This window comes from Hypanus sabinus, chromosome 25 (genome assembly GCF_030144855.1).
Source record: "Hypanus sabinus isolate sHypSab1 chromosome 25, sHypSab1.hap1, whole genome shotgun sequence".
NCBI classification, from domain to species: Eukaryota; Metazoa; Chordata; class Chondrichthyes; order Myliobatiformes; family Dasyatidae; genus Hypanus; species Hypanus sabinus.
In genome coordinates, this window is record NC_082730.1 from 35,502,740 (window position 1) to 36,079,455 (window position 576,716).

General features: G+C 40.3%; 3 protein-coding genes across 4 annotated transcripts; 1 reads left to right on the forward strand and 2 right to left on the reverse strand.

Moving 5' to 3' along the window:
* The first annotated feature begins 108,236 nt into the window (after positions 1 to 108,236).
* itpr3 (inositol 1,4,5-trisphosphate receptor, type 3) lies at positions 108,237 to 423,392 on the forward strand. The gene is made up of 58 exons (XM_059950461.1): positions 108,237 to 108,993; positions 147,012 to 147,082; positions 204,302 to 204,423; positions 209,548 to 209,634; positions 247,632 to 247,790; positions 248,691 to 248,789; positions 249,273 to 249,356; positions 252,650 to 252,796; positions 255,172 to 255,267; positions 264,833 to 264,877; positions 266,448 to 266,599; positions 270,873 to 270,972; positions 272,459 to 272,619; positions 276,427 to 276,568; positions 279,531 to 279,689; positions 284,164 to 284,336; positions 286,466 to 286,585; positions 296,033 to 296,215; positions 305,068 to 305,319; positions 309,973 to 310,117; positions 319,615 to 319,759; positions 328,113 to 328,309; positions 328,702 to 328,834; positions 332,255 to 332,312; positions 336,682 to 336,847; positions 342,106 to 342,255; positions 347,360 to 347,437; positions 348,561 to 348,686; positions 351,206 to 351,328; positions 353,735 to 353,935; positions 354,069 to 354,320; positions 354,953 to 355,078; positions 358,343 to 358,468; positions 360,572 to 360,692; positions 361,359 to 361,540; positions 364,250 to 364,398; positions 368,909 to 369,017; positions 371,794 to 371,884; positions 377,088 to 377,248; positions 378,871 to 379,060; positions 380,262 to 380,434; positions 382,434 to 382,634; positions 383,825 to 383,935; positions 384,940 to 385,035; positions 388,999 to 389,100; positions 390,418 to 390,501; positions 394,020 to 394,121; positions 397,238 to 397,430; positions 399,943 to 400,068; positions 401,057 to 401,229; positions 404,341 to 404,505; positions 405,632 to 405,824; positions 409,393 to 409,494; positions 412,948 to 413,072; positions 416,697 to 416,862; positions 419,410 to 419,570; positions 420,880 to 421,041; positions 422,539 to 423,392. Exons 1-58 carry the CDS (start codon positions 108,905 to 108,907, stop codon positions 422,629 to 422,631), a joined length of 7,998 nt encoding a protein of 2,665 aa, XP_059806444.1. The 5' UTR covers positions 108,237 to 108,904; the 3' UTR covers positions 422,632 to 423,392.
* On the reverse strand, positions 372,090 to 375,061 carry LOC132381173 (intersectin-2-like). The gene is made up of 2 exons (XM_059950462.1): positions 374,989 to 375,061; positions 372,090 to 374,711 (listed from the first exon to the last, which is right to left on the reverse strand). The coding sequence occupies exon 2, from the start codon at positions 374,542 to 374,544 to the stop codon at positions 372,910 to 372,912; it is 1,635 nt and encodes a 544-aa protein (XP_059806445.1). The 5' UTR covers positions 374,545 to 374,711; positions 374,989 to 375,061; the 3' UTR covers positions 372,090 to 372,909.
* Positions 423,393 to 434,312: 10,920 nt separating the features above from the next.
* Positions 434,313 to 446,897, reverse strand: LOC132381174 (ubiquinol-cytochrome-c reductase complex assembly factor 2). Of its 2 annotated transcripts, XM_059950464.1 has the most exons (5): positions 446,621 to 446,897; positions 444,664 to 444,738; positions 443,464 to 443,533; positions 441,078 to 441,156; positions 434,313 to 434,594 (listed from the first exon to the last, which is right to left on the reverse strand). In XM_059950464.1, the coding sequence occupies exons 1-4, from the start codon at positions 446,756 to 446,758 to the stop codon at positions 441,083 to 441,085; spliced, it is 357 nt and encodes a 118-aa protein (XP_059806447.1). In that variant the 5' UTR covers positions 446,759 to 446,897; the 3' UTR covers positions 434,313 to 434,594; positions 441,078 to 441,082. The 2 variants fall into 2 exon arrangements, with proteins under 2 accessions (XP_059806447.1, XP_059806446.1); XM_059950463.1 differs by lacking the exon at positions 441,078 to 441,156.
* Positions 446,898 to 576,716: the final 129,819 nt, after the last annotated feature.

Below are 576,716 nucleotides of genomic sequence, written 5' to 3' on the forward strand. Positions count from 1 at the left end.
TCCCCTTGAACTCACTGAAAAGGCCATTTCAGAAGGGAGTTAAGAGTCAATTATTTAGCTGTAGATCTGGGATCATACGTTAGATAAATCAAGTCAGGGTGTTAGTCTTTCATTTTAAAGAAAGAGAATGATTCAGATGAATCTGTATTGCAGATGCTACTGGTGTCACTATTTCTTCATTGAAGATTTATATAATAAGTTAACTAAAAGTAAATTATCCAGCACTCGGTTATTGGATATGACCCACCCTCCCGTTACTACTCTGGGAATACAATCACTAGACTGTTTTACATCGTATGATATGAGACAGGAAATGGTAATTGCAGCTTCTATGACAGAGTGGTGAATCCCACAGTCTTGAATTCCCTTTCATCATGCTGCGGAGATGTTGAAACATGTCGGAAAAAATGTGCGCTGGATCTACCTTTTCAATAATACTTCCCGCTATATTTAGCAGTGGTTCACTATAATCTCTCCGTGGGACTATGCTGGGTGGCAGATCTTCAAGAAGGGTCACAACCACCTCTTAAGGTCATTTAAGGACGGTCAATAATTATAGTCTGCTGGCGATACTTGAATCCAGAATATGATTAAAAATAATTAACGATTTTGCCTTGGTGAAACTTGACCCATTGAAATAAATGTTGAACAAACTCTCTGTAAGGATTACACAAACAAAACGTACCATTATTGCCAGCTTTATCAATGTACTAATCAAATCAGATTACCTGGGGGGGTGAAAATAGCTTTGAGATGTAGGAAAACAACTCTATCAATTTAATGACACTTATCAACCAGCAGCCAAATATCTGCACACTTGAAGATAACATTTATAGATGAAAACTATTGTCACGTCAAAATACTTTTGGAATTATCTGGTCAGTACGTATTTAATAGGTAAAAGTTCCCCAACCTGAAAACCCCATGTATATAAACCAACCAACTGCAGATTATTTCCATTGAAGAATTGTTTTACTTTACTGTCTGACCACAGTATGGTTGCTCCTTACGCACAGATAATGTACTCAAAAATCTGGTTTTTCAAGTTTGCTGCTCTGCTGCATTAAGAACACATGGTTCAAAGGTGCAGTACTTTGCTTTGCATGTGTCATCTTTTGAATAGTGCAGTCTTGGCATATTCCCAAATGCTTTTCACTCAACACATCGAAGTGTCCTCCGCAGACTATGAATAAAAGAGTATGACTGCATTCTGAATGACTTATTGAAATAGGGCTGTTTAAGAAAATTGCTCATTTGTAAACCCTTAAGGGAATAATTGTTACATGTTCCAACAATGATTTTGTCAACATCTAAATAGCTTATGATTTATGATTTATTTTCTCGAAGAACTCACAAAACTGAAGTTAATATTATAAATGCCAGTGTGTGATATGTGTAAAATTGCAGCAGTTAGTGCAATTGCTTTACAGTGCCGGTGATCATCAATCCAGGTTCGATCCCACCACAGTCTATAATGAGCTTGTGCGTTCTCTTTGTGACTGCATGGGTTTCCTCTGGGTGCTCCGGTTTCCTCCTTCATCGCAAAGTTGTTCGTTAGTTACGCTGGCCCCTAAGCATTACGACACCTGTGAACTGCCCCCCACCCCCCCCCACCCAATCTTTGGGCAGTTTTGATCATTGACTTCAATTGGAGTCAAATAAGGCTAATTTTTATGTCTTTAAGTACTCTTTTAGTGGTCTTTTAGTAACAAGACACAAGACTTAAACTCATTTCTGGGCTTCCGCAGGAATAAAGCAACCACAGAGACTTAGATACACTTACAGGAAATTTAACAATTCAGAAAAAGAAACATTTGGTGGTCTGCCTTTAGAGGCGCAGTTCATTTTGTAAGCAGCTCATTTGTGTGAGCATCTCTTCCTGTACATAAACTGCTTTTTACATCATTTCCTGCATGGGTTAATTTGAATTTAGAATTGAAGTACACATGGTAGAAAGTCTTCACTCTGCATCCACTCTTCATTTGCCCTTTAAACAGCAGTATTTACAAGCATTGAGCTTTTTAAATATTGGTAAACATTTAGTAGATATACTTTGAAGGAAGTATTATGTTTATCATTTATCACTAAGCTATCGATGCTCCGCAAATTCTCTCTGGTCTATATAACACAGTTATGGAATGTTGCATGTGTTTATTACTTTGGTTAACAATGATTGTGAAAATTGATAGTATTAGCATCTCACACAAAATGTTTGGGGAACTCAGCAGGTCAGGCAGCATCTATGGAAAGGAGTCAACCGTCGATGTTTCGGGCTGAGACCCTTCTTCAGGACTGAGAAGGAAGGGAGAAGATGCCAGCATGAAGAGGTGGGTGGGAAGGGGCAAGAGGCTAGCTGGAAGATGATATGTGAAGCCAGACGGGTGGGAAAGGTTAAAGCTAGCCTCTTCCTTCTCACCCCACCCTTTTATTCTAACATCTTCCCCCTTCCACCTCAGTCCTGAAGAAGGGTCTCGGCCCGAAACGTCGACTGTTTATTCTTTTCCATAGATGCTACCTGACCTGCTGAGTCAGGACTGCATTTTGTGTGTGTTGCTTTGGATTTCCAGCATCTGCAGACTTTCTTCTGTTTGTGATAGTGTTAGTATATTCAGGCATCTAATGATTCTGTATTGAATCTAATACGTGGTTTCACGTAACTTTCTGCAGTTTCATGTTTTTCTTATTAAAACTCCCGGAGAAAACTTTCAACTTGGGTGATTTTTGAGAATGTGGTTAATTCCCTGTCTAGCTTTGTACACACACATTGTAAAGGCAGTAGACCTAGAAAATAATTAAATACACAAAGTCAAGTTTTTAATTATTTTAAATACATTTAGTGTAAAAATATATAAACTGGAAGTGACTCATTTATTTCTACCTCATTCTAATATTTATTTAAATATATTCCCCCTCTGGCAGTGAAAAATTATTGTATGTCTTTCTCCCCATGTCCTTAATCTATGAATTATAACTTGTATAATAACTCAAATAACTACTGGAAAATTGAACAAAGTATTTATTTGTTTGTAGATCTTTAAACTCAGAAATAGTCAGCAACTTTCAGTGGCATTGTATTAAAGTTTCAATGATATTTTAAGTAGTTTTAAAGTGTGGTTATACAAAGCTGATGCATTCTTTCTGACATGTAACCAAATAGTAGCAAATGATTTACAAATTAATTTATTGAAGTGTTCCTAATTTACAGTGCACTTAAATAATTTCCCGATGTGATGTTAAGAAAAGGTTTGTGGTTTCATAAAACATAAAAACTGCAATTAACAAGGCTGGAATTCTTGTAAATGAAATAAGACAGCAGAGTAATTCAACATCTTAACTGAAAAAATGTACAAATTTAATGAAGTGCTGATGATTTCATGAAAGGCCATTCGACCCCCATGCTGCTTTCTAGCAGAGTAAACCAATTAGTCCAATTCCCCTTCATTTTATGTCGCTCTGGAAGTTATTTTCGTTCTTCTGCTCACAGGCCAACCAACTCCCTCTTTACTGATCATTTTCCACTTAATCCTATTTGGGGGTTATTTCTTCCTCCCCTGTACCCCCCCCCCACCATCTTATTCAGATTCTCCCCTTCCTTTCCAGTCCTGAAGGAGGGTCTCAGCCTGAAACGTTCATTGTTCACTCTTTTCCATAGGTGCTGCCCGGCCTGCTGAGTTCTTCCAGCATGTGTTGCAGTAACCAATGTAACTACCAGTAATCTCTATGTAAACCCTCATTTCTTTCGTTTTAGGATCTGCAGCACAACTGACTTAGCTCTCGAAATCCAGTGGATGAAATGGCCACAGCTTGCGGACAAAGTACACTTGCAGATGTTTAAGCAGACAAAGGCCCAATTACGCCTATAGCTGGAGGACTTTGCATGATTGGTGAAAAGTCTTGCATGCAACCTTGGTTTTACATGCTTTTTGATATGCAAAGCATTTCGAGCCAATCATTCCCCTGAAGATTAAACTATCTGTAATTGCAAATGTACACATGTTTACCATGAAGCAGCTGTTAAAATGGCACTGCAGGCCATATTTGTTTTAATTTCATTCATTCCAGGGGAAAGTGTGACTCTGGGAACAAAATGAAAAGCAGGAACTTACACTCAGTGGCCATTTTATTAGGTACACTTGTACACCTGAGCATTAATACAAATATCGAATCAGCCAATCATGAGGTAGTAACTCAATGCAAAAAAGCATTCAGACCAGATTCACTGCTCCCGGAGGAAGTTGCCTGCATTTGACTGCGCGCGCTCTTCCCCATCCCCTCTTTCTTGAAGCTGTCAGGGGACGGTGCTGCTGTCTTGGGTCTTGAGAATGATTTAATCAATGGTTTGTGGATTGGACAACTCCATAGTTCATGTTATGGTATATTTCTGGTTTCTGGTTACTTCTATTTTGTATGATTTTGATTGGAGTGGGGTGGCTCTGCGGCCTCCAGTCAACAAACGACATACTACTAAATTGAACTGAACTGAACTAAACTAAATATTCAATGTTTCAGTGACTCTTTAGTTTGATAGTGCTGGAGGAACTCACATGGTCAGGCAGCATCTATGGAAATGAATAAACAGTTGACGTTAAGGGCTAAGACCCTGCTTCAGGACTGAAAAAGAAGGTAGAAGATGCCAGAATTAAAAAGGTGGGGGGGAGTAATGGAGATTAGCTAGAAGGTGACAGGTGAAGTCAGGTGGGTCGAAGAGGTAAAGGGCAGGCGAAGGAGGAGTGTGATAGGAGAGGAGAGTGGAGTGTAGGAGACTAGGAAGGAGGAGTGGACCCATTGGGACGTGATAGGCTGGCGAGAAGAGGCCGGAGCGGAGAATAGAAGTTTGCATCAGAAGGAGAAGTCAATATTCAGGCCCCCATGTGGGAGGCTTCACAGGCAGAATATAAGGTGTTGCTCTTCCACCTTGAGAAGGTTCTCATCTTGTTACAGAGGAGGCTACGGATTGACATGTTGGAACAGGAATGGGAATTAAAATGTTCTGATTTTGGCAGATGGAGTGGAGGTGCTCGATGAAGCGGTCTCCCGATTTTACAGCGGGTCTCACCAGTGTAGAGGAGGCTGCGTCTGGACACAATAGAGAACCCCAGCGGGTGACGTGTTGCCTCACTTGGAAGGACTGTTTGGGGCCCTGAATGGAGTTGAATCAGCAGGTGCAGTACTTTGGTTACTTGCAGGGTAAAGTGCCGGGAGGGAGATTAGTGGGGAGGGACAAATAGACACAGAGGGAGTGATCCCTGTGGAAAGCGGAGAGAGGGGGGAGGTAAAGATGTGCTTTGTGGTAGGGTCCTTTTGGAGATGGCAGAAGTTGCAGAGGATGCTGCGTTGGATGTGGAGGCTTATGGGGCAGTACTTAAGGACGAGAGAAATTCTATCACTGTTAAGTCAGCAGGAAGTTGGGAAGAATGTGGACCCTCGGGAAATAGAGGAGAAGCTGGTGAGGGCAGCATCAATAGTGGAGGAAGGGAAATCCTGTTCTTGAAGGAGGACAGGGAAAGGGAGGCTGCATCTTGGGAACAGATGTGACAAGGCAAAGGAACTAATAAAAGGGAATGACATTTTTCCATCAGACAGGGTGGGAAGAGGTTTAGTTTAAATAACTGTGGGGATTGGAAGGTTATAAAAGATGCTGGTTGACAGTTTGTCTCCTGAGATGGAGGCAGAGAGATCAAGAAAAGGGAGGAAAGTATCAGAAATGGACCAAGTGAATTTAAGGGCAGCGTGGAAGTTAGAGGCAATGTTGATGAAATTGACGAGCTCAGCATAGGTGCACGAAGCAGCATCAATGCAGATGTCAATGTAATGGAGCAAGGGTTGGGGAGCATTACCAGGGAAGGCTTGGAACATGGACTGGTTCTACATAATTGATCAAGAGTCTGGCATAGCTGGGACCTTGCAAGTGCTTTTTCAGATTCTTGGTTTTTCACTCTTTTTTTTGCTGTTTGCATGATTTGTTCATTTTTTGTGCATTGGGTATTCGATGTTTTCTTTGAACAAGTTCCATGGTGTTTCTTTGTGTTGTGGCTGTCTGTAAGAAGATGAATCTCACTGCATACATACTTTGATAATAAATGTACTTTGAATCTTTGAAACATCAGAATGGGGAAGAAATGCGATATAAGTCATTTTGCCAGTAGAATGCTGTTGGTACCAGAGAGGGTGATCTGATTATCTGAGAAACTGCTGATCTACTGGGATTTTCCTGCCCAACGGTCTCTAGATTTTAAATCTCTGCTGCCTTGCAGCCATACCCACCCCTGGGAAAAGCTTTGGGAGCGCACCCTGAGGAAGAATTCCGGAGTTGGGGTCCCTCCAAACCTTTTTTTATGCCGTGGACAAATACTATTAAGAAAGGGGTCCATGGACCCCAAATTGGGAACCCCTGCTCTAGAGCTTACAGAGAATAGTGTGAGAAACAAAAAAAAAATCCAGTGAGCGACATTCCTGTGGGTGAAAACACAGCAATGGGAAAGGTCAGAGGAGAATAACCAAACTGGTTCAAACTGACAGAAAGGCAACAGTAACTCTAACCAACAGTGGTATGCAGACGAGCATCTCGTGAACACACAACTTGTCGAACGTCGAAGTGCATGCGCTACAGCACACCACACACACTCAGTGTACTTGCACTTCCTCGAGGACTTGAGATGGAGTTCCTTTCAGCTGAATTGAAAACAATCCCCAATGACTTGTTCAGGATTTATGGTTCATGATTCTTTAATGTCATTTCCACTAAATAAGTGTAAAAAAGAACAAAATACAAAAAGATAAAGAACACAATACGTATAAATACATGAGGGAGCTTGTATACACAGATTGATTGTATGCGACGCTAAGGTGACTGACAGGGAAAGAGTAAAGTAGTGGTGGGCGATGTGGAATCTGCTGAGATTGCAGGGCTTGGCAATGAAAATACTGAAAAGATAAAAAATAGATTAGGCTAATTGGAAGGCAATGCTTGCTGAGCTTGTTCAAGACTCACATGTGTCTCAATAGTCAGTCTAAGATCTGGAAGGCATCAGGCATTGGTGCTCTCAATAGCTAGAGAAAGACCTCTCAGATGTTCAGGACTCAGAGGTAATTTCCTTCCTTCAGTCCAAGCATTATCCTGAACTGAGTCCCGCCTATTCTGGGAAAACAAATCACCCCAGACAAGCTGGTCTCCCAGCATTTGGGCTATGCATCATCCAGATGAATCAATTCATTGAAGGTGGCTTGGAGAAGGACCATTGGTTGGGTTCTTAGCAACATATGGCATGTTCAATTGACAGGTTCCTAATGTTATCGAAGTCGGGGGTGGTGATGGGGATAAGCTCCCACCAACTATAAAGTACTCTAGGTAACGTGTGCCACTAGCAACCTCTGACAACCATCCAACTCTTGGTCTTTCACGTATGGCTTAGCTACTAGGCCCGGCGGAACTGTTTCTACTGACAAGAGAAGGGGCAAAGGTGGACCACTGGTGCCTCAAAACTAGTTGCTTTGGGCAGGTGGGGCTCGTCATCCTTGGTGGTAGCCCGCCTAGGAGAAGGAAAGCTCTGAATTTAAACCTGTGCTGCCTTGCGACTGTACCCACCCATGGGAAAGGCCTCGGGAGTAAACCCCGAGGAAGAATTCCGGAGCTGGGGTCCCGAAGGCATTTTGATGTTGTTTACAACTTCACTCTGGCAACCTCTGCGACGACAGTGATGCCAATCTGTATCAGCGCTTTCCCTTCCCTCCGACTACGTCAGTGACATGGAGAGGGAGAACCTATTGCATGAGCAACAACCGCTTCTTCAAATCTTCCCACCCAGGCTTGTGCCCTGGAGAGGACACAGTCCACCAGAGGGGCAAACCCACAACCCCCTGGGATCGGCGGGTGCCTACTAATTGACAGAAGTTGCTTTGGAAAGCATATGACATTATAAGACGCAATTACATAGTACATGGTAGACAGGCAATTGTGGAAAAATAGCATTCTTAAATCAAAGTCAGAGCTGGGTGCATTCACTACTATTTATAAGGAAGTCTATTAATATTGCTGTTTCTCAAATGTTTACAAGCCTGACCAATGCATCTAAAAACAAGTAACTTTACTTATACAGATTTGGTATTAGCTGCAGCGGTGGAGGAATCTACTCAAATCCAGTACAAGTTAGCAGTTGCACTGGTCAGGATAACTGACTACTACGTTGGTGATCAAATCCCAACAATTCATAGTCTGTCTTCCCAAAGTGAAAGATAGCAGCTTTCCAAAAGCCAGAGAGGGCTGTCTGAAAGAAAAAAGGCACTAATATGCAAAGTTTTAGAGATAAATGCTATACTTTTTGATGTCTACAATATCTGATGTCACCCCTGTTCCAAGTGATCTGAAAGACACCAGCTCTGTTCAAAAGCATTCTTGTTTTAGACGAAGAGCATCCTTCATTGTGCAAAGAGATAGCTGCAGGCATTGCTGCAAAACGAAATCATATCTCACCAAGAGAGATTGCTGATGTCATGCATGTCTTGTCGTTATCCTTAAGCAAAACGTTGCCAGCTGTTGGACATAACATTCACCCCTTAAAAATGAGAGCACAGCACATGACTGTGGAATCATTAAACTCGTCCTGTAGCTGCAATGATTGCAGGTAGATGGCAATGCCAAGGCTTACATTATGTCAAGGACCTGAATGCCTGTTTATTGCACTTTCCTACTACTTGTCAAGAGATTCCTATGTGAAAGAAAGAAATATGAGGCTGTTCACTTGATGTGACTAAATATCTGTCCTGCTTACTCATTTATTTTCGGAGCTCCTCTTTCACCTGAGAGATTGAAAGCAGCAGGACCAGGTGTCAGCGAGAAGCAATTGCTTCTGCAGAAAAGCAAGACAACACAGGCATCAGATCCATTTGTTGCAAGCCAGGGGACATGTCACGCTTCTGCCATTGATAATTCATTGTTTCCTCGGCAATGTCAATTTTTGCAATGACTTAAAATGAAACTCGAAGTCTCACGAACGATTTCTCTTTGCTGAATGATTATGGACACTTTCGACCCCTAATACATCATCATAGGCACGGGATGCCAATTTGATGAATGTGTTTTATGAGCAGAATATAGTAGCCATGCTATTACTCGAGTCGAGTATGACGTTCTGCAAAGCAGTTGTCTATTGCTGGTTCCTCTGATGGGTGTAGAGGCCAATGCACGAACCACATTAAGGGTTGATTCCCTTAATGGAGAACACCAGTATATGATTGTTTAATGTGGGGAGGCTGATGCACGGACTACCTATATATTGTCCTTGAGATCAGGGTCCAGTAGCATGCAGAGCAAGACAACTGGGGTCCCTTCACTACTTCAACCTTCCTTTGCTGCCATTATGTTGCATCATCTCCTGCCAGCTGCACCATTGAGGTCTTGGTCGGATAGGAGCAATACACTCTGCTGCTGTAGCTACGGAAACTGTTTAGCTTCATCACTGGAGACAGAGAGACTGCAGATGCTGGAATCTGGAACAACAGTCTGCTAGAGGAACTCAGCAGGTGGTGCAGCATCCTCTCATGATAACATGGGACTCACTGTGAGATGGCTGTACCAGATCGATTGCACTTTATTTGATGACCTTCACTGCACAGTCAATGAAACTATAACACTATATTCTTCAGACTGTTATTTTTCTACATTTATCTGTGGAATGACTTGTCTAGGCAGCATGCAAACCAAGATTTTCACAGCATCTGGTTACACGTGACAATAATAAACCAAATACCAATTACCTATATGCTGGGTGAGAGGATTTGTTGCTGTTTTGGGTCCCAAAGCAGGGTTTTCCTTTCCCAAGCAATGACAATTCCTTTCCCCTCCAACAGATCCAGCTGAGTTCCTGCAGCAGACTGTTTACAGCTCCAATGATTGGCTGCAGTCAAACAGGTTTAACCAACAAGGAAGCTAAAATTCCTTTTTAATTGGAATCAGTCATTCATTAGAATAACCTTTGTCACTCCAATTTCTCTAACTAATCAGATTTAGTCTAGATCTAATTAATACCAATTAGATCTAGACTTATTTAAAAGTTTACAGACTAAACTTCCCTTTTTACTCATCCCTAGTTAGTTAGAAAACCAAATATATTTCCTATTCTCAAGTATTATAGTTAACTTCAGTTTCAGGCAAGTTTAAATTCTAATTCAAAAATTATATATACACAGTTTTACACCTTTCATGACAATTCTCCAACATCACAATTCTTAAACAAAGTAAATCTCATCAGTAACTTATCAAAGTCTTTGCAAAAATAATCAGTTCTTGCAGTGAATAAAATTCTGATTCTTAGATTGAAAATAAACGTATACATCTAACCGCATTAAATCCTCCGCATCATTACACATTTCGTTGCCGCGCTGGTTTGTCATCTTGGGTGGCTCGCCATCTTGGTTTGTTGGAATGAAATAGTTGATCATTCATGGAAAGTCAATTCACAAACTTGTGCAAAACTTGACCAACTGCCTTGGTATGATTTTGCAGAACTATTTCCCAACCTCACGGTAGGGATTTTGTACCCTGGTCTCTGCGGATAAAGTCTAGTGATAGCTGTAGTTTCAATAATTTTTTTATTAGCATTGTCTCTCCTCCAGGGGTTTCACCCTGAGGGTTTCAAGTTACTAAGGTTAAGATACACACCAATTCCACTCTTAACAGTTCATGTCTTCAATTTCTGCGTTTCTGGATTGCTGAGTTTCTCTCCTTGTCCGTCCTGTGTCCAGCCTGCCCCTCCCTTGCATAGTGTTTGTTTTCAAATTCTCCATTTTTTAAAAATCGGTAAACCTCGTTTACATCTTTCCACAGGTAGAACTTACTAACATTACAACTTTGGATTTAATAAACCTGGGTTACACGCAACCACCTGAACATTGAGAAGGTGGTGATCCTACTTTGATGCAAAGCACAGAGTTATTAATTGGAACACTTATGGGCACATGAATCTAGTTCATGGTGCCCTGCCTTAATAACAGCTGACCACACCCTGAAGTGAAATCAATGTTGACAGAAATGGGAGACATGACAAAGATCTATTGCAGCCAGTTGGGAAGGTCTAGTGATGACAAAGCTGGGGGAAAAAATGGCCTTGACTTACAAAGAAAGTGGATGTGGTATGAGAATGTTGCTGAAGTTCTTCCCTCTGCATTCCATAGATCTCAGTGAAGATGAGGTCAGAAATCCTCTTCACTGGAGAGATCCAGAAATGATGTTGTGCTTCTGAAGACTCTTGGGTACAGGCTTTCCACTGATCAGACAACCCATCTGAAATTAAAGAAGAAAATTGTTTGAAACACCCAGCTGGCCAAGGCAATGTCCGTGGAAAGAGAAACAGAGTTCAGAGATCACCTAGGCTGTTCATGTACCATGTGGTCAGCCAAGGAAAACTAATACCACCGGCAGTGGAGTGATGCCAGTGGTGTTGCTAATGAGGACACCATGAGATTAATATCTCAGTAGCCATCTTGGTGCAGAATAGCCCTCACTGTTGGCTGTAGTGCCTTATACGGCACATTTAATTACCTGCTTCAATGTTTTGATGTACATGTGACAAATAAATCTAATCTTTAAAACACTTATATTGACATATTGAATCAAATACTTTCATATGCGCCATGTCTTTTCACTTGGGCTTTGAAATGCAGCAAAAACACCTGCTGGTGTTCAAGACTCTTGTCCTTCTGCTGCAACATAGGAATTCCTCACAGGAATCATTGTGAGCCCAACCAGGAATGCAGACCTTCAAGGAAAGGGGAAGCCTGGCCTCAATGCTAATTGAAGTGACAATTTTAATTTGACTTCTGTTAGAGATATTGTTTGGATGACGAAGGTAGATATATCATTAGTCCTAAATTACACTGCTGATCCCTACCGAACATGTGAACTTGACCATCAAGAAGGACTACAACAGCAAGCCTGTCATTGAATTGAATTTATTTCTTACATCCTTCACGTACATGAGGAATAAAAACCTTTACATCATGTCTCCATCTGAATGTGCCATGTGCAATCATCATAATTTATAATCATTTATGATAAATAGAAAAGTCAACATAATATAGAGTATCAGAACATCATCACATGCACTATCCTGTTTGGAATACCCTGTTGTCTCTTCATCATTGCTAGAGCTAAACTTTGCAACATGGCTTCATTTCACTGCAATGTTTTGATATTTTGATGTACATGTAACAAATAAATCTAATCTTCAGAACTTTAAAAGAATGCTACTGCTACAAGAGGTGGTTCAGCAATATTTTTGCAATGAAACAATATTGAGCAATTAATACTGGGCTCACTAGAGATGCCCACTTTCTGATTTTGCATTCAAAGTCTTTCAAGATGGTTTCACCAGCTGGTCTGATCCTTGTCAGGATATCTACCTTAGACAGACAGACAGACATACTTTATTGATCCTGAGGGGAAATTGGGTTTCGTTACAGCCGCACCAACCAAGAATAGCGAAGAAATATAGCAATATAAAACCATAAATAATTAAATAATAATAAGTTCATCATGCCAAGTGGAAATAAGTCCAGAACCAGCCTATTGGCTCAGGGTGTCTGACACTCCGACGGAGTTGCTGTAAAGTTTGATGGCCACATCTCAGTTCCACTGAGAAGCAGGATCTGCCCCAAGCACTGCTCCAGCCAAGCTCATCCCTCTTCTTGCAGAACCTGTTAAGAACCATTTCATTAGAAGCATCCACTTTTGTGCATGATCACTCAGATACATAACCCCTGAAATTGATTGCATATGGAATCTGTGTACGACAGCATTAAAAGCTAAAGAATAATATTCCTTAATGCAAGACACCATGTCATGTACATACAAATTCAGTCTCTCATGGTGCTGAAAGAAGCTGGAAAAGGTTGAGCATACAGCATTGCTTTCAGTCTGTAACTATATGTGGGATATGATTCACAACAAGATTATTTCAATTAAAAATGTTGGTTTAAAAAATTTAACTCACTCAACCGAACATGGATGTATTTAAAAATAACATTTTAATAACATTGTCAATCTACTATTGGAGATTAAAACAAGCTCAAATTACCACAAGTGATTTTAAGATATAGGTATAAAATCATTTCCTTGTTACTTTTGGATACAGCAGTTATTTTAAACAGTGAAATTGAAAAATAAAGTTGAAAGTAACACACACAAAATGCTGGAGAACTCACCAGGCCAGGTAGCATCTATGGAGAGGAAGAAAGAGCCAACGATTTGATCTGAGACCCGTCATCAGGTCCTGAAGTATTTTGTGTGCATGCTAATGATTGAAAGAAAGTTAACTTTTTATTCATCTCCAGTGCCCATTTTTTTTTAAAAAAACTGCCTAAAATCCCATAAATGAGTGCAATTATCAGAGTGTCTTGTGAACACAATGAAACCCAAGGCTGTGAAATGGACATGTTTGAGTGATGGGACAGCTTCCAGTTTTTAGTTATTCAGCTAGCAGGACTATCTTTGGAAAAGAGTTCAATTTCTTCACTCATCAGTCACTCTCAAAGATCTAAACCTTGACATATTGCTTTTGGAAGCTTTTGAACACAAATCTTTAATGCTGTGTCAAACACAGCTCTATTTAATGACAATAATATGTATTTTTTTGATAATTTAGAGAATAAAGTGGGGTGCAGCTAATTTTCATTTTCCTCTTTTTTTAACCCTGGTACTTGCTTATGCATCAGTTTTTTTTGTTTCACTTAATAGTTTAGTAATTTTCTCTCTGGCCTCCTTTAATGTTATGTATTTTCTGTAACTCTGGTTGACATGTTTTCTAACTCTCCTTCACTAGTTGTTCTTATCTTGTAAATCTATATCAGTTTTGGCTAGCCAGCTGCTGACTTGGTTTTCCTCTGCCCTATCAGTTTTCTTTCTTCCTCCGTCTACAGAAACATCCTTTAAGTAATCTAAACTGCTTCCTGCTTTTAAATACTGCTTTCTATTTTCCAAACTTATCACTCCTGAAATAATATATTGGTATTTTGAGCTCTTATTTTTAACTAAGCTGCAGATGTGCATTTTGAATGATAAACTGCTCTTGTTCAGACATACTGTACTTGCCTCATTTATCTTTAAAATCAATATAAGTCTGGTAACTTAACACTGAACAACTCTACCCTACCACCCTGTCCACTAATTTTCCGTTTCACAGTTTACACCCTAATATATTGTCAACAACAACAATTTTGACGTGTGCAAAAAAATTTGAAGTTGTTTATTGAAATATAACCAGCAAAAAAAAATTCCACAAACTTACACAAAGAGTTGCTGGGCTGAATCATGCTGGTAAATAGCAGAAGTTCTTTTGTGAACAACCGCAATTTAAATGACCAAATGGCAGAAATTTGCGCTATCAGCTCAAGAGGATACAAGGGTACAAGCTTTGAACTATTTGACAAATGCTAGATCTGTGATTCCTAAAGGGTGTGGTTGCATGTCCTATGGTGGCATTAGAGGAAAAAGAAATCATTGGGAGGGGGCGGCAGGTGGCACCCAAACTTGAAGCACAAGACTTGACCGAATGTGTCTACTCACTGCCATTGTCAACATTTGATAGAGAGTCCCAGTTGATGTTAACATTTTATTTTAATTTAGCCCTGTTAATGAGGGATAAATGCATACAGCATGATCCCTATGAGTCTGAAGGCAGTGAAGCCTTGAATTCTAATCCTACTAAGGAACAGAAACTACAGAAAGTACATCAATACAATGTTACATACCTGGTGTATGGTTTTATTCCATCCCCATCAGATCAGCAACATCCCATGTGTCTTATTTGTAATACTGTATTGTCAAATGAAGTCATGAAACCATCAAGATTGCACGAACACTTCCGTAAAAGACACTCTGAAAAGGCTACTTATGGTATTACTCAGTTCCAGAAGGTGAAAGAAGCATTTGAAAAGCATTGCACATTCGAGTTATTTGCCAGGAAAGCTATAGTGTGGAAAATCTCACACAACTGGTGAAAGATTAATGATGCCAGCTGTATCAGAAGTGCACACCACTGTCCTCAAAATGGATACCAGTATTTTATAATCAAATCTTCTGAGTAATAATTCCATAGCTTGTTGCATTGACAGAATGAGGGAATTCACTGAGTATCAACTATGCACAGAGCTATAAAAAACAGGATAGAACTGAAAGACTCAACTGTGTGAGACAATGAGGCATTGCTAATGGCATATGTACGGTTTATCAAAAACAGATATGTTTATGAAGAGATTTTCTTCTGTAAAAAGTTAAAATCAAATATCAATGGAGAATCAATCTACGACAAGCTCAAAATATATATTGAGGATAAAAGTATTCTGATTAGGAACATGACTTCTTGTGCAACAGATGGAGCACCACATATGACAGGTCACCATGCTGGTTTAGTGCAATTATAAGAAAAGAAATTCCTAGTCTATTTGCAATTCATCATCAATATGTTACAGCCAAAAACTTCAGCCAGTAACTTTTTTCAAGCATGACTCTTATGATATCTGCTGTCAACAAAATTAAAGCTTATCCATTAATTAGCAGAATATTTTGCCAGTTATGCCAAGATAACAGTGCTGAGTTTGAACACTTGCTTCTTCACACTGAAGTGCATTGGCTTTCAAAAGGCTGCTGTTTCAAACGATTCCTTGATCTTTTTGACACCGTGGTTGAATTTTGGCTCGAAGTTGACAAGAGGTTGGGAAACAAGGTTGAACTTCTACTTGGAGATGTGGCATACTTAGCTGATCTGTATGAAAAAAGAAAAATTCTAAATATGAAACTGCAGGGTGAGAATTTCAATTTAATCCAGGCAAAACTGGCAGTGTCCACTTATATCAGAAAGTTGGAAATATACAAGCAAAGCATTGGAAGAAGAACGTTTCCACAGTTTCCCTGCATGGAATGTATGGCACTCTCTTTCACAGAAGGTGATTTGCAAGAGTACTGCTAATGCCAGCAGTCTTTGAAGAAGGATTTTTGGAATTGATTCAAGAATTTGAATAATCTACAAATTCCAGACTAGGGTAATTAACCTGTTTCTTTGCAAGGCAGAAGAACAGAAAGAGAGCTTGAAAGAAGACCTTTAACAAAATTCAGAATGATGAAGAAGCAAAAATGCTTTTCAAAAATGTTGGCTTTTCTGATCTGTGGCTACACTCTCATATGAAGTTTTGTGGTCTTTGGAGAAGAGCCAAACTGCCTTTCGTTCCATTTCCATCCTCTTAACTTGTTGAAGACAGAGGCTTCAGTGCAATGAACCACATACCAGTAACTGCTTGGAAATTGATATTTGTGGGGACTTAAGGCTTTTGTTGTGACAACCTAAACCATATAGTTCAGCTTTTGCTAAGAACGATTAAGGTCAAGGAACACATGGATATCGAAGCTGCTGTGCAGTATACAGGTACTGTGTAAGCTAGGTTTAAAGACAAATAAAATTTTAAAACAGAATAATTTTTCTTTCGTAGCATATGGTAGACATGTTTTTACACTAGGGGGGTGCCGGTAAGTATATTGTGCCTAAGAGGGGCACTGGCAAGTATGAAGGTGCTTTAGGGGGGCATTTGGGAAGTATGAAAGTTCTTTAGGGGGACATTGGGATAAAAAAAAGTTTGGAAACACTGTGCTAGATGGTATGGTCTCCTTTGATCGCTGCTTGAAGTCCGATAGTGGAGCAAAAAGTGAGGTTGCACCTGGCTTACACTGTGGAACCAGTTCACAGATCTTGCACCAAGTTGCATAAGGAAGAAAATAAAGAATAACTTGCATTGCTTTTCCCCATTATTTGTGAGTTTTCCACTAATTCTAATCATTTAAATTCAGATAACATTTAAAGAAAAAAAAGAATGGTCAAAAGCATTCCAAATCAACTTTATGAGATAGCAAATTGGGGCTTGGTTACACTTAATGAACGGGACAAGCTCTACCTCACTCTCAGGACCCACTTTTGTCTACTGGGATCCTAGTGTGTCACAATCATGAATTCAGCAGCGCAGAGGATACGGCAATTGCATGTCAGCTAATTATTATTTAATCGTGATAGCATTTAACTCCATACTTGTCGTAGTGTTTGTCGAGACTTGGACAGTGCACAGCCACACTTCGCTGCCTGTTTTGCTTTTGGCCTTCCCTGAGAAATTGGACTTTTGAGTCAACTGACTTTGAAGACTAGTGGTAATCGTTTAATGTTTAGATTTTCTTTTCAGCCACAGTGTAGGCTTTATTTCCCATTTGAGAATTTTAGTTAACGGCCCTTTTTGGCCTAGCATTTATTGCTTAATTTCCCTTTAACACTGTTTGCAATAAAGTTTGTGAAATATTGACCTGCTTCTGTGTCTCTCACTCTGCACTTGGGCCATGTCCGAACCTGGTAACACGGTGCCTCTGGAGACATCACTGTCAGCTCCAGGATGGCCTTGACCATTAGAGACAGCATGGAGTCCAAATGACAAGTGTTGACTCACCAAAATCCAAACCACTGGGGCAGGACTGAAGATGCTTGAAAAATGAATGTGAGTGATAAGAAATAGGAGTGAGATTTAGGAAGGACTCCGGGGAATCTGATGTGGCTACCAAAGCTAAACATTAACGAATATGAGGAAATCTGCAGATGCTGGAAATTCAAGCAACACACACAAAATGCTGGTGGAACACAGCAGGCCAGGCGGCATCTGAAGGAAAAAGCAAAGTCGACATTTCGGGCTGAGACCCTTCGTCAGGACTAACTGAAATAAAAGATAGTAAGAGATTTGAAAGGAGGAGGGGGAAATCTGAAATGATAGGAGAAGACAGGAGGGGATGGGATGAAGCTGAGAGCTGGACAGGTGATTGGCAAAAGGGATACAGAGTTGGAGAAGGGAAAGGATCATGGGACGGGAGGCCTAGGGAGAAAGAACGGGGGAGGGGAGCACTGGAGGGAGATGGAGAACTGACAAAGAGTGATGGGCAGAGAGAGAGAGAGAAAATGGGGGGAAATAAATAAATCAGAGATGAGGTAAGAAGGGGAGGAGGGGCATTAACGGAAGTTAGAGAAGTCGATGTTCATGCCATCAGGTTGGAGGCTACCTAAATGGTATATAAGGTGTTGTTCCTCCAACCAGAGTGCATGAAGCCAGATTTAGAGATATTGGAGGATAAAAGGGCATTGTGATAGCAGACTTTGACAAAAAGAGTATGTGAAGCAGCACATTCAAAATAAAAGATATGTTGTTCATGTGGGTAAACAGAAAAAGGGACGATGAGGAATTGAGATTTTTTTTGCAAGTAAGGGTAACGTAAGTAGAAAGTTCAAACTTATTTAAGTATTTGTCCTCAAGAGCGTCCGGAGAAACCCATACAGACACAGGGACAACGTATAATTCATGAGTCATTCCAGTCACTGGCTCTGTGAGACAGCAGCTCTACTGAATGCACCACTGTCTCTGATTCTTTCGACCATGCCATCACTTATCACTCAGGCTATTTATCATAGCTCAAATATTTTGTTCGCCCCAGCCCTTTCCATTCCACTTGTTTTAATTCCGATTGTTTTAAACTTGTTTTAATTTCTCACTTTTCCCATTTCTGATACAAGGTCTCCTCCAAAGATGCTGCCTCACCTACCTTGGACTTCCTGAAATTTCTCTTTTATATTTTTGAGTTTAGCTTGTTTCATCTTGTAAAAGTTCAATGATTATTTGTTTGAGAAGTATCTCTCGATCAGGTGTGTTGTATCTTCAATACATAGAGCATGCAGCAGTGCTTAATTAGATACATGTCCTTTATACTGGAGCTCCAGCTTCTTCTTAATACCTGATCCTAAGGTCAGTTGAATTCTTAGAATTGTTATTTATCTCAAGATTAGCAGTTCTTTTTTAATTGCACAATTCTCCATTTTGGGGAGAGGCTAGGCTGTCAGTTTTAGAAAAGCCATTGAACCTTACTGAAGTTTTAGTTATTAATTTCCAAATTGTTACTGTTTTAAAAATACTTCAGGTAATAAGGGAAATCATGATGTATCTGTACTGATTAAAAGCCTTTACATCCTCAGATGATGAATGAAATTTGGCATGTGGCCTTTGACCTCATCAATTTCATTAATGCAGCAGAGGAAGCAACCTGTCTAGATTGAAATGGCAACTGCTCTGCCTGAGACTGAACATGGCTCAGCACATCACAGAAGCCAGCTTCCCTTTCGTGGTTTCTCTTCTCACTGCCTCAGTAAAGTGGTAAGGGTAACCAAAGACCCCGTCCATTCTGGTCAGTTTCTCTTTCCTCCAACAAGATACAAAAATCTAAAAGGATGTACCATCACGCTCAAGAAAAACTTCCATGCAACTGTTATAAAACACTTGAAAAGTCCTAAGTACAATGGTTTTAATAATAAAGTTAGTTTCAATGATAAAAATAGTTTTGCACTGTTTCTGTATTAATTTAATGATAGAAAATCTCTGTGCAATATGCAGTGGATAATGCCACTCATCAAGTTGCACTGATCAGCAGCATTGTTTGGTGCAATTCTTTCCCCATTTTCTGAACCACAGGGGTGTGCTTCAATAATTCTAAGAAAGCTTGAACAGTTTCACAGGCACGATTTACATCTAACTAGTATAAACTTGCCACTGAATATTTAACGATGTAGGTCAACAGAGCATCCCCCGAGAACCTGCTTAATGGTTGGGATCACTCTGTCAAATTGCCAGGCAGCTATTATTAGACTCGTACATAAATGTCACAATGACCCTCAAGAATATCATAGCAGGGCTAAGCAGCAAGTCTGAACAAACCTCTTCAAAGTCATTCCAGAATCCCTCCTCGTGATAACAATTGGACCTGTTCAAAACTTTAGGAATTAACTTTTGTGTACTCCTTGACAAATTTTCTCTTGTAGTAGTGGTGAAAGGAATAACAGAGATACTTCTGCTGTCTCTAGGCCTGTACTTGAAGGTCAAGAAATGATCTTATAGGAACCTGAAGGACTCTGAAAGGCCTGGACAGAGTGAATGTGGAGAGGATGTTTCCACATTCTAGAATCAAGAATCCAAGGGCACAATCTCACATGAAAGGGATGTCCCTTTAAACTGAGGAAGAATTTCTTCAGCCAAAAGGTGATGAGCCTGTGGAATTTGTTGCCAAAGAGGGCCACGGAGGCGAAGTCATTGGATGTATTTAAGGCAGAGATTGAGAGGTTCTTGATTGATAAGGAGGTTAAAGGTTACAGGGAGAATATGGTTGAAAAATAATCAGATTTGATTGAATGGTGGACTAAACGGCTGAAATGAATGCATTCTGCTCCTATATCATTCAGGTTGGCATTTCAGCAGGACTGGAAAGAAGGAGGGGTGAGAACATCATGAAAACTGGGAGGAAGGGGTAAATCCAGATGAAGTGGGGAGTGATAATTTCCAGTGACCACTCCCCTCAGTCACTTTTCCTTTTTGCACCTGCCCCGATTACCTTATCCTCTTCCCATCCCCCAACCTCTGGATCTACCCCAATATTCCTCTGGATGGCTCCTTTCCTCACCTTCTTCTCTTTATTCCATGCTTCACTGACCTCTCCTATTAGCTTCCATCTTCTTCAACCCCTTCTCACTTCCAACTATCACCTCCCAGGTTCTTACATCATTCCCACTCTCCCCTTCTCTCACCTGCCCATTAATCTCCTCACCTGGATCAACCTATCACCTGTCGCTTCTTGCTCCACCCCTTCCTCTCACCTTGTTATGATATCTTCCCCCTTGTTTTCCGGCCCAGTGCTAATGTCAAACAATTGACATAATTAAAACGGACATTTCAGTAAATCACAAACAAGGGAAAATCTGCAGATGCTGGAAATCCGAGGAACACACAAAAAATGCTGGAGGAACTTAGCAGGCCAGACAACATCCATGGAAAAAGTACACTCTGTTTGAATAAATCTACCAGTTAACTGTCCGATCAAACCAAGGTTAAAACAACTCCAATAAAATGTGCTTTGTTTATTATTCAAATGAGCTGGCTTGAAGACTGAACTGGTTAAAAGGGTCTCCCGGATCCCAAATGGCAAGGTCCATGAAATGGAGACATTTGCCTGCCTGCTCATAGTCACCTGGATGGATCTGCACCCGTACAAGAAATGTGCGATAATTGCCAACTGTTTAAACTAGCATGCTCATTAAATAGTTTGAGATATTCCTGACATCCAGAAACATTCATGGAATCATAGAGTAATACAGTAATATAGGCCCTTCAGCCCATCTCCTCTATGCTGACCTGGTGCCCACCAAGCTATTCCCATTTGCCCACATTTGGCTCATTTCCCTCTGAATTCCCCTTTCTAGGTATTTAACCACTATCTTTCAAGTATTTCCCCTCCTTCGACTGCTTCTTCTGGCAGCTCATTGCACATACACACTACCCTCAGTGTGAAGAAGTTGCCCCCTAGTCCTTTTTAAATATTTCACCTCCCACCTTGAACCTATGCCCTTTAGTTTTCTCATCCCTTACCCTGGGCAGACTGTGTGCATTGATACCCCCCATGACTTTATGCACATTAGTACATTACCGAATTACATTACACCTAAAATTTTATGAACCTGCAGATAGTTAATATATGAAACACAAAGTAAATAAAGTTACATTAACCAGAATATATCTCAGTTTTCCTTTACATGAAGATTAATAACCTCATTTATTTGATTGGAGCTGAGGGAGAACAGGGAGCTGGCTGAGTAGCCAGTGAAGTAGTACATTTGACTCCTCAGCTCAGCTTCTGGAGCAGCATGTTGGGTAGATGTGTATCTTAGCAACCGAGCATATCTGACTCTCCCACTACAACGTACAGAAGGAGCAGTCAGGATTACCTCACCACGCACACTGGAATTTTCTGATAGCTTTCTCTGGACCTGGCTGACAACACAGTCCAGCCTAATAATGCAAGCAATTATTGAAAACCAGTAGCTTCTTTATTTTTCACATTATTCAAAAAGAGTCCCAAGTGGAAGTAACACACACAAAATGCTGGTGGAACAGGCCAGGCAGCATCTGTCGATGTTTCGGGCCGAGACCCTTCGTCAGGTCTAACTGAAAGGAAAGGTAGTAAGAGATTTGGAAGTCGGAGGGGGAGGGGGAAATGCAAAATGATAGGAGAAGACCGGAGCGGTTGGGGTGAAGCTGAGAGCCGGACAGGTGATTGGCAAAAGGGATACAGAGCTGGAGAAGGGAAAGGATCATGGGATGGGAAGCCTAGGGAGAAAGAAAGAAGAGGGAGGGGAGCACCAGAGAGAGATGGAGAACAGGCAGAGTGATGGGCAGAGAGAGAGAAAAAAAAGAGGGGGGAAGAGAACTAAATATATCAGGGATGGGGTAAGAAGGGGAGGAGGGGCATTAATGGAAGTTAGAGAAGTCAATGTTCATGCCATCAGGTTGGAGGCTACCCAGCCAGTATATAAGGTGTTGTTCCTCCAACCTGAGTGTGGCTTCATCTTTACAGTAGAGGAGGACATGGATAGTCATATCAGAATGGGATGCTGCCTGGCCTGCTGCGTTCCACCAGCATTTTGAGTGCGTTGCTTGAATGTCCAGCATCTGCAGATTTCCTCGCGTTTGCCTAAGTGGAAGTGGTGCCTTCCATGTAGTACAATTTACCTTACGAGCTGGTCGCATTTTCCTGCATTTGGGACGTGCCCCTCAAAATTATTTCTATCAATGTACTTGTCCAACTTTCTTCTTGAGTCCTAGTGTCGGAAACAGGCCCTTTGGCCCATCTAGTGCATTTAAACTGCCTACTCCCACTGACTTTCACCTGGACCACTGCCCTCCAAAGCCCGAATATCCACGTATTGTACCTATTCAAACTTGACTGACAGCTCATTCCACACTCTCATGGCCCTCTGAGTGAAGAAGTTTCCCTTCATGCTCCCCTTAAACTTTTCACCTTTCACCCTTAACCTATGACCTCTGGTTATATTCCTAGCTAACCTCAGTGGAAAAAGCCTGCTTGCATTTACCCTAACTGTACCCCTCATAATTCTGTATACCTCTATCAATCTCATCCTAATCTTCTATGTTTTAAGGAAAACCAATCCAATCTTTCCTCACAGGTCAGTACCTCCAGACCCGGCAACATCCTTGTAAATTTTCTCTGTACTCTTTCAAACTTATTTACTGTACATCTTTCATGTAGGTAGGTGACCAAAACTGCACACAATACTCCAAATTAGGCCTCACTAACGTATTATACAACTTCAACATAACATCCCATTTCTTGTACTCATTACTTTGATTTATGAAGCCCGACATGCCAAAAGCTTTCTTTACAAATCTACCTACCCATGATGCCTCTTTCAGTGAATTGTGGACCGATATTCCCAGAGCTTTTGTTCTAACACAATCCTCAGTACCCTACTGTTCACTGTGTAAGTCCTACTGGTTCCTATCAAAGGGAAACATCTCGTACTTGGCTGCCATAAATTCCATCCATCTGCCATTTTCCAGCCCATTTTCCCTGATGATCCAGATCCGTCTGCAAGCCGTGATAGCTTTCCACTACATACCCAATATTGGTGTCATCCACAAATTTGCTGATCCAGTTAACCACATTATCATCTAGATTGTTGATATAGATAGCAAACAAAATGGGCCCAGCACCAATCCTTGCAGTAGACCACTAGTCATACCCCTCAGTTAGAGAGGCAACCATTTACTACAAATCTCTGGCTCCTCCCCAAAGCCAATATTTAATCCAATTTACTACCTCATCTTGAACGCTGGAAGACCTAACTTCTTGACCAAACTCCCATGTATGACCTTGTCAAATGCCTTGCTAAAGTCCATGTAGACAACACCCACTGCCTTCCTCCACTTCCCTGGTAAATTCCTCAGAAAACTCTATAAGATTGGTTAGGCATGAATTAGCATCCACAAAGCTATGCTGAATATCCTTAATCAGTCCATCTCTATCCAAATACTTATATATATCTGGTCCATTAGAATTCCTTTCAATAACTTTCACACAACTGATGTCGGATTCAGCGGCCTATAATTTTCTGGTGTATGTTTAGATCCTTCCTTAAATAGCTCCAACAATGGCTATCCTCCAATCCTCTGGTACCTCTCCTGTTGCTAAGGATGTTTTAAATATCTCTGCTAGGACCCTGGCAAATTTTGCACTTCCCCCCCATCAGGTCCGAGGGAACATCTTGTCAGACCCAAATTCCACCCTGATTTGCCTCAGGACCGCAAACACCTCCTCCTCTGTAATCCCTATAGGGACCATGATGTTGATGCCCCTTTGCCTCACTTTTATAGATTCTTGTCCATCTCCTGAATAAGTACCAATTTTGTCCCTTGCAATCCTTTTGCTCTTAACGTATCTGTAGAAACCCTAAGGATTCTCTTTCACCTTATCTGATAGGGCAGCCTCATACCCCCTGATTTCAAGCTGTGAGACAACATACTATTCCATCCCATAAGCTCCTTCCTGTTCTAATAGATCCCCCCCTTCATCTCAGCTCACCTCTTCTCTCCCCCTCTCTTCTGAATCACATAGTTGGACTCAGCACCAGAGACCCGACTGCTGTGATTTTCCTCTGCTAGTTCAGCCCTCCCAACAGTATCCAAAGTGATTTACCTGTTGTTGAGGGGGATGGCTACAGGGGTACTCTGCATGGGTTCTTTAACCCCCTTGCCCTTCCTAACTGTTACCAACTTTTCTGAGTCCTGCACCTTGGTTGTATCTACTTCTCTATGTGTCCTCTTTATCACCCCTTCATTTATCACCCAAATGATCCGGAGTTCATCCAGTTCCAGCTCCAATTCCTTCTCGCAGCTGTAGTTGTCAGGAGCACTGCAAGTCTCCCTGCCCTCCCACATCTCATCAAAAGGAGCATTCCACTACCCTGCCTGGCATGTCCCCTGTTCTAACTGAGCAAATGCAAAGGAATCTACCTAAGGTTTTTTTTCTGCTTTCTCTGACTGAAGCCTTATAGAGCTAAAGCCTCAAAAGCTCCACACTGACTCTGTCCACTCCAACGACAGCCTCTCTGCTTGTTGCTGCCTTACTTTAGTTTGTTTTTGCTAATCAATCCCGAATGCTGATTGGCTGCTGGTCAAAGCATCAAACAGGCCACTGTGAGTTGCTGCCTTTAATACTCGATCAGTGAACCTGAGTGAATTACGTCTTCTCAAGCTTCTGATCTCTCCAATTTAGCCCTTGTGATTGTGCCCACCTCTGCCATCCCCTCTGGTAATGCATTCAAAATTCCTGAACACTTCTAGATGAAAATGTTGCCCCTTAGTCTTCCATCAAATCTTTCCATTCTCACCTTAAATTTAAGTGCTCCTGCTTTAGATTTCTCTACCCTGGGAAAAATACTTTGATTATGCATCTTATGTATGCTCCTTGTGATTTTATTTATCTCTATAAGATCAAACACAGCTGTGAGTCAGGGAAGAAATCTCCATCTTATATAGTCTCCCCTTAGAACACAAGCCCTCCAGTCCCAGTAATGATCTTATGAACCCCGTCTACCCCTACAAAATAGAGTGCTTGGGGGCACATGATAAAATAGGCCAAAATCAGCACGATTTCCTTAAAGCAGAACCTTGCCTGACTAATCTGTCGGAATTCCTTGAGGAAATAACAAATAGGATAGACAAAGGAGAATTGGTTCTTCTTGAGTACTTGAATTTTCAGAAGGCCTTTGACAAGTTTCCGCACAGGAGGCTGTTTAGCTAGATAAGAGCTTACGGTATTACAGGAATGACAATAGCCTGGATAGAGCATTGTCTGACTGGCTGGAGGAAACAAATAAGAATAAAGGGAGCCTTTTCTGATTGGTTGCTAGGGGTGTTCCGCAGGTGTCAGTGTTGGGACCACTTCTTTTTATGTTGTGTGCCAATGATATGGATGATGGAATTGATGACTTTGTGACCAAGTTTGCAAATGATTTAAAGATGGGTGGATGGGCAGGTAGTGTTGAGGAAGCAAAAAAGCTGCAGAAGCACTTATGGAGATTAGGGGAATGGGCAAAGAAGTGGTAGATGGAATACAGTGGAGGGAACTGTCTTGTCATGCACTTTGGTAGAAGGAAGAAAAGCATAAACAATTTTCCAAACAGGAAGCAAATTCAAAAATCTGAGGTGCAAAGGGACTTGGGTGTCCTCATATAGGATTCACTAAAGGTTAACTTGCGGGTTGAGTTGATGGTGAGGAAGGCAATTTGGAGAGGACTAGAACATAAAAACAATGATATAATGCTCAGGGTTTATAAAGCACTGGTGAAGCCTCACGGAATAGCGTGAGCAGTTTTGGGCCCTTTATCTAAGAAAGTGTGCACTGACTTTGGAGAAGAGTCAAAGAATGCTGAGGAAAATAATTCCAGGAATGAATGGCTTATCATATGAGGAGCATTTGATGGGACTGGGACTGAGCCTGTACTTGCTGGATTTAGAGGAATGGGGGGGGGGGGGAGATCTCATTGAAACCTTTTAAATGTTGAAATGTCTCGATAGAATTGATGTGGAGAGGATGACTGAGGGAGTCTAGGGCCAGAGGGCACAACCTCAGAATAGAGGGATGTCCATTTAGAACAGAAAGGAAGAGGAATTTCTTTTGCCAGAATGTGATAAATCTAAGGAATTTGTTGCTAGAGGTTGCTGTAGAGGCTAGGTCATTGGATATATTTAAGGCGAGGCTGATATATTCTTTCCCTCTCTACCCCTCTCTGTTTTTCTCAGGGATCATTCCCTCCGCAACTGCCTGGTCCACACTTCCCTCCCCACAGGTCTCCCACCTGGTACGTATCCCTGCAAGTGTAAGTGCTACACCTGTCCCTACACCTCCTCTCTTACCACCATTCAGGGCTCCAAACTGTCCTTCCAGGTGAGGCAACACTTCACTTGTGAGTCTGTCGGGGTCATCTATTGCATCCGGTGCTCCCGATGTGGCCTCCTCTACATCGACGAGACCCGACGCAGATTGGGGGCCGCTTCATCGAGCACCTACAACAGACAGGATCTCCCGGTTGCCACCCACTTCAATTCTGCTTCACATTCCCATTCGGATATGTCCATACATGGCCTCCTCTACTGCCATGATGAGGCCAAACTCATGTTGGAGGAGCAACACCTCATATACCGTCTGGGTAGTCTCCAGCCACTTGGTATGAACATCGAATTCTTCAACTTCCAGTAATTCCCTCCCTCTCCCTTCCCCCATCCCACTTTCACTGCCTCCTCCTCCAGCTGCCTATCACCTCTCTCATGATTCTGCCTCCTTCTACTACCCATAGTGCTTTCCCCTTAGATTCCTTCTTCACCTCTCCGGCCTATCCCCTCCCTGCTTCCCCTTGATCTTTCCTCTGATTGGTTTTCCACCTTCCCCCCACCTTCTTTATAGGGCCCCTGCCCCCTCTTTCTTCAGTCCTGATGAAGGGTCTCGGCCCGAAACATTGACTGCCGTTTCAATGGATGCTGCCCGACATGCTGAGTTCATCCAGCTTTTGTAAGTATAGGTTCTTGATAAGCCTGGACATGAAAAGGTACAGGGAGAAGGTAGGAGAATGGGGTTGAGAGGGAAATGAATCAGTTGAGAGCAAATGGCGGAGCAGTCTCAATGTACCGAATAGCCTAATTCTGCACCTATTCCTGATGGTCTTATGGTCTTGCCACAGGGCATGGACATAATGCAGAGCTGGACTGAGAAGAGGCAGATTGATTTCAATCCAGAAAAGTGTGAAGTGATAAATTTTGAAAGGTTGAAATTGAAGGCTGTGCACAAGGTTAATGGCAGAATTCTCAGCAGTAGGGAGGAAAGAGGGACCCTGGCATCCAAGTCCATAGATCCCTCAGAGTTAGGGCAGCTAAGAATGTGTATGGTTTAGGCCTTCAGCAGTTGTGGGATTGAGTTCAAGAGGAGCAAGGTAATGCTGCAGCTCTATTAAACTCTGGTTAGACCACACTTGGAGTATTGTTCCTTTCTGGTCACCTCAGAATAAGATGTGGAAGCTTGAGAGAAGGTGCAGAAGAGATTTACCAGGATTAAAGAGTATGTCTTATGAGGATAGGTTGAGTGAGCTAGAGCTTTCCTCTTTGGAGTGAAGTGGGGGGGGGGGGGTGAACAAGATGATAAGGGGCATAGACGGAGAGACCAGCCATCACTTTTCTCCCATGGCGGCAATGGCTAATAATAGAGAACATCCTATTAAGGTGAGTGAAGAAAAGTTTAGGGAAAATGGCAGGACTAGATTTTCTACTCAGAGAGTGACAAGTGGCTGGTATGCATTGCCCAGGATGGTGGTACAGGCTAATACATTGGTGACATTCTGCACTCTTAGACAGGTACATAGATGAAAGAAAAATGGAGGGTTGTGGGCTGTGTGGGAGGGAGGGATTAGATTGATTGTGCAGGATGGTAAAAGGCTGGTACAACATCATAAGCTAAAGGGGCCCACCTTTTTCCCCCACCTTAACAATATCCTTCCTATAGCTTTCATTATGGGCTTCTTTGTTCTTTAAATGAATGGCCTTGAAGATCACGTGTCAGGTATAATCTGGTTCAGGTTTAACAAGTTAATTCCCCAGGGTAAATGCTGAGAAATTCACCACCATCTTACTACATCTTCGGTACCCGTGTGAGGTCCAGGGCAGAGCCTAAACTTGCTGCAGTTTCAGAATCTCGGCATGTCCATGGATGACTTGACCATGCCGGCGCTTTTGAGGATAAATGCTGACAGTTTCATAGAGTCTGTGAAGGCCACATTTTTTTTTCTTTTCCTGCAGCTCTAATGTGATGTCAGCGGGGGTTGGTGGCAAACCGCACACTGACTGCCCCACTGGGGTTCCAGTCTTGAGCTTACATCCTTTACTAAGAATACACAACTCGACATAAACTTAGGAGCAAGACATTGCCCAGCCTGCTGAATGGCTCCTGTATCTCATTTCAGAAAGTTTCCCTCCACCAGTTTTACTTCACGAGATCATCAGTTAGACACTAAACACATTCTGCTGATCCCACCGGCTCTGCAATGAACCATTTTTAAGCCTTCTTTGATCAGCTCAGTAAAGAATCAAGTCTGCATCTGAATGGGCCAGGGTTGGGTTTCAATGTACATGTGGTGTTCCAGCATGTTTAATCCTCCAGCACAGTTCAAATTCTTTGAAAAGATCCACAGGTGTAATTGAAAAAGAAGTCACTCACTTAACCTTCTGCAGAATTATAGACATGGCTGAGGTCACTGCAGTTCTTTTAACTGAAACACAAGGTGCATATTTCCTGTGGTCAAATCAAACAGTGAGGGAAAATGTCGCCTGAAACTTTTCAGGTCCACTAAGATAATTTATTTTGCTGACACTAAACAGATGTTCAAGCGGCTGATAATAGAAGCTATGCTAGGCAGAGATTGCTTGGGCCAGAATGACTTATGGGCACTATTTTATGAGAGAACGTTCTTGGCACAGAATTGTTTGAAATGCTAACTTGAAAAACTTGCTACACTGTGCCAGACTGGGTAGGAGGAATTTATTGGCTGTGACTTGAAGCCAGGAATTTTACTGAAGACTGTGCGGATCCTTACCAAAGGGAGACAGATGCAGCGGTGTTTGAGGAGAGCTGGTCCAAGAGATTTGTTAGGATAATGAAGGAATTTGAAAAACAGATTTATAATACCATAAGACCATAAAACATAGGAGCAGAATTAGGCCATTTGACCCATTGAATCTGCTCCCCCATTCCATCATGGCTGATATTTTATTATCTTTATTATTTTATTATATTTTATTATATTATTATTTTATTATCCCTGTCAATCCTGTTCTCCTGCCTTCTCCCATATCCTTTGATGCCCTTACTAATCAAGAACATATTAACTTTCATTTTAAATATACTCAATGACTTGGCCTCCACAGCTGTTTATGACACTGAATTTCGAAGATTCACCAATTTCTGGCTAAAGAAATTCCTCCTCTGTTCTAAAGGGTCATTTGTCTGTTTTGAGGTTGTGCCCTCTGTCCAAGACTCCTCCACTATAGGAAACATACTCTCCACACCCACTCTATGAGTGGGCTGCAATTAGTGCGGGGCCAATAAAAAGAACAAAGTTGTAAGTGGAGCAGCCATTGTTGGGGTGGGCCAGTGTTCAAGTGGTCAAGCTTGGGCAAGCAGAGGCGTGAGTTCTGACTAAGTTTCTAGTAAGCTTTATTTTGTTAGTACATAGCTAGTGCACTGAGAATGGGTCCGAAGGTAGGGATATGTACTTTGTGTGAGATGGAAGAACTTTGGGAGACCTCCAGTCTCCCTGCTAGCTACACCTGTATGGCATGCACCGAACTGGAACTCCTCAGACACCGTGTTAAGGAACTGGAACTGCAGCTGGATGACGATTGGCTCAGACGGGAGACTGAGGAAGTGACATATCGGAGCTCCCAGGACGTGGTCACCCCTAAGCTGCCGGAGGCAGGTACTATACCTGGGTGACTGTCAGGAGAGCGAAAGGGAATAGGCAGCCAGTGCAGAGTAACATCAAAAGGACAGACAAGTAGCAGAGGGGGAAAGGTGAAATAGGATTAGAAGCTGTAGAATCCTTATGGGTAGAGTTAAGAAACTGCAAGGGTACAAAGGCCCTGATGAGAGTTACACTGCTGTTGTTCCCTTCTGCTCCCTGTAGCACATCAGGCGGCAACCTTGCCGTTTCATTAGCATCTGTCTGCATTTTTTACGAGGCCGAGTTTCTAGCTTGGAGCTTAACTCAACACGAATGGAAAGCGTCCATGGTCAGATGGACCAAAGCCCAGGACCACTCGTCTCAAAGTCCGGTGTGGATGCCGCTGGCCAGTCATGGGAGTTATATGCAGGCCTCTGGACAGTAGCAAGGATGTGAGCTAAAATTTACAACGGGAGATTGAAAAGGCATGTAAAATGGATGATGTTGCGATAATCGTGGGGGATTTCAATAAAAAAGGCAGATTGGTTGGAGATGGATCTCAAGAGAAGGAATATGTAGAATACCTACAAGATGGCTTTTCTTTTAGAGCAGTTTATGGTAGAGCCTTTGAGGGGAAAGGCCACTCTGGATTGAGTTGTTGTGTAATGATGCAGATTTGATGAGGGAGCTTAAGGCGAAGGAACTGTTAGGAGAGTGTGATGATAATATTGTGGTGTTCTGTGGGGGGGGGGGTGCGTAGGAGGTGGTCTACAGCACAGCCCAGCATTCTGTGCAGCCAGTGTTACTTATTGTTCTTGTTTTAAAATGTGCTCATGGGATTATGGTCCGATGTTCAAGCTCATTTGTTGTAACATTCTAGCTTGGGTGATACAGTTATTTGCTAGTGCATTTGTGGGTCACCCTGACTGTAACCAGAGTATATGATAATCACCTCCCCTGTCTGTATGAGACTTAGCAGTTCTCTCTCTGGGTCGTCATGCCTGGTCCGTTTTTGTGCTTATCAGAATAAAAGTGGAAGTTGACATAAACAAGATGTTCTCGTCTGTCATCATGGACCAAATGCTCACCATATTGGTGTCATGAGTGGGATCAGAAACTGACGGGGAGATTGAATTGGATGGAGCACTTTAAAACCAGGGAAATAAGTCAAGGGGCAAAGCAGCATGCTTCCCCCGCAGCCACCCCGGTCAGGGCTCCTGAAGAAGGGATGCTGACCTGGGAACTGAGCATCGTCCCTTCCCAGGGAATCACAACAGAGCGAGCATACCCAGTCTCTCCAACCCAAGGAATGCAGCAGAGCACACCAACCACCTCCCTTGTGACCCATGCTGGGTAACCGAAAATGTCACGGCCATGGATGATGGACAACATGGCAGGCACCAGCAAAACTGCCAGAGTAAAAGGAAGACCAAACAAGCTTTCTACATTCAAAATTTCATTTTTGGAACCTCCCCCCCCAACTTTACAAATATACTTTTGCCAGAAAACAGCATGTCCCAGTCCTTTCTGATATCATCGTAATTGACTTTGCTCCACTTTAGAATCTCAACTTAAGTTGCATTTGTCCTTGACAAAAGACAAACTTAGCATGGGTAAAATTAACACATATTTATTTACAGAAACTGGCTCCAGCTCAACATAAGCACATGCGACCAGCTCACCAATATCACTTCTGGTTCGGGGTAAATCACCCACAATGCATGCTGGGAACTGCAGTTCTTTATTATGTACAGATATATTAACTCATTTTCCTTGTTTATAGAAAAACCAGACACAATACTATGTCCTTATAAGCCTGCAAGGCACAATCATGCTTTCCAACAAAGATATTTGCATACTCTTCAATTGTAGTGAGCAGATATGGTCCCTTATTCACTCGTCTACTTTCGATCCTTCTCTGTGGCGGTTTAATGATCCTTTTTGGTCTGCTATTTGTTTCCACAGATGTATTGCTTTCATTTGCTGTATTCAGTCTCTGATGAACACATTCATTTCTTTGACATCCTTCTATAAAGATCCCACCTGTTCATCTCCATTCTTGTTCTTGCTGTGTGACTATAATTGGCTCCACATGCCTCATAATAGATCTCTGAACTACATCCATGTGTTCACTGAGTCTTTGAACAAGTTCCATCTGATTTGGTATCAATTCACAGAACTCCTTCTGTTGATCTCGGTGTTTGAAACTCAGCTAAATATTGGTCAAAGCTACCACCTTCTTTCTGGTCAAGGGAAAGTAACTTGTATCTTTCAAAAGTGTTGTTTTCACTTGGGACAAATTACTCCTCAAATGTCAAGGCTGTCTCATCAATGTGTAAACTGTTATAGATGTCCAAACATCTTACTATTTCAAGTGGAAAGATAGATGCTTTCAAGTTTTCATTTACACCTCCAGCTCTATTCACTGCTAAATACATGTTGAATCAATGTTTGAAATGCTTCTGGTTATCAGTTAGATTGCTGGTAAACATAGGAGAACCATTGCAAGGATTTTCAGCAACTCACACCTTAAACTGTTGGTGAACTTCTGGACATAATGTGCTCTGTTGCCTCGCTGGCCAATTTCACTTGTTGCACCTTCCCCTTCCCCCCCACTGCCCTGGTTGCAGCTAACATCTCTTTCTCAGTAGCAGACAATATTAATTTATGCTCCATGTTTAGACCTCAGGCTGAGATCTGACTCCATATTATGTTTGCTCTTGATAAAAGTCAAACTTAGCATGGGTAAAACTAACACATATTTATTTCTAGAAATGACTCCAGCTTCAATGAGTGCGTGCAACCTGCTCGCCAACATTACTCCCAGTTCTGGGTGAACTGCCTGCAATGCACACTGGGAATTGCTGTTCTTTATTATGGTCACATCTAATAACACAGACCTTTCACAATATTTACTTTGAAACTAATGGGATTTGAACACTAGGTCCAAAGTGTTTCCCTACACAAACTTTTGTCACCTGCCCTGTCTTATTCCCTAATAGCAGGTCAAGTATCACAACTCTCTCTCGTTGGGACTTATACATACTGATTAAAGAAACTTTCATTGATATATTTGTCAAACTCTGTCCCATCTCATCCCTTTACAGTATGGGAGAACCAGTCAATATGTGGAAAGTTACAATCACCTACTATAAAAGCTTTATGTTTCTTGCAACAGTCTGCGATGTCACTTCAAATTTGTTCTTCTAAATTCCCAGGACCATTGAATGTTCTGTAAAATAGCCCTATTAATGTGGTCACACTTTTCTTATATCTCAGTTCCACCCATAATGCCTCACTGGATGAGTTCTCCAGTCTGTCTTGACTGAGCACTGCTGTGACATTTCCCCTGACTAGTATCGCCACCCCTCCTACTTTAATTACTCCAGTTTTGTCTCGAGATGTAGAAATTTCTTTTTAATCAAATGGTGGTGAATCTGTGGAAGCTATTACCATAGACATTGGGTATACGTAAGGTGGAATTTGATATGTTCTTAATTCATCAAGGCTTCAACAGTTATGGGGAGAAGGCAGCAGAATGGGTATGAAAGGGATAATAAATCAGCCACGATGGAATGGTAGAGTGGATTCCATGGGCCAAATAGCCTAATTCTGCTCCTAATCTTATGGTCTTATACCTTGGCCCTTCAATATTCAATAGTTTTCAATGAGATCCCCCCTCATTCTTCTAAACTCCGGTGAGTACAGGCCCAGAGTTATTCTGTTGTTTGATAGAGTAAAAAATTCTGTATCAGTTTATCAATGATTGTTCAAAGAGCTGGAGTTGAGACTTTACTGATGTTGATGATGACATCGACTCAGGCCTGAGAGGCCAGCATCAGGCATTCTCATGCCTTAGGAGGCACGGAACAAGAGACTGTGTGGCGCACCACCCCTCACACAGACATTTTGCCGTATTTTTTTCTTTATTTTATGAAGTTGAGTTGCGAGCTCAACACTCAACCCGGCCCGACTGGATTCGAACCTGAGGAACCTCCATTCCGGAGTCTGGCGCTGATGTCACTGCACCACCAGCTGACATCACTGATAATGACACTTTATTGTCTGTAAATTCATCCTGGATCAGTTATACAGCCATGTTTTCCACATTTTCTTGCATCAAGTACATTGGATGTCAATCTCACTCCCACTTCTTTTCTTGCAAGCCATTCTCTCTAATAGGCCGTTCAACTCTCCTAGAATCTCCTGATTAGTCACTCAACCAAAGCCTTAACCATCTGACCACGCGACACATCCATTCAATCATGGCTAATCCTTTTGTCCCCTCCTCAGCTCCACTCTCCGGCCTTCTCACCATAACCTTTAATGCCATGTCCAATCAGGAACCTATCAAGCTCTATCAAGCACATGGTTGAAATGGATAGGAAATTCAGGGTGTGAGCTGAACAAGAACATGGGCAATACTTTATTCCTAGGCAACAGCAAGCAAGGAGGTCATGCAGCTGCCCCCATGCTCTTCTCACACATGACTGCACGGTCAAACACCTCAGTAATCACATTGTCAAGTTCGCCAATGACACGACAGTGGTGGGGCTCATCACCAACAACAATAAGACGGCCTTCAGAGAGGAGGTGGAAGTGCTCGAGGCCTGGTGCCAGGCAAATAACCTTTCTCTATGTCATCAAGACAAAGGAAATAGATATCAACTTGCTGAGAACTCACAGCACTCACACCCTTCTTTATATCAGCGGCCCAGCCGTGGAAACTGCGAGCAGTTTCAAACTCCTGGAAGTGCACATCTTATCTTAATGTGTTTTTTTTGTGTGCCACATTAAATCTGGAGTTAGAAAAATACTTAGTTCTTTACATTTTTGTATTGTAAATTACATTAAACAACTCTGAATGTGGATGTAACTTGTAGATATATATGCTCTATTCTGTCTAAAATGTCTATAGTAACATTTTAACCATAAGTGAACAATCTTCTGAGATCCCTTGAGATGTGATCAACAGCATAAAAGAGTTCTATTCTCCCTTATGAACTTGTTCTAAAGGTACTAAGAGATTGATTGAACTCACAACAATTAAACCAACAGAAGATTATAAACAGTTTGCACATTATTTTAGATGTATTGGTACATCTATTAGACTGGGAATACATGTTAATTAGTTTTAAACAGGATTTTGTTCTAAATATCAAAACCTCTGGCTGTGAGAATATGCACCCTGCTGATACATTTTAGAAATACACTTTCCAAAAAAATGTCTAATATTAAAAACCCTGAAGAAAGCTTCTGGCTCAGGTTCTTAAACTCGCTGCCTCACTTTGTACGTGAGTTAGTAGACCACCCACCTTTCTATGCCCATTCTATCTATGTGTTTTCTAACCATCTGTAAGAACGAGGCCACTGCCAGTCTGGGTCGAACATGGCAGTCTAGATACACAAGCCTGGTCAGTACGATATGGAGAGCAAGCTGTTGCCCATATAGCAAGCTCACCCCCTCCACGCATCTGATGAACCCAAAGGAATGGCAGAATAGTTTTGGTACTGACAGCGTGGCAGGAGTTGCCGGTCATCTGCCAGAACGTTTCAGATAATCCATCAAACTTACTCCTCTGTAATAATTCCCCATGGATATGTATCATTGCACAATTTCTCCTGCTGATACACTGAAATATTTTTTGGAATTGGTTTATTATTGTCAAAAGTACTGAGATAGAGTGAAAAATTTGTCTTGCATACTTTTCAGACAGATTAATTACATAGTGCAGTGAGTTAGAACAACATAACAGAAAGATTGCAGAACAAGGTGTAACAGCTACAGAAGAAGTGTAGTGTAGGTAAACAATAAACTGAAGATCAGTTAGACTGATGTCAAAAGTCCACCTTATCCAATGAGGGAACCATTTAATAGGTATCCGCCGTAGACCTGCTTTGTCAGTAGGCAAATTGCAGTGAGGCAAGGTTGTCTGTAGGGTTTTCATGACATGCTTCTCAAAAGTTTCATGATGGTAGGTATCAGATCCACAGGGCTAGAGCGGTTTAGACACATTGCCTTGTTTTCCTTTGGTACTGACTTGATAGTATGTCTTAAATGTGCCTCAGGGTATTGAAATGTAGTTTGGCAGTTAGAACAATGACAAACTGAAAGGCTATTTTTCTGGCTTTAGAAAAAGGTGCATTAGGAATCATCATGGAATTATGAAGTTCTGCATTTACCTGATCATCATCAGTTACTCAGTATCGTGCAATGAAGGCAAAATGTATACCGTGCCTTGTGTGGATACCGCAACATCAGGCTCCTAATTAGTAAGGCCTCTTAAAGTAGTAGGAGCGTGCATGATTAAATGCCATCACATTGGAGGGCACTGAACACTCCCATGAATTAGCTGAAGAATTTATTGGCAGCTGGACTAAGACATGGCCCTTGGCTTTGGCAGTTGGCAAAGCTGTGAATGATCAGTCTATCATGTCAGTATGCGAGTTAAGTCGGAAGTCTAGACTGGGAGTAAGTTGTCAAATGTCAAAACGACAATATCTTGTTTGTTTTTATGGAGCACATGGTTGAAATGGATAGGAAATTCAGGGTGTGAGCTGAACAAGAACATGGGCAATACTTTATTCCTAGGCAACAGCAAGCAAGGAGGTCATGCAGCTGCCCCCATGCTCTTCTCACACATGACTGCACGGTCAAACACCTCAGTAATCACATTGTCAAGTTCGCCAATGACACGACAGTGGTGGGGCTCATCAGCAACAACAATAAGACGGCCTTCAGAGAGGAGGTGGAAGTGCTCGAGGCCTGGTGCCAGGCAAATAACCTTTCTCAATGTCATCAAGACAAAGGAAATAGATAACAACTTGCTGAGAACTCACAGCACTCACACCCTTCTTTATATCAGCGGCATAGCCATCAAACTCCTGGAAGTGCATATCTCACACAATCTGTCACGGTCCCAGAACACATTCTGCCCAATCAGGGAGGTTTACCAACACCTCTACTTTCTAAGGAGGCTGAAGAGAACTGGACATCATCCTCATGTCCTACAGATGCGCAATAAAGAGCAGCTTAACATGCTGCATCTGTGCATGACACAGAAGCGGCACCGTGGCGGACAGGAAAGTTCAACAATGGGTGGTCAAAGTGGCCCAATGCATCACCAGCACCAGCCTGCCCACCTAAACGGACATATGAACAGAGAGGTGCTGGCAGAGGGCCAGCGACGTCGTGAAGGGTCCCACCTACACTGCTGGTGGACTGTTCGTCCCACTCTCATCAGGGAGGAAGCTACGTAGCATCCATGAAAGGACCACCAGATTCAAAAACAGTTACTTCCCCAAGCAGTGAGGCTGATTAACACCTCCACCCACGAACCCACCCCACCACCACTGCCTTAGGTACAGACTGTCCTGTGCCTAGCATCACTTTATGGGCATGCAATCGATCTTTGCATATAAGCTATCTTATGTGATTTATTGTGATATTTTGTTATTATTGTGTCTTTTATCTTATTATATTTTTTTGTGTGCTGCATTAAATCTGGAGTAAAAAATTACTTAGTTCTTTACATTTTTGTATTGGAAGTGACATTAACCAATCTTTATATTGGAAATTAATCTTGAATGTGGATGTAACTTGTAGATATATGCGGGCTGATTGATAAGTTTGTGGCCTAAGGTAGAAGGAGATGATTTATACAGCTCTTGTTACATGCACATGCAGTTCAACTCTTTGAGTGATTATGCAGAAAGTTTGAAGTTAATAACTCATCAGTTAATAACTGACCGGGGTGATTGGTAAGTTTATGGCCTAAAGACGAATGAGATGAGGTAGAAAAAAGTTTTCTAAAATTGACTCCTTCTACCTTAGGCCACAAACTTATCAATCACCCCTTGTATATGTATTTTTCTGTCTAAAATGACTATTGTAACATTTTAACCATGTGATCAATCATCTGAAAACCCTCGAGATGTGATCAGCAGTAGTAAAACAGTTCTATTCTCCCTTATGAACTTGCTCTAAAGGTACTAAGAGATTGATAGAACTCACAACAATTAAACTAACAGAAGATTATAAACAGTTTACACATTATTTGAGATGCATTGGTACATCTATTAGACTGGGAATACATTTTAATTAATTTTAAACAGGATTTTGTTCTAAATATCAACACCTCCAACTGTGAGAATATGCACCCAGCTGATACATTTTAGAAATATAATTTCCAAAACTTTCTCTAATATTACACACAAGGAGATTTCTTTTGTACATGATAATAAAACACATGGATTGCGGGTCCGTCCCGTTCGGTTTGTGCTGACCATGCCAGGTTGCACATCCACGCTCTTCCTGACTTCCTGCTGCTTTCTGCTCGTCTCTTATCAGCCACTCCCAGAGTTCCATGACCGCAATGAAGTGATGTGAAAAGTGGTCAAAAGCAGACTGGCACCAGCAAAATCTTCTCTGCAGAAGTTGGAACTAGCTTCCAGAATTCAAACAGTAGGCGACAGAAAGCCCTGACAAACTGCGTCAATGTAGATCACTAATCCTCCTTTCCAGAACATGGACTAATGTTAGCAGGGAGCATAAATATGCTTTGATCAAGACTTGACAAGGATGAAACAAAAGGAAGAGAATTAGTTTTACTATTAGAAAGAACTCCTAGCTGGCTGGAATATGTGCGTGATTACTGCTTCCTTCACCAGTGAGTGCGCCCCGTCTCTGTGGCAGTGTCTGCTGCTGTGACAGGGCCTTCCTCCCTATGCTCAGATCCTGAGGCCCCAGAGGCTTGTGCCCACTGGAAATCCTGGATAGGAGACTTGTGCAGGATGTTCTGGGCCATACCCCTCCTAAATAATGAGGTACTGGACCCTGCCCCACACCTGGGAGATGCCACGCAGAATAGACCAGGGACACATCTACCAAGCATGGAGGAAGGGGATGTTGGTGACTGGAGTAAGTGGGTGGGGTGAGGAAGATGTCAACGGCATGAGCTGGGAAACATGGAACACTAGGTGAATCTTCATAGATGATGATAGACACAGCCTATAGGAAGCTCTGTTGATTGCATTATGAATGGATCCATTTAGCTTGGGGCCCACTTTCGACTCTTTACTCTCAATGGAAGATCTCTAGATGCCAACCAGTCTTTTTCCTTGGCTTGATCGGCCTTGCCTGTGGTCAGCTTGCTGGGCACGTAGACAGATCTGCCACTCCCTGCTCTCGGAGTGTCAGGGCACTGAAGCAGGGACCCAATCACAGATCAAGTACTGTGCGCATATTTACTGAGAAGCAGATCCTGAGGGGCAAACAAAGTCAGCATCAAAGTTCAGGCGGAGATCAAAAATTCCAGAGAAATCCAAAAACCAGAATCAGGAAACAGGCAGAGTCAATATTCAGACAGAGAGAGAGTACAGATACAAATGCTGGAAAGGCTCAGGAAAACTCACTGGCACAATCTAGCAACAAACAGGTGAAAACACAGGACGGAAATACACTGAGCAATAAACAGAGAGGCAGATGATAGGTGGAGCACAATGAGTCAGTAGTGACAGCCACACAGTTAATAATGAGAAACAGTTGAGAGGCAGAGCGGGAGCGGGAGCAGGAGCGGGAGCGGGAGCGGGAGCGGGAGCGGGAGCGGGAGCAGATGGGGCATGAAAACAAACAAGAGCACATGGCAATACAAAACCACAGACAACTGGAGGTACTGACATGGAGGGCCTATAAGAACCCATTGATCCAAGTGTTTTGTCGAGAGAGCCAGGGAAGGCCAAGCACCAGCGGCAGTTCAGGTAAATCAATAAAATAGAAGGAAAGCTGTTCCCAATGGTTGCCCTCTTGGCAGAAGTGGAAGGGATAATGTGGGTCTTGCTTGTTCCCAGAGGCCGATATAATCTCTCTTCACTGTTCAGTTGGATCTCCCATCTTGGAGCCTTAGAGATATCCATGTCGCTCCTGGCTGCCACAGAGTCAAGGAATACCAGAAGCTTCTGGGTCAGAGACCCCCACGGCAGGAAAACTGGGAGCATTACTTGATTAGGGGAAGGTGCTTGCAGGGAGAATTGACTCATCAGAATTCCCCTTCTGACTGATGTGTCTCCTCTTTTACTGGGCACTTGGGAGATAATGCACAGAAACTTCCTGGAAAGCCACAGGAAAGACAGCAACTTGTTCTTATGCACTGATATCATTTCTCCTGAGAAAGGTGTAGGCCCCCCACTTGCACGGGCTCTGCCATGGACTATGCACTGGGTGATGAGAAAGGGAATGAAGTCAGACGCTGTCCTGATGAGTCAGAGGCCCGGGACGTTCTCTCTCTGTGCCGCTCTGCTGCCAGTTATCTATTCAAAAGGCCTGATTTATCAGGTTATCCAAGCTGTCCTGCTCATCATGTGCTATGATCTCATGCCAGATCTCTCTGTGTTCACCCAACGCAGGAAAGCAGTGATGAGACATCTTTCACTACACTCCATCTGAACTCGGAGAGTGCAGAACTTTACTGCATAGTCTCTCACTGGCGCATGTCCAGCAGTTGGTGACAGCCCCCTGACTTGGTGCTGGAAGGTCAAGCACTCTTGAACTCAACTAAAAGTTGCTGGAAGAACTACACTGCAGGAGGACCTTGTTCACATAGGTCATTGACAGGCCAAATGGGGGTCCGTGTAAGACATTCACCGCAAAAGCCAGTTTCAAGTCAAGTCAAGTTACTTTTTAATGTCATTTTGACCATAACTGCTGGTACAGTACACAGTAAGAACGAGGCAGCATTTTTCAGGACCATGGTGCTACATGAAACAGTACAAAAACTGCACTGAACTACATAAAAACAACACAGGAAAAAAAACTACATGAGACTACAGACCTACCCAGGACTGCACAAAGTGCACAAAACAGCTCAGGCATTACAATAAATAATAAATAAGACAATAGGCACAGTAGAGGGCAGTAAGTTGGTGTCAGTCCAGACTCTGGGTATTGAGAAGTCTGATGGCTTGGGGGAAGAAACTGTTACATAGTTTGGTTGTGAGAGCCCAAGTGCTTTGGTGATTGTTCCCAGATGGCAGGAGGGAGAAGAGTTTGTATGAGGGGTGCGTGGGGTCCTTCATAATGCTGTTTGCTTTGCGGATGCAGTGTGTAGTGTAAGTATCTGTAATGGCAGGAAGAGAGACCCCGATGTTCTTCTCAGCTGACCTCACTATCCGCTGCAGGGTCTTGTGATCCGAGATGGTGCTATTTCCGAACCAGGCAGTGATGCACCTGCTCAGGATGCTCCCAATACAACCCCTGTAAAATGTGATGAGGATGGGGGGGTGGGAGATGGACTTTCCTCAGCCTTCGCAGAAAGTAGAGATGCTGCTGGGCTTTCTTTGCTATGGAGCTGGTGTTGAGGGACCAGGTGAGATACTCCGCCAGGTGAACACCAAGAAATTTGGTGCTCTTAACAATCTCTACCGAGGAGTGTGGTTGCTCCGTGCCCACCTGAAGTCAACAACCAACTCATTTGTTTTGTGGTTTATGTGCATCACTGAATTGAGACTGGTGGGCTTGGAAAGTCAGCTCCCAATGGGTAATACAGTTTCAGGGTCACTGTAGAACCTGCCTTGTAGAGGAATGCTCAGTTCAGATTTGGGAGCAGCCAAGAGAATCAGGGCATTAACAGCTGAGGCTGATGAGATTGCAATGGAGGAGCATGGGGGAGTTGCCAGTGCTGGAAATGGGGTGGCCTGGCAGAGAACTGCTGAATGGCGACAGTGGGAGTAATAATGACTGCCACCTGATTCTGACTGTTCGTCTGGAGTGACTGATTTGTCTTTGCAAGTGCTGAGATTGTTCTTCCAGCTTGGACTGTGCTTGCTGCTGTCAGAGCCATTTCTGCCAACTCAGTCTTCACTGACTTTAACTCCTCCCCCACCAGACAAACAAAATTCACCTTCGACCTGCTCTGCTGCTCTCAGAGTAGTTGTCACACTCTGAGAGCCATTTCTGCCATTGACTTTAACTTCTCCCCCACCTGACCAATGAAATTCAGGACTGATTTCAGCTGTTCTCATTCCGCTGGGCTCATCTTAATGATCAAACCTTGCTGAAAGGAATTTGATGATGGTCCAAGAGCAGTGGGAGAGACACAGACACGGAATGAACAGTTAACTGAATTTCAATAAGAACTGTACAGAACAAAGAAAGATAATAAACATGAGACCAACGGGGCTACTAATTAAAAACTCTCAAACTAACTACAATCCGTGACTCAAAAGCAGTAACCTAGAATTAAATTAATTTTGTCTGTCTAAATCACTAATTTTCTTTCCAGGAATGTTGACGATGGTAAGCAAGAAACATTGTCTTCGCTGTGCTTTGATCGAGACTTAGGCAAGCTGAAGCAAATGAAAGGGAGTTCAGTACAATTACAAAGAGACCCTAATTGGCTGGAATGTGCACACATTCTCGCATGTGCGGTTGTCATCTTCTTTCAGCTTCTTTCTGGCCTGTGAGAGTGTCCAGACTCTGTGGTAGTGTCCTTAGTTGTGACAGGCCCCATAGCTAATGAAGTAACGACGAGCAAGAAGCAGTTGTGAGCATAGGAATAATTTATGAGGACACATCAAATCAACAGTATGTGTAGCATGGTATTGCATTCTAATTGGAAAGAAAACATGAGAAGCAGGGAATAGTACTACTGAGGTTTAAGAACGCTGATGCAGAGTGATACAGGGTGCCCAGGAGTGGAGACCAATCTATATTTGGTAGCCTACATGAGGTATTTAAACTTGAGTAATGGGGACATCTGTTTTTACTTGTTTAATTGTTCATCTTTCACTGTCACTGCTGAAATATTTGGGCATCTGCCATTAAAAGCAATGGCGTAAGATATTTTTCTTGCTACTGGTTTGATCTGTTTGCATTTTTACCATTGCAGCAGAGGGTATGGGTTCTCTGAATAAAGTTATCAGTTCTAGAATACTCCTATGCGTTATTCATATCAAGAAATACTCCAGCCTCTTGGGCACAGCAGACTGCCTGCTATTATTCTAGACACTTAAAAACCTGTCTATGCATATTTTGAATGTAGTGCAATCGGATGTTATTTTAAAAGACATGAGGCAGAATGGCTGTTATTGGACTGCACACCCACTTCTGAACCAATGATTGCCAGACAATGTCAGCTAAACAATTTCAACTTAGTTAATCGTAAAATCTGCTGTTCCAAATCTGTTTTGAAGCCATTAGAAAGTTGCAGAGGTCTATCTAGTTCATTGAGCCATACGGTTATACAGCAGCCCTCCACCCCAAACTCGCTCATGCCTCTCTGAGGAAGTCTGATTTGCCCGTATTTGTCCCATGTCCCTTTATCCATGATCCATATAGCTGTCCAAACATTGTGACTGTACCTGCCTCTACAGCTTCTTCTGGCAGCTCATTCCGCACATCCATCACCCATTGAGTGGAAAGGTAGCCCCTCAGAACCCTTTTAAATCTTCCCCTTCTCACTTTAAATCTACATCCTCTAGTTTTAGGCCTCCCTACCCTCAGAATAATACTGTGATCTTATCTGTACCCAATCATCTTTCTTTATACCTCTCAACTTCCTATGTTCCAGGGAAATGTCTGAGCCTATTAAGCCACTCTATGTAACTCAAGCCCTACAGTCCCAGTAACAACCCTGTGAAACTGCACCCTTTACTGCTTATTTCTTTATGCTATTAATGTCCTTATAGGGAGGAAATCCACCATTGCGTTTTTAACTAAGTCAGGATCCAGAACGATGGATTTGATTTTGAAGAGCCACTGGCTTCAACAAGGAACATTCATAAAAACATTAAAATAAAACAAAACTCCTGACTTTGCCATAGCCACTAGATTTGCACAAGGAAAAATCATACAAAGTCAAGATGGTCCGACCAAATTCTGCTCAGCTACATCTGGTACTTACGTTAAGAGAGGAATATGCTCACAAGACTTCCTCAAGAGCAATTGGGGTGGGAAATAAATGCTATCTTGAGGCCATTAGGCCACAAGCCATAGGAGCAGAATTAGGGCATCTGGCCTATAGAGTCTGCGCCACCATTCAGTCATGGCTGATTTATTATCCCTCACAATCCAATTCTCCTGTCTTCTCCCTGTAACCTTTGACGCTGTCATTAATCAAGAACCTATCAACCTCGGCTTTAAATATACTCAATGACTTAGCCTCAAATTTGTCTGTGCAATGAATTCCACAGATTTACCACCCTCTGGCTCAAGAAATTTCTCCTTATTTCTGTTTTATAGGGATGTCCTTCTATTCTGACACTGCTCCCTCTGGTCTTAGACTCTCCCACTATTGGAAATGTTCTCTCAACATCCACCCTACTTATGCCTTTCAATAGTTGATAGGTTTCAATAAGATACTCCTCATTCTTCTAAAAAATGCTCCACATATATTAATCTTTTCATTCTTGCAGTTATTCTTGCAAACATACTTCAGAACTTCTCCAATGCCAGCTCTTCTCTTCAATGAGGGGCCCAAATCTGCTCACAATACTCCAAATTTCTCATGACCAATGCCCCATAAAGACTCAATATTACATGCTGTTTTTTTTTTATTCTCACAGTGCTAACATTACATTTGCTTTCCTTACTACAAACTCAAATTGCTCGGTAATCTTTAGAGAATCCTGCATGTGGATCCCAGGTCCCTTTGTACCTTCAGATTTTCGGATTTACATGGCCAGATCCTATAGATGAAGAAGTTCTAAAGCTGTAAGTAACAATAACTTGACGGAAGTCTCTTCAGGCTTCAATAAAATATTATCTTTCATGTGTTAAGCTCTGCTGCAAACATATTTATTTTCTAAAAAGAAAATGCACAGATAACCAGTCTCTTCATCGATAATCAGGATTGTCTAGACCTGAAAGAAACAATTTCTGTTGCTGACATGTTTTATTGTTATCTTAGTTCTATTCTGCCAATTCAAATAGTTCACCACCCAACAAACCAAACAATTGAATTATTAATCTTCTATGTTACCTGAGAATAAACTGCCTAAGCATGATTCATAAATCAATCTATTTACCTTGTGCAATACAGAAAAATACCTATATTCTCTGCAGAAATAACCTTGGACCAACCCTTCCAACCATTAATACCAAACCAAAGGAAATGCATGATTCAGGCACGATTAAGTAGATTGTTTTATACTGGGAAAATATTCTGTTGCTTCAAATGAGCAAGAATGGTTAAGGCATTGGATTTTTTAAACTTTACTTATATACTGCTTTTTTATTTTCTCACCTTTTCTTTGATCTTTATGAAAAAAGAATTTAATTAAATGGGAACAATTCAGTCTCTCAAGGCTGTTCCAGGAAACAAATAGTAAATGTCTGACGAATACCTTAATTTAATTTATATACTTTAACCCCTGATACCATTGATCATAAACAAAAATGTCAATATTAGTCTTTAAGATTGCAGTTAAGCAAGTTGTATCACATCTGCCGTGGAACCTGAATTTCAGATTCTGGAACCGAAGTTATCGATCTCCTTCTCCTTTATACATTTGCCAAACATTAGCTTGTTCTGCCATTTCAATAACAGAACAACAGAAGATTCTGAAGAATTTTTGGGTTAGTTCGTGGTGATTTTAACCCACTAAATTACATCTAATTCCACCTTGGTACCTCAGGAGTTTAGAAGGTCAGAAATTGTGATTGCCTGAACTGTCAGAACCCTCATTTTCAAACATTTGAAGTAGCACATTTTTCCTATTTGTTACTAATGGGAAGGAAGTCCCTCATAGATAAATGCAAAAATGAGGTAAAAAGTGTGGCCACTTCTCTCTGCATGCTCTCTTTCCTAAATAATTATGTATGTAAGACAAAGTTGAATAGATTTTTGCATAGTATGTCAAGGTCCGATCCGGAACCATGTTCCGGTCCAAGGGCTCCGGACTCCGGGTCCTGCAGTTGTCCCTCCCGTCACCCGTGATCTAGTTAAGACCCTCCTGGTTCAAGGAGACACACCTGTAACTCATTGAGCTGCAGGTGTTTATAAGGGGCCTTGGGACTGGGACCAGGTGGGTGGTCATTTTGTTCTGTTTCCCCGCCGGCTCCGAACTTGTCTTTGCATTCTGTTATCCCGCCTGGGCTCAGACCTATTCTTCAGCACGCTTCTCTGCCCATACCAGTACTGCCAGGTTGGTCCGCTCTCCCACCTTTCATCCCATGTGCTGGTCCCGCTTCTCCACTCGGTTTTGTGTTTCGCGTGGTCGTGCTATTTGCTGGCTGTTTCCGAATTTTCCCGTTGTCATGACTGTTGTGTTGGTCAATCTGGACCTATGCCTGTTCCTACCCCTTGCTCTTGTCGGGCACGTCTGGCCGACCTGCCTCGGCCCGGCGGGGGTTCTGCCTGTTCCTATCCCTCGCCTCCTTCAGCGGTTCCGGCCGATGGGCTGTGGCCTGGCGGGGGTTCTGCCTGTTCCTATCCCTCGCCTCCGTCGGGTGGTTCCGGCTGACCAGCCATGGCCCGGCAGGGGTTTTGCCTGTTCCTATCCCTTGCCTCCGTTGGGCGGATCCGGCCGACCCGCCGTGGCCCAGCGGGGGTTCTGCCCCCTCCGTCTCTTCCGCCCGAACTCTGGGATAGTGCCCGTATCCGCCTAGGTGTCTGCATCTTGCCCAGGCCTCCGGTGTTTCTGCCTGGGAGGCGCCCCTACCCGGAATACATGCAGCCCGCCCAGGGAGGGCTCTCTGCTAGCCTATCGCCACCTAGACCTGTCTGTCTGTTTGCCTGCCTGAACCTCGAGGACCTGCCTGCCTGGACTTCGGGAGCCGCTCCGCTCCGCCTGCCTGAACTCTATCTGCCTGAACCCCAGCTATCCTTAAGTGCCATGGCATCCCCATCCTGTCCTCCCCCTAGTACTTCAGTGCCTGCGTCCTGTGTTTGGGTCCATCCAGCCCCTCTTGACATAGTAGGGTTATTAAGGGTTAGAGGGAAAAGGCAGGTAGGTGGAGAGGAGCCTATGGCCAGATCAACTGTGATCTTATTGAATGGCAGAGCAGGCTCGACGGGCCAGATGGCCTACTCCGGCTCCTATTTCTTATGTTCTTGTGTTATAATAAATTTGTCTTTGACTTTTTGCCTTTAGAGGTGATTGACAGAAGAATCAGGTTGAAAAGGAACTTTCTTATGCAGTGATCAGAGATGATCAGAAACCCACTGACTGAATGAGTAATCCAGACCGTTTCGGTTAATGCTCATAAAAGGAAATTCGATAGTTAATCTGCAGTCAGAGGAAAAGAACTGTGGAACAGGACTGACTGGATTGGTTTTTCAGGGAGGTGGTGTGGCGCCTGCTTTCCATGCCGCAAAAAAATTATTTTCTTTGATTATGAAAATCAAAAATACCAAGTAGCTTTTAAACTATACTCCAGAAATATTCAAATATTTAACTACTCTGGAAACTTAAAGCAGGAAAAAAGCTTCTGCTTCACAATTCTTCTTTACTATGATTGAAAATTTGATTCAAGCTGTTAGGTACACCTCAGAACAAGGTTAAATTTTGATCCTGTAGTGCAAATTAAACAATGGGGTGTTTGAAAGCTGGAACACATTAATACTTCTGTTTTAAAAAAAAATTGATATATGATTAGTTGCTATTCTTAACTGGGCCTGCATTGAACGACTTGTAAACCAAATACACTTATGCAATATCTGGTTTGAAAAATAAGATCAACATTCCTGATTATCCTAAACAAAAGGCTATAACATGCCTTCACACTTTCACATAATCACTCAGTGGCCACTTTATTAGGTACACCTGTACACCTGCTCAGGCAATATCTAATGAGCCAACATATGGCGGCAACTTACTGCATAGAAGCATGCAGACGTGGTCAAGAGGTTCAGTTGTTGTTCAGAGCAGACACCAGAATGGGAAAGAAATGTGATCTAAGTACATTTGATGGTAGAATATTTGTTGATGCCAGACAGGGTGGCTTGAGTATCTCAGAAGCTACTGATCTTCTTGTATTTCCTCTGGTTAATAACAGGGGTCAGAGGAGAATGGCCAGATTGATTCAAACTGACAGGAAGGCGCCAATAACTGAAATAATCGTTTGTTACAACAGTGGTGTGCGGAAGAGCGACTCTGAATGCACAGCACATCTAACCTTGAAGTGGGTGGGCTAAAGAAGCAGAAGACTATGAACGTACACTCTGTGACCACTTTAATTGGTACTTAATGCAGTGACCACTGAGAGTGTTTGTTGCAATATTCCCTCTCTGACTTACTTTAGGTCCATTCAAACATTTTTGATGTTGAGTTTCAGGGTCTCTCAATTTAAATAAACATTCCCATTCATTTATAATTATAATTTGATAATTTAGCAATGATCAAAATACCTCCTTCTTCAAGCTATGCTACTAAAACTCCTACAATGTCTGTCGTAATCTGAAACCTTGTGTGCCTTTGTTTCTCACAACGCATTCTGACAATTGGTACTAGTTTATGTAACTGCTATTGGTCTGGCAAAGGGTATCACTACCAGGCTTTTGGATTAAGTGGGAGCCTGATAAACTCATGGTTATAAAGCATAAGGATCATGTTAATAGGTGTTATAATTTTAAAGCACAAGATCCTTTTTCTTATTAATAGGTGTAGGAACATAGGTTATGACCAAAGAGATAATGGCTAGAGTCACGAAGTACTTTAGTGCAAGGGTGTTTATCAGGTGCGCCAAAAATCAAACTTGCAAAAAATAGTGAAAATTAGCAAAAATAATGAAAAGAAAAATGCCAATAATTACAAAAACATATCTACAGGAAAATACAAAATTAGCTCTGTATTATTCTTCACCGGTGTGAACTTCTGGCAGTCTCTTACACTGAGGGCCATGAGCTCCTTTTATTGGGTACTAGGACAGATCATCTTTAATTACCAGCAAAGTTAACTTAAGACTACACATGAATTAGCATACGGTGCACCCTGCAATTTAGTTACAAGCATATTGCAAAGTAAGCAGGAGAGTCTACATTAAATTCAAACAACATACATACATTTTGCAAATCCCCATTAATGAAAAAAAATGGAATACTCTGCCATGCATGGGGGGTGGGGGGGGGGGGGTTGAAAGACACCATAAAGCCAACCCAAGTGCATGAGGTCAGTTTAGGAGCCAGTGGATACCACAGGACTGCAGGGAGACGATAGTGTAAAATAACAGAATGCTCAGTTAAGCAGAAATAAAGAATGAAATTAAACTGAACTTTGGAGTTTGACCTGTCTGCAGTGTGGAGGGAAACAGTAGGTTAATTATGAGAATATACCCGGGAAGGCATTCATTGAATGACAGCAGGGTGATGAGGCACTGCTTATGTGTGATTAAATGTGTGTGTGTAAGGAGCGTGGTTACTGAGTGCTCTCTGTCACACAATGGGGAAGGAAAGTGCTTGTTGGAGGTCTTGACGCGAAACACCGACTGTTTATTCCTCTCCATAGCTGCTGCCTGACCTGCTGATGTTCTTCAGCAATTTATATGCATCGCTCTGGACTTACAGCATCTGCTGAATATCTTGGGTTTATGATGAGTATGAGGGGAGCTTGTGCAGCCACTCTCCTTGCATGCAGATGAAAGGATGCTTCTGAGATCTGAGATCTATGTCATTATTGGAGTGTACTTCATATTGGTTTCCTTCAGTTTTTCAGCATTTTCTTTCTTGTGGGGGGCTTGGCGGTTTTGATACTACTGTCACTGTTTTTTTTACTGCAAGTGAGGTCAGGGATTGTTATGGTCACTGTTTTTCTCTGCAAATGGGGATTGTTACTGTCACTGTTTATCTCTGTGAATGGGGATTGTTACTGTCACTGCTTTTTCTGTGGGGAAGGGGGATTTTGATGTTATTGCTGCTGTTCTTTTCAACGGGGGGGTTTGGGATGCGAGTTTTGTTTATGTTGTTTATCGTGCTGGGGTTGGGAGATGATGTCTTTTCTTTCATTAGCCCTATGGTCTTTTTTGTATTTTGTGGCTATCTAGAGAGGACAAATATCAGTGTTGTATTGTACATGCCTACCTTGACAATGAAATTAACCTTTGAACCTGTCTGAATAATCATCAGCATGACCTTGTTGCTCCTAATGACCTGCTTTTCATGTTGCCAAATGTGGAATCATGCATGAACAAGCAGAACTAGGGAAGATTTTAGAAGTAATCGTCATTAAAATATACTCCTTGATTCATATAAGATGTGAATGATGCAAATCCAAAACTTCAGCTAAAATATGCATTTTTATTCAAGGAATAAAGGTGGAATGCGCAGAAAATGGTCATATGTTCATATGAAATGACTACTGATAACTATATAGAACCAGATGAAGTGTTTCAGCCAAAAGATGAACTGTTCATTTTCCTACCCTAAATGCTACCTGATCCATTGAGTTCTCCATTGTTTCATGATGTTGATATAGAATCATTTACTAGAATTTGCCAGTGATTTATCAGTGGTCAGTTTTTGAAGAAATTGAACAAGTCCTAACATATAAAAGCTTTTAAAAAGTTTCTTATTGTTAAGTTGCAATTAATAAAAGCTTACAATCCTCCTGAAGACTGGGATCCAGCTGAATTAGCAGAAACTTTCCATAGTGACCATCTTAGCCAACAGGCAAAAGTTCTTTCTGTGAGTTTCCACTGCTTTGCATTTTAAGCCCTATTAAAGAGTTTTGAAGCTTATATTTCACTAGCAGAATATTATGTAGGAATGGCTTGGAAGAATATAAATGAATTTTTCTAAAACCTGCCAGTCCACTTGGAATTTGAGCTAGATATGGTCATGTATTTCCTTTCCACTGCACTGTCACTCTTATATATTTCTCTTGTATGCTTCAAATCATGTAAAATACAAGTCTTAACACAAAATGGAAGTGTTGCAAGAAAATAATTTCCCATGGATCTCAAAAAACAGTCATGAATGAGATGAAAGCTTTTCTGACTTTCAGGTGGCTGAAGTACCTAATCCATAAAGAATTACTTCTAATCAACTTTGCATCATTGATAAATTCACTTTACAATGTGTCTGCCCTTGGAACTGTGCTGAAAGGAAGTTTTAGGAAGGAAAGTTGTTCAAACTAGTGACCTTAAGTTAGCTGCATACACACAGCTTCAATAAACTCCAGTTCCGCAAAGACAATGTTTTTCACCATTTAAGAATAATTAGGTGAAACTGTCACAACCATGGATTTGCCAGTGCAGCAGAAATGGCAATTGTACTCGTGATTAAGCACGTGTCAGCTAATTATTATTTCATTGTGACAGTAATTAACTCCATTCATTCTGTCATAGTATTTGTCACAGCAACAGAACACAGTAACACTTCGCTGCCTGCGTGCACTCCGCTTTGCCTGAGAAATTGGACTATCGAGTCAACTGACTCTGAAGACTAGTGGTGTTCATTTTACTCCTAGTTGTTGTTTTCAGCTGCAGAGTAGGCTTCGTTTTCCATCTGAGAGTTTTAGTTAATGGTCCTTTTTGGCCCAGCATTTATTGTTTTCTTTTCCCCTTTAACTCTGTTCACATTAAAGTCTGTGAACTATCAGAATCAGAATCAGACTTATTATCACTGGATGTGATGTGAAATTTGTTAGCTTAGCAGCAGCAGTTCATTACAATACATAATCTAGCAGATAGAAAGAAAATAATAGTAAATAAAATAAAAATCATAGTAATAATAAATAAACAAGTAAATTAATTATGTATATTGAATAGATTTAAAAAACATGCAAAAACAGAAATATTGTATACTTAAAAAAAAAAGTGAAGTAGTGTCCAAAGATTCAAAGTCCATCGAGGAATGAGATGGCAGAGGGGAAGAAACTGTTCTTGAATTGCTGAGTGTGTGCCTTCAGGCTTCTGTACCTTCTACTTGATTTCAGTGAGAAAAGTGCATGCCCTCGCTGCAGGAGGTACTTAATGATGGATGCTACCTTTCTGAGACACCGCTCCCTAAAGGTGTCCTGGCTACTTTGTAGGCTAGTACCCAAGATGGAGCTGACCAGATTTACAACCTTCTGCAGCCTCTTTCAGTCCTATGCATTAGCCCCTCCATACAGGACAATGATGCAGCCTGTCAGAATGCTCACCACGATACATTCTACCAACCTGCTTCTACCAACTGAGATTCTATCGACCTGCTTCAGTGTCTCTCACTCTGCACGGGCCAGACCTGCACTGGGTGACAAAAAACCTAGTGCAAGAAGACCAAATCCTGTTGGGGAACATTGACATTGTGTTACAATCATCCAAGACAGAAGTCTGAGACTTCCTTGTTCAGATTTATTTATTTCTCTAATTATTTAGTGATACAACATGGAGTAGGCCATTCTGGCCCTTTGAACCATGTCACCTCAGAAACCCCAGACAAACCCAATAACCCTTACCTAATCACAGGACAATTGACAATAACCAACTAATCTACACAGTGTGTCTTTGGACAGTAAGAGAAAATCAGAGAACCTGGAGAAAATTCTCAGAATCCATAACTCCTTACAGAATGGTGTTGGAATTGTACTCCAATCTCCGGAACACCCTGAGCTGTAATAGCACCATGGAAACTGCTACGCCACCACGGCACCCAAGATCCAGATAACTGAATTTCCATTTATCAGTCTATTTCTTAGCTTGTGAAACCAATGGGTAAGTGTGCCTTCAGTTGTTTAGAACACGTTCCAGCTGTGAATCTCAAATAAAATGAAGTCTCAAATAGGGAAAATTCTGCTGTATGTATTTCATTTAGAGCCACGTCTTAGATCAAGAGATTGTAAATATCAATTTACCGTTCTGCGAAATAAGCGAGACATAGGTTAGCAATTGATTTAGCTGAATTGTCTAGTGTAGATAGTGAAAACAGTACTAAAATATTCTTAATACTATTGGTATCAGTTTTGAGGTCTCAGCTGTTTATGTTGAAATGATCAAGAAGTAGAGTTGAGGGAGGGAGTGTCCCACATTTGCCTGCTGATTTTAACAATGCGAGATATGTAAAGGAAATGCAATGCCGTCAGCATAGGATTCTGTATTCTTAATGAAAGAAGGATAGGATGTTATTATGTAAATTATACAAGATTGTTTGGAATAGCATATTGAGATCTAGACCTGCCTTATAGCAGAAGATATTCTTGAGTTTAGCACTTGGTTTATGAATAGTGAAGTACTGGATCTCAGATCTCACCATTGTGAAACTGCTGCTGTGGCAGGAAGCATGCTCTTTAAACACCAGGACCAACGCAGTCCTGGTTTAGGTTCTTATGCAGCGCTTCAGTGGAAATCAGGATCAGTTCCCCAAAGGCTTTGAAAATCATGAGGGGACAGGAGAAGATCAGAAAATTAGGGGAGGGATGAAGGGCTGGGGAGCCTGGTTATTGGAATTTGGTGCTGAAATGAGGCTCAGCCACTGGGCCACACCTTGGATATTGGAGGCTGGGAATCCTGGATCGGAAGCTGTAATAATTTTAGTAACTACTTCTTATTTTAAGTTACAATGACACTTTAACTGCATATGTAAATGAGTGAAGTCTGACTTTTATTATGGATGGAGGGGAATAAAGTCACCCTTTCTCTGCCCTGTACAAATAATGCGTAAAATGTGGCCAGGGTTTCTGCTCTCCATTTCCCTATAAAATAAAGTTTTTTAAAAAGCTGGGTGAGGTTTTGACAAACAAAACTTGCAGGTTTTAATCTTAATATTAAAGTGCTTCCTCTGGAGGAATTTCTGAGAATCATTTGCTTCAGTAGTTGACTCTGTATCTTCCAAGTAATAATGTAATTACAGGATAATGAGTATTGAGCACGTTGCTTCATGTTTGCATAAGCAGGACTTGATAAGCAGCTGGTCTTTACCTACCCTTATTTGAATGAGCTGGTATATATTGATCTTCAGTTGAAAGTCCTGCAGGAAGTTAGAGATTAGATGAAGGATGGAATCAGAATCTGATTTATTATCAGATATTGTATGTCGTGTAATTTGTTGTTTTGCAGGAGCAGTACAGTGTAATGCATAAAAGATCTATAGTTACAGTTAAATATATATATATTTAAATATCGATATTATATTGTATATTATATATAAAATTAAATTAGTGCAAAAATAGAGCAAAAGTAATGAGGAAGAGTACATAGATCCATTAGGCATTCAGAACTCTGATTGGTGAGGGCATGTCCTGGATGGTGCGTCCTTAATGATGGATATCGCCTTTTTGAGGTACTGCTTTTTCAATATGTTCTCAATGCTGCAGGTGGGGGGGGGGGGGGGGGACGGACAGACTAGTCCCTAATAATCGATTCTAGCAACTTCACAACTGTGAATGTCTCTTTCTGCTGCCTCCCACCCTTCTTTGAATAACGGAGTAACATTTGCATTTTTCCAGTCATCTGGTACAATGCCAGAATCTATTGATTTTTGAAAGATCATTGTTAATGCTCTCCACAAACTCTCCAGCTACTTCCTTCAGAACCTGAGCATACATTCCATCAAGTCCAGGAGATTAATCCGCCCTCAGACCATTAAGCTTCTGGAGCCCTTTCTTAGTTGTAATTTTCACTGCACAAATTTCACTTTCCTGACACTCTTGAATGTCCGGTATACTGCAGATGCCTCCCACTGTGAAGACTGATGCAAAATATGCATTCAGTTCCTCTGCCATCTCTGTGTCTCTCATTACAATATCTCCAGTGTCATTTTCTATTGGTTCTATATCTACCCTCGACTCTCTCTTACCCCTTATATATTTAAAAAAGCTCTTAGTATCTTCTTTGATATTAGTCGCCAGCTTCCTTTCATAATTCATCTTTTCCTTCCTAATGACCTTCTTAGTTTCCTTCTGCAAGTTTTTAAAAGCTTCCCAATCCTCTATCTTCCCACTATCTCTGGCTTCCTTGTATATGCCCTCTCTTTTGCTTTTACTTTGGCTCTGACTTCACCTGTCAGCCACAGTAGTGTTCTTCTTCCATTTGAAAATTTCTTCTTATTTGGAATATATATGTCTTGCACTTTCCTTGTTTTTTGCAGAAACTCCAGCCATTGCTGCTCTGCTGTCCTTCCTGCTAGTGTCCCTTTCCAGTCAACTTTGGCCAATTCCCCTCTCAAGCCATTGTAATTTCCTTTATTCCACTGAAATAGCAGCACATTGGATTTTAGTTTCTCCCTCTCAATTTTCAAAGTGAACTCGATCATATTGTGATCACTGTTCCATAAGGGTTCCTTAACCTTAAGCTCTCTTATCACCTCTGGATCATTGCACAACACCCAATCCAGCACAGCCAATCCCCTAGTGGGCTCAACAACAAGCTGTTCTAAAAAGCCATCCCTTAGACATTCTACAAATTCTCTCTCGAGGTCCAGTACTGGCTTGGTTTTCCCAATCCACTTTCCTGTTAAAATCCCAAACAATTATCATGCCATTGCCCTTCTGACACACCTTTTCTATCTCCTGCTGTAATTTGTAATACACATCGCAGCTGCTGTTTGGAGGCCTGCATACAACTGCCATCAGTGTCCTATTACCCTTACCATTTCTTAACCCAACCCTTAGAGGCTCCACACCTTCTATATCATCCCTTTCTAATGATCTAATACTATTTCTTTTTTTTTTTGTAATTTGAATTTTTATTATTATTTATTCTTATTTTACAAAGCAGCACAGCATATCATAGAGCAGATACAGTACAGCATATTTATACAGCCATCCCATGACAGGAAAACATATAAAACTAAGAAACAGAAAAAAAAACTTCTAATTTAAGTTTAAATTAACGTACAACCAAAATTGATCCCATGTGCCTTGCACTTTTCTCTCACTGTTAATTCTTCCCAACAAGTGTTCATATGATGAAATCTTAACCATTTTCTCAGTCCATTCCCTCACAGTGGGACATCTGGGTTTTTTCCAGTTTTGCAATATAATTCTTGCAGCTGTGATGAGACCCACCTTTAAAATAATAAATGTGTCATTGTTTACATTAGGTATCATCGTCCTACCACCCAGGAGACAAAGCCGTGGGCACAAGGGCAGTGTAGGACCCGACTAATTCCCCAACAAATCAAGAACTTTACACCAAAATGAATGAACCATGGAACACTCCCAAATCATGTGAAAATATGTGCCCACCTCATTTTTACATTTCCAGCATAAATGATTATCAACAATCCCCATTTTGTAGAGTCTGGTTGGTGTCCAATAATATCTGTGTACTATCTTATACTGAATAAATTTCCCTCTCGCTTCCCTGATAAGTCTACCCACATTTGATAAAATATTTGACCACTCATTATCTTCAATATCGCTTCCAAGATCCTTCTGCCATACTGCTTTGAGATTGTTATACGGCTCACCCACAGAGTGCTTGGTGAAAATAATCAGCTTAGTCTGAGGTCGTGCAGCTTTTGACAGAATGTGGAATAAAGTGCAGTTAGAAAATGGCCGAGCATTATAATGAGGTAAATGGTGAGGTCGAGAGTCTACCCTGTCATTCTAAGGGATCCATTCAATATTTTCTAAGAGTGGGATACCTGTTCTTGTGTCTGGAGGCATGTACTTTTGATCTTCTGCCCAATGGGAGAGGAGAGAAGAGAGACTTTCTAGGGTGGGTGGGGTATGTGTGAATGCTGGCTGCTTTATTGAGGCAGAGATAAGTGTAGACATAGTGATGAGGGAGTGGGGGGGTTTATTTCCTGTGATGTGCTGAGCAGCGTCCACAACTCTCTGCAGTTTCTTGCGGTCAGGGGCAGAGTAGTTACCACATTCTTTCGTCTATGTTCTCACTTGTCAACTGCCTCCGTTCACTCATTGACTAGATAACCTTGTTTAAGCTTATACCCCCCCCCCCCCAGTCACCCAAGTTTAACACAGTCAGAGATATCTCCCCAACCCTCCCTGCAGTTTTATAAGGTTCTTTTGTCTCCTTTTTGGTTGTGGTGAAGTGTCCTTGACCTGAAATGTTAGATCTATTTCGCTTTCTGACCTGCTGCTTATTTCCAGCATTTTCTATTTTTGTTTTACATTTCCAACCTCTGCTGTTATTTTTGATGGTCATGGAAAACACTGATAATTGTTTAATAAATCCACCAGAGTAGGAAGGCAAGTAACTCCAGAGGGATAAAGCAGGAATTTACAGCAGACGAGTACGTGGATCGAAGGGTTTTCAAGGACTACAGGCCAAATGTGGGCAGATGAGACCTCATAGCCAGCAGAGCTGAAGGGACAGTTTTTATGCTCAATGTATAAATGACTCCATGGCTCTGCAGCCTAACCAGTTTTATAAAGAAGCAACTGATATATAGAAGCACCATCAATAACTCTCTGAGACGTGAGGCGAGATATTGGCTTTTATTGACTGGAAGAAAGAACAAGCAGCAATTGACCACTATGCTACATCCTGGATACTGAGAGGACGGGCTCAGGCTCCAATCGCCTTTATACTGGGGTCTGTGGGAGGAGCCACAGGAGCAGTCAGCAGGGGGGTGTGTCCAGACAGGTATATGTAGTTCACCACAGCAACATAAACTCCTGACTCATAAAGTCAATGTCTCGACCAATAAAGGCATGCTGCTTTTACCACAATATCAACCAGTGCAGCCACTTTCAGGGAGCTGTGGAATAGGAGCTCAAGATCCCTCCCGACATTGACACTGTTGAGGGACTTTCCATCAAAAGTGCACTGTCCCTTTGGATTTGATCTCTCAAAGTGCAACCCTCACACTTGGCCAGAATAAACTCCATTTTGCATTTCTCCGCCCATCTATGACCTGCTGCATTCTTTGGCAATCTTCTACCCTATCCACTATACCACCAATTTATTTGTTACACCTCTCCATATTTCTGAGTTACAGCATTTGATGGAGTAATTCCCTAAAACTATCTTGGTGAAAGTCGCACAAACACTGGTCACTTTAAATAAATCAACTGTTTTCCAGTAGGCCTGGAAACGTTCTATATTAATGGTAACTCAAAATAATTAATTGATTACATTAATTTAGCAGTTTTTGCCCATAAAAATATGTTTGTACATTATATCGTTTTGAAATATTTTCAGACTCAACCCAATTCTGCTTTACTCTTGCTGACGCAATGTCTGGAATCTGTACACAATCTGCAGCATTGCAGAACAGAAAATGCATAATTAGAAAATAAATTCTGGGTGTTAGCGAAGTGTATAATTTCCTTCATGAAATCTGTGTGAGGATGATCTGGGACTCTGCATTATGATGTGTATTGCTGAAAGGATTCTGTGTCCTCAGTGAATAAGTGCATTGTCCTCACAAGCTATTAAGTTTTCAAGCTCTCTTTTGGATTAGCCGGAACAAATTTTTAGATGATACAAGTGGATTGAGCAAGCCAGGGTTGTGGAAAAACAATCAAGCTTCTTTTGCTTCTAATAACATGTCAGTCTTGGTTGTTGGAGCATTCAAACACTGTTGATAAAGACAGAACCAGATTTTCCTTGCTTTACAGAAGAGGACACATTGCATTTGTATCGACATGTTTTTGGCACTGGGAGGCTTCCAAACAAATTTATCCTGAACTGGATGGCAGGATTAATAGATTGAATTGGATAAAGTCAGGCCACAGGAAATTATTATCACTCTGGTATCTCTGGAAAAGTGGGGCTAATGTAGATCAATAAGCAATGCTACAAACGGAAAGTCATGCACCAGTATGTGCACTCAGTGGTCACTTTATTAGATACCTCCTGCTGGTCTAGCCCATCCACCTCAGGGTTCAATATGTTGTGTGTTCAGGGATGCTCCTCTGCACAGCACTGCAGTAACGTGTACATATCTGAGTTACTGCCACCTTCCTACCAGCTTGAACCAGTCTGGCCATTATTCTAAAGTCCCAGGTTAGAACATTACAGCACAGAAAGAGGCCCATCAGCCCATCCACTCTATGCTAAAGCTTAAGCTGCCTTTTCCCATCGACCTGCCCTCGGACCATAGCCCTCCATACCACACCTATCTGCATGTTGAAATTGACCCTTCATCCACCACTTGCACTGACAACTTGTTCCACACTCTCACCACCCTCTGGGTGAAGAAGTTCCCTATCATCCTCCCCTTAAACATTTCAACTTTCACCCTTAATAGTAGTCCCACCCAACCTCAGCAGAAAAAGCCTGCTTCCATTTACCCTACCTATACCCCTCATAATTTTGTATACCTCTATCAAATATCCTCTCAATCTCCTACATTCTGAGGAATAAAGTCCTAACTTATCCAACCTTACCTATAACACAGATCCCCAGGTCCCAGTAATATCCTTGTAAATTTTCTTTGCACTCTTTCAATCCTATTTACATTTTTCCTATGGTAGGTGACCAAAACTGCACACAGTACTCCAAATTCAGCCTCACTAACATCTTATACAACTTCAAAGTAGCATCCCAAAATCCTGTACTCAGTGCTTTGGTCTATAAAGGCAATTCTGTCATGGTCCGGTCCATTAACTACTCATTTCAGTTAATTTCCTTTTCCCCATGTTCCACTGGGCTCCTTGATTAGGGCACCTGATCCTCATTCGAACCATCAGCATAAAAACTCCAGCTTTCATCTACTCACTGCTGGTTTGTCACCTGGGCAGAGTGGCCATGCTTGTTCTGAGTTGAGGCAAGAGCCTGCCATCTGCTGTCCCTGGGTTGAGTTGAGAGCCTGCTGTCCAGCTGTATTTTGCTGCTTCTTGTGCTACCCAGAGTCAAGATATGAATGGACTGTTGTTGTTTGTTTTTGTTGTCCTGTGTCTAGCTGAGTATTGCTGGCCATTTGCTGCTGCTCTGAGCTGCAATATGTATTGACTGTTGTTGTTTGTTTCTGTTGTCCTGTGTTTGGCTGAGTATTGCTGGCTGTTTACTGCTGTGCTGAGCTGCGATATGAATTGTCAGTCATTATTTCTTTTTGTTGTCCTGTTTCCAGCTGAGTAGCTCCAACTGTTTTGCCACTACTCTGAGCTGGGAGTTCTGTCTTTTTGTGTCTAGCTGGAGATTGCTGGCTGTTTGCCACTCCTCTGAGCCAAGATGAGAATTGTCTGTCTTTGGTGTTGTTGTCTCTGGTGTTCCGAGTTTGAGTCTGGTCAGGGCCCCGAGTTTGAGTCTGGTCCAAGTCATGTCCAAATCTGTCTCCATCTCAAGTCTCCATGCTAGTGTCCTGCACCACGGTCCACTTCCAGTCTCTCCAGCAGCCTCCTTGTAACAAATTGTGTCTGAAGCTTTCCTTATGACCCTATCTTCCTGGCTCTAAGAATAAGGGACTGGATATACAAGTATTTGGATAGGCAGGGACTGATTAGGGCTTGTGAACATAGCTTTGTGCATAGCAAGTAGTGTCTAACCAATCTTAGAGTTTTTCAAGGAAGTTACCAGGAAGGTGTGATGCCACTTTCTGGGAATAGTGGATCTGTATTCCCAGTTACCTCTGTTCTACTGCACTCCTTGGTGCCCTACCACTCTGCATTTAAGACCTACCCTGGTTGGTCCAGCCCATTTTCCCTCTGCACTATCATTCACTGTGTAAGTCCTACCCTGGTTTGTTTTCCCAAAATGAGACATCTCACTGCAAGGTTTGATGGTCTATCTCACTGCAAGGTTTGATGGTCTATCTCACTGCAAGGTTTGATGGTCTTTCTCACTGCAAGGTTTGATGGTCTTTCTCACTGCAAGGTTTGATGGTCTTTCTCACTGCAAGGTTTGATGGTCTTTCTCACTGCAAGGTTTGATGGTCTTTCTCACTGCAAGGTTTGATGGTCTTTCTCACTGCAAGGTTTGATGGTCTTTCTCACTGCAAGGTTTGATGGTCTTTCTCACTGCAAGGTTTGATGGTCTTTCTCACTGCAAGGTTTGATGGTCTTTCTCACTGCAAGGTTTGATGGTCTTTCTCACTGCAAGGTTTGATGGTCTTTCTCACTGCAAGGTTTGATGGTCTTTCTCACTGCAAGGTTTGATGGTCTTTCTCACTGCAAGGTTTGATGGTCTTTCTCACTGCAAGGTTTGATGGTCTTTCTCACTGCAAGGTTTGATGGTCTTTCTCACTGCAAGGTTTGATGGTCTTTCTCACTGCAAGGTTTGATGGTCTTTCTCACTGCAAGGTTTGATGGTCTTTCTCACTGCAAGGTTTGATGGTCTTTCTCACTGCAAGGTTTGATGGTCTTTCTCACTGCAAGGTTTGATGGTCTTTCTCACTGCAAGGTTTGATGGTCTTTCTCACTGCAAGGTTTGATGGTCTTTCTCACTGCAAGGTTTGATGGTCTTTCTCACTGCAAGGTTTGATGGTCTTTCTCACTGCAAGGTTTGATGGTCTTTCTCACTGCAAGGTTTGATGGTCTTTCTCACTGCAAGGTTTGATGGTCTTTCTCACTGCAAGGTTTGATGGTCTTTCTCACTGCAAGGTTTGATGGTCTTTCTCACTGCAAGGTTTGATGGTCTTTCTCACTGCAAGGTTTGATGGTCTTTCTCACTGCAAGGTTTGATGGTCTTTCTCACTGCAAGGTTTGATGGTCTTTCTCACTGCAAGGTTTGATGGTCTTTCTCACTGCAAGGTTTGATGGTCTTTCTCACTGCAAGGTTTGATGGTCTTTCTCACTGCAAGGTTTGATGGTCTTTCTCACTGCAAGGTTTGATGGTCTTTCTCACTGCAAGGTTTGATGGTCTTTCTCACTGCAAGGTTTGATGGTCTTTCTCACTGCAAGGTTTGATGGTCTTTCTCACTGCAAGGTTTGATGGTCTTTCTCACTGCAAGGTTTGATGGTCTTTCTCACTGCAAGGTTTGATGGTCTTTCTCACTGCAAGGTTTGATGGTCTTTCTCACTGCAAGGTTTGATGGTCTTTCTCACTGCAAGGTTTGATGGTCTTTCTCACTGCAAGGTTTGATGGTCTTTCTCACTGCAAGGTTTGATGGTCTTTCTCACTGCAAGGTTTGATGGTCTTTCTCACTGCAAGGTTTGATGGTCTTTCTCACTGCAAGGTTTGATGGTCTTTCTCACTGCAAGGTTTGATGGTCTTTCTCACTGCAAGGTTTGATGGTCTTTCTCACTGCAAGGTTTGATGGTCTTTCTCACTGCAAGGTTTGATGGTCTTTCTCACTGCAAGGTTTGATGGTCTTTCTCACTGCAAGGTTTGATGGTCTTTCTCACTGCAAGGTTTGATGGTCTTTCTCACTGCAAGGTTTGATGGTCTTTCTCACTGCAAGGTTTGATGGTCTTTCTCACTGCAAGGTTTGATGGTCTTTCTCACTGCAAGGTTTGATGGTCTTTCTCACTGCAAGGTTTGATGGTCTTTCTCACTGCAAGGTTTGATGGTCTTTCTCACTGCAAGGTTTGATGGTCTTTCTCACTGCAAGGTTTGATGGTCTTTCTCACTGCAAGGTTTGATGGTCTTTCTCACTGCAAGGTTTGATGGTCTTTCTCACTGCAAGGTTTGATGGTCTTTCTCACTGCAAGGTTTGATGGTCTTTCTCACTGCAAGGTTTGATGGTCTTTCTCACTGCAAGGTTTGATGGTCTTTCTCACTGCAAGGTTTGATGGTCTTTCTCACTGCAAGGTTTGATGGTCTTTCTCACTGCAAGGTTTGATGGTCTTTCTCACTGCAAGGTTTGATGGTCTTTCTCACTGCAAGGTTTGATGGTCTTTCTCACTGCAAGGTTTGATGGTCTTTCTCACTGCAAGGTTTGATGGTCTTTCTCACTGCAAGGTTTGATGGTCTTTCTCACTGCAAGGTTTGATGGTCTTTCTCACTGCAAGGTTTGATGGTCTTTCTCACTGCAAGGTTTGATGGTCTTTCTCACTGCAAGGTTTGATGGTCTTTCTCACTGCAAGGTTTGATGGTCTTTCTCACTGCAAGGTTTGATGGTCTTTCTCACTGCAAGGTTTGATGGTCTTTCTCACTGCAAGGTTTGATGGTCTTTCTCACTGCAAGGTTTGATGGTCTTTCTCACTGCAAGGTTTGATGGTCTTTCTCACTGCAAGGTTTGATGGTCTTTCTCACTGCAAGGTTTGATGGTCTTTCTCACTGCAAGGTTTGATGGTCTTTCTCACTGCAAGGTTTGATGGTCTTTCTCACTGCAAGGTTTGATGGTCTTTCTCACTGCAAGGTTTGATGGTCTTTCTCACTGCAAGGTTTGATGGTCTTTCTCACTGCAAGGTTTGATGGTCTTTCTCACTGCAAGGTTTGATGGTCTTTCTCACTGCAAGGTTTGATGGTCTTTCTCACTGCAAGGTTTGATGGTCTTTCTCACTGCAAGGTTTGATGGTCTTTCTCACTGCAAGGTTTGATGGTCTTTCTCACTGCAAGGTTTGATGGTCTTTCTCACTGCAAGGTTTGATGGTCTTTCTCACTGCAAGGTTTGATGGTCTTTCTCACTGCAAGGTTTGATGGTCTTTCTCACTGCAAGGTTTGATGGTCTTTCTCACTGCAAGGTTTGATGGTCTTTCTCACTGCAAGGTTTGATGGTCTTTCTCACTGCAAGGTTTGATGGTCTTTCTCACTGCAAGGTTTGATGGTCTTTCTCACTGCAAGGTTTGATGGTCTTTCTCACTGCAAGGTTTGATGGTCTTTCTCACTGCAAGGTTTGATGGTCTTTCTCACTGCAAGGTTTGATGGTCTTTCTCACTGCCTACACTCACCAGTGTTGGTGTCATCTGCAAATTTGCTGATCCCTTTCACCAGATTATAACATTAATGCCTTGTATATGAAAAACCCTGGGTCCCTTGTCTGCATGAATCTAGGGAAGACAGCCTCCAGCCCCACCAAATTAATGAGATTGAGGTGTGCTTGATCATGCTGTGTCATTTCTATCCTGTTACAAATTAATGTCACAGTGTGACACAGTACACTGTATATGATTCAAGGAATTGTATCTATGAATCTTAACTAAAGTGTTAGTAAAGAATAGCAAAAAGAAAATGGCCCAATCAAATGTGCACAAGTTGGATCTCATCTTCAACTTACGTCACTCGCGCGCTGGACCTTTGGCCAACGTGAAAGTACACTCCAACTTCCAAACGTCGCTCGCAATCCATCTCGAACAGACGGGTCTCCCACCGGATCGTATGCTATGACCGGTTCTCCCCAGCGTCTTCTCTGTTCATCTCCTCTCGAACAAAAGCCCCAAGCCCAACCTTATTGTCCCTCACCAAAGAAACCTCCCCTTAATCCAACCATGCAACTGGATGGCACACATTTCTCCTCATCTCTTAGCCTCAACAGTAACCCAAACAAGCTGAAAACAGAGAAGTCTGCTCATACAGAACTGCCAAAGTGAAATATGTAACACAAAAAATATGAACTAGGGCATTACACATAATATTATTTTATTTATGTTTCACTCAATGTGAAATAAAGGGAAACATCATTCAGCAAATGCTGATCTTAAATAGGGGGCTGGTTGTTGTGTAACTGTCCTGCTTGCCACAAGATGAATCTAACAGAAATGATCTTACTGAACACACATTTTCTGCAGAGACTGGAGGAAGCATTTTCTTTTGCACAATGTGGTGTGGAAGGAGTAGAAATAGTGAATGGTGTCCAAGCTGTGGTCAGAGTAAAATCAGAGGAGAAGGATAAAATGAATCCTCCAATGATAAACGCAGCCTGTACAACATCACCACGAGCACATCTGAACAGAAATTTATAACAAACAGAAAGAGAGAAAGTGGACATTGACAACGCAAAACTAAGTTGCAAACGTGCCTTCATATCTACATTGTACCCTGTTGTCCCGTCGTCCTACAAATATGGCAAGGTATTGTTTCTGAATATGGCCCTCAGGGTAGTGCTGTTGAAGGAATTGTTGATGTTGGCTGGACAGTCAGAGGAACTACTGCTGTGTGAACATCCAAGTCAGCAACATGGCACAGCTTCTGTGATGGCACCTCCCAAACTGGTGTTCCCTACCTTACAATAGGGGTAAAGTCAGCAGAGGAATGGAAATGACATTAGCTGCATGTTCTCCTAGAGATCACACCCATTATCTCATATAGAGAGAAAGAAATCCTTGGCTATCCCATATTCTATCATTGGCTCAGAGTTACGGAAATCTCAAGCAGACAGCTTATTGTCATGATCTACAGATTACTTAGGACCTCAGAAATTTTAAAGAGATTTTTTAAAATGTCGTATATCATTGTAAAAACTATTATATTACCAACACAATTTAGATTTTCCCCTAGATTTATATTTTCTCATTACACATTCATAAAGTTCACAGTGTGTGATGGGGGTAATTTGTTGGGATTGCAAATATAATTTCCTTCATTATTAGCAGGTAGAATTGATCTATTATCTTTGATGAGAGATGTTGAGATGATAAGAGATGTTGCCTTTTTGAGGCATCGCCTCCTGCAGATACAAGCAATGATGGGGATGGATGTGCCCATGAAGTATTGGGCAGAGTCCACTATTCTCTGCAGTTTTGCAGGCTTCTGCACATTTGAATTGTAAATAGGTAAATTTATTACCAACGTGCATACATGTCACCATATACAACCCTGAACTTCAGTTTCTTGTAGGCATTCACAGTAGATACAAAGACATATAATAGAATGAATGTAAATGTACATACAAACAATTGTTCCTCTACCTGTTTGCAATACTATTCAAGATCCACCTGCCTGCTTTCTCCTATTGTCTTGTAATTTTCTCCCCTCATATCATCCTCTTTGTGTACTATGATCAGAGCTTCTCAGATTTATAACAAAGAACAAAAAATTGCCCTGTGGCTTGATTGGCAATTATATTAAATTATGCTCTGGATACCAATCTCAATTTGTTTTGCAGATAAAACATAGTGGGAAGGAGGTTAATCTTTAGTCAATGGCAAGTACAATAAAAAATAAACTGAATAACTAAGTAATATTGTGTACATATGTTTTACAGTCCTTGAAAGTCAATCTATAGGTTATGACAAAATGAATTCCTTCAGTGACATAAGTATGTTTTTTTGAATGAGTATGCTGAAGTAAGAACATGTAATCAGGAGAAACTTCGAGGCAGTTCCTTCTATCTTGATGAAGCACACCACAGTAATTTGATAGGTTGATGAAAACTTTATTTACATATCTTTTTGCTAAGGGTATTGTTCAGACTTACTTAGAAAAGCAGTTAAGCCTTTTAAGAAGAAACTAAGAGTGTGTTGAAGGTGTCCATTTCCAGGTAAAATTCCAGTTAAATGACTGTAAACCTTTAGCCTGCAGTGAATACCTAATAGGGCAGCTTAGTATCACAATAGAACACGGGGAACAGGATCATGAGTGTTTATACAGAAGTTAAATAATGCATTGCCTTTTGTGCTGGATTGCCCAATTGCCTAAAACTGGTGATAAACTTGAAGACTAGCCAACTGCCAATGCAGTAATATATTGATTCTACTTGTATTAGCAGAGCATGAAGTACAGAATCAGATGTTATCTTTATTCTAGCAAATAGCTAGAATTTCTGGGAGCAATTTGGAATACTTGCCAAAGAGGAAGAAGCATTCTAAAGGCAGGATGATACAACTGTGGCTGACAAGTGAAGTTAAAGCCAACATAAAAAACAAATATAATAAAACAAAAAATAGTGGGTATTTAAAGAATTGGGAAACTTTCAAAAACCAACAGATGTTATAAAAAGGGCAATGATAGAATACAAAGTTAAGCTATCAAATAATATTAAAGAGGGTACCAGAAGTTTCTTCTGATATACAAGTGTAAAAGAGAGGTGATGAGTATATATTGGACTGTTGGAAAATGATGTTTTAGACGTAGTAATAGGGGACAATGAACTGGCCAATGAACTGTGTAGTGTTCTCACTCAGGTGTAGGAGAATGCTGAACTAAACACCGAGGTAAACCGTAGTCAATGAAAACAGGATCGCAGTAAGATTAACTGTTTACTGTTCACTCTTCCACATTAATCTATGGTGAAAACTGTTGATAAAACAATACAAAATGTATACAGTATTTGTTTCCTTCTTGATATCACATTTACATCGTAAATACTTGCAAAAGTAAATCTACAACTACATCACATTAAAGTGCAGCATACAGTCAGAATCACTGATGTTTCTAGTGCGTAGAAAGAAAACTTTTCTTGCGTTGATCCTGCACATGTGAGCCCCCTCCTTCCCGTTTCTCCAAACCGGTATTTTCCCACAAGACGCGGCGAAACTGGGTGTGATGTCATCGCATGCCACAATATATCACAGACAACAAACTTATTTTAAATAATCTTAACTTTAACTAGAAAATGCTAACAAACGAATTACTAAAGCGAAAATATTATAAACTAAACAAATGCCATAAAGGCAACACAAACTGTATAAGTCTTTAGTGTCTTCACTGTGGACTAGCATGGATAAAGCAGTGGGTGATTGACAGGAGGCCAAGCATTGGAATAAAGCAAACCTATTCTCGTTGACTGCTGGAGACTAGTGGTGTTCCACAGGGGTCTATGATATGAATTGCTTCTTTTTATATTATATGTCAATGACTTGGATGATACAAAGGTAGTTAGAGGGGCAATTAGTTTTAGGAAGTAGAGACAGTACAGAAGGACTTAGACAGGTCAAGAGAATGGACAAAAGTGGCAGTGTTTGGAAGTGTATGGTCATGCAATTTGGTTAGAGGAAATAAGTGCACATATTATTTTCTAAATGGAAAGAAAATTCAAAAGTCTGAGGTGCAAAGGGACTTGAGAGTCTTGTGCAGGATTCCCTAAAGGTTAATTTGCAGGTTGAGTCATTGGTGAAAAAGGCAAATGAGATGCTTGCATTTAGTTCAAGAAGACTAGAATATAAAAACAAGGATGTGATGTTGAGTCTTTATAAAGTACTGGTGAGGCCTCACTTGTATTGTGAGAAGTTTTGGGCCACGTATCCAAGAAAGGGTGTGCTGACATTGGGAGAGTTCAAAGAAGGTTCACAATAATGATTCTGGATTGAAAGGCTTACCCTCTACTCACTGGAATTCAGAAGAATGAGGAGTGACCTAATTGAAAGGCCTCTAGCAAGTGGTTGTGGAGAGGATGTTTCCTATGGTGGGGGCATTTAAGACCAGAGGGCAGAGCCTCAGAATAGAGATGCATTTTTTTTTAGAACGGAAGAGAGGAGGATTCTCTTTTTCATCAGAGATTCTCTCTTTCATCGGAGAGTGGAGAATCCGTGGAATTTGTTGCCCCAAGTGATTATGGAAGCCTTGTCATTCTGTATATTTAAGGCAAAGGCTGCTTGATTTTTGATTAATCAGGGCATGAAGGGATGTGGGGAGAAGGCAGGAGATTGAGACTGAGAGGGAAAGTGGATTAGCCATGATAAAATGGCATTACAGACTCGATGTGCCCAATGGCCTAATTCTGCTCTTGAGGTCTTTTGGTATTAATCTCTATAAGAACACTGGAACAGCACAACAAATTTGCAAATGTGCATACAGTACCTATAAAAAGTATTCACTGTCACTCAGCCGGAAGATTTCATGTTTTATTTTTTTACTATATTGAATCAGAGCAGATTTAATTTGGCTTTTGTGACACAAATCAACAGAAAAAGATTCTTTCATGTCAAATTTAAAACAGATCCTTCCAAAGTGAACTAAATTAATTACAAATATAAAACACGAAATAATTGATTGCAGAAGTATTCACCTTCTTTAATATAACACACCAAATCATCACTGGTGACCCAGTTGGTTTTAGAAGCCACATATTAATTAAATGGTGATCCGTTTTTGGAGACCTGTGTACACTCAAGGACAAACAAAGTGTTTCAATTGATTGTGGTAAAAATACCCCTGTATCTGGGAGGTCCAACTGCTGGTGAGTCAGTATCCTGGCAAAAACTACACCAGGAAGACAAAAGAACACCCTAAGCTTCTCCACAAAAAGGTTATTGAAAAGCACAAGTCAGGAGATGGATACATGAAAATTTCCAAGTCACTGAATATCCCTTGGAGTACAGTTAAGCTAATCATCAAGAAATGGAAAGAATATGGCACAGCTGTAAATCTGCCTAGAAATGGCTGTCTTCAAAAACTGAGTGAACGTGCAAGAAGGGGACTAGTGAGGGAGGCCACCAAGAGACCAATGACAACTCTGAAGGAGTTACAAGCTTCAGTGGCTGAGATGGGAGAGACCATTGCCCGGGGGCTTCACCAGTCGCATCTTTATGAGGAAGTGGCAAAGAGAGAGCCAGTGTTGAAAAAAAACTCACATGAAATCCCAGCTAGAGTTTGCCAGAAGGCATATAGGAGACTCTGAATTCAGCTGGAAAAAGGTTCTGTGTTCTGATGAAACCAAAATTGAGCTATATGGCCATCAGACTAAATGCTATATTTGGTGTAAGCCAGTAACTGTTGGCCTCAATTTTTTCAAGCTCCATGTGCCTGTCCAGGAGTCTCTCAAAAGACCCTATTATATCTACCTCCACGACTGTTGCTGGCAGGCCATTCCACGCACTCACCACGCTCTGCGTGTAAAAAAAAACTTACCCCTGACTTCACCTCTGTACCTACTCCCAAGCAACTTAAAACTGTGCCTTCTCCTGTAACTCATTTCAGTTCTGGGAAAAGGCCTCTGACTATCCACATCATCAATGCCTCTCATCATCTTATACACATCTATCAGGTCACCTCTCATCCTCAATCACGCCAAGGTGAAAAGGCTGAGTTCACTCAACCTATTCTCATACGGCATGCTCTACAATCCAGGAAACATCCTTGTAAATCTCCTCTGCACCTTTTCTATGGTTTCCACATCCTTCCTGTAGTGAGGTGATCAGAACTGAGCACAATACTCCAAGTGGTATCTGACCAGGCCCTATAAAGCTGTAACATTACCTCTCGGCTCTTGAACTCAATCCGATGGTCGATGAAGGCCAATGCACCGTATGCCTTCTTAACCACACAGTCAACCTGTGCAGCAGCTTTGAGTGTCCTCTGGACTTGGAACCCAAGATCCCTCTGATCCTCCACACTGCCAAGAGTCTTACCATTAATACTATATTCTGTCATCATATTTGACCTACCAAAAGGAACCACCTCACACTTATCTGGGTTGAACTCCATCTGCCACTTCTCAGCCCAGTTCTGTATCCTATCGATATCCCCTTGTAACCTCTGACAGCCCTCCACACTATCCACAACACCCCAACCTCTGTGTCATCAGCAAATTTACAAATCCATCCCTCTACTTCCTTATTCAGGTCACTGATAAAAATTGTGAAGAGAAGGGGTCCCAGTACAGATCCCTGAGGCACACCACTGATCACCGACCTCCATGCAGAATATGACCATTCTACCACCAGTCTTTGCCTTCTGCGAGCCAGCCAAATCTGGATCCACAAAGCAAGGTCCCCTTGGAACCCATGCCTCCTTACTTTCTCATTACGCCTTGCTTGGGGTACCTTATTAAATGCCTTGTTGAAATCTATGATCACTACATCTACTGCTCTACCTTCATCAATGTGTTTAGTCTCATCCTCAAAAAATTCAATGAGGCTCATAAAGCATGACCTGCCTTTGACAAAGCCATACTAACTATTCCTAATCATAATATGCCTCCCCAAATGTTCATAAATTCTGTTTCTCAGGATCTTTTCCATCAACTTAACAACTAGTGAATTAAGACTCACTGGTCTATAATTTCTTGGGCGATCTCTACTCCCTTTCTTGTATAAGGGAAGGACATCTCCAACCCTCCAATCCTACAGAACCTCTCTTGTTCTCATTGATGATGCAAAGGTCATTGCCAGAGGCTCAGCAATCTCCTCTTTCACCTCCCAGAGAAGCGTGGGGTAACTCTTGTCTGGTCCCGGAGACTTATCCAACTTGATGCTTTCCAAAAGCTCCAGCACATCCTCTTTCTTAATGTCTATATGCTCAAGCTTTTCAATCCACTGTAAGTCATCCCTACATTCGTAGTGAATACTGAAGCAAAGTATTCATTAAGTATCTCTGCTATCTCCTTTGGTTCCATACACACTTTTCCACTGTCACACTTGATTGGTCCTATTCTCTCATGTTTTATCCTCTTGCTCTTCACATATCTGTAGAATGCCTTGTGGTTTTCCTTAATTTTGCTTTCTCATGGCACCTTCTGGCTCTCCTAATTTCATTCTTAAGCTCCTTCCTGCTAGCCTTATAATCTTCTGGATCTCTATCATTACCTAGTTTTTTAAACCTTTTAGAAGCTTTTCTTTTCTTCTTGACTAGATTTTCAGCAGCCTTTCTACATCATGTTTCATGTACACTACCATCCTTTCCCTGTTTCATTGGAATGTACCTATACAGAACACCACAGAAATATCCCCTGAACATTTGTCACATTTCTGCCATACAGTTCCCTGAGAACACCTGTTCCCAATTAATTCTTCCAAGTTCCTGTCTGATAGCTTCATATTTCCACTCACTCCAATTAAGTGCTTTCCTAACTTGTCTGTATGTATCCCTCTCCAATGCTATGGTAAAGGAGATAGAATTGTGATCATTATCTCCAAAATGCTCTCCCACTGAGAGACCTGACACCTGACCAGGTTCATTTCCCAATACCAATAAATACCAATAACACAAAAAATTATTAAAAATACATAATAAAAGACCAACAAATTCAAGATGATAAATGCAGAAAATGCCAAGGACAAACTAGTTACAATTCAACACGTTACAGGATCCTGTAGCAGTTTATCACAATCTGATTACATACACAGGCACAATCAACTGGCAATCAAAATTCTGTTTTAAAATACAAAACCATAAAAGAAATCATACCTCACTCTGAGTACAAGGCTGATCCAGTTTAAGAGGCAGATCCTACAAATTATATTACAACTAATTTGTTATTATAGATAGGACAATCCATAATAACCGTGTGGATATAGCAATGCAGAAGAAACAAGTAAGAACAACTTACTTAATAGATGTAGCCACACATATCTAACCAAAATAAAAACAACAGGAACATGCTGAATGAAAAAAGGAAATTGAATGAATTTGGAACATGAACAGGGTATAAATTGTCTCGACAGTAATATCTACAATTGGTGTCATCCTAAATGCACTACGCAATAGCATTAAACAATTAGGGCAGCGGAGTAGTCTTTATGTAAAGCTTTAGAAGGCCACAATACTAAACACCACTTGAATAGTCTGAAAGTTCCTAGCAATTGAGAAATAAGCATGCCTGGCTATGCCCACACCTCAGGTTTTACCAGCTTGAGCTGAGAAAAATAAATACATAATAAATAAGTAAGTAAGTAATGAATAATATTGAGTATTTAAGCTGGAGAGTCCTTGAAAGTGAGTCCATAGGTTGTGATAAAATGATTTCCTTCAGAGCCGTAACTATGTTTTCTTGAATGAGATGGCTGACTTAAAAGCATGTAATGAGGAAAAACTTTGAGGAAGTTCCTTCCATTCTGATGAAGCACACAACAGCAATTTGACAGATTTTATAAAACATTGTTTACATATCCTTTTGCTAAAGGTATTGTTTGGGCTTCCTCAGAAAAGCATGAAGGAATTAAAACTATGTTAAAGGTGTTTATTTCCAGGTAAAATTTCCAGTTAAATGACTGTAAGCCTTCAGCTTCTAGTGAATACATAACAGGGTAGCTCAATATCACAATGGAACATGGAGGAACAGGATCACGAGTGTTTCTACTGAAATTAAAGCATGCAGTACTTGTTGTGCAGGTTTGAATGATTTATTTATAACTGGTGATAAAGCTGAAGACTAATCAATTTCTCATGATGCATCAAATAGATGGAAAGAGATTAAAGTAACAAATCTGTTGGAATTCTTTGAAGAAATAACAAGCAGAAACAAAGGAGAATTAATTGACGTGTACTTGGATTTTCAGAAGGCCTTTGACAAGGTGCCACACGTGAGGCTGCTTAACAAGTTAATAGCCCATGGTATTACAGGAAAATTTTGAGCATGGACTGATCATTGGCTTATTGGCAGGAGGCAAAGAGTGAGAATAAATGGAGTCTTTTCTGGTTGGCTGCCAACGTCTAGTGGTATTCCACAGGGGTCTGTGTCAGGATTGCTTCCTTTCACTTTATATGTCAGTGATTTGGATGATGGAATTGATTGTTGTGTGGCCATGTTTGTGGACGATATGAAGATAGGTAGCTTTGAGGAAGAAGTGATACTAAAGAAGGACTTAGACAGATTAGGAGAATAGGCAAAGGAGTGGCAGATGGAATGCAGTGTCAGAAAGTAAATGGTCATGCAATCTAGTAGAAGAAATAAAAGCGTAGACTATTTTCTAAATGGAGAAAAAATTGGAGTAGTGTGAGTATCCCCTGATCATAGAAAGGATGTGCTGACATTGGAGAGGGTTCAAATGAGGTCCATGAAAATGATTCTGGGATTGAAAGGCTCAACATATGAGGATTGTTTGATGGCTCTGGGTCTGTACTCATTGTTATTCAGAAGAATGAGCGGTGACCTCATGTAACCAATCAAAAGCTGAAAGGCCTTGATAGATAGGATGTGGAGAGAATGCTTCCTATGGTGGTGGAGTTTAAGACCAGAGGATGCAGCCTCAGAATAGAGGGGCATCCTTTTAGAACAGAGATGAGAAAGAATTTCATAAGCTGCAGAGAGTTGAATCGATGGAAGTTGCTGCTCCAGGCAGCTGTGGAGGCTAAGACATTGGTTATTTTTAAAGCAGAGATTGATAGATTCTTGACATGAAGGGATGCAGGGAGAAAGCAGATTTGTTCTGAGCGGGAAAATGGTTCAGCCATGATAAAATGGCAGAGCAGATTCAATGGGCCAATTGGCGTAATTCTGCTCCTATATCTATGGCCTTAAGATCTTATAATCCCAATATCCTTAAAATGGAAGCCATGATATCCCTTTATAAAAGACCTGTCATGTTTTACCAGATATGAGATAACCTGAGTTATAAGGAAAGTTGAGTAGGTTTGGATTTTATTCTGTGGAGCACAGGCGAATGAGGAGAGATCTTATAGAGATATACAAAACTATGAGGTGTATGTTTTTTCCCCTCAAGTTGGGTGAGAACAGAACTACAAGTAGTGGGCTTTGGTTGATTGGTGAAATATTTAATGGAGATCTGAGGGAAAATTCCCCCTTCAGTGTTTGGTGCAAATGTGGAACAAGTCACCAGTGGAGTTGTTCGATGCGAGTTCATTTATGACATTTAAGATAAGTTTGGATCGGTATTTGGATGAACAGAACGTAGAAGGCCATGTTCCTGATGAAGGTAGAAGGGACTAGGCAGGAAACTAGGCTGGCATGAGCTAGATGGACCAAAGGGCCTGTTTCTGTATGCTTGATGCCTTTATGCCCCTGGCATTGATGTTAAATGTTCCTTGTTTCTCCTTGCTTGACCTGCTGAGTTTTCCAGCATTGTCAGTTTTGTTACAGGCTTCAAGCACTGTCAATCTTTTACCTCTGCTATGATGAAAGGCTGCAGGATAGGAAGATGTTAACAAATCAGAGTGAGGCACGATATAAGCATTTGGAAACAAGGATGAGAATATTTCAAGTTTGTATGCGGAGAAGAAATGACAAAGACATAGTCTTAGTTGTGATATGGACATCAAAGTATCAGGTGAGCTTAAGGACTGATCTTTTTTTAGTTCAAAAATAAAATTTCTTTACAATAAATATAGAAACATAGAAACATAGAAAATAGGTGCAGGAGTAGGCCATTCGGCCCTTTGAGCATACACTATCATTCAGTATGATCATGGCTGATCATCCAACTCAGAACCCTGTACCTGCTTTCTCTCCATACCCCCGATCTCTTTAGCCACAAGGGCCATATCTAACTCCCTCTTAAATATAGCCAATGACCTGGCCTCAACTGTTTCCTGTGGCAGAGAATTCCACAGATTCACCACTCTCTGTGTGAAGAAGTTTTTCCTCATCTAGGTCCTAAAAGGCTTCCACTTTATCCTTAAACTGTGACCATTCGTTCTGGACTTCCCCAACATCGGGAACAATCTTCCTGCATCTAGCCTGTCGAATCCCTTTAGAATTTTATATGTTTCGATAAGATCCTCCCTCAATCTTCTAAACTCCAGCGAGTATAAGCCTCACAGCGAGTATACGATCCAGTCTTTCTTCATATGAAAGTCCTGCCATCCCATGAATCAATCTGGTGAACCTTCTTTGTACTCCCACTATGGCAAGAATGTCTTTCCTCAGATTAGGGGACCAAAACTGCACACAATACTCCAGGTGTGGTCTCACCAAGGCCTTGTACAACTGCAGTAATACTTCCCTGCTCCTGTACTCGAATCCTCTTACTATGAATGCCAACATACCATTTACCTTTTTCACCGCCTGCTGTACCTGCATGCCCACCTTCAATGACTGCTATACAATGACACCCAGATCTCATTGCAACTCACCTTTTCCTAATCGGCCACCGTTCAGATAATAATCTGTTTTCCTGTTCTTGCAACCAAAGTGGACAACCTCACATTTATCCACATTAAATTGCATCTGCCATGAATTTGCCCACCTATCCAAGTCACCCTGCTTCCTCTTAGCATCCTCCTCACAGCTAACACCGCTGTCCAGCTTCGTGTCATCTGCAAACTTGGAGATGCTGCATTTAATTCCCTCGTCTAAATCATTAATATATATTGTAAACAACTGGGGTCCCAGCACTGAGCTTTGCGGTACCCCACTAATCACTGCCTGCCATTCTGTAAAGGTTCCATTTATTCCCACTCTTTGCTTCCTGTCTGCCAACCAATTCTCTATCCACGTCAATACCATACCCCCAATACCATGTGCTTTAAGTTTGCACACTAATCTCCTGTGTGGGACCTTGTCAAAAGGCATTTGAAAATCCAAATATACCACATCCACTGGTTCTCCCCTATTCACGCTACTAGTTACATCCTCAAAAAATTCTATAAGATTCGTCAGACATAATTTTCTTTTCACAAATCCATGCTGACTTTGTCCGATGATTTCCCTGCTTTCCAAATGTGCTGTTATCACATCTTTGATAACTGACTCTAGCATTTTCCCCACCACCAATGTTAGGCTAACCGGTCTATAATTCCCCGGTTTCTCTCTGCCTCCTTTTTTAAAAAGTGGGGTTACATTAGCCACCCTCCACTCCTCAGGAACTAATCCAGAATTTAAGGAGTTTTGAAAAATTATCTCTGATGCATCCACTATTTCTTGGGCTACTTCCTTAAGCACTCTGGGATGCAGACCATCTGGCCCTGGGGATTTATCTGCCTTTAATCCCTTCAATTTACCTAACACCACTTCCCTTCTAACATGTATTTCCCTCAGTTCCTCCATCTCACTAGACCCTCGGTCCCTTACCATTTCTGGAAGACTATTTATGTCCTCCTTAGTGAAGACAGAACCAAAGTAGTTATTCAATTGGTCTGACATGTCCTTGTTCCCCATGATCAATTCACCTGTTTCTGACTATATACATTTGTCTTAACCAATCTTTTTCTTTTCACATATCTATATAAGCTTTTACATTCAGTTTTTATGTTCCCTGCCAGCTTTCCTAATTAAGCCGTTTCTCCTCCTCTGCTGGACTCTGAATTTCTCCCAGTCCTCAGTTGTGCCGCTTTTTCTGGCTAATTTGTATGTTTCTTCTTTGGACTTCTTGATACTATCCCTAATTTCCCTTGTCAGTCACGGGTGCACTAGGTTCCCTGGTTTATTCTTTTGCCAAACTGGGATGAACAATTGTTGTAGTTCATCCATGCGATCTTTAAATGGTTGCATATCACCATCAACCCTTTAAGTATCATTTGCCAGTCTATCTTAGCTAATTCATGTCTCATACCTTCAAAGTTACCCTTCTTTAAGTTCAGAACCTTTGTTTCTGAATTAACCGTGTCACTCTCCATCTTAATGAAGAATTCCACCATATTATTGTCACTCTTACCCAAGGGACCTCGCACGACAAGATTGCTAACTAACCCTTCCTCATTGCTTAATGCCCAATCTAGAATGGCCTGCTCTCTAGTTGGTTCCTCGACATGTTGGTTCAGAAAACCATCCCGCATACATTGCAAGAAATCCTAGGCAGGAAACGAGGCTGGCATGAGCTAGATGGACCAAAGGGCCTGTTTCAGTATGCTTGATGCCTTTATGGCCCTGACATTGATGTTAAATGTTCCTTGTTTCTCCTTGCTTGATCTGCTGAGTTTTCCAGCGTTGTCAGTTTTGTTACAGGCTTCAAGCATTGTCGATCTTTTACCTCTGCTATGATGAAAGGCTGCAGGATAGGAAGATCAGAGTGAGGCATGATATAAGCATTTGGAAACAAGGATGAGAATATTTCATGTTTGTATGCGGAGAAGAAATGACAAAGACTTAGTCTTAGTTGTGATATGGACATCAAAGTATCAGGTGAGCTTAAGGACTGATCTTTTTTTAGTTCAAAAAAAAATTTTCTTTAGAATAAAAATATCTACAAAAGAATACTTACAGGAGGGGAGATGAACAAACTGTCCAAGGGATTATCTGAATAATTTCCTCAAGGTCAAAGTGATCTTAGCTGAGGATTGGCAGTTGGTGCACTTAAAAGGAGTGGGTTGGACAACATTACAAAGATATTGCTGAAAGAGTGTGTGGCGGACCACCCTGACCTGACAGAAAGCATCAAGGGTGAACTTAATGGGAGATGAAAATGAAGATAATGTGGAATTTTTCCAGAGGTGAAAGGGATGTTTTTAACTTGCCCACCTAGACACACTCTTTTATGTTGCTGTCTACTGAGCCCATAATTTCACCTCCTTATTCTACCAGTCTGATAGACAACTCCAATGAAAGACATAGTTCCAAACTGTGCTTAAATATTCTGATATTTCCCCTGATCGTGAAGCAAAGTACCATTTGTTTGTGCATGGTATTTGGGAATACCCATCGGGGGCAACATGGTAGAGCAGTGGTAAGTGCAGCACTTTACGGTGCCTGTGACCTGAGTTCAATCTGTAAGGAGTTTATACATCCTCCTTGTGAACATGTGAGTTTCCTCCGGATGCTCAGGTTTCCTCCCACGGTCCAACAACATACTGACTGGTAGGTTAATTGGTCATTGTAAATTGTCTCGTGAATAGGCTTGGGTTAAATCGAGAGTGGCTGAGTGGTGTGGCTGGAAGAACCTATTTCACACCGTGTCTCAATTAATATATAAATTTAAAAAAATTAATCAGATGGCTTCTTGAATAAAAACCTGAAGATAAAAAATGAAGTCTTACTCTGAAGAGTAGAGGAGTCAGAGGAACTTTGTACCTATTAAAGAATTTTATCACGCTGAGTTGTGTATATTATCTACCCATTTCCTCTCTGAATCTTTGCAGTCTTAAATAACAAGTTGAGTAAGTTCATGTGTCTTTAAACTACCATGTGATTTGTGCAGACGAAATTAGCTGAATAAGAAGCAAGATTAAGAGCGTCTTCTGGTAGCAAACTGGAACTGATAATAATAGATTAAAATGCACAACAGGAAGGCCTTCTGCTAAAATCAAGACATTGAGTAATTCCCTCAAACTTGACAAAGAGAGTAAGGGGAGATGTTGATTAGATAAATACGATCTCCAGAGAAAAATATTTTGAACTATCATCAGAAAGTGCCCGGACTGTACAAAGAAGCCACCTAAGAAAATAAAATCTTGCCTGTCGAATCTGTTGGAATTCTTTGAATAAATAACAAGCAGAACAGACAAATGAGAATTGATTGATGTTGCGTACTTGGATTTTCAGAAGGCCTTTAACAAGCTGCCACCCAAGAATCTGCTTAACATGTTAGGCATCCATGGTGTTACTGGAAAGATCCCAGCATAGATAAAGAAGTGGCTGATTGACAAGAGAGGAAGAGTTGGAATAAAGCAAGCCTATTCTGGTTAGCTGCTGGAGACTAGTGGTGTTCCACAGGGGTCTATGATATGAACTGCTTCTTTCTATATTATATGTCAATGACTTCGATGATACAAAGATAGTTAGAGGGGAAATTAGTTATGAGGAGGTAGAGACAATACAGAAGGACTTAATCAGGTTAGGAGAATGGACAAAGAAGTGGCAGATGGAAACAGTGTTCGGAAGTGTATGGTCATGCACTTTGGGTAGAAGAAATAAGTGCACAGATTATTTTCTAAATGGAAAGAAAATTCAAAAGTCTGAGGTGCAAAGGGACTTGGGAGTCCTTGTGCAGGATTCCCTAAAGGTTAATTTGCAAGTTGAGACATTGGTGAAAAAGGCAAATGCCATGCTTGCATTTAGTTCAAGAGGACTAGAACATAAAAACAAGGATGTGATGTTGAGTCTTTATAAAGTACTGGTGAGGCCTCACTTGTATTGTGAGAAGTTTTGGGCCACGTATCCAAGAAAGGGTGTGCTGACATTGGGAGAGTTCAAAGAAGGTTCACAATAATGATTCTGGATTGAAAGGCTTACCCTCTACTCACTGGAATTCAGAAGAATGAAGAGTGACCTAATTGAAAGGCCTCTAGCAAATGGGTGTGGAGAGGATGTTTCCTATGGTCGGGGCATCTAAGACCAGAGGACAGAGCCTCAGAATAGAGATGCATTTTTTTTAGAAAGGAAGTGAGGAGGAATTCCTTTCATCAGAGAGTGGAGAATCCGTGGAATTTGTTGCCCCAGGTGATTATAGAAGCCTTGTCATTCCGTATATTTAAGGCAAAGGCTGCTTGATTTTTGATTAACCAGGGCATGAAGGGATGTGGGGAGAAGGCAGGAGATTGAGACTGAGAGGGAAAGTGGATTAGCCATGATAAAATGGCATTACAGACTCGATATGCCCAATGGCCTAATTCTGCTCTTGAGGTCTTTTGGTATTAATCTCTATAAGAACACTGGAACAGCACAACAAATTTGCAAATGTGCATACAGTACCTATAAAAAGTATTCACTGTCACTCCGCCGGAAGATTTCATGTTTTATTTTTTTACTATATTGAATCAGAGCAGATTTAATTTGGCTTTTGTGACACAAATCAACAGAAAAAGATTCTTTCATGTCAAATTTAAAACAGATCCTTCCAAAGTGAACTAAATTAATTACAAATATAAAACACGAAATAATTGATTGCAGAAGTATTCACCTTCTTTAATGTAACACCCCAAATCATCACTGGTAAGCTGGTTGGTTTTAGAAGTCACATAATTCATTAAAATGGAAATCCATTTTTAGAGACCTGTGTACACTCAAGGACAATCAAGATGTTTCTTTTGATTGTAGTAAAAATACCCCTGTATCTGGAAAGTCCAACTGAGTTAGTAACCTGCAACTACAGCATGAAGACTAAAGAACACTTCAAGCAACTCCACAAAAAGGTTATTGAAAAGCACAAGTCAGGAGATAGATACATGAAAATTTCGAAGCCACTAAATATCCCTTGGAGTACAGTTAAGCTAATCATCAAGAAATGGGAAGAATATAGCACAGCTGTAAATCTGCCTAGAAATGGCTGTCTTCAAAAACTGAGTGACTGTTCAAGAAGGGGACTAGTGATGGAGGCCAGCACGAGACCTATGACATCTCTCGAGGAGTTACAAGCTTCAGTGACTGAGATGGGAGAGACTGTGCATACAACAACTGTTGCCCGGGTGCTTCACCAGTTGCGGGGTTATGGGAGAACGGCAAAGAGAAAGCCACTGTTGAAAAAAACTCTCTTGAAATCTCAGCTAGAGTTTGCCAGAAGACATATAGGAGATCAGCTGGAAAAAGGTTCTGTGGTCTGATGAAACCGAAATTGAGCTTTTTGGCCATCAGACTAAATGCTATGTTTGGCGTAAGCTAAATACTGCACATCATCAAAAACACACCATCCTACTGTGAAGCATGGTGGCTACGTCCTGCTGTGGGGTTGCTTCACTACAGCAAGCTCTGGAAGCTGTGAAGGTAGAGGGTAAAATGAGTGCAACAAAATACAAGGAAATGCTGGAGGAAAACCTGATATAGTCTGCAAGAGAACTGCAACATGGGCGAAGATTTTTTTTTACCAACAAGACAATGACCCCAAGGCATAAAGCAAAAGCTACTGAACTGGCAAAGTCAGAATCCAGACCTCAATCCAGTCAAGAAATTGTGGCCGGACTTGAAAGATCTGTTCACTTATAATCCTCATGCAATCTAACAGCTCTTGAGCAGTTTTATAAGGAAGAATTGGGAAAATTAGCAGTGTCCAGATGTGCAAAGCTGATAGAGACCTATCCACACAGACTCAAGGCTGTAACTGCTGCCAAAGTACATCTACTAAAGACTGAGTTGAAGGGGGTGAGTACTTATGCAATCAATTATTTTGTGCTTTATATTTCTAATTAATTTAGGTCATATTGTGGCGATCTGTTTTCATTTTGACATGAAAGAGTCTTTTTCCGATGATCAGTGTAAAAAAAAACAAATTAAATCCACTGTGATTCGATGTTGTAAAACAGTAAAATATGAAAGCTTCTGGGGGGGGGGGGGGATGAATACTTTTTCTAGGCATTGTACATACTACCTTATAACACAACCATTTATACTGCTGTACTGTCATCCTGCAAATATGTCAAGGTAATGTTTTTAAATATCGTCCTCAGGATATTGTTGTTAAAGAAATTATTGATGGTCACCAGACAATCAAAGAAACCACTTACCCACCGTGGCTGTGGGTGAACCATTTACAAAATACAATGCAGCAACATGGCACAGCTTCTGTGGTGGAACCTCCTAAGCTGGTGTTTCTTAAAAAAGGGCTGAAGTCTGCGGAAGAACTGAAATGCCATTAGCTGCCCGTTCCCTGGAAATCACACCCATTATCTGATGTAGACATAAAAAACATTGGATATCCCATATTCTATCATTGGCTCAGAGTTATGAAAGCCTCAAGAGGACAATCTATCATCACTATTTACCAATTACCTAGGACCTCAGGAAGTTTAAAGCAATTTTTAATAATATGATATATCACAACTATAAAAACTGATATATCAACAGCACAATTTAAATTGGTTTACTTTGCATTCTCTAGATTTAGATTTCTTATTGCACATTCATAAAATTAGCCATCTGTGCTGGGAATAACTTGTTGGGATTACAAATATAGTTTCCTTCATTGTTAGTGGGTAGGATTGATCTATTATCTTTGATGAGAGATGTTACCTTTTTAAGGCATCACCTCCTGCAGATACAAGCAATGATGGTGATGGACGTGCCCATGATGTATTGGATGAATCCACTACTCTCTGCAGTTTTGTATGATTTTGCACATTTGCATTGTATATAGGTAAGTTGATTACCAACGTGCATATATGTCACCATACACTACCCTGAGATTTATTTCCTTGTAGGCATTCACAGTGATACAAAGATATACGTTAGAATCAATGAAACTATACATTCATACAGTTGTGTCGTTGCAAGACTATCGAAGATCCACCTGCCTGTTTTCTCTTCTTGTCTTGTAATATTGTCCCCTCACATCCTTATCCAGTTTTTTTTAATGCTATGTTTAATCGATTTCTACTATTCTTTTAGAGAACTTCTCAGATCAGAACAAAATACAATTAAAAAATCCCCTGTGGCTCTATTGTCAATTGTATTAAATTATGCTCTCTGAAGACCAATCTCAATTTGTTTTGCTGATAAAATGTGGGCATAGTGGAGAGGAACTTTATCTTTAGTCAATGCCAAATACAATAATAATAATAATAATAATAAATACACATTATGTACAGAAATCAATAAGTGAAAAACACCAAAAATATGCAGAATTAAAAGAGACAATTCAAAGACTTTAGAACATGAACAGGGTATACATTGCCCTGCTAGTCATATCTGCAAGTGGTATCATCCCAAAGTCACTACTCAATAGCATTAAATAATTAGGGCTACACAGCAAATCTTTGTAAATCTTCAGAAAGCCACAATACTAAACACCATTAGAATAGTCCAAGTTATTGAAAAATGAGCATGCCTGGTTATGCCTGGTTTTACCAATGTAAGCTGAGAAAGGAAGTAATTTGTTATACCTGTATTAATGTGTTCTATAATATTTTGGTCTGAAACTGACCTGTAAATTTCACAAAGAAAGATCAGAACTGAAATGGCAAATTTCAAAAAACATTATGCATACACGAGCACACTTAGATTAACACTACCTAGGACAGAAGGGGGAAGAGGAATAACAGACATTAAAAATCTACACAACAGTCAGATAAAACTTCTAAGGATATACTTCCATCAATGAAAACAGGATTCAACATTCCACGCAAGCCTAGGCAATTCTGATAATAAGTATACTCCACTAAACTTATATATGTTTATAAACTTATAAACAACTCAGAAAAATAAAGAGATTATCACTACTGAAGAAGTAGTCCACTGGAAGAGCATGACCCTCCATGGAAGACATCGTCATGATCTGAGCAGAGCAGATGTCGACAAGGAAGCGTTGAATGCCTGGTTCAGCATTGGAGACGTCTTTCCAGAAAAAGAAGAGTTCCTTGTGGCAATACAGGAACATAGAAACATAGAAAACCTACAGCACAATTCAGGCCATTTGGCCCACAATGCTGTGCCAAACATGTACTTGTTTAGAAATTACCTAGGGTTACCCAGAGCCCGCTATTTTTCTAAGCTCCATGTACTTGTCCAGGAGTCTCTTAAAAGACAACTTTGCTGGCACCACTTTGCTGGCAGGCCATTCTACGCAAAAGCTGTAACATTACCTCTTGGCTCTTGAACTCAATCCAATGGTTGATGAAGGTCAATGCACCATATGCCTTCTTAACCACACAGTCAACCTGTGCAGCAGCTTTGAGTTTCCAATGGACTTGGACCCCAAGATCCCTCTGATCCTCCACACTGCCAAGAGTCTTATCATTAATACTATATTCTGCCATCATATTTGACTTACCAAAATGAACTATTTCACATTTGACTGGGTAGAACTCCATCTGTCACTCTCAGCTCAGTTTTGCATCCTATCGATGTCCCCTTGTAACCTCTGTCAGCCCTCCACACTATTCACAACACCCCCAACCTCTGTATTATCAGCAAATTTACTAACCCATCCCTCCACTTCTTCATCCAGGTCATTTACACAAATCACGAAGAAAAGGGGTTCCAGTACAGATCCCTGAGGCACACCACTGGTCATTGATCTCTGTGCAGAATATGACCCATCTACAATCACTTTTTGCCTTCTGTGAGCAAGCCAGTTCTGGTTCCACAAAGCAAGGTCCTCTTGGAACCCATGCTTCCTTATTTTCTCAATAAACCTTGCATGGGGTACCTTATCAAATGCCTTGCTGAAATCCATAATCACTACATCTACTGCTCTACCTTCATCAATGTGTTTAGTCACATCCTCAAAAAATTCAATCAGGCTCGTAAGGCATGACCTGCCTTTGACAAAAGCTTTTCTTTTCTTCTTGACCAGATTTTCAACAGCCTTTGTACACCATGGTTCCTGTACGCTACCATCCTTTCCCTGTCTCATTGGAACATACCTATACAGAACACCACAGAAATATCCCCTGAACATTTCTTATATTTCTGCTGTACAGTTCCCTGAGAACACCTGTTCCCAATTAATTCTTCCAAGTTCCTGTCTGATAGCTTCATATTTCCACTCACTCCAATTAAGTGCTTTCCTAACTTGTCTGTATGTATCCCTCTCCAATGCTATGGTAAAGGAGATAGAATTGTGATCACTATCTCCAAAATGCTCCTCCACTGAGAGATCTGACACCTAACCAGGTTCATTTCCCAATACCAATAAATACCAATAACACAAAAAATTATTAAAAATACATAATAAAAGACCAGCAAATTCAAGACGATAAATGCAGAAAATGCCAAGGACAAGCTAGTTACAATTCAACACGTTACAGGATCCTGTAGCAGTTTATCACAATCTGATTATATACACAGGCACAATCAACTGGCAATCAAAATCCTGTTTTAAAATGCAAAACCATAAAAGAAATTATACCTCACTCTGAGTACAAGGCTGATCCAGTTTAAGAGGCAGATCCTACAAATTATTTTACAACTGATTTGTTATTACACATAGGACAGTCCATAATGACTGTCTGGATATAGTAATTCAGGAGAAACAAGTAAGAACAACTTACTTAATAGACGTAGCCACACATATCTAACCAAAATAAAAACAACAGGAACATGCTGAATGAAAAAAGGAAATTGAATGAATTTGGAACATGAACAGGGTATAAATTGTCTCGACAGTAATATCTACAATTGGTGTCATCCTAAATGCACTACGCAATAGCATTAAACAATTAGGGCAGCGGAGTAGTCTTTATGTAAAGCTTTAGAAGGCCACAATACTAAACACCACTTGAATAGTCTGAAAGTTCCTAGCAATTGAGAAATAAGCATGCCTGGCTATGCCCACACCTCAGGTTTTACCAGCTTGAGCTGAGAAAAATAAATACATAATAAATAAGTAAGTTAATGAATAATATTGAGTATTTAAGCTGGAGAGTCCTTGAAAGTGCGTCCATAGGTTATGATAAAATGATTTCCTTCAGAGCCGTAACTATGTTTTCTTGAATGAGAAGGCTGACTTAAAAGCATGTAATGAGGAAAAACTTTGAGGAAGTTCCTTCCATTCTGATGAAGCACACAACAGCAATTTGACAGATTTTATAAAACATTGTTTACATATCCTTTTGCTAAAGGTATTGTTTGGGCTTCCTCAGAAAAGCATGAAGGAATTAAAACTATGTTAAAGGTGTTTATTTCCAGGTAAAATTTCCAGTTAAATGACTGTAAGCCTTCAGCTTCTAGTGAATACATAACAGGGTAGCTCAATATCACAATGGAACATGGAGGAACAGGATCACGAGTGTTTCTACTGAAATTAAAGCATGCAGTACTTGTTGTGCAGGTTTGAATGATTTATTTATAACTGGTGATAAAGCTGAAGACTAATCAATTTCTCATGATGCATCAAATAGATGGAAAGAGATTAAAGTAACAAATCTGTTGGAATTCTTTGAAGAAATAACAAGCAGAAACAAAGGAGAATTAATTGACGTGTACTTGGATTTTCAGAAGGCCTTTGACAAGGTGCCACACGTGAGGCTGCTTAACAAGTTAATAGCCCATGGTATTACAGGAAAATTTTGAGCATGGACTGATCATTGGCTTATTGGCAGGAGGCAAAGAGTGAGAATAAATGGAGTCTTTTCTGGTTGGCTGCCAACGTCTAGTGGTATTCCACAGGGGTCTGTGTCGGGATTGCTTCTTTTCACTTTATATGTCAGTGATTTGGATGATGGAATTGATTGCTGAGTGGCCAAGTTTGTGGACGATATGAAGATAGGTAGCTTTGAGGAAGAAGTGATACTAAAGAAGGACTTAGACAGATTAGGAGAATAGGCAAAGGAGTGGCAGATGGAATGCTGTGCCAAGAAGTAAATGGTCATGCAATCTAGTAGAAGAAATAAAAGCGTAGACTATTTTCTAAATGGAGAGAAAATTCAAAAATATGAGGTGCAAAGGAAGTTGGGAGTCCTCGTGCAGGATTTGCTAAAGGTTAATTTGCAGGTTGAGTCTGCGGTGAGGAAGGCAAGTGCAATGCTAGCATTTAGTTTGAGAGGACTAGAATATGAAAGCAGGGATATAACGTTGAGGATTTATAAAGCATTGATGAGGTCTCTCTTGGAGTAGTGTGAGTAGCCCCTTATCATAGAAAGGATGTGCTGACATTGGAGAGGGTTCAAATGAGGTCCATGAAAATGATTCTGGGATTGAAAGGCTCATCATATGAGGATTGTTTGATGGCTCTGGGTCTGTACTCATTGTTATTCAGAAGAATGAGCGGTGACCTCATGTAACCAATCAAAAGTTGAAAAGCTTTGATAGACAGGATGTGGAGAGAATGCTTCCTATGGTGGTGGAGTTTAAGACCAGAGGATGCAGCCTCAGAATAGAGGGGCATCCTTTTAGAACAGAGATGAGTAGGAATTTCATAAGCTGCAGAGTGTTGAATTGATGGAGTTGCTGCTCCAGGCGGCTGTGGAGGCTAAGACATTGGTTATATTTAAAGCAGAGATTGATAGATTCTTGACATGAAGGGATGCAGGGAGAAAGCAGGAGATTTGTTCTGAGAGGGAAAATGGTTCAGCCACGATAAAATGGCAGAGCAGATCCGATGGGCCAAGTGGCCTAATTCTGCTCCTATATCTACGGTCTTATGATCTTATAATCCCAACATCCTTAAAATGGAAGCCACGATATCCCTTTATAAAAGACCTGTCATGTTTTACCAGAAATGAGATAACCTGAGTTATAAGGAAAGTTGAGTAGGTTTGGATTTTATTCTGTGGAGCACAGGCGAATGAGGAGAGATCTTATAGAGATATACAAAACTATGAGGTGTATGTTTTTTCCCCTCAAGTTGGGTGAGAATAGAGAAGTTTGGATCGGTATTTGGATGAACAGAATGTAGAAGGCTGTGTTCCTGATGAAGGTAGATGGGACTAGGCAGGAAACTAGGCTGGCATGAGCTAGATGGACCAAAGGGCCTGTTTCTGTATGCTTGATGCCCTGATATTGATGTTAAGTATTCCTTGATTCTCCTTGCTTGACCTGCTGAGTTTTCCAGCGTTGTCAGTTTTGTTACAGGCTTCAAGCATTGTCAATCTTTTACCTCTGCTATGATGAAAGGCTGCAGGATAGGAAGATGTTAACAAATCAGAGTGAGGCATGATATAAGCATTTGGAAACAAGGATGAGAATATTTCATATTTGTATGCAGAGAAGAAATGACAAAGACTTAGTAATTTTCTTTAGAATGAAAATATCTACAAAAGAATACTTACAGGAGAGGAGATAAACAAACTGGCTAAGGCGGGGGTCGGCAACCCGCGGCTCCGGAGCCACATGTGGCTCTTTTACGTCTGTGCTGCGGCTCCCTGTTGCTTTGGGAAATAATTGGTTGTGGCGACCCTTTTCCTGGCACATCCGAACCTGCTCACAATTAGATAGCCTACGGGGGTTTGCGAGCACAGAGCTTTGGAGCCTCTGCGCCAGGAGGGGCAGGTTGAGGGAGGCTTAAAAGTGAGGCTGAAGATTTCGAATAAAGTTTTTTCCTTCGACTGCAGTTACCGACTCCGTGTCGTAATTTTAGCGCTGCGTGTAGCACACCGCTACATGGTCAGTATTTAATTAAAATGTATTTTATGTTAGTTTGTTAGTTTTTGAAATGTAAATCTAAATTTGAAGATTATGGTGATCTTGTACAATCTAAATAAGACGTTGTGGCGACCCATTTCCTGACACATCCGAACCGGCTCACAATTAGCCAGCGTTCAGGCTAAGGGAGATAGCCTACGGGGGTTTGTGAGTATGTGTCTTTTGCAGCATCCGCGCCCATGGGGGGCGGGTTGAGGGAGGCTTAAAAACAAGGCTGTTTAGTTCGAATAAAGCTATCTTTGACTGCAGTTTACTGACTGTGTGTAGCACACCGCTACAACGTGTTTTTATTGCTGGCTGTCCAGAGGGGAGGTGCTGAAATGCTTTGTCACGTGTCTGGAAGAAGTGAAAACTTTCCTGGGCAGCAAAGGGCTCAACTTTCCTGAGCTGGAACAGCCAGAGTGGCTGGAAAAGCTACACTTCATGGTAGACATGACAGCGCACCTGAACACGCTGAACATAGCTCTTCAACGGGGTAAGGACGTACAGCCCTGCACATGTTGGAGGATGTTTTGGCATTCGAGCGCAAGTTGACAGTGCTTGCCAGAGATTTACAGAAAGGCACATTGTCTCACTTCCCCAATATGAGAGAGTTCAAACAAGGTCACGACATGATAAATTCGGAGTATTTACATTCTGCAATCATCGCAATGCAAACATCGTTTGGGAAACGCTTCTGTGAGTTCAGAGAGGAAAAAAACACATTATCCTTCCCGGTCACTCCCCTAAGCATCGATCCATCCCTACTGAATACGACTGCATTGTCAGGTGTGAGTCAACCTGAACAAGTATGATAAATATTTTAATTGCCTATTATTTTACGTATATTCATATGTTTTCATTGTTCAGTGAAATAGTCCTTTTATTTTTCAGGTTGACAGCTGGCTGACGTTATTTTTGGTTTGCTGCTGGCGGCAAATTTAAGTTTGGCGTTTTTCATAAATACAAGAAGGACTCAAATAGACGTTGAGTATTTTACTTAAAAGTAACCTTCAACCCAACGTCTTTTTTTCGGAGTTCAAAATGTTTTTGTTGCATGCAGAAATGTAATTTCGTTTTCTCTGCAGGAGTTCATCAATTTCATAAATGCAACACATTATAGTTTGTTTATACATAGCATAAAGGCAAAACAAAACGTTGTATGCAGTGTTATTTCATTTTAAATGTTAAACGGGTTTTGCGGCTCCCAGTGTTTTCTTTTCCGTGGGAAACGGGTCCAAGTGGCTCTTTCAGTGGTAAAGGTTGCTGACCCCTGGGCTAAGGGATTATCTGAATAATTTCCTCAAGGTCAAAGTGATCTTAGCTGAGCATTGGCAGTTGGTGCACTTAAAAGGAGTGGGTTGGACAATATTACAAAGATATTGCTGAAAGAGTGTGTGGCAGACCACCCTGACCTGACAGAAAGCATCAAGGGTGAACTTAATGGGAGATGAAAATGAAGATAATGTGGAATTTTTCCAGAGGTAAAAGGGATGTTTTTAACTTGCCCACCGAGACACACTCTTTTATGTTGCTGTCTACTGAGCCCATAATTTCGCCTCTTTATTCTACCAGTCTGATAGACAACTCCAATGAAAAACATAGTTCCAAACTGTGCTTAAATATTCTGATATTTCCCCTGATCGTGAAGCAAAGTACCATTTGTTTGTGCATGGTATTTGGGAATACCCATCGGGGGCAACATGGTAGAGCAGTGGTAAGTGCAGCACTTTACGGTGCCTGTGACCTGAGTTCAATCTGTAAGGAGTTTATACATCCTCCTTGTGACCATGTGAGTTTCCTCCGGATGCTCAGGTTTCCTCCCACGGTCCAACAACATACTGACTGGTAGGTTAATTGGTCATTGTAAATTGTCTCGTGAATAGGCTTGGGTTAAATCGAGAGTGGCTGAGTGGTGTGGCTGGAAGAGCCTATTTCACACCGTGTCTCAATTAATATATAAATTTAAAAAAATTAATCAGATGGCTTCTTGAATAAAAACCTGAAGATAAAAAATGAAGTCTTACTCTGAAGAGTAGAGGTGTCAGAGGAACTTTGTACCTATTAAGGAATTTTATCACGCTGAGTTGTGTATATTATCTACCCATTTTCTCTCTGAATCTTTACAGTCTGAAATAACAAGTTGAGTAAGTTCATGTGTCTTTAAACTACCATGTGATTTGTGCAGACGAAATTAGCTGAATAAAAGCAAGATTAAGAGCGTCTTCTGGTAGCAAACTGGAACTGATAATAATAGATTAAAATGCACAACAGGAAGGCCTTCTGCTAAAATCAAGACATTGAGTAATTCCCTCAAACTTGACAAAGAGAGTAAGGGGAGATGTTGATTAGATAAATAGGATCTCCAGAGAAAAATATTTTGAACTATCATCAGAAAGTGCCCGGACTGTACAAAGAAGCCACCTAAGAAAAAATATCCGCAGTTTATACAAAACAATGGGAGGAGCAACTTTCTGAGGAATTCTTTGTAGGAGGAACTAAAAGAAAACAAATAGTGATTAATCATAAATTGTTGCATTTATTTATCTGATAGATTCTAAATATGATAAAACAACATCCTCCCTGTGACTGAGTGTGTTTCCTCTGGGTGCTTCGGTTTTCTCTCAGTGTCCAAAGACATAACAGTTAGTAGGTTAATTGGTCATTGTAAGTTGTCCTGTTATCAGGCTAGTGTAAATATAATTAATTAGTAATATTTGTAATTGAACATTATTTTTATATCAGAATATAAAAATTTATTATATCAGAATGATCATCAAAAATTTTGAGGCACTTTTGGAAATTTGAATTAAATTGCTATCAGAGGGGCTGTTAAACACCAATATTATACACATAAAAACTTAACAACTTTTACGCATGTGTGTGGAAGCCTGAGAGGATAGCTGTACTCTGGAGTTACTTGATTACCTTCTCTTTTTGCTAATTTAACAGCACTCTATCAGCAGTTTTTATTTTCAGGGAGGTAATTTTTCTGACATCTTTGATTAAAATGTCTGTGCTTTCACTTATTGTGGAATAGAACACATAAAATCGTCCGAGGTTTTAAAAAAGATTAAATTCAATTTAATTCCCATGAACATGATCCAGGGATGTACTGTATGCCAATTAATGATTCAGTTCAGGAAACAGGGCTGCAGCTGAAACAGTAATGAGATTTTTTGCCTATTCTCATGTTAGGTGAAACTTTTTAAACAATATTGACTTTACTACATAGCTGAGATCACTGATTGCTTTGTCGCTCTTGGCTAAGACAGCATTTTAATTAAACCAGATTCATGTTTCTCCAGTAATAGAGTATTGTTTGCCTATGGCCTGTATTTTGTTAAAATTTATTGTGTAGAGTAATTATGAATTGCTTGTTACCATTTTTTTTAAACCAGCCAAGTGAATTACTATCACGAGAAATGCTGGAATCCAAAGCAATGGAGAAAAATTGCTGGAGGAACTCAGCAGGTCAGGCAGCATCAATGGAAATGAATAAACAGTCCATGTTTTGGGCTGAGACCCTTCATCAGGACTGGAAAGGAAGGGGGAAGATGCCTGAATAGAAAGAGCAGGGGAAGGGGAAGGTGGCTAGCTGGAAGGTGATAGATGAAACCATGTGGGTGAGAAACGTTAAGGGCTGGAGATGAAGGAACCTGATAGGAGAGGAGAGAGGACCATAGGAGAAAGGGAAGGGGGAGGTGATAGGCAGGTGAAAAGATTGGGTAATGGAAGAAAAATGAAAGAGGAAGATGAAGTGTTGCCTCACGTGGAAGGATTGTTTGGGGCCTGAATGGAGGTGAATGGGCTCTGAGCCCCTTGCAGGGATAAATGCCAGTAGGAAGATTAGTGGAGAGAATGGACAAAGGAATCATTAAGGGAGGGATCCCTGTGGAATGCAGTCATAGATAAAGACTTGTTTCATGGTAGGATCCCTTTGGAGATGGTGGAAATGTATTGGAGGCCGAGGCTCATGGGGTGGTAGGTAACGCCAAGAGGAAATCCATCATTGTTAAGGCATCAGGAAGATGTGGTGAGTGTGGAAGTGGAGGAGATGCAGCATCAATGGTAGAGGAAGGGAAACACTGTTCTTTGAAGAAGGAGGACATTCTCAGGTGTCTTGTGAAGAAGGAGTAGGAGTAAATTACCATCATTGTTCCCTAATAATTGCCATGTTCTTCTCTCATTTTCTATGTAGAGTAATTAAAAACTCTGTCTGAAAATTGTTCGTCATGAGTGTGGACATTCTCATTTCATGAAGGCCCTGACTGTATCCCTCTTGAAATCATATTCATTGACACAATCAGTTTTCTGTGACATCTCACTTTTCCTGCAGTAATTTAAAAACAGAACACTTAGAAACTTCTTGAAGTGGTATTACTTGTCTCATTATTTACTACAATTGAAATTAGACACCATATGTGTGTAAACTACATCTAATCATTTTTTTCTGGAATGGAGTTGTAGCTCTGAAACTTGAGCACTTCTTTTCTTTAGTTCCATTATAGCACTATCCTCTTAAATGGTCAGAAGATTGGTTTAACTCACTAAGTATTTCTGTAAATTTTAGAAAAGTTAATCTGCTATTGTGTTTGAAAAGGCCTCACGGTGGCTGTGGATCCGGAGGGGGGATCCGTGGATTAGCGCGTCACTTGGACACAAGTTGGAGGCTGATCACTCCTGGATTGGTGCCCGGGCGAGCGTGTCTGATGATTAAAGACCTGAAACATCCTACAACCCCAGGTTCATCACTGGAGACGTGTCCAAGTAGCACCAGAAGGTGTATGCTACAACTACTGAAGATTTAAAATCTTCCAAGTAACTTTCCAATGAGTGTAAAGTAATTTCTACTTAGTATTCATAATTTTAGCTCAAGCACATTGACAGTGACTATTTCAATTCTGATTTTAGACAGAAAGCAACATGTTGCCCACCCTGGGAAGGAAGTACCAGAGGCAGTGTGGGAGAAAACCGAGGTGTGGGAGATGTTCTGGAATCAGTGCTGGGTTGAGGGCTGGCCCCTGCCATTGGTGCTGCTCTCCAGTGCTAACTCCTTGGACAACAAGGTAGATTGCTTGTAGCTAGCACAGGGCACAACAAGCTGGATTGCTTTCATATGTGGCCAACCTAGTGTGAATTGAGGTACTGTTGCCTGTTCAGTTTTGCAGAAACATGGCTGCAGAACAGCGTCCCAGGCACCATCAATCTTCAAGCCATGCCACTCAGAGACTTACGCTACTAATACCAACACAAGTGCTACATGCTGTGTGCTGTATATGACTATATGTATTGTGTTTTGCACCTTGGCCCCAAGCAACACTGTTTCATTTAGCTGTATACATGTATATATTTGAATGATAATTAAACTAGAATGTGATATTTAGAGAAATTTGAGATGTAATTGCTATTTTTCTATACAAGAGTCATTTATTTTTTAATAATTAGCCCACAGGGATCATAGCTCTAAGAAAAGTGGTCAAAACTTGTTTTGTTACTACATTATTCAGAAGTGCACTATATTCTATGTGGAACAACTAGAAGTTACGCAAATCAAAAGTGAAAATATATCAAAGTATGTCTGTGTGGAGTCTACATATTTTCCTTATGATCGCGTCTGGTTCCTTCTACATCATAATGTTGTGCAGTTGAGGAAATCGAGGAACACACACCAGTCCTCAACAAGAGATCAGCTGTGGAAAGGGGCAGCAGTTTCAAATGCCTGGGTGTCAATATCTCTGAAGATCTATTCTAGGCACAACATATTGGTACAATTACAAAGAAGGCACAACAGTGGCTATATTTCATTAGGAGTTTGAGGAGATTGGTATGTCACCAAAGTCTCTCACAAATTTCTACAGATGTACCTTGGAGAACATTCTAACTGGTTGCATCACCGTCTAGTATGAAGTGGTCACTGCACAGGGTCAGAAGGAGCTACAGAAACCAGCTCCATCATAGCCATTAACCTCCCCAGTATCGAGGACACCTTCAAAAGGCAATGCTGCAAAAAGTCAGCGTCCATTGTTAAGGACCTCCATCACATAGGCCATGCTCTCTTCTCATTGCTACCATCAGAAAGGAGGTACAGGAGCCTGAAGACACCCAGTCAATGATTCAGGAACAGCTTCTACCGCTCCACCATCAAATTTGGACAATGAACCCATGACATTACCTCAGTATTTTTATTCTCTCATGTTGCACTACTTATTTAAATTTTCATGGATACTCCTGATTGTAATTTGCAGTTTTAAAAATTATTAATATGTATTGCAATGTACTGCTGCTGCAAAACAACAAATTTCACAACATATGGCAGTGATATTAAACCTGGTTCTGATTGTGATTCTGCAGGTTAATAGGATAATTGGTCACAATTAATTGCACCAGATGTGTAGATAGGTGGTAGGACTAAAGGGCTGGTAGAGTAGAGTTAATGGGAATCTGTGCAGAATCAATAGGTCAGATGGCATAACTCTGCTTGCACGTCTTATGATTTTATGGAATAAAATACGTCTGGGTAGGATCAATGTAAAAACCTTCAATCATTAACATTAGATTAAAATTGGCTGGACAGGCTCAAAGTAACACCGTATCACTCAGGTTACACCAGAAGATTTTTGCAGTAAACCTGAAAGAAGATGGGTTGTCACATGAAAGTGCATTGAAACAGCCATATAGAGCAGGTAAAGTCCCATTTGGCACACCCAAGTCAGAAAGGTGCTTGACGAGAAAGATAATTTCATGTGCTTTTTCATGGAAGTGAAAGACCGTAAGAGCATAAGATATGTGAGCAGAATTACATCATTTGGCCCATCTAGTCTGCTCCACCATTTCATCATGGCTGATCCATTTTTCCTCTCTGCCCCAATCCCCTGCCTTCTTCCTGTATCCAGGGATGAGAGGTGTATGGAGGGATATGGTCCAGGTGCAGGTCAGTGGGACTAGGCAGAAAAAATGGTTTGGCACAGCCAAGAAGGGCCAAAAAGCCTGTTTCCGTGCTGTAATGTTCTATGTTTCTATTCCTTCAAGCCCTGACCAATCAGGGATCTATCAACCTCTGCCTTAAACAGGCATAAAGACTTTGCCTGCACAGCTGCCAGTGGCAACAAATCCCACAGATTCACCATTCTCTGGCTGAAGAAATTCCTCCTCATTTCTGTTTTAAAAGGATGCCCCTCTATTCTGAGGCTGTGTCCTCGGGTCTTAGACTCTCCCACCACAGGAAACATTCTCTCCACTTCCACTGTTTCAAGGCCTTCCACTATTCGATAGGTTTGAATGAAGTCATCCGTCATTCCTCTGAATTCCAGTGAATACAGGCCCAGAGCCATCAAACACTCTATGTATGTGTGGTGAACTACATATTCCTGTCTGGACATGCCCCTCTGCTGACGGCTCCTGTGGCTTCTCCCACAGACCCCTGTATAAAGGCGATTGAAGGCACTGCTCCTCCCTCAGTCTCCAGGATGTTGCGTGGTGGTCTCTTGCTACTAATCCTGGTTTCTTGCAGCTAATAAAAGCCTATCGTTTGCCTCCCGACCCTGAGAGTTATTGATGGTGCATCAGTATGACAAGCCGTTCAATCCTGGAATCATTTTCATAAACTCTCTTTGAGCTCTCTCCCTTTTCAGCCTTTCTAAGATCAGGGCCCCAAGCCTGCTCACAATACTCCAAGAGAGGCCTCACCAGTGCTTTACAAAGTCTCAACATTACATCCTTGAAAGGATTCTGAGTCATCCCGGGTCTGACATGCTTTGATCTGTAGGCAAAATGAGTGAGTAGATTAAAGTATGCTTGCTGAAATATAATGTGGGAAAATGAAAAAATGTTCCACATTGGCACGCAAAGGAGATGGTTAGCGACTTTAGAAGAACTCGTACTACTCACATCCCTCTTTAAATCAGTGGCCCAGCTGTGGAAGCTGTGAGCAGTTTCAAACTCCTGGAAATGCACATCTGGCACAAACTCTCAAGGTCCCAGGACACATCTGGCACAAAGAGGAAAGGTCACCAATGCCTCTACTATCTGAGGAGGCTGAAGAGAGCTGAATGGTGCACATCAGTACTCGTGACCTTCTACGTATGTTTAGTAGAGAGCATCCTAGCATGCTACTTCACTGCATGGTACGGAAACCTCACTGAGGCAGACAAGGAGACTCTACAGCGGGTAGTCACAACTGCCCAAAGCATCACCAGCACCAGCCTACCCACAATTAAGGAAACATAAACAGAAAGATGCTGGAAGAGGGCCAGTAACATCATGAAGAACCTCCAAACTGCCTTTGGACTGTTTGTCCGACTTCCTTCAGGGATTTGGCTATATAGTATCTACACCAGGACCATCAGACTCAAAAACAGTAATTTTCCCCAAGCAGTAAGGCTGTTCAACCCAGCCCTCCACACCCCCACCGCTACTACTTTTCATTTCCTGTCTGTCACCTTATGTATAGACACTGCTGTGCCTCGTATCACTTTATGGACATATAATCAATCACGTATATAAGCTATCTTATGGATTTATAACTATTTTGTTTTTTATTATTGTGTTCATTATCTTTTTGTGCTTTTGTGTTGCATCAGATCTCGAGTAACAATTATTGTATTCTCCTTTAGTCTTGAGCAGTGGAAATGACATTTAACGATCTTAAAATCTTGAATTTTAAATGAAGCGTACTTTAACAAACTGAACAAGATGGTATGTGCCAATCATCATGCCAGAACTAAAATGCTTGTTTTCTTATACTCTAGGTCAGGGAGAAAACATAGAATGTGAAGGCAGAGTGTAGGATTTGCATCTGAAATATTCATGTTAATGGAAGTACTTGAGCCAACATAGGGATACTGCCACAGCTAGTAGGTACTAGTGAATGTAAGTCGTTCCACACCTATCATTGGAAGAAAATTCATAGCAGAAAGTGAGTATCCCAAAGACAACTCTACAGGAGTGGAGACAAAAAAGTGGGTTATTATGTGTCTGAAGCAATTGGAAGCAAATAACAAATACAATATAATTAAGAATACATCAGCCTTGCCTACATTATGGAAATTATGAACTGTAACAAGCTAAGGGATGGTATCATGCAAAGTGTCCTAGATCCCTTCCTTTCTGCATGCTTGTAATCAAGCACAAATGCCGAAAGTTGAGTCTCATTTTCCTTAGACCAGAAATAATTCAATATGCAGTGTAGAGTATGTAACATACAAAATAATGCAAAAATTGCATCAACATGCACAGGGCAGAAACATGGGTATATGTGTACCAACTAAAAACATTATAAAGAAAATTAAACGCTTGATATCATCTCAATTACACAATATCTAAAGGTTAAGAGGTGAACCTTTGTCACTATATATCTTTCCCTTCAATACTTCTCTGCTCCTTTGACCTCAATTCTGTTTCTCTCTCTTTTTAAAAAAAACTTTTATAAGTCAGCTATTTAGATTTTCAGTGTTGTAAAATATTCCTGAGGTTAAGAAGTTATGAGTGACGATCACTGGAGCAAAACAATCTTTGTACTTGTGTAAGGATGAATTTGAACCCTCAGGTGTTCACGGGTTTCAGAGCAACTCTTTATCAAAATCGATTTCGGGGTAACAGATTTAGTTTGGTAGTAAGTAAGAAATGAGATATTTCAGCCAGCGAAATAGGAGATCACTTTGGAAATGAATTTAGAAAGTTTCTCTACCAGTGGCATCTTTTGGGGCAAAATACTCCAGTACAAGTGCTAGGATTTAAAAAAAATCCCATTGCAAAGTCACCCTGAGATCTCAAGAAGTTTCAATTAGACCAGCATTCAGCAGAACAGAGCCTTTAGTTTTCAGATGTGCAAAGGAGGAATGCTTTGGTCCTAAATTCCAGAAAACAATAACCCATAGACCTCAGTTTTTCATAACAGCACAACCCTCTCATTGGAAGAATCAATACTGACTCTTTGTTCCACCTCCCTGAAGTAAAAGTACAGAAAAATGAAGGAAACAAAAACTATTCACCAAATGCCAGTGCTTTTGTGTCATGATTTCATTTCTGCAATAAGGTTAATGTGTCATTTGCTTTATGCAATTCTTTATGTAATTTTTGTAATTCTACACACAGCCCTCAAATAATGATGAATAGCGACATGTACTTAAAAAAGATTCGACTTTCCTCTCTCATTAACAATTCCAAATTTTATACTTTTCCTCACGATAGTTTCAATCTGCATTCCATCTTCTTATCCAAATATTGTACAGATTTTTATATTTCTCTGCCTTTGAATTGATGTCCTCCATTATTTTGGGGCAATATGTTCCAACTTACTGTGTAACAATCTGTCTATGCACACAATCCCTGTTCCTTTTGTCAGACATCTCCATTGCTCACTGTTCTTCCTGTCACTGGAACCTTGTCACATTGAAGTTTTCTTTCATTAAGGTTAAAGTCAGCCTTGGCATGTTTAGCATTCCTCTTCAGATTCACAGCCAACAGGAAAAGCTCTTTACCTACCCCCAAAGAGCTCTATACTTGACTGAATATAAAACATCTCTATTTTTGTAGCTTTTGTTACCCTGTTTACTTGCTAACAAACTCTTGTGACATTAAATCTTCCCTTTTCAATGAAAGTTTGGTGAACTGAAGGAGACAACAAAGAAAACCTGCAGAGGCTGGAATTGAACACAAAAGGAAGAAATGCTGGAAGATCTCAGTCAACCAAACGACGTCTGTAGAAAGATCAGCCACTTCACGTTGCAGGTTGAAAATCCTCCAGCAGAAGCAAAGAAGAAACATGGTGGTTCTCTAGAGCTAAGCAGATGGCACATTATTGGATATCAGTCTTTCTCAACTCTTGCACAATTGATTCCTCTGAAGTCAATGATGTCGAATGTCAAAGATGACTGCATCTGGTAGCCCAATACTCAGATGTGTTTAGTACTGAAACACAAACACAACCACAAGCTTAGCTATTATTTCTCCTCCAAGGATATTTCCTATCTGTGGTGATACTTATTTTTCTGTCTGCATGTTTCCTGTGAAAAGGATAAATCCATTTGTTTTGGAATTATCCTTGCCAAGTCTGTGTTATCCCAGTTGGTAAAGAAGGGAAATGCTTCAAGAGGAACTTGGCAGATTCCTTCAAATCAATGGTAATGTTCCAAAAATTGCAAAACAAAACAAAAACTTTCACACAGAACCATTAACCCACAAGTATTATTGATTGGAACAACCACAACACACGTTCTGGGCATTAATTGAATTTAATTTGCTTCAGGCTTCCACTGGAGCATAACTTTTTTTTCTGAAGCAGGCGGCTGGTGCAGTACGTAGTTGGATAATAAATTGATGAGTTCCGTAAATGTATGATGAGGGGACAGATGTAAAGTCAACAACAGTTTAACTGGCACACATAAAATGCTGGAGGAACTCAGCAGGTAAGGCAGCATCAACGGAAAAGAGTATGTGGTGAACTACATATACCTGTCTGGACACGCCCCCCCCCCCCCCCCCCCCCGCTGACTGCTCCTGTGGCTCCTCCCACAGACCCCGGTATAAAGGCGATTGGGGACTCCGCCCCGGCCTCAGTCTCCAGGATGCAGTGTGGTGGTCATTTGCTGCTTGTTCTTTCTTCCAGCCAATAAAAGCCTATATCTCGCCTCACATCCCCAAGAATTATTGATGGTGCATCAGAGTACAGTCGATGTTTCGGGCCGACACCCTTCAACATCTTCTCCATCAATGCACTCTTTGTACTCTTTCGCTGGCCTGCTGGCCTCCAGCATTCTGTGGTTGCGTGTTGCTTTGGATTTCCAGCATCTGCGGATTTTCGCTTGTTTGCGAAAGGGTTTAATGGGTTCACTCTCCCTTTGGGCAAATGTCAGTGTAAGAAAGTGCTTGAATTATTTTACTTTATCTTAAATGTTTTAATTGTGATTTTTCTTACTTTTCTGAAAATTTTAAGTAGAGTTTTTTATTTCTACATCTTTTAAAATAGTTTGTAAATGTCCCTATCTCAAGCTGCCAATGGCCTTCAGAATTTCTGAGGTGATAGTTGCAGGCTGCCCCTAGCACATCCTTGGGTATGTTAATGCAAACAGTGCATTTCACTGAATGTGTTGATATACATGTGATGAATCAATCTGAATCCAACTTTGAGCCACTCCTATCTCAAGCTGTCAATGGCCTTTGGGACATTCTGATGTGAGATTCTTACTGATAGGCCTTCTGAGGCGCAGTCAGTGGTTGGGGTTGAACTGCATTCTTGCTTCCCAGCTTTGGATCACTAAGGCAAGTGTGGGCATGGACGATTCTGGCAACAACTCCACAGAGTGGGCTGTTTCCAGTACAGTCTGACTCAGCATTACTAAGTCATTTAAAGAGGAATTATAGGCTCTGCAAAGCCTACACTGTGTTACTGCTTTATCCCCAACCAATGTCCTGAAAATATATTCCAAAAATGTAATAGAGAAACAAGTAGTACATTAATACTTGCTGATATCAATATACATATTAACTGTATTTAACATATTAATATATCATTTGCCATATTTCATACTTCAAAAGTATCTTGTAAAATATAAAGTATAGCTTCAAAAGTGAACATTGGGCCAAAAATTGTTTCTGATTGAAGTATCCCACTGGTCAAGTGAAACCGAGAGATGATGGAACCAACGTAGAAAGCAGGGTAGGATAAGAAGCAAGCACAAAAACACCACCCAGGCAAAGAAACTTCTGTTGCAGTTTTGGTGAATTTCAGGCAACTGTGTGATAGCAATTCTGAGAACAATTAAATTTTGCATTAAGGTTGGAAACCGTGGTCCATAAACAACTCCAATAAATTTGAAAGCACAGATATTTAATTTTTGATGAAGTCACAATACTTTGAACGTTCAAGCAATAGCACTTGTTATTTAGATGCTTGCTTTATAGTGCAGATAAAGAAAATTTATCACAGATATAGCACTTAACAGAGGTGTCAATTTCTCTTTTAACTAGGCTATTTCAAGAGACTAACACTTAGTCTTAGCAAAATGTAAATAATATTTGCTGAATGCACTGTTAATTTTATAGATGTCTTATCTTTATTTAAAAATCCTGTACACCATTACAATACTTTACTAAAAATGCAGTTTCAGTATATTGATTGGTATATAATAGAAAAGCACATTTTAGAACAAAAAATAAAATACAAACAAGACATTTGGCTTAAATAAGCCATATAAGAAACACCAAAAACAATTTAAGAATATTCTTCGAACTCCAACATATTAGCACCCCAAGTATAGAATCCAGTTGCAATTTGAATATTGGATTACCTCTCCTTCTAGTACCTTGTCAAAAAAAAATTATTTTCTCTTGTGCAATATATTTACAATCTACATTAGCTTTATCTTTCATCTTCATCAATTTCCTCATTTTCAACTACCCTATATTGCTTAATTTTTCAACAGCAATTATTATTTCATAAATCTCATTTAATTCTCTAATCACTTTTCCCTCCAACAGTTTACTGATATGTTTAAAGATTGGTGTTGATTCGTGATTTTAAATATTTCTACCAACTCTTGCAGTCTTTACCAGTCTACAGTAACAAGAAACTATCCTACTTCTGAATTGTACGTCTCACAAGACATAGCGGAGGAACTGGACAACTGTGCAGCACAATTTGGAAGGGAAATATATTGTACTTGTTTGTGCACTTTTCATTTACAGGAATTTTTCAGAGTTCTTTACAGCCAATAAATTACATTTAGAAATGCCGTTCTCTTGAAAGAGACCACAATAGCCAACACAATACAGCAAGGTAGCTTATAACACCTACAGGGAAATGAATGGCATACCTGTCTGTTGGCTTGGAAAACAAGAGTTGTCTGCTTTAAAAAAAATAAAATGAAGAATCTATTCCATCCACTTTAAACCCGTAATTTAGTGTCATGTCTGATAGATGACTCCTCTGACAGTGTACCTCTGCCATGAGATTCAGTAATGGTTCTGTACAGTATTAATACCCTCTGTATATGGCTCCCCAACTTTAGTCACATATTTATCATGACCAATCTTCATCAAAATGACTTTTAAAATATTTTCCTTTATTTACCTTGATATTATATTCTATTGAATTTCCATAGCATGATAAAGAGATAAAAAGATGGAGGTAAAGATTAGCTTCATTTGTTACACGTACATCAAAACATATCATGAAGTATATTGTTTTCTGCAAATCAGATCAGTGAGGATTGTGATGAGCAATCCACAAGTGTTGCTACACTTCTGGCATCAATATAGTCAGCCAAAAACTCATTAACCCGAACCGTATATCCTTGAAACATGAGAAGAAACTGGATCACCAGTAAGAAACATGGTCATGGGGAAAAAAATGTGAACTTTTTACAGACAGTGACGGGAATTGAAACCCGATCTTATCACTGGAGCTGTAAGCCAACTGCGCAAACCATTATATTACCGTGACACTCTAATAACGTGGGGTTTTCTAATTCAGTTTTTTCCAAATTAGTTTTCTATAGATACATTTTTTTTCCTTGTTAAAATGAATTATATAACTTTCTGTTAATCATCAGCAACATTTCAGAAGAATGGAAGAGCTCTGAGGACCATTAGCACCCGTCTGTGGACAGGGCCTTAGTAACGCTTACCCAAGGCCATTTGAGGCCTGGTATATTTGAGAAAGCCTGCTGCATTAAGAACGATGCCTTCAGGAATCCATAACGGCAATGCAGCCAAAGGCATCGTGTGATGTTGTGGGGCAGATCCAGCATGGCCTAATCTCTTAACCAACAACGATTCATACAGGGATGATAATTACAAACAGACTTGCTTGATTTTGTTTTTGTAGGACTCACTTAATAAGTCATAAGGGCTCTTGATGGCTATTGAGATTCCCCACTATATGTCCCCGACAGAGCTTAGGCCCTACTCGCTGAACAACTTTTTGTGGGATACATGGGTCAGTTCTCCTTTCAATATTACTCAGTTCCCAATCCTTAGCTCTTCACGGTACATTGATCACTGTATTAGAGTAGGTGCTGCTTCCTCAGTTATACAGAATTCAGACAAATGATACCACCTTTGTGCCAAATCCCACCCAGCTCTTACACTTGGCCCAGTTGTAACACTTCCTTTCCCTTTATTTCATTCCTCTATCTTCACTTTAGGGGACAGATCAGCAACCAACATCCATTACAATCTGGAGCAAGAGTTCCCAATCTGGGGACTATGGTCCCTTTGGTTAATGGTAGAGGTCCATGGCATAAAAAAGGTTGGAAGCCCCTGATCTGGAGAGGCAATCTGCTGGAAGAAGAGCTGGTCAAACGACATCTGTAGGAGGAAAGGAATAGTCCCCATTTCAGGCTGTGACCTTGCATTAGGATGGATTTTTCCTTCAATCTTCACAGTTGCAGAAGTCAAACCTTAATCTGCGTAATGTCTCTTTGAAATTTAATCATTAGAGCCAGGCATCCTTCTGGTACAGTAAATCTATAATGCTGTTCATTAACTGTCAATCTTCTTAAAAAATGGTGGTTTTACCACACTGTGCAGGGCATAAAGAGGTTACACAGCTGTCACACAATTTCTTTGCACTTGTACAGTGGCATGCAAAAGTTTAGGCACTCCTGGTCAAAATCTCTGTACTGTGAATAGCTAAGCGAGTAAAAGATGACTTGATCTCCAAAAGTCATAAAGTTAAAGATGAAACATTCTTTTCAACATTTTAAGCAAGATTAGTGTGTTCTTTTTGTTTTGTACAATTTTAGAGTGAAAAAAAAGGAAATGAGCACCATGAAAAAGTTTGGGCACCCCAAGAGATTTGAACTCTCAGATAACTTTTACCAAGGTCTCAGACCTTAATTAGCTTGTTAGGACTATGGCTTGTTCACAGTCATCGTTAGGAAAGGTCAGGTGATGCAAATTTCAAAGCTTTATAAATACCCTGACTCCTCAAACCTTGTCCCAATAATCAGCAGCCATGGGCTCCTCAAAGCAGCTGCCTAGCACTCTGAAAATTAAAATAAATGATGCCCACAAAGCAGGGGAAGCAAAGATAGCAAAGCATTTTCAGGGAGCCGTTTCCTCAGTTCATGATGTCATTAAGAAATGGCAGTTAACAGGAACGGTGGAGGTCAAGTTGAGGTCTGGAAGACCAAGAAAACTTTCTGAGTGAACTGTTCATAGGATTGCTAAAAAGGCAAATCAAAATCAAGACTGCAAAAGACCTTCAGGAAGATTTAGCAGACTCTGGAGTGGTGGGGCACTGTTCTACAGTGTAGCAACACCTGCACAAATATGACTTCATGGAAGTCATCAGATGAAAACCTTTACTGTGTCCTCACCACAAAATTCAGCAAAGGAACATCTAAACAAGCCTGATGCATTTTGGAAACAAGTCCTGTGAACTGATGAAGATAAAATAGAACTTTTTGGCCACAATGAGCAAAGGTATCTTTGGACAAAAAGGGTGCAGAATTTCATGAAAAAAACACTTCTCCAACTGTTAAGCATGAGGGAGGATTGATCATGTTGCAGCCAGTGGCACGGGGAACATTTCACTGGTAGAGGAAAGAATGAATTCAATTAAATACCAGCAAATTCTGGAAGTAAACATCACACCATCTGTAAAAAAGCTGAAGATGAAAAGAGGATGGCTTCTACAACAGGATAATGATCCTAAACACACCTCAAAATCCACAATGGACTCCTCAAGAGGCACAAGCTGAAGGTTTTGCCATGGCCCTCACAATCCCCCGACCTAAACATCATTGAAAATCGGTGGATAGACCTCAAAAGAGCAGTGCATGCAAGACGGACCAAGAATCCAACAGAACTGGAAACCTTTTGCAAGGAAGAATGGGCAAAAATCCTCTAAACAAGAATTGAAAGACTCTTAGCTGGCTACAGAAAGCGCTTACAAGCTGTGATACTTGCAAAAGGGGGTATTACTAACTACTGACCATGCAGGGTGCCCAAAATTTTGCTTTGGGCCCTTTTCCTTTTTTGTTATTTTGAAACTGTACAAGATGGAAATGAAAAAGTAAACTTGCTCAAAATATTAAAGAAATGTGTCATCTTTAACTTTATGCCTTTTGGAAATCAGGTCATCTTTTACTTGCTTAGCTATTCTCAGTAACAGAGATTTTGACCAGGGGTGTCCAAACATTTGCATGCCACGGTATATTGCTGCTCTAGATTTAAAGACCGGCATTACATTAAACTTTTTGCATATGGAGCTTTCTATATCTGTCTGTGATATTTTAATGATCCTAGTACATGTGTTGCATCAATTCTAAATGTAAATCCTTGATAAATCATTGCTATTACGCTTATTTATACTGTATCTCCACTAAATTTATATTATTTAACCTTTATTTTAGTGACCAGGATCCCAATGGAAATTATAAGTTGTGGGTTAGCAATATGATGCTACCGAATGTGTGCATGATATGAATGGGCTTTGTTATTAATTGCTCTGTGAGTTATTAAAAAGGCTTACCTAAGAAGAAAAGAGAGGCAGAGAGGAGATGTTTATGAAGTCTTTGTTGGAAGCTCTAAATGGAACGAAACTGAGTTAATCAGTCAAGCCTAAAGCATGGCAAATGGCCACCTGTTCTGTACTGGTTATTGGAGACTCTATGATGGGAAAAAACTTTCCTGAGCACTGCAGCCTTGGCAGTGATAATCCATATATTGCGAGAAATGTGGGGGGAAAAGATTATTCTTTGGACTCATGCATGTAACTGGAAAACTGTTCTCTGGGACGGAGAGGTAATTGGCTAAGGCATACACTTCATGGTGAGGCATGGCAGTGTGGAGGATCAGCAAGGAAATGGGGTCCTTGTCCATAGGACACTCAAAGCTGCTGTGCAGGTTGACAGTGTTGTTAAGAAGGCGTATGGTATGTTGGCATTCATCAACCATGGGATTGAGTTCAAGAGCTGTGAAGTAATGTTATAGCTGTATAACGCTTTAGTTAGACTCCACTTGGAGTACTGTGTTCAGTTCTGGTCACCTCATTACAGGAAGTTTGTGGATGCTATAGAGAGCGTGCAGAGAAGATTGACAAGGAGATTGCCTGGATTGGAGAGTGTGCATTATAAGAATGTTGAGTGAACTTGTTCTTTTCTCCTTGGAGTGACGGAGGATGAGAGGTGACCTGATTGAGGTGTATAAGATGATGAGAGGCATTGATTGTGTGGATAGCCAGATTTTTTTTCCCCCAGGGCTGAAATGGCTAACATGAGGGGACATGGTTTTAAGGTGCTTGGAAACAGGTACAAGGGGCATGTCAGAAGTAAGTTTTTCCACACAGAGAGTGGTGGGTGTGTGGAATGCACTGCCAGCGAATGTGGTAGAGTCAGATACAATAGCATCTTTTAAGAGACTCTTAGATAGGTACATGGAGCTTAGAAAAATAGAGGGCTATGAGGTAAAGAAATTCTAAGTAGTTTCTTGACTAGGTTACATGGTTGGCACAACATTGTGGGCCGAAAGGCCCGTAATGTGCAGTTGATTTCTATGCTTCTATGTAAAGGTAGATCAGAAATATAAATGAGAGGAATGAATTTTTGGAGGGAAGTTAGGATTTTAATCATGTTTCCTTATGTAGTCTGCAACTTATACTCAAATCCAGCAGGTGAGGTCTACATACTGCAATTATGCCAGTGTGCCTAATACTCTTTATCTGAATTTTGTCAAGGAGTGTTTACTTTTAATGAGTTTACAGTGAACAAAGTTGATTCATATTGAAGTCATGATAAGGATAGAGAACGCATCATGAGTCACAATTCAGATTACCTAAAAAAAAATGAGAGTTCATTGAAAGCAGATCAGATGAACCACTCCTATGGCCTTTGATGCACACAGGCTGAAGTTCAGTGTCTATTCATTAAGAACACTAAAGCAAACTTTCAAACAATTTCACTGCATGCGTTTCATTTGAGTTGAGTTAGGGTAGGAGCAATGAAAAAATGGCAAATGTACAAACTTTTTAAAAATTATGCTAATCGTGTATAATTGAAGAGCGATAACAAGGGAAAACACATGGAAGAGTCAAATGAAGTTGAGAAATATAAGTGTCTTTGGAACAGCCAGTATGTGAACAAAATGCTGTAGTGTAATGTCTTGGTGATTGATCAATTAACTTATTTTGCCCTGGGATAAATAAAGTTCAAATTTTAAAGTTGTTTTAGTTTAAAATAATAATATAATCAAATTCACGAGAACTTCTGCAGATGCTGGAAGTCCACAGCCATGCACACAAAATGCTGGAGGAACTCAACCAGGTCAGGCAGCGTCTCTGGAAAAGAGTTAACAGTCGACGTTTGGGGCCTGAGACTGAGAGTGAACGTCGGGGGGGGGGGGGGGGGGGGGCTTGAAGAGGCTGGTTGGAAGGTGACCCACTCCTGGCTTGACCTATCACCCTCCAGGAAGCCTCTTTTCACTCCCCCCCCCCTCTGCAACAATTGGACGTGGAATCGGCAAAGTAACAGGGGGGAAAAAACTCTATTACTCAAATCTTTTCCAACAGGAGTTAGAAACTTTGCAGATACATCCTAATATATTGGCGAATTAGTTATGTTTTAAGTATTGATATGCATTTAGTAAACAAACTTGAGAAATACTATTCTGAAACTACCAACTTCTTGTCTGTTTCTTTTGGGGCTTTAATGTAATTATTTAGTTTTATACATTTCTCATTCATTATTAGTCATGTTTGAGTTTTATAACTTGGACAGCAATGTTTACTACATGGGCGGCAACTTCCATTGAAGCCAGGAGCGTTCAGCTGATTGTTACCATGCTTCATGGTTTGAGGCAAATGAAAACCACAGTGAAGCTGTTCTAAACGCCTTTTGCTTTTCTTTTGAAAATAACACAACTCAACTAGACGCGCACGCGCACGCGCGCGCGCCTGTGTACCACCAAGATAACACTGATGTCAGTTTTAAATGTTCACTGCTCATTTGGTATCTTTTCATTTTGTTATAGTCCACACCTCTTGGACAACGCAGTTTTTAAATGCGATGGTTTCGGTGCAAAAGCATTGGTTTCACATTCGGATTTTGGTTTTCGCCGTAGATCAGACGGGGCTGTTACTATTTGCGGATAAGAAGTTGCAGCCGATACTGTAAAACTTCCTGTATCGTATTTCTGCCTTTCTATTGGACGCAGGTGGCCACATAGTCGGAGGAACGCTCATGCAAATATTCGCAGCTCAGTTTTGATCTCTGCCTCCCTCGCTGGATATTGACAGTGAAGTGGAGAGATGTCGGGGCGGCAGGCTGCATCCTTGCCTGCAAGAGTTTAAACTTCTGGTCGAAACTCTCGCTCCAGCTCATGATTTCCCCACGTGGGTTGCTGTGAATCTTCCAACTGAAGACAGCGGGACTGCACTGAGACTGGAGCGCTATGTCTGAAATGTCAAGTTTTCTGCATATTGGAGACATCGTGTCTCTGTACGCGGAAGGTTCCGTGAATGGCTTCATTAGTACCCTGGGGTAAGCGACCAGTCATTCTATTGCACTCACCGCGAAGCCCGGCCGCCTGCTGCGCTCATTCGCAGGCTTTCAAAACTTCAAGCAAAGTTCGACTACGATCTTTTCTGGGTGCTAAGTGGAAGGGTTGTGTAGGTACAGCAAAAACTTTAGCTCAGTGACTCTGCTGGGTCCTAACGTCCGTCATATTCCGCACTGTTAGTTAAATTGGAAGCTGAATGTTTGTCACAGATTAATAGGTTTAAGCTGAGAATTAAACAAATTCAAAAGTTATTTCTTATTGTGCCCCTGTTCTGGCGTTGGTCTACAGTGTATGTAATATATTTTACAGTTGTCCTGAAAATTTGCTATCGAAATAACTCACTGCTGCTTACATTATTACCTCCAGAACTTTCCCAGCATACTGACTTTTACATGTAATATACCACTTTGGATGTTCCAAGGATAAGAAAGGGTGTTTTAAAATACTGTACCAAGATTTTCTAAATCTATTCTAATTTGCTATTTTCTTAGATTCACAGTTTTTTTCCCATTACACTGCAGACCACCCCTTTCTTCCCCCAAAAAGAGGTCACATATTTAACAGAGATGACCACTGAGAGATCTACCACACTGGTAGATCTTAGATTTTGAGGTGCACCTGATTTAAAAGGGGTATTTCTCCAAGAAAAAGACATGGTTTTACAAGAGGCAGCCAATGGGAATAAAGGGAGTCTTTTCTGGCTGGCTAGCGGTGATTAGTGGCGTTCTACGGGGGTCTACGTTGGGTCTGATTATTTTTACATTATATGTCAATAATTTGGATGATGGCATTGATGGCTTTGTTGCAGAGCTGGAAGACAATATGAGGACAGGTGGAGGGCAGGTAAATAGGCTACAGAAGGGCAGATGGAATACATTGTCAGGGAATGTATGGTCGTGCACTTGGGCATAAGAAATGAATGGGTTGACTATTTTTTAAATTGAGAGAAAATACAAAAAAGCTGAGATGCAAAGTCTTTGTGCAGGACTCCCTAAAAGTTAATTTGCAGGTTTAATCTGTGGCGAGAAAGGCAATGCAATGTTAGCATTCATTTCAAGAGGACTAGAATATAAAAGCAAGGATGTAATTTTGAAACTTTATAAATCACCGGCGAGGCCTCGATTGGAATTTTGTGAGCAGGTTTGGGCCCTATCTTAGAAGGTGGAGAGGGTTCAAAGGAGGTTCACAAAAATGATTCCAGGATTGAATGGCTTGTCGTTCAAAAAGTGTTTGATTGCTTCGGGCCTGTACTCACTGGAATTCAGAAGAATGAGGGGTGACCTCATTGAAACCTATTGAATGGTGAAAGGCCTTGATAGAGTGGAAGTGGAGAGGTTGTTTCCTATGGGAGGAGAGTCTAAGAACAGAGAATACAGCCTCAGAGATAGAGTGGCATCCTTTTAGAATGGAGATGAGGACGAACTTCTTTAGCTAGAGAGTGGTGATTCTGAGAATATTTGCCACAGGCAGTTGTGGAGGCCAAGTCTTTATGTACAGTATATTTAAGGCAGTGGTCCATAGATTCTTGAATGATCAGGGCACGAAAGGATACGGGGCGAAGGCAAGAGGTTGGGGCTGGGAGGAAAATTAGATCAACCATGATGGAATGGCAGAGCAGACACAGTGGGCCAAATGGCCTAATTCTGCTCCTATATCTTATGGTCTTACATTCGTTTGGAGAAAAGGCTGGTGTTCCTCTCATCAAAGTGGACCAGCTGCAACATTATCTATACAAACAAGTAAAAATGTGGACCAAACTTTTAATATTTTGATACGTTAAAACTATAAGTTATGAAAAAGTACAAAAAAAATTGAAGGGTGCAGTGACAGTGCTTAGAAGGAAATTAGCTTTAAACTGAGAAATCATTGGGCATATCTTTTATTAGCTTAAATGTGTGAAATTTATACAATACTAAATTGTAACATTTGTGATCATGCTCAAGAGAATTAACAGATATCATTGCAAATCTCTAGAAAAAAAACTTGTCTTTGTTTTTTTTTGTGTCCTTGGAATATTTCAATTTGAAATATCTTACTGGTACCTATTTTTGTAGGATGTGAGGCTACTCATCCACGCACAGCAAGATCCAACTGAACAGTAAAGATTTGATGTCTATTTAATTATAATATTTTATTCCCCCCCACCCCAGGGATCTGTATCAACCACTTAACATTACACCATATTTATTTGTGACTTGGATCAACAATAAGGAGTTTGTAGATGACTGTAATTTTGGAAATGTAGGTGAAGGAGTTTGCAAAAGGAATGGACAAATTATGTAGCTAGCGCCATTGATTGTGCAATTAATCAATACCAAGTGTGATATCATCCACTTTGTCCTCACATAGATTTGATTATTTTTTTCAAACAGTGAGGAATCAAAAAAAACTTTAGAAAGCGAAGAGGGTTGGGAGTCCAAATACAGAAATTATTGTAGGCCATTAGATATCAGAATCAGAATCAGGTTTATTATCACTGCCATGTGACATCATATTTGTTAACTTATAGATAGAAAAAGGAATAAAGAAGTGTATAGCAATAATGGCTTTTTCTTTCAAATTGCTGAAACACAAAAAAAGAGGTATTTATACACCAGTTGCAAAGAGCTTTAGACAGACTTTATCTGGAATTTTGCCTTCGCCACTGAGCAATGTATTGCAGGAACCTCATTCTTGATAATTATGATATTTTAGAAACAGCTTCTTCTCCTCCATTTGATTTCTGAATGGTCCACGAGTACTACCTCATTAGATTGCTCTGTTTTTGCACTTTTAGAAATATTTCTTATTGTAACTTATGGTATTGCTGCCATAAAGCAACAAATTTCTTAACATATGTCGGAGATTATACAGCTGATTCTGATTCTAAATGCACTGTCAATTGAAGTTAATATAACTAAAATGTAGTGTTTAGTATTGCAGAATTTCTAAGCACTTGATGTTGTCTCAGAACAATACTGGAATTTAAGGGTTAAATTCTGAGGAAAGCTTGCCTGAACTTTGGCCTATTCCCCAGTGTATAGAAATTTGAAAGATAATATGATCAACAAAAATGCTAATAGCATTTGCATTGTTAGATCCTATGAAATGAATTCCTTTCAAGGGACTTAATGCAGAGTGGTATAGTTGGACCATTCAGTGGGAAATTTCTTCACACAGTTTTGCAGAAATCTGAAGCTGTATCTGCCAATGGCTACAAATGAGGAGTCAAGTAAAAGCTTTTAAGATTTATAATTTAACAACTTATTAAATATTCAGCAGGGGTTAAAATGTGGAGTGAAGTTACTACGTAGCAAAGATCAGTAACATATTCTGTTGTGTTATTGAGTCCTGTTGAAGGGTCTTGGCCCAGAACGTCGACTGTCTGTTCCTTTCCAATGATGTTCCCTAACCTGCTGAGTTCCTGCTGCATTTTGTGTGTTATGTAGCAAAGATCAATACTTGTGTTTCTAGTTCCATCTTCAATTAATTAATTGTTTTTTCATAATGTTGTTCTCAGCACCATATTCTCTAATTTGCAGAGGTCAATAAAGGAGGCAAGTTATGCTTGGGACCAGTGAATCATTCCAAAATACGCATTTAATAAAAAAACATTAAAATAGTAAAGATTATAGATGCCTGACTCCCTTGAATAGTATTTATTGATATTAACAGGCTGATTTCATCCACTTTTGACCTTCTGAATATTCATTTGGACTTGAGTAGTATATTGATGAGCTGGAAAAGTGTCAGATGTTGCAGCCTTTTGATCTTTCTATGAAGTGGGTGGATTTGGCCCTCAGAGAAAATAGTAAAGTTGAAGGACTGAAGGAGGTTACAGAACAACGCAGCTTGACCATATGTGAGAAGAAGGCAATAGGCCTTGAGATGTACAGTATATAACACAAGTAAGCTTATTAATGGCTTGAAATATGGTCAAACTCCCCTATAAAATTATTGTAAAGACATGAAAGAACATTTAACTTGAGTGCTTTCAGGAATTTTTCTGAGCTGGAGAGTTGGTCTGTGCAATTAAGAATGAAGACAATATAGTTCGTTCATACCGCAATTACCCTTCTCCAAGAGTCCCTTAACAAGATGTTTGAACATCTTACTTAATTTTCAATGCTAGGTTTAAAATAACTTTCAACCCAATTGGTTTCTTGATATATTACTCTAGAAAAGCATACATATACACTTTATAAATTAATCTCCTGCCTTATTGCTGCTTCTTTGACATATCCAATCTATATGAAAGAACTCAAGTCAAGTCAAGTCATTTTTATTGTCATTTTGACCATAACTGCTGGTACAGTACACAGTAAAAACAAGACAATGTTTTTCAGGACCATGGTGTTACATGAAACAGTACAAAAACTATGTAAAAACACAGGAAAAAAAGCTACGCTAGACTACAGACCTACCCAGGACTGCATAAAGTGCACAAAACAGTGCAGGCATTACAATAAATAATAAGACAATAGGCACAGTAGAGGGCAGTAAGTTGGTGTCAGTCCAGATTCTGGGTATTGAGGAGTCTGATGGCTTGGGGGAAGAAACTGTTACATAGTTTGGTTGTATGAGCCCAAATGCTTTTTGGTGCCTTTTCCCAGGTGGCAGGAGGGAGAAGAGTTTGTATGAGGGGTGTGTGGAGTCCTTCATAATGCTGTTTGCTTTGCGGATGCAGCGTGTAGTGTAAATGTTGGTAATGGCGGGAAGAGAGACCCCGATGATCTTCTCAGCTGACCTCACTCTCTGCTGCAGGGTCTTGCGATCCGAGATGGTGCAATTTCTGAACCAGGCAACTGTGGAGATGCTTGATGCATATTTTGTCAGGTTAAGTTCAATGAACAAAGGGTGCAAGCAGGCACGTGGAAGAATTTGAGCAGAGCTGGTGTTGAAATCTTTTTCTACTGAACTTTGCAGAATAACTCTGGGAAGGCACTGTGGTACATGAAAGTACTTTGCTTAGGATTTCACTCTACAATTCAGGCAAGGATCAAGCCCAAAGAGAAAGCAGTTGCAGCATGGTTTTCCTGGGAAGGCTGCTAAACTATTTGGGTAGAAAAGGCAGAATGTGCTGTGACTGTTACAACTTTGGGATGCCGTGTTGATTGCAACTGAATAAGGCATATTGCAGAGTGTATAGAACACAATGCTTGAAGAAGGCAACTTCTGGTAAGAACATCTAGAGCTTGTTTGCATTGGTTGTGAAGGGGTGAAGATGTAGAACACTCTCCTTTCATACCATCGGCAAATGGACAGTAAAGATCAGAATTGTTATACACCTGCAGAGGGAGTAACCAGTAACAGAAAGAGCACCTCTTGAAGAATTCATGAAAAACAGAGTAGGTGAATTCAAACTGTTGGAAGTTAATCAGTTCTGCTGTGGATTTGAACTACCATGGGAAGGGAATTGGAACCACAGGTTTAACAAGGTGAGGTACAAAGCAATAAGTCAAAGTTAGAATTGTTATCCAAATGAATAGGCTGAAGAAGCAAATATGAGCAGTAGCTGGGGTCAAAGTACAGAAAAAATAGTGAAAGGGAAAAATTAAAGGCACTATATACACAGCATTCATGATAAGGTGGATGATTTTTTTTTATTCGTTTCTAACTACAGAAAAAAAAACCCAGATCAAGATGAAGAACATTGATACAGTGCAAAAATAAACATACAATAACAATATGATACAAAGAAAGATAATTGAGAAAGCACCCAAATTGAAGACAAGTAAAATTAGTATCCTCCCCAAGCCCCGCAACACCAAAAAAACCTGCAGACCAACCACAACACAATATAGAGAATACAAATCAGGACAATCAAACCCCCAAAGCTGTAAATACACTTAGCAACAGAAGATATTAATGCCTAGTACCAAAAGAAAAAGGAGCTGAAAGCAAGGGACCAAAAAAAAAACCTTAGTTAAGAGGAAGTTATGAAAGTACTCAATAAAAGGTCCCCAGACCTTATGGAACTTTAAATCGGAATTAAGAACTGAATAATGAATTTTTTCAAGGTCTAAGCAGGCCATAATATCGTTAAGCCATTGAGCATGCATGGGCAGGGCAATATTTCTCCATCTAAGGAGGATTAAACATCTAGCCAGGAGAGAGGCAAAAGATAATATTCGACACTTAGTCAAACTCAGACGTAAATCTGTCTCACCCCAGAAACCGAACAAAGCAATTAAAGGGTTTGGTTCTAGGTGGTGATTCAGAATATACGATAACATTATGAAGACATCTTTCCAAAACTTCTCCAAGCTAGGACAAAACCAGTACATATGAATGAGAGAGGCCTCGCCCCTTTTGCATTTATCACAAAGTGGACTAATGTTAGGGTAAAATCGAGATAATTTAGATTTAGACATATAGGCTGTTTGAACAATCTTAAACTGTAAAAGGCAATGGCGAGCACAGAGTGGTTGAATTAACCGATTTGAGAATCAGATAAGTTTCATCAGATAAGGAGGTATTTAAATCCTGCTCCCATGCCATTTTAATTTTATCCACAGGGGCACGTCGTAAGGCTGCAAATTTATCTCGAATAAATGATATTAAACCTTTACCTAGTGGATTAATGGAAAGAAATAAGTCCATAACATTTTTCTCAGGCATTTCAGGGAAGTTAGGAATTAAAGGAACAATAAAGTGTCTAATTTGGAGATATCTAAAAAAATGGGCATTGGGCAGATTGAACTTAGCAGAGAGCTAAAGAAGCGAAGCGATTATCAATAAAAAGATCTTCAAAATGTCTAATGCCCTTCCCATACCAATCCTGGAATGCTGAGTCATACGAAGTAGGTAAAAAAAGGTGATTATGTAAGATAGGGCTAGAAACAGAAAAACCATGGAAAGCATAAAATTTCCTAAACTGAGCCCATATATGCAAAGCGTGTCTAACAAGAGGATTAACTATTAATCTGGACAAACTTCTAGGGAGTACAGAGCCAAGAAGTGCAGAGATAGATAAATCTTTAGTGGAGGTCAACTCCATTGCCACTCAATTAGGGCACTCGGGTTGGCCATGGAAAAAAGACCAAAAGGTAGCACAATGTATATTGGCTGCCCAATAATATAAACGAAAGTTAGGTAAAGCCATGCCACCCTCTTTTTTAGATTTTTGGAGATAATTATTAATTCTAGAGCGCTTATTCTTCCACAGATATGACAAAATAATAGAGTCTAAGGAATCAAAAAAAGATTTAGGAATAAAAATTGGGATTGATTGAAATAAATATAAAAGTTTAGGGAGAACATACATTTTAACAACATTAGTACGACCTACCAAAGACATAGATAGAGGTGACCATTGTAACAGACTCTGTTTTATATTTTATGAAAGATTGGCAAAATTTTCACGAAAGAGATCTTTAAACTTCCTTGTGACTGTAATCCCAAGATAAGTAAATTGATTATGAACTACTTTAAAAGGGAGATCACGAAATGTTAATTCTTGTACTTCTTTATTAATTGGGAAAAGTTCGCTCTTATGTAAATTAAGTTTATAGTCAGAAACTGGTCAAGAAGTGAAAACATTGGAGGTAAGGACGTAGACGGATTTGAAAGAAAAAGTAATAAGTCATCAGCATAAAGAGAAACTTGATGCTCAACACCCCCTCTCCAAATCCCGGTCAATTCAGGACAATTTCGAAATGCTATCGCCAAAGGTGATAAGGTGGATGATCGCTGTTTGAAATGGACTTATGATCTCAGGATTGTTTATTGTCATTCATCAGTTCACAAGAGTACAGGAGAGGGAAATAATGTTACTCTGGATCTGATGCAACATAAAAAAACACGATAAGCATAACGGGCACAATAAAAACTATATATATATATATATATATATATATACACACACACATACAAAAGGTTAGCTTATACACAGACTGATTGTATGTACATAAAGTGACACTGGGTATGGGGATATCTATCTGTACATAAGGTGATTCTGAGAGGAAATGATAAAATAGAAATGATCTAGTTGTTATTATGCAAATATGACAGCAGTTGACACAGAAGGTGGGAGCTGAATGTTTATGGGCATTTGATATTTACGCAAAAATGAAAAGAAGTGATCATGTTGTTAAGATTCATATGTAGTGGGAAATGATCCAGTTTGAGCAGATTGTAATTTAAAATTAGGAATCATTTGATTGGAAAATTATGGTGGGTCATTTATAGTATTATACACAGAATTAATCAGGAAGTTAGAGTTGCTTGTAATACAGTATCTGAAACAGCAAACTTGGGTGACTTTAATCTTCATGTAGACTGGATAAGGCAAATTAGTAGTGATAAGGCAGAAGATAAGTTTATAACATGTATGTAGCGTATTTTTCTAGAGTAATACGTCAAGAAACCAACGTGAGTGGAAGTTATTTTAGAACTAGCACTGTACAATTAGAGAAGATTCATTAACCAGCTTGTATAGGACTGTTGGAGAAGGGTAACTACAGTATGAAAGAATCTTAATTTGGTCGATAGTATATCACCTCTATATTGTATCTGAAACTAAAGTCTTAAAATAAAACAATGGAAACTATAGGGTGTGAGAGGAGAGTAAGCATTTGTTGTCCACTAAACTGCCTTTAATTTTCTGACACCGGACTTAGAGTTACTGCCTTATAGAGAAAGAATATATTCCCCAAGGGTACAAGTGCTTGCGAAGATGGTAAATTCATGAAAGATGATCCATTCATGTGTGACAGGGAAAATTAAACTGAAACAAAATAGATTTATAAAGTTCCAGAACTAACAGCAGGCATGGGGAATATGAGCATTTTAGAACTTGGGAAAGAATGACAATAAGAAGTGGAAAATGAGAGGAGACCAGAGAGAAACTTTGGCTAGAGCACCTAAAAAGAAGGGTAAATGAGAACAAACGTGCGACCCATGGACAGAGGTGGGAAAAATTGCAGTGGGGATTAAGGAAATATCAGAATAATTAAATAAACTCCAAGTTCTCTTCACATATAAAAACTGCTAGAGGAGAACATCCAGACAAAATTAAAGAATTAAGTCGTCAGTATATTTTAATGGGAGGCATTTTTTTGAGGGTCTGCTTAGTAGAATATATGAAGGAGAATGAATGAGTGTGGTGTATTTAAGAAGACTTGTGGTAAGTTGCTACACATCAAGTTGCTTAACACGATTAGAGGACTTGGAATTGTGATTGTTGCCCTAGAAAGGATTAAGAATTGGTTAATAGATAGCAAGTAAAGAGTGGAGGTAGATCTGTCTTCCTCACTTTGGCAGACAACACCCAATGGAGTAACTTAGCTAATGGGACCAAATGTCAAATTCGAAGTTCGCTGATCTAAACCTTGGAGGCATGAGTAGAGAGAACGTTAAAAAGGTCTCAAGGGGTTATAGAAAGCTTACCAAGTAGTCAGAACAAAGAAGATGGATTAGAAAGTGGATAGAAATTGAAATGCTTCATCAGATACAGGGCATGGTCCCATGGATGCTATTTGACCTGCTGGATTCCTCAAACACATTTTTCTCTCCGGATTCCAGCAGTTTCTGATGAAAGTGGCCTTGCAAGGTTTTAAGTATCTTTATCAGTCCCTGGGATCAAGGATGGCTTGCTCCCTCTGATGTTTTGAGCTGCCTAATGAGGTGGATGAAAAAATTTTTTAGTCTTTCAGACCACACAAGAAGCTTTGTGCGCTATCTTGATGTCCTGGCCTTAGAATAACGTGCATTCCGTCAAGCACCTGCACTGAAGATTCACCAACCTGCTTTTCAGTGTAGTGGCTTTGAGGAGAGATGGAGCAGACATGATTGGTATTCTCTCATTTAGGATAATGAGATGTTGTCACATTTAAGCTTGCAATTTTTTTTAATGAACTTACCAGAGTGGGTGCAGAGGCCATATTTCTCCTGGATAAGTCAAAAACGAAGAGTCATGGGCCTCAAAATAGTGGGTAATCTGTTTAAGATTGATATGAGGACAAAATCCTTCAGAATGACAAATATTTTTGAATTCTACATTCCAGAGGGCTGTGGATTTCAGCATTCAACAAATTCTTTGTATTTCCCATTCATGCTCTTAACATTCAAGTCTATTGAACTCCGATTTCATTCAAATCTGAGATGGATAGACCTGGATATTAAGGGATAGAGGAAACTGGAGCTGAGCGAATTGAATAGCTATAATCTAGAGTAGGGGTGTCAAACTCATTTTAGGTCATGGGCTGGATGGGGCAAAATGCAGCTTCATGCGGGCCGGATCAGTCGGGCACGTGCGAACGCAGCTTTCATTGCCTCCGTTTTTTCAGCCTGTTCTCATGTGTCTCAGTCTCTGCTATAACTACAAAGTGTTTCACTTCACAAATTCCGTTTCTTATGAAGAAGACTGCTGAGCAAGCATTATTTTTATGATTGGTATTAACTTACAATCATAGGCTTCATATCGCCGGGCCATTAATAATTAAAATAATAGATCTATCTAAAATGATCTCGCGGGCTGGATATAATTGTACGCCGGGCCGGATATGGCCCGCGGGCCTTGAATTTGACATCACTGATCTAGAGGAATGATAGACCAAGCTTGGAAGCCCAAATGATTTATTCCTGCTCTTATATTTTTATGTTCCTGTGTTTCTGCTTTCTAACACATGCACTTAAAATATCTGAAGCATGTTTTGTTGTGGCAAAGTAAGCTTGTGTTAGTGACCTATGCAGAGGGGATTCTGCTTAACCTGGTGTAGATTGCTGTACTACCAGTGAAGGGCGATGGGTTGCTCATGGACCTGAGATAAGGAACATAGTTAGACCAAATCACTTGAGTTGAGAGAGTACTCTTAAATTATCTGCTGCATTTGACATAAGATCCTAGCACCAAATGAGCTGTAGATACATTGGACCCAGCCAAGATGACTATTGATCAGATGGGTTTGGGAGGCACCAGGAAGTTTGGATCTTACAAATGTAGTTAACCTGTATCTACTAGTTACAGTCCTAACCAGGATGAGCTTGGAGAATGGAACACTGTTAACTATTCCTGTACAATCTCAGATAGAGAAGAAACGTATATCCATGGAAGAACATATGACAAAGGCAGGTGACTCCATCCAGAGAGCAAGTGCGGTGATCTTGGTATGGGTGATAAGAACTGATACTTTATAGGTGAAGTCTAAGAGAGAGTCCATTTGAAGAGGAATATATGGGTTAATAGTTTAGAGAAATGAAGAATGAGCTTTTTCAAGAACAGGAGAGGTAGAACATGGTCAGTGCATTCCAAAGCTGCATACATGCGACTAGTAGAAGATCCAAAGGTGCAAAGGTAAGGGTCACAGTGGAACTGCATGATGCAACGTGGGACAATGGTGCTATCAGGCCTGAAGTTTTGATGATCTCCTAGAGTATCAAGGAAAAGATAATTTATGGACATATGATCAGAAGGTAGCGCAATCCAATATGGTATTTAAAGCCTATTGCCCATCTCATGTCAGTGAGATAATGGCTGAACTTTCATCTCAGCACCACTTTGCTGCACTAACCCCTTGACTCTTCATTGCCCAACAATGTATGAAGCTCAGTCTTGAACATCTTCGGCTTTGGGTAGAGTATTCCAATGATTCAGCATCACGAGGGGGAAATTTAAAAAAAAATCTTCCTGCCTGTGCTCTTTGAAGCAAATCACATACTTATTGACCCCTGGCTCTGTTGTTCCAACCAGGAGAAATTAGCCTTTCATCTACCATAAGATTTTAAAGAAATTTTAAATTAAAATAATGCAAATAGTGTTTTTTTGAAACTTGGTCATCATGTCATGTTGGGTTTGAACCATTAGCAAACAAAGACTGCAGGGCAGCAAGTAAAACAGATACTGCAAATATTAATGAGAGATTTGCACAGAAAGAAGCTTTGAGAGAAACTACCTCAAGGTAGAAATTAATAGATATGGAGCACTGTGTGATGAGACTGAAAATGAAGATCAGGATGATGTCATGGAGTGGCGAACAGCTTGAGTCTAAACTGTGGTGGGGAAGGTGATGTTGCATTTACTAGGCAAAGTGAGTAGTTACATTCCTTGTAATGAACAGATTAGAAGTGAATTTGGTGTTTTGTTTTGATGTTTCATTAGAGAGTTGAGTTGAGGTAACCGCGTTGTCAACATCACTGTGAGAATCCACCATCAAATGTGGAAATTGACATGGGGTTACGTAGATAGGCCGTTTCAGTCAAGTCAGTGGTAGAAGGAATTGCAGAGCCTAGAAAAGGCAGATTATCTACAAGACTTCTGTTGTTCATGGAGCCATTAATTAACCTGAACCAGACTCAGATTTAGTGAGATCCCTAGCTATTTTCTAGCTTTGTGGACGTGATCATGAAAAATTTAAATGAATGATGCTTCCTCAGGCCTGAACCTCAGGAAGAGCGAGGTCCAGAGTCTACAAGGAGAGGAAATGACAATTGGATTGTGAAAATGAGTGTGCATGGGATTATTAAGGAAAAGATCAAGTTAGAAATGGAAAGGATTATGATTATTGCACTTGGAAATGTTTTTCTAATTATTTTCATTGAACCTGTTAAGATTAGGGGTTACAATTACATTTTGAAAGGTATGGGGTGGCACTGTAGCATAGTGGCTTGTATAATGCTAGTAAAGCGTCAGAGACCTGGTTTCATTTCCTGCCGCACTCTGTTAGGAGTTTTTATGTTCTCTCTGTGACTGCGTAGGTTTCCTCTCAGTGCTCTGGTATCCGCCCACATTTCAAAGATATACGAGTCAGTCGGTTAATTCATCACCTGTGTAATTGTTCCACCAAGGGCCCAAACGCTCGACTATTGCTATCCACCAACAAAGATGCCTTTTAAAGTATCCCTTGTCCACCCTTCAATAAATATGTTTCTACTCCCTGCATTCAAACAGATGCTGGAATGGGGGGGGGGGGGGGGGGGTGGTGGCGGTGTTCCAGAACAGAAAGTTATCCAGTGCCGGTCTGAGGAAATGGATGCGATTCTACGTGACTGCTTTGGGTCATTGTTCAAAGAGTCAGCTGCCAGTATGTCACTGCAATCACAGACTATCTATGAGTATGTTGAGGACTGTATATCAAAGAAGAGGCCTTTGGTACACAATCTGGGTGTTTCCAAACCAGAACTCATGAATGAACCAGGAGATCCATTCTCTTTTGAAGCCTTGGCCTCGAGCATTCATATAACCACATAACAATTACAGCACGGAAACAGGCCATCTCGGCCCTTCTAGTCTGTGCATTCAAATTAGGAAATTCTGACCTTTACCAGATATCAACATATGACCTCTGTAAAGCATTACTGGAAATTGTGGTAGGAACACAACACCCTCCATAGCCTTGGAGATTCCTGTAGTATATTGAAGTTAAGCTAAATTTATAGTTGTGGGCAGTGTATATATACATTGTGCATTTAAATATGTATGTAAAATGAACAGATTAGTTTCATGTACTCTTATTTATTTCTTATCTTTAGTGAAAACTGGTATACTGTTCTTAAAAGGTACATACAGATACACTACACTGGATGTGTACTGTATATATCCTTTAAGATTACGTACACGGTGTTATTTGTTTTATGATGCATTGCTGTATCAGCTTCTGTTTGGTGTGGTGAATGCTGATAAAGGATGTTTGCTTAGCAGCTTTAGCCTTTGTCTTTGTGAACAGAAATGTTAAAAAAAACCCAGTGTTTACCAGTGTGCAGTAATCTGGAGATCTGGGTCCATGCTTGTGTTTTTCACAATGGAGCTGTTAAGTCCACACTGGTCAAATTTTGACAACAGCCAACGCTAGCAGTTGCTTGTGTGATGAGCGATAACTTCCCACTTATGGACTAAATAGGCTTATTTGTGTTTTGTAAGAGGTAAAAAGCTTAGTTTCACATCTGACTGACCATGCCTGTCAATCTTAATTCTTCCCGTGTCTGAAACCATGCAGAACCACATAACAGAGCTTCTCATTGGCTTACTTTGAAAAAGTGAAACACATTAGAGTAGTTGGTAAATAGACAGTAGATGCAGGAGTAGGCCATTCGGCCCTTCTAGCCAGCACCGCCATTCATTGTGATCATGGCTGATCATACACAATCAGTACCCCGTTCCTGCCCTCTCCCCATATCCCTTGACCCCGCTATCTAGAAGAGCTCTATCTAACTCTCTCTTGAATGCATCCAGAGGCTTGGCCTCCACTGCCTTCTGGGGCAGAGCATTCCACATATTCCACAGAGCATTCTGGGTGAAAAAGTTTTTCTGCATCTCTGTTCTAAATGGCTTACCCCTTATTCTTAAACTGTGGCCTCTAGTTCTGGACTCACCCATCAGCGGGAACATGCTTCCTGCCTCCAGTGTGTCCAATCCCTTAATAATCTTATATGTTTCAATCAGATCCCCTCTCATCCTTCTAAATTCCAGTGTAAAAAGAGCAGCTCAATAGCTAGATGATGAGTTTGTTGGTTGATCTTCCAGTCACCTATGCAGGCTAGTATCTTAGAAACATATGCTCTATCATCAATTAAATGTGATAATCTCTATAAAGGTATTGAGGGGGTGGAGATAGTTGCATCAACAAATGGAAATTTACAACCCGCCATAAAATTCCTTTTGGAGGATTAGGATTTGCATTCCATATCTCCATATATATCTAGCAACTGGAGTCTCTTAAATGAGGCATTGTGTCTGAGTCTAACGTAGCCAGCTTACTCATTGATAAAACTTCAAAATTTTAACATCCTGCATTGTTTGATGATTATTCAACTTCCTGAATATGTGTGATCATGCAGCAGTTTGCTTTTCTCCCCCAGTAAGAACGAAAGGTTTGAAAGAAAGATAAAGGCTATATTTTATGGAATAAATAACTGTATTGATGTAGTGCATTTGAGTCATCATGTACAGAATTTGTTCTCTGTCATTCAACGTGAATGCTGGGTTTATTGAATTACTTAGGATTATTCTGTGAGCCATCAAGTATTAAATTGTATAAGGCCACTATTCCAGAAAAAGAAATTGTGAACTACAGAATTGCCTTGTTTCTGCATTTAAACAATATTAAAATATTGCAACTAGCAGGATCCAGCTGTCAGTTTTCAGACCCAGATTTTTTGAAAGGTTCTTTTATGAACAGCATATTTCTAAGGAAAGATTATTAGCAAATGTCTCTGCTAGTAATTAACTCTGCTCTAGATTTAAACATCTGTGTAAGTTATGTGTACAATTGAGAAGTTTATTTCTCCCCACAAACAGGGAAAGTTGTGAGATATGTAGATAATGTGTCATGGTGTACAATGCTTACTCAGAAATTGAATAATTTGAATAAATGTATTTTCTAGGTATATCTAGAAATATGCTTATCAGTTTTGAGGTTTTGCCAACTACCAAGGACAAGTAGACTTAATTGTCTTAATGAGTCTATGTTGAATTAGCTGTCTGGTAAAGAGCCTTGGTTGTTGGTCTTTGTGTGTAAGTTTTCATTGATTTTATTGTATTTCTTTGTTCTACATTGAATCCTTGCCAGAAAATAAATCTCAAAGTAGTATATGGTGACATACATGTACTTTGATAATAAATTTACTTTGAACTTTTAAACAAAGACACTTTAGTGTTCATATGTCTTTTATGCCTCTGACTGTCATATAGATCTTTACAGCCAAATGTGCAGTTTTAGAGTCAAAGAGTTTGAATTTTGAATTCAATTTATCATTTTAATGTGCCAGCTAATTTATACATGAAATGTTACTCTAAACAATAATAACATAATGACCTGAGAACCTTATTTTTAACAATGATGATTGAAGAATAAATATTGTCCAAGACACTTGGATTCATCAACATCATTATGGGCTGTGCTGTGTGACATGATGGGTGATCATGATTTTATGACGATAATTGTTCTGGGCAAATTTTTCTGCAGAAGTGGTTTATCATTGCCTTCTTTTGGGCAGTGTCTTTACATGACAGGTGAGCCCAACCATTAACAATACTCTTCAAAGATTGTCTGCCTGGCATCTGTGGTTGCATAACCAGAACTTGTGATATGCACCAGCTACTTATATGACCATCCACCACCTGCTCCAGTGGCTTAACATGACCCTGATCAAAGGGGCTAAGCAGGTGCTACACCTGGCCCAAGGGTGACCTGCTGGCTACTGGATGGAAAGAATGCCTTACACCTCCTTTGGTAGAGATGTATCTCTTACTTTCCACCCAACTCCTAGATTATTCAAATAAAAACAGAAAACTCTGCAAACGGTCAAGTGGCATCTGAGGCAAGGGTAATGTAAGCTGTCAGTTTGTGTTACTGTTTCCCATTGAATTGTGCCAGAAGGCTCATATGCATAGATATCAGGTGAGGCCAATATTGGACTGAATGAAATTCATATAGTAGTGATCGAGACCAGTAGGAAAAGTGGAGAAAAAGAAAAATTATAATGCAAACAAACCAGGATTAGTGTTCATTGCAGTGAAATTGTACCATGTGATCTCTTTTGCCATTGGTCTATAAGCATAGCCAAAAACAGATTTATTGATCCCAAAGGAAATTATAGTTTCACAGTAGCATTACAGATGCACAGATAGATAAATATTAAAAGAGAAGTAAGAAAGAGTAAAAACTAAGTTATCTCAAACAGTCTATAGGTTGATTTATTATAGAATCTAATGGCCAAAGGTAAGACTGACCTCATATAGCGCTCTTGGGAGCAGCACAGTTGCCTTAGTCTGTTATTAAAAGCCCTCCTCTGCTCAACCAAGGTGGCATACAGAGGGTGAGAAACATTGTCCAGAATAGGGCAGGATTTTCCTGAGGGTCCTTTGTTTTATGACAGCCTCCATTGTTTCCAGTTTGACTCCTATAACAGAGTCAGTCTTTCTAATCAGTTTATTGAGCTTGTTGGCATCACCCATGTTGATGTCATTGCCCCAGCAATTTGCCGCTGGCTGACAACATTGCTTCAAGCAAATTAAACTATGAAGTGCAACATGTCACTAAAGATTTATTTTCTGCATACCCGTTTAGACTTCCAGCCTGCAAGTCTTGGCACTGCCAGTGACAAGCGTGGTGAAAGGTTTCACCAGGACATTGCGGTCACGGAGAAACAGTATCAGGACAACTGGAATCTATCAGTGCTGGCTGATTATTGTTTGACGCTTAAGTGAGAAACCTCAGACACTGAGCACAACTGAAAATCCTCAACAACACATTTTTAGATTAGTTGAACTATTGCAAAGCATAAGCACCATTATGCAATTAAACACATTATATTAATTTCTCATTTCTTCAAATTCCTATGAGATACAAGTTGTCTGAAATCATATTTGTGTTCAGTTTCAAGCCGTCTATCATAAACAAAAAAATTCTCAGGAAGCAATGCTTTAGAAAAAAGTTGTTGTCTATTGAAATTATTCAAGTCAAGTTTATTGTCATCTAACCATATACATGGATATAACTTATATAACCATGTAATGTCTATAGAAATGAAACAATGTTTCTTCAAACCAAGGTGTAAAGCACAATAGTATACATAACACGTGATATACACGTGATAACTTATGAAGGTATGGATAAAAACTACAGATGAATCACACATAAATAACAAGCTAAAGAGCATTAGTTTTAAATATTGGAAGGTATGGAACGGATTAAACAGCGACACTTTGAATACTATGCAGAGGTAAGTTCAGAAGCCAAATGCCCTGAGAGAAGAAGCTGTTCCCATCCTGACCATTCTTGTTTTTATGCATCATAGTCTCCAGCATGATGGTAGAAAGTCAAAGAGGATGCCAGATAGATGGGTGGGATCCTTAATAGTACTAAAGGCCCTGTATGCAGCGCTCCTGATAAATGCCCCAGTGGATGGTAGGGAGCTGTCGATGATCCTCTCAGCTGTTCTCACAGTGCTTTGTAGGGACTGCCAATCTGATGCTTTGCAGCTCCCATACCAGATGGAGATGCAGCTTGTCAGGATGCTCTCAATGGTGCTCCTGTAAGATAGAGAGTGGGAGCCTTGCTTGCCTCAGTCTTCATAGGACATAGAGGTGTTGCTGTGCCTTCTTATTCAGGGAGGTGATATTCATGGGACCAGATGAGGGCATCTGTGATGTGAACTCCCAGGAACTTTGTGCGTGTAACTCCCTACAGTCGAGCCATGTTTTCGCAGAGGGAGCTGGTTTGTCTGCACCTTCTTACAGTCAACAATTATTTCCTTTGTCTTGCCAAATTCAGTCTTAGGATGTTCTTATCACACCAATTGACCAGTCGCTCCACTTTCTCTCTGTACTCCGTCCCGTCATCGTTCCTGATGAGGCCAACCTCTATTGTGTCGTCTACAAACTTGGTGACGTGGTTTGAGCTGAATCCTGTGAAACAGTCGTGCATCAGCAGTGTGAGCAGCAGCGGACTGAGCACACAGCCTTGGGGAGTGTGAGAGCTCAGCGTAATGGGAAAAGAGAAATCGTTTCCCACACGGACTAACTGTGGCCTTATTGTTAAGAAGTCCAGTATCCCATTTCAGATGGAGTTATTGAGACCCTGCGAAGACAGTCTCCCAGTTTTTGGGGGTATGATGGTGTTTTCAACGCTGAACTGAAAAGTCTATAAACAGCAGTCTGAGACCCCATTTTCCAGGTGGGACAGGGCAGAGGCTATCACATCATCAGTGGATTGATTTGAGTGACCGGGAGAAAGGCTTTCACGCGTTCTATGACCAGCCGCTCAAAGCATTTTATAATGGTTGATGTTAATGTCACGAGATGATAGTCATCTCAGCAGGTCATATCACCGTCTTTGGCACTGGAATGATGGTTGCTGCCTTGAAAACCGAGGAGACAATGGATTGTTCCTTAGAGATTTTGAATATATCCATCAGCACCTCTGTCATCTAGACTGCGCAGACTTTAAGAACCGAGCTGGTATATTATCAGGTCCCGCAGCTTTGCGTGGGTTGACTCTGGCCTGGGTCTTCCTCACCTCAGCTTCGGCCAGACAGAGTGTCTGCTCTCCTGAGGGGTGGGGGGGGGGGGCTTCCTCATCAGCAGTTCATTCTGCGCACTAAACCAGGCGTAGAAGACATTCAGCCTCAGAAGGAGTGAAGCGTCCTGGACACTGACGCACAGGGTAGACTTGTAGTCTGTAAACCACATGCACCTCTTGTTGCTGCTATTGCAGAAGCTGTATGAGGGAACAAGTGTTGGCACACATTTTTCTCTGTCATTTGTTTCTGGCCGATGTGAAGTACTTTAAGTGGTGTCAAGGACTAGGAATAGAGGCTGTTTGTTGTCAAAGAGCAGAAATATGGTGGAATGCCAAATCCTTGCCAAGGGAAGGATGGAAAGCTCATATGCAGGAAATACACTTATTTAGTTTGGATAGTAAATTCGTAACAAGGGACGAATGTTATAAAAATTAAACAAGCTTCAGATATGACTTCAAAAGAGGTAATTTCTACCCATAAGATAGTTGGAATGGCCACCAGAATAATGAAACTAATTAATGCTGTTCCATTTTGGTGCTGGTCTGAATGTTTTTAAAGCAAATGCAGAAAAGGATGAATGGATGTTTTGTAGAAGATATGTCCTTAAGAAACTGGGACAATGTAACAGTAAAATAAAACTGAAACTGGACTAAATGCAAATTACTGAAGCAGGAGGAAAGTCTTTCAATAGATGGAAGTTGGCCCATTCTGTATTAGATTACTTAACAATTTGTATGCCCTTATTTCTATTTTTGGTTCCTCACTGTTTACCTAGATACTTTAATTCCTGTTGCCACTTCATTGAAATCTAAAATTGTAACAGTCAGAGAGGATCAAGGACACACTTGATTTCTCTCTGGAAAGGGGTGGAAGTACGAAGAAAGTTTTACAAAGTTTTTTCTCAGCAGCTGAACTTTTGACTTGTATTCATACTTCATTTGAAGCAATCATAATTAATATACAAGTTCACTAAAGCTATTTTATGTCCTACTTGATAAAAATTGTTAATTATTAAACTGGATAACTTGGCTTATTTGGATTTGTTTTGAAACTGCTTTATGGAGAACTTGCTTGTATTCCAGTACTCAATATATTAATTATGTTGAAAACCATCCGTTCCTTCTTAGCATTCTTGCCCACACTTTCCAGCCAGTTTTCTGCGATCATCTATTTTTTTAATGATATTGTTGGCTTAATACCTGCTGAAGTGTCTCGGCCCCGATACGTTGAATGTATTCATTTCCATAGATGCTGCCTGGTCTGTTGAGTTCCTCCAGTATTTTGAGTGTGTTGCTTAATTAACCTGCTGCTCTGATTTCCTATCCAGAGGACTGATTTTACTGGATTGGCATTTCAAGTCTTAACACTAGCACTTTTGATCCTCATGTGAAAATTGTTCAAGATATGACTGATTCAAGTTCTGTCACCTGTGCCAATAAAAGAGGACAAAGAAAAAAGAATCAGTAGATTCCTACATGTTTCTCTGATGAATAAAGTTTGAGTTCATTGAGATGTCTTACATACAGCTTACCTAAATTTAATGTTTTGGGATTGAAATTAAGTACTGTATAGTTGTAGCCTATATGCACTTGTTGCTGACTTATCATCACCAAAATATGTGTCCTATTACATTGAGTATTTGACTGCAAATTGAAAACTCCTCATTTCTAAACATATCTTGGCATTGGGTTCAGAGCAAAGAATTTTATATTAAAAAAAATGTAAATATGTTACAAAGCAGTGAGGTTTAACATAGGAAGTTTAAGTCCACTTTAATTTCTTGCAAATATAAAAAAATCTTATCTCTTATATTGAGAAATAATAGAGCCTTCCATTTCAGAATTATTTCATTGTTACTATGACAATCAATTGAGGGATAATGAGGCTGTGGATAACAAGGTAAACTGGACAGCAATTATGCTTCTGAGGAACTAATTTACACTCATGAAGAAGTTTAGTAATTTACCTCTGGTTTATGTATTAATTGTAATCTGTGCACTATATATATGCACACATATATAGTATACACCTTAACCTCCAAATTACTTTGCTCAACTCTATTATAAAATGTGAACATTAGAATATTTTTAATGTGAGGAATAAGTCATTAAGATTTACTAGTTTAATACTTCTGTAAATTAGTGGATGAAGAACTTTGTTTTAAAAAAAGAAAATCTTCAAACAATAGTTTTGCTTATCCTAATGTTCCAGGATTATGATATTAATTTGTTAGAAATCACAAATGATGTGTCCAGCAGAATGCCATATTAAATATGGAAGTTATTTTGCCTTTGTTAATCTGGTCGACTACTTATATGTATGTATACCTTTGTGGCCAAGCAGAAACTAGGTGCATCCTACTATATGAGTTTTTGATTTTTTTTTCATCCAAGTCTGTTAACTCAGTTTACATTGCCATTTGATTTCAGTGCATTCTAACATTTGGCCATATATTTACATAATGCCTCCCTAAACCTCAAAAAGCCACACCACCATTTTGGTATGTATCAAGTCTTGAGAAACAGTGAAGTCCCCTCTCTCCCCAGTAGGTAATGCAGTATTTATATTTTAAATGTGGCCTTTTCTTTCAGAGTTAAAAATCGTGAAGGGCTACACAGGATTGAGCTTAGAATCGGTTAAAGTGTCAGTACCATCGTGGACCAAAGGGCTATAGTACTAACTAAACTTTAAAAGTACTTATTACTTTCTTACTCCATTTCTGCTATTGTTGTTTGGTATTTCTTAATAACTTCAATATACACAGTACTAGTACATAGAATATAGTATACATAGTACATCTATATGTACATAGTACAATATACAATATACATAGTACATAGTGTGTTGGCGCGTGGCCTAGTGGGCAAGGCATCAGACTAGTAACCTGAAGTTTCTAGTTCTGAAGTCACTGGTTCGAGCCTCAACTGAGACAGCGTGTTTGTGTCCTTGAGCAAGGCACTTAACAACACATTGCTCTGTGACGTCACCGGCAGCCAAGCTGCATGGGTCCTAGTGCCCTTCCCTTGGACAACTTCGGTGGCGTGGAGAGGGGAAGGCCTGTAGCTTTGGCAACTGCCGGTCTCCCATACAACCCTGCCCAGGCCTGCGCCCTGGAAACTCCAGGCGCAGATCCATGGTCTCTCGAGACCGACGGATGCCACCATACATAGTACTAATAATATATTCAAATTGCTGGGTACATAAGATTTCAAAATATGACAATGACATTATTGGATAACTTCATTTTATTACAGGTCTGTTGTAATTTTTCGTTTGTTAGCTGGCATGTTATTTGTATTGCCGTGCAGTAACTTAAAACAAAATTTTATATCAATAAAAATGTTTTCCTTTGCACAGCTGTCATTTACTTTGGATGTTGGTACAGAAGGTTCCAGAAGTCTGTCAGCATTTAGCTGTGTGGAGAAATGGCGTCTGTAAAATTCAAATCATGTTAACATATGTAAATTGGCCAGGAGCTTTTGTTTGGAAAATATGGTCATAACACGGAATCATTTTTGTGCAGGAAGAAGCCATTTATCTATTCCTTTCACAAAACAAACAGGTTAAATCTGCAAAACGGCATGATAATCTTATCTAATCATCACATGAAACTCCTCTCCATTGTAAAAATTCTCCTAGTTTTCCCCACCTACTGTTTGTAGTTTAATCTTTTTCTCAGTCCCTTCACTGCTATGTCCCTTGTTAATCTTTGTCTGTTCCTCTAGATTTGGTTGTGACTAACGCCTTCTTTTCTCTTTCAAAATACTCGCCATCTCCTCCATTCTGACCCATATACATTACATTTCAATGCTCCTTTTCTCTTCAGAGTCTTGTGAATCTTTACTTGCACAGAGTCATTCATGTATTCATGTTGCCCTGCACTTGCTGGCCATCTGGCTCAGTTGTTTATTCTGCTTGGCCGGCAACACCTATAAAACTCATTCCCCAAAATCCTGCCTCTCTTTTGGCTGCAATTCTCTGATTAGAAATTCGGTACGAGTGATGTACCTTTAAGAATCAGGACCCTTAGTACTTGGGTTACTCACAGCAGTCTTTGTTGTGAATGCCCAAGATTTGAGAAGTAAGTCTCCAGATGATACAACACCATCTGTTTTTGTAGATTGTGAGGAAATTTGTCCAAGGCTACAGCATGTTAATTGATTAGGTGGAAAGTTTGACAGAGCAATGGAAAATGGAATTTAGTCCTGAAAAATCTGAGATGATGTAGACAAGGGTAATGCACAACAAGTGATAGGACAACACATACAAAGTACTGGAGGAACTCAGATGGTCAACAGCATCTCTGGTGAGGAATAAGCAGACGACTTTTCAGGTCAATACACTTCATCAGAATTGGAAAGGAGGTGGGGGGGGGGGGGTTGCAGAAGCCAGAATAAGGAGAACGGACCTCCTCTACTGTCACGATGAGGTCAAGATGAGGTTAGATCAGCAATCCCTCATACTTCATCTGGGAGCCTTATCTTGATGGCACGTCATTGATTTCACCAACTTCTGGTAATCTCCCCCCACTTCTATCCTTCTCTCTTTTCCCATCCCTTCTCTGCTCCTCACCTGCCTTGGAGAGTGTTGGTGAATAGAGAGACACTGGGGAATAGCTCAGTGGATCCCAGAAATTGGTAGTGTGGCAGGATATGGTGGAGAAGAAGATATACGGGATGTCGACATTCTTTGGCCATGGCACAGAATGTAAGGATGTCATGTCGCAAGTTTACAACACATTGGTTAGGACTCACCTGGAGTACTGTGCGCGGTTCTCGTTGGAGAGGATGCAGAGGAATTCACCAGGATGATGCTAGTATCAGAGCATTACAGTTATTATGTGAGACTCAATAGGCCGGTTTTGTTTTCCTAGGGGTGGGGAAGTCTGGGGGTTACCTGATAAAGGTGTATAAATTGAGGAGAATAATCTTCTCCCATGGTGGTGGTATCAAAGACAAGGTGAGGGGAAGGAATTTAGATAGGATCTAAATGGGAATCTTTGTACATGGAATGTGGTTGGTGCCTATATAAATGCCTGAAGATGTTGTGGAGGTGGATATGCTCAAGGCATTTAAGGAGCATCCGGACTGCCAGGAATAGAAATTACGGATGTCATGTGAGGAAATAGATTTACAACAGGCAGCACAGACGTGATAGGCTAAAGGACCTGTTTTTATAGTGTATGACTTTGACCCCCATTGCTATTTATCTCCTCAAATGTAATTCCTTGAGTACAAATTGGCATGTGGCACATACTTTCTTTGTTGTTGGACCAGAAAATCAACTAGTCTCAGCAGTAATTGTTATTACAATGACACTTCAATAAAATTGAAAATAAATATCTAAATCTGGTAAAATCAGAGCTATAAATATACAGAAGAAATTATTCCTCTCTGGTGATTTATTCTTTTCTGAAAATACTTCAGTTTACTTCCATTAAGAAACTTTCAATTTGAGTTGTTTTAAAATAATCATTTATGTAAAACCAGGAATAAGATGAAAGGCATATTTTCTCTAGTAAGTTGTATTCATCTTGGCAACGTCCTTCCATTATTGTTTAGTCACAGCAGAAGGCTATTGAATATAACTGTGGTGAACTACGTGTGCCTGTCTGGACACACTCCCTGCTGACTGCTTCTGTGGCTCCTCCCACAGACCCCTGTATAAAGGCGATCGAGGCCTGGGGCCGGCCTCTCAGTCTCCAGGATGTAGTATGGTGGTCACTCACTGCTGGTTCCTTCTTCCAGTTAATAAAAGCCGATATCTCGCCTTTACGTCTCAGAGTGAGTTATTGATGGTGCATCAATAACGTAGACTTTGTATTTGCAAATCTGTTATGTAGGTGAAATATGAAGGATATGAGGACTTAAGAGGAGCTGTATATTCTGGCAAAGTAGACAAATTGGCAATAACTCTGAACACAAGGAAGTCTGCAGGTGCTGGAAATCCAGAGCAACACCGACAAAACGCTGGAGGAACTCAGCAGGTCAGGCAGCATCCATGGAGAGGAATAAACAATCAACGTTTCAGGCCAAGATCACTTCTTCAGCATATTAAATGGTAGTTTGATGGAGGGAATGTTTCCCAATCATACCCTGCACATTCTTTTGCTTCTTCTGTCAAGTGAATATGTCTCCACTTACTTCCATGGTATTGTACTGGTAGGCATGAATTCCATTTTGGATTACTTGATTACTCCTGTTTTGGTTATTTGAGATACAATACATAATCATACATCCAACCATTTACCCAATATTCCTGTGGTTGCTAACTGTATTGAATCTACCAATACTTGCCTTTAGAAACTTGAAGCCATGAATTCCAATTCTTCTGCTCTCTTGCTCCTCATAAAATCTATAACCTTCTCGAGGTATCCGGCACCCTGGGTTCATTTAATATTTCTTACTTGTATATCAGCCATTCTCTTCAGCTGAATGCTGGAGAGAATGAAGTTAGCTGTAAAAACACTTTGCAAGGAATGTCCTCTAAACCCTCCTAAATACCACTCTCGTATCTCGTTCTTTGCTTTTGGACAGTTTTGTTCAAGATCACTCCTGTGCTCTTGGGAAATAATCCCACCATAAAGCTGCCATGTAATACATGGTTGTCAATGATTGAGATTAGATAACAACAGTACTTGCCTAGAATGTGCAATAGTTTCTTGCTATGAATCCTTTTTTAATCATTATGGTAATGTGTGAACAAAAATGACTATGCATTATATTTTATTAACAAATATATTCAAAGCAAAGTAGTGAGAACAATTTGTGATTACCTTTGAAATTAGAGAACTTGATGAACATAGTTTTGTGATAATTATAGAGAAGGATAGGACTGGTCCTTGGGTTGAGATTCAGAATTGGAGAAAGTCCAATTTTGAACTTTTAATTTCTCCAGAAACCTTGGTTTTTGAGGGATATTGAAGCCCTGGTTAAAAAGAAGAAGGAGGCGCAAAGCAGGAAAATGTAGCAAGGAACAAATGAAGTACTTGAGCACTATAGAGAATGCATAAGAACACTTTAGAGAGAAATTGGGAAGCCGGGGATTGGGTGGTGGTGGTGCTAAAAGAAGGCATGAGGTTGTTCTGGCAAACAAGGCGAAGAAGAATCTCAAGAGTTTTTACAGCTATATTAAGAGTAAAAGGATAAGAAGGGACAAAATTGATCCATTGAACTCAGTGTGGTCATTTATGTATGGAGCCAAAAGAGATAGAGCAGATCTGAAATCGTTGCATCTGTATGTTTTCAGGGGACACTGGGAGAGTCTATAGAACTGAGGCAAACCTACAGTGAGTTTATGGACCATATATAGATGGCAGAAGGGAGGTGCTGGCTCTATTGAGGGAAATTAGGATGGACAAGACTGCAGGAACCTCTCTAGGTGTCTCCTTGGACCTTGTGGGATGCTAGTGCAGAAAATGTGGGAGCCCTGGCAGAGGTATTTAAAATATCTCTAGCTGTGGGGGAAGGTCCCAGAGGACTGGAGGATAGATAATGTTGTGCTATTGTTCAAAAAAGTCTCTAAGAATAAGCCACAAAATTATAGGCCGGTGAGCTTGACGTCAGTAAGGAGTAAATTATTGGAATGCATTCTAAGTGACTGGATAGGTAAGTATTTGGATTGACAAGGAATGATTAGGGATGATCAGCATGGCTCTGTGCATGGTAGATTGTGCCTAACCAAACCTATAGAGTTTTTCAAGGCAATTGCCAAGAAAATTGATGAAGAAAAGGCAGTGGATGGTGTCTACATGGACCTTAGCAAGGTCTTTGACAAAGTACTGCAAGGGAGGTCAAGAAGCTTCAGCCACTTGGCATTCAGGAGTTGACAGCAAATTGGGTTTGACATTAGCTACACAGAAGAAGCTAAAGATTGGGAGAAAATGATTGCCTGTCTAAGTGGAGCTCATGACTTGTGGTAGGTCACAGCAATCGGTGCTGGGTCCATTTTTGTCATCTATATCAACAGATTTGCAGATACCTTGAAATTTGGGGATGTAGTGGACAGCAAGGAAGGTTTTCAAAGTTTGCAAAGGGATCTGGACCAGCTGGAAAAGTTGGCTGAAAAATGGTAGAATGAATTTAATGCAGACAAGTATGAAGTGTTTCACTTTGGGAAGATAAATCAGGCTAGGACTTTCACTGTGAATGGAAGGGCACTGAGGAGTTTTGCTGAACAGAGGGATCTGGGAATTGAGATACATAATTTCTTGTATTGAGGTGTCAGAGGTAAATAGGATCATAAAGAGAACTTTTGCCACATTGTCCTTCATAAACCAGAATATTGAGTACAGAAGTTGGATGTTGTGCTGAAGTTGTATAAGACATATATGAACCTAAATATGGAGAATTGTCTGCAGTTCTGGACACCTACTTACAATGAAAGATTGAAATAAGATTGAAAGAGTACAGAAAAATATTACAAGGATGCTAGAGTCGTAGAAACTTAGAACACTACAGCCCAGAAACAGACTTTATGGCCCATCCAGTCTATGCTGAACCATTAATCTGCCAAGTCTTATTGACCTGCGCCTGGACCATAGCCCATCATCTATGCACCAATCCAAATTTCTCGTAAATGTTGGAATCAACCCAACATTCATGACGTGCTGGCAGTTCATTCCATACCTCTACTACCCTCTGAAGAAGTCCACCCCCCCAAGTTCCCCTTAAACATTTCACCATTCACCCTCAACCCATGACTTCTAGTTGTGGTTTCACCTGACCTCAGTGGGGAGAAAAACCTGCTTGCATTTATCCCATCTATAATCCTCGTAATTTTGTAAATATCTATCAGTCTCCTCCAGTCTTTCATGTTCTAGTGAATTAATTTCTAACCTATTCAACCTTTCCCTATAACTCAGGTCCTCAAGTTCTGGCAGCATCCTTGTGCATTTTCTCTGCATTTCTTCCATCTTATTTATATTCTTTTCCCGTAGGTAGGTGACCAAAAGTGCACACGACACTCCAAATGTCCTGTACACTTTCAGCATAACATCCCAACTCCTGTACTCAATATATTGATTTATGAAGGCTAATGTATCAGAAGCTTTCTTTATGATCGTAGCAGCCTGTGATGCCTTTTTTAAGGAATTATGGATTGGTATTCCCCAATCAATCTGTTTAGCCACACTCCTCAGTGCCCCACCATTCACTATGTAAGAGTTACCCTGGGTGGTCCTCACAAAGTGCAGCACCCCATACTTGTCTGCATCAAATTCCATTTGCCAGTTTTCAGCCCATTTTTTGAGCTGGTCCTGCTGCAAGCTTTGACTGTCTTCCTCACTGTCCACTACACCCCCAGTCTTGGTGCCACACAGATTTGCTGATCCACTTAACCATGTTATCATCCAGATTGTTGATATGGATAACAAACAACAATGGTCCCTACAGCACTCCATTAGTCACAGGTCTCCAGTCAGAGAAGCAAATATCTATTACCACTCTCTGACTTCCCCTGCAAAGCCAATATATACCCCAATTTACATCCTCATCTTGACTGTAAAGTGACTGAACCTTCTTGACCAACCTCCCACACGGGACCTTGTCAAAGGCTCGTTAAAGTCCATGCAGATAACATCCACTGCCTTGGCTTCATCAACTTTCTTGAGTAACTCCTGAATAAACTCCCTCAATAACTCTCTCAATGAACACTATATGATTGGTTAGAAATAACTTACCATGCACAAAATCATGTTTACTATGTCGATTCAGTCCCTGTCTATCCAATCTCTTAGAATACCCTCCTATAACTTTACTACTATTGATGTCAGGCTCATCAGCCTGTCATTTCCTGGCTTATTCATAGAGCCTTTCTTAAATAACGGGACAACATTAGCTATCCTCCAATTTTGCAGCACCTCACCCATGGCTAAGGATGTTTTAAATCTCTCTGCTAAGGGCCCTGCAATTTCTGCACTAGCCTCCCACAGGGTCCAAGCGAACACCTCGTCAGGCTCTGGGAATTTATTCACTGAAGTTTGCTTTAAGACTGCAAACACCTCCTCCTCCTGTAATCTGCTAGAAAAGCCCCTTGTCTTCTATTAACCCTCCTGATTTCCTTCTGAAGTGTTCTCTTTCATTTCTTATACTCCTCAAGTAACTAATTTGCTCCTATTTGACTATGTTTGTTATGATCCTCCTTTTTCTTAACCAGGTGCTCTTGAAAACCAAAGTTCTTTAAACATGTCATCCTTGCTTTTTATTCTGACAGGATCATCCAAACTCCGTGCTCCCAAAGTTTCATTTCTTAATGCTTCCCACTTACCAAGTACACCTTTGCCAGAAGGGAACTTATCCCAATCCACACTTGAAAGATCATGTCTGATACCGTCAAAATTGGCCTTTCTCCAATTTGGAATCTCAACCGTATCCTTTTCCATAATTACCTTGAAACTAGTAGCTTTATGGTCACTAGATACAAAGTGTGCTACACAAATCTCTATCACCTGCCCTGTCTCATTCCCTAATAAAAGATCTAGTATTACACTCTCTCCAGTTGGAACTTGTATGTACTGGCTAAGTCAACTTTCCTGAACACATTTGACAAACTCTTTCTCATCCAGCCCTACTACAGCATGGGAGTCCATGCCAATAAGTGTAAAGTTATAATTACCTACTGTCACAACCTTATGTTTTTTGCAAATCTGCGATCTCTCTACAAATTTGCTCCTGTAAATTACGCAGGTTGTTGGATGGTCTATAAAAAAATCCTTTCTCATTCCTTGGCTCTACCCATAAAGCCTCACTAGATGAACTCTCCAGTCTGTTCTGTTTGAGCACTGCTGTGACAATTTCCACCACTCCCACTTTTTCCTTCCTACCCTATGGTGTCTAAAACAACAGAACCCTGGAACATTGAGATGCCAGTCCTGCTCCTCCTGCAACCAAGTCTCACTAATGGCAACAATATCAAGTCAACATGCTGATCGATGTCCTAAACTCATCTACCTTTCCTCTTACATTGAAATATACACAGCTCAGAGAAATAGTCCCACCTTCTCATTCCTGACTTTGTATATAACTGCTATGGTCTGGTCTGGAGCCCGCATTCCTGGTCTTGAGCCTGTCCGGGGACTCTGGACATCCAGGTCTTGTAGCCGTCCCTCCTTTCACCCTTAAGACCAAATAGGATCAACTTGGCTGCAGGAGGTGCACCTGATGCCTATTGGCTGGCAAGTGTATATAAGGGGCTCTGGGACCGAGTCTAGTTGGGGCGTTGTCCTGTTCATCTTGTATGTGCTGGTCCTGCTGTTCTGTCTGGCTAGCCTTGATTGTGCTGTTCGCCTGTCTATCCCATTTTGACCCCGGCTTGGAGTACCCACTGTTAATCTAGTTCTGTAAGTCTGTTCTTGTAGTCACCCTGGCCCGAGCTCCCTTCTGATCCCTTGCCTCTGTCGGGTAAGCAGGCGGGACTGCTGTTGCCCAGTGGGGGACTCTGACCCTTTCCTAACCCTCGCTTCTGATGGGTTGTGCCCTGCAACCTGCCCAGGTGCTCTGTGTCTTGCCCAGGCCCGTGTTCCTGCCCGGGAGGCAGCCCTATGTGGCCTGTCCTGAGAACTCCGACCCTTTCCTACCCCTCGTTTCTGACGGGTTGTGCCCTGCAACTTGCCCAGGTGCCTGGCGACCTGCCCAGGCCCCTGTGTTCCTGCCTGGGAGGCTGGGCCCTGCCCAGGAGCTATATGGCCTGCCCAGGGGCCTGTCCTCCCAGCCTTCTTTGTCCCATAGACCCATCCTTTAGTCGAGCCAGGGCCCTGCCTTTGCCATGAACTCTCTGAACCCCAGGATCACCTTTGCATGCCGTGATCTTCCTATCTTTTTCTATCCTTTAGTTGTTCCTGTCCTGCCCCTAGTACTTCAGTGCCTGCGTCCTGCATTTGGGTCCAGTCTCCATGTCCCCTTGTGACAATAACATCTTTTTCTACAACCACCCCACCATCTGTTCTGGCACTCTGGTTGTCATCCCTCTGGACTTCTGGTTTAAACCCCTTGTGCAGACTAGCAAATCTTCTGGCTGGGACATTAGTATTCAGAACATATCATGGCAATTCAAAGTGATTTTTGGATGTCAATTTAGGCGCTGAGCCAGATTGTAAAGGTCAGGGTTCTGGACCGGAGGAGAGGGACGTGCCAGTTTAGATAGCTGCTCCATGACTTGGCTCTGTGCTGAACTACTGGACTCTCTTTGCAGACACTATTTGCATGAGGTTATCGTTTGCTTGATGTGTTTTTAATCTCTCTGTACATTGGGTGTTCGATGTTCTTTTTTTATATAGATTCATTTGCTTTTCTTTGGTTCGTGTCTGCCTGTTGGGCGATGAATCCCAAGGTTGTATAATGTCTACATACTTTGATAATAAATGTACTTTGAACTTTGATTAGTCCACCTCTAGTTCAGATGCATAGGTCCAATCTTACCTGGAAGACAGCCCGATGATCCAAAAGTCTGAAGCTTTGCTTCACTATTTACTTAGCCACGTATTAAACTTTATGAGCTTCCTTTTTCTGACCTCACTAGCTCGTGGCATGGTTAGCAATCCTGAGATCAAAACCCTGGAGATCCTGTCCTTTAATTTAGCACCTAAATCCCTGAACTCCCTTTGCAGAACATTGTCACCCTTCCTACTCGTGTCACTGGTACCGATGTAGAGCATGATCTCTGGCTGCTCACCAGCCTGATTAAGAAGGCCATGGGCTTGATCCAGGATGCCCCTGAACCTGGCGCCTGGGAAGCAACATACCATCTGGGAATATTGTTCTCATCCGCAGAGTCTCCTTTCTGTTCCCCTAACCAAAGAATCCCATGTCACTACAGCTTGCCTCCTCCCCACCTCTCTTCTGAGCCACAGAGCCCGACTCAGTTCCAGGGACCCGACTAGGCCTTTCTCTGCTGGGTCATCCCCCCCACCACCGGTATCCAAAGCAGTAAACCTGTTATTGAGGGGAGCAGCCTCAGTGGCTGCCTGTCTTCTTTCCACCTCCTGATGATCACCGAGTTACCTGTGTTTCTGCACCCGGGGTCTGACTACCTCCCTGGATGTCCTGTCTATCAACCTCTCAGCATCACGAATTATCCAGAGTTCATCTTGTTCCAGCTTCAGCTCTTTAACGCGGTCAGTTAGAAGCTGCAGCTGGATGCACCTCTTGCAGGTATAGTCGTCAGGCACACTGGAGGCCTTGGTGCCTTGCCACATCCCGCAAGAGTCACACTTCACTACCCTGCCTGGAAAACCCACTGCTCTATGTGTAATGAGGAAGAAAGAAAGAATAAATAATAGAAAAAAAGTCTACTCATGGTCTGTGCCTCTCCTCGCGGAAGCCTCGATGGCCCAAAGCCTCAACTCCTCACTCTAACACTGGCCCACTCACACATTGGCCGTTCCAACAATGGCCACTGCTCTTAAACCTAACTTCTTTTTATTGGATCCTGCTGAATCTAATGCACCGTCCAATGTCTCCTCGGGAAGTGCCAACTGTCCCTGCTCGCTTCTTTTAAACTCACTCTCTATACAATCTAATGCCACCTTGTGAACCACGGTGCAAAAAGTGTGCCGACTGCTTGTCACTTCTTCTAAACTTGCTCTCCCTCTACGACAGGTGTTACCACCCTGATTTTATGCCATGGACGTCTACCGCTAGCCATAGGGAATCTCTGCTCTTTGCAATTCAATGTCTCCTTGAGAACCGTGGCATGTGAAGCGTTGCTGGGACTTGAGGCCCTGCATTATAGGGAAAGGTTGAAGAGGTTAGAGCTTTGGTCTCTGGAAGTTGGGAGACTTGCTAGAGCTTTACGAAATTATGAGGGATATGTTGTAGATTGGGTAAATGCAAGCAGGCTTTTTCCACTTGGATAAGACTAGAATTAGAGGTCACATGCTAAGGGTGAAAGGTGAAGTATTTAAGGGAACATGAGGAGGAACTTCTTCACTCAGAAGGTGGTGAGGATGCTGGACGAGCTGCCAGTATAATTGGTGATTGCAACAGTTAAGGAAGGTATGGGTAAGTACATGGATGGGAGAGGTATGGAGGGCTCTGGTCCAAGTGTTTGCGGGACAAGCCAGAACTACAATTTCACATGGACTAGACTGACAAAGTCCTGTTTTCTGTTTTCATGCTCTATGACTCTATTTGATAACATCTATATTTGCAAATTACTATGCAAGTTATATGTATTGCGATAAATGAAATCAGCCTCATGCATATGACTAGTTCCACGGACAGAAGATATTTATATCACAGCTAACTAATTCTAGGAACAATTGTAAAAGACCACTCTTAGTCTGATTCTCATTGCAGCTGTTATACTAAGTGATAATATAAGCAAATGTTTAACACCTTAGATAGTACAAGTGAATAATTACTACCATTAGTTATATATTAGTTCCACCCAACAGGAAGCTCAGAGACCTCGGCCTTGACGCGGCCTTGTGCAGCCGGATCCTGGACTTCCTGTCAGATTGCCGGCAGATGCTAAGAGTGGGCTCCCTCACCTCTACCCTTTGACTTTCAACACAGGAACCCCTCAGGGCCGTTTACTAAGTTGCCTCCTTTACTTCCTGTGTACCCACGACTGTGTCGCCACCCACAGCTCTAATCTGCTAACTTGCCGAAGACAGGACATTAGTTGCCTTTATCTCAAACAATAATGAGGTGGCCGAGAGGGAAGAAATCATCTCTGACGCAGTGAGGTTAAGAAAAACCTCCCCCTTAATGCTGCAAAAACAAAGGAGCTGGTTACGGATTGCAGGAGGAATGGAGACGGGCTAAACCCTACTGACATTAATGGATCTGGGATCATGGCATCACTGAGGACCTTATGTGTCTGTACACACCAGCTGTGTGGTGAAAAAGGCACAACAGCATCTCTTTCATCTCAGACAATTGAGGAAGTTTGGTGTGGGCCTCCAAATCCTAAGAACTTTATACAGGGGCACAATTGAGAGCATCCTGACTGGCTGCATCACTGTCTGGTATGGGAACTGTACCTCCCTTTATTGCAGGGGCTGTGTAGAGAGTGGTGCAGTCAGCCCAATGCATCTGTAGTTGTGAACTTCCATGATTCAGGACATTTACAAAGACAGGTGTGGAAAAAAGAACCCGAAGGATCATTGGGGACCGGAGTCAGCTCAAGCACAATCTATTCCAGCTGCTACTATCCAGAAAGTGGTACCACAGCATAAAAGCCAGGACCAACAGGCTCCGGGACAGCTTCCACCAGGCCATCAGACTGATTAACTCACGCTGATTTGAGTGTATTCTATGTTACATTGACTGTTCTATTTATTATAAATTACTATGATTGCACATTGCATATTTACATGGAGACATAATGTAAAGATTTTTACTCCTCATGTATGTGAAGGATATAAGAAATAAAATCAATTCAATTCCAATATCATTGTGTGGTTTGCCACCTACTTTGTATTTGGACAACATGAATGCATTCTGCAGAAGTCCATGCTGCTGGGAGGGTGCACTGAAGTCTGGTGTGGATCCCATGAAGGTGTGGTTGGAATAGAGTCCTGGTACTCTCCAGCCACCAGAACTGAATGCGTGGTATTGTGAACACAGAGAAAGAGATGTCCTGATATTATTTACTGCAAATATCCTGGAAAAAATATTTTTAGGGGAAAAAATAATCCCTTGTACCTAGAGGAGAGGGCAATCCATCACCTCATGCATTGTCTGTAGTGGTCCTCTTCAAGATTGGTCCAAAGCAGCTGCTCTGTTTGATGTTCCCATGCACCACCTACTGAGAGATATATCTGAATTAACTCATGCAAGAAGATCAGCAACTCAGTAAAAATGTTGTTTGATCAAATGGTAGGGCACTGAGGAGTGCAGTAGAACAGAGGGATCTGGGAAGACAGATACAAAATTTCCTAAAAGTGGCATTGCAGGTAGATAGGGTCCTAAAGAGATCTTTTGGTACATTGGCCTTTATAAATCAAAGTACTGAGTATAAGAGTTGGAATGTTATGGTGAGATTGTATATTGACGAGGCCGAATTTGGAGTATTGTGTGCAGTTTTGGTCACTGAATTACAGGAAGGATATTAATAAGGTTGAAAGAGTGCAGAGAAGGTTTACAAGGATGTTGCCGGGACTTGAGAAACTGAGTTACAGAGAAAGGTTGAATAGGTTAGGACTTTATGCCCTGTAGCATAGAAGAATGAGGGGAGATTTGATAGAGGTATATAAGATTATGATGGGTATAGATAGAGTGAATGCAAGCAGGCTTTTTCCACTGAGGCTAGGAGAGAAAAAAACCAGAGGACATGGGTTACAGGTGAAGGGGGAAAAGTATAAAGGGAACATTAGGTGGGGGGCTTCTTCACCCAGAGAGTGGTGGGAGTGTGGAATGAGCTGCCAGATGAAGTGGTAAATGCGGGCTCACTTTTAACATTTAAGAAAATCTTGGACAGGCACATGGATGAGAGGTGTATGGAGGGATATGGTCCAGGTGCAGGTCAGTGGAACTAGGCAGAAAAATGGTTCGGCACAGCCAAGAAGGGCCAAAAGGCCTGCTTCTGTGCTGTAATATTCTATGCTTCTATCTAGTTGAAACTTATTGGTTTTCCATTCAAAGAGGATATTTGCAACTTAGTGCTGTCAACTGGTACATTCCAAGGTACAGGAGGATGTACGGAAGCTTGGTGGAGCCACTGCAAAGGTTGCCAGGAATAGGTTACAGTCTCGACTTGTTCTGCCAGTTTGTTTTCTGCCAAATGTTTTATTGAAGTTTTGTTTAAAGGTGAAACATTAGTGATGTTGATCTATAAGTGCAAGAAAATAATGACATGTTGATTGTGTCTCACTATACAATATGGTTAATGTGTAGTTTAGGTTTTAAAACTGCTTTGACCTTTTCATTTTCCCAGAGTTTCAACGATTCAATTTGCATGATCTTTCTGCTGAACTAAAATAAACTTCATTTGAAGATCGCTTTAAGTAGTTTTCACAAAAAAAACTATTGGTTACTGCAAAGACAACCTGCAATTCTGCAGCTCTGCTCAGATGATAAATCTTCCAGGGCAGTGGTTGGCAGTTCATTGAAAGAGGCATTGGATCAGAAATCCACCCCGCTAAGTAACACAAACATGAGCAAGTCTGCAGATTCTAGAAGTCCAAAGTAACACACTCATAATGCTGGAGGAACTCAGCAGGCCAGGCAGCATCCTTAGGAATGAATAAACAGTACACTTTTCCAGTTGGCACCCTTCAACAAGGCTGGAAAAGAAGGTGCCTGAATAAAAAGGTGGAGAGGCAGCAGAAAGATGATAGTTATAAGGTCATAGATGAAGCCAGGTGGGTTGGAAAGGTAAAGGGCTGGAGAGGAAGAAATCTGACAGGAGAGGAGAGTGGAAGTGGAGTGGAAGAGAGGGAAAGAGGAGGGAATCGAGGGGAAGGTCATAGGCAGGTGAGAAGAAGTAAGAGGTCAGAGTGGGAAATAGAAAAAAAGGGGAGGGAGAGGGAATTTTTTTTATTAACTGGAAGGAGAAATTGTTATCCATACCATCAGGTTGGAGGCGACCAAGACGGAATATAAGATATTGCTCCTCCACCCTAAGGGTGGCCTCGTCTTGGCACAAGAGGAGGCCGTGGACCAACACGTCAGAATGGGAATGGGGATCGGAATTAAATTGTTTCAACATTGGGAGGTTCCGCTTTTGGTGGATTGGGCGGAGGAGCTCGATGAAGCGATCCCTGTGGAAAGCAAAGAGGGCGGGGGTAGATAAAGAACTTCTGGTGCAAGGGTTCCTTTGCAGATGGCAGAAGTTGCAGAGGATGATGTGTTGGATGTGGATGCTAGGTAAGGATAAGAGGATCTCTATCACTGTTAAGGGAACGGGACGATGGAGGAGATGTATGAGAGGGCAGCATCAATGGCAGAGAGAAGGGAAAACCTTGTTCTTTCCTGGATGCAGCTTTCCATTCCAGGAATTCAGAGATGTTCCCCCACCTTTTTATTCTGGCATCTTCTCCTTTCCTTTCTAGTCCTGAAGAAGGATCTCGGCCTGAAGCATCATGGAGGAAGCGATCCCTGTGGAAAGCAAAGAGGGAGGGGTTTTGTAAGTTTGCTGTGGTAACACCACTGTTGTGCTATGCCTACAAAATTCATTCTATTGGCATCAGTGAAATGAATTTCAGAGGCACTAAAAACCTGGGAGGAAACTGTGCAGAATTGTTATTTTGGGATGTTTTTCAGTACCTGGAAAGTTTGATCTTTGTTCGTGTTTGTGATAATGCATCTAATATAGGATGCAATTATGTTTTTAAAAACTGGTTGGCGGAAGGAGATATGATGGTGACATTTAAGACACACTTATATAGGCACAGGCAGAGAAGGAAGGATATAACCCATGTGCACCCAGATGGGATTAGTTTATATTGGCATCATGGTAGGATGTTCTTTGTATCTTTAATAAAAATCTCAATGGTTCTTTATTTGCACTTGACCACAGATTATTGATTATTGATTATTGATCTTTCTAAATGAAATATTTACACATAAATACTTTAAGAAATGGAGTTTTATTTCATGTGCCTGGATTTTGCTTGAAAGTTGTTTGGGACTTAAGTGCATGCATTGTTTTAATGCAGAATTCTGAAACTTGGCTGAACCTAGAATTCTCTGAAGCAGAGGTCCACCCTGTTGAGATTGCCTGTACTAACGGAAGACTTACGAGTCCAGTGATATCACGGGAGGTTATAGGATCTTGGAAAAGAAAGCAGAAAGGGGAAAAAAGTATTTTATTTAATTACATTGCCTTTGCTTCACGATTTTAGCCAATTATATTTTTAAAAGTTCATGATTAAAATATTTCATTTTTTAGTTTCATTCTTCTACAGACTTTATACATTCCTGAATGTCAGAAATATAGGGTTTATTTAGAAATGGGGTTTTGACAGCCAGTATTGCTGAGAGGATGGTTTTGATGTTCATCATAGCTTTCAGGGCCATCTGAGGGGTATGACTTCATCAGTTCTTGGGGTAATTAGTACTGGTATTAAGCTATTCCAGCTGGATGTGACCTCTTAAAAGTTCTCTTTGTTTTTCAGTTTGGTGGATGATAGGTGTGTTGTCGAGCCAGGAGCTGGAGACCTGGAAAATCCTCCCAAGAAATTTAGAGGTAAATTTGGATCATGGCATATTAGTGTATAAATGATAAGGGGTCAGATAATTCGTATGTTTTTGGTTTATTTTGGCAACTTAAACTAGGAGACCAAATAGCATCCGACTTTAAAATATCCTTTGAAACATAAATATTAGCTCTTATAAAATTCTAAAATTGGTTTACAGGTATTTTTGAATTTATTATTCAGCCTTAAACAAATGGACAATTGTCACAATACTAAAGCAATAGAAAGTAAGTTTATTCTGCAAATGTTAAGATAGATTCCTTAAAACATTTTCTTGCAGGGTATTATTTTTTCCAGAAAGTATATCAGATTTTCCTTTATGCATTTTTATATATTCTTGAAGAGACTAAGATGGATCTCTGCTAAGTATATTTAAGATTTATGTGTGCCTAAACTATAGTTTCATTTTTGAATTATTTTTATAATGTTGCCTGAGATGCTGTTTCTAGCAGTTTTTGTTCTCAAATAAAGTCTTAGCCCTCTGATAACATAATTTTCATGATGTTGCTCAGGTAGCGTAATAACTCAGCCCTGAGCTGTTGTTTCTGGCCAGTCATAGCTCAGTGTTTCATATTTGTTTTCCTGAGATTCAGTCATATGGTTTAATGGATATTTGTCCTTTGATTTAATTGATGCCTTTAGCATTTGGAATTCTTTAATCAATATAACACGCTGAGTGGTACTTAGAAAGTAGAGGAATGGTTATTTGTCAAACCTTTACCAGTTCTTTTATGATTATGATCATCTGAACTCCGATGCTTTGTTGTTCACATACTCTTGCACGCGTGCTGAATCCACCACTATCAATCTTGAAGTGTACCACCCAGATTCAGTGTGTCTGTGCTCTGCACGAGAGGGCACTTGTGGTTAAATGTCCCCGAGGAGCTGTGGACGTAGTCGCTCAGGAATAAGTGACATGTGCTGCGCTGATATCACAACACAAACAGTGATTTCCTGTTGTGGTGCACAAAGTGAATCAGAGGATATGGAAGTTAATGGGTGACCAGTTTCTTTTGTACGGAGGTAAAAGGAGGAAGGTGTGGTAGTGTGGGTGTGGTCACTTGGAGACATAAGCAAGTCATAAGCTGACTTCGTTGTTTTCTATGACAATTTATGATGAGCTGCTTTTGTACTCTGTTCAGTACTTGTGCAAAGGTCTTAGACATCCTTCGCTAGGGTGCTGAAGACTTCTCCACAGTACTGTATTTGTCAACGGGAAGCTGAAAGCGAGTTTGTAAATCTGGCGGGAGCAAAAGATGTTGGGAATGGCGAGGGTGGAGCACCATGGGAGAAGTGTGGGACAGGAGGCAGAGAAGGAGTGCCAGGGGTAGGAGGCGGCGTTGGTGTAGACACACTCAGCCCTGGGGCACCAGGCAAGGTCATTTGATGCCGAACAAGTGGTTTATTGATTGTTACAGTATGTCTGTCTGTTGCTTCCTGCTCCCTCTTCTCTCCCTTCCCCTTTTCCCAACCGTGACTCCTCTCTTCCCGCATCTTTCCTACTCTCAGTCCACAACAGGTTATCATTCACATACAATATGAAATTAGGTTTTTTTGCAGCAGTAGAATGCAATACATAACACTACTACAGTATAGTACTTCTATCAATTTGATAAATTTTATAAACCTGTATGCTTACTACGTCCCTTCTTCTTCGAATATCTATCAATATGAATCTCTAAGACCTTCTCACTGCTCCTGTACACTCTTTAGACCTGTGCCAATTTGTCTCAATTGCCTTCCCTATTCCCTTCCTCATTACAGTTCCCACTTTGCATTAATCTCCATTTACCCTACGTCAGCCTATTTTGCAAACCATTTTACACTCATTGGCTACTTTACTAGATACATCTGTACATTAATGCAAATATCTAATCAGCCAATCATGTGGCAGCATTCAAAACAAAACAGTGGGCTGACATGGTCAAGAGGTTCAGTGTTGTTCAGGTAAATGTCAAAATAGGGAAAAAAACAGAAAAAATATTCAAGGAGTGGCATTTCTGTGGTCAAAAATGCCTTGTTAATGAGAGAGGTCAGAGGAGAATAGCCAGACTGGTTCAAGCTGACAGGAAGGTGACAGTAACTCAAATAACCACGTGTTACAACAGTGGTGTGCAGAAGAGCATCTCTGAATGCACAGCCCATTGAACCTTAAAGTGGATGGGCAACAACTATACACTCAATGGCAACTTTATTAGGTACCTGCTGTATTATTGACGTGTATTGTCAATTATTTGGTGAGGGGGAGGGAGGGAGGGAGAGAGGGAGAGAATCACTCGAGTATAGAGGCCGCCTTATAACAGCAGCACACACCGGTTGTAGTCTCGATGTTTCAGTCTCCCACGACATTTCAGTTGGCGAAATTGGTGAGGAACCAGGATATCTACTTCCTGAAGTTGCATGTCTTCCAGGCCATACATAGGTGGAACAAGTTATTAGGAAGCTAAAAGGAATGTTAGTTTTTATTGCAAGGAGTAGAAATTTAAAAGTGGGGAAAACTTGCTTTGACTGCGGATGCTGATAAGACCACTTGTGAAGTAATGTCATAGAGCCATAGCAATAATAGAATGGAAAAGACCATTCGGCCCATCCAGTCCATTCCAAACAATTTAATTTACCTAGTCCCATTGACTTGCACCTGGACCATAGCCCTCCAATTCCCTCCCATTATCCAAACTTCTCTTAAGCATTGAAATCAAAATCGCATCGAACACCTGCATTGGCAGGTCCTTCCACACTCTCACTAGCCTTTGAGTGAAGAAGTTTCCCCTCATGTTCCCCTTAAATGTTTCACCTTTCACATTTAACCCATGACCTCTCACCTTACCTCAGTAGAGAAAACATTTGAGGAATTGTTTCCCAGGTTGGGCCTATGCTCATTTTTGAATATATTCAAAGCTGAGATAAGCAGATGTGCAGTCTATTGGGGAAACAAGAATGGTGGTGAAAGAGCAGACAAGTAGAACTGTGTTCAAGATCAGATTCGCTGTGATCTTAGTGAATGATGAAGCAGGCTCGAGGGGGCGATCTGGCTAATCCCAATTCTATTCCTTTATGACATAAAGGACATAAATAATCTTCCAGAAATAGTAAGGGACCGAGGGTCTAGTGAGATGTAGGAACTGAGGGAAATACATGTTAGTAGGGAAATGGTGTTAGGTAAATTGAAGGGATTAAAGGCAGATAAATCCCCAGGGCCAGATGGTCTGCATCCCAGAGTGCTTAAGGAAGTAGACCAAGAAATAATGGCTGCATTAGTGATAATTTTTCAAAACTCCTGAGGATTGGAGGGTGGCTAATGTAACCCACTTTTTAAAAAAGGAGGGAGAGAGAAACCGGGGAATTACAGACCGGTTAGTCTGACATCGGTGGTGGGGAAAATGCTAGAGTCAGTTATCAAAGATGTGATAACAGCACATTTGGAAAGAGGTGAAATCATCGGACAAAGTCAGCATGGATTTATGAAAGGAAAATTATGTCTGACGAATCTTATAGAATTTTTTGAAGATGTAACTAGTAGAGTGGATAGGGGAGCGCCAGTGGATGTGGTATATTTAGATTTTCAAAAAGCTTTTGACAAGGTCCCACACAGGAGATTAGTGTGCAAACTTAAAGCACACAGTATTAGGGGTATGGTATTGATGTGGATAGAGAATTGGTTGGCAGCAAAGAGTGGGAGTAAACGGGACCTTTTCAGAATGGCAGGCAGTGACTAGTGGGGTACCGCAAGGCTCAGTGCTGGGACCCCAGTTGTTTACAATATATATTAATGATTTAGACGAGGGAATTAAATGCAGCATCTCCAAATTTGCGAATGACACGAAGCTGGGAGGCGGTGTTAGCTGTGAGGAGGATGCTAAGAGGATGCAGTGTGACTTGGATAGATTAGGTGAGTGGGCAAATTCATGGCAGATTCAATTTAATGTGGATAAATGCGAGGTTATCCACTTTGGTTGCAAGAACAGGAAAACAGATTATTATCTGAACGGTGGCTGATTAGGAAAAGGGGAGATGCAACGAGACCTGGGTGTCATTGTACACCAGTCATTGAAAGTGGGCATGCAGGTACAGCAGGCGGTGAAAAAGGCAAATGGTATGTTGGCATTCATAGCAAAAGGATTTGAGTACAGGAACAGGGAGGTTCTACTGCAGTTGTACAAGGCCTTGGTGAGACCGCACCTAGAATATTGTGTGCAGTTTTGGTCCCCTAATCTGAGGAAAGACATTCTTGCCATTGAGGGAATAGAGGGAAGGTTCACCAGATTGATTCCTGGGATGGCAGGACTTTCATATGAAGAAAGACTGGATCGACTAGGCTTATACTCACTGGAATTTAGAAAATTGAGGGGGGATCTTATTGAAACGTATAAAATTCTAAAGGGATTGGACAGGCTAGATGCAGGAAGATTGTTTCTGATGTTGGGGAAGTCCAGAACGAGGGGTCACAGTTTAAGGATAATGGGAAAGCCTTTTAGGACCTAGATGAGGAAAAACTTCTTCACACAGAGAGTGGTGAATCTGTGGAATTCTCTGCCACAGGAAACAGTTGAGGCCAGTTCATTGGCTATATTTAAGAGGAAGTTAGATATGGCCCTTGTGGCTAAAGGGATCGAGGGGTATGGAGAGAAAGCAGGTACAGGGTTCTGAGTTGGATGATCAGCCAGGATCATACTGAATGGCAGTGCAGACTTGAAGGGCTGAATGGCCTACTCCTGCACCTATTTTCTATGTTTCTATGTTTCTATGATGTCACAGTTTTATGAAAAGCAACCATTTATCAAGACTTTCTGTTCTTAACCAATTATAATAGCCATTTATCCAAAGTGATTCAGATTCAGTTTCAGATTCAGTTTATTGTCATTTAGAAACCACAAATGCAATGCAGTTAAAAAATGAGACAACATTCCTCCAGAATGATATCACAAAAGCACGTGACAAAACAGACTACACCAGAAAATCCACATAACATTTGGCAATACCCAATCCAGGGTCCGGAGAGGCTGCTATGTATTAATATCGCGCTACCATCTTAGCATGTTTCCTGGAAAGGAGCTCCAATCCCACCAGACAAAACAAGACCAAAAACTAAAGCTACAGGACCTGCACAAAGCCACAGAGTTACAACATTTAGTTACAACAGTGCAAACAATATCATAATTGATAAAAAAAAAACTGACCATGGGCACAGTAAAAATAGTCCAGAGATGTTAAAAGATTATAAGTTCGAAAGAAACCACCACACAGTTTCCACAAGTCCTCAGGGTCCCGATAGACTCGTCATTCCATGCAGGCGGCAGAAGGGAATACCCCCGCTGTGGACATCCACGGCGCTGCCGAACTCAGCCTCGCAGACGCAGCACACGGTGAAAGCTCCGTCAAACCCAGCCTTACACTTCCCTTTACTTCCCTTTCTGTTCCATGAACGTCAGTTAAGTTCATCAGTCTTTTATATGGTACTTCATCAAATACTTTCTCATAATCCATGCAAATTGCACCCACTGGTATCCCTTCACTGCCCTTCTATGTTATTTTGTCAGAAACATCTGCCTTCTGCACATCCATGTTGGCATGTGTTAGAATTGACCGAGTTTCTTGTTATTAATATTCCTGAGCACTGTTATTAAATTGAATGGTCTATTTATTGGAAGTGTTGTAATCTTCCTGTTTAGCTTTTTCATTATTTTCACATCAAAGTGTGCATATTTTGAACCAATAGCAGCTGTGCACAGAATACTCACCTCAACAGGATAGGTTCCAAGCTGGAGCCAAAAAAAGGGTAAGCAACTCTACTGGTTAGGTAACAGTGATGTCACATGATCAAGCTGCTGTATTATGCAACCGTGCAAACCTGGCAAAATGTGGGGAAAGCCCTCATCTGTGATATATTTGGAAGGTGCTGAATCCCTCATTTAATAGAAATAGTAATATTTTATTAAGTAATAATATTATCATGATAGCGTAACATTACTACAGCGTCAGTGACTTGAGTCCAGTTCTGCTGTTGTTGCATTCTCCCTCTGACCGCACATGTTTCCTCTGGTGACTCCAGTTTTCTCTCACATTCCAAAGATGTACCGGTTAGTTGATTAGTTGGTCACATGGGTTTAATTGGGCAGTGCAGGTCTGTTACTGTGTCGTATCTCTAAATGGAACAAAAATAAAATATGTAACTGTTGAACAAGTTAGTGCTCAACAAGGGTTACTGAGCATCAAAAATCATTTGTGCATAATGACCAGGAAGTATAGATCTTAAAGAGCAAGGCTAGAGAATAAAGTAACTTGGTGAAAAACTTGATTCTAACAGCTTTTATTTGGATACTGGAACATGGGCTGTGCAGTTTTTGTTCTGTATTGCTTTTGGAAGCATTGCTTAAAATGTTCACTGTTAGCTGTTCAATAACAACACTTTTTACCATCCTTTCTCTAACTTTTATCTCTGTGGTTGTTGTACCATTTGCTGCAGCATCATAGCTGAGTTTTGGGAAGAATTATCTTGTGACAGTCAATTCCTCTCCGGGTAAAGATCATACAATAATATCTAAGAACCCTCTCTTCTTCGGGATCAAGTATGAATTGTCTTAATGCTGGTCTTGTGGATTCTGAATTGGAACATAATGGAGGTGGGAACTGTAGGTTCTTCTACAATGAAGAAAGAGTGGTCTGAAAGGACAAGCTTAAATGCTTCCTGACTTTGAATGGTTATAGGTCAGGTTATGGCATTTCTTCAAGCAAACTTTGAAGGCATATTTGAGTCTTTCCCACTGTTCACCTGGCGGTGTCCTTCCATGATGAATCTCAGCCTAGAATGTTTCAGGAGTTTGGTGTTGAGAATGCAAAAGATGGAATCTCTCATCGCTGCTGGCCAAGTGTGATGTGAGTATCAATGCTGTGATGTTGGTACAAGAGAAGCCACTGATGTTGGTTTGCTTATGCTACTGTTGAAACCAAGTAATAATCAGGCTTCTTTAGCTTATGATCAGGGATAAAGCATTTCCTGACTGGTATCAATTAGCTATTTCTCCCATATACTCTATACAGTATCCTTAATGCATAGCTATTCCTTTCCATTTTATTTATATTGTATCTGCATGGAAGTGCCTTCTGTGCTTTAACAGCTTATATTTATTTAACCAAAAGCACTTCCCCTTTTATTTCTTCCTATTTCCTCAGCTGATTTTCCAAGAATAGAAACAATCTTTGAATGGCTTCATTGGTTTAAAAAGCCTACATGGTTCATAGTTATTCCTGTGCAAACAGCTCCAATTCAAAATTTTGTTCATGTGTAGAGGCCAAAAATTCCTGCTGTGACTAGCTGACTGCTCTAAAGATAAAATTACTTGTTAGGGTGGGCCAGGAAATAAGATAGCTGCTGGAAGAAGTTTATATAAATGTTGTCAGTAGTACTCTTTGGAGAATGTGATTCGCATTACAAGATTTTGATTGAATGCTGTCAAACTTGAACAAATTCCTGCATTCTAAAATTTTACCAAGAGAGGAAATATAAGCTTTATTTTTGCAAGGTGAATGTTTAATTGAGGTAGATGAAATTAACAACTTTATTACATTAACATCAAGCTATATTCATTGTAAAACAGTGACCGACATGAGACATTAGCTCTGTTTCTCTCTCTACTGTTGTCTGAATCAAATTATATTTTCCAGCATTTTCTATTGAAATTTCAAATCAAACTAATGCTGCATTTTGCTTTTGTATTACGCTCTGTTGTCTGTAGTATCGAGAAATTATTTATATGCGGTAGTATATTTCTTTGAGTGCAGAAGTGTCACAAGTCAATTCACAGCACTGTTAAACAAAATTTCACAAATATGGAAACATAATAACAGATTATATAAAAGTTGGTGAAAGAGCTAGAATTTAAGGAATATATTTGTGGAAAAAACAGTTTGAGAAATTCCAGAGTTCAGTATTTAAACAGGAACCATTGTACTTCTGTGTCAATATCCAGCACGAATTAGTAGTCTGAGTCACCAGCATTCAGTGAATAGCTGTCAAAGTGGCTTCAAGCTCTCACTAACATGCATTTACTTAAACTAGGACAACATCTATTCAAACTCTTTCAATAACAATGGGTTATACACTATGGCCATAAACTTTGCCAGGTTTTGTAAAGATGAGTTGGATTTGTTCACAGATCAATGTTCTTTTATCGTGTCCTTTGCCTGCCATGACATCAAAAAGGAAGCAACATTTTTTTCCTTGTCCTATTTTCTTGCATTTTGTTATTTACCGGTGGTGGTTACCAGTTGTGAAGGTTAGTTGTGTTGATTGCTTTCCCCAAATAACCATGTTAAAGACAATCTCAGGAAGTGATTTTTGGAATTGTCAGCTCATGGACCAACTCTGTTCTCTGGTAATGTCCCAGATTGAACACCTTGTAAGCATAGTGCGACTGTGATTGGAAGCAGATATAGTTTTCTATTATGAAATAGAGAAATTTTGAGGTTTGCATTATTACCCTTCAGGTTAAGATGGACAAATTTATCACTGATATGTTATGTACCAGATAGGGGCTTAATGAATTTCCATCCATCATAAACCAATTTGGCATGAACTTTTCACTGGACAACAAATTTATTCAGAAGTGTTGCTTCCTCAGAATTTTTTTTGGTTATGATAGACCGCTTGAGGTTCAACGCAAATGTAACTTCAGACTACTTGTATCACATAGGAATTTGGAGAAACAAGTAATTAACTTTTATTGAATATAATGCATTTAATTGCATAATGATGCTGACACTTTGCAATAGTTCAACTAAGCTAAAAATGTTTTGTTGACAATTTTCATTAGTACTTAGTGTCTGAGGCTTCTCGGTTAAGTGTTCAGCAATAACCTGCCAGCATTCCAGTTGTCCTGATATCTCTATGATTGGAATGTTCTCCATGAAACCTTTTACCATGCTGACACTGACAGTGCCAGGATTTTCAGGGAAGACATCTAACTGGGATTGCAATAAATGTGAGGAGCCCAGGCTTTGTCTTGTCACCAATTTTACACCAAAGGAAAGCTCATAGGAGGTCTTCGTAAGAGGAGTTATGCTCTGTCTTGAGATTTAAGCATATACTTGCCACAAATATAGCTACGTGTTGTTGCTGTCACGACATTGGTGAGACATTTTGCTATCGCGAATACACCTGTAAATAAAATTATATTGAGTACACACAATATGCTATGAGTGTAGAGCATGCGCATCAATGTGATCGCAAACTGATATACATGTAAACATAATGTATAGAACAGTGTGCGCGTGATGTTTTTACGGCCTTTCTGCAACCTGTCCTACCATACAGCATCCACTCTGCCTAAGCATGCCCAGGCATGGCTGGGCAAGATAGGAAACCTCAGCCTGCAGCATGGGCAACATCTTAATTGAGTTGAATTATGAATTGAAATAACAAACATAGATTACCAAAAAAAAAATGGTGTGTGATAGGGAAATGTCATGGTGATTTTAATGATCAACAGCCCAAAATCCATTAAATATGCCCAAAAGTATTCAGGAAGCAAAATCTTTGTTGTCCTGTGCTACTGAGATACAGAATGGAATAGTCCCTTCTGAAGCTTTGAGCTCTGCCGCCCAGCACCCCCTGATTTAACCCTAGCCCAATCACCGGACAATTTACAATGACCAAATAACCTACTAACTTGTACGTCTTTGGACTGAGGGAGGAAACTGGAGCACGTGGAAGAAACACACATGGTCCTTACATACAGCGGTGGGAATTGAACTCGAATCGACTGTACCCTAAGGTGTTGTGTTACCACTATGCTATGTTACCACTGTGCTTGAAAGACATTGAAATGTATTACTACCTATATCAGTGCTGAGATGAACCTTGGGCATGTCTGGCAATATGGTCTATCCACTTGCAAAGATTGGATGCAAACATTTGGCAGTGAAGTATTTGGATGTCAATGTTACTGGCTGAAATGGATCCATACCTCTATAAGTGGAGGACAAGTAGCAGGGCAGATAGTGCAGTGAAATAGAACTTAGGAGCCAAGAGGTAATGTTCTAGCTATATGGGACCCTGGTCAGACCCCACGGAGTACTGTGCTCAGTTCTGGTCATCTCACTGCTGGAAGGATGTGGAAGCCGTAGAAAGAGTGCAGAAGAGATTTATAAGGATGTTGCCTGGATTGGGGAGCATGCCTTATGAGAATAGGTTGAGTGAACTCAGCCTTTTCTCCTTGGAGTGACAGAGGATGAGAGGTGTCCTGATAGAAGTGTATAAGATGATGAGAGGCATTGATCATGTGGATAGTCAGAGGCTATTTCCCAGGGCTGAAATGGTTGCAACAAGAGGACACAGGTTTCAGGTGCTGGGGAGTAGGTACAGAGGAGATGTCGGGTAAGTTTTTTTGTGCATAGAGTGGGGAGTGTGTGGAATGGGCTGCTGGCAACGGTGGTGGAGGCGGATACGATAGGGTCTTTTAAGAGACTTTTAGATAGGTACATGGAGCTTAGTAAAATAGAGGGCTATTGGTAAGCCTAGTAATTTCTAAGGTAGGGACATGTTTAGCACAGCTTTGTGGGCTGAAGGGCCTGTATTGTGCTGTAGGTTTCTATGTTTCTATGCTGTAAGTGCTGTGGATGACACAATTTGGGACGGCACAATGGTGCATGAATTAGTGCTGCTGCCACACAGTTCCAGGGATCTGAGTTCCACATTGTCCTTGGATGCTGTCTGTGTTGCCCTTTCATGATCTCCTTGTGACCACTAAAGGGATTACTCTGAGGGAACATACCACATATTCCATTTCTGCAGCTGACAATCTCTGAATGTTGATTTTTAAAAATTTTGTGTAACTCACATCCTGTCTGTTCCGGCCTGCCTCCTATCGGTATAGTTGATCCTTTCTCCTTCTTTTCACCTTCTCTGTTCCCCACCTCCTCTCCCCCTCCACAGACTTGGTTCCTATTCGGCACAGACTGATCTTTAACTTTAATTCCGTTCAGTAATATTTCTGAACCACTCTTTGGGCTCAGGGAGTAAAGAAGAGTTTCCATGTAATTGTGGTAATGAAGGTGAACTGCTGATGTCAGTGTTGACATTGTGGTTAATCATTCCTCCATTTCTTGTGATCACTCTTCCTTTTAAATGATGTCTGCTTCAGTAATCATATGGTGAATCATCCTGCTGCCCAGTAGCCTTTAGTTCAAGAGCCCTTTCTCTTTCGTTCTTGTCTAACTCCTCTCTCATTCTTCAGTGGAATTCATTACTCTATGCCCTCATTTCCTATTCACCCACCAGTGGAAATAATATTTCATAATTTACTCACAGTGACATCTGCAGTCTGTATGTCCCTTTTGTTGTCAACATCTCTCAGAGCCACTCTTATTCATTGTTGCTGCCCACAGCCGTGTAGATTTCGATCTCCACATCCACTGCATTCTCAAGTGTTTCTCCCTCTTGAGCCCCATTGACTGACCACAAGACTATTAGATATAGGAGCAGATTTAGGCCATTTGGCCCCAGCAAATCCGTTCCACCATTCAATCATAGCTTTTAGAATTGTTTTAGACACTGTTACTAATCAAGAACCTATCGACCTCCACTTTAACTGGACCCAATGACTTGGCCTCTCCAGCTGTCTGTGGCAATGAATTTCACCACCCTCTGGCTAAGGAAATTCCTCCTCATCTCTGTTCTAAAGGGACATTCTTGTATTCTGAGGCTGTGTACTCTGGCCCTAGACCCGCACACTAAAGGAAACCACCCCTCCATGTTCTCACTGTACAGGCTTTCCAAATTTTCTGTATGTACAGGCTTAAAGCCATCAAATGCTCCTCACATGTTAACCATTTAATTCCTGGAATCATTCTTGTAAACCTCTCCAATGCCAGCACATCCTTTCTTAGATAAGGGGTCTAGAACTGCTCACAGTACTCCAAAAGTGCTCTGACCAATGCCTTAACTTTTAATCAAGTCAAGTTTATTGTTATTTAACAATATACATGCACTGTGTATAACATATATAACCATATAATGTATATAGAAATGAGACAATGTTTCTCCAAACCTAGGTGTAAAGCACAGTAGTACACAACATTTAATCCTTGTTTTTATATTCTAATCCTCTCAAAATTGCATTTGCCTTCCTTACTGCTGTCTCAACCTGTAAGTGAGCATTTCCGGAATCCTGCCCTAGTATTCCCAAGTCCCTTTGTGCCTCCAATTTCTGAATTTGCTCCCTGTTTAGGAAATTTTCTACACCTTCATTCCTTGTGTCAATGTGCTGGCTGATATACTTCTTCACACACGATTCCATCTGTCACTTCTTTGCTCATTGCTCGAATCTGCCCAAGTGTTTCTTGCTTTTTCAACACTAGCTGCTCTCCACCTATATTTGTCTTACCAGCAAACTTGGCCACAAAGCCGTCAGTTTTGTCATCCATAATTAACTTGTAAAATGAGAAGTGGCAGACCTAATACCGACCTCCGTGGGACACCACTAACTTACTGACAGACACCCAGAAAAAGCCCCATTTATTCCCATTCTTTGCCTTCTGCAGTCAGCCAATCCTCGTTCTGCCTGAGCCACAATTATTCTAAATGTTGGTTCATTCCTCACAAAATCTGCAACTCTGGCTCTCTTTCTTGGTCTTATTCTTCTGTTGATCTCACCAATCGTTATTTCCCTCTTTCCTCCTGTGAAATCATCACTCCCTCTCACTCTATCACCTCATTTTTTTGTCAGTCATTTACCACTCCTCAGACTACCTGCATGCTACACACCTTCTTGTGAGATACTGTATCATTCAATGCTAGATTTTATTGGTGTGGAGTAAGGTATTAATTTAATTTAAGTGAGTAAATCATCTCAGGAATATTGAATATTATTAAGGTGGTACAGTTTCTACTGAATACTAGTTAGACACAGGTTGAAATAATTCTGGTCACAGGAAGAACGTGATTGGACTGGACAGTGCAGAGGAGATTGACAAGTGAGTGGCCAGATCAAAAATGAAATAGCTGTGAGGTAAGATTGAATAAACCTGAGGTAATTTTTTTTGGAGCAAAGAAAACTGAAGGGAAACTTACAGTAAGTGAGGCGTATATACAATTGAGGGGTGTAAGTAGAGTAAATAGGCATGAGCTGATTTTCCTTTGTAGATGGGTCATCATTCATGGGGCATACATGGTAAGTGGACAAGGTGGGTAACTGGGAGCAAGGGTGATAGGGATGTGGAAACATCTGCTAGGAAAGGGGAGGTAGAAGCCTCCTACAGCTTTAAACGATGCTTGAAGGGCTGCAAGTCAGGAGCTACAAGGTGGAAAGTAATTAGGTGACTCATTCTCTCTATATTGTAAAATTTTAAAAAGTACCCAAGAATAAAATAACCCTGGGTATCACAGAATTTTTGTGTGAACGAGAATTAAAATTTTGCAAGAAGTGTATAGAATGCATTGCAGTCTTCACAGCAATGTAAACTGCTTTTGCTGTGGAAATCCTATGGTGATTTTAAATGCCAATTTAATAGCGGAAAGGTCCATTATTCTTGGAGGATGATTGCAAAACGAACCAAGTCGATGAAGCAATTTTAAGTAAACAATTCGGTCTCAAAGAATTCAGGCCTCTTAAAATCTTCACCTGAGTTGTTTTGGTCCATGTTTTTCGTGTGGATCCAAAATAACACTGCACACTCACCGCCCATCAGACCATTCTAAAATGGAGGTTGTTTCCCTTGCAGGTACTAGAATGGCAGGACTGCAGTTTACCCTCTTTCTGAGCATGGCAGGCATGCTGTCCTCGCACTGAAATAGGTGGATTGGTTGTTAACACAAATGCCACATTTCACAGTATGTTTCGATGTACAAATGTACATATGATAAATAAATCTGGATCTGAGTCTGCCCTTTCTCTTAATTGGACACCATATTGTCATCTTTGTTCATTTAAGTTAGCAATATGCAGCAAGAAAAATTCACATTTCAACAGTGGAGGGATTTATCTGAGATGAACATGTTAACACTATTTGGGTCTGGTGTGCTAACGGCTAAGTTACTGAACTTCATTCTGGAAGCCTGGACAGTTGTTCCAAAGACAGAATTAAAATCTCATTGGGGCTTCTGGCAAATTTAAACTTGCCTTTAAATAAATCCAGGAATGAAAAAATCATGCAACAATTAAATTATTGTAAAATCCCATCTGCTTCGTTAATATCGTCTAGGAAAGGAAATCTGTATTCCATACTAGTCTGGCCTAAACATGACTCCAGACTCTTTTGAGTTATTCTAATTTAGTGTGAAACAAGACAAAGCCAACAATTGCTGGTGCTGCCAATGGCACACACTTCATAGGAAAGAATCAAAGATCAGATCATTCTTAAAATGATCTGAGGCATCTGCTGGAGTTTACTTGATATCTGACAGATGTTGAATACAATATGAAAAGGCCAGAAGTGGACCACTGTGTTGAATTTCAGATAGCGTTTCCTCTATATACCAGCCACTGGGGCAGTTTCAACATCTTAAACAATTGCTAAATATTCTGGGTAGTCTCCAGCCCCTTGGTATGGACATTGAATTCTCCAACTTCTGGTAATTCCCTCCCTCTCCCTTCCACCATCCCACTTTCACTCTGCCTCCTCTTCCAGCTGCCTATCACCTCTCTCATGATTCTGCCTTCTTCTACTACCCATAGTGCTTTCCCTTTACACTCCTTCTTCACTTCTCTAGCCTATCCCCTCCCTGCTTCCCCTCCCCCACCCCTTGATCTTTCCTCTGATTAGTTTTTCACCTGGCACCTTCTTTATAGGACCCCTGCCCCCTCCTTCTTCAGTCCTGATTAAGGGTCTCGGCCCGAAACGTTGACTGCTCATTTCAACGGATGCTGCCCGACCTGCTGAGTTCATCCAGCTTGTTTGTACATGTTGATTTGACCACAGCATCTGCAGTGTACTTTGTGTTTGCTAAATATTCCAAACTCTTTGTTTTTAATCTGTACACTTCTCCATAGCCAATTGAAGGTTATTTTTCAACCAGTTAAATAATGCAAGTTATTATGCAGTTAAAAATTCTGTAACTGAATTTTGCATAATAATGAATAACTGAATAATGCAGTTAAAAATTCTACTTTTTAAGAAGAGCAGGAGGACTTCTAAGCCAAATAGATACTATGTTGTGCAGCAATAGGCATAGAGGGAGAAACTTAAGGGTACACATTTATTGAGGTTTTTAACTAACCAGAGGCTCATACACAAATGATGGATTTCGAGATACACTGGACTTTGAGGCTTCCAAACCTCCATCATATGATTGGGCTGCCGCATTAAGCTTTGAAAACTAGTTAAGATTTTTTTTAAATGCCTGAGAAGTATTGTTAAATGAGTATTTTTACATTTAGTGAGCGGCAATCTCCATTTTCATTGTTGCTGCATGTGAAAACTCTCTCTTTAGAGGCACCAAAACAGGCCCTTCAGCCCAACTCATCCATGCTGACACATGTCCTTACCTGAGGTAGTCCCATTTACCCGTGATGGCCCATATCCCTCTATACCTTTCCTATCCATTTATCTGTCCAAAACTCTTTCAAATGTTATAATTGTAACCTCCCCTGAAGTTTCCTCTGCCAGCTAGTTCCACATCGTCATCATCCTCAGTGTGAAAAAACTTGTTCCTCAAGTGGCATAGTAGCATCAGTGCTGGACCTTGAGGTCCTGAGTTCAAATCCAGCTGGCTCCCATGCACGCTTTCCATCTGTGCTGGGTTGAGTGCCGGGCTAGCAACTCGGCCTTGCAAAAAAGAAATCGCCTGTTACAGAAATATCAACAGCAAAAAGTTGATCTGTGCTCTCTCGTGAGTTGAAAGGCAAAATTTCTCTCTCTCTTCTTCTCTCAAGTAGCCAATAAGTATTTCCCCTTAAACTTCTGCCCCTCCTGGTTTTAGACACTCCTACCCTGCAGGAAAAAAGCCTGTGACCATTCATCTTAGCTCTGCCCCTGATGATTTTACAAGGTCACCTCTCAGCCTCCTGCTCTCTAGTCAAACATGCTGATCTAAGTACTGGTAAATTGCCTTTGGCCTGAAATAATAATTCCCTTTCTCTGTTCATTGATGCAGCTGGGGTTGCTGAGTAATTTTCATCATTTTTGCTTTTATTTCAGATAAAGACATTTCTAAAATTTTCATGCTGTTGTTCTAAATCATTGAAGTGACATATTTCACCCCGTGTATAATGGGTGACCAGTCTGATAGTCCTAACCCCATTCTGCATCACAGTCTGAGATGACTTTTTAATGTTTGACTTTTCATATGCCTATTTAAATAAAAGTAATGCTCTCTTAACACTTGACTCTAGCACAAACCAGTCAAAAGGAACTTGCTCTCCAATTGAACCATGTTGTCAATTTGCATTTAGATCTTGCACATAACTTATTGCACCCTGGCCATAAAGATTTTGTGCAGAATGTCCTCTGAGGTGCAGAAGGAGGCTCTTCGATGAATGAATTCATTTTGGCTCATGGGTAGAGCAATAGAATTATTCCCATTCCCCTGCTATTTCCCCACAGGCCTATGGTTCATCAGACCCTTCAAATGTTTATCCAATTCAAGTTAGAAATTCACTGTGAAAATTGGTTTACACCATCCTCTTTGAACAGAGCCTTCCAGATCACAGCTTGCATCAACACTTCTGCCTCTGCAAACAGTTTATCATTTACTCTTTGATAACTATTCATGATTGCAAGTGCTTAAATGTAGCTTCCTGTTATCTGTTCCTATTGCTCAGGAGGCTCACAAAATAATTCTGGAGGTTTCTGTTTGTGTAAAGAATGCAGGATGGTAATCTATTACTGGTGTCTGCTACTTCAGTTAATTTGGATGTGAATCTGCACGTGGATGAGAAAGGTATTTGAGCTGACATCCTATTATAGTGCATTGTGCCCACTGCAGTGTACAGAGCTGCAAACAATTATATAAGATTTATTGTACATCTGCTGGCATGTTAAGGTTGTACAATGACAAATTTACACTTCATATCACTCTGTAGGTATCTTTTAAGCTACGTCTAATCAGGATGCCATCACTCTTTGCCTGTTCTCCATCTTCCCCTGGTACTCCCCTCCCCCTTTCTTTCTTCCAAGGCCTTCTGTCCTATGATACTCCCCATTCTCCAGCCTTGTATCCCCTTTTGCCAATCAACTTCCCAGCTCTTAGCTTCATCCCTCCCCCTCCTGTCTTCTCCTATCATTTCGGGTCTCTCCCCCACCCTTCCCCCCCCACTTTCAAATCTCTTACTATTTCTTTTTTCTGTTAGTCCTGACGAAGGGTCTTGACTCGAAACGTCGACTGTGCTTCTTCCTGTAGATGCTGCCTGGCCTGCTGCGTTCCACCAGCATTTTGTGTGTGTTGCTTGAATTTCCAGCATCTGCAGATTTCCTCGTGTTTGCCATCAGGAGTAGTGTATGAACAATACTGAGAGGCCAATTTCTGAATTGGATCTGTTGCTTTTTCTAACCTGTTGTTGGGCCAGAAATATTGCTAATGCTTCCTTCAAAGTTTAAAAGTTCAAGTAAGTTTATTACCAAAGTACATATTTTCTTGCGGGCATACTCAATAAATCTGTAGGACAATAACCATAACAGAATCAGCTAGGGCTTTCAACCAGTGTGCAGAGGACAATAAATTGCAAAAAAAGAAATAATAATAATAAATAAATAAGCAATAAATATAAAGAACATATGACGTAGAGTCCCTCAAAATGAGTCTCATGAAGTTATCTCCTTTGGCTCAAGGGCCTAATGATTGAGGGGTAGTAACTGTTCCTGAACCTGGAGATGTGAGTCCTGAGGCTCCTGTACCTATTTCTTGATGGAAGCAGCTGGAAGAAACTTGTCCTGGATGGTAGGGGCCCCTGATGGTGGATGCTGCTTTCCTGCAACAGCATTCTATGTAGATGTGTTCAATGGTTGTCAGGGATTTACCTGCGATGGACGGGGTTGTATCCACTACTTTTTGTAGGATTTTCTGTTTAAGGGCATTTGTGCTTTCATACCAAGCTGTGTTGCAACATATCTATAGAAGTTTGTCAAAGTTTTAGTTGTCATGCCAGATCTGCACTAACTCTTAAGGAAGTACAGGTGCTGCCATGCTTCACATCCTGGGCCCAGGACAAGTCCTCTGAAATAATAACATCTAGGAATTTAAAGTTGCTGACCCTCTCCACTTCTGATCCTCCAATGAAGAGGTGGCTCATGGACCTCTGGTTTCCTTCTCCTGAAGTCTACAATCAGCTCCTTTGTCTTGTTGATATTGAGTGAGGAGTTGTTGTTATGATACCACTCAGCCAGATTTTCAGTCTCCCTCCTATGTGCAGATTCGTTACCACCATTAACCGTGGTGTCATCAGCAAACTTGAATATGGCACTGGACTTGTGCTTATCCACACAGTCTTAGTGTAAAGTGAGAAGAGCAGAGAACTAAGCACACAGCCTTATGGTGCACCTGATGGAGATTGGGGAGGAGATTGTCTGACTTGGGTCTTCAAGTGTGGAAATCAAGGATCCAATTCCACTAGGAAGTATTAACCCAGGGTCTTTAAGCTTATTGATTAGTTTTGAGGCAATGCTGGTATTGAATGCTGAGCTGTAGTCAATAAAGAGCACCCTGATGTATGCATCTTTGCTGTCCAGTTGTTCCAGGGCTGAGTGAAGAGCCAATGAGATGGCATCTGCTGTGGACTTGTTGCTTCTGTAGGCAAATTGGAGCAGATCTAAGTCACTTCTCAGGCAGGAGTTGATATGTTTCATCTCCAACATCTCAAGATGCTTCATCACTGCTGATGTAAGTGGTACTGGCTGATCGTCACTGAGCGCCAGTATAACTGAAACCTTGAAGCTGGTGGGCAGCGTGCACTGCTGAAGCAAGAGATTAAAATTTGCATTTGTCTAAAGTTCTTTCTGTGAACTGAAGGTGATGATCTCCTTAAATTTCAGTAAAACTCACTGAATCTATGTACTTCATGGATAAAGGGAAACTCAGTCAATGATTATCTTCCCTTGTTCTGAATTGTTCATTGTAAATGAACATGGTGGCCTCCATTTGGCCTCTCTGTCCATCGTGTCCTCATAAGAGGGAAAGTACTGCCACAGAAAAGGAAATTCTCTGTAAGAGTTTGTCTTTGTAAAGAGGTGCCTTAGCTAGCTCTGACCTGCAATATTATTTGTTTATTGTCCTTGTTATAGGCATACATACCCAGGATATAAACAACATGGAAACTAGCTCATGTAGCAGCAGCACAGTACATTATAAACATGATGAATATAAATTTCATAAACTGGAATTAACATAAATTATACTTAGTGCAAATGTCAAAACTAAACATAGTAACATTAGTGAAAGTTGAACAATTCCCTGAATTTCCCCACTTTCTGTTTATGCGACCAATCATCTTTTAAAGGACCATGAAATCAATCGGACACAAGGGGATTAATCCAGTTTTATATATGGATTACGGATCAGTTGATAACAATCATAAATATAAGCTTAGGATACCTTTCTTCCTCCTTATACAGGAAAGTGTTTGCCAGTTTTGGTAAAGTGTTAGTTTAATTAGAAAAGGCAGAGAAAGAGAGAGAGAGAGATACAGCTCCCAAGCAGGACCTTTGGCAGACTGTCCACACACAGACCATTAAACACCCATTTACACTATTATTATTTGCATTTAATCGTATTAAGGTTACGGTTATGGATCTCACAACCCGCCTGGGCCACAGGGCTGCTGTACAGTTGAGCGCTGTACCAGTTGCCTCCATCTCTCACGGTTGCCGGTGAGTGCCTGGGTTGTAGCAAATCTGTCTCTGGTCCTGTCTGCCCATTTCTTCTTCTTTTCCCATGCCCCGTTCCGTGAAGGATGGTCTTCCCGAGTCCACTTGATCTTGTTATGTAGCCATACCATCTCAGTTTCCTCTTCTTTACTGTGGACAATAGATCTTCATAGTGTCTCATGCGCTAGGTGATGGTTTTACATACCTCGTCGTTTGAGACATGGTCTGTATAGAAGATGCTGAGGAGCCTTTTGAGGCTTCTCATTTCTACTGCCTGGATCTTCTTCTGCAGTTCTGCTGTCAAAGTCCGTGACTCGCATGCATACAAGACGATGGAGAGCACAAGTGCATGCAGGAGTTTCAACTTGGATCATACTAAGTATGAGCATGTTTTTGTATTCCCGTTAATTCCCACCCCCAATGGATAGTAGTGGCAATTTTCAGTGCCCAGTTATGCTAGCAACTTCCAGCTGTGGGAGTGTACCCGCTTGTCGACCTACAAACTCCATGCAGATAGCACCCGAGGAGTGAACTTGCATCTCTGGCATTGAGTGGCTCCAATCACCGTGTCACTGCAGCAGGAATTTACTTAAATGGCATCTTTGAAACCAAGGCCTTCTGAAGGAAATACCACTGGACTGTAGTTAATGTGGAAAGATCGGAATGTTCCATTGTGGTTTATAATGTGCACTTTGGGAAAAGAAGTGCGGTGAATAATTTCATTTGTGTACCGACATCCAATAAACATGGCACGTAGGCCAAGTGAATATGTTTCCCCTTTGTCGCATCCATCAGCACGTATGTTAAGTACCTTCTTGGATTGAAAAGCACAGGAAGCTCTGCAACAAGATTGAAAAATGACTTTAAGACTGAAGGTCAGTCATGATTTTGTTGAATGGTGGAGCGAGTTTCAGAGGCCAAATGCTATATACTCTTCCTCCTGTTTTTAACATTAAGATTTGGTCCTGCCTTCTCATGCTGAATGTATACTGGTAATGACCAGCAACTTACTTGGATGTGCAGAATAGAAAAGGGTAGATGGGGGTTCAGGGAGGGGGGAGAAACCTGGAAGTGCCTGGGGATTAAAATAAACAAAATGAATTTCTACACCTGCTGATGTAGAGTGGGAAGGGTTGACAACTACTAACCACTGTGTTTAGAAGAAGAAATCTGAAGCCGCAGCTCTACTCTAGACTCACACGGGATGTTGGAGGGAACGGCACTTCATGAACCAAAGGCTCCTACATACTCACCTCTAATACAGGGATTCCCTGGGTAACGTTCCTGGCAGATGTTAGATTAAAATTAGACTCTAAAATGACTTGTGGGGATAACTGACATTGATTTATCAAATGGCCCTACTGCTCACAAGCTAAATAAACGCATGGTATCTTAACCAGCAGCTTTAAAATGGCAGTGGATCCGGTGGAGGTTTATGTTGCTTTTCGTATAGTTCAGATATAGTTCCGTTATTTGCAACCTTTTTTCATCTCTGATAATACGAGTGATTAGAATTAACACCAGCGAAAAAGATTGAATCAGACATGAAAGACCCAGTATGGAAGAAATTAATGTTATAGAAATTAAAGTGATTTGTGTAAGAGTCATCAGAGTGACCTACATTAATTTTCTCTGTGCAAACTAGGGATTTATTGATGCCTTATTAAATGATGTTAACTCATAATATAAAACTAAACTTAATTAGATATGTTGAATTAGATTTAAATCAGCAAAAGTTGATAAGACTGGTCTCAGCATGTGTTTAATCACACTGAATTATCAATGCATTGAATAAATTTCCTGGATGATTAGTTTACAAAATGATAACTGATTAAAAGAATTGAATTGGAGTTAGAATTATGACCTTTCTGGCAGAACATGTTTGAGTGACAGAGTGGCCTATTCCTTTCCCTAATTCACCTTTATGTATGTTTCTACATTCCTCTGTGGGGCTGAGTACCTTTGTTCCTTCCTCTTGCCTTGTCCACGATGCTCAGCTCCTGCTTTTTTAATGATAATCTCTGGCTGGCAACTTGACGACCTGGTGCTATGCCTCGCCCACGCCAACAATTTCTTACTCCATTCCTTTGAAATCAGCTTTCATCACCCTCCTCAAAACTGGAACCCCTTTTGAAATGTCTATCCTTGTGAACTTGCATCCAATTGCCAGGATCCTTTCCCTTCCCAAATTCCTGCAATCGATTATGGTTCCCAGCTGTAGCTACCTCGGTCACAATGCCAATTAAATCTCCTAGACTAGGTTTTTGCCTCTTCCACAGGTGCAATTGGAGTTACCAACTTTGTATAGTTGTAACCTTTCCTTCTCCTTCTCTGTCTAGCATGATTGACTGCACACTCTCTTCCAATGCCCAGCAGAGTAAATCTTCCTTACTTAACCATCTGTAGGATGGCTAATGCGATCCAGCATTTCACAGACCAGTATTATTACTTTTAAAGATCCCTCCTCCACCCCAAGATTCAATCTATGGACTGCACCATTTCTAATAACAAGTTGGTTCTCATCTTTCTCCATAGTTATAAGAATGTCTCTTTATTTCCACATTGCCAGGGTTTTCCTTGACCCCAAAGCTACCTTTTATGACTGAGTTTCCTGTCTGACATCCAACTTTAATAAACAGTAGACACCTCTTGATAAGTGGTTGGAATGACAAAATGCTGAATATTCATGTTCTGCTAGATATTCTGTCTCCAGTCACCAAATCTGCCTCCTTTCCAGCCATGATTTTTATAAGCCCTCGGAAGTCTTTTGCTTCCGTAGCTTAGTTACTTCCCAAAGTCACAGCTTTTTTTTAAACGCACTGTTCCTCCAGGCTTTTATGGATCCCATCGTCTTCTCTTCACTATTGCCAACCTTGCTGAAATAACCAAGTTGTAAACTCTAAAGCTCCCTTGCTAACTCTGTTGGTCTTTCCATCTTGTTATGTTCTTTTCAAATAGTTCTTAAAACTATGATTTTAACCAAGCTTCGGTAATCTGTCCTGAAGTCATGTTCATTAATTTATTTCATCTCCCTTCTGATTGTGCTTCAACAAAATAGCTCTGCATGTTTTGAATACTCATCGCCACAGATGCTGGAAACCTGAAATAATATTGGAAGAGACTGGAAATTCTCAGCAGGTCAAGCAGCATCTATGGAAAGAGAAGTTGCATTAACATTGAACGAAACAGTGGATCTTCAACCTGAAATGTGAATTTCCTTTCTCTTTCATGCCCACCTGCTCAGTATTTCGAGCTTGTTCTGTATTTTTTTCTTTGTAATCTTTTATTCAGATAAAAAATCAAGGAGTTCATCCCTGATGCGTAACACTAAAGACACTGTTTTTATATGGCAGTGTGTTGGACTCTTCCCCTAAGATAGACTTCAGGAGAACTGAACCTATGAGTCACAATCTAACATGGTATAGCAACTGCTGAATAAGGAAGAATTCCAAGCAGTAATGCCTTATTTTGCTGTAAATGCAAAATGATATTGTAAGTATCTAGTAATCAGCATGTTTGCAAATATTGGTTGCAGTCATTTTCAGAAAATTGCCTGTGACCCCTGGCTAATGTAACCTGGGTAACATGAGTAAATTAATATTATTCTGATGGGACGAGTGCAGCAGTACATGGTCTTGTAATCAAATATCATTTAATTTGAATAGCAATTTGCTTTAACAGACTGATGTGCCATTTGACTATTTCCAGTCCTCTCCACACATCTCTCATATGTGGTGTGGGCGCGTTGAAATTAGTCAGCTTGACAGCATAGTGTTCTTGAGGAAAAATTATTAAAACCTCCAGGCATATATAGTGTAGCTTCTAAGTTGCTTAGAATTCAGTACACTGATTATTTCAGAGAACTGTCTTGCTAACCAATCTTCATTACAAAGAATACATTTTCATTTTCTGCATAACCTATCCAGATTTTAAAGTACTGATTGTATTGCAAAGGTTTCAGTTGGAAATTGCAAAAAGAAAGTGGTAATATATTAAGCTCAAGCAAGAGAAAATCTGCAGATGCTGGAAATCCTAAGCAACTCACACAAAATGCTGGAGGAACTCAGCAGGCCAGATAGCATCTTGGAAAACAGTACAGTCGATGTTTCAGGCTGAGGCCTTTCACCAGGGTCCTATCCCGTTACATCAATTTTTTGTTTTTTTGTGGGTTGGACATTGAGTTTTCAACTTTTTGGTGAGCTGTGTTTAATTTTGCAGCTTTACATCTAAGGAAGCGGCATCATGCCACAGAGTGAATTCCGTTGAATTCTAAACACAATAAGACGTGGACTTTTGCAACACTTGTTGATTGTTGTTCCATAAAATGTTATTATTTTGTCAGTGACACCTTGACTTAGAAATAGCTCACTTTGCTATTTTGTTAACCCGTGCAAATTGAGCCAGAGCATCTGCTGTGTCAAACTCACTACACATTGTGTGAGCATGGGTTTAATTCATCTTCGATCCCACAGTCTCTTCCACAAATGGGACAGTTTGTAGGGTGATGTGCACTTACCACCGTTGATAAAGTACATGAGTGTGCCTCTGATACATCGTTATGAGACTCTCAAAACCACCCCAAATGCTTCTTCTTCACTTCAGTCATAAGCCTGTGGCAGCGTTTAGGAAGAAATTAGATGTAGGACGTAAAAGAAGCTATGGGGATCAACAATCATATAAGCTCTGAAAAGATGAGAAATGACTGAGGATATGCATTTAATGAATACTTAATTAAATTTCCAGCTTTTCTTATGGACAAGATAAATAAATATTAAAAAATATAAAATATAGATAAATATAAAAATATTTTTAAAAATGAACTTTTAGAAATGCTGGGGTTTTTGGTGTCTAAAAGACACAAGGGAAATATATTTCCTGGTCATGTGGTATCCTGTGTTGAAGCTTGAACCATTGACTGTAAAGGAAATATGTTTATTATTACGTAATTGCTGTGGAATTATATACTTGGCTGTCTAAAAGTGGTCATGAATGGAATAATTTCCGGCAGAATTTCCTACTGAATTATTTGCATTTTTGTTTTTGCAAAAACAATGAGTAATTTGGCACTGTGTGCATTTTATCTGCAGTTAATGCTGACAAAGATCATCTGAGGAAGAAGATCTTGATATTTTTTCTTGTTGTACCCATCAAGTGAGCTCTATTGAAATTTACCATACACTCAGCCTCTATTTTGGTGACACAAGTGTTGTGGAGAGGCCATAATGTTCTCCAAACTTGTATAAATTGATGAAGGAGTTGTAGGCAAGACCATTGTTTGAAGTCCCTAAGTGCTGTTGAGAAGGAGCCAGTGAGCTGCCTTCTTATTCTACCCCATCGCAGTGCTGGTATCTCAATACTATAGGTAGCAAGTGCCATAGTAGACTCCACAATGATGAAGGTTTGGCAATATATTCCCTAATTAGAATAATGTGTGACTTGGAGGGAAATTTGCATGTTATGGTGTTCTCAGTCATCTATAGCCTTTGTCTTTCAAGGTGATAGTTATTGCACTTCCTTTGAAAAGTGTATGCTGGATTTGCTGTAGTCCATCGTGAAGATAATGGCTGTAGTGTGCCGATTGTGGGACAACACATGCCTCGGATCAAAGATGAGGTCCTGATATGCAAGTCAGATACTTACTCATTTATTTTAAATATCAATATTGCAGATTTCTTTGAGACCAAAGTCAGCAGTGTCAGAGTGGCAATGAGATGGAGGAATAGAGTGACTGGGAACTGAAAGCTCAGGGCTACCTTGAGGAGGAAAGCACAAAAGTAAAACAATCTACTGCAAGAAGTGCAGCTGAATCACAGCAGAATCAGGAGCGTTTGGCACTCTAAGTGGTAAGAAAGGAAGAGGTAAAGGGGTGGGTGTGGCACCTCCTGTGGTGGATGGCAAAGTAGGTGTTGGAAGTGATTGAAAATTGAACCAGGCAGTTGAAGAGAGTAGGAGGATTTCAGATACTGACAGAGGAGGCAAGTGGAGGATATGAGTAGATGTGGCACCAAGTTGAAGGAGGCAAGATTACAGAATATGATCTATTCGTTGTGGAAAGGGTGGTGAGTGGGATAACTGAAACTCTGTCCTCTGGGTCGTAAGAGAATGAAGAGAGTGAGAAATGTGCTTACATAGATGAGAGTCCTCTCAGTAATGGTGAAGGGGAATTTGGAGGGCAGACTGAAGACTCGTATGTCAAAGAAAAAGAAAGAAATGCACCTTCAGAAGCACTTTTGCAGAAGATGACATGCCAGAAGATATGGCGTAGATGGAGAATCTGGGAGATTAAGTGCAAGGTCTTTATAGAATGGAAAAAGCGAGAAGTTGCACTTACATAACTGTTGTCTGAGATAGTTTTACTGAGTTTATTATATATTTTAATATAAATCATGTTCTGTGAGGTATTTTTACTGATAAAGGTAAGATATGTACAGAATATGACTCAAAAATGAGTCATGGCCATAGGACTATAGAATATTAATCTGCATCTATGAAGATGTGTTTAAAACCAAAATTTTACACAAGTTTTAAACGTTTCCAATGAGCTAATGGGTAACAAAATAGATTTAAAGATTATTGAGCCATTCACAGTGTTCATGAAGACACAGTAACCTTTTGGTTATAGTACTAATCTGGGAACCTAGAGTGCAAATCTGATCCCCGTGAAGCTAGATGCAGTAAAACCTGCTGATATGTGCATGGGTCTGAAAGAAAATTGTTCCGAGGCCTCTGAATTGTTGCTTAGAAACCAAACTGTGTCACTGCTGTCCTTAAGGAAAGGCTGAATTATGATTTCTGTCTGTGTTGCTCTGTAGATGAGTTGAGTTCCAGATTATCTGACTTACCCTTTAGGTCCTAAGGACATCCAGGGATGGGCAATAAATGCCGTCAAGCCAGCATTGCCCATTTCCCAAGGACGGATACTATATTGAATGATTCTGACTTAAGCTAAGAACTTTTTAACTTGCTCCTGACTATAAATAAACGTCTGCAGCCAGGCTGCAATGGCATGGTATCGAATCAAACATTCATCTCACAGCACTGCCTGAGCCACCAAAGTGGTGGATCAGAGGTAACTGATATATGGGACAAAATCAACTGGACTCTGCTAAATTTCCAATGTTGTTTATAATCAATTTTCACAGGGTCAATATCAACAATAAAGAAACTTTGTGAAATGCTTTCAATGGAGCAGGTGACAAATAAAGCAAAAGAAATACCAAAAATGTGTAAGACAAAATAACTTAAATTTTAATGACCCTTAACAACCATTAATAATATCCACATCCATTGAATTATTATTTGGAAAACTTAATTATACAAAATACTTGTATAATATTTTTCAAGTCAAGTCACTTTTATTGTCATTTCAACTGTAACTGTTGGTACAGTACATAGTAAAAATGAGACAATGTTTTTTCAGGACCATGGTTTTACATGACACAGTACAAAAACGAGACTGAACTACGTAAAAATCAACACAGAAAAAAAAAACTACGCTAGACTACAGACCTACCCAGGACTGCATAAAGTGCACAAAACAGTGCAGGCATTACAATAAATAACAAACAAGACAACAGGGGAGTAAAGTTTCAGTAAGGTGTCTTTTTTGAAAGAGTTGCTTCCTCAGAACGTTTTTTTGTTTATGATAGACTGCTTGAAGCTGAATACAAATATAATTTCAGACTACTTGTATCACGTAGGAATTTAGAGAAACATGATATTAACCTCTTTTGAAAATAACATGTTTAATTGTGTAATGGTGCTGATGCTTTACAATAGTTCAACTAAGCTAAAAATGTTTCGTTGATAATGTTTGTTTGTACTCAGTGTCTGAGGCCTCTCGCTTAAGTGTCCAACAATAATCAGCCAGCATTGATGGATTCCAGTTGCCCTGATACCGTTTCTTCATGACCACAATGTCCTGGGGAAACCTTTCACCATGCTCATCACTGACAGTGATTTGCAGGGTAGAAGTCTAAAGAGGAATGCAGAATATGAATCTTTAGTGACAGGTTGCACTTCATGGTTTTGTATGCTTGAAGCATGTTGTCAACCAACTGCATGTAGTTTGGTGCTCTGCAGATGACAAGAAACTATTCAACGTCCTTGAATGCTTTCCATGTAATTTTCTTTGGTTCCATTGGAAGTTCTTCAAATTGTCTGTTTGATTTGTGGACCAACTAAAAATGCCTTCCTTAATCCCTGTACATGTCCACAGATCCTTGAAAGTTGCCTCACAGTAGATAGGGTAGTTAAGAAAGCTTATGGGGTGTTAGCTTTCATAAGTCAAGGGATAGAGTTTAAGAGTCGTGAGGTAATGATGCAGCTCTATAAAACTCTAGTTAGGCCACACTTAGAGTACTGTGTCCAGTTCTGGTCGCCTCACTATAGGAAGGATGTGGAAGCATTGGAAAGGGTACAGAGGAGATTTACCAGGATGCTGCCTGGTTTAGAGAGTATGGATTATGATCAAAGATTAAGGGAGCTAGGGCTTTTCTCTTTGGAGAGAAGGAGGATGAGAAGAGACACAATAGAGGTGTACAAGATATTAAGAGGAATAGACAGAGTGGACAGCCAGCACCTCTTCCCCAGGGCACCACTGCTCAGTACAAGAGGACATGGCTTTAAGTTAAGGGAAGTTCAAGGGGGATATTAGAGGAAGGTTTTTCACTCAGAGAGTGGTTGGTGCGTGGAATGCACTGCCTGAGTCAGTGGTGGAGGCAGATACACTAGTGAAGTTTAAAAGACTACTAGACAGGTATATGGAGGAATTTAAGGTGGGGGGTTATATGGGAGGCAGGGTTTGAAGGTTGGCACAACATTGTGGGCTGAAGGACCTGTAATGTGCTGTACCAGTCTATGTTCTAATCTTGGCATCAGTTATTCTGGGAAGCATCTACATCAAATATTGAAATCCTTTACAGAAATATTTGTGTCTGATTCCATCCTTGCAGAATAATTCCAGTAATTCTGCTTTTGCAAACCCAAGTCCCTGAGAAGGTCATTTAACTCAGATTGAGTTATCAGATGGTGCTCACTTGAAATAAAGAGTTCAAAATCTACATCATTATTAGTGTCCATTTCCATTTCTGGCTTGTGCATTGAGTCATCTTTGACTGCCTCCTCTAGACTGCATGTCCTGCCTAAGCATGCCCAGGTGTGCTTGGACAAGATATAAAACCTTTCAGCTTACATTGTGGGCAACATTTTAATTGACTTGAAATAGGAATTGAAATAACAAATACAGGCGATTTTTTTTTAAACAAGGTGCGTGATTGGAAAATTTCATGGTGATTTTATTTCATGATCAGCAGCCCAAAATCCATAAGATACACCCAAAAGTATTCAGGAAGCAAAACCTTTGTTGTCCAGTGAAATCATTGATGTCAACGTTTAATTGTACTTCATTTGTGTTGTATTTCTGCACTAAATTCTCCCTCATCAGCATTCACAACCTCACAGATTTGATTTCAAACTTTAGGCAGCCTTGTTATAAAAGTAATGGGCTCCGGCATAACTAATCTTGTTAGCATTTCTACTACTTGATGCTTGAACGTTTCATGCTGATTATAATCGACTGACAATTTGATCATTTTCTGTACTAAGAATATAAATTTGTTGATATGTTAGCAAACTGTAAATTGCTTAGAAGTTGAGAACTTAGTGCGAAAAGTATTGAGTATGTAAATATTAATCGATGCTATAATTCTATGGACACTCCAGCTGGTAATAAAGTAAACATATCTCATTACTTTTTAACACCCAACAGACATTAAATATTGCTTTTGCAACAGTAAGATCAAACAGACAGATCAAGAAATGGAAAAGAAACAAGTTGATACAAAGCCCTGTAAGTTGGATGTGAAGATTGCAACTTGAAACCGGCAGGAATCAGTTTTGGCACTGAATAAAATGTACCTTTGTGATGGTATCACCATTTAACTACATCTATTGTGAACTTCATTTTTTATTGTGAAATACAGTAAGATGCATCACTGTGGCATCAAAGTATTCTCAGTATACAGCGGAACTATTGATCATTTGAAGATTTGCATCAGCAGAGTGTTCCTGGTAAAACAAAATCTGCGAAAACTGAATGATTATAATCCAGAGCAACAAAGGAATTTGGAGTGCAGGCTGAAAACTTGTATGTTAAAGTGAAGACTTTCTTAGTTCTTCAAAGAAAAGAAAGAGGCAGAATGGCTTTGGGTGCAAATTGCCAAGAAGAAAGGAGTAATGCTAACTGGAGACAAGAAAATCTGCAGATGCTGGACATCCAAAGCAACACACATAAAATGCTATGGGAACTCAGCAGGCCAAGCAGTATCTTATGGAAAAGAGTGAACTGTCAATGTTTTGGGCTGAGACCCTTCATCAGGACTGGAAAGGAAGAGGAGAATAATATGGTGGGGGGTGGGTGGGGAAGGGAGGAAGAAGTACAAAGTAGCAGGTGATAGGTGAAACCGGGAAAGGGGGAAGATTTCCCTCATCTCCAGCCCTTTTCTCTTTCACCACCCAACTTCCGAGTTCTTTACTTCTCCCTGTTCCACCACCATGTATTTCTTCCTCCCCTTCCACTACTAATGCCAGGCTCACAGGCTGATAATTTCCATATTCTTAGAGCCTTGTAGATTGCATATTTGCATATTGGCCTTTGTAGATCAAAGTATTGAGCGCAGAACTTTGCTGAAGTTGTAAAAGATGTTATTGAAACTTAATTTGGAGTATTGTGTGCAGTATTGTTCACCTACCAACAAGAAAGATGTAAATACAATTGGAAGAGTGCAGAGAAAATTTACAAGGATGTTGCTGAGTCTGGAAGAGCTAAGTTATAAGGAAAGCTTGAATAGGTTAGGACTTTATTTCTTAGAATATAGAAGACTGACAGGAGGTTTGATAGAGGTATACAAGATTATGAGGGAACTAGATAGGGTAACTGCAAGCAAGCATTTTCCATTGAGATTGGGTGGGACTACAACTAGAGGTCATAGTTTATGGGTGAAAGGTGAAAAGTTTAAGAGGAACATAAGGGAAAACTTCTTCACTCTGAGGGTCATGAGTGTGTGGAAGGAGCTGCCAGCACAAGTGGTGCCTGCAAGTTTGATTTCAACACTTAAGTGAAGATTGGACAGGCACATGGATGGTAGGGGCACGGAGGGCTATGTGTCACAACCATAGATTCAGGAGCGCAGTAGATACGGCAATTGCACTTGTGAATTTGCACATGTCAGCTAATTATTATTTAATCGTGATAGTAGTGAACTCCATACTTGTCGTCGTAGTGCTTGCCGAGACTTGGACAGAGCACAGCAACACTTCACTGCTGTTTTGCATTCGGCCTTCCCTGAGATATTGGACTTCCAAGCCCACTGACTCTGAAGTCCAGTGGTATTCGTTTAATGTTTAGATGTTCTTTTCAGCCGCTGTATGGGCTTCATTTTCCTTTTGAGAGTTTTAATTAACAGCCCTGTTTGGCCTAGCGTTTATTGTTTTATTTTCCCTTTAACACTGTTCATATTGAAGTCTGTGAACCATCGACCCGCTTCAGTGTCTCTCACTCCGCACTTGGGCCATATCCGAACCTGGTAACGCTATGGTCCTGGTGCAGGTTGATAGGAGTAGGCAGTTTAAATGGTTCAGCATGGACTAGATACGCTGAAGGGTCTGTTTCTATGCCGTACTTTTCTATGACAATGAGTTTGAGGAATTCATGTGAAAGTGACGCTGAAACTCTCATCCACTGATTAGAGGGAGTGTATTTTGTAGAAGCCAACGTGAACATTGATCCAGGTGTGGGAGTGTAGATTACCTGTGGAATCAAAAGGAATTACTGAGTTTGGCTTCAACACGCAGCCAAGTAGGTGGTGAAGTGTGCCAGAAATAAACTTTGCTTGGATGACAGGTTCAATATCCATGATAATAGAAGCTGGAACATGTCAACGTGTTAAAAAAGGCAATCAAATGCCAACTATATGGAGGTCGTATTTAATGTTATTGAGAATCACGAGGAAGCCTGAAAACATTATGCTTCAAAGGCTGTGCATAAGTGATGAAAAATTAGGTCAAAAAGAAATGGGAGAAAAAAAACTTTTTGATGAGACTTAAAAGGGGATTGGGTTTGCGAGTGGCAAGATGCATTATGTTATTACTGGGGTGCATTATACTGTATATGAACATAAATTGTCTATGATCAATTGCTATAACAAATGACTGGCAAATAATATAACTATGATGTGAAAATGCTTAGGTAGTTAAATTACATAGGTGTCTGATTTAGGTGAGAGCGTCGTTAAAATATATTTTATGGGATGAACCTCCAGCATGCCTCTTCCTGATAGATGTGAGTGCTGGAATTCAGATTAAATTTAGAGTACCAACCAATGTCAGCCTGTAAGTCTACAAACCCTGTTAGACAATTTACAGGGGAGTTGCATTGTGCTGCAACTGAGGCATTCAATAGTAGCATTACACAGGGGAGAGAGGGTTCTATGGTTTTCCAGAGCTGTACTTAAAGCTTTGGCACAGGAGATGAAAACGTTTCTATAGAGGTGAGGTTACCCTCAGAGTGCAACCGTAGTCAGGAGTGGAGCCCTGAGGACCTGGTGATTCAGGTGTCTTCAAATTTATTTCTCTCATTGCCCCTCACCCTATAGCTTCTGATTTTCAAACTGTGGATGTTAGTTTGCACTCCTCATTGCTTGCCACAATCCACCAGCCTGGCAGGGCTGCAGTTGAAAAGTAGGAGGTGAGTGAAAATGAAAGAAAGCCTTTTATTTGGGACACCAACTCCCACACTGATTCCTCGTGATTGGGAGCTGATGGTGGAGGTGGTAGCAGGACAGGATGAGCCATCGGAAAGCTTGGCCAAATGCCTAACAGAGATGCCAATCTGAAAAGTTGTTCCTGCACTGCATGTTATTTGAGCAAAAACAAAAAAAGAAATGCAGCAGCTGGAGCCTGAAACAAAGACAAAAATTGCCGGAAATACTCAGTAGCTTGGTTGGCATCTGTGGAAAGACAATTTGTTAACCTTTCCTGGCCAGGACGCTTCATCAGAATTACCAAGCTCCTAATTGAGGACTGAACACAAGTTCCTGTAACTGTGAGGCAATTTTTCATGGATCGTTCACAAAGCGATTAGACTATACCACTTGCTGTGTTTTTAAAGCAGGTCACTCAAGATCACACTGGCAGTGCAGAATGTATTTATTGTGGAGGTTGCTATCTTCTTCATTAAAAAGGTCTTTGAAAGAGATTACTGTTGAAACGGAAAATTAAACAGCTATGATTGAATGGCAGAACAGACTCAATGGGCTGAATGGTTTAATTCTGCTTTTGTAACTTATGAATTTTTAGACAATAAAACAAACCAGAAGTATCTTTAGTATGCAGTGAAATATTTGTATTTCGCATTGAGGAATTATGACAGTTTTCAGGAATGAATGTTTCACTTCTCTGACGGCAGCTTTTACCTCAGTAACTGCCCGATGATGTATTTTTGTAATTAACTAGTTTTAATGTGTATTTAATATTTGAGTAATATTGTAAATATATTGTGTGATTAATCATTCTTTGTTGTTTACATAATGCATTGCAGGTTATATGTAAAAATACATAAATGGCATATGCCATAATATGTTGCCACGTCTTACATAATATGTCTTGGTTAAAGTAAAAACAACATTAGACATGCATTATGGACTCTGTGTTTTCTTTTCAATTAATTTTTATATTTTGGAGTTACAAAACAACAAGTTCTCCTCTCCTGATTGCAATAACTATGGCTGTAAAGTCCCACTTTTTAAGGTAAAAGTTCACTGCCACAAAACAGTTGGATCTGCAATTCTCTTTGATTTCGACACTTTCTTTTCAAGCTCCTTCCCTTTGACCTAAGCTGAAAACCATTCCCCTTCTCTTGTCTCAGCTGGTTGTTAGAATATTTACAATCTTTCTTCCTCTCACTCCAGCATTAAAGTTTAAGTTGCTTGCTAGGTGACCCAATACAATTTCAATCATTTTAGTGGTTCAGTGTTTTGGGGGTGAAAGAATGGTTCTAAAGAAATGTGCCTTTGTAATGGGAGCACACTCCAGGTGATAAGATAAGCTTTGAAATTTCTAACACCTTCTTTGAAGTGAGCGAGTGACATCAATGTACTAAAAGCTTCTGAGACAAAACCCAAAGAGTCTTTCATGACATTGTATTGTCCAAAGTAGCTCTTTGGAAACACCATTACCCTAGGAGGCCAGACTTCTTGCTGCTTATTGACACCTAGCTGTTCAGTTTCTTACAGCCCATGACCTACAGTGTGTGCCTTCTAAAGCTTGGCTGCCATAGTGTATGGTGGGAAGAGAACTACAGTTCTCTGACAAGTCCCACTTGCCACACAACTTCCGATTTTTTTAGATATAATGGACTATATCTATCCATTAGTGTAGATATAGTCAGCCTGTTTTCAAACCACTGTCATTTTATTAGGAGTTATTTAACATGACCATTTGATCCAATTTCAATTATAAAGGAATTAAACTGAGGTGTTTATATTGATGGCTTGGCTTTGAGAGCAGGAGAGAAATGAGAGAACCTACCTTAGTGTGAATCATAGTTGGTCCCACTTTCCTGATGTAGGCAAGATTTCAACAGGAAATGGCATACTAACTTTTCAATATGGCCACAAACATGTTTACTGTGGCTTTAGGTATTGGAAATGAATAGATTGGATTTCTCAGCGATCATCTTATGTAGTGTGATCACTTGGGTTGGGAACGATGATTTCCAAAAGGGCTAGGGTGGATTGCCTTAATGGAGAGAACCTGTGCATGACTTTGTTTAACGCGGGCAGCCTGATGACGGGCAGCTACCACCTGGTCCATGACAGATTGGGGTCAGGATCCGCCTAGGGAGTTTTTACTGCTGCAGCCTTCCTCCACACTCATAGCTGTTGTGAGGTGTCATAATTTTCCACCAGCTCCATGGTTGAGGCCTTGGTTGGATCACTATCTGTCTGCATCTTCCCCATTGACCTTACCACCATTGGTGACCCTTCCAGGAGCTAGCACCAGATAGCTAGACTTCAAATGGCATTGTTCTCTGGATTTCAGGAACTCATAAGCCTCTTCACCTTCAAAGTGAGGATCACGGTGATGATCCTCAGGGATTTGATCTCATGGAATTAATGAGGAGAAAGAAACACAGAATTTAATTTCTATCAACTCTAGTTCCTAGATTCATGTGCAGTTGATCCAGAAGATTGCAACAGAGCCCATTTTCCATGAATACAACCCATCTTATAACATAGATTAGTGTATCAGTAGCATTGAGACATTAGTCTTTACAAACATCAATGCAGTGTGAAAAAATGTGGGCTGAAATGGCCTCCTGTTGATTCACCATTGTAAAACTTGTTGTAATTATTCCAAATATGTATGTCTCAAGGCCTTGGTAATTTTTCTCCTCAAATCTTCTCCAGGCAGTTTTAATCAATTGTTCCACTAAATCTCAAGATTACCTGGGAGGGTAGATGTATGTGTCACTTTTATCACCAATCCCCAATTGCTCTAACATCAGTCCCAGCATGTAACTAAGTGACATCATCACTCATTCATCCACTTAGTCACTAACTTTTCATTGTTTAAGTTGTCCTTTGTGGATTTGAATTGAGAGTTGAAGATTTAATATATTTTTTTAAATACCATGGCAGAAACTGACCCCTTGAAACCAATGCTGAATCAGATATGCACCATAAATCCCATTTAAGCAGGCTGTGACGAAGGTGGTCCTCACTGGATATGCTGGCACATAAAAGCTGGAGATCCATCTACAGATTTCCCTCACAGGCAAGGAGGCAGTTCTTGGGCAATGATGCACAGCTGTATGTTACGTGGTTTGAGGATTACTGGGTTAATGGAGATTGACTAGCTGGGATCACCTATGCTAAGTGCAGGAAACCATTTCCATGGCATATAAATCATATCCAGGCCTCACAGTACAAGTGTTTAGGAGAATTACCTTTTTAGGGCTTTGAATGTGCCCGACACAACTTCCAGAGCAACTGTAGTCAACCTATCACTGCAGCACTAAGGACATTGAAATCTACATTAACCATCTGCCTCCCCAAGAAACAAAATGCATGATAATGATGCTACACAAGTCTTGACAGAAATGAAGGAGCATTCATTCATAGCTCTTTCACTATAACGAACAAAATAAAAGCATTTCAGGCATATGTGTGCATGTATGTCATCCGTTATTGTCATAGGTTAGTTGAGGGTTGTAGCACACATCCTCATGCTTCAGAATGTTCTTGCTTGCTGGAAGAGTCAAACATCCTCATTATTCCTTCTGCGCAAGCTCTACTGCCCTGCGTACACATCCAGGCTGAGAGTTAAACACCTCAAAAATCACCCGAGCTGGAAGCTTTCTTTGGGTTTTTGATGAGAAACTACTGTGAAACTGCAGAAAGGTAAGTAAAATACCTATTAGATTCAATACAGAATTGCTGTGTTCCCAAGTATACAAATATTATTGATTATTCTCACGATCAGCGTTAAACAATGCAACGTTCTGTAGCTATGCCATGGACTAAAGTGAACTCATGGTGCAATGTCAATTTAATAGTGACAAGCAATAAACATAATACTTCTTTAAAAGTACTTCTGCTAAGTGTTTACCAATATTAAGAAAACTTAAGAGTCACAGATATTGCTGGTTCAAGGGCAAATAAAGAGTGGATGATAATGATTGTCTATCATTTTGCTCCAAGTCAAAATCTAAATGAACACATTCAGGAAATAATATAAAAAAAAGCTTATGACCGGGAAATGACGGTTTACAAAATAAACTACATACATAATGAACAGCGCCTCTAGAGGCAGAACACAATCCATATTTCACAGCGCAAACTTGTGGAATTCTGCAGATGCTGGAAATTCAAGCAACACACACAAAATGCTGGTGGAACACAGCAGGCCAGGCAGTATCTATACGAAGAAGTACAGTCGACGTTTCGGGCCGAGACCCTTCGTTAGGACTAACTGAAAGAAAAGGTAGTAAGAGATTTGAAAGTAGGAGGGGGAGGGGGAAATCCAAAATGATAGGAGAAGACAGGAGGGGGTGGGGTGAAGCTGAGAGCCGGAAAGGTGATTGGCAAAAGGGATACAGAGCTGGAGAAGGGAAAGGATCATGGGACGGGAGGCCTAGGGAGAAAGAATGGGGGAGGGGAGCACCAGAGGGAGATGGAGAACAGGCAAAGAGTGATGGGCAGAGAGAGAAAAAATTGGGAGGGGGAATAAATAAATCAGGGATGGGGTAAGAAGGGAAGGAGGGGCATTAACTGAAGTTAGAGAAATCAATGTTAGAGGCTACCCAGATGAAATATAAGGTGTTCCTCCAACCTGAGTGTGGCTTCATCTTGACAGTTGATAGACATGTCAAAATGGGAATGGGACGTGGAATTAAAATCTGTGGCCACTGGGAGATCTTGCTCTCTCTTCCTCCTCCCCTTCTTACCCCATCACTGATTTATTTATTTTCCCCCTTCCTTTTATCACTCTCTCTGCCCATCACTCTTTGCCTGTTTTCTATCTTCCTCTGGCGCTCCCCTCCCCCATTCTTTCTCCCTAGTCCTCCTGTCCCATGATCCTTTCCCTTCTCCATCTCTTTCTCCCTTTTGCCAATCACCTTTCCAGCTCTTAGCTTCATCCCACCCCCTCCGGTCTTCTCCTATCATTTCGGATTTCCCCCTCCCCCTCTTACTTTCAAATCTCTTACTATCTTTTCTTTCAGTTAGTCCTGACGAAGGGTCTCGGCCCGAAACATCGACAGCACTTCCCCCTATAGATGCTGCCTGTCCTGCTGCGGCGTTCCCCCAGCATTTAGTGTGCATTGCCATATTTCACAGATTCCTTGACATAATCTTTGTGTCAATATTTTTGCATGTTATCTGTACCACTTTTCCCTTGAATTTATTTACCTTTTGTTGGTTATTGTGCACACTGAACAAGTATTTACTTTTGAAAGCACAGTCAATTTAGCAATAGATTATGCAATGTAACCATTTATTATAGGGTGATGCAGCACAAATCAGAACGTCGTCTACATTGTGAATATTCATGGCCTGTGTGTCAATTAGTTTTCATTGGCTTTGCAATGCTGGTGAAAAACTAATCCTGAAAAGGAAAGGCTTCCCAAAATCAGCAGTTTGGTTTGTGGCATCCTTGTCCAGTGAGGACTGAAAGTGGCACAGAAAGCCCATTATGATGTGCATTTTTATTTGAGTGCGTAATCAAGTGTGCACAGTCCTTGTGACTGTGGATAAGAAGGAATAATGAGGGCCTGAGGTTTAGAGTGCAGTAATGGAAAGTGTGCGAGTTAGAACGTGGAAGAGTACGGCACAGTGCTGGCCCTTTGGCCCTCGATGCTGTGCCAGCCCTTTAACCTATTCCAAGGTCAATCTCACCCTTCCTTCCCAGTTTTTCTCAGCCTCTGAGTTGGACCTGTTCCATCTGTGGAAGCACTTATTCAGATCTGTTGGAACACTGTAAAATGCTGCATGTTTGCTCCTTAGGGAGGCTAAAAACTCCAGATACATACTAGGAAGACTGTCTTTTCACAAACTCATTCTGCTCAGGAATAAACTGGCAATGAGGAACGGTTATCACTATTTTGAAGCATGTGCGTTTTTTCATAGGAATCACTGTAAATGCAGGCCCCTGGATCTAACTTATTATACTGAGACATTGGAATGTCTGGTTGTTTATCATTTGGTTCCCTTTTCCAGGAGAGTGACTGATGGACTTCTCATTTTCATTCCTGTATATTTATTGCACTCCACACACAACCATTGATACAAGTGTTTACAGATGAGAGCATAGAAACAGGAGAAGATTTCTTGTTTCTGAATCATTGTTCTGATGGTTCAAACCTGTAATACTTTTATTGAAGCCTTCATGGAAGCAAATATCAAACAGTATTATTTACTATTGTGAACAATTTAATTGCATTGCAAATATGAACTGCACTTTTAAGCAACACGTACAAAATGCTGGTGGAACACAGCAAGCCAGGCAGTATCTATAGGAAGAAGTACAGTCGATGTTTCGGGCCGAGACCCTTTGTCAGGACTTCTCATTCCTACACCTTTAAGAATTGTCTTTGTTAGAATAGTTCCCAGGGATTCAATTCACTTCAGTTTTGTGGATTCTGAAGGTTTATATATGAACTATAGAAATGTTTATATGTCAGGAAATGGCTGACAGGACACCTGATGTGGAGATAACTCTGTTCTCGCAGCCCCCAGTGCCATTCTTAATGCATCTTTTCCATTTTGAGCATGGGATGCAGATTCACAGAAGTCAGTGGGGAGGTTGCATTCATCAATGAGAGTTTCAGTGCATCCCTAAATCTTTTCCTCTTTTTTCTCCCCCATGATAGGGCTCAGAAAAGAGCGTCTGTTGCAGAACTCTGGTGTTGGCATGAAGCAGGTGGTGTGTCCTATGTAGGCAGCAGGTTGCAATTAACGCCTCAGTTCTGGGACAAAACTGGTTTGCCCATCCTTCCATTGTGTTTGAAGGATTTCGTTGAGAAATCGATATGCATTGAATCTGAGCTAAGTTGGAAGATGAAATTCCAGAAGTTGCAAAGTAGCCGCAAATAAGACAAAATAAAAATTACAGGGAAGTAATATTGACTTTTCATTCATAAAGTATTTCTCAAAGGCAGTAAAAATATTCATTTTCATTCCTACTCTTAATGGTGCTTTCTTGTAGTCCCTGTTGGCAGCCAGACTGGGAGAGAAGGAATGATGCAAAGCAATGATGGCCTGATGTTTGGGATTGTTTTACATTATTTTGCTGGGGAAGGTGTGACTCACTCACCTTGATCCAGACTGACACACACACACACACACACACACACACACACACACACATTCTGTCCCTCTCCTTTTCTGTCTGTCTCCCTCTTTCAGTGTGTGAGAGAGAGAGTGCATCAAATTGTGAGTGAGAGAAAGAGTTTACGAGGAAGTAGCATGTGCAGATGTGATTTTTTTTTCTAACCCATCGACTGAATGGTTCATTGATACTTTGCAAACCTATGGCTAGACCACAGAGCCTTATGGGATACCATGAAACATAGAAACATAGAAAATAGGTGCAGGAGTTGGCCATTCGGCCCTTTGAGCCTGCACCACCATTCAGTATGATCATGGCTGATCATCCAACTCAGAACCCTGTACCTGCTTTCTCTCCATACCCCCTGATCCCTTTAGCCACAAGGGTCATATCTAACTTCCTCTTAAATATAGGCAATGAACCGGCCTCAGCTGTTTCCTGTGGCAGAGAATTCCACAGATTCACCACTCTCTGTGTGAAGAAGTTTTTCCTCATCTCGGTCCTAAAAAGCTTCCCCTTTATTCTTAAACTGTGACCCCTCATTCTGGACTTCCCCAACATCAGAAATAATCTTCCTGCATCTAGCCTGTCCAATCCCTTTAGAATTTTATACGTTTCAATAAGATCCCCCCTCAATCTTCTAAATTCCAGTGAGTATAAGCCTAGTCGATCCAGTCTTTCTTCATATGAAAGTCCTGCCATCCCAGGAATCAATCTGGTGAACCTTCTTTGTACTCCCTCTATGGCAAGAATGTCTTTCCTCAGATTAGGGGACCAAAACTGCACACAATACTCTCGGTGCGGTCTCACCAAGGCCTTGTACAACTGCAGTAGAACCTCCCTGCTCCTGTACTCAAATCCTTTTGCTATGAATGCCAACATACCATTTGCCTTTTTCACCGCCTGCTGTACCTGCATGCCCACCTTCAATGACTGGTGTACAATGACACCCAGGTCTTGTTGCATCTCCCCATGAGTCATATCCTGTTAATTAGTCACTTTTCCTATCAGTGGTGGCACAGTGATTAAGTTACTGAACTAGTAATCTACAGAGAATATATAGAGTGTATTATATATATATATATATATATATATATATATATATTTGTTCATTTCCACAGATGCTGCCTGACCTGCCGAGTTCTTCCAGCATTTTGTGCATGAAGCTGGTAGAATTCTTCCTTTTAGGGTGAACACATCACAACTCATTTTTCTGTCTGAAAGATATTGCTTTGCTTGCTTTTATTTATTGATTGGGTTTAGAATGACGTGTGTGGATCTCTGCCTATTGTTTTCACTGAATGCAATTATAAATTAGATAGATTGAATCAAGATTCTGAAGTTGTTGAAAGTCCCCTGGGCAATTGCTTTGTTATTGTCATTTAAAAATGCTTCATATTTGAAAGATCTCTGCAGAGTTAGTTATTGTGAAGCCATGCACTTACTCTTTTATGAACTAAGAATGTGATAGATATTCGTTTCCAGGCCCAGTGGGTCTCGTGTTTGCTAAGCCTGCTTTCTGAACACAGCAGTTACCACTTGTAAGATAAACGTCTGTAAGTAAACTTCCAACTGATATTGCTTTGTTTAACTTCTGGTCATGAATAGGAATCAGCCGTCAGTTCTCAAAGTGCAACTTGCAAGCAGCAATCATCTTGAAGTTTAAAAACAACGATGCAAACATGCTTTGTGTATACAATATCAGATGTTCTACCCATAGAAAGCTGATGTAGCTCATTACACCTGGTTTATTACTGCTTAAAGAGATGCAGTATAGGTTGTTTAATTTGGCTTGTTTGAAAACAGACTAGCTGACTAAATTGGTTATTTCAAGGAAGCTTGCAGACCAGATGCTTACAATCACTTAGCATATCAAATAACTGATGTGTTTATATTTGGGACTTTATGCACTCAAAGAAGTTAGGATTACATCATTACTGTAGCTGGGATCTGTGTCTCCAAAAAGCTATTAGACATTTGTGTAAAAGGGATCATATACATATGAAGTTACCCAAGTGGCAGAAAGAGGATATAAATGTAGAAAGCAGTTCAGGCTTAAAAGGAATAGGGTAAAGGAACATCAAGAGGAAAGATTGAAGAAACATGGGATGAACTAGAATCCATTTCTCTGGTTTTGGTTTCTGTGACGAACAATTTGTTTGTTTGCATTGTTGGTATGTCTTTTTACTTTATAGGTATTGTACCTGTGTTTTGGAAATTCTTTGTGTTTTAGAAATAGTTCGTAATTTGAAAATCTTTGAGATAGAAATCCTCTATAAGCTTTAAGAATGTCATTTGGATATAAAGTGTATCACTAAAAATAAATAAACTGTGTTTTAAACTACTGTGATAGCTGGAAGTATCTTCTCCTTGGTAGGGAGAGAAGACCCACACTCAAGTAGTAGGTATTGCCAGCTAAACACACCATGGAGAATAATCAGGTTAGTAAACTACTCTTTGAACACAGGGTAGTTACAGTATCATCTCCCTTTAGTGAGAGTACTCATGGCTATTGGTATCTGATATGACTGTGCAGTCAGCAAACCCAGTACCAACACAAGAAGTTGACGCTAGTTGACCCAATGTGACATTAGATTCCATGCAAAATAAAGTGGGAATCTTCATTCATTAAAAGTTGTTGCTTTGAAACTTTGTTGTTGAATTGTCTTTTAAAATTAATGGCTAAGCAATGATTGTTGCTGTCACGCTTCTCGGTGCACCCAATCTCAAGTCAAGTCAACTTTTATTGTCATTTGGACCATAACTGCTGGTACAGTGCATAGTAAAAATGAGGCAATGTTTTTCAGGACCATGGTGTTACATGACACTACAAAAACTAGACTGAACTACGTAAAAAAAAAAACACAAAGAAAGCTATACTAGACTACAGACCTACACAGGACTACATAAAGTGTACAAACCAGTGGAGACATTACAATAAATAATAAACAGGACAATAGGGCAAGGTATCAGGCCAGGCTTCGGGTATTGAGGAGTCTGATAGCTTGGGGGAAGAAACTGTTACATAGTCTGGCTGTGAGAGCCCGAATGCTTTGGAGCCTTTTCCCAGATGGCAGGAGGGAGAAGAGATTGTATGAGGGGTGCATGGGGTCCTTCATAATGCTGTTTCCTTTGCGGATGCAGCGTGTAGTGTAAATGTCTGTAATGGCGGGAAGAGAGACCCCGATGATCTTCTCAGCTGACCTCACTATCCGCTGCAGGGTCTTGCAATCTGAGATGGTGCAATTTCCGAACCAGGCAGTGATGCAGCTGCTCAGGATGTTCTCAATACAACCCCTGTAGAATGTGATGGGGATGGGGGGGGGGGGGAGATGGACTTTCCTCAGCCTTTGCAGAAAGTAGAGATGCTGCTGGGCTCTCTTTGCTGTGGAGCTGGTGTTGAGGGACCAGGTGAGATCCTCCGTCAGGTGAACACCAAGAAATTTGGTGCTCTTTACGATCTCTACCGAGGAGCTGTCGATGTTCCAGCAGGGAGTGGTCGCTCTGTGCCCTCCTGAAGTCAACAACCATCTCTTTTGTTTTGTTCACATTAATCTGTTAAGGAAGGTCATTAGAATGAAAAGAACCATAACTGATTCTTACAGACCTGCTTCTTTTTACCTTTCAAATGTTTTTGAACTGAGAACATCAGTGCCTTATTTTGAAGTTCTAGAGTCTGTTGTGTTGTAATTAGTTGAACAAGATACAAGAAAAGCATGCCTGCACAGTATATTTGTGCACGGTGGAGAAATTATTTCTTTGGCTACTTTTCAAGGGAGTATCCAAAGAAGAATGTGCCTGTTGTGTGCTAAGTGGTTGAAAGAAATCAATTCACACTAAAAGAGAAAATGAATTCTTTGGCTGGAATGTGGGAGAGGTCGTTGTTGTAATTGAAAGGATTTCAGAAGACATTTGAATGAGTTCTCTTTAATCTTCTGGTTATGTGGCCACTGGAAAATAAACAAATAAAATTTAATTGCTAACTTGCCTTTATCAGATAAATATTTTGGCTTGGTGTACAGCACCTAATCATTCATCACAGGGAGGGTAAAAAACCCTGTCTTGGAGAATGGCTTTGTAAATCACAGGCCCTAAAATAGCCAGACCTCTCAGATATGTTCTTCTTTACAATCTATCCTGTTTCAAAGCATTTGATTTTAAAATGTTTCAAGGAAGTGATTTATAGGATTGACCAAATGCTCATTGAAATGTTCTTGGTTATAATGAGAAAACTGGTGGACAGAAGGGTAGGAGGGTAGGGATGGTGGAGGTGAAGGCAAGGAACTGTAGACTTCAAAGTTGAAGGAAAATTTATTATCAAGGTCACCATACACTACCCTGAGATTCATTTCCTTGTGGGCATTCACAGTACATACAACAAAATATAATAGAATCTATGAAAAAATGCACATAACAAGACTGACTAAGAACCTATGTGCAAAGAGCAACAAGCACTGCAAATACAAAAAGAAAAAAGTAAACAAAATGATAATAAATAAATTAACAATAAGTATCAAGAACATGAGATGAAGGGTTCTTGAAAGTGAGTCCATAGGTTGTGGAAACTGTTTATATTTGGTGTGAGTGAAGTTATCCACTCTGGTTCAAGAGTCTGATGGTTGAGGGATAATAATTGTTCCCCAACTTGGTGGTGTGGGTCCTCAGGCTCCTGTATTTCTATTCTGGTGGCTGCAGCAAGAATGGGCCATAGCCTGGATGGTGGAGTCCTTAATGATGAATGCTGCTTTCCTGCGGTAATTTTCCTTGCTGAGATGCTCAGTGGTGGGGAGGGCTGTACCCCAGACAGGCTGAGCAGTATCCATTAATTTCTGTAGGCTTTTCTGTTCTAAGGCAGGAGCTGTTCCATACCAGGCCATGATGAATGCTCTCTACTGCATATTTATAGAAGTTTGTCAAAGTTTTAGATGACATGCAGAATCTTTGCAAACTTCTAAGAAAGTATAGATACTGCCATGCCTTCTGTGTAAAGGTACTTAGGTGTTGGTCCTAGGACACATTGTCATTAGTGATAATGCTGAAGAATTTAAAGTGGCTGAACTCTACTCTGATTTCCCTCAAAGACGTCCAGTTTCCTCCTCCTGTAGTCAATCATCCACTCTTTGGTTTGCTGGCATTGATTGAGAGGATACTGTTGCAGCACCATTCAACCAGATTTTTCAATATCCTCCTACTTATTGATTTGTCACCAACTTTTGTTCAGCAAATGACAGTAGAATCATCAGAAAGTAAGAACAGCCCCTTGTGGTCCATCTGTGCGGATGGTGATTGTGGAGGAGATGTTGTTGCCAATCTGAACTGACTGCTGTCTGCAGTGGGAAAACCAAGGATCCAGTTGCACAAGAAGGTATTGAGGCCCTGGTCTTGCCGCTCAGTAATTGGATTTGAGGGGATGATAGGATTCAATGCAGAGCTGTTTTCAATGATGAGTATCCTAATATATGCATCTTCACTATCCAGATGACCCGAAGTTGAATGAATAGCCAGTACAGCACCAGCTGTAGACCTGTTGTGGCAGAACGCAAATTGGACCAGATCCAAGCCACTTCACAGGCAGGAGTTGATACTTTTCATCACAAATTCTTGAAGCAATTCATCACAGTGGATGTAAGTGCCATTGGACAATAGTGATTGAGTCAAGTTACCACGTTCTTCTTGGGCACCAGTATAACTGAAGCCTGCTTAAAGCAGATGGGTATTTCAGATTACCAAAGATATCAGTGAATACTCCAGCACGGGTCTTCAGTACTTGGTCAGGTAGCCCTTCTCCATCAGAGGTACAGGTGAACTGAGAAATTGTAAGGGCAAAAAGACACTAATGGGAGTTCTCCAGGTCTCCAAATAGTAGCCTGGATAAAGGGTACAAGTTGAATCAAGAGTTTAAATTGGCATGTCGCAAAGGTAATGCTACATTTGTAATGGGGGATTTCAACATGCAGGTAGACTGGGAAAATCAGGTTGGTACTGGACCCCAAGAAAGGGAGTTTGTGGAGTGCCTCTGAGATGGATTCTTAGAACAGCTTGTATTGGAGCCTACCAGGGGGAAGGCAATTCTGGATCTAGTGTTGTGTAATGAACCGGATTTGACAAGGGAACTCAAGGTAAAGGAGCCATTAGGATTTAGTGACCATAATACGATAAATTTTAATCTACAGTTAAAAGGGAGAATGGAATATCGGAAGTGACAGGTTTACAGTTGAACAAAGGAGACTATGGAGCCATGAGGGAGGAACTGGCCAAAGTTGACTGGAAGGATACCCTAGCAGGGATGACAGTGGAACAACAATGGCAGGTATTTCTGGGAATAATACAGAAAGTGCAGGATCGGTTCATTCCGAAGAGGAAGAAAGATTCTAAGGGGAGTGGGGGAGACAGTGGCTGACAAGGGAAGTCAAGGACGGTATAAAAATAAAAGAGAAGAAGTATAACATAGCAAAGATGAGTGGGAAGCCAGAGGATTGGGAAACTTTTAAAGAGCAACAGAAGATAACTAAAAAGGCAATACAGGGAGAAAAGATTAGGTATGAAGTTAAGCTAACCAAGAATATAAAGGAGGATAGTAAAAGCTTTGCTCTTGAAGGCAGAAACGGGTGAATTTATTATGGGGAATGAGGAAATGGCAGATAAGTTGAACAGGTATTTTGGATCTGTCTTCACTAGGGAGGACACTGACAATTTCCCAGATGTAATAGTGGCCAGAGGACCTAGGGTAACGGAGGAACTGAAGGAAATTCACATTAGGCAGAAGATGGTGTTGGGTAGACTGATGGGACTGAAGGCTGATAATTAGTAATCATTTTCCAATGTTCAATAGATTCAGGATCAGTTCCTGAAGATTGCAGAGTAGCAAATATTATCCCACTTTTTAAGAAAGGAGGGAGAGAGAAAATGGAATTATAGACCAGTTAGCCTGACATCAGTGGTGGGGAAGATACTGGAGTCAATTATAAAAGATGAAATAGTTGCACATTTGGATAGCAGTAACAGGATCGGTCCGAGTCAGCATGGATTTACGAAGGGGAAATCATGCTTGACTAATCTTCTGGAATTTTTTGAGGATGTAACTATGAAAATGGACAAGGGAGAGCCAGTGGATGTAGTGTACTTGGACTTTCAGAAAGCCTTTGATAAGGTCCCACATAGGAGGTCAATGGACAAAATTAGAGCACATGGTATTGGGGGTAGGGTACTGACATGGATAGAAAATTGGCTGGCAGACAGGAAACAAAGAGTACAAATTAACGGGTCCTTTTCAGAATGGCAGGCATGACTAGTGGGGTACCGCAAGTCTCGGTGCTGGGACCGCAGCTATTTACAATATACATTAATGATTTAGATGAAAGGATTAAAAGTAACATTAGCAAATTTGCAGATGACACAAAGCTGGGTGGCAGTGTGAAATATGAGGAAGATGTTTGGAGAATGCAGGGTGACTTGGACAGGTTGGGTGAGTGGGCAAATGTTTGGCAGATGCAGTTTAATGTGGATAAATGTGAGGTTATCCACTTTGGTGGCAAGAACAGGAAGTCATTACTATCTGAAAGGTGTCAAGTTAGGAAAAGGGGAAGTACAATGAGATCTAGGTGTCCTTGTTCATCAGTCACTGAAAGTAAGCATGCAGGTACAGCAGGCAGTGAAGAAAGCTAATGGCATGTTGGCCTTCATAACAAGGGGAGTTGAGTATAGGAGCAAAGAGGTCCTTCTGCAGTTGTACAGGGCCCTGGTAGGACCACACCTGGAGTATTGTGTTCAGTTTTAGTCTCCAAATTTGAGGAAGGCCATTCTTGCCATTGAGGGAGTGCAGCGTAGGTTCACGAGGTTAATTCCCAGGATGGCGGGACAGTCATATGTTGAAAGATTGGAGCAACAGGGCTTGTATACACTGGAATTTAGAAGGATGAGAGGGGATCTGATTGAAACATATAAGATTATTAAGGGATTGGATAGGCTAGAGGCACGAAACGTGTTCCTGATGTTGGGGGAGTCCAGAACCAGAGGCCACAGTTTAAGTATAAGGTGTAGGCCATTTAGAACGGAGTTCAGGAAAAACACTTTCACCCAGAGAGTTGTGGATCTGTGGAATGCTCTGCCTCAGAAGGCAGTGGACATCAATTCTCTGGATGCTTTCAAGAAAGAGTTACATAGAGCTCTTAAAGATAGCGGGGTCAAGGGATATGGGGAGAGGGCAGGAACGGGGTACTGATTGTGTATGATCAGTCATGATCACAGTGAATGGCGGTGCTGGCTCGAAGGGCCAAATGGCCTACTCCTGCACCTGTTGTCTATTGAAATGATTTTCAACATCTGCAGAATCTCTTGTGTTTATGATTTATGAGGGAAAGAATTATGGAATGATTACACTGAAGTGTCTGAACAAACGGGTACAGAGAACAGAGTCAGCATGGGTTATAGAAAAGAAATGGTCATAAGGAAGAGTCTGTGGATGATCAAATTTTAATTGAATAACTACACTTTACTTGGCACGTCAATACACCTTGTTAATGCAAATTTCTAATCAGCCAGTCATGTGGCAGCAACTCCGCAAAAAAGCATGCAAATATGATCAGGAGTTTCACTTGCTGTTTAGACAAAACATCAAAATGTGGAAAGAATGTGATCTGAACGACCTTGACCGTGGAATGATTGTTGGTGCCAGATGGAGTGACTTGAGTAGCCTGAGATTTTCCTGATCTCCTGAGATTTTCACACACAAGAGTTTCTGGAGATTGCAGATAACAGTACAAAAACAAAACAAAAAAATCCAATGTGTGGCTGTTCTGTGGGCAAAACTTCCTTGTTAGTGAGAGCGTTCAGAGGAGAAAGGCAAGACTGGTTCAAGCTGTCAGAGATACGACAAGAAATGAAATAAACACACTTTACAATGGTGATGTGCAGAAGAGCATTTCTGAATGCACAACACGCTGAACTTTGAAGTGGATGGGCTACAGCAGCAAAAGACAATCTTTATTAGATACGTCCTGTACCTAGTCAAGTGGCCACTGAATGTAAGGTGATAAATTTGAAGTCAAGCATGTTGCAATGAGACAATTTTTTTGATTTGCCAAGAATTCTAGCAGGCTGCAAAAGAAGAAGTAAATTCATATCTCTTTTCAAGAAAAACATTCATTGACAAAATATCGATTTGGAAATAAACATGAATTAAGCTAGAAGCTGAATTTTTAAAAAGCTTAAACTATTTTAAAATGACTGAAGTCTTGAAACATTAAATTACAAATGAGTCACTTCCAGAAAGTTATTCAGGCATAATTATGTCTTTGTATCTCTTTGAAAATGTGGGAAGAATATGTAAAATATGAAGTTCTGGTCAGTTGATTGAATCAACATTAATTGCCTCAGAGGAGGCTGCAGATTGCACACTGTTAAGCCAGGAATCACTAATAACAATTTCTTGATTTCTATATTTCATGCTGGATGCATGGCCTACAAAATTGTTCATTAACTGCCTCCAATATTTGTTGATAGTCTTGTTATTGCTTTCACATAAATTCCAAGTCAATGTATTTTTTATTTGCCAGGATCAGAATCAGTTTTAATATTACTGGCATATGTTGTGAGACAGCCAATTAGAATGCTCTCCACAGTACGTCTGTAGAAATTTGCGAGTGTTTCTGGTGATATACCAAATCTCCTCAAACTCCTAATGAACTATAGCAATCATCTTGCCTTCTTAATAGCCGCATTGATGTGTTGGGTCCAGGTTAGGTCCTCAGAGATATTGACACTCAGGGACTTGAAATTGCTCACTCTCTCCACTTCTGATCCCTCTGTGAGGACTGGTGTGTATTCCTTTGTCTTACCATTTCTGAGGTCCAGCATAAGCTCTTTGGTCTTACTGATGTTGATAGCAGGTTGCTGCCATGACACCACTCAACTAATTGGTATATCTTGCTTCTGTATACCCTCTTGTCACCATTAGAAATTCTGCCAACAATGGTTGTATCATCAGCAAATATATAGATGGCATTTGAGCCACATGGTCATGGTGTAGAGCAGTGCGCTAAGCCCACATCCCCGAGGAGCGCTGGTGTTGATTGTCAGTGAGGTGGAGATATTACTTCCAATTCGCTTCAGTTGTGGTCTTCTGGTTATGAACTCAAGGGTCCAGTTGCAGAGAAAGGTACAATGAATTGTAGGAACAGGTATATGTGTTGTCCAAGTGAACAAAGACCGTGTGGAGAGCCAGTGAGATCACGCCCAGGTCGTTGCTGAGGCAGGGGTTGGTTCTAGCCGTAACCAACTTCTCAAAGTGCTTTATCACCATAGATGTGAGTGCTAGTCATTAAGGCAGCTCACACTGCTCCTTTTGAGCACAGGTATAATCATTGCCCTTTTGAAGCAGATGGGAACTTCCAACTGTAGCAAAGAGATTGAAAGTGTCTTTGAACACCCCCACCAGTTGGTTGGCACAGGTTTTCAGAGCCTTACCAGGTACTCCATCAGGTCTTGTTGCCTCTGGTCATGTTTCACAGACTGATGTCACTCTGCGTGCCTTCTGGCCTCTGTGTAGGATTGGATCAAATATTCCAAAGTCAAGTGCTCATGCACAGTTTTTGATAACATTCATACAAAAAGGTTATGTCATTTAAGGGAACTGCTCAACCACAGGCGCTTTTTTTTCGTCTCCTACGTTTGGAACGATGACATAAGCTACCAAAGCCAGTTAATGTCCCAAAGCAAATAAAACAGAAATAGTCCTCTTGACACTTTGTTTAAAATTATGTGCTTGGACCCTGACAAATAAAGCAACAATATAGAAATCTAATGACCTCCCAGATTCCTGGTTGGTCTAAGAATATAATATGAAAGCCATACAGCAGAGGTTACATGTTACCAGTTGAATATTACTTGCATTTGAAGGCATGAATGTTTACGATCAGAAGAATTTCCTTTGGCGCCTCAAATCCTGAAAAAAAAGGGTTCTGTGGTTAATTTGTGATTTTTTTCTAGCTATGCAGCTTTTCTGTACAAGGGTTTAGATGGTAGTGATAGGCCTTCCTGTTATAAAAATAATCTTATTAGCTAAGAATAACTGTGAATTCATAATGCACACGGAAAAGGTTGGTCCTTTCTATTTTTTGCTATGAATAAGCAACTGCAAACTCATAAAAACAGCCATCTGATTCTTTCCTGTTACACTGCAGCTTCAGAAAGAAACAGCTTTGTGAAGATTTAGATAATCATTTGCTTTTCTGCCCTCAGACAGAAGGAAGTCCTAAACTAGTGTGGAAATGAGAAATTCAATAAATTGCATCGGTTACGGTCATGCTGAAGGGATGCATCTCTTGGGAAATGGAAAAGTCTTAGGTATTAATTGATGCACTGTTAAAAATGTATCTCAGCAGCAAGCAGATTGTGGAAGAATGATCTGATTAGATAAGTTCAATATCTTCACTTGTTGAGAGTGAATTTGGTTTGCATCATATTTACACCTGTAAAATAATATTCATCAGCTTCTTGTCCTTTTTTTTCATTCCCAATGCTTTTAACTAAAATACCAATACCATTAAATGAACAAAGTGAGATACAGAAAGACATTCAACTCAGTGACTCCATGTTAGCTCTGTGAAAGAGCCGTCTAATTAGCTTATTTCTTTTGTTCTTTCTCAAATTTCTTCCTTTGAGTGAATTCCTTACACCTTTACATTCTAAAATTTTATGCACATTCTAAAATGCTGTGCTTAAAAAGATTTCTTCTCACCTCTTCTTTAACTCCTTGGGTTACCGATCCTCCTCCCAATTTTAATAGTTTCACTTGATGTACTTCTACAAATTGCTTCAGAATTTTGCTCAATTTGGTGCTTCCATTTATTTCATTTGGCATCTTATATTGTTCTCATTATACTCTCATTTTGCCTGATTAACAGGTGAAATGACAGGCTTTTTGAGCAATTTCCTCCTGGAAAAGGAAGGAATGACAGCATTCTCGCAAGAGATGAATGACTGAAATTCATTGAATTTAACTTCAGAAAGAAAAAAAGTTGAAAATGAATGGTATTAAAGACCATGAATCCTGAGGATTTGATGATTCCCTCTGAGGATTTTAAAGGATTTAAAAAAAAATGCAGTTAATTTAGCCATAATCATTCAAAACATCCAAGGCAATTCAAGAACCGTTGTTTTAGACTGGGACATAGTGAATTTATCTCCATGCATTCAGAAAGCAACACTAATCTAGGAAATGATAGATCCTTTTGTCAAACATATGTTGATGAAGTTATTTGAATCTAATTAGGAACAGAGACTAAGCATTGCTACAGGTTTGAAATCTTTTGGAAGAGTGAACATTTATTCATTAGGTTAAAAATCACACATAAAAACAAGTTAATATGTGTTAGAATGCATCAATAAACTTTCCTGTGTAGGATCATGCCTGTTGAGAAATTGGCTTGGTTGCTTCCAAGCATGATACATATTGGAACACTTGTCTTTTTTATGGGATCAATTATTAACCAATGTTCCGTTGCACAACCACATTTCCTCTTTGATTGGCATAATTTTTGGGTGAATCTAGGAATAGTTGCAGAACAGTTATTAATGCATAGTGCTCATCCTTTGACATCAGCAAATCCAATTGGAACTCACCACAAAATCACATTCCAAGGTTCACAGAGTGTGCTTAGAATAACAGGGAGTGCTCTCTTTTGTGACCATAAGACCATATGATATAGGAGCAGAGGGAGGCCATTGAGTCTTTGTGTTTTAACTCCTGAGTTGCTCATTCAATGGAAGCCTCACTGGGGATACTGCTGGCAGCACTCCATTGCTGGAGAAGTTCATAAGGAAATAATGTGCCCTGGTGGTTGACTTAGGAACCCTAGGATGTGTGTGTGTGTGTGTGTGTGTGTGTGTGCGCGCGCCCTTAACTCTGGTGGAGTTATCAGGTTGCCGTCATGACAAGCTTTCTGCACTTATCTTTTTGGTGATTGCTCATCATACTTGGGCATCTGAAACCAGGCGGAGCCCATCCCTCTCCAGGTTAGGATGTGAAGACCCTTTGCAAAATGACCCTTCCCATAGGGTCTTCTGAGATGCTACATTTTGTATGAACCTTTCTGAAGAATAATGTCTTCATAATCTGAGATTTTCCATGACTGCCACAATATGTGCATGGACCTTTGTCCACACTTTCATGCCTCCCATCCCATGATCCTCACCATTTAAGCAGCTGCAGTGCAGACATCTTGTTTCTCAGAGAGCACTGTACTCACACTGAGGTGAGTTCAGATATTTTGATTTTGGTATTTAACAGGGAACATCTTTGGCTTTGTGATTTGTCAGCATTTCTGGCTTCTCGTGACTGCAGCTAGCTGTCAGACTGGCCCCTTAGGGCTTTTCATGAACAAGCAAAGTTTCTGTTTGCTTTGAACATTAGGCAGCAATAGTGTTGCAGCCTCTCTGCTCTGGAGAGCCAAGTTTGAACATGTTCTCTGTTGCTGTGTGGAGTTTTTGCTTCTTCCTGTCAATGTTGCTTTCCCTGGCCCTTCCTGTTTCCCTGCTCCTCTACAAACTATCCTGGTGGGCAGAGGAATTTCTCCCTAGTGCAGGTTGGTGGCTGGAAAATCAGGGTGAAGCTGACACACCTCACGTTAAAAAAAGAGGAAAGGTGACGGAGAAGAGCTACTGAGTCCAGGATGTGGCCTGCCACATCCATGCTGACCATTGGGCGCCATCTGTGTTAATCCAGCACTTGGACTGTAGCCTTCTCTTGCTGGTCGATTTAAATGCTCTCAGCAGCGCAGTTTCCACCACCCTCTCGGGCAATGCGTTCCAGACATTCACCACTCTGCACGAAAAAAGTTCCCTTTAGATTTCCCCTTCAGAGTGTTCTTACTATTTTCTGCATTTATTTCAGATCTTAAATATGTTGCTTTTGTATTCCCCAAATACATTGGAAATTAATCTGATATGTTTGTTATATTGCTTCTCAAAACAAATTCATCAAATCAGTACATATATAAATGCTAAACCTCCTGAAGTCTATTTTAATACCTTCAGTCAGATACATGTTCTGGCAATTAGCAGTTATGATGAAATTGTCTGCAGGAACAAACATTTCGGTCAGTCAACTCCCACCCACTCTCAGATTCTGTCAAAACACTATACACTAAGAGCAACTTATAGTAGCTAATTAATCTGTATGTCTTTGGGGTGTGGGGGGAAATGTGTGCACTGAGAGCAATCCCATACAGAGACAGGGAGGAAGTTCAAACTTCACAAGGGGAGCACTGGTAGTCAGAACTTGAATCCACATCTCTGGCGCTGAAGCACAACTGTTGGATTTTCTGAGGGCTATCAAAAACCTTGATGGGCCAAATGGCCACCTTCCATGCTGTAAGGAAAAAATGATAAAATAAAGACAATTATTACTGGAACTTCATAGAAAGGATTTAGGTAGGTTATGATGTTGAAATTGGATCATTGCTGAGTTTGCTGTTGTCTTGAAGAAACATGTAATCTTACTTTGATGAGTTAAGCGGCTGTAAGTGAGCCCTGGGCACACTTAGTAGAAGACAATATGTCATAGGAGCAGAATTACATCATTCAACCCGACGAGTCTGCTCCACCATTCCATCATGGCTGATTTATTATCTCTCTCAATCCCATTCTCCCGCCTTCTCCCCATAATCTTTCATACCTTTACTAATCAAGAACCTATCAGCCTCTACTTTAAATATTCCTAAGGATTTGCCCCTGCTCCCCCCCACTGCCAAAGCCATCCATTGTAAGGAATTCCACAGATTCATCACCCTCTGGCTAAAGAAATTCCTCATCATCTCTGTTCTAAAGGGATGATCTTGCATTCTGAGGCTGTGCCATCTGGTCCTAGACACGTACACTGTAGGAAGCATCCTCTCCACGTTCACTCTATTCATGTTTTTCAATATTCCATAGGACTCAATGAAATCCACCCCTCTCATTCTTCTAAACTCCAGTGAGTACGTTGTCGTTGTACAATGTACCGATGGAAGGGCAGAATGTGGTTGTGTTCAACACATCTTTCAAAATAATAAAAATTGTCTTATTACAGTTGATTGCTGATATTTTTATGTTCATACACCAGGAAATGAAGGATGCAATGTATTCTGTGTTAGTCATGAAGAGAGAAGACATCCCGTAATAAAATCCTACAAGTATCATAGGGCAGCATTTTTTACTTCTCACATTCTAATGGTTTGGTTGCACTGAAATACATCGGCTGCCAGTTTTAGCCACAGCTCTGTGGTAACAATCACACCTTTTTGAAACAAATTTTAAGTTACAGTTCAGAAAGCTGAGCTAAAGGTTTGGTTTGGTACCCTGCTGCAGTGACAGCATTTTAAATAACTTCTTTTTTTCTGCACGATCAGAGGAGCATTTCCTAGAAATACATCCATTTTGTTAACACTAAAAAATTGGGCTTGAATTTCGTTTAAACAGTTTTGAAACAATGTGATGTCGAAAATTCACTTAAACTAGGGATTAGCAAATTTACACACAATTTTGGCTATCTTTGTTCCTGCTAGGAATTCTTTCTAGCATTTTGTCCCAGGGTAAATCTTTCCAAATGACAATGTAAATTGTTACATTACTCACAGAACATCTAGAATTTATGAACCTGTTTCTACTGAAACTTCATTATTTAAAGGATAACAGTCAAATTGCATTCTTTGTAATTTCCTAGGACCTGAAGTAGCAACCTCCCATGTCTGTTCTGACTACAGAGTTTGGTTCTGGTTCTCCATGGCTTCCTAAATGTTGGATCATTCTAGGGTGTTCTGCAGATCTCTGCCATATCTCAGAATTTGCTGCATATCTGTAGCAGGAGAAAGGTCACCTAAGCTCCACAATCAAAGAGAGAAGACTTGTCTCATTCCACAACCCCCCACCCCCAACCCACAGTGGCAAGGAAAGTGGGCATTTCATTTGCCTGCATTGCAAACTTGCCCAAAGTTCAGGCATTCAGATGCTTCACTTGTTTCCTTAAGGAGCCCCTGCCAGTAGCACGACTGTAGCTTTGAGTGGTCTCCATAGCCTGTTGAAGCCTCTCCCATCCTCTGTTCCATTGTTACAGCACTTCATGAGTGCGGAGTGATGCATCTCCATTGCTGGAAGAGGGCTGTAGATGGTATGTGCCTTTAGGAGTTGGCTGCAACGACTATGCGAATAAACAGCACGTCAGTAAGAAATGCCACCCCAGTGTTTTAAAGATGGACCTGATAGCAATGTTCTGTGTACCCTTCAGTTGATGTTCTTATTCTTTACCCAATGTGATACCAAGAGCTGCTTTAACATCAACAGAAGGTGCAGAGTGTTTCCTTGGCTCCTATATTAGAGTGGAAATGAGTTGCAGTTTGGAGTCCTTCAGCCTGCCAAATCTACAACAATTGATTTATTTTCCCCAATAATCCCTTTTTAAAAAATTCCCATTAAATCCTACGAGATTCTACCACCCATTTACATACTGGGGCAATCTAGGTTGCCCAGTTAACTGCCCAATCCCCACATCTTTGAAATCTGGGGGGGAATTTAGACCACCTGGTATAAGTACACAGGGAAGCCATAGAAATTCCACGTGGACAGTGCTCAAGGTCAGGATGGAACCGAGGTTCCTGAGGCCATGGGGCAGTGCCACTCAGTATTCTTTTGCTGGTGCTCCATTTCCAAAATATGGTCCCTCAAATCCATATTTAAAAAGCTATGGAAAGAAGTGGTAAAGTCATTTAGTCAATTGTACAGAAATCATTATGCTGTCTGAGTAATTAATATGTCAATAACCCTGACTTGAAAAATATATTAAACTGTGAAGCTTTGTGATGGAATTGCTTAACTCACAATTTACTCACTGTCCAAAGATGTATGGCTTTGCAGGCTTTCTGTTCTAGGTAGTCGAAGCTTAGAACTGTGTATGTGAGGCACCTGGATAAAAACATTGTTCTCTCATGGCCTGACATGATAACAGCATTGATTGTTGTTATATTAAAAAAAATTGAACTGGTACCAGACAGCTTAACCCAGTTCTTTTGGCATGAGATTGAGAGATAACCTGGTGGCACTGGAATAGGAACACAATTCTCCCATTGCAAATGGTATATAGGACTCAGAATTTAAATTCTGATAATGCACAATTGTTAGTTATAACACATTGACAGCACAACAGCGATACCAGTGAAATCTCATGGAAACAGCTTGTTTATTCATTAAATGTGAATTGACTTCCACTCTTGTTTACTGCCTGAACTCTTGTTTCTAAGGCAAAGAATACACAGTAATAACCTGTTTAGAAAGCTTAGGAAGAAAAACCCAAATGTGGATGCAGCTGGAAGTGTATGTATATGTAATTTAGTGATTAGTTTCCTGACCTTCACTGAGAAAGGGGGGAGATACCCAACAGTTCAATATTTCCATAAATTAAGCCAGCTGAGTTTTGTAACAATATTGAGAAATATTCCTTCAAAGTTTCAGTGATTCTTTTAGATGTGTTAATTATCTAAGTTTTACTTTTGCTTTTGCAGATTGCCTTTTCAAGGTATGTCCTATGAACCGTTATTCAGCTCAGAAACAATACTGGAAAGCAAAGCAGGCAAAGCAGGACAAAGAGAAATTTGCAGATGTTGCATTATTGCAGAAGCTTCAGGTGAGGTGTTAATGCCTTATATATTTCTGATGCATCTTTATTTTTTGAGCACCCTATTAGAAACATAGAAAACCTACAGGCCCTTAAGCCCACAATGCTGTGTCAACCTACTTACTTTAGAAATTACCTGGGGTTACCCATAGCCCTCTATTTTTCTAAGCTCCATGTACCCATCCAGGGGTCTCTTAAAAGACCCGATCGTATCTGCCTCCACCACCTTTGTCTTCTGACAAATAATTTGTGTTAATGGTAGATATTTATGGAACTTCCCAAAAATATGATATTTCTTATAAATTTATTTGGTGTATTATGTACATGTGACTTTAATATCACTCTTCTTGGTGAATTACCATCTGAACCCAGTCGGAAACCAGCTTTAAATTTTTGAAGGGAGTTCACGTATTAGATGAATCGTTCTGGGCCAAGCATGTAGATGCAGTCACAGGAAAGCACACTTGCATCTTCACTTAGGAGGTTAAGGAGGTTGAACTTTTCATCGAACTCGAACAAACTTTTACAGCTGTAATGTTGAATATATCCCAACTGGTTGCATCATGGCATGATATGGCAATTCAGATGCACGGGAATGTAAGAAGCTGCAGCTAGTAGTGGATGCCGCCCAATACAACATTTCATTTCACTCACTTAAACACTCCAGGAGATGCTACTTCAAGAAGGCAACGTTTATCATCAAACATTCCCATCACCTGGACCATGCCATCTATTTGCAACTGCCACCAGGCAACAGGTGCAAAAGCCTAAAGTCTCACATCATCAGGTCTCACCTCCCTTCAGTCCTTGGTTCTTGAACCAATGAGCAAAGTTCTTATCATCACAGCTTAGCAACACTACAATCACCTTGAACACTTTGCTCTAAAAAGGACTTTTTTTGTTCCAATTGTATTTTCTTGTAAAAATTGTTTATAATCATGAACATCGATTAGTCCTTCCAGTGAACAATTCCCCCTCCCCATTCCCCACTCTGACCATTCATTTCCTCTCACCTGCCTGTTACTTCTCCCTGGGTCCCCTCCTCCTTTCTTTTCTTCCATTCCTGCTTTTTTTCTCCTATCAGATTCGTTCTTCTCCAGCCTTCCACCTGGCTTCACCTATCACCTTCCAGTCAGCCTCTTTCCTCATGGCCTACCTTTTTATTTCAACATCTACCCCTTCTTAGTTCTGAAGAATGGTCTCAGCCTGAAATGTCAACTCTTTACTCTTTTCCATAGATGCTGCCTGACATCTTTCAGTGTTTTGTGTGTGTTGCTGATACTGGATTTATGCTTTTCTTGTGAATGCTGTTTATGGTGTGCTGTATGCCTCTGATGCTGCCCCAAATAAGATTTTCACTGCATCCGGATATGCATGTAATTGTGGATTTAACAATAAACTGGCGGGAGTTTTAGCAAATGTTTAGCACATATCATTGCATCACACCTTTATCATAAAGAGTCATTCATGGTATGCCATCCTTTTCCACTTTCAAACTATACTGTACATGCCCTGGCCACTTGAGACTTGACAACTCCCTGCAGAGTTGACAAACAATGGAATCAGCTACAGTCCAATTATGTCATACAGTGTACACTTTTAAGAATACTGCTGGTTGGTAATAGTGGATAGGAAAACACAACCACTTAACTTAGAATTAATTACACTACCTACTTAACTGCTCTATCTCAATTTCTGTAAGTTTTAAATACATAGCAAGATAATGTTCTACCACTGGAGAATGTGACCTTTGGCTTCTGCTTCATACCTTGTGGCCATTCATTTATTGAGTAAAAACCTGACTGACTACTCCCTTTTTCTTTGTTTCTATGCTGAAACATTGTACCATGAACCCATTTTTCAATCTTGTCTCTCTCACTCCTTTGATGGCCCAACTGATGCAGACATAGTTCAGGTTACACCGATGAGTAATTTGAATTTTCTGTTCTATGACTTTTATAAGAAAGTAAAATAAGGTTTATGCTTCTGAGTCAGGACACTTTAAACTTGTGGGGACTCTTAGTTGGTGATATTTTGGTTTGACTGCTGCCATTGTCCTTCTCAATGGAAGATGGTGTAGTTTTGGAGATGTTATCTTAAATTTCACTGTAGAGATGCTGCAGATTACCTTGTTGATGGTACACGTTGTTACAAGGTGTGTTGGCAGTTGAGGGAATGAATGGTAAAGGTGGCTGATGCAGTGTTAGACACACTGCTTTCAGGATAATGAAATGCTTAAGTAGTTGCAATCTGCTTAAAGGCCTAACATGGCTGTTTCACATACTCTCAAGTACTAGGAGTTGGCTTAAATATGTAGGAGCTATGAAGGCCTTGTTTTACCAAGGCATTGCTAGAAGAATTACACTGAGTCATGAGAATCCAGATTCTGGGCTACGTCAGTGAACACCTTGCTAGCAGAGGTGAGGTACCCTTTGTGACAAGGTTGCAGCTCTGTTGTTCGTGGAGCCAAGGTGGGGGGGTGGGGCGAGAGTAAGCAAGGTACACATAAATCACTTGCGACTTGTAAATCAGGACAGTTTGTACTGAGAGGTGAGATAGGAGAAGGTGGATGAATAATGATGGTTCTATTATTTTTGATTATTTACGCCCTGTTTTTGGCAAAGTGTTTATCAGTAATAGCCAACACTATGCTCTCTTTGGGAACTGGAACATGTGGTGATAGATTGCCTACATATTTCTTAACAAATAAAAGGGGACCATTGAGTCCGTGTCAGCTCTCAGAACAAATGCATTCCCCAGCTATTTCCTTGTATACGTTTATCTCACGCATTTACAGTATCTTTACCAATTCCCTGCTTCTCTGATCTGCAGTTGGGACAATTTGCACGAGCCACATGACCTAGCTAAACTTTCAGATTTGGGAAGAAACAGAGTAGGGCAGAATGAGCAAAGTTTACGCAGAAAGCCCTGGGGATCAGAATCAAACCCAGGTCTCTGGAGCTGAGATGACTGAACAGCCTGCCTTGCCACTGTGTTCCCCTTTAAGTCTCTTTTGGATGAAGGCTGACTCTGAGTAATACAGGCTAGGTTTAGGCAGTGATAGTCACCCACTGCATGGTAGGTCAAGTCTAACTGATCTTCTCGAGTTCTTCGAGGAAGTTACCAGGCAAGTGGATGAAGGCAAGGCAATGGACGTTGTCCACTTGGACTTTAGTAAAGCAGTTGACAAGGTCCCGCATGGGAGGTTGGTAATGAAGGTTCAGTCACTCAGCATTCAGGATGAGGCAGTAAATTGGATTAGACATGGGCTTTGTGGGAGAAGCCAGAGAGTGATAATAGAGGGTTACCTCTCTGACTGGAGTCCTGTGACTAGTGGTGTGCTGCAGGGATTGGCGTTAGGTCCTTTGGTGTTTGTCTTCTATTTCAGTGATCAGGATGATAATGTGATTAACTGGATCAGCAAATTTGCGGAAGACACCAAGATTGGGGCTGTAGTGAACAGTGAGGAAGGCCATAGTAGAGGGATCTGCATCAGCTGGAAATGCAGGCTGAAAAATGGCAGATGGGATTTGATACAGGTAAGTACAAGGCTTTGCACTTCACTAGGACTAACCAGGGTAGGTCTTACACAGTGAACGGTAGGGCACTGAGGAGTGTGGTAGAACAAAGGATTTGGAAATACAAGTACATAATCCATGGAAAGTGGTGTCACAAGTAGAGAGAGTCATAAAGAAACCTTTTGGCACATTGGCCTTCATAAACCAATGTACTGAGTACCAGAGATGGGATGTTATGTTGAAGTTTTATAAGACATTTGTGAGGCCTAATTTGGAGTGTTTTGTGTAGTTTTGGTCACCTACCTACAGGAAGGATGTAAACAAGGTTGAAAGAATGAAGAGAAAATTTACAAGGATGTTGCCAGGTCTGGAGGACCTGAGTTATAAGGAAAGATTGAAAAGGTTAGGACTGTATTCTTTAGAACATAGAAGATTGAGAGGAGATTTGATGGAGGTATACAAAATTATGAGGGGATAGACAGGGCAAATTCAAGCAGGCTTTTTCCATTGAGGTTGGCTGGGAGTTAAGCCAGAAGTCATGGCTTAAGGGTGAAAGGTGAGAACTTTAATGGGAACCTGAAGGGAAGCTTCTTCACTCAGAGGGTCATGAGTGTGAAATAAGCTGTCAACACGAGTGGTGCATGCAAACTCAATTTGAACGTTTAAGAGAAGTTTGGATAGGTACATGTGTGGTAGGGGTATGGAGGGCTGTGGTCCAGGTGCAGGTCAATGGGAGTAGCAGTTTAAATGGTTTTGGCATGGACTAGATGGGCCAAAGGGCTGTTTCTATGCTGTACTTCCCTATGACTCTATGACTGTTTTGAACTCCCATCAATCAAACTAGGGACTAGTGCTGAAAGTCCAACAAACGTCAGGCACTGGAAAGTTGAAGTGAAAGCAGAAAATGTTGAAAAACTCAGCAGGGTCAGCAGTATCTGTGGAGAGAGAAATATAGTTTGCATTTCAAGTCCAAAAACCAGTAACAAAGGTGAACATGGCATTGAGCTCTTCTCTGCCACATCCATTCTTTGCTATTACTTTGGCTAGGAGTCTGCTCTTCAGAATCCCTCAATCCAGTTGGTCTATCCCTCGGGCTTCCTGTCATCTCTTGTCACATTCTTTGCTAACTGCTGACACCTTAATTTTTCCACCTCCCTTATTTTGCTCTAACTTATGCCCTGAAGTAAAAACAGAAAATGCTGAAAACAGTTAACTAGTCAGCCGGCACCTGCAGAATTAACATTGAAGGTCCAAGCCCCTTCATCACAGGGACCAATTTTGACCAGGAGTGATGATCATCATGAATTGTAGGAACACAGTGCTGGTGTACGACTTGCATTGTACTAAATGGCATCAATTCATTGACTTCAGTTCAAAATTTATTTAATGCTAGGCTTGTCTAAGGACTCTTGTATCAAGAGGCTTTGTACTGTGTGGAGGTATAATTGTTCCGAAATTCTTGAGAACAATTAATTGTTGGGATATAGATTGCTATGGGAAGTTTAGTGCAATTTCTATTTTATTTAAAGTCATTATAAACCTTAGACTGTTAAATTGATTGTAGATAAAAAGAAACATTGAACCCACTCAACTTCCCCCTGTTTTGTTTTTGCAGCATGCAGCTGAGCTGGAACAGAAGCAGAATGAAACAGAAAATAAGAAGGTGCACGGAGAGGTGATAAAATATGCAAGTGTAGTGCAGGTATGAACCAACGATAATTAATGCATTCATTTACATAGCACCTTGAGCGTAAGGAAACATGGCGGAAAGACAATAAATTAATGCCAAACAGAAGATGGGTTGTTTGAAAGAATTAACATATTTGCAATAAAGATGTGAGTTAACAAGTTAACAAGATGTGAGTTAAAAGGTGGAGGATTTTTTTCGGGAATGCCTATTGGCCGACTTCACTGATGGCATAGCAATACTGTCAGGAAAAAAGGGATTGTTATACACAAAGTAAGCTTCCAGGAACAGAGATTTTGGGGCAGGGTATGTAAGGGTTAAGTCGTGGCTATTCAAAGATAGAAACCAAATCATGGAAGTTTTAAATCCCAGGATGTAAGTGTAAAGTTCAGGTACTGGATACTTGAAAGGCAATTCAGCCTGTAAGACTGCAATGATGAACTACAGCACTTGGTACAGAATAGTGCTTAAAGATGGCATTTTGGATGCAATGATATTTATGTTGAGTTATGGCTGGATGGTGAGGGACAGGTATTTTAGAATCTCAGGGATGGAAACAATATGAGGGCAGGACACAGGACAGGTTTTACTACGAAAGTGGAAGTAGGTAATTTTTTCGTGGAGAGGATGTGGGATTATGGTTAAGTATATTTTAAGTTTTGACATTATGGTGGAGGATGGAGTTAGAGAAAAGTCAGTTTGGCAAAAGTTAATTTAATGTTTAGTTATCTTAGTGTAAATCTGCTTCATCTAAGACTGGTGCCTGACAAAGAGATTGATCATGCAGAGGCATTGTAGAAAGTGTAAGATGGAGCAGAGAGGTGGAGCTAGATGTTACCAAGGCACATATGAAGAAATAGATGTAAGTGTAGTGTTCTCGCTCAGGTGTAATGGAACTCTGACCTAAACACTGAGGTAAACCGTAGACAATGAAAACAGGATCGCAGTAAGATTAACCGTTTACTGTTCACTCTTTCACATTAACGTATGGTGAAAACTGTTGATAAATCAATACAAAATGTATACAGTATTTGTTTCCTTCTTGATATCACATTTACATCGTAAATACTTGCAAAAGTAAAACTACAACAACTACATTACATTAAAGTGCAGCATACAGTCAGAATCTACCTACACCATTGACTGCTTTAAATACACTTCAACACAAACTATCCGCAACTCTTTAACTAACGAAAACATAAACCTTATCAACCGTCATTACTTTTAATAGAATCAGCGTTAACATTTTTAATTCAACACATCGATTATCTCATAAACTTACGGCGTTGCTTCACTGATGTTTCTAGTGCGTAGGAAGAAAACTTTTCTTGCGCTGATCCTGCACATGTGAGCTGCCTCCTTCCCGTTTCTCCAAACCGGTATTTTCCCACAAGACGCGGCGAAACCGGGTGTGACATCATCGCATGCCGCAATATATCACAGACAATGAATTTACTTTAAACAATCTTAACTTTAACTAGAAAATGCTAACAAATGAATTACTAAAGCGAAAATATTATAAACTAAACAAATGCCATAAAGGCAACACACTCCCCACTTGACCTTCGTAAGGACACAATGAACATAATACAAAACTTCAGTCTATAAATCAGTCCTTAGGTAGAAGTAGAATGACTTCTGTAACTGGCCTTTAGTAAATTTTCACATCACCTTGGTCGGTAGTTTTCAACTCAACCTTCCTGACATGTACATCCCTGCTAGGGAATGTAGCAGTGATTCTGGCCATTGGCCAGTTGTTGCGGGCGATTTGCTTGTCCCTGAGCAGGACTAAATCTCCAACTTGAAGATTCCTGCAAGGTTCTGTCCACTTCTGTCTGTGTTGCAACAAAGGTAGATATTCCTGTCTCCAACGAGACCAGAACTGATTTGCCAGAGCCTGGACCTGTCTCCATTGCTCTGTGTACAAATCCTTATCAGAGAGGTCCCCTGGTGGAGGGGGGGGGGGGGCTTCTGCCTTCTGCGTAAGGAGCATTGATGGCGAGAGTATGAAGGGGTTTTCCGGGTCAGAAGACACAGGTAGGAGTGGTCGTGCGTTTATAATGGCTGTGACCTCTGCCATTAGTGTGCACAGTACCTCGTGGGTCAATCGGGTGCGTTGCTGCATCTCAGGTTTCCTTTTGAGGGTTTTTGTTCCTCTTCCACAGTCTGGCAGACAGGGCGTTGGAATTTGTGAAGACTGTGAAAAATGATTTTCTGACAGAATTTGTGTTACACATACTGGCTGTTGACCAGCTTTCTCTAATGAATTGCAACTCTCTTTGGTTTTCTCATGATGGAACTCATTATGAAAAGCTCTCTTGTGTGCTTAGATCTATAGTACACTCACCAGAAATTTCACTATCACATTTTGCACTTTTGCCTTTCTTCTTTTTCTTGTTTTTGCCTTTTGTGTTCTCCTTGATACACATGAAACTTGTGCGGGGTTGAAAAATTGAATGGCAGCCACTCTGTAGCACATTGGTCTTGAGTGTGCTAACCGTCGGTTTGTGTACATTGCCAAGACAAAACTCTCCTATCACTACCCAGCCCAGATCCAGGCGTTGCGCAAAGGGGGCGTCGTGTGGTCCATTGACCTGCTGCCTAACTTTGTGCACATGGAGAACATCTCTTCTTAATAGCAGGAGTATTTCTGCTTTTGGATCCAGTTCTGGGATGTGTTTGGCGATGGGGTGGAGATGTGGCTGGTGTAGTACCGCACTTGGCGTCGGGATCTCAGTGCGGTTATTTAAAATCTCATTGCACTCTAAGAGTGGAGGGAGACAGGTGACGACTTTACCATCCAGGGACTCGAGCTGGAAGCCTTCTGCCTTCCTTCCATAAGTTTCCACACTGCCTGAGCAAGTTCTAAGGTAGTATGGGAACTGATTACTCTCAATGTTGAACAAGTCAAAGAACTCTGGACTGACTAGTGAGCGATTGCTCTGATTGTCCAGAATTACATAGGCTTTGATGGACTTGTCTTTGGCTCCCTTAGGGTATACCTTAGTGAGGCAGATCTTTGAACAAGAACGGCTTGACTGAGCTTGACCGCAAACTTCTGTGCAGCTCGAGCTGACAACAGTTGTCCTGGAGTGAGCCTCTCCCTCCCCACCGTCCTGTTGTGGGGGTGAAGGAGCGTTGTCGGTTTACGGTAACGGACTAGGATGCGTGGCCCCATCGTGATTAGTGCTATTACATTCCTGGCACTTCACGGTGATCGTACACTCTCTAGCAAAGTGAGAGGTCGAGGAACAGCATTTAAAACAGATTTTTTTCTCCTTGAAAAGGGCCATCCTCTCTTCAAGGAGTTTTTCCCTAAACGTTCTGCATTTTTTGAAGGGGTGGGGTTTGTTATGCAATGGACAATTCTTGCTAGGGTTGTTGTTAGTTGTAAAGGCTTCAGTCTTAAGCACTGAGACAGGTTTATTACTGTTGAAATTATTCAAAGTGTTTTTATCTGGCTTGGTGTAAATTGTACTGCTTCCTGGACCCATGAGGCTAGGGTCGTTTTGCTTCTTCGCCTCCTTGCACACAAACTTAGTGAAATACTCAAAGGGAGGAAATCGACCATTGTTCTCTTCCTTGTACTCTGAGCCAACAGACACCCACCTTTCCTGCAGCCCAAATGGAAGTTTGTCCACGATTTGTCTAATCCCATATGGAGTATTTAGGTATACTAGACTAGTTGAGTAGCCATCTTCTTTGGCGCCTTGAATCTCCATGAGTAAATCTCCGAGCTCTCTTAACTTAGTGTGGTCCTTGGCTGACACCTTTGGAAAATTTTCCAGATGTCTGTATAGTGCCGCTTCAATAAATTCAGGGGGCCGCATAGCCCTCCTGAAGTTTCTCCCATGCTTTGCGTAAGGCTAGCTTGGGGTTGTTGATGTACACTGAACGTATGCGTCTCACCTGATCGCTTGATTCTTTTCCCAGCCATTTCGCCATAAGATCCAACTCTTGGTTTGCTCCGAGCTGGATTCCGTGGATAGCGTTGGCGAATGTGGAGTACCATGCACGGTAATTTTCAGGTTTATCATCGAACTGGTATAGTCCTGAAGTGACGAGATCTCGTCGTGCTAAATACTGTGCTATGGGTTCAACTACAAGTGGCATGCGGCCTGGGGGAATATGTCGGTGGGTATATGACTGAGGGCGTACATCTGTTATGGAATTTGCTGTTCTGAATTTAGCCTTTGCCTCTCTTCTTGCCAAATCTGGTAAGTTTGGTGTCAAGAAGTATTGTCATCAGTATTTGTATCAGTATCAGTATTTGTCATCAGCCCTTTCATTCTTGAATTCATCGCGGAGTTGCAAGAGTAAATTGTCTTCCTCGGATGGATGTGATGAAATTGGGGCTCTCTGAGGCTTCTCATGAAATGGGGTGTAGCATATAAGTATGGAGTGGAAGAATGAATCTTCAGGTTTATTTGAGATCGGACATAGTCGCTTGTGCGTTCCAATCTGATCTTTTCTGAAGTAGAATGTACATCAACCAGTTCATACATTTCTTCAGCATTTTCTGTTAACTCTGCTTCCACCCTGGCAGCTTCTGCTTCTTGGTGTAGCGTCAGCACTTCTAACTCTGACGCCACCCTTTCCTTCTGGTTTTCGGCTTCTCTGACAGCCGCTTCCTTCTGGCAGCCGCTTCCTTCCGGTTTTTGGCTTCTCTGGCAGCCGCTTCCTTCTGGTTTTCGGCTTCTCTGGCAGCCGCTTCCTTCTGGTTTTCGGCTTCTCTGACATCCGCTTCCTTTTCTCTGGCAGCCGCTTCCTTTCAGTTTTCGGCTTCTCTGGCAGCTTTTTCCATTTGGTTTTTGGCTTCTCTGGCAGCCACTTCCATTTTCAATTTTGCTTCTTGTTCGGCGTAGAACGCTCGCATCTTGGCGGCTTCTGCCTTAGCTCTTGCATGGGCAGCCTTACTTGATGATGCCCTGCTGCCCCTGTCGCTGGGTGACAACGACTTGATGCTGGATTGAGTTGTCATTGCAGCACTTGAAACACCTGATAATGCCACCTTTTCACTGTAGTGTTCTCGCTCCGGTGTAAAAGAACTCTGAACTAAACACCGAGGTAAACCATAGTCAATGAAAACAGGATCACAGTAAGATTAACCATTTACTGTTCACTCTCCCACATTAACGTATGGTGAAAATGGTTGCTAAAACAATACAAAATGTACACAGTATTTGTTTCCTTCTTGATATCACATTTACATCGTAAATACTTGCAAAAGTAAAACTACAACTACATTACATTAAAGTGCAGCATACAGTCAGAATCTACCTACGCCATTGACTGCTTTAAGTACACTTCAACACAAACTATCCGCAACTCTTTAACTAACGAAAACATAAACCTTATCAGCCGTCATTACTTTTAACAGAATCAGCGTTAGCATTTTAAATTCAACACATCGATTATCTCATGAACTTACGGTGTTGCTTCACTGATGTTTCTAGTGCGTAGGAAGAAAACTTTTCTTGCGCTGATCCTGCACATGTGAGCTGCCTCCTTCCTGTTTCTCCAAACCGGTATTTTCCCACAAGACGCGGCGAAACTGGGTGTGACATCATCGCACGCCACGATATATCACAGACAACGAATTTACTTTAAACAATCTTAACTTTAACTAGAAAGTGCTAACAAACGAATTACTAAAGCGAAAATATTATAAACTAAACAAATGCCATAAAGGCAACACAGTAAGTGTTTGCCATTACTGTGAGCTTGAAAATGTGAAGGAGGGTGAGGGTGAATCATGGAATTACATTGGCATTTCTGAAGATGGATTACTGTTGTTAGCTTCAGAGGAGGGGAAAGGGAGAGGGAGAGAGACAGACAGACAGACAGAGACGCAAAGAGAGGATCTGAGACACAGATAGAGACAGAGTCTATGCCTGAGAAGAAGGATTCATTTATGAGTCATCAGGCCTAGAGCATGATAAGATAGACCTAGTGGGAATTGGGTTCAATGGCAATAATGATGAGGCAAAAATCTTTACCAGAAAAATATGGAAAATCAAAAATAAAGCTGGAGAAAGGTGTAAGATGGAAAATTTGGGTCTGCAGGAGTTTTTTTATGCAGACCATGTTAAAGTGGAGATGACTAATTAAATAGTCTCTTTTGACAGATAAAAAATCCCTTGCCAGTCAAAGGAAAGACAATGGTTCAGGTTTTTAACAAGTATTTGATAATAAAAAATTGAAACTGGGATTAGCTATGCACTTTGTAACATCAATTGCAAAGAAAAATGTGATCCAGCATGTTTTAATATGGTTCAGTTTCTTAACAGAACAGTTGCTGAGCTGTGACATTTAAATCATTGAATTGTGAAGAGATTTCAGCATTGGGTGCCTAAGGGAAGATTCAGGAATCTTGTTCAATTCTCAAGCAATTCTTCTCTGCTGTCTCAGCATTGTTTTATAATGGTCAGTTGGTGAATATTTATTACAGGTCGACCTTCTATAATCCGGCAGCTTTGGGACCTGAGGAGTGCTGGATTAGTGGAAATGCCGAATTACAGAAGGATCACATTAAGCAATAGCTAACTGCCTCATCATACCTTTAAAGTATCATGTAAATCAGTACGTTAGATAATAATGAAACAGAAATAGTAAATGAGTAGCAAGTGAAATTTTAATGAAGTAATATACTGTACAGGCACAGATAAATAAAGGGTACAGGTAAATGTACAGGAATTAACTTATACAGAACAGTTGAGCACTTCAGCTTCTAAAGTGAGACGTTTGATATACCTTCAGGCAAAGTTACATGTCTGCAAGTTTGGGGTTGTCAGCATCAGCCACATCTTCATCTTGAAAAATGAGCGAAGCATCAGGAACTGGTGCTGAAACTGGCACAACAGTTTCTTCCATAACTGTTGATGTTGGTGGCAGCACATCTGGGTGAGCAGAGGCAGAAGTCTGAGAAAGAAGGTCTTCTATACGCCACATTTCACGTGACCACTGTGGTTCCTGCCCCTTTTTCCTGATGGCAGCAGTGAGAAGAGAGCATGACCTGGGTGGTGGGGGTCCCTGATGACATATGCTGCTTTCCTGCGACAGTGTTTCATGTAGGTGTGCACGATGGTGAGGAGGGCTTTAGCATGAGGGACTGGGCCGTATCCACTGCTGTTTGATTGATTTTCTGTTCAAGGGTATTGGTATGGGAAAACCAATTCTATGAAATTTTATGATAAATCAGCAAAGACTCAGAGAAGGGGTCAGTATATTACACAGGGCTTTGCTTATTAATATGTGGAATACTTGCTTCTCTTACCCCTTGATGAACTTCACAGTGTTTTGTATAAGATAGTTTATTTGCAGTTAGTAGGAGAATTGCTGATTATAGTTATAACTGCCAGGAATCTTACGTTACCAGCATTTTCCATTCTCGTGAGGCTGGTGTTACGAACCCTGTAACTGGGTCACTTACCAGCAAAGATCGAGAGGTCCGTTGAAGTCTGATGGTACTATTTTTAAAAGTCTTTATTTATAAAGCTGCACAAAAATAAGATTAATACAGACATTCAGATAATATACATCGTCGATACTCAATCTAAAAACGCGGATATAATAATCATCAATTAAGCAATAGCTCTATCGTTTGTCTAGGGGATATTGTATTGTCCGATGGAAAGATAAAAGTCACTGTCCTTTCAAGCTGCAGCTCTTTGGGTTTAAGAGAGATGGTTTTGAACTTACCCGGGTCCTTTGTGAGGCCAATCCGTTGAGTCGGGAGAGTTGGTTCCCCGTTGTTAGTTCCACGTCGTTTTCTGTGGTACCAGCCACCAGTCCCCAGGCAATCAGAATCAGAATCAGACTTTAATCGCCAAGTACCTGTGCACATACAAGGAATTTACTTCCGGCAGATGTTGTCTCTCTGCTCATAACAATAATAATGATAAATATAAATGAAAATATAGATTATACATAGAGGTAGTGCAATCCAAGTAATAGTTAGCCGACAGTTAACCGGCAGTTAACTGTTCAGCAAAGTGACCGCAGGAGGGAAAAAACTTCTCCAGTGCCTATTAGTCTTAGTCTGGAGGGATCTGAAGCGCCTACCAGACGGAAGCAGTTCAAACAGTCTGTGCGCAGGATGGAAGGAGTCCTTTATGATGTTCCCCACCCTCTTCTTCAACCTGGAAGAGTACAGGTCCACAATAGAGGAACCCAACGCACGTGGCTTCCTTCAAATGGCTTCCCGCTATTACGGGATCGCTAGCGTTTCTTCTGGTGCATCTGAGGGGCTGTCATTACAGCCCCTCTTTTATCTTAACTCGCAGGGTAGTAGATGTCAATCAGGTTGGGGTGATGCAATCTCTCTCTCAACCAGCCCACTTTGCCCGAGGGCCTGCACGTAGCATAGTCCCCAATCCACAAACGTTGTCTCCAGGAGACAATGGCCATGTCTCTCTCTCATTTCCTGGATCCTCTGACCCAACCCAATAATGCTCTTGCGATTCTGACAAAGGAGGGGGCTGCGGGCGTAACACTGGCTTCCAGCTGATTCTGCAGGATTGCGGAATCACCTGTACATGCTCTTCCTGTTGGTATTCTTTCCCCAAAAATTCATTAACCTCTCTTGACCCTGGATGTTTCAGCTTTTCAGTTAAGTAAGACTAATGTGCCCAAGTCTGACTAATCCTGATCTTTTGGATGTGAAATGACAATATTGAAATCCCATTCAAACATTTTGACATTTATAGCTGCCGAATGTTACCTGGAAGATAGGCGACTGGCAGTAATAACATTATTTTCCAAAGCAGAATTTGTAAACTGCAACAAAAGTTGAGATAAACTTTTCAGAGGGATGGTCACTATCTAAATTTATTTAAAAAACCAGGATGATTGTTTTCAGATATTTTCAAACTCACTATATTTCTGCTCCTCCTTAAATATTTTACTAACTTGTTGAAAATGTCAATGAATGTACAGTTTTGTGCAAAAGTCTTAGGCACATACTGTATATGTTGCTTGGGTGTCTAAGACTTTTGCATAGTACTGTAGTAATTTTATGTATTGCACTGTACTGCTGCAAAAGATAACAAATTTCATAACGTGAGTGATGATAAACCTGTTTCTGATATGGGTCTCTATTGTGGACTGAGAGTGGGAAGGGGTCAAGGAGAGTGGAGGGAGCAGGAAGCACCAGAGAGACATTCAATAATGATCAGTAAACCAATTGTTTGGAGTCAAATGACTTTGCCTGATGTCTCAGGGCTGGGTGAGTTTGCACCCACACCACCTCCTGCCCCTGGCACTCCTTCTCTACCACCTGTCCCACACCCCTCCTGTGGCACTCCATCCTCGCCATTCCCAACATCCTTCACTCCCGTCAGATTGACAAACTCGCTTTCCGCTCCACGTTGATAAATACAGTACTTTGCAAAGGTCTTAGGCAAGCCTACGACTTTTGCACAGGACTGTGGTTGTGCTCAGAAGTAACCTAGACAGGTATTAGACATTGGTTAGCTGGAATAACTGGTTATCAGAAGACCAAAACTAATTGAGGTGGTAATAGATCCTTTGGATCCTCAAGCCTGCTCTGACTTTCAATAAGATCATGTTTGATCTTTGTTCCAACTGTCATTCGCATATTAAACTAAATCAAAATTTTGTATTATAGATCCAGACTTTTCTCTGTTTCTTTACAATTGAAGGGGCTTTCCCTCAATACTGAACACTTGGAAAACTGGCCATGTCCTTTGGTGAATGCATCAGTTATTTGAGATAGCAACAGTTGGAAGTTGGGGAAAAAAAAATCCCAAAATATTCATAGCTTATATTTTGCAGTGGAATTCTCTTTGAAAACAGGCCATGCTCTTGAGCTTGTTTGGCAGGATCTGAATAATTTAAAATTGTAACCCTTTATGTATCAGTTGGTCATAAATATTGAAATCTATAAAAATGATCAGGTAGGCACTGTCCTTTGGCCTGCACTGTGTTGAGCGTGAACTTACAAAAGGAACAGGAGAAGGAATATACTATACAGATGTCTGAGCCGTTCACTGAGGTTGTGGCTGATTTGAATTTGGCCTCAACTCTATTGTTCTGCCTGTTGCCCATAATCTTGATCCATCTATTGACTAAAAATTGGTCTTTCTTGCCCTTGAACATATTCACCATTTCAACTACCGTTTCTATCTGGAATAGAGATTCCCAATCCTATGAGAGGAGAAATCCCTCCTCGTGACCCCTCATTCTGACATTATGACCTCTAGTAGTAGCTTTGCACAAGCCAGTCCGAATTCATGCTTTCCATGTCTTTCAGAGCTGTGTGGTTTGTTACAAGCCCAGCCTATTCACTCTTGGCGTCCCAGGAGTCATTCTGAACTGGGCTCTAATGCAAGAATATCCCTTTGAAAATTAGGACTCCCAAAGTGTAACGATGATGTGGTCTTACCGATGTTTTAATTGGCATATAAATTGAAATCTATAAAAATGATCAAACATCAAACGTTTGCCAACATCCTTAGACCTGCACGGTAATGAGTGAGAATTTAAATCAGAACTGCAGGCTGGTGGTGTAGTGGCATCAGCACCGGACTTAGGAGTGAAGGCTCCAGAGTTCGAATCCAGCCGGCTCCCTTGCAGGTTTTCCGTCCGTGCTTTGTTGAGTGTCGAGCTAGCAACTTGGCCTTGTAAAAATAAGAAAGCCTGCTGAAAAGCGCCATCACACTGGCGTCCCAATGACTCCACTCAGAGTTAAGGGCTTTCTTCTTCTTTAAATAAGAAGTAGGAGAAGGAATATACTGTACAAAGGGATATGGCTTTCTGACTTTTATATTCCCTACCCCTTGCTTTGCTAATTAAGGTGCATCTTTCTTTCTCAAGTCGTCAATCAGCTGAGAACAGCCCTGATTCCAGAGTGTCGAGGTCTGCCTTGGGCCTGATGTGATTCAATTCCCCAGGTCATACTTAAGTTCCACTGCAATGCCTCAAGTGCTCGAATGCAAAGTTAATGCGTCAGGGCGGGATGAGGATTTATCCAGTTGTCATTTTTTATAATTAGTTTATATTTCAAGAGTGAGGATAGATTTATAATTTTAAAAGAAAGGAATTTCATACAGAAGCAAAATAAATAAGTTGCAAGTAGACATGCGTGTCTTTGTGTAGCTGGTCTGTTCCCAGGTGTGCACTATGTCAGTTTGTTTTCAGAATACATTTTCCTGGAAACCAAATATGTACTTACATTTTACTTTGCTGTGTGATTTAGTTTCTACAAGAATGTAATGCGATTGGGAATCATGGACTACTGTTGCAGATTAGGAAATTCTCCTTGTGTCTGGTGTGTTAACACAGAGAAAGTTAGTTATGCACAGTGGCATTAAAGTGTGTAAAGCACGTTTACATGCTACCTTTAGAGTGTTCATTGATTTGTTTAAGGCTGCGCTGCACAAGGGGAAAGGCGATTGTAGTGCTGGTAAGTCTGCTTCATCAATACCCAAAGGAGATTTACTTGAGCATGCCCTGGTCTGTAACTCAGGCTGGTCCTTCTGAAACAATTTACTTACCTTGCTCTCCTTCAAGTCTGATCATCTGCTCCAGCCAATAACGAACAAGTCTCACACCTTTGTTAACCTGCTGTAACTCCTGAGGTTCAGCTGACCTGTGGCTGACCTCCCGTACTTTCTCCACGCTCCCGGTCACTGCACCTGCTCCTTCAACAAAGGGATTTGTGCGTGGGTCTCCTTACTAAGAATTGCTGCAGGTACCTTTATGTAGGAATAATTTGCTGCTTAAATTAAATGCTACAAACTCTTACATTTAGCCACATCTTTGCTTGATAATAGAAACATAGAAAATAGGTGCAGGAGTAGGCCATTTGGCCCTTCGAGCCTGCACCGCCATTCAGTATGATCATGGCTGATCATCCAACTCAGAACCCTGTACCTGCTTTCTCTCCATACCCCCGATCCCTTTAGCCACTAGGGCCATATCTAACTTCCTCTTAAATATAGCCAATGCTTTCTGAACTGTGTCCAAGGAAGTAGCAGGTAAAAAAAGGTGTGTTGGCCTTTGCTTGCTCTTTTCAGATAGCAATCTTACACTGGAAAGTAAATATGCCCTTCTCAGCACAATGCAGAACAATGCAAATATAATTGACTGAAGTAAAGCCTCTCCTGTCTTTGTGTTAACACATACCACTTGACCAGGTCTGTGTCGATTTCCCTTGCGGCTCCCTTCCCTGCCCTTTGACCTGACCGTTCAGCAAGTTCCATTACGCTTAGTAGGTTTTGTGCGAACAGAGGCCTGTCCCTGCAAAGTCTGCCAGTGCCAGGCAGGTGAGGAAATGGGTTGGTCCAGCCCGGCGGGGCGACAGAGAAAATATGTGGAAAGATTCACGGGTGGTGGATCGGGAGTTAGACAGAGAATTGGGTGTGTGTGGTGTGAGGGGATTGGACACTGAGTTGGCAGAAATAATGAGAAAACTTCTATTCCAAAAAGGAACTTAATAATTAAAAATTGTACAAAGTACAAAATAAACGTTTGAAGAAGACTTACTTGGCAGATACCGGATACACAATGGATTCCCCAGGTAGCATTAGCAAATGTCATGGTAGGCCTCAACTCTCCAGATTGGTCAGTTTGATGAAACATGTCAAAACATGCACTGTTTATTATTTGATAATTTGATGCATGTCAGATGGCTGTAAGAAATAGAAATACACACCAAAGGCTTGGAGGCCCCAATACCAGCTTGTACATTTTCTGCCCCCCCCCCCCCCCCCCCGGTGAAACCCCTTTTTATTTGGCACTTCTGGAAATGTGGCTTGTTAGCCCCTCACTAACTGCCACTGGACTCTGTGATGAGAAACCCACCTTTCTCAGGCTTTGTATGTCCAGGATTTATACAACATTGGTCCCACCAGAACCCTGAATTTGGGATGTTTCGCCACCCAAACCCCGCTTTGTGTGAGTGCTGTGTAATTTACTGCACCCCAGCAATTGCCTGTCAGCAAGAAATAGCAAATCGTACACTGCATACAGCAATAAAATTTAAGAATGTTAACTTAAAGCAAACACTTATTAAAGGAAAGAAATAATCACAAAAAGGGCCTCTTATTCTTAAACAGTCAAATGTGTACGTCAGTTGGAGATCACCTTGAACTTCACTGTCGCTCACGCGCTGGGTCCTCGGTCTGTGTGGAAGCCCACACCACCTTCCAAATGTCACTCAAAATCCATCTTGGACAAGCGGGTCTCCTACGAGAATATTGGTCCTTCCTCCGTGAAGCCATTCATCTGCACAAAGCACCTTTGTGCAACAGGGACGTCAACCTCAGCCATCGTTCCTCCTGTCTTCTCCCAGCTCCCGCCAAACAAAAAAGACTTCTCCACACCAGTATCCTCCAGCCCTTTATCTCAGCTCAAACCCAAGCTGGCTGAAAGCAGAACTGACTGCTCTAACAGAACTGCTGAGATGAAATATCGACCGTATAGCAGTAAAATCCTGTTCCACAAATTGCAAAAATGTTATACAACATGATTGAATATATAGGGCAAGTAGAACCATGTCCATCTTTGAGCGGATATGAATGTGGATGGTGTTTAGCTTGAAACCAGCTAGATAACATCAAACCTCAGAGCACTGAAATGACGGAGAAAATAAACTGCAGTGGATTCTGGTTAATTGGGACACATCAGAACCAGTACATTTTGGCCTGATTAAGCAGTTGCCCCAATTAGCTGAAGTTTCATGCCAGTAGTTAAAAAGGTATAAAAAAAAAGACAAATTGAGCAACTAGTTATGTATCTGAATAAAATACGGAATAATTCAGAAGACTACCGATGGTAGTTGCAGGTCATTCTTAGGCAAGGTGTAGCACCTGATTAGCTCCACCCCCCAGTTAGAGTCATGTGAAGCCATGGAAGCATTTGGTGGATTGTCGTATGAGCGAGCAACTGGTGCATATCACAAGTCCCGAGTATGCGACCACTGCTGCCAGGCTGGGGTCCACCCGCCTGTAAGGACACTGCTCAGGAGAAGGCGATGGTGAAACTCTTCTTTAGAAAAATGTCCTATGAACAATCATGGCCAAAACCCATGATGGCCCATGTCATATGACATGGCACATAATGATGAAGATTAGTTCCTCATAGTTGTTAACAGAGGAATTGATCCAGTGTATGTAATGAACACAATCAGTGCAGACACCTAGTGCAGATACTGGACTACCTTCATACAATGCTATTGACAGATGCATCCTCCAAGTCATTATTTTCGTTCTAACATTCAAGATGATTGTCAATACCTTCAAATTTTTTGTAGTTTCTAACTTGTTGAAGTAGTAAAATCATTTTGTTTTCACTCCTGGCTGTTTCTGCATCTCAAATCCTGAATGTTTGAAACCGCAGTGAGCAAAACAGCTCTAGATTGACTTACTAGTTATTTCTCACCAACTATCAGTGACAAAAATCACTGCTTTTTGATGCTACTTAAAAGCTGTTTGCTGTAAGCAAGGTGTAGCATCTAAAAGCCACACAAGTGTGCGTGACTGACTCTAGTTAGAACCTGTTTGACGCTAGTCCCCTGCACCAATTAAGACAGCACATTCTCCCAAATGAACAAAGGGAATCCCAGCTATTTTCTTGGTTAGTTTTTTGTTCTTTTAGAGTTGTCCCAATCAAGCAGCTGCCCTGATTAAATAGTGGCACAGTTAACTGAATTCTCCTCTACTTTGTTTAGCCCTGTAAATGGGCAAGCATCACAGTTCAATGGAGTTTGTCTCCTTTACGAGCTTCAAAGCACTTACAGTGTTAAGTATTTTCATGCATACAAGAATAACTTCTTAGAGTGAGATTGAAGAAGCAAGTGGTTGCTGATTACAGCTAACATTAACAAGAGAAACGTTAAATATTTGAGCACAAACCAGAGAGAGAATCCAGTTTGTGTGTTGCTTGAATAAAGGAGCCACTTCCTCAAAATATGTAAATAAAAGGAGCAACAAACTGATATGAAGCCTCAGCAGACATTTTCAATGCAATGCCTGTGCAGGAAAGCATTTGCATTGGCAAAATGTCAGATTTTAACCACCGATATCTATTTATAATCACACTTTAGTAAGCTGTGCTCACCCAATGAATGAGGTTATGCTACTTTTGCAGATGACTCGTATTGAAAGTATTGATCGGAAGTGACACAGCTCACACAAATTGATTCTCTTCTGTGAAGTTTACTTCTGATTTATGTGATGGTAAACAGGAAAGCTGCCTTTCAAAGATCCATCAATAAGAGAATAATGTAGGCTATGCTTAGAGACTAATTAGAGTAAACACCAACAGCATTTAAAGTTGTTATTGTATGTTGTGCACTTGCATTGACTGATGGTGCCTTTTATGTCTGTAAGTGCACTTCAAAAGCACAGACTCCATATCTGCAATAGACACAAAATGCTGGAGGAACTCAGCAGGCCAGGCAACATCTATGGAAAAGAGTACAGGTGACATTTCGAGCCAACACCCTTCCTTGGGACTGGAGAAAACAAGATGATGAGCCAGAGTTGGAAGGTGGGGGAAGGGGATAAAGAAGCACAAAGAGATAGGTGAAACCGGGAAGGGTGAAGTTAAGAGCTGGGAAGCTGATTGGTGAAAGAGATACAGGGCTGGAGAAGAGGGAATATTGACAGGAGAGGGCAGAAAGCCATGGGAGAAAGAATACAAGGAACAGCACCAGAGGGAGGTGATGGGCAGGAAAGAAGGTAAGGTAAGAGAGGGAAAAGGGAATGGGGAATGGTGAAAGGGACGGTATAACCGGAAGTATGAGAAGTCGATGCTCATGCCATCGGATTGGAGTCCACTCAGATGGAATATAAGGTGTTTCTCCTCCAACCTGAATATGGGCTTATCACGACAGTAGATGAGGCCATGGACTGACATATCTGAATGGGAACAGGAAGTGGAATTAAAATGGGTGGCCACTGGGAGATCCTGCTTTTTCTGGCAGATGGAGCGCAGGTACTTGGTAAAGTGGTCTCCCAATCTACGCCGGGTCTCACGGAGATACAGGAGGCTACATTGGGAGCACCAGATAGAGTAGATGACCCTAACAGAATCACAGCTGAAGTGTTGGGGTCATCAATATATCCAGTGCTCCTGGAGTGGGCTCCTGTATATCGGTGAAACCCAACGAAGATAGGGAGACTGCTTCATCGAGCACCTACACTCCATTTACCCAAACAAGCGGGATCTCCTAGTGACCACCCATTTAACTCCACTTCTCATTCCCATTCTGACATGTCAGTCCATGGCCTCCTCTACTGCCATGATGAGGCCACACTCAGGCTGGAGGAGAAACACCTCATATTCCTTCTGGGTAGCCTCCAGCCTAACGGCATGCACGTTGATTTCTTAAACTTCTGGTAATGACCTCTCCCCTCTCCTTCACCAGTCCCCCTTCCCTCTCTCACCTCATCTCCTTGCCCGCCCATTGCCCCCTCCTTGGTGCTCCTCCCCCTTTATCTTTCTTCCATGGCCTTCTCTCCTCTCCGATCAGATTCCCCCTTCTCCAGCCCTGTATCTCTTTCACCAATCAACTTCATCCTCCCCCCTCGCCACTCCTGGTGTCACCTTTTTTCTTCCTCCCCACTCCCCCCCCCCCCCCACCTTTGAACTCCGACTCCTTTTTTTCCAGTTCTAATGAAGGGTTTTGGCCCAAAACGTCAACTATACTCCTTTCCATAGGTGCAGCCTGGCCTGCTGAGTTCCTCCAGCATTTTTTTGTGCTCAGCTTTCCAGCAAGTGCAGATTCTCTCTTGTTTGTGATTGGACTCCTAATCTGCAGCTGTGAAAGTGGAGGTACTCAGCTTATCAAGCTATCACAACAGAGTATGTGATCATGTGGTAGTGCTTGTTTGATTTTCTCCCTTTTTCCATGTACCTCTTGAAGATTCTGGCTTTTAATGGAGTGCAGCTCAATGGTTAACATTTACCATCGGGAACATTGTTTAAGTGAGCGTAACTTTAACATGTTGTTCATTTTTTAATGGACCATGCAAGCAAAATCTTAAATAAGAGTGGGGATTGTAGAAGAAAGTACGCATTCGACTTGATTTCTTCGCAGCACAATAAAATGAAACAGGGTACCACTTTTCAATGGATCCATGCAAGCAAATTATTTAAAGGGAGTGGAGAACTGTGGAAGATAGCTCACCTTCCACTTGGTTTCTTTGCAGCAGGTTGCTCATAAGTTGGCAGCAGGGATTTGATCCGTGCACTTAACTTGCAGGAAATGGAAACGGAAGTGTTGCAGAAATCCTTTTTCAGCTTTCAGCGGTTGCTGTTCCATGAAGGCGTTTGGAGGATTTTGCTGAGAATGGGAAATAGTGGTCTTAGAGTGTCATTCAAGGATTGTCTTTTCACTGCACAGTGGACTGAGCGTAGACCAGAAGGAGAGTGGACCAGAAGGACTAGAAGATTTTGTCCATTCTGCCCCAATCATAGACTTCTTGAACAGGGGTCGGAAACAAGAAGTACCCATTCCTCCTCACTGATCTTGGGGAAAAAAAAGATCCTAATAGACTGATTGCAAAAATCATTATCACTGGTAAAGGATACTGGGCTGAAACAGAGGATGAAACTAAATGACCCCATCAGCAATGAAAAGACTTACCACAAATGTCAGTTGTTCGACTCTCTATGAATGATTGACAATACCATGCTTTACCTCCTCCCGTGATGCTGTTTCTTTCTGTTATTATCATCAGTAGTTGTATTAATCAAGTATATTCTCCACCAAGTCTTCTAAAATCCTGGCCTATTTTGTCTTCTCCCCATTTTCAGTAATCAAGAAGTTAATAGTCCCGAAAATCACAGGCTTTGGTCATGTCAAAAGAAGACCTGTGATAGTGGGTAGTGCTACTCCCTGTATTTGTCTTGGAGCTCTCACATAGCGTGGATGATATCCAATGTGGCCCTGGATTCAGTGGGCACGTGGGTGAATTCTTCCACAGAGAGATACCTCTGTAGTTACTAAGACCAGACTTGTCTACACTCCTGAAGGTGGGATTGATTCTCGCATCGCTGAGGATCCCTGGAATATCATTGTTTACCCCTAGATGAGCATTTCAATGGGGATAATGTCTGCCCTCTTGGCTTTGTTATTTATGAATTGGCAAAGGACCTTTTCAAATACTTGTCAGTCAAGAATTAGGGACCAAACCCAACTCCTGATGATATGTGACTTTTCTAAGAAAAATGCATAGAGCAACACCACCTGCTATCCCTGACCTTTTTGACATGACAAAAGCCATTGATTTTCAAGGGGGAGGGATTGTTGAACACCTAATCAAATTCAGATGCCCACTGAAACTATCTCCACTTATACTTATGGATTCATGCCAAGTCACTAACCAGTGTATCTACCACAGTCCATCTCGGTGAAGACTGTTGTGAAGCAAGGCTGCTTAATGGCTCCCACGATATTCTCAATCATTTAATGTCCAATAAATGTCCCATGGGTGTGGAACTAATGCTCAGAACCAATGGGCTTTGTTCACCTGAGCCTCAGCAGTCAAGGTTCAGAATGCAGATGAAGCTCCTTGGATCTGCCCATCCTCTGAAGCCAACCAGCTATGCTGCCACAGAAACAAACAAGAACATGGCTTTGTATTGAGAATCTGCAAGACAAAGTTCAACAGTAACCTTCGACTGCACCATTATGCTTCCACAATGAAAGTTCATCTGGAAAATGCAGCCCATTTCTTTTTATCTCAATAGCCACCTCTTGGCAAAGGCAGACGTCAGTGGACCAATACAACCTTCAGCTGATTGAGAAAAAGTGTTTTGAAAATCAGGACCTCAGACTGAGCACAGCACTCGTGATCTATAGGGAAACAGTGAGCTCTGCTCTTCTTTCTGCATCTGAGAATTAGAGTAGGCATCTCAGGCTACTGGGGGTGGTGGGAGACAAACAGCTAGGCACTGCAAGATCCTCTAAATTCAATGAATTCAACGGAAGGATCAGGGAACCAACACCAGCCTCCTCTCCCTGGCCAGAATCATTGGCATTGAGGTCCAAGCGACCCTCAGTCTCTGAATGCCCAGCAGCAGACTTCTGGACCAGACATTTAGGCGTGAGCTTTCTCAAGTGAAGAAGTTACAAGCCACATGGAAGCAAAGAGTCAAAGATGTGCTGAAAACATCCTTGAAGAAGTACAACGTTCCCACCGGCTCCTGGTGATCTCTGGCCCATGATTACTCAGAAAGGATTTGGAACGTTTACGATAGTATTGAGAGAGTTGAAGCCATGCAACATACAGAGAGCTGCTTTTAGATTATAAAAAGATAGTGTACAAGGGGCAGAAGGAATAGGATATCTCACCAACTACCCACAGCCTCCAACCCTGACAGTCGTCTGTGCAAGCCTTCAGTTCCTGCACTAGTCTCATTACCATTCATCAGTACCACTAAACCGGAATGCAACTTTGCCGTCCTCAATCCCACGAGACAGCCGATCCTGATGTTGGAGGACTGTCTGTGTGTGAGTGAGAAGGTGGAAAGGGTTTGGTCAGCTGTAGTTATTTTGTTGCTGCTATTGTGGTGCTGTGGTTATTGATCCTGTTGCTCTTCTGATTATTGAGAGCATGCTGTGTTGGCAGCAGGATGTGTGGTGAAACTTGTGGTTTGTCCCCAGCACCTCCTTAGATTTCATTGGTAGTTAACGCAAACAGTGCATTCACTGTATACTTCGTAATGCTGTACATGTGACAAATAAATTAATCTGAATCTGAATCTGCTTAAGAAGAAGATAGTTTTTTTGTATAAGCGATTTACTACAGCAGCTTCTTTACTTTATTTTCCCGCACTCCCAACCTTCTGCAAAGCTCTTTGCATCAAAAGGCCTCAAGAAGGTAGCAACCATAATTAAAGTACCTCACCATCCAGGTCATGCCCTTTCTCATTACCAGCAGCAAGGAGGAGGTACAGAAGCCTGAAGACTCACACTCAACATCTTAGGAACAGGCTCTTCCGATCAGGCCATGAATCCATGAACACTACCTCACTATTTTGCTTGCTCCTAGTTTTTAAATGCTCTTGTAGTTTATAGAGTTTTTTTATGCATTGCACTGTAATGCTGCTGCAAAAGAACTGATTTTTTGCTGCAAGTCAGATTCACTAATCAGCTGGCAGACATTGGGGAAGCTGCAAGGCTTCGTGAAGATTAGGCCTCAAGCCATGGTGTTGCCTGTATACATCTGCCCGAGAGAGAGGCACTGGAGTCGGTGTGGGTCGGCACCCAAGCTGGAGTCGGTGCTGCACCCCAGTGTTAAGCTGTATTGTGTTCGACTGCAGACTCGGAGTCTTGAACGATATTTTGTTTTCTGTGGCTGGTATCTTGTATGTGCTGTGGGCGCCTTCTGCTGGGACTAACTGTTGATATTGTGTTTTGCACCTTGGTCCGACTGTTACGCTGTTTTATTTGGCTGTATTCATGGGTACTCTTATATGGCTGAATGACAATTTTACTTGAAGTTGAACTGTTGGTATTGTGTTTTGCACCTTGGTCCCACTGTTACGCTGTTTTATTTGGCTGTATTCATGGGTACTCTTATATGGCTGAATGACAATTTTACTTGAAGTTGAACTACACTCAGTGATCACTTTACTATGTGTACCTGTACACCTTGTCCTTAATGCAAATATCTAATTTTTTTTTATTTAACAAAATATACTTTATTCCAAAATAAAATTATATACAATAACCATTCAAAGACTTTCAATTCTTTACAGTTGGTACCATTAGTGTCTTTACATTTTCAAAGTTCTAATGTTTTGCCACCCACGTGGCACTTTATCCTCTCATATTTACATTCTGGGGGTATACCCCCAATCCCTCACACCTCAATTCCCCTGGAAGAAGGACCCTAGACTGTGGTCCTTCCCCACCGGGCCCTTGCGGTGGCTGCACCGAGTTTGAGTGCGTCCCTCAACACGTACTCCTGCAGCCGAGATTGTGCCAGTCGGCAGCGTTCTCCCACGGACATCTCCGTGTGCTGGTAGACCAACAAGTTTCGGGCCGACCAAAGAGCGTCTTTGACTGAGTTGATGATCTGCCAGCAGCACTGGATGTTGGTCTCGGTGTGCGTCCCCGGGAACAGCCCGTAGATCAGAGAGTCCTCTGTTACACAGCTGCTGGGGATGAACCTCGACACTGTCCCTTCCATCCTCCTCCACACCCAGTGTGCCAAGAGGTGGGTCACCGACTCCTCCTCTCTGCAGTCCTCCCGTGGGCAGAGGGGTGTGGAGACGACGTTCCGGGCGTACAGGAGGGATTGGACTGGGAGGGCCCCTCTCACCGCCAGCCAGGCGAGGTCTTGGTGCCTGTTGGTGAGGTCTGGCGATGAGGCATTTTGCCAGATGAACTGGACGGTCTGCTCAGGGAACCACCCCACTGTGTCCATCACGTCCTTCTCCTGCAGTGCCTGCAGGACCTTACGTGCTGAGCACTGCCTGATGGCCCTGTGGTCAAAGGCGTTGACAAAGAACTTCTCTACAAAGGACAGGTATGGCGGCAATGACCAGCTGACAGGGGTGTTGCGTGGGAAAGGGGCCAGACCCATCCTTCGTTGCCAGGACGACAGGTAGAACCTGGGCACGTAGTGGTACTTGGTGCCCACGTACCTGGGATCCACACAGAATCTGATGCAGGCACACACGAAGCTGGCCATCAGGGTGAGGGCGACACTGGGGACGTTTTTGCCCTCGTTGTCCAGGGACTTGTGCATGGTGGTCCGTCTGACCTGTTGCATCTTGAATCCCCAGACGAATCTGAAGACGACTTGGGTGATTTCCGAGCTGACGGAGCGGGGGACTGGCCACACCTGCTCCAAGTACAGCAGCCCTGAGAGCACCTCACACCTGATAACCAGGTTCTTGCCCGCTATCGATAGGGAGCGCCCTCCTCACATCCCCAGTTTCTGTTTCATCTTGGCAGTCCGCTCCTGCCAGTTCTTGTTGCACGCCTCAGCCCCTCCGAACCAGATCCCCAACACCTTCACTTGATCAGCCCTGGGGACGCTGGATCGGTCGGGCGAGTTGCCGAAGAGCATGGCTTCGCTCTTTGTGCGGTTGACCCTGGCCCCCGACGCCTGCTCGAACTGTTCGCAGACGCTGATCAGCCTGCAAACTGACCTCGGATCGGAGCAGAAGACGGTGACATCGTCCATGTACAGGGAGGTTTTGACTTGGGTCCCTCCGCTGCCTGGCAGCGTCACCCCTCTTATGCCCCCTTCCCTCCTGATGGCCTCGGCAAAGGGTTCTATGCAGCACACAAACAAGATAGGGGAGAGAGGGCTGCCCTGCCTGACTCCAGGCCTGATGGGGAAGCTGTCTGTTTCCCACCCGTTGACCTGGACTGCGCTACAGATGTCCGTGTAGAGCAGTTTGATCCAATTCCGGATTCCCTCCCCAAATCCCATTTTGGAGAGTACATCTGCCATGTACGTGTGCGATATCCTGTTGAAGGTTTTCTCCTGGTCCAAGCTGACCAGGCAGGCGTCCACCCCCCTGTCCTGCACGTAGGCGATGGTGTCCCTCAGCAGCGCGAGGCTGTCTGGAATCTTCCTGTCTGGTACAGCACAGGTTTGGTCTGGGTGGATCACCTGCTCCAGTGCAGACTTAACCCTGTTGGCGATAGCCTTGGACAGGATCTTGTAGTCCACATTCAGGAGTGAGATGGGCCTCCAATTTCTAATGTCTTCCCTCTCCCCCTTCTGCTTGTAGATGAGGGTGATGCTGCCCTTTCTCATGGATTCTGACATGCTGCCTGCCAGCAGCGTAGCATTGTACACTTCCAGCAGGTCGGGGCCCATCCGGTTCCACAGAGCCGAATACAACTTGACCGGTAAGCCGTCGCTTCCGGGAGACTTACCCGACTCAAAGGAACGGACGGAGCCGGGCAGCTCGTCCAGGGTCAGTGGCTGCTCCAGACTCTCCCGCTTGCCGTCGTCTAAGACCTGCGTGATGGACGACAGGAAGTTGCGGGAGGCTGTGGAGTCTGTGGCCTTTTCTCCGTACAGACCAACATAGAAGGGCCTGCAGATCCTCAGAATTTCTGTCTGCGAGGATGCGACTGAGCCGTCCTCTTCCTTAAGGTTGTGGATCACAGAGCTCCCCCTGTGCCAATTAGCCAATCGTGTGGCAGTATCTGAATGCATAAAAACACGATCAAGAGGTTCAGTGAGTGGCAGTTCTGTCGGGGGGAAATGCCTTGTTAATGAGAGCAGTCGGGGAGAATGGCCAGATTCCCAAAGAAAAAGGAGCCGAATAAAGTTGTCACTGAATGTATATCAGGAATAATCAATCCGATTCTTTGGGATGTGGGAGCTGTGGGATAACTACTTCTGCCATTAGACAGGATCAGGCGGGCGGTGATTGGTAACCTGAGTACAAATGAGCAGTAGGAAAAGAAAAAGGAAACACCTTGCCCAAGATGGGGGTGTTACCACCTGTCAAACAGCTGTTCAGCTTGTTAAGTCCCCATTATTTCACTTGCATACTGGGTATTACTAACTGCACAGACCTGTTTATTGCAAGATATCTCTGGCAGCTTATATATTAATGTGAATTTATTCTCCACTTTTTGCAATACAGACTATTAAATTTTGCTTCAGGAACAAAACACTGTGAACGGATTTGTAAAAACAGACTTGCATTGTTATGGTGTCTTGTCAAACTTCAGGATGTTCCAGAGTTTTTTGCAGCTGGTAAAGAACCACTGCAGACATGCCACCTCTCCCGGAAGTTCTGGGAGTTTCCCGTATATTGATAGCGGCTGAGAGAGGTGGGGGAGAGAGAGGGAGAGGGAGAGAGAAAGAAAAAAAACATGGCAGAGTGTTCCAAAAAAATATTTAGAACGTACTTCACCCCAGACTACACTGAAGTGTACCCCTGCCTAATAGGGGTCAAAAATAATGAGAGTGTTGCTCGCTTCACTGTTTACAACAGTGACTTTTCTATTGCCCATGGTGGGTTAAAATTTAAAAGACATGTTGAGGTGAGTTTAATAGGTGTCATTCATTTATTAGCATAGCTAATGTTATTTAAACTAACTGGCTAGCTGCTAAGGAGCTACTCTCTTGCAGACATCCCATTTCTCCCAGGAGTCTCCTGTAAATTGATGGTGCTACCTCCCTGAAATGAGATTTTGCAGGGTGGGATGTCTGCCATTGGCAACAACTGGTGTGATCCAGGATTGAATTGGCCATGTAAACGGGACATTGCAGTCCAATTAAGGTTAAAAATAATGTTCAGCACAATGCAGTCACTTTATCTGCATGAAATAAAAAAAAACAAATGAGGAACTATTTTTCTTACATATCAATTGTTGATGAAAGCATTTACATCTAGCTCACTCAGCTTATTAAACAAAAAGTTAATATCTCTGATCTTCCTGGATATATCTGTTCTTACAAAGAGGTATAGTTCCAGGTATCATTGCAGTCCTGATATGCAAATGACTCAGTTGAATCCCAGCGTGGACTTATTAACTTTAATATGAGTTAACCTGTGGCTTTGTAATAATGGGCTTTATTCTTGTGAGATGCATTGTGGCTGAGATTGTCCTGGATACCCAAGACAGTAAACTTTGTAATAATGTAAAAGTTAAGTTTGCTTTGAGGTTCTTTCAATCTTCCTCGAAAGGTGTCTCGACGAGCCCTTGAATTGTGTTGGCACAGAGGGCTGAGGGCCAAGTGCAGGAAGAAGGCTGAAGATGGATGGGGCCCTCGGGTGGGAATGAACATGATGGAATGAATGCCACGTTTCACTGTTTTATGACTTCATGATCATATCACACAAACCCAGTGTTGCGCACTGCAGTAAGTTGGCATACGACGTAATGTTTGGTGGAGTTAATGGTGCTGAGGTTGTCTTGGTTGGCAGAGTGATATCAATATGTTCGTGAAATGGATGTTGGAGTATTATCCAGATAGATATTAGTTGGTTCAATTTGGAACTACTGGTGAGGATAGGACATATACCTTGGATGGTAGGGTCCTAAAAAGTATTAAAGAATAGAAGGACCTTTGACCCAAGTCCACATATCCCAGAAAGTTGACAGTGCAAGTGGGTCACATGGTTAATAAGAATTTGGGATGCTGGTCTTCATTTGTCATGGCATTGGATGAGTAGGAAGGTCATGCTCCATATTTACGGACCTTTGGTTGGAATGTGGTGTGCAATTCTGGTTACGACACTGAAGGAAGGATGTGAGTGGGCTGGAGAGGATGCAGAGCAGACTAATCAGGATGTTGAATGGAATGGAGCCTTCCTGTAATGAGATTAAAGAGGTTTGCTCTGGCTTTTCTCGAGAGCAGGAGGGACATGCTCCAGTTTATAAAACTGTTCCTCATATCAGAGGTGGAAAAAACAATTGGACATCGGATTTGGGTAAACTATAACAGATTTAGAGGGGATCTGAAGGGGGCGGGAGGGTGCTGTTTCACACAGAGAGTGGTGTGTGCCTGAAACGCACTGCCAGAGTGTGGTGGGATCAGAAGACCTTGCAGAGTTTAAGAGGTGTCTCAATGATCACTTGAATAACCCAGGCACGGAGAGCAATGAGCAGAGTGCATAAGGAATTCATAGCAGGGGTGATCATTGTTCAGCATGGACTTGGTGGGGTGCGTGTCTTGTTTCCCTGCTCTGTGACTCTGAAACCAACAGTGGACAGCTTGTACAAACACTGTGTGCTTCAGGAATAGACGGCCAAAAGCCTTCACAAAGTTCACACCTAACCAGTTTAGAGGTCGAAGGACTAAATGATGAGAACAGAAGTAAAACTTTATTCTGCTATATACCCCATGCAGACAACACATTAAGAATAAAGAATGCATATGTTAATAGACAAAATCATAATTAATTATGGAAAATTGTTGCAACATTTACAACTCTTAAATGTGTAAAACACAGAAATGCTGGAGGAACTCAGCATGTTTGGCAGCATTAATGGAGGGGAATGAACACCTGATGTTTCTGGCCAAGACCCTTCATCTGGATTGGAAAGAAAGAGGGGAGAATCCAGAATAAAGGGATGGGGAGAGCCCCTGGGCTTCTGCCCTCTTTCTTTCCAGACCTGATGAAGGGTCTTGGCTCGAAACATCAACTTAATTAGTCCTTCCATAGTACTTGCTGATTCCTCCAGCATTTTTTTTTTGCATGTTGTTTCAGAGTTTCAGCATCTGCAGTCCTTCCTGTGTCTTTAAATTTGTAGAATATTGAAGGACAAACCCTGCTATGCACAAGTAATACATTTTCCTAAGGAATATCGCATATAATAAATCCAAAATGCTCTGTCAGGTGAGTACACCTAAGAAGATTTGTACTGTAATTTTGAACAACTTCTGGACAAAAGCCAGCGTGATCTTTCTGGACTGTTTTCCTCTTGACCACTTGGGTCGTTCCTTGAATTTGAGTTTGGTTGGGAAGATTGTTACTAGTCCATTGATTATATTTATATCATACCAGGTTACACCATCCATGTTTCACTTTTATACGTTACAACTGCCAGTGTGCTTATGAAACTAAGTTCATTTCTGAATGGCAATAAATTTTAAAGTTGCTTTTTGTTTAGTAAAATATAGTGTAGATAAGTAAGTTATGATTTTATTCAAGGTCTTCTTGCACTCTTATGCCAAGGTGCTGTTGTTCTCTTTCTGTTTCCTTCATTGCCTGTCTCTCCTTGGGAGCAATATGATGTGTTCATTAATTCATTACTGATGCTTTTGTATTATTACTCACCAATAACATTCCTTCAGAAGTAGGACCAGTTCTATCTCATTCTTTTTCTTATTATGGGACACAACAGCGTGTACCTGTCTGTCAGGAGCTGATAACTGCTGAAGTGGGAGGCACAGGAATTTGAAATAACTGCTTGTCAATCACAGTGCAAAATATAATTGAAATCTTGCCTGTTTTAACTCTTTGGTAAGCGTTGAGAGTGATTTGCTTGCCTTTGCAACAGCAAATTATCCCACATATCCTCCTGTTGCATTGAAATTGTCAGTGACATTTGTAATATGCAAATGTCCTAAACCAGGCATTTGGTAGAAAACAAAGGTAACGTGTTTCAGGCAGGAAGATCTTCTGCCCTACTCTTAATCTGTCCTGAAAATATATTTGTAGGAAGTTATGTATGCTTAGGTTTGAAGAAAATTTAACCAAATTTTTTTTGGTTGTTTCACTAGTTTGAAACTCAGCTTGTACAAATAAACTGAATGGTGACTACCCATAATTACAATGATTTAATTATTTTAATTTACTCTCTCTGAGGAGTAATATACTGTCACTTTCAAAATTGTATTGAGGCATTATGTTGCGCATCAGGATTACAACACAAGTTTGTGAACTGTAATCTATTAAGGCCCTCTTCATGAACTGGACTGAAACAAGTTAGCATTGTTCATAAAATGCATAATTTCTAAATCCTTTAGAGCTTATTAGAGACTACATTGATAGATCATTTGTCTGCTCACCCACAGTGTATTCCACATCACTTGCTGTTGAAGCCTTTTATTTGAAATAAAAATGAGTGGGTGGAGGGTTTAGAAAGATGCCAGTTAAAATTGCTTCAGATTTGCATGCCATCATGAGTGGGGATACAACAGGGCTGTGTTCTCTGTGACTGTGCTTTGAAATACATGAGGGAATTAGTAAATGCTAACTTGCTCTTGTTTTTTTATGCTGCTAAAATCCTTTTCTTTGCAAACATGCTTGACATAGGCTCACAGTAAATTTATTGTCAATAATCAGGCTATTCAGAAAATAATTGAAATCTCTGTGAAGTGAATAAGATGGCATTTTGCTGATCATCCATTAACTTTTTCTCAGCTGCCGATTTTGCATTGAAGGTTCCATTATTTCTCACTGTTCAAAAGCCAGACACAGTGCACTGTCAGACCCAGATATTTTACTGCCAAATTTATAAGTGCCAAGTTAATGTCATAATATAATTTCACAGAAGCATAAAAATATCTCAAATGAACTCCTGAACAACATTGAGCATTCATAGGTTTCATGGACAATTTCTGTGGAAGAATAAAATAGTGTAAATTCATCAGTGACCTTAAATAAAGCCCACTTCCACCACTCTCACCACTCCAATCCTCTCATTTCCAAGTTGAAAAAACTGCTTCTGTAACTGAGCTCCATGCATGATATCAATCAAATTTACTTTTGGAGAAATAGGGTATTTATGTTAACTGACTGGTTTCCTGTTAAGTTCATTCCTTGTGATATTTGGCCAAGTTGTAAATATAATGTATTGACATTTTGATATGCTAAAGAATACCTTGATAACCATCAACAGTAAAGAAGAGGTCCTCTCTGCTTAATTTGGAACATCCACTTTAAAATGTTGCTGTCAGAGAGTGGTGTCCTCTATTGAAATGGTAAGGTCAGTTAATGTAGTTTGACACTTGTCAGGTACAGTGATGATGTCATCAGTCTGGGACAGAACAACACGTGATGTGAGGGAACATGGAAGTGAGAATGAGAAATAAGGACATGTTCAGAGCACCAGGCATCGAGTCCTGATATATGCGCTATCTGATTCAGTACTAGGATAGATTGCAAATGCACGACTGTGGCGACGGAGACACAGGCTTTGCAAGAAAGTTGAACATTAGTGATGAGAATGGAGAGATCCGGGATCCTACACTATCAATATTTTATGGAGCCAGCAATGCTAGCCTGAGTTGGACATGGTGGCTCGACTCATTTGAACTTTATGCTGACGGTGAAGGACTGACAGGGAACAATAACACAGCAGATAAATACAAAACAAAGAAGGAGAGAGCACTACTTTTGCACCTTGCAGGACCAGATGTGCAGGATATATTCTCAACACTACCAAACAAGGGACAAGTCACAGGCGACGGTGCAGAATACAGGATGTGTTGAATGCTTACTTCGTAGCCAGGTCGATGCTATGTTTACCCAGCAGCATTTTCATCATCTTGCCCAAAAACAAGGTGAGACGGTTCAACAGTTCTCTACTCGCCTTCTACAGGCAGCAAAAGACTGTAATTTTAAAATTGACGCAGACAACCAAATTGGCGATGCCGTTGTGGGAAAATGTAACTATGTGCGGGGAAAACGACTGGAGAATATGCAGGGCCTAACACTTGCCCCTACGCTGGAAGTAGTAGAGGAACAAATGTCAGCCTTGTCACTCCAAGCGAGACAGCTAGAGTCTGTGTGCCATGTTTCACACTGTGAGGATACAAAAGGTGGCAAAAAGACAAGGAAGAAGAAAGTCTGCTAATGCAAATGAAAGGAAATACTACAGATTTGAAAACACAGATCAACCGGAAAGAGATTCGAAGTGTCCAGCTTATGGACGGACATGCAGAAAATACACTGTAGAGAACCACTTTGCAAAAATGTGCCAGAAAAAAGGATTAAAGACACAAAAAGTGAATGATGTTGAGGATGAACAGAAGGAAGTTGCATTTGTTTTCATGGGACAGTCATCTGGAAAAATTACTTTTTGTGTAGGTGGTGTCAATCTGTGCATGTTGTTACATTCAGGAGTCAGAAGTAACATAGTGAGTGAAAATGTGTGGGAAAAACTTAAGTCAGAAAAGTCAAAATTTCAAGATGGCGGCGCGACGCAGCTTGCAGCGGCCACACCAGAACTGATTATCTGTTATTTGTGAAGTGGGGTGCCGTGCGCAATCATAATCAATTGAAAACAGACGTGGGAGCACTGAGGAACATCGTGAAATCTCCAGAAAGACCTTCTTTGTTGCTGCCGCTGCTGTGAGGTCCAGGACTCTGCTGAGAAGAAGAGGCCCCCAGTCCTCGGGGTTGCGTTGCCAATGGCCGTTGATGGGGCAGTCTTAATACGCTCGGCAGAGGATGGTGCTCGGAGAAGCTGTGCCAGAGGGGATGGTCGTCGGCTCGGAGGTTCGACGGACTCGGAGTCCGCTGTGGTCAGGTCGCTTTCGGTGTGTGCTGCGTCTGCGGGGCTGGGTTCGACGGAGCTTTCATTGTGTGCTGCGTCTGCGAGGCTGAGTCAGGCGGCGCCGTGGAAGTCCATAGCGGGGGTATTCCTTTCTGCAGCCGGCATGGGATGGCGAGTCTTTCGGGACCCTGGGGTCTTGTGGAAACTGTGTGGTGATTTCTTTTGAACTTATAGTCCTTTAACATCTTTGGACTATTTTTACTGTGCCCATGGTCTGGTTTTTATCAATTATGCTATTTGTTTGCACTGTTGTAACTATATGTTGTAACAATGTGGTTTTGTGCAGGTCTTGTAGCTTTAGTTTTTGGTCTTGTTTGTCTGGTGGATTTGGAGCTCCTTTCCAGGGAACGCGCTAAGACGGTAGCGTGATATTAATATGCAGCAGCCTCTCTGGACTCTGGATTGGGAATTGCCAAACGTTATGTGGATTTTCTGGTGTAGTCTGTTTGGTCACGTGCTTTTGTGATATCATTCTGGAGGAGCGTTGTCTCATTGTTTAACTGCATTGCATTTGTGGTTTCTAAATGACAATAAACTGAACATGAATAAGGAGTGTCGTTCACATATTCCTATGCAAAAGAGAAAGCTGTACCCATATTCATCCAACACATCACTGGAGGTTGAGGGGGTGTTGGAATCTGAACAGACCAGCCAGAGTTCATCGTGATGAAGTGCAATGGTGAACCACTCCTAGGTAGAGAAGCAGCTGCAAAACTGGGCGTGGTAAAGATTGGAGAAAAAGTGCCAGTAGTGACAGATATTAATGAGTTACTTAAGCTGCAGTACCCAAAAGTGTTTGAAGGGGTAGGAAAGCTGAACACTTAAGGAGGTCAGTCTGTTTATTGATCCAAGGGTAAAGCCTGTGGCCCAGCCACTCAGATGTGTACCTTCCAATTTCAGTTGGGGAAAAAAACTGAACAGCTAATGAAAATGGACATTAGTGAGAAAGCTGAAGGCCCAACTCCTTGGGTTAACGGAGTAGTAACTTTACCAAAACTCAACAAGGATGTCAGAATGTGCCTAGACATGAGAAGAGCAAATGAAGCAATTGGGAGGGAAGGATATCCCATTCCTATTATAGATGAGATACTACAGAGTATGAATGGAGCAGCGGTGTTTAGACTTGAAATGGTGCTATCACCAGGTAGAACTAACTCCAGAATCTAGGGGGATAATCACATTTGCTGTGCATAATGGAGTGTATATGTAAAGGAGACCGTTATTTGGTGTGTCATCAGCAAGTGAGCAATTTAGCATGAGATAGCAAATGCTTTAGCTGGAATGGAAGGAGTTGAGCACATCTCCGATGATGTGATTGTGCATGCGCTTAACCAAAAACTGCATGAGGAGAGACTGCAGGCTGTTTTGAAGAGAGTCGCAGAGTGTGGACTGACATCGAACCTAGAGAAATGTCAGTTCAACATGGACAGACTAGATTTCATGAGAATTCTCTTGTCGCAGAAAGGCATTGGACCAACTGAAGAGAGAGTGCGAGCAGTAATGGAGGCTCGTGAACCACAAAACGCCACAGAAGTGAGGAGTTTCCGAGGTCTTGTTGGCTACAGCCACAGATTCTTACCACAGTTTGCAACTTCGTCAGAACCGCTTAGACGATTGACCAGGAAGGACACCCAGTTCAAGTTCAGAGAAGAAGAGGGCCGCGCATTCAAAACTCTAAAATAGGAGCTAGCAAGAGCAGGTTCACTGGCCTACTTTGATAAAGATGTGCCAACTAAAGTAATAGCAGATTCTAGCCCAGTCAGACTGGGGGCAGCACTTATACAGAAACAAAATGAAGAAATGGTACTTGTCTGCTATGGGAGCCATAGTCCCACAGACTGTGAGAATAAGTACTCACAAATAGAGCAAGGAGAATTCACACTGGTATGGGCATATGAAAGACTTCATCCATATTTGCGTGGGAGAAAATTTGACCTGATCACAGATCACAAGCCTTTGAAGATGATTTATAGCTCAAGTATATGCAGGCGTTGAGCGGTGGGTCTTAAGATTGCAACTATACGACTACAGAGTCATACACATGCCAGGAAAACAGAATATTGCAAACCCACTGTCCAGGCTGCTCTGGAGAGACTGCTCAAAAAGAGACACAAATATGATTCGGAGGAAAATGTCAGGTTCATAGCTGTGAGTGCTACGCCTAGAGCCCCGACAACACGAGAGGCGGACAGTGCCACAGGTCCAGAGTTGCAGGAGCCACCGTGAATAGACACTTTGAGAGCTGTAAGGCATATGCAGCCATTGCAAATGAGCTGCGTACTGTGGGTCATCTTATCCTCAGAGGGTAAGCCTTGCACACACGGGCACTCGCCCTAGCTCACGAGGGACACTTGGGAGTAGTTGGTACAAATCAGCATCTCAGAACCCAGGTTTGGTGGCCTGGTATGGACGAAGCAGCTGAGAAGCACTGCAAAACCTGTCACGGCTGTCAAACTGTATCTGGACCCGACCCTCCAGAATCACTAAGACTGAGATTGTTACCAGATGGTCCTTGGCAGGAGGTAGCTGTTGATTTGCTTGGACCATTGCCAACAAACCATTCCAATCTAGTAGTAGTTGATTAGTACAGCTGATTTTATGAATATGACATTTTGACCTGTACCATGTAGAGAGAGCTATTGACAGCCTAGAGAGCATTTTCAGTAGACATGGACTGCCGGTATCTATCAAATCAGATAATGAACTTCAATTCAGATCTGAGCCGTTCAAGGAATATTATGAGTGTAATGGAATCAAATGCCTGAAAACAATACCAGAGGGGGCTCAGGTAAATGGCGAAGTGGAGCACCAAAATGCATCACTGATGAAAAGGATCAGGGTTGCTCAGGCAGAAAGACTTGTGAACTGTGAAATGTGAACTGCGGAAGTATGTGACTGTGAACAGATGTGTGGAACCTGCCACTGCAGGAACAAGTTCTGCCGAACTTCTCTACAATCGCTAAAAGAAGGGAAGTTACCAGACTTCAAGGAGTACACACAGCAGACCTGGAAGAACAAGATTGGAACGCAGAACCAAAAGTAAATTACAGGCTGAATGCAGACAGTCACAGAGGAGCACAAGACGCTACTGTAAAAGTTCGGGACACTGTGCTTATGCAGCAAGAAAAAGTGGACAAATTCAACACACCCTCCAACGCAACACCACCCAGGGTGGTGAGGAAAACAGGAAATCAAATGGTAGTTGAAACTCCAACTGGAGTGCAGATGCAAGGAACACCACACATGTAAAAAAAAAGTTCAACACAAGAGAGACTTTTGACAAACAGGAGAAAATTCAGGGATTTGACAATGAGGTAATGGACAATATGGTGGACAGTTACGGACAAGCTCAAGTTTACAGTGTGCAAAGGCCATTAACAAACATTGAAAGCAAAGAAAAACCAGTAGAAAGAACTCAAAAGGTTAGAAACAACCTCTAAAGTTTGATGATTCTGTATTGAAGTAGAGCCTTAAGTTGAGGGTTTTGAAACAAGGAAAACTGTTGTAAGTTGAAAATGAAGTTTTTGGTTCCAGAGTAATCGAAACAGAAAATGTGTTGGTTATAGTAATGCATATCAGAGAATATGTGTTGAATTGAAATGGTTAAATGTGTCCTAAAACATTGAAGTTCATTTCTCAGGAAAGGAGGGATGTCATATATTGAAATGGTAAGGTCAGTCAATGTAGTTTGGCACTTGTCAAGTCAGTGGTGATGTCATCAGTCTGGGACAGAACAGCAAGTGATTTTGAGGGAGCATGGAATGAGAATGAGAAATAAGGACATGTTCAGAACATCAAGCATCGAGTCGCAATATATGCACTACCATAGATAGATTGCAAATACACTGCAAGAAGGCATATTATTCTTGTACATTGCAGCAAAATACCTCCATTTGGTTCATGGTTTCACAAAGATAAAAAAACTAATTTGAGCTTTGACGATGTTTTGAAATGCCTGCATTGTTATCCTTGGAAACCAACGTTGAGGGTAATTCCCAGTGCAAATCAGGATCTCATCGATGTCATATAACCTGATTTTCAGCTTAAGCTGTGGTCTCTCATCTGAAAAAGAGAAGGAACTCAAACCACTGAAAAATCTCTATTAGGATGGTCATGGCTTGTATGCTGCAAACGAACCAAAAGCTTTTTAGATCACCACTGGTTTAGTTTTTGCCAGGCACACATACTTCACCGGAAATTAATTCATTTTATCATTGATCAGAAATGGAAATCATTGGAATAACCAGGGCATAGTTGGTGACAACTGATACCAAAATAATAAGTCTCATTCGGTTTATTTCAAAATATTATTAAACTCTACTCTGAAACATAAATGCAAGTTTTGTGGATATCTCTGATCAAAACCTTTGAAAAGTAAATAGCCTGAAGAAGAGAGAGTATTAGTTGTGGAGAAATGAAGAAAGGGAATGTGAAAGGTGGGATTGCTCCTATGACATCCATCATGGAGTGTTTATTAAGTGAGTGCAAATCTTCCATCTTCACCCAGTCTGGCCTATATGACCCATAGCTCAATCATCATCATCATGCGCCATACTCTGCCAGAGCCTGGGCGACCACTTTCTTCCACTGAGATCTGTCGGCAGTCAAACCTCTTGCATCTCTGGCGGTGAGGCTGGTCCACTTCTTGATGTTGTCATTCCAGTTGTCTTGGGAGCAACTTCCTTCTACTTTGCCTTCAAGCATGGTGCGTTCTATTGTGTCATTAGTTCTTGAGATGTGTCCAGAATAGCGAAGTTTCCTTTGGATAACAGTTTCCAGAATATTGGTTTCATGCCAACCTTGGCTAGGATGAAATTGTTGGATCTCCTTTCAATGTACGATACCCTGAGGATCTGTCTGTATGTCCACATCTCAAAAGCTGTCAACTTCTTTTCATCAGCTGCTTTTAGGGTCCATGTTTCACAGCCATATTGGGTTACTGGCCAGACAAGACTCTTGAGGAGGCATATCTTGGTGTCATTGGTCACAGGTCTATCTTTCTGGATGTTCCAGAGTTTGGTAGTGCTTGTGCGTACCATTGCTAGCCTTCGCCTTATTTCCTTGCTGCATTTGTTTGTGTCATTTAGTTCTGCACCAAGGTATATAAAGGAGGACACTTGTTCAATCTTGTCATTTCCGATGTAAATGTCAGCTTGAATTGCAGTTTTGCTTATCACCATAACTTTAGTCTTTTGGCCATTTATCAGCAATCCACATTCAGCAGAAACTTTTGGAACATTATTGAGTAGTGCTTGTAGGTCTTCTTCTGTTGTGGCTAGCAGGGCTGTGTCATCTGCGTATCTCAAACTACTGATGGTTCTTCCTCCTATTTTAATGCCAGTGTTGTCTGGAGTTGCCAGTCTCATGATCATCTCAGTGCAGATGTTAAAAAGGGATGGAGAAAGGATGCAGCCTTGGCAGACTTCTTTCCCATTGCAGAATGATTCAGTCTCGCCAGACGTGTTCCGAAGGCTGGAGAATTGTGTAGTTCAATAGTTGATTCTTAAATTTCCTTTGAAATGGCCAGCAATACATAGAGTTCAGTGGCAACTAGGCCTGGATGTCAACCACTGAAATAAGTTCTGGGTACCAACAATAACAAATTTAAAAGATATAGATGATAAGGATTTTTAGACTTTGGCTAATTTGCTTTATTGCAGTGACTCAGTTGTGTTATAGTTCCAGTAAATTTAAACATGGGAAGCACTCTTCTTTGATTAATAACACTAAATGTCTGTGAGAAATCAGCCGGTAGTTATACATATCCCTGAATTTTGGATTCTGTTGATGCCTATGGGACTGAGAGAGTTGAGATCACTATAAACAATTCTGACACTCTTTCAGATATTTTGTATTGGCTACTGTTATGTTTTGTAACTCCAAAGCCCAAAACTAATTGCAAGAAAAATAAGGGAGACTGGTATACAAGTCAAACTTTGTCTTTACTTTAGGCAAGACACACTTGTATGATGTGGTGGCGTAATGTGTATGACGTTTTGGTATTTTTACATATAATCTGCATTGCATTATTTAAATAACAAGAGTGCTTAATCAAACAATATATTAACAATATTACTCAAATATGATTGAAATATTAAATACACTACAGTTCTCCCTGCTTAGCTGCAATCTCCTATTCAATATAGAATGCATCTCAACTTAGAATGCCATCCTTGAATATTACAACGACATCATCCAGTAACTTGCTGAACTCGCTTTCAGTTGACACTTTTATAGGGGATGTGTCATGTGGTGGATGGATCTCCAATGAAGTTGTAGTTCTGTCTGCCAGTCATGACCCCACAATGCTGGCCCTCCTGTTTTTACCACGTAGAAGCCTAATCTAGCTTGTTGGTTGTTGTATTTCACCATTATAAATGTCATTCCCACAGGAATGATCATTTCTCCAATGCAAGTTCTTAGCTGGATACCTGCAGGCTTCAGTTTAGTATCTTTGAAATACCATTCAATCTCATTTGTGGAATGAGTACAGCAGCTGAGCCAGTCTCCAATTACATTTTAATTAATGTGCCGTTCACTTCTGGTGTAAGCCACATTGCTTATCTACTGTAAGTTTCATAATGTAACTCTCAAGGCAACTCAGTCTTGTGTCACTCTCATCAGATTTTTCATCAACAACATGAAGATTAGTGCTGTTTTTGAAGCTGCAGCTTGAAGTTTTATCTTTATCTCTTCCCTGTGATGTCCATTTATTTTTGTCTGCCTGATATATTATGATCACTTCAATTCAATCATGTTTGCTGAAATGGACTCCCTTTCCTGTTGATTCTGCTTATGAATCCTAAAGCATTCTGCAATTAACAGTTATCTTGGTTCTAAGTGTTCCTGCATTACTTTCATGATTTCAGAAAAGCTCCTTTCTGCTGGTTTGGTTGGAGCAGTTAAACTTATAAACATAATGTATGCATTTAAAACCAATGCGATCAGCAAAACTGGTATTCACAACTCATTGGCTATTTCATTTGCTTCAAACTCTGCTCAATCCAGTACAAAATCCAGTTTTTTCTTGTACAATTCAATGCATCTAATTTTCCGATGTAGCAGCCATTTCTCCTTTATTTATTATTACTATCAACTGGTACTCACTGCTTATTATCCTATGAATTTGTCCCTTTTCTGCTTTTTTAAAATACTTGACGATTTCTCACTCTCCCTTCCAAAGGGACACGTATTGTGCTGCTTTTTTTAAAATCCTAGCATCTCACTGTTCTTTTTTGCAAACTCGAACTCGCTGCACTTTAACAAGTAGGTAGTCACCTCAGGTTTGTTTAAACTTCCTCATTGCTGCTGTTAGGTTTTGTAACTCTGAAACATAAAACTAATTGTAAGAAAAACAAGAGAGTCTGGAATGCGAGTCAAACATTGTTTTTACTTTCAGCAAGACACAGATGTCTTGACATATGCCATTTACACGTTTTACATATAACCCACAGTACATTATTTAAACAACAAAGGATGATCAACCAAACAATATGTTTACTATATTACTTAAGTATTACTGAAATGTAATACAACAGCTACCAAACCTGAAAACCTGAACTTCTTGAACTGAAATTTGGAAATAATACTGACAAACTTTTCAAGAGTTCTAACTATATTTGTTGAAGTAAACTATTTTGAAAACTGAGATGTTAATTATCAAAAATGATTTTGTCTCTTTTAGTGACTTAATTTGATTGTACACTTCCAGAAAATTCTCACCGTTCCAGGAAGATGACAACTAAACATGGACAATGTAATAAGGAGCTGAGCAACACATTTTGAAAGCTTAATCATTTTTTGGTTCATGTAAATAATTAGGAAAGGTCATTTTAATTGATGGGACAGGCTAGCTGGTACGGAAAGGGGATTATAAAGAAACAACGTTGTATTTTGCAGTAATGTTACCAATTACTGTGACATTCTTTAAAAAGATCATTTTTGCTTCATTTGCCAAATGAATTTCATTGTTGACTTTAGATGAGTTGAGCTGAAGGGCCTGTTTCTGTGATAACTCCATAACTCTATCTGTTTTCCTTTTCAGCTGCTGCATATGAAAAGCAACAAGTATTTGACAGTGAACAAAAGACTACCAGCCCTGCTGGAGAAGAATGCCATGCGAGTCACCCTGGATGCCACAGGGAACGAAGGTTCTTGGTTATTCATTCAGCCATTTTGGAAGCTACGAAGCAATGGAGACAATGTAAGGATTACCATAACAGGGTTAAATTCTGACAGCAAAAATATACATGTTGAGTACTTATATTTTGCAAAACAGCCCAATACTCCAGGATCCTGTTAGACAAAAAAAGTTATTTTCTTCACCACACCTCTTCCCAGTGTACTCCATCTTCACTAATAATGATGAATGAGGCATTAAGTACTGAAATCACCTGCTTTCTCAGTTCACAGCTCCCTCACTCCTAATGATGAGCTTCTCTGTGTCACATGCCCTACTTTCTTCTTTCCACATTTTTTATTCTCCAAGCTATCATCACGATCTTCCCAAGTTCAATGTATCCCTAAAATCATCTCCCTAGTCCATTAAACTTTTAACCACCTATAATCTATTCCTGGTTACTCTTCTAGATGACCTTACCTGAAAGTATTTTCAAAACTGTTAGCTCCTTCACAGAATTCCCCCTCTTGATCTGCCAAAGCTTCCATCATGATAGAAAATGGGAAACTTCTCTATTGGAAATGTGCAAATGGTGAAAAAAAGGGAAGGGAAGGAAAGGAGACCAAAGGAAGAAAGACAAATCTCTCAAAGTCTGGTGTAGTAGCAGTTTCTTTCTTGTTACTTTTGTGAGCAAGGTGAGTTCTTTGTGTTCAACAGGAAGACAAAAAGCAGGCAGTTCCCTGCTTTCTTAGAATTAGCAAGTCTTTGAAATCTAAACAGGATACAGTGTTTTCAGGATCTCATCTGCATGTCTGAAATTAAATGCTTTCCATTAATAATTTGCTGGGGGGTGGGCAATCAAATTAGGATATATTAGAAATGCAAATATTGTCATGACAAGTGATGTTTCAAAGTTAAAAGTTATGTTTAAATTTTAAGGTACTCTTTTAATAATATGTATAATATGTTAACTCTACATTTCAGGTAGTGGTTGGAGACAAAGTAGTGTTGAATCCAGTCAATGCTGGACAGCCATTGCATGCAAGCAATTATGAACTTCTGGACAACGCAGGCTGCCAGGAGGTAAGAGCCCAACAGAAGAAGAAGGTTGCATCAAAACAGGGGGAAAAGAACTAATTCAACAAGAATATGAAAAGAACCAAAAGACAGAAATAGAGAATGTAATTTATGCTGAAAGAGAATTAAAAGATGAAGAGGACAAAGAATGGTATTTATAAAGACCCAAATAAGTTTAGCGCACCTAGTTTGTGTAGGAGTTCCATTTTGTAGTTGCTGAACTGTATTTTGTTCAGTTGAAGGGTTCTATGGCCATAGAAACAAATCTATTAGACCGTCCTCTCCACCTCAGGAAATATTGCACAAATATGAAATATGTAAGGATAAATTGTATTCACCTCTATTAACAATGCAACAAAGAATACATTTATAATCATTTTAGAAATACTAAAAGAAAGTTATTTGTTACAGCAGATAGTTGATAGGTTGTCTACAGAAGGTATTTGTTTTCTCTTCAATATTATTCCATTTTTAACCCTCCAATTCTAGGTAAACTCTGTAAACTGTAACACCAGCTGGAAGATAAATCTCTTCATGAAGTACAGTGACTACATGGAAGATGCTTTAAAAGGGGTATGAAATACTAGTTTATTTTATTGCTGATAGAAAATATTGATAATGTGCAGGCCATTAAGGTAGAAATTCAGAGCACTATAACTTAAGTTGGACACAACATGCTTAAAACTACTTTTTTTTAATGCCCGTTAACTTTACAAGGCTATTCTGAAGTTTATTTGTTGTGGATAATGCAGTAGGTTTTCAAAGCTTGCAGAGAGATTTCGGCCAGTTAGAAGAGTGGGCTGAAAGATGGCAGATGGAGTTTAATGCTGATAAGTGTGAGGTGCTACATTGTGGTAGGACTAATCAAAATAGGACATACATGGTAAATGGTAGGGCATCAAGGAATGCAGTAGGACAGAGTGACCTTGGAATAATAGTGCATAGTTCCCTGAAGGTGGAATCTTGTGAATAGGGTGGTGAAGAAAGCTTTTGGTATGCTGGCCTTTATAAATCAGAGCGTTGAGTATAGGAGTTGGGATGTAATGTTAAAATTGTACAAGGCATTGGTGAGGCCAAATTTGGAGTATTGTGTACAGTTCTGGTCACCGAATTATAGGAAAGATGTCAACAAAATAGAGAGAGTACAGAGGAGATTTACTAGAATGTTACCTGGGTTTCAGCACCTAAGTTACAGAGAATGGTTGAACACGTTAGGTCTTTATTCTTTGGAGTGTAGAAGGTTGAGGGGGGACTTGATTCAGGTATTTAAAATTATGAGGGGGATAGATAGAGTTGATGTGGATAGGCTTTTTCCATTGAGAGTAGGGGAGATTCAAACAAGAGGACATGAGTTGAGAGTTAAGGGGCAAAAGTTTACGGGTAACACGAGGGGAAAATTCTTTACTCAGAGAGTGGTAGCAGTGTGGAACAAGCTTCCAATAGAAGTGGTAGAGGCAGGTTCGATATTGTCATTTAAAAATAAAATGGATAGGTATATGGACATGAAAAGAATGGAGGCTTATGGGCTGAGTGCAGGTCCGTGGGACTAGGTGAGAGTAAGCATTTGGCATGGACTAGAAGGGCCGAGTTGGCCTGTTTCCTTGCTGTAATTGTTATACGGTTATATGGCTTACTTAAAATGGAGTGAGAAGATCAATGTAGAAAAAACAGAGTGGCAAAGGTTGAATTTATCTTGGAAAGACTTGGCAGAGATGCAGTGGGGCAAATTGTCTCCTTTTGTGCCAGAAAATATGTGTTTGCATAGTTTCCCTGAACTTTGCCTGTTTGAACTCCCTCTCTTGCACTCTTTTAAACTTCTTCAGAATCATTAAACCCATACATTGACATTGTAATTGTGTGCTCTGTCCATTGGATTGAGTTTCATGTTATAGGGATTGTTATATCAGGAAAATATAAGGAGAATGGGCCACTATTCTCTGGTGTTTGTTCTCATTCTCCATTCCTCCACATGTCTGATAGCCATTAGATCTCCTGGAGCCGGATCTTCCCAGCCAATGCCCAACCTAAGATGCAGGACTCTAATTCCTGTTCCTCTTTACTCCCCAATGCTCCCCAGCTTCCATGACTTCGGCAGTGGGAAATGATATTCCCTATACTGTGCACCTACAATACCACCACCTCCTGGTCCACAAGCACTGCTGGTAAGGCAGTTATTTGTTGCTACCAGCCAATATCTCCAATTGTCATTTGTCACCCTTTCTGAAGCCAAGAATCATCCCATTGGCATAAGTTAATGTATCTCGGAACTTGCCTCTAGTGGGTTTGTTGGATTGGAATTAAACTGGAACTCATTGAAGGTTAAGTAGGTTCAGGTTTCTGAACCTTTATATTGTTAACCTCCATTCCAGGAAATGCAGTCTCTTTGCCCTTGTAGGTTATTTGATCAAGAGGCTGCCAGCCTTCCTTTAAGCTCATGATTAGACCACGGGAGAACCTGTAAAACCAGTTAGACTTTGCAAGCATTGACATGCTTAAGCAAGCTCCGGAGCTGCTGCTGTGCCCTTTTCTCAATGCTAAAACTAACTTTGCACTCATGGGTCTTGAAAAATGTTTCCACTGATTTCAATGGTGGCCTGAACACAAGTATTAACAAGGCATAAGACTGACAACTGAGCTGATTATATTTACACCCAGTTAATGTTCTTGTCTCCAAGCCATTTGCAGGAATGTTGTCAACTAAATAGGTAGCAAATAAAATGAGTACTTATTACTATAAGTTTGAGGGGGGTCAGTGACAAAAGATAGGTTGTATATTTGTAAACGTTATCTGCTTAGATGGATTTCACAGTTGACAATCCTGCCTGAAAGTTATTTTCTACCAACTTTCTAGTTAATTTTTTTATAGTATGTATTTATACATATATAAACAGCAGCAATTCAGCATAATTGAAAATAGTTTTGATTATTTGAGTTGCTTTTGTTTCCTTGTCCCACATAACTGAAAAGTTTCCACTTCCTGCACCTACTGTGGGATGTAACCAAGACTCATAGTAATTTCATACTTTCCCAGATGCAGAAGGGCACAAAACCCCATAATCTTTTCCTCTTCTACATATTTTGACTTTTAACAACATAAATCTGTGACCTTTGTTTTTTTTAAATTTTACTTGTATCATGTATGCTGACACTTGTTTTCATACTTTGAAATGAATATGTAACCCATTGCAATAGGGTATTGAAATATTCCTGCATGGGACATCTTGAGGTTTGGTCTATCGTTTATGAATGTTTAGGTTATAAAACATTTTTGCACATTATGTCATTGACTGCGGGAGATGCCAACGTAGTAGTGAGGAACAGGGTAGAGTGCTGAGAATAATCAGTGTTGTCCCTTAATTTTGAAATTTAACATTAAATGGGATCTGTACAAAAACTTAGAAGAGGGTGAAATTGATTTGTTAACTTCACCGCTGAACAGGATACAGAAGGAGAAATATAAGGGTAGATGAGTTAGGGGAGAGAATAAAATACCTTTAAAACTTAGAAAATTGTTGTCAAATAGACAAAAGGTGCTTCTCCCAGTGATGGCATTGCTAACTGAGCCCAGTCAGAGGACCAGTTGATATCCAGATGTACCCAGTCTGTGAAAGCTAAGGTGAAACCAAGAGTGGGACATTGTTTTGGAGATTCCACATAAGAGAGTCGGCAGGCTGTGTTGTTGAACAGCTTCCAACAACTTGCTGGAAGTTGTTGGAAGATGTTCTCATTCAGACAATGTATGCCATTCAGACTTTGCTATTCTTTTAGAAGAATTAGGCATAAAGAAAAAAGTTCCTCAGATGAAAATCTACTGGATGAATGCAGAGCTTTCTTAAATGTGACTAGTTTATTCTTAACCCTTTCAGGGTGACGTAGTAAGGTTGTTTCATGCTGAACAAGAGAAATTCCTCACATGTGATGAATACAAATCCAAGTTGCATGTCTTTCTGCGTACAACACTACGCCAATCTGCCACCTCAGCAACCAGCTCAAATGCTCTCTGGGAAGTTGAGGTAATTTTGATTATATGGAAAATGTTCTTATTTATATTGCACAATGTCACATAAATGTCATTTGCTCCAATAGATCATCACAAGGTAATTTTGATTATATGGAAAATGTTCTTATTTATATTGCACAGGGTCATATAAATGTCATTTGCTCCAATAGATCATCACAAAATTATCCATTTATAATTAGATTTATTTAACTGAAATAAAATAGTGTAAAGAATCACCAAGATTCAATAGAGTCAGAATCAGAGCCAGGTTCATTAACGTTGACATTTGTCATGAAATGTATGAATATGAATGTTATTTTGTGGCAGCAATTCAGTGCAATACATCACAATTATGATAAATTACAATAAGAATATATAAAAAATAAATAAACAGTGAAAAAGAGAGCAAGATAGTGAGGTAGTGTTCATGAGTTCATGGACTGTTCAGAAAATTGATGGTGGAGAGGAAGAAACCATTCCTAAAACATTGAGAGTGTGTCTTCAGACTGCTGGCCCTTCTTATTGATGGTAGTAATAAGAAAAGGACATTTCTTGGATGGTGTGGGTCCCTCCACAAAGGTTGCCATATACCAAGCGGTCTGTGTCACCACCCTCCTTTATAGCTGTGAAGCTTGGGTAACCTACAAGCCCTTGGAGTGCTTCCACATAAGCTGCCTTCAGAGCATCCTGGGAATTACCTGGCGTGAGCGGGTGCCTCACACTGAAATACTTGTAAAGTCCAACTGCAGAAGTATTGAGGCCGTGATCACCCAGCGTCAGCTGCAGTGGCTGGGGCATGTGATAAGGATGTCCCCATGTCGGCTACCCTGCAGAGTGTTATATGGCCAGCTACATCATGGTCGACGCTCAGCTGGAGGGCCGAAGAAGCGCTATAAGGATCAGATGAAGAATGCTTTAAGGATCAGACCTGAGGACCCGGAGGATGTTGCTGCTGACCGTAACAATTGGCGACAGCTGTGTAGAGATGGGGCCCATATTCTGGAGATGGAAAGAATAACCAGAAGACAGCAGAAGAGAGCCAGGAGAAATGTAGCAATGGTTGCCATCACTACCACCACTACCACATATACATGTCCCACCTGCAGTAGAGCTTGTGGGTCCAGGATAGGACTGTATAGTCATCAAAGATCTCACCGTTAAAGGAGTGGATGTTGTCAACAGATTCCGATGGACAATTGAAGATGAAGAAGAAGGGTCCTTAATGATAGATGCTGCCCTCTTTAGGCATCACCTTTTGAGGATACCCTGGTTAGTGAGGAGGCTAGTGACCATGATGAAGCTGGATCACCAGTCTTAAATGCCACAGATGTAGCCCTCAACAGTCTGTGAATCTCCTGGTTCATCCACAGCTTCTGGTTTGAGTATGTCTGGTATGTTCTGGAATGCACATGCTCATCTGCACAGGCCTTGATGAAGCCAGTGACGACCGTGGCATATTCATTCAGATGCGAAGATGAATCCAGAAAGCTGAGCACAACAGAAATAAATGTGAATCAAACAGTATTTATCCCAGCACAGTTTCTTAGAGAAAAGTATCTATTTGAACTGGAGCAAGTCCTAACTAGCTGAATCTCATTTTCAGTCTCATGAGATATATGTGAAAAATAAACAGAAATCCTGCACTAGGTGGATAGATAGATAGATATTTTATTGATCCCAAAGGAAATTACTGCTATGATATACTCCGGGCTGAAGAATTGCTTCCTCAGGGAACATTATGAGAGAGAGCTTTGGGTATTGACAACAACTGGTGGAGAAGAAATTCCTTCTGCCTGCCTTGTTAAAATGGAGGATAGCACAGAAGGAGGCTGTTCAGCTCATTGAGTCCATGCTGGCTCCTTGAAGAGCAATTTCATTGATTATATTCCCTTGTGCCCCTCAGGAGCTCAGCTGCTTTGTGACACAGGTCACAAGCCAAATGCAGACATATTTGAGATAAACAGTCTGTTGAAGAAATGGATGACTGCTAAGTTAAAAAATAAGTAAAATGCTTAATGTCATCTTATTACTAGATGCACTACTAAATTCATTAGTGGGTTAAAAGTGAGTGAGTGACAGCATTTAGTAATTCAAAGTTACCAAACTTTTTCACTATTGTATTGAATTTGAGATCTACAGCATGTATCTATGATTTCCCTATGGAGCACTTCTAAGTTATCAGTCAGGACAAGTTACTGCCACTTAATTTTTCTTCTTATGCATGTCATACATAATATAGTTAAACAACTTTAATCTTATTTGGAGATAATTGTTGCACCATCTTGTCATGTGACTGTGATATTGATTGCTTCCTTCTGCAAATGCTGTGCTGTCACTGAGCTAGGCATCCATTGTTCTGAACAAAAACTGAACCCATTCTTCTTGCAGGTTGTCCACCATGACCCTTGCAGAAGTGGCGCTGGCCACTGGAACAGCCTCTACAGGTTCAAGCATTTAGCTACAGGCCACTACTTGGCTGCTGAGGTATGATGCAATACTCTTTTCAGTTCTGGTTGACTCATTAAGGGAAGGGTGGAATGCATTGAGTGAGGGTGCAGAGGAGATTTTCCAGGACTTCCGTCTGGATTAGAAAAATGTCTTGGCCGGGTAGGTTGAGTGACAGACTGGCTTACTGGCGTTTAGGGCAGGAATGAAGGTCCTCCATCTCTGGCGATGTTCATTGTGTCAGCAGCTTCCTCTTGATTTTCACTACTGCCAGTCATGCAAGTCCCAGGTGGAGACTCAGGAATACTATCACACTCAGATGTAAAATGATTCTTCACTGCTGTTTCCGTAACAGTTATGTTTTGCCAGTCAGATTTGTTAGCCCTGAGCTGAATCCCCGAACCTGGAGGACCGGTGGACCACTGTTGATCTGTTTGGCATAGGTGGACCCTACCAAGTGTCAAAGCACAAAGCCCTGACTCCAGCCAACATGGCTCTCCGGTCATTGAGGCATGCAAGCCTCTAAACCACGACAAGATTGTGGTCCTCTTGCAGGATATGTTGAGAGAGTTGGTGCTTTGTTCCTTGGAGTGACAGAAGATGAATGATAAATTTTTGGAGCTGTTTAAGGCTATGAGAGGCATAGATAGAGCAGACAGCCGGCACCTTTTTCCCAGGATGCCAATGGTCAGTACCAGAGGACATTCATGTAAGGTGAAGGAAAGATCTTTTTTTTTTACACGGAGAATGGTGGATGTATGGAATGTAGTGTTGGGATGGTGGTAGAGGGTGATGCAATACGAATATTTACAAGAGCCTTAAGTAGGTACACGGATATATGCAAAATGGAGGGTTAATGGGTTATGCACACAAAATGCCCGAGGCAGTCTGCAGGCCAAACAGTATCTGTGGAGAAGAATAACGAGCCAAGACCCACTCCTGCCCAATCACCACCTCCTTCACCACCAAACAGGGCCCCAAATAGTCCTTCCAGTTGAGGCAGTGCTTCAACTATGAATCTTTTGGGATTATATAATGTGCTCCTGATGCAGGCTCCTTTACTTAGGTAAGAGCCGACGCAGATTGGGGGATTGCACTGTCGAGCACATTCCTTCCATCTGCAGCAAGCAGGATTTTCTGGAGGCCTACTATTTTAATTCTACTGCCCATCCCATTTTGACACGTTGGCCCAGGCCCTCCCCTAGTGTCACAATGAGGAAACTCTCGGACAGGAGGAGCGACACCTCATATTCCATCTGGGTAGCATCCAAACCAGACTGCATGAACATCAATTTCTCAATCTTCTGATAATTTCTCCTGCCTCCTCATCATCTGTTTTTTTTTTCTATTCCCATTCTGGCTCCCTTCTTAACCCTTCTTTTCTCACTTGCCTATCACCTCCCTCTTTTGCCTTTCTTCCTTATCTTTTCTCCATGGTCCAATCTCGTCTCCTATCAGACTCCTTCTTCTCCAGCCCTTTACATTTTCCATCTATCACCTCCTAGCTTCTTACTTCACCCCCTTCCCCCTCACCTGGTTTCACCTATCACCTTCTAGCTTGTCCTCCTTTCCCTCCCCTACCTTCTTACATCTGGCTTCTTTCCCCTTCCCTTCCTGTCCCGATTAAGGATCTTAACACAAAACATTGGCTTTTATTCCTCTCCATAGATGCTTCCTGACCTGCTGATTTCTTCCAGCACCTTGTCTGTGTTACTCTGGATTTCCAGCATCTGCAGAATCTCTTGGGGTTATGGGGTTTGTATAAGGGAAGGGTTGGATTGACTGTGGAGTAGATTTATGTAGATGGGCACAACATTGTGGGCTGAAGGGCTGTACTGTTCAACATATTTTCTAATACGTCAAGAGGCGAAAATCTCAATTCCTGGATCTTTCTGAGAAACTGTGAGCTCGTGGCTTTTTTTTTACAAACCAGTATCGTATATCAAATTGAATCTTACCCACCTTGGTATAAATAACAAAGTTATTGATACAAGAGCGCAAAACAAAATGGGCTCAATGTCAGTTATAATTGGAAGACTGAAAAGAATTCTGTTTCATGTTGCCATACAAATATTGGACTAGCGATTTCTTCCACTGCTTTTCACTTATTCTAAGTATTGTGAATGACTTATTGGAATAATCTGAGTGGAAGATCCAATACAGGAGAGGAATGTATTGCACTGTGAACACTGATTCAATGAAGGTTGTTTGAATCCCCACACAGGGTAGCCATGCCTATGACAATCAATAACTTGGAAATCGGGCATTTTCAATATCTGCAATAATAAACCTAAACTTGTTCTCAATAACTGGACTGCAAGTGAGAAGAGAAGGGGTAAGAGGGGAGCCGGAATGGGAAGAAAGAGATGATGAGGAGGTGGGAGAAATGATCAGAAGTTTGGCACATCTTTTTTTTATATTACACGATTCAACTTCATGATAAAAAAAAACATAAAATAAGCTTGAACTTCGTGGCCAACTGCAAGAAATGCACAATATTGATTCTGACATACACTGAGCCTGGGTATGCAATATACTTGCATATTTGTAAAATGCCACTGTAGGAAGTTCCAGCTAGAATCAAGTCATGTATTCGGAGGAACAGTTGATGAGGAAAAGCAAGAAATCAAACATTATTCAAGGTTCTAGTGCCAGTTGATAATGGAGAAAGAAACTGAGAAGGTAAATTCTGCTCAAGGTCAGAGACTGATTTTCATTTTCTGAAAATAATTTTGATGAACACTTAATACATGTATCAATGGACTGAGTGTGTTATGTGTAATGCTGTTAGAATATGAGTTATGTTTTTGAGAGCTCTGTGTCTATGGTAAGATTCTGTGAAATATCAGAATGACAGATAAAGATACAACTTCACAATTTAATCACTCTTAAGCAAACGTGGCTTCCAGTCTGTAAGAATACAAGGCAAGAGAATGTTACAGTTGAGTTGAGGAACTTATAAAGGCCTTATGTGAGAGTGAATAGTTTTATACTGGAACATTATGCCTTTTCTGATGAGTTCATGACTGCACTTTAAAGCTAGAGGTGAATAAACATGACAGCTTAGAAATTGGTTTCATTTGCACACATTTTTCATGCAAAAATCATGCATAAAACATTTTTGTCTGCATTAGCATATGCTGGGGATCATTTCCAAGTGAAATCACACCAGTTGGGAAATTAGATCGTATAGTTCATGGTGTACAGCTGACGTTTGACCGCTGTTAATCATGCAGCTGAAGATTTTCACGTGTAGGACACTGCAGGAGCTCGTCCTTGTGTAAACTAGACTTTTTGGCTATAACCCTATGACTTTTGCTAAACACTCAGAACAGAGTGCACTGCCAATGTGTCGTGGTGCCAAGATTCAAGCCTGTCCTTAGACCTTGCCTGTGTGGAGGTGCGTGGTCTCCCTGTGACTGAGTGCATTTCTTCTGGGTACTCCAGGTGCCTCCCCCTTCCCAAAGGTGTGTAGATTGGTAAATTAATTTTGCTCCATAAATTTCCCTTCCATTCACGGCCCCCTTTATTAATTTCCAAGGTCTACTGTTCGCATCTAATTATTTTTGCAGCACTGTCAATGCATGTTAAATCCAGACTGATTAACAAAAATTTAAATCATGAAAGACTTCAGCTGCTGGAAGTATTAAATGAAAACAGTAAATGTTGAATAAAAAAAACTCAGCGACAGGTATTATTTATGGAAGGAGAATCATTAATATTTCATGTTAGAGTCCATTCATCAGAACTGAATTATTCACCGTGTTCTGTCTTGATTAAAAGCCACATCCACCCATTCTCTGCAACACAGCCAAAATGCTGGAGGAACTCTGCAGGCCAGGCAGCATCTGTGTCGATGTTTTGGGCCGAAACCCTTCAGCAGGACCAATCCTTTTCCCACCAGTAGAGAACCTAATGGAATTCATGCCTTTAAGTATGAAGACAGTAACTGCTGCTAATGATGCCTTGTATGGTAGAGCTGTACGTAACAGTCTTTATTGGTATTAGATAAATTATGACAGAGATGTAGAAGTTTCTGTTAGGGTTTTAATGATCAAAGCATTACAATCGAGATGGCTGTTTTTGCTTCAGAGACTATCTGCATCAAAGATATAGCAATATTCACCTAGCTTGTAATGTGGATGAGCACCAAACACCTCAGGCCTCTCCATTTTGAATCCTCTCATCTCTTGTGTACACATAAGGGTGTCCCTCACAATTTTGGCCCGTCATAGTACTGTACTACCTTGTGTGGTCATCTGTCAACCCTTCATACATGGTCCTGGCATCCCTGGGCAGAATGAAACATTTCTTGTTTTGCCTTGGCTGCCATATGATGTGCATCCAAAGGCTTTTCCACAGCTTTTTATATTGATCATTGGAGATATTAGATATTCAATCTGATAGAGTGCCGATTTGCACATGCAGTGGGAAGCATTGTTGAGCGGAAATGAGGGAGGAGAGATGGTGTATCAGTCTCTGCAAGTTTCTGGGGAAAAAAGTCCTGTCTTAGTTCCTGCAGATGTCTTACAAGCAGATGAGGGTTCTTCTCCAGCAAATGCTTTTCGAGGTTTCTTAGCCAGCCAGAGCCTTGCAATCCAGGTTTAATGTTAGCGTAATGCTGTGTATCATTTGCTGAAGGACACCTAATGGAGTTTTACTGACAGGGCAAAATTTTCCAAACAGTGACCCCCAAGATTCTGCAGATTCTGTAAATTTTGAGTAACAAATGAAATGCTGGAGAAACTCAGCCAGTTAGGCAGCATCTTTGGGGGACGAGGATGGAAAGTCAACCATCCCTGTTGAAGGATCTTGCCCTGAAACATTGACTGCCCTCCTCCAAGGATGCTGCCCGACCTGCTGAGTATTTCCCAGACAGTGTTTGGAACAATTATGCAACATACCTTGCATCTGAGTGAAGTATGTGTTACATGCTTATCTTCCATTTTGATCTATTTTTTAAGTTATCCACTGCAAAACATGGTATTTTGATCAACAAATAAAAGGAGTAGAGGCTGCATTTATGTACCTTTATAAAATGGTGTTGTGATATAATTGACATAAACTCTCTGCATATAAATTTCACTTCTGGTACTGCTCTGTGGGTATCTACACAGCATTCAGAGAGTAAAGTGTGATATTGCCTTTGCTTTCTGTACCATTAAATTGAATAACTACTTTGGCTATATGTGGATAGACAAAACACTTGGAATTTGTGAAAATTTTTTTAAGAGGTTTTTTTTAAATGGGGAGAAATCTCCAAGGATAAATAAGCACTTTTATTTAATTTCCTAAGAGTATATCATACTATTACAAAGGTTCTGCTTAGTCTGGGAATTGCTGCTGCACCGTTGGCAACAAGCTTTCAACTTCATTATATGGCGTTATGTATTTTACTGTTGCATTTCAAAACCTCTTCCGAAAACAACGTGCAGTTCAGGCAGTATTTGCGAGAAGGGAAACAGATATAGTTTCAGTTGAAAAAAAAAACAACACAAGGTTGGGGGGGCGGGGGAGGGGAAACAATTTTTTTGTGGAAATAGAAATATAGTTAGCTTTTCAGGTTGGAAAAATTCAATCAGCTCCTTCTCCAAACTGGAGAAACAGTCTGCTTGTTGGAGCATCTGCACTCGGTCTGCAGGAGAGATGGAAAACCGATCTGTATGATGTAGCTAAGAAGGTGGGTGGAATAAACAGAGCATCTCTGACAAGGTGAGATTGTAATGTGTCAGCTAAGGAACAGTTACAGTCAGAGTAAAATTCCTGTGTCTGAATAATATGTTGCTTATAGACTGTTCGGCATGACCAACAAAGTGTAGAGAAAAAGAAAATCTGAGCCAAAATGATGATGACAGGCAAAAATTCCAGTTTTGATACAAGCAGGAACAGAGGGTTATTGGAAGGTGGAGAATTATATTTAAAATCCAACATATTTTAACATGCCCAGCTCCATTGTCTTGTGTTGGGTTTTGTTGTGACAGTGCAGGAGTCCACAGGCAGAAAGGTCACCGTAGCAATGAAATTGATGAAACGAAGCAGCTCAGAGTCACCCCTGCAGACTTCTTCAAAGGTGCTCTTCAAAGTGATCATCAAATCTGCTCACAGTAGAGAGGCCCACAATGTGAGCACTGAATGCTACTCACAAGACTGGAAGAAGTGCAACTAAACTGCTTGGGACCCCGGATGGTGGGAAGGGAAGAGGTGAAAGGATGAACATTGCATGGAAAAGTGCAATATGACCTGCATTTCACATCTTTAATTACACCCCTTCTCCCACTGGACAAAGCAAGAACCTGATTTTCATCTTCCACCCCTTCAGCCTCTGCATTCAACAGATCATTCTTCACAATTTCAGCCAGCTCCAACAATAATGCATCACTAATCATATTTCCTTCCTCTTCATCAGCATTTCAAAGGATCACTCCCAACTGAAATCCATGGTGCACTCTTCTTTTCCTTTTCTGTCCAATGGGTAGCTTCCACAGGACCCCCACTGCTGCTTTTTCAACTATCTCTATCCACCCACCCCAGTCCTGATGGTCTAACTCTAATTCCCATATTGATCATGTGTTTTTTAAACTTCCCGCCCTAAAACAATCCCACTATTTTCTTCTGGACTGATGCAATTCCTCCCCTCCTCACTGTAGCCTGAGATTTCTCTGGTAGTTCCCTTTACTCCTTCTCTCAAACTGACCTGATGTTTTTTTTTCTTTCTAGACAGCTCATGCACCACCTCCACACTGCCACGGTCTGATCTCTCTCAATCAGATGTCTCATCCCTCATCTCACCTTCCCTCTGATTGATCCTGATCTCTAAGTGGTCTTCTTTTGCTTACCCATGCAACTTCCTCTCTAACCACGGATTCCTTCTACCCCCGGATTCTCTCACTCCTAAAGCCCAGCTGATTTCCTCTGCAAGCGGAGATACTTTATGGACAAAAGGTGTTTCTGTACAAGGCCTGTGCCACTCTGTTCAAACCCTTAGCTGTTAAATCGCTGGTGAAAACTCATGCAAAACTGACTGAGATCCGCACCCCAATGTAGCAGCACTCTGAGTGGTACTGCCTGCACCCGTGTTTACAAAAAAATTGTGCCAAGGGATTTCTGCTGAATGTCCTCCAGTATTGACCAGAAGAGTAGTTGTCAATTCCTGGAAAGACCTGGGGAATCCTGAAGGACTTTCATCCATATATCGGTGATAAGAAATTGAATAGTCTCGTTATATCTCAATGCACGCCGCACCTGGGCTGAGACAAAGAGGCATATAAAAGTTCCTACTAGCAACCCATGCTCCCTACATGCTATTAAATTCAAAAGTCCAACAAATCTACCTATGTTCATCCCAAAAAATGTCAAAACTAGTTTCCTTTCTCTTCTCCATTTTTGGTAATTGTTTTTCCTTATCACTTTTATATACTTTTAATGACATTTTTTGCAGCACTGTTGGGATATGTTTCCCAAATCGAGAATTTTTTGTGTATTTCTGTCTTTGGACATAATTAACTTAATCAGTTAAAACAGAACCTATTCATTACCCAGGGGCAGCCTCTATCCATAACTATAGGAATTAGTTTATTGTGAGACATGAGAGAATAGGACCAATCAAGTGTGACAGTGGAAAAGTGAGTATGGAACAGGAGGAGATAGCAAAGGTACTTAATGAATACTTTGCTTCAGTATTCACTATGGAAAAGGGTCTTGGCAATTGTAGGGATGTTTTACAGCAGATTGAAAAGTTTGAGCATATAAACATTAAGAAGGAGGATGTGCTGGAGCTTTTGGAAAGCATCAAGTTGGATAAGTCTCTGGGACCGGTCAAGATGTACCCCAGGCTAGTGTGGGAGGCGAGGGAGGAGATTGCTGAGCCTTTGGCGATGATCTTTGCATCATCATTGAGGACAGGAGAGGTTCCAGAGGATTGGAGAGTTGTCCATGTTGTTCCTTTATTCAAGAAAGAGAGTAAAGATGGCCCAGGAAATTAGAGACCAGTGAATCTTACTTCATTGGTTAGTAAGTTGATGGAAAAGATCCTGAGAGGCAGGATTTATAAACATTTGGAGAGGCATAATATGAATAGGAGTAGAGAGCATGGCTTTATCAAAGGGAGGTCATGCCTTACGAGCCTAATTGAACTTTTTGAGGATGTGACTAAACACATTGATGAAGGTAAAGCAGTAGATGTACTGTATATGGATTTATAAGGTACCCCATGCAAGGCTTATTGAGAAAGTCAGAAGGCATGGGATCCAAGGGGACCTTGCTTTGTTGATCCGGATCTGGCTTGCATACAGAAGGCAAAGAGTGATTGTAGATGGGTCATATTCTGCATGGAGGTTGGTGACTAATGGTGTGCCTTAGGGATCTGTTCTGGGACGCCTTCTCTTCGTGATTTTTATAAATGACCTGGGTGAGGAGGTGGAAGGATGGGTTAGTAAATTTGCTGATGACACAAAGGTTGCGGGTGTTGTGGGTAGCATGGAGGGCTGTCAGAGGTTACAGCGGGACATCGATAGATGCACAACTGAGCTGAGAAGTGGCAGATGGAGTTCAACCCAGATAAGTGTTAGGTGGTTCATTTTGATAGGTCAATATGATGGCAGAGTATAGTATTAATGGTAAGACACTTGGCAGTGTGGAGAATCAGAGGAATCTTGGAGTCTGAGTCCATAGGATGCTCAAAACTGCTGCCCAGGTTGACTCTGTGGTTAAGAAGGTGCATTGGCTTTCATCAACTGTGTGATTGTGTTTAAGAGCTGAGAGGTAATGTTACAGCTATATAGGAGCCTGGTCAGATCCCACGTGGACTACTGTGCTCAGTTCTGGTTGCCTTACTACAAGACGGATGTGGAAATTATAGAAAGGGTGCAGAGGAGATTTACAAGGATGTTGCCTGGATTGGGGAGAATGCCTTATGAGAAAAGGTTGAGTGAACTTGGCCTTTTCTGCTTGGAGTGGCTGAGGATGAGAGGTGACCTGATAGAGGTGTATAAGATGATGAGAGGCATTGATCATGTGGATAGTCAGAGGCTTTTTTTTCCAGGGCTGAAATGGCTAATGCGACAGGGCACATTCTTAAGGTTCTGGGAAGTAGGTACAGAGGAGATGTAAGGGCTACGTTTTTTATGCGGAGAGTGGTGAGTGTGTGGAATGGGCTGCCGGCAACGTTGGTGGAGGCGGATACAATAGGGTCTTCTAAGAGACTCCTGGAGAGGCACATGCAGCTTAGGAAAATAGAGGGCTATGGGTAACCCTACATAATTTCTAAAGTAAGTAAGTACCTGTTTGGCACAGCTTTGTGGGCCGAAGGGTCTGTATTGTGCTGTAGGTTTTCTATGTTTCTATGTTTTCTATCAGTGTTACATGTAACAAAGTACCGTGAAAACATCTAGGCGTAAATTTGAGTAGTTAGAGATTTATTTTGTTATCTTGCTACCTACAGATAAATTCTGCATAATTCTACAATAAATTTACCAGTGTTACAGTGCAGTGTAGTAGATTATGTGAAAGAAAATTGTTGTATTGCTTGTTGCAAAAATGTTGATGCTTTTTTCTTTTATAAGCAGGAAGTAATTGTTTCACAATATTGAATATCAATTTTATTTAGGAAAACGCAGGTTACAAAGGAGATGCCTCAGATTCAAAAGCTGCGGTAAGTTTTATTTACTGTGAAATTAATTAGAAGCCGAATTTGCCTAAGGTTCCATACTTGGTTCATCTGAGCCAGATTGATGTTATATTGTTGGATATATTCTCTCTAGAAACTGGGGTAGCCAAGAGGATATCCTTCATACACAATTTTTTTCTTTTTTTCCACCTGTTCTCTATCATCAATCCAATTGGAAATAGAAGTGGTCCCCGACTTGACATATGTTAACATTAAATAATAGTGATTCATTGTCCTGACACAGGACTGATAATAAAATGTGGAAAAGAATTTAGATCTTAAAGCATAGAGAAAAGGAAAGAACCTGAAAAGGCCTAGAGCAGCAGTCCAGGGCCAAGCATCTTGCTTACCTGATACTCTTGTTCATCACCCATTCCACCAAGAGTACAATACTGTGTCATTGAGTGAACGGGAAAACCTGCCAAGTATAGGGAGAAGGAATGGTTGAGGTAGGTATAGCGGTATCATTTGAGAAGCACATGAATAGGTACTGGGAGGGTTGGGGCTTGGAGGCATAGGGGTCGAACACAGGAAATTAGGACTAACTGAGTGGACACCATGGTTGGCATGGATTGGTTTGGCTGTAGGCCTTGTATCTGTGCTGTGCTGTTCTATAACTCATTCTACCACGTGTTTTATGGCAACTGATCAGATTTTTGACCATTGCACCTGAAACCGTAATCTTTGAAAATTAATGGGATAGGAGCAGCAGGAATATAGGAACACCATGACATGTACCGATTCTTCCAAATTGGACAGTCAAATTCCTAAGTCAAAATCCTGGATCTCTCTACCTGACAGCATTGTGAGAGCACTTTTACCACTGTTCTGCAACTCTTCAAGAAGGTGGCTCAAATTAATGATGGTGACTCACGTACAGCATCACAAGGGTAAAGAGTCATGGGCTGTCTCACCCCTTGAATGAATATTTTATGAAATAGTCTGAGATGCTGCATGAGAGATTCCATATAGAATAAACACATTTCTATTCTTTATGGTAAGGTCACTTGAGAACCAGACTCAGAATCAGAATCAGACTCAAGTTTATCATCATTGGCATGTGTTGTGAAATTTGTTAACAGTAGTACAATGCAATACATGATAACGTAGGAAGAAAACAAAAATAAAATAAATAAGTAAATCAAACCATGGACCTTATCAAGTTTATTCCCATTGGCATGTGTTGTGAAATTTGTTAACTTGCAATGCAATACATGATAATATAGAAAGAAAACAAAAATAAAAAAGAAGTAAATCAAATCATGGATCTTATGAACATGCAGCAGCCCTACTTGATAAAAGGTGGGAAGTTGTAAGTTGTGAGCTGATGGTTAGAATGAATTATGAGGTAAATTAACACTACTTGCAGGAGACGTTGCTTTTTTCTGCTCTTCTGTCGAATATCCACTGACATTTACAGAGTAATTGCACAAATCGAGTCTTACAGTTTTTATAGACCGTTCCACAGATTGCAAGCGCGATGTGACTACGATGATTTAGAGGTGATGAACGTGCAAGAAAATGTTCCAGTCTGGATTTTCCACTCTCTCATTAGGCAGATCCTAAAGCGCTGAATCGATCCAGCAAGAGAAAAGGAAGGGAGAAGATCCGGTACAGACTCGTGGCCGTTCCACATGGAAATGACATTGCAAGTCTGTTTGAGCAAGATCCAACTACTCTGCAGAAAAACGATTCATTTGTTCCCAGGTACTGTATGAAAATAGCAGGTTGCCTCTGCTGCTGAATTTCCTTTACCTCTCTTCTTCCACTCACCTAGTCACGTGATACATTTCAATTTCAATCGATCTTCACATTACAAAATGTCTGGAGGTTTAAAATCCTTGTCGTTTAATAACTATTTAAATTCATATCTCTAAGTCTGAATTAGTGTATATGTAGATTACGTGCTTTAGTCTGGAATGGATGCCTTTTTTAGTAAGACTTTTAATTGTGTCAATTGAATGTCCCATTTGGTAGTTTCCAAGTTGCACTAGCTCCTAAATGGTTTTGAATGAAAAAGGAATGACATTGTGCCCCAAGGTAACAATCGACATCTCTTGAGAAGTTAAAATTCAGATTTAGATTTATTTATTATGGAACCATGCATTAGAATGCGTCTTTTGTGTTAACAACCAACATGCATAAGGATGTGCTGGGGGCATTCTACAGGTCTTGCCATACTCCAGTGCCAGCACAGCATGCTGACGGTACTTGGCAGAACAACACAGAACACAGCAAACCAGAAAACAACAAATAACAAAACAACAACAGCAAAACAAGCCCCTTTCCATCCTTCCACGCTCCCTCCCTCCCACACATCTGTACTTCAACTCCAGAGCTGGCCTTCAGTCTCCAGGCTTTGGCCATAAGTGCTTTGACTTCCAGACTGCCGATCAATCTTCGGGCTTCAGTCTTCAGTTTTGTCCCCTAGACTAGGCAATGACAGGGACCCTTGAACTCTGGGCTCATTGAGTGACTGGCCCTTATTCATCATCGTGCTTTCTTGTGCCTCCTTACTCACACAGACATCTGATCTGAGGACTCTCTGAACTGGGACATCAACAGATGTCCTCTGTGACCTGTCCATGTCATTGACCTTCATCTAGAGACTTAGGCTCCAGATCTTCTTTGTCACCACGTCCACACTGCTGTACTTCGAGATGAAGTCCTTTTAAATTATCCTTTTGATAAAGAATACTGTCTCTAAATTTAGATTTCACATGTATTTGGTGTACCAGACAGGTAGTGCGTTCAGTGGTGATGCTGAACAAAGAAACTCCCTAAAATAAATTGTAAAATTAGTAAGATTTCCCTTTAATAATGCGTAGGTTGCTTTAACCTTGAATGTTGCCTGGCTCCCAGGTCACTTTCATTGCAGTTAAAAAGCACGTTAAAGCAAGTCAGAGCCCAAAAGGGATCATCCTGACAGGCATTAGCTATTAAAACTGCGGCAGTGTCAGTGTAAAATGCAGGGCAGGGGTTGCGTGCATAGCCACATCAATCCTTTACTGTCAGTGGCCAGATGCCAGAACAAGGCACAGGCTAATAACTCTGGCAGAGTATCTGTGCCCTGGCAGAGTTTTGAAGTTCTGTTTTAGAATTTTGAGACAAAGTAATTACACAAAAAGTATGTGGACCCATGTAAGCTTAGACAGGCACATACAGAGAGAAATGCATTGGTATCATTAATTGATGAACCCAATTTATTTTGTCACCCGGTTTGCTGTGTTTCACTGAGATTGAAAGACAAAGGGAATAGGCTGCCTATTATCGGTACAATTTCTATTGGTAATGCCGAGATGAGTATTGTGCACATTGATAATGTCATTAAACTGTGGTTGGTTTCACCACAGATGCCAAGACTTCATCCTGATTTTTAAACGCAGACTTCTGAGGAACTTTAAAAATCGATTAATTGAAATGTTGAAGGTGTTTTTACTGCTGCGTCAGAATATTCAGGCGTTGGTGGGAGTTCCTTTCTCATCAGACTATCCATTAGCTTCTTGGGAGGTTTTGAGTGCGGACCAGAAATGAGATGGACAATTAACCTGATCAGATGAGTTGTTGTTTTCATCTCCTTTTCTGAGATACTTATATGAAGTAGGCAGGTTTCTGTGACATACTGTATGTGGCATAACTGGGTACCTGTTTCAGTAGATCTACCAGTGGACCAGTCCGAAGCAACAGCATTGATGAAAAGAAGCCCATCTGAAGTGCAAGCAACAATTCAGTAAAGGTCACTAGCAATTGAAGTGTGACTGCTTTTGTAGTTAGGACATCACAGGATGTCAGGAACTAACAGATAATTTGTGGCAGGTCCTCTGATGCCAAATTAAATGGAAATTTGTCATAATCTTTGTCCAGACCAAATCCATAAAATATCTCTGCTATGATAACAATGTTATTCTGAGGCAATCTTTTGGTCAACTCTGAAACAAATTACTAGTGCAGTGAGTTTTAGTGCCAACGACTATGGGCCAGACTCTCTTTTGCATTTTAGAGCCTGGACCTGCACTCCTGTAATTGTCCTGTTTGAATGTCAATGCGATATTTACCTATTTCAACATAATAATCACCAGCTGGCAATCTTATGCAAAGAGACATCTCTGTGCAGAAGAGTAGGTGGAAATTACAACCAAATTTTATTATTTATCTTCAAGATTAAGAAAAATAAAACAAATCCTCAGTAGAATCACAGAATTTTCTAGTAAAGAGAAATATAATTTATCCCCTTTGTTACTCCTTAATATGCCATTACTTCCCTTTTCATATTTAAATATTCTCTCACATAAAATTACATTATCATGAATTAAGGGAATAACATCAGTAATTTTGTGGGAACATTTGGAGCTGCTAATATTATGCTACTACAATGCTTGACTCAAAAACACAATATGGTTCAAACTCTTACCAACGATGTACCAAAGTTTGTGACTGAAACAAAAGACTTCTCTCAGATCAATTATTTAGAGTATAAATTCTTATATACAGTATAATAATGCCTCCCCCTCCCCTTCCTTGGTCAATCAGCTCAATTAGTTTTATTGCCTTTTGGAGAAGGACAATCGACGTCTATCTTGTCTCACTTCCTCTGATCCTGATTCTGTATGCTGAGCCCCTACAGCCTCCCCCTTTCACAACTACTCCAAAGTCTCCTCCACTCCAGCCCCATTCACCTTCTTCAGCCTTCTCCCCTTCTTGCCCCCTTTCTCTATCCCACCCTATAATTTCTGTGAAGCAAGGAGACATTAGTAAACTATTTGGAAAACAGAATGTTAGGAAAATTGCAAACCCTGATGGTGTCTCGCCTGGTACTCTAAGGCACAGTACTGATCAGTGAAGATAGTTACCACTACCCTGCAATTATGCAGGGTCCTGGACTGTTTCAAAGGTGTTATAATCATTCCAGTTTCCAATAAAGAGAAGCTCACATGACTTAATGTTTATAGGCCAGTTGCTCTGGGTTCAGTTATTAGAAAAACCTTTGAATGTCTGATGTTGGCCTACTTTAAGTCCATTACTGATCCTCTTCTTGACACACTGCAGTTTGCTTATAGATCAAATCTCTCAGTTGAGGATGGAGTTAACTTGTGCCGTCATTACATTCTTCAACGTTTGGAATCCCCAACACCACGTATGTGAGAATCTTGTTTGTAGATTTTAGTTCCACCTTCAACATTATTGTTCTGGAGTTGTTCCACGGGCAAGTTAATCCAGCTAGTACCCTACAGTATCTGTCAGTGGGTTACAAGTTTCCTAACAGGAATGAAGCAATTCATAAGGCTGTGCTCCTATTTAACTGATCCATTCTCTCCAGAGCTGTGTTCTTTCACCCCTCCTGTCTCACTTCATACAAATGACTGTACCTCTACAGACAAATCAATCTTCCCAAGTCCAGGTTGCAGCGAGTGGCCCACTCAGCGGAGAAGTTCATTGTCTGTCAGCTGCTGACATTTGAAGACCTGTTCATCACCAGGGCAAAGAAAAGAGCTGAAAAAAAAGTGACTGCTGAGTCCACCTACCCTAGCAGTCACCTATAAGCCAAATTGCCATTGGGCAGATGCTACAAGTCCATCACCGTCAGGACTACGCGTCATCTCCTGTAGCTATCCAGCTTCTCAACAAAACTCTCACAGGTGTAATACCGTAACTGTCCCTGCACAGCATCTGTTATATAGCCTTTCCTGCTCTCCTTGTCCTGTTTAATTATCGAGTCTGTTTACATATGTCCATTTATTATGTTTGATTATTGACGTTTGCACTTGTGGCTGTTCTGCTCACGGCTGTTTGCACTATTGTCTTGTAAATCGTCTTGTCTGTTGTGGTATTGCCCTGTGTTTTACGCTTGGCACCGGACCACAATCAATTCTGGTATGTTTCACATACTGGCAATAAAGTGATTCTGATTTAGATGTGTGTGTGTGTATGTATATATGAAAACTGTACTTTTCAACTTCTACTGTTTTATTCAATATTTTAGGAATTCCTTTGTGAGATTACGGCATCTGTGCACAAACACGTGGATTCAGAGCACAAATATTCCCATTGATACCGATGAAGAGAGACCAATCAGACTTATGGTATTTATTGAATTCTGGTTTCTCTGCCTAATTTTACCATTCAAGTTTATTTTGTAATAAATGTCCAACAATGGAGTGTTCGTATTAACCTATATTTAATCTACATCTGGTCTCTTTGTGCAGATGGCCTGGTTTGATTAATTTTGTTGATTCAGATAAAAATACTGGATTTGTTAATATTTGCTTAAGTATACAATACTGTGCAAAGATCTTAGGCGCGTGCACACACACATACACACAGATAGAGAGAGCGAGCACAATGATGTATTTGTCAATGTGGGGCAGAGAGTGAGTTTGTGAATCTGGTGGGAGGAAAGGATGTTGGAATGATGAGGGTGAGACTGTGGGAGGGGTGTGGGGCAGGTGCTTGGGAGGGGGGTGGCATGGGTGCAGACACACTCAGCTCTGAGGTACCAGGCAAGGCTATTTGGTTCCAAACAATTGGTTTATTGATCATTACAGAATGTCCCTCTGATGCTTCCCACTCCCTCCTCTCTCCCATCTCCTTTTCCCAACATGATTCCCCTCCCCCTGTCCCATTCCAGCTCTCAGTCCACAACAGAGACTCATATCAGGATCAGGTTTATCATCACTCACATACGTCATGAAACTTGAAATTTTATTTGCAGCAGCAGCAGCTCTATATATGCTTAAATGTAAGATAAATTTTAGTCTATCCCATCATTCTTGTGTGTGGGGAGATTTTGTTGCAAAAGTTGAAATAATATTCTATGTCCATGGGATGTAATTATACCTAGCAAAGAGGCCTATTATTGAAAAATGTCTTGTGTTCCCTTATATTGTTCATTTCAATTTATGAGGAATTCCATGTAACAGGGTATGATTAAGTGAACCTGAATTGGCTCATTAGCGTTTACTGAATAATGATGTGATATAATACCTTGGGAGAGATTGGGACATTAGTGCTCAGTGAGAAACAAGGCCTCAGGAGCAGACGTCATCATTACTGAATTTCTAAAGCTTAGTGAAGATGAATTTCCATCACAGACTCATAGCCTGACCACCCTTTGGGAGGAGGAGGACACATCAGGTGACTTTGAAGATGCAGTAATGATAATTACCTGAAAGAAAGAAAGATCTCATAGTGGGTAACTATAGAAAGATCTCCATGTCTGTTGGGGTAAAGCAAATTAGAATCATCAACCTCAACAATACTCAGAGATGGAGCAGAAACAAAACTTTATCAACCCCTGGAGACAAGAAAAGTGCTTTGAAATTCATTAGGATGAAACCCAATACTATGTGGTTTATGGATTTACTGTTTTTTTTGTAATTTGTTCTTTTAATACCTGTTGTGGGGCTTTTTCTTCTGGGATGAAAATTGCACATTAGAAGTTTACATAAGGCCTTTAACTTTAGTTAACTAGGAGCACCAATTGAAATATCTTAAGTATACAGTTACACTTGGGTTGTATCCATTGAAAAGCTATCATAAAAATTTTGAAAATGTTGTATTTATTTGCAGCTTGGAACATGTCCCAGCAAGGAGGATAAAGAAGCTTTTGCCATCGTCTCTGTTCCAGTTTCAGAAATTCGAGACTTGGACTATGCGAATGACGCCAGCAAAATTTTAGGAACAATTGTTGAAAAACTACAGCAAGGAACCTTAAATCACAATGACCGAAGGTAATTTTGAAACTGGCTTCTTACGAGGTCTATAGATGTCTTGTTTACTTGATTGCAGGGCTGTAGCCTAGTCTTGTGAGAAAAAGGAGAAAACTCTCATAATCAGCGTTCAGATAGGGTCTGTGATGAAAGGAATGGAGCTGATGTTTTGGATCAATAACTTTTAAAATTAGTAATGGAAAACATTGGAGATGACAAAGTTTTAGCTGCAAAAGTGTGAAAGGAGACTATCAACAAGCTCTTGGAAGTAGTGGAATGCAGGGGGGGGGGGGTTGAATGATGGAAAAAATAATAACGAGCCCTATGCTCGTTATTAGCTGGATGATACCAGGGGAAAGGCTAGTTAGATGGGAGAAGATGGAATAGTGAGCAAAATTGGCTGGAATTATGGAGCTCGATCTGAGAGCCAGCTTAGCAACAAAAACATTTTGTATTTAATATCTCATTCACTAAAAACTTGAGGTATTGCAGATTAGTTCTTTAATCTAGTCTGAAAAGCTAGGGCAAGGGAGATAAGATAAATTGAATGTTTAATAATTGGCTAGCAGCAAAATAGGTCAATTTATCTACATTAACCCAGACAAAGCTAAGCATCTGTCCTAAAGTGGGATAACATGCTTTCCAATTATTTTGTCTCTCGGAGCAAACTGTTTCAGTGAGCATATTGGGGTAAGGCCAAAGTTGTATAAACGTGAAAAAAAACAATTACAGTTCAGTATGCAAATTAGGTTTTTTTTTGTCACCTGGAGCATTTTGCAAAATATTTTTATGCTAAAGTACATCTGTGCTGGATTTCACTGTTTTTCTGTGGTGATGATGATTAAGATTCCAAAATAGTTGGAATAAATTAAAATGGAGAGTAGGGAAATTAGGTACCAGCCTGTGAGAGCTGAGGAGGGAGTTGAGTGCACTATTTTAGTGAATTTTACATTAATGTTGAACATGCGGGGAAGAGCGGTAGACTGAACTCTGAATTCAGTCTTGATAACTTATCAGATGGTCTTCATTATAGATTCTGTTTATCCACTGCATGGGGTAAGCTAGAACACTACATGTTCTTTTTAAGTGCAAATGATGTTGCTGCTCACGTTCCCCTGAAGCAGGGGTTCCCAACCTGGGGCTCACAGACTCCTCGGTTAATGGTCAGGCTTCATGACTCTGGACCAGGCATGGGCAAACTATGGCCCGGGGGCCATATGCTTTTTAATCCGGCCCGCAGAACTTGATGAAATTATATTAATAAACCTCGTTAACGTTTTTTCCCCGCAATTCTGGCGTTTTCCCAATAGATGATGCACTCTATATACATTGACCTTTGTTGAGGAGCAGCGTATTACTCCACATTTGCGCTTTACTCTTTGTTCGGCTCGACCTATTTGTGTGAACAGGCGTTCAGCGTCATGAACATCAACAAAGCCAGCCACAGATCCAAGTTAACTGACCAACACCTCAGATCCATCCTGAGAATCGCCACAACAAAACTAAATCCAGACTTTGATGCGCTGGCTAAAAAGGGAGACCAACAACACTGTTCCCACTGAAATTAAAAATAAGTTTCTTCGTTGTGTTATGTAAAAAATGCATTTGAAAATATTTTTTTCAATAAGCCTTACATGTTACGTCATTTCTGTTAAGTGATGGACATGAGTAGTGCGCAGGTGCACGTATGTTCTCAAAATAAAAAATGCGTTCCAGATCAAATAACGCGCTCTGCATACTGGCGCGCTGTCACTGTTCTGTCCTTGTGCTGGTCGTTGTTGAGTTTTGGCACAGGGGACAATTGAATAAGAAGGAGCAGGACAAGTAGACCTGCATCTCCTACCGTTTTTGAAATAAAGACAGTCAGGAGGAGAGTGATGATGATAATATCTTGAAGGATAACAGAATTTTCAGTGCTTTAAAATAATATCTGTTACTATTAAAAAAAGCTGTATTTTATTCATTTAATTTTCAGTGTTTTAAAGGTCATTTCAATAAATAGCTAAATACCATGGGACTTCAAAGACAGATATTTTGTTGTAATGCATTTGTTCATTTTCAATTGAAATTAAAGCACATGTTTTCTACATATCCCATGATATTTTATTTTCTCTTATGAGGTGTATTACCAAAACACTCCGTCCATCTGCTCCTGGTCCGGCCCCCCTGTCAAATTTTAGAACCCTTTGTGGCCCACAAGTCAAAAAGTTTGCCCACTCCTGCTCTGGACTGTAACAGGTATGCAGAAATCCAGAAGGACTTCACTTTTTTTATGCCCCTTCCATTATTTAAAATGTAAAAAGTATGACTGTTGAAATCACCATTTAACAAATAATAACATTTTCATGTTGACTCTAGGCTGCTTGAGAAGTAGTTTTCCTCTTGGTTGATGAGGCAAGTGTTAGTTGGGTTATGTAGGGTCACGCTAGATCAAGTATTCCCAACCTGGAGACCATATTAACAGTAGGAGTCTATAACATAAAAAACGTTGGGAACCCCTGTGCTAGATGAATGACAGAAATGGGCATTCAATCCAACCAGAGCATGCCAGTGTTTAAGCAGCACATGATCCTCCACCCGCCTTTCATCATGTAAATTTCTCCATGGTTTTCCCAAGTTCCTTCTGTATTTTGTTACCCAGCTGCAGTAAGAAATACTCTGAAAGTGAGGTATACGGGGTGGCGGGGGTGGGGGGGGGGGCTCCAAGGGTTATGAGTCACCTGACTTATAGAAATCGGACTTTCTGCTAATTCCTCCAAATACTTTTTCAAGCTAGTAATAATAATAAAATATTTTATGGTAGTTATTACTGACTAGATATGGGAAATGTCAGGATGATTCTTCAATGAAATGAAAGAAATATAGTAAGAAGCTATGGAACAACTAGGTAGCCACAGAAAACAAAACTTCTTGACTGACGAAGGACCGTTCTCCGGAATGCAGCTCTTGCCTAACGTAGGGACTACCTGCATAGTGTTAGGTTACAGATAAGCAATGTTAGTGTTGAATGATGGGCTGGACTAAAGAGGGTTACTGGGCGACTATGCTTCTTACATTATCAGCTGTTCTCAGCTTTAACAGTTGCAGGAGGAGTTAAAACTGACCCTGCAAGAAATTTTGAAGACTGGAATCCTTTCTGCTGTTAACTCTCTCAACAGCTGAGTGAAGCCGTGAAGTAAATGGGAGAAGCTTATAGTCTGCAGTTTGTTGCATCATTTCCATGTTTGTCATAGTCTCATGCATTGGCTATGATAGTGCATATTTATTTTCTCAAGTAACAAAATGCATGCAAGCTGATTCTCAGAGCAATCACAATCCTTGTGATCTATTCTGTCTCACATTGCCGCAACACCACTTGTACTGGGGGCTAATTCACAGCTGGCAATGAACCTTACAATGAGAAGGCCTTTGGCATGTCGGATGAGTATCGGGGGGATGAAAAAATTCCCCTGAGTTCGAGGAGGGACTGCAAATGCCACATAGTGGAAGAAGTCAGAATCGAACCCAGTCTGGCTGGAGTTGTGAGACAGCTGCAGTGATGCCGTGTTGACACTGCTGTGCTTACACCACACTCGCAGACTCCAAACTTTGTGCCTCACATTCCTGCATTTTACGCTGACTTGGGGAACATCTGATCATTTGCTCCCTGTGGCCTCTAACTTGCTCCGTTTTGCCAGCCGCCATCGTCAGTGTAGAAATGCCGCCACGACGAGTATGGTGCGGGCCTGACCTCTATCTGGGTCAGGGAAGCACGGTTTCTCGCTGTCTTTGAGCTTTCTTACCTTCAATGAGTGACGATGATTTTGCATTATTATTTGTTCGTTACAGGTTTGCAATTAAATTATTGGAAGATCTTGTATTCTTTGTTGTGGATGTTCCCAACAATGGTCAGAATGTTCTGGACATCATCATGACAAAACCCAACAGAGAAAGACAAAAACTGATGCGAGAACAAAATATATTGAAGCAGGTATTTAATCGATACTATTAGTAACAATAAAATGAACTAGGTTAGACTAAACTATATTTACTGTAAAGACAACTGCTTTAATTTGATAGCATCCAAAGTAAACATGTCGAGTAAAACCGATACACTCACTTTACTCTTTTACTAATAGTCACTATGAGACTTTATTTAAGATTATTGCACAGTCATCCAATAAAGTTGCTATAATTGCTACTCGAAGTTTTCTTTATAATTTTCAGAAAGGTCACACAGCTTCCAGCTTTCCTTAATAAGAATGTAGGCCAGAATAGTTGTTACCTGTATACCTGTGAGAAAGAGATAACTCCATTGATAAGTACAATATTCTAACAATCTTTCCATTTCTTACTGCAAGCAATTTTGGCTTTGTCTCTACCATGCCTCACCAGCTGTGGTCACTTTCTCTGGAGGGGCGTTTTCAACCTTCAAGTGAACTTACAGAACTTGATTACTTCCCAGTCAGTCTCTTACAGCATTGGCTCTCAGCTCCTCCTGTTGATGTGGTTAATTTGGTACATCTCCTCATCTGGTAGTTACCCTGTTAAGGATTTGAATTGCATAGATGTATCTTTGGGTAATTTTGAAGGCCTAACTGCAAGTAACTGTCCTGTCAATAAGGATCAGTGCTTGCAGAAAAGAAATCGGTGTGACAGTTGGAATTATCCATAAATAGCCTGTCTGAGATGCTTAACAGAGACATTGAATGATACAGCAAAAATCATACCTTTGCCAACTGTTAAGTATCTGTCTATACTAATTCACATTAATTAGAACTTAGTCGTAGCTTACTGTGCCATAGAAACACAGCAAACCTACAACACAATACAGGCCCATTGGCCAACAAAGCTGTGCTGAACATGTCCTTACCTTAGAAATTACCTAGGGTTACCCATAGCACTCTAATTTTTTTTGAGTTCCATGTACCTGTCCAGGAATCTCTTAAAAGACCCTATCATATCTGCCTCCACCATTGTCGCCGGCAGCCCATTCCACGCACTCATCACTCTGCATAAAAAACTTACCTCTGACATCTCCTCTGTACCTGCTTCCAAACAGCTTAAAACTGTGCCCTTTCGTGGTAGCGATTTCAGCCCTGGGAAAAACCCTTTGACTATCCACACAATCAATGCCTGTCATCATCTTATACACCTCTGTCAGGTCACCTCACATCCTCCGTCACTCCAAAGAGAAAAGGCTGAGTTTACTCAACGTATTCTCATAAGGCATGCTCCCCAATCCAGGCAACGTCCTTGTAAATCTCCTCTGCACCCTTTTTATGGTTTCCACATCCTTCCTATAGTGAGGCGACCAGAACTGAGCACAGTACTCCAAGTGGGATCTGACCAGGGTCCTATATAGCTGCAGCATTACCTTTCGGCTCCTAAACTCAGTCCCACAATTGATGAAGGCCAATGCACCGTATGCTTTCTTAACCACAGAGTAAAGCTGCACAGCTACTTCGAGTGTCTTATGGACATGGACCCCAAGATCCCCCTTATTTTCCACACCGTCAAGAATCTTATCATTAATATTATATTCTGCCATCATACTTGACCTACGAAAATGAACCACCTCACACTTATCTGGGCTGAACTTCATCTGCCACTTCTCCACCCAGTTTTGTATCCTATCACTGTCCTGCTGTAACCTCTGACAGCCCTCCACATTACCCACAACACCCTCAACCTTTGTGTCATCAGCAACTTTACTAACCCATTCCTCCACTTCCTCGTCCAGGTCATTTATAAAAATCACGAAGAGTAAGGGTCCCAGAACAGATCCATGAAGCACACCACTGGTGACCGACCTCCATGCAGAATATGACCTGTAAACAGCCACTCTTTGCCTTCTGTGGACAAGCCAATCCTGGATCCACAAAGCAATATCCCCTTGGATCCCATGCCTCCTTACTTTCTGAATGAGCCTTGCATGGGGTACCTTGTCAAATGCCTTTCTGAAATCCATATACAATACATCTACTGCTCTTCCTTCATCAATGTGTTTAGTCACATATGATTGAAGTGCATCTTAAGTGTAGTTGAAGTACCTCCCTCCACAGCTTTCCCAGTGGCACATTCCATATTGGAGTGCCGTGGTAGCGAAGGGGGTCAGCCTAAAGCTGTTACAGTTCCTGGTGTCAGAGTTCAGAGTTCCATTTTGATGCCGTAGTAAGGAGTTTGTATGTCCTTCCTGTGAGCATGTAGTTGTTGTATGCCCATAACATTTTAATATGCCTGTAGTGGCTATACAAAGTATAAATCTGGAAAGCTCTGGGAGATTTTTTTGTTCTGCATTACTTGAATAAGTGCTGTCTCATTGGTTAACTTGGTATTGCAGTATTGAATAAGTGCTTTATAATTCTTATCTATAGATTTGAATGGAATATTCCTTACATCTGTGGTATAAAATAGCTAAAAACAAATTAGCGCCATCTTAATCTTCTTAGTTCTTTGACCTTAACTTTCTCTTCACTAGTAGACCCCTATCACTGTCTGTTCAACTTTCCTTTGTTCTGTGAACTCTTAATATAACATTGTGTGAAGCAATGATTTTTATGCCTCTTTCCTGACTTCTAAAAGAACCTTTGGTCAAAAACGCCAGAATCCAACAGGCCTGTCCCATGCTGTATCTAATTAAATAACTAAATATTGCAACCATCCTCTGGCTGAAATAATTTTTTTTGGGATCCCTTCAAAGCCTTTTACTGTTCTTTGCAAACCCTATGGCATCTAGTCTTAGACCCCTCTGCTATTTCAAATCTCTTACTATCTTTCCTTTCAGTTCGTCCTGACGAAGGGTCTCGGCCCGAAACATCGACATCGCTTCTCCCTATCAATGCTGCCTGGCCTGCTGTGTTCCACCAGCATTTTGTGTGTGTTGTTGTTTGAATTTCCAGCATCTGCAGATTTCCTTGTGTTTGATCATCCACCATTTGTTTGCATTGCAGATATTTGGAATCCTGAAAGTTCCTTTTCAAGATAAAGGGGAAGGGCCGATGTTAAGGCTGGAGGAGCTGGCTGATCAGAGGAATGCACCGTATCAATATATGTTCCGTCTCTGTTACAGAGTGCTCCGGCACTCACAGGATGACTATAGGAAAAACCAGGTATGGCACATTGAGTCTCTGTCACTGGTTCAGGCCCAAATCCGAAGCATGAGCTTAAATAGGAATCAATTTCTGTATTTGACCATTAGTGATGCAAAAGTATAAGGCGAACTCAAGGCTTCTATGAAGAATTATCACATTTTCTGGAAAGAGAGGTGAAGTCAAAAGGCAGCAGAAGCTGCTTTGTGATGATAACTGGTGCATCCACAGAGCTGGTGTCCATTGTCATTGTCACGAGGCCCTCTGGTTTAATCAGTTTTCTCATAGATATGCCAGGGAGATATTTTCATATGGGAACACAAATGGTAATTTACAAAGGAAGCAATGGGAGGTGGTTTGATTAAGCAAGGTAACACTATTTGCTCTAAAACACAAAAATAAAAACACAGGACTTAAAGATACCATGAGCTGTAGTTTCACTATTTACATCATCATCATCATCATCATTATCATGCGCCATACACTGCCAGAGCCTGGGCGACCACTTTCTTCCACTGCGATCTGTCGGCAGTCAAACCTCTTGCATCTCTGGCGGTGAGGCTGGTCCACTTCTTGATCTAGTCGATCCAGGTTGTCCTCTGTCTGCCTCGGGAGCAACTTCCTTCTACTCTGCCTTCAAGCACAGTGCGTTCCAGTGTGTCATGAGTTCTTGAAATGTGTCCAGAATAGCTAAGTTTTCCTTGGATAACAGTTTCCAGAATATTGGTTTCGTGCCAATCATTTCTAGGATGAAATTGTTGGATCTCCTTTCAATGTACGATACCCTGAGGATCTGTCTGTATGTCCACATCTCAAAAGCTGTCAACTTCTTTTCATCAGTTGCTTTTAGGGTCCATGTGTCACAGCCATATAGGGTTACTGGCCAGACGAGACTCTTGAGGAGGCATATCTTGGTGTCATTGGTCACAGGTCTATCTTTCTGGATGTTCCAGAGTTTGGTAGTGCTTGTGCGTACCATTGCTAGCCTTCGCCTTATTTCCTTGCTGCATTTGTTTGTGTCATTTAGTTCTGCACCAAGATATATAAAGGAGGACACTTGTTCAATCTTGTCATTTCCGATGTAAATGTCAGCTTGAATTGCAGTTTTGCTTATCACCATAACTTTAGTCTTTTGGCCATTTATCAGCAATCCACATTCAGCAGAAACTTTTGGAACATTATTGAGTAGTGCTTGTAGGTCTTCTTCTGTTGTGGCTAGCAGGGCCGTGTCATCTGCGTATCTCAAACTACTGATGGTTCTTCCTCCTATTTTAATGCCAGTGTTGTCTGGAGTTGCCAGTCTCATGATCATCTCAGTGCAGATGTTAAAAAGGTGTGGAGAAAGGATGCAGCCTTGGCGGACTCCTTTCCCATTGCAGAATGATTCAGTCTCGCCAGATGTGGTCCGAAGGCTGGAGGATTGCGTAGCATACCGTATTTCTAGAAGAGCCACCAGGTGTGGTGCCATACCCAGTTGAATCATTGTCGTCCACAGTTTGGTGTATTGGACACAGTCAAATGCCTTTGAGTAGTCTGTGAAGCAGATGTATGGGGGGGGTATTGACCGCTCTCATTTTCTCCATTACTAGGTGCATCTTGAAGAGCTGGTTCCTGGTGCCTTGGCCGCTCGTGAAGCCAGCCTGGTCGAGTGCAATTTCTCTATCTATGTAGTTCTTTAGTCTCTCAGAGATGATTGAGTAGAACTTTGCTGGCATGTGATATCAATGCGATTGTTCTGTAATTACTGAACTGCAGGAAGTCCCCTTTCTTGGGAATTGGAATGGAGACAGATTAGCACCAGTCTGTTGGCCATTTGCCAGTCTTCTAGGTGGTGCAGAAAATGCGGTGCAAGACGTGGGCCATTGAGGTGCTTGTTGCTTTCAATAGTTCTGCTGGTATGTTGTCTGGACCAGGTGCTTTATTCTTTTTAATCTTCTCGATTGCTCTTTCTACTTCTGACAGTAGTGGTTCAAGTTCATGTTCCAGTGTTGTCCAGTCAATGGCTTTGTCATGGTTTTCATTCTCGTGATTTTTATAGAGTTTCTTGGTGTGCTTCGAGCCAGCTTCCCTCAGATCTGCATCTTTGTCATTTTTGATTGCACCAATTCTCGGTGTGAAGGTAAGTTCTTCTACTGCAGCATCAACTATCTTGCTGTTGCCTTTGTTGGCCTCATTTTCCATGTTGGAGCAGAGGCGTTGTAGGTTTGCCTCTTTGTCAAGCCTGCAGCGTCATTGTACTTCATGCTTCAGCTCCTTATATTCTTTAATTGTTCCTTTCTGACCTTTCACCAATCTCTTCTTTTCTGCTGCGTACAGTTTTTTCATTTGTGATTCATTCTGTGCCTTTGTGCTTGTGTCGCTTTCGAATGTGTTTCTCTGCTGCTGTTGTCAATGCATCTCTTGTTGCGTTCCAAAAAGGTCTTCTGGTTCAACCTCTTCTTGTAAGTTCAGCAGGGCTTCAAACCTGTTGTAAACCTCTATGCTGAGAGAGTCTGGTATGTCTGAGAGATTGTATCTGACTGGCGGTTTTGCTTGTTTTACATACTTAACCAGGAGCTTTATCTTGGCCAACAGCAGTTGATGATCAGTATCACAGTCAGCTCTCGGATATGTCCTGCATTTCAGAATATTTGATTTCCATCTTTTGTTGATGAGGGTATAATCAATCTGGTTCCTGGTTTTACCATCAGGAGCTGTCCATGTGCATTTGCACCGAGGGTGCTGATCAAATATTGTGTTCATTATACAGAGGTGGTTTTCTTGACAGAACTCAGCTAGTCATGTCCCCCGTTCATTTGGTGTTCCTAAACCATTGTTTCCCATGACTTACTCATTCAGAGATGCTTTTGCATTGAAATCACCTAGAATGAGCACAACATCAGTTTTTGGAGTATCATCAATGAGGCCTTGCAACTTGCTGTAGTGTCCCTCAAGCTCTTCCTTCTCTGCCTCACTAGTTGTTGAGTAGTCGACGATGAGTGTGATTGGGAAAGGCTTGCATTGTATGTGGATGGACATTAGTCGTTCGTTCAATGGGTTGTAGCCTAGTACAGCTTTAGCTATCTCTTGCTTCAAGATGAACGCAACACCTGCTCTTCTTCCTTTTTCAGACTCGGAGTAATGCATTATATAGCTGTTCTTTGTTGTAAAATGACCTCTGTCAGACCATCTGATCTTTGTTGTTCCAATGATAACGCAGCCGATTTCATCGATGAGGAGGTGAAGTTTCCCTGTGCTTCTTAGAGTGCGAACATTCCAAGTGCCAGTATTATTATAATGTTTGTTAAGTCTGAGGGTCTTCGTTCCAGCACTGGTTGTGTCAGATTCTGGGGTTCCTGGAGGAGGATTTCCCCCAGTGTCGTCATTATGACCAGAGGAACTTGAAGTGTCATCAGCCTCTTCCCCTGTAGCATTGTTACCGTGACACAGCCTGCAGGTCCCACTAGCCAGGGAATGGTTTTTGCTATTCATTGGTCCTGTCGTACAGTGAAAGTGGCTGTCTTGAAGGAAAAAGGATTCTGTGTGTGGTCCCCCACATCCTCACAGCGCAGTGGTCGCTCACTGACCAAGTTGCCCAGCCGTTGATGCCATGCTTCCGCTTGTGCAGTTGACATGATTTCCATTGACTTGCTGAGTTCCTCCACCAGTGCAGTCATCCAACACCCTGCTGCCACTGTCTTCACCGTAACCCTGGTCAGGGAGGCTGACAGGTGCTAGTCCTTGCCCAAGGGAAACCCGGGGGTACCAGCAATGGTCAAGAGGCATTCCATCATCCTCATAGCCCTTGCGGATCCCTGCGCCTGGATGCAGTTTTACATCTTACTCTATCCATAATTAACAAGATTAACCCACTATTTACAAGATAGGAGAATCAGAAGTCCATTTCATCCCGTAAGATGGAATACTGAAAAACCACCGACAATACTCAGTGCTTTTGAAATATTTCATTTTGAAAGTATTTTGTGAATCTCTTAGCCAACAGGATAAAAGGTTTCCTCAGAGGGACAGGTCTGCGGGACCTTTCTTTCGTTCATGAATTCTTTATGACTCTGCTGCTCGAACATAGGAACACTTGTTGTCAGCAGTAAGACTTTTCTTTTGCAGCCTTAAGTGCAGATTCCACAGGTACAAGAGTCTTTTCAGTTGACTGAGACACAAGGATTGCCTTCACGTTCTTCTGCCGTCTCCAGCTCCCAGCGTTCAGGGTTAGAAATGAAAGTGCCTTGTGATTCCCTTCTGCCTATTACTTTGGCACGACTTGTGATATTGTCTGAGGCGTGCCAGCCTTCATGCCTGAGTTCCTGCTCGTCACAAATAGTGCTGTGTCAGAAGTGATAATTCATAAAACCTCCCTCTGAAAGAACACTTAAGTCAATGATTTTATGAGCCATTTGGCTCTTCTGGAATGTTGTCTTGATGAGGGAGGAAATTATAGTAAGAGGAGTTGAGGTGAGAAACGGCTTGGAGTGATATTTTCCTGTTGTTATTGTCCTAGGAACACATAGCCAAACAATTTGGAGTGATGCAGTCTCAGATTGGTTATGACATCTTGGCTGAAGACACAATCACAGCTCTTCTCCACAATAACAGAAAGCTTTTGGAGCAACATATCACAAAGACCGAGATTGAAACCTTTGTCACACTAGTGAGGAAGAACAGAGAACCTAGGTAAGAACTTTTCTTTGTGTCCATCTACTTGAGCTTGAGCTCTTTCCGTCAATAGGCACAATGCGAAAGTTCACAGATCAGTCTTGGCCTGATTCCAAACAGTGGAATCCTCTCCCTTAACACTATGGCAGGTGTGAGATGTTTTTAAAACAGCCCCACTTCATTATATCAGTGAATCTCATCATTTGCTGATAAAACCTATCCAGGTAGAGTGATCCTCATTCATTTTTTAGGCCAGCTCATTCAACCCAGCCACTGTGTAGCTTCTGTTCATTTTTTGTCAAAAATTCCAAGACAAATTTCACAGAAAATTCTATAGAGAGAATGTCCATTAGACTCCAGGGATTGGGTTGTATTGTGAAGAAGTAGGTTACTTGCCTGTCAGATGAATATAAAACGTTCTGTGACACTGCTCAAAGATAGGTAAGTTCTCCATTGCTTCACTCAGAAGTCTTTCATCAATCAAGATCATCAAATAAAAATGAGATGAAATAGCTATGATGGGAGTTTCATTCCAGCTTTCAAGATGTTATGGATCCAAGTTGATAGTTATGTATAAAATTTACTATGCTCCATAATAATTAAATGCGCTTTTTGCTTTATGAGATGGCTGTACTTTGAACTTGGTACTCACTCATAAAACTAGCAGCGTGAATTAATTTGCATTTATTTCTTATGTTTCTATTGATTTAACCTCATTCCCTGTTTTGGTTCTGAAATCCAATATGAACAAATCGCAATATTATCCTCCAAGGAAGATCATTTACCATTTTTAGTTCGTCTGGTAACTTCAGACATCCAGCACTGTGTGTCAACAATTCATAGGTCACTGATGTGCAAGAGATAATTAAATGTGACTGTGGCGGTAATAGCCATATCCTGTGAAAATTAAGAATGCTTTTTTTCAGTCTGGCCAAAACAAATGGCAGGACATCAAAATAGCAATAATCAATTTTTCAACAATCAGAAATCCAGATGGTTTGACATCTGGTTCACTCAGTAATATTTGGCTCACTCCCTTCCCACCCATTGGGGCCTCAGTTCTTATATTCCTTACCCACTCATCAAATTCTGGTAGTTTACCTGTTTATTACGTATTTGTTATAATATTGTGTAATATCCTTAAAAGAAATATATTTAAGGTGTTTGAAGTTATTCTAACATCCAATAGTTGGACAAATCTAGTAATCCAGCAGATTGTTGAAGTCTTATTGTGATGATAAATAGCTAAACACTTTTTCATTTTTTGCTATTGGAAAATTACAATGTATGATATTGTAAATAGAAGAAGCATATGTTTCTGTGATTACTTCCCAATAAATCTGAAAGGGAAGGAATGTAAAATAATACTAAAGATCATTTTTCTCATGATGAGATAAAGTCATGTAAAATTCAGTCTTTTTGAAATCCCTGTGCAAAGACACAATGTTGAAATTTACTGTTTCATTTCAAAGCATCTTGCTTGATGTATGCAGAATTATTCGTTCGTCATTTAATGAGATCATGGCTGATTTTGAACCATATTAATTATAGATTCTATTAATAAATATTTATCAACCACAGGTTAAAATTGACAATTAATCTAACATTGTCTCTTGAAATAGTATTCCAATTATGAGCTACCTTTGCATATAGTCATATTTCTAACTTTTCTTCTTAAAGACTTGGATGCAATCTGTTGAGTGCAACTCTATTTCTAGACTTCTTAATCAGTGGAAATATTGTGAACAGAGAGAACTTTCAAATTCCTTTTAATATCTTGAAAAGATTGATCAAACTACTCCCTAATTTTCCAGATTCCCAGGATGGCACACCTAGGTTGCATAGTTTTCTCTTTGGGGGTCTAGTAACTCTTCGTTTGGTGTTTTTAGTAAATGATATTGGTGGAATTTCAAATATATGTAGGCCAGACAAGGTTAGAATATCAGATTCCCTTTTCTAAAAGACATTACTAAATATATTAAGTTTTATGCCACTAGACTAGAGCATCTTTCACAGTTTTGTGAAAGTACCTTTGCTTTCTTTTAAAATGTATGTTTTGTGGGTTAAAGTAAAAAGACCAATAGCATGAAGGGATAAATGAAATAAACTTTTTTTATCAGAGTTCCCTAATTGTACTTTTTCGATAGATTTCTAGATTATTTGTCCGATCTCTGTGTGTCAAATCACGTTGCCATTCCAGTAACCCAAGAGCTAATCTGCAAATGTGTGCTGGATCCCATGAATGAAGACATTCTCATTAAAACTGAGTAAGTTAATGATATTTTCCTAAATATGAATTAATACTTTTGTAGGGTAATGTTGATGATGTTAATTAATTCTGCTTTTTTTGTTGGTAATCTTATTTAATTTGTGAATTACACCAAAATGGCTGGGCCAATGGGCAATGAGGAATTTGTCTAATGTTACAACAGAGCAACATGCACAAAAAGCTGGAGGAACTCAGCAGGGCAAGCAGGATGTGGGAAGCTAGAGAAAATACAGAAAACATTAACCAGGATGTTGCTGGGACTGGAGAGCTTGAGTTAGGAGACACTAGGTAGGTTGGGATTGTTTTCCCTGGAGTGAAAGAGGCTGAAAGGTGATCTTAAAGATTTATAAGGTTACGATGGGCATAGCTAAAGTGGATGGCCACTGAATGGAAGGTTGTTCGCACAGTATGGTGTGTATGAGGAATGAAGTGGTAGGGGAGGGCACAGTTTCAACATTTAACAGACATTTGGATAGTGAGAAAGGATCTAGTGCTTTCCTGGCTGATGAAGATAGCAGAACTTGTCATCGAAATGTCTGTCATAATCGATACCCGTACCAGGTTGAAAGCCTGAGAAGCGTTTATTTGACAATTGGATTGATTTATTGTGACTACTTAACTGGGCCAGATGGAAACTGTAGCTGAGTGACATAAAAAGTCTTTATTCAGCATGTAGATTTTGTGGAGATGTATTCTATTTCCCCTCTCCTGACAAAATGTTTTAATCTATTTCAACCTAAAGACAATATAGTCAATGATTATCTACACTTCCAATCACTCTGATTACTTACTTTAACATTTTCAGCATAGACAGATAACTTTGTAGAATTACATATTTATATTTCCTAACTAGCAGAATCCTTGGAATAGTCAAATACTGGTGCCTAGTCCAACAGTTTCTGATCACAAACTTACAAATTATGCCTCATCTCTTACAGTGTTGAAGGATAGCTCCCTGAGTATGCAATTAGCCAGAATATTAAATGACAGTCATGTCGTGAACTGTGCAGTATATAGTTGAATATCTCTCTCTATCAATGTGCTGATGTGAGAAATTTCACTTCATGCCTTCTCTAGCTTCATCCTGAAGTATCACAAAGTCATCTGTTGTCTTCCATGTGTAATTTCAATGTTTACAAAGCAGAATGTCCCACGCACAATGATTTGCTTTGACTGCCTTGAAGTATCAGTTAAAATTGAATTATGAACCAGTTTTATCTATTGAAGACTGTTCTTATTTTAACTAATATCTGTTATTCATAGTTTCCTAACTCCTGAATATTTCTGAACAGGTTCATAGATAGGATTTTGTTAATCAATTTGGTGATGCTCTTTTAAAACAATATCAGCTCTGTGCACATTACCCATTTATTTTATTCAGAACTTCTATCTTTATTTTATTATAGTGATAGAGTTATGCTATTTTGAAGGATAAGAGACAGAGGTGCAAGGAAGAGAGGAGGGAAGCTGCCTTCTTGATGAAGGAAGACATAAAGGCTGTCATTGGAGAGGATATTCTTGGGGGACCATTCAGTGAGACCAAATGGGTAGAACTTGGAAATAAGCTAGGATGGTCACTCCAAATTTGTTGTACTTTGCACTCCATTCCCCATGACATTAGTCAATTAAATTTGTTGAAGGTATGTGGAAAAATTGCAGTTAGCTACAAACATAATAAGAGATTATCAGAGGATTGTTAGTGGGAACTTTAATATTAACAGAGACAGCTATTGTGTAAATGGCTGTGCCCAAGAACTTTACTTTATCAATATATAAAAGGGACAACAGAAGCCAGTGCAATACTGAATCTTCTCCCAGGGATGAGCCAGGGTAAGTAGTGGAAGTGTCTGTAACTGAGCACTTTGACGATAATTCTGTTAGTTTCTAAATAGATATGACTGGTTCACAGGAAGAGTTCTTGAACTGGAGCTGAGAAAATTTTGGAATCATGAGGCAGGATCTTTTAGTAATTGATCGTGTGAGGTTATTTGCAGGAAGATGATCTTCAGACAGATAAAAGAAAGATAATCCAGACACAAGATAATCTGCAGATGCTGGAAATCCAAGCAACACACCCAAAATGCTGGAGGAACTCAGCGGGCCAGAGATCCCCGAGAAGTATAACGTCAGAATGTGCTCGACAAATTTCCGGAGAAATTTGGGATCACTCTCTTCAAACATGCACCTTAAAACCTAATTGCAGTTGATGGAATTATCAGCATTTCCCAATGAGATTTCCCAATTATGATTCTGCTTATTGATATTACTCTTACTTCGGAGCTCAGTAATTCTACTGCTTTCTTTATTTAAAAAAGGGACAAAAAGCAAGACATATTGTATCCATCACCAAACAGCTGCAATTACACTATGAGAGAATGAGACCCTTCATCAAGACTGATGTCTCGGCCTGAAACATCAACTGTTTACTGTTTTCCATAGATGCAACCTGGCTTGCTGAGTTCCTCCAGCATTTTATGCGTATTGCAAAGATAATCCAGAGCCTGAATTAAATATATAGGTTTTGTGCATCTGGACTGGCACTCTTATAAAAGAGCATGATCAAAATAATCAGCTCTCATAATTTGCCCATTGTTCAGCATTCAAAGTATTCATCATTACTTTGAATTGTGGGGCTTTAGCGATCTTCTTAAGCCTGTTGTATTTTAAACATTTCAATACGTATGCATAGTGTAATTGCAGCTGTTTGGTGATGGATACAATATGTCTTGCTTTTTGTCCCTTTTTTAAATAAAGGAAGCAGTAGAATTACTGATCTCGGAAGTAAGAGTAATATCAATAAGCAGAATCATAATTGGGAAATCTCATTGGGAAATGCTGTTAATTCCATCAACTCCAAGTAGTTTTAAGGTGCATGTTTGAAGAGAGTGATCCCAAATTTCTCCGGAAGTTTGTCGATCATATTCTGAGGTTATACTTGTTGGGGATCTCTGGCAAGGAAATGTGTAAGTGCTGCAGTTGTCCTGCAATTATGTTGGGAAGTCTATCTGCTGAAGCTGTGCCGTGAAAGAAGAGCAAACTCATTAATTTGACTAGAGCAGGGGTCGGCAACGTTTACCACTGAAAGAGCCAATATGGACCCATTTCCCACAGAAAAGAAAACACTGGGAGCCACAAAACCCGTTTGACATTTAAAATGAAATAACATTGCATACAACTTTTTTTTTTTGCCTTTATGCTATGTATAAACAAACTATAATGTGTTGCATTTACGAAATTGATGAACTCCTGCAGAGAAAACGAAATTACATTTCTGCACGCAACAAAAACATTTTGAACTCCGAAAAAAAGACGTTGGGTTGAAGGTTACTCCATAGGTAGCCTACCTTGGATCGAAGAATTAAAAGAAAGCGCGCACTGGCGGGTGTCAGGCATTGGCAGTGGTGATGTATATTAATAGCGATAAAAAACACGTTGTAGCGGTGTGCTACACGCAGCGCTAAAATAAAGACACTGCAGTCAAAGGTAACTTTATTCGAACTAAACAGCCTTGCTTTAAAGCCTCCCTCAACCCGTCCCCATGGGTGTGGATGCTCCAAAAGACACGTACTCACAAACCCCTGTAGGCTATCTCCCTGAGCCGGAATGGTGGCTAATTGTGAGCCGGTTCAGATGTGCCAGGAAATGGGGTCTCCACAACGTTTTTAGATTGTACAAGATCACCATAATCTTCAAATTTCGAATTACATTTCAAAAACTAACAAACCACGGGGAGCTGCAGCACAGCGATCAAAGAGCCGCGGGTTGCCGACCCCTGGACTAGAGAGAGATAACTATGCAGGACCCGGATAAGTGCAAGTTTAGTTAAATTTTTTAATCAAATAGAATGGGCGTACATATTGTTAACGATTGAAGGTTTTTTAAGTTTTCCAAAAGTTTTTTTAAAAATATATCCTTAATTGTTTCACTGATTTGTAAGAATTTTCAAATATTTATGATCATTAGTCACGTTCAGAGCCACCCAAATCAGTTCAAAGTTCAAACTACTTTTTATTATTTTCAGAGCCACCCAGAATGCTAACAATGTTACTGTTTGAGAAGGGAGATAAAGCTCAGGCAGCTGTTAAATGTTTTCCTCAATTGTTTGAGGGTGTGACACACTACACAAGGCCTCAATTTTCAGGCAGCAATAACATTGATGCATCTGGGGAAGGTAAGTTTGAACTTGTGTGCAGGCTGTTCATCATTGGCTGTGAGATCTTGTCTGAAGTCTTTCCAGAAGTATTAGAATCTAAAGGAGGTAGGGGTGGTCTTCTGTTATTAAAGATCACAGTATGCATACAAGCGAAGTTTAGAGTAGTAACCACTATTCCAGAGATAGTATGTGTGAAATCAATACTGTCACAGCAGGGAAAATGTGCATTTGCTTTAACTGATTTAGAAACCGGTAAATTGCTGAATTGATTTATTGTTATCACATATAATGAAGTTCTGTAAAAATCTTGGTACTGCAGTTGCACATTCATTCCTTAGTTGGGAATCTCCACAGAAAGCTGAGTCAATGCAATGTGAATATATTATTTAATCCAGAGTTTTATGTTATTTCATAAGCAATTCAATATGGAATGCCACTTTTGGCGAATGGAATAAACAATGGACATTACCAATAATCTCTCCAGAGTTTAGAAGTGCCAACTGAAGTAACAGGGAATGAAGTGAGGATTTATTAGGGAGCCTGCTATTCAGTCCCTTGTGCTTGTTTCAATCTTCACTTTGACTGTGTTTGATCAATATCTTAATTGTTCCTACTGTTCTTGCTTTGGTAGTTCATAATACACTGAGAAATATCCTGTTGCTGTGGTAAAATAGAGCATTCCAGCTAGCTATTCTTTATCATCTCATTACACTAGGCCCAGAAGTGTAGAACAGTGAGAGTTTTGTATATTTTCTTAAAAAAAAGTTTCAAAGGTTCATTTACAAGAGAAATCTGAAGATGCTGGAAACAAATCACAACAAGAGCCTTGCAGAAGGGTCTTGGCCCAAAATCTCAACTTTCTTTGCATTGATGCTGCCTGGCCTGCTGAGTTCCTCCAGCATTTTGTGTGTGTTTCACAGGTTCATTTATTATCAAAGCACCCTGAGATTCCTCTTCTCCAGACAGCCACGAAACAATGAAAAGCCATGGAAGTAAGTTCAAAGAGAAACAGCAGACTCATCCCCCCCCCCCCACACACGAAAAATGAATGGCAACACAATTACGATCTCCTTCTCCACACCAAATGATGTGGTTAAGATTAAAGGCTATTAATTTAATAATACCTCACTCTTGCTTCACATTTGTAGTATAGAAAATGCTGCAAAATAAGTAACAGAATGAGAAATTTAGGGAAAGGGCACCGCCTGGTAACACGAGAAATGAAAGATTTACAAAACCACTGAATATAATATGCAGTAGCTATTTGAAAATGAGGAATGTAAATTCACACCAAAGGCATTTTTACGGAGTTTTACAGAGGTAAGAACAATGCTTAAAAGTTGGACCCAGGAATGAATATGCACAAATATTAGAAAGGGGGTGGTTTACGGTTTATGAGTTGGTGTAAGGGCTTTAAAACATCAAAATGATAGGGTGGAGTGAAGAATTTATAAACAAAGGCAATGTTTTGAAATTAGTTGTTTGGAGGAAACCCAACTACAAGTGATCTGCAAGTAAATAGATAAATGTCCGTAAAAACCCTGCATTGTTTTGTGAGAATGGCTTGAGACTCTTTAAGAGTTAACATTTTTGCCTGTTGAAATGAAATGGTAGTGGGAAATGATCTACTCATTAATGTTATCTATGGGACATCTACCTTGGGTGATGGCGCATCCAGCTCTGTCAGGAGCTGAAGAATTATAGCTCAGATTGTAATCCTAAACATTGAGGAGATCCATGGCCATATTCAGAGGCAACCAGGCAGTTCAACTATCCTGTGTATCTAGGCCAGCATTGCCCAGCAAAACTAAAGTTCTTACGTAGGGCCATGAGGAGCAATTACAGTCGGCCCTCCTTATCCACGAGGGATTGGTTCCGGGACCCCTCGCGGATACCAAAATTTGCGAATGTTCAAGTCCCTTATTCAACCTGTCTCAGTGCGGTGGACCTTAGGACCCAGCGGAACCCCAGACCTTATGTAACCTGTCTGAGTGTGGTGGACATTAGGACCTGGCGGTGGAGTTCTGAAGCTGCAGTGTTTCTGTTCACAAAAATAATCACAATAATAATTGAAAACAAAGTGGAAATAATAAAGCGATCGGAAAGTAGTGAAACGCCATCGGTCATTGGAAAAGCATTAGGCTTTTTCAACTCGGTCAACGATCGGAAAAATTGTAAAGGATAAAGTGAGAAAGGCTCTGCCCTGATGAAAGCTACAATTATTACTAAGCAACGCAGTGGTTTAATTATTGGGTTTTGGGGTTTTGGGTTTTTGATCCCCCACATCAACCAGGCACGGTGGAGAGCGCACTCGGGAGCAGTCTGTCACTTCCATTCCTGAGCCCGATACTGAAACAAACGTTCTTAAGCATTTTATATGCATAGGTAGGTAAAATATATACTATATACGAAGACAAATGTTTGATTGACTGACAGTGAATAATACCAGATGTACCTGTTCTGATTTACTTAGTAAGAGAACTTCCGATTTTTTTCGATCCCGATCCACGATAACCCACGCACATCCTCCCGTATACTTTAAATCATCTCTAGATTACTTAAAATACCTAATACAATGTAAATGCTATGTAAAATAGTTGTTGTACTGCCTTGTTTAGGGGATAATGACAAGAAAAAAAGTCTGTACATGCTCGAACAAGAAGTGCTAGAAGAGTACTTCCTTTCGCGACTCGCATTTGGTTGAATTTGCGCATGCGGAACTTGCGGATAAGGAGGGCCGACTGTATGTCTCCACTAGAGTAATGACGCACACAGTTACCTGGACATCTACTGACATCTCCATAATTGTTGTGACATCACTCGTGGGAGTTTGTGAGCAAATTGGCTGGTGTGTTTTCCTATACTTGGCGATTATGCTTTGAAAGTTTCAGTTGATGTCAACTAAGTACTTTTAAAAGTGTATAAGCAACCTTGGAGGTATGGGTTGTTCCAGTAAGTGCACAGATGTGGTAGACATTAATGTGGTGAACTACATAAACCTGTCTGGACACACCCCCCCCACCCCCCGACTGCTCTGGTGGCTCCTCCCACAGACCCCTGTATAAAGGCGATTGGAGGCACTGCTCCTCCCTCAGTCTCCAGGATGTTCTGTGGTGGTCTTTTGCTGCTGACTGCTTTCTTCCAGCTAATAAAAGCCTATCTCGACTCGCGTCTCCGAGAGTTATTGATGGTGCATCAATTAATATAAAGTTTGGTTTGGGAAGAACACTGAGAATGTGCTTTTAAGTGAGAAGCTTAGATAAAATGAAGGTATGGAGGTTTTAATGACAGCAATTGAAATTGCCTCCAGTCTTTCCACTCTGATGTCAGGACAAGTTCTGATTCGTTTGCGTAACGTTGTTGATTCAGCAGCTGCTTGGAACAGCCATTCCATCGGGAGCTTCAGTATAGGCGTGGAGTCCAAAGCTGTTAGACCCTAATTGTACACAGCTTCTTTGATAATATTACACAATGCTTACAGATTAGGAGAATGAGAAAACCAGTGATGGATCACTTGGGTGCAGTGATCACTGAGAAGTGGAACAACAAGGAGCATCAACACACAAAGCCATGCGGACACCAGAGTTAGCGACTAAAGAAACCTTGCCGTTGGAACGGAGATGCAAGCAATCTGAGGAATTGAAAAAGGATTGATTAAATGCAGTCTTCTGTGCTCCCCGTTTTAATTCAATATTTTACCACTTGGAACTTTAGATGTGTAGTTCTAGAAACCCTAATGTGGAAAATTTGTGCACTTTCTAGTGACGTTTTTTTGTAGTTTAAGCTAAATAGTTACAGTTTCAGGGCTAGAGTGAAGTGTTCACATCTGTGAAAGAGTAGTTTGAAATCCTGTGTTTAATGGCACTTGTTTAGACCATAAGACATAAGACATAGGAGCAAAATTAAGCCATTTGGCCCTTCAAGTCTGCTCTCATCATTTGATCATGGCTGATTTTTTTCCCACTCTTAACCCCATTCTCTTGCCCTCACCCTTTAACTTTGACAACCTTACTAATTAAGTACTTAGCTTTAAATATATCAGAATGACTTGACTCTGCTCTAAGGATTTGTAAAGTATATAGAGAATAATTGCTTGAAACATGCTGTTCTAAAGTGCTGTTTAGTCAGCCTCAAGTGAAGCACATGTCATTGCTTGCGGTCATTTTTATATCTCCATTACCTCAGCTTGTCGGAACTTTTGAACAATATATCTCAACCTCTGCAACGGATATCAGTCCATATAATCACAGACTAAGGAATCAGGCCCGTTCACCCATCAAGTCGGTGCTGACCATTGAGCACTCCGTGAAGCTAAAGACATTTTATTTGCACATTTCCATCAACACCCCTTTTGATTTTACTATTTGGCTGTGCACTGAGTATTATTTACATTAGCCAATTGGGATGTGAGAAGAAATGGTATCTCATGCAATGATAGGAAGGAAGTCCACAGGGATGAGGATCAAACTGGGTCACTGAAGCTGTGAGGCAGCAGCTACAGTGCTTCTACAAATGTGACACAATGAATGGAGAGCCTTTGATTTACACAGCTCAGAAACAAACCCAATTCTAATCAATACAGAGATGCTCTAGTATTCCAAATAATATTTTGTATTGTTGGTAACCCGTCTGTAAGTGGAAGCACACAGCCTGGTCAAGGGCTTTGATTAAAGCATCCTGCAACACAGTGATAATATATTTGTAAAAGTTGAAGCAACACTGTATAGAACTACAGATGAAGCCTTAAAAAGAGCAGGCAACAAGTATATGATGGGACAATTTCATTGTTGCATGAAATCAAAAACGAATTGTGTCTCACCGTGTCTCATTGAGTCACACATAAAAATGAAGTGGTTGTCATGTTGTTCATGGGGATTAATTCCTGGTCCTATTTCTAAATAAGATCAACTAACAGATAACACGTTAAACTGAGGGCTCAGCTATCTTCTCAAGTGGATATAAAATATTTCATGTCGCTGTTCAGTTTTGAAATCCTGATTCATGCTCCTCCCTTGAATAACACATGTTCGTCTATTTATTTGAAATGTTAATCGTGTTTCTTCTCACAGATGCTGCCTGACTTTCTGATAGTTTCCAGTAATTTCTGTCCTTATTACCCAGCGTCAGCGGTGTTTTGCTTTTAATCTGAACAAACACTCATTGGTGGTTTGTGCACCTGGCTGCCATGTTTCCTTGCAAAACAGCAGGAACTGTCATTTGCTCCTTTTATTTTTCACTGTGCATTGTAAAGAGTGGCAAAGTTCAAATCTCTGTTGCATCCTTTTCTTTTAGGCTGAGGCCAGTGAAGGAGATGACAACACCTTCAGAATACATGAGCATGGAGGAGTTTGAAGATGAAGTTTGGCTAATCTGGACAGACAAAACTAATGAAGTTCAGGAGAAGAGCATCAGGATGCTTGCTCAAGAGGCAAGAAATGGCAATGTTCATGATCAAAATGTCTTGACTTACTACAGGTAATGAGCAAACAGCTTATTGATAGAAGGGGTATTACTGACTAGTGTAGATCAATCTAATTGCCCTGTATAGATCAATTGTTTTCTTTATTGTCATTATATTTCAGAACAGTACTTTATAGAGACATGGAGCACTGCAGCACCCTTAGGGTTAACCAGTCCATGGCAACCACGGTGCCTACCCAGACAGTACCAACTTCCTGTGTTCAGCTTATGCCATTCTGAACCCTGCCCCTCCATGTACCCATCCAAATGATGCTTAAATTGTACTGTTACACCTGCCTCAACCACTTCCTCTGGCAGCTCCTTCGATACACTCACCACCCTCTGTGGGAAAAAGCTGTCTTGCATTTGTGTTTTAAATTTTTCCTTTCTCACTCTAAACTTGTACCTCATGGTTTTGACTCCTTTAGCCTGGGGAAGAGTCTGCCATCATCCACTGTATCTATGCTTTTGGTAAGCTTAAGTACTTGCAAAAGATCATCCCTTATTCAGCAGTGGAATGAAATGAAGATGTAACCTGCCTAATCTCTCCTATAACTCAGGCTCACTAGTGCTGGCAGCATCCTCATAGGTCTGCTCTGCACTCTTTCCAATTTAACCACATCTTTCCATTAGCAGATAACCTCCGGCTATCTGTGACACACCTATATGCTTGTACTGCTAGGGCCCTCTGTTCTAACACACTCCCTATCCCTTATCTTTCAAAGTAAAATATTATTTTATTTAAATTTTAGAGATACAGGCCCTTCTGGTTCACCGTCCTGCGCCACCTGGCAACCCACCAATTTAACCCTATCCTAATCACAAGACAATTTTTAGTGAGCAATTAATCTATGAACGAGTATGCCTTTGGATTGTGGGAAGAATCCAGAGCGCTGGAGGAAACCACGTGTTCATGGGAACACCTTTCAGAGGACGCTGGATTTGAACTCTGAACTCCAATGACCAAGAAGTAATAGTGTCATGCGAACCATTGCACTACTGCAGAGCTTGAAGTCTGACTGCAGTTTGACTTTGTAAAATGCATCACCTACACTTACATGCATTGAAATCCATTTGTAAGTCCTCTGCCTACATTGCTAACTAATCAAGCACTTCCTAATTTCATGTTATCCACTAATTTCCCGATGCAGCCTTGTGAATTTGCAGCCAAGCCATTTTTTTAAGTAACACATAACAAGGATCTCAACAGTAGCCTAAGCAGCACACCAGTAGTCACTGACCTTCCTTCTGAGAAACAACCTTCAATCCCCACTCACTGCAACACACTGGAGGAACTCAGCAGGCCAGGCCTCCTCCCCTTCCTTTTCAGTCCCGATGAAGTGTCTCAGACCGAAACTTCGACTGTTTACTCTTTCCCATAAATTCTTCCTGGCCTGCTGAGTTCCTCCAGCATTTTGCGTGTGTTGCTTTGGATTTCCAGCATCTGCAGATTTTCTCATGTTTTCAATCACCACTCTACTCCAAGCTAGTTTTGACTCCACCTAAATAAATTCCCTTAGATTCCCTGGGACCCAACTTTCCAGAAAAGCCTTTTGTAGAGGACCTCATTGAAAGTCTTGCTAAAGTCCAAATAGACAACATCCACTCCCCTATCCACATCTACTCTTTTGGTTACCTCTTCAACTATTCTAAAAGTTTTGGCGAGCATAACTTTCCATGCACGAATCCATACTGACTCCTTATCAGACTGGGTCTGTTCAAATGCTGATACCTCCCTGCATCCATAAAGAGCATTATGTAAAACTGAATAATTAATACTTCCAATACTCTTGGAAGATGTTGGATCCTAATGTTTTTAATCCAAAGTTTTTTCGTAGGTCAGGAAAGAGGCACAAAACATTTCATAATCATTTTATTAAGCATCAGTACAAAAAAGATAATTGAAAAATAGACACTGACAGGAGAAGAGGCTTGAAGCAGAGTGGAGAGATAAGCAAACAGATGGCAAAATTTTGTGGTCAGCTCTTTTTATACCCTGTGCATAAAGAACGTTCTATTCAAATCCACAGATCAGAGTCAACTGATTAGATAGCCACTATTCAAATCATGCAGCACCAGAGAAGCTTCCAGAGCTTTCCAGAATCATTACAAATGCAACTACTAGAGGCACACTGAGAAACTACATCAGTGTGGCCACAAGGAAGCATACTAAACAGTTTCATGTACAGTATATAAGTAGTTATAAAAATATTAGCAGGCAATTAATTATAAAACTGCAAAGAAAATAATAATAAACCATTTAATCCAACAATTCCCCTTCTCCATTGATTCTAAATCACACATTTAGAATCATTACATCTGAAAATTTGGATGCAGAAAAACTTGTGGTATCTACAATAGGTATAAAGTAATCCAAGACTAGCTAAGTTATGGGAAGTATTCATAGGATGATATTATGGTTAGGCAGATTTGTTGGCACACTTGCAGAATTTTGAACTATTCTATTAATGATTGCACTTCAACAGGTAAAAATATTAGATTATGATAAGGCATATCAGAATAAATATTATGGCTCATCATATTGAGTAGCCCCAACTTCCAAGACTTAAATTAATCTAATCAAGGAAATCCCATCCATCAGATAATGTATTTTACCTGCTGCATTATGAATATGATTAGCCAAACATCAGATATATAAGTACAAAACTCATTAACAGTAACTGTATATGTTCTCCCCTTAACTGGTAAGAGAAGATCTAATGCCATACAATTTTGAAGAACCATTCCTACCTGCCCCAAGGCTTCACAGGGTCATTGCTTACCCTTTCTAAAGCTGCAGCAACACTTTTAATCTTTCATATATTCTTTAGAACACCATAAAATGGGGGAAAAGTTGATGCAAAACCATCTTCTGAAATGTTTCATCTGCTCCTAGACTTGGGAGGTAAATGTAAGGTCTGCACATATCGTGTGGCAGGAAAGGCCTACAGGTACCCTAAATTCAAGATACTAACCAATTGCAAGAAAGGTGTAGGTTCCATTTCTGCTCAACAGGAGCCTTGTTGAATTGCAATATTTTCTGATAGATATTGTCAATGAAAGTTCCCGAGACATTGCCCCATTTAGAATAATGTAAAGTGTAATTGCATAACCTATGCCCTACTGGAATGGTAGGTTCTGAACTCAAGTAAAAGGTAGATGGTAACCTATGAAAAGATACAACAGCTTTGTCATGAATATTAGGTATAGAGATATCAAAGGATAAGACACGAATAGGTTCGATATGATATGATACCCTCCGTCAATGTTGATTATATTTATTTAAATTATCTCGTTTAAGACAGTATGCATGTGGGGGGGAGGAATCATCATATATTTATGTCTCCCTTGGGAATAATAAATCATAATGTCAACATTGCCATTGCTGGAATGTTTAATAAAGAAAGCATACACATTTTCTGGATCTGCAGGAATGCGGATATTTTGAAGTGTGTGGTATACTGTATATTGACATACCTGACAGTTAGAGGCATTAACAGCATCAACAAATTTCTCTCAAGCATGTATTATGAGTCATCTCAATTGGCACATTGTGAGTAGGAAATACTGGAAATTATGAGTGTGTGGCATCCGTTAGTCTCTTGAGACCATGGATCTGTGCCCTCTCCACGGCGCAGGCCTGGGCAAGATTGTCTGGAAGACTGGGAGTTGCCCAAGCAGTGAGTCTCTCCTCTCCACGACACTGATGTTGTCCAAGGGAAGGGCAAGGGCCAATACAGCTTGGCACCAGTGTCGTCGCAGGAGCTGCCAGAGCGAGGTTGAAGGCAACATCAGACTTCCTTAGGGACTCCAGCTCCAGATTTGTCCTCAGGGTTTACTCCCGAAGCCTTTCCCATGAGTGGGTATGGCCGCAAGGCAGCCGAGGTTTGAAATCAGAGTTTTCCCTCTCTTAGATGGACTGCCTTCCCAGGCTGACAAGCTCCATCTACCCGAAATATATAACAAATATTTGGCAAATATATAACAACAAATAATAATATTAGAATAAATTTCATGATGTCCCATAGTTGTGGACTTGCTTGATGTCTTCTGGCTGGTTAGTGATTTGCTCACTGTAGCCCAGCAGAATGGGCACTGTGTCAGTGGTTACTAGCACATTAACCACAGTGCTTGTTGTCCTCGACAGGTACTGTTGTAGCTCGCTTGCAGTGGCTGGCATGTGTTCACTTACTTTTACCTTCTACTTTCCCTGCTGAGTTGGTAATTAATACCACTTGATTAAGACCTTCCCATCCAGCTCCCAATGGTTCCTTATGTGGTTTCTTAATTGGGGCCCACTCATCTGGAATCAGGGTGTATCCTCCTGTTGAATCACACCAAGAGGTAGAAACCTGTTGAAAAGCAGATTGTACAACTTGAGTTAATTTCACACAATCGTTCACTAGACTGTCTGCCATAATGTGTGTATCAACCTCTCTGAGATTGAAGTTCCTGTGGTGACAAAGGACACCCTTTTGCCACCTCAAATGGATGTAGTTTAGTTTTCCTCTTTGGGTTTGGGTTTGTTCTGATGCTAGATAAGACCACTGGAAGAGCTGTAGGCTATGGAACATCTTCCTCCTGATACTTAGTCATTACTTGATAGTTCCATTCATTTGTTCGTAGCATCTTTCAAAAGTTTGTTGAGTTTGTGCCCTGAACTTTAGATTTCACCACCATTGGAAGAACCTGATAATCATTTTTTTGCATTCCATTGTGTCCGAGAGAAGGTATCTGCTGTGCCAGATAAGGAATCAACGTAGTTGGAGCTACCAGTTTATGATTATTGCCATATCACCATATACCATCACTGTATAACTTCTCACCATTCCCCATCCAGAACCAGAAGCATTGACTTACATCTCTCGAATATCTTGTATGTTTGACTATGATACAGATTCCAACTTAATTTCCTTAATTCCAGTTGTGAAGTTCACTGGATATGTTCTTGGCATTTCTTTTACTTCTTTTACCCCTTCCCATGCTGCCCTTTTTACAATTTTACCTGCGAATGTATTTCCACAGCTTTCCATTGCAATCACTTTGGAGGCAGTTGTGCAACATGCATGAATTCTTGTCCTAGTTGACCGTTCTTGATTGGAAGAAATTCTTTTTGTTTCCATAAGTTTTCAAAATCATGAATAACTCTAAAAGCATATCAAGAATCAGTGTAGATATTAGCAGACCTTCCTTCGGTCAGCTTACAGGCTTGAGTCAGAGCTTTTAGTTCTTCATGTTGCACTTTTGGATTCTTCTCTCAATCATCAAGAAGCCACCATAAAGAGGTCATGTTACTGGAAGGGTCACTAGCAGAATCACTGGTAGGAATGCCCACTGGTCTGGCAGAAATGCCCACTTGAGTTCTCCACTTGACTTGGTGAAATTGACTCAGTCTGCTTCGAAGCTCCATACACAACACTTAAATTTGATTATCATGTTGTTCTTTCACTCTTTTGGCCTATGCCTACTGTATTTGTAGTTTATCCCAAGTTTATTCGTGTTCCTTTCAATTGATTAATAAAACTCTTTACTTGCCCATTAACTTTTTCATTCACTCACACACTTGAACAAACCGACCGTGTGTTTTTATCAAACCAATTGACCATGTGCTTTTATCTTTAACTCACACGTTCCAAGTTTTGATTTCCCTCAGGCAACCTCTGGATCTTATCACATGCTTTCTTAGTAAGCTTAACATTGTTAGTATTTTTCATCTGGATTTTTTATCATTAATCTTATCAAACAGAGATATTTTATTCCAGCAAGAGCTTGTAGTAGGTCTCCTGACTTTAGCCATCGTTTAGTTTTGATCCCTATTTGCATATACTTTTTTATTATTTTGATTATTTTTGTGATCCAGAAATATCAATAGATTGCAACTGAAATTTTAATATGTTGTTCTGCTACCCAAAATTTTCTTACATACTCCATTGGTTTGCAGGGACAGTATCGTGCTCCACAGTTTGTATGTATTTAATTTTTCATACTCCACTGGCTTCTACATGTCTCCACCACTTGCACATATTTAATTAGTGCTCCACCAACTTGTGTATTCAATTAGCACTCAATGAGCATGCATATTTAAATTTTGCAGGTTTGTATTTTTTCAAAATAGCAATGTAGTAGTTCCTCACTCCTACTTTTATCTAATGATGTATTGAAGTCAAAACTAAAGTTTCTCCCAGACAATTTGGAATTAGAAATGAAGCTCTTACCTCCTGTTTAGTTTAGGTGCCAAAAATGTTCTACTTTGGCTATGATTCTTCCAAGCCTTTAAATCTTCACAACAGTTTTTGCTGATGACGCCAAATTGTTGCATTTTGATGTTTGTAATCCCAGTTTGTTTTGGAAGTCAGGAAAGAGGCACAAAACTTGTTACTTCATGACTCAAATAATGCAGCACCAGAGAAACTTCCAGAGCTTTCCAGAATCATACAAATGTAACAACTGGGGGCACACTGAAAAACTGCATATACATACTGTGGCCACTAGGAAGCATACTGAAGAGTTACATATATATATATATAAAAGTAGTTACAAAAACTACTAGCAAGCAATTAATTATTAAGCTGCCAACAAAATAGTAATTTAGCTGTCTAATCCAACAAAAGTTTATGATGATCATGAATGGCAAAGCTAAATGTTGCTTTTTAGGAAGCTGTTCTGATGTCCAGATCAAGTCTCATTATATTTATTTAGCCCTAGAATGGACTTTCGTGGCAGTACTTGTTGTTATAGAGTGGTAGTTGGTAGTAATATGTTATGGGAAAATATGATTTCTTTCTTGAAAAATTAGAATTATCTTTGTTTGCATTGATCCAGCAACACCTTTTAGTGGTAGATACAATGTTGTTGCAGTTTAGTTTCACAATAAAATTACTAGATCCAGCTATAGTTTAGGTCTTGTCAGGATTTCAGTAACGTGGTCAATACAGAACTTATTGGTAGTCAAATATAATTATAAAGATATTTTAGATGTTCTTACTTATCGACATATTTTGACAACCAAAAACTCTTGTAGACCAATGTCGAAGCATAAAGAAATACAGCACGGAAATAAGCGCTCCGGCCCATCTAGTCCATGCTGATTTGCTATTCTGTCTCCTCCCTTTGACCCACATCAACATCATTGCCCCTATACCCCTGTCATCTAATATATGTTCAAAGTTCAACATAAATTTATATCACCATATTATTACCTTGGGATTCATTTCCTTGCAGTCATTCACAGTAGAATAAAAAATACAATATAATGTAGAAAAAGGTTTCCTTCCCTAAGATGCATTAGCTGATCTTCCTTTTAATGCAGTAGCTTCCAAGAGTGTTTATTGAATTCCTTTTCACATTTTACTACAAAAGTTTGAACCTATGGCCTTGGTCTGTAACTTGTGCACTGCGACCAGTAGAACTATATTTATAGCACATGGGGAACCAAATTTCTCATCATATCCGTGTCAATTATTTGTGACTGCAATCCAGAACTACTCCTGCTTTCTCTTCAAACTGTCTATTCTTATTAAAATATTTATTCTCTTTCTCTTCATGTGTAATTTGCCTTTGCTTCTGGATCTAGCCTTAAAGACAACATGGTCTTTGCCATAGTTACTCTGTCTGCAATTAAAATTCAGATATAAACTACTTCATATTTTAGCACCTAATTGCCTTTATTTTATTCATATGAGAACTCTTCTGCACTGACAAAGGTGCCATCATGCATATGAGATGGATGTAAATTAATCCTTTCACAGTTTCGGAGAAGAGGAATTAATGCCAGTGACATGGCCAATGCTCATGACTCAGTCACCTAGAACAGACATATTGACATATTAATCTTGTTAAAGTTAAAGTCTGTCCCGAGCCTTATCGGCTCATCAGGCCGGTGCTTATGCCGGTGTCCATGGCATGAAGTGACTGAGAGTACGAGACTACCCCCCCCCCCCCCCCACATCCGGATAGGATGCCAGCATTTTGCTGGTACCCATTTTCAGGTGTGTGGACTGAGCAATGTGTGGTTAAGTGCCTTGCTCAAGGACACAACTGGGGGCTCGAATTCATGACCTTCAGATCGCTACTCCAATGCCTTAACCACTTGGCCACACATCACATATTAATCTTGATGTGAACAATATTATTGGCATATTTCTAAAATTATAGCAGTGAGTATTCTCCTTTGGACTTTGGGGCATAGAGCTCTTAACTCTATTACTCAAATACAATGCTTCTTTGTAAGTTTCCCATCTCTGACGTATTTCCAGTGCAGCTCCATGTATTCTGTCTATTATTTCCTTCCCCTTTCTTTAAGCAGAATGACACTGTTTACAACAAAGAAGAGTTACTGTAATTATGTAAAGAGTACAGATTCTCTGTGAACAATCACAAGTAATTTTCTGGTGGACATACCCTATGAATGTAAAGATCCCTCTAGCTGAATAATGTCTTACAATGAGAGGCTATTGGCTGATGTGGAGAAAATGGAAGTGGATAGTAAAAGAAGGTGCTCAAGAATCCAGGGTTCATTTCTGGCCCTGTGTGGTGTCTATGTATGCACGTCCTCCCTGGGACTGTGTGACTTCCCTCCAGGTACTTCAGCGTCCTCCCACATTCCAAAGTTGGTGTTGGTAGGATAAATGGTTCCTGTAAATTCTCTTTAATGTTGGGAAGTGGCAAACTATATTGAATGAGAATTGACGGAGGGGTTGAGAAATAAACAGAATAGATGGGGTTATTTTGCTGGGAATCAGTCTGCACCTGCGGGGCTACATCACCTCCTGTGTTACAATGTACAAGTACTTTGCAACATGCTGGAGGAGGTTGTTAGAAGATTCCTCAGATCATATGTTTGATATATCACAACATTTCTTTTTCAGGTATCAGCTGAAGCTCTTTGCAATGATTTGTCTGGATCGTCAGTATTTGGCGATTGGTGAAATTTCCAAGCAGCTGAGTGTGGAACTGATATATCTGTGCATGGCTGATGAATTGTTGCCTTACGATATACGGGCTTCATTTTGCAATCTAATGTTACATGTGCATGTCATCAGGGACCCTCAGGAGCTGGTAACGCCAGTAAAATTAGCTCGGCTGTGGACTGAGATTCCAACATCAATCAATATCAAAGAGTAAGACTTTTTTTTTGTTATTCCACCAGAATTAGTTCAAGTAGATAAGACCAGAGTATAGTACAATGCAGGAAGAGGTCTGATAACCTATGATGCTTTGCCATTCTAATTAAGCTAATGGTGTCTCATTAACATAATTCCTTCTGCTGTGGTCCATATCCCTCATCCCTCTATGTTCATGTGGCTGGCTAAGAGCCCCGTTAACACCTCTACCTCATATCATCCGTTACAAAGCATTCCAGGTAACCCAACACTTCGTCTTTTTTTAAAAAAGGTAGCACAGTAGCATAGCAGTTACCATAATGCTTTACAGCGCCAGTAATCAGAAGATTGGGGTTCAATTCCTGCTGCTTCTGTAGAGAATTTGTATATTCTACCCATGACCTCATGGATCTTTTCCAGGTGCTCCCATGTTAAAAATGTATGGGTTAGAGTTTGTAAGTTTGGGCATGTGATGTTGGTGATATTTGTGGGTTGCCTCCAGCACAAACTTTTCAATGGGAAATAAGAAAGGCATGTAATAAGAGCAATGTTATGATAGCCATAGGGGAATTCAATATGCAGGTTGATTGGGAAAACCATGTTGGTGCTGAATTTGAAGAGAGGGAAATTGTAGAATGCCTACGAGGTAGCTTCTCTGAGCAGCTTGTAGTTGAGCCCACTAGGGGAAATGCAATTCTGGATTGAGCACTGTGTAATGAACCAGATTAGATTAAGGAGCTTAACATAAAGGAACCCTTAGGAGACAGTGATCACAAACAGCAGAGGTCCCAGTAGGAATACTTGTAGAACACCATTAGTTATGGATCTCCAGCCAGAATAAGACCCATCAGGAACTCGTCTGTGTTTTCTATGGGCCAGCCAATTCTGACCTGAAGCAGCCAGGTCACTGTGGATCCCATGCATCTTAATCTTCTAGATGAGCCTTCTAAAAGAAAATAGAATGAACTGGAATTAAACCAGGCAGTTAAGTATCAAATTAAGAAGTGCATCCAGCTGCAGCTTCTAATATTCCGCATTAAGAAATTGGAGCTGGAGCTGAATGAACTCCGGATCATTCAAGAGGCTGAGGGGGTGATAGATAGGACATATAGAGAGGTAGTTACACCCAAGGTGCAGGAGACAGGAAACTTAATGACAGTCGGGAAAGGGAAAGGGGTTAAACAGCCAATGCGGAGTTCTCCTGCATCTCCCTCAACAATTGGTATATAACTTTGGATACTGTTGAGGGAGGAATGACCTAGCAGAGGAAAGTCACTGCAGTCACGTCTCTGGCACTGGGGGCACAGATGCTACACTTGGAAGGGAAGGTGGGGGGGGGGGGGAAGAAAAGGCTCATTGTGGTGATAGGGGATTCATTATTTAGGGGAACAGAAAGGAGGTTCTGCAGATGAAAATGAGATTCCCAGATAGTATGTTGCCTCCTTGGTGTCAGGGTCAGGGACATCTCATATTGAGTCCTCAGCATTCTTAAGTGGGAAGGTGAGCAGCCAGAGGTCCTGGACCATGCAGGTACCAATGACATAGGCAGGAAGAGAGATGAGGTTCTGCAAAGTGAATTCAGGAAGTTAGGTGCTAAACTAAAGGGGAGGGCCTCTGGGGTTGTGATCTCAGGATTGCTACCCATGACACATGCTCTTGAGGCCAGAAATAGGAAGATCATACAATTGAACTCATGGCTAAGGAGTTGGTGTAGGAGGGAGGGCGTCAGATTTTTGGGTCATTGGGCTGTCATCCAGGGAATGTGGAACCTATACAGAAGGGACGGTTTGCATTCTGAACTGGGAGGGGGAAATAATATCCTAGCATGAAGGTTTGCTAGTGCTGCACAGAGAGGAGTGGAAGTTTAAATTAGAGTTGCAAGGGATAAGAACCAGAGAGCTAGAACAGAGAGCAGAGAGGCTGTGGACACAGATGTTGTTAAGGCATCGGAAAAAGTCAAGAATGGAAGGGCTGAGCATTGTGGATCTAATATCCTGAGCTTCATATAGTTCAATGCAATGAGTATTGTAGGAAAGGCAGCTGAGCTCAGGACAAAGATCAACACCTGGAACTATGATATTGAAGCCATTAGTGAGACTTGGTTGCAGGAGGGGCAGGGCTGGCAGCTCAGTACTCTGGGGTTCCATTATTTTAGACACGACAGAGCAGGAGGGAATTGAGAGGGGGTAGTGATACTAGTCAGGGAAAATGTCATGGCAGTGTTCAGTCAGGACAGACTGTAGAGCTCATCTAGTGGCTAGAACTGAGGAATAAGAGAGGTATGATCACATTAACAGGGCTATTTTACAGACCTCCCAACAGTCCGAGGGATTTGGATGAACAAATTTGTTGAGAGAGCGCCTGTCATGGTTCCGGTTGGCCATTCCCCTTTAATACTTCTTTCTCCCTGATTATGCCCCAATTTCAGTCAATTGCTGCTAGTTACCCAATTTCCGCACATCTGGCTTTCATCAGAGACTGGGAAATAAATACGATGGCGGCTCTATTACAGGTTGCCAGTTCGTTGGTCAATTCTCGTGTGATACTTCGTTCCCTGTTCCGATTAGAACCGGCAGCTCTAAGTTCCGCTCTAGTTTCTAGAGAGTCCCTGTGAATCCCGTCTCCTTGTCAAGATTCCTCTGGTTTCCTGCCTCTACGCCAGCCTCCCCAACTGAGTCGACGTGGCAGTATCCTGCACTTGGGTTCTCCTCTGTCGCCCCCGTGTAACAGCGCTGACCTTATGTGAAAACATTAGGTTGTTATAATAGGTGATTTTAACTTTCTACATATTGACTGGGACTGCCATTCTGTTAAAGGACAAGATGGGATAGAGTTTGTCAGATGCGTTCAAGGAAGTTACCTTAATAAGTGCTTAAAAGTCCCAAGGAGTGAGTGTGTGATAATTGATCTGCTGTTAGGGAATGAGGCAGGGCAGGTGACAGAGATTGTGTAGGGGAACACTTTCGATCTAGTAATCATAATACCATTGGTTTTAAAGTAAATATGCAGAAAGAGGTTTGATACATGGGTTGAGATTTAAGTTGGAGAAAGACCAATTTTGATGGTATGAGGAAGGATTTGGCAAGTGCAGATTGGGACAGGATAGAAAGTGTACTTTATAAGTGCATTCTACAGATATTTAAGGGCAAGCTTAGGATGGTAGTCCATGCATGGAGCCAAAAGAGATTGGGGAGATTTAAATGAGTTTTTTGCATTTATATTTACTCAGGGGACAGACACCAAGTCCATAGAAGTGAGGCAAAGCAGCATCAACTTCATGGACCCTCTACAGATTACAGAGGAGGAGGTTTGGCTATCTCGAGGCAAATTAGGTTGGATAATTCCCCAGGGCCTGACAAGGTGTTATTTGGACCATTTGGGAGGCAAGTGCAGAAGTTGTCAGGGCCCTAACAGAGATATTTAAATCATCCTTAGCACAGGTAAGGTACTGGAGGATTGGAGGATAGCTAATGTTGTTCTGTTGTTTAAGAAAGGCTCTAAAAATAAACCAGGAAATTATAGGCCAGTGAGCCTGACATCATATTAAGAAAGTTATTGAAGGTTCTCAAAGGAACCAGATATATGAATATTTGGGTAGTCAGTATGGCTTCATGAGTGGTACGTTCACATCCAACCAACCATATAGAGTATTTTGAGGAAGTAAACAGGAAAGGTGATGAAGGCAAAGCAGTGGATGTTGTCTACATTGACTTTAGCAAGGCGTCTGACAAGATCCTGCATGGGAATTTGGTCAAAAAGGTTCAGTCACTCAGCATTCAAGAAGAAGTAGTAAAGTGGATTACACATTGGCTTTGTGAGAGAAGTGAGAGAGTTGTAGTAGATGGTTGTTCTTCTGACTGGACGCCTGCCACAGAGATCGTTGCTGGGTCTGTTGTTGTTTGTCATCTATATCAGTGATCTGGATGATAATGTGGTTAGCTGGATCGGCAAATTTGAAGGTGACACCAGGATTAGTGGTTTAGTGGACAGTGAGGAAAACTATCATGGCTTGTAGCTAAATCTGGACCAGTTGGAAAAATGGACTGAAAAATGGCAGGTGGAGTTTAATGCAGGCAAGTGGAAGGTGTTGCACTTCATTAGGACCAACTAGGGGTAGGTCTTACCCAGTGAACGGTAGGTCATTGAGCATGGTAGAACTCAGGGATCTGGAAATACAAGTCCTGAGTTATAAGGAAAGATTGAGTAGATTAGGACTTTATTCCTTGGAACGTAGAAGACTGAGGGGAGATTGATAGAGCTTTACAAAATAATAAGGGGTATCGATCGAGTGATTACAAGCAAGCTTCTTGCACTGAGGTTAGGTGGGAATACAACTGAAGGTCATGGGTTAAGGATGAAAAGTGAGAAGTTTAAGGGGAACATGAGGGGAAACTTCATCACTCAGAAGGTCTTGAGAGTGCAGGGCAAGCTGCCAGTGCAAGTGGTATGTGCGAGCTTGATTTCAATGTTTAAGAGAAGTTTGGATAAGTACATGGATGGTAGGGGTATGAAGGGATACGGTCCCGGTGCAAGTCGATGGGAGTAGACAGCTTAAATGGTTTCAGCATGGACTAGATAGGCTGAAGAGCCTGTTTCTGTGCTGTACTTCTCTATGACTTTATGCTGATAAAGAGAAAAGTTGATTTAAAAGAAACTAATTTTATTTTGTAGTTATGATTCAAATTTGAATTGCTCACGGGATGACAAGAAGAACAAATTCACTAATACGATGGTATTTATGGAAGAATACCTCAATGTTGTGGTGAATGAGCCACTTCCATTTTCAGATGATGAGAAGAATAAACTCACATATGAGGTAATTTTTTTTTGTTCCCCTCCTTGTGATTACTTATAATTCCGACAGTGTGAGTAATACTGACTACCTATTGAAATCTTAAGTGCTACTTACACCAAAGGCTGTTATTTTTCAATACATTTTCTACAGCTGACACATCATCTCTCAGCATGACCAATCTGAAGATCAATATTCTTTAAACAGCCGCTCTATTCTTCAATGACTGGTTACATATATAAACATTGTCATTAATACTAGGTATGGTAGGTAAAATCTGGTTCCTCAGCTGTGCATAGCTAACTCAACCTGCTGTGGAATTCTCTCCATATTTCTTCTACTTTCCCTTGTCTTTCACGTTGAAAAATTGCTTGTATCTGATTATTTAGCCTTCCAGTCACTTACCTCTCAAATTTCATGCTGTTCTTTTCTGCTTTAATGTATTAAATTTATTTCTCACTCCTCTCCTCCAAGGATATTTTGCTGTACTCACCATGCCAGAGAGATTAAATTATTGGTGCAAACTCGAGGTGCTCTGCATGTCTTTGTTTCATCACAGTCCTGTCATTTGGATAGTTAGCATAACAGATCAAAGTTTGTTATTTCCGGCTGGTATATGTAAATTCCGTATGTATATGACCTGATGTATTTATTTAGGATATAGGATGAGGAAAAGAACATAAAGACATAGGAGAAGAAGTAGACAACTTGCTGCCTTAAGCCTGCCAACTATTTAATACGATTGCAACTCATCTATGCTGGCCTCATCTTCTATTCTGTGTTAGATCTCCATAGCCCTGCAAAAAATAATGACAGTTGACAAAATCATGGTCTGCCTGTTGTGAACGCCAGTAAGGATGTTGAATGTGCTCAATGTGTATTTGGAAAACATGTAGAGCTATTAAATACTGAAGTTGATTACTCTTTCGCAGTCAGCATAGGGACCTGTGTTGGAGCATGATTGGTCAATTGTTTGCAAAGTCTGCCAGCAAGTTTGAGACTTGTGTTCACAAAGAAGGACCAGACTTCCTGTCACTTCCGATGGTGAATTTTGGCAGTCAGCAATGGAACACTTCCCTACAAGTTCCAGTTGTTTGTTTTAAAATTAATAAGGAAGTAGGTCAAAGTGCATTCTGCATTGAGTAATAAGCAAAAACTGATGAAGCTGTGGTTGTAAAGAAATAACTTATAAACTGCTAATTATGTGGCTCCCTGTCTAAAGTTCCAAAAACACACCGTCTTGGCCAATCAAGCAGAATGATTTTATCTCCGCTATTACATACTGAAAGAAACCCTGTTTCTAGAACATCCTGATGACCTTTGACTGCTTGCTGCCTTCAAAGGATTTGGAATTCCTTCTAAATTTGTCCAATGATTATAGAACAAATGAAATAATTTAAAAGGATTTAAGTAATTAAATAAACTTATGTTAAAAATGCATGTAAGCAAACTATAAATATTACATGGAAAAAGGAAAAAAAAAAGCTACACTTCTCCGCTCACCTTTTCATTCATATGATAGGGTCACTCTCCAGATGCCAGCCATATGCTGAGTGAATTCAGATTCTCAGCTTATCGCCCTTTGCTCTGTGTTGGTCTTATTGAAAAGTCCAATGGCAGAGCTAGAATTCATAAGGTTCATACAGCATGAAACAGGCCCTCAGGTCCAACTGGTCCTTACTGACCAAGATACTTGTCTAAACTAGTCCTAAATACTGGTGTTTGGCCTATATCCCTCTGAACCTCTCCTATCTGTATACCTGCCAAAGTATTTTTAAAATGTTGCTAATGTACCAGTCTCAACACTTTCCTTTGACCATTCATTCCAAATATTGACCACTGCCCTGGGTGAAATTGTGGCGCCTCAGATTCCTATTAAACCTTTCCCCCTTAACCTTTAACATTTGCTGTCTGGATCTTGATGCTCCCCAAACTCTGGGTAAAAGACTCTGCATTTATCCTATCAATGTCCCTCATAATTTTATGACCTCCATAAGAACACGCATCATTCTCCTCTACTTTAGTGAAAAAGTTCCAACCTGCTCAACCTCTCTGCATCTCGCAGTCCTGCCAGTCCCGGCAACATCCTGGATGTTTCCTAGTTAATGGCATCTTCCCTACAGCAAAGGGACCAAAAGTGCACACAAAATGCTAAGGTGGCCTCACGAATGCTTTCTACAATTGCAACATAATGTTTCAACTTATATTTTCAGTGTTCTAACTGATAAGGGCCAACAGGCCAAAAGCCTTTTCCATCACCCAGTCTAACTGCGATGCCGCTTTCAGTGAGCTTGGACTCCTTGGTCGCTCTGTTCTCCAACACTCCCATGCATCCTGTTGTTAGCTGTAACTGTCCTATCCTGATAGTTTTTTTTCTCCAAAATGCAGTACCTCAGTCTTATCTGAATTGAACTCCATTTGCCATCGCTTGGCCCACTCAGCCAGCTGATCAACTTCTGTAAGTCCTGATAACGTCTTCTCTGTCAATGAAATCACCCATTTTAGAATTATTGGCAAGCTAAGTAACCATGCCTTGCCGATTGCCAAATCATTTATATGGATCACAAATAGCTTTGGACTAGCACTGAACCATGCAGAGCACCATTAGTCATGGATCACGAGTCTGAAAAGCAACCTTCCATCATCACCTCTGCTTCCTACCATCAAGAAAATTGTGTCTCTAGTTAGCTAATACACCATGGATCCCATGCAAGTTAATTGCCCATGTAAATTTATTGGCATCTATTCTACAGTTTTTTTATTCTGACTTCCAAATGTCATATATCAGTGTGGGAATCTGAAATGAACTGAATCATGTACTGCAGCTAACTGGGCATTCTGTATGAAACAGTAACTCATAGTGAGCACAATCTGTCCCCAAATTGATTTAAGTTTGGCAATTAGTTATGAGAAAAGTGAAGGCTTTAAAGTATGTCCGTTTGAAGCAGTCAGACTGAACTATGGAAACAAAGAGAAGCAATGAGAAAACAAACAAGCAAAGGCTCTATTTCTGCATTTCACCCAACAACAGGAGACTCCAGTTAAATGAAAGATCTTGGATAAATGCAAAGAATATTAAATATCTGATAGAAGTTTGAGAAATAACAAACAAAGTAATAAAACTGATAAAGATATATGAACAAATGTAATTGTGAGACTGGTTTCTAATGGCCAGAACTTCCAGCAACCTGTGTCATTATTGGTTAGTGCCTTAGGCAGCATTTACTGGTGCTAAAAATTCTGTGAACCCTGTAAAAATTTCTCTATTTCTGCATAAACTTGACCTAAAATGAAACCAGACCTTCACATAAGTCTAAAACTAGATAAAGAGAACCCAATTAAATAAGTAAAACAAAAACATTATATTTGTTCATTAACTTGTTATGAAAACTTATCCAATATTGCATGTATGTGCTGGAAAACATAAGTGAACTTTTACTTTCAGAAACTGGTGGACCCCTCTTATACAGCAACAATGTCAACCAAATGATTCCAGTAACTGTTGATCAGTCATGCACATTGGCTTGGAGGAATTTTATGCCATTCCTCCTTACAAACGGCTTCAACTCTGGAATGTTGTTGGGCTTCCTTGCATGAACTGCTTGCTTCAGGTCCTTCTGCAACATTTCTATAAGATTAAGGTCAGGACTTTGACTCAGCCATACCAAAACACAAATGTTCTTCTTTTTAAACTATTCTTTTGTTGACTTACTCTTGTCTCTTGGATCATTGTCTTGTTGCATTATCCAATTTCTGTTAAGCTTCAGGTGATGGACTGCTACCCCAACATTCTCCTATAAAATATCTTGATACAATTTTGAATTCATTATTCCCTCAACTTTTGCAAACAGTCCAGGCCCTGAAGCACCCTCAAACCATGATGCCCCTTCCAGCTTACTTCACACTTAGGATGAGGTTTTGGTATGGGTGTACAGTGCCCTTTTTCCTCCGAACATAGCAGTGTACGTTTCTGCCAAGAAGTTTAATTTTTGTCTCATCTGTCCATAAAATATTGTCCCAGAACCATTGTGGAACATTCAGGTGGTCTTTTCCAAACTTGAGATGTGTAGCAATTTTTTTTTGGAACACTGGTTTCCTCCATAGTGTCTTTCTGTGAACACCATTCTTATCAGTGTTTTTCTTATGTTGGCCTCTGTTAGTCTCGATAGACCATGGATCTGCACCTTCGAGAGTTTCCAGGGCAAAAGCCTGGGCAAGGTTTTTTTTTAATGGAAGACTGGCAGTTGCGCAAGCTGCAAGTCTCCCCTCTCAACGCCACCGATGTCGTCCAAGGGAAGGGCATTAGGACCCATACAGCTTGGCACCAATGTCGTCGCAAAGTGTGGTTAAGTGCCTTGCTCAAGGACACACTTACAAGCCTTAGCCAAGGCTCGAACTAGCGACCTGCAGATAACTAGGCAAATGCCTTAACCACTTGACCATGTGCCAACACATTTTTCTTATAGTGGCACGTGAACAGAGACTTTAGCAAGTTCTAGAGATTTCTGCAGATCTTTTGTTGTTACCTTTGGATTCTTTTTTACCTCCTTCAGCATTGCACATTGTCCTATTGACGTGATCTTTGCTGGATGCCCACTCCTACAGAAAGAAGCAACAGTAGTGAATTTCCTTCATTTGTAGACAGTTTCCCTTACTGTGGACTGATGAACACTCAGATCTTTAGAAATGTCTTGGTGACTTTTTCCAGCTTCATGCGTCTCTACAAGTTGTCTTCTAAGGGCCTCTGGAAGTTGCTTTGTTCAAAGCATGGAGCAGGTAAACAGATTTTTTTTGAGAAGACCAGAGCTCTGCCGAAAACCTCATTTTGAGTGTCTTTTTAACAGGACAGGGCACCTCTAAACCCGTACCTCCAATATCATCACATTGATTTGAACACCTGACTCCAAATAGCTTTTGTAGAGGGCATTACCCCAGAGGTTCACATACTTTTTCTAACAGATACATGTAATATCGGATCATTATTCTCAACAAATAAATGAACAAGTATAATGTATTTCATGTTTTTTTATTTAATTGGGTTCTCTTTATCTAGTGTTAGGACTTTCATGAAAATCTGATCCCATCTTAGGTCAAATTTATGCAAGAATAGAGAAAATTCTACAGGGTTCACAAACTTTCTAGCACCACTGTAGTATGTTCCCCATAAAATGTGTAGTTTATCAATGACATTACTTTTCAGGTTGGTAGAGACCTTACTTAGACCAATGGCATGCTGAAGTTGTCAAAATGTATTAATGTGTAGTGAAATTAAAGAGGCAGCATGTAACAATATTGGCAAGTGAGTAAAGGAATCCCCAAAAGTGTTCTGCAAGAGCAAAAGGAAAACTTAGGAATGAATAGCACCAATTTGATCCAAAAAGATAAACTGTGTGTGTAGCTGAAGGATGTTAGAAAGGTTCTTTATGACTTTTGGTGGCTCACTTTGCACGAGGGAGGGATGATACTGAAGTTATAGTTAAGGCAAGAGAGTGCTGAGTATTAGATAAACACGCATTTAACTGTTTAAGAGCAAGGGACTTGTTATCATTAATAATAGGTAGATTATCAAGCTCAAGTGAAGTGTATTCCCCAACTATTAAAGCAAGTATGGAAGGATATCAGGGAGCCTCGGATGATTCTTCAATGAATGCAGTGGTGCTGAAGGACGGATGGTTTGCTAATGACATAGCGTTGTTAACAAAAGGATGTAGGAATCAATAAAACAATTACCGGCTAGTTAGTTTGTCTTTGGCATTAGGCATATTATTGGAATCCATTCTGAAGAACAGTATAAATGTTGAATTCAAAAGACACGGATTAATCAGGGACAATCAGTATGGATTGTTAAGTGAACTTGATTGAATTCTTTGATCTGACAGTGAAAAGCACAGAAGAAAACTATGCATTTACCAAGGCTTTTGAGAAGGTCCTACCTGGAATAATACACCATAGAACCCCAGGGAAGGAGGTATATTTGATCCAAATTTGGCCCAGTAACAGGAAGTAATGAGTAATTGTTGATGGGTGTTTCAGTGAATGGAATGAAGTTATGTTTATGTCTGAGTTTGCACAAGGCTCAGTAATTGTTTTTTCTTTTAAAATAAATATTTTCATGACTAGGACCTAAAAGTAGCAGGCGTGATAATAAAAATTCTAGTTAATGCAAAAATCAGTGCCGTGTTTGACAATAAGGACAAAAGCAGTGGACTGCAAGAAGATGTTGACGATCTGACTGGCTGGGCAGAAGAGCAACATACAGAGTTTAATCAAGCAATGTGTGAGGTTGTTTATTTTGGGAGGTTCAGCAAGGCAACAGAATATACAGTGGATGAAAGTGTATTGGATGGTGTGAAGGAACTGAGGGATCTCGGAGTATTTGCACATAGATATTTAGTGATAGCAAAGTGATCAAAGAGGTTGGTAAAGTAGCATGCATTGTGCTGTTCTTTTTGTAAAGGGAGGTCTTGGCACATAAATCAAGGCATTAAGTACAGGAATTGGGATATTATATTGAAGATGCATTGTATAAAATGTTGTTGTGAAATTGAGAGTATTGTGTGTGGTTCTGGTCACCGTCCTACAGCAAGGATGTCAATAAGCTTGAGAGAGTGCAGAGAAAATTTACAACGATGTTGCTGGGAGTTGATGATCTGAGTCATAGAGAAAGATTGGACAGGTTAGAACTTGAGTCACTGGAGCGGAGGAGAATGAGGGGATATCAATATTAATAGAGAGAGAGAATGTATGCAAGCTGTTTCCTTTCAGGTCGGCTGAGACTAAAACCAGAAGTCATGCATTTAGGGTAAAAGGTAAAATATTTGAGATGAGTCTGAGGGAGACCTTTTTCTCCAGAGGGAGGTGCAAATGTGGGAAGAACTGCCAGCAGTCGTTTTCAATGAGGTTCAATTGGAAAAATTTGAGAGAAGTTTGGAATAGGTACATGGATGATAGGGTATGGAGGAATATAGTCTGGGTATGATGGAATGAGGCAAAAGATTGGGTCAGCATGAAATAGATGGGCCAAGGGATCTCTTTCTGTGCTGTAGTACTGTATCATTTAATGTCTGAGGATTAGACTATAACAGCAGAGATTTGGTTCTAGAGTTGTATACAACACTAGCCAGGCTACAGATTAAATACCCCACCCAAGTTTTGATACCGCAATATAGGAATGATGTGTTTGAACTGGACAGAGTGTAAAGAGGTTTTGTGGTGCTATAGAGACGCAAGAGATTGCAGAATTTCAGGTGACCACAAGATGCTGGAGGAACTCAGTGGACTAGACATCATCTATGGACGGAAATGAAGTCAAGGTTTTGGGTCAAGACGTTTTCTGGTTTTGAAAACTGTAGGAAAGTTTGGGTTGTTTTGAAAGGAGGCAGAGAAGCATTTTAACATGATGAGAAGACTACATTGAGAAAATAGTAAAGTCCAGGTTTCCCAGAAGAGGATTAAAAAATAAAGGGCCATAGATTTAGAATGGTTTATTAGATTAGAAGGGAGATGAGGGAGGGGGTGGAATGGGGAAAGGAAAAAACAACCAAGTGTGGCTGCATTTGGAACTCAGTGCTGGAAAGGATGGAAGAGGCTGTAAAAACACATTTAAACATTCCTAGGATATGTAACTGAAGAATTCTAATCTCCACACTACAGACTAAAAGATGGAAGGTGGGATTAGGCCAGTATCTCTTTTATGAATGTCACAGTCATAGCCGGTGCTGTTAATTTTCTCTGGTTCTAGTATTTGCCACTGACTGTAAGGTTTTGTCCATGAGCTTCTGAATACTTGCCTCCATCCTCTTCACAATAGACATGATGACTTGAGGTAATAATTGCCTCACACTTGTTCAGTGAGTGTTGCAGGGACCTTTCCTAAATTACTTTTCCAATTTATAAAATTTAACAGTGCACAGACTTTTATGTATATTTTTTATCTTCTCTTCTTAAGCGAATATGTTTTAATACTAATTATCCATTATCATCATTAGCTTTTGTCTTTGGTAGTTGGCAGTGGGTTGACTTTTTTATATAAAAAAATATTTTATGATGTATGACCTATCTTTAAATTTTTGATTACAGAGTGGTATACCTTTATGTGTTATGCTATAATATTTTGATCAATTTTATCACAATATATGAATGTACTCAAGTTATGTTGAGATGTATCTATGTGTTGCACTCTGTAAATCTTGTTTTTTTTCTTCTGAATAAAAATATTGTAAAAAGAAAGAAAGAAAAGAGTGTTGCAGATGAGGCCAGTAGCTTGTGCGCAGTAAACACCCACAGATAGCCAATACCTCCATTCAGGCATCTCTTGTGCTTCATTGTTGAACTTGATGTTCCAGTTAATCTCCTTCAATAACCATACACAATGAAGGAACTTCCCCACTATACTATTAAATGCCATGTTTATTGTCATGTGGACAAATATGGTGAGATGCAGTTCTAATGGAAAACTTGTCAGTTTTGTGTTAGTTACTGGATGATTTCTACTAGTTGTTGCTACAATTCTGTAAGTGTTTAGTGCACCCAGCTATTGTTGTACTATTAGGTGCTCCTTCTGAAATGCAGTCAACACTGGTAAAATAAGCAATGACTAGTAGAAACACAGACCAAGATACTTTGATGTAAGAATGAGAGTGGGAAGAATAGTTCTTATGAGGCAGCCAAACTGGCACAGGAATGTAAAGAAGGAAATTCTCCAAACAAAGTGAGGAAGAGTGTGAGAGATGCTTCGTTAAGGATGTTATGATTGAAAACTTTGATCTACTGCATCCACAGCCTCAAAATCAGAAGAGGACATGGATTGCTTATTCAGTAGCCAGCAGGGTGCATTAGAACGCGGGCACATTTCATTCTTTGACATCTTATGCTTCACTCTCCACTTTTGGTTGAGGAAAGTTATTGATGCTCTTTGTGGAAGAATAACTCTGTTATTCTCAGTGAAAACTTTGCCATGTTTTATCACTTGCTAACATTAAATTTGAACTCAACTGGGAAGTTTCCATTACCGCTACTGCTCTGTGGCCATAGTCAGTGAACCCAGGGATCCTTAACCAGAATAGAGTTGCTTTCATCGTTATGGTTCCGCTGTCCTATTTTATTTGAAATCAATGGGTAGTATTTGTATTACCTGCTGATGTAATGACTTCCGATGCTCGTGTGCACCTTGTTTGCTGTTGAACAACACACGTGTAATGAACATCATTCTGACATTAGGATTGTAATACAGTTGGAATTCTGAATCAAACCATGCATTGCTGCAATTATTAATCTTGTGCATTACCTGCCTTTGTTTGACCTTTGTCTCTCATACTATTCCTGGGCACCGCTATCTGCGAATAAAGCAAGCCTGATGGAAGACATGACTTTTCATGGGTGATCTTGCAAACACTCCTTCATAATATTTATTGTATTGTTTGATTAAAGTACTTATTAACTGAGCAGGGTAAGGAATCTAGTCTTGTTTTTGTTGTGTGCATTCAATATCACCGATCTTTCTGTTTTACTTTCTATTCCAGGTGGTCAGCTTGGCTAGACATCTGATTTATTTTGGTTTCTACAACTTTGCTGAGCTCTTAAGGCTGACCAGGACAATCCTCAATATAATAGATTGTATACATGATCCCAGTGATACAGACGTGATGTATCACGAAGAGAGCACCGGTAGGCCTTTCAAGTGAATAGTTTGGTTCACCGGTTGTTTATTTTTGATGTGGTGCCTTTCCCATCAAGCAATAGGTAAAAACTACAAACAAGTTCACTATTTGCATCATGAATACACCCTACTGGAAGTTTTATGTTCCTGATCCTAAGACCAACCTTCTCTGGTTTTAGGCTCAAGAACAGTATGACTATTTATATTGTTCGGCATTCCTGATAAGTCTGTTCTCCTCCTCCATTGTTAATTCAGGAATGTAGCAGATTTATGCTGCATCAAATATTGACCTACATCTTTGAATGAAGTTCCCACCTGTTTCTCGAGGGGAATTCCTATTTCTAGAGGGGAAATTTCACCTGTCTCAGGACCTCAGTCAAAATGGTGACAGGAATATCAACAGTAGATAGTGGGAAGTCAAGTCAAGTCAAGTTGCTTTTATTGTCATTTCAACCATAATCGCTGGTACAGTACAGAGTAAAAATGAAAAAAAATATTCCTCCAGGACCATGGGGATGATAATAAAATATTATCATCTTGTATTTTGAAAAATTGTAATACCTCGGTCTTATAGTCTACATAGAATTACAGAGTTAGGCATTAATATTTTTAGTATGTAAACATCCACTTATCTAGTTTGGAAATAAGAGAACAGTCCTTCACACAGCTAAAGATAGAAACAAACCTTCGTTATAACCATATAACAATTACAGCACGGAAACAGGCCATCTCCGCCCCAGCCCATAACCTTCCATTCCTTTCCTGTCCATATACCTATCCAATTTTTTTTTTAAATGACAATATCGAACCTGCCTCTACCACTTCTACTGGGAGCTCATTCTACACAGCTACCACCCTCTGAGTAAAGAAGTTCCCCATCGTGTTACCCCTAAACTTTTGCCTCTTAACTCTCAACTCATGTCCTCTTGTTTGAATCTCCCTTACTCAGTGGAAAACGTCTATCCAGGTCAACTCTATCTAACCCCCTCATAATTTTAAATACCTCTATCAAGTCGCCCCCCCTCAACCTTCTATGTTCCAAAGAATAAAGACCTAACTTGTTCAATCTTTCTCTATAACTTAGGTGCTGAAACCCAGGTAACATTCTAGTAAACCTCCTCTGTACTCTCTCTATTTTGTTGACAGCTGTCCGATAATTCGGTGACCAGAACTGTACACAATACTCCAAATTTGGCCTCACCAATGCCTTGTACAATTTTAACATTACATCCCAACTCCGATACTCAATGCTCTGATTTATAAAGACCAACATGCCAAAAGCTTTCTTCACCACCCTATCCACATGAGATTCCACCTTCAGGGAACCATGCACCATTATTCCTAGATCACTCTGTTCTACTGCATTCCTCAATGCCCTACCATTTACCATGTAGGTCCTATTTTGATTATTCCTACCAAAATGTAGCACCTCACACTTATCAGCAGTAAACTCCATCTGCCATCTTTCAGTCCACTGTTCTAACTGGCCTAAATCTCTCTGCAAGCTTTGAAAACCCCGCTTCATGTTCCACACCACCACCTATCATAGTATTATCTCCATACTTACTAAATGAATTTACCACCCCGTCATCCAGATCATTAATGTATATGACAAACAACATCGGACCCACTACAGATCCCTGAGGCACACCATTGGCCATAGGCCTCCAACCTGACAAACAGTTATCCATCACTACTCTCTGGCATCTCCCATGCAGCCACTGTTGAATCCATTTTACTACTTCAACATTAATACCTAACGATTGAAAGTTCCTAATTAACCTTCCGTGTGGAACCTTGTCAAAGGCCTTACTGAAGTCCATACAGACAACATCCACTGCTTTACCCTTGTCATCTTTCCTAGTAACCTCTTCAAAAAATTCAATAAGATTTGTCAAACATGACTTTCCACGTACAAATCCATGTTAACTGTTCCTAATCAGACCCTGTCTATCCAGATAATTATATATACCATCTCTAAGAATGCTTCACATTAATTTACCCACCACTGACATCAAACTTACAGGCCGATAATTGTTAGGTTTACTCTTAGAAGCCTTTTTAAACAATGGAACCACATGAGGAATACGCCAATCCTCTGGTACCAACCCCATTTCTAATGACATTTGAAATATTTCTGTCAGAGCCCCTGCTATTTCTACACTAACTTCCCTCAAGGTCCTAGGGAATATCCTGTCAGGAGCAGGAGACTTATCCACTTTTATATTCTTTAAAAGGGCCAGTACTTCCTCTTTTTTAATCATCATGGTTTCCATAACTACCCTACTTGTTTCCCTTACCTTACACAATTCAATATCCTTCTCCTTAGTGAATATCGAAGAAAAGAAATTGTTCAAAATTTCCCCCATCTCTTTTGGCTCCACACATAGCTGTCCACTCTGATTCTCTAAGGAACCAATTTTATCTCTTACTATCCTTTTGCTATTAATATAACTGTAGAAACCCTTTGGAATTATTTTCACCTTACTTGCCAAAGCAACCTCATGTCTTCTTTTAGTTTTTTCTAATTTCTTTCTTAAGGTTTTTTTACATTCTTTATATTCCTCAAGCATCTCATTTACTCCATGCTGCCTATATTTATTGTAGGTATCTCTCTTTTTCCGAACCGAGTTTCTAATATCCCTTGAAAACCATGGCTCTCTCAAACTTTTAACCTTTCCTTTCAAACTAACAGGAACATAAAGATTCTGTACCTTCAAAATTTCACCTTTAAATGCCCTCCATTTCTCTGTTACATCCTTTCCATAAAACAAATTGTCCCAATCCACTCCTCCTAAATCCTTTTGCATCTCCTCAAAGTTACCCTTTCTCCAATCAAAAAAACTCAACCCTGGGTCCAGTCATTTCCTTCTCCATAATTATATTGAAACTAATGGTATTGTGATCACTGAACCCGAAGTGCTCCCCAACACATACCTCCGTCACCTGACCTATCTCATTCCCTAACAGGAGCTCCAATACTGCCCCTTCTTCAGTTGGTACCTCTATGTATTGCTGCAAAAAACTAACCTGCACACATTTTATAAACTCCAAACCATCCAGTCCTTTTACAGTTTGGGCTTCCCAGTCTATGTGTGGAAAATTAAAATCTCCCACAATCACAACCCTGTGCTTAATACAAATATCTGCTATCTTCTTACAAATTTGCTCCTCCAATTCATGCTCCCCATTAGGCAGTCTATATTACACCCCTATAAGTGTTACTACACTTTCCCATTCCTCAATTCCACCCAAATAACCTTCCTAGACGAGCCCTCTAATTTATCCTGCCAAAGCACCGCTGTAATATTTTCTCTGACAAGCAATGCAACACCTCCCCCTCTTGCCCCTCTGATTCTATCACACCTGAAGCAATGAAATCCAGGAATATTTAGTTGCCAATCACACCCCTCCTACAACCATGTTTCACTAATCGCAATGTCATATTTCCAGGTATCAATCCATGCTCTAAGCTCATCCACCTTTCTTACAATGCTCCTAGCATTAAAATAGATGTATATAAGAAATTCTCCACCTCTTACTGTCAGTTTATCCCTAACGGTGCAAACAATTTCATTATCTTTTTCTTCCTTCTCCCCTACATCTTCAGTCTGAGCGCTCTCCTATTGTTTCACCTGCCTATCCTCCCTCACGCACTGTCTACTAGCTTTCTCTATTTGTGAACTAACCTCCTCTCTCATAGTCTCTTCAATTTGATTCCCACCCCCCCCCCAACTATTCTAGTTTAAAGTCTCCCCAGTAGCCTTCGCAAATCTCCCCACCAGGATATTGGTCCACTTAGGATTCAAGTGCAACCCGTCCTTTTTGTTCAGGTCACACCTGCCCCAAAAGAGGTCCCAGTGATCCAGAAACCTGAATCCCTGCCCTCTGCTCCAATCCCTCAGCCACGCATTCATCCTCCAGCTCATTCCATTCCTACTCTCACTGTCGTGTGGCACAGGCTGTAATCCCATGATTACTACCTTTCTGGTCCTTCTTTTCAACTCCCTTCCTAGCTCCCTATATTCTCCTTTCAGGACCTTTTCCCTTTTCCTACCTATGTCGTTGGTACCTATATGTACCACGACCTCTTCACCTTCCCACTTAAGGATATCTTGGACACGATCAGAAGCATTCCGGACCCTTGCACCACAGATGCAAACTACCATCCGGGTCTCCTGACTGCATCCACAGAATTGCCTATCTGACCCCCTAAATACCGAGTCCCCTCTTCCTTTCCCTTCCCTTCTGAGCTACGGAGCCGGACTCTGTGCCGGAGGCACGGCCACTGTTGCTTACTCCAGGTACTGTTGTCCCCCCCAACAGTACTCAAACAGGAGTACTTACTGTTGAGGAGTACAGCCACAGGGTACTCTCTAGTACCTGACACTTCCCCTCCCCCCTCCTAACTGTGACCTACTTGTCTGCCTCCCGTGGTCCTGGTGTGACCACCTGCCTGTAACTCCTCTCTATCAACTCCTCACTCTCCCTGACCAGACGAAGGTCATCGAGCTGCAGCTCCAGTTCCCTAACACGGTCCCTGAGGAGCTGCAGTTCGGCGCACCTGGTGCAGATGTGGACGTCCGGGAGGCTCGGAGACTCCAGGACCTCCCACATCCGACATCGAGAACAACAAGCTTCCATCACACTCATACGTCCCCCTTTCCTCAAATAACAGGAAAAATTGAAAACTAATCCTACCTTGCCTCACCTGTTTTCGCCTAAGCCCGTTGAGCCCAAGCCCTTAAACCTTTGCTCTGCTCCCGGCTCACTCAGCTGCCTGCAAACGATGCTGCCCATTGTATAAGGCTGTGTTCCTTTTAAATCTTCCACACTTCACTGCCCGATGTCACACACCTGCGCAGTCCCGCCTCTCTTAACTCTGATGAGAAGAAGAAAAAATCGAAATGGCTCCCGCCGCACTCCCATTCTGATTCTCAGACTTCCTTCTCCAATGTTTTCCTGTTCATTCTGCATTATATCTATACAAAATTATGCAAGTATAGCTGTATATCATGTGCCATCAAGGAAAAAAAAAACTTTTGAAGTAATTCTGCTTGTATGAAGAAAGAAGAATACATAAGGTTTTAGGAAGCACATTTCAGTCATGTCTCTTGAGAGCTTTGAGGCAGCCAGCAAGAAACTTAATAAGGGACTTAGAAAAGCTAGAAAGGGACATAAGAAATCCTTGGTGTGTAGAACTTAGGAAAACCCCAAGGCATTCTACATGTACCATACATGAAGAACAAGAGAATGAATAGAGTGAGGATAGGATTGTTCAGGGATAAAAGAGGAAATGCGCCTGGAGTTGGAGGAGTGAAGAAGTTCCTACTGAATACATTGTTTCAGTGTTCACCAGTGAGAGGGACCTTAACAAATGTGAGAACAGCTTAGAAGAGGGGAACATGTCAACTTTAAGAACTTTTGTAGAACATTAGGTTAGATGAGTCCCTGGAGCCACACCACAAGAGACACACCACAAGTTTCTACAAAAAGTAAAGGAAGAGATTGGTGCACCATTGTTGATGACCTTTGTGTCATCACTGACCACAAGCATAGTACAAGATAATTAGAGGGCAGCAAAAAATAATTGGAGGGGGCAAACATTAGTCTTTTGTTCAAGGAAGATAATAATCCTCGGAATTATAGACCAGTACGTTTTGCGTCAATGTGGGAAAAAACACCAGAGGGGATTCCTTGAGACATGATTTATGAGCATTTGGAGAAGCATAGTCTACTTAGAGATAATCTGCTTCGCTTTGCGAGAGGCCGGTGATGTCTTACAAGCATAATTGAATTCTTTGAAAAGTGACAAATGATGAAGATGGAGCAGAGGATGTGGTATATACATATTTAGGTAAAGTATTTGACAAGCTTCTCTCTGGTAGGCTCATTCAAAAAGACAAGAGGCTTGGATCCAGTGAAACTTGGCTGTGTGGATTTGGAATTGACTTGTCCACAGACACAGACATATAGTGGTACTAGATGGAGAATACCTGCCTGAAGTCAGTGACGAGTGGTGCTCCACAAGGATCACTTCAGCGAACGCTGCTCTTTTTGATTAGAAATGACCTAAGTTGATGAAGAAGTGGAAAGGTGGGTTAGTAATTTTATAGGTGTCACAAAACTGTGTGTAGTGTAGGAAGTTGTCTTAGGTTACAACAGGACATTGATAGAATGCAGAGCTGGTCTGAGAAGAGGCAGACAGAGTTTATCCCGGAAAAGTCTGAAATGAGTCACTTTGGAAGATTGAGCTTGAAGTCAGAGTACAGAATGAATGGCAGTGTGGAGGAAAAGAGCAAGCTTGGGATTCTCATCCATAGATCCCTCAAAGTTGCTGCACTAGCTGATGTGGTAGTTAAGGTGTACGGAGTGCTGGCCTTCATTAGTTGGGGGATTGAGTTCAAGAGCTATGAGGCAATATCTCCATTATACCCTGGTTGGAACACACTCATAGTAGTGTCACAAACAACAGAAAATCTGCAGATGCTGGAAATCAAAGCAACACACACAAAATGTTGGAGGAACTGAGTAGGCCACGCAGCACCTACGGGAAAAAATACAGTTGATGTTTCTGGCTGAGACCTGCTGAGCGATCTCAGCCCAAAACATTAGCTGTACTTTTTTCTGTAGATGCTGTCTGGCCTGCTGAGTTCCTCAGCATTTTGTGTGTGTTGCTCAGAATGTTGTGTTCAGTTTTGGTCACCTTAATGTCGGAAAGACATGGAAGCTTTTGGAGGATGGAGAGCAGATTTACCAGGATGCCGCCTGGTTTAGAGAGTGTGTATCATGAGGTTGAGGTAAGCTCGGGCTTTACCTTTGGAATGGAAGACAATGCGAGGCAAATTAGTAGATTTGTATAAGATTTTTTTTTAGCTTGTCGCACCAGATAGTCAGCCATTCTTGTCTGGCACATGGTGTCAGGATTGGTCTCCTTTAGGATTCACCGGGTCACGATATGAATGTTGCTGACTCGACCCTTTGTTTTTTACGAGGCTGAGTGGCTAGCTCAACGCTCAACCCAGCACGGATGGAAAGTGTGCTCGGGGGTGTCCCGACTTGGATTCGAACTCGGGAGCCTTCGCTCCGGAGTCTGGCACTGATGCCATTGTGCCACCAGCCAGTCTATGTATCAGGTGATGAGGCATAGATGGAGTGTCCTTTTCTAGGACAGAAATGGTTAATATGAGAGGGCATAATTTTAAGATGATTGGAGGAAGGTATCGGGGGAATATCAGTGGTACTGTTTTTACACACACAATGGTGAGCATGTGGAACATGCTGCTGGGAAGATGGTAAAGGCAGATAAATTAGGGATATTTAAGAAACTCTTTGATAGGCACATGGATGAGAAAAATTGAAGGGTTATGTTGGAGGGAAGTGTTATAATAGGTTAAAAGATCAGTACAACATTATGGGCTGAAGTGCCTGTATTCTCTACATTCTACAAATGTCACTTACAATTTAAATCTGTCTATTAAATTTAACCACAGTTTTATGTAACTACTTTCATAAATGCTGGATATTTATAGAAAGATCAATTTTCAGGGGATAAGGAATAAAGTGCGTTCCTGAGCACAATCATCAGGACTATACTATTTCGGTGTTGGTATAAATCTTCACTTTTAATCATGAATGCATTAATATGCTTTAGTAAACCCTTGCTCCTTTTTCAACCTATTTCTATTAAACAGATCAATATCTAGATCAACCTAGCAGAACATCAGGCAAATATTTTGCCACAAATATTAAATGCATGATTTCAGCTAGCAACTATAAAATTTGATGACTTCCCATTTAAGACAAATAATCATGTCATTCATGTTCTAGCATTCTCACTTATAAATGTAACTTTTTAAAAACTTTGCTTTTAAGTGTATTGTACCACACTAACAGGCTCATGCAATTTATCTGCACTTTCTGCAGGTAAATTGTCAATAGTGAATCAATCTCTTTGAAAAATAAAATAACTTTATATTCTATAACAGCAGGATACCAAACCTAAGTGAGAGTGAGAACTCAATGATGACATAACATGAAACATTTTCTTAACTCCTAAACTGATGATTATTTTAAAGATGTTCAAAATCCTTCCACTGTTGAAATTTGACTCAGACCCACCAGAAGCGATCAACATTTTTTTTTACAAAGTAACTGTTAACTTTACAGCTTCACTAATTCTCGGTATTTTTTTTTAGAAAAGAATAACTTTTCAGTTGAAGAGTGAGGAAGCAATGTAAAAGAACTATGTTATTACTATTCAAAAAATATTGTCTGGACACTTATAGATTTAGCATGCATAAGGTACTATTTATGATTAGTTTGTTACCCATTTCTGCCTCTTCCCCATATTTATTTTAGGAAAAAGTATGAAGAATTCAATCCATGGAGTTGGACACATTGTATCCACTATGGTTCTGTATAGAAAACACTCTATTTTTAATCCTGCTCCAACTCCCAATCCCAGAATAGAGCCACCGATAAAGTCAAAGGATATTCCTGACAGTAAAAACATCACTGTTATGGATACAAAACTGAAAATCCTGGAGATTTTACAGGTATGAAAGACCATTGTTCCTATGTTGATTTTTTTTTTCAAATTTATCCACGGTCTTAAACCTAAAAGATTTGAGTAGAGTATATCCTACTTCAGGCCAACAGAAAAGGAAATTGTAAATCTGAGAATATATCAGAAGGAGCAAGTTGCCATGTAGTATATGTAGTACATAGGAATTATTTTTGCCAGTACTTTTTGTTTTGAAATTTTCAGCCATTCAACCCATTGAGTTGGAGGATTATCAGTGCAAGATTTTCAGTAATTTGAGACATTACACAAGAAGCAAAACCCAAACTAGTCAAGACAGAAAGCAAATGTTTTCTCAACTTCTACCATTTTTTCTCCCTAACGAAGAAGGATTCTCTGAATTAATTTTATCTCTTTACCTTCCAGTTCATCCTTAATGTCAGGTTAGACTTCCGAATTTCATACCTGCTCTCAGTGTTTAAAAAGGAATTTGATGACAGCGAAAGTACCTCAGAGAACACATCTGATAGTCCTACCAACCCATTCCTGGAATCTACAGGTAACTAACATAACTCACCTTTCAAAAATATTTGTTGTGAAATTCCACTGAGACAGAATTTTGAGAGCTGTGCTGTGCTGTAGTTTTGACACTGAGTTCTACACATATGTAGGAAACCTTTCTGCAAACATTCTGAGATGGTGCTGAAATATTTTTTTTCTGTTACAATTATTAAATACACTCTTTAGAAATATCTGCACATTGAACTTTCGTTCTGGAATGTGATTCCATAGGCTTTGGTAGAACCAAGTTTCAATTGCAGTGTTTAATGTAGATTTGTAACTACATTAAACATTGAAAGGAATAACATTTCATAGTGTTTCTGAAAAAAATACTGTGTGTAACTAAAAATAATTCCAGAACCATACTGTAATAATTGTAGGAAGTAATGGCCAGCTTAATGCAATCTATAATTTTTATCTGACATATTTTGTTTTCTGTAAAAAATGTGAGATGATTATTCAACAGCTTTAAAATGAATGTTTTACAGCTACTATATCTCACTGCTTTTCTCCCATTTTCTAACTCCTTTCCTATTCTGTTACCAGTCTCACTATTCTTTCCTACATTTTTGTTTAGAATCTGTAACAGTTTTCTTCAATTCCTTTTCTTACTCTCATTCTATTCCTTCCTTGATGTTGTCCTCTCTCCAGTTTAGTGTATATCTCCCTGACTGTTTATGACCGAGTAGTTTTGTATTTAATTCATCAGCTAGATAATGCCTCCATGTACATCCTCACAAACTTTCTCGTTGTAATATTTGTATACGACTCATTTTTCTTATTTTCATCCTACTCGCCACAGAATCCTTGACCAATGATTGCAAGAGCTGAGGAAAAGCAGTTGCTTTCAGAAGTTTTTAATATAAGCTCACTTTTTTAATATATATTTTTCAGTTTTTGCATGATTTTTAATCTATTCAATATGAATAGACTGTAATTGATTTACTTATTTATTGTTTTAATTTTTTTCTTCTATATTATGTATTGCATTGAACTGCTGCTGCTAAATTAGCGAATTTCACGACACATGCCAGTGATAATAAACCTGATTCTGATTCTGAGTTGACATCTGGATTTGAGGAGTTAGGGCAGGGAAGCTGTTACAGAAAGGATTGGAATGCCAGATCAAAGCTGAAATTGGAGGCAAAAGGATTAGTGGAACAATGAATCTGAGGCAATTGTGTGCTGGCTGTATTTATCGTTATTGTGTGACGAATCTTGCTTCGTTGCATATTGATGAGTTCTGTTTTATGATCTTTGATGGCTGATATCAGTGCTGTGGGTTGGCAGTTTTCTAGTTGCTTTGGCTGTCGTCATTGTTGAGTGAAAATGAATCCTGAGACTAGGGCAGGCTTACCTCATTCCAGCAAGGTGGGAAGGCCAAAGGATGGAAGGTAGTGGCTTTCAGAGGTGTGAAGTTCCGAGTCATTCCAAAACAAAAGTTCAAGGATGTCAAATGGTACAAATTCAGAGTAACATTGCTGGAACAACAGCTAGTTATGCATCACAGCCTGGTATGGAAACACCCATGCCCTTGAAGAGAAGATCCTACAAAAAGCAGTGGATATAGCCCAGTCCATCACTGGTGAAGCTCTCCGAACTATTCAGCACATCTACATGAAATGTTGTCGCAGAAAAGCAGCGTCCATCATCTGGGACCTCCACCACCCAGGCCATGCTCTCTTCTCACTGCTGCTATCAGAAAGAAGGTACTGGAGCCTCAGGACCTGTACTAACAAGTTCAGGAACAATTACTACCCCTCAACCATCAAGCTCTTGAACCAAAGGGGAGAACCTCACTTAACTACACTTGCCCCATCATTGAAATGTTCCCACAACCAACAGACTCTTCATCTCATATTTTTGATACTTTTTGTTTGTTTGTTTATTTATTACTATTTCCTCTGTTGTATTTGCACAGTTTGTTGCCTTCTGCATTCTGGTTGAACGCCCTACTTAATGGTCTTCCATTGACTCTGTTATTCTAAAGATTTATTGATTATGTCCACAAGAAAATGAACCTCAGGGTTGTATATGGTGACGTATATGAACTGATAATATATGTACTTTGAACCAGAAGGGAAAGATCATGAAAGGAACAAAAAAAGCTCAATAATCTTTCATCTGCGTGGATTTCTTTGGCTCAGAGATGTAGATTCAGGCCTTGAAATGGTGGTCACTGTTCAAAAGATTCATATTCTGTTTGCTCGTTGGAGATGAAATTTGGATGTAAAACTCTCAAGGATGGGTTTCATTGTATGACTGAAGAAACATCTTGCCTTGTATGAAGTTCCAATGTGTGGGAACTTTGTAAATGTTATTCTGTAGATGACCGAATGGCGTTATCTAATCGACACATTGTTTGCTGCAGTGGAGGTGGGAGCAGGGTTTACAGTGGGATCAGCTGGACACAGGTCAGGAAATCGAAATCAATAACCCAGATCAGGTGGGTGGTAGGTATTTCTTGTGCAAAGAGAAAGGGATTGTGTAGTCCTGTTCATAGGTGAGATCGTGGTAGCGAGGAAGGGGATGGCTTACATTGCAACTGAGACTTGGAGAAGTACATTTCCTTTTCATCACATATGGTTCTAATTTTATCCTGCTAGAATCATTCCAGCATCTATTTAATTTCTGATTCTAGTATTAAATAGATTGAAACATTTTTAAACATTTTTATACATTATTGAAGAAACAGTAATTATATTGACTTTGTCGATGAACTATTAACAGCTGTCAATGTGCAACTTTCAGTGATTGACAGCGCATTATAATTGATGTTGTTACCTTGAGCCATTGTTTCTAACTAGCTTTGTAATTGTTGAAAAATCAGTTCAACTAGGTTAGCCACATTGCAGCTCCAGCTATCTGTCTCCTGGCATGAATAACCAAGCTTGCATTATGAATAGAATTACAATTCTTCTTTTACTTTGGGCAAGTTTGTTTCAGTTATTTTCGTTGCACGATGAAACTCTGTATTTTTAATTATTACAACAGTCTTAGGCAAATGTATCAGTTGTTGGTTTTGATCAGAAACAGCTACTTCACTGAAAATGACAATAAAATAATATCCACAGACTTAAAGTCAGGCAGACACCCGCATTAGTATTAATTCAGTTTATTTTCCATCATTATCCACTTGCGCTATTGGTTAGCACATTTATTGTGCATTAACCAGCAAATTGTTATTCACTCAAAGTCCATGAATAATATCAGTATTTTAAAATCAGCACTCTTAAAATAAAGTTTGATGCTGCCAAAGTGGTTGCACAAGCGCAAAGGATAGGTTAGAATTTTTTTTTGGTTTTGCAATTCATAGTTGGTTAAAAATGAAAAGTTTAACAGTTAATTATCAGCCTGCGTTTGTTTCCTTACTGGCTTAAGCGATTATACTTAATTAAACACTGCATTTCTCTTACAGCCTCGACAGTAAACCTTGATCATATCAGTGAGAAAGCAGAATATATGTTTGAAGTTGGGTAAGTGTCTTGATGAGCATTTTGATTATATTTTCTTCTAAGATTGCGGAAATTAGAGCTGTAACTATGAAGATAAAAAAGAGGGTGCCTGGAAAGTTGCAATATGTGTGGTTAAGTGCAGCACATCAGGATTAGTACACTTTGGTAACATTTAGCGGCTGTCCCGATTAACTGAAGCAGGCTGGTTGGTGTAGTGGCATCAGTGTCAGACCTCAGTTCAAATCCAGCTCTCTCCAAAAACCTGGAGAGGGACGGGCTCCGCCAGATTTCAGATGCCCAAGACACACTGTATGATGAGCAATCACCAAAAAGATAAGTGCAGAAAGCTTGTCATGATGGCACCCCAATGACTCCACCAGGAGTTAAGGGCATACATGGAAATAGTTAAAAAGATATAAAAAAGACAATCTAACAAACTAAGTGTTTAAATGAAATACAGAACAAAGTAGAATGTTACCAATACTACTACATTACTATAAAACTGAGCATTAGTTCTTAATAGTTATCATCAGAGAAATTCATCTCTCTCGTTCTTTTGATTGTAATTGAATGAAATCATCGCAGACACCTAATGCAGATGATAGACTGCGTTCATGCAAAGCGATCAACAATTACACCCTCCAAATCATCAGTTTCATTGTAGAATTCTAATTCTTCATAGCTTCTGATTTGTTGAAGTAGTGAAATTGTTTTGTTTTTACTCCCGAACATTTCAGGCATCTCCAAGCCCGAATGCTTGAAATGACAGTGAGCAGAACTGTTGTGAATTGGCTTACTGCTTATTTCTTGTCAATAATCAGGGACAAAAATTGCTGATTTTTGAACACACACATAATTGATGCTATTTAAAAACTATTCACTTGAAGCTCAGGGTTGTGTCTGATAGCCACGTACAGTTGAAGTCAGAAGTTTACATACACCTTAGCCAGATACATTTAAACTCAGTTTTTCACAATTCCTGACATTTAATCCTAAAAAACATTCCCTGCCTTTGGTCAGTTAGGATCACTACTTTATTTTAAGAATGTGAAATGTCAGAATGATAGTACAGAGAATGATTTATTTCAACTTTTATTTCTTTCATTACTTTCCCAGTGGGTCAGAAGTTTACATACACTTTGTTAGTATTTGGTGGCATTGCCTTTCAATTGTTTAACTTGGGTCAAACATTTTGGTGGCCTTCCACAAGCTTCTCACGTTAAGCTGCTGGAATTTTGTTCCATTCCTCCAGACAGAACTGGTGTAACTGAGTCAGGTTTGTAGGCCTCCTTGCTCGCACATGCTTTTTCAGTTCTGCCCACAAATCTTCTGTCGGATTGAGGTCAGGGCTTTGTGAGGGCCACCCCAATACCTTGACTTTTTGTCCTTAAGCAATTTTGCCGCAACTTTGGAGGTATGCTTGGGGTTATTGTCCATTTGGAAGACCCATTTGCAACCGAGCTTTAACTTCCTGGCTGATGTCTTGAGATGTTGCTTCAATATATGCACATAACTTTCCTTCCTCATGATGCCATCTACTTTGTGAAGTGCACCAGTCCCTCCTGCAGCAAAGCACCCCCACAACAGGATGCTGCCGACCCCATGCTTCACGGTTGGGATGGTGTTCTTGGGCTTGCAAGCTTCACCCTTTTTCCTCCAAAATAACAATGGTCATTATGGCCAAACAGTTCCATTTTTGTTTCATCAGACCAGAGGACATTTCTCCAAAAAGTAAGATCTTTGTCCCCATGTGCACTTGCAAACTGTAGTCTGGCTTTTTTTTATAGCGGTTTTGGAGCAGTGGCTTCTCCTTGCTGAGCAGCCTTTCAGGTAATGTTGATATAGGACTCATTTTACTGTGGATATAGATACTTGTCTACCTGTTTCCTCCAGCATCTTCACAAGGTCCTTTGCTGCTGTTCTGGGATTGATTTGCACATTTCAGCTTCAACCTAAGTGTCTGTAAACTTTTGACTTCAACTGTAAGTGCATGCAACTAATGCTAGTTAGAAACTGTTGGTAACAGTATCCTACCCCCATTAAGAGGCATGGTGTCCCAAATAATCGAAGGATTCCTGGCTATTTTGTCGATTAGTTTTTCTTCTACCCCGATTAACTGATGGCCCAATGAACCAGAATCCACTGTAATTTAATCAAAATTGAGATGAATTGCTGACAAACAGTACTTTTGATATTCAGTCACTTTCACCTGCATACAAATTTTAAAATGTGCTTTCATGTTAAAATTCACACATGTGCAGTGTATACTAACATAACTCATTGTTTATGGCTGTCCTTCTATTTGACATGAGAAAATGTGATAAACCTCATTAATAACTTCTCTCAGGATGCTTTTCCACCATCATTAATGCTGCCAATTTGGTTCAAGTCACAGGATTCATACAGTCTAACTACAAATAGCACATAAAGTTGATTACAAAGTGTGTGCATTGCGGATTCTGAGACTCTATTGTTAGCTCCGAATCTATAGATATTAGCTCTGAAATTGTACATATTAGCTCTCTGTTGGAAGTGCTGAAAGCAAACTGTAGTGAGAACACAGCATTGCCCTCCACTCGGAAACTGAATTCTGTTGAGTTTAATGACCCTGAAGCATAATACATAATGCATGTGATCCCTCCATTCCTCTGATTGTTTGAATTAACACAAGTGACCTGATACAACTTTCTCCTCATTACATTCATCGGGTTCATTCTTTTGAGTAGTCTTTGCATGTGAACCTGTTTAAAGCTCAAATAATCACACTGGTGAATGTTCCTAAGAAATCCTCATGGACCCACTCTTCATTTAACACTTCACTTTCATTCTCTCTCAATTAAAAGAGTTGTCTAGAAAGCTTAGTTCTTTGATGTATAGAGTTCACATATTTTACACCAGTGGATGGTAACAGAGGAATCATTCATTTACAATGTCGATACTGAGGTGTTTCTGCTCTACTAAGGCCACCATTTCCCTGAGTTACTTGAAACCATTTAATAGTGGCCCAGTACCATGCATGTCCTGCAGCACTGATTCATCTGTGTACAATCTTGACTATAATTATTGCATCAAAAAGTATGTGCAAGTTTAACTGTGTTCACTTAAGGCCCCTTTTTATTTAATCCAAATCAGAATCAGTATTAAGTTTAATATCACTGGGCATATGTTGTGAAATTTCTTAACTTGTGGCAGCAGTACAATGCAATACATGATAATAGAGAAAAAACTGTGAATTATAAGTGTGTGTGTGTGTGTGTGTGTGTGTGTGTGTGTGTGTGTGTGTGTGTAAAAATAGTTACATTAAATAGTGCAAAAAATAGGAAATTAAAAAATAGGGAGGAAGTGTCCATTCAGAAATCTGATGGTGGAGGGGAAGAAGTGTTCCTGAATCATTGAGTGCATGCCTTCAAGCTCCTGTACCTCCTTCCTGATGGTAGCAATGAGAAGAGGACATGTCCTGGGTGATGGGGGTCCTTAATAATGGACTCCACCTTTCTGAAGCATCGTTCCTTGAAGATGTCCTGGATGCCAGAGAGGCTAGCGCCCATGACGGAGCTGACTAACTATACAAATCTCCGCAGCTTACTTTGATCCTGTGCAGTAACCCCTGCACACCAGTTGATGATGCAGCCAGTTAGAATGCTTTCCATGGTACATCTTGTTGTTATCAGTCGCCTCTTTGCTTTACACTGGTCTTACCTTATTTAAGCAAAATTTAGTTCAAAGGATTGTTTAGCTGTAACAGGAGTCACTGCTGAGCTTCTAACTACATACCGACAGACACTGAATAAAGATCAACTCCCTCATCCTGAGTCAGCTTTGTTGGAATCCTTCAAAGCCATGGCCACTTAGTAGTTCTTTTCTATGGTCCATCCTTGTCATATCGGAACCCAGTATCTATCCAGGGACCTGCCTTTTCATGACCTTGTTTTGATTTTAATATCTTAGCTCACAAGACTTTTTAAGTAGGTGAACAGCTCCTCTTGTGACGTAACATGAGTTTCTTCAGGTTGGTAGTCCGTATCTGGCTTTAGGAAGATGAAGATGAAGATTTGTTGCATGGAACTCTGAAACGTGCAGTGAAATTTGGTGCTTGAGTCAACAACCAACATAGTTTAAGGATGTGCTTGGGGCACCAACATAGTATGCCGGCAACCTACTAACCTGTGCGTCTTTTGGCATGTGAGAGGAAACTGGAGCACCTGCTGGTCACAGGGAAAACACGCAGACTCCTTACAAACAGTGATCGGCATCAAACCCTGATCTTCCAAATGCTGGTGCTGTAAAGCGTTACGCTGCCAGTGTCGTGCATGGGAACAGTGAGCACACTAAAGTGTCTCACTGTTTTACTGCTTCTGTTCAATAATGCACTTCATTTTCTTTCCCACAGTAAAGGCTCCAATGCGCTGGAGGTGGACGACGAGGGTGGCAAGATGTTTCTACGAGTGCTCATCCACCTGACCATGCACGATTATCCACCGCTAGTGTCGGGCTCTCTACAGCTGCTGTTCAAGCACTTCAGCCAAAGGCAAGAATTGCTTGCCACGTTCAAACAGGTGAGGAATGCCATTTGAAGAACTTGAAATCTTGGACTTCTTAAGGCATTGGTCGGACTGCAACTGGAATATTGCGAGCAGATTTGCACCACATATCTAAGAAAGGATGTGCTAGTATTGGAGGGAGTCCAGAGGAAGTTTGAAAATAATCTTGGTACTGTAAAGGTTAACAAATGAGAAGAATTTGATGGCTCTGGGCCTGTCTTCACTGTTTAATAGAATGAGGAGGATCTTATTGAAACCTATCCAATATTAACAAGCCTAGACAGAGCAGATGTGCAAAGGATGTCTCCAATAGTGGGAGAATCTAGAATCAGAGGGCATACTCTCTGAATAGGAGACGTCCCTTTAGAACAGAAATGGGTCGTAAGTTCTTTAGCAGAGGTTGGTGAATCTGTGGAATTCATTGCCACAGATGGTTATAGTGGCCAAGTCATTATATATATTTAAAACGGTGGTTGATAGGTACTTAATTAGTAAGGGTGTCAATGCGTATAAAGAGAAAGCAGGAGAATAGGGATTGAAAGTGAAAATAAAGCAGCCATGATTGAATCTTACGGCAAACTCGATGGGTCAAATGACCTAATTCTGCTCCTCTGTTTTCTGGTCTTATGGTAATGCAGCAGTTCTAGAGTCATAGATATTTAGCCTAAGGTTGCATTGTGCAGCTTTCCAGTCTGAATGTAATTTACTCTAATTGCTCTCCTGTGACAAGAGCAAAGAGCCATCATTCTTCACACAGAAGAAGTGCTGGAAGACTTGGTTCCCATGATTTTGATAGAATAGTTAGTTGTGGTGCAGATGGCAAATGCAGGGAGGCTGGGATCACTATTATCAGTGATATTTCCATAATTAAATCCATTATCTGACCAAAGGGAAAGATCAGTACAGTCAAGGAGCAGCAAACGATTTGCTAGAAGTGTTTGTAAGTCTAGCAACAGCTGTGTGAGGGAAGGATTTGTCGACATTTTGGTTCGATACCCTGCCTCATCAGGTCTGAGAGTCGAGAGGTGAGCTGGTCAGTATAAAAAGGAGAAAGGGAGTGACAAGAAAGGATTCCAGTGTGATTGCTGGATTGTGGAGGGGTGTGAGGTGACCAGCAGGTAATACAAGTAGGGGAAGTGAAGCAGGGTGGAGTTTGTTGACAATGGACGTGAATGATCGATTAAGGGAGAGACAGAGGAAAAAGTAGATTGAGCAAGATGAGGGGGAAGCAGTTTGAAAATGAGAGCCATTTGCTGGAAGGAGATAAGCAGAAACACAACATGTTTCTGGCGCTGGATTCTGATAAGTAAGGAGGTGAGAATGGGAACCATTAGGGGAGAGGTGAATGACATTAACTTAGGGTTAATGCGAGTGATGGTGGTGTATGGGAAGGGGAAGGGATGTGGGGGATGTGTAAGAAATGGAAGGGCCAGAGGAGGATAAGAAATGGGGGAAGGGGGTAGGGAGGAGGGTGTGCAGTTAAGGACCTATTTCCAGGATGTATTCCTTGGAGTTAAATGAAGGCAAATCTGGAGTAGTGTAGGTGGGTTATGGAGCCTGGTGTAAGATTTCCATTCTCCCAGCCTATAAGAGGACATAAAATTCCTTTATAAAATTTACCATATGAGGCTTTTCATACAAACTCCTTCATGAATATGATTGGCCTAGTATTTAAGTTACCACTGCTTTAATTTTCAAGCGCTCCAATTAAAATTGCGAATGGTGTCCTGTGGACTTTGAACAAGAACTATCTGTGTAGTTCAACTGGATCCAGCAGGTGGAGTTAAAACAGAGGCTTTTAAGTTGAAAGCACAAAGAAAATTGTAAAAGAACAGCATAGGAACAGGACCTTCAGTCCAATATGTCTGTGCCCTCCACAATGCCCAATTAAATTAATCACATCAGTCAGCAAAAAGCCTATATTCTGTGTCTGTTTGCATCGCTGCCTTTTGTACATTGCTACCATATTGACCACCCCCGATAGCAGATCGTTGCGGGTACGTAGCACACTCTGTAAAAGATAATAGCTTGCCTTGCAAATCTCTGAAACTTCACCCTTCTCACCTTTAACCTATGTCATTTCCATCCTGGGGATATAAAAGACCTCACATGAGTACAGAAAGACAACTGGAGGTGGGAATATGTCAATGACAAACACATGTATGTTGAGGAAAAAAAACTACAGATTAGATGTTTCCTAATTCCCTTAACATATCAATGATAAAGAAGCCTTCTCTGTTTTTTTCCACAAAGGTTAGATCATTCAAATTAACATTAACCTTCAGTATTATTTTCATTATTATGGATGTTGCAATGGCTACCTGCTAATTCTTGCCACTCGGAATCCACAATTGTATAATCCTTTCCTGTCAGTGCTTGATATAATGGTTAGTCATTGTACTGCTGAATGGCATGTCTTGTCAATACAGGCAACATGGATTTAAATTAAAATTATTGAAAAGAACTTCTGTTTTATTACATATTTTCATCTGCTATGTTAATATATCATTATGTGTTGTCACTATATATGAAAGCTATTTCTTTTTTCTCCATCATTTCTTCACATCAGTTTAATGGCGGTAATTATGGGAAATGGATTTATTTATTTGTCCTGCATTCTGCTAGTTGATTTCCAGCTCAGAAACTTCCACAAATCATTAAAATTTAATGTTTTAAAAATGCATTTGCCAAAGAATTCTGAATGTGATCTTGTAGTTTTCATATTACAGGATGTTTTAAGCCAATCTTTACACTGGTGTTTTGTTAATGGCAATGTTCACTTGCATGTCAATGGATTTAGAAATGCAGTGGGAGAAGTAGTTGAGGCATTTTGGCTGGTATCCATTTCATAATAACTTAATTCTTTCAAAGTATTTTGGCTGCTTTTAAACTTGCTCCCGTAGTTTAATTCTATCTCATGTATTACAACTTCCTTCATCTTTTAAAGTATTTCCTCTTTTTATATGTGGATAAACTATTGATCATTTCTCTGGTGATTAAAAAGGGATAATTAGATGTCCAGAATATCGTTGGAAAAATTGACATGGAAATTTGATCTAGGAGGATTACAACTTCCAAATTTTAAGAATTATTATAAAGCAAATCAACTTAGATTTATTGCATCTTTTTTCGAGAAAGATAAACCGGCATGGATTAGAATAGAATTAGATAAAATAGGAGAAAATGTACCAGAAGATTTTATATACAAATGGGAATCTAAATGGATACGGGAAAAGAAAGAATCTCCTATATTAAAACATTTGATTGATTTATGGAATAAGATAAATGTTGATGATGAGATAAAAAAATCTTTATTAGCAAAGAGATCTTTAATTCAAAATAGACTTATTCCTTTTACAATGGACAATCAACTTTTATATAATTGGATTCAAAATGGGATTAGATATATAGGGAATTGTTTTGAAGGAGGTATATTAATGTCATTTGAACAATTAAAGAATAAATATAAAATATCAAACAACACTTTATTTTGTTACTTTCAATTAAGGGCTTATTTAAGAGAAAAATTAGGTCAAACAATGTTATTGCCGAAATCTAATGAAATAGAAATTTTAATTCAAAAAGGAAATATCAAAAAATTTGTATCTTGCATGTATAATTTGATTCAAAGACAGGTAATTAAGCAAGGAGTCCATAAGTCAAGACAAAAATGGGAAAGTGATTTGAATATTAAAATTGAAGAAACAAATTGGTCAAGACTATGCCTTGACAGTATGACAAATACAATAAATGTTCGGTTAAGATTAGTGCAGTATAATTTTCTACATCAATTATATATTACACCACAAAAAATAAAAAAATTTAATCCAAATTTATCGGATCAGTGTTTCAGATGTAACCAGGAAACTGGTACTTTTTTACATTCGACATGGTCTTGCTCTAAAATTCAACCTTTTTGGACAAATTTAAGACTTTTACTGGAACAAATTACAGGAACACAATTTCCTCATAATCCAATATTATTTTTACTAGGTGATATTGAAGGGATAAAACCGAAACTCAAACTAAATAAGTATCAGAAAGAATTTATAAAAATTGCACTGGCAGTAGCCAAAAAAGCTATTGCAGTTACTTGGAAATCGGATTCACATTTAAGTATAGATTCTTGGAAGAAAGAAATCTATGGTTGTATTCCATTAGAAAAAATTACTTATAATTTAAGAGATAAATATGAAACATTTTTGAAAATTTGGAGCCCTTATTTACAAAAGACAGGATTAAATATATAGATGCTTTTAAGATGAAACAATTGGTTATTAGGGGAAAGAAATAAATATACATATTAAAATTATTACGAACTCCATGGAGCATGTGGAGATCTTCCAACCACCAGGCATTCTTTCTTTCTTTCTTTCTTTCTTTCTTTCTTTCTTTCTTTCTTTCTTTTTTTTCTAAGGGGTAGTTAGGGGGGAGGGGTTAAGGGGAGGGGGTATGGGTTATATACATTGTTTTTTCATACTTTGTAATCATTTAAAAATGCAATAAAAAATTATTAAAAAAAAAAAGGGATAATTATGTTTAGTAACTGCTATTAACTACAAGACTCTGCTATGGATCTTTAGATTTCACTTCAGAAGTTAAAGAACAGATTTTAAATAGCATTGGCTCAGATATTGCTTCCAAGTTTACTGCATTCCAAGATATCAAGAAAATGATGTCTTTGAAATAATGAAGTTGTGTGTTCATTTGGAACGTCTTTAAACCATTTAAACCAATTTACCACAGATACAGCAGAATATGAGTTGATATTTAATACCCATTTATTATTGGTAATTTCCATGTATGTCATATTTGTTTTCATGAATACCAATTTTATCAAGTGGCATTATTCCCCCACCCTCTATTTTCCTGTAATATTTCTCATAAGTCATATTATTCTCTGATGCCTCAAATCAATAAACAAGTTTAACCTCTTAAATATCCTTTCACCTCTTGCTCTGTAGGATTCCTTCACATATTGACAGTTGTGTTAAAGGAAGTTTGCTTCCAAACTGATCACAAGCATGGTTCAAGTATATGAAGCCACTTCCATGGTCAAAAAAAAAAGTTTTCATACATTTCCTGGATCTAAAAGAGGGATACTAACTAAAGCCTTCCTAGTTGAGATTTCTTTGACATAATCAAAGTAGGCCAGAGAATGAAAAGTAATTCACAGCATTCTTGAATCACTCACAACTCATTGCCTTCACTTGAAACAGCATTTTATAACGTGATTGAGTGAAAATGATGTTTTTACTCTTTTCCCCTGTTAGGTCCAACTTCTTATATCTCCTCAAGATGTGGAGAACTATAAGCTGATCAAATCTGATTTGGATCGTCTACGTACAATGGTGGAGAAGTCAGAGCTGTGGGTGGTGAAGAAAAACAGAGTTGGAGTTGAAGGCAAAAAGACTAAATCAGAGGTAACTTCCCTACATACTATCTATTTAAGTGAGAAGTTCTTTTGTGAATGTTCTTTCCATGAGCTTGAATGAGGGCTGTCCAAATGATTCCTGTGAGAAGCACACTTGTTTGCACTCCATTCATGATCCAAAACGTTCAGCATCGCCCCAGTACATAACATCTACAAAATGTATTGCAACAACTCACTGTGATAGACTTGGGGATAGCACCCCAAGTCTTTGCTGGTTAGAAGAATGAAGTAGCAGGCATGTGGAAGTGTCATCTTTTGCAAGATTTCTCCACATCAGACGTGCCTCAATATAGGTAGAAGATGGAAACTTTTGAGTCTAGGCAGCACCCTGGTAAATCTCCTCTGCACTGCCTCTAGATCCCATCTTATGAGGATAGATTGAGTGGGCAAGGGTTTTTCTGTTTGGGGCGATGAGAGGTGACTTGATAGGGTGTAGAATAAGATGAGAGGTATAGATTGAGTGGATTACCAGAGATTTTTACCAGGACAGGAATGGTTAATCCAAGGGAGCATAGTTTTAAGGTGATTGGAGGAAAGTATTGGTGGATTTCCGAGTTACGTGTTTTACACAGAGAGTAGTGAGGGTGGGGAATATATACCAGATATAGTGGTAGAGACAGATACATTTGGAGCATTTAAGAGTCTCTTACTCAGACATATAGATGATAGATATATGGAGGAGGGAAGGGTTAGATTAATCTTAAAGTAGACTAAACTTAGATTACTCTTAATCTAAGTTTGGTAGGCAGCATGGTAGTGTAGAGGTTAGCACAAAGGTTTACAGTACAGGTGACCCAGGTTCAATTCCCACCACTGCCTGTAAGGAGTTTGTACATTTACCGACCAAACGTTGTAAAGACGAGAAAGGGTCGATGTGGAGGGGATATTCCATATGGTGGGGGTATCCAGGTCAGGAGGGAACAGCCTCAAAATAGAGAGGTGACCTTTTAGAACAGAGGCAAGGAGGTTTTTTTTAGCCAGAGAATAGTGAATCTGTGGAATGCTCTGCCACAGACTGTGGTGGAGGCCAAGTCCGTGGGTATATTTAAGGAGGAAGTTGATAGTTTCCTGATGGGTTAGGGCATCAAGGGATATGGCGAAGCGGGCAGGTGTGCTGGGTTGAGTGGGATCCAGGATCAGCCAAGATGAAATGGAGCAGACTCAATGGGCTGAATGGCCTAATTCTGATGCTAGTCTTATAGTTTAAAAGGGTGACACACTATGGGCTGAAGGGCCTGTACTGGTCTGTAATATTCTATGTTCTATATTTCTGAGCTTATAAAAATATCACCAGTACTTCACTATCGTTGAATTTTAAATTGTGGAATTGTGTACCAATGACAAAACAGGACAATCTTCAAAGGACTTCAGTGGTTCATGGTAAGTTACCACTATCTTTGTAAAAGCACTTTTACTGGGCTCAACAGTTGTTCTTGTATCCTGGAAGCAAACATAACAGTTTCTGTGTACCTATTAATTGCTTGTGCAGTCATAACTTGATTTTAAAATTTAAATTAGTATTTTCTGTCTTATACTTGGTCTCTGTCTTTTCCCTTTGGTCATGACAGCATCAAGCTCTACAGTCATCTTTTCACCCAGATCATGTTTCCAGTATTGAACTTGTTGCCCATGGATGGCCATCCCTCAGCAGCCAAGGTCCTAATTGAAAAATATCTCTTCAGCTTACTAACACGAGGAAATCTGCAGATGCTGGAAATTCAAGCAACACACAGAAAATGCTGGTGGAACGCAGCAGGCCAGGCAGCATCTATAGGAAGAAGCACTGTCGATGTTTCGGGCTGAGACCCTTCATCAGGACTAACCGAAAGGAAAGATAGTAAGAGATTTGAAAGTAGCAGGTGGGGGGGGGGGGGGGGGGGAATGCGAAATGATAGGAGAAGACCGGAGGGGATGGAATGAAGTTGAGAGCTGTAAAGGTGATTCACCCCACCCCCTCCGGTCTTCTCCTATCATTTGGCATTTCCCCCTCCCCCTCCTACTTGCAAATCTCTTACTATCTTTCCTTTCAGTTAGTCCTGACGAAGGATCTCAGCCCGAAACGTCGACAGCGCTTCTTCCTATAGAAGCTGCCTGGCCTGCTGCGTTCCACCAGCATTTTGTGTGTGCTTCTTCAGCTTGCTATCTTGCTTTACCTCTTTGAAGATGATCCTTAAATCTTAACTCTTTGAACATCATTTTGTTTTGAGCCAAATTTTAATAATGAAAGCAGGAATGACCTTTTTGATATTTTATCTTTCTGAAAACATGTTTTAAATGCAAGTTGGAGGAATGCAGCAGGTCAGGCAGCATCCATGGAAAGGAATAAACAGTTGATGCTTTGGGTCAAAACCCTTCGCTTGCCAGTGATTTTTTTCCCATTCCCCCACCACCTTCTAACTCCTTCCCCCTTTCTTCCCAGTCATGACGAAGGGTCTCAGCCTGAAACATTGATTGGTTATTCCTCTCTATAGATGCTGCCCAATCTGCTGAATTCCTCCAGCAATTTGTGCATGTTGCTCTGGGTTTCGAGCACCTGCAGAATCTCTTGTGTTTAAATGCAAGCTGACGTTTTGAGTCAAAAATAATCATCCCGGGCTTTTTTTTTCTGTGAAAAATATCAAACACCTGAAAATGACATCTTTCACATCTCAATAATTGATTAACAGGAACTACATGGTTCTACAATATTTTCTGCTCAAAGAAAGAAGGTGCTGTGTTAATAAAATGACTGATCTGGTAATTTAAATCTTTGCAGCAGTATCATTGGCAAATGAGTTAGTATAAACTCAGATGTTCATCATTTAAGACAGATACTGTAAAGTTTATTTCATTCTGATCAATAATGCTATTAAAACTGGGAATTTAATGCCAATTTATTTACCAGTGCACTGTTTTGCAATCAGCTACTTCAGCATCAGAGTTCTATGTCCAGCCAATTATTAAATGATATCCTTTTACATTGAGTAATATTTCTCATCTCTTCAAAATCTTACTCATTCCAGTTTTTTATGAGAAGAGCCAAAATTCACTGTTCATGACAAAATGAATTATGTTAGAAAACCACAGGCAGAGATTTCAACACCATCTGTGTCATAAATACATTTGTTAGTGACTTTTATGCTTACTGCTGGGAAATTACTCACAAATAGAAAATGTTGGAATTGTTCAGAAAGGAAACCAGCTTCTGTAGAGAGTGAAAAACGGAACGGCAGTTCCAAATGTTCACAGAGAGGATATTTGTTCACCGAGAGACCTAGTCTTTATTGTTTTGTAGCTTTGGAACACACTTTGAAATTAGCACTTTTGGTGAGAATTTAGCATTGATGAGATTTTTTTAAATAAATTCTAACCAATTTATCACTTGTAAAGCTATGGGAATTTTAACCCTCTTGTGAAGGATGAGAAGTGAAAAGGATGTGATTCTGGAATCAGAAAGCATACTCTTTCTCCTGCCCACTGGCATCTGGAATGAGTTGGAACCAGAGCAGATAGCCACTCGACTTTTGAGAGTCTACTTGGTCACGGAGTTCTGTAAATATGAGACGATACCCTTCCAGTCTGCGATACAATCTGGCTGATCTGTGTGTGGCCTCAGTTCCTCCTCTATACTAGTTGCTCAGCCCTCAGTTCCTCTGCCTTTCAAACAGTGATCTACCTTCTCTTCTGTTGCTTCCAGTGAACTGGCCTCCATAATCTTTGGGATAGAGAATTCAAAGGAAGCTGTGTGCTCTCCTTTGAATATAGTTCTGAATTTTAACCCACCCAGGCCTCAAGAAAGATGATGTCAAGGGCCAGTTCTATCAGGTAATCACTACTCTGGGCCAGCAGGAGTATAGGAATTCCTCCAGGCTTCGTATGGTTGCATATCTGCTAAGTGTCACCACAGATGACGCTTCAACTCTCTTCAGATCCACATCATCAATCCTTCCAATCCTTCCAACCATATTTTAACCCGTCGCCTGTGATCTCTGCTCCCAGCTACCATGAAATTAATTTTTCTTTCTGGTGGCACATTTGTGCCACAGCATTTCCCAAATGATAGCCTTCTAAACATGTCTATCAGTATGTTTTTGAGGCAGGGAATTTAATCAGAAACAAAACATCCATGGCTTATAATTAAAGCGCATCACTCATCCTCACTTTTAAGTTTTAGCCCTGTGAACCGAGGCAAACCTCATAGCTGCAATATTGAACCTAAAGCAGGCGACTTTGAAATTTGTCATCACTTGATGTGGCGAGTTGTTTTTTGTAGAGATACATATAGATAGAAGGTCTGATAACCATGATAAAGAATCGAGAAAAACATAATAATTATAGGCAGTACGATAGCGTAGCAGTTAGTGCCAGGACTTGGGTTCCAATCTGCCGTTTTCTGAAAGGAGTTTGTATATTCTCCCCATGACTGAAATAGGGTTCCCCGGGTGCTTCCGTTTCCTTCCACGTTCCAAAGATATATGGACTAGTACGTTACCTGGTCACACAATGCAGGTTTACTTGGGTGATGTGGGCTTGTAGCTCAAGATAAATAAATAAGGGAAATTCATTTACACTCAAAATGTAAAGACCCTAGAAGCCATGCAGTTCATTTACTGAGCTCACTGAGTAGAAAAATTAACTCCAGGTCAAGGATTTGGTATGAATCATAATGATCGTTTATTATCTGTCTTTTTGGGAATGAAACATACACATCTTTATTTTAATTAATAAGCAAAAGGGAATGAAAACTGTGGGTGCTGGGAATAGGAAATAAGAAAAGAAAATGCAGGTAATATTCAGAAGTTCAGACAGTATCTGTGGAGAGAGAAATAAAGATAATTCTGCAGGTCAATGACTGCATCAACAACTCCGGAGTATTGGGATATAATCCTAAAAGATGGAAAATTCTAGAAGTGTACCCCTGATTTCCTGGTCTTAGTACAATCTTAGGAAATAAGCCGGTTTAGCATTTCCTAACCACTTCTGATTTCTGATGTATTAACAAAGAACAATTACATCATCTTGCTAAACAAAACAACAGTTGGGTGTATAAGTATTGCGGTTGCATTTCTCCATGTAAATTTTATGATACCAAGATTGCAATAATCATGTTGCAGGAGACTGCTGATGATGCAGCTGCTTTGCAGAACACATCAGGAAGAAAAACTAGTGGGGATTACCAAGAAGTCAAAGAGGTGAGTTGTTTTATTTTAGAAGAAAAGTGGACCATGATTAAGAATGGATCTGCGAGCAACACACACAAAATGCTGGAGGGACTCAGGCCAGGCAGCATCTAGGGAAAGAATACAGTCAAAGTCTCAGGCTAAATCCCTATGGCGGGGGGTGGGGGTGGGGTGTGTGTGTGTGTGTGTGTGTGTGTGTGTGTGTGTGTGTGTGTGTGTGTGTGTGTGTGTGTGGCTTAGATATCCAGCAACTGCAGATTTTCTCTTGTTTGTGAATGCATCTCCTCATGTTCCCTGATCTCTCAGCATCGTAGGTGGATAGTAAGTTAGAATCTAATCCCAAATGAGTTTCATTTCACCATCATCCAGAAAAAGGTTCAGGACATAAGATATAAGAGCAGAAGTAGCCCATTTGGCTCATCAAAGTCTGCTGTGCCATTTCATCATGGCTGATCTATTTCCCTGTTGGCCACGATCACCTGTCTTTGACCCGTAAAGTGACCACTTATCCAATTATTTCCCCCCCCCCTTATTCTGTGGATTTAGCATAGTAATGACTGTTTTCTCTTCAGTAATATGTCTAAGTTGTGATATACAGATAGATAGAATGGAGGATGCACACAGTGGCCACTTTATTCCGTACACCTGTACCCCTCGTTAATACAAGCGGTTTGCTGTTCAGACCAAAAATCAGGATGGGAAAGCAATGTGAGCTGAGTGATTTTGACCACCGAATGATCGTTGGCGCCAGACAAGCTGGTTCGAGTATCTCAGAAACTGCACTGCAGTTTCCAGAGTTTACAGAGAATGGTGCGACAAACAAAGAAATGGCATCCAGTGAGCTGCAGTTCCATGGGCAACAATGAGAGAGGTCAGAGGAGAATGACCAGACTGGTTCAAGCTGACAAGAAAGCAACAGTAATTCAAATAGCTACACATTACAACAGTGGTCTGCAGAAGGGCATCTCTGAATGCACAACACATTATAAAGTTGCCACTGAGTGTATAATTTTACGTCAGGGATAATTCACAGAGGGAGAGAGAGAAAGAGTACACATTCCTGATCTCTTGCCAGGAACATGTAGGTCTGCACTATCAGTGCCACATAAATTTATCCATAATTTCAATCTTTCAGATTTTGGAGCGTCTGAATAAAATGTGTGGTGTTGGTGAACAAGTTAGAAGGAAACAGCAGAGGCTGATGAAAAATATGGGTGCTCATAAAATTTTACTGGATCTTCTTCAAGTGCCGTACGAAAAGGTGAGAATGTTGGTGAAATTTGTGATAATGACAGACAAACAGAAATAAATTCATAGCCATAGAAGACAATGGGTGGACTGTCAGTAGTTATTCTTTACATTGTAATGTGTAAACCTTTAGCTTCATTTTATTCTAAGCTCTTTACCCTTGATTTTCTCAGTCCCTTTGGGAAATTTTCAGCCCCCAGAAACTGATGGGTTTGGATGGGCTTCAAGAAGTAATTAAGAAAATTTGAAACCTTCCTCTAAATGACAAACATGACTTTTACAAAAATTGTGCTGATTTTGTGGACCTCAAAACCTACCAGCACTTAACCAGGATAAGCTCTGTCTCCTCGGCTTTGGGAATTCTGTTGACTAATGTACTTCCAGGGGAATCACAATGGGTCTGGACTCACAAAGTCCAAGTCCAGTTTTTTGTCTTATGCATAGGTACACGTGAACATAGGTCCAATGACAAACTTACTTGAAGCTGCATCACAGACACTTAGCATCTGATACACAATATTCGCAAGAAAAACATGAATGGAAATTATCCAAAAGTTATGCTGGAAAAGTTGAAAATTAGGACAAAAGAGTCTTTTATAATTCAAAGTGGTCACAATGATTGTAGTTAGCTGAGTAGTGATTAGGACTGGTCAGGTGGGTTCATGAATCAAATGGTTGAAGGGAAGTGGTTGTCATTGGAAATGGAACTGTGGGAATTGGGGCTTCTGCACCTGTTGCCCAATATAACTGTGAGCACATGGCAGAACCTGGGTGATGGGGGTCTTTGATGAGAGATATTCCTTTCTGAGGCATCAGCTCATGGAGGTACGGGAAGGGACGCACGTTGATGTATTGGCCTGAGTTTGTTGCTCTTTGCAGCTTCTTATGCTCCTGTATATCAAAGCTTCTGTACCAGACCATAACGCCACCAGTCAGAATACTCCCCAGTGTTCGGGCATCCACTACCTGACCAGGTTCACAGGGTCTTTACTCTGTGTTCTTCCCTCATTGCTACAAATCAGCATCATTACTCCATTAAACTTGCACCAAAATATGCCTAGTTGGCAATGGAATTCCAATTGTTGCTTCTCCAAAGTTTACAGATGAGCATGGAATCTGAAAATTCATGTCAGCCTCAACTATTTTCAAAAAACCAAGTATATAAAGTGTTAGGATTGTTGGATGATATTATTTATTTACTTAGCCATTTGGCATGGAGTAGCCATTTCTGCCCTTTGAGCACACCGCCTCAGCAAGCCCACAACCCCCGATTAACCTGAGCTTAATCACGGGACAATTTCCAATGACCAGTTAACCAACCCAGTATGTCTTTGGATCATGGGAGGAAACCAGAGCACCTGGGGAAAAGCCATGCATTCCACAGGAAGGACATACACAGACTTCTTACAGAGGAGCACCAGAATTTTGGAATGTCTCTGAGATTTTGAAAATCTCTGAACTTTGGAATGCCCTGAACTGTGATGGTGTAATACCCCAACCTGAACTGTGATGGTGTAATACCCAACAGACAATAGTAGACCAATGAAATTGTAAAAATTCAGGATATACAGTTACTGTATATCTTGCTTTTTAAGACTCTTTCCTTTGCTGCAGACCAGAAACACAGCACTGTTACGTAGTGGTTAGTGCAGCACTTTACAGTATCAATGACCCAGGTTCAATTCCTTCCACTGCCTGTAAGGCGTTTCTACATTCTCCCCGTCACCACGTGGGTTTCCTTCCACAATTGATAGGTTAATAGGTCTTTGTAAATTGTTTTGTGATTAGGCTAGCGGCTTGTAGGGCAATGTAGCTCAAAGGCCCGAAAGAGCTTATTCTGAGCGGTACCTCAATAAGTAGACAAACTCGGGCCAGTGGACATCATTAACTAGGTGACTTATTTTTGTAGGTTTTCTGATTACTTGTGTTGTACCCATTCTAAGTTGATGCATCTGCATATATTTGTAGAAATATTCTCAAACTTGTTTCTACGTCACCTCTACAACTTTGAAGAAACTTGTAAATGTGAAGTCAATGCAAGAAATGCTTGGCAGGACGGGCATCATCTGTGGTGTTTCCCTTTCTGTTGACACTGCCTTGCCTTCTAAATATCCCCAGTATTTTAGTTCTTAATTCGGGTTTCCAGCATTTGAATTTTTATTTTGCTGTTCAAACTTTGTAAGAGTGGTTTCTAATCCATTTCAAACTTAGTTTTTGCAATGAAACAGCCCCTGTGGAATTTCCAAACATTATTTGAGGCTGGTGAATTGCGCATCTCCTTCATGCATCACTGTGTATATTATTGAATAGGTAATATTGTCTTAATGTGCAATCTCAGAGAGCTCATTCATTTAACTTGTACTATTTAATAAATCTGCAGGATATTCATAGAGGTGTTCTGAAGTAAGAAAAGTACTGCTCTATTCTAATTTTACCACAAAACAAAATTGGACTTGCTCGTTAAGTCCAATGAACTCTTTCTCAACAAAATATATTTTCTGAAAAATTGATGAACCTTGTGTTTTATTGCAGAATGATGCAAAAATGTGTGAGATTTTGAAGTACACACATCAATTCCTTCAGAAGTTCTGTGCAGGAAGTCCTGAGAATCAAACTCTACTTCACAAGCACTTGAACCTTTTCTTAACTTCTGGAGTAAGTAATCAACTGTCCACATGATTGTGCAAGGTTAAGATTAATCAACATGCAGTTTTAACCCTCCAGCCATAGAGTTTCTGTTAAGTTAATGTTGACAGTCTTTCATAAAGGAATGTCAACTTGATATACGTAATTAAAAGTATAACATAAAAAAAGACTGCTACAATTCCGTATCAAACCAGATAAGCAGGTTCTAAAAAATGTAAAGAAGGGTTTGGAAATGCTCAGCATTAGTTTATATTTCAGGAAATAGTAATTATTTATTTTTATTTCAGAATTATAGCATCTACAGTAATTTGCTTCTGATAGAATTTCAAGTTTGCCCGGGTTTTCTTGAGTGGCCAGCTCCACTACAAGTACTGTCACCCAGAACACTGGGTTTGTTCCACTAACTGCCTCAGGATATATCTAGTTATGGAACAGGCCATGGTGAGCTCAGTAGATAACCAGATAGCCATACAGGGAAGTGGGAGACTTCGTGCAGTTGAAAATATAACTACCTAATTGTTATCTCAAGCTGCTGCCAAGCTTAATATTGAACTCTAATTGTCTACTAAAATACTTACAGAAAAGATAGGGAATGTAATTGACTCTGATGCATCTCCACAGTGGTTGCTCTTGTACGTACATCTGCCTTTGATTAGGGTTGCCAACTCTGACTTGCCCTCTTTCTGCCCTTCAGTAAAATCATGCCTGATTTGATCTAGGTTTCTGTTTTTCACCCTGATCCTCAAAATCCTAACTTCCTTTAGAATCAAACTATTGGATCGACCTCATGAATTTATGAGGCAATTAAGCCACTGCCACGCTCAGGAGTAGCAAGTTCCAAAACCTATATTGCTAAAGGTGTTATATTTGAGTGCATGCAGTATATGGAATAGGACCAATGAACCTGTAGCACTGTTACAGACTCGCTTTTAGTCTGACTTCAGAGGTTGGGAAGATGTTAGAGTCGATTTTTAAGGATGTGGTTGTGGGATACTTGGAGGCACCTGGTAGAATAGACCATAGTCGGCATGGTTTCCTCAAAGGAAAATCTTGCCTGACAAAACTGTTGGAATTCATTGAAGAAATAACAAGCAGGATAGACAATGGAGAATCAGTTGATGTTGTTCGCTTGGATTTTCAGAAGTCCTTTGACAGGGTGCCAACATGAGGCATCTTAACAAGCTATAAGCCCATGGTATTACAGGGAAGATTGTAACATGGATAAAGCAGTGGCTGGTTAGCAGGAGTGAAAGAGTGGAAATAAAGGGGGGCTTTTGTGGTACTGCCAGTGACCAGGTGTCTGTGTCAGCACCAATTCTTTTTATGTTATATGGCAATGATTTGGTTGATGGAATTGATAGCTTTGTTGCAAAGTTTGCAGGTGATATGAAGATAGGTGGAGAGGCAGGTAGTTTTGAGGATATAGTGAGGCTACAGAAGGACTTAGACAGATTAGGAGAGTGGGCAAAATATTGGCAGATGGAATTCAGTGTCAGGAAGTGTATGGTCATGCACTTTGGTAGAAGAAATGAAAGGGCTGACTATTTTGTAAATGGAGAGAAAATACAAAAAAGGGATTTTGGAGTCCTTGTGCGGGATTCCCTAAAGGTTAATGTACAGGTTGAATCTGTGGTGAGGCAGCCAAATGCGATGTTAGTATTCATTTCAAGAGGGCTATAATATAAACACAAGGATGTAACGTTGAGTCTTTATAAAGCACTGGTGAGGTCTCACTCGAAGTATTGTGAGCAGTTTAGGACCCCTTATCTTAGAAAGGATGTGCTGAAACTGGAGAGGGTTCAAAGGAGGTTCACAAAAATGATTCCAGGATTAAACAGCTTGTCATAAGAAGATCACTTGATGGCTTTGTATTCACTGGAATTTTGAAGAATGAGAAGTGACCTAATATGGTAGGAGTGTCAAAGACCAGAAGACAAAGCGTCCTTTTAGAACGGATATGAGAGGAATTTCCTGAGCCAGGGAGTGATGGGTCTCTGGAATTCATTGCCATTGGCAGCTGTGGATTCCAGTATTTATGTATAATTAAGGCAGATATTGATTGATTCTTGATTGGTCAGGATGTGTAGGGATACAGCGGGAAGGCAGGATATTGGGGCTGAGAGGAAAAATGAATCAGCCATGATGAAATGGCGGTGCAGACTCGATGGGCCAAGTGGTCTAATTCTACTCCTATATCTTATGGTCTTATGGCATTAACCTGGAAATTACAAACAAATCTGGATAGCCAGACTGGGGTACAACCTCAAGAAGAAGATGGATTAAAATTTCCAGCCAGATCTGCTTCTATCGAAGTGGCTTATCCAGATCATCAAAGAGTGTCTGACTTACTGCTTTTATTTCAGTCATTTCTATTGCCATGCAGTGAGGGTAAGAAACATCCGTGTTGTCTTTCAGCTCTTGGAAGCCGAGACCATGCAGCACATCTTCATGAACAACTACCAGCTGTGCTCCGAGATAAGTGAAACAGTTCTGCAGCACTTTGTGCAATGCTTGGCGACGCACGGTCGCCACGTGAAGTATCTCGAGTTTCTGCACACCATCATAAAAGCTGACGGGAAGTATATCAAAAAGTGTCAGGATATGGTGATGACAGAGGTAAAAACAACTTAAAGCTCTTACAGTATTGACTGTTAATCACGTTTATATTTATATTTATTTATATTTATTACATTTATAGCTGTTAGAGGAAGACACCTTCAAATTTGAATGATTTGTTTTATATCAATAGCTGACCAGTGCTGGCGATGATGTTGTTGTGTTCTACAATGACAAGGCCTCTTTTGCTACCATGTTGGAAATGATGAATGCAGCTAGAGAAGATGTAGAAGAAAATAGCGCCCTTGCATATCATATCTCGCTGGTGCAGTTGCTTGCAGCCTGTGCTGAGGGCAAGAATGTTTATACGGAAATCAAATGTACCTCCCTGCTGCCATTGGAGGACATAGTACGAGTGGTTGTTCACGAGGACTGCATAACAGAGGTATTGCTCATCGTTTCTGCGTTCTCCAAAAATATCAAAATCAATTTCAAATCTAGTTTAGCTGTTTTTTTTATATAAACAATGAAATAGATTGAAACTTAGGAAGAATGAGGAAAATGACAAAGAGGAACTATTTTTAATTTGTAACTCGGGTAAAAAAATAGACGCTATAAAATTATGACGGAATCAGAATAAAACAGGCAACAAGAGGATATTGTTTCTGTTACTGTTCACTTCCAGATAAACTAGTGCTGGCATGCAAGGAATTCAGGAGTTACAGCACAAGGAGTGTGGACAAACAGAGTAAACTGAAGTATTGCTTGTATTACATATGTTTTCATATGTTAGCAATGCCTTTATTCATGCTATCCCTCCAGAAGTATTTTAATATTGACTTTGTTTTTTTTAAATGCGCAAGGCAGTGGTGCGCATAACGTGGGCCTGAGTATTCACCCTCATCATGTGTATATAGCATTTGGAGAATAGAGCACTTAAGAGGAAAAAGAGCTTCAATGGACTTTTTTTTTTGTTAAGAAGAGTAAAAACAGAATGATGGTAGTGATTTTGTTTATTTAATTCCAGGGCATTTCAGTGCACTTTCCATTTACAACTGTATGTCTTCTATGTAACAGGTGAAAATTGCCTATGTCAATTTTGTGAATCACTGTTATGTGGACACAGAAGTGGAAATGAAGGAGATTTACACCAGTAACCACATCTGGAAAATTTTTGAGACCTTCACAGTGGATATAGCACAGGTAGGTGAAAGGTGTGTAACATGAAAGGCACAGTGAAAAGTAGAACATGAGCTACATGTTGAGGAAACTGAGGTGAGATATTGCTGATTAATGTGCTGGGACTGAGGCTTCTGTCTTTATGAGGTGCTGGTCAAGCAATTCGCTGACCTGGATAAATAAGCTATAAATAGACCATAAGATATAGGAGCAGAATTAGATCATTTGGCCCATAGAGTCTGCTCTGCCATTTCATCATGGCTGATCCATTTTTTCTCTTGGCTCCAATCTCCTGCCTTCTCCCCATATCCCTTCATGCCCTAACCAGTCAAAGGTTCAAAGGTCCAATTTAATGTCAGAGAAATGTATACAGTATACATACTGAAATTCTTTTTCTTCACAACCATCTACGAAAACAGAAGTTCCCCAAAGAATGAATGACAGTTAGATGTTAGAACCCCAAGGTCCACCCCAGCTCACCTCTCCTGCGTGTAAGCGGAGGCAAGCAGCTATCCCCCCTCCCCCCATGGCAAAAGAAGCAATGGCACTTACCACCAAGCACTCAAGCATGAGCAAAGCAGTAGGAAAGAAACCGACTTGCAGTTACCCAAAGACTTTGTATTTTACCCGGTATACGACATACCACAGGCTCTCTCTCTCCCTAACAAGAAGGAGGTGTCTCCGTTTTCCCAGCAAGCAGGGAGACATAACAAACAACTCGCTGGTTTACGATGTTAAAAGTCCATAATGTCGCTTCTGTCGAGCTCTGTGCCAGAAGACCTCAAAGATCTTGGGTCTCCGGGTAAACAGCCGACATCCTCACTTCCCCCGATGACACATGGGTCTCCTGCCGTGACACTGACCCTCGATCCACCTGTCTCTAGAGCCCTGAGATCCTGGGCTTCCAAATCTGAGCCGGACTCGTAGGCCGAGCCCTCGGCGTGCCAAACAACAACGGTCGGTTATGAAACCCCGAGAGCGGGTTCCATTCCCACAAAGAACCAAAGTCAGCGTGTAACTCCTAGTCAGGGTCTTCCAAAGAACCCTGAAAGGGAAAAATAAAGATATTAAAGATGGAAATAGAGCTATTTCCAATGATGCAAGCAAAGGAGTCATCATTTAGCGCCAAGGATCTATCTACCTCCAGAGCCGCCTGTGGCAATGGATTCCACAGTTTTACCACTGTCTGGCTAAAGAAATTCCTCCTCATTGCCATTCTAAAAGGTCACTCTTATATTCTAAATCTGTTCTCTGGTCCTAGACTCTCCCACCATAGGAAACATCCTCTCCATATCCACTCTTTCGAGGTCTTTCAACATTCGATTGGTTTCAATGAGATCACCTCTCATTCTACTGAATTTGAGTGAATACAGGTCCAGAGCCGTCAAGTTCCCTCAAGTGACAAGTTGTTCAATCCTGGTTTCACTTTTGCAAACCTCTTTTGAACCCTCACCATTGTCAACACGATGTTTCTTAGATAAGTGGTCCAAAACTGTTCACAATACTCCGTGAGCTCTCACTAGTTATCTTATAAAGCCTTAACCTTAACATCCTCGCTTTTATATTCTAGTCCTCTTGAAATGAGTGCTAACATCGCATTTGTTTTCCTCACCACAGACTCAACCTGAAAATTAGCCTCGAGGGAATCCTGCACAAGGACTCCCAAGCCCTTTTGAAGCTCAGATTTTTTATTTTTCTCCACTGATCTGCCCCTGGCTCCCAGCAGCCGTGCTAACCTTTCCTGTCCTTGGGGATCAAATTGAACTAAAGGAACTGTAGCTGCAACCCTCCCACAATATGAGCAACAGCCCTCAACCCTGGGACAGAAGTCCTGATTCTGAACAGTTCTGTAGGCGTTTTGACATCTTTGAGGGAATGGGACCCGCTCTCGGGGTCTCCCGACTGGCTGCTATTTGATATACCAAGGACACAGACTAGAAGACCTTTGTGCCTTCCAGGTTCTGGGACTTTGTGGCTCTGAAGGCGGGCGGACTCGGTCGGTGTCTCCATTGGACACAGAAGATCAAAAGCAGCGAGCTGGCTGTTTGTTGCGTGCCCAGAGACCAAAGCTCTTTCGGCACAGAGCTCAGAAAAAGCGATGCAACAGACATTTAACATTGTAAATCAGCGAGTTGTTTGTTATGAGTCCCCTCTCGCTGTGAAACGGGGACACCTCTTTTTCCCTTATTAGGGAGAGAGAGAGAGCCTGCGGTGTGCTGAGTTACCGGTGAATGAGCGGTCTTTGTGGTACAGCAAGTCTGTGTCTTTATTGATGCTTTGTTGCATGCTTGAGTGCTCGATTTGGGGGGGGGGAGGGTGTTGATGCTTCTTTTGCTGGTGGGGGAAGAGGGATCATTGTTTATGCATGGGGGTGGGAGCTGGAGGGGCTTTGGGGTTCTAACATTTAACTGTCATTCATTCTTTGGGGCACTCCTTTGCTTTCATGGATGTTTGTGAAGAAAAAGAATTTCAGGATGTATATTGTATACATCTCTCTGATATTAAATGTGCCTTTGATACATCTTATGTTGATAAAGGTCTTTTCACAAAGCTTTTCTGATAGTCTCAGCTATTTAAATTTTTTTTTAATTATTAAACAAAATTTAAAAAGTTAAAAGTAGTAATTATGAAGCAACTCTTCCCAAGTCCATGGGTTCACAAAATACAATCGAACCAATTATTAAGAAAAGCAAACTGCATGGAGTCTTGGGGTCTTGGATAGCTGGGACTTAGAAAGTGTTATAGTTGAGAAGTACCATTACTGTCAAATCCCATCCTAAAAATGACTATCATGTGACTCTTTACATAGAATAACATAAAAGTAGTTTAATTACATTTTATCAGTTCATGAAGTTACTTTCCCAAAAAGAAGGAAAATTATTACAACACAATCAGCAATTTTTCTATTCCGTAAGACCTTTTGACAAATTTGAACCTCAACCTATTTTTTCTGAATGTTATTTAAGCTTAGGAGAGACTAAGTGCATTATATCAAGCATTATAACTTGTTGGAATTTATTTTGTGAGATCAATGTTAACATGCACCGTAACGTATTACAGTTATTCAATTATTTAACATTTCATTTCAAATGCTGTGAATGATAAAGTAACAATTAAATGTAATTGCTTTAAGCAGCTCAATGCTGTTGTTTAGCCAGAATACATTTGAAAAATCTTTTTATTTTGTGTATATCCAAGAAATAATTAATCTTAAATATTTTCATGTTTTTAATCAAAGAGTTAAATAGTACATTTAATGCAACTGATCTTTCCTTTCAATTGTACAAGGTTTGCAACAAAAGGGAGAAAAGACTTAGTGATGTTACTCTGGAGAAATATGTAGTCAACGTTGCCATGGAGAGCATGAGTGCCTTCTTCGGTTCTCCATTCTCTGAAAACAGCACATCACTGGAGGTAATTCACTGGGAAGTCTTCATCATTAACCGGCGGATGAAACCACACATATACTCTCTTAAAAACATTCCCTGTCTTCTGCACCAAGATATGGTGGGATTTTGTATACCTCTTTCAAATCTCCTCTCAATCTAATACATTCCAAGAAATAAAGTCCTATTCAATCTTCCCTTATAACCCAGGTCTTTCAGTCCTGGCGATATCCTTGTAAATGTTCTCTGTACTCCCTCAATTTTATTTAAATCCTTCCTGTAGGCAGATGACTAAAACAGACACAATATTCCAGATTACTACAAATAAGCTGGATGAATTCAGCAGGTCAGCCTGAAACATTGACTGCTCACTTCAACGGATGCTGCCCAACCTGCTGAGTTCATCCAGCTTGTTTGTTTGTGTTGATTTGATCACAGCATCTGCAGTGTACTTTGTGTTTACTATTGTGTCATCTACTACTACTACTCTCTGGATTCTCATACAAAGCCAATGTTGAATCCTTTTTAATATCTCATCTTGAATGCCAAGACTCAGAACGTTCTTGAACATTTTCCCATCTAGGACCTTGTCGAAGGTCTTGCTAAAGTCCATGTAGATGACATCCACTGCCTTGCTTTCAACTATTTTCCTGATAGCTCCTCGAAAAATCTCTGTAAGATGGCTTAGACATGACCTACCATGCACAAAGCTATGCTGACTATCCATAATCAGTCCATATCTATTCAAATATTTCTATATCCAATCCCTTAGAATACCTTTCAATAACCTTCCCACTACTGATGTCACACTCACTGGCCAATAATTTCCTGGTTTATGTTTCTTAAACAGTGGAACAACATTGGCTATCCTCCAACCCTCTGTACCTCTCCTATCACTAAGGATGATTTAAATATCTTTGCTAGGGCATTGGCAATTTCTGCACTTGCCTCCTGTAGGGTCAAAGGGAACAACTTGTCAGGTCTTGGGGATTTATCCACCTTGATTTGCCTCAGGGCAGCAGGCATTTCCTCCTCTGTAATCTGTACAGGGTCCATGAAGTTGATGCTGCTTTGCCTCACATCTATAGACTCTTTGTCCTTCTACTGAGCAAATACAGATGCAAAAACTCCACTTAAGAGCTCCCCCATCTGTTTTGGCTCCACACATGGATTACCTTTCTGATCTTCCAGAGGACCAATTTTGTCCCATGCAATCCCTTTGCTCTTAACATAGCTGTAGAATCCTTTAGGATTCTCCTCACCTTGTCTGCTAGGGCAGCTTCGTGCCTTCTTTTAGCCCTCCTGATTTCCTTCTTAAGTGTTTGCTTTTATTTCTTATTCTCCATAAGCACCCCACTTGTTCGTATCTGCCTACATCTGTTAGGTTCCTCCTTTATTTCTTAACCAGGACCTTAATATCTCTTGAAAACCAAGGTTCGCTACACATGTTATCTTTACCTTTTATTCTGACAGCACATATAAGATTTGTACTCTCAAAATTTCAGTTTTGACAGCTTACCCTTTATCAAGTACTCCTTTTCCAGAAAACAGTCTGTCCCAAACAACACGTATAAACATGCTAGAGGAACCCAGCAGGTCGGGCAGCATCCGTGGAAACGAGCAGACCCTGTCCTGACAAAGGGTCTTGGCCTAATACGTTGACTGCTCATTTCCACGGATGCTGCCCGACCTGCTGAGTTCCTCTAGTTTGTTTATATGTGTTGATTTGACCACAGCATCTGCAGTGTACTTTGTGTTTACTAGTCTGCCCCAATCACTTGCCAGATCATTTCTGGTACCATCAAAATTGGTCATTCTCCAATTTAGTATCTCAACCCACAAATCAGACCTATTGTTTTGCATATTTACTTTGAAACTAATGGCTTTGTGATCACCAGATGCAAAATGTTCTCCTACACAAAAGTATGTCACCTGCCCTGTCTCATTCCCTGATAGCGGATCATGTATCACACTCTCTCGTGAATATGATACCTCATGTGTGAATTCACACAGAAAAATAATTATATTAATAACTTTCCTTATTCACATTTTTAATGTTGACATACAAAAGGGAGTAAATTTTTTTCTATTTTAACCTGGATGCGTGCTGTCTGCTCTGCTTGTCTTACAGAAGCACCAGTCCATCATAGTGCAGCTACTGCAGTCCACGTGTCGACTTCTCGATTGTTCATGGCTCACACAGCAGCAAAAGGGCCCAGTGGAAAACTGTATTAAAACACTAGCTACAATGGGTAAGGTGAAGGAATTTTCTGGAAAAGATCAGAATTTGACATAAATGGAGCACCCTGCCAAATAACTGGGAAAACAACTGAAAACGGAAAGGAGTTTCTTTAGTCTTGGACATTAAAACAACTCCTTATATCAAAATGAATTGTTTTACAGTTGATTAACTGGTCATATCATGTTTTCTGTTACCTCTCAGGCTGAAGTGAAGCTTACTTTTGATTTTTGTGGTTTGTCTCCATTCTACATATTTTTATCAAATGGGCTACAAAACAAGCTGTCAATTCACAATCGCCCATCACCCACTACTCCCGGTCACTAGCCCCGTGAAAATCCTGTCATCCCATTGACAGACAATATCAGGAGAGTTGTTCAGCTGACCAGCTGTATTAACAGGCATTGCCAATATGGCAATACCAACCAACAATGGCAGACATTGTGCTGCGAAACTCCACTCTGAATAAGCTGAATATATTTTATTTATTTACAAAGTAGTTCATTTGGGTATTATATTTGTCTGCTTGAGTATTTTAGCGATCGTGTACATTTTGTGTTGGTTGAATTTGTGTGTTCAAATCAGAAGGCCCCAGGTAATTGTAAAAGCAAGTCCATTGAGCAGGTCACCTGAAATCAGTCGGAGAAGCTGATCTATTTGTTATGGTTTATGATTTCAGCAAAAACCCGTTCAATACACCTTCCGATGGACCTAGATGCTCAGGTTGGTAATGTGTTAAGCAACCATCTACTGGCACTTCAAAGAAATGCTCCAAGCATCAAGGCAAATCCTCGAGCTTTCCCTCGTGCTGGTGTTGCAACACAACAGTTGGACTACAAGAATATCATTGAAAAGCTGCAGGTGTGCTATTTGTTCTTCTTCGACGTAGAGAAATTTCAGACCAGGCTTTCAGCTTCACTGGGATTCTGCCATCTTTGTGATTGGTGTCAGTTTCCACCATGTGGTATCAGAAAGTATCAGTAAGGCTTTGCAGAGATTGGATGAACACTATCCAAATGTGTGTCCTTCTCTGCAGCCCACCAATCACCTCTGAAATATTCAAATCTTTGACAGTATCTTCACATTTTTCAAGCAGAGACTGATGGTGGGTGAGACTTTGAACCAAATGTGCATTCTGGGAAAATGACTCCTTTTATTTATCTGTAAGCTTTCAAGCTAATATTTTTGTGACCCGCATTCATTTTTAAAAAAAGCGTGCTGCGCAGAGTTGTGGGTAAATGAACTTGAATAGTAACTTCTATCTCCTGTGGAACGCAAATCAGAAATTTAGGTGATTGTTTTGTGGTTTTCCAGTACTAAACTGATGATTCCAATCTTTGTTAATGCTGAAAGCATTTCCTTTGCTTTGCTTTCAACAGATACCGCCAACTTTCCTCTTGTACCTGATTAGAGTGGGATCATTTTGTACTCACTATTGTCTGTGTTGAGAGATTTCATCTCCAATGCATTTCCCAGTCTGTTCATAAAAGTTCAAAGTAAAATTTATTATCAGAGGACATGCACATCACCACATACAACTCTGAGATTGTTTTTCTGTTTTCTATGGGCATGTTTAGCAAATCTGTAGAACAGCAACTGTAAATACAGTCATTGAACAACAAACTGTACAAATGCAAATATAAATAAATAGCAATAAATTACGAGAACATGAAATAACAAAATAAAGTATCATTAAAGTGAGACCATTGGCTGTGGGAACACCAGAAGGAGGATGAGTATAGTTATCCCTTTTTGTTCAAGAGCCTGATGGTTGAGAGGTAGTAACTGTTCCTGAACTGGTGCTGCGAGTCCTGAGGCTCCTGTACCTTCGACCTGATGGCAGCAGTGAGAAAAGAGAATAGCCTGGGTGATGAAGAGATTTGATAGATGCTGCTTTCCTACGGCAACATTTCATAAACAAGCCAATATGGGTTTTATTTTTGGCAGCTGGAACAATGTGACTTTGAGTTGGTTTTTCGCAAATTTGTTAACTCATTTGAACTTAAAAGCAATACTTTAATATAACTAACTTGACTAATCTGTATTATTTCATGTTCCTTTACAATTGTCTCCTTCCAGCGTTGTTTGCCAAGACCACAGTTGAGTAAAATTTTGAGCCTGCTTTTTCCATGAGGACATCTTCTGTGAAGTCAGCTTATTTGTAGTCAGATTGCTTCATGAAACCACTTATTTGATGTCATAGTTATCAAAGCAAACAGCACCAAAAAAATGGACCCTTTTTGCCCACCTCATCCATGCCAACCATGATGCCACTGGGCTCATATCCATGTCCTTCCTATTAATGCACCTGTCCAAACGCATTTTAAACATTGTACTATTATCCGCCTCTATTATTTCCTCTGGCAGCTCTTTCTATGCATTCTCTAATCTCCGTATGGGAAAAACCTAATCCTCAGAGTTCCTTTAAATTTCTTTCTCAAACCTTAAGTTGGTGCCCTCTAGTTCTAAACTCCTGCCCTGGGGAAAAAGAATTCTGCCTATCTATCCTATCTGCGCCCGTCATAATTTTATAAACCATAAGACCATAAGACATAAAAGCAGAATTAATCCATTCAGCCCATTGAGTATCCTCCACCATTCCATCACAGCTGGTTTATTATCCCTGTCAATCCCATTCCCCTGCCTTCTCCCTGTAACCTTTGATCCCTTACTAATCAAAAACCTATCAACTGCCACATTAAATATACCCAATGACTTGGCTTCTACAGTCATCTATGGCAATAACTTCCACTGATCCACCATCCTCTGACTAGAGAAATTCCTACTCACCTCTGTTCTAAAGGGACATCCCTCTATTCTGTGGCTGTGCCCTCTGGTCCTAGACTCCCCAGCTATAGGAAACATCTCCATATCCACTCCATCTAGGCCTTTTAATATTCAAAAGGTTTCAATGATATCCCCCCTCATTCTTCTAAACTCCAGCGAGTACTGGCCCAGAGCCATCAAATATTCTTCATACATTAGCCCTTTCATTCCCTGGATCTTATGAGCCTGGTCTGGACCCTCTCCAATGCCAGCACATCCTTTCTCAGATAAAGGGCTCAGAACTGCTCATAATACTCCAAGTGTGGTCTGACCAATGCCTTATAAAGCCTCAGCATTACATCCTTGCTTTTATATTCTAATCCTGTTGAAATGGATGCTAACATTGCAGTTGCTTTCCTGATCAATGAATCAACATGCAAGTTAACTTTTAGGGAATCCTGCACGAGGACCCCAGGTCCCTTTGCACCTCTGCTTTCTGAATTTGTTCCCCATTTAGAAAATAGCCTATGCCTTTATTCCTTTTACCAAAGCACATGACCATACACTTCCGTGCACCATATTTCATCTGCTATTTCTCTGAGCATTTTCCCAATCTCCCAGTCTTTCTGCAGCTAATTCCAGCCTCTCACATATTTCCTTTTGCAATATTCTCTGTTTTGCTACTAATTACATCCTGCAGCACGTGGACCAAAATTACGCATAGTACTACGGGTGTGGTCTGAACAATATTGGTCTTTATTTTACTTCTAATTCTGTTATCGATGTTTGTTTGATTTTCTGTAGGATATCGTCAGCACTCTGGAAAATCGACTGCAGCCACTGGTGGATGCTGAGTTCTCTGTTCTAGTTGATGTCATGCATAAACCAGAGCTGCTGTTTGCAGAAGGAACAGAAGCTAGGGAGTGCTGTGAGAGTGGAAATTTTATCTTTAAGTAAGTACAAGAAACAAGGCCTGATGGAAAAGTATAAGTGAACTTTCTACTACGTCAGCACAAAACATTCCTAGCAATGGAGAATGTTTGTTTTCATACTAAAAGTAACATTATTCTCCTCCAAAAATTAATTAGCATTTTAATATAGATGATGTGATACTAATGGACAAGATACTTTGCTAGAATCCTTAAAGTTAAAAAGCATAAATGAAGATTTTTCATTAAAATCAAAAGAGAAACATTTTTTGATATTTTTGAAACATCCTGCATGTTTCGATTTTCAGAACTTTTGGATCTATAAGTGGAGGATATCAACATTGAATGAAAGAACATTCCCATTCCAATACTGACTGACCTTTTGTCTCTCATATTTCTTTGTGCCACTGCCTAAGGGGGAACTAGCATTTTGCATAAAACCTTGTTTTCTGCATATAAGAGTATCTAACAACACGTCAGAAATTGGACGGGAATAATTCCTCCTTCCCTTCGCATTCAATAAGTTCTAATCGCTGGTCTCAGCTTCAATTTCCTGCCTAACCCTAACAACCTAGAGAATTCCAAAGACCTGCAAGACTTTCTATTTTTAAGCTAGATTCACAACTTGTCCAAATGAAATTCCACCTGAACTCTGTTTTATGTTTCTTCTCCCTCACTTGGACACTGGCCCAGATTTTAGAAACACCCCACTATCTCCCCCGACACTGAAACGTCATCATCATTGTGTGCACCCTTTCAAATCCCCTAACAATCTTACATTGTTCAATGAGACCACCTCTTGTTCATAGCTCCAGAGAGTATGAATCCCATTTAGAGCACACTCAAAGGCACTAACAACTCAGCATTTACTTTTAACACTATTTACCAAGGAAGGGCAACAGCGAAGTTCTTTAATAACTCTTGAAACATTTTTAAATTATTTTGGGTGGTGGGGGATATTTAGTTCATTGAAGAGTGTTAGACAGGTTAATGAGAGAATGGAGAACCTGCCTCCGAGCTCCAAGATGCTGAAGGTTACATCTTCATTCTTTGCCCACATAAGATTCCATTTGGTGTTTTGGGCTTCCTCACACATCTTAAAGACATGTTGTTTGGCTAAAATGGATCCTGTAAATTACTCTTTGTGCAGATAAGTAGCAGAAGTATTAAAAGACTGTCATGGGCAAGTGAGAGGGAATTGGCTGCAGGTTAAATAAGGAAGGGGGGATATTCCCAACGGAATTGCTCTGCTGGAGCTGGTGTGGATTTGGTTGGTTGAATGACTGTGTTCTGTGTTGTAACATTGAAGTTAAGTGTTCGGTATTATTATGGGAACTCTTGAATACTCATTGACAGGTAAAAGGAAAGTCTGTGCTTCTGACAGTCTCACAATCCTTCAGCGTCTTATTCTGGGTTGATGCTTGAATCAACATAAGAAAACCAAAATACTTCTCGCCCTTAATGGAACAAGTTCTCTGCAAGCAGGAAACCTGAAAAATATAATACTGATGCCAGCCTTGTTGGCGAGGCAACAGGTTTTCGCCCTAGTGACTTAGCATTGGATAAAACAAAATGTTGGTGAGTTAGACTCTGTTCCAATGATCAGTCACAGTTTGGAAGCGATAAACTTACAAGCAATAACTCATTTTAACATGACCCTTATTTTAAGTAATATAGAGTCATTGCTTTTGAATGGCCAAGTAGTAATAGTTCTGTAAAGTCCGTAAAAGTCTTGCAGTGCCCAAAGACTTGAAACAGCCACTGTCTTTGAAGCAGGTAATCTTGGTAAGTCATATATTTGCTGGAATGATATTCAAACAGCCAGTGTAAATTGATTCCTCATTCCATGGTCAAATATGCTTCATGTATGTGAAGGTAGATAGACTGTGAAAAGTGAAACAGAATTTGGAATGTAGCCACGTTTTCTTTAAGTTGTGTAATTTCCTCTAATTTACTAAACAGTACACTTAAGTAACGAACGAACAAAAACAAAACCTTTGGCGTCCTGATGAAGGGTCTCAGCTCAAAACATCGACTGTTCATTCCTGTCTATAGATGCTGCCTGACCTATTGAGTTCCTACAGCCTTTTGTGTTTCTACCTCTGGCTTTCCAGAATCTCCTGCTGCTCACAATCTTACACAGCACTACAGAACCTAGTTGTGAAGATCCATTGGCAATGTGGAAATAAAACGAATTCTGAGGATGTCGTGGTTGAAATATTGACACAGTTGGTGGCACCCTCTATCTGTTAACTAGCCGCCTACCGTGTTTGGTGGATCGCTTGTGAAAGTCGGTTGCTGTGTTTGCCCATTTGACCCCAAAGCTGTGGAGTACCATGAGATGTGAATAGCAGTATGAATAGTTAACACTTATAGTTTATTTACTTGGAGATACAGCACTGTAACAGTCACTTCTTGCCCAACAAGCCTGCACCACCCATTGCACCCATGTGACCAATTAATTGACTTTAGAATGTGGGAGAAAACCAGAGCCCCCAGAGGACAACGATGCAGTCACGGGGAGAACGTACAAATTCCTCACAGACAGTGGCGGGAATTGAACCCAGGTCACTGGTGCTACTAACCACTAGGCTTCCATGCCACCCCATGAAAAGCCGACTCACTGACACTGTTGTCACAGCTCATATTCAGGTCTAGAGCTAAATACTAAACAGAGGAGGCAGCAGTTGTTGTAAATGAATGCGATACCAGGAAGGAACATGGTCTGGTGGTGATTGGGTTGTGTCCCATGATGAAGACTCTTCAATTGATATGAGTCATGCCTGACATTAAAGATGCTTACAATTGTTGCAGGGCCCCGGGACCCTGAACTGGAGGTTGAATGATGTTTATCCAATCATCTTCAACTCTTATGTTGGTAAAATTAAGTTGTTTCTGTGAATGGTTCCACAGTTTACAGATCTGTTAATAAAACAACTAGTCCCACATCACTATAACATGGCAGGGCTGTTAGGAGCAGGTAATATTTGTGCTACCTAAAGTCTTAACTGAAAAAAGCCTGGACACTTTGTCTTGATCTTCAATTATAGCATCATCATTATGTTCCGTGCTATCGATACCACTTTGACCAGAAGTGGAGAGGTTGTGGGGACAGATGTTGTTAAGATCTCAAAGTCAGGAATCAAAAGGTTGAGCATGATGCGACTATTGTCCTAAGCTGCGTATATTTCAATGCAAGAAGTATCATAGGAAAGACAGATGAGCTCAGGGCAAGGATCAACACGTGGAATTATAATATTGTAGCCATTAGTGTGACTTGGTTGCAGGAGATGCAGAACTGGCAGCGGGGTTTGCATTGTTTCAGACATGTCAAAGCCAGATGGATTTAGGAAGAAAGGTGGTGTTACTAGTCAAGGAAAGTGATATGTCAGTGCTCAGTCAGGACAGACAGGAGAATTTGTCTAGTGAAGCATTATGGGTGAAACTGAGTAATAAGAAAGGTATGAACAGGCTAATGGGGATATATTACAGGCAACCCAGCTGTCTGAGGGATTTAGTGGAACAAATCTGTAGGGAGATGGCAGACTGTTGCAAGAAACGTAAGATTGTTTTAGTAGATGATTTTAACTTTCCACACTGTGACTCCCATCCTGTGAAAGGACTGGATGGGATAGAGTTTGTTACATGTGTTCAGGAAAGTTTTCATGATCGGTACAAAGAAGTCCCAATGACAGAGTGTGCAATGTTTGACGTGCTGTTAGCAGATGAGGCAGGGCAGGTGACTGAACTTTGTGTAGGTTGTCTGCGGGCTGAGATTCTAAATTAGCGAAAGGTCAGCTTTGATGGTATCAGAGAGGATGTGTTAAGTGTGGATTGGGACACTGTTTTCTAGTAAAGTTGTACTTGGTAAGTGGGAGGCCTTCAAAAGTGAAATTTTGAGAGTACGAAGCTTGTATTGCTAACTGGTAATGGGTGCTAGGTGTGATTTTTAGCAGCTTTACCTGCACTCTTGGATGAAAAGATTTTTTCAAATCTGTTTCAAAACCACAAAAACTGGATGTTTTCCATCTTTCCTACTCCAGTTTAGAGTCTAGCTTGAAGTGAGTTTGAGCAGAAATTCATGGCTAAAGCAAAAGAGTCATTTTAAGAGGCATTTAGGTACATGAACAGGCGGGTAGTGTTAGTTTAGTTTTGCCTCATGGTTGGCGCAGACGTCATGAGCTGAAGGGTGTGTCGCTTTTTCGGACTGTTCTATGTACGGACACCTTAGTGTAGACTATCACCAGCTAAGTGGCGAATTACCATTAATGATGTTGAGAGTGTTTCAAACTTATGTTGAGACAAAAGGGAAGACTTGTTAAGAGAGGACTGAAAACTTAATCATTTGCCGCTTGTCCTTGTGCTCAATGCCAAATGCCTCTGCTTTAAAAGAATTGCTTTCCACTGTATTGCCAACATAACTTGTAGTGTCTGCATACATCGGAGATATCAGGCCTCACATTTCAACACAAGCTGGAAATGAATGCTGTCAATCTTTATTTCTCTAAAATCTTACATCCGCTTATTTTTCTAGGCTAATTGAACACACTAAAAACCTGATGTCAACAGAAGAGAAGCTTTGCATTAAAGTTCTCCGCATCCTTCGAGAAATGTTGGTCAAAGAAAGCGACTTTGGAACTCGGGTAAAAGCAAAATGTTCAAATGTGTCTCTTGTGGCTTATACCAGATACTGCAAAATGCATCCCACCAATACCACAGTTTTGTACGTAGCTTAAACAAATAGAAAATGGTGTTCAGCTTTTGGATAAAGAAAGAGTTAGCATTTCATTGCAACACGTACAAAATGCAGGAGGAACTCAGCAGGTCAGGCAGCATGTATGAAAATGAATAAACAGTGTAACAAAAGTTATTTTAAAATTCATTGTGCATTCTTTCCTCATTCAGCTCAGGGTATTTGCATATGCCCACAAACAAAGAAGACACTTTGCACGTATTAAACCACAAAAAAACACCTTATTAGAACTAGCACAAATGCAATGCAAAAAGAGAAATCAAATGTCTACAGTTGTAGCCTTACAACAATTAAAATAATACTTGTCATTCACTAAACAGGCTGATCTCTGCAGTATCAGAGGTAAGCCACAAATCCTACAATCTTACACACAGTCTGCTTTCTCTTTAACACTGACCCTGGCCCAATGCACTGTTCTCTATCTCAGTCAGCACTGGCACCAGCCAACATCTAGTCTAAAAGAAAGCTCTTCCCCCTTGCAACAAAGAAAATGTCCCTTTTTATACCCTTCATACCCCCTTACATTAGTACTTTTCCATCTTGGAGGTACCAGCTGAACCTACCCCACCCCCACCCTCATCTCTTACAACTTTCAGCCCAGACATACATGTTTTTCACCACTTTCCACTCTCATGGCTACATACTTGTACTTCCTTGACTTTCTCAAAACATTGCTGTGGACTGGTTCTCAAAAGCTGTGCTTTCTTGGCAGCACAGTAGCGTAGAAGTTATCACAATGCTTTACGGCACTGGCAACCCGGGTTCAATTCCCGCAGCTGCCTGTAAGGAGTTTATACGTTCTCCCCGTGACTGTGTGGTTTTCCTCTGGGTGTTCCAGTTTCCACCCACAGTCCTTAGATGTACCAGTTGGTAGGTTAATTGGTCATTGTAAATTGTCCTGTGATTAGGCTAGGGTTAAATCGGGGGGTTGCTGGGCAACACGGCTCGTAGGTGGGGAAGGGCCAGTTCGGCGCTGTATCTCAATAAATAAATAAATCCCACTATCCAGACATGTGGGGGTTAAACTATGAGGAGAAATTGAGTCACCTGGGATTGTACTTGCTAGAATTCAGAAGGATAAAAGGAGATCTTACAGAAACATATAAAATTATGAAAGCCATAGATAAGATAGAGGCAGGAAAGTTGTTTCCACTGGTAGGTAAGACTAGAACTGGGGGACATAGCCTCAAGATTTGGGGGAGTAGATTTAGGATGGAGATGAGGAGGAACTGCTTTTCCCAAAGAGTGGTCAATCTGTGGAATTCTCTGCTCAATGAAGCAGTGGAGTCTACCTCAGTAAATACATTTAAGACAAGGTTAGATAGATTTTTTGCATAGTAGGGGAATTATGGGTTATGGGGAAAATGCAGTTAGGTGGAGATGAGTCCATGGCCAGATCAGCCATGATCTGATTGAATGGCGGAGCAGGCTCGACAGGCCAGATGGCCGACTCCTGCTCCTATCTCTTATGTCTTAATGTTCTGTGTACTACAAGCTAACACCATTTTATTTGACAGATTGCCATTATACTTTCACATACACCAAGAAGAAATCACATTCAATTTTTTCCTTACAAACTGTCAGTGTTTCAGGCTGAGGCCCTTCATCAGGACTGAAACGAAAGGGGGAAGAGGCTAAAATGAGAACATGGGGGGAGAGGAAGGGAGAGCAAGCTGGCTGGTGATAGGTGAAACCAAGTGGGTAGGGGAGGGGCGGACAAAGAAAGATCCTGTGAGGTGATAAGTGGAAAAGGTAAACTGTTAAAGAAGAAATCATGTCCACTTTCAGGTGAAGGATCCAAGATCTGAAACATTAGCTGTTTCCATTCCCACAGATGCTGCTTGTCCTGCTGAGGATTTCCAGCATTCTCTATTTATCTTAGATTTCCAACATGTGCAGTTTTATTTGTGATTTTCATATAATTAGTTTATTTGTTTATAACTCAGTATAATTTTGGACACAAAGGTATTTGAGGGGATTGGTGATTTGGCAGGAAAGTAGATCAGGTGCTGTATAGCGATTAGCACAAGGCTTTACAGTACGGGTGACCCAGGTTCAATTCCTACCGCTGTTTGTAAGGAGTTTGCACGTTCATCCTTGTGACCACGTGGGTTTCCTCCCACAGTCCAACGCCGTAGGTTACCAACCAACCAGTAGGTCAATTGGTCATTGTAACTTGTCTGGTGATTAGGCTAGGGTTAAATCAGGGGATTGCTGGGTGGAAAGACTCGAAGGACCAGAAGGTGCTTAATCTTAATGAATACATATAAATAAGTAAAAACTACTGATGAACGGATTGGTTGCTTTTTATGATGGGGACTCACAGAGAAAAAAAATCAACAATGTATCATTTTGATATGAAGTACTTGTAACTTAAGCCACGTTTGATTTTGGTGAAAAAGAACCGATTCTCCAGTAGACTTAACATTTCTGAAAAGAATTTGGCTTGTAAGAAATTACTTTGATATAAAGGTATCAGTACAAAACAGCAGACAGGATCCTCCGCAGCCCCGGACTGAGGGTGTTCAAAATTATATCAAATCATGTTCAGCCTTTCAAATTTAAAAGATGACACATTAACTAATCCAGAAGGGGTGACTGAAGTGGCTGCAAGTGTGTTTGAACTGTTAACTTTAGTGCCTCATCTCTCGATTCTTTTCCCACAGGGAGATGAGTTGAGAAAAACTCTCCTTAACAACTACCTTTGTCACAAGAAGTCAAGCTCAAAAAATGACTCCAACGATCCTTGCTCTGCAGGTATTTACAAAATACAAACTGCTGTCACTCAATTAAGTCACACTTCTGTTGTGATCCTACTGCAGTGAATACTTAATTATCCATCATAACAGAATGGATGATCTAGACTATCCAAACTGTAGTTCTCTCTGTTCAAATTGGTTGGCCTGCAACCAAAAAAATGAGTAGAAAAATAGCAAAGTACATGTCACGTTCTCCTTCGGGTGTAACGAAACGCCGAATTTAACGTCCGGATAAACCACAGTTAATAAGAACCAGATCGCAGTAAGATTAACCATTTACTGTTCACTCTTCACATTAACATATGGTGAAAACTGTTGATAAAACAATACAAGATTGATACAGTATTTGTTCCTTCCTTAATATCACATTTCAAGTGTAAATACTTGCAAAGGTGACTATAACTACATTACACTAAGGTGCAGTATACAGGGAGAGTTAACCTGCTCCATTGACTACTTTAAATACACTTCCATGCAAACTATCCGCGACTCTTTAACTAACGAAAGCATAAACATTATCTACCGTCGTTACCTCTAACAGGATCAGCATTAATATCTTAGTTCAATATATCGATTATCTATTAACTTACAGCGTTGCTCTCACTGTGATTTCTCATGCCTGCAAAACTGCTTGTGCTCAGGTGAGCCTCGTGGAGAGCCCCCACCCTCGCGCTAATTTCAAACCGGTGTTTTCCCACAAGACACGGCGAAACCGGATGTGACGTCATCGCATGCCGATATATTTTACATGCAATGAATATACTTTAAACACTTCTAATTCTAACTAGAAAATACTATTGAATGAATTACTAAGCGAAAATATTATAAACTAAATAACTGTCGTAAAGACAGCACACTCCCCGCTTGACCTTCGTAAGGTCACAATGAGCAGAGTACAAAACTTAGTCTCTTAATCAGTCATTGGGTAGAAGTAGAATAACTTCTGTAACTGGCCTTTGGTAAAGTTTCACATCGCCTTGGTCGGTAGTCTTCAATTCGATCTTCCTGACATGTCCATCCCCGCTAGGGAATGTAACAGTGATTCTGGCCGTTGGCCAGATTCCTGTGGGGTTCTGTCCACTTTTGTCTCTGTTGCAACAAAGGTAGATATTTTTGTCTCCAGCGAGGCCAGAACTGATTTGCCAGAGCCTGGACTTGTCTCCATTGCTTTGTGTACAAATCCTTGTCTGAGAAGTCTCCTGGTGGAGGAGGTGCTCCTGCCTTCTGCGTAAGGAGCGTTGATGGCGAAAGTATAAAGGGGTTTTCTGGGTCAGAAGACACAGGTAGGAATGATTGTGCGTTTATAATGGCTGTGACCTCTGCCATTAGGGTGCACAGTACCTCGTGGGCCAATCGGGTGCGTTGCTGTATCTCAGGTTCCCTTTTCCGGGTTTTCCGTAAGGACGTGAACCGTTTGACTGCCTGCTCTTTGTTATCTGGTGAGCGCTGGCATGGTTCTCTGATAGGCAATGGGGCAACCCCATTATTTGCTTCATCTCTGAAGACCTTGGTGTCTTTGGGTTTTAAAGAAATGGTATCTTGAGCTGATTGTGCAAGTTTGTTTCCGTGCTCGGTTTGAACGAAAACTGACTGACCTAGCGTCTCGTCGGTTACTTTACGCTTGGTAATGTCTTGTTGTGCTTCTTTAGGGTACACCTCAGTGAGGCAGATCTCGGAACAAGAACGGCTTGACTGAGTTTGACCGCAAACTTCTGTACAGTTCGAGCTGACAATTGTTGTCCTGGAGTGAACCTCTCCCTCCCCGCCGTCCTGTTGTGGGGGTGAAGGAGCGTTGACGGTTCTTTCATTCTTGACTTCATCACGGAGCCGTGAGGGTAAATTTCCTTCCTCGTATGGATGTGATGCAATCGTGACTCTCTGAGGTTCCTCGTAGCTGGGGAAGTTATCGAATACGTATGGAGAGGGGAGACGAGCCTGCCTGTCTATTTGAGATTGTACATAGTCGCTTGTGCGTTCCAGTCTGGTCCTTTCTAAAGTAGATCTTGCTGCGGTCAGATCACGCGACCCTTCAGCTTCTTCTATGTACTTTGCTTCCGCCATGGCAGCAGCTTCTTCTCTTTCTAGCTGCAGCACTTGCAACTCTGTCGATATTTTTGCCATTTCCAACTGGATTTCGGCTTCTCGGGCGGCCGCTTTCCTTTGTCTGGCGGCCTTTTCCTTCTGGATTTCGGCTTCTCTGGCGGCCCTTTCTTTCTGGATTTCGGCTTCTCTGGCGGCCCTTTCTTTCTGGATTTCGGCTTCTCTGGCGGCCCTTTCTTTCTGGATTTCGGCTTCTCTGGCGGCCCTTTCTTTCTGGATTTCGGCTTCTCTGGCAGCCTTTTCTTTTTCTCTGGCAGCCTCTTCTCTTTGTCTGGCGGCCCTTTCGGCTTCTTTGGTGGCCAGTTTCATTTTCAAAACTGCCTCTTGTTTGGCGTAATGCAGTCGCACCTTGGCGGCTTCTGCCTTGGCTCTTGCCTGTGTGGACTTACTTGATGTCGTTCTACTGCCCTTGTCGCTGGGCGCCATCGACTTGATCCCGGATCGAGCTGACATTGCAGCACTTGGAACACCTGATAACGCCTGGGTGGGCTTACTTGATGTCGGTTTACTGCCCTTGTCGCTGGGCGGCGTCGACTTGATGCTGGATTGAGCTGACATTGCAGCACTTGAAACACCTGATAATGCCGCTTTTTCACTGTCACCTTCTCCTTCGGGTGTAACGAAACGCCGAATTTAACGTCCGGATAAACCACAGTTAATAAGAACCAGATCGCAGTAAGATTAACCATTTACTGTTCACTCTTCACATTAACATATGGTGAAAACTGTTGATAAACAATACAAGATTGATACAGTATTTGTTCCTTCCTTAATATCACATTTCAAGTGTAAATACTTGCAAAGGTGACTATAACTACATTACACTAAGGTGCAGTATACAGGGAGAGTTTACCTGCTCCATTGACTACTTTAAATACACTTCCATGCAAACTATCCGCGACTCTTTAACTAACGAAAGCATAAACATTATCTACCGTCGTTACCTCTAACAGGATCAGCATTAATATCTTAGTTCAATATATCGATTATCTATTAACTTACAGCGTTGCTCTCACTGTGATTTCTCATGCCTGCAAAACTGCTTGTGCTCAGGTGAGCCTCGTGGAGAGCCCCCACCCTCGCGCTAATTTCAAACCGGTGTTTTCCCACAAGACGCGGCGAAACCGGATGTGACGTCATCGCATGCCGATATATTTTACATGCAATGAATATACTTTAAACACTTCTAATTCTAACTAGAAAATACTATTGAATGAATTACTAAGTGAAAATATTATAAACTAAATAACTGTCGTAAAGACAGCACAGTACAAGAAAAATTGCAAATGAAGCTTTATGGACTCTTTTCCTGCTGCACTGAAGTGTTGAAGGGTAACACTGCAAAATTGCTACACTGAGGCAAGGTTTCACAGAAAATTGATTCAGTTTGAACAACTTCACAGAAAGAGAGGATGTAACCCACAGCTGTGCTTTTGAACAAACATGGTATGTCATCTCACAAAATATTTGGTGACAATTCTACATTGTTATGTAGGTTGGGTAATTGTGGCTCCATTGTGCTTATTAGATTGTAAATTATATTCCGAAGGGGAATCAATATGGAATTACCCAATATAACTGGATGAGGACTTGCAGTCATTGGCCATGCTATTGGGTACCTCTTGTACCTAATAAAGAGGCCACTGACTGTAAGTTTGTGGTCCTCTGCTATTGTGGCCCGTCCACTTCAACGTACAATGTGTTGTGCATTCAGAAATGCACTACTGCACACCATTGTTGTAATGCATGGTTATTTGAGTTACTGTTGCCTTCCTGTCAGCTTGAACCAGTCTGGCCATTCTCCTCTGACCTCTCTCATTAACAAGACGTTTTTGCTCACTGAACTGCTGCTCATTGGATGTGTTTTTTTTTGTTTACACACCATTCTCTGTAAACTCTAGATACTGTTGTACATGAAAGGACCAGATTAGCAGTTTCTGAGATACTCAAACCATCCCATTTGCACCAGTCGCCCTACCTTCAAAATCACTTAGATCACATTTCTTCCCCATTCTCATGCCTGGTATGAACAACATTGAATCTCTTGGCCATGTCTGCATGCCTTTGTACATTGAGTTGCTACCACATAATTAGCTAATTAGATATTTGCATTAATGAGCAGGTGTACCTAATAAAATGGTCACTGAATATAAATTGGAATAAATCAATTAAAATTTTTCATTACCATTAACACCAAACTAATGCTATTGTTTTGGTACTCACTGGTTCTCCTCCTCTGTAGATCCTTCCTCAAGGTTGAAGGTTATTAATTTCCAATAGAGATCCAAGGTTTCTGAGTTGGCTCATGAAACCAATGGGACATTTGCAGAACCTGCCACAGGAGGGATAGGCAGTTCCTGACAGGGTGGATATGTGGGAATCCCTTACACATTTTCCACCAGACTTCTTAATTTTCCCAATGACTAGATGAGGTTCTTGGTGCCATCTTCATTTTCCGTGTCCAGGTATGCCCACCAAATGGTCAGAGTTTTATACTTTCGTAAAGATTCCATAAGAACATCTTTACAATACTTCTGCTGTCCTCCTGTTGATATCTTGTGATGGAATTTGGAGGGGGGCATCGTTCTCATGGTGGGAACAATGTATTCTGCTTGAGTCAAATTGCTGGAGAGGTGTTGATCTCGGAGGGATCACTGATAATGCTTTGCTTAGCCTGACAGTAGCTTTGAAAGATTTTGCAGAAAAGGCATTGGTGACAGTTCTATATGACTTTAAAGAGCCTGCTGTAAAAGGTTCTTGTCTTTGCTGCCTAGAAGAGGATGTAAAACAAACCAGACTGAATTCCAGTTTTGATACTCAGTTCCATCACCTTCACTGATTGTTTGCAGAGGAGAAGAATAGAGACTAATTTTCCCACACCTGTTTAGCACCACTGACCAACAATGAGTTTCGACGTTGAATACCAGTTGCATTCTGATTCTCATATGATGACAACTAATTGCAAAACTTAATTTTCCAAATGGAAATGTATTCTCCAAATGATTCTGTCAGATTATTTCTACTATAATACAGCAAGTGTGTGTAGTTTCATTTCATATATTTACAAAGAATATTAATGTTCAATTCTATTCTTGTTTAAGATTCTGATAATCCAATAGCCCATACCCAGTGCCGTCTTGATCGAGGAGGAGCCACAAAACTGGTTTCAGATCTCATTATAAGCTCCAAAAGTGACAAGATTTTCTATGAGAGTATTTTATTGGCCATTGCCCTGTTGAATGGAGGAAACACAGAAATTCAGGTACTTGAAGTAGTCTCCATAACAGTTATAAATACCTCTGTGCCTCAATATAAATTGAAATAATGAACTTTCATTCATATAAATTAGAATGTGATCGATAGTGACAGTGTATTTTCACAGGTTAGAGTTATCAGTATCATTCCTTTCTCTCCCGTGTGAATTTGACTCTTGGCAGTGCAGAAACATCACCTCCCAGCTTCTTACATCTTTTCCTCTCCCCTTCCTCCACCTACCTATCCTCCCCTCACCCGGATTTTCCTATCACCCACTACCTTCAGCTGCTCTGTCCTCACCACACCCTTTTATTCTGGCTTTTGCCCTCTGCCTTTCCAGTTCTGGTGAAGGGTCAGGGTCTGAGCCTGAAATGCAACTACTCATTTTGCTCCAGAGATGCTGCCCGACCTATTGAGTTCCTCCATCAGTCCTTGTGTGTTGCTTGAGTAAAATGGAATTGTTCTGTGGTAGATTTTACTGTACCTGGTTGAGCTGGAGTACAGGCAAGCTGAATGACTAGTGCATCCTACACGCCACACAGTAGGTATTTTCAAATGACTCTGCTCTCTCCTGCCCTGGTTCTATCTCCCTGCTCCTCTTCGTCTGCCTTCATCAATCATCGACCTTCTTCTGTCTCCACTCCTCCCCTTTCTACTATCTGACTCAATCTGTCTTTCATCCTCCGCATTCACCCCCCTCAGTCTACCAGTCACCTCTGCACCTGTCCCACTACCACCCTTTATACAGACTATCTCCACTCTCTCTTACTTCAGATGTCGAGCTTTGACGAAACACCAGCTACTCCTTTCCTTCCCCACTCTACCAGCTGAAACTTGCACTTCAGTGATGATGACAACTCAGGCCTGAGAGGCCAGCGTCAGGCATTTTCATACCTTACAAGGCACGGTATGGTGAGCCACTCCTCACACAGACATTTCGCAGAATTTTTCTTTATTTTATGATGGCGAGTTGCAAGCTCAACACTCAACCCGGCACGGATGGAAAACTCGGGAACGGCCCAACTGGATTCGAACCTGGGAACCTCCGTTCCTGAGACCGACGCTGATGTCACTACGCCACCAACCGACCTCTAAATCCCTTGTTTCCCTATAACTAAACCCTACCCTGACCCCCAACTCCCCTCTTTGTCCCCTAAACAGTCCCTACAAACTTAAGAAATATTAAGTCTGTGCATGGCCTTGACAGGAACTGCAGCATAGCACCTTCTTGAGTGCAAGTCAAGACTTTTATCAGCTATTTAAATATTAGCTTTTCTTCAGAACTTTCTTCCATTCCTTGAAATTACATTTCTGATATTTTCATGTAGGAATTTACATTCATCTTTCTTCCAGCACTCAGCCATATCACTATACAAAAATGACCTTTTGACTTCAAGGTTATTGCCCAGAAATTTAGGCACAGTTATCAATGCTCTAAGCATGGTGTGGTAGCATCGGTTCCTTGAAATGTATCTCCCATTGGTTTCAGTGAAATTAATTTTAGATGCAGAGTATATAGCATTTTAATGCTATGGACAGGGAATTAAATTTGAAGTCAATGACCTTTATCATTTAATCTATGGGACTTCCAAAAGCACGTTTGCTAATATACATGTATTTCGGCTTCAGAATTCCTTCTATGATCTAATGACTGGTGACAGTAAATCAGAGAAATTTTTTAAAGTGCTTCATAATCGTATTAAGGCTGCTCACCAAGATATCAAAGCAACTGTTTCGGTCAATATGAATGAGCCGGGAAGCAAAATGATGAAGGATGCACACGACAAAACACAAGCCATCCCAGGAGGTGTTCAGAAAGGTTAGAGGTTTTTTTCTGACATTTAGTTTTCTGTCCTGTTGGTCACTAAAGATCATCATGAATGTGGTCGCTCTAACTCATACACTGTTTCTCAGTGAAGGGATATCTGAAGCTTCATTCAGTTTATGTAGATCAGCCAGTGACACTTGACAGAAAGGGGGAAAATAAATTCTAATTAAGTGTTATTTCAGAAGGGCTTGACTGCTTGGAAGTATGATTTCAGTGTATAATGTTGGTCGCAATTTCTGATCACCATAATTTGAATTCACCTGCAGGTATAAAACAGAGATCTGCAGATTTAACATTTGAGTACTGATGAGATATAGTTTTGTGGAGATACAGATGCCACTTCACATAAATTGCTCTTCATCAGCACTGTAATGTATGGTGTTTGTTGCTAGCCACAGAGTAGTAGATTTCAGACTGGCTCACAATCCTAATAGCAAGCATCGCTGCTTCTTAACGTAACTCTGGAGGGGGCAATGGACAAAGTGGAGGAATACCTCTGCAAGCGGTGAGACTGTCTGATGTCAGGTCAGAGTGCAAACAATTGACGTACGCCTAGATCAGCAACTTGAACTTCCCTCTAGAACACTTATCTTCCCATTCTTTGGATGATTTGGCCCTCCCTGTTCCAAATCGGTCTGAGTACAGCATTTGATCCCATCTCCTGATGTTATCCACTCTGGGTGATATTCTTTTAAGAAGAGAAGTGTTGTTTTTAAACTAGGGTTATTTTCTTTGCTCGATTCAAATCATCAGCAAAGTATCATAAGCTTTAGAGATCTACAAAGAGTCATGGGTTACTTTGGCATAAAATTTTGGCTTGGTGAATAATATATCAATCAAGATTGCAATGACAACACATTCTAAAATGTCTATGTTTACCACGTGATAATTGCTTTGTTTTAAATTTAATGTCTCTGTGGTTGTCAGAAGTATCATAATAAAGGAAACATAGGGGATTCAAATAAGTAGCATCATAAAACTTCTAAGCTATTCACATCACACTGTGCAAAACTGAGAACACATTAACACCTTGCATCACCCTGATGTTTGCTCTTTTAATGAATCATTCACATCTGTTCTCACAACAAATACAGAAATTTCACGCAATATGTAATGCACTTGACACTAATGCTGCACCGTGGCAGTAATTTTATTGGTGATGAATTTCAGTCATTTCTTGTTTCCCATTTAGGAAAAGATGTCCTTTTTTTGATGGCAACTGCTCATAACAGATCACCAATGAAAAAATCGGTAGATAGTGAACACCAACAAAAAGAAAATGAAATGAGCCCAGCAGTGGCAGTAATGCAGCCCATCCTACGATTTCTACAGCTCCTGTGTGAAAACCATAACAGTAACCTTCAGGTTAGATTACAGAGTGTCTTATGTCACCATGTACAGATTCTAACATTACAAATGATTTTTAAAGTATTTTTATTTAGATATATAGTTTTGTAATATGCCCTTCCAGGCCAATGGCCCACACATCTCAATTACACCCATTTGACAAATTAACCTACTGTTCTGTTTGTTCTTAATAAAGAAAAGCTTGGCATGGATTTACATTACATTTTATTACAGAACTGCTGCTCAACACTGAGTGCATGCGACCAGCTCACCATTGTAGCTTCCGGTTCCGGGTGAGCCACCCACATTGCCTACTGGGAAATGAAGTTCTTTATTATGCACTCATAGCAAAGCATCTTCTAACCATTCTGTTATGGAAACGGGAGCACGTGGAGGAAACACACACAGCCACCAGGAGAAAGTACAAATTCCTTACAGACAGCAGTGGGAAATGAACTGGTGTCACTGGTGAAGGACAATATGACCAAGTTTGTTTAGGAGGTTTTAATGTGTATGACAAGAGCAGTGCAGAACATGTGGTTTAAGTAGGTTTTGGTACGGCCTTTCACAATATGCCACATTGGAAACTGGTCCAAATGGTTAGTGTCCAAGGGATCTAGGGTAAATTGACAAAATAGTTCCAAAATTAGCTTGGCTGTAGAAAAGGGAGAAGGGGTTAAGATAGAGAGTTGTTTTTGTGATCAGTCACCAGCAACTGGGTTTCAGTGATGGGATCCTTGCAGCTTGCAATGCATCTGAATGCTGTGGAGATCAATATCGATGGCATAATCAGTAAGTTTGCAGATGGCATTAATTTTGGTAGATTTGTTAACAATGCGAAGAGAAGTTTTTTAAATGAGGAGAATATTAAAATTTCAGAGGTGCATATGGACTGGGAAGTCCTCATGCAGGATTCCCTAAAGGTTAATTTACAGGTTAAATTGATGGTAGGGAAGGCAAATGCAATGTTAGCATTCATTTCAAGAGGACTAGAGTGTAATGGCAAGGATGTAATGCTGAGGCTTTGTAAGGCATTGGTCAGACCACACTGGGAGTATTGTGAGCAGTTCTGGGCCTCTATTTGAGAAAAGAAAATAAATAGGGTTTCAAAGGTCATGGGGAGGAGGCAGTGGACATAGTTACTTGGATTTTCAGAAGGCCTTTGACAAGGTGCTGCACATGAAGCTGCTTAACCAGATAAGAGTCTATGGCATCACACTAAAGATACTAGCATTGATAGAAGGGCGGCTGTAATAAAGGGGCCCTGTTCTGGTTGTATACCGGTGACCAGTGGTGTTCTGCAGGGGTCAGTGTTAGAACAGCATCTTTTCTCTTTTGTTTGTCAAAGATTTGGACGACAGAATTGATAGCTTTGTCTGCCAAGTTTACATGTGATACAAAGATAGGTTCTATGGTCTAAAATGCTTGCATTAGTAACATCCCAGAAGTAGAGGGTATAGATGGGCAAAATGCAAGCTGGTTGTTTCCACTGAAGTTGGATGAAACTAGAACCTACTTAAAGGACAGAAGATGGAGGTTAACCAACCCCAAAGTGATACTACAAACATCAGGCTGTGATCATACCTACTACTTTCTGAACAGCCAAAATATATTCTTAAATATCAAAGGTGCACGGACAAAAATCCCCAGGCATTAAAATCATTGAATGCTTCTGCATGCACTGGCCTCCTGAAGCCCAACAGCCAGGTTTCCCGCATTTACCCCATGGATATGCATGAAAGCGTTTATGATGTTACTAATTCAAGCATCTTAGACCGTAGGACTATAAGAAATAGGAGCAGAATTAGGCCATTCAGCCCCTTGACTCTGCTCCACCATTCAATCATGACTGATTTACTATAATGATTTCATTATGAATGTAGCATGTCATACAGGTCACCTAATCCGGCTGCTGTTTTCTTGTGCAATTCTTGCCAGCATCAGATTTCACATTTTGTTTTTGTTGTTCGGCTCTTCGCTTCTATTTCTTGATCATTGGTGTACTTTTCCTCGACAGAATCTCCTCCGCTGTCAGAACAACAAGACGAATTACAACCTGGTGTGTGAGACACTGCAGTTTTTGGACATTATGTGTGGAAGCACGACTGGAGGTCTGGGGTTGCTTGGACTGTATATCAATGAAAACAATGTGCTTCTTATTATTCAGACACTAGAGACACTAACAGAGTATTGTCAGGGTCCTTGCGCTGAGAACCAGGTATGCATAATAGTACCTACGTCATTTCTAGCTAATTTTGAAATATTGGTATAGAGCGGTTATCTTTGACATTGAATATAAAGTAGAAGTGTGATGTCACTCCTTTTTATGTATTCTCCTACGTCAGGGTTATCAGCTTTAAATTATCAAAGCTCAGCAGAAGGAAACATGAGCATGAGATTTTGAAGAGAATGTTGTGTTAGAGTTCCTTTCTCATTTTTGAAGCCAAAGCAACTATTCAGCAACTAACCGCTGGAAGATCTTATTGGGTCAAGCAGCATTTGAGTAGGCAAAGGGATAGCTGGCATATGGGTCAACACACTGCATGAGATGCTCAACCCAAGGGTTTTGCACCAGTTTTTCTTTTGTTCCAGTCTCCAGCACTTGCAGTCTTTTGTGTCTTCAAGTATTTGTTAGAGCTTAAGACCTTTAGACATACTTTAGGAGTATAATGAGTCTGTTTGTCCCATTGAGTCTGTTCCGCAATTCTATCATGGTTGATTTATTCTCCCTTTCAACCCTGCCTTCTCCCCATAACCTTTGATGCCCTTCGAAATCAAGAACCTATTCAATTCAAGTCAAGACCTTTTACAGGTGTAAAAGTTTTCTTGTGGGATAATAGGTACAACTGTTACAAAAACACTACAAACCAGGAGAAAGAAGAATAAGGGAAAACAGTCAGCAGTCCAGGCGCAGTGAGATCAGCGCCAGTCTCGAGAACAGAGGTTCCCGAGTTCGATCCAGTGATAGACCGCTCCCGAGTGTGCTTTCCATCCGTGCCAGGTTGATGTCAAGCTCGCAACTCAACCTCGTATAAAAAGACACTGCCACCTCCAGTTTAAATTCCCACGTGGAATATTGTGGAGGATCAAATACCCAAACCCAAACCCAGTTCAGGTAACATCTGTGGGGACATTGGAACTCTATATGTGGAAGTTTGTTTACATACTGTTTAAAGCTCTCAATGGACATCTGTTTAAGCACAGAATCGTTACTTCTTTTAACTGCAATTTTACTGGTTTTTATAGGACTGTGAGGACGGGCTTCCCTCTCCCATGGGTGAAAAGTTTTTGTAAAGTCTTTAAAAACTGCTTGTATTGGTTGATGCAACTTTACTAAGTCAAGTACTTTGAATGGTCTCCCTACTTACTGCCTTAAGACATTTTGATTTGATTTTGTTTATTTCCTAGACATGCATTGTAACGCATGAGTGTAATGGCATTGATATTATTACTGCATTAATTCTGAATGATATCAGTCCGCTCTGCAAGTACAGGATGGACCTGGTGCTACAGCTAAAAGTAAGTAGAGCTTTGATCAAATATATTCCAGATTCCAGGTTGTAAAATGTCATTTCCTGTACACAAGAGTAAAGGATAACAAAATAATTATTACTCCAGATCCAATGCAGCGCAAAATCCCCCCTACAAATGATAAAAAGCACAATAATAATAAACACAATTAATCTAAATATATTGCCAATATACAGAGATTGATTGTACTGTATGTCCATAAAGTGATGGTCAGCCAGGAATGTCTGTACATAAGGTGACTGACAGGAAATGATAAATTAGTGGTGAATGGGGTGTGAAGGTAAATGGGTGGAGGTGTTGATCAGCCTTACTGCTTGGGGAAAGTAGCTGTTTTTGAGTCTGGTGGTCCTGGCATGGAGCTACATAGCCTCCTCCCATGAGTAGGGTAGGTGGGATCCTTCATGATGTTACTGGCCCCTTTCTATCACCTTTCTGTATATACATCTTTGATGGCTGGCAGGCTGGTGCTGTTGATGCTGTGGGCAGATTTGACTATCCATTGTACAGCAGCAGATTCCATCCACAGAATTAAATCTACACTGTGACGTGATTGTTGTGCAGAATTTGAATGATTTGAATCATTGATTTGATTTTCATTATGTTTAATGTCTTTTCAGATAATTTTGACTGGTGTTGACAGTTAAAAATCCCATTTAGAATCTCCCAAAAATATATGCAATGGATACTGATTATTAAGCTGAACTAGGTCAACTAGCAATGTGTGGTATGTGTGAAGGTGATTGATGGATAACAGGCTATCCACGTGTATTCTTATGATGTATTGCTGAATGAACCAGGAAAATACAAAGAAGTATAATTCAGATTAACACATCAAAAACAGATTCTATAGTAATTTAGAAACATGAATATCCACAATAAATTCCAAGGAGGAGGTTTTGCAGATCAAGACCAAATATCAGAGTTTATGAAAGTAGTTTAGCTTTGTGAGGGTGTCAGGACTATCATAATTGTCATTTTTGCTTTTGTAATAGGACAATGCTTCCAAGCTTTTACTTGCACTTATGGAAAGTAGGTATGACACTGAAAATGCCGAAAGGATCCTCTTCAACATGAGGCCCCAAGAACTGGTGAGTGTGTTAAGTTACAGTTGTGTAAAATTAGTCAGAAATCAACAGCTTAAGTCTATCACTCTGCATGAGCTTACTGCTAAGGATTCCTGAATTGTGCTGAAGTGGATTAGCTGTGAATTGGAAATGAAAACATTATAAATGTTCAGCAGTATTTGGACAGCAAAAGGTAATTCTAAGCTTAGCTGTTGACTCTTTGACTGAATCCTAATACCTGACAAAAGCTAATGCTCTCTTTGATATGTTGTTTGACCAGCTGGAAGCTTCCAGATTTTCTATTTTTAATTTAAGGTTTCTGGGACATGTACTATGTTGCCATTCATGGAGCATAGTTTTTGTGTAACTTTTTTTCCCAGGAGGTTATTACCAAGGACCATCGACCGGAAAGTAAAATGTTTTATTTCAGACATGCATAAACAAATGATACTTCTGGTCATTGTGTTGTTCTCAATGCTCTTGCACTATCTCTTCCTAACTGGCTCTCTGCTATCTTTCTCATTGTTCCCCTCACTAACTCTTCTCAAAGTCAATGCTGAGTTTATTGTCACATACACAAGTACGTGTATCCACTGGAGCAATGAAAAACTTACTTGCAGTAGCATCGCAGGCACAGACCACCATATAATCATATAGCATCATACTCTCTGCTTCACTCGCTGTATCCTTAATGGCTCACTTTAAGTTCCAGTCCTCCCTGTCCCAGATTCCACCAATGCACTGCTATCTTGCTGCCTGACATTTGGCTCCACTTGCAACCCCATTTGCCCCATCTCCACTGCACCTTACTATTTTGCTAAAGACATCAGTGTCCCCCCCCCCCCAGTTTATTTTCCAAATTACGTAAACTTCTCACTGATTAGTGCATGGAGACACTTTTATTTGACTGGTGCCTTTATAAATTCAAGTCAGTGTGCCTCAGCAGAGCTTCGAAGGCTGTAGTACTGTGGAGCCAAGTGCCAGAGCTTTGGACTCCCTTCAGTAGGACTGTTCAAATAGAAAGTAATTCAAAGACCAAACAAAACTGGAAGATTAAAACAATGAGCATTGGAGCATGGAAGTGTAAGCCAGCAAGAAGCCTCAGGGGACAAGGGCAAACCATGTGGAGAGGCTGGCTGGGTGCAAGGCGGGACAGAAATGTACCTTGTGGGGCTATGGAGTGGTGAGGACAGATGAATTATTGGATCCATCTTTGAGGGTGTCTTGGGCAGTATGTCATGCAACACTATAAGATATAGGAGCAAAATTAGGCCATTTGGCCCATTGAGTCTGCTCTGCCATTTCATCATGGCTGATCTATTTTCCTTCTCAGCCCCAATCTGCTGCCTTTATAAGACCATAAGAAGTCTAATTAGACATGTCTAATTCAGTAACTGTAATTAACATAAATTGGAAAATAGTTAAAAGAAATGTAATTCAGTAGTATTGAAGAATGAACTTTTATTTGTATAATCTTTTATGATCTCAAGACAAGGCAGGATCTCCCAACAGCTATCCATTTTAATTCCACTTCCCATTCCTATTTCAATATGTCTTTCCTATCCATGGCCTCTTCCACTGTCTTGATGAGGCCACACTTATAATCCATCTTTAAAATCCATCTGGGTAGCCTCCAACCTGATGGAATGAACATTGATTTCTTGATCTTTCAGTAATGCCCCCCTCCACTTCCCATCCCCTTTTCCCTCTTTCACCTTATCTCACTGCTGGCCCATCACCACCTCCTGGTGCTCCTCCCCTCTTTATTTCTTCCATGGCCTTCTGTCTCTGTCACCAATCACTTGTCAGCTCTTTACTTCATCCCTCCCCTTTAAGTTTCATCTATCACCTTGTGTTTCTCTTTCCCCTCCCCCCACCTTTTAAATCCACTCCTCTGCTTTTTTTCTCCGGTCCTGCCGTAGGGTCTCAGCCTGAAATGTCAACTGTACTTTTTTTCCCATAGATGCTGTCTGGCCTGCTGAGTTCATCCAGCATTTTGTGTGTGTTGCTAAATCACTTATACTCAGTTATTTAAAGTGCAGTTGCTGTTATATGCACAACCACTGCAGCCAATATTAGTTGCAGCAGTGAGGTTTATTGTGGGCCTGGAATGTGAGAAATGTTGTTCAAGAGATTAAACATTTTTTTATCATCGTGTCTGACAGTTGTAGCATCCACCTGAATAGGTGGGTGGGAAAAGTTCAATTTATACAAAAGCTGCAGCAATTCATTGTGTGTATGGATAAAATGTGTGTTTAAATCACCACCTTCTCACTCAGGATAAAATTTCTAATACAGCACATATTTTACCAGAAAAAGCTCCTGATAGGTACTGTAATACTTATATTTTGCTTGATAAAAGCTCATGTCAATTGAAGCTATGTATTATACTAACTCATACAGAGCAATCCTTTTACTCATAATGTGTTACAACAGCAGGGCAAGCTCTTGAGTGTGTTAGTTTGCACTAAAGGTAAACTTACTGGGATTCTTTTCATGGAATGAGCTAACAGAACTGTGACTGGCTTTATCAGAATAATTGTGATATTTATAGAGTCATAGAGTAACACTTCATGGAAACAGGCTTCTCCGCCCATCAAGTCCATGCCATCCCATCATAGACAATAGACAATAGGTGCAGAAGTAGACCATTCGGCCCCTCGAGTCTGCACTGCCATTCTGAGATCATGGCTGATCATTCACTATCAATACCCAGTCCCTCCCTTGTCCCCATATCCCTTGATTCCCCTATCCATCAGATATCTATCCAGCTCCTTCTTGAAAGCATCCAGAGAATTGGCCTCCACCGTCTTCCGAGGCAGTGCATTCCACACCTCCACAACTCTCTGGGAGAAGAAGCTCTTCCTCAACTCTGTTTTAAATAACTGACCTCTTATTCTCAATCCATGCCCTCTGGTACTGGACTCTCCCAACATCTGGAACATATTTCCTGCCTCAATCCTATCAAATCCTTTAATTATCTTAAACGTTTCAATCAGATCCCCTCTCAATCTCCTCAATTCCAGCGTGTACAAGCCCAATCTCTCTGCGTAAGACAGCCCTGCCATCCCAGGAATCAACCTAGTGAATCTACGCTGCACTTCCTCAATTGCCAGAATGTCCTTCCTTAAACCTGGAGACCAAAACTGTACACAATATTCCAGGTGTGGTCTCACCAGGGCCCTGTACAAATGCAAAAGAACATCCTTGCTCTTGTATTCAATTCCCCTTGTAACAAAGGCCAACATTCCATTTGCCCTCTTCACTGCCTGTTGCACTTGCTCTTTCACCTTCATTGACTGGTGAACTAGGACTCCTAGGTCTCTTTGCATTTCTCCCTTACCTAACTCTACATCGTTCAGACAATACTCTGCCCTCTTGTTCCTGCTTCCAAAGTGGATAACTTCACATTTATTCACATTGAATGACATCTGCCAAGTATCTGCCCACTCACTCAGCCTATCCAACTCTCCCTGTATTCTCCTAACGTCCTCTTCGCATGTCACACTGCCACCCAGTTTAATATCGTCAGCAAACTTGCTGATATAGTTTTCAATGCCCTCATCGACATAAATCGCAAAGAGCTGTGGTCCCAATACAGAGCCCTGTGGTACCCCACTAGTCACCTCCAGCCAGTCCGAGAAACACCCATTCACTGCTACCCTTTGCTTTCTATCTGCCAACCAGTTTTCTATCCATGTTGAAACCCTGCCCCCAATGCCATGAGATCTGATTTTACTCACCAATCTCCTATGTGGCACCTTGTCGAATGCCTTCTGTCCACATTCAGCATTTAACCCTCCAACTCCTTCCCTTCATGTATCTATCCAAATGCCTCTTCAATGCTACAATTTAATTTTCTACCGAATCTATTGCTTGGCTCACCTTTTATATTTTCCATTGTCATAAGAAAGTTATGTTCTGATGAGACCAGAAACAGACTTCAAGCATTAGTATTTACTTACACTTGAACTATGCCCCTTTAAGGTTGATGTTATAAAGAAGGCCTACAACCAAGAAGAGGAATGCGAGAATTCAGAGGTTTCACCAAGAAGCGTGGGACACAATATTTACATCTTAGCTTTGCAGGTAACACTGATGGAATTTTATCTTTTAATCGTCATTTTTTTCATATCCTCCTCCTCACCTTTGAAGCTTTTTTCTTTTACTCAGAAAGAATGTCAATATCATTATCATCACAGAAACCATTTCAGAGACTCATAAGGGCAGATAAATTAGATGATGGCCCATTATCCAAATGACTGTTTGGTCAGCTAGCTAGGAAAATCCCAGATGCAACATATATGCTCTAATTGCAGTGTTGTAGTAACCTTCAGCACCCTCAAGTTATCCAAAAATTTGTTACTAACATTGAAGAGTTTCTGAAGGATAGTCATTCTTGTAATGAAGATAAGGCATCACCGAAGTGATACAGAGCAGAATCCCAGAACAACATCATGATTATGTCCAACTGGTCTGATTATCTGACATAGATTAGCCAGATCACTGAAAATACATCCCTGCAGTTATTCAAAATAATATCCTGGATTATTTTAATGTACAACTGAAAGAGTATGAGGCCTTAATTTAACATCTTGTCCGAAGATGTTTCACTAGTAGTCTAGAATTCCTTCTGTACTGTCAGACTTTAATACTCAAGTTTCTGGTGTGGGACTTGAACTTACAACCTACTAAATATCTTGTTCAAGTGCTGTTAGCTAAATCAAGGTTATGCTTTTTAAAAATTTAATGAATGCAGTAAAACTCCAATAATCTAGCTTTAGTGCTCATATTTTGTGGCAATGGTGCTATATCCATTGAGGCACCAAAATACATCTAATTTAAACTTAAATAGAATATGTTCCCCCCTCGTGAATCAGGCAAGTTTAAATGCAGTGCAGGAAAATGGGTTCAATGAGTGGGCGTAGAGTGCAGCAGGCATCAGCTGGTGAGTCAAGTTGTGAACCATTGGGATTTCCAAATAGTTGGATCACATGTTTTTGGAGTTTTACTCTATGTATGTTTGTTCATGAAAAAGGCTGAATCATTTCCTGTGTAGTTAGTAATTTTGAAAAAAAGAATTAGTCTTCAGAAAATTTGTTTTGGATGGCAGAATAATATAGAGCATAATATAGAACTTATTACTGCAATCGGGCTGCAGAACCTTAAAAAGTTAGGTAGCACCTAAAACATATTGTTCACAAATGTTTAAGTATTAGTTTATCAGTTGCCATTTCATATTTATTTACCCAAGACAGCATCATTGTTACCCTATATCAATACTGCTTTCATGTGGAAATAGATATGAAATGACAACTTGGGTTTTGCACTGGTATTGTCTTACACTTCTCTTTGGAGCCAACATTGAATACAAAAGGTTTTTCCAAAGTCAATATTGTCTTCCAGTTGTCACGCCATAACAAACTGCTGCAGCAGCTACTGAAGCCAGTGAAACGGGTGCAAGAGGATGTGGAAGAAGGCATTTCAATGGTGAGTCAGTGAATAAGATTGATTACACTATTAGAATGATTCCCCTTAGTAATAACGATCAGTTAGGCACAAACAGAATCTGTATTTACTGACAAGTACCTTCATTGTCTCATTTCACAAACACGTGAATTTGCATAGCCGAACACCTGTGAGAAGATATACTAAGTTTCCTTGACCCTGACCAAACAGTTAAAGAGCAAAAAAGTAATACCGGGGAAGAAGTGGCTATGTTGGCCAGGCATTCCTTGTGCTCCTGATGTAATCTCCATGTGACCAACGTGGAGTCCTCCACATCCGTGATAGTTGGTCATTGCCTGTGCTCCCAAAATCCTTCTCTTTATTCCTTCTCTTATCAGATCAATTTCTAATGTGTCAGTTTTATTGGCTCAAGGTCAACTGACTGACCTGTGTCAGATCTCATTGGATATAGACCAGGGCTATAAGCAATATTGTTTTATGCCCTTTGCCTCCTACTTCGTGCCTGAGGTGACAAATTTTGTTCTATTCAACTCTGACTAGTTCAATCCAGTCAAACATGGTCACCCAAACACTGGCCTCAGGTGACAAGATTACCTCCGCAAACATGCCATTTTACAGGATGAACAACTTCTTATCTGAGAATGGTCTCAGGTTTAGCAGATCATTAGCAGAAACTGCTTGTGCCCGAGTTCAATTGCTGTAATTGCATTACCCCAGAGCAAAGATCAGTTCATCAAACTATTCACAAAATGGTGGCTGCAAGGACAGTCTCACCAGATGGCCACATCACTGATCTGGCCAACAACACAACATTCTTGATGAAGTACGTGTATTTACTGTACATCAGAATTGATGTTAATCACCATCATGATGAGAAACAGCAAAGAACATTCCCCATGCCCAAGCACCAAAACAAAATCCATCCTACAAGAAGAATCCATCTACCCCTCCTTAAGGTGCAGTAGCATTATTATCACTATATATCTCACAAGCAATGCTGTGGGATCACTTTTGACCATCAGTTTACCTGGCCTAGTTGCAAGAGAACTGTAAATATAAAGCAAATGTAATGGTTTGATATTCTGTGGCAAGGAGCTCATTTCCAGATGTACAAAGCCTTTTCCACAGTCTACAAGGCTCAAGTCTGGAATTAAGCATCTTTTCGGCTGAAATCCAAAACTAGGTATATGGTGCATCAGTCAATATTATGCTTTTAATTCTGTTAAAAGCAAGATTTTAGTTACAAAGGTAGGCAGGAATTCTCCCATTCTTCAAGGCAGTAAATGCTGGAAACACTTGGCAGGTCAGGTTGCATCTGTGGGAAGACAAACAGAGTGCAAACTCTTCTGGCTGCCTTTATATAGAGTCACAGATTCAAAGACAACTACAGCAGAGCAATAGGCCCTTCAGCCCCTCTAGTTAATGCCGAACCATTTAAGCCGCCTAGACCCTATCCAAACTTCTCTTCAATGTTGAAATCAACATTGCGTCAACCACTCACACCAGCAGTTTGTTCCACATTCCCACCACCCTCTGAGAGAAGTTTCCCCTCATGTTTCTCTTAAACATTTCACCTTTAATCCATGATCTCTAGTTGTAGTCTAACCCAACCTCAGTGGGAAAGGCCTGCTTGCATTTACCCTATCGATACCCTTCATAATTTTCTAAACCTGTACCAAATCTCCTCTCAATCTTCTGCGTTTTCGGTGAATGAGGAACTATCCCATTCAACCTGTACTTATAACTCAGATCCTCCAGTAAATTTACACCATTCATGTAAATTTTCTCTGTACTCATCAACCTTACTTGCATATTTCCTGTAGGTAGGCGACCAAATCTACACACAATACTCTACATTAGGCCTCACCAATGTCTTATACAGCTCCTTTGTCCTGAAATTTTAACTATGTTTCTTTTCCCAAAATACAGCCTCACTGGCTGATCAAATTGAGCATATTTTGTTTTAATTTTAGACTTACAGCATCAGCAATTTCATTTTGGTTCAATTCTGCCGATTTTCATTGGGTGATGAATGCTGGTCCCCACAAAATCAGTAACAAACATATTACTTGGTGGGATGTTTATGAGCTTCAGCACAAAAGTAACAACTCTTATGTTATAGTAGCTTTAATATTCATTGAAAAATAGCCCAAAGAATTTTACAGAGGGCAAATGAGAAATAAATTAATGCTGTGCCAAGACGTTACTGCAAGGAGAGTTGGAATGGAGGGCCCTTGGGAATTTCAAACACATCATATGAAATATGATGTCAACAATATCAACACTACACCTATTAAACATGAACTCAAATTCCCCAGATGGGTGAAAACCTAGGTATAATTCAAACGATTCTATGAAGATCAGACCCTTATCATTAAGGTGACACAAAAATTAATGCAGATGCTGGAAACCTGAAACAAAAAGAGAGAAAAGGTGGGAACATGGAGCAACGTAGTCAGCTTCTGGGAAGAGAGATAGTCAATGAAGCTTCTTATTGCCTGGCTCATAACAGACTAGTCTTGCTTTGCAGTCTCAGCGGTTTCTCTGCAAAATGTTATATGATAGAAAAGTAAATTCTGTGTTGTCTATTCGTAACAATATCATGACTTGATATTGGTTGGTTGGTTGGCATCCGTCTGTTCCAAAGGATAATGGGCGATGATGTTTCAGGTAGACCCGAAATTAACACTACTTTCAGATAGGATAATAATTAAAATCACAGTTTAAAAGATTTTAAAAACTTTTTGAAATTTTTAAGCATTTGAGATTTGGACTGTTCCAGCTTTGTATAGAAATGTGTTTCAGCTGACTATCAAAGTCTTCTCCTCATTTTACATGTGCCATTCAATTTGTGCCTCCTCCTTACTATACCTCTCCTTTTGATTTGGACACCTTTATTGTTACACAGTACTTTGTCATTTTGAATCTTCCCAGTTTTTCCTTGAACTTGTCACTGGAAAAATGGCAAAAAGGCCATCTTTCTTCATCAAGATTTCCAAGGAATATGCTAAAAATTGGTGTAATTTCCAGTCTCTTGTAGCAATAAATTTATTCAAAGTCATCTAACTCAAACTGAAATTTTTATGCAGCAGTATCATTCTGAAATAAGGAATCATTTTCTTATTACTTCTTTAAAGAAACATTAACGTAAATATAGCCTCAGACTTTCTAATGTTTCCAGTTGTTACCTTGGAATGTTTTTATATGTTTAAGTTGTTATGTAAATTTATTGTTATTGAATGTTGTTGACAGCCAGATGCAGATGAACTTCACAGGCTCAGATCCAGATTTTTAAAAATCTTACATGAATGTCTTAATTTGATTTGACTTTTAAATTGCATAATTTAATGGTTGGTGATATGCACAACTCTACAATTTACACAAGTTCAGATCTAGGAATTACTTTTAAAGTTATGAGTAGCAACATGTGCACCAAATGGCATCTTAACATTTTGTGATTTTCATCAGATTACTGAATAAACCCCATCGATAAATCCAGTGTCTCTTGACTTAATGGATTTTTTTTTACAATTTTCCAGCTTATGCTCAATAATATGCAAATGTTGAAAACGGGTCATCAGCCACCCCAAGAAGAGGAGGATCCTTTGACATACTACTCAAAACACACAGCGCAGATTGAGGTATGATCCTAACAACTTTAAGGCTTCATACCCATTTGAACAGCACAGATGAATAGATCCTGAACAATAGGCCTCAGTATTTGTCTGAAGATTCCATTGCTCAAAAAAACCTTTGGTGGTGTGTGCAATAGAACAAGGTTTCTATGAATAAAAAATCCAAAGGTCTTTTCTCTCTTCCTGCTGCCTTTTTGGAGGAAAGGGGAGGATGTGATTTGCTGCTGGGGAGAAGGTTGGGACTGAAGCAGAATGGGACGGGTGGTGAATGTTTTGGTCAGTGAGGGGACTTTCAGTAGGTTGTGCATGGAAGCTGCTCGGATTAACTTTTCTACGTGGACACAACTTACCTAAAGACGGCTGTAGGTTCCAGAGCCTGAATGTTACTCAGAGGTTTGTCTTGTTTTAAGTTTTGCTGAAGCAGGCTTCATGTTAGTGGGAAAGGCCTGCTTCTGTGCAATTTGTGGAAAGGCGCCTTCAACTGTGACTGAAAAGTGAGGCCTGTCAGCACATTGTACATGAAGAAGAAGGAATAATGCTGACTAACTGGCTGTCCCTGATTTGAGTTAGTGCTTGTTTTTTCCTGTTTTTCTTACTAAATTAATTCATATCATGCTGCATAGTCAAATTTTTAGACCTTCACTCTTATTGCAGAGTTGAAACAATAATATGAGCATATTATAGCAGAAGACCACTTTACAATTGAACTTCATATTTCATTGACCACAGTTAAGGGGACCAAAAATTACAATATCAAAAACAGCCATAGTTTTTCCATTGAGTTGCCCTTAGTTTGTCTTTTCACTATGATGTCAAAAATGAATGATGTTCATTTGAAAATATTTGTTTACTCATTCAAATACAAATATGCACAATGACATGGTTCTAATTCCTCATATCTCTCAAATTCTACTCATGCTTAATACAGCAGATGCTTCCTGGTCCATCAGCCCATTCAAGTTGATCTCTCCCAGTCAGAAATATATTGCAATGTTAATTGTAGACATCATTAACCAATAATGAAAAGTACTGAACAACATAAAATATGTCTCTTGTGATTTGTGCAACTTTGTATTCATATTTGCTTGGCCAATGGGATTATTGATTATAAGTATCAATTGTGATAAGTTTCTACAGCTCTTGGACACCTGTGAGAGGATTTCACTAAAAGTAGTCTTTTATTCCTGTCTCAGTGGAGGGAGTTAAAATATACAATTATATGAAGCCTAAAACCCAACACGATATCTGTCTGAAAACTTTTTATGTTTTGGTAATTTTATTTATACATTTCTGATGATTAGTAATACTAAAATTGTATGTCGCTTCATCCTTTTATGATATTTTTCAGAGTAAAACTAAGCTGAATGCTTGGAGTGGTTAGTATTATGCAATATAACACAGCAGGAACAAATGAGGCAAGACTGTGGTATTCATCACTGCTAAGCCCGCCAGTGATCCACAATTTAAATAGGGCAGTACTTAACATAGTGTTTAGCACTACTCTACTACGGCGCATGTAACCTGGGTTCAATACTTGCTGTTGTTGGAAGGAGTTTGTATGTTCTCTGTTTACTCTGAGTGCTCTGATTTCCTCTTGCATTCCAGAAATGTCTGGGTTAGTCAGCTGATTTATCACAAGGGTGTAATTGGGTGATATGACCTCAGTTGTTGGGCCAGTAGGGCCTATTACTGTACTCTTATCTCTAAATTAGTGGTCGCCAACCCGTCGATCGCGATCGACCGGTCGATCTTTGAGACTATCCCAGCAGATCCCAAAAAAAAGAAAAATAAATACACAAATACTGTGGAGAGATTGTTTCTGGGTTGCGGGGTTTTAGTTCCATTCTTTCTGCCCAGTGCGCATGCGAGTAGCTCCCCCGCACTACACAATGTACTTCAGTGGTCCCCAACCACCGGGCCGCGAGGAAATGATGTGAGTGGGCTGCACCTTTCCTCATTCCCTGTCACGCCCACTGTTGAACTTGAACACACGCGAGGTCATCAGTCGCCTAAACGCAGTGATACCCTCGCGCCAGGGATCACTGGTTGGCCTCGGGTAACTGGTCACCTCTTGCAGCCAGTGGGAAGTGCCGTTGGTACTGGCCCGGTGCGCGGACAGATGGGCGCCGCCTCTAAACCTGTTTACTGCACCGAATGTTCGTGGGGCACCCGGGGCTAAAATATTCACAGACAACCTCATTCGGACTCAGGGTTTCATAAGTAGCAGAGCAGCTGCCTTGTTGTGATCTACTGAAACAGACGTTTGTCAGCCAATAGACCCTACAAGGCGGGTTGGGCACTCCTCGCTCAGTTGGTCGCTCTCTCCGGACTGCAACCGTTGCGGCCCCGGCAAGAGGACCTCTGGCCCTGACCTTGTTCTCTTACCCCACCCACAACCAGCCGCACCTGGCCAAGGGTTTGGCGGCGGGCGGGCAGGAGGTTGTCTAATGAGGCAATGAAGCACTCAAAACTGCTTCAGTACCCTGACTCCAAGTACCCTGCACTTAGAGACAAACCCATTGAGTTTTCTCAGCAGAAAAATTGTGAGCAAGCCGGATAGAAGCTAAGTGCTGAGAGCCATGAAAACTAAACTGCGGAATAGACTGGACATAGGAACCTGCTTTGAGTATCGCTGTAATCCTCCCCGGTCAGCCAGACCGCAAGAATACTGTCAATATTAAACCGGTCCGTGGTGCAAAAAAGGGTGGTGACCCCTGGTGTCCATACATTATTTCTACTTCTGGGTTGTGGGGTTTACTTCCGGTCTTTTCTGCCCTGGTGCGCATGCGTGTAATTAATTGATCTGGCGTCGATCTCACCTTTCACTAAGGCCTAGGTAGGGGATCTTGGGCTTAAAAAGGTTGGTGTCTACTACTCTAAATAATATATATATAAGTACTTAAATTCAAATTTAAATTCCAAGTCTTCTTGGTGGTAACAATTACTGCTCAAAGTACATCCAGTGAATTAGTCTCATTTGATCATTTGGACTGCAAAAGTCATATTTGAAGATATGTTTATTAGCAGTAGGTAATATTCATGCAACCTCAAGGTATTAAAGCTGGTAAGACTATGTAGTGTCAGTTTGTTTTAACTGCTTCTTTTCAACTGTCTTTTGTTAGATTATTCGGAGTGACCGCAACATGGAGCAGATAGTATTCCCCATGCCAGACATTTGCGAATATTTGACAGCTGAGTCAAAGCACCGAGTCATCAACACCACCGAACAGGATGAACAAGGCAGCAAAGTCAGCGACTTCTTTGAAAAAACCCACTTTCTATACAATGAGATGCGTTGGCAGAAGAAACTCCAAAGTAAGGGCATATTTCAAAGCCAGAGCTATTTAGTATTCACATTAGAAACCATTAGAGAGTTAGATTTAGATGAGAAAGGGTGGGAAAAGATTTGAGCCGTGTAAAATGCCAGCATGGACTTGTTAGACTGACTGTTGTGTTTGTTACATCTGATGTAATACTGGACAGTGTGTCAAAAAAAGATTGCAAGGAATTATCCTTTTGCAGTCAACAAGAAAGAGCAACAAGGAAATTACTTAAAATAGGAATTAAACGACTTAAGTTATAACCTTGGGAGTCAGTAAAAACTCACGTAGGTCTAATATCTTCATTGTATCAATTTTCGTGGTATTTTTTACTTGCATATTTGAACACCCACGTTAAAATATTTAAGATAGTACAGATATGTTTGCAAAGTCATTTACTACGCTGTGTTAAAGATACTGCTCAAGGAAATTTAGACTCAAAAGCGTAGCAGTGATGTAAAAAAACAAAATGGAATGCCTTTCTACCAAATAATATTAAGAATGGTGAAAAATTGTCTGAGGTTGAAGGTATTTAACACAAAATCTATTTACGTAGGCATTGCTCTCAGTATTTGAAATTCAACTCCACTGAATATTGGAATTAGAGTACAGTATATCTACAATAATACATTGCATGGAATTGAGGACATATTTCTTGACTCGCTGAAAGAATAGAACTATTTAGTTGAAATATAACATTTTGTTCGAAGTTCAAAGTAAGTGTATTATCAAAGTACATGTACGTCATCATATACAATCCTGAACTTCACTTCATTGCGGGCATGCTCAGTAAATCCAAGAAACATAATGGAATCGGTGAAAGACTGCACCCAACAGGACATTCTGACAGCCAATGTGCAGAAGAGAACTGTGCAGATACAAAAGAAAGAAAGAAAGAAAGAAAGAAAGAAAGAAAGAAAGAAAGAAAGAAAGAAAGAAAGAAAGAAAGAAAGAAAGAAAGAAAGAAAGAAAGAAAGAAAGAAAGAAAGAAAGAAAGAAAGAAAGAAAGAAAGAAAGAAAGAAAGAAAGAAAGAAAGAAAGAAAGAAAGAAAGAAAGAAAGAAAGAAAGAAAGAAAAGCAAGCAAGCAATAAATATTGAGAACATGAGATGAACAGTTCTTGAAAGTTAGTTCATAGGTTGTGGGAACAGTTCAGTGATGGGGCAAGTGAAGTTATCCCCACTGGTTCAAGACATTGATGACGGAGGGATAATGACTGTTTCTGAATCTGGAGGTGTGGATGCTAAGACTCCTGTATCTTCTCCATGATGGCAGCAGTGAGAAGAAAATGTAACCTGGGTGGTAGGAATCCTTGAAGATGCTGCTTTCCTGGGGGGCCATTTTGTGTAGATGTGCTCAATGGTGGCAGGTGGGGGTAGGCTTTACCCGTGATGGGCTGGGCTATATCCACTAATTTTTGTTGGATTTTTCACTCAAGGGCACTGGTGTTTCCATACTAGACCATGATGTGACCAGTCTCTCCACCACTCATCTGTAGAATGTCATGTTGAAATTTTGCAAACTTCTAAGGAAGTAGAGGAGCTGCCATGCTTTCTTTATAATTGTACTTGCATGCTGGGCCCAGTTCAGATCCTTTGAAATGGTAACACCAAGAGATTCGAAGTTGCTGACCCTCTCCACCTCTGCTCCTCTGATGAGAACTAGGTCATGGACCTCTGGATTTCTCCTCCTGAAGTCAGTAACCAGCTCCTTGGTCTTGCTGACATTGAGTGAGAGGCTGTTGTTCTGACAACATTCAGCCAGATTTTCAATCTCCCTCCTATATGCAGATTCATCATTGGTGTTGACTGTGCAGGCCTAATATCTGTGCAGTATGATTCTAATGATCATTATCTAAAATTGAGTGATTAAGCCAAAATGCACTTGTGCATTTAAGGGGATATACAAAGAGATCTGGGAATTGAAAGGCTTTGCAGAGTAAATACTGTAAGTATAGTAGGAAGAAGCAGTAAATCTTTGCACAATCTTAGTTTAGATGGAACAACTTCCAACAAGTGTTACTTATTGTTTGTGCTGTATCTTTTATGACGAAAGGGGATCTACTTGGAACATTTATGTGCGTAAAGGTCACATGGAGAACTAATCTGAAACAAACGAGGAGCTTTCCATCTAGGACTGAGATGAGGGGTAATTTTCCTTACTCAGATCATTATGCATCATTGTCCTCTCCATTTCAGAGGTCTATGGGCAGCTTGTTGTTGAATACATTGGAAGCTGAGACTTGATAGATTTTTGTGCACTGAGGTAATTGAGGGATTAGGCAGGAAAGTGATCTTCATTCGAACAGGGCAGCACACACAAAATGCTGGAGGAACTCAGTAGGTCAGGCAGCATCAATGCAAAGGAATAAACAGTTGCTATTTCAGGCTGAGACCCTTCATCCTGAACAGCTATGATTATTTTGATTGGAGAAGGTTAAAGATCCATTTGGCGTACTCTTGATCTTATGTTTTCATGCTTTTAGTAACAACTGTCATTTCTCCTTAGGTATGCCTCTGCTGTACTGGTTCTCCAGGAGGATGACTCTGTGGGGCAGCATCTCCTTCCACCTCGCTGTGTTTATCAATCTTGTCATTGCCTTTTTCTATCCGTATGGAGAAGCAACTTCAATGGGTAGGCAGTGTATGGATTATTTGCTGCTGAGAATGTTCATCTGTATGAATGACGTTGTGAATATTTAGTCCAACAATTAATGAGATACCTTACCTGAGTTGAACTTTAAAAAGTGAAGTTCAAATATTTTGTCCTTCAGTAAATTATTATGGTGTCCTGGAAAGGTACAAAATTGGAACAGCATTTGGTTCATTAAGTCTGCACTGACTATTAACCACTCTTTTACACAAACCCCACATTAATCAAATATTCTTTTTATTTTCCCAACCTCATCATCAACCAGCCTTGTATCCTACCACTGCCTACACACTAAGGCAAATAATGTGCCAACCTTCATGTCTTTGTCATGAAATTGGAGCATCCAAAGGTGACCGGAATTATTGCAGAGAGAAGGTGCATATTCCACACAGGCAGAACCCAAAGTCGGGATCAAAACTGGGTGTCTTGCATTATGAGGCAGAAGCTCTGCTAACTGTGCCCACGTGTTGTTAGTCTTACCCTTTATTAATTCTAATGTCAATCTGCTATGAAACTCCTTAGTAAAGGTGAAATACTGCCAATGACAGTGGATAACAATGGAAAATCATATCAAATTAAAAACGATATGAGCTAATTATACAGCAATTGTTGACAATACCTAAATCAGAGACTAGTATTGAGAAGCTGAGGTGGAGAAACGTGACACTTCTCCAGAACAACATAAAGGAAGAACAATGGCAAGCAGAGGCTATGAGATATCACGACTAACTTTGGTCACTCGAATTACTTTGACCTCAGGAACTGGTTCCTTAGCTTTGATAGCACATTTGATTTGGAATTACAGTCAAGCAAGGTCTAGTTGATTGATACAGAAGTCATGATGCCGGCTTCATACAGGCATCAGGCATTGTCTGAAGACAAGTTGCAATGATTCACAAAAACACACTTATATTCATGAACAAAATCTAGAAACATAACATTAATCGGTTTTCTTTTTTTCCCCTTACAGGAGCCTTTGATTCATCCTTTCTCTCACTTATCTTTTGGGGTGTAATAGTCTTCTCAGTAGTTTCTTTGTTTATCAAGAGATATGATCTCAGACCATTAATGATAGCACTGACAGTTCGATCTATATATTACATTGGAATAGGCCACACGTTGATAACACTGGGATTACTTAATGTAAGTATAAAGTTGATAATCAACAAAAAGTGTATTGAAATGTGTAAAATATACACTTGCTAGTTCCACTATTTTGTCCCCGTGGCTAAAAAAAAATCTGTTTATCTGTAAAATGCACCTTTTCTGTTAATTTTTTTTCAGTTGCATTATTTGTTATTTGGTGCAGGAATTGGAGAGTTATCCAGAGAATCATTTTAAAAAATACAATCAGCACAAGGAGCCCTCACTCAGTAATCAGCAGACAAATGAATAGTCATGGCAATGACATCTAAAAGTGATGCTGGTATTTAATCATGGTTGACAAAAGACGTGACATTTTCAGTCTGCTTTTGCTATAATAAATTGGCAAAATTCCACAATCCTCGTGCGCCATCTCTGTTTAATTTATTTGTAAATTAGATGACAATTGCCGAGATATTTAGCTATGTGAAAGTTTTGAGAAGTTAACGAGAAAGAGATGCATTCCATATGAAAGGACAAATTAGGAGATATGCATGTGTCTCAGGCCTATGCAGTCTAATTATACCGACATTTAGAGAAGTGGATGTAAGTGAAATGAGTTAGCTTTGCAGTCACAGACTATCCACACTATACATCACCCAGTCACCTTCTCCAGTTTCTTTCTTAACTATCCAGTCAGCCATATATCACCTGCAATCATCTTTTCTTGTTCCTACGCCAATATCGCTAATGTACCCTAAGAATCTATCCAAAAAGCACACCCTGTTTCTTAGGTAAATGCTGTAGTTTGGGGCATTAACCAAAAAGAAAGCATTTCCTTCCACTAGCTTGAAGACTACCTCAACTTTAGCTGCCTTGTCACCTCCACTCTTTTCAAACTAACAAATCTTCGTCAGCACTGGGGAGCAGGAATTTTCTATTTCTAGGCACTGGAAGGACTACGTGGAAGGGCTAAAGCCATTGTCCATGGCCCCCAAGTACACTTTCTGTTATTGTGCTCTAACTCCTTCCATCTGCATGACCACTGCCTGGAACAACTAGCTTGCAACTAATGTACTTCTTCATGTTGAGCTGAGCTGTGGGTCACAAATCTCTTACTGTGGCACTAGAACTGTTCACAGTACTCAGACACAGTCCAAATGGGATCCAAAACAAGTTTCAAGCTACTTAGCTGCTTTGAATTCCTGTACTCTGCTTGACTATCTCTTAAATATTGTACTGTTGATCTGTATTGTTGCTTTGAATGATTATCTGCCTTGTGTTAGCAGCTTCTGTTATCATAATTAAATAGGGGCTAAGTGATATTTTACAATTACATTGGACCTTAGTAAGCTCACACTTGTAGTATTCAGTACAATGCTGGGTGCCTTACCTTAAAAATGATATTCTTTTTATAGTTGAAGTGCAGTAAAGATTCACCGGGATGGCTTCTCGGATGACAGGTCTGTCACAAGAGGATAGATGGAGTAGGCTAGATCCCTGTTCTTTAGAGTTTAGATGGATGAGCGGTTTTCTCATTGAAACATAGAAATATTCATCAAGGACCAAAAAGGATACATACAAAGATCAACACACAGAAAAGGCTGGAGGAACTCAGCATCTATGAAGAAGAATAAGCTGTCCATCTTTCAGGCTGAGGCCCTTCTTCAGCACTGGAAAGGAAGGGAGAAGGAGGTGGGGGGAAAGAGGAAGGATTACAATCTGACAGGTGATAGGAGAAGGGGGAAGGTGGGTGGGGAGGGAGGATGAAGTATGAAGCTGAGTGATGATAGGTGGGAGAAATAAAGGGCTGAAGAAGGAGATATCTAATAGAAGAGGAGAGTGGACCATGGGAGAAAGGGCATACATAGGGCACAGCATTTTGTGTGTCTTGCTCTGGACCTCTTGCATCTGCAGAATCTCTTGTGGTTGCATACAAAGAGGATGTTACTTTTGACTGACAAATCCAAAACATGATCTCATAATAAGGGACAGGGCAATTAGTACCGAGGTAAGGAAATGTATGTACTTACCTGTGTGGGACAGAGCAATTGGAATTCTCTAGCTTGGAGGGCAGTGGAGACTTGGTTATTGACTGAATTTAGAGTTAAGATTATTAGTTTCTGTATATTAGAGCTCTCTCCTGACTGAGCAGGAAAATGGTATTGTGGTAGATGATCAGCCAAGATTTTATTGAATGGTCAATGGGGTATTCCTGTTCACTCCAAAGTATCCGTTCTTCTCATGTATTAATTCCCTCACCCTACCCTACTTGCAATCCAAAAAACTCCAGAGTTTTCTTTCAATTTGCTGGTCCACAGGGCTCACAGAAAACATAACGACTGCACATTCTCCTATTATAACTTTCAAGTACAGTAAAATTCTGATCATCTAGCATCGCTGATTTGAAAATAACTGACATTCTGACAACTTGAGCTGAGATTCCAGAGAACAAAGCAGAGCCAGCTTGGGAGTGCTTCTGTATTTCCTGCTGTCTTTAACCTCATTAGAGTCACTGGAAAAATTATTGTATTACTAGGTGACTTAAAAAAAACTGTGAATTAAAAGTGCTTTGGGTATTAACATTCAATAATTTCAAATCTCCTAGACCCAAGTGCGCCAGATTAGTGAAGTTTTGATATAACACTCTTGTTTTCTGCCATTTTGCTGGTTGGTTCTACATTGTGTTACTTCTATCCGTGCATGTTCTACAACATGAAACCTTACTGAAGGCTGTTCAGAAATAAGAAGCCTTTTAGAAAATACAAATAATTAGTTTAGAAATACATTCTATAGGAATGTGAGAAGAATAGGGTGGTGTAAGTCATGATGGGGGTGGAGAATCACTTTTTAATGCCAACAACACATTTTATAAAAATAATGATTGTATTCAACAGTAACTTACCTTATCATCCAATAGAATGTCACTGGTATATCAACAGTACAGAAATGTCATATTCACCAGTAAAGAAACAGCAAATATCCACTTTATTCAGCAGTTATCCAGCACCACTTTCCGTACAAGTGGTAAATTACTGTCAATCTGCAGAAACACTACAATATTCTGAAAGTTCACACAAACTTCTTTGCCATCCACAATGAATGTTGGAATAGTTTTGCCGTGTACTATTATGCTAATAATCAATTTCCTTTCATTTCTGTTAAATCCAGCTCATCAACAAAGTTGTGTATCTGGTCAGTTTTGTGGGCAATGGTGGGAAATTTATCATTGGATACAAGGCTATGATCATGGACATGGAGTTCCTTTATCACATTGGATATATAATGACAAGTGTGTTGGGACTTTTTGTGCATGAATTTTTCTACAGTATCCTGGTATGTATATTTTTATTTATGGGTATTTTATTGAGAGATATTTTCACAGAATAATCAAAGAACTTTCTCACTTCTGTTACATTTTAAAAAGAGCTCAATTGCTGCTTATAATGTAAATCCTCTAAATACTGGGATTTTTGTTGCAGAGAATGCAGTGTTATGTGGTACTGTATTTACTAAAGTGAGAACCTAGATTGTGCAAACCGATTCTGCACTTCATTCTCCATTGCTTACCAGCTGATTATTTTTGAAGTATTTCAGTCTAAAAGTAGGTTATAAATCAATGCTGTGATAATTTGTTAATCTAGCTATTTTAAGGTAATATTTAAAATGGAACCAGTTAAGAATAATACATTCTATCAAGATAAGTTGTACAATTGTTGATGAGTGGTTCCTCTTCCCAGTTTGTCATACGGTCAAACTGAAGAAACCCCTGATTCGGAGATAGTTCCACTTGTTAACATTCCTTTTGTCGATTTCACTGTAATAGCCACTATAGCTTCCAGGATTGGAAGTAAATTATTCCTGTTTTTTAAGTTCCAAAAAATGAATTTTTATTGATAGAAATTAATAAATGCCTACAAGAAAAGAAATCTCAATGTGGAATATGGTGATATATACGTACTTCGATTAAAAAGAAATTACTTTGAACTTTGAATTGTGGGTACCATCACACCCTGAAAGCCAGATCATGTAAGAATTGGATTATGATTTCTCAGCCCCAATGGAAGTTATATTTTTCTGCAATGAATAAAAAAGAGAGGGCTTTCATACCAACAGTCTGATTATCCAAGGAAGAATGTATGATACAAATCAGTCCTTTATTTAAATTACCTCATTAGTTACAAATTTTGATTTATGTAAAAGTTTAGGCTTACTAGATGTAAGATTCATGTATTTTTTGAACACTGCACCAAATAAATTTTGATTTTGACTTATCACCTGTCATAGTGAAGTGCATGAAATTTATGATTCAAAGTTATAAAGTCTAATTTCATTCACGCATAGTTCCAGGACTGACTTGTGAGAGTTGCCAGGCTATTTCTCAAGATTATAGCGTAAAAAGTATGTGATTAAAAAAAAATAATCGATCTAATCTTGTTATTTATCTAATTCTGCATTTCAGCTGTTTGATTTGATCTACAGAGAAGAAACTCTGTTTAATGTCATAAAAAGTGTTACACGTAATGGCCGCTCCATCCTCTTGACGGCTGTGCTCGCTCTCATCCTCGTCTATCTCTTCTCAATCGTGGGCTTCCTCTTCTTAAAGGATGACTTCATTTTAGAAGTTGACAGATTACCAAGCACAACCTCTTCAGGTACATCTAATTTGGCACTCAACCACTTCGAAACAATGGAGTTGATTGTTACTAAAATGATGCTGCTGCAACTTTTGATTTGTCACAATTATACATTGAGGTTTCGCCCTTCTGCATTTGAAAAAGACTTAACTTTATGGACTGGCAGCATAGAAAAGAGACACAGTCTTTTAGGATGTCTATCATCAGCTGCTCAACCCTTCATTTGTATGCAGACTGTCTAGACTCTTGGACAAAGAGCCACAATAATATTTGTAATTTAGGAAAATTGTATTTTGGTAAAGTAACATTAAGGTAATAATTGGGCAGTTAGTAAAATTCATTTTATATTAATTTTCTTATTTGGATTAGATTAGAGAAATTGAATGTGACACCACAGAGATTAAGGGATGTTTTATGCTTAGTTCCTAAACCTCTCTTTTCTTGAATCCTGGATATTGATTTATTAAGACTTTCATCAATGGCCAAGCATGGCTTAGTGACAGCATTCTTGCTTCTGAACCAGAAATTTCAAGTTCAAGCCTCAGCCCTGAGATCGGAACGTAGAAGTCCTGGCAAAGCAATACAACATTAAATAGGAACTGCATTATCAGAGAATCTACTTTCAGGTGCACCTATTGGTGCACCTACATTAAATGAAGGCCATACTCACTCCTATGTGGTGGGACAATACAACCCTGGGTCTATTTTGAAGAAGATCAGGGTGTATTGACCAGATTTCCGGTGTGTTGACTAAAATTTAAATCACCAAAACAGATAATAGAGTCATTTTCACATTGCTGTTTGTGGAAGTTTACTCTGCACCTATTGGCACGAGAACATCCTTTGACTCAAGAAAATCAGTTTCCTTCACAGATGCTTTCCAAGTCACAAATCTATGGTCTCTCTCGAGACTAACGGCTGCCTATTATTGTTATTTCTAGAGCTAAACATGAGTCTAACGCTCCTGTTTATAACCAAAAACCATATTTGTAACAAATATGTTTGTAACAAAACCATAGCAGGCTCTGGAAAACACTTTCATTTATTTTGATAACAGTGATTGTTCCTTTGCGGTTGTTAATAGGATTTCTGTCCGACAATGCTTCAGATGTTGTAAGTATCAGGTGTATATACTAGGAAGTTCTATTAACAACCAGTGAGGGACAGAATCAAATCGGTTTTGATAGACAATGTAACATTGAAAGATTTCTGCTTTCCCTAGGCTGATATAGAATTACATAATCTATTATCAGTTCTTCCTTAAATCCGTTCATACCATAACAGTATTCTTTCTGCTCTTCTGTAAGTATAATGTGGTTGTCTGAGTGAGTGGTTATTAAATACGACATGCACAATGTTACAATTTTAAATATAAAATTGTCTCATTATTATTAATAGCCAATAATAACATAGTACATGACCATTCAATTGTCTTATAAATGCAGACTTACAGCTGTCCTTTTGGCTGGTGGTGCTTACAATCAGCCTTTTATATCTTCTGCCACATGGGAGTGTGAGAAGAGAGAATGTTTGAGGTAGGTTAGGGTTCAGTAAACAAGGTTTTGTGTGGCGGAAGCAGTGTTTTTGCTAACTAGATGGAGTTCTTCCAGGAGGTGACAAAGATGATGGATGAAATGAGACATGGATATTTTCTACTTGGATGTTAGCCGGGTGTTTGACAAGGTCCCACATGGGAGTCTCATACAGAAAATTAACATGCTAGGGAACTTTGGTGAATTACACTTTACGATTCATAGCAGACAGATGGTAACAAGACTTAACCCGGCTGGCTCTCTTTGACCAGTGATGTTCCACAGGAAGTTACACTGGGATAGGCAAAGTATACACATATGTCACTCATCCCAAGATTGGCCTCAAAACCTACCCAACATTGCTCTGGGAATTACTTTACCAGAAGGACCCCTTTGCCAGAAAGCAACCCCTCCCACCCTACCCACTCACCTATTTCAATTTAGGATGGGAATAAATGTTGGGAGGGTCAGTGAGACTCGCTTCCCAGAGATGCTCTGTCCATACTGGCAAATACATTTCCCCTGATTCAGAAATGATCTCTTATCCAGTCAGCTGCATTTCCTACAATACACATCCTGGAAATCCTCAGAACAGGTAATGCATTTCCTGTAGTGGTGTAATGTGTGCCCAACTACATCACAAATACCACACCAATACATTTCCCCTCTCCTCTGACCGACCCTCCAAAAAGCAATCACATTTACCCTCCTCCCTGCCACGTTCTGTGAACATATCACCCTCATACTTCACTCACTGGCTGCTTTCTGGGGACTTGACAATTCCATCTTTAAAGAGCCAATGGCCTCACTTGTGCCGGCTCCAGGATCCTGATCAGTGTCTCTGACATCACTGTCTCTGGTCTGAATTTGCTCCTCCTCCTCCTCCACGGCTGGACCGCATTCCATTGGGACATCGCTCTCAATCTGACCCTGCTTTGGTACCTTGCTTCCCGTGTCCCGATCATCTTCTCTTGTTGAAGGGCCTGGTGAATATCTTCCACTTACTTTCCGTAACTGATTTAAATTCCCACCTGAAATAAATGATGAATTGCAAGTTATTCTAGAGCAAAAAAAGGATTCACAATGGTAGCTGCAATAAGAACATGAGAAATAGGAACATACTTAAACCATTTGGCCCATCGAATCTGCTCCACCAGTCAATCACAGCAATAATTAATAATTAGCATTAATTAATTAATGATTAATAATAATTACATTAAGGTAATAATTGGGCAATTAGTAAGATTCATTTTATAATTTTCTTATTTGGATTAGATTAGAGAAATTGAATGTGACAGCACAGAGATTAAGGGATGTTTTGTGCTTAGTTCCTAAATCTCTCTTTTCTTGAATCCTGGATATTGATTTATTAAGACTTCTGTCAATGGCCAAGCATGGCTTAGTGACAGCATTCTTGCTTCTGAACCAGAAATTTCAAGTTCAAGCCTCAGCCCTGAGATCGGAACGTAGAAGTCCTGGCAAAGCAATACAACATTAAATAGGAACTGCATTGTCAGAAAATCTACTTTCAGGTGCACCTTTTGGTGCACCTACATTAAATGAAGGCCATACTCACTCCTATGTGGTGGGACAATACAGCCCTGGGTCTATTTTGAAGAAGATCAGGGTGTATTGACCAGATTTCCGGTGTGTTGACTAAAATTTAAATCACCAAAACAGATAATAGGGTCATTTTCACATTGCTGTTTGTGGAAGTTTACTCTGCATCTATTGGCCATTGTATGTAATGTGTGACACGAGTGTCTGCATTTCAAAATTAAATTATTGGATATAAAAAGTGCCTGAGACATACCAAAACTATGATGTGCCAAATCAATGCAATCTCTCTTATTTTCAAGAACTAAAATAAGGGATTTCATAAACATAAATAAAATATGTTCCAGAAAGAGGCTAGTGAAAGTAGATGATAATATTTAAAACAAGAATTCTCTAACAGGAGTAAATGTAGAGAATAGGAAAGCAAAGCAGAGAGGGGTACATAAGGCAAAAATTTCAAACAGATTATATGTGAATTGTTTTATTTTTATCAATAGGTGCCTTTGAAGCCCGCGGAGTTGCAATGAAGGATATCCTTAACTCTTGTGCTGCTGATGATATTAATTGCTCTGCAGGCATCCAAGCCAATATGGCACAAGGTCAGCATTTTCACGTTCAATCCACACAAACCACGTGTCCAAACCTGCACCTCTTCTTACCAATATCATAGGCCAGGGCACAACGGAAGATATACAGGATTGATTTAAGATGGTTCTTAGCCCTTTACTCCAATTCCTAGCCTCAAAAATTCAGAAGAACTAATTAGTTTCCATGCTCCTGGTGGCTCAACCAAGTGTTTTTATTTTATTGATACACGGCTGGCAAGAGACTTAATTTCAATTTGTTTTCCTAACTGATCTCACCTGAGGCCTTTCCTTTGTATTCCCTTCAGCAGTGTCCACAATTTGGAAGCTTTTTCCACTGCTACTTTAACAATGCAACTCTATATTTTAGCATAGTATTAGATGTGGAAATGTATGGATATTGCCATCCTGAAGTTACTAACTTTCTGCCTGTTGTGCCTTCTGGCATTTAGGGCAGGAATGTAGGTCCTTCATCTCTGTCTGTCCTTGGCCATCTTCATACCATCACACACAGATGTGGAAAGATTCTTCATTGCTGTTTCTGTAACAGTTTAGTTTGACCAGTCAGGGTTGCTGGCCCTGAGCTGAACCAGCCCCCGAACTTGGAGGACCAATGAAGTACTCTGATTTTGGCCTCCACCCTTTGACCTGTTTGGCATGCGTGGCCCTACCAAGAGCCAAAGCATAAAGCCCTGACTCCAGCCAGCACAGCTCTCTGGGTCATTGAGGCACACAAGCCTCCAAACCATGACAAGATTGTGTTCCTCTTAGAGGGTTCTGAAGTTAGGGTGGCTGAAAGTGAAGGTATTGCAGACCAGGATATCCAGAATTAAATTCAAAACATTTTTGGAATAACCCATTACCTCAGGTAGTACATTTTAGGGACCAATAGTTTGATAATATTTAGTCAAATGGTTGCAGATATACAGGGGTGAGAAATGAGAAGTCGGAAATCAGCATCAAAACTGATTTTGAATGATAATGGAGATGAACTATTAAAGAAAGACTTGCATCTGATATATTTGTGAAAAGCTTGTGTGCAATTACATAAATGCTTAATGGACAAATGAGGCATTCTATTTTGTGCAAAGTAAAGTCCTCCAAACAGCAGTGATACGAATATATCTGCCTGTGGTTGTTACCATTTATTAACTGCAAAGATTACTCCCTACTTTTTTTAGATAGACATGCTGAGGAAAGGAATATTGGAAAACAGGTATATGGGCCTAAATTTGTCTCTAAAAATTAGCCAATGTAAACTTATGGATGTATAAATAAGCATGTGTGTCACTTCAAAACCAGCCAATTTAAATTCCTGTGTAAGTTCCAGAACTTGAACAATACCATTTGATGTGAAATTCAGTAGGGATGGCACTTTGCTGATGTATGGGAAGATAGCTTTGGTATTCCATTCAGCATTATGTGAATGCTAGCATTAAATCAATTGGAATGAATGGTTGGTTTTGACAGTGAAATTAAATTGATTGCAAAATATTGATTGCTGAGTTCTGATGGTATGGATCATTTGACAAGATGTAGTACTTCTCTGTTTGGCGGTGCCTAATGTGAGCCAAACAGTAATTGAAAGATACAAGGTGTTTTTTAGCAGAGCATGAGATTATCAGGGAGTGTAACAGTGTAGTTGTAATATTAGTGCCCTAGTATCCAGGAGTCCTGACAATTGTTCCACATTTGAATCCCATCGTGACACCTGGGGAATTTAAATTCAGATTAATAAACAATTGATAATGGTAGCCATGAAACTATTGAATTGTTGTAAAAACCCATTGGGTTCACAGACTTCCTTTGGGGAAGGAAATTTTGCCTCTGTGGGATTCCAGAATAACCAATGTGTTTGACTTTATCACAGCTCCTCGGGCAATTAGGGAGAGACCAAAAATGTCATCATTACCATCAATCTCCATATCCTGTGTACAGTTAAACATTTAGAATCCTTAAAATGACTGTTCAGATTTGTAGCATTGGCAGTAGTTAAGGGTAACCTGTCATTCCAAAGTCAAAATTGAGTTTACGATTACATGGAATCTAATGCACGAGGGATATCGGACAACTAAAAGCTGATGACTGGAGTGACACAGTAAAAATGAAACATCTCTGTGAAAGCATTCCATCTATTGGAAGCCTCAAATGATAATAGAACTTGGAAGATTACAACACTGTACAGACCCCTTGTCACGTAATGTTGCGCCTACTCTAGGATCAATCTAACCTTCTCTCCAACGTAGCCCGCCTTTCATCTATCACCCACGTGTCTATCTAAGAATTTCTTACAAGCCCTAATGTATCTGCCTCTACCATCAGCTTGGTAGGGGATTCCACACACTCACCACTCTCTAAAAACACTTACTTCCAAGTTTGCGGATGACACGAAGCTGGGCAGCGGTGCTAGCTGTGAGGAGGAAGCGGGGTGACTTGGATAGGTTAGGTGAGTGGGCAAATTCATGGTAGTTGCAATTTAATGTGGATAAATGTGAGGTTATCCACTTTGGTTGCAAGAACAGGAAAACATTATTATCTGAACGGTGGCCGATTAGAAAAGGGGAGATGCAACGAGACCTGGGTGTCATTGTACACCAGTCATTGAATGTGGGCATGCAGGTACAGCAGGTGGTGAAAAAGGCAAATGGTATGTTGGCATTCATAGCAAAAGGATTTGAGTACAGGAGCAGGGAGGTTCTACTGCAGTTGTACAAGACCTTGGTGAAACCGCACCTACAGTATTGTGTGCAGTTTTGGTCCCCTAATCTGAGGAAAGACATTCTTGCCATAGAGGAAGTACAAGGAAGGTTCACCAGATTGATTCCTGGGATGGCAGGACTTTCATATGAAGAAAGACTGGATCGACTAGACTTATACTCACTGGAATTTAGAAGACTGAGGGGGGATCTTATTGAAACGTATAAAATTCTAAAGGGATTGGACAGGCTAGATGCAGGAAGATTGTTTCCGATGTCGGGGAAGTCCAGAATGAGGGGTCACAGTTTAAGGATAAAGGGGAAGCCTTTTAGGACTGAGATGAGGAAAAACTTCTTCACACAGAGAGTGGTGAATCTGTGGAATCCTCTGCCACAGGAAACAGTTGAGGCCAGTTCATTGGCTATATTTAAGAGGAAGTTAGATATGGCCCTTGTGGCTAAAGGGATCGGGGGTATGGAGAGAAAGCAGGTACAGGGTTCTGAGTTGGATGATCAGCCATGATCATACTGAATGGCGGTGCAGGCTCGAAGGGCCGAATGGCCTACTCCTGCACCTATTTTCTATGTTTCTATGTTTCTGACATCCTCCCTTATATTTCTTCCAGTCACTTTAAATTATCATAAAATTTTAATAAAAAGTTGTCGAGAATAATTGGACGGAGCATACAGTCTAATTAGTAATCATTGCAATTCTCAAGGAGTGCTGAAAGCAAGGTCTAATTTACTTCTGCTTTTACTTCTGTCAATACAGATGAGGAAGAGAGTGACAAAGAACGTGCCTGTGACACTCTTTTGATGTGTATAGTAACAGTATTGAATCATGGTCTGCGTAATGGAGGTGGTGTTGGAGATATACTTAGGCAGCCTTCAAAAGATGTAAGTAAATCTTCACTTCATAAAGAGACAGATGGAATTATTAATCTGTCGCATATGCAGTTTAAAGTTTGAAATCTTGCATGCAGTTACCACAATACAATAGCTTGCCAGAATATAAAGAAATGCCAGGATTTAGGGGTTGCATCATGACTACTTTAGGGAACTTCTCAACAGCTGCCTGTCTGTAAGTACCTTTCACACTTTTTCACATTATTTCAGTGTTATTATAAGAATGACTGAAATATAAAACTGTATGGGCTCTTTTGTTTCTGTACTTTACACTTTGTATAATTGTTTTAAAAAATACATATAGATTAGGATATATGTTAAGAAAAGCAACATCAATGTGTATCAAGCAAAGTAAAAGTTAGATTTTTCTTCAGCTCCTGACCATTTTTGTTTTAAAGCTTGTTGAATGTAATCCCTCCCAATGTCTTACCTTAAGGATTTCCATATCAGCTTCCATTTCCTTTTGCAAGAGGAATGAATTGTAAACTAATTGAAAGGCAATATTAGTGTGACTCATGAGTCAGTAAATGTGCCAGGAGATTTAAGGACTGATATTATCCTATTTCCACTGTGAATTAGCCCTTGCTGTTCTTCAGCATCTGCTCCAGTGGAACATAACGAAAATAGTCAAACTAATGGTTCCCAGTGCACTTTAAACATTGTTTATATTTACAAATCTAAATATTGCATTGTGACTAGCAGTAATTTCTCTTTCGACTTGTGTGGAACACCATGGGTTACTTTAAAAAAAAATGCATGCACATACTTGGGGGGATAGGATAAATATAAAATACATTTCTTGTAATACATTTTTCATGTGGTTTGAAATCTAATTAGAGAGCAAATGGAATTGGAAAAAATATATCAATATCAGGATCATAAACTTTTATTTAGAAGTATCAATGCCAAAACAGAAAGAAAATATCCTTTATAATTGGCTCAAGATGTTAATTTATTTTAAGGAGACCAGTCAACTAAAGGGATAAATCAGGTGATAGATACAAGCATAAATCATACAATCATAAAGAAAAAAAAACAGCAAATGGGTAAGGCAGCAGATGCAGCAAATAATATTTTTTTTAAAAACTGAAAGGTCCATGGTAATTTCTTTATAAAAATGTACAGTAGAACAAGCTAAGCAGGCATGGAGGGTCAGGATCAAGAGTCGGTCAGGATCAAGAGTCATGGCCAGGAGGCATAAAGGACAAAGAGCATGCCAGTGCAGTATATATGACTATATTATTAAGAATTTATATATCTTGTGGTATGCTTTTGGAGACATTGTTCGACCAGTCATTGCTCTTATTTGAGAGTGATGATGCTTTGTTGGTACCTCCACCTGTTACTTAGATTACCAAAGAGCAAGGAGAATGGGCTGTTGGAAACTGAGGATGTTGCAGAGTAGTAAGATGGTGGAGAATGGGACTCCCTAGATAAAGAAAGTGGTAATATAAGGCATGGAACACAGTGGCTAGTCCAGGAAGGCCAAGAAATACAAGAGGTGTCAGCAATTTGTCCTGAGTATGGAGCAAGTGGTGAAGAAAATCAACATGATCCTGGGGATAACAGAAATGGAGTGATAGGCTGTAAGCCAACAGGAAGATCCAAAAATGGATTGTTGGCAAGGCCCCAGTTGGATAAGCCTCAGAGATTTTAAAGATTCACAAGTTTGGCATGTGCAACCTAGGTCCAAAGGAAGCAGTTCGTGAATGCATTGTCAGGTTGAAGACACTGGCAAAAAGATGCAATTTCCAGATCAATGACTGTGGGATCACATAGTGTACAGGCTTGCAAATAAAATAATTCACTGCAAACTGTTTGACAACCACACCGACATCTGCGGAAGCATACAGGGTAACCACCAGTACTGAGCTGGCATTTAAAATTGAATTACTTGCATTTAGGGACGATGGTTGAAAGAATGTTTGCAGTGGAAGATGGAGGAATCTAGGGAGGACTAGTGAAATTTATGATTGATTACATTTAAAACCTTGTAAATGATCAGTTAACTGTATAGTTTCAGATTAGTAAATAGTTTATTACTGGTGTAGTATAATATATGCCGATAGTTGATGTTTTCTGTGGGTTTACTTCTTTTACAAGAAAGCAATATTGTTCCCTTATTCAAGAAAGGAAGTAGAGATAGCTCAGGAAATTATAGACCAGTGAGTATTGGCACGAGGCCAAGTGGTTAAGGCGTTGGTCTAGTGATCTGAAGGTCACTAGTTCGAGCCTCAGCTAAGTCAGCGTGTGTGTCCTTGAGCACATTGCTCTGCGATGGCACCGGTATCGGCCCTTGCATCGGTGGCATGGAGAGAGGAGACTTGCAGCATGGGCCACTGCCGGTCTCCCACACAACCCTGCCCAGGCCTGCGCCCTGAAAACTTTCCAAGGCGCAAATCCATGGTCTCTTGAGACTAACGGATGCCTATAATCTTGCATGTGTTTTTTAAACTGACTTTTGATAGATTGCACTAGTCATCACTTTTAATTGAGAACTATGCCTTCAGTAAAGTAACACACAGAAAATGCTGGAGGAAAATCAGCAGGTCCAGCAACATCAATGGAAAGGAGCAAACAGCCAATGTTTCAGACTTAGACCCTTCATCAGGACTGGAAGGGAAGAGAAGTCCAAGTAAAAATGTGGGGGGAGGGGAGGAAGAAGCACAAGGAGGCAGGTGATATGTGAAACTGTGAGAGGCAAGGGGTGAAGTAAAGATCTGGAAAGTTGATTAGAGAAAGAGATAAGCAGCTGGAGAAGGGAGAGCCTAATAGGAGAAGACAGGACACTGTGGTAGAAGGAAGAGGGAGGAGCAACAGAGGGAGATGATGGGCAGGTAAGGAGATAAAGTAAGAGAGGGAAACAGGAATGGTGAAGTAGAGGAGAGGTTGCCTTTATCGGAAGTTCAATGAATTGATGTTTATGCTATCAGGTTGGAGGCTGCCCAAATGGAATATCAGATTTTGCTCCTTCAGCCTGAGTGCAGACTTATCCTGGCAGTAGAGAAGGCCATGGACTGATATGTCGGAATGGGAATGGGAAGTAAAATTGAAGTGGGTGGCCACCAGGAGAGGATGTTCTCTTTTGACTCTATATCTGTTATTTGTGTCTGTAAGCAACCAAACGAAAGAGCCTACAGGCACTGCAGTCAGCAGGCAGAGAAGGAGAGGTTGCAGAATCAAATGTGACAGAATTGCAGGGAGAAAAAAGAACAGACTTAGATGATGAAAAAGAACTTGTGAAACTGTGGTAGCTCAAATATGGAAGATAGATACACTGTAATGGAATTCTGGATGGGGAAGATTAATTTGAAAAGTGAACAAAACAGGGTAGAAAATATGCAATGAATAATTGAATCATGTAAGAAATATCAGCTTACAAAGTAAAAAATGCACAAAAATAGTTGAATTCATTCTGTACTAAAGACTGGACACTTGATTGGAAAGTACTTCACAATAGATAACAAATGAACAATAAAATTCCTGTGAAATTTTCAAAACCTTTCCTTGCAAGCTCCCTGAACAATTATTAATTTTTGTAATATTTATTTGTATTATACCTGTAAGAATGTAGCAAGTGATTAACTGCACCGTGCACTGGCTGGTTCATTCCAGGAGGCACTGTTTCCTGCTCGTGTCATCTTCGATCTGCTCTTTTTCTTCATTGTTATCATCATTGTGCTCAACCTGATCTTTGGGGTTATCATTGACACATTCGCTGATCTGAGAAGTGAGAAACAAAAGAAAGAAGAAACCCTCAGGTCGACCTGCTTTATTTGTGGTACGTACCCACTGCAAATACTTGTTCAAGTAAAGTCAAAGCAATCCATAAGCAATTAACTCTTAACATTGTAATGCCTAGTCCTTTGGTGCAATGAAGCACCTGCCAAGCAATAGAAGGCTATACAGAGAAGAATGTAGAGACTCCTTACAGATGACACCAGAATTGAACTCTGAACTCCGAACTCCGACACCCCGAACTGCAGTTGTGCCATGCTAACTGCTATGCTACCATGGCGACCATCGTCAATGGTCATTTCTGTACCCCATAGGTACTACATAAATGCAAATTATTTTGAACTACATCCTGACTCACGAGCAGTAGTGATTGAAGAACCAAGTATTTATGGACGTACACAAGTATGTGTAACAGAGCTCTTGCTCAGAAAGTGTATATGAGGAAGTATGTTGTAGTTGAAGGGATAGGGGACAAAGGGATTTACAAATAAGCAGAAATAAAAGTGATATTCTGTAACACAGTTTAATTTGGCAGAATGTAATTGAAAATGTTATCATTGTGGAGTGAAACATGATGATGAACTTTTCCAAGCCATTTTGTGTCACTCAGATATTTGATGGGCCATTTCCTGGTATAAGTTGCACTAGCACATTAAGTCACATTGTTCCCCTTTAGGACCAAGTTTTAGTAAGAGTATGCAATAGGATACCCACAAGAGTATTCATAACCCGATTACTAATTGTAATTAATGCTTAGCTGAGGCACTACCAAGATAGGTCCCTGAACACCTGTTACAGACCCACTGTGGACACCGCTGGTTTACAACGGCGGAGCCAGCAATAAACAGCATGTTGCCTCTTACAAAATAAAACCTCCCTCCCACACTAACTGCTTTTGTTTCCCTTCACAATAGACATCAAAATATACATTAACATTCGAGAGAGAAGTTTATAACCAGCATCAGGAATAACAACCGATATAAACAATTCAAAGTAGAATTAGGCAGAATAAAAAGTACTTTGGGAATCTTTCGTGTTGCTGCCACCATTCAAACATCAGCAGATGGCTCATTTATATTGAGAAGCCTTCAAGAATGTTCATGATCATAAAAAAAAGAGTCAAATCCTTTGTCACTACTTCTGGTTGCAGATAGCTCTGGAGTTCTCTTAAGAGTCATAGAGAAGTACAGCACAAAAACAGGCCCATCTAGTCCATGCCAAACCGTTTAAACAGCCTACCCCCATCAACCTGTACCTGGTCCTTACCCCTACTATCCATGTACCTCTTCAAACTTATCTTGAACATTGATATCAAACACGCATGCACCATTTGCGTTGGTTGTTTGTTCCACCATCTCATGTCCTTCTGACTGAAGAAATTTCCTCTCGTGTGCCCCTTAAACTTTCCACCTTTCACCTTTAACCCATGACCTCTAGTTGTAGTCTCAGTGGAAAAAGCCTGCTTGCATTTACCCCAGCTACATGCCTCATAGTTTTCAATGCCTGTATCAAATCTCCTCTCAATCTTCTATGTTCCAAGAAAAAAAGCCCTAATCTATTAAATCTTTACATTAGAACTCAAGTGCTCCAGTAGTGGCATTATCCTTGTAAATTTTCTCAGTACTCTTTCAACCTTTTTTACATCTTTCCTGTAGGTGGTTGACCAAAACAGCACACAATACTCCAAAGTAGGCCTCGACAATGTCTTTTACAACTTCAACATAACATCCTATCTACTGTACTCAATATTATGATTTATGAAGGCCAAAGTGCCAAAGCTTTCTTTATGAGCCGATCTACCTCTGATGTCACTTTCAATATATCATGTATGTGAATTCCCATATCCCTTTGTTCCACCACACTCCTCAGTGCCCTACCATTCACTGTATAAGACGTACCTATCAATGTGCAACACCATAAGACCAAAAGACATAGGAGCAGAATTAGGCCATTCAGACCATCAAGCCTGCTCCACTATTCCATCATGGCTGATCCCAGATCCCACTCAACCCCATACACCTGGCTTCTCGCCATATCCTTTGATACCCTGACCAATCAGGAAACTATCAATTTCTGCTTTAAGTATACCCATGGACTTGGTCTCCACCACAGTCTATAGCAGGGCATTCCACAGATTCACTGCTGTCTGGCTTAAAAAAAAATTCCTCCTTACTTCTGTTCCAAAAGGTTGCCCCTTGAATTCTGAGTCTGTGCCCTCTAGTTCTGGATACACCTACCTCGCACTTGTCTGCGCTAAGTTCCTTCTGCCATTTTTCAGCTTGTTGATCCAGCTGGTCCAGATACGGCTGCGAGCTCTCATTGTCTCCCTCGCTGTCCACTACACCACAAATCAGTCATAATTCAGGAACTGTTTAGTTGAAGGGTGCTGCCCTTTTTGCAGGCTATGAACAGATTGAAACTAGGAGAGATTTTCACAAGGTTACAATTGTGACCTGACAGAGCACCCCTCCGCTGCTGCTGCTGATAATCTCAATTCCATTTTGCAAGATGGCGTTAAAACTTACATGCATTGATCCAGACATGCCCCAACCGAGTTCAGTAACTTCAGTTTCTTTCTCGTCTCATACAGGCCTTGAACGGGACAAGTTTGACAACAAGACAGTGTCATTTGAAGAGCACATTAAACTTGAACACAACATCTGGAATTATTTATACTTTATTGTGTTGATACTTGAGAAAAATGAGACCGAATACACTGGGCCAGAAAGCTATGTTTATCAAATGATAAAGGTAACATTTTAGTTAAAGGGACACTCTTGGATTCAGTTTTATTCTATCACGTGTTCAAACAATTTCTTGCTATGTAAATGTGTTTGATTAATAAAACAAGTGGCTGTACCTCTGATCCAGCACAGATTAATGATGGGACCTTTCCCCAGTCATCTGAAATGCACCTATACGCTGTCCTCCAGAAAAAGTGGGGTCTTCCGGTAGCCACCCATTTCAGTTCTACCTCCCACACACATCCCAACATGTCAGTCCATGGCCTCCTCCTGAGTCCACACACACCTTAAATTCCATCTGAGTAGACACCAACCTGATGGCATGAACATCGATTTCTCAAATATCCGGTAATTGCCCACCACCCTCTCCTTCACCATTCCCCATTCCTGTTCTCTCTTTCACGTTATCTCCTTATTTGCACATCACCTCCCTCTGGTGCGCCTCCTCCTTCCCTTTCTTCCATGGTCTTCTACCCTCTCCTATCAAACCCCTGCTTCTCCAGCCCAGTATCTCTTTCACCAATCAAATTCCCAACTCCTTACTTCACCCCTCCTCCTCTCCCAGTTTCACCTATAACCTACCACCTTGTACTTCTTCCTCCTCCCCACTCCCATCTCTTTTTTTTCCAGTCCGAAATGTCGACTGTTTACTCTTTTCCATTGATGTTCCTTGACCTGCTGAGTTCCTCCAGCATTTTGTGTGTGTTGTTTTGGATTTCCAGTATCCGCAGATTTTCTCGTGCTTGTTATTCCTGGTATATTTGGTTTGTTTCAAACATTGGAGTGCAGCTGGTCCAAATATCTGCATGGTTCTTTTCAGAATTGGAAATGGAACTTCTTTCACTTGGGTGGCATGGATTGGTTGCAACTGTATGTTAGTGTAATCCTCTGCCCTTGAATTTGAAAGATTAAAACTTACTGTAAAAAATAGGCAGCTAGTCTGGATAGATAATATGATTCAGTACTGCAGGACTGTTCCAGTATTGGAGATGATGTGTCTAGGAAGATTTAAAAGATCCCCCTGGCTCTATTCAAATAATAATTAGATCAATATTGCTATTGATGTAGGTTATCTGATGAAAGTCATTGTTGTCTTGTTGGTTCCTTTGTGCGAATAGGCTGTATTTTGTAATTAATTATGAAGCCTTTGTATTGCCCAGAGAAAGTAGGAGGAATATTGTAAATACAGTTTCTTAAACTTATTCTCACTTCTACATATTTTTTGTTCATGGTGAAGAATTAACTAAATGACGTATTGCAGATTTTGGTCCATTGCCAAAGATTACCTGATTATTGTTCCCTTCTACTTGCTGTAGACCAAAAACTTGGATTGGTTTCCACGCATGCGTGCTATGTCCCTGGTCTGCAATGAAGGGGAAGGGGAACAGAATGAACTTCGAAACCTGCAGGAGAAGCTATTCTTGACGATGAAGCTGGTAACAATTCTCACAAATCAACTTACAGATCTAAAGGAACAGGTAAGCATTTAAAGCGTGGGCACTTCTTGCACTTTGCCGGTCATAGAGCCAAAGAGCGATACAGCAAGGAAACGGACACTTTGATGCACCTCCACATGGAGCATCAACCCCTAATTCTATACTGATCCCACCTTTTATTCACTCTGCATCCTGTCAACACCCCCAGATCTACCACTCACCTGCACCCTGAGGGCAATTTAGGGTGGTCTAGCAATCTGCATGACTTTGGGATGTGGAAGGAAGCTGAAGCAATGGAGCAGTTTACGTGGTTGCAGGAAGAATGTCTTAAATCCACAGAAGTGGCACCTAGAATTGTGCTTTAAACTGAGCTTCCACCACTGTGAAGCAGCGACTAGCGTGCTAAAATGATGAATCTTCCAGCGATCCGTGTAGAAAAAGCAATAGTCGACGTTTTGGGTCAGAATCTGTCGTGGGATTTCAACCCAAACTGTGAGCCTTCCGCAGCCTGCATAGATGCTGCTAGGCCCAATGAGTTCCTTCAGCAGTTTATTCCTTGCTCAGCTTCCAGCATCTTTAGCTTTTTGATTTTCCACAGCATTTTGTTCCCTTTTTGGCCTTGATTTTTGTTTTCTGCCTTTCCTGAAGGCTGTTTGTCATTACAAAGCAAATTTTTGTTTAAGCATTTAAGTTTTAAGCCAACTGAATTTAAATTTAGTTTCAGTGGTATACTGCATCTGGTTCTCCCGGTGTGGCCTTTTATATATTGGTGAGGCGACACTTCACCTGTGAGTCGGCTGGTGTGGTTATACTGCGTCCGGTGCTCCCGGTGTGGCCTTTTATATATTGGTGAGACTCGACACAGACTTGGAGACCGTTTCGCTGAACACCTACGCTCTGTCCGCCAGAGAAAGCAGGATCTCCTAGTGGCCATACATTTTAACTCTACGTCCCATTCCCATTCTGATATGTCTTTCCATGGCCTCCTCTACTGTCAAGATGAAGCCACACTCAGGTTGGAGGAACCACACCTTATATACCGGCTGGGTAGCCTCCAACCTGATGGCATGAACATTGACTTCTCTAACTTTGGTTAATGCCCCTCCTCCCCTTCTTACCCCATCCCTGATATATTTAGTTTTTTTTTCTCTCTGCCCACCACTCTGCCTGTTCTCCATCTCCCTCTGGTGCTCCCCTCACCCTTCCTTTCTCCCTAGGCCTCCCGTCCCATGATCCTTTCCCTTCTCCAGCTCTGTATCACTTTTGCCAATCACCTTTCTGGCTCTCAGCTTCACCCCAACCGCTCCGTCTTCTCCTATCATTTAGCATTTTCCCCTCCCCCTCCTACTTTCAAATCTCTTACTGTCTTTCCTTTCAGTTAGTCCTGACGAAGGGTCTCGGCCCGAAACATCGACAGTGCTTCTTCCTATAGATGCTGCCTGGCCTGTTCCACCAGCATTTTGTGTGTGTTGCTTGAATTTCTGCATCTGCAGATTTCCTCGTGTTTGAATTGAAATGAGTCGTTGTTCTCTTGTACAGATGACGGAGCAAAGGAAACGAAGGCAGAGAATGGGATTTGTGGATGTACAAGGCAACGCAACTAACATAAACCATCAGATGGCTAAAATATGAAAAATTCCATAGCAATGTGAATGGTGTCCGTAATATCACTTCCTAAGATGTCCATTATTGACGTCTTATTTCACAACAAAAGAATAACTGCATGGTAAATTATAATGAAAAAATAGAATATTTCATGAGTCATGGAAGGAGTGCTAAGATAAGGAAACTACATTTTGCAAACTACATGTGAATTTAATAATTCGTAAAGTTAAACTGGGTTTAGTTCTTGGGGAAGGTATGTGGTTTGATATTACTGGTTTTGGTGATGATGTCAGGTGCAATACTTTATGTTAAAATATGTGACTATTACTATTTTCTTACCGAGGGTTTTATGTGTTTTTAAAGCTTGTGATGTACAAAATTATTAATTTCTATGTTTTACATTTTGGTAAAATTGGAAAACTTGAAGAAATCTGCTGATTGTTGTCTTAGACAGGGAAACATTACCACTTTATGAATCTTCCACTACTAACTTCCTCTGGTTGCTGTACGATGTTTTCAATCAAAGTCATTAAACTGCAAGATCTAGACCCACAGGTTTAATACTGGAATAGGGGACTTAACAGTGTTGCCTCATAAGTTAATTGCTTTCCTGGAAATGAGCTTATGTGTGTGTCTCCCTCTAGCCAAGTCTAAATATGCATATGCAGTGGCAGTGCTAATATTGTTGCATGCACAGAATACATTGGCTACACTACCAGGGAAATTAATTCTCAGTATGGAATCTACAAAATTGTCAGTGTCCACTTGAGAGCGGTATTCTAATAAACTTTATTTTAAACTATTTATTGGAAATGTGAAGTATTTTGTAACAATTTTGTGCTCTAATGAACTGTGAGACAATAAAACACATTCCGTCTCTGTAAAATGTCTCCAAATACTCCACAATAAGTGCCTCACTATCCTGCTGTTTGTACACAGATAGACTTAATGAATATAATTTATGTTGCCCTGAAACATAAAGGTATTTTCAGTTTTCTAATGTTTTAATATGTCATCTGGATGAATGAGGAACCTCATTATCAATGAGCAGTGATGTCAGTACATTATTAAGTTCTACATGCGCTTGATTTTAAGGCAATAACTGAGGAAGCAGTGTCTCACATCTGCACACTCACCCTAGTTATATAGCTACAGGGTTGTCTAATACTTTGTTTGGTGTTACAACTCTTGGTTAAAATGGGTCAAATCGGTTCAGGGGTTTGGAATCAAGCACAATCTTATTCACTGTGGTTGAAACACATACAAGGTTACTTTCTTTCTAAAGGTTTTCTATGAAGTAAATGGGTTCTGAATGTACCTCATCTTCTGAAAATGTAAGCATGAAAGCAATGAATACCAAATATCAATAACCATTAGGGCAGATCAGTTAATTTTTATTATATTCTGTTTGCTCCTTTGATAGGAGAATTTGTTTAATGTTAAAGTAAGTCTTTGCTCTGTAGACAGGAACATATTAACCATGAAGTAGTGTAAAAAGTTGATGCATGTATGCAGTTTGAGAATTGTTCAGAAGTATTTCTACTATCAGCTTCAAGGAAAGGAACTTCAGGCACTTCTAGTTCAATATGTAAATATGTTTGGTGGAGTGAGGCGGGCGGATGGGGCGGAGGGCCCGAGAGCAGCTCGGAGAGTGTCTGTTTGCAGCTATCCGGCTAGGCCTGGGCTGAGGGCTGCAGTCTGACCGTAGGATGTGGAACCCTCATGGGCAGCGGCCTTCCTTACACTGCAGCTGTTGGGGGCTTCTGCTGTCCGGTAATTGACTCAATGAAATGGGACTAACTTGGGCTTCTTGGACAGTCTGGACTAGGTTGGCCAAATGACCTAGTTTCCAAGCTGAAGGACTACAATAGTGGGCACACAGTTCATCTCTTGCTGCTCTTTTCCTAAATTGAAATGTGGCTATGATGCTGAGAGTAATCCTAGGATGCCATGGGACACATCGTCAGTAATATAACCTGGGGTCGTTAGGGGTTTCAGGTCTTTCATCATCAGACAACCTTGCCCAGGTGACCCAGTCAGGGTTATCAGGCCCTAACTTGTGGTCCCAGCAACACTGGTTCACAGCTTACCCCCCTTGATCCATGGCCGTCCAAAGACTCACTCTGCAATTTTTGTGACAGTGCTGATGGCTCTTTTCTTTACTGCCCTCCATAATGGTTCTGCCGAGGAGCCTTGGCCCGAAACATCGACTGTACTCTTTTTCCATAGATGCTGTCCAGCTTGCTGAGTTCCTCCAGCATTTTGTGTGTGCTGCTTGGTTTTCCAGCATCTACAGAGTTTCTACGTGATGAGATTCCAAGGAGAGAGTAGGTTTTACACAACGAGCAGCCAGCAAAACCTCTACACACCTTCCCTAATGGCTCATGCCATGCTCTCCACCTATCTGTGGCACTGCTCTATCTGCACCTGGAATTTGACAATTTACAGGCAGATTTATTAGTTATTTTCAACCATGCCGATGAGAGGCATTGATCATGTGGATAGTTAGAAGCTTTTTCCCCAGAGCTGAAATGGCTAGCTGGAGAGGGCACAGTTTTAAGATGCTTGGAAGTAGGTACAGAGGAGATATCAGGGGTAAGTTTTTTACACAGAGAGTGGTGAGTGCATGGAATGGGCTGCCGGCAGCGGTGGTGGAAGCGCATACGATAGGATCTTTTAAGAGACTCCTGGACAGGTATATGGGGCTCAGAAAAATAGAAGGCTATGGGTAACCCTAGGTAATTTCTCAGGTAGGGACATGTTCAGCACAGTTTTGTGGGCCGAAGGGCCTGTATTGTGCTGTAGGTTTTCTATCTATTTATGCTTCTCTGTCCCCATTCTCCCCTACCCCCCCACCTTTTAAATCTATTCCTCATGTTTTTTTTCTCCAGTCCTACCAAAGGTTCTCAGACTGAAACGTCAACTGTACTTTTTTTTCCATAGATGCTCCCTGGCCAGCTGAGTTCCTTCAGTATTTTTTGTGTGTTGAATATATTTCAAAAGTTCAAAGTAAATTGATTATCAAAGCAGATAGATTACCCTGAGATTCATTTTCTTGCGGGCATACTCAATAAATCTATAGAATAATAACCATAACAGGATGAATGAAAGACTGCATCAACTTAGGTGTTCAACTAATGTGCAAAAGACAATAAGCTGTACAAATACAAAAGACAGAAAGAAATAATAATAATAATAATAAATAAATAAATAAGCAATAAATTTTGAGAAAATGAGATGAAGACTCCGTAAAAGAGAGTCCCTGTGTTGCAGGAAAATTTCAGTGATGGGACAAGTGAAGTTGAATGAAGTTATCCCTTTTGGTTCAAGAGCCTGATGATTGAGGGGTAGTAATTGTTTTGACCCAGGTAGTGTGAGTCCTGAGGCTCCTGTACCTTCTTGCTGATGGCAGCAGTGAGAAGAGAGCATGTCCTGGGTGGTGGAGGTCCCTGATGATGGATGCTGCTTTCCTGCAACAACGTAGCTGTGCTCAGTGGTAGGGAAGGTTTAACCCATGAACAACTGGATCATTACTAAGTTCAAGAGCAATGATTTTAAAGCATCAGTAATGGACAGTCTTTAGTTGAAAGTGGTTTAATTTATAATCACATTTTTTTTCTAATGGTAATTATTTACAAATATTTTGTAAAAAGCAGACAGTTGTCTTTGCTATGCAAAGGATACATTCAAACCAAAGAACACACACAAAGCTATCAAAAGACTGTAATCTGAGAAGGAGTGTTAAAGTTTGGACTCATAATTGATGAGGAATTGCAGGTTAATGTAATATTATTAGCCTCTTGTCAATCAGGCGCATATAGTGTAATGCACATACAGGTTTACCTGGAAAAGTGTCACAAGGCATGGTCACAATGAAAAGTAGCAGATGATTATATGTTTGGGTTTGATAGAAAGGGGATGTTCTGTTTTCTTTCAAGCAGGTCACCTAGTCCATCTTAGTTATCTGCATCTACTTTACAAAATAAATTTGTACCACATTTCCAATTAGTGGCATTTTTTGCATTTGCATTATTATTTCAATGTGTGCACGCCATAAACTGAACTTGGGCAAGTGTGTTGGTGGGGAAAAGAGATAGAAATAGTCTGTCCCAGTTATGATAGAAATATAGAAAACCTACAGCACAATACAGGTCCTTTGGCCCACAAACCTTCGAACTACTTGGGCTTACCCGGAGCCTTCTATTTTTCTAAGCTCCATGTATCCATCCGGGACTCTCTTGAAAGACCTTATCGTTTCTGCCTCCACCACCACAACAGGCAGCCCACTCACCACTCTCTGTGTAAAAAAACTTACCCCTGACATTTCCTCTATACCTGCTTCCAAGCACCTTAACACTATGCCCTCTCATTCTAGCCATTTCAGCCCTGGGAAAAAGCCTCTGACTATCCACACAATCAATGCCTCTCATTATCTTGTACACCTCCATCAGGTCACCTCTCATCCTCTGTTGCTCCAAGGAGAAAAGGCTGAGTTCACTCAACCTATTCTCATAAGGCATGCTCCCCAATCCAAGCAACATCCTTGTAAATCTCCTCTACACCCTTCCTATGGTTTCCATGTCCTTCCTGTAGTGAGGCAACCAGAACTGAGCACAGTACTCTTAAGTGGGGTCTGACCAGGGTCTTATATAGCTGCAACATTACCTCTTGGCTCTTAAACTCAATTCCATGATTAATGAAGGCCAATGCACCATATGTCTTCTTAACCACAGAGCCAACCTGCGTAGCAGCTTTGAGTGTCCTATGGACTTGGACCCCAAGATCCCTCTGATCCTCCACACTGCCAAGAGTCTTACCATTAATATTATATTCTGTCATCATATTTGACCTACCAAAATGAACCACCTCACACTTATCTGAGTTGAACTCCATCTGGCACTTCTCAGCCCAGTTTTACATCCTATCAATGTCCCACTGTAACCTCTGACAGCCCTCCACACTATCCACAACACCCCCAACCTTTGTATCATCAGTAAATTTACTAACCCATCCCTCCACTTCCTTATCCAGGTCATTTATAAAAATCACAAAGAGTAGGGGTCCCAGAACAAATCCTTGAGGCACACCACTGGTCACTGACCTCCATACAGAATATGACCAGTTTACAACCACACTTTGCCTTCTGTGGGCAAGCCAGTTCTGGATCCACAAAGCAATGTCCCCTTGGATCCCATGCCTCCTTACTTTCTCAATAAGCCTTGCATGGGGTACCTTATCAAATGCCTTGCTGAAATCCATATACACTACATCTACTTCTCTTCTTTCATTAATGTGTTTAGTCACATCCTCAAGAAATTCAATCAGGCTCATAAGGCACAACCTGCCTTTAACAAAACCATGCTGACTATTCCTAATCATATTATGCCTCTCCAAATGTTCATAAATCCTGCCTCTCAGGATCTTCTCCATCAACTTACCAAACACTGAAGTAAGACTCATTGGTCTATAATCTCCTGGGCTTTCTTGAATAAGGGAACAACATCTGCAACCTGCCAATGCTCTGGAACCTCTCGCAAAGATCATCGCCAAAGGCTCAGCAATCTCCTCCCTTGCTTCCAACAGGACCCTGGGGTACATCTTGTCTGGTCCCGGTGACTTATCCAACTTGATGCTTTCCAAAAGCTCCAGTGCATCCACTTCCTTAATATTTACATGCTCAAGCTTTTCAGTCCACTGCAAGTCATTCTGTAGTGAATACTGAAGCAAAGTATTCATTATGTACCTCTGCTATCTCCTCTGGTTCCATTTACACTTTTCCACTGTCACACTTGATTGGTCCTATTCTCTCAGGTATTACCCTCTTGCTCTTCACATACTTGTAGCATGCCTTGGGGTCTTCCTTAATCCTGTCCGCCAAGGTCTTCTCATGGCCCCATCTGGCTCTCCTAATTTCATTCTTAAGCACCTTCCTGCTAGCCTTATAATCTTCTAGATCTCTATCATTACCAAGTTTTTTTGAACCTTTCATAAGCTCTTCTATTCTTCTTGACTAGATTTACAACAGCCTTTGTACACCATAGTTCCTGTACTCTACCATCCTTTCCCTGTCTCCCTGTCTCATTAGAATATATCTACGCAGAACCCCATGCAAGTATTTCCCTGAATGTTTGCCACATTTCTTCCATACGTTTCCTCTGGAGAGAAAGAGGATGGGAACATAGAACATAGAATAGTACAGCACATTACAGGCCCTTCAGCCCACAATGTTGTGCCGACCTTCAAACCCTACCTCCCATATAACCCCAAAACCTTAAATTCCTCCATATACCTGTCTAGTAGTCTCTTAAACTTCACTAGTGTATCTGCCTCCACCACTGACTCAGGCAGTACATTCCATGCACCAACCACTCTCTGAGTAAAAAACCTTTTGAGAGTATGGATTATGATCAGAGATTAAGGGAGCTAGGGTTTTACTCTTTGGAGAGAAGGAGGATGAGCGAAGACATGATAGAAGTGTATAAGATATTAAGAGGAATAGATAGAGTGGATAGCCAGCACCTCTTCCCCAGTGAACCACTGCTCAGTACATGAGGACATGGCTTTAAGGTATGGGGAGGGAAGTTCAAGGAGGATATTAGAGGAAGGTATTTGACTCAGAGAGTGGTTGGTGCGTGGAATGCACTGCCTGAGTCAATGGTGGAGGTAGATACACCAGTGAAGTTTAAAAGACTACTAGACAGGTATATGGAGGAATTTAAGGTGGGAGGTTATATGGGAGGCAGGGTTTAAGGGTCGGCACAACATTGTGGGCTGAAGGGCCTGTACTGTGTTGTACTATTCTATGTTCTATGTTCTAATATTTGGGAAATTAAAATCTTCCACCACAACAACCCTGTTAGTATTACTCCTTTCCAGAATCTGTCTCTCTATCTGCTCCTTGAAGTCCCTGTTACTATTGGGTGGTAGATAAAAAACACCCAGTAGAGTTATTGACCCCTTTCTATTCTTAACTTCCACCCACAGAAACTCCGTAGACAACCCCTCTATGACTTCCTCCTTTTCTGCAGCCGTGACACTATCTCTGATCAATAGTGCCACACCCCCACCTCTTTTGCCTCCCTCTCTGTCCTTTCTGAAACGTCTAAAGCCTGGCACTTGAAGTTGCCATTCCTACCCCTGCACCATCCAAGTCTCTGTAATGGCCACAACATCATATCTCCAAGTGCTGAACCACGCTCTAAGTTCATCTAGTTTGTTCATAATACTCCTCACATTAAAATAGATGCACTTCAAACCATTGGTCTGAGTGCATCCGTTCTCTATCACCTGCCTATCCTGCATTCTGCACCGTCTCCAAGCTTTCTCTATTTGTGAGCCAACCTCCCTTTTCTCCTTCACTTTAGTTCAGTTCCCACTCCTCAGCAATTCTAGATTAAATTCTCCTCAATGATATTGGTCCCCCTCAGATTCAAGTGCAACCTGTCCTTTTTGTACAGGTCACACCTGCCCCAGAAGAGGTCCCAATGATCCAGAAATCTGAATCCCTGTCCTCTGCTCCAATCCCTCAGCCACGTATTTATCCTCCACCTCATTCTATTCCTACACTCACTGCCACATGTCACAGACAGTTGAGATTACTACCTTTGAGGTCCTGCTTCTCAACTTCCTTCCTAACTCCCTGTAGTCTGCTTTCAGGACCTCCTCCCTTTTCCTACCTAAGTCGTTGGTACAAATACTGTATGTACCACAACCTCTGGCTGTTCTCTTTCCCATTTCAAGATATTGTTGACACAATCAAAAACATCCTGGACCCTGGCACCTGGGGGCAAACTACCATCCACGTTTTTTTCCTGCATCCGCAGTATCGCCTGTCTGACCCCCTAACTATAGAGTCCCCTATCACTGCTGATGCGACTGGATGTATTACAGCAGTTGTTGCAATAGTAAATATTTAAACAATTCTGTGAATATTAAAATAATATGAAATTAAGAGAATGGGTAACGAAAGGTACCATTAATATTAAGTGGCAAAAACAAATTGTGGAAATATTGGGCTGAAACTTACTGGAAAAATGCCAGTGATTCTGCAGTTTCTTGGAATAAGTGTGTTCAGGATTTCCATAATGATCCCAAATTTATGATAGTTCTTTACTCTTGATTTCTGAATTCCTTCAATATTGGCCTCTTATTGATTAACTCACGGCAAATTCTCATGAAATCTGCCTGCTGAATCCAAACCAAGTTAGAGATGACACAGAAGCTGCCTGTCAACTCATTTGAATGGAGATTGGGTGAAAGGACTTCATTGAGTTTCTGTAAATGCCTCTGAATGTTTAAAATCATCTCTAGCTTCTTTACTTCAAAAATTATAAATTTTCTGTTATTTTAATGTTATTAATTTGAATAATTTTAAGTAATGTTAGGAACATTCAGAAGCATTCAAAATACTGGACAGGGTTGATTTTTGGCTAAGCCTAGAATAATGATTTAGCTAGTTTTCAAATGCTTTACTGCTGTCTTGTGACTGGTATACTCTGGACTGCCTATACTAAAATTTCTACCATTCAAGGCCTTGCCATTTGGGACTGGGATAGCTTCAAGCAGCAAGTCAATACTGACCTACCTGGAAAAGGTTAAGTTCACACTTACCACAGGTCAGCGGTCAGTTTAGGCAATTTACAGCTTGAAATGAGTATCGGTCCATTAATATAAACATAGAAGGATGGCAGAGAGTCTAATATCAAATGCTGATTTTAAGGTTTCTAGTAATCAGACACAAATAGAGGTGCTCAAGCACAATGGTGAGATGGGAAATCTGGCAGCAAATCATTTTGTTATTTCATCATTATTTCTGGAAGAAATGTTGTTGAATGTTTCACACGACTAATTAAATGTGGACTAGTGCCTTATTGATTATATTTATTGTAAATTGTGCTACAAGATTGCTGGCAACCAGCATTACTGTGGATTCTTTGTGCGAGTTAACTTAAAAAAAAACTTTTACCTTGGTAAAAGGATTAGACTGACTGTATTGATCTAATGATGACATATATTGCTCCAGAATTGTTGCAACAGCTGCACATACTCTACTTATGTAAATTACTCAGAACTCGAGTGTTTTTTTCTTACTGTTCTACATTTAATATCAAACTTACAAAGCTTCTAAATCATGTTGAAAGCAAGAAAATTTCATCCAAACCTTGTCACTGTCCAATTATCCACTTTGAGTTATTTTTATTCAGCATGAGCATCACTAGAAATATTAATGATTATTTCTCATCAATCATTGTCTCGAAGAAGATTCAGATGAGGCATCTTCTTCAACAAGGTACAGTATTCTAATAATGTGCATAAACTTACTCAGTGTTAGGAATGTAGAAGGAATCTACCCAGTAGTTATGAAGGATTGTTTAATAGAGTAGTTGTCACATGTGCTTATCCGTTTTGGTGACAGATCTATAATTTTACTGATGCCTTTAAAAAAGAAGCAAAAAGTAATGTTGGATCTGATGCTGAAAATCTGAAACAAATTAAAATTGCCGAACAGCTTGTGTAACATTCAGAGAAACAGAGTTGATGTTTTAGGTCAATAATCCTTCATGACTTCTGGCTCCCTGTGACAGTCCTGGACGATGATAACAGGCAATTCACCTACAATATTGCATTGAGGATAGTCAATGCTTCAGATTTGATCTGATATATGACAAGGAACATTTGATTCTACCAAGCCTGATGTTGAATATGCCTTACTCTAGGAAAACAGAGACCGTTTATTATCTCCGCTGAATCAGAATCATACTTATTAACATTGATAAATGTGAAATTTGTTATTTTGTGGCAACTTCTGTGCAAGACATTAAAAAAATTACTAAGTTACAAATAAATATTACAAAAGATTTTTTTTAGCTTGTGACATAAATGTATCTTGTTTGTTAATTTACTTGTGGTCATATTATTTTATGTGGTATAGGTGTGAGTTATATGTATTGTGTTGTGCATCTTGGTCCAGGGGAATGTTGTTTCATTTGGAGGTGTATGGTTGAATGACTGAATTTGAATTTGAATAGCAAGGTAGTGTTCATGGACTGTTCAGAGCTGTTCCTAAAACATTGAATGCGTGTCTTCAGCTCCTGTACCTCTTCCCTGATGGTAGCAATGAGAAAAGGGAAAGTCCCAGATAGTAAAGGTCCTTAATGATGGTTGCCTTCTTCTCAAAGCACTGTATTTACAATGTTCTCGATGTGAGGGGAGGCTTCTGCCCATGACAGCTGATTGAGTCTGCAGCCTCCTTTGATACTGAGCCTCCAAACTGCACAGCCAGAATGCTCCCCACCGTACATCTATACAAACTTGCACGTCTTTAGTTACATATCAAATCTCGTCAAGCTCCTAATGAAGAATAGCCATTGGAATGTCATCATGATTGCATCGATATGCCAGGACAGATATTGACACCCAGGAAGCTGAAGCTGCTCATCCTTTTTATTGCTGAACCCTCAGTGAGGACTGGTGTGTGTTCTCCTGACTTCCCCCTCATAAAACCCATGATCAGATCCTTGGTCCTACTGACATTGAGAGCAAGGTTGTTGTTGAACACCACTCAACCAACAAATACATCTCAATCCTGTCCACCTCCAATTTGCCATCTGAGATTCTGTCAACAACATTGGCAAATTTATACATTATGTTTGAGCTGTCAACAATAAATGCAATTGTTTTAAAATCATAAGAACACTTCAAAAGCACATCTTACCATTTGAGCTCCTGTAACATGGATAGGGGCTAAGATGATCATCCTCTAATAACCAGAAGCATATTCTTTTATAATAAGTTTTTGTTAAACTTCAGTTTTATTAAGTCTCCTTGATGGTACATTTGGTTAACCGCTGCCTCCATGTCTGACCTCTGGATTTCCCCTTTTTTGTCCTTGTATATTGCTTTTCCCAAACAAGAACTGGGGGTCTAAGGTCCAGGAACTTGCACAGACAAAGCAAGGCATTGGAAATTACAACATGACAGTAATTCATGATTGACAGGGCAATAATCAAATAGATCAGTGTTTTAATGGTTATTTTTGGTGTCAGCTTGTGTGGTTGGTACCAGACACAAGCAGATAAAGTCAAATTATCTGAACAATATCTTGTGCTAAGAACTCAAGAAGCAAAAGTAATCTACTATGACATTTTGGCTGAATGGCTTCTAACACCATGCCAGATACCATGAGTCTTCACAGAATCTATCAGCAATATTGAAGCTTCACAGTGCCACTTCTTGTTTCCTATATCAGTACTTCCGGCAATGTTGTCCTGCTGGTTGGATTATGCTGGAGGACTATAGAATATTTTCTAGTAAATATGATGCTATGTACAGATTGTCACATTATTATTATATGAGCAGCCTGTTCCACTGTTGGCAAAATTCCAGATATTCCTGAGGACAACAACAGTATGACTAATGCTTGTGTTTAAGAATCTAGCATTTAATGCTTATTCATATTGATTCAATAAATCTTAGCTAAACTAGAATTTAAATCTCCTATTTCTATTGTTACAAATGATTTCATGATTCCAGATATTGGACCTGGAATTTCTTAGCTACAAACATAACCAACATTTTGCATGCTTCTTTAGTTTCTTTAAAACTGCTTTTATTAAAATATTTTATGCTGTTTTACAAGTAATCCTTTCCCTGGGCATGGTAACTCTGAATATTATAACTACTTCATTAAAGAAAACACAGATTTCCAGTACATTTTAAAATATGAACTTTTGTATTTGAACATGTGTAATAGTATATTTCAAATTAAACTTTCAAATTACATAGATTTTTCCATAAACATATAGTCCAAAAATAATTCTAGAAAACAGATGTTTATTATTTGGCAACCAACATATAAATACTAATTGCAGTTTCAGTAAGATGCAACAATTAGACATATTCCTTGGTATCATTATCTGGCTTCCCTGTGAACTTCTCTCGCAGCTTTTTCCACATACCTTTCTTCATTTCTTCCATTTGTTTCATATTATCTATCAACAAAAATAAAACAATGATAAACAGCATTAACAATGCCATGTGGGAATACTACAATCAGAAAACACTGAAATCACTTATAGTACCTGAAATATCAGAATATGTTAAGTTAGCTCAGGAAAGATTAGGAACTGAATTGAAATTCTGGTATATCATGGCAGAGAAAATTAAATATGCTGCTTCTCAAATATATTACTTCGGTGAAGTAATATAATAGAAGAAAGTTCATAGTACATATCACCATATTTAAACTTGAGACTCATTTTCTCGCAGTCATACTCAGTAAATTGAAGAACCATATTAAAATAAATGAATGACCCCACTCAACAGTGCAGGAAAACAACCAGTGTGCAAAAGACAACAGTGGAAAAACAAAAAAAAAACAATGTTATCTAGAACGTGTGATGAAAACTACATAGGTTGTGGGAACAGCTCAGTGATGTGGTAAGTGAAGCTGAGTAAAGTTATCCCCATGGTTCAAGACCCTGATGATTGAGGGATCATAGTTGTTCCAGAATCTGTGATGAGTGTCCTGAAGCTCCTGTACCTTCTTCCTGATGGCAGCAGAGAGAAAAGAATGTGACCCAGGTGGTGAAGGTCACTGATGATAAATGCTGCTTTCTTGCAACAACACTGAGTGTAGATGTGCTCAATTGTGAGGAGAACTTTACCTGTAACGGACTGGGTTGCATCCACTACTTTTTGTAGGTTCTTCTGTTCAAGGGTATTGGTATTTCCATCCCATGCAGTGATGCAACAAGATATTATATTCGCAACCACAGATCTTTACGTTTTTCAAAGTTTGAGATGTGATGCCAAATCTCTGTAAACTCCTAACGAAGTAGAGGCACTGCTATGCTTTCTTTGCAATTGAAAAGGCTGTGCCTAGGACAGGTCCTCTGAAATTATAGCACTGAGGAATTTAAAGTTGTTCACCCTCTCCACCTCAGATGCTCTGATAGGACTGGCACATAAACTTCTGGTTTCCTCCTCCTGAAGTCAATAGCTCCTTGGTCTTACTGACTTTTAAGAGAAATTATTGTTGTGGCACTACTCAGCCAGATTTTCAATCTCCCTCTGATGTGCTGATTTGTCACCACCTTCGATTCGGCCAACAGCAGTGCTGTCATCAGTAAACCTAAATTATGGCATTGGGGCTGTGCTTAACCACACAGTCATAAGTGTAAAGTGAGTAGAACAGGAGGCTAAGCAAACAGCCTTGTGGTACACCTGTACTGATGGCGATTGTGGGGGAGATGTTGTCAATCCAAAATGACTGGGGTCTGCTAGTGAGGAAATCGAGGGTTCAATTGCATAGGAGTTATTGAGACAAAGGTCTTGAAGCTTATTGATTACTTTTAGATATTATAACTAGTTAAATATTAATTTTAAAGTAGTAAAATCTCAAGGACTTCCCCAAGGCAAAGTTTGACAGCACTCCATGAAATATAAAGGCTGATGACTTTAGTTTTTATGAACATCGTAGAGGATGATAAAGGAGCAGATGCTCAGGAAAGAAATCCCTGAATTTGGTCCACAGCAACTCAAAATATATGGCAAAGTAATTAATAAACATAAAAGATACTGCAGATATTGGTGAGACCCGACGCAGACTGGGAGACCATTTCCATGAACACCTACACTCTGTCCGCCAGAGAAAGCAGGATCTCCCATGGCCACACATTTTAATTCTGATATGTCTATTCATGGCCTCCTCTACTGTCAAGATGAAGCCACACTCAGGTTGGAGGAACACTACCTCATATTCCGTCTGGGTAGCCCCCAACTTGAAGGCATGAACATCGTTTTCTTTAACTTCCATTAATGCCCCCTCCCCTTCTTACCTGATCCTTTATTTATTATTCCCTCCCCTTTTTGTTTCTTCTTTTCTCTCTCTCTCTCTCTCTCTCTGTCCCTCTCACAATCACTCCTTGCCTGCTCCCCTCCCCCTCTTTCTCCCTAGGCCCTCCAGTCCCATGATCCTTCCCCTTCTCCAGCTGTGTATCCCTTTTGCCAATCACCTTTCCAGCTCTTGGCTTCACCCTTCCCCCTCCTGTCTTCTCCTAACATTTTGGATCTGCCCCTCCCCCTCTCAAATCTCTTACTACCTCTTCCTTCAGTTAGTCCTGACGGAGGGTCTCAGCCCAAAATGTCAACTGTACTTCTTCTTACTAGATGCTGCCTGGCCTGCTGCGTTCCACCAGCATTTTGTGTGTGTTGCTTGAATACCTAGCATCTGAAGATTTCCTCATGTTTGTGAGATACTGCAGATGCTGGAAATCTTCAGCAATGCACACAAAGTGCTGGAGGAACTCAGCAAGTCAGGCAGCATTTATGGTTGGGAATAAACAGTTCACATTTGGGCCAAGACCCTTGAAGAGTCTCAGCCTGAAATGTCGACTTTATTCTCCTTGCACAGATGTTGCCTGACTTGCTGAGTTCCTCCAGCTTTTTGTCTACCAGAGTAATTAATGATCTATAGATATCAAATGTGGGTGTGTACAACTTCATATGGTTGTAGGACTTAGTTAAAGCTTGGGAGGGACAGGGCAATGCAGAGATTTCAACATACACGTGAGACGATTTGTAGCACAAATTCTGATTCAAATTTGATAAACAAACATAAAATAATGGATGAATGAAGATTGGAAGTTGGAACACAAGCTGACTTTTGTGTGACCATGCATTTGCAGAGCGTAAAAGAAAGCTGACAAATAAAGTACATGTCATTATCAGGCTTGGAAATAAATAAAGCTCAGATTTACAAGGCCAGATGAGTCTTAGTCAACCTGACGGGTCAACAACATTTTTCTGCTATTTGAATAAATTTAACCAACAGCAGCAACATGTTTTAAAAGGAGGTAAAGACAGAACACACAAGATGGTGGAGGAACTCAGCAAGTCATGCAGCATCCATGGAGAAGAGTAAATAATCAACATTTTGGGCCGAGGCCCTTCCTCAGGATAAAGACAGTAGTCTGCTTTCTTTCACATTTATCTATTCTCCTGATTAGTCACTCATTGGTATCAAGGACACCAAGTTTCCAAAGAGGGAAAAACATATCTGAAGCACTGCAGATGTCCTTCAATGCAAGACAACATAACAAGCCAATATGTTGGCTACTGAATGCTGTTCATTCTGTTTAGCAACTGATGAATGTGTCATTTTTCAACCACAAGGGAGGTTTTATTTGTTTAATAGCAATTTTCTTTTAAATGAGAATGATGCTGCATTTTATTCTGTTTGAACACAGAACAGAAAACCATGTTGAAGTATGAAAATCAATGCTCCTCCAATGGTTGAAAATCTAATCCATCATAATGCCTCAGGTTTATTGTAAATCTATTTCAAATTGCTTTTTCCACAATCAAGAGAGGGTAGAGCACTAACCTCAGAATTTTTAGGTGAAAGGAAAATAGCTGGGGCTCCCACTCAATATCTGACAACTTAGGCTGGATAAAATATTTTGGGACTGGATCAATTGGTGACAGAGAATCTACCGTGTCAGCACACATACAAACACCAAAAACAGACATTTAATTTTGTAGAAATCATAACCACAATGTCTTTGAGAGACACCTCAAAGTAAATCAAAGCTGGCTTTCTATGCCCACTTTGAAAGAGAGAATACAACTACAACTGTGAAGATCCCTGCTACACCAGATCTCCATCTCAGAGACTGATGTTAGGTTATCTTTAAAAGGAGTGAACCTTTGCAAGGCAGAAGGTCCCGATGGAGTATCTGTGCCATCCAGCTGTGGGAGTATGCAAGGACATTTTCAACTTCTCACTGCTACGGGTGGAAGTTCACACTTGCTTCAAAAAGTCAACAATTATACCAGTGCCTAAGAAGAATATCGTGAGCTGCCTTAATAACTATCGCCTTGTAGCACTCATATTCACAGTGATGAAATGCTTTAAGAGTTTGGTCATAACTATACTGAACTCTTGCCTCAGCAAGGAGCTGGACCCATTGCAGTTTGCCTATTATCACAATAGGTCAATGGCAGACGCAATCTCAATGGCTCTTCACAAAGCTTTAGACCACCTGGAGAACACAAACTCCCATGTCAGGATGCTGCTTATCGACTATAGCTCAGCATTTAATTCATCATTCCCACAATTCTGTTTGAGAAGTTGAAGAACCTGGGCCTCTGTAACTCCTTCTGCAATTGAATCCTTGACTTCTGAACCAGAAGACCACTACCTGTGTGGATTGGTGATAATATCTCCTTCTCACTGACGATCAACACTGGTGCACCTCAGGGGTGTGAGCTTTGCCCACTGTTCTACTCTCTCTATACCCATGACTCTGTGGCTAGGCATAGCTCAAATACCATCTATAAATTTGCTGATGATACAACCACTGTTAGTAGAATATCAGGTGGTGACGAGAGGGCGTACAGGAGTGAGATGTGCCAACTAGTGGAGTGGTATCGCAGCAACAACTGGCACTCAACGTCAGTAAGACGAAAGAGCTGATTGTGGACATCAGGAAAGGTAAGACGAAGGAACAGATATCAATCCTCATGGGGGGGGGAACGTCACGTGATGACGTAGGGTCGAGACGTTGGGATTCCAGCTCCCTCACAAAAAGTAATGAAATAAGGTTTAAATGAACAAGAGTTAACAAATATTTATTAGAAACTACTTATAAGCAACTCAGGATTATCTTTTGGTATGGCTCCTAAACTGAAACAGAAGAAAGCTACTACTTCGAAGACTGCGCAAATCGGCGGGGAAAAAGGCCTAGCTGTCTTGGCGAAGCCTCAGACTCAAGTTGGATCTCCTCCCAGCCAAGTGCATGGCACTTCTGATGTTGCGGGAAAAAAAGTTGCAGCAATGTCGGCGGTCTCTAAGAAGAAACGGCAAGAACAACGCATGCGCGAAAGTATGCATGAACAGATGTTAACAAAAATACAAGCTTTAACTATGGTTGGAAGTGAAATTGAAAGTGAGTCGGAAGTTGAAACAGACTCTTTGGGAAATCCAGAAGAAAAAAAAGAAAAAAAGAAAGAGAATGAAGGAGACATAAAAGATACCCTGATATTTATAATCAATGAATTAAAAATTATAAGAACAGATATAGTGAATGAATTTAAAGCTATAAGAACAGATATAAGAAGCATACAGAATACACTTGACAATGTGGTGGAAGAACAAAAGAAGATGGATAATAAAGTTAAAGAAATGGAAGTAAAAATAGAAGAAAACACGGAAAGAATAAAAAAGATAGAATACGATAAGCTTGCCTGGACAGCAGAAAGAAAACGGATGATGGAAAAAATGGATGCGCTTGAGAACTCTAGTAGATGAAATAATATTAAAATTGTTGGTCTTATGGAAGGTAGAGAGGGAGAAAATCTAATAAAATTCTTTCAAAAATGGATTCCGGAAATTTTGGAAATGAAAGAAGGAAGTCAAGTAATTGAAATTGAAGGAGCACATAGAGCTTTAAGACCACGACCTCAACAAGATCAAAATCCGAGATCAATTTTGATAAAATGTTTAAGGTATCAAGATAAAGAAATGATCTTGAAGGCAGCTATTCAAGGTGTTAAAAAGAGAAATGGGCCATTGATAGTAGAAGGGAAAAGTTTTTTTTATCCAGACATAAGCTACGATCTGTTGAAGAGACGTAAGGAATTTAATCCAGTGAAAAAATCTTTATGGGAAAAGGGCTATAAATTTTTATTGAGCAATCCAGCAAAATTGATCATTTTCCTGGATAATGGAGGAAGAAGATTCTTCGTTGACTACCGGAAAGCGGAGGAATTTGTACAAAAATTACCTGATGCCCATGAAGAGGACTAAAGAATTATAGAAATGAAATGGATTAATGATGAAGACTGAAATAAGGTTAGACCTGATGGACATTTATAAGAAAAGGAAACGGTCGGGGAGTATTAATTGACAGTAGAGACATTAATTATTATTTTTTTTTCTTTTCTTTATTGATATATTTTTCTTTTTTTTTTGCGGGGCAGCTGGGGGAGCTCCTGATCAATAGCTGCGAGTTTCACGTGTATAATCATGGCAATTGCCATGACCCATAAAATGGGGAGGGGGGTAATGTGTTCTTTTTATTCGCAACATTAGTGGGGGGGGTATTTTGTTGTTTTTTTTCTCTTATATATTAGTTATCTTTTTTCTATTTTTCTTCTTCTTTGCCTGGATGGTTGGGGAGAGACTCATAGCAACATGGGGAATTTAAAAAAATTCCCAAGGCACTATGAATGATTAATTTACTTAATTTTTTGTTTTAATGTTAATGGAATTAATGGACCTGTGAAAAGAAAGAATTTTAACATATATTAAGAAAATGAAAGGAGATATAGCTTTTTTTTACAAGAAACACATTTAACAGAAACAGAACATAAGAAATTAAAGAGAGATTGGGTTACAAAAGATAGGATTAAATACATAGGTCCTTTGAAGATAAAATTATAGTAACTGGGGAAACTAAAAAAATAATTACCAAAATTATTTTGAACTCCATGGCGCATGTGGGGATCCTCCGATATCCAGGCAATTTTGCTCTTCTTTCTTTTTTTGTTCTTTAGATAAGGGTTGGGGGGGGGGAGGGTTAAGGGGAGGGGGGAGGGTTACTATTATCTTTCTTACTATTTTACTATTACATTTATTCTTTGTAGTTTCTAAAATTTAATGAATATTTTTTAAAAAATCCTCATAGAGGGATCAGAAGTGAAGAGAATGAACAGTTTCAAATTCTTATGTGTCAAGACCTCTGAGGATCTAACCTGGTCCCAACATTTCAATGCTGTTATAAAGAAGGAAAGACAGTGGCTATACTTCATTAAGAGTTTGACGAGATTTGGTATGTCAACAAATATACTCAAAAACTTACATAGATATACCATGGAGAGCATTCTGACTGGCTGCATCACTGTCTGTTATGGGAGGGGTGGGGGGAGGGGGGCTACTGCACAGTACTGAAAGAAGCTGCAGAGGGCTGTAAATTTAGCTGGCTCTATCAAGGGTACTAGCCTACAAAGTACACAGAATATCTTCAAGGAGCAGTGTGTCAGAAAGGCGTATCCATTATTAAGGACCTCCAGCACCCACGGCATGCCCTTTTCTCACTGTTACCATCAGGTAGGAGGTACAGAAGTCTGAAGGCACACACTCAGTGATTCAGGAACAGCTTCTTCCCCTCTGCCATCCAATTCCTAAATGGACATTGAACTATTGGACACTACCTCACTTTTTGAATAAAGAGTATTTCTGATTTGAATGATTTTTAATCTATTCAATATACGTATACTGTAATTGATCTACTATTATATTTTGTTTTTTTTCTTCTATATTATGTATTGCATTGAACTGCTGCAAGATAACAAATTTCACGTCACATGCTAGTGATAACAAACCTGATTCAGATTAAAAATGCAACATAACTTGCAGATCCATGCCTGTATGGTGCTTCTACTATTGGAAACATAGGCTTACAGTATACTTGTTTTGTACCTATCTCAGGAAGAAATGCAATGTACATTTATGGTAGCCATGTAACTTTGCTACTAAGAAACAAGAACAGGATTAAGTTTCTGCTTTCTAAAAAAAAGTATGAGATAATATTAACAATACTTATATGAAGAACAAACTACATAGTAAAAGAACTTCTACTTCTTTCAGCAAGTCATGTAGTGCATGATTAACATGTTTTCAAACCAGATAGGACAACACAGTAGCTCAAACCCCTCACAGCCTCAAAAATCCCTCAAGGTCGCTGCACAGGTTAAGGTAGTTAAGGAGGCCTATGGGCTTCATTAATAGGTGGATTGAGTTCAAGAGTACAGAGGTCATGTTGCAACTCTACAAATCTCTGGTGAGACAACACGTAGAGAGTATTGTGTTCAGTTTTGGTCACCTCATTATAGGAAGGATGTGGAAGCTATGGAGAGGGTGCAGAGGAGATTTACCAGGATGTTGCCTGGATTGGAAAACAAGTCTTATGAGACAAGATTAGCAGAGCTGGGACTTTTCTCTTTGGAGCGTAGAAGGATAAGAGGGGACTTAATAGAGGTATACAAGATTATGAGAGGCATAGATAGGGTAGACAGTACCTGTTTCCCAAAGCACAAATAGCCAACACCAGAGGCATATATACAAAGTTAAGGGAAGGAAGTTTAGGGGAGACATCAGGGGTAAATTGTTTTTTTTTAAAAACACAGAGGGTTGTGGGTGCCTGGAATGACTTGCCAGAGATGGTGGTGGAGGCTAAAACATTAGGGATATTTAAGAGCATCTTGGACAGGCACAAGGATAAAAGAAAAATAGAGGATTACGGATTTAGTATGGGCTTAGTATTTTTTTTAAAGGAATATATGGGTCAGCACAACATTGAGGGCTGAAGGGCCTATACTGTACTGTAGTATTCTAGTGTTCTAGCTCCAGCAACACTGGATTAAACCAGCCCTTCAGCGCTGCCTGTGTAGAGTTTCCACACGGCCCTATGATTGTGTTTTCCAGTTTTTAAGTCCCCATACATCCCCAAGATGTGCGGGTTACTAGGTTAATTATTGTAAATTTTAACTTGTACATTGTAAATTTGGGGAGATCTGATGGGATTATTGCAAGTGGGTGTGATAGTCAGTGCAGATTTGGTGTATTGAAGGCCTAATTCCATAACTTTATAATACAATTTTTATTTCACATTCCATTCTACAAAACATGTCCTAAAATTCCAACATACATCTGTTTATAGAACATAGAATAGTACAGCACAATGTTGTGCCGACTCTCAAACCCTGCCTTCCATATAACCCCCCCACCTTAAATTCCTCCATATACCTGTCTAGTAGTCAATGATTAAGTTTAATGATCAAGTCTGGAATGGTTACCTGTTGCAAGAACCATTCGACATTCTTCCGCTGTCACACCAGTAAAACTTGTGATTCTGAGACGAGGGTACTAAAATGAAATAAGTTTTGCACTTAAGTATTGTTTTTAAACCAGTTTCAAGCATAATACTGCTGATATTTTGGCATTTTAGACACATTAGAACATTTTGCATTATTGAAAGTAATCAGTTTTAATGGGTCACGAGAGCGCAGAAAATGGATTAGAAAGAGATGAATAATTGAAGGCTGTGATCAAATTTCTCATTAATCATAAAATCAATATACTGTATACTTCCACAACTGCTGGCATTAAATTATTGCAAAATTAATTTTAATTACAAAAGCCTGTTTTAATATTTCTTATTCTATTCTTTCAGTAACTTAAATTTCCCATATAACTTCATTGTGGACGAAACAGATAAACTTTAGCATGGAATCAGATACATAGATGTTAATATTTTGGCCGTGTTTATTCCTGGTAGACTCCACCCTGTAGCAATTTTCCCTATTTATATTATATAAACATTAAGCTCCAATAATCTGGTACACTCAATTTTAGGTAACATCATACCATTGAAATGCCCAGATTTTTTAATGTTATTATTATACACAAACTCTGTTTTGGCTATTACACATTATAATGAATCTAGTAATAGCCAACTGAATCTAGTAATATTTAGACAAAGCACAGCAGGATTAGTCCAAATGAGTGAGAAGGGAGGCCTAGGCAGACATTACTCAGTCAGTTATATGCTAAACCATTAGGGTTTCTGAATGGTTTGATTGATTATTGGAACTTCACAGTTGTCACTTTATATATCCATACTTTCTATCAACTCAGAAACAAAACAAAGATTAAATTCCTTTTCAGCAGCACACACAAAATACTGGAGGAACTCAGCAGGTCAGGCAGCAACAATGGAGGGAAATAAACTGATATTTTGAGCCAAGGCCCTTCATCTGAAAAATACCTATTTCCTTGTAAATCTTATACTCAAGATAAGAATGTAAACTCAATGTAAACTTTTAATCATTTTCAAAACAACTAGTTTGGTCTTTTCACTAATTCTCTCCAACTATTCTCCTTATTCTTTCTCTCATGATATCAATCTTCATTTAGATCAGATGTTACCTAACCTATGTCCCTTTGATCTGGCTGGGATATGAAGGGAAGCACTTAAACTGTCAAGTTGCAGGTACCTTTTTTTTGTAATAAGCAGAGTTGATTCTAGCTAAACTTTCATACATCTGGTCACATTTCTCTTGATCTGCAATCTGAAAGAAAAATACAGAATTAAGCAAGCACACAAATTCGTAACAGATGCAAGAGCAGTACACATTCAATAGAAACTATTCAATTATTATGGGAAGGTAGAGAGATCCGATTAGAAAATCCTTAAGTGTAGGTTTTCTGAATGATCTGTTTAAATTAACAGTGGAGAAACTTTTAAATATCAGATTTCTCACTCAACATCTAGGCTAAGTGCCAGATTGTCTGCCTGTGCAACTGAAAAGCCCATCACCACTGCTTCTCTTTTTGCGCAAAATCTTTGAAAGCAAAGATGTTGAATAATCATAGTGCAGGAAATACGCAAGCAGTTATACAACATCTGACACATACTCAATGCCAAATGTATTTCATAACCAATTCACAGCCCTGAATTTCTAGGGCAGCACAGTAGTGTAGCTTCTAACACAACACTTCACAGAACCAGTGACTGGGATTCAATTCCAGCCACTGTCTGCAAGAAGTTTATATATTCCCCCATGACAGTGCGGGTTTCCCAAGTACATGGGTTCCCTCCCACCTGTTTAAAGACATACACATAAATAAAGGTTAGTAAGTTGTGGACATGTGATGTTAGCATCAGAAGAATGGCAACACTTGAGAGCTGCCCTGAGCACGTCCTCTGACTGTGGTCATTGACATAAATGACAATAACACAGCATGTTTCAACGTACACGAGACAAATAAAGCTAATTTTTAGATCTTCAATCAAAGCAGGCAAAAGACCCACCTGTTTCTTGTTAGCTCAGGGAAGGATAATTTAATCAACTAAACAATTTTGTCCGGGGCAGTGGAAAAACAAACATGGAAGCCCCATATCTGCCAGTCGTGAGAAAGGCAAAATGGGATTTGATACAATTCCTGAAGCTCATCATTTCACGTGGCACCTCTTGTAGCCACTGCTGGAGGTCATATCATGTGCAGTTTTAAGCCTCACTCTAACTAACTTGCAAGCTTTCTACCGTACCCATCTTGGACTTTATACTGTAGCCCAAATGCAACAACGGTCTATTTTAAGGTGTGGAAAACAAACCTTTGGAGGAACTTTGGATGAAGCAACACCTGTGGAAGGGAAAAGATGCTGGATTTTTTTTTCAGTTAATACCCTTATCTGGATTCAGTCAGGTTCAGTCCAGATGAAGGATCTCAACCTGACACAATGGCCATTTCTCTCCGTCAACGCTGAGTTCCTCCAGCACTTTTGGCTCCAGATCTCAGCACCTGAAGACCCTTTTGCTTCCAGGGCACTGTTCAATGTTTTGCCAGAGAGAGAGAAAAAAGTTTCCTCCCAAACCATGGACTTCCCTACTAATGGGGATCAAAGATAACTCATCCTCAAGGATGCCTCATCAGGCATCAATCAGGCCCTCTTCCTCTACCCCCCCCCCCTCCACCCCCAGTAGATGCTCCCTGACTCACTGAATTACCCCGTATTTGAATGGTGGCACAGATATGAAAAGGACCCCAAAACACTTGGTATGGTTTGGTATTAGCATTAGTTTATTATTGTCACATGTACAGAGATACAGTGAAAACAAACTTCTCTTGCACACTAGATCAAGTCACTACAATGCATTCAGTTGGAACAAGGTAAAACAGTAACACAATACGGTAAGTGCAATGTGCTCAAGAATCTGCCTTATCGTGGAAGAGTAGCTCAGAGACCATAGTTTACATTCAATCCTAGAAATCAGGTTTCTCTCACCAATGACGCTGCACGACCTATTGAGTGTTTCCTGTTTTTTTTAAATGTCAAATTTCCGGCATTTAAAAGATTAACCCCACCTCCCAATGTCTGACGATCAGCCGCTGCCCAGCTGGGCTCGCTCGACCCCTCCGTCTCCCTCAGGCCCCTGTCCCCGGCGTTACCTGGGTGTTCTCGCCCTCTCGGAAGGCCAGCGCCACCCGCTGTCGCAGAAAGGCGCCGAGATCGCGGCCCTTCTTGGTGTGATCGAGCGGCCATTCCTCGCAGAGCCGGAGGAACCGCCGGTAACGCGTCGCCGCCATTTCAACGCGCGCCGCCGTGCACGCGCTCGCGTCCGCCCGCTACAGCGGCGGAGACACCGCCGTCCGCGGCCAGGCGTGCGCATGCGCTCGCGTCCGCCCGCTACAGCGGCGGAGACACCGCCGTCCGCGGCCAGGCGTGCGCATGCGCTCGCGTCCGACCACCACGGCGGCGGAGACACCGCCGTCCGCGGCCAGGCGTGCGCATGCGCTCGCGTCCGCCCACCACGGCGGCGGAGACACCGCCGTCCGCAGCCAGGCGCGCCCGGCGGACCACCCGCTGTGAGCTGCTCGCCGATGGATTTCGGTCGCAAAATCTTGCTCCGGCTTCGTTTAATTTATTTCAAGCAAAAGGTCATTTCACCCCGGTCATTCCTGGAATTGGATCCTATGGTCACTCAATTACTGAAGCATTAAATCTTAACAGGGTGGACGTGGAGAAGGTCTTGTGGGAAAACTTAGAACTAAAAGGCACCATTTAAAAGGCGGAGTTGAAATTTTATCTACTATAGTTATGTAATCTTGATTAAGGCTGAACTTTTTTCTGAAAGGGGCAAGAGTCTGGTAATTTTCCTCAAAGGACAGTAAACAAAGAACAGGAATATTCTAAAAGTAAAAATTAGAATCATGATAAGTGAAGTTGTGAAAAGTTAAAATTGAAAGTAAATTTATTATCAAACTACATATATGTCACCATGTACAATCTGAGATACATTGTCTTGCAGGCATTCTCAATAAATCCATAATAGAATTAATGAAAGACCAAGCCAACTTGGGTATTCAAACAGTGTTCAAAAAAGAACAAACTGTACCAAAAGAAAAAAATAATAAATAAACAATAAACATGTGATGAAGAATCCTTGAAAATGAGCCCACAGGTTGTGGGGAGATTTCAATGGTGGGCAGTGGCGTATCTAAGGTATGGCACATGCTTGAAGGGGGGACGCCACTGAGCTGTTTCTATTAAAGTCAGACAAGCCATCCTCAGATAGTGAAAAAAGAATTTTCTTCAGATGTATGATTTGTCTTTGATTATCATGGGTGAGAAGAACTGGGATGGCCTTATTTCAGAGCATTGTGTTAGAAGACCGTGAAACGTTTCTTCATGAAGAAGAAGGAAAGTGGAGCTGAAGGACGGAAGAGACTAAAGTTGGAGGCGGAGGAAGCCAAGAAGTCGAGCAGGTTCTTCATACCCTTCTTTGAAAAGCCAGGAACAAGAAGTTAGACAAGTTCCATGGAGTCGCCTGCACCTGCTACAAGTTTGTTAGAATCCGAAGGTGGATCAAGTACAAATGCATCACAAGCTGAGGAGGAAGTCAAGACAGATAAATCTGAGTATGACGAGATTAAGGGTGAGGCTGCCACAAAGAACGTGGACATGACAGGAGGGGAAGACGATGGTGGTGGTGGTGATGTTGAGTTTATTGACAAGATTTTACCTGACGAGATTGAACCTGACAACACTGAACCTAGTGAACTGGATGGTGTCAAGGAGCCTCGAACTGTCATACTAAAAGTGATTGAACAGCATGACATTGGACTTCTGAAGTTCGACAAGGATACTGGAAAAGCAATTCTGCCTGAAACATTGAGAACAGAAGTAATAAAGCTGGGTTCAAAGTATTTCCAGAGGGGCCTTTCCTACCAACAAATAACCGCTCAATGAACAAAACTTGGTTCAAGAGGAAATTGGGAAATGGTCATGGTGAGGAAGTGACTCGCTTATGGCTGGTCTAGTCCCCTTCTAAAAAGTCTGGATTTTATATTTGTTGTCTTCTCTATTTCCGCTCAGACCATCAATCCTCGGAGCAGGAAGGTGGATTCAAAATGTGGAAAGCACCCAAAAGGATTAGTGTTCATGAAAATGCCAAGAATCATCGGGAATGCTTCACACAGTAGTAAGAAATGGAAAGAAACTTAGCCGGAAACAGAGGAGTTATTGAGGCTGCAGGATCCTAGTATGAATTTCCATGATGCTGCCCTGGATTTGAAAGCTCTCCGAGATCATTTTTATGATGAAAGAGAAGCGTTGGTCAGTGAGTCACTCAAAGAAGGAGTCGGTCTCTGTCAAGAAAGAAACATTGAAGTTAAAAGACATCAGAGATGAAAGAAACGAATGGCTTATGAGAGCTCAAGAGACTCTGGGTTAACAGCTAAGAAGGAAATGGAAAGAATCATGAAGGGAACACTTGACTGTCTTCACAGAGAAATGGACGAATGGTTCGCTCGTTTGCATGACACTGATGCCAAGTTTGGGTTCCTTCTCGATGTCGAGGGACTGTGTTACGGTGCCGACAGAGCCTCCATGGGTCAAGACAGACTCTGTGATCTTGCTCTGCTGAGTGTAGAAAGAGAAGAAACAGAAAAAAATGACTTTGATCACATCATAGACCAACTTGCATCAGTGAAAGCAAGGAAGGTGCAGTTATAATTTTCATGTTGTGCCATAATTTGTTAATTAAAAGATTAACGAGCTTGACTTGTATTTTTGAGCTGATAGTATGGTAAAGTTATCTCAAAGATGGGTGTCAGATGTCTGGACAGGGGCGCAATTTCAGTGCTTGCTGAAGGCACTATTTTCCACAGATACGCCCCTGATGGTGGAGCAAGTGAAATTATGCCTTTTGGTTCAAAAGCCTGATGGCTGAGGGGTAATAACTGTTCCTGAACTTGGTGTAGAGGGACCTAAGGTTCTTGTAGCTTCTTGCTGATGACAGCAATGAGAAGCAAGCATGTCCTTGGTGGTGGCGGCCCCTGATGATGAGTGCTGCTTTCCTGCAATAATATTTCATGTAGATGCGTTGAATCATGGGGGGGGGGGGGGGCGGTGCGGTGCGGACTTTAGCTGAGATGGTCTGGGCTGTATCCACTCCATTTTGTAGCATTTTCCATTCAAGTGCACTGGTGTTTGGGTACCAAGCCGTGATGTTACTCAAGGGAACTGGGGAATGCAAAGTTTACAGTCAAATAAGCAATAATATTAAGGAATAGGAGGGCGTGCTCTTGCTCCTGTTTATGTGTTTACCTGTAGGCAAATGATGAGTCATTAGCAACATACCCTTAATCTTGTTACTGCTTCTTTAGCTCTGCTTTTTATAGAGTTTTCTTTGTGTTACACTTTTGAGTAAACATAGATTAGAATTATAGAGATTTACAGCCAGCAGAAGCAGAGGAACAGCCTATGAGAAAAGTTTCCAAAGATAATCTTCATCCAGCCTGTGAGGTTGTGGGACTAAACCTACTTTCTTGAATATTTCCGAGGAATTATGCAGAAGGAGGTTCAGTTTCATCAGGCAGCATACTGGACCAATAAATTATGCATAATCTCTATGTGACCATCTATAAAGCCACCTAAGATCATCTATCCATGTTCTCCCTGGCAAAGAAAGCATGCACATTTACTAATGGATGGATGCCAAAGGAGTAGGAGAGCCCTGGTGTTTACAACTGTCATGATTCCAAAGTCAGAATAAAATAAAATGAGCCAGTGTCATTTGTAAATTGTAAAATCTTATATTCTGATGAAGTTTAAAATCTCTATAAATCCTTGTCGAATAGAAGTCTCCACACATTTCATGGCAGTTGTGGCACTTGTTCCATTTTTCTTTCCAACCAGGAATATCAGAAGATGCTACTTCTTCCCAACTGCAACTCATCTTAATATAATGCTGGTGCATTAAGTGCATTAGGACCAACAAGAATCTTATAGAGCATATTATATTTTTAAAGTAAATTTCAACTAACTAGCTGCATCTGGTGTTCCCTGTTGTGTGCTAAAGACAAAGAAAGCCACAGTATTACTATCCGCTCTAACTTGGCAGTGCTAAGGACTTTGGGGATGTTTCAACACAATAATATGAGGGATTATCTGAAGCAGAAAAACTAATTGAAGGTGATAAAGAATCTCAAGAATAAAGACTTCCAGCATTCATTGTTGGTAGACAAATAAGAAGAAATTAAAAGAGCTGTGCTTTTGGTGGCATTCTGCCTTTGATCCTTTCTTTATAAAATACTGAAGAGGCAACTGAATGTTCTCATGCCCTCGATTTGTGCTGAAGAATTCACCCAATCTCTATGCTAATAACAGTCTGCCAATGGAGCATATGAATCTGTAATTAAACAAACTGCAGACCACAGTTACATGTCTAGTGAAGGAGTTACATTTTATTTTCAGCACATTGTTGTAGTCAAGTCTTTTGCCAGCCTAGTGATCAACTCAGTGTTTTCCACAACACCTACTGCTCCAGGACAATCTCATCAGTACCTTCAGCAAAGTAGCAGAAGGCTATTCAGGTCAATACTCTTAAGATCAAAGAACTCAGAAGGATATATTTTGTACACCAGCCATCTTGTGAACTTTCTGAGTCTGCCAATTAATGAAACCGTCTCAGGTATTGTATGCTATTGCTGGCAGATTGTAATATTATATTTTCACTTCCCTGAGGCTTCTTGTGAATTTCGCTCCACCAAAAAGGTGTGGCCCTTTTGGAGTCCATTATTATTTGAAAGGAGATTTTTTTTTTTGTCTTTCTATTGGTCTTCCAGTTTCAATTTAACCTGTTCCCCTCCTACTTTTACCCCCACACCATCAATGCAAGAGCTTCAAATGGGCTGAAGTAACTTTGGAGTCTTTCTAAAAATAGTTTAACAGAAACATCCATTAATGCTATCATTTGCTTTTACACATTTAAAGTTTATCTAAATTTCCAAGCATAAACCTGCACTAACACTATATTTGTTTGGTTTCCCATGGAAAGCTAATGTGATGGTATTGGGTTTGCTGACCACAAAAGTTCTAAACCCAAATGAAGATCTTAAGCCTTAATCAAATATAAATAGCTATGAGTACTCTTAATGTGGAAATTATACAACAACTATCGAACTTCAAAGACTAGTTTACTTCCCTGTTTATGCTCAATGGCATGTTTTAGCTGCCAATAACCACTATTTATGTGGTGGGCTCCCTCTCCCTATCAAGAAGATACTTCCAGCTAACAAGTATTTTAAGCACAGATCATTTATTGTTTTTCAGTGATACATGTTTAAATCCAAACAACATTCTTAAAACACATTTAATACTCACAGAGGATTTCTATCTACAAGATCTCCAAATTACAAACCATTTCTAAGACACAAACCATTTCTTAAACATAAAACATTCCTAAAATACAAAGGACAAGCATTTCCAAAACACAGATACAATTCCAATAAGCTAAAAAGACATAACGAAGATGCAGGTGAACAAACCATCCATTGGAGAAACCAAAGCCAAAGGAATGGATTCTAGTTTCGCCATGTGTTTCTTCCATGGCTCTTGATTTTCCTTACCCCACTGCTAATAAGCTTGACCTGCTCTCAACATTTATACCTTTACTCTATTACTTTTGTGACTTTATTTCACCTTACTGTCACCAAACAATTGATAATAAAGTGTATAATCATCACAGCGACATTTGATTCTGTGCTTCGCGCTCCCTGAAGTACAAATCAAATTAGATATAATAAAAATTTAAATTATAAATCATAATTAGAAAATAGAAAAAGGAAAGTAAGGTAGTGCAAGTCAGGTCCAGATATTTGGAAGGTATGGCCCAGATCCGGGTCAGGATCTGTTCAGCAGTCTTATCACAGTTTGAAAGAAGCTGTTCCCGAATCTGGTCATCTGAATCTTAATGCTCCTGAACCGACTCCCGGAGGGAAGAAGGACAAAAAGTGTGTTGGCTGGGTGATTCGTGTCCTTGATTATCCTGGCAGCACTGTTCTGACAGCGTACGGTTTAAGTGAGTCCAAGGATGGAAGATTGGTTTGTGTGATGTGCCGGGCTCTGTTCACAATCTTCTGCAGCTTCTTCCGGTCTTGGACAGGACAACTTCCATACCAGGTTGTGATGCACCCTAGAAGAATGCTTTCTATGGTGCACCTATAAAAATTAGTGAGGGGTTAGGGGACAGGCCAAATTTCTTCAGCTTTCTCAGCAAGTAAAGGCACTAGTGGGCCTTCTTGGCAGTGGACTCCGCTTGGTTAGACCAAGTCAGGTCACTTGTGATATCCACCCCGAGGAACTTAAAGCTTTTGACCTGTTCCACCTGTGCACCACCGATATAGATGGGGTCGTGCGGTTCGCTACTCCTTCTGAAGTCAACAACCAATTCCTTCGTCTTGCTGATGTTGAGGGATAGGTTATTGTCTTCGCACCATGCCACCAGGTTCTTAATTTCCTCACACGTATGTGATCTTTCTTCAGATATCCTTTAGCACAAATGGTCTAAAAGCATTTTGCAGACTTAGAGCCCAGTTTAATGTTCACAGTGAATGCTGTAAAGCTAACTTTCTTGAATACATAAACCTTCCAATGATAAACACATCAATTATTTGATAAACTAAATGACATTATTCATCTGGTTCTGAAACAAGCCAAATTAAACAACCCATTGCCTGTCAAGCAGCAATAAACCAAGTGTAGTGAGCTAAGTATTGCTTCTCACAGAGTGTTTACTGTCAGAGCTTGTTTGCAAAGCAATTCCATAGTATTTGTTTTAGCTTCAAGCTGATTTTTGTATGCCACTTATATTTTAAGAACTTTATGACCAGAAGTCAAACAGCTGTTGGTTGAAAGTTTACTTACAATTGTTTACGATCTTAAACCTGGTAACTGCTGTACTTAGCAAGCAAAATCAGCAAGCAACCAAGAGGCCTACTGGCCAGGAGTGAATATCCATCACACCAAGAGAGCAAAAATAAACTATTACAAACATAGAAATTTGATTGATAACTTGTTTTATGCTCCTGGTCACCTTGCATCATCATCATCATCATCATCAATATATGTCATGTCATATGATGTGGGTGATCATGGTCAAAGACCACAATCGTTCTTGGCAGATTTTTCTACATAAGTGGTTTGCCATTGCCGTCTTTTGGCCAGTGTCTTTACAAGACCGGTGACCCCAGCCATTACCAATGCTGTCCATAAATTGTCCGCCTGATATCAGTGATCACATGACCAGGACTTGTGACATGCACCAGCTGCTCATACAACCAATCCTCCACCTGCTCCCATGGCTTCACATGAGCCTTATCAGGGTGCTAGGCAGGTGTTACACCTTACCCATGGGTGACCTGCAGGTTAGCAGGGGGACCGAGTGCCTTACACCTCCTTTGGTGGAGAATGCATCTCCATCCCCCGCCAACCAAGGTCACCTTTACACTTGTTGATAATAAATCCATTATTTATTTTTATTTGATGATGAAATTTTGTTTTATTGTTATTCTACTTTTGAAACAGTGCAAAAATATTTTAGGTACAAAATTTGTATTTAGCTAAATTTTCTTTTCAGTCAGCATTACTTCAGGAAATGCATTTCTGCTAATTACAATTTAAAGTTAAATTGCCAATATTGCTATCCATTTTTGATACAAAATTTGTATTTTTGCAAGTGTTTTCTCCTTGGAAGTTATGTCATTATTTAGAACTATTTACTGTCAGCAGTATTTCCTGATGTAATGGGGGATGGGGTTTGAGTTATATTCAGAAAGGATGATAGTTGATTCCAACCAAGCAGCTGTTCTAAAATATCAAACAGTGATGATAGATTTGGGAGATATTCTCTGTTATTTATCGCATTAACAACAGCATTAGACAATACATTTTTAATCTATTTGATTTTGGAGAATTAAAAATATAGAACAGAAAATTTCACTTTGTTTAATGCAGAGATATCATACGACAAAGTGTGCTTATCTTAAACGGGAATGTTGTGTCGACCAATTCCCCATATTCCTTTAGGTGCACTGTTGATTTGCTTTCCCTGTAATGGATAATATAACTGGATATATAGAAGACCAGCATTTATTGCTTAGTCAGGTTAAATGTTGCATCTTTTTCTACATATGTATCATTTAGGCTTTAACAATTTTGTAAATGAGGTTGAAATCAAAACTGGAAATGATCTACAAATATTTTATCTGCAATGATAACATTACACTATTTTCTTTTGTGACTCAATGTAGATGGCATATTTATTCTGAACAAGGAAATTGCATGTTGAACAAACAATTTGCAAGCATAATAATTTTCTATTTAAGATATTGAATCAAATCTCTATTGCCTAGATTTTACTGTTCCATGTGTCCTGCTTCAGATTATGTACCATTTCTCTCTCTGATATATAAACATCTGCAAATTATTAATATTTTGTATGTGGGGACAACATGAGTGGGTGTTGCCACAAGTCAGCGGAGGTTTGAGATCAGAGTTCTCCTTCTCCAAGATGAGCTTCCAACCACAGCCTTTGAGTCCTATCTGCCCAAAGCAACTGGTTTTAAGGTGCCAATGATCCACCTTTGCCCCTTCTCCTGTCAGTAAAAATGGTTCCACCAGGCTTAGAAGTTAAGCCACAAGTAAAGGCCAGGAGTTGGACTTGGTTGTCAGAGACTATTTGAGGTGCACACCACTGGGAAAATTTAATAGACAGTGGGAGATTATCCCTACTGCTTAATATTAATACAGTTCTATTTAATCAATATATAGAAGTCCCAACTGGAAAGAGTACAATACTAGTTCTCTTATTAGGGAATGAGATAGGGCAAGTGACAGAAATTTCTGTAGGGGGCGCTTTGCATCCAGTGATTATAATCAAGTTGAGTCAAATCAAGTTAATTTTATTGTCATTTAACTATATACATGGATATAATGTATATTCTCATACAATGTATATAGAAATGAGACAACATTTATCTGAATGTGGTGTAAAGCACAGTAGCACACATAACACATATAACCCATGAAAACTAATGAAGGTAAGGATAAAATCTACAAATGAATCACACATAATTAACCAACTAATGTGCATTAATATTAAGTATTGTAAGGTACAGAATGGAATAACCAGCAACACTTCGAATAAGTTGTGGCAGGGAGCTCAGCAGCCTAATGGCCTGGGATGAAGAAATTGTTTCTGATCCTGAGCATTCTTGTTTTAATATATCGTTGTCTCTTGCCTGGTGGTAGGATGTCAAAGAGGATGCTGGATGGATGGGTGGGATCCTTAATAATACTAATGTGATTAGTTTCAATGTTATTATGGAAAATAGTAGGCCTGGCCCTTGGTTTGAGATTCTAAGTGGAAGATAGGCTAATTTTGATACTATCAGCATGTGGACTGGGACAGTTTGTTTTCTGGCAAGGGTGTACATTGTAGTCTGAGGTGCCCAGCTGTTTCAATCAGGCTTCAGTTATGCTGATGCTGAAGAAGAATGTGGTAAACTGCCTCAATGACTATTGTTCAGTAGCACTTACATCCACTGTGATGATGTGCTTTGAGAGGTTGGTGATGAAACATATTAACTCGTGCCTGAGTAGGGATTTGGATACACTCCAATCTGTCTGCATTCACAATAGGCCAACAGTAGATTTCCTTCCATTGGCTCTTTGCTGAATCCTGGAGCATCTGGACAGCAAAGAAGCATACATCAGAATGCTCTTCATTGACTACAGCTCAGCATTCAATACTATCATCCCTTCAAAATTAATCAATAAGCTGCAAGACCTAAGCCTCTATACCTCCTTGTGCAATTGGATCCTGGATTTCCTTACTTGCAGACTCCAGTCAGTTTACAGTGGCAACAATATCTCCTCCACAATCTCCTTCAGCACGGGTGCACCATAAGGTGGTGTGCTTAGCCCCCTGCTCTACTCGTTTTACATTTATGACTGTGTGGTTAAGCACATCTCCAATGCCATATTCAAGTTTGCTGACACTGCCAATTCAAAGATGCTGATGAATCAGCATATGGTGGAAGATTGAAAATCTGGCCAAGTGCAGCCATGACAACAACCTCATGTGAGGGTTTGGCATGTCACCTAAAAGTCTGACAAACCCCTGGAGGTGTTTGGTGAAGAGTACTGTATATTGACTGGTTGCATCACGGTCTGGTATAGAAATATCGATGCCAATGTATGGAAAAGCATATAAAAGGTCGTGGATACAGCCCAGTCCATCACGGGTAAAGGCCTCCACACCATTGAAAACATCTACATGGAGTGCTGTTGTAGAAAAGCAGCAGCCATTTATCAACGACACCAACCATCCAGGCCATGGTCTCTTCTCACTGTTGCCAACTGGAAGAAGGAACAGGAGCCTTATGACCTGCACCAACAGATTCAGGAACAGTTACTACCCCTCAAGCCTCAAGCTCTTGAACCAAGGAAAATAACTCCACTCAACTTCACCCACCCAATCACTGAATTTTCACCTTCAAGGAATTTTTATCTCATGTTCTGGTTATTTATCGCTTATTTATTTATCATTGCTATTAATATTATTTCTTTTTTGCACATTGTTTGTTTTTGTACCTATTGGTGCAGTCCTTCATTGATTTGTAATTGCCTGCAGTAAAATTATTCTCAGGATTTTATATGGTGCCATATATGTACTTAGAACTTTCTTTTAAAACTTTATTTTTATTATTTTGCTGATAACAGAACAAACAGGATAAAAACAAACAGACAGGGTCAACAAAGGTGAAGTGAAATCCGTATCTTATAATAGAACCATCTTAAAATGAACTGTGAAATGGATTACTTAGCTGTATCAAGGTTAACCAAACACTTATGTCCATAATTGTCCTTCAAAGTCTCAGGGGACCTTAAGATCCATGACTTTAAAGTCCATTCTGCAGGTTCCCTCATAGGAAGAAATAGAACAAAGTTCTTCAAACCAAATAAATGTACGGTGAAGATGTCATTTCAGGTTCAAATAAAATGTCCAATTTTCCCACTTTGAAGCTTTTTTTCTGTGTTGTAGTGTTCTGTGACACAATGACTATGACTTTGATGAGGGTAAATTTGAAGTATTGTGTGCATTACTGGAAATATACCAATAAGATTGAAAGAGTGCAGAGAAAATTTACAAGCATGTTGCCAAGACTTGAGTAACTGAATTATAGGAAAATGCTCAATAAGTTTGAACTTTTTTTCTTGGGGTGCAGCAGAATGAGAGATTTCATTGAGGTGTACAGAAATGGGATGTGTATAAATAAGGTAAATGCAAATGGGATTTCTCCCCACTGAGATTGAATGAGACTGGAACTAGAGGTCATAGGTTAAGGATGAAATGTGAAATATTTATGGGAAACTGGTGGGGTACTTCTTCATTTAGAGGGTTCTGAGAGTGTGGAACAAGCTGCTAGTAGAGGTGGTGGAGGCAAATTTAATCTTTTGCACATTAGTTGTTTATCAGTCTTTGTGAGATGTGTGTTTTTGTTGATTATAGTCTTTGTTTCCTATGAATGCCTGCAAGAAAATGAATCTCAAGGTCATATACAGCACAGTATATGTACTTCATTAATACATTCACTTTGAATTTTGAACATGAATGGAAGGGGTATGGAGGACTATGGTCCAGGTGTGGGTTGTTGGGACCAGGCAGAATAACAGGTTGTCATTGACTAGATGGGCTGAAGGGTCTGTTTCTCTGCTGCAGCGCTCTATGATTCTACACATGGGTTACTTATTGTAAACTACAATCTTAATTCTGAAAAAGATTAGTGAACTTTCTTTCATCTGTGAGATGTAATTTTCTAGAGATGAGGTATTTTCCAATTGGAATCTTCATGTGTTAAATTTCATTATTTTTCATCTTATCCAAGGATTAAGAATGACTTGCTTCCACTCCAGTTTTGTGGGTTCTGTTGTGAGTGATGAGAGCAATGTGGGAAGTGCAAACGCTTTCATATAGCAGATGGAGCAGAGATATCTAATTTGTTGCTAAGTGACTAGTTTATGAGGTAGTCCACCTTTTACAGAGGTCATCATCCTTGGCACTGAAGACCATATTAAATTCAATTAGTTATGTTGGGCAAAGGAATTAGGGGTTCTTTCGTGTTCCCTATGAATAGTTTTCAATTCCTAATACCACCCAAATGGGGATTCATTTTGAGCTGCCACGAGTTTCTCAAGATTCAGATGAGTTGTTATGTAAGGGGCTTACCACACATCCTCGAATGATCTCCTCTGTCCACTGATAATCTTTTCTCGGCAGAGCTTATGCATAATATGGCCTAATCAGAGAGCCATTCAAGAGATCTTCATTTCATAAAGTGTATTTACATTAATTTTCTTACCTTGAGTTTGGAATATTTTGCAGAAAAAGCATTTATAAAGTTTTTTTCAGTGCCTTGGGGTAGCTGCTGAATGTCAAAGCATATAAGAAGACAAGGGAACACTGTGGTCCAAAAGACCATGGATTTTGCAGGAGGTCTACACAAACCAATGCCAATGCATTGAAGGCAATACCGAATTTAATCATCAATGTCTGCTTTCACTGAGAGGTAGTTCCTGTGATAAGGGAAGTGATTTTTTCCTCTATCTGAAATTTAACATTGTCAGAGTGCAGTGTGGCACAGTGGTGAGTGGAGGATCTTTGCATTGTGGATGATAAGTGTAAAGTCCATTCTTTTAACTGCCTGAGTAAATGTATCATTAATGTCTTGGGTTGTGACATACAAGTAGCCACATCATTTATTTACTGTGACCTGCCTGCTGGGGTTGGACTGAACTCAGTTCTGCATGGAGTCGCATTGACTGAATATTCGCAACATTTTAATAATTGGCAAGTATCTAGTTCTTTCTCATGAATCAACGAACTTTAGGAATACTCAATAACCAGCAACATTTAGAATTCTAATGTTTCATTAACAATAACATATAAAATTATAATCTTTTCATGCATAGAATATGAATATATAATTTTATTTAAATTTGTTTAATTCAATGTTACTTTCTAATATCCTATTGTTAAAAAAGTAAGGGGATAAAGTCATCAGGAGGATGACAGAATTGATGCAAACTGGATGTAAGAAGTAGTGCAAGGAGAGTAAGTAGAGTTTGTTAGTGGTCATTGTTGAGTGTAATTATTGACAGTGATCACGTAAAAACAAGAGCATCAAAGGAGAAGAATCCAAACTAGAAGGTTCAGGAAACTAAACAACATAACTTCAATTTCTGAAAAGAGCTGTTACTGAGGTTAGACCCAAACTTATACATTCCTGTAAATAAAAAACACTTAAAGCACAGTTAGCAGCATCTGCTTGGGCATCAAACAACCTCAGAGTGTCAGCACACCAAAGGTGAAAAGGAATTTTGTTCAGATTTGATCATGTAAGGCATAAAAAAATGGCACACAAGGCAATTTGACTAAAAGGCAATTGTGTTCCTATAAGATAACTGGACTTTAAAATTTCCATGTAACATTTTGTAAATCTAATAAATATGGGTTAAATTTTATTTTGATCCTTACCTAATCCTCTTATTCCCAGTAATGTAGTATGCAATAAAAGGACTGATAATGATTGAATTTTCAAATATAGTTTCTATACTGTATATCCTATAATACCCATTGATGAAATCAGATGCTCATTCTTTTTCAATCTTTTTATTATTATTAATATCAACATTATAAGATTAATACATAGATAATAGGATCACAAACATACACATTTCAACTGAACATGAAAGAATACATAAGCAATAGTTACAATATAAATGAGTCTTCCCAAATCATGAACGATACAAGTAACATATAAACAAAGCAAACCTAGGTATATCATAATATATATTAAAAAAAACAGAAAAGAAAAAAAGAAAAAAAATTATGCAAGAAAAACTAATCTAACCATCTAATAGCTAATAAGGAAAAAAACGAAAAAAGAAAAAAAGGGAAAAATAATGAAAAAAAGTGCTGTTTATAATATCTAACACAAATACAAAATCATCAGTGTCGTCAACTCCGATCCTCTCAACATAATTAAAATCAAAACTGGAAAAACAAATAGGCTTGGAACAGGGTCACATTACATCGTATGAAAATATTGAATAAATGGTCTCCATATCTTTTCAAATTTAATAGAAGTATCAAATACAACACTTCTAATTTTTTTCTAAATTTAGACATAACATAGTTTGAGAAAACCAATGAAATATGGTAGGAGGATTAATTTCTTTCCAGTTCAACAAAATAGATCTTCTAGCCATTAATGTAAGAAATGCAATCATTCGACAAGCAGAAGAGGATAAATAGACTGAGTCCATCATTGGTAAACCAAAAATTGCAGTAATAGGATGAGGTTGTAAATCAATGTTCAATACCGGGATGTTCATTCTGGTTAATACCAATTTTGTGACGTTGGTTGGAAAATTAGTACCTGTACAAAACCAAAATCATTGTTGAAAGTCCGTGTGTTTCTTTAAGGACCTGTATTCTTTTCTCAGTTATATCCATCAAGGTTCATCTTGCAGCATATGCAAATTTGCCAACTGTTCAATCATAAAATTGTGAGCAACGTTAAATGAAAAAATTGATGCTTTTTCATAAATATTCATATCAAGTGCTTACTTAGTACAATTGCTATTCTTCAACACTAATGTATTTTCCTAATAAACATGTTTTATATCACCCATGTAAACTAATCTACAAAGCAATATATATTTAAAACATAGTTCAAATTTCAAACAGACATATTATTGTCTGAACAAACTTTGTTCAGTTGAAACAAATGGCATAGATTTCATAGACAAGCAATCAGGTTGAACTTCAAAATGTAATTGTGCTATTTATGTATGTATGATTTGAGGCAATGATACCACAGATTTCAACACAGCAATATGCAATCCTTGATGATTTTCTAGAAGTAACATTTTAGATTGTTTTTTTTACTGCTTTTTGAAAGAGAACTTATGTTTAGTTGTTTTAACTAACTTTTTGAAAAGAGTAGACTGAAAGCTGCAGATTATAGCTGTGGTGTTATCTGCCTTTCTATTTTTGAAGTGCCAGAAGGGCCTATTCCGCTGAGTATCACAATAAATAAATAAACAAACAAACAAATTCGTCATGACATCCAGATTGTTCAGAAATCGCAACAAAAGTTTTGATAATGTATTGTTTTTAAATTACAAGAAATGTCTTTGATAAACAACCTTACTCCAATTTATCATATCTGCATTGGTATCCTCCTCCTCCTCTTTAGTCAGCTGGTGGTGCAGTGGCATCAGCGCTGGACTCCGGAATGGAGGTTCCCAGGTTCGAATCCAGTTGGGCCATTCCTGAGTACGCTTTCCATCCGTGCCGGGTTGAGTGTTGAGCTCGCAACTCGACCTCGTAAAATAAAGAAAAATACTGTGAAATGTCTGTGTGAGGAGTGGTGCAACACACAGCCTTGTAAGGCATGAGAATGCCTGATGCCGGCCTCTCAGGTCAATGTTAACCTCTCAGGTCAACCTCAGTCAATGTTATCATCAACATCCTCGATAATGTTCATAGCAATTCAAAAGAAGAGATGTGTGAAATTGCTTATGCAGGAGTCTGCTTTAACAGATGAACTCATGCAACCTCTTCCTTTGTAAAAGCAAATTGTTAAAACATGTAATCCTGTACCTATCAAAGTGATTTTAGTACAAAATAAAAAAAGGATGATTGGAGTGGAAAGGTTTTGCCATACGCAATATATCCAGCAAATAGTTCTGTGGAACTTCTGCCATCTCCAACAGGATTCCACCACCAAGCATATCATTCCCTTCCCCCACTCTCTGCTTTCCACAGGGATCGATCTCTATGCGACTCCCTTGTCCATTCATCCCTCCCTACTGATTTCTTTCCTGGCACTTCTCCTTGCAAGCAGAGCAAGTGTTACACTTTCCCATACACCTTCTCCCTCACTACCATTCAGGGCCCCAAACATCCCACTTCACCTGTGAGTCTGTTGGGGTCATATGCTGTGTCCAGTGCTCCCAGAGTGACCTCCTGTATATCAGTGAGACCCGACAGAGATTGGGAGTCCATTTTGCCGAGCACCTACGCTTCGACTGCCTGAAGAAGTGGGATCTCCCAGTGGCCACCGAATTTTAATTCCACTTCTCATTCCCATTCCAATATGTCAATCCATGTCCTATTCTGCTGTCGTGATGATACCACACTCAGCTTGGAGGAACAACATCTTATATTCTATCTAGGTAGCCTCCAACCTGATGCAATTAATATCGATTTCTTGAATTTTCGTAATGCACCCACCCTTCCCCCCTTCACCATTCCCCATTCCCTCCCCCACCTTATCTCTTTGCCTGCCCACTGCCTCCCTCTGGCGATCCTCCCCCCCCCCTTTTCTTTCTATGGCCTTCTGTTCTCTCTTATCAGACTCGTCAAAGGTAGTAATCTCGGGATTACTACCTGTGCTACGCAACAGTGAGAATAGGGATAGAATGAGGTGGAGGATAAATATGTGGCTGAGGGAATGGAGTAGGGGGCAGGGATTCAGATTTCTGAATCATTGGGACCTCTTTTGGGGCAGGTGTGACCTGTACAAAAAGGACGGGTTGCACTTGAATCCCGGGGGACCAATATCCTGGCGGGCAGATTTGATAGAGCTGTTGGGGAGGGTTTAAACTAGTTTGGCAGTGGGTTGGGAATCAGAATGTGAGTGAAGGGATTAAGGTAGAAGGACAAGGGCATGATGCTAAGAGTTCTGAGTTGATGACGAAGGACAGGCAGGGGATGAAACATAATTGTAGCCAATTAAAGGGGTTGAAGTGTGTCTATTTCAATGCTAGGAGTATTAGGAACAAGGAGGATGAACTCAGAGCATGGATTAGTACGATGTTGTGGCTGTTACTGAAACCTGGTTGGAGGAAGGGCAGGATTGGATGATGCAAGTCCCGGGATTCAAGTGTTTTAAAAGGAATGGGATGAGAGGTAGAAAAGTGGGGGGAGTGGCCTTGCTGGTCAGGAATTATATCAAGGCTATAGAAAGCGAGGACTCTGCAGAGGGCGTGTCCACTGAGTCAGTCTGGGTGGAAGTCAGAAATAGGAAGGGATCAATCACTGCGCTGGGAATAGTCTATAGGTCCCCAAATAGCCCTCGGGACACCGAGGAGCAGATAAGTAGGCAAATTTTAGAATGGTGAACAAAATACAGGGTAGTAGTTATGGGTGATTTCAACTTCCCTCATGTTGACTGGCACCTCCTGAGTGCAAGGGGGATAGATGAATTTGTCAGGTGTGTTCAAGAAGGATTCCTGACACAGTATGTGGACTGGCCAACAAGAGGAGGGCTGTACTGAATCTAGTTCTGGGTAATGAAACTGGTCAGGTGACAGACTTCTTGGCAGGGGAGCATTTTGGTGAGAGTGACCACAACTCCCTTAGCTTCAGCATCGCTATGGAAAGGGATAAAATCAGGCGAAATGGTAAAGTGCTTAACTGGGGAAGGGCTAACTTTGAAGGGATGAGGCAGGAACTAGCAAGAGTAAATTGGAAACAGATGTTTCAAGGGGAAAGCACAGAAGTAATGTGGGAGAAGTTTAGGGACTACTTGAGCTGGGTTCAGAATAGGTTTGTCCTATTGAGGCAAGGAAAAAATGGTAGGAAACGGGAACCGTGGCTGATGAAACACATGAGGCAACTCGTCAAGAGGAAATAGGAAACATATGTTAGATATAAGAAGCATGAAGTAGGAGGGACTCATGAGACATATAGGGTAGCCAGGAAGGAGCTAAAGAAAGGACTTAGGAGAGCTCAAAGGTGGCATGAGAAGGCCTTGGCATGTTGGATTAAGGAGAACACCAAGGAGTTCTATGCGTATGTGAAGAACAGGAGGATGACGAGAACGAAGGAGGGACCGCGAAAGGGTAAAGAGGGCAACATGTGCCTGGAGGCGAAGGAGGTTGGGGAGGTCCTAAATGAATACTTTGCTTCAGTATTCACAAGTGAAAAGGATCTTGAGCAGGATGAAGTCGAAATAGAGCAGGCCCGTGTGCTGGACAATATGGAGATTACGGAAGAAGAAGAGCTGGATCTTCTTAAAAACATCAAGATTGATAAATCCCCAGGGCTGGATATGGTACATCCCAGGTTGTTGTGGGAATTGAGAGAAGAGATTGCTGGAGCATTAGCTATGACCTTTGAATCCTGTTTGGCTACAGGGGAAGTGCTGGAGGACTGGAGAATGGCAAACATAGTTCCCTTGTTTAAAAAAGGTAATCGGGAGAAACCTAGGATCTATAGACCAGTGAGTCTTACATTGGTGGTCTACAATCTACTAGAAAGGATTCTTGAGGATAGGATCTATGAGCATTTGGAGAAGTACAGTCTACTCATGGATAGTCAACATGGCTTTGTGAAGGGAATATCGTGCCTCATGAGCCTGAATGAGTTTTTTTGATGAGGTAACAAAAGAAATTGATGAGGGTAGGGCAGTGGATGTGGTCTACATGGACTTTAGCAAAGCATTTGACAAGGTCCCTCATGAGAGACTCATTCAGAAAGTCATGAGGCATGGGATAAGTGAAACCTTGGCTGTTTGGATAAAAAATTGGCTTAAAGGAAGAAAGCAGAGGGTAGTTGTGGAAGGAAAGTATTCTGCCTGGAGGTCAGTGATTAGTGGAGTGCCGCAGGGATATGTCCTGGGACCCCTGCTATTTGTGATTTTTATAAATGACCTGGATGTAGAGGCGGAAGGATGGGTGAGTAAGTTTGCGGATGACACGAAGATTGGAGGAGCTGTGGAGGAGCAGGTTGTCGAAGGTAACAAGAGGATATAGACAGGCTACAGAGTTGGGCAGAAAAATGGCAGATGGAGTTCAATCCCGATAAGTGTGAGGTGATGCATTTTGGAAGGACAAACCAGAAGACTGAGTACAGGATTAATGGTCAGTTACTTAAGAGTGTGGATGAACAAAAGGACCTTGGGGTTCAAATCCATACATCCCGCAAGGTCGCTGTGCAGGTTGATAGGGTAGTTAAGAAGGCCTATGGGATGCTAGGCTTCATTAACGGGGGAATTGAGTTCAAGAGTAGAGAGGTCATGTTGCAACTCTACAAATCTCTGGTGAGACCGCATTGTGTTCAATTCTGGTCACCTCATTATAGGAAGGATGTGGAAACTATGGAGAGGATGCAGAGGAGGTTTACCAGGATGTTGCCTGGTTTGGAGAACAAGTCATATGAAGCAAGGTTAGCAGAGCTGGGATTTTTCTCTTTGGAGCATAGAAGAATGAGAGGGGACTTGATAGAGGTCTACAAGGTTATGAGAGGCGTAGATGGGGTGGATAGTCAGTACCTGTTTCCCAGTGCATCAATAGCAAACACTAGAGGGCATATGTACATAATTAAGGGAGGTAAGTTTAGGGGAGACATCAGGGGTAGGTTTTTTACACAGAGGGTTGTGAGTGCCTGGAATGACTTGCCAGGGATGGTGGTGGAGGCTAAAATATTAGGGGTTTTTAAGAGCTTCTTGGACAGGCACATGGATGAAAGAAAAATAAAGGGTTATGGGGTAGTGTGGGTTTAGTACTTTTTTAAAGGATTATATGGGTCAGCACAACATGGAGGGCTGAAGAGCCTGTACTGTGCTGTAATGTTCTATGGTTCCTACTTCTCCATTCCTGTATCTCTTTCACCAGTCAACTTCCCAGCTCTTTACTTCACCCCTCTCCTTCTCTGTTTCACCTATCACCTTGTGCTTCTCTCTACTCCCCCACCTTTTAAATCCACTCCTCATCTTTTTTCTCCAGTCCTGTTGAAGGGTTTCATCCCAAAATGCCAACTGTATTTTCCCCCATAGATTCAGCCTGGTCTGCTGAGTCCCTCCAGCATTCTGTCTGTGTTGCTTGCACTTTTAGGATACTGCATTGAGTTTGAATGAATTTTAGAGATAGAGATGTGCATTTGAATTGTTCTGAGCTGAGCCAAATGATGTCATTTGCTGGTTTCCCAAACTGACCATTCCTGAGAAGGAGTGAGAATGAAAGCCAAAGTTCCAAAGTGTAAGAGCACAAATCGGCTGCTTTGAACAGAATCCATCCATTGCACACACACCAGTTTAAAATGGCAGAATATTTTAACCACCACAAGTTCACACCTTGCAAGCCTGACACCACTGAAAGCAGGTACAGTCATATGAATTCTTCAGAAGGATGCCTCAGAGACAACATAGTATTGAACCATTGGGGAACTGGATTTATTTAGTCTTTGCTGCACCAGTGGCAATGGTGAAAAGCAGAGTGATATCAAAATAAAACAATGTACAAAAGCAGCAACTTCAGTATTTCTTAAGCTAATATTTCATGACTACCCATCCAAATACTACAGACACAGAGTACAGTGGATTTGAAAGGATATACAGACAAAGTACTGAAGACATTTATATCAGAAGAAATATTTAGTGCTTCACAAAAATCAATGGTTGTAGATGATGATATTAATCAACATTGATGGACCAAGATTGGCCCAGAAAATTGGAAGAGGTGTTGACATACACTACTGCACAGAAGTCTTAGGCACATATATGTAGATAAGGTGCCTAAGTTGTCTTCAAGATGTGCACAATATAGTAGATAGGCAAAGTCACACAAAGTTCTGTTAATAGGAAAGTATGCATCAAAGTCCAAGTATACCTTCACAATAATGATTGTATTGCATGGTCCTTTCTAATCTGTTGTCAAACCATTCAATTCTAAGCTTTGAATAACCAAGTGAAAGAAGAAATAGACAAATCAGACTGAAATAGACTTTTGCCAAAAATAATCAAGAATAACTAGGCAATATCAAAAACAGAAAAGACTATATCACTGTTTGTTGAATACCATGTAAAAATAGATCAACTTTTGACACAAATCATACCTGTGGCCTACTTTTCAGAAGTGATATGTAGAATTGGTAGTAGACTAAGTTTTCACTTGACTGGATGTAGCCCATGCAAAACTTCAGCTGAAAGTGGAAAGGATGAGTTGGTAATACTTGACAATTAGTATGTTAAAGGATTTTTACTCTTGGAGTTAACTGTCTTTTGATACAAAGTCACCAATGAAGATCTTTAAGGCTACCAGGAGGGAGGAGCCTGCAAAGCATAGGTTATTGTCTACAATCATGACAGTGTAGCAACAGACACAGGTAAGTGTGACAAAAAACTTATTTTAAAAGTAGTATCTTAAAAGCATTCAAACTTCTATTGTTAATGTTCAGAACAAGTAAGTGTGCATTTGAACAGAAAGACAATGATGTACTACAAACTAAAATTACATGCAACTATATGGAAGCAATGTGAAATTAAGAAAAAAAGAAAACACTGCAGAACGTTGGTAATTTGGTAGCTTTGGTAACTTTGACTGTATATAGAAGAATGCAAGATATTCACCAGATCTTGCATTAGTATACACTTTTATTACATCAGTTAGTGAAGAAAATTGACAAAAAAAAAAGAACTGGGGTAAAGAACAGCCAATGGCATATGATCTCTGTCAGATAATCCTTGGAAATGAGTCATTGTTGGTTCATTATGAGACATGTTGAAACTTGCATGTGGTACTTTTTAATTATGAACCGGGAGATGCAATAAGTCATTTTGCGTACAATTGAATTTGTATATAGGCGAATGGTGAGATATTATGCTCAGGAAGAAGAGGACCATGGATTATTTTTGAATTGGAAAAGTTTTATTGATCCTATCAGGCAGGCCTTTTAACTTGGTTACTGTATTGTTGTGGGTCAGGCAAGTGAGGCAAAAAATACTGACTTCAAATAAGTATATTAATAATTTATTTACAAACAGAAAAAATTCAACCAACAATTAATGTTCCTCACATTACAGAAACTACAAAGCTAAATATTCAACAAAGATACATATATTTAACGAACATACTTAGTTAAAAGCGCGCACTGAGCATACCTTCCCAATGGCTATGTACACGACTTGCCTTAAACAAAGGAAGAGAGAGAGAGAACTTCTCACATGTGCTCTTCATATACTCAGGATATTTGAAACTGGACACGAGGCAGCTAACCAATAGGAAACCATCTGCTATTTCTAAACTAACCAATCACAACAAAGTGACTCCAGCTAATCAGAATAAGGCATGTGCCCCACAGGGCAGCTACAGTCCAAATTTTTTCCCTGTTACTCTTGGTCCTGAGTTAGCAATAAAGATAGTGGCAGTGTCAAGTGCTTTCTCACAACTCATAATACACATGTGATGCACCATCAATAACTCTCAGAGACGTGAGTCGAGATAGGCTTTTATTAGCTGGAAGAAAGCACCGTCAGCAGCAAGAGCCCACCACACAACACCCTGGAGACTGAGGGAGGAGCAGTGCCTCCAATCGGCTTTATACAGCGGTCTGTGGGAGGAGCCACAGGAGCAGTCAGCGGGGGGGGGGGGGGGGGGGCATGTCCAGACAGGTATATGTAGTTCACCACAACATGTGAATATAAAAGTCTGAAAGAAAAGGTTTTGCAGGCCTGCTCTCACAGTGCATATGGACGAAGCTATGTAGTGAGGCAAGCACCTCTTCTAAAAACACTCAAGATGGAAACTTTCTTCAGGGTTTTTAATGAGATCTTTTTTTGTGAAACTGCAGTTACGTAAAATGCATATTAAGTTCAATACTAGGTCATTGCGTGCCTGAATACATGAATACTGCTGATTATTCTCACAATTGATGTTAACCAAGGCAATACGCATATGCTACACTCTGTAACTATACTGTATAAACAAGAGTAAACTCATGGCACAATAACATCTTAATAATGGCATAATGTCACCTTGATAAATGATAAACATACTACTTCCTTCAAATACAGTATATCTATTAAATATTGACCAATATTAACAAAAAGTTAAGATTTACCACTCTTGTTGCTTCAAGGGAAAATACAAGAGGGAAGAGGGATGGATGTCTTTCCACTGTGTGCTTCTAATTGATTTAAACTTAACCCACACAAGAAATGGTATCAAAAACAGCTTATGTACAGGAAGTGATGTCCATACAAAATGAACTGTGCCTCTAGAGGCCAGAACAGCAGGTCAAGATGTAGGTCAACATTGTCGTGATGTACCAGAGGAGAAATCAGATATAGGACATGAAAGCATGACCTCGATATTGAAAATGGTAGACAATGAATAATTTTCTGGTTAGAGCAATGGAGATAGGCAAAAATAAACAAGAATATTCCATTCTAAAATGAATATATGAAGGAGCTTCAAATGGATCGATTGAATCAAAATGTTCGGATGAAGAAATTAGACTTAACTATAACTGATTATCTGAGCTACAAACAGAACTCGTTGGTGTCAAATGAGAACACCAAGTTGTTATAACAACTGCATTGAGAAGAGTAATTTTAATAGAACATGACACTGAATATTCTGGTATTGTGAACATGAAGGCAATAGCCAGACATTTTGTTTGACGACCAGAATTAGATTAATGAACAAATAGCCAGAGTATAATATCTGTCAAGATTGTAGAGCCGATATAATAAATACACATACCGTATAATGACTTGGAAATAGCCAACAAGCCTGTCAAAGAGTACATATTGATTATTATGGGGGGGATTGATAATTTCAAAGTACAGTAGTCATAACCATCCAGATGAATAATAAATAAAATGAACATAGGGGCCATGTATCTATTTCATTCTGTCTGTATTGTATTTTGTGTTGTGCGTCTATCGTGGATCATGGTAATTTGTCACATGGGTTGGGACGTGGCAAAAGCATATGAGTGTAGTCGCACATACCCTCTTTGTCCTTGTTACTTAGTTTAGGTTAGTTAGAAGCAACTGTGGACATAGTTGGTTATTTTTATCAATTGTTTAACTACACTAATTTGCATGCTAATTACATTTATTCTGCTTATTTTGTTATCACGCTAATTTTAGTTTTGTTAATTTCTAATGTGACTGTAAGACTATTTATCTTTGCATGTTTCCTAATAAAGGACTGAAGTTATGCTTTTTCAACCTGGAACTCAGTTATGTGGAAGTACATCTTGCAGTGCCATTTCTCATAGTCAGTCTTTTGGTTTGTTTTCAAGTAATCCACTACAGAGAAACCAAATTACATTAGTGACACAACTCTTAGGTTCCATTCAGACGCACCTGGAACATTGTCTCATTTGGTGATATAAATGTGTATGGTTGAATATCAGTAAGTTTGAACTTCAACTTGAACTGTTAGTTTGGGAAACAGCTTCTGCCCCAGGCCATAAGTCTAATGAGCTCCCTTCTACTATCCAGGAATCATCATGTATCAAGAACCAGTCGTGTTATACTGTTTACCTTTTAACTTGAAATGTATATTCACCTTATTATTTGTTAATGTATTTGTGGTGATACTGTACTGCTTTATGTGTTAAGTGTGTAAGTTATATGTACTGTGTTATGCACCCTGTTCCAGAGGAACATTCTTTCGTTTGGCGGTATACATATGTATGGTTGAATGGCAATAAACTGAACTTGAACTTGATCATCTCAATAAAAAAAAACTAAATCAAGCAAATCAACATCCACTTGACTAAACTGCCCCTTTGGTGTTTCTCATCCATGTACTTTAAAATGCAGTTAGCTTGATGCTACTACAGCTTGGGGTGTCGGAGTTCAGAGTTCAATCCCAGCATTCTCTGTAAACACGTCCTCCCAATGGAAGGCATGGGCTTCCCCTCAGTGCTCTGGTTTCCTTCCACAGTCCAACGACATACTGGACAGGTTAATCGGTTACTATAAACCGTCCAGTGATTACGTTAGGGTTAAATCAGGGTTGTTTGGTGTTGCTGGTGTGGCACAGATTGAAGGGCCAGGAGGCTCTACTCCATGTTGGGTTAGTAGAACGCTACTTCAACACGACAGTCTCCTGTGTCCAGGTAGTTGCTCCTGAGGAGTAATTGGCATTTTTTCGCAATAGGTGACTGTGAGCAAATCTGGACCTTAATGACTTCAAATGAATCTGCACCTTTCCCTGTGAGTGGTAACCTGGGCTTCTTGGCTGATAGGCGAGAGCTAGCAGACTGTTGAAGGGGCAGGAATGTTGACATGACAGAGGATGACTAGTTTGCACTCCAAGGAGCCATGGTCACTGCCAGGTCATTGGATTATTTAGCCCAGCAATCTGCTGCAGTACAGATGGCTGCAGTTCCCTGGCACGCTCAAAGCCCAGGTTACAGTGGAATTCAGATTCATGATGGCAGCAAGTTGAGTTCTGATGCCAGAAAGATGTCAGAAGTTTCCCAGGATTGCTTGTAAAGTTCTGTGAGAAGAGGCAGAGGCCTAAGTCTTGGAGGTCATTTTGGATCAGCCATTACGTGAGGAGCTAATGCACAAGTCTGAGGCTTTGGCATTGGCATTGAGGCACAAGTGAGTACCAAGTAATATCTGGCAAGGCTTTTTTTAAATATATAGCACCTAACTAAAATATACCAAATTACAACATAGCTATATGATGTGAGAGCTGATGGACCCCATGTAATGAACCAGCTATGGATGTTGTGAACCCAGGTGCAGAGTGAGGTCTAGAATGCAGTCAGACTCAGACTCAAAATAAACAAGATGACACAAACAAAATCCAAAGGCAAAAATCACAAATGGCTGTACTTGGAATGGATTTCATCTGATTGAACATTGAGTGCTCATCATGAGCCCTTTACATACAGACTTTCCATGAAGGGATTGGCAGTCTGAGTCTTGAAGGGACAGCAGCAGCTAATTATACTCTGGGGAATTGGAGTGCAGAAACTTAGATGCCTGCTGCCATCCCATTGCAACCATGACACCCCACTGTGGTTCCTGGTAAGTAGCAAGTGTTGGTTGCTCGACAAAATCAGGCTCACTGTTGCTGACCTGGAATCTGAGCTTCAGACACTGCAGTTCAACAGTGAGGTGGGGAATTGCCTGGACACGCTGTTTCAGGAGGCATTCACACCCATTAGATTAAGTATTTCAAATTTGGTCTGTGGCCAGGGACAAGAGGGTGTGACTACGAGAGAGAAGGTTAGGTTGATCCAAGCGGTAGTGCTGGAGTTGCCTCAGCCCTTGAACTTGCCCAGCGTATCTGAGGTAGTTGTTGCCTGTGAAAATGGGAGATGAGGCCGTGGGAAGAATGAATAACTGTACCTTGGCACCATTGTTCAGCAAGACATTCATGAGGTAGGAGAGAAAAGAAACGTAGATAGCATAATCTGGGGAATAAACACAATTCCCTGTCACAAAGATTGAGAGTCCCAAAAGTTGTGATGTCTGCCTGGTGCCCTGGTTCTGGTCATCTCATATGACCTGCAGAGGAATTTGTAGTGGGAGAGGAAAGATCCAGTTGTCATGGTCCACTTCAGTATCAGCAATGTAGAAAGAATAAGGAAAGACGTTCTGCTGAGGGAAGCTGAACTGCTGGGATTAAATTAAAACACAGAACTTCTGGATTGTTACCTGAACTATATGTAAATTGGCATGGGGTTGATAAGATCTGGGAGCTAAATGCATGACTCAAAGGTTGGTGTGGGAGAAGTACAGGGGAAGCAGGAAGCTTGACCGATGGAACTTGCTCCACCTGAACCATACTGGGACCAGAGTCCCGGTGAATCACTTAGCTATTGTTAAGGATACGGCTTTAAGCTACATGGTTTGGGATGGGTTCAACAACTTGGAAACACATGGATAAAGTCAAACTGGAGAGTGCAGGAGAGGTTGCAGAAGCCTCCTAAATAAAGAATTAGACAAAAGATTAGATAAGTATAGGAATTTAACTTCAGGTAACATAGAGCCAATAGTAAAATGTGAATACTGGACTGAAGTTGTTATTTTTGAATGAATGTAGTGTACATAATAAGGTTGATAATCTTGTAGTGCAGGTATGACATTATAGGTATCATTGAGTTATAGTTGAAGGGAAATCACAATTGGGAGCTTACTATTGTGCTGAAAGAGCAGGCAGGTGTACAATGTTGGTGGGGTGACTTTGTTGGTAAAAATTGAAATCAAATCCTTACAAAGAGGTGACAAAGGATCAGGAGGTGTAGAATTCTGGTGGGTAGAGTTAAGAAACTGCAAGAGTAAAAAGACCCTGATGGGAGTTATACACAGGCCTCTGAACAGTAGCCAGGATATAGGATACAAATTACAAAGGGAGAGAGAAAAGACATGTGAAAATGGTCATGGGGTATCTGAAGATGCAGGTAGATGGGAAAATCAGACCACAACAGAAGGAATTTGTGGAGTGCCTACAAGATTTTTTTAGAGCAGGTTGTGATTGAGCCTGCTGTGGAAAAGGCTTCCTTAGCGGGCTTAATCACAAAAGCTTCACTGTATGATGTATTGTGTAATGAACCAGATTTGATTCAGGAACTTAAGGCAAAGGAACCTTTCAGATGCAGTGATAATAATATGATTAAATTCAGTTTGAGAATATGAATCTAAAATCAGATGTATTGGTAATGTTGTTGGCCAAATATAACTATAGAGGTGTATGGGAAGAGCTGGTCTAAGTTGATTGGAAAGAGACACTAGCAGGGATTATTGTAGACCAGCAATAGGTGGAGTTGGAAAGCAGGGTGAAAGCTTTCCCTGTTCGGGATGTTTGGAATGAGAGGTTCACAGTTTCAGGTTATAGGACAAGAGATTTAGGATTGAGATGTGGAAGAATACCCTTACTCATGATAAAATCCTGTAATTCCAACCTGTTTCCATGATTTACAACATTCTGCAGCTTATTTCGGTCCTGTGCAGAAGCCCCTCTATACCAGACAGTGATGCAGCCTGTCAGAATGCTTTCTATAGTACAACTATAGAAGTTTTTGAGTGTATTTGTTGATATGCCAAATCTCTTCAAACTCCTAATGAAGTATAGCCACTGTCTTGCTTTCTTTATAACTACATCGATATGATGAGACCAGGTTAGATTCTCAGAGATCTTGACACTCAGGAACTTGAAGCTGCTCACTCTCCCCACTTCTGATCCCTCTATGAGGATTAGTATGTGTTCCTTCGTTTTACCCTTCCTGAAGTCCACAATCAGCTTTCATCTTACTGATGTTAAGTGCCAGATTGTTGCTGCGGTATCACTCTACTAGTTGGCATATCTCACTCCTGTATGCCCTCTCATTACCAACTAAGATTCTACCAACAATGGTTGTATCATCAGCAAATTTATAGATGGTATTTGAGCTATGCCTAGCCACAGAGTCATGTGTATATAAAGTGTAGAGCAGTCGGCTAAGCACACACCCCTGAGGTGCACCAGTGTTGATCGTCAGTGAGGAGTGTTACGGATTCGGCAACAATAAATATATAAGTGAGGCAGGGTTTTTTTAACAACAAATAAAACATTTATTAAACACTGTAAAGCAAACCCCCAAAAGTAAACAAACCACTAACGTAACCGGAAATCAGCTGCTGTGCGGAAGCTTAAACAGTTCTTAAAGGAATAAAGCGAAAACAGTTCTTAAAGCGATGTTGCAAAAACAGTTCTTCAAAGCAGTACTGCAAAAAGTTCAAAATTCTTACAGTCCATTAAAGGAGAGACTTTTTAGATGATTTAAATTCTCTTTCACGTCGTGTTGTTGCGGTTCCCAGTCGAACTATACTTTTCCCGGAGAATTTACGAAGATGAAAATGAAACAGTTTAAAGGCACTGACCTTTCCTTTACAAAACTGTACCCAACCCTTTCTGCTATTATTCGCAGGGGTTACCACGGAGACAGCCAACAAATTCCTTCCAAATGAGGATCAAAGAAGGTCGAACCTGTTTCACTGTCGAAATCTTTTAGCTCCCGAACTCCGATCTCCACTCTCCACTGATTTTTAACTGGCAGTATTATAAAGAAACTGCCGGCAATGACCTTTTAAACTTTAGGCATTAAATAAACTCCACCTTTCAACCAAACTGCATCATCATATTGGACCACGCAGTGGCATGGAGTCAAAATGGCAAATCCAGCCACGAACTGCCCCTCCTCACAGGGAGGGGTCCTCCTTTTATACCCTGTAAAAAAAACCTGTCACATGACCTCTACTGGTGGGAAAATGACATCACTCCACCATCACAAGACCACTACCTTAAGTCCAGTATAGCTTCAACACCACTGTCACGTGACAAGTACAAGATACCCATGGGTACATAACACCTCCCTCCAAAAAAAAAGTTTGGTCTGTCAAGAACAAAATTTTAACGATTATTTACAAGAAAAAAAAGTATAAATTTTATAACATTCACAGTATACATAGTATCATCATATAACATCTTACAACTTACAATTCAGTAGGAGTGGTACAATTGTAAAAAAAAACTCCATAAAAAAATTACATTGTACATTCAACATCGAGATAGACAATCAGCAACCACATTATCTTTACCTTTAATATGAGTTGTCACAATATTGTACTCTTGTAACATCAAATTCCAATTTAATAACCTTCTGTTTTTGTTTTTCATCTTACTCAGAAACACTAACGGATTATGATCAATGTAAACAATGTGTTTTTTGAGTTGTACCAACATATACGCTAAAATGTTCTAAAGCTAAAACAAGAGATAATAATTCCTTCTCTATTGTTGAATAATTTCTTTGATGCTTATTAAATTTCTTAGAAAAGTAAGCTACTGGATGATCAACCTCATCACCCTCATTCCTTTGCATTAATACTGCTCCTGCAGCCTCATCACTAGCATCTACAGCTAATGAAAAAGGTTTTTCAAAGTCAGGTGCCTTGAGCACAGGTTGTTGACATATCATAGTTTTCAATTTTTCAAATGCTCCTTGACAAGGCACTGTCCACACAAACTTCACATTCTTCTGCAAAAGGTTAGTTAATGGAAGGGCAACATTAGCAAAATTCTTACAAAATTTTCGATAATATCCTACCATTCCCAAGAATCTTCTGACAATTTTTTCCCCTTTGGAGTGGGAATCTCTAAAATTGCCCGAACTTTTGCCTGAACAGGAGCTACCTTACCTTGACCCATAACATAACTAAGGTAAGTCACAGTGGCATGTCCAAATTCACTCTTAGCTAAATTAATAGTTAAGTTAGCTTTTGAAAGCCTTTCAAACAATTTCTCCAACACAATAATGTGTGCTTCCCAAGTATCACTTCCTATCACTAAATCATCAATATAAGCATCTATATCTTTCAATCCCTGAATCACAGAGTTAATCATCCTCTGGAAAGTACCTGGGGCATTCTTCATCCCAAATGGAAGAACATTATATTCATATAGCCCAGATGGAGTTACAAATGCAGAAATCTCTCCTCCTCTGTCCGTTAATGGAACACACCGATACCCTTTCAATAAATCAATCTTTGTAAGGAACTTTGCTTTTCCAACTTTATCTACACAATCATCTACTCTAGGAATTGGATGGGCATCTGTTTCATTACAGCATTCACCTTCCTATAGTCCGTACAAAACCTAATACTACCATCTGGTTTTGGCACCATAACACAGAGTGAACTCCAATTCGAGTTAGAAGGTCTAATAATATTATTCTCTAAAATATATTCAATTTCTTTCTCAGCAAGTTCACATTTTTCTATGTTCATCCTATATAGGTGTTGTTTAATAGGTTTGACATCTCCAACACCAACATCATGTGAAGCTATAGTAGTCCTTCTCGGAATGTCTGGAAACAAATCCTTATATTTACAAATTAATTTCTTCATCTGCTATTTCTGCTCTGGCTGTAAATGTGCTAGTTTCTCATCAATATTTTCCAGAATGGTTGAATTTGGTAACCTGACAGAAACAAAGTTGGAATTAGAAGGAAATTCAGATGAATCATCTATCATGTTCCTAGTTAAATCAAATTCATTATCATTAACCACAACAGTCACAGTAGCAGATTGTTTCTCGTAATATGGCTTTATCATATTTATATGGCAAAGTTGTGTTGGCCTTCTAAGATCTGGAGTTTTTATCATGTCACCCACATCATTGATTTTAGACACAATTTCATAAGGACCATGAAATCTAGCTTGTAAAGGATTTGTTTGCACTGGGAAAAGAACCAGCACCTTATCTCCAGACTTAAACATCCTCATCCTAGCTTCTTTATCGTACCAAGTTTTCATTTTCTCCTGAGCCAATTTTAAATTTTCCTTGGCTAAGCTACAAGCTTTATGTAACCTGTCCTTAAATTTAAAAACATAGTCCAACAAATTAGTGTGCACTTCCTTACTAATCCACTGTTCTTTTAATAAAGCTAAAGGTCCTCTAACTCTACGCCCAAATACAAGTTCAAATGACTAAAACCTAAAGATTCTTGTACCGATTCCCTTACTGTAAATAAAAGTAAGTTTATACCCTCGTCCCAATCACTTTCATTTTCCACACAATATGTCCTAATCATATTCTTGAGGGTAGAATGAAACCTCTCCAAGGCACCTTGTGATTCCGGATGGTATGCAGACGAAGTGATTTGCTTAGCTCCCAATTTATAAACTATCTGTTGAAACAATCCAGACCTAAAATTACTGCCTTGATCAGTTTGTAATTCCTTAGGTAATCCAAAATAAGTAAGGAATTTTATAAGAGCCTTTATCACAGTTTTAGCTGTTATATTCCTAAGTGGTACTGCCTCTGGAAACCTAGACGAAGTACACCTGATAGTCAACAAGTACTGATAACCAGTTTTTGTCTTTGGTAATGGACCGACACAATCCATAACAACTTTAGAAAATGGTTCACCAAATGCTGGAATAGGTTGTAATGGAGCCACTGGTGTAACTTGATTTGGTTTACCCACAATTTGACAAGTATGGCACATTTTACAAAACATTGCCACATCTTTTCTTAGACCAGGCCAGTAAAAATGTTTTAATATCTTGTCCACAGTTTTCCTTACCCCTTGATGTCCACCTAAGGGCACACTACGAGCTAAAGTCAAAATTTCATTTCGATAAATTTTAGGGACAACTACCTAGTAAACAATATTCCATTCCTCACTTGCAGGAATTGTAGGTGATCTCCACTTCCTCATCATCATTCCTTTTTCAAAGTAATATCCCACTGGCACCTTCTCAATTTCACTATCTGGTAGAACTTGTTCTCTTAATTTTATAATCTCAGGGTCTCTATTCTGCTCTGCTATCATCTCCTTCCGAGACAGAGATAAATCTTCATAGTCAGACTTACTCAAAGAATCTTGTTCAGACATGTAGGTAAGAAAGTCTCTGACACATCCTCAAAACCTGAACCCTGAGTTGAATAGTCATGAATAACAACCTCATTCTGCGCATCAATCTTTTTAGCCATAGCTCTAGTCACAACACAAGAAGAATCTGTGTTAGAATTCATCTCTGGTTCCTCTGACTCCATTGTCAAATGCACTTCAGGAAAAACTTGTCCACCTGCCAAGTCATTACCTAACAATAAAGAAATATCCTTCTCAGGTAAGCTATGCTGTAATCCTACTTTAACAAATCCTGTAACTAACCCTGACTTTAAATTTACTTTATGCAAATGTACAGGCATAAAAGCACTCCCAACACCTCATATATAATTTACCTCACCAGTATCAGACTCTTCATTAAACTTCAATACACTGTCTAACATTAGTGATTGAGAAGCTCCATTATCCCTAAGGATTTTTATTGGCACTGGATTAGATCCTTCTTTCAAGGATACAAACCCTTCAGTTATAAAATGATCATATCCCTTTTTAACTTTGTCAGACTCTAACAAAACCTCATTTGCGCTTATCAAACCCTGTAATTTTACAGGTGCTTCAGTAGGTTGCACACAAGCATCTGGGACTGCTTCCTTCTCTTTCTTTTTCAATCGGAAACAGTTAGCTATTATATGACCAGGTTTCTTACAATAGTTACAAATAGGACCAAACTGTCTTTCCTTCACAGGTTTTCCTTCCTCCTTACCTTTCTCATTAACTTCTGATTTAATTTCTGATTTACCTTGAGTCTCTTGTTATTTTTCCTCTTAAAAATTCTGCCCTGAGGAAATTTATTCTTATGGATTAAAACATACTCATCAGCTAATCTAGCAGTATCCGTATCAGTATCAGTAATGTATCAGTATCCCTCTCATTTAAGTAGGTCCTTACTTCAACAGGGATGCTCCTTTTAAATTCCTCCATTAAAATCAGCTCTTTCAATGTATTATAGTCCTCATTTACATTTTTAGAGGAAACTCATCTCTCAAAACACACAGCTTTATCATAGGCAAATTCCACGTAAGTTTTTTCCACAGACTTCTTCAAACTTCTGAATCTTTCTCTACATGCTTCTAGGACCAATTTGTATGCTTTCAAAATCTGCTGTTTCACAATATCATAATCAAGTGCTTGCGCAGCAGTTAAAGCTGTATAAACTTGTTGTGCTTTGCCTTTAATTACACTCTTTAACAACACTGACCATTTGGCCACTCTGAAATCTGAGCAATCGTTTCAAAATGTGGGAAATATCTTTCCACTTCTGTTTCACTAAATGGAGGGACCAATTTAATTTCTTGACTAGCAACAAATGGTTTTCTAGAACCAGAAGACTGATTCTCAGACCTTAATTCCTCCATCACATATTCAAATTCCCACTGTTTACTTTCAGCTTCCGACCTACAATGCTCCAACTTCATTTGTTGGATTTGCAACTGCATCTCCAGATTACTAATTGGAAATGACTCTAAAATCGATTCATCAAAATCATCCGAATCTACATAGTGTGACGCGATTTTTCTCTGTATTAGAGCCTTTGATGCAGACCTCAAAATACCTTTAAGTTCCAATTTACTAGCTATCTCAGACACCTGTTTTTTTCACCATCGCTAACAGCACCGCGTCTGGCGAAGCCAGAAACTCATCAATATTCATTGTTGCCGAATACCACTCACAAGCCAATCAAACAAAAGAATCAAGTATTCCCCTTTTCCAAAACACTGATTCAAAATTGAACAAGCATTTAAACTCAAAAATGGTTGATCCCGGATACAGCCCCCATATTTATGTAATGGATTCAGCAACAATAAATATATAAGTGAGGCAGGGTTTTTTTTAATAACAAATAAAACATTTATTAAACACTGAAAAACAAACCCGCAAAAGTAAGCAAACGACTAACATAACTGGAAATCAGCTGCTGTGTGGCAGCTTAAATAGTTCTTAAAGGAATAAATTGAAAACAGTTCTTAAAGCGATGTTGCAGAAGCAGTTCTTCAAAGTAGTATTGCAAAAATTCAAAATGCTTACAGTCCATTAAAGGAGAGACCTTTTAGATGATTTAAATTCTCTTTCACGTCGTGTTGTTGCAGTTCCCAGTCGAACTATACTTTTCCCGGAGAATTTACGAAGATGAAAATGAAACAGTTTAAAGGCACTGACCTTTCCTTTACAAAACTGTACCCAACCCTTTCTGCTATTATTCGCAGGGGTTACCACGGAGACAGCCAACAAATTCCGTCCGAATGAGGATCAAACAAGGTCGAACCTGTTTCACCGTCGAAATCGACTTTCCTCGATCTTTTAGCTCCCAAGCTCCGATCTTCACTCTCCACTGATTTTTTAACTGGCAGTATTATAAAGAAACTGCTGGCAATGACCTTTTAAACTTTAGGCATTAAATAAACTCCACCTTTCAACCAAACTGTGTCATAATATTGGACCACGCAGTGGCATGGAGTCAAAATGGCAAATCCAGCCACGAACTGCCCCTCCTCACAGGGAGGGGTCCTCCTTTTATACCCTGTAAAAAAAACCTGTCACATAACCTCTACTGGCGGGAAAATGACATCACTCCACCATCACAAGACCACTACCTTAAGTCCAGTATAGCTTCAACACCACTGTCACGTGACAAGTGCAAGATACCCACGGGTACATAACAGGAGGATATGTTATCACCAATCCGCACAGATTGTGGTCTTCAGTTTAGGAAGTCAAGGATCCAATTGCAAAGGGAGGTACAGAGGCCCAGGTTCTGCAACTTCTCAATCAGGGTTGTGGGAATGATGGTATTAAATGCTGAGCTATAGTCAATGAACAGCCTTGTGGAGCACCATTGAGATGGCATCTGCCATTGAACAATTGCAGCAAAGGAACCAATTGAACCAAAATTTACATTCTCCTTCACAGATGGATGGTGTCTATAAAAGGAGCTGGGCACTCACATTGGTGGCTCTCTGTCACTCCATTTACCCAAGCAACAAAGTTGTTAGCAATGGCTGGGGGTTAAAATCATATAAACAGATTTGGTGTCTGCATTGTTTTATTCCTATTGTTTCCCTTGGGATATTTTCTAATTTAAGCCCCTTTAACTGTCTAATTTTTATCATCATTTCAAGTTTTAGAAGATAAACAGAATCCTATAATTTAATAATTATAAAAATGTTTGAAGGTACTCAAAATGCAATTTAGGCAATTCATAAATGTTGAGTGGCAATGTATTTCTTTACTGAACAGAGAATAATGATTGGAGAATCTTGTAGCTCTAGTTAGGTGCATAGTGCTATGCCTGAAATCTCTGACAAATAATCTGCATTGATTTTCACTGACAGGATTGCATCTGCAGTAGGTCGATCAGAAATACATGCACGCTAAAAGTTTAGAAGTTTTGTATTCTTCCAGGCCAAATGTGTGCACTGTGCAGTTTATACCCCTCTTATTTCTGGTGTTATTTTCCTTTTGCATTATCAGGCATTATTTTAGACATAAACAAAAATATGAACACAAGTTTTCTTTTCAGAACTTTACAGGAACTCCACAGATAAACTATAATTCTTGTATTTCATATATTATCAATTAACAAATTAATCACCTACTGGTAATATTTTTACAATTAAATATTCTGTATTTCTTAGTTACCAACCAATGATGTTGTCCTATCTTATGTTTATCTTATGAATGAGTCAGGCTTGTGTATCAGCAAGTTACAGCGTTGCATGACATTTTAATGAAAGACAGGACAGCATCAATTAACACTCCAGCAAACTTCGATGATATTTTTTTATTGAATACTCAGCCTTTGGATTGTTGTTGAGGTCTGTCTCTAATGAAGGGCACGTGGCTTCATTGTAGCCTAGAAACAGTGGTTATAAAAACCAGCAATACTCTTCCTTGGTTGTTGTGACTTGTCTAGTGTGGTAGTGTAGGGGGTAGTGCTCATCACTCTCACTTCCAGCTTTTACCACTGGCTAACAAAAAGGAGAGCTGAATGTGTAATCTCTCCCTACCAGTCCATAGCCTGTCCAACAGCAAGTCTCATGTATTGCCTCCTTACTGGTGACACACGGAAACAGAGCTCCTTTTGGACTCAGGCTGAACTACAGAGGATGGGGAGGAGGTCTGGTCTCTGCACATGTGTGGACAGCCGTGGTGAACCAGATCCCCAGCTATGGGCAAGTAGCCCCACTGCCTTGTGAGCTGCCTCGGGAGAGACAGAGGCTACGGGAGTAAACCCAGACTGCAAACCTGGAGTGGAGCCTCTAAGGCGGCTGGATGTCATTGAACATCCTTCCGGCAGCTCCTGCAGCCAAGCTGGTGCTAAATGTACTGCTTCATAAGCTTTCATTTGGACTACACTGGTGAGGCTGAGAGGGGAAACTTGATGACTGGGCACCTCAGGATCTCCATACCTTATCCCTGGCTTGTGAAGTTGATCATCATCACCCATTATCCTTAAAGACACAAGGATGTCAACCATCCATTCTTCCTTTGATTTCTTTCTGACGTATTACTTCAAACAAAAGCTTTCATACTTGCATATTTTAAACTAAATACCTTGTGGATAATGATGGATTTCTGCAATAAGTTTGGGCACACATCATTTGTGGATGCAATAGTTGACCAGCCAAGTGCAAATCACTAAAAAGAACTCAGTAAATCAGCCAACATCTTAGAAGAAAGGGAATTGACATTTTGGATTGATGATCTTGCTGGGAGGTATTTGCATTTAAGCAAATTAACAAGACTGAACAGAGTTATGGGAAAAAACTGAAGGTTCCTGACTGGCAGTCAGGGAATAGTTAATGACAGAAGTAGTAGTGTGAAGAAAGAAAATGATAACAAGAGAAATGGAAGCTCCATCCTATGCCCGAGAGATATACAATCTCTTTAACACTAAAGGCATCAAGCACAGATTGGATTATCACTTTTCTATTCACCATCCGTCCATGCAGAAGGAAAAACACCGTTTTTGGTCTCGTATCTCATTAAATTACTGATCCATTTCCACTCTGATTTTTCTGTTCTTGTGCTCTCCTATGTTATGCTGTCAATCTCAATGCAAGCTCAGTTATGAGCAACACATTTTACAAGGCTGCACTTTACTCTTTCTAGTATATACATTCACTTTCACTCTGTCATGGCCGATTGGAGCTAGGAATTTAAAACGGGTTTCAGAAATTTCAGCAGTTGGGAGCTTTGTGCTATAGATGTTAGTCCTCCATCTCTAACAGAACTGCCCATGGGCCTTGCATTGGCTGCCCTCACATGGCTCTCTCATCCTTAAATTCCTAGGCCCTCTGACCTTTCTGTACTTTGATAGATACGCTATGTTTTTTTCCCCTGTTCTGTGGTGACTACTGACAACCATCAGGCTCCTGAACCTGCATGATTAACTCACATGCCTCAACTCTGAACTGATTCCACAATCTATGGATTAATTTTCAAGGACTCTCCAACTCATGTTCTCAGTATTAGTTATTTATTTGTTTATTGTTTACACTGTTTGCCTTTTTGAGCATATTGTTTGCTTGCTTGTCTTTGTGTGTATTTTTTTTCATTTGTTCTATTGCATTTCTTTGCTTTCCTGTGATTATCTGCAAGAAAATGAATCAAATGATTCTCAAGATAGTGTATGGTGACACATATGTACTTTGTTAATAAATTTGCTTTGATCGTTGAACTTTGAAATGGTCCAAATAACAGGAAAATCAAAATTTAGCCATTGCTATCAAAGTGACTTAATAATTTGTACTGTATCTCAAAGAAATGATTGTACATTGCCAAAAAAAAAAGCTGCAGGCTTGGACACAGTAAAATTCAGAATTCAACAAGACATTGATAGGGAAAGAAAATTGGAGCTATGACAGATAACGGATATTATAAAGCTTGCATAGTAATGGAAAAAGAAACAGATCAGCCGAAGTTGGTGTGGATCTTTACAGCTTGAGAAAAAAGAAATTACATTGTGAAGTTTAAAAAAATGGAAGGGAAATTGAACAAATATGCTGGAACCAAATTTCTGGAATAGGAAAATGGAACTGTCTTACCCCACTTAGTAAATAATAGCAGGACCGATTAGAATCAGCATGGATTTATGAAAGTGGAGTTATGGTTGGAAAAATTAGTCAGTGTATTGAGATTGTAGCCAACTGAATAGAACAGGGGATACTAGCCTGTCTTCTAACTAGACCCTCAGGAAGGTGACACATGAGATTAGAGTCATGGAGTGATAGAAGGATATGGCATGGAGTTAGGCCCTTCTGAAGACCAAGTCCACATCGACAAATATTACACTATTCCTACAGTAACTCCATATTTCTTTATTCTCCCCACATTCTCAACAGTATTGATTAAAATTCAGAATGCATGATATTGAAAGTAATATATGACTGGATAGAAGACTGGTTGGTTGAAAGAAAACAGAGTACGAGTAAACGTGTCATTTTAAAGTTAGGAGACAGTGACCATTGACATTCTACAATTTCAGGACTCATGCTATTCTCATCATTCAGATAAGTAAAGTCCAGTTGGGTGGACTTCTGAAGAACATGCTCAGCTTAAGTGGATTCATAAGGAAAGGCAGATGAAATACAATTTGAAAAAAAAACTTAGAAATCATTCACTTTAAAAGAAATGTGGAACAATATTTTAAATGGAAAGAGACTGAAATATGTTGGAGTTCAGGATGATCTAGGTGCCTTTGTACACAAGGTAATCTAGGTCCCTTTGTACATCAATTACAAGAAGTTATCAGACATAATAGGCATCTGTTAGTCTTGAGATACCATGGATTTGTGCCTTGGAAAGTTTCTAGGGCACAAGCCTGGGCAGGGTTGTGTGAGAGACCGGCAGTTGCCCATGCTGCAAGTCTCCCCTCTCCACACCACCGATGTTGTCCAAGGGAAGGGCAACATCTTGATACAGCTTGACACTGGTGTTGTCGCACAGCAATGTGTGGTTAAGTGCCTTGCTCAAGGACTCAACATGCTGCCTTAGCTGAGGCTCAAACTAGCGACCTTCAGATCACTGGACCAATGACTTAACCATCTGGCCACGTGCCACCTATCAGACATGCACATAATATAACTAGGAAAGCAAAGATTGTAACCTTGATTATGATCTTTTTTTACAATCGCAAGGCAAAGCTGAATGTTAAGAACTTCAGATACATCAGGTCCACCCATCAATGAGCAGCTCATTGGTGGAGGAGCTGGAGTGGTGTGGATCGGAATCAGTGCATATTGTGCAGTCCAACAGCGAATGACTGCCTTGAATGTTGCTCTCTTGATAGCAAAACCCTGCTGGATATTGATAATGTAAAATGTTGCAAGTCCATTTTTCTTGTTCATTGATGAGACAGATAATGAGGGAGTTATGTGTGGCCTCGGTGGTCGTGAGTACTAGGCCTCAAGCCACAGGCTTGCCTGTTGCAACAGCCCAGGATAGTAGACACCACAGTCATGCAGTGAGGCACCCATGCTGTGTTGGGGGCTGGCTTGTCCCGTTAGTGCTGCCCAGTGTTCCATTTTGGTGGAGGACCAACTGGATTTCCTTCCTCCTCAGACTGCTGAGAAATGCTTGCTCTTGCCGATAACACCCATGCACAATCAACTTACAGAACATGTCACTCAGGGGCTTGGGCTAGATATAGGTTATTTTGTGACTGTATGTTTACTTGCTATCTTATATGTGCTATACATGTCTTGTGTATGACTGTTGATCCTGTATTTTGCACCTTGGACTTGAAGGAATGTTGTTTCATCTGGCTGTATTCATGTATGCCTGAATGATAATTAAACGAACTTGAAAATAATTTAATTGAGAAATGTTTGATGCCGCTTATTTGGATGGTATTTGGAACATTGTGTATTGGTCTGTAATTACAGTCAAAGGAAGGATATATTTGTAAATATTTGCCAGAATTATTCCTGGGATGGCATGTTTGCTGTATGAGAACAAATTAAGCAAATGCTTGAGTTTATAAGAATGAAAGGGAATCTTTTTGTATTAGACAAATTTCCTACAGGGCTTTACAGAGAGGTTGCAGGAGATAAATGCTAGATGGGAAGAAATTTCTTTACCTGGAGAATTTTTGGAATTTTCTAAAAGCTACAGAGTTTTGGTTGCTGAGTATATTCCAGAGAAATATCAATAGGTTTTGGATACTTTGGGATTCAAGGGGCATGAGTTAGTCCTGGCAAGAGGTGGCGATATAAGAAATCTGCTATATTTTTGAGTGGTGGAACATTCATAGGGTACAGATGGCTTAATCCTGTTTGTACAATTTTTAAACTTTCTTTTGTTATTGTAACCATTTTTATTTTCTCTCATTATTGGTACGGCACCTATAGAATCCAAGTCCCTAGGATCTTGAGCCAAGCACCAATACCTACTGAAACCCTCTTTGCCCATTTGTCTCCTCAGAATTCCTTGTGGTCTTTGAACCTTCCTGCCCCTAATACTAATAAGAAACGGAGAATGAGGTCAGGATATACTGCAGATGATCTGCAGATGATCTTCCTATCTATCATTTTATGCTGAATTTTAATTTGGAACAGGAAAGGAATGGAGGTGTGAAAGGAACTTTAGCAGGTGCATGGTGTCAGTACAGTTCTGGCCATAGACATACACTCAGTTGCTGCTTTATTCGGTACATGTGTACACCTGCTTGTTAATGCACATATCTAATCAGCCAATCATGTAGCAGCAACTCAGCACATAAAAGTATGGTCAAGAGGTTCATTTGTTGTTCAGGCCAAACATCAAAATAAGAAAGAAATGTTATCTAAGTAACTTTGGCAGTGGAATGATTGTGGTTTGGATTATCTCAGAAAACTACTGATCTCCTGGGATTTTCACGCGCACTCATCTCTGGAGTTTGCAGAGATTAGTGCGATAAAGAAAAATCAATAGCAGTAGTTCTGTGGGTGAAAACAACTTGTTAATGAGAGAGGTCAGAGGAGAATGGCCAGGCTGGTTCAAGCTGACAGGAAGGCAACAGTAACTCAAATAACCACACATTATAACAGTAGTGTGCAGAAGAGCATCTATGAATGCATGACACATCAAATCTTAAAGTGGATGGCCTACAGCAGCAGAAGACCATGAACCTTCACTCAGTGGTCATTTTATTAGGTACAGGACATAACTAGTGAAGTGGTCACTGGGCATATGTTTAGCTGTTTCTTTGACCGTGTTGTGAACTGAGTGCCTAGTTCCCTTTGAGGTCAGAATAATGGCGTATGACATCAGCTGTTATAGAGCATGAGTACAAGTTATTTCAAAATGACTGTATGATGCCTAGAATATAAGAGGTAGGATCCCCTAATTGATGACAAGATTCTTCACAGAGTCTTTGTTGAAATCAGTTGACAACTTGGCCATGGTCACAATAAAACAGCATTGTAAATCTACTTAACCATGAAGTCCAATACAGGAATATTCTAGAAGCTGAAAATCCAGAAGAAAAAGGAATTTGCAGTAAAAACTCTGCAGGCTGAACAATCTATAACAATAATGAGTCAGGATTAATGTTTCTAATGATTTTTCATTCAAACTCTTCCGTTTCTCGCAAAGTTAGATGTTGCTTGACCATTGAGCATTTCCTATACTTTCAGTTTCCATTTAACTTAAAATGTTTGTCTTGAATTTGCAGCCATAACCACATGATGGAGCTGTTAACTACTTTTTGTATAAATGTAATTACTATTGGATGAATTTATCTGCCTGCCAACTACAGTAGCACTAAACGTTAGTTAATAGCAGGCTGTAATATTTTCAAAATGCCTTTGTTAAAGTATAATCACACATGACTCTTTATCATAGCAATTTTAGTGGAGTTGCAAGTGTATGAGAAGCATTTTCCTGCTGCATTTTGATTAAACTGTGTTGTCTATTCACCCCCTCCAGCCTGTTCCACCATTTAATTAGATCATGTCTGATCTACACCTCTACTCAATTATTGACTTTGCTCTGTATCCCTTGATACCAATAAAATCTTTCCATCTCAAGCTTTAAAAGCTCTAATTTATTTCCACCAGCTTCTCAGTTAGAGAATTCCAGAATGATACTACCCATGGTGAAACAAATAGGTTCTGATTCCTGACTACCAACTTCTAATTTTCACTTATGTTCCTTTGCTAATGTTTTTCCCATCAGAGTAAGCAACCTCCTCCTATCAACCTGAATAATCCATTCAACAATCTTGAACATCATTTCATCTAAATCTTAAGTATTCACAGGAATACAGGTGTTTGCAGTTTGTTCATATATATTAACCCTCCAAGTTTCAGTATTATTCTCTTGCTTTAATTACATAATTTTCCAAGGCATGAAACCTAAAATCAAACTCAATCCACTCCTATTTCTTTGAGGGCGCAGAATGAGGGACCCTACAGCAAAGCAGTAGAAAAATCAGAAACAAGTCAAAGAATGATTCCCAAAAGACTATGTTTATGATCAATTTAAGTGAGTTTTTCTGAAATACTGTCAATGTTATAGACAGCTATACCCAGGTGAACTCATTATAAGGATAATAGTCATAAAGTCATACAATACGGAAACAGGCTCTTTAGGATAATCGATCCATGCTGACAAAGATGACCAATGAACCTAGTCCCATTTGCCCATTTGTGACATATACCTGTATCATTTCCTATCCTTGTACGTATTTGACTGTCTTTTAAAATTTGTTATTTTACCTGCCTCAACCATTTCCTCTGGCATCTCATTCCACATATGTCTCAAATGATAGTGCCTAGAACATGGGAAAGTACAGGACAGTACCTTTCAACTTGCTCCAAATCAGTCTACCCCTTCCCTCCCACATAACCCAACATCTTTCTTTCATCCATGTGCCTAAGTGTCTCATTAAACATTCAAATTAAACATTTGACTGTTTAATTAGAATGGACACTTTTCTTTTTGTTATTCTTTACTAACTCCTTAGTTAAGATTCATAAGCATAATTCCTTTGATCGTATGCAGTGTACTGTCTGTTATTTCATGGCACTAATTCGTAACAGGATAGCAAATTACACAGCATCCACACAAACCGGGTTTGTGGTGGGACAAGGCATCTCAATCTCTTGAGTTTCGAGGGACTTAAGAGTGTCTTCCCTCGAGTTCTGCAGCCAAGGAAACCGGGGTGTTTCAAAAACCCACCTCTGATATCCCTCCAATACATTTCACCAATCTCCTTGAAATTGCACCCTTCTGTATTAGCCATTGCTACCCTGGGAAAAAGGTGCTGGATGTCCATTTAATCTATCCCTTTATCATCTTATACACTTCTATCAATTCACCACTCATCCTTCTTAGCTCAAAAGGCAAACAGCCGAACTTGCTCAACCTTTCTTCATAACTAATGCTCTCTATTCCAGGCAACATTCTGTCGAATCTCCGCACCCTCTCCAAATCTCCCACATCCTTCCCATGGTGAGGTGAGCTGAACGGAACATAATATTCCATGGATGAATCATAGTTTTATAGAGCTGCAGTGTTACCTGGTGGCTCTTGACGTCAAACCCCGACTAACAAAGGCCAACATACCACGTTCCTTCATAACAACCCTATCAACTTCCATGGCAGCTTTTAGGCATCCGTCTGCTCCTTCCTACTGCTAAGAATCCTGCCATTAACCAAAATAAATGCTAGGCTAAACAGGACCATTAACTAAAACTCTCAAATGAAAAATTACATGCCAACATCGTGGCTGAAAAGAATTCCTGAATATAAAATAAATACCACTAGTCTTCAACGTCAGTCGACTCGACAGTCCATTATTTTCAGGCAAGGCTGAATGCAAATAGGCAGCGTAATATTGCTGTGCTTTGCTCAAGTCTCAACAAGTTCTACAATGAAAAGGAGGAAGTTTTATGTAGCCATAATGAAATAATAATTATCTGACACATGCATATTCACAAATGCAATAGCTGAATCTGCAGTGCAGCCGAGTCTGTGGTTGTGGCACGTAGTGCTCATTAACAGGCTGTGATCTACAACCTTCATGATTTACAGACTATTAATCAAGAAGAATCTGCACAGCAAATTGGCAACCATGTATGCTTTTGCGGGACATTGCTTTTGCAGCCACTCAGTTTTCCACATTAATTTTCGTGTGGTCCTCTTTAGCCCACAGTGTATGCAGTGATCTCCTGATGCGGCTTCCTCTACACTGGCAAGACCCAATGTAAACTGGGGAACCACTTTGTTGATCACCTCTGCTCCATCTGCCAAAAACGGAATTTCCCAATGGCCAACCATTTGAATTCCAATCCCCATTCCTGTTTTGGCACGCTGGTCCATAGCCTCCTATTTTGCCATGATCAGCCAACTCTTAGGATGGAGGAACAACATTTTATATTCTGCCTGGTTGGCCTCCAACCTGATGGCATGAACATCGATTTCTCCTACAGTATTTTATTTTCTTTTCTCTCTTCCCACATCTTTTATTCCCCACTCTGGCTTAACTCTTCTCCCCTCCCCCTGCTGCCCCTCTTCCTCCCACGGTCCACTCTCTTCTATCAGATTCTGTCTTCTCCAGCTTTTTATCTTTCCCACGCACCTGGCTTCACTTATCACCTTCTAGCTTGTCCTTTTTGCCCTAGAACCAGCTTTCTCTTCTGGCATCTTCCCCCTCCCCCTCTTTTCCAATCTTGATGAGTGGTCTTAGCCTGAAATATCATCTGTCTATTCATTTTAGTGGACGCTGCCTGAGATCCTCCAGATTTTGTGTGTGTGTGTGTGTGTGTGTGTGTGTCTGTGTGTGTGTGTGTGTGTGTGTGTGTGTGTGTGTGTGTGTGTGTGTGTTGCACTGGATTTCCAGTATTGTGGAATCACTTGTGTTAATGATCCTCACCTCTTCCAGATTGTCTAATTCTTAAATTTGGCTGGAATCCATCCAGATGGAGAAAAACTGGTCAAAGCTACAAAGCAGAATCAATCAATAATTCTTTAATAGCTAATTGTTCTAAAAAATTCTATAGAAGCACAAGTCTGCTGTGTCCTTTAAGGCAGTATTACCCTCAATAATAAATCTTCGCATGTTCATTTATTTTTAACTCCAGTTGATTTCAAAAACAACTTGCCCTGCAGTCATTCAGACAGTTTATTTCCATGAGTGCAGACTTATAATGCTGTCAGGAATTACCCTTACAACATCTTCTAGTTTGCCTGAACAATTCAGTAAGATCCAACAATTATATCCATGCTAATTGGATTGACCTGTTTGACTGTACTTTATCAATTTTGCTCATTGTCAGTCCTTGAATTTGTCAATTTTGTGAACTGACCCATGATCTTCAAGGAAATGTCTGTATTCAATTGCTCTGAAACAACACAAATACTTTGATAGGAAAAGCTCTGAGGTTAGCAACATGTTGAAAGGTTTGGTGAATATATTTTACTCTTGTACAATCTAATGTTGATCACATTGAAAGGCTGTTGGAGACCAATCCTAACATGTTTGAACCATGGCTGTTACTTCTGTGTCGATATGTCAGTCTTGTAGACAAAGAGATCACAGCTTTTCAGATAAAGAAACAGTTAAATTTTAATAGGTACCTGTTATTGTATGGTGTAAATATTTTCCATCCTGTTCAGGCCCATTTACTTGCTTAATCACTACTGTTTAAGAAGTCCCTTGTTTCCCCTTGGCATGGTGCATAATGAAACTTTGTAATTTTTTATGTGCAAAAATATGTTTTATCAGTGCAGATATTTGGCTCTGTTTAACACTGGTTTGCTTTTAGTTTAAAATATCCCTGTTCTATGTTTGACTATACACTGTAAATTCACCATCAAGTCACTAATGTCCTGATTCTCCAGGGAGTCATTCACTTTCATTCCAGTGTCTACTGTTCAGGCTGAACCAAGACCTTACACATTAGCTTTTCCTGCTTTCTTCCCTGTTGCTATTGTTGTTCTGTTACCAGCAATTAACCCAAAAGAAGAGAATAATCAATTGAGACACAATCCACACAAGACACAATTCTTAGAACCTTTTGCTATGTTTTTTTTAAAGCTTGATGTTGTGGTGATGAATTATTTCTTTTGCAGGATTGAGGGGATTATTTTGTGGGTAGCCTGTGGAGTTAGTGGAGGAGTTACAGTTTGGGAACAGGGATGAGGGGAATTAGAGGTAAGGGACAGTAAACGAAGAGTCTGGGCAGGAGCTGGAATCCAGGTTCATGATCGACAAGTCCTGATGTCAATACAAAGGCTGAAGCCTGAAGGTCAAAGTTTGGAATTCGAGACCCAATGGTCGAAGCCCCTGGGACTTCATGACTAGTTGTCCCCTGGAATTGGTGGCCTGTCTGTCTGTGTGAGTGGGTGAATGGGTACGAGGGAGAAAGGAGGCTTATTTTGCTATTTTTATTACTTGTGTTGTTCTGCTGAACATTGTAAGCACGCTATGTGGCTCTGGAATGTTTGGTGACACTTGCGGGTTGCCTGCTGCATATTCTTAGTTTGTAGTAGTTGTTAACGCAAACAACACATTTTACTGTAGGTTTTGATTTACATGTGATAATAATTAAATTAAATTAATTCTGAGATTACAGGCAGAATTCCAATAAAGTATACATGAGGTATTTTTCCCCATTTACATTGTAGCAACATCTACCTTATCTAAAATTTAATTCAATATTTATGACCCTTTCAGGTACCTACACTAATGCATATTATTTATTTTAATTATCTATAAAATGTTATGTGTGTAATATTTCAAAGGGTAACTTATTATCAAAGTATGTATGCGGTATACAACTCTGAGATTCATCTTTTCCAGGTAGTCACAAAACAAAGAAAACCATGGAAGTCATTCAAAGACATACATCATCATGCCCCACAGGGAAAAAAATAAATCTCACAAACAGCAACATGATCATCAACACCCCAACCTTGTGAAAAAAATCATGCATACATGAAATAGAATTTACCCAATAGTTTGAAAGTTTTTAAACATCGAGAACTTCTGAAGTTCAGTCTGCAAACCTTCTTCTCTGCAATTGATCCTTACCTTTTATGATTATTCTCAAGCTGGTGCTCTACAAGGTTGTGTTCTCATCTTTCCTCTCTACTCCCTTTATGCTCATGACTGCATGACCGGATTTCTATAACTCCCATCTGCAGATTGTAGATGAAACTACCTTAATAGACCATATCTCAAATAAAGATAAGTCAGTGTACAGAAAGGAAAGAGGAAGAGCTTAGTGACATAGTGTTATGACAACAACCTTTCCCTCTTTATCAGCAAAACAAAAGAACTGGTCATTGACTTCAGAAAGGAACTTCAGGAATGTTTCTGTTTTCATTAATGGTTCTGAGATTGAGACGGGTGAAAGTTTCAATTTCGTAGGAGTGAACATCAGCAATGTTCTGATCCAGCCACTTGGACTCCACAGCCAAGAAGGTCCACTGATGGCTCTACTTACTCAGGAAGCTAAAACAATTCAGCATGCCCCCATCAATTGTTACCAATTTTTTTCAATGCACCATAGAAAGCATCCAACCTGGATGAATCACAGCTTGCTATGGCAAATGCTCTGCCCATGACTGCAGGAAACTGCAGAGAGTTGTGGACACATCTTTGCACATCACAGACACCAGCCTTCCCTCCATTAACTCTGTCAATCCTTCTTTGCTCCCCCATTAAGGCAGCTAGCATAGTGAAAGAACCTCCTCCCCTCCCCCACTTCCAACCCATAAATTCTCTTTTTTCCCCTCTCCCTTTGAGCAGAAAACACTATAGGCTTCTGTGCTTTTAAGCACACATCACCAGGCTCAAGGACAGTTTCTACCCTGCTATTATAGGACAATTAAATGGTTCCCTAGTTTGATAAATTGGACTCTTGACCTCACAATCCTTCCTGTAATAATATAAATTGAATTTATAGAAAACTCTGCTTTGTGTTGAATGCAGCTGTTCCACTTTATTCTGCGGTCTCTTATCGTTTTACCTTGTGCTACCTCAATGAATTGTGTAATTAATTGATCTTTATGAACAATATGCAAGACAAGCTTTTTACATGTAACAATAATAAACCAATTGCAGTGGAACAAAAGATGGGCAAGCCAAAAGGAAATGGAATGACTTGCATTCAGTTGCCGATTCATTGTGAGATCGATTAAATTGAAGTTTACATTTATAACATACGCAGAGTATTAGATGAACATTCAAAAATGTCAGTGTCTTTGAATTTACCAGTTTGCCAAAGTGCAGTCTATTAAATGTTCTGTTCTAGTGTCTTGAAACATACAATATAGGCAATTATGCAGTCGCTGCAACAGCTCCATTAAAAAATATATAGTCCGTACATTAATGCATCCATTGTGTGAGGAAGTGAACATCAATCAGTACTTAAAACATCATTGAACATCAGTCTGAAAAGTACAGTGTCTAGATATAGTCATAAATTCATAGAGAAGTACAGCACAGAAACAGGCCCTTTTTCCATCTATTCCATGATAAATCATTAAAACTGCCTACTCCCATCGACCTGCACCCGGACCACAGTCCTCCATACTCCTCATACCCATGTACCTATCCAGACTTGTCTTAAATGTTGAACTCGAGTTTGCATGCACCGCTTGTATTTGCAGCTTGTTCCACACTCTCACAACACCCTGAGTGGAAAAGTTTCCCCTCATGCTCCCCTTAAACTTTCCCCCTTTCACCCTTAGCTCATGAGTTCTAGTTGAAGTCCCACACAACACCAGTGGGAAAGCATACTTGCATTTACCCTATTTATGCCCCTCATAATTTTGTATACCTCTATTAAATCTCCTCTCAGTCTTCTATATTCCAAGGACTAAGGTCCTAATATATTCAGTCTTTCCATATACCTCAGGTCCCCCAGGCCAGACAACATCCTTGTAAAATTTCTCTGTACTCTTCCAATCTTATTTACATCTTTTCTGTAGGTAGATGACCAATACTCCAAAGTAGGCCTTGAAAAGGTCTAATATAACTTCAACATGAAATTCCATCTCCTGTACTCAATCCAATGATTTATGAAGGCCAATGTGCCAAAAGCTTTCTTTACATCTCTATCAATCTGTGATGCCATTTTCAATGAATTATGGACTGTATTTCAGATTCCTTTGTTCTGCCATATTCCTCAGTGCCTACCATTCACTGTGTAGGAGTTATCCTGGTTGGTTCTATTGAAGAGCAATATCTCACACTTGCCTGCGTTAAATTCCATCTGCCATTTTTCAGTCTGTTTTTTCAGCTGGTCCAGATCCCACTGCAAGCTATTATAGCCTTCCTCGCCGTCCACTTCACTCCCAATCTTACTGTCAACCGCGAGTTTGCTGAACCAGTTAACCACATGATTATCCAGATCATTGATGTAGATGACAAACAACAACAGACCCAGCATAGATCCCTGAGGCACTCCACTAGTCACAAGCCTCCAGTCGGAGAGGCAACTATCTAGTACAACTCTTTGTTTCTCCCAAAAAGCCAATGAATTATCCAATCTGTTAACTCATCTTGAATGCCAAACAACTGAACCTTCTTCACCAGCTTTCCATGTAGGACCTTGTCATTTGCCTTGCTAAACTTCATGTAGACAACGTAAACTGCCTTGACTTCATCAACTTTCCTGGTAACTTCCTCGGAAAACTGTAAGGTTGGTTAGACTTGACTTTCCATGCACAAAGCCATGCTGACTATCCCTAATCAGTCTATTTCTATCCAAATATTCATATATCTGATCCCTTAGTATACCACCTACTACTGATATCAGGCTCACTGGTGTATAATTTCCTGGTTTGTTTCTCAAGCCCTTCTTGAACAGTGGAACAACATTAGCTATCTTCCAATACTCTAGTACCTATCCTAAGGATGCGTTAAATAACTCTGCTAAGGTCCTTGCAATTTCTGCACTTGCCTCCCATGGGGTCTGAGGGAACACCTTGTCAGGCTTTGCGGATTTATTGACACCAATTTGCTACAAGACAGCAAACACTTCCTCCTCTGTAATCTGTGTCGGGTTCCCGACTTTGATGCTGCTTTGCCTCACTTCTAGAGACTCTGTGTCCATCTCCTGAGTAAATACAGGTGCAAAAAATCCAGTTAAGATCTCTCTCATTTCTTTTGGCTCCACACTTAGATTACCATTCTGATCTTCCAGAGGACCAATTTTGACCCTTACAATCTTTTTGCTCTTAACGTATCTATAGATAGAATTCCTTAGGATTCACCTTCATCCTGTCTGCTTGGGAAACCTTATGTCTTCTTTTTTGTTTCTTCAGTGTTCCCTTGCATTTCTTATGCTCCATTAGTATCTCATTTGTTCCTACCTGCTTATACCTGCTATGTAAGTCCTTTTTTTTTCTTAACCAGGGCCTCAATATCTCTTGAAATCCAAGATCCTCTAAACCTATTATCTTTATCTTTTATTGTGAGAGGAACATACAAGATTTGTACTCTCAAAATGTCACTTTTGAAGGCCTCCCATTTATCAAGTAAACATTTTTCAGAAAACAGCCTGTCCCAATTCACACTTGCCATAATCTCTCTGATACCATCAAAATTGGCCTTTCTACAATTTTGAATTTCAACCCATGGACCAGACTATCACTTATTTAATTTGAAATTTGTGGCATTATGATAACTAGATATTGGGAGCTGGATATCTATCATCCAATAAAAAGCACTGATCTAGCAACTGTTAAAAAGCAAGGACTTATGAAATATGAAGCTTCAATCCCTTTTCATTTTAATGAGAATATTAGGGAATAGCATTCAATGAGAATAGCACATTAATCTTCAAATATTTAATATTACCACAGGAAATCTATTTTTGTATGTGTATGTATATAAATTTATATAGACAGATACATATAGATAGATACATACACTTTTGGAACAAGGTCATTGTTGACAATGTTAGATATTATTGTCCATCCATCCCTAATTATTCTTAACCAGTCATGGTGAGCTGCCTTCTCAAAACATTATCATCAGTGTATTGTATGAATTCCAGCAACTGGATGAAGAGTTACAGGGTTTTGACCAACTATATTTGATGATTATTTCCAATTCAGAAAAGATTTTGAAAAGAAACAAACCTTCCAATATTCCTATGTACCTGCTGCCCTTGACATTCCTAACAATAAATGTTACTGCAATGGAGCTTCCTTATCACACCTGCAATAATCTGAATATGGCAAAGATGGAATGAGCGAATGTTGAAGATGAACATATTATGTATTGGATATATTGGTTTATTCAGATTCAGATTCAGTTTATTGTCATTTAAAAACCACAAATGCAATGCAGTTAAAAAATGAGACAACGTTCCTCCAGAATGACATCACATAAGCACGTGACAAAACAGACTACACCAGAAAATCCACATAACGTTTGGCAATCCCCAATCCAGAGTCCAGAAATGCTGCTGCATATTAATATTGCACTACCCGGAAAGGAGCTCCAAATCCACCAGACGGAACAAGACCAAAAACTAAAGCTACAAGACCTGCACAAAACCACATGGTTACAACATATAGTTACAACAGTGGAAGCAATACCATAATTGATAAAAAATATTGTGTTGCCTTTATGGCATTTGTTTAGTTTATAATATCTTCGCTTTAGTAATTCATTTGTTAGCATTTTCTAGTTAAAGTTAGGAGTGTTTAAAGTTAATTCGTTGTCTGTGATATATCGCGGCATGCGATGATGTCACACCCGGTTTCGCCACGTCTTGTGGGAAAATACTGGTTTGGAGAAACGGGAAGGAGGGGGCTCACATGTGCAGGATCAACGCAAGAAAAGTTTTCTTTCTACGCACTAGAAACATCAGTGAAGCAATACCGTAAGTTCATGAGATAATCGATGTGTTGAATTAAAAATGTTAACGCTGATTCTGTTAAAAGTAATGACAGTTGATAAGGTTTATGTTTTCGTTAGTTAAAGAGTTGCGGATAGTTTGTGTTGAAGTGTATTTAAAGCAGTCAATGGCGTAGGTAGATTCTGACTGTATGCTGCACTTTAATGTAATGTAGCTGTTGTAGTTTTACTTTTGCAAGTATTTACGATGTAAATGTGATATCAAGAAGGAAACAAATACTGTATACATTTTATATTGTTTTATCAACAGTTTTCACCATACGTTAATGTGGAAGAGTGAACAGTAAACGGTTAATCTTACTGCAATCCTGTTTTCATTGACTACGGTTTACCTCGGTGTTTAGTTCAGAGTTCTCTTACACCTGAGCGAGAACACTACAAATATTATTGTTACATGTACCAAGATACAGTGAAATGCTTGTCTTGCATACTATTTATATACAGTGATCAAAGCATTACCTAGTGCCCTTGACAGTCATGCTCCCACTGACACCTCCCAGCCTGAACCTGTTGGCACTTTCCAGTCTTCACCTAACTAATAGGATTCACATGGCGCTCATTCTAGTCTCATCATATGCAGTAAATTTTACCCCAATTCTTATCCACAGTTCTTGTTCGCTCATCAAACCAGCTATTCTGATGGACCACCATGATTGCAGATGTACATCAGTCCATTGCTGACTGTCCTCAGTGTATCCAGTGCAATTCCTCCAACCAATGGCTGTCTGGGGTCCTGCAGACTATACTAGTCCCACATTACCATGGAATTCATCATGGGCTTGCCACCTTCTGATGGTTATTATGACATTGCTCAACTAGTTTTCCAAAGCGGCTCAATTCCTTACCAAGCCACTGTCAAATGCTGAGATGGTGGACCTGGTTCTCCAACATGTAGTTCACCCATATGGCTTCCCTCAGGACATTGTGTTGGACTGGGCCCACAATTCATTTCTGCTTCAGGTAAGCCTTCTGTTCCCTCCTCTGCACCTCAGTGAGTTTGCCCTCTGTCATCCACAGACCAATTGTCAGTCAGAAAGAGCCAAACAGCAAGTGGAGAAGTTTCTGTGATGCTTTGCCACCTCTAACCCTTCCACATGGAAGAAGTACCTGCTCTGGGCTGAATCGTATAGCTCCAATACCTTATTTAAATTTACTGATGACACCACTGTTGCTCGCCAAATCAAATGTGGTGATGAATCGGTATAAAGGAGGGAGATTAAAAATCTGGTCCAATGGTGCCATCGCAACAACCTTTCACTCAATATCAGAAAAATAAGGAGCTGATTATTGAATACAGGAGGAAGAAAGTGGTCAATGAAACAGCCCTCTTTAGGGGATCAGAGGTAGAGGGTAACTTTAAATTCCTTTGTGTTATCATTTCAGAGGATCTGTCCTAGGACCAGCATGGAAGTGTCAATACAAAGAAGGCATGGTGGTGCCTCTACACTCTTAGAAGTTTGAGCGGATTCAGCATGCTACCTAAAACCTTGACGAACTTCTATAGATGCGTAATGGAGAGTATCCTGACTGTTTGCATCACAGCCTGGTATGGAAACCCCAATGCCCTAGAATGGAAACGCCTACAATAAGTAGTGGATAGAGCCCAGACTATCCCAGTAAAAGGCTTCCCCACCATTGAACGCACCTAGAAGGAGTACTGTACGAGAAGGCGGCATCCATCATCAAGGACCTCACCATCTAAGCCACACTCTCTTCTTGCCACTGCCATCAGGAAGAAGATATAGGAGCAATAGGTCCCACACCACCATGTTCAGCAAAAGATATTACCCTTCAACCATCTGGCTTCTGAACCAGCGTGAATACTTCACACATCTTTGAACTGATTCTGCAACCTATGGACACTTTCAAGGGCTCTTGATCTCATGTACCCAGTATTATCTATCTTTCTATCTATTTGTATTTTATTTGTTTTTTTCCCATTTACATAGTTTGTCTTCTTTTGCACAAGTTTTTGCAGTTTTGCTTCTGTGTAATTTGTCATTGACTTTGTTGTACTACTTTGTTCTTCTGAGAATGCCTGAAAGAAAATGAATCTCAGTGTGGTATATGGTGACACATATGTTATTCTGAACTAATGTGTAAACATTACCAAAAACATGCAGTGCAGATCAGCGATAAAGCAAGATCATAGAGAGAGAGATTGTGAGGCTAAAGGTTCATCTTACTGCTGCACAAGAGATCCATTCAGAAGTCTGGGATAGAAGCTGTCCTTGAGCCTCATGATATGTGATTTCAGTCTGATGGGAGATGTGAGTAGAGAGAATGTTGCAGTTTGGTGGGGTTATGTTAATTGCTTTACTGAGGCAGTGAGAAGTATACTGTAGACCAGGGGTCGGCAACGTTTACCACTAAAAGAGCCAATATGGACCCATTCCCCACAGAAAAGAAAACACTGGGAGCCACAAAATGAAATAACACTGCATACAACGGGTTTTTTTTTGCCTTTATGCTATGTATAAACAAACTATAATGTGTTGCATTTTTGAAATTGATGAACTCCTGCAGAGAAAACGAAATTACATTTCTGCATGCAACAAAAACATTTTGAACTCCGAAAAAAAGACGTTGGGTTGAAGGTTACTACATAGGTAGCCTACCTTGGATCGAAGAATTAAAAGAAAGCGCGCACTGGCGGGTGTCAGGCATTGGCTGTGGTGATGTATATTAATAGCGATAAAAAACACGTTGTAGCGGTGTAGCGCTACACGCAGCGCTAAAATAAAGACTGCAGTCAAAGGTAACTTTATTCGAACTAAACAGCCTTGCTTTTAAGCCTCCCTCAACCCAGCCCCCATGGACGCAGATGCTGCAAAAGACGCGTACTCACAAACCCCCGTAGGCTATCTCCCTTAGCCGGAATGCTGGCTAATTGTGAGGAAATGTATCGCCACACTTAGATTGTACAAGATCACCATAATCTTCAAATTTAGAATTACATTTCAAAAGCTAACAAACTAACATAAAATACATTTTAATTAAATACTGACCAATTATTTCCCAAAGCCACAGGGAGCCGCAGCACAGAGGTGAAAGAGCCACAAATGGCTCGGGAGCCGCAGGTTGCCGACCCCCGCCGTAGACAGTCCATAGAGGAGAGGTTGGATCCTGTGATGTGCTGATATGTGATCCAAATAATGTGGTTCAAATCAGTTTGGCTATTTTGTCTTGAGCAGCACCAAACCTTGTGAATGTTTTTGGAGCATTACACTTCCAATCAAGTGGAGGATATTCTATCACAATCCTGATTTGTGCTTTGCTGATTATGGCAAGGCTTCAGCGAAGTGAGACATAACAACATACAACTACTTGATTTCCTAACTCAGCGATCTTTCCTTCAATACATTGTTGCTGTGAAAAGAGGCTAATCAATGCTACTTGCCAATTTTCATTACAAAGCTGAATGTTCGTCCTCATGCAGTCATGGAAAGCCTCATTGTTGAGAGTTGAAAACGAAATGAACAGAGTGCACATTTGGTTTGGGCACATTGCACCCTTTGGGATTACATATTGAATTCAATAACTGGCTTCATCGACAGCTTATTACCACACCAGTGCTGACTCTACTCTATCAAAGATATTCTATTTTGTCCTATCTGCCTGCCTCCTACCCTCTCTGCAATTTAAAAATACTTTGTTTTCTCTCTTCCCTGAGCTTTTCTTCCTACAAATAGCACCTGAGCTTTTTTCTCTCCAGCATTTTCTGTTTCTATAGCAAGGGATTAATAGCTCTGGATTATGGAGGGTATGCTCACAATAGTGTTCTAACAATGGCAGTGGGAACCTGCAGAGACAAACTTTACCACTATTCTAGGGCTGCAGGTAATTTGTGAAGATGGTGTCAGATAATAGCTTCCTTTGTTCTTATTCCCTATTCCCTGATTCTGTAGAAGGGTCGTCTCAAAATGTTGACTGTTCATTCATTTCCATGCTCCCTGACCTGCTGAGTTTCTCCAGCATTTTGTATGTGTTGTTTTGGATTTCCAGAGTCTGCAGACTTTCTTGTGTTTATTATTCTCTTATTACCTGCTTTAGACCTGGTTTGGCAACTTGGACTTAAAAAATAAGTTTTCTCAGCCAGTGATGGGTATACTTGTTGGTAGAATTCTTACAGCCCAGCCAGAGTACATACAATGTGGCTGTTACCCTCTTCGATTTTTCTGGGCTGTTCAACATTTGAGGAATGCGGACACATCAGCTTTAAAAGAAAGTAGCAGATCTTTCTGTCATTTTGACACTATTTCAAGAAACTACTTGGAGTCAGGGCATCCAGTGGTTTTGCCTCCTTACTGTTACTGTCAGAAGGTGGAACTGCCCTGCAAAACTGTGAAAATCTGGAACATTTGCCATGATTGTAATCATACCTGATTGTCGCCTGGATAGCCTCCATGAAGATTCTTTCCCTATGGGACAAGTTCATGGATGTTTATGAGGAGCACTGTCCAGAATTGTCCAGCTTGAAATGTTTTTGTTGTGCCTAAACTTGCGGTGAGGTGAGCAAAATGTTCTATTATTATTTCCTTTCTTTATTTTTGGTAGTGGTTTATTGTAATCGATTTGTCCCCTGAACCATTTCAGAGGTCAACTAAGAGTTGAGCACAACGTTGTGAGTTTAAGCAAGGTCAACAGATTTCTTCCCTTAGGACATCGTGAACCTGATGGGTTTGTAGACAATCTAATTGTTTCATGGATATTGGCACTGATACGAGTTATTTATTTGATTACTCATTTTAATTTAGAGATTCATCACAGTAATAGGCCCTTCTGGCCCAATAAGCCTGCATCATCCAATTAATTGGTAGGTTAACCAATTAACCTACTAACCCATTAGCCTTTGGAATAGGGGGAGAAAGAGCACCAGGAGGAAACCCACATGGTTGTGGTGAGATTGTACTAACTACTTACAGATAGCAGCGCAGTTGAACCTCTTGTCTTTCACACTGTAATTATGTTATCGCAACTGCTATGCAATCGTGCCAGCCCTAGTTTAAATTTTCTCTACTTCACTGGAGGGATTTGAATTCATGTTTCTGAATCATTGTGGTTTGTAATTCTCCAACACAATCGAATACTAGCATTCAATTATTTTGCACGTGTGCAAGCACAATTCAGGAAGCAAAATTCCCCAGACAGGATACAACATGAAACAAAGACTTTGCCATATTTTCCCTGAAGAATTACAAATAAATTAGTTTGGTTTATATCAAAGGGAAACAAAAATTGTTTTAGTTTTATCATGTGGCCTCAAATCACACTGTATGTAGATGGACTATAATTACAAACATTATCAACCTGGATCTGAGAGCAGAAAATTAGATTCATAACAGCTGTCTCAGAATGAGTATTTTCTGTTATTTTAGCATTAATTGTCAGTAATCTCATTTCAAACATGTACTGGTTTTCTTATCATTCTTTCATGGATAGAGTGTGACTGAAAAGATAATATCTGCCATCAGTATGTTATTCCTAAAATGAGGAACAGGAGTGCACAGATAATTCGACGATCATGTTTAAGAACAAAATTTATTTTTAATGAAAGTGTGATTGAAAAAGGATTGTTGTTTTATATTGTAACAGATAGTTCTACATTCATATATTATTTGATGACTTATCTAACTTGACTGAGTTTCAGCAGCTTCCAGGTGGTTTACTTTTGGGAATAAAAGAGAAAACGTTGGAGATACATGGCAGGTCAGGCAGCAAAAAATAGAAGCTACAATTGATGCCCATTAATTTAAACTGAAAACACAAGAAAATAGACATATTTTGGATTACAGAGGGAAGTAAAGATGGAAAGAACAGGGAAATGTATGTGATAGGATAGACACCAAGTTTATTTAGGTAACATAATTGCTTTCAGAACCATTTAGTTTATCAAATCAAGTTTAATTATCATTCAAACCATACATAGATACAGCTGAATGAGACAGTTTTTCTCTGGGGCCAAGGTGCAGAACATTCAAAATAGCAAACAAACATTTAAAATAGTGAGTAACACAATTCAAAACAACGAGGAAAGAAAAATATTCTCTAGAAAATATCATATGTATAGTTCAAGACCCTGAGTGACAATGTCTGGCAGTTAATGGTACAGTCTCCCAGCAGTGTGCAGATGCACACAATTTTTTAAGGACAGGTGTGTAAAAAGGGCCCATGGGATCATTGGGGACCCAAGCCATCCCAATCACAATCTATTCTAGCTGCTACCATCCGGGCGATGGCACCGCAGTATAAAAGCCAGGACCAATAGGCTCCAGGGCAGCTTCTTCCACCAGGCCATCAGACTGATGAACTCAGGCTGACTTGAGTGTACTCTATATTACACTGACTGTTCTATTTATTATTAATTTCTATGATTGCCATTGCACATTTAGATGGAGATGTAATGTAAAGATTTTTACTCCTCATGATTGTGAAGGATGTAAGAAATAAAATGAATTCAATTCAATTCATTTCAATCTAGCCTGTCCTTCCATTGCTTGAACATAGGAGGGCAGCACTGATGGGAGTGGCCAAGCCCCAGCCGAGCTCAGATGCCACGCTGTAAAGCTTCTGCGTCTTTTCACCTTGTCTGCAGCAGCAAGCAAGCACGAGGCTTGAGGCCTAGTCCTTGCTACAACTGAGGCTGCACGGCTCTCATGTCATCTGTCCCGCCACCAGTCATGGATAACAGGCCTGCGGCAACTTACATTATCACTGTCTAGCAGAATCCTGCAATCAGAAATGAAATGATCATTTCTCATCTGTCAGGACTGGTGTAAGTAAAAGGAGCTGAGTGAGAACAGCATTCTAGATATGTGGGATGTAGCACAAGGCAGCTGCTGGATACAGTATGTGAAATCAGACTGTCAGAAATACTCAACAGGGCAGGCAGCATCTGCGATGAGAGGGAGCTGAGTTTATGTTATAAGAGCAAAACACAGGATAATGGAGGAATTTGATGGGTCAGGCAACATCTGTGGAGGGATGTGGACAGCTGATGATTCAGTTTGAAACCCTTAATCTTGCATTAGAACTGGCCAGTCTGTCACAAACAGGAAAAGGGAATTACAGGAGGTTGTTGAATTCAATAGATAGAAGGCAAGGTACTGTTGTTCAGGATCTTTTTTGGAACAGTACGAGATTCCAAAGACCAAGAGTTGGGAGTATGATGGAGATTGAAAGTGACAGGTTCAGGGTCTTCAGGATAGAGAAGTAAAGTAACAGGTAGTGGTATTCTGCAAAAATGGTCACCCAACCTACATTTGGTTTCTCCTCTGTAGAAGGGACCACAGAATTCAGTACACTAAACTAGAAAAAATCCAACTGATTTGCAGCTTCACTTGTATTATTGAAACTTCAGCTGTTTCCCTCTTCAAAGATGCATTTTGACTATTTTAGTATTTTCTGTTGATTTTTTTTTCAGATTTCTAGAATTTGCAGTAATTTTTGGAATACCATGTATTTTTAAGAAGTGCAGTTCTCAACTCAGGCCACACAATCTTATGCCGTGAAGAATGAGGGAGAAAACCATTTGTGTCTTGAACTTGCCTGAATTAGCCCAATCATGGACCAGCATTGACTGTGAAGGTCATGTGCACCTCAAATCATTTTACTCTCTAAGTTAGTGGCAGACTTGCATTTCAGAAATATAGCTTATTCATAACAATATATACAGTTCATATCTCATTTTACATTCATTGATCCATTAAATTTATACATTCTATTTACAATGTTTATGTGTTTCCTCTTTAAACAAACACCCATACACAGGTGTTTAATGACACAGGTTACAGTCCTGAGCTCCAAAGTAAACAAAGGCGTTTCATTATGAAACTGTTCTAATTGATGTGTAGTAGCATAAAGAATTGATGCTATTGCTTTCTCTTAGCATTTATCTTATTTTCCCAAATGAACTGCAAGTGTGACTCTCTTTATAAGCAACATTATCCTGTACATAGCCAGAAGGAAAAAGACAGGTTCATGTAAAGTACTGGTGACATCAAACTTTAAAGCCAGAATATTAGTGGCTATCTAACAACAGCTTTCAGTTAAGTCAATAGGAGGGATTTTAATTTAAACTGCCTGGCAGGGAAATAGTAGTTTTGGGTAAATGGACTGACAAAGTCATTTAACACTCCATTTGTATTTCATTGACATGCAGGAAATAAGGCAATCTTAATATCTGTTTTTCAAATTCTGAAAAGGAACTGTCAGTTCCTGCCAAGATAAGGCTAAAGTTAAGGCTACTTTATTAAATAAAAGGATAGCTTACAGTTTCAAGACATTATTTTCTTACTGCGTCTTTCTTCATCAGCCACTTCATTTGGAATGTTCCACAGAGGTGCAGTTAGTAGAGCTGCTCGCTCACAGACTAAATGGCCGCATTTCAATCCTGACTCCAGGCGCACATTCTGCTTGTGCCTGTATGGGTACCCTCTCGGTGTTCTGCTATCCCCCCTCTATTTCAGAGATGTACAGGTCAGCTGGTTCACTGAACCTTGGTGTTTGTGAGTTGTAGAATCTGGGGATAGTTAATGGGACTGTGGGGAGAATAGGTTACAAAGAAGATTAGTGTGCAACTGGGACTGTTCTATTGAGCCTGCGTTAACTTGCTAGGCTGAAATGGTATCCTTCTACATTGTATGGAAATATCAATAATAGTGCTACTAGTCTTCAAACATTAGTCACCATAACAAACAATTAGATTCATATCAGTCATATATTTTATATGATGCATTATCCATAGTCTGAATTCTTGACAGTACTTTTACAAACCTTAGAGACTAAGTTTACCTTATTTTTTCACATTTCATTGAGAAGGTAAGATATGGCAACTACTGTCCCTGCAACTGGATGGTTTTACTTAAGTTTAGTATTAGAATAATGGTGGTTGTCCATCATGTCCGACGATGACAGGAAACCTGTGTGAAAGGGGTTTTAAAGTGGAAAAGCCATTGCACTGGGGCATTTCCACTCTCTCAACTTCAGACGTCTGGGTTCGGTGATACGATCAAGTGTTACAAACTGGGGTCTTCCTTGGTTGCAGTGGATGACCCTGACATCTTCTGTGCCTTGTCATGCCCTTCACTCTCCACGGAGTGTTACAGTGCTGCCTTCCTGGCTGTTGGATCTCACTGTAGATCTTATTCACCTCGTCTGTGGGGGCTGACTTTGCATGCTTGGACAGTCATGTCCCTATCTCACTGGGGTGTTAAACTGCCGGTGTTAGAATAATAAAAGTAATAAAAATATCATATTTTGCTTATCTAAAAATTGTATAATTTAAGATATTTTGCAGTGTTAAAGATTCTGTATGTATAATATCTTACTGTCTTGATACTAAGAGAATAAAGATGGATTTGCCACTGATGCCCATGCGCAGTAATGATAAAAAAGAACCCACATAGCAAACTCTCTTTCTGGAAGATTCACTTTTCTGGAAGTTAAACAGAATGCAAAGTATGTGGAATGTCTGGTTCATTTTCAGTTCATTGCTTAATTCTCAAATGGTTGTGAGACAGAGGAAAGACAAAGGAACATATTTTGTCTGGCAGATGGAAGGCCAAGATTAAAAATGCAATATGAAGTTCCAGTAGGCTTTACCTGATAAGCTGGCAATTTTATTTATTTTCATTTAAACTAAAAGATTAGTTAAATTTTTTAAATCCAAAATTAGGTACTGTATACAACATTTATTAATGTTACTGTTGACAGTACAGCAAGAATTTGCAAATCACTTAAAATTTGTTATTTCCAAGCAATAACTTATTTTCTAATTACCCAGTTTGTACTGATGTTATTTTCCTTGAGTGATAAATGAAACATTTGTCTGTGATATTGCCATGTCTTTCACATTAGCATGGCAGGCTGTTTAGCTACTTGACGATGTGCTGACAATCAATAAGATCAAAGCAGATCTGTGAACCATTTCAACATAATTGTCTTTTTCCCAAGCTCTGAAGCTGGAGTTTCTAGCTCTGAAACCAACAACCTCATACTTTAATGCTAGGAATTGCTATTTGTGGAAAAGTTTTATATTTTATATTGTAGTGTTATATTCCCACTGTTTCAGGATGCCAGCAATAACTTATCTCCACTCGTGTTTAAAATTCAATTATTTTGCAAGTTATCTGGCTATATTTGAGGAAACCATGAGTTTCCTATCTTCTCTCACAATTTCACTTTGAATTCAATTTTCATCTTGGCACCTCTACATCATACAGTGTCCACAACCAAAATTTTCTTTTACTGTGTTGTATCCAGATTGATTCATGGTTCCTCAAGTATGGATGAAGCAGAAAAACTTTTGAGAAGCTAAATAACTTTTACTTCTTTGTATACTGGGTATAAGGGCCTTAGTTCTGTTAGTCTTCTTGATTATGTTAATTTGAATATTTTTTAATATTATATTATCTATCAGAGACATTTAAAACATTTCAAAAAATAAGCTTTGACAGACAGCAAACTAACAGGGATCTGGCAGTAGGACCTCAGGATATAACTCTTATGATCTACATGGAGCATGGAGACTTGTATGTTGTCTGACGTGTGTTGATGTGGCAGATTTTTTCTTTCAACATTCTGCATTTAGAGAAAGTAAACGTGGGTGTTGGGGTCTGCAGCTGTTTAGAAAGCCAATGCAGAGATAATCCAGCTCGGTAGAATCCTCATGTTTAATAGAAGTAGAAAGATGCAACTAAACTTTGAGCATCGTTTGGTAACTATGATTTATGAAAGTAGCTATTGATCTTGAAGTTCTTTTAATGGCGAGATCAAGGTTTCAAGGAAATTGTAATACTGCCTTGTGAGTATTTATTCATCAGAGTATGCACTTTTGAAAGGAAGACAGGCTAACAAAGTCAATTTGACCTTCCTCAAAAGATGACTGATTAATTACAATGATATGTTCAAAAAGTGATGCAGTGAGCAAAGCACAAGGATTGAGGAAGTAAAGATAAATAAAAATCAAATTATTCATTTGACTGCCATCAATCTGAACAGTACTCCCTTTGTTAATTCCCTGGGTGTATGAATAAATTATCTTATAGACCTTGGTCACCCAAAGGGTAATAGGAAAATTAATGAGTAAATAGTCATCAAAACAACAATTTATACAGCTGTTTGGCTGTAAAATGGTTGAAAAGGAAGTTGGTTATGATTGTATCTCCAGATACATCAAACCCCAATGAGAAGGGAGAGGCAAAATGGTTAAGATTTTAATTCAAAATTCTTAATTTGTGACAGTTCTATTTGAATTTAGAAAAGACATGTGTCCTAGGTAATTGTACAAAGTTAACAATGTTGACTCAATGTTGACCTGTTGAGGTGGACCCTGATATTTGTGCAGGTGACTGATGTGATGGGAGTTGTTTTGTTCAACCATCCAAAATTAATTTCTGATCCTTTGTTTACACAGGACAGATGAAGTAAAAGATTGAAAACTGATGAAAATGGAATGGGCTGGAATGAAACTTATTCTGATGAATGGTCTCAACCTGAAACATTAACTGTTTTCCCTTCTACATATACTGCCTGACCTTGAGTACTTTTCCCAGCATGTTCTGTTTTTATTTCAGAAGTTAAATCTTACTTTAAGCATATATTTGATGTTCTGTCTAAATTTGTGTGAAGAGGTAATGGGAGCTAGCAAAGGCTCAAGCTACACTTATGTAGGATATATGGTAGGCTTATTCAGAAAGTCAGAAGGCATGGGATCCAGGGAAGTTTGGACAGGTGGATTCAGAATTGGCTTGCCTGCAGAAGGCATAGGGTTGTGGTGGAGGGAGTACATTCAGATTGGAGGGTTGTGACTAGTGGTATCCCACAAGGATCTGTTCAGGAACCTCTACTTTTCGTGATTTTTATTAATGACCTGGATGTGGGGGTAGAAGGGTGGGTTGGCAAGTTTGCAGACTACAAAAAGGTTGGTGGTGTTGTAGATAGTATACAGGATTATTGAAGATTGCAGAGAGACATTGATAGGATGCAGAAGTGGGCTGAGCAGTGGCAGATGGAGTTCAACCCAGAGGAGTGTGAGGTGGTACACTTTGGAAGGACAAACTCCAAGTACAAAGTAAATGGCAGGATACTTGGTAGTGTGGAGGAGCAGAGGAATCTGGGGGTACATGTCCACAGATCCCTGAAAGTTGCCTCACAGGTAGATAGGGTAGTTAAGAAAGCTTATGGAGTGTTAGCTTTCATAAGTAGAGGGATAAAGTTTAAGAGACGAGATGTAATAATGCAGCTCTATAAAACTCTAGTTAGGCCACACTTGGAGTACTGTGTCCAGTTCTGGTCACCTCACTATAGGAAGGATGTGGAAGCATTGGAAAGGGTACCGAGGAGATTTACCAGGATGCTTCCTGGTTTAGAGAGTCTGGATTATGATCAGAGATTAAGGGAGCTAGGGCTTTACTCTTTGGAGAAAAGGAGGATGAGAGGAGATATGATAGAGGTGTACAAGATATTAAGAGGAATATTCAGAGTGGACAGCCAGCACCTCTTCCCCAGGGCACCACTGCTCAGTACAAGAGGACATGGCTTTAAGGTAAGGGGAGGGAAGTTCAAGGGGTATATTAGAGGAAGGTTTTTCAATCAGAGAGTGGTTGGTGCATGGAATGCTCTGCCTGAGTCAGTGGTGGAGGCAGACACACTAGTGAAGTTTAAGAGACTACTAGACAGGTATATGGAGGAATTTAAGGTGGGGGGGGGGTTATATGGGAGGCAGGGTTTGAGGGTCAGCACAACATTCTGGTCTGAAGGGCCTGTAATGTGCTGTACTATTCTATGTTTTATATACAATTGTTCTTGTTTCAGTCCTTCTCAGGCCTCTCTCACTCCCCTCTTTGTTGAGTATTCTCATGACTGAAAATCTCAAAAAATGTACTGCTTCTGTTGTCAATTGTTCGTAGCTTCTCATTGACCTAGCTCTGACTCTTCCCTTCCCTTTCTGGAACTTACTGTCCCAGAGACTATGTTAGCCATACGTATCCATTAAAAGGTCTCGCACTGCAAGGTGGATTGCTTATTCCCCTCCGTCGTTGCTGCCTGACTTGTTCAGTTCCTCCAGCATTATGTGTGTTGCTCAAGATCTCCGGCATCTGCAGATTCTCTTGAGTTTATGATTTGAGCCTTCCCGTTCAGGAGCTCACCCTTCTACATCTCAACAAAGTTGTACGGCCAGATATGTACTCCTTCCCCTTTCGGCATTCAAAAAGAAGCAATCCTTTCCACACCTCCTTGCCCACTCTTCTGTCGCCACCCTCCTCATGACGCTTTGCCAAGCAACTCCAGTGGTTGCAACACCTCTCTTTTTAACTCTTCCCTTCTCACCACGTAAGGACCCAGACAAACCTCTCGGGTAAACCAGTTTTCCCTTGCACTATTTGCAATTTAGAGTACTGCAGCTGGTTCTCAGAGTGTGGTCTTCTCATATTGGAGAAGCCAAATATAGTTCATAGGCCAGTTTACAACTGTATTGCAAACCACATTTATCTCTCCACAGGGGCAACCCTGAGCTTTCAATTGCTTGTTACTTTAAGTTTCCAAGGAGGTATAAGAGACTGCAGATGTTGTAGCAGAACAACAAAATGAGCAGACGGAGGAATGGGTCAGGCATAAGTGCAGGAGAAAAAGGATGGTCGCTGGTTTGGTTGGATTGAGGGTTTCCATCCACACTGATATAGCAGAGGAAAGTTAACTAGTATCAAAAAGGTGAAGGTGAAGCATGGGGCAAAAATCAGGCAAATGATAAGGGTATTCAGGTGAGGGGTAGGGGAGGGTATTGTTGATTGGCAGATGGAGATGGAGGCAAGAGAAGTGTGAAATAGAGGTAGAGGAGATGACAGGAGGAGGCAAACAAATGACCAGAAAAGATGGCAAAGCATAGAAGCAAATAAAGGAAGCAGGGAGAGCAAATGGGAGCCACGGGTGGGGTGAGGTCAGAGGAGAAGGCCCAATGGAATGTATGGATGATGAGGCGATGGGGTAGGTGGGAAAGGGGAAAGAATCTGGATGATAGGGAGCGGGGGGGGGGAAGGGCGGCTAAATTTGTGAGAGCATCAGGTGGAGAGAAAAGAAGGCAGGATGGAGTGGGATATCTGAAAATGGAAAAATCAATGTTTATGCTGTTGGGTTGGAGACTGTCCAGGCTGAATATGAGGCACTGTTCCTCCAGTTTGCATTTAGCTTCAGCCTGGCAATGGAAAAGACTGAAGATACAGGTGGGTATGGGAATAGGGGTGGGGAGGGAGTTAAAATGGCTGACTACAGGAAGCTCCAGCTGACCATGGTGGATGGAGCACAGGCCTTTGGCGAGTTGTCATCCGGTCTGCACTTGGACTCACTGATGTGGAAGAGGCCACATTGGGAGCACTGGATGTAACAGATAAGGTTAGAGGAGATGCAAGTGAATGGTGGGAGAGGAGATGTAGGGTCACGTGTTGGTCCTTACAGAGTTGTAGGGGAGGGTTTGAGATCAGTGGGGAAGGATGAGTCCCACTAAGAGTGGTCACTGTGGAAAGCAGAAAGAAATGAGGAGGGGGAGATATAACTAGCCATGGGATCACGTTGTAGTTGGTGGAAATTTCAACAAATGATGCACTAGATGCAGAGGCTTGTGGAGAGAAAGGTGAGGTCCATTAGAACCCCACTCCACTTCTACTTCAGGTGAGAGCAGAAGTGTGGGTAGTGGAGGAGATTTGACTGAGGCCTTCACCAACCACAGTGCCTGTTAAGTTTCCATCCCACTTCACTGCTGGTCTGTCAGCTGGTGCTTCCTGTATTGTTCTAACAAGGCCCAGCATGAACTTGAGAAGCCACTCTTTTTCATTATGCACATTAGAGCCCTCGGGACTTTATATCAGAGTAGGATTGTGCAGCTAACTCAGTTTCTCTCTCCAGATAAGACTGATCTGCTGGGAATTCCTGCAGCTCTGCCAGCCTTTCATTGTTCTTTACATATTCCTTTGTTTATGTTCTCTCTAAATGCCTTCGCTAATTTATCAACTTTATGGCTAACTCATCACCAAGGCAATTCTGCAATCACAATATATTCCCCCTTTCCCATCCATTCCTCCCCTATTCTCTCTGCAACTTACAACAAACTGGTCTTTTCTCTTTCTTCAACCTGAGATGTTTACTCTGATTATCTTTCCATGGTCATAGTCTGATCTGCTGAGTGTTTTCAGCATTTGCAGTTTTTAGATGTCCTTTTCCTAAATTTGGGTCAGCTGAACAAGAAGTTGGTGAGATTGCACTCGGAATACTGTTTCCTGGGTATAGGAAGGATGACATTAAGCTGGAAAGGGTGCAGAAAAGATTCATGAGGAAGTTACCAGGACTGAAGGGCTTGAGTTATCGGGAGAGACTGTATCTGCTGGCACAATCTTCCCTGGAGTATAGGAGGCTGAGGGGCGACTTCGTAAAATCATGAGGGGTATTAGGTGAAAGGCATTGTGAGGGTAAAGGGTGAGGAATTATAAAACTAGAGGGCATAGGTTTAATGTGAGAGGAGGGAGATTTAAAAGGAACCTGAGAGGCACAGGGAAGGTGGGTATATGAAAAAAAAATGTTGGAGGAAATGTTAGGGCCAGGTACAATGTTCAAAAGGCATTTAGATAGGAATGGTTTAGAGGGATATGGCCAAATGCAGGGAAATGGAACTAGCTCAAGTAGACAGCTTGCTGGGTATCAATGAATTGAACCAAATGGCCTGTGTCCATTCTGCTATATCTCTATGATTCTGATTCTTTTGCAGACACATTAGGCACACAAAGCAGATGCAAAATTTGATGCATATTTATTAGATGACTGTCCAGAAGGACATTTAAATTCAGGACATTAAATCAACCTGAAATAGGAAGCTCCTGGAGCAGAGAGGTGATGTAACAGAGTCTAAAATTATGAGAGGTACAGATAGGATAGAAAGCCAAAGATGATTTTCCATGGTAGGGGTGTCTAAAACTAGACAGAGGTTAGGATGACAGGGAGGAGGCTCAAAGGAGATGTGAGGGGTTCTGTTTTCACCTGGTATCTGGAATAATCTGCAAGGGGAGATGGTGGAGGCAGAAACAATAGCAACATTTAAGAGGAATTTTGACCGATACCTGACTGAGTAGGACATAGAGGGGAATAAAATTAATTCAGGCAAGTGGGATTAATATTGATAGGAGTGATTGTCACTGTAACGTTCTCCTTCGCGTGTAACTGATAACGTCGAATTTAACGTCGAGATAAACCACATTCAATGAGAACCAGATCGCAGTAAGATTAACCATTTACTGTTCACTCTTCACATTAACATATGGTGAAAACTGTTGATAAAACAATACAAGATTGATACAGTATTTGTTCCTTCCTTAATATCACATTTCAAGTGTAAATACTTGCAAAGGTGACTATAACTACATTATACTAAGGTGCAGTATACAGGGAGAGTTTACCCGCTCCATTGACTACTTTAAATACACTTCCATGCAAACTATCCGCGATTCTTTAACTAACGAAAGCATAAGCATTATCTACCGTCGTTACTTCTAACAGGATCGGCATTAACATCTTAGTTCAATATATCGATTATCTATTAACTTACAGCGTTGCTCTCACTGTGATTTCTCATGCCTGCAAAACTACTTCTGCTCAGGTGAGCCTCGTGGTAAGCCCCCACCCTCGCGCTAATTTCAAACCGGTATTTTCCCACAAGACGCGGCGAAACCGGATGTGACGTCATCGCATGCCGATATATTTTACATGCAATGAATATACTTTAAACACTTCTAATTCTAACTAGAAAATACTATTGAATGAATTACTAAGCGAAAATATTATAAACTAAATAACTGTCGTAAAGACAGCACACTCCCCGCTTGACCTTCGTAAGGTCACAATGAGCAGAGTACAAACTTAGTCTCTTAATCAGTCATTGGGTAGAAGTAGAATAACTTCTGTAACTGGCCTTTGCTAAATTTTCACATCGCCTTGGTCGGTAGTCTTCAATTCGATCTTCCTGACATGTCCATCCTCGCTAGGGAATGTAGCAGTGATTCTGGCCGTTGGCCAGCTGTTGCGGGCGATTTGCTTGTCCCTGAGCAGGACTAAGTCTTCAACTTGAAGATTCCTTCGGGGTTCTGTCCACTTTTGTCTCTGTTGCAACAAAGGTAGATATTTTTGTCTCCAGCGAGGCCAGAACTGATTTGCCAGAGCCTGGACTTGTCTCCATTGCTTTGTGTACAAATCCTTGTCTGAGAAGTCTCCTGGTGGAGGAGGTGCTCCTGCCTTCTGCGTAAGGAGCGTTGATGGCGAAAGTATAAAGGGGTTTTCTGGGTCAGAAGACACAGGTAGGAATGATTGTGCGTTTATAATGGCTGTGACCTCTGCCATTAGGGTGCACAGTACCTCGTGGGCCAATCGGGTGCGTTGCTGCATCTCAGGTTTCCTTTTCCGGGTTTTCCGTAAGGACGTGAACCGTTTGACTGCCTGCTCTTTGTTATCTGGTGAGCGCTGGCGTGGTTCTCTGAAAGGCAATGGGGCAACCCCATTATTTGCTTCATCTCTGAAGACCTTGGTGTCTTTGGGTTTTAAAGAAATGGTATCTTGAGCTGATTGTGCAAGTTTGTTTCTGTCCTCAGTTTGAACGAAAACTGACTGACCTAGCGTCTCGTCGGTTACTTTACGCTTGGTAATGTCTTGTTGTGCTTCTTTAGGGTACACCTCAGTGAGGCAGATCTCGGAACAAGAACGGCTTGACTGAGTTTGACCGCAAACTTCTGTACAGTTCGAGCTGACAATTGTTGTCCTGGAGTGAACCTCTCCCTCCCCGCCGTCCTGTTGTGGGGGTGAAGGAGCGTTGTCGGTTCTTTCATTCTTGACTTCATCACGGAGCCGTGAGAGTAAATTTCCTTCCTCGTATGGATGTGATGCAATCGTGACTCTCTGAGGTTCCTCGTAGCTGGGGAAGTTATCGAATACGTATGGAGAGGGGAGACGAGCCTGCCTGTCTATTTGAGATTGTACATAGTTGCTTCTGCATTCCAGTCTGGTCCTTTCTAAAGTAGATCTTGCTGCGGTCAGATCACGCGACCCTTCAGCTTCTTCTATGTTCTCTGCTTCCGCCATGGCAGCTTCTCCTTCTCTTTCTAGCTGCAGCACTTGCAACTCTGTCAATATTTTTGCCATTTCCAACTGGGTTTCGGCTTCTCTGGCGGCCTCTTCTCTTTGTCTGGCAGCCTCTTCGGCTTCTCTGGCGGCCCTTTCTTTCTGGATTACGGCTTCTCTGGCAGCCTCTTCTCTTTGTCTGGCGGCCCTTTCTTTCTGGATTTCGGCTTCTCTGGCAGCCTCTTCTCTTTGTCTGGCGGCCCTTTCGGCTTCTCTGGCGGCCCTTTCTTTCTGGATTTCGACTTCTCTGGTGGCCTGTTTCATTTTCAAAACTGCTTCTTGTTTGGCGTAATGCAGTCGCACCTTGGCGGCTTCTGCCTTGGCTCTTGCCTGTGTGGACTTACTTGATGTCGTTCTACTGCCCTTGTCGCTGGGCGCCATCGACTTGATCCCGGATCGAGCTGACATTGCAGCACTTGGAACACCTGATAACGCCTGGGTGGGCTTACTTGATGTCGGTTTACTGCCCTTGTCGCTGGGCGGCGTCGACTTGATGCTGGATCGAGCTGACATTGCAGCACTTGAAACACCTGATAATGACGCTTCTTCACTGTAACGTTCTCCTTCGCGTGTAACTGATAACGTCAAATTTAACGTCGAGATAAACCACATTCAATGAGAACCAGATCGCAGTAAGATTAACCATTTACTGTTCACTCTTCACATTAACATATGGTGAAAACTGTTGATAAAACAATACAAGATTGATACAGTATTTGTTCCTTCCTTAATATCACATTTCAAGTGTAAATACTTGCAAAGGTGACTATAACTACATTACACTAAGGTGCAGTATACAGGGAGAGTTTACTCGCTCCATTGACTACTTTAAATACACTTCCATGCAAACTATCCGCGATTCTTTAACTAACGAAAGCATAAACATTATCTACCGTCGTTACTTCTAACAGGATCGGCATTAACATCTTAGTTCAATATATCAATTATCTATTAACTTACAGCGTTGCTCTCACTGTGATTTCTCATGCCTGCAAAACTACTTCTGCTCAGGTGAGCCTCGTGGTAAGCCCCCACCCTCGCGCTAATTTCAAACCGGTATTTTCCCACAAGACGCGGCGAAACCGGATGTGACGTCATCACATGCCGATATATTTTACATGCAATGAATATACTTTAAACACTTCTAATTCTAACTAGAAAATACTATCGAATGAATTACTAAGCGAAAATATTATAAACTAAATAACTGTCGTAAAGACAGCACAGTCACCATAAGCACAATGGGCTGAAGGGCCTTTTTCTATGTTGCCTACCATGATTCCATTGTAGAACTGATCATGAAACGATCCAATTCTTATCAATAACCCACCTAGTTCAAAAATGTCTGTGAACGTTAGTCTGTTGTCAAGCCCTTTCGATTCATTACCAAAAAGATAGGGTGCTGTGAAGTCCTAGGGCTTAGCTTCTGCAGGTCTTCATCTGACTCATTTTAAGAGAGAAGTTTCACTATCTTTGGATGTGATGCGAGGATAAGGGAAAGCTGATTAAGGTGAACTATCTGTTTATTTGGTCTTTTTTCCTGAAGGTGAGATCATTTCCAGCAATTTTCTGGAAGATGCCTTTGCCTGTTAAGATATTATGAAGAGCGGAAGGATTAGAAAGAGCATACTGAGAGAAGGTGCATTTGCAGCGTGAACATGTTAGGCGCATATCATGTTTAAGACAGGTTGTGATTCAGGAGCTGCCATGAAAGTAACTTATAACTCACATGAATCCCTTGGAATGTTGAAGTGAGTGGAGCAAAGATCATTGTACACATGAATGATTTTTTAGATTGGGCTCTTGAAGGAAATCTTCCAGTGAAGAGGAATTACATTTATGTAGGTAGATCTGTTCACTTTGGAGGTGAGATGGCTAAAATGAGATTTGATCATGATGCTTATGTCAGTTTTGCATTTAACGCTATTGTCCAATGGACCTTGGTGAAGAAAACTCCTCGGTATCTAAATGCACCAGTCTGCAACTAGTGTTGGATTTCCTAACCAACAGACCTCAGATAGTCAGAATGCATAACTGCTCTTCCCTCCTCATCATCCTCAACATGGGTTCCCCCCAGGTCTGTGTGCTGCATACACTCTGCTCACACCTGACTGCATGGCCAAACACACGAGTAATCCCATTGACAGTGGTGGGGTTCATCACCAACAACAATGAGATTACCTATAGAGGAAGGGAAGATCTTGAGGCCTGGTGCCTGGCAAATAACCTCTTCCTCAATGCTGACAAGACAGCAGAGATAGTTGTTGACTTCAGGGGAACCTGGACCACTCACACCCCTCTTTCCATCAGTGGCACAGCGTGGAAACTGTTTCAAACTCCCGGGAGAGCTTGTATCCCGCAAACTCTCATGGTTTGGGAACACATTATACAACATCAGGAATGCTCACCAATGTTTCTGCTTTCTGAGGAGGCTGAAGAGAGCTGGATTATGCATTTCATTCTACAGATACACAGTAGAGAGCATCCTAACGAGTCACATCATTGCATGGTATGGCCACTGTACTGCACTAGACAGAAAGGCTCTACAACAGGCAGTCAAAACTACCAATGCATCACTGTCATCAACCTACCCACCATGAAGGATATTTGTTTATTTATTTATTTACACTGGAAAGTGCTGGAAAAGGGCCAGTAAAATCATGAAGGATCTCACCCACTCTGCTTATGGATTTTCTGACCCACTCTCATCAGGGAAGAGGCTATGTAGCATCCACACCAGGACCAATAGACTCAAAAACAGGTACTGTCCCCAAGCAGTAAGGCTTTTCAACACATCCTTCCATACCACCAACCACCACTACTTCATCATTTCCTGTCAGTCTTCTTATGTCCAGATACTCCTGTGGCTAGCATCAATCCAATGTATATCAGCTATCTTATATACTTCTTGTTTTTAATTATTGTTTTGTATATTACATTATTTCATTTATTTTGTGCTGCGACAGATCTGGAGTAACAATTATTTCGTTCTCATTTACACTTGTGCACTGGACTTAATATTAAGCAATCTCTAATTAAATTCATGAAATCATCAGTTCAAAAAACTCAGGGGAAACTGCTTCTAAAATGGAAGAACTAACTGCAGATTGTTGCCCAAATAACCAGAAGCATTTGGAGGTGGAACTGTTCAGAATGCAATGCCTGTGAGAATGGTGGCTGCAGAATCAAGTCGGAATTAAATTTGAGCAAAGGAAAAGAAAATGCAGGGAAATATGAAAAAGCTGGCAAAAGGATGGATTTATGTTACTTTTCTGATGTTGATGTAGAGTCAGTAGCCTGAGTGGAGTACTTCTGTGCTGGATTGATGGAAAAACATTCATTTTAAAATAACCTTGGTTTTGGAGTCAGTCAATCACAATATGTGTTATTTTGAAGTACTTTTCCTCTGCCGGTTATTTTTTCCACTTACTTGCACTAGGTTGAGCATTTGATTCCATTATCATCTTCATTATCAGAACTGACTACCTTACCAAACAGAGGGTCTTTGGGAAGTGGAGAAATTAAAACAACTGAAGAAAATCTTATTTTGTCACAAGGGAGTGTGCAAACTCCATACGGACTGCAAGGGAGATGAGGATTGAACGTACGTCAAGTCTCTGGTACTGTGATACACTGCCTCTGCAAGCTGTACCAATGTGATGCCTATTTCCCTATTTTTCTTTTGTGTCAGATTTTGTGTGGTAATGCATCTGAGAAATGCCTTGGGATATTTTACAGTGTTGCTTCCTAAATGGAAGTTGTTGTTATTGATAGTGTTCTTGCTGCCTCCAACACTGACATTCTACAGAGACAGATGAGAAGACGCTCATGCCCCATGTTCCTTGTCTCAATCTTTATCCAGTTTCAACTCTTACTTTTACCGTTTTTGTCATTCCCATTAATGTGCAAGGCTTCTCTGTTTGCCTTTTAAAAATATACTGTGGTACCATTTGACCTTTACGTCATTAACTCTTGTGCATTTTATCCAAGCCATAGAGTCTTATACCACTGAAAATATAACCTTTAGCCTGCGGAGTCCATTTTGACTGTCAACAACCCATTTGCACTAATTTGACATTAGTTTCCTCCCCCCTCCTCCAACATCACCACTGTCCTACCACTCACTTACTCACAGGGGACAATTTACAGTCATCCTTTAAGCTTCCAACCCATGTCTCTATGATAATGGGAGCAGCACCCAGTCACTGCACGATTGTCGGAAGAACAACAGCACCTAGAATAATGGTTAGGATTGAGTCTGGATCTCTAGTGCTCCGAAATGGCAGCTCTACCAATTACATCAATTACAGGTGTGTTCACATCTCAGTAAGCATAGTTGGATACAAGTGTTAGGTCCTTACAGAAAGACAAGCTGTCTAATGCACTGAATGTACAAGGTAACAACCAACATCCTTTCAGGATTTCATTTTTATTTCAAATGGTTCTCTTGTGTAATTATTTGAGGAACGATAAAAGAAGGTTGAATTGAATGTTTCAGGCTGGTAAACAGAAAATGAATAAAATACTTTAGAAATACATTTCTTGATGAATAGTTAAATTTTGCATTGAGCATAAAGTAGAATGATGGGACACATTTTTTCTAGCTGATAGCTAATATGCAAAATTATTGGAAATCAAGTAACAGAGCAGAAATATAAGGTTCTAGTTGGCACTAATCAACGTGAGTCATTCCAGCATTGACACAGACAGTTCTTCAGAAGACGCCTGCTTTACTATTGAACTGAATAGTAAATGGTCAACTGGGAGTATGCTTCATGCGTGTTACAGATCCAAGCACCACTTGGAATACTTGAGGGATTTCAAAGTCACTTTCAGCTGTCTTTGCTCACAACATGAAGTAGTAATTGGAAGTAGCTGCAACAAAATTGCATTATTGGTGTTTATGTATTTTGTTATCTATTGCTTCTGACCAACTAAAGTCGTACTATAACAGCTAAAGCTTGTGAATAAGAGAATGCACATCTGCACAGTATGTTTTCACTCTCAAACTCTTTGCAAGTTTAAGAAGTAAGGGCTTTGAGGAGTAAGTTGTAAGAGTATTCTTTATAGTCTTTAAGTAAATATCAAAGTATGTACTGTGTATATCACCATATACTGCCCCGAGATTCATTTTCTTGCAGACATTCACAGTAGAACAGGGAAATACAATAGACTCAATGAATCATTGAAAAACTACACACAAAGACTGACAAACAACCAATGTGCAAAAAAAAGAGAGGAACTCTGCAATCAATCAATCAACAAATAAATAGATAAAAGGACAAGTAACCCTAAGGTTATCAGTTCTAGAATCCTTTAAAGTGACTGGGAGTCCTGTTACCTTTCTATTGAAAACAGTCTGCTGACTCTCACTCTCACACTATTGTTTGCAGGTTTGAGAAGGGATACTTGGAATCCACAATGGCCTTCAGAATACGGGCTTTGGTGAGGATTGGGATCTTGAGAGTAGCGCCAGCGAAGAATCTCAACACTATATTTTTGTTGAAAAACCATAGGTGGGGAGTTGGGCCAAGTCTTTTCGGAGGCACTTACAGTACTCGAGAGGGTGAGCTGCTTGGTCAAGTGGAATGCCCATCCTGCCCCCAGAGGAGATAACGGATGCTCTGAGCATTCCAGCTAATCACAAGGACTCCAACTCACATGGTCTCCAACTTCAGTGACTTGAGCTCTGTCTTCAGAGGCTTGAACTGCAACTGCAGCACTGTTGGGCATCTGGGTAGCTGAGAACTTTGTGGTTAGTGTATTTGTGGTAGTCACGCTGCAGCTTAACTACCTGTAGACAGGTAGTGCATGAGTTCACCCCCTAGTAGGACGCTACTGAGGAGATTATTCCTTGGAGGAGAACGGTCAGATGTGTGGTCCCATGGGTGGTTTAACTCTACTAGATAGAAGGAAGAAGAGTGAGAGAGCAATAATACTCATAGTTTCAATAATCAGAGAGCCAGAATGGCACTGAAGTACTGCAGAAGATTCTGCAAGGGGAGGGTAAATAGCTGGATGTAATGTCCCTTATGATCCCAGTGATACAGGTAGAAATAGGGATGAGATCCTGCCGACAAGATTTAGGAATTTAGAAAAGAGTCTAAGTACAGTGCTATGTGCCACCAATAAATGAAAGAGGAACAGATGAGTGTGTGGCTGGAAAGATAATGCAGGAGTAACAGCACGCGATTATGAGGCACGGGAATTGTTCCTGGTTCAGGTGTGGCTTGTACAATTGGGACGGTTTGCTCCTCTGTAGAGCTGCGATCAATAGCTGTTTGGCAGACACTGGAATTCAGGAAAGGGGGGAACAAGGCAGAAGGGGAGGGTTAGATCAGTTGTGAGTCTGAACCAGCCAATCAGCAAAAGGAAGGAAGGTCAAAGTACAGAGAACTTGTAAAATTGCATGCATCTGAATGCTTACAGCTTTCACAACTGAATTAATGCCACAAAGAGAAGGAAACATGATTATGTTGCATTTTGGAAATGTGGTTGGATGGTGACCAAAGCTGGAAATAAATATTCTAAGGTATTTGACATTTTGGAAAGACAGGAAATAAGAAAAAGGGAGCATTAGTAAATCAATGCAGTGGTGACAAATGAATCATAACAAATGACCAGGATCAATTTTGGTAAAGCTAAGAAATGGCTAAGGGCAGAAAACATTGGTAGAAATTATTTATAGTTGACCAAATGGTAGCTTCAATACTGAGCACATCATAAAAAAGGAAATTAGAGCTGTTCCTGTATTATATGGGAGTGTGTAACCTATTTAATAAACAAAACACATCAACTTTGCTGTTTTAAGGTGCAAAGTCAATTTGTGGAATGCATGCATGTTTCTCTGGCTCAATATTTTGAGAAGCTTACTAGGAAAGTTTTGCTCTTAGCTTTGATGCTGAGAAAGGGATTAATTGATAACCTTGTTGTCAGAAGATCCCTGGGGAAGAGTGACCATAATTTGGTAGAATTTGACATTGAACTGCATCATTTTGAGACTCAATGAGAGATCACGATCTTCAAATTAAAGAAAGGAAAGCTACAGGCATGGGAGAGAGAAAGAGAGATAGCCAGGGTTGAAAGGCAGAAAAAGTTGAGATGAATGATTGTGGAATGATAGAGTTTAAAGAAATGATACAGAAGTTACAAGAAGTATATATTCCATTACAGAACATTAATCCAATAATTGGTTCATCTGTTTCTGACAAGAGATATTAAAAATAGCATTAAATACAAGGAAGAAGCATATGAAGTTGTCAGAATTAATAGTAGGCCTGAGGCCTGGGAACATTTTCTATCTCAACAATGGGAAAACAGAAATTGTTAGTGAAAGGGATGCCAAAATAAAAGAGTAAACCAAGAAACACAAACATGGACCATTAGAGTTTGGTACATAAAACTGAAAAGTCTGGTCAAGGAATGCATGGCCCTTTACAGATAGAGACAGGAGAACTTCGAATGGGGAATGTCAGAGGAATTAAAAAATTACTTTGCATCTGTCTTCAGGGATGAAGCAAAGATATGAGAGAAAAAATGTCTGGGAAGAATGAGGAACAAAATATAAGTATTGATCAAAAAATAGCACTATAGAAATCAGAAAATTTGCAAGCTGATAAATCTCAGGGATAGGATGATTATGTTGCAGAATTTTGACAGAGGTGGCTTAAGAGATAATGGATGCTTTGGTTATTATCAATTTTTATAGATTTTGGAATTATTGGAAGTGTATAAAACTCTGCTGAGACTATATCTGTGGTATTTTGTGAATTTTGTTTTCCAAAGTGAAAGTGTAGTCTGGATTTACTGAGCTGGTTTCAGGGATGGCAGGTTGACTTTTTTTTGCGAGGTTGAGTAGAGCAGGTCTGTTCTCTCCAGAGTTTATGAAAAAGATCTGTTGAAATGTGCAGAATATTTTAAAGGCTTGGCTGTCTAGAAAAAGGGAAGTTTTCTCACTGGTTGTAGATTTGAGGAATGAGGCACATAATTGTTCAAATTTCAAAGTTCAATAGGATGTGTTTCCTTTTGGGCAACCATTTTAATTCCTAACTCCACTCCTGTTCCAACATGGCCTCCTCTTTCGCCACAACTAGGCCACTCTGAGGAACAATACCTTATATTCTGTCTAGGTAGCCACCAGCCTGATGGCATGAACATTGATTTCTCCTTCCAATAAAAATTATTTCGCACGCACCCTACCCCCCATCTTCTTCTATTCCCCACACTGGCCTCTTATCTTTTCTCCTGCCTGTAACCTTCCCCTCTTGCCCCTCTTTCTTTCCTTTCTCCCATGGTCCACTATCCTCTCCTATCAAATTCCTTCTCCAGCCTTTACCTTTCCTACCCACCTGGCTTCACCTGTCACCTCCCTGCTATCCTCCTTCCTCTCCTCACACCTTTTTTTTTTCCTGGCATCTTCCCTCTTTGTTTCCAGTTCTGAAGAAGGGTCTTGGTCAAGGGTTTATTCATTTCAATAGATGCTATCTGACCTAGCGAGTTCCTCCAGCATTTTGTTTCTGTTGCTTGGATTTCCAGCATCTGCAGATTTTTTCTTGTTTGTGAACTCCCCTCCACCTACCTTTTTACTTTGACTCCTCATCTTTTTCTCTCCAGTCCCGATGAAGGGCCTCTGCCTGAAACGTCGACTGTTCTCTTTTCGGCAGAAGCTTCCTGGCCTGGTGAGTTCCTCCAGCATTTTATGCGTGTTGTTTGGATTTCCAGCGTCTGCAGATTTACTCTTGTTTAAAAAAAAGCACGTTTTTTTTACAAAGCAGGTGAAAAAGACCAACTGGGCTATTCCTAGTCACATTATTTTTTTCAATATACAAATGTGAGCATGCCAGTTTACCTTACCCATCTATCTTTGAGATTTGGTTAATTGAATAGAGTGAATCAATAAAGGAAACATAACGTTCTCCATGATAATGTGCTTCATGAGAAAGTCCTTCTACTGTCCAACCTGTGACTAATAATTCATTGGTTGTTTGTGTAAAGCATGTTGACACAGAAATATCGTAATGCAGGCTTCATTTCAGGGCTGCAAACAGGATTCACTCTGGTAAGTACAAAGTGGATGGTCATTACTAGCTGGAGGAAGCAAAATATAAATTTCTTCCCCTAGTTTTCTGAAGTAATTAATTGTAGAAAACAATTGTTGGTGCTGTAAATGTTTCCCTTCCCTGCAGACAATCCTTTGAAAGGAAATGCCTTGGCCTTTGTGCTCAGGGTTGAAGTAGATATAGTGATGTTCTGATATACAAAGAACAATCTTTAATTGTAATATTTGTACAAATATTTTGCTGTTGTTATTCAATAAAATCCTATGCTAATTGAGATTTAAGTTTTAGTTGCATTGACATTGGGTGATTGAAACAATTCTTTTCTGCCTCAAAATCATTAATGTGGCTTTTCCAGAAACTTATATATTCACAAATAAAACATATTTCTGTAATGTACTAGAGTCAGGTTTTTTTTTAATCCACAGATAAAATGTTCCGATGTTACAACTGTTTAATCAGTTGCACTGACAGCATAGAGGAGATGTTCTCCATGTGTTATCAGTAGATAAGAGACTGAGGAGATAATGAGTCAGAGACCTGCCTTTGGCTGGTGCTAAAAGCCCATAGCATTATCACCGTTGGTGATACTCATTTCCTGCACTTTCACTTCTGCCAAAGTTGCTGAACACACTTTTAAACCATAAAGGTGAGCAAAAGGAGATCAATTCCTCTCCAAGTCAAAGCAAGTCTATTATCAAAGTACATATCTATTTCCATATATTATTCTGAGATGCATTTTCTTGCAGGATAACAAAGGAATAAAATAGAATTTATGAAAACCTATAGGTCTATAAAGAATGACAACCAACCTAATGTGCAATAGAAATTGTGCAAATAAGAAGGTAATACTGAAACCATGAGTTGTGGAGTCCTTGAAAGTGAATCTGTAGGTTGTGGAAACAGTTCAGAGTTCTGACAAGTGAAGTTATCCATGCCAGTTCAGGAGCCTGATAGTAGTAGGCAATAACGGTTTCTGAACCCGCCAATGTAGGATCTAAGGCTCCTGTTCTTCCTTCTCGATGGTAGTAGTAGGAAGAGAGCATGGTCTGGATGGTGGGGGTCCTTGATAATGGATGTTGTTTTCTTGTAATTGTGCTCTATGTAGCTATGCTCAATGGTGAGGAGGGCATTGCCTATGATAGACCCAGCTGTATCCAGCACTTTCTGTTAATTTTTTCCATGTCTGGGCATTGGCTTTTCCAAATCAAGCTGTGATGCAACTAATTAGGGTACTCACCACTGCATCTATAGAGGTTTGACAAAATTCTAGATGAGATGCCAAATCTACACAGTCTTCTAAGAAAATAAAATCACTGTCTTGCCTTCTTTGTGATAGCATTTGCGTGCTGGTCCCAGAAAAGTTCTCATATGATAAAACCAAGGAAGTCAATGTTACTGACCCTCTCCACTTCTGACCCCTGATGAAGATTGGCTCCTGGATCTCTGGTTTTGTCCTCCTGCAGTCAATAATTAGCTTATTCTTTTTGCTGATGTTGAGTGAGAGATTTCTCTGGCACCATTCAACCAGATTTTGAGTCTCCCTCCTATATGCTGATCTGTCAGCACTTTTGATTCAACAGTCAGCAACCTTAAACATGGCATTGGAACTGTACTTAGACACACAATCATATTACATCAATATGAATCATTTTATAATTTGGGAAATCACTTCTGCTAACTGAAGTGTTGTAGGTGTTCCTTACCATGCCTTGTGGGCGGAAACCTTGCTGTTTCTTGAGCAAGGTTTTTTATGAAACCGAGTTGCTAGCTTGACACTCAACCCAGCACAGATGGAAAGTGTACAAGGAGCTGGCCAGGTTCGAACCTGAGTCCACCCGCCTCAAAATACAGTACAGATGCCACTTCACTATTGGCTGGTATGCAAGTGGAAGTCTAGGAAAAAGAAATTGTAGTCTGAACTGTAGTATCAAGTGATCCTTAGGAGACCATTATCACTTTAACACACAAAGACTAGTTGAAGATTATGTTTCCATTCTTGCTCATATTAATTGTTAATTTTAAATATACAGCTGGTAACCTTTGTTGACAAAACACAGTTTATGCAGCAAAGCAGGTTATGTGGAATTAATCACAAAATATATTTATAATCTGATTGATTAATAGAACATAGTTATATAGTGCACCACCCTTACATATTCTTGTACTCTATGCTTATATGCTTAACAATTAAATTGAACATCTTTGACTCAAGGAACTGTATCAGCAATGTAACATGCCCATGCATCTAAAATATAGGCAAGTTGTTTTCACTCTGTTAAATTATTCTTATTAATTTTATCTTCTCTAATGCATTAAAGATACAATCCAAATGTTCCTACAGTACATTATGTGCCGGAGATCAACTTTTTTAGGAATAGATAAATAAATTACAATTATTTTTGAACTTTTAATAGAAACATAGATCCTAATTGGGGGGGGTGGGAGAGAGGGAGAGGGGGAGGGGGAGGGGGAGGGGGAGGGGGAGGGGGAGGGGGAGGGGGAGGGGGAGGGGGAGGGAGAGGGAGAGGGAGAGGGAGAGGGAGAGGGAGAGGGAGAGGGAGAGGGAGAGGGAGAGGGAGAGGGAGAGGGAGAGGGAGAGGGAGAGGGAGAGGGAGAGGGAGAGGGAGAGGGAGAGGGAGAGGGAGAGGGAGAGGGGAGAGGGGAGAGGGGAGAGGGAGAGAGAGATATATATATAAAACAATTGGTTCATTCAGTACCAAGCAGTTGAATAAACACTATCCGATTGTAGATGGCTTCAGAGCTTATGGTCCAAAGTATGTATGCTAAGGCACATCAAATGTTCATCCAAGTAATTCTACCCTTAAATGTAGAGAGCCCCATAACTTCCCTCATACGTTGGGTGAAATATCTTTTAATAACATTACCTTTTCAATATTTTTCTGAAATTCTTTTCCTCTAGATTTTGATTTCCCTGATCAGGGGAAGTGTACTTTGGTACTATAAAACTAAACATCTCTCATCTTGTCCAAATCATTGTTGTGCCTCATTGTTTTCTCACATCCCTACTACAAAGAGATGGCCAGACTGTCTCTCTAATTTGTTGCACAACACACCACAAGTACATGTGTAAGTGAGCCAAGGAACACTAATGAATAATGTTGCAAAATGAAGTTAGACTGCACTGCAACAGATATAGTTCTGCTGATGATATTAGGTGCTTAAAAAATCTCTGATAATAACTGAATAAACCTTCTAAGTGGTAAAACCTTCTGCAAAACCTTTATTTTACGGTGATAAGGTTGACTTTCCATTCCGTATCTCTTATCACTGTGTCCAATCATTTATTTTCATCTTGCCTTGCTTTCATTGTAAGCTGCCACCAGATGGATGATGCAGACATTTTGTTATTGAACATTCTTTGAGATTATATAATTTGAATCTTCCTTGACATCAAAGGTAAAATATTAACAGTTGATCAATGGAAGATTTCATCATTGACCACCAGCCTCATCTGCTTGGTGGAACTGGTTCCAACACAACTTCTCTTTTGGCTTGTTTGTCTTTCTCCAGAGCAAAGGTGAAGCCATGGGAATTTGCATCTGGCCAGCTATGCCTACCTTTTTGTTGGCAAGATGGAATAATTTATGTTTCAAACCTACACTGGTAACACTCCTCAACTTTTCTCCACTACAGTGACAACTGCATCAATGCTGCCTCCTGAACTAATGTTGAACCTGTCAGTTTTATTTACTACCACCAACATATAGCCATGCATTTAAATTCATTTGGTCCATCTCCGACACGCCTTTCCTTTTTTTATCTCTCTGCCTCCATCTCCAGAGACAGATTATCAACTGACATCTTTTACAAACCCACTGACTCCTACAGTTACTCGGACTACATTCATTCCCTCACTGTCACTTACATGGATGCAATTCCCTTTTCTTAGTTCTTCTGTCTCTACTGCCTCTGTTCTCATGATGGGACGCCATTTTAGGATATCTGTGATGTTCTCTTTTATGATAAAATGAGGTCTCCCCACCACTGCTATCAATGCAGCCCTCACCCAATCATTATCCACAAGACTGCACATCTAACATTCGTTCTCTTTAACTCCCACCACTAGGAATATTGTCCCCTCCACTTTCTGTGGAGATTACCCTCTCTGCAACTCCCTTATTCCTATGACCCCTTTACTCTTCCTTCACCTCTCCTCACAACCTATCCATCATACCTTCCTCACTCTGGTTCCCCACCTTTCCTTTATTACATGGTCCACTGTCCACTTCTGTCTTATTCCATCTTTTTCACCTTCTTCCATTTACCACCTTCCAGCATCTCACATCATTTCCACTTGACCCCTCTCTCACCTTCCTGTCTTGTCCATCTCACCTGAATTCTCCCATCACTCACTAGCTCATGCTTTGCTCCAAGCCTTCCCCCATCATTTTATTCTGGCTGCTGCCCTCTTTGATTCCAGTCCTGATGTAGGATCTTGACCTGAAATGTCAACTGTTCGGTGCTGCCTATCCTGCCGATTACCACCAGCATTGTTGTCTGTATTGATCTATGATCATTGCTGCACCATACATCTGGCAGGATTAATCACCTGAATGCACTTTGAGTTGGGTGTAAATGAACATGATGTTCATCCTGAAAACCTTAGGAACAGAAATGAAACTCTGACTTTCTTAAATGCACCTTTGGAACAAGCATGAACTAAACTGTGCATCAACTCTGGCCTGGCCAATGAAGAATGGAAAACAATGACCATTGACGACAGGCTGTTGACTTGAAGTAATAACACTTGTTTCTGACTTCAGATGTGGCTTGATCCAATACAAATATCCAGCATTTCCTTTTTAAACTGATAGCAATCTGGAAACAAGCCTGCAAGTGAAAAAAAAAATTATAGGGTGAATTGGAGGAAGATCCTTGTGTGAGTAATTTGTTGCTCTTAACATTTACAATAGGTAAATGAAAGTGACTATACAGAAAGGAATTGACCAAAGCAAAGTTGTCCTTTGGCTTCAAACTCATCTTCTGGCCAAGCTGCAAGTGTCTGTTGGATTTTCATAACCAGTTCTCTTTATGAGAAGTTTAATTTTTTATTTGTAATTTGCAAGAGTATCTTTTCAGTTGTACAGCACTGAAACATGCCCACCATATCTCCACTGACTTCTAGGGAAGACGATTGATCTGAACAAGCCAATCTCCTGCCTCATTAATTTGAACAATTCTCCTCAGAAACTCTTTCAAGATACAACAGACTACAGATCTATATTAATTAGGCCTACTACCTGACATAACCTCTGTTTGGGAAACTTCCATGGCAGCTGATTCAAGGATCTGGTAAGTGGGACAGAAGTCACAGATTGCAAGTAAGCACATTATCTATTTACTTCTAAACAAACAGTGAAACATTCAACAAAGCATGAGTCAAACAAGCACTTATTTAAGCCCTCCCTAAGTTGCAAAAAGTATGACACTAAACGTTCAGTAACTCTTCTAACTCAAACAAGTACATTGTTGAGTCCCAAGTTGCACAACTACATACTAACACTCAACAAACAAGTACTTATCTAAGTGTGCACATGTGCCCTCCAACCTGCAGCACCTTTTTATAATGGTGCTTCACCATTGGTTGCAACCCAATCTGAAGGGAGCCCTTAGCGAAAAAAAAAAGAGAAGCCAGGAGCAGGTGCTGTTGAGCAAAACCTAGCCAAAAGGATAGAGCTGGCAGATGCTTTCAATGAGCCAATCAGCAGCTGGCATGCTGGAATTGGATTTTAATCAGCAAGTAAGTTAACCCTTCACGTTACCTCCCCCCACCCTGACAGAAGCAATACTGTGACAATTTGACCTTCAGATTAGTATTACCTCCACAAATACCCCAATATATAATGTAAAACTACTGAACCTAGTACTATAAGCCCAATATTCACTACCAATGTACCACTGTAGTCCACCAACCTCCTAGCACCCCAAAAGTCCACCAACTTTCCCCTGGAGTGTAATAGCTTTGGAATTGGTCCCCCTCTTCCTTAAGCAACACACACAAGTTGCTGGAGGAGCTCAGCAGGCCAGGCAGCATCTATGGAAAAGAGTAAACAGTTGACTTTTTGGCTGAGAACCATCCTGAAGAAGGAGACAGCTGCTGTGAGGGGTGTTGTATGCTTATTCATTGTGCACCATGTTCCATCTCTCTTCAGCCTGTACCGTTTCAGGTGTGTGTGGGGGGGGGGGGAGGTGAGTGATTATTTTGAAGGAGAATCATAGAATTCTGGTCTACTCTGTCTTTGCCATCAGCGCAGATATACCAATTCTCCCACCTGTTGGTATCATCTCCCCATTGCATCAAGCCTCAGACCTTAACATGATCTGGCTGTCATTGAGATGCCTCTAATTGCTTCCCTTTCAGTAGCTCACTGGTTGTCTCCATACCCTGGTCTTCTAGCTCTTTGGCCCACATCTGTGTTGACTGGGCAGTTTTCCATTGTGATACAGCACCTCCACTCATTCTTCAGACTTGCTGTCTCCTGCTCTCTCTCTGTGATCATCTCTTGCTGGTGCTATACAATGGCTGTGAGCAACCCCTTAACTTCCCTTCTCATCTGGAATTAACACAGACACAATATGGTTTTCTGATCTTCTCCATGTGTGAGTCCAACTTGCCTGAACAATCCACCGGTGTATTGTGGCCTACCAGTAGATTAGCAAGACTGGTGAACCCAGCACTGTTGTTGGTTCATCTTGGTACTGCACACTCCTCATACTAGGGGACCCTTTGCTTGCTATTACCCTTGAACGTTTTAAATTCTTGTTACACTCACCAAATCCTGCCGACTACACCAAATGTTCTTTTAGATGCAGATTCATAGACTCAGGAAGTAAGACAGAAGACACTGATATCGAGTAAGCATGTCAATTATTTATTTACAAACAAAGTTTTGTGCTTTTGCTGGTGCAAGGGGGAGAAGGGGAGGGCAGATGCTTTTGCATGGGATGGGGTAGAGGGAGCTTTGCATTTCTGATGTTTTCATTTTTCATTCCTTGGGGTTTTATCTGTTTTATGGATGTCTGCAAAGAGCAAGAAATTCAGGTTGTATACTATATACTGTCTCTGATATTAAACTGAACCGTTGAACCACTGAAACAGTGAAACACTTCAGTGCCATGTTGCAAAAGCCAACCAGTGACTGGCGCAGTCAAAGCAGCTTTCAAACTGTAAGTTAACTCTTTGTGTTATTGAAGCCACAAACTCTTCTTCTTAATTAGAATTATTGCTGATGTTTCTGGGTAACAAGGTTAAAAGTAAATTTGGAGCCTTAAGTGATGTGTAGGTAGGCGAGTTAGATTGCTTTTAATTGCAGACATATATATTGCTTTATATTCTAACTGATTACGAAAACATTCATTCAAAGTTAATATTAATAGATGGAAAAGTGAAATTCTACTAGGCATAGGCATAATTTGGTTAATTACTTAACTAGAAGTTCCATGATATACATGAAGAGTGTTATATTGTGAATCCTAACAACTGTGCTTAAACAGTGGTTTGATACTTTGCAGTTTATTGTGTGCCATAATTCTCCAATAGCATCCTCTCCGATTTTTCAGTAGTGCTGGGAGTTTGTGAATGGCTCTTTGGTGAATTGGATAAATTAGATTTCCAAAGATCATCCGTGTATCTTGGTGCTTTATATCCTCCAATGATAACTTGCGTATTACATGTTTATATCAGAATTTGTCATAATAGAACTCAATTGCCTCCCCTCCAGAGCAATGACTGAGCAATCTGAAGCCATTGTTTTATGTTAGTCTGTTTCTTTTAAATCAAAGTGCACACATTTTTATACCAAAATAATTTCATTTTCTGTGCTAATTATAAATCAAAAAATGTTTCCGTGGAGACTAATTAAGATAGCTCCAAGATGAGATGAATGTGCTTCATATTTGTTGCAGAAAACAAAATAGTGCTTCAATTTTGCAATTGTAACAAGCACATTCTTCATCAGTCCTGATGAAGAGTCTTGGCCGGAAATGATGACTGCTTATTCCCATCCATCGATGCTGCCTGTTCTGCTGAACTCCTCCAGCACATTGTCTGTATTCTTCTATATATCTAGAATCTGCACTGCTTCTTGTGTCTATAATCATATTCTATTGCTACTTGAGATTTTTTCTGGGTTAGATTTCAATAAGTGTCATTGTATTAAGTCTGTCAGCACATCTAACTGTCATTAACTGAAGAGTGTGAAATGAACTAACACAAGCAGATTGATTGAGGGAAAAATGTTCAAGTAAGGCAGTGCTCAAGGCACCTGCTACTATGTGAGAGTTACTCCTTTCTTTTTATGTAGTCCATTGGGCCTGGGCTGGAACTGAGGGATTTAGGATTGGAAGAAACTTGGGGTGAGAGATGTTTACAAATATAAAGTTGTTTAGGGTCTACTGGTGCAGAATGGGAATAGGTAATGGTCCTTTCTGTGGAACTCTCTGTGGGTAAAAACAGTAGGATTAATTGTTGTTGAGGGTAGGATAAATATTCAGTGAGAACACATTGTGTGATCATTGATTGTCCAGGTTCACTTGAGTGTCTGTGTGGGTGGTGTCAAGTGAAATCTGGTGATAATTGCAGCCTGATGGAAGGTTTGACTTTGGCGGGGGGGGGGGGGTAATTGGTGGCATGGAAGAGTCTTTCTTTTCAAATCTTTTTATCATTATTATTATTATTATTATCCAAAATAACAAGAGTACGTCAAAGTAAGTAACACTTACAATGTCTCAAAAGGAAAAAAAATGATGTTTAAAAATTGAAAAGTATGGTGACACAAAAAAAAGAAAAGAAAAAACCCCTACTAAAGCAAAGAAGAGTGAGAAAAAAAAGCCCATTAGGTGTTCAACCCTGGAGTCATGCATCATACAAAAAGCTTCTAAACATAAACATCAAACAGCCAGCAAAAAAAATTATACCAGAATTTACAATTAGATCGTGGAGGAAATCTATCAATTAACTCAAATGGTAGTAACGAGCAAATGAACCCCATCTTTTCTCAAAATCAAACATAGGTTCGAAAGTTTGACTTCTAATTTTCTCCAAACTAAGACATAACATCACTTGAGAGAACCATTGTGACAGTGTGGGAGCTGACGTATCCTTCCACTTCAACAGAATGGCCCTCCTAGCTATCAATGTAACAAATGCAGTAACATGTTGGTGGCATGGAAGAGTCATTCTATTCCTTACCTTTTAAAGGTTCAATTTCATGGCCAAGAAGGTCTTCTTTGTATTATGCAGAAGCAGGCCTCATAGGTGTTGTGGAGTTCAACACCCCTGAACATGTCTGTTGACCCCTGTGCCCAGGCAGCTAACATCGTGTTTTTTATATAATATTTTAATTTCCTGTTGAAATTGAAAAACAAAAAATAAGTGGAAATTAGGTACTACGAAATAACATTTTTTTTGATGATTATTTATTAGTTATTGCAAGAAAGTTCCAATAACATCATGCAACGTTATGTTGTGGAACCATATCATTTAATTCCACTAGCGTTTGAAAATGGCTGTGTCGGAATGGTGGATAGTGTGTGAGTGTAGGTGTGTGTGGTTGGGAGTTGTGAATGGGAGGGAGGGAGGAAATTGATCCATTTTGCTACTGTTGTTTTAATGCCAGTTGTGTTCTGTTCAGTATTTGGGGCATCCTATGTTGTGCTACGGTGGCACTTGCAGGCTTCCTCCATTAGCTTGTGTTGGCTGTTGAAATAATGATGCATTTCACTGTATGTTTCAATGTACATGCAATAAATAGATTTTCCCTCCACATGAACTATGTAATGTCTCACGTTCCTTTTCTTCACTATCATTATCCTTAACATTATTTTTTCAAACAAACTTTTTTTAAAAGAAACTTATGGATTTTAATTCATGTGACAGAAAATTCCATACTCTGAGAGTTTTTGTACTCTCTTTCAATATCCCATATTGGTCTGTCTGTTAAGTATACAAATAAGTATTCGTTTTTGGAAAATGATCACAATTAATTACTTTGCAACAGATGAACAGCGCTTAAAGGCAAAACATCTTTCAAAAGGCACCTAGGACCTGAATGGGAATAGTTAATTTAATACCAAATGATGTATGGAAAACAAAATAGAGAGGAGAGTAAAGAGATGGAAACAGAAAGACTACTTTGCCTTGTATTTCATAATATTTTGTATTAATTATAATTTGAAAGAATAAAACCATGCTTGTAAAAATTAATCTTCCAGAGCTTGTGTGGCAGAAATGAAATTACGTTCTTATTGTTCACCATTTAAATATTCACCAGCACTTGAACGGTTCATACTTGTCTTCTCTTTTCTATTTAGTATCCATTACATTGTAGTTTAAATTGTTTTTCTATAGCAAAACATTATGTAATATTTTTGTATTTTTTACAATAATCTGGAAAAATTATTGTTTGAAAACTTTGTCCCACCTTACCAAATTTCTGCATTCTTTTAGCTTTTCATATATTCCTGTGCACAGGGCAGGCCTCTTGGTAAGATCTTGTAATACCACAGCAATAATTTTATGAATTTTCACTCCTAGCTCTGTATGTCCAAATGATGGTCAATTTGCCCTTTAATAAAGTAGATACTTTTATCAGTGATTCTATATCAGTAATTATACTAGCTCTGTGACCCACCAGCTGTGTGTTTTTGTCACCAAAATACTTCAGCAGCAAAACTCTGGCTTCTAGAGCTGTCTGAATGTAAAATTTTCTGTTAATAGGATTTTAAAAATAGATTCATAAATAAAATATGTAATGATTCTCCTAATAGTACATCAAGAAGGTCTAGAACATACAAAGATGGCTTGACACTATCAATCACTAATTGCCCTATTACTTTTTTAATGGTTTTCCTTTTAAGTTTTTTTTTATTAAATATGAGCCACCTTCATCAAATAGAAACAATTAAAATCAACTGCATTGCCTGTAGAGATGCAGGTTAGATTTTATTATTTTTGGCCATCAAATTTCTCTCCTCACCTTTGTAATAGGTGTTGCTATTTTGGAAGGAGATGATTCTTCTTTCTGACAATTTTGCACACAAATTTTGACTGTGTACATTTGCATGTTTCTTGATTGAGCTGTTGACCACAGCAGACTGCATTCTGCCCTCGCACAAAATTTGCACTTAAACATGCTAAGTGTGCAAACTAGTGAGGAAACACTGCTCAGTGGCTAGAAGCAAGAATCATTGTTGATTTTCACCTGATAATGCAGGAAAAATATAGACAAATTCTGGATGTTCTCCTGCTTTACCCTTTTAGCCCCAACTGAGACCATCTCATCTGCCGCAGGCCAGGGTTAACTAATGTTACTTGTGATCTGTAAGACTCTCCTTTCTACTGTTGTAATTCATTATTTAAGGAAGGTAAATATTATACTCAATATTGTCATGTTCCATACCTTGAGAATGTTGAAATCTCATGATATTTGGTCAGTGGGGGTGAGGGGTTGATGGCAGAAAAGTGGGTGTAGAAAAAAATCATCACAAAACTACAATGAATAGTAAAAATTTTCATTGAGGTGTAAGGATCTGATAACTTATAAACAACATGAGTTAGTTAACTAACTTGATAAATCTCCTATGCATACCCTCTAGTCATTATATGGATATGCAACATAAGCAAGATAAATTAAACAATTAACACTTTAATCCATTTCTTATATGTGTTAAAAAATTTACTGAAAATTAAATGCATGGAAATGGTACTGAAATTGTAGCACTCTATTACTGTTCTGTTGTTTAAAAATGCACTTACAGTGTAATTAATGATTCAGATATTGGCATGGTAATGCTAATGCTTTTTGCTATGATTATGCCATGAAATTTAAGGGGGAATTTCAGGATTATACACATATGCAGTTAAACATGGAAACTCAATCTATTCTAAGAGATGTCCTTCTCCTTCATGGCTTTGCAAGCCTTTTCAATGAAGTCTTCGAAATCATTGTCACAGTGAGAACTGGGGCACTGTATGTTCACAACAAACAATTTTTTGATGCCATCTTTATAAAAGCTTTGCTTTATTGCATGCATTTCATGTGATTTTATTGTTAGCTGAGCAACTCTAAATCTATATTACGCATGGACTGCAATTTCTTTTGACTGATTTCTACATAAAGTATAGAGAACATTAAACACTGCAGCACAGCACAGACATTTTGGCCCACGATGTTGTGCCAACTCATTAACCTACCTCAGGATTAAATGCCCTAATATATCTACCTTTATTCCCACCCCTGGTAGTATGTTCCAACTCTTTGTGTAAAACAAACCCTACCTCTGACATCCAACCCTATACTTGGCTCCAAACATGTTAAAGTTATGCACTCTTGTGTTAGCCATTTCCGCTCTAAGGAAAAGGCACTGGCAGTCCATTGTAACTATGCCTCTGATTATCTTATACACCTCTATCGAATCAATTCTCATTTTCCTTCACTTCAAAGAGAAAAGCCTCAGCTCAATCAAACATTCTACTCAAGACACATTCTCTGATCCAGGAAGAACCCTGGTAAACCTCTCATGCACTGACTCTAAAGCTTCCACATCCTCCCTATAATGAGGCAACCAGAATTGAACACAATTCTCCAAGTGTGGTCAAACCAGATTTTCATAGAGCTGCAATATTACTTCATGGCTCTTGAACCTAAGCACCCAATTTGAATGAAGGCCAGTACACCATAAACCTTATTAACCACCACAACAACTTGCACCACAGCTTTGTGGGATCTATGGATGTGAGCTCCAAGATCCCTCTGCTCCTCCACTTTGTTAAGAATCCTGTCACTAACCCTGTATTCTTTCTTCAAGTTCATCCTTCCAAATTGAATTATTTCATACTTTTCTGTATTAAAGTTCATTTGTCACTTCTTGGCTAGCTCTGCATCCTATCAACATCCCTTCATAATGTACAACAACTTTCAAGGCTATCCATAACACTATCATCTGCAAACTTACTAAACCACTTTTCCAGTTCCTCATCCAAGTCATTTATAAGAATCAGAAAGAGCAGAGGCAACCAGAACAGATTTCTGAGGAACATTACTGGTCACCCACCTCCAGACAGAATACATTCAATCTACAACATCACTTCATCTTCTATGGGCAAGCCAATTCTTAATCCACACACCTTCAGTTCCCTGAATCCTTTGCCACCTGACTTTCTAAATGAGTTTACTATGGGGAACCTTGTGAAATGCCTTACAAAAATCCATATACACCACACCCACTTCAATATGTTTTGTCACTTCTTCAAAGAATTCAATTTGGCTCGTGAAGCACGACCCGCTCCTCGCAAAGCCATTTTCATTGTCCCTGATCAGGATATCTCATGACAATAAAGTAACTCTTGTTTTGGATTTGTTCATGATATCACAGTTTTAATCTGTGGATATACATTCCAATTTTTACTGACATTACTTATATTTCATTAAAATGAGCACTTTTTCTATATTATTATATTGATAAGCCTGATAATTCTTCATTGTAAAAAGATAAACATTTAGCTTGTTTACATTCCAGTTGAAAGATACGAGGCATCCCTTGGAACCAATAACTGGTGACACTAAGTAGTTATCCACACTTCAGAAATGACCATTTTGTAGAGGGCAGCTTTCTTTGTTGTCAATACTCTCTATAAAGTCTGGCTCTAAATGATACTTTATCATTACCAGGAATTATTAAAAGGGACTATGCTTTCTATTTCTTGTGAAGTAATATGTTTGATATTGCTCAAGAGGAACATTGCATTCAGCAATTGACTTGCTTAAGTGTACAGTACAAAGAGATGAGGGCAGCAGGGTATGTGTGATTCTGGAAAGAACTGTATCTGCTTAACCAATGAGAATTAAAATTGAGACTATGAACTAAACAAGGTCTAAAATGAGAGATGAATTAGGCTAGGTACATTCAAATCAATGTGGAAAGGAGTATTTAATGTGAGGAGAAAAAAAAGATGCAAGGGGAAAAGTACAGAAAATTAAAATGGCATTTCTAAAATTGCCTAAAATTGTTCATTAGCTGACAAATTAAATTCTAAATTTATGATTATATATTTTCTGGGTAAAAGATTTGACCATTACAGGCACATCTCTCCACACCATCTATTCAATCAAGATCCCTATTCTCTGGGCCAAACCATTTCCAACATCCACTGGGCAGGAGGTAGAGCAGGGCTTGCCAGCTTTTTTTATGCCATTGACCAATGCTATTAAAGAAGGGGTCTGTGGAAGAATACCCTGCCACCATGAACATCTATTTCCCTTCAACCATTTGGTCCTTGAACCAATCAGCAAAAGTGATAATCTTTACAGTTTAGAAACACTACGATTAAGTTAGCTTGTTTATTTTGTTCTAATTGTGTATAATTCATATTTCTCTTGTGAATGCTACTTATATAAAGCAATGTGCCTGAGATATTTGCTGCAGCTGAGATTTTCATTGTACCTGTACATATAAAAATTCAGTATTTATTGAGTTATAATGTATTTGCACTATTAGTAGGGTTAACTATGGCAAGTTTAAGGACAATTAATATTCAAATATAGCAACTTCCTGAAATCACAGAGAGCTTAAGTGTGAGATGTCACATTCACAAAGGAAATATTGGAAAGGTGCAAATCAGCTAACAACACATGGTGATTTGCAATTTGGAGATCTCTTCCTTGTTAAACTTGATGGCCAATTTGTGTCTTTATTTTGTCAATTAACTCTGCCCCCATATTTTTATAAATAACATGCAGAGTTTAATATGCAAGAGACTTCTGATGCAGACTTTCCATTTTGAGTGTAGTGCAAATTTGCATAAACACTCTCATAGTTTTCAGACATGAAGTTATGTTTCAATTTTCTGCTTAATCAGGAATGAAAAATTAAGCAGCATAATCAGGTAGTTATTGATTTTCGTTTTCATTGCTTTAGAGATGGAAACATAATACAAAGTCATTACCATAGCTAAAAAACAGAGGAGAAAATAAATACCTTTCTAATACCATTGTGGCAAAAGATTATTTAATCTTTAGACCCTCTTTGAAGGACCAAAGTAACTACAATTAACAGAAACTAGCCCTGGTGATTAATTAGAATCAGGAGTGTGAGATCACGTGAGTTATATTTGCTATTGCTTAGGGTTAAAATTGCCTCACCTTTTATAAGAAAAATAATGAGCCAGTTCTAAGTGGATAGTTTAGGGATGACATTTAACTATTGTTCCATATCAGTGGTAGTTGAATTCATTCAGTTAATTTATCTTTTATTTGTCGCAAAGTAAACGTTAAGAATGAAGCAAAAAAAGAACTCGTGACTGTATAAATTAACATTCTGTTATTGACTGAATTGAACTTCAGGTCATCAGCTTCAGGGATTAACAATGAATGATGATGAGGTATTGGAGGTTAATTTAACAGTCCACAGTACCACGTGAAATGAAGCAAAGATTACAATTAATAAGGTGGTTCATGTGTACTGCACACATAACATTCATTAACATATTAAAAAGTAATAACTAAAACAACTCTTTGCAGGCTTCTTGGCATAAATGATTTCTTAAGGTGTCATAACACATCCATAAACACTTGTGCAGTAATGATGTTTAAGATATTACGTAATTTGATCAAAAATGCAGCACTTTTACGGGAGATAAAAACTTTTGGAAAACGTACTTTATATCACCTGCCTCTGTCTTTGATTTTTCAAAAAGTTTTTGCTACAATGAAGTAGGATTTTAAAATCTCGGAGTATTTGCGGGACTAAGAATTTCTGTGTCAAGAGTTTGCAGGCATATTATTGGAAGATGTATTATTTGAAAATGTTTGTTTGACGCTTGTTAAATAGGGATATAGATTTTCAAGGGGAGACTATCCGCCTGGCCTCAGCATTGCTAGAGAAGCAGCAGGAAGTTGTTCTGATCTAAATAATCGATAGTTGTCTCAAATCTGAGCACTAGACGGCGCCTTAATCCGCCAAACAGAGCGCCATCCTCTGTTTCGTTTTGAAAGGATGAAGAATTCGGTTGCAAACTTTTGTGAACGTATGAGCAATGCCATCTCGTGCTGTGCTGATGAGCTCAATTATACAAGAACTCGGCAATTGCACGAAACTGGCTTACGATATGAAGCCCCAGGTATCTTTTCAACATTGTTTTGACGAACAACGTGTCCTTCCAGAATCGAGTCAATATTAAATTAGTTACAAGTGGATTAATAGGATTCGGTGTCACATCGAGGTTAACCATCTAAATGAGTTGTAGTAATTATCCATTAACATCAGTTGCTTGTAAATCGTACCGCAGTCTACAGTACAGGAGAACACTCTCAATCAATCGAATTCTAACCTTCTCAAATGTCAGTTAAAATATCCTTTACCTAGGTTAATTTTAAGGTGAGTGTAATAGCATACACAGCTCCCTCATTTTATTTTTTTTTTAACTGTTTAAAGTACAGAATGCCAAGTAAACAAAATATGGAACCATTGTAAGTTGAAGCTTTTGTGTGTGTGATTTCAAAAATAAAGAACTTCTGGGAGCTTAACTAAATGTGTTGTTTATTTGTACGACTACGCACAAGATACTTATACGGCTATTTCTGTGCTTCTGGTCTATCCCTTTGGATGAATATATACATCCGTTAACAGAATCACCTTCCACCATTAATAACGAAATAATATTAGAGATTCAGTAATAATACTCTATTCTCGGCTGAATTGAAATCCAACAGTTCTCCCCGCACGTCAGACGTACTGAACCTGCAGTCTATGAAGTTGTTTCATGATTTGGAAGGACTGCAAGGATCCTGGACTGACTTGAGAACCTCTTAGTGCACGAAGATTTGGCATTCTTAGCCTTTCTTTATATTATTTTGAACTATCGGCACAAACTAGACTCGCCCATCCTCGCCTCAGACGGGAGCCCTCGCAAGAGCCCGCCGGTTGAGTCATATGAATTTGTGTTTAAGTTGAAGCTGGAGGTATTTTGCATTTTAAAAAAAACCAATATTGCACGGTGGTTTTTAACTTCGCTGTAGCATTCAGAAGCAGAAGACTTATTGCTTCTTTTGGGACTGGGATTTCCTTTCAGCGAAACCCACATACTCCGCCACATTTGTACTACCCCATTCCGTTATTGAATGCCAATAGTGGTTTAACATGCACTAAATTCCGCGCTTGGTTGGAATAACTTTAATGTTTATTTTAAGATTTATTGCAGGTAACATGTTACTATGGTGATCTATTTCAGAGCCAGCCCAATACAACCAAATCCCAGGTTGTTCAGGCAGTGAATGGAGCTGAAATAACATTGACTGGCAGGCCGGTGGAAAACCGGCACTGCACCTCTGATGCAAACTGTGGGCTACAGATGCCAGATGATGCCTGCAAAGATAACGCTTTAGTTTAAGTGTACTGGCAGCAAGGAGTGGTACAGGATTCGAAACGGTAGCGAGACGGCGCTTTTATTTGTAGCATCACATATGTTGCTCTGGTGAAAGAAAATATGAAGCCCGTCCGCTTGTGGTCATTAGTGAAGACTTCTGCTCTACAAACCGATGTAAACGAATGCCTGGAGCCAACAAGCAGAATACAGTTGTAAGATTTCATTCCGAGCGGAGCACGGTTACTGCAGAATGCGATCGATTTCTTAAATCACGGTACTCTGTGAGAAATCCAATTTCTTTTTGGTAAAATGAAAATCTCTTCACGCTAAGTTGAAGGGATTCGATCACATTAAGGAAAGTGCACTGTGTTATGACGAGTGGAATTGTTTAACTGTAGAATAATCGGCTCCGACCGCCTGGCACCTCCGGATTCTGGCTCTTTTTACAGTCACTCCGCGAGCTGGATAGGAACTGAAGACATTCATTACAAGACGTGTCGTGTTGCGTAGGGTATTTATACAGTTAGGCTCAGTTTCTCCGCCTGAATCACTGGTGTGGAGGAATGGAAAGGCTTTAGACGACCCTTGGAGATCTGCTTCTTCTCATGAATGGATACTTTCCAGCCTAGTTAGACGGTGGGTCTCTCCAGCATCCTGGGCGATCCCACTGCTTCTTGCTCCAAATAACAGGCGCCTGGACGTTTTTAGAGGCGAATGCTGGTGTGCGAATGCCAGAGAGAAAATCTAAACCGGAGACAGTACAACAAGCGAACTGAATTAAAATCGCTTTGGCTATCTCAGCCTCAGTATCCTGTATCAAGGTAGGGGCAAACTCAACCTATTGCAGTGTATTTCTCCTTATTTTAAAATGCAGTTCCGCGCTTTGAGTTCCCAGACTACAGCGGGCTGCAGTTTACCGAGCGATCGGTGGGAACCCGATATACAAGACCGAGCAGAAACTATTAAAGTGGGTAGGTTAAAAATAGCTTAAATTATATTTAACAAAAATTAAAAGTTATGTACGCAACAGTACTTGCTTTCCAAGAGAACCCCACGTATTATGGTCGAAGTGAACGGTACTTTTCATCTCGAAAGGAAAGGGCTTGTTAGATTGGTAACTACCGGTCGGTCACTCTGGGGGAATGCGGGGAACGTCTAATATTTTTAAGCAGTTCATATCGTAATTGGTAGAGATCTGCAGTGTACGGAATCTGCCGGGATTGCGTTTTCAGCAGGCGTGAAATAGGTTGTTAATCTCTTGTTTAATTGATAGCACACAGCAGCGCCACTACCTAGCCATTACAGCAGCTCAGAAATGAAAGGGCTCCCTCAATTATGCCAGGCGATATTGAAACTAATGAGCGGTGTATGGGTTGGCGAGAGTGCTGAATAGGATCAGTGTTGATCTGTCCATGGTGCTGAATAGGATCAGTGTTGATCTGTCCATGGTGCTGAAAGGACGGATGCAAGGGTTAAATCCTTCGCTGGAGTGCATGGACGAGGGAACGTGGCCAGAACTTTGCGTTTGGGCAGGTACGGTCCTGAAAAACAGCGACTCACTCGCAGCCCCGAGTTTTAGTAGGATTGATTTCATCGGATTTAATGCACACTTCACGCTACCGTTCTCTCCGAGGTAGGTCAGGATTTTAAGTAGTCATGGTTCACTATCGGCCCAAAAACACAGTGGTTAGTTTTAGAACTAATGGAAATCTGTAATACAAAGTGCTATGAAGAAGATAACGTGCTCTATTTGCAGCAAACTGACTTCCAAAGTTATTTTTGGGTTTTCTAAAGCCTTTTGTCGGGTATAGACGTATCCAACAGTAACATTATTCACGAAAGTATAATTGGGCTTTGCGGTGGAATGTAAAGGTCGGCGTATTTGTGTTAAGAACCGAACGTCTTATAAAGAGTCTGCGTGATTTTAGCAGCGTTGACTTACTTAAAGTCATACCAGTTGTGGCTTATTTTCCAAAACATTGGAATTGATTTATCTTGCGTTCTACACGAACTCTCTGCATCATGATTTAAATTTGAAAATGTCCTAGCAGGCAGACATATGAAAATACCCTTTGCCACTGAAGAGGAATTCAGAGATATATCGCCTTCATAAATAAAGATAAACAGCTCTGTCTTAAGTTGCAGAAGATCGGGTTTATAACTCAATGCCGAATGATCCTTTTTTCCTTTACCCCCCCCCCCCACCCCCAACTCCTACATAAAGCATACGATACTGGACTTCAAACAGGAGTTAGTGGAGACATTTTAACAGAGAGACACCCAATTATTCCTTCAGATATGCCCTTGGTCATGGTGACGATTGTAATCTAACTAAAACGGGTTTTATTGTATTTGATTTAACAATAGTTGGAATTTATTAGCTGCAGCGAACAGCAATTGCAGTTGGGGGTTAGAATAATGTACTTATGAACATCCTTTCAGATAGATTTATTACAGCAGACTTTATTGCTTCAGCCAAGTGATGATTAACCCTTTGATTTCTGGCGGACAGTATGTTAGATCCCATTGAAGATTAAAGAGGAAAATCATAACCAGCCACGCTGTTAGTAGTTATTAGCAAAGTGTTTCCAGATTATCAATGATTAGATTAGTATAAAGATAATATTGTGAGCTTAGAGCGGAATCATTTGCTCATGGACTTGATATTAAACAGCAGCAAGCGTGCTGTGGCAAAAATGTGCATAATACTATTCATTAAAAGCAAAATGGAGGTTGACAGTAATGGACATCTTTATGCCTCCCACTTTGTAGGCAATGTAGCACAGTTATAAACACATCTGTTGCATTTCAAGTCTGGCTTTATGCAACATGTTTTTGCTGCTGGTGCCACGTCATAGGCAATCCTCTGGAGGAATCTCTTCAGGTTTCCTAGAAATGTTTCACTTATTGAATCGTGCTATCTCTGGAATAAGAAGATGTAAATAAAAAAAGGGGAAAGACCCAACAGGTCAAGCAGCATCCATGCAGAGTAAAACAGGCTTTTAGTTTAATTGTGTGTCATCAGAACAAGGTGCAAAGAAACAGTGCAGAAGTAGAGTTGTGAGGTAGTCTTCATGGACCATTCAGAATCTGATGGTAGAGGGGAAGAAACTATTCTTAAAACATTGAATATGGATTTTTAGACATCTTTACCTCCTTAGTTCCCCTTATAGTAGTAAAGAGAAGAGGGCTTGTCATGAATGGTGGAGGTCTTGACACTGACTTTTGAAGATGTTCGATGGTGAGGAGGCTGCACCCGCGATGAAGCTGGGTGAGTCTGCAACCTCTTGCGGTCTCTTTTGATCCTGTGCACTGGGGCCTCCATACCAGGTGGTGGTGCAACAAGTCAGAATTCTTTCCATGTACATCTGTAGAGATCTGCTAGAGTCTTTGGTGACAAACCAAACCTCCTCAAACTCCTTCTTTGTATGTTTTATTTCAGCTGAATAGAATGTGAAATTGTATTGGATATCTGTTTTAGACTTCATAACTTTTTGAGCATTTGATTGATTTCATGTGAATTACAGTAAAGGAATAATCAGGTAGTAGTTCCAGATTGTGCACTATTTCTAAATAAAAGCTTTTAAAATGAAATGACATTACAATAAGGAGAATAATCTCGAGTATAGCTGTAACGGTCTTTTTTTAATCATAGTCCCTTCTTATATTAGTAAAATATTGATATTTTGGAGAATGTTAGAGGATGTTTCTGCATTTTTGTACACTATTATAAAATGACACGCAAATGGAATTCTTTCCAAGTTATTGCTTCAAGATTATATTACAATTACATGCATATAATGATGATACCCATTAGTTAATTTTCACCCATAGGAAGGAAATTATATCTATATAAAAGTAATATGAATCCAAATATGGTTACATTGTAGATAAAGGAATGTTAGTGATACTTCGATCAGCCTTAATTTTGCTGAATAGCAGAACAGAATTGAAAGTGGAATGGTTTTATGCTCTTGCCTATGATACCATGTGATACTTCGGGGTGTTGGGTCTTCAGTTACAGCATGACTCAGGCTCATGGTAGGACATGCCATTTTCAGCATTTGAATTAAAGTCTGACCAACTACCTAACTTCTGTGAACTCTGTATTTTCTGTTGGAAGTTGTCTTTTATTATTTAACAAAAATTGTGAAGTGGAGTCCAGGAAGTTAGATTCAACTTCTATCTGTGGCTCACTGACAGTCTGTGCCTGTAAGTGCACTGTTCACATTTTATAGACAGATGTGCTCCATTCTTAAGTTTGCTAGGCATGGTCCTCATGAGTTTTGCATCAGGCATGGATTTAGGACCATGTGACTTCCTCATGCACTAATTTGTTATGTTTGGATTTCTGAGTGATTTTGGAAATATTTGCAGGCATTTGTTGGCTATTTCATTTTGAGGGCTAGGATGTGTGGGAGCCTCACAACCACTCTGACCCCATCTCATATCCTAATGGAAGGGTATATTTGAAATATATTATATATTTACACACATACACAGGAAATCCTACATCCTAGGTTAGCTTCTTACAAAATACATACTGTAAATATTCACCCCACTGAAACCAAAGCTTAGTACTCTCATTTTCTTCCCAGACTAAGCCAGAGTTGCTCTTCTTTCCTGATGTCTTACTCATTCAGACATTTCCTGGAACCCAGTGATATCAATGAATTATTCAATCGTGGTGAGTTAGTGGTGTTCAGAGAGGTCAAGACCTGGAAATGAGGTTTTCAAGAGTGTTGTAGGAGACTGGTGAAGGCTCTGATTGGCCTGTGTGACTGTCTGTCTGTTCAGCTCAGAAACAGTCAATGAGGGTCCTCACCAAGTCGGCCATCTTCTGACAAAAAAATAAAAGTAAATAGAAGTGAGTGCTAGGCCTGAGATAGAGCCTTGTACATTTGATTTTTGCTTAATTTTCAAAGCAAAACTTGATCTGTAATCACCACTTAGAAATAAAACTGAAATATGTGGCATGATAGCATAGAGGTCCGTGCAATCTCTTTTCAGCACCAGTGATCTTTGATTGGAGTTCATCGCTCACATCTGTAAGAAGTGTACATTCTCTCCATGACCACATGAGTTTCCTCCCACTTTCCAAAAGGCATACTATTATGGTTATTAAGTGGGCATGCTGTATTGGTGCCAGGAATGTGGTGAAATTCGTGGGCTGCCCTCAGCACAATCCTTGGCCTGTGGTTATTGACACAGAATAATGCTTCACTGTATGCTTTGACATTTTAATGCACATGTGACAAAGTTAGTTTTTATGTATCAAAATATGATACTTTGCGTTGAATTCATTAACTTTTAAAAACCTATTTTATTCTGAAACAGAAGATGGGAGTTTTTCTGTTGTCTCAAACAATCAGCAGGACAGGTGATTGACAAAGAGATGAGGTAAACTGTGCCTATTTAGTCATTATGGAATGAAAAGCTGTAATGACTCTTTGTTCATTTTCAGGAAAGTGGCAATTCTAATTTATACTCTTTCATCTTGTTTTGATGTTATGAATTACAGGAAATTTCTAACATTTTCCTTGGGAGATGCATTTTCCCAGATGCTATGAAAAGGGTGGAAGGGGTAAAATATGAGAATGTGTGCAACATCAGATCTATCTTGTTCTGATGTTAAACTGGAATTTCAGCTCTTCCTGGCATACAATTTACAGAATCAGACAAACTGTTGTAATCAGTAGAGTAGGATGATAGAGGGATGGTTATATTCTCATGCCTCCTGTCTCAGATTATTACCTGTAGTATTTATTTAAAAGATTTCTTGCTTTCATAATCATAATACAAGAGCTTACCAGGAGATGCTTCTGTACTAATCTTGCTTATGGACTTTCTGACAGATTCAAGTGCTTTAAATTCTAGACAGATAGGTGTACTGAGTATAGCTTGACTTTTCAGTAACCAGTCAATAAAGATGTGGAAGAATGCACGATAAAGGAAGCCTGACCTCCATAATTTTTGTCAAGTGCTTTTTGATTGATATGTTTGAGGCATAAAAGGTAACAAAGTATATTGTCAAAAATTAGTCTTAACAGTGTTGAAAGATGTCATGATAGCATATCTGTTAGCATAACAGTATTACAGTGGTAGAGTGTCCAGTTCTGCTGTTGTCCTTTTCCTCGCACATTTTAAAGATGCTCCGTTTAATAGTTAATTGGTCATATGGGTGTAATTGGGTGGTGCAGGTTTGTTGGGCCCTGGAAAGCCATGTCATCATGCTTTATCTTTAAATTTAAAAAATTAATAAATATAAACAATGAATCTACAGCAAGCTATTCAGAGCATTACTTCCTGCAATCAATATAATTCTCACTGCTGTCTGTAAGGAGTTTGTACATTCTCCCTTTGACAGTGTGGGTTTCCTCCGGGTGCTCGGGTTTCCTCCCACATTCCAAAGATTTGGAATGTTAATTGGTTGTTGTAAATTTCCCCATGATTAAGCTAGGATTGAATCGAGCCATTTCTGGGTGTGACTTGAAAGGCTGGAAGGACATATTCTGTGCATATATGAATAACTAACTAACTAACTAAATAAATAAATAATTCAAAACCAATTTTCTGTTCATTAAGAACCCCATGGTTACTTTCTCTTCTTTCCTATTGTATTTTAACTTTCATCTTGTAGGTTTTTAAACATCCAAAAAAGTCCTGTCGTTGACTTGAGACAAGTTAACTTCTCAAGACAAAATTGGCTCTTTATCATTTATCTGGCATTTGAAAGCACAGCTGTGGGTTATAATGTTGTTTGTGCAAGTCACAGAAAAAACAGGAACTTAAGTTGGGAAGCTCACAGAACAATGTTGTTGAATCAATAATTCAAGATTCATGATTGTTTATTGTCATTGTTCAGTACACAAGTGTAAAAGAGAAAATGATTGTTACTGCAACACTCACAAAATGCTGGTGGAATGCAGAAGGCCAGGCAGCATCTATCGGAAGAAGTACTGTTCGTATTTCTGTACTAACGCCGTCAGGACTAACTGAAAGAAAAGATAGTAAGAGATTTGAAAGTGAGAGGGGGACGGGGAAATCCGAAATGATGGGAGAAGACAGGAAGAGGAGGCCTGTCTTCTCAAACATTCCAGCTCTTAGCTTTATCCCTCTCAATATTAGCCTATGTACATTAGCTGATTGCATGTACATAAAATGATGCTAGGTGCAGGAGCATTTGAACATAAGATAACTCTGGCAGGAAATGACCAGGTGTCAAAGTGACTCTTGGCAATTGGAACTATTCTAGGTAGCATCAGAGTTTATGAAACCTTGGCTGGTTGGGTAGGTTAATGGCTGGAAGGTTGTTCAACTTGACAGCTTGGGGGAAGTAACTGCTTCTGTCTGTGTAACATTGTTGGTCTCAGTTCTGTGTTCCCCACGGGCACGTTGTAGGTTCTCACTGTTCTTAGCATGCACCCAGCAGCTGTGATCCCTGTATCCTGTACCACAATAAATGCAACTCTTCCAGCCATAGGGTGGTGATACCACAATATCAGGACGGGAGTTAGGAGAGTGTTCCCATAGGGTCAGAATGATCTGGATAGACTGATAGAGTACAGTACTTTAGGCAGCATGTTCTTTGTCCAGGGGGGACACAGGGTTACAGCAAGAGATTATCAGGAATATTTGAGTATTTTCTATACTGGAGAAGTCTGATTGCTATCTACTGTCTGTCTCTACCCTCCTTGTCCAACCACCTTTAGGCTGTGGATAAAGTGGATATTTCTGTCTCTTTGGATATGGAGTTCAGGTGACCTCCTTAACGAAAGAGTGAGAAGCAAATTTTGAGGAGTAGCGAAAGTAAATGGTAGCTGTCCAGATTATTCTGGAGCCTAGAAAACTATAAATGACTGTCCCTAGACTTTCACTGGCTAAGTGGTCAAGGCACATTTCTGAAGATGTATTTGAAATCTTTCAAGACCACAAGTCTCAGTGAGTGCGAAGAATACTGTTTGAGCGTAAATCCTTTAAATAGAGTAGTGTCATTTGCAAAATGCAAAACCTGATTTTGTGAATAAGTGAAAATCATTGTCTTTCATAAATGGTTAGGTTAAAAATCCTATAGAAATACTGTGGACAGTTCTATGAATAAGGAGGAGCTCAATTTCCTAATAAACAACAACATGTCCAGAAACTAATGCATAATTAGTGTTAAACTAATTTTCAAAAGCACTGCACCATTTTTGGGAGCATTTCTGTCAATAGATTAATTTAGTCAAGTAAAACTGTTTCCTGACCCACAAGGCAATTGAATAAACTCCTAGACCTACTATTTAACTTTATCGTTATCTAAATCCAATACCCTGAGGTCTGAAGTAAATTTGATTTTGTCCTAATAATTGCTTCTTTAAAGTGAATGCTTCATTTATCCTGAGATTAAAACACCCTGAGGGGATACATTTGGCTTTGGTCACCAATACTAAGTGGTTTGAAAGTATCCATCACTGGTTATACTCACTTTCCACCATTTAGTTCAATTGAAGATGATAAAATTGCACCAGCTGTAGACTGATGTGTGATTTTTCCCAATTATTGTTAACTGAAATGCTATTTATTGAAGATTATGTAAGTAAAGCAATTCCCTTGTGTTTATTTTTAACTAGTAAAGAAAAAAAAGGTAGTATGAATAAAAGGAAAACTACTTAGATTCATTAGGGTTAAGTAAATGGAAAGGGTAGCAACCTGTGTAATAAGCCTACCTTTTTTGTCTGAAGATTTTCTAAATGAATATTTCTCCTAAATAATTTGAACTGCAGTCACTTTTGTGACATGGAAATATGGTAGTTGATTACACATAAGATGGCTGTCAATTAAAACTGAGACTAAGGGATTAAAACTAGTTTTTCAAGGTGTTTCTTGATGACTAATCAGGAATTTGGAAAAACTGTCCCCTTTTGTTCTTCAAAAAATGTCCAGCCAATTTCCAATATATTGGTAAATGCATGAGTTACATTATAAATTATATTTGCATTTCTTATCTTACGGTTACCATTTCACAAAGATGCCATACCTTCTCTTATCTACAGTGAACTTATACCCAATTATAGTCCCCACCTTTTTTAAAAAATTGTTTGAATACTGTTTCCTTAATGGATGCAGTTTGTGGGTTGATGCCTGTAGTTCACGTCTATGGTGTCTGGTTTCTCCTTTCTTTGAACACTGAGCTGAACCGATTATGCCTGGACTTTTAAATTTGTGTTTTATGTTCTGTGTTTCTCACTCATTCTTTTTTGTGCTTCAGAGGGATTGACGTTTTTCATTGGGTTTCATGGTTTTCCTTGTTTTGTGGGCATGGAAAAAACAAATCTTTGTAATCTTTGAATCTTTGTAATTCCATCAATTGCCAGGACATTGTATCATGGTCTAATTACTAAGATGGATCCTCTCTTGATTTTCATGCCAATTGACTCTTCTTGCATGGTGAACAAAGGCATCTGATAGTTATGATGAATGGTTTATGGCATAATCCTAATTGCTCACTGCCTCATTCTATTAAAATGATTACTAAATAAAGTGGAAGATCCAGTGTCCCTTTACAAATTTGTCCCCACAGCCCAAGGGGACAATGTTCAGCTAAATAATGAAATAAGAATTCATTACAAACATTCTAGAACTGTTTGCAATTGTGCAGGTAAACCATTTCTAACAAGATAAGGAATTTCATCTTGGGGTCTAGTTGTATTGGTTTCAGGCATTTCCACACATTCTGAAAGACCCCTGTGAAGCTTATGTGGTAAAGATTTCCACCCCTCTTTCCTTGTACTCTTTCATTCAAATACATTTGTCAGCCCAGGTGAGAGGGGCTGAAGAGCTGTTTCAATGCAGTATAACTCTATGGCTCTAATTACATTCTCCTCAACTAAATCGTTTAAGATAGCACTTAGAGGCTGTTGGTGTTTCTTCCTGCCCCACAGATTTCATGCTATCATGTTACTTTCTTTGCTTGCTTGTTCCAAGGATTTATTCAGTCTGTTAGAACAGTGGGTTAAATTGCTGGAATATTGATTCAGAATTGCCATCCATCTATGCAGAGATCTGAACATAAATTCAACTAACTATGGCTGAGGAGCTTAAATTCAAGTAATTAAGTCTAGCCTTGGGCATTTCAGCCAAGTATCAACCAGATTGTTGTTAAAAATTCAATTGTTTCAGTCATGTTGTTCAGGAAGGAAACCAGCCAACATTGTCTGGCTGCTTGGGCCTATATGTGACAGAAGACTTATCAATGAAGATTGTACTGAACTGTGTCCATCTGTTCTTTACCTTTCTCTTCATGATCTGCTTTGAGAACATACTACAAAAAATAGGAGCAGGAGTAGGCCATCTGGCCCGTTGAGCCTGTTCCACCATTCAATCAGATCATGGCTGATCTGGCCATGGACTCATTTCCACCTACCTGCCTTTTCCCCATAACCCTTAATTCCCCTATGATGAAAGAATCTGTCCAACCTTGTCTTAAGTATATTTACTGAGGTAGCCTCCACTGCTTCATTGGGCAGATAGTTCCACAGATTCACCACTCTCTGGAAAAAGCAGTTCCTCCTCATCTCCGTCCTAAATCTATTCCCTCGAATCTTGAGGCTATTCCCCCTAAATCTAGTCTCACCTACCAGTGGAAACAACTTTCTGACCTCTACCTTACCAATCCCTTTCATAATTTTATATGTTTCTAAAAGATCTCCTCTCATTATTCTGAATTCCAGTGAGTCCAATCCCAGGCAACTCAACCTCTCCTCTTAGCTTAACCCCCCTCATTTCTGGAATCAACCTGGTGAACCTCATCTGCACTCCTGCTAAAGATAGTATATCTTCCTCAAGTGAGGAGATAGAACTGCACGCAGTACTCCAGGTGTGGCCTCATCAGTACCTTGCACAGTTGGAGCATAACCTCCCTGCTGTCAAGTTCAATCCCTCTAGCAATGAAGGCTAACATTCCATTTGCCCATTTTGACCCACTTGGACTATCCAAATAGGTTGGTTATCCATATCCTTTATTTTCTTTGTTCTGTGAACAGAGGAGGAGGCTGATGCACGGTAATCCCCCCAGCAGAATGCTTGTTGGCCCTATTTTTCTCTTTGTGAATTCCCAAGCATTAAATGGGGAAACACCATGCCTGAGTACAGTGAACAGAGCTCCTTCTTGAGTGTTGAAAAAATGCACAGTGTTAGCTAGTTATTCCATGGCTGTTCTGAAATGTAGGGGTGGGTCTATCTGGTCTAGACTCAGGAGCACAAACTGCACTGAACTGATTTGTCATTAGAGGATGACTGGCTTTGAAAATGAGGGTGTTGACATGAAATGCTTATAATTGACATGTATGATTATGCATTCTAATTTCCTACAGTAATTAAAACACATTAGCTTGACGGAGTACATTATTGTACAGCAGCTCCCCTGGAAACAACAAAGATCAACATCACACCTCAGAAATCCAAAATGCCAAACTCCTAGCCTGGCTGCAGTGAGCTATAACTAATGCATTGAAAAAATAGGTTTAAAGTTACTTTCATTAATTCATACATCAATGGGAAAGTGCTACTACTTAAAAAAAAACAGGCAAAGGTATGATTATATAAACAATGCAATTTTCAAGAATAGATGAGGGCTCATACGTTGCTTGAAGAAGAATGGTGAGGCTATGAGAAGTAGCTGCTGTTAAAAATGGACAGCAACTTGTGGTATCTGCACTTTGGTGGTTAAACACAGAAATCAGGGGATTGCTGTTTGAGTCACCCAGCTTCTTCAGAAGCTTTGTTGGGACTGATACCTTGCCAAGTGACTTGGCATTGAATTACTTGGAGAAGCATGAAATTAGACATTGATATCTATTAAATATACTGGGAAGGAGAATGAAGAACTTTACAGCCATGTGCAAGTGAATAAATCTTAACTACTGCCAAATTTATTTGGCACTGAAAATGAACTTTTATATTTGTGGAATCCCATTCTTTAGGATTTTAGTTATGATTGTGCAAGTGGCGTACGAGGATGTAGAAATTCAGTAAGTGATCTGGTATTGAAGCAAGATTTCAAGTGGATTCCTGCACTCCCCACAATTCTACTTGCTAATGTCTGATTGCTAGAAAATAAGCTGAAGTACCTGCATCTGTGTCTGAGATGAGGGAATCCTGCACTCCCATTCTGACAGAAACGTGGCTCTCAGACTCTGTCATCCAGTTAGAAAGTCTAATTTCCTTCTGAGCAGCCAGAAATGCTGCGACCTCCAGTAATACCCTTGGAGGAGGTCTGCGCATCCATGTTCAATAAGAACTGATGTGTGAACACCTTGGTAGTAATGGCCCGCTGCTCACCGCAGTTAGAGTTTTAAAATATTGACGTGTAGGCCCTTTAAGTTACTGAGGGAGTTCACTGGCATTGTGATTGTTGATGTTTACATCCGCCCACTGTGCTAGTTCTGGGGAAGCGTTGCAGGAGTATGATGGTACCGTCTGTGACCTCCAAGCCATTCACCCCGATGATCTCTTCATTATTGCTGGTGACTTAAATCATGCCACTTTAGAAATAGTCCTGTCAAAGTTCTACCAACAGGCCAACTTTGCAACCAGAGAATAGAAAATACCAGACCTGACCTATAAGAACGTTCGGGGAGCCTCACCTCCTGCCGTCAGACTACATAGCCATTTTGCTAATCACTGCATGTAGACCACTTGTTAAACGAGTCAAACTAGTTTACAGGGAAATCAGGACGTGGCCAGAAGGTGCCACCTCAGCACGGTAGGACTGCTTTGAAAGCAGGGACTGGACCATATTCAGGAAGGTGGCTACCTACATTCATCATGTCAAAATCGATCGGCAACTTGCTACATTGGAAAATGAATTGACGACATTACCGTGATTAAACACTACATCGCCAGGGCAAACAGAAACCATGGCTGACTGCAGAGACTTATGCACAGTTTAGGGATCAGGACCCCACCTTCAAATCAGGGGATAAGATAACTCTGTCAGCAAAAGCCATGCTCTGCCATGCCATCAGGAAGGGAAAGAAAGGGCACTTACAGAAAATTCAGACACCTTAGTAACGGTAGAGGCACCCGGCACATATGGCAAGGAATACAAAGCATAGCAGATTACATGTCCACCCTGCACATCAACAACAATGATGTCTACCTTCCTGACAGGTTGAAGGCCTTCTATTCATGATTTGATACAATGAATAATGTGACTTTGAGGAAAACTCCCTCTCCCACTGAGGAACAGGCATCTAGTCTGGCTGCAGCTGAGGAGAGTAAGATCCTAGCCAGGGTAAATCCATGCAAGACTGTGGGGCCGGACAACATACCTAGTCAAAGGTGCCGAGGGTCTGTGCAGCCCAGTTAATAGAGGTCCGAGTAGACATCTTTACTATCTGTTTGCTACAGTCCCCTGCCACCGCAGGCTTCATTCCAGTGCCCAGGAGAGCGACAGTAACTGGGCTAAACGATTAACTGCTCAGAGGCACTGACCTCAACAATTATGAAGTGCTTTGAACGGCTGATAATGGATCATACAAAATCCCACCTTCCAGCTATGTTGGATCCATTCTAGTTCACCGACCTTTCAAATTGGTCCACAATGATGCCATAGCCTTGGCCCTGCACATTATCCCGTGCCACTTGAAGAACAATGTCTCATATGGCAGCATGTAGCTCATCAACTTCAGTTCAGCTTTTAACATGATCATCCTTTAGAAGCTGGACGATGAACTGCCCAGATGTCCCTCTCAGTAACTGCATCTTAGACTTCTTGAGGGTAAGACCCCGATCAGTCTGAGATGGCAGCAACATTACACTGCGCACCAGTGTCCCCCAGGGTGACTGCATTGCCACATCCACATCACGGATGATACAGCCGTGATCGGCCTCATCAGCAACGATGATAAGTCGGCATACAGAGAGGAGGTGGAGAGGCTTGACAAATGGGGTGAGAACAACTTGAGTCTCAACGTGGACAAGACAAAGGAGATGATTGCGGATTCAGGAAGGCACAGGTCAACTACTCTCCACTGCTCATCAATAGCTGTGCCGTTGAGCGAGTGAAGAGCACAAAGTTTGTTGGTGTGCTTTATCTTACCCTAGATCCACAACACCTCATTAGTCAAGAAGGCACAGCAGTGTCCATGCTTTCTGTGGAGATCGAGGTGTGCAAGGCTCAGTACCTCCATTCTAACAACTTTCTACAAGAGCACCATTGACTGTTCCTCTCTGGCTGCATCGTTGTGTGGGATGGAAGCTGCAAGACCCTACAGAGGAACTAAAAGCTGCCAGGAGGATCTCCAGGGACTCCCTCCCCCCTATTTGTGACATTTGACTGGGAGCATTGTTAACGAAGGGCCCAAAGCATCATTGAGTATCCCTACCACCCATGCCACAATCTCTTTGATCCACTACCATCAGAAATTAGGTACAGGAGCATCAGGACTAGGACTGCCAGCCTGTGTGACAGCTGCTTCCCTCAGGCTGTGAGGCTTAATGAATAACCTGTCACCGTCGAGGTCTCATCACTAGGACAGCAAGATGTTTTACTGTAACATTTACTGTTTACCTGTGTTGTACAAGACATGCATTTTGAATTCTATTTTATTAACTTATTTTGGTAATATTTTGTTTTATGTAGTGTGTGTGATTATATGTGTTGTGGAAGCACTATGGCCCAGAGCAACATTGTTTCATTTGGTTGTATATATACACAATCAGGTGACAATAAACTTCAATGAACTTGAACTTGATAAGCATTTTCCATTGTATTAAGTATGATGAACTGTATTTTCTGCTTTGGATTATTGTTAAAAGTCATCATTGGCATTAAATGAAAATGTAGCAGCAGCTGTGCATTGTAATTCATTTATTCAGGTTGATTTCACTGAGGTCCAAATGGAGTTTGTTACATAACCATTATACGATTACATGCTTAGAGCAAGTGACTATGGGTGAATTTCAACCACAGCATGTCACATTGAGAATTCTGAGAACTGATTTCTTTGAAAAGATGCATGTTTGCTTGCTCTGTGCACACAAACACAGTGACAGTGGAGAACTTGCTATTTTGTTTTTCAGTAAAAACGCTCATCCACTAAAAAACTGCACGGGACCAATTTTGTTATGATTTCTCTCCACATGAGACGGGACTCAGCATTAATGCAGAAATGTTGGCTACATTTTCCCTACACTGTGCAGTTAAAGCCAGTCAGAGGTCCTCTGCTGGTTGGGGTTGACCATGGACGTTGTGTCCTAGCTGTCTATGTGATACATAGTGTATGGAGAGTGAACTGTTGCCTGTGTAGCAGGCTGCCTCTCTTCATGCAGATGATGAATCCAAAGGAATGCTAGTCAGTGTTGAACTCAATGTAGTTCTGTCTTACATGCACCAGCTCCGAATTTTTCCTTAGCGTTTATTCCTTATGCCTTTTCAATGACTAGGTAGCAGAGGTTTGAGGTCACAGTTTTCCTTCTCCTAGATGAGCTGCCAACCTTGGCTGATAAGACAATCTGCCCAAAGCAACAGGTTTTAAGGTGCCAGTAACCTGCCTTTGCCACTTGTCCTGTCAGTGGAAATGGTCCACTGGGCTAAGCCACATGTGAAGGCCAGGAGCTGAACTTGGTTGTCCGAGGCTATTTCAGATGCATGTCTTTGGGAGTATTTAATAGGTAGTGGGAGCTCATCCCCGCTACCAGCCCTGGCTATAACAACTTTAAGGAACTAGCATTAAAGCCAGTGTATTGAATAAATAAGTTGATTTAGAGTTTCAAAGAAGAGAAAATCTGTAGATGATGGAAATCTGAGCAACACTCACAAATGCTGGAGGAACTCTGCAGGCCAGGCACCATCAATGGAAATGAAGTACAGTCATCGTTTTGGTCTGAGATCTTTAATCAAGAACGTAATGGGACTTTATTTATTTCCATGGATGCTGCCTGACCTGCTGAGTTCCTCTTGCATTTTGTGTGTATTACTCTTGATTTCCAGCATCTGCAGAATCTCTTGTATTTGCTGTTGAAACAATACTTCAGTTGTTTCAATGCAATCTAATTTATAATTGATAAATGAGTCTTGTGGAAGTCAATTAAGTTCAGCTGGAAACTTAGTGTTTTAAAAATGCACTAATTTTCAAGAAACATTGGGGAACAGCTATTTTTACGCAGAACCCCATTTTTCAAATATAGTGAATAATTACTGCAATTATTCCATCAGATATGCAAATGGCATTTTATTGAGTAAAGCACAAAGAAGGTTAAATCAACAGAATCTTGGTTAACCTCTTTGGGACTGCATTTCTTAAAGTCTCACTCAAGTGGAGCAGAGATCAGAAAATTTTCTAGGAATACTGTACGCAATTAACGGCACTTCTGATATTCTAACCAATAATTCCAAATGAAAAAAGAACACTAAATGGTAATACATCTACGTGTACATTCTCACAGAACAGCCTCAAGAAGTCTAAGCATTTTCATAGTTCTTGCTTAATTATGAGCGGCTTTAAAATGTGAATTGGTAGCAATGAAAAGAGCAGCATAGATGCTTTTTATCATAAAAGTAATAAGTCTGCTATTACAAAGACACTCACAAATTTCTACAGATCTTCTGTGGAGAACATTTTAACTGGCTGCTTCACTGTCTGGTATGGGGTGGCTAATGCACAGGATTGAAATATACTCAGTCATCTCCTTCATGAGCACAAGCCTCCATAGTATCCAGGAGATCTTCAAGAAGCGATACCTCAAAAAGGTGACATCCATCATTAAGGACATCGATCACCCAGGTCATGCCTTGTTATCATTGCTAGCATCAGGGAGGAGGTACAGAAGATTGAAGGCACACACTCAGTGATTCACAAACAGCTTCTTTCCCTTTGCCGTAATTTCTAAATGGACATTGAACCCATGAACAGCACTTCACTCTCACTACCTTTTTTTATTTTTGCATTACTTATTTAATTTAACTATTTAATATATATTTACTGTAATTTTAATTTTTCTATTATTATGTAATGCATTGTACTGCTGCTGCAAAGACCGTAAATTACACAACATATAGAAAAATGAAGTGAAATTATTTTCTCCTGGTTTCCCCCTGTTTATTGTGTTCTGCTAACTCTCAGTCAACTCCTTCCCCTTCTGGTAAAATCACATTTTCTTTTTGTCTCCTTACATCTGTAATTTTGAAAAATGTGACTGGTTACTATTTTTTTTAGTTTTATTCTGCTTTTCCCAACTTGATGCTGGGCTACATCAAGGATATTTGGTCATCATCTCAATCTCAGAATTTTTCATTTCAGTTTTATTTTGTGCTCTGAATTTTGGTCATAGATTAATGTGCTTTGTCCAAGTTAATTTTGAGATAATGGAATTCGGATAACAAAACTCTCCCTTCTGGTTTGGAAAATGACTAGTTTTCTGTTGGTCTACTCTGTAAAACTTCCTCCTCACCAGGAGAGAAATAAGCTTGTGACATATTAATGGATTCTATGTATTTTAATATGGTATGTGCCAAATTCCTGTGACATGAACTGAGTGTCTGCTTATTGTACCTCTCTATAATCCTAGAGTTAAGGTAAGAACCATTATGATCAAAGCATATTTTAGCAATTCAGCAAGTTGTTGGCTTTTGTCATTTTTTAAAAATCTTTGTCTTATTTTTCTTTGTATGATGAGAGGATGTGAAAGAATTTATTAATCCTTCTGTCATATGTATAATCTGCTGAGAAATTGATTTCCATCAGTGGGTTACTTTGTCTTTCAAAATATAATAACTGCTGTGTTTGGGAGCCATGGGTAGCATTATGAATTTTGAATTTACATCTCTGCCCTGCAGCTAGTTGGAGGTTTATTGCATTCATCATCTTTCAATATGGTGTTAAAATTTTAGCAATATTTATTCTTAAAATACTGGCAGCAGTGAACTACTCTGTACCCACTTTCTCCTACCCACGAGGTTTGTGTATAGCTGGAGCTAATGTTTCCATGGAGCTACCCTGAATGAAGCCAGTGTCCTTTGTGGTCTGCATCAATAAGCAGATATTCTTGTAAGCAAGCCCCCCAGGCAAGGCCAGTGGTCAAATTTATCAAGAAATTTTAAAGTTTGTGGATGCCTCATGTTTTACTTAATACCTGCCAATATTTCTCTTCTCCCAAAAAGCCACACCACCTTGTTTAAAAACAGCTCCTTCCCTTCAACAGTTTGTTCTTAAATTAACCAATGCAATCCTAATCACTACAGTTTAACAACTCTGACCACTTTGAGGACTTTGCACTAAAATGCACTCTGTTTATTTTTGTTTTTAACTTTTTTTCCCTGTAAAAGTTGCATAAATCAATGATTAATTTGTTTTTGTTTGTCTGTTGCTTATATGTTGCTATGCGCATGTGATGCTCCTGCAAGTTTTTTTAAAAAATCGCACATAGGCATTCATGTATATGATAATAAACTCAACTCTGACTTTCAGAATGAATAGAATTGCCAAACTTATCCTGGGCCTAAACTGACACTGGTTTACAGAGCAGATTATATAGAGAAATTCCTGTGGAACAGCTGATTTCTGGAGTGTAAATACAGAGCATAAGCCAGCAGTTAGCATCAGTTTGGTTTGGAACTTACACAATGTTACTGCCAGCTAAGTCCAGAGTTGTCATAGATGCAGGGGAAAACGCCAGCAGTTCCACGCAGGGCTGCAGTAATTTCTCAAGAATATCTGGGCCGTCAGCTTTTCCCTGTGTAGGTGAAGATTTTCATCTTGACAAATGGTGAGGAACTGCTTAAAATTGTCCCATGTTTTACTTTCCCGTCATGAAGACTGTAGCATACATATGGACGATGATAGCCTTCTGGCATCTGCCATGGCAGTCTGACAACTTCTCTCCTTTCATCACTTTTTGTCTTCTGCCTGCATATTCTAGCTCTCTAAATTATCCTTACTATTGACATTTTGTTCTCCTTTAACACTCATTTTCAATGAACCCTTTTCAAGGTTCAAGCATCTCACTTTTTTTTTGCAGTGTCTCCGTGTTTCAATACACTTGACACTAGGGATCAGCCTTAGGCCTCCATGACATGAAAGTTTCCTGTATCTTTCTGCTTTCTCCGTGAAATGTCATTCTGTCAAGAAGCAAGGGCTTTTGCCAAGCAGCATTCTCAGAAACCACTTCAGCTATTATTTGATAGTGCTGCTTATATGACTAATTATCAGGTATGCTGTTTTTGACCAATTACACTCAGTGGCTACCTTATTAGGTACAACTCATTAATACAAATATCTAATCAGCCAATCATGTGGCAGCAACTCAATAAATAAAGGTATGCTGACATGGTTAAGGGGTTCAGTTTTTGTTCAGACCAAACATCAGAATGTTTGAGGGAACAGAGGGTTCAGAGGAGGTTCACAAGGTTAATCACTATTGCAGCTCAGGGCATTGGAGGTCAGAGTTCAATTCTGACACTCCCTGTAGGAAGTTTTCACAACCTTCCTGTGAGTGCATAGTTTTCCTCCCACAGTTCAAAGACATACTGGTTAGCAGGTAAATTGTCCTATGATTAGGCTAGTGTTAAACAGATAAGTTGCTGGGCATTGAGGCTCATTAGGCTGGAAGGGCCTGTTCTATGTTGTATCTCAAAATAAATCATAAATAACTAATTTCTTGTGCTTCAACATTACTTCCAGAGTCTCATTTTGCCTTAGGAAAGATATCACCCATTTCTGAGGATTACTTCATTACGATCCCTTTAAATCTGTTCTAAATCCTTGTTTTGATGTTGGTGTCTGTAAATCTGCATGGATTATTTCCATTGATAAAGGGCTTGTTGCTGTATTCATTGTCTAATGAACACTTGAAGGAAGTAATTATTGAATACTAAAACGGACTTTTAATCATTCCTTGTTTCTAAGATAATGGCAGTCTGAAATATTCTCATCCATTCTCCAGCTTTCATAGTCAACATGTATATTGTTGCTATTGTATTTAATGATTGCAGCTGAACTCTTTCACCCTCATCATCATGTCCCTCTCACTATCCTTTTGATATGCTTTTGAACAAAATTATATCCTCCTTCATAACAAGCTATTCCCTTTCTCCAATGATTTTGAGTCCTAGCGTTTACAATAGCTAGTAAAAACTGCTCAGCAATTAAACCCTCAAGGAACAGAATACGGGATTGTGACCAATATGAAAGATTTAGTGTTTGCAATGAAATTGAAGAATGTTAAGTACAAAGAAGGTGGCTGTGAATTTGAATGACATAGCTCTGGCTATTTTGATCTACAGGTGTCATTTGTACTTCTAATTTCATATGAAAGCCTTAGGCATACATTTTAGTATAATTTTCAAATGTAGTAAATGAGTGGCATGTGTTACCAGTTTAGACCAGGAGCATTCAGAGAATACAGAAAATAATGTGTGGTGTTGTTTTGACACCAGTTTTACCAAATTGGATTGTAATGATCCAGTTATCACTGTGTTAAGCACTTGTATAAAAACAGCACAACCACATATGGTACATTATTTAACATTTTGGAGTTGTATTGATGACTAATCAGAATCATTGTTGCTTTTGAATGCTTGGTTTATTTTTATTGCTTGACTGTGTTGGAGAATAAGAAGATATGAGGGATCGTGGTACTTGCATATAGCTAAGACAGTGTTTCTCGATCTTTTTTTGCTTGATGCCTCCCTTAAACAATTTCATACTTGCCAACATCCCGCTTAGGCAGGATATAATTTCCAGCGCCCCCATAGTGTAAAGTCATGTCAACCATATGTTAACATGAGAAAAATGATTCTGTTTTAAATTTATATTTGTCTTCAAACTTAGCTTGCACAGTACCTGTATGCTGTACAGCAGCTTCGATGTCAATATGATCCTTGAGCTTGACGGTTTTTAGCAGGAGTTGAAATACCTGGTTCAAGTTGTGACAGCAAAAACCTTAGGTCCCCATGTGTAACAGTGTCCAAGTGGTTTCCCTTTTTTGTGAGTATGTGGTTCACTGCACTGAAGCCTTTTTCAACAAGGTAGGAGGATGGAAGTGCAATGAAGAGCAGTTTGACTCTTCTCCGAAGACTAGGAAACTTGATATGACAGTGTAGTCACATACCACAAAAGCCAACATATTTGAAAAGTTTTTTTCAAATACTTCATCATTCTGAATTTTGGTACTTTCTTCTTTCAAGCTCTCTTTTTGTTCTTCCACGTTGCAAAGAAATGGGTTAATTACCCAGTCTGAAACTTCCAGATTGTTCATATCCTTGAATCAATTCTGAAAATCCTTCTGTGACTGTAGGTGGAAGCAGTACTCTTGCAAATCATTGTCTGTGAAAGAGAGTGGCATACATTTCATTCAGGGAAACTGTGAGAACATTCTGCAGTCTTTTGACAGCCAACACACCTTAGAGTGAAGAAGCAAGCATTCAAACTCTTCTTCATTATCTTGGCATAACTGGCAAAATATTCTGCTATTTAATGGATGCAATTTAATTTTGTTGACAGCAGATATTATGAGAGTCACTAACTGAGGATTTTGGCTGCAAGTTGTTGATGATAAATTACACAATGGATTGCAAACTTTTTTATAAATGCTACTAAACCAGCTTGGTGACCTGTCATATGTGGTGCTCATCTGTTGCACAATAAATCATGTTCCTAATCAGAATACTTTTGTGCTCAGTATACATTTTGAGCTTGTCATAGATTGATTCTCTGTTGATACTTGTTTTTAACATCTTACAAAAGAGAATCTCTTCATAAACTTGTCTATTTTTGACAAACTGTACATATGCCATTAGCAATGCCTCATTGTCTCACACAGTTGACTCATTCAGTTGCTTTCTAAATTCTGTTTTTTGTTGCTCTGTGCATAGTTGATACTCGATGTCTTCACTAATTTTGTCAATACAATGAGCTACAGAGTTATTACTCAGAAGATTTGATTATAAGATACTGGTATCCATTTTGAGAATAGTGGTGAGCACTTCTGATACAGCAGGCATTATTAATCTTTCACCAATTGTGTGAGAGATTTTCCACACCTATCATTTTTGAAATGGCAAAAGAAACAATGAGACCACTATTAAGTTCATTTTTAGTTTTCTTGGCAAATGGCTGAAGTATGCTATACTTTTCAATAACTTCTTTCATCTTCTGGAACTGAGTAATATGATGAGTAGCCTTTTCAAGGTGTCTTTTATGGAAGTGCTCCTGCAATCTCGATGGTTTCATGGCTTCATTAGACAGTACAGTATTACAAGTAAGGCACATGGGGTGTTGGTGATCTGACAGGGATGGAATAAAACCATACACCAGGTGTGTAACATTGCATTGATGTACTTTCTGTAGATCCTGTCCCTTAGCAGGATTAGAATTCAAGACTTCACTGCCTTCAGACTCATAGGGATGTTGCTGTGCACATTAATCCATCATTAATAGTGCTAGATGAAAATAAAAATTAATGGGAACAGGCAGCAAGTACAGATGGTTTGTCAGGTCTGGTGCCTCAAGTTAGGGTGCCACTTACCACATCCCACTCTCCCCAAGAATCTTAAACACCCCAGATAACTTCCGTTTCCGCTAATGCCCCCTTAGGACACGTAACCGCCCTTTTGTGCTCGGTACTGCCCTCGTTGGGAATCACTGAGTTAAGCTTTCACCCAATGTGGGGATTATAGTTGTTGAACAGTACATTGAATCTTTTGGCATAATTAGGAGAAGGAAGTGAAAGCCTTCAGAATGAAAGGTAGTGGGAGAGTATCAAAGAGTGAAGATCAGCAGTAGTATAGGAGGAGCAAAAATACCCTGAGTAGGAAACCCTGCACATAATGAGGGCCTTTATCAGTCAGGCTTCTGGATTAACTTGAATTCTTGAGGAAACTCCACATCTTTGAGGAGGTCTTTATGGTGATCCGCTTTGTCTTGGAAACCCACCCGTGGCCATCGAGCAGGGAATGGAGTTGCCTTGCTAGAAGAAGTCAAGGTTTTGCTAAATGTTTGTGCCTTACACCCATTCCGTCTTGGTTCATATCACAATTTTCATTTTAGTGAATCAAGCCATTGAATTCATGGGAATCAAAGGGTTACTTCGGATTTTTTTTTTGCAGTTTTACCCAGGGACAAATTAAAGTGGTTGCAGTCTCTGGAAATTAATTATCTAACCCACACAAATTCTTTTGAGTAGTGACACAGGCCTATCTTCAGCTACTTTTAGCCATGAGAAAGAATTAGGAATATTCACTGATTGTTGAGGTCTTCAGGTAACAAGGCAATCTGTGTGCTGAGGCACGGGTAAAAATCAGTAATTGGCTTAGACGTAACAAACATTCATTCAATTTCAAGTGTCAAGCAATGGCCATCTCTATAATTAAAGAAGATCTCGCCACTTTTTCTAGAGCTCTAGTGATATTACCAGTAGCGAGCCTCCCACCATTTTGGGTGGGAGTGGGTTCACCTTTGACCAAAAAGATAACTGTATGCCACATGTATGCCAAAGCTACAATTGCATGATAAATGCTATGTATCCTGCAGTGGGTGAAGCATTTTCTGATTCCCTGAACCTTTCCACCTTCTACAGGGCAGACTATAATGGAATAGGTCCTACTTCTTTGTAACAGTGAGCAAATGAGATATGTGCTCTTCACGTATCAGGGCATAGAATGAATGCTCACTGACGCATCATTGCCAACAGTTAATATACCAGCTGTAAACTAGACTACAGAAATTTGGCAAGGTTTCTTCAATATTACCAACCAAAATGAGAAGGACAAGGGCAGCAATTTTCTGGGATCAGCATCTTCTCCAAGATTCCTCCAGAATTTTCTCTCTGCTGATGTGGAAGTATATCATTATTGCTAAATTCCTGGCTATAAGTACTGGGGCACTTATTCTGATCGCTGTTGTTCCTCTCTGCACCTTGTGGTATATTGGGTGGCAATCACTCCCTTTAGCATTTTGTCTGTTTTTTTACGAGGCTGAGTTGCTAGCTCAAAGCTCAACCCAGCACAGATGGCAAACATGCTGGATTCTGTTACAAAGGTGAAGCAACTCTGAGGGGCCGAAGGGTACAAAGTCACCCCCTCCTTTTTGAGAATCGCAAGATCGCTATTATTTCAGGTCTGAGACCCAGGAAATGAGAGAGAGACACCCAGAATACACAAAGTTTGGAATGTGTCCTGACATCAGCGGAATGGAACCACTGATAATGGCCATTATCTCTTGGAGAAGGAATTGTGTATTGAGTACTGTACTATTCATTGAAGCCCCTCAGGGGACGACCAGAGTGGGCTGGTTGAGGGATTACATCATCCCAACCTGATTGACATCTGAGACCCCGTGAGTAAGGATAAAAGAGGGTCTGAGGAACAACCCCTTTAGACGCACCAGGAGAAATGCTAGAAATCCCGTGACAGCGTTTTATAGCGAAAGCCGGTGGGGGCTCGTGTGCGTCCTCCCTTGCCAGGGTGGCGGGCTCACCATGGAAGAACGGTTTAGCTAAAGGAGAGGTCACACTTGAACGGCCTCGACAACGAGACACCTGACGGATCAAAATCATAAAGGAAAGCTGGCAAGTTTTTTCTCTTTCTCTCTCTCTCTCCAACAATTTGCAACACAGCGACAACCAAAAGACGGCAGCTTGTGGAACTGCAGTGAACTTTATATTTCCATCAGACAATACATTATCCCCTAGACAATGATAGAGCTTATTTCTTATTGATTATTATTATACCCACACTTTTAGATTTAGTATTGACGACGTATATTATCTGTATAATTGCATTGATATTATTTTTGTGTATTTTTACTAATAAATACTTAAAAATAGTATCATCAGACTTCAACGGACGTCTCTATCTTTGCTGGTAAGTCACCCAGTTTTGGAGTTTGTAACAATTCGAACTCAGGACTACTCGTCTCAAGGTCCGGTGCAGATGCCACTACACCACAGACTGGCAGTATTCTGATCGTGTAGTGGGTACCTTCATCACGTTGGCTATTCAAAGAAGCAGTTCACCACCACATTATGACAGTAAGCAGGGACAAACAGAGCCAAATTCATTGAATGCATACAAAAATACACTTGCCACTTTGTAAAATGAGATTCAGAAGCTATAAATGATTATTCAGGAAGCATACATTTTGTGGGAGGTAACTGTCATTTAATCACCAATTAAGTTGGAAGTAAATGAATATTCGACTCCTATAAAGATTAGCACTTGATTCTGATGTAACATCCCTTGGTATTGTAAAATTAGTGTCTCCAATTCACCATGTATGTTAAAAGCTGGCACAAGGGAATAAATAAGACATAAGACCAGATGTGACTCCAGTAGATGATCACATCGTGCATTGTAAAGCAGTACCTTTGTGTCTTTCATTCTGGTTTGCTGTGATCTTGAGCTGACACTGGATGCAGTAGTCATGCAATATAGTGTCTTCTCAACCCAGGATGTACAATTGTGTGAAAAAGCACTGGTAAAGATATCCTTGAAAACAATTGGATATGTTGGTCACAAATTAGAAACAGGGCACATGGAGATATAAATGAAGAAACACGCCTGGAAAATATATTGCACAATGCTGCTCAACATTATGTGATGGAAAATTGACTTTCTCCAGATCTGTCCCGTATCCTCCTTGAAGGATGGGTATTCTCTCCTGACTCTCATGTTTACAAACGGCCAGCAATAGACCTGCACTGGTTGTGAGGATGTCTTGAGGAGTAATTTACTGAGAAAAAAAACAGAATTCCATCTGTGTTGAAACACCTTGAGGTTGAGAGATAACCAGAATCTTAATGTGACAACTGACTATATGATACCCTTCCCTTATTTTTATGCTATGAGCTGAGTTCTGACATTTACAATCATCTTGGGATCAATATGTCAGAAATCCTACAAAAAGTAGTGGATACAGCCCAGTTCATCATGGGTAAAGACCTCCCCATCATCGAGAACATCTACACGGAGAGCTGTCACAGGAAAGTAGCATCCATCGTCAAGGACCACCACCACCCAGGCCATGCTCTCTTCTTGGGGCTGCCATCCGGAAGAAGGTACAAGAACCTCAGGAACCACATCACCAGGTTCAGGAACAGTTATTATCCCTCAACCATCAGGCTTCTGAACCAGTGGGGTAACTTCACTCGCCCCATGGCTGAACTGTTTCCACAACTTTCAAGGACTCTTCATCTTATGTTCTCTATTTATTGCTTATTTATTTATTTTTTCTTTTCTTTTGTATTTGCACAGTTTGTTGTCTTTTGCACACTACTCTGCCCTCTTGGTGATGTCTTCCATTGATTCAATAATGCTTCAGGGTTGTATGTGGTGACATCTATGTACTTGGATAATGAATTTGCTTTTGAATGTTGAAATGTGGTGAGGCAGTGATTGTCCAGTGACTGACATTCATGGCCTTAATTTTAAAGTAAAACCCAACTAGCAGTCAACGATTATAAGAGTAACTTTTTTTTCCAAAGCCAGATTTTGCACTCCCTTCTCCCCCAGCACAACTATGAGCAAGCAGTTCTTTCTCATGCCCAGTGTTTTTGTTAGCTGTTAAATATAGTTTCAATATGTGGCAAATTCACATTTTTGAAATAAATTTAATGTGACCAAACATAATGCCAACACTGAGGTTACATTCCCATATCAGAGGGTTTCAGATTAATGGTGGTTGAAGAGGGAAGTGACTTCCAATGAAATTGTATTTTCCCAAAGAGGTGAGAAAATGCCGAGTTCTAATCCCTTCCATTCATGTGAATAATAAAACCAGCTGCTTTCATAAATGTAGGTAAACAAGTCCTTTTGACACATCACTGTAATTCCAATTTTAACTTTGCTAAGATGAAATACTTTTTTAACTTCAAAGGCTTCTGAATTATGAATATTTCCAAAGGATTTTTTATGTCTGTTTTGTGAACTTTGTTGACTTGTGCAAAGTCAAAACAGCATTGGGTCTGTGAAAAGAGGTGACTAAACTTTAGCAAATGCAAGCCTTTTTCTCCGTCTGGTCAAGCAGCGTTTATGGAGGGAAATAATGAATCAGCATTGTGATCTGAGACTTTTCATCAGCTCTTGGCCTGAAACGTTGACTGTTTATTCTACTCCATGAATATTGCCTGACTTGTTGAGTTCCTCCAGAATTTTGTGCATGTTGATCAACATTTCCAGTGTCTGCAGTATCGCATGTGTTTATCTTTTTCTCTGCTCTCCTTGTCTGTCTGTTTATTATATTAATCCTACAGTAAACCCGTTTATTAAACTCCAGGCATGTGAACTTCAACTATACAGTGTGACTGTCTGACCCTGTTAACTTTGATAGTTTTCGCCTCTCTTCTTGAGACTCAAAATTCTTCTGGTTCTTCCAGTAGCGGTTCAGCTGACTATACCTGCAGTAATATGCATGGGGTAATGTGCTGAATTACCTGTGTAATGTTGCTGGTTAAGCTAGACTGAGCTGACTTTGGAGAACTGGCATTGGTTGCTCTGGAGCAAATACTTCGGCCCTGAACATGGACTCCAATAAAGGCACAGCCATTATTAAATATGGTGAGGATCTCCTATCACATAGCTTTCTTTCCCAATCCTGATATTTCTCCCCGCTCCAGCACAGCAAACCCTGAGGCTATTTTGAAGCATCAGCAGCTTTTGATCTCCAGACACTCTCGGCTTTGATGTTCCAGGCTTCTGACTCTTCAATCATCTGCCATTGCAAGTTCCCCCACCTAAAATGCCCTGATATTCCAGATCCCCTAATGTTTCAAGTCCTCCAATCCTCCAACAACTAATGTTCTATGCCCTCTAAATTTTCAATATCCCTCTGTTCCATTGCCTGATACTCACCAGTATCCCTGTGATTGAAAGCCAGTCCAAAGTTCAAGCATTTTGATGTTTTAAGAGTTCCGAAACTCCCCATGCTTAAAGTCACACCAGCCTGATATTCCCCTTCAATCCTTCAATAACCTGAATCTTTCTTATCTCACTCCCATTATCCCTTTCCTCCCCAACTTTTTGACGTGTGAAGGCCCTCTGCTTTTAATATCCTGACTCTCCAGGAGACTCTAGGTGATAAAAACCATTGTAAATGTAAAGGCTCTGCAGAGTTTTATGCAACAATGGAACCTAGGAGAGTGCATTGAGATAGTTCAGAGGACAATGGGCCAAATATGGGCAGATGGGACTAGTAGCTGGGCAACATTGTAGGTATGGATGAGTTGGGCCGAAGGAGTTTTTTCTATACTGCATGACTCTGATTCCAACCCAATCCTCCACTTTCCTGATATAGAAGTCCATGGAATGAGAATGAAAATATGATAGCCTGAGTTGATTCCTGTTCATACTGAGCATGATTTTTAACTGATATCTTACACTGTTTCTAATTCACTTACTAAAATTAATTATACATTTTATTACAGACATTTTATATCAGTTGATGAGAATATCAAATTGTTTTCAAAATAAAGAATGTCATCTCTTAAAAATTCAACATTACATTTTAACCACCATAGTTCCATTTCAGATCTATTTTGCTTTGATCATTAACATTAATTTATGCACCTGTCACTCTGACTAACTTCCCAATCCAGTGCAGCTGTAGCATTTATTACTCAGTAGAATTGTATATTAGCAATGAATATGATTGAACTCTGCCAGTACTTCAGATTATTTTGAATTTAGCTGATGTCAGTGGTTACTTAGAAAAAGAAGTAAAATTTTACTTGACAGAATCACTGGATACTATTAACAGTACCTGGAACTAATGACGAAATCTCAGTATGGGAAGGGGCATTTGCAATTTTATTAATATTGAGGGAAATATTGAGAAGGTTTGACTATTTAGGAGGACGACTGCTTACTTGTGGTATAGCAATAAACCAGAGCATGCACCTTTCAACAAAAAAAAATTGTTACAGAGCATAACATTGAACATCAATTGCATTCAGCAGATTGTTGGTAACTAAAAACTGTAGCCTTTTCATAGGTACTGTCTCCCAAAATATTTAATTTGTACACTACCTACAAAGAGTCTTAGGAAATGATTGGATATTTTTCATGTCTCATTGTTTTTTTTCTTTTCCAATCACATAATGTTTTAAATAAAAGAATGTGGTAAATAGTGGGGTCACGGCTAATAATGCTGTAAATATTTATTATCATGAAATCTGCAGTAATACACACCAACTATTTTGAATAGTTGCATTGCTATTCACATTGATGGCCTAGGCCAGGGGTCAGCAACCTTTACCACTGAAAGAGCCACTTGGACCCGTTTCCCACAGAAAAGAAAACACTGGGAGCCGCAAAACCCGTTTGACATTTAAAATGAAATAACACTGCATACAACGTTTTGTTTTGCCTTTATGCTATGTATAAATAAACTATAATGTGTTGCATTTATGAGATTGATGAACTCCTGCAGAGAAAACGAAATTACATTTCTGCATGCAACAAAAACATTTTGAACTCCGAAAAAAAGACGTTGGGTTGAAGGTTACTTTTAAGTAAAATACTCAACGTCTATTTGAGTCCTTCTTGTATTTATGAAAAACGCCAAACTTAAATTTGCCGCCAGCAGCAAACCAAAAATAACGTCAGCCAGCTGTCAACCTGAAAAATAAAAGGACTATTTCACTGAACAATGAAAACATATGAATATACGTAAAATAATACGCAATTAAAATATTTATCATACTTCTTCAGGTTGACTCACACCTGACAATGCAGTCGTATTCAGTAGGGATGGATCGATGCTTAGGGGAGTGACCGGGAAGGATAATATGTTTTTTTCCTCTCTGAACTCACAGAAGCGTTTCCCAAACGATGTTTGCATTGCGATGATTGCAGAATGTAAATACTCCGAATTTATCATGTCGTGACATTGTTTGAACTCTCTCAAATTGGGCAAGTGAGACAATGTGCCTTTCTGTAAATCTCTGGCAAGCAACGTCAACTTGCGCTCGAATGCAAAACATCCTCCAACATGTGCAGGGCTGTACGTCCTTTCCCCTGAAGAGCTGTGTTCAGCGTGTTCAGGTGCGCTGTCATGTCTACCATGAAGTGTAGCTTTTCCAGCCACTCTGGCTGTTCCAGCTCAGGAAAGTTGAGCCCTTTGCTGCCCAGGAAAGTTTTCACTTCTTCCAGACGCGCGACAAAGCGTTTCAGCACCTCCCCTCTGGACAGCCAGCGATAAAAACACGTTGTAGCGGTTGCTACACGCAGTCAGTAAACTGCAGTCAAAGATAGCTTTATTCGAACTAAACAGCCTTGCTTTTAAGCCTCCCTCAACCCGCCCCCCATGGGCGCGGATGCTGCAAAAGACACGTACTCACAAACCCCCGTAGGCTATCTCCCTTAGCCTGAACGCTGGCTAATTGTGAGCCGGTTCGGATGTGTCAGGAAATGCGTCGCCACAACGTCTTATTTAGATTGTACAAGATCACCATAATCTTCAAATTTAGATTTACATTTCAAAAACTAACAAACTAACATAAAATACATATTAATTAAATACTGACCATGTAGCGGTGTGCTACACGCAGCGCTAAAATTACGACACGGAGTCGGTAACTGCAGTCGAAGGAAAAAAACTTTATTCGAAATCTTCAGCCTCACTTTTAAGCCTCCCTCAACCTGCCCCCCCCCCCCATGGCGCAGAGGCTCCAAAGCTCTGTGCTCGCAAACCCCCGTAGGCTATCTTATTGTGAGTCGGTTCGGATGTGCCAGGAAAAGGGTCGCCACAACCAATTATTTCCCAAAGCAACAGGGAGCCGCAGCACAGACGTAAAAGAGCCACATGTGGCTCCGGAGCTGCGGGTTGCCGACCCCCGGCCTAGGCTCATGCACATCTTCTGTTTAATGTCTGAAGCCGCTGATAAATGGAATAGCCAGGTGCTGATTAACATTAGACAGTCAGTAGGCTCACTAGCCCAAATTTGAGTTGTTTTTGGGGTCTCCATCCTCTGGCAAGTCGATGAGTAGCCCAGAACCTATTGATAGTCAGGATCAAATGTAGGCCCCATTGTTGGAAATTATAGTCTGAAATTGAGCTTAATTTGTCACCTGTACATCAAAACATACAGTGAAATGCATCATTTGTGTCAAATCAAATCAGTGAGTATGGTGCTGGGCAGCTTGCAAGTGTTGCCTTGTTTCCAGTGCCAACACGGCACGCTCACGACTCTAATCCTAACTGTACATTGTGGGAGTGACTATTTAGGAGGAAACTATTTGCGGGAGGAAACACACGCAGTCACGGGGAGAACATACAAGCTCCTTGCAAGCAGCAGAGGGAATTGAACCCCCAATCAGTGATCACTGGCACTGTAAAGCAATTACGCTAACTGCTGTGCTACTGTGCTAGAGTTCATATGTTCCAAGTTTTTTATTCAACTTGTTTGAATAAGTCATTTGTATATCAACCAGTCTTTCATATGACCACAGAGCATTTTCTGCTCAGTAGTGTTATTTACTGTCAACTTGTTTGTAAAATGTACATTGGATTTATGTTGTATGCGAAGGGGATGTGCAATTTGGTCTAACTATTAAATACATAAAACTTCAATTACTGTTATAATGGAAATGATACTTTTGAGACATTAAAACTAATTCTGAGCAACTGGTTGGGAGGACAAAATAGAGCATAGTAAGACAAAAAAGATTGCACAGAATTTGCTAAACGCTGTTACAGAAAATGAAACGTGTTTACAGATATGTCGAAATGGATATGGATTTCAAACTTGCTCACTGGTGACAGTTTGAAAGAATTACAAAAGTAATGCTCACTGGATTAGTTTAACTGGCAAATGTGGCCAATGATGAGCTGAACACAAGTTCTTTCACAGAACAAAGAGAAGCTGTAAAGGAATAGCACATAGAATGAAGCACAACTTTCCGAACCTTTAACAATCAGAATGAATTCAGAAAATAACTGCCAAATAACATTGACACAAAGCCAAGGAAACACTCAAGTGAGCAAACCACTGTGATTGGAAAAACAAAACAAGGAAAACACAAACTCGCTCAACGGAGATTATGTTTGCGTTCTTACTGGATGGAAATAAACTCAGCTGGGAAACTGCTACGGTTTAATTTGGCAGTGGTGACTAATTGCGATAGACTGCATGGAAAGCAGAAACAGGAACAAATCCCTGTTTAGCCTCATGTTTGAGAAGAACTGTGAGAAGGCCACTGAAAAAAATGTTTTGTGGCACTGCTCCCAATGATTCCATGGTTACATTATTCATGATGGAGGAAGGGAGTACATCTACATGATAAAGGTTTGCAACTGATTGCTAGGACAGTGGCTTATATTTAACAACTTAAAACTGGGCTGCAATTCTTTCATATGGTACATGGCTTTTAGATGTGACATGACAATTTTTAAATGGAAAATAGATTGCTGAAGTCATCAGCATCTCCACATAGAAGGATATTGAATGGTAGTCCCTGTCTTTTGTATGATGCATGGAGAAATGGAGACTGCTGGCCTTGTATTAATTAGTTTGCAACACTTATGAAATCTGTGAAGTGCATGAAGGACCGTTATTCTAATGTCATATGAAAGGTTTTCTGGAGTCGGCCTACAATGGAGTGTCTGTCATTAATGTTTCTTATCTTGCCACTGTCGGTGGTGAAAGCTTTTCTCTGTTGGTAGTGGAGTAGGGAGCTGGGTAGAAGTGAGGGGGCATCCCATTTACTTTAATCCTAGTCATGACTGCCTACATTCCATTATGTGTGGTGTTTTCTCCAACTGCCGACCAACCACTTAAAGGGAAAGTTGCCCTGAATAATCTTCGTTTCTTATAGAGATATAGCCATTAGAAGGAGTGACCTTCTAAATTGTAGACTAGTTTATTTTTTGCTTCACATCAATTGTGAAATGTAATTTTGAATCTTGATTCTTTTTTTTCAGTGCCATGCAACTGAAAATAAAGTTTCCATCAGTGAAACATGATATCGATGATTTCTGCATCAGATGTGCATCTAATGGTTGTTGATCCCCTTATCCTTATCCCAGTAGTGCTTGTTGTTTGGCATTCCTGTAACAATTAGGTTTTGCTAATGCTTCTTTGGGCTGGGACCCAAATAATGTGATCTGCTACTCATTGTCTATCCACTACCCCAATTCCCACCCCTGACGCTGGCTAACCAACTTCACTGATTAGTGCATAACCCAAACCAAGTTGGTCCAGGTTACAAGCTGACCTCTTCCAATTCTCCTCAGCCCTCATACTTGATCTCTGATCATCTCATTCATCAATTGTTCTATATTCCTGTTTTCATTGGTTGGCATCATTCCTGGCTCTTACCTATAATCCTCCAAACTCATTTCCCCAGCCTCCCAAACCAGTTTATTCTCTGAAACAGCCAAATTTCCCAAATCTTTTGGACAGATGCCATATTTTCCTTTGAGGGCTCTGCAGCACACACTAAACCATGGGTGCTGCTGAAGCTTGCTGTGACAATTAAAGAGGGCTGGTCATTATTCATAATGATTGGCTTTTAACAGTAGTCTGCAAGTTTTAGCTCATAACCTTT

What these genes read in the sequence shown, in the direction of transcription:
- LOC132381174 (XM_059950463.1), bottom strand. Translation starts at nt 446,758, where the DNA reads ATGGCGGCGACGCGTTACCGGCGGTTCCTCCGGCTCTGCGAGGAATGG. An exon ending in CTGCTTATTACAAAAAAAAG is followed by an intron (nt 443,534 to 444,663) that starts GTACCTGCAACT and finishes ATTTCATTTTAG; the next exon opens with TACCCTCGTCTCAGAATCAC. An exon ending in TCGAATGGTTCTTGCAACAG is followed by an intron (nt 434,595 to 443,463) that starts GTAACCATTCCA and finishes TTTTGTTGATAG; the next exon opens with ATAATATGAAACAAATGGAA.
- LOC132381173 (XM_059950462.1), bottom strand. Translation starts at nt 374,544, where the DNA reads ATGTCAGCTCAATCCAGCATCAAGTCGACGCCGCCCAGCGACAAGGGC.
- itpr3 (XM_059950461.1), top strand. Translation starts at nt 108,905, where the DNA reads ATGTCTGAAATGTCAAGTTTTCTGCATATTGGAGACATCGTGTCTCTG. An exon ending in GTATCACGAAGAGAGCACCG is followed by an intron (nt 319,760 to 328,112) that starts GTAGGCCTTTCA and finishes TATTTATTTTAG; the next exon opens with GAAAAAGTATGAAGAATTCA. An exon ending in AAAACAGCACATCACTGGAG is followed by an intron (nt 358,469 to 360,571) that starts GTAATTCACTGG and finishes CTTGTCTTACAG; the next exon opens with AAGCACCAGTCCATCATAGT.